A 576,716-nucleotide genomic window follows, 5' to 3' on the forward strand; every position below is an offset into this window, starting at 1 on the left:
ATCTCCCAGAGTTACATCTGTATTTCGTGGATCTCTTTGCTAGCCTTATTTCTGTGGAATCTGAGAACAGATATTTCGGATCCCTTTGAAGACTATAGGACCAAAGGAAATATCCTCCGATAATAAAGAGAAAGAAGCTTTCTGAGAAACTTCTTTGTGTTCTGTGAAATCATCTCACAGAGTTACAGCTTTCCCCTCAAGAAGCCTTTCGCTAAGACAGTTCTTGTGGAATTGGCAAAGTGATATTTGGAAGCCCATAGAAGGCTATGGTGAAAAAGGAAATATCCTCCGATGAAATCTGGAAAGAAGCTTTCTGAGAAACTGCTTAGTGTTCTGTTAATTCATCTCACAGAGTTATATCTGTATTTCGTGGATCTCCTTGATAGCCTTATTTCTCTGGAATCTGACAACAGATATTTAGGATCCCTTTGAAGACTATAGGGCCAAAGGAAATATCCTCCGATAACAAAGAGAAAGAAGCTTTCTGAGAAACTTCTTTGTGTTCTGTGAAATGATCTCACAGAGTTACAGCTTTCCCCTCAAGAAGTCTTTCGATAAGACAGTTCTTGTGGAATTGGCAAAGTGATATTTGGAAGCCCCTAGAGGGCTATGATGAAAAAGGAAATATCCTCCGATGAAATCTGGAAAGAACATTTCTGAGAAACTGCTTAGTGTTCTGTTAATTCATCTCACAGAGTTACATCTGTATTTCGTGGATCTCTTTGCTAGCCTTACTTCTGTGGAATCTGAGAACAGATATTTCGGATCCCTTTGAAGACTATACGGCCAAAGGAAATATCCTCCAATAACAAAGAGAAAGAAGCTTTCTGAGAAACTTCTTTGTGTTCTGAGAAATCATCTCACAGAGTTAAAGCTTTCTCCTCAAGAAGCCTTTCGCTAAGACAGTTCTTGTGGAATTGGCAAAGTGATATTGGGAAGCCCATAGAGGGCTATGGTGAAAAAGGAAATATCCTTCGATGAAATCTGGAAAGAAGATTTCTGAGAAACTGCTTAGTGTTCTGTTAATTCATCTCCCAGTGTTACATCTGTATTTCGTGGATCTCCTTGATAGCCTTATTTCTCTGGAAGCTTTCTGAGAAACTTCTTTGTGTTCTGGGAAATCATCTCACAGAGTTACAGCTTTCCACTCAATAAGACTTTCGCTAACACAGTTCTTGTGGAATTGGCAAAGTGATATTTGGAAGCCCATAGAGGGCTATGGTAAAAAAGGAAATATCCTCCGATGAAATCTGGAAGGAAACTTTCTAAGAAACTGCTTAGTGTTCTGTTAATTCATCTCCTAAAGTTACATCTGTATTTCGTGGATCTCTTTGCTAGCGTTATTTCTGTGGAATCTGATTACAGATATTTCGGATCCCTTTGAAGACTATAGGGACAAAGGAAATATCCTCCGATAACAAAGAGAAAGAAGCTTTCTGAGAAACTTCTTTGTGTTCTGTGAAATCATCTCACAGACTTACAGCTTTCCACTCAAGAAGCCTTTCGCTAAGACATTTCTTGTGGAATTGGCAAAGTGATATTTGGAAGCCCATGGAGGGCTACTGTGAAAAAGGAAATATCCTCCGATGTAATCTGGCAAGAAGCTTTGTGAGAGACTGCTTAATGTTCTCTTAATTCATCTCACAGAGTTACATCTGTATTTCGTGGATCTCTTTGCTAGCCTTTTTTCTGTGGAATCTGAGAACAGATATTTCCTTTCCCTTTGAAGACTATACAGCCAAAGGAAATATCCTCCCATAAGAAAGAGAAAGAAGCTTTCTGAGAAATTTCTTTGTGTTCTGTCAAATCAGCTCACAGAGTTACAGCTACCCCCTCAGGAAGCCTTTCGCTAAGACAGTTTTTGTGGAATTGGCAAAGTGATATTTGGAAGCCCATAGAGGGCTATGGTGAAAAAGGAAATATCCTCCGATGAAATCTGGAGAGAAACTTTCTGAAAAACTGCTTAGTGTTCTGTTAATTCATCTCACAGATTTACATCTGTATTTCGTGGGTCTCTTTGCTACCCTTATTTCTGTGGAATCTGACAACAGATATTTCCTTTCCCTTTGAAGACTATAGGGCAAAAGGAAATATCCTCCGATAACAAAGAGAAAGAAGCTTTCTGAGAAACTTCTTTTTGTTCTGTGAAATCATCTCACAGAGTTACAGCTTTCCCCTCAAGAAGCCTTTCGCTAAGACAGTTCTTGTGGAATTGGCAAAGTGATATTTGGAAACCCATAGAGGGGTATGGTGAAAAAGGAAATATCCTCCGATGAAATCTGGAAAGAAGCTTTCTGAGAAACTGCTTAGTGTTGTGTTATTTCATCTCCCGGAGATACATCTGTATTTCGTGGATCTCTTTGCTAGCCTTATTTCTGTGGAATCTGAGAACAGATATTTCGGATCCCTTTGAAGAGTATAGGGCCAAAGGAAATATCCTCCGATAACAAAGAGAAAGAAGCTTTCTGAGAAATTTCTTTGTGTTCTGTCAAATCAGCTCACAGAGTTACAGCTACCCCCTCAAGAAGCCTTTCGCTAAGACAGTTTTTGTGGAATTGGCAAATTGATATTTGGAAGCCCGTAGAGGGCTATGGTGAAAAAGAAAATATCCTCCGATGAAATCTGGAGAGAAACTTTCTGAAAAACTGCTTAGTGTTCTGTTAATTCATCTCACATATTTACATCTGTATTTCGTGGGTCTCTTTGCTACCCTTATTTCTGTGGAATCTGACAACAGATATTTCCTTTCCCTTTGAAGACTATAGGGCCAAAGGAAATATCCTCCGATAACAAGGAGAAGGAAGCTTTCTGAGAAACTTCTTTGTGTTCTCTGAAATCATCTCACAGAGTTACAGCTTTCCCCTCAAGAAGCCTTTCGCTAAGACAGTTCTTGTCGAATTGCAAAGTGATATTATGAAGCCCATAGAGGGCTATGGTGAAAAAGGAAATATCCTCCGATGAAATATGGAAAGAAGATTTCTGAGAAACTGCTTAGTGTTCTGTTAATTCATCTCACAGAGTTACATCTGTGTTTCATGGATATCTTTGCTAGCCTTATTTCTGTGGAATCTGAGAACAGATATTTCCGTTCCCTTTGAACATTATAGGGCCAAAGTAAATATCCTCTGATAACAAAGAGAAAGAAGCTTTCTGAGAAACTTCTTTGTGTTCTGTGAAATCATCTCACAGAGTTACAGCTTTCCCCTCAAGAAGCCTTCGGCTAAGACCGTTCTTGTGGAATTGGCAAAGTGACATTTGGCAGCCCATAGAGGGCTATGGTGAAAAAGGAAATATCCTCCGATGAAATCTGGAAGGAAGGTTTTTGAAAAACTGCTTAGTGTTCTGTTAATTCATCTCCCAGAGTTACATCTGTATTTCGTGGATCTCTTTGCTAGCGTTATTTCTGTGGAATCTGAGAACAGATATTTCGGATCCCTTTGAAGACTATAGCGCCAAAGGAAATATCCTCCGATAACAAAGAGAAAGAAGCTTTCTGAGAAACTTCTTTGTGTTCTATGAAATCATCTCACAGAGTTACAGATTTAAACTCCAGAAGCCTTTTGCTAAGACAGTTCTTTTGGCATTGGCAAAGTGATATTTGGAAGCCCATAGGGGGCTATGGTGAAAAAGGAAATATCCTCCGATCAAATATGGAAAGATGCTTACTGAGAAACTGCTTAGTGTTCTGTTAATTCATCTCACAGAGTTACATCTGTATTTCGTGGATCTCTTTGCTAGTCTTATTTCTGTGGAATCTGATAACAGATATTTCGGATCCTTTTGAAGACTATAGGGCGAAAGGAAATATCCTCCGATAACAAAGAGAAAGAAGCTTTCTGAGAAACTTCTTTGTGTTCTCTGAAATCATCTCACAGAGTTACAGCTTTCCCCTCAAGAAGCCTTTCGCTAAGACAGTTCTTGTGGAATTGGCAAAGGGATATTTGGAAGCCCATAGAGGGCTATGGTGTAAAAAGGAAATATCCTCCGATGAAATCTGGAAAGAAGCTTTCTGAAAAACTGCTTGGTGTTCTGTGAATTCATCTAACAGAGTTACATCTGTATTTCGTGGATCTCTTTGCTAGTTTTATTTCTGTGGATACTGAGAACAGATATTTCGGATACCTTTGAAGACTATAGGGCCAAAGGAAATATCCTCCGATAAGAAAGAGAAAGAAGCTTCCTGAGAAACTTTTTTGTGTTCTGTGAAATCATCTCACAGAGTTTCAGCTTTCCCCTGAAGAAGCCTTTCGCTAAGACAGTTCTTGAGGAATTGGCAAAGTGATATTTGGAAGCCCATAGAGGTCTATGATGAAAAAGGAAATATCCTCCGATGAAATCTGGAAAGAAGCTTTCTGAGAAACTTCTTTGTGTTCTGTGAAATCATCTCACAGAGTTACAGCTTTCCCCTCAAGAAGCCTTTCGCTAAGACAGTTCTTGTGGAATTGGCAAAGTGATATTTGGAAGCCCATAGAGGGCTACGGTGAAAACGGAAATATCCTCCGATGAAATCTGGAAAGAAGTTTTCTGAGAAACTGCTTAGTGTTCTGTTAATTCATCTCACAGAGTTACATCTGTATTTCGTGGATCTCATTGCTAGCCTTATTTCTGTGGAATCTGACAACGGATATTTCCTTTCCCTTTGAAGACTATAGGGCCAAAGGAAATATCCTCCGATAACAAAGAGAAAGAAGCTTTCTGAAAAACTTCTTTGTGTTCTCTGAAATCATCTCACAGAGTTACAGCTTTCCCCTGAAGAAGCCTTTCGCTAAGACAGTTCTTGTGGAATTGGCAAAGTGATATTTGGAAGCCCATGGAGGGCTATGGTGAAAAGGAAATATCCTCCGATGAAATCTGGAAAGAAGCTTTCTGAGAAACTGCTTAGTGTTCTGTTAATTCATCTCACAGAGTTACATCTGTATTTCGTGGATCTCTTTGCTAGCCTAATTTCTGTGCAATCTGAGAACACATATTTCCTTTCCCTTTGAAGACTATAGGGCCAAAGGAAATATTCTCCTATAAAAAAGAGAAAGAAGCTTTCTGAAAACCTTCTTTGTGTTCTGTGAAATCATCTCACAGAGTTACAACTTTCCTCTCAAGAAGCCTTTCGCTAAGACAGTTCTTGTGGAATTGGCAAAGTGATATTTGGAAGCCCATAGAGGGCTATGGTGAAAAAGGAAATATCCTCCGATGAAATCTGGAAAGAAGCTTTATGAGAAACTGCTTAGTTTTCTGTTAATTCATCTCACAGAGTTACATCTGTATTTCGTGGATCTCTTTGCGAGCCTTATTTCTGTGGAATCTGAGAACAGATATTTCGATTCCCTTTGAAGACTATAGGGCCAAAGGAAATATCCTCTGATAACAAAGAGAAAGAAGCTTTCTGAAAAACTTCTTTGTGTTCTGTGAAATCATCTCACAGAGTTACAGCTTTCCCCTCAAGAAGCCTTTCGCTAAGACAGTTCTTGTGGAATTGGCAAAGTGATATTTGGAAGCTCATAGAGGGCTATGGAGAAAAAGGAAATATCCTCCGATGAAATCTGGAAAGAAGCTTTCTGAGAAACTGCTTAGTGTTCTGTTAATTCATCTCACAGATTTACATCTGTATTTCGTGGGTCTCTTTGCTACCCTTATTTCCGTGGAATCTGACAACAGATATTTCCTTTCCCTTTGAAGACTATAGGGCCAAAGGAAGTATCCTCCGATAACAAAGAGAAAGAAGGTTTCTGAGAAACTTCTTTGTGTTCTGTTGAATCATCTCACAGAGTTACAGCTTTCCCCTCAAGAAGCCTTTCGCTAAGACAGTTCTTGTCGAATTGCAAAGTGATATTTGGAAGCCCATAGAGGGCTAAGGTGAAAAAGGAAATATCCTCCGATGAAATCTGGAAAGAAGCTTTCTGAGAAACTGCTTAGTGTTCTGTTAATTCATCTCACAGATTTACATCCGTATTTCGTGGATCTCTTTGCTAGCCTTATTTCTGTGGAATCTGAGAACAGACATTTCCTTTCCCTTTGGAGACTATAGGGCCAAAGGAAATATCCTCAGATAACAAAGAGAAAGAAGCTTTCTGAGAAACTTCTTTGTGTTCTGTGAAATCATCTCACAGAGTTACAGCTTTCCCCTCAAGAAGCCTTTCGCTAAGACAGTTCTTGTGGAATTGGCAAAGTGATATTTGGAAGTCCTTAGAGGGCTATGGAGAAAAAGGAAATATCCTCCGATGACATCTGGAAAGAAGTTTTGTGAGAAACTGCTAAGTGTTCTGTTAATTCATCTCACAGAGTTACATCTGTATTTCGTGGATCTCTTTGCTAGCCTTATTTCTGTGGAATCTGAGAACAGATATTTCCGTTCCCTTTGAAGATTATAGGGCCAAAGTAAATATCCTCTGATAACAAAGAGAAAGAAGCTTTCTGAGAAACTTCTTTGTGTTCTGTGAAATCATCTCACAGAGTTACAACTTTCCTCTCAAGAAGCCTTTCGCTAAGACCGTTCTTGTGGAATTGGCAAAGTGATATTTGGAAGCCCATAGAGGGCTATGGTGAAAAAGGAAATATCCACCGATGAAATCTGGAAAGAAGCTTTCTGAGAAACTGCTTAGTGTTCTGTTAATTCATCTCACCGAGTTACACCTGTATTTCGTGGATCTCTTTGCTAGCCTTATTTATGTGGAATCTGAGATCAGATATTTCGGATCCCTTTGAAGACTATAGGGCCAAAGGAAATATCCTCCGATAACAAAGAAAAAGAAGCTTTCTGAGAATCTTCTTTGTGTTCTGTGAAATCGTCTCACAGAGTTAAAGCTTTCCCCTCAAGAAGCCTTTCGCTAAGACAGTTCTTGTGGATTGGCAAAGTGATAATTGGAAGCCCATAGTGGGCTATGGTGAAAACGGAAATATCGTCCGATGAAATCTGGAAAGAAGCTTTCTGAGAAACTGCTTAGTGTTCTGTTAATTCATCTCACAGAGTTACATCTGCATTTCGTGGATCTCTTTGCTAGGCTTATTTCTGTGGAATCTGAGAACAGATATTTCGGATCCCTTTGAAGACTATAGGGCCAAAGGAAATATCCTCCGATTAGAAAGAGAAAGAAGGTTTCTGAGAAACTTCTTTGTGTTCTGTGAAATTATCTCACAGAGTTACAGCTTTCCCCTCCAGAAGCCTTTCACTAAGACAGTTCTTGTGGAATTGGCAAAGTGATATTTGGAAGCCCATAGAGGGCTATGGTGAAAAAGCAAATATCCTCCGATGAAATCTGGAAAGAAGCTTTCTGAGAAACTGCTCAGTGTTCTGTTAATTCATCTCACAGAGTTACATCTGTATTTCGTGGATCTCTTTGCTACCCTATTTTCAGTGGAATCTGAGAATAGATATTTCCTTTCCTTTTGAAGACTATTCGGCCAAAGGAAATATCCTCGATAAGAAAGAGAAAGAAGCTTTTTGAGAAACTTCTTTGTGTTGTGTGAAATCATCTCACAGAGTTACAGCTTTCCCCTCAAGAAGCCTTTCGCTAAGACAGTTCTTGTGGAATTGGCAAAGTGATATTTGGAAGCCCATAGAGGGCTATGGTGAAGGAGGAAATATCCTCCGATGAAATCTGGAAAGAAGCTTTCTGAGAAACTGCTTAATGTTCTGTTAATTCATCTCACAGAGTTACATCTGCATTTCGTGGATCTCATTGTTAGCCTGATTTCTGTGGAATCTCACAAGAGATATTTCAGATCCCTTTGAAGACTATAGGGCCAAAGGTAATATCCTCAGATAACAAAGAGAAAGAAGCTTTCTGAGAAACTTCTTTGTGTTCTGTGAAATCATCTCACAGAGTTACAGCTTTCCCCTCAAGAAGCCTTTCGCTAAGACAGTTCTTGTGGAATTGGCAAAGTGATATTTGGAAGCCCATAGAGGGCTATGGTGAAAGAGGAAATATCCTCCGATGAAATCTGGAAAGAAGCTTTCTGAGAAACTGCTTAGTGTTTGTTAATTCATCACACATAATTACATCTGTATTTCGTGGGTCTCTTTGCTAGCGTTATTTCTGTGGAATCTAAAAACAGATATTTCCTTTCCCTTTGAAGATTATAGGGCCAAAGGAAATATCCTCCGAAAACAAAGAGAAAGAAGCTTTCTGAGAAACTTCTTTGTGTTCTGTGAAATCATCTCACAGAGTTACAGCTTTTCCCTCAACAAGCCTTTCGCTAAGACAGTTCTTGTGGAATTGGCAAAGTGATATTTGGAAGCCCATAGAGGGCTACGGTGAAAAAGGAAATGTCCTCCGATGAAATCTGGAAAGAAGCTTTCTGAGAAACTGCTTAGTGTTCTGTTAATTCATCTCACAGAGTTACATCTGTATTTCGTGGATCTCTTTGCTAGCCTTACTTCTGTGGAATCTGAGAACAGATATTTCGGATCCCTTTGAAGACTATAGGGCCAAAGGAAATATCCTCCAATAACAAAGAGAAAGAAGCTTTCTGAGAAACTTCTTTGTGTTCTGAGAAATCATCTCACAGAGTTAAAGCTTTCCCCTCAAGAAGCCTTTCGCTAAGACAGTTCTTGTGGAATTGGCAAAGTGATATTGGGAAGCCCATAGAGGGCTATGGTGAAAAAGGAAATATCCTTCGATGAAATCTGGAAAGAAGATTTCTGAGAAACTGCTTAGTGTTCTGTTAATTCATCTCACAGAGTTACATCTGTATTTCGTGGATCTCTTTGCTAGCCTTACTTCTGTGGAATCTGAGAACAGATATTTCGGATCCCTTTGAAGACTATAGGGCCAAAGGAAATATCCTCCGATAAAAAAGAGAAAGAAGCTTTCTGAGAAACTTCTTTGTGTTCTGTGAAATCTTCTCACAGAGTTACAGCTTTCCAATCAAGAAGCCTTTCGCTAAGACAGTTCATGTGGAATTGGCAATGTGATATTTGGAAGCCCATAGAGGGCTATGGAGAAAAAGGAAATATCCTCAGATGAAATCTGGAAAGAAGCTTTTTGAGAAACTGCATAGTGTTCTGTTAATTCATCTCCCAGAGTTACATCTGTATTTCGTGGATCTCTTTGCTAGCCTTATTTCTGTGGAATCTGAGAGCAGATATTTCGGATCCTTTTGAAGACTATAGGGCCAAAGGAAATATCCTCCGATAACAAAGAGAAAGAAGCTTTCTGAGAAACTTCTTTGTGTTCTGTGAAATCATCTCCCAGAGTTACAGCTTTCCCCTCAAGAAGCCTTTCGCTAAGACAGTTCTTGTCGAATTGGCAAGTGATATTTGGAAGTCCATAGAGGGCTATGGTGAAAGAGGAAACATCCTCCGATGAAATCTGGAAAGAAGCTTTCTGAGAAACTGCTTAGTCTTTTGTTAATTAATCTCACACAATTACATCTGTATTTCGTGGGTCTCTTTGCTAGCGTTATTTCTGTGTAATCTAACAACAGATATTTCCTTTCCCTTTGAAGATTATAGGGCCAAAGGAAATATCCTCCGAAAACAAAGAGAAAGAAGTTTTCCGAGAAACTTCTTTGTGTTCTGTTTAATTATCTCACAGAGTTACAGCTTTCCCCTCAAGAAGCCTTTCGCTAAGACAGTTCTTGTGGAATTGGCAAAGTGATATTTGTAAGCCCATAGAGGGCTATGGTGAAAAAGGAAATATCCTCCGATGAAATCTGGAAAGAAGCTTTCTGAGAAACTGCTTAGTGTTCTGTTAATTCATCTCACATAGTTACATCTGTATTTCGTGGATCTCTTTGCTAGCCTTATTTCTGTGGAATCTGAGATCAGATATTTTGGATCACTTTGAAGTCTATAGGGCCAAAAGGAAATATCCTCCGATAACAAAGGGAAAGAAGCTTTCTGAGAAACTTCTTTGTGTTCTGTGAAATCATCTCACAGAGTTACAGCTTTCTCGTCAAGAAGCCTTTCGCTAAGACAGTTCTTGTGGAATTGGCAAAGTGATATTTGGAAACCCATAGAGGGCTATGGAGAAAAAGGAAATATCCTCCGATGAAATGTTGAAAGAAGCTTTCTGAGAAACTGCTTAGTGTTCTGTTAATTCATCTCACAGAGTTACATCTGTATTTCGTGGATCTCTTTGCTAGCCTTATTTCTCTGGAATCTGAGAACCGATATTTCGGATCCCTTTGAAGACTATAGGGTCAAAGGAAATATCCTCCGATAACAAAGACAAAGAAGCTTTCTGAGTAACTTCTTTGTGTTCTGTGAAATCATCTCACAGAGTTACAGCTTTCCCCTCAAGAAGTCTTTCGCTAAGACAGTTCTTGTGGAATTGCCAAAGTGATATTTGGAAGCCCATAGAGGACTATGTTGAAAAAGGAAATATCCTTCGATGATATCTGGAAAGAAGCTTTCTGAAAAACTGCTTAGTTTTCTGTTAATTCATCTCACAGAGTTACATCTGTATTTCGTGGATCCCTTTGCCAGCCTTATTTCTGTGGAATCTGAGAACAGATATTTCCTTTCCTTTAAAGACTATAGGGCCAAAGGAATTATCCTCCGATAAGAAAGAGAAAGAGGCTTTCTGAGAAACTTCTTTGTGTTCTGTGAAATCATCGCACAGAGTTACAGCTTTCCCCTCAAGAAGCTTTCCGCTATGACAGTTCCTGTGGAATTGGCAAAGTGATATTTGGAAGCCCACGAAGGGCTATGGTGAAAAAGGAAATATCCTCCGATGAAATCTGGAAAGAACCTTTCTGAAAAAGTGCTTAGTGTTCTGTTAATTCATCTCCCAGAGTTACATCTGTATTTCGTGGATCTCTTTTCTAGCCTTATATGTGTGGAATCTGAGAACAGATATTTCGGATCCCTTTGAAGACTATAGGGCCAAAGGAAATATCCTCCGATAACAAACAGAAAGAAGCTTTCTGAGAAACTGCTTAGTGTTCTGTTAATTCATCTCACACAGTTACATCTGCATTTCGTGGATCTCTTTGTTAGCCCAATTTCTGTGGAATCTCACAACAGATATTTCGGATCCCTTTGAAGACTATAGGGCCAAAGGAAATATCCTCCGATAACAAACAGAAAGAAGCTTTCTGAGAAACTGCTTAGTGTTCTGTTAATTCATCTCACACAGTTACATCTGCATTTCGTGGATCTCTTTGTTAGCCCAATTTCTGTGGAATCTCACAACAGATATTTCGGAGCCCTTTGAAGACTATAGGGCCAAAGGAAATATCCTCCGATAACAAAGAGAAAGAAGCTTTCTGAGAAACTTCTTTTTGTTCTGTGAGATCATCTCACAGAGTTACAATTTTCCACTCAAGTACCCGTTCGCTAAGAGAGTTCTTGTGGAGTGGGCAAAGTGATATTTGGAAGCCCATAGATGGCTATGGTGAAAAAGGAAATATCCTAGGATGAAATCTGGAAAGAAGCTTTCTGAGAAACTGCTTAATGTTGTGTTAATTCATCTCACAGAGTTACATCTGCATTTCGTGGATCTCTTTCCTAGCCTTACTCCTGTGGAATCTGAGAACAGATATTTCGGATCCCTTTGAAGACTATAGGGCCAAAGGAAATATCCTCCGATAAGAAAGAGAAAGAAGCTTTCTGAGAAACTTCTTTGTGTTCTGTGAAATCATCTCACAGATTTACAACTTTCTCCTCAAGAAGCTTTTCGCTAAGACCGTTCTTGTGGAATTGGCAAAGTGATATTTGGAAGCCCATAGAGGGCTATGGTGAAAAAGGAAATATCCTCCGATGAAATCTGGAAAGAAGCTTTCTGAGAAACTGCTTAGTGTTCTGTTAATTCATCTCCCAGAGTTACATCTGTATTTCGTGGATCTCTTTGCCAGCCTTATTTCTGTGGAATCTGAGAACAGATATTTCCTTTCCCTTTGAAGACTATAGGGCCAATGGAAATATCTTTCGATAAGAAAGAGAAAGAGGCTTTCTGAGAAACTTTTTTGTGTTCTGTGAAATCATCTCACAGAGTTACAGCTTTCCCCTGAAAAAGCCTTTCGCTAAGACAGTTCTTGTGCAATTGGAAAAGTGATATTTGGAAGCCCCTAGAGGGCTATGGTGAAAAAGGAAATATCCTCCGATGAAATCTGGAAAGCAGCTTTCTGAGAAACTGCTTAGGGTTCTGTTAATTCATCTCACAGAGTTACATCCTTATTTCGTGGATCTCTTTGCTAGCCTTATTTCTGTGGAAACTTAGAATAGATATTTCGGATCCCTTTGAAGACTATAGGGTCAAAGGAAATATCCTCCGATAACAAAGAGAAAGAAGCTTTCTGAGAAACTTCTTCGTGTTCTGTGAAATCATCTCACAGAGTTACAGCTTTCCCCTCAAGAAGCCTTTCGCTAAGACAGTTCTTGTGGAATTGGCAAAGTGATATTTGGAAGCCCATAGAGGGCTATGTTGCAAAAGGAAATATCCTCCGATGAAATCTGGAAAGAAGCTTTCTGAGAAACTGCTTAGTGTTCTGTTAATTCATCTCACAGGGTTACATCTGTATTTCGTGGATCACTTTGCTAGGCTATTTCTGTGGAATCTAAGAACAGATATTTCGGATCCCTTTGAAGACTATAGGGCCAAAGGAAATATCCTCCGATAACAAAGACAAAGAAGCTTTCTGAGAAACTTCTTTGTGTACCGTGAAATCATCTCACAGAGTTACAGCTTTCCCCTCAAGAAGCCTTTCGCTAAGACAGTTCTTGTGGAATTGGCAAAGTGATATTTGGAAGCCCATAGAGGGCTATGGTGAAAAAGGAAATATCCTCCGATGAAATCTGGAAAGAAGCTTTCTGAGAAACTGCTTAATGTTGTGTTAATTCATCTCACAGAGTTACATCTGCATTTCGTGGATCTCTTTGTTAGCCTAATTTCTGTGGAATCTCACAACAGATATTTCGGATCCCTTTGAAGAATATAGGGCCAAAGGAAATATCCTCCGATAACAAAGAGAAAGAAGCTTTCTGAGAAACTTCTTTTTGTTCTTTGACATCATTTCACAGAGTTACAGCTTTCCACTCAGGTACCCGTTCGCTAAGACAGTTCATGTGGAATGGGCTAAGTGATATTTGGAAGCCCATAGAGGGCTATTTTGAAAAAGGAAATATCCTAAGATGAAATCTGGAAAGAAGCTTTCTGAGAAACTGCTTAATGTTGTGTTAATTCATCTCAAAGAGTTACATCTGCATTTCGTGGATCTCTTTGCTAGCCTTATTTCTATGGAATCTGACAACAGATATTTCCGATCCCTTTGAAGAGTATAGGGCCAAAGGAAATATCCTCCGATAACAAAGAGAAAGAAGCTTTCTGAGAAACTTCTTTGTGTTCTGTGAAATCATTAGACAGAGCTACAGATTTCCCCTCAAGGAGCCTTTTGCTAAGACAGTTCTTGTGGAATTAGCAAAGTGATATTCGGGAGCCCATAGTGGGCTATGGAGAAAAAGGAAATATCCTCCGATGAAATCTGGAAAGAAGCTTTCTGGGAAACTGCTTAGTGTTCTGTTAATTCATCTCACAGTGTTACATCTGTATTTCGTGGATCTCGTTGCTAGCCTTATTTCTGTGGAATCTGAGAAGAGATATTTCGGATCCCTTTGAAGACTATATTGCCAAAGGAAATATCCTCTGATAACTAACAGAAAGAAGCTTTCTGAGAAACTTCTTTGTGTTCTGTGAAATCATCTCACAGAGTTACAGCTTTCCCCTCAAGAAGCCTTTCGCTAAGACAGTTCTTGTGGAATTGGCAAAGTGATAAATGGAAGCCCATAGAGGGCTATGTTGAGAGAGGAAATATCCTCCGATGAAATATGGAAAGAAGCTTTCTGAGAAACTGCTTAGTGTTCTGTTAATTCATCTCACGGAGTTATATCTGTATTTCGTGGATCTCTTTGCTAGCCTTATTGCTGTGGAATGAGAACAGATATTTCGGATCCCTTTGAAGACTATAGGGCCAAAGGAAATATCCTCCGATAACAAAGAGAAAGAAGCTTTCTAGGAAACTACTTTGTGTTCTGTGAAATCATCTCACAGAGTTACAGCTTTCCCCTCAAGAAGCCTTTCGCTAAACAGTTCTTGTGGAATTGGCAAAGTGATATTTGGAAGCCCATAGAGGGCTATGGTGAAAAAGGAAATATCCTCTGATGAAATCTGGAAAGAAGCTTTCTGAGAAACTACTTAGTGTTCTGTTAATTCATCTCACAGAGTTACATCTGTATTTCGTGGATATCTTTCCTAGCCTTATTTCTGTGGAATCTGGGAACAGATATTGCGGATCCCTTTGAAGACTATAGTTCAAAAGGAAATATCTTCCGATAACAAAGAGAAAGAAGCTTTCTGAGAAACTTCTTTGTATTCTGTGAAATCATCTCACAGAGTTACAGCTTTCCCCTCCAGAAGCCTTTCGCTAAGACAGTTATTGTGGAATTGGCAAAGTGTTATTTGTAAGCCCATAGAGGACTATGAGGTAAAAGTAAATATCCTCCGATGAAATCTGGAAAGAAGCTTTCAGAGAAACTGCTTAGTGTTCTGTTAATTTATCTCACAGAGTTACATCTGTATTTCGTGGATCTCTTTGCTAGCCTTATTTCTGTGGAATCTGAGAACAGATATTTCCTTTCCCTCTGAAGACTATAAGGCCAAAGGAACTATCCTCCGATAACAAAGAGAAAGAAGCTTTCTGAGAAACTGCTTTGTGTTCTGTTAAATCACCTCACAGAGTTACAGCTGTATTTCGTGGATCTCTTTGCTAGCCTTATTTCTGTGGAATCTGAGAACAGATATTTCGGATCAATTTGAAGACTATAGGGGCAAAGGAAATATCCTCCGATAACAAAGAGAAAGAAGCTTTCGGAGAAATTTCTTTGGGTTCTGTGAAATCATCTCACTGAGTTACAGGTGTCCCCTCAAGAAGCCTTTCGCTAAGACAGTTCTTGTGGCATTGGCAAAGTGATATTTGGAAGCCCATAGTGGGCTATGGTGAAAAAGGAAATATCCTCCGATGAAATGTGGAAAGAAGCTTTTTGAGAAACTGCTTAGTGTTGTGTTAATTCATCTCACAGAGTTACATCTGTATTTCGTGGATCTCTTTGCTAGCCTGTTTTCTGTGGAATCTGAGAACAGATATTTCCTTTCCCTTTGAAGACTATACGGCCAAAGGAAATATCCTCCGATAACAAAGAGAAAGAAGCTTTCTGAGAAACTTCTTTGTGTTCTGTGAAATTATCTCACAGAGTTACAGCTTTCCCCTCAAGAAGCCTTTCGCTAAGACAGTTCTTGTGGAATTTGCAAAGTGATATTTGGAAGCCCATAGAGGGCTATGGTGAAAAAGGAAATATCCTCCGAAGAAATCTGGAAAGGAGCTTTCTGAGAAACTGCTTAGTCTGCTGTTAATTCATCTCACAGAGTTACATCTATATTTCGTCGTTCTCTTTCCTAGCCTTATTTCTGTGGAATCTGAGAAAAGATATTTCCTTTCCCTTTGAAGACTATTGGGCCAAAGGAAATATCCTCCGATAACAAAGAGAAAGAAGCTTTCTGAGAAACTTCTTAGTGTTCTGTGAAATCATCCAACAGAGTTACAGCTTTCCCTTCAAGAAGCCTTTCGCTAAGACAGTTCTTGTGGAATTGGCAAAGTGATATTTGGAAGACCTTAGAGGGCTATGGTGAAAAAGAAAGTATCCTCCAATGAAATCTGGAAAGAAGCTTTCTGAGAAACTGCTTAGTGTTCTGTTAATTCATCTGCAGAGTTACCTCTGTATTTCGTGGATCTCTTTGCTAGCCTTATTTCTGTGGAATCAGAGAACAGATATTTCGGATCCCTTTGGAGACTATAGGGCCAAAGGAAATATCCTCCGATAACAGAGAGAAAGAAGCTTTCTGAGAAACTTCTTTGTGTTCTGTAAAATCATCTCACAGAGTTACAGCTTTCCCCTTAAGAAGCCTTTCGCTAAGACAGTTCTTGTGGAATTGGCAAAGTGATATTTGGAAGCCCATAGAGGGCTATGGTGAAAAAGGAAATATCCTCCGATGAAATCTGGAAAGAAGCTTTCTGAGAAACTGCTTAGCGTTCTGTTAATTCATCTCATAGCGTTACAGCTTTCCCCTCAAGAAGCCTTTCGCTAAGACAGTTCTTGGGGAATTGGCAAAGTGATATTTGGAAGCCCATAGAGGGCTATGGTGAAAAAGGAACTGTCCTCCGATGAAATCTGGAAAGAAGCTTTCTGAGAAACTGCTTAGTGTTCTGTTAATTCACCTCACTGAGTTACATCTGTATTTCGTGGATCTCTTTGCTAGCCTTATTTTTGTGGAATCTGAGAACAAATATTTTCTTTGCCTTTGAAGACTATAGGGTGAAAGGAAATATCCTCCGATAAGAAAGAGAAAGAAGCTTTCTGAGAAACTTCTTTGTGTTCTGTGAAATCATCTCACAGAGTTACAGCTTTCCCCCCAAAAAGCCTTTCGCTAAGACAGTTCTTGTGGAATAGGCAAAGTGATATTTGGAAGCCCATAAATGGCTATGGTGAAAAAGGAAATATCCTCTGATGAAATCTGGAAAGAAGCTTTCTGAGAAACTGCTTAGTGTTCTGTTAATTCATCTCCCAGAGTTACATCTGCATTTCGTGGATCTCTTTGCTAGCCTTATTTCTGTGGAATCTGACAACAGATATTTCGGATCCCTTTGAAGACTATAGGGCCTAAGGAAATATCCTCCGATAACAAAGAGAAAGAAGCTTTCTGAGAAACTTCTTTGTGTACTGTGAAATCATCTCACAGAGTTACAGCTTTCCCCTCAAGAAGCTAAGACAGTTCTTGTGGAATTGGCAAAGTGATATTTGGAAGCCCATAGAGGGCTATGGTGAAAAAGGAAATATACTCCGAAGAAATCTGGAAAGAAGCTTTCTGAGAAACTGCTTAGTGTTCTGTTAATTCATCTCACAGAGTTACATCTGAATTTCGTGGATCTCTTTGCTAGCCTTATTTCTGTGGAATCTGACAACAGATATTTCGGATCCCTTTGAAGACAATAGGGCCAAAGGAAATATCCTCCGATAACAAAGAGAAAGAAGCTTTCTGAGAAACTTCTTTGTGTTCTGTGAAATCATCTCACAGAGTTACAGCTTTCCCCTCAAGAAGCCTTTCGCTAAGACAGTTCTTGTGGAATTGGCAAAGTGATATTTGGAACCCCTTAGACGGCTATGGTGAAAAAGGAAATATCCTCCAATAAAATCTGGAAAGAAGCTTTCTGAGAAACTGCTTAGTGTTCTGTTAATTCATCTCCGAGTGTTACCTCTGTATTTAGTGGATATCTTTGCTAGCCTTATTTCTGTGGAATCTGAGAACAGATATTTCGGATCAATTTGGAGACAGTAGGGCCAAAGGAAATATCCTCCGGTAACAAAGACAAAGAAGCTTTCTGAGAAACTTCTTTGTGTTCTGTGAAATCATCTCCCAGAGTTACAGCTTTCCCCTTAAGAAGCCTTTCGCTAAGACAGTTCTTGGGGAATTGGCAAAGTGATATATGGAAGCCCATAGAGGGCTGAGGAGAAAAAGGAAATATCCACCGATGAAATCTGGAAAGAAGCTTTCTGAGAAACTGCTTAGTGTTCTGTTAATTCATCTCACAGACTTACATCTGTATTTCGTGGATCTCCTTGCTAGCCTTATTTCTGTGGAATCTGAGAACAGATATTTCGGATCCCTTTGAAGACTATAGGGCCAAAGGAAATATCCTCCGATAACAAAGAGAAAGAAACTTTCTGAGAAACTTCTTGGTGTTCTGAGAAATCATCTCACAGCGTTACAGCTGTCCCCTCAATAAGCCTTTCGCTAAGACAGTTCTTGTGGAATGGGCAAAGTGATATTTGGAAGCCCAGAGAGGGCTATGGTGAAAAAGAAATATCCTCCGATGAAATCTGGAAAGAAGCTTCCTGATAAACTGCTTAGTGTTCTGTTAATTGATCTCACAAGAGTTACATCTGTCTTTCGTGGATGTCTTTGCTAGCCTTATTTCTGTGGAATCTGAGAACAGATATTTCGTATCCCTTTGAAGACTATAGGGCCAAAGTAAATATCCTCCGATAACAAAGAGAAAGAAGCTTTCTGAGAAACTGCTTTGTGATCTGTGAAATCATCTCAAAGAGTTACAGTTGTCCCGTCAAGAAGCCTTTCGCTAAGACAGTTCTTGTGGAATTGGCATAGTGATATTTGGAAGCCCATAGAGGGCTATGCTGAAAAAGGAAATATCCTCCGATGAAATCTGGAAGGAAGCTTTCTGAGAAACTGCTTAGTGTTCTGTTAATTCATTTCACAGACTTACATCTGTATTTCGTGGATCTCTTTGCTAGCCTTATTTTTGTGGAATCTGAGAACAGATATTTCCTTTCCCTTTGAAGACTATAGGGCCAAAGGAAATATCCTCCGATAACAAAGAGAAAGAAGCTTTCTGAGAAACTGCTTTGTGTTCTGTTAATTCATCTCACAGAGTTACATCTGTATTTCGTGGATCTCTTTGCTAGTCTTATTTCTTTGGAATTTGAGAACAGATATTTCGGATCCTTTTGAAGACTATAGGGCCAAAGGAAATATCCTCCGATAACAAAGAGAAAGAAGCTTTCTGAGAAACTTCTTTGTAACCTGTGAAATCATCTCAGAGAGTTACAGCTTTCCCCTCAAGAAGCCTTTCGCTACGACAGTTCTTGTGGAATTTGCAAAGTGATATTTGGAAGCCCATAGAGGGCTATGGTGAAAAAGGAAATATCCTCCAATGAAATCTGGAAAGAAGCTTTCTGAGAAACTGCTTAGTGTTCTGTTAATTCATCTCACAGAGTTACATCTGTATTTGGTGGATCTCTTTGATAGCCTTATTTCTGTGGAATCTGAGAACAGATATTTCCTTTCCCTCTGAAGACTATAGGGCCAAAGGAAATATCCTCTGATAACAAAGAGAAAGAAGCTTTCTGAGAAACTGCTTTGTGTTCTGTTAAATCACCTCACAGAGTTACAGCTGTATTTCGTGGATCTCTTTGCTAGCCTTATTTCTGTGGAATCTGAGAACAGATATTTCGGATATATTTGAAGGTTATAGGGCCAAAGGAAATATCCTCCGATAACAAAGAGAAAGAAGCTTTCTGAGAAACTTCTTTGTGATCTGTGAAATCATCTCACAGAGTTAAAGCTGTCCCGTCAAGAAGCCTTTCGGTAAGACAGTTCGTGTGGAATTCGCAAAGTGATATTTGGAAGCCCATAGAGGGCTATGCTGAAAAAGGAAATATCCTCCGATGAAATCTGGAAAGAAGCTTTCTGAGAAACTGCTTAGTGTTCTGTGAATTCATCTCACAGAGTTACATCTGTATTTCGTAGATCTTTTGCTAGCCTTATTTCTTTGGAATCTGACAACAGATATTTCGGATCCCTTTGAAGACAATAGGGCCAAAGGAAATATCCTCTGATAACAAAGAGAAAGAAGCTTTCTGAGAAACTTCTTGGTGTTCTGTGAAATCATCTCACAGAGTTACAGCTTTCCCCTCCAGAAGCCTTTCGCTAAGACAGTTCCTGTGGAATTGGCAAACTGATATTTTGAAGCCCATAGAGGGCTATGGTGAAAAAGGAAATATCCTCCGATGAAATCTGGAAAGAAGCTTTCTGAGAAACTGCTTAGTGTTCTGTTAATTCATCTCACAGTGTTACATCTGTATTTCGTTGATCTCTTTGCTAGCCTTATTTCTGTGGAATCTGAGAACAGATATTTCCTTTCCCTCTGAAGACTATAGGGCCAAAGGAACTATGCTCCGATAACAAAGAGAAAGAAGCTTTCTGAGAAACTGCTTTGTGTTCTGTGAAATCATCTCATAGAGTTACAGCTGTCCCCTCAAGAAGGCTTTCGCTAAGACAGTTCTTGTGGAATTGGCAAAGTGATATTTGGAAGCCCATAGAGGGATATGGTGAAAAAGGAAATATCCTCCGATGAAATCTGGAAAGAAGCTTTCTGAGAAACTGCTTAGTGTTCTATTAATTCATCTCGCAGACTTACATCTGTATTTCGTGGATCTCTTTGCTAGCCTCATTTCTGTGGAATCTGAGAACAGATATTTCGGATCCCTTTGAAGACTATAGGGCCAAAGGAAATATCCTCCGATAACAAAGAGAAAGAAGCTTTCTGAGAAACTCCTTTGTGTTCTGTGAAATCACCTCACAGAGCTACAGCTTTCACCTCAAGAAGCCTTTCGCTAAGACAGTTCTTGTGGAATTGGCCAAGTGATATTTGGAAGCCCATAGAAGGCTATGGTGAAAAAGGAAATATCCTCCGATGAAATCTGGAAAGACTTTCTGAGAAACGGCTTAGTGTTCTGTTAATTCATCTCACAGAGTTACATCTGTATTTCGTGGATCTCTTTGCTAGCCTTATTTCTGTGGAATCTGGGAACAGATATTTCGGATCCCTTTGAAGACAATAGGTCCAAATTAAATATCCTCCGATAAGAAAGAGAAAGAAGATTTCTGAGAATCTTCTTAGTGTTCTGTGAAATCATCTCACAGAGTTACAGCTTTCCCCTCAAGAAGCCTTTCGCTAAGACAGTTCTTCTGGAATTGGCAAAGTGATATTTGGAAGCCCATAGAGGGCTATGCTGAAAAAGGAAATATCCTCCGATGAAATCTGGAAAGAAGCTTTCTGAGAAACTGCTTAGTGTTCTGTTAATTCATCTCACAGAGTTACATCTGTATTTCGTGGATCTCTTTGCTATCCTTACTTTTGTGGAATCTGAGAACAGATATTTCCTTTCCCTTTGAAGACTATAGGGCCAAAGAAAATATCCTCCGATAAAAAATAGAAAGAAGCTTTCTGAGAAACTTCTTTGTGTTCTGTGAAATCACCTCACAAAGTTCCAGCTTTCTCCTCAAGAAGCCTTTCGGTAAGACAGTGCTTCTGGAATTGGCAAAGTGATATTTGGAAGCCCATAGAGTGGTATGGTGAAAAAGGAAATATCCTCCGATGAAATCTGGAAAGAAGCTTTCTGAGAAACTGCTTAGTGTTCTGTTAATTCATCTCACAGAGTTACATCTGTATTTCGTAGATCTCTTTGCTAGCATTATTTCTTTGGAATCTGACAACAGATATTTCGGATCCCTTTGAAGACAATAGGTACCAAAGGAAATATCTTCCGATAACAAAGAGAAAGAAGCTTTCTGAGCAACTTCTTTGTGTTCTGTGAAATCATCTCACAGAGTTACAGCTTTCCCCTCAAGAAGCCTTTCGTTACGACAGTTCTCGTGGAATTGGCAAAGTGATATATGGAAGCCCATAGAGGGCTACGGTGAAAAAGGAAATATCCTCCGATGAAATCTGGAAAGAAGCTTTCTGAGAAACTGCTTAGTGTTCTGTTAATTCCTCTCCCAGAGTTACATCTGTATTTCGTGGATCTCTTTGCTAGCTTTATTTCTGTGGAATCTGAGAACAGATACTTCATATCCCTTTGAAGACTACAGGGCCAAAGGAAACATCCTCCGATAACAAAGAGAAAGAAGCTTTCTGAGAAACTTCTTGGTGTTCTGTGAAATCATCTCACAGAGTTACAGCTTTCCCCTCAAGAAGCCTTTCGCTACGACAGTTCTTGTGAAATTCGCAAAGTGATATTTGGAAGCCCATAAAGGGCTATGGTGAAAAAGGAAATATCCTCCGATGAAATCTGGAAAGAAGTTTTCTGAGAAACTGCTTATTGTTCTGTTAATTCATCTCACAGAGTTACATCTGTTTTTCGTGGATCTCTTTGCTAGCCTTATTTCTGTGGAATCTGAGAACAGATATTTCCTTCCCCTTTGAAGACTATAGGGCCAAAGGAAGTATCCTCCGATAAAAAAGAGTAAGAAGATTTCTGAGAAACTTCTTTGTGTTCTGTGAAACCATCTCACAGAGTTACAGCTTTCTCCCAAAGAAGCCTTTCACTAAGACAGTTCTTGAGGAATTGGCAAAGTGACATTTCGAAGCCCATAGAGGGCTATGGTGAAAAAGGAAATATCCTCCGATGAAATCTGGAAAGAAGCTTTCTGAGAAACTGCTTAGTGTTCTTTTAATTCATCTCACAGAGTTACATCTGTATTTCTTAGATCGTTTTGCTAGCGTTATTTCTTTGGAATCTGAGAACAGATATTTCGGATCTCTTTGAAGACAATAGGGCGAAAGGAAATAACCTCCAATAACAAAGAGAAAGAAGCTTTCTGAGAAACTTCTTTGTGTTCTGTGAAATCATCTCACAGATTTACAGCTTTCCCCTCAAGAAGCCTTTCGCTAAGACAGTTCTTGTGGAATTGGCAAAGTGATATTTGGAAGCCCATAGAGGGCTATGGTGAAAAAGGAAATATCCTCCGATGAAATCTGGAAAGGAGCTTTCTGAGAAACTGCTTAGTGTTCTGTTAATTCATCTCACAGAGTTACATCTGTATTTCGTGGATCTCCTTGCTAGCCTTATTTCTGTGGAATCTGAGAACAGATATTTCGGATCCCTTTGAAGACTATAGGGCCAAAGGAAATATCCTCCGATAACAAAGAGAAAGAAACTTTCTGAGAAACTTCTTGGTGTTCTGAGAAATCATCTCACAGCGTTACAGCTGTCCCCTCAATAAGCCTTTCGCTAAGACAGTTCTTGTGGAATGGGCAAAGTGATATTTGGAAGCCCAGAGAGGGCTATGGTGAAAAAGAAATATCCTCCGATGAAATCTGGAAAGAAGCTTCCTGATAAACTGCTTAGTGTTCTGTTAATTGATCTCACAAGAGTTACATCTGTCTTTCGTGGATGTCTTTGCTAGCCTTATTTCTGTGGAATCTGAGAACAGATATTTCGTATCCCTTTGAAGACTATAGGGCCAAAGTAAATATCCTCCGATAACAAAGAGAAAGAAGCTTTCTGAGAAACTGCTTTGTGATCTGTGAAATCATCTCAAAGAGTTACAGTTGTCCCGTCAAGAAGCCTTTCGCTAAGACAGTTCTTGTGGAATTGGCATAGTGATATTTGGAAGCCCATAGAGGGCTATGCTGAAAAAGGAAATATCCTCCGATGAAATCTGGAAGGAAGCTTTCTGAGAAACTGCTTAGTGTTCTGTTAATTCATTTCACAGACTTACATCTGTATTTCGTGGATCTCTTTGCTAGCCTTATTTTTGTGGAATCTGAGAACAGATATTTCCTTTCCCTTTGAAGACTATAGGGCCAAAGGAAATATCCTCCGATAAAAAAGAGAAAGAAGCTTTCTGAGAAACTGCTTTGTGTTCTGTTAATTCATCTCACAGAGTTACATCTGTATTTCGTGGATCTCTTTGCTAGCCTTATTTCTGTGGAATTTGAGAACAGATATTTCGGATCCTTTTGAAGACTATAGGGCCAAAGGAAATATCCTCCGATAACAAAGAGAAAGAAGCTTTCTGAGAAACTTCTTTGTAACCTGTGAAATCATCTCAGAGAGTTACAGCTTTCCCCTCAAGAAGCCTTTCGCTACGACAGTTCTTGTGGAATTTGCAAAGTGATATTTGGAAGCCCCTAGAGGGCTATGGTGAAAAAGGAAATATCCTCCAATGAAATCTGGAAAGAAGCTTTCTGAGAAAATGCTTAGTGTTCTGTTAATTCATCTCACAGAGTTACATCTGTATTTGGTGGATCTCTTTGATAGCCTTATTTCTGTGGAATCTGAGAACAGATATTTCCTTTCCCTCTGAAGACTATAGGGCCAAAGGAAATATCCTCTGATAACAAAGAGAAAGAAGCTTTCTGAGAAACTGCTTTGTGTTCTGTTAAATCACCTCACAGAGTTACAGCTGTATTTCGTGGATCTCTTTGCTAGCCTTATTTCTGTGGAATCTGAGAACAGATATTTCGGATCAATTTGAAGGCTATAGGGCCAAAGGAAATATCCTCCGATAACAAAGAGAAAGAAGCTTTCTGAGAAACTTCTTTGTGATCTGTGAAATCATCTCACAGAGTTACAGCTGTCCCGTCAAGAAGCCTTTCGGTAAGACAGTTCGTGTGGAATTCGCAAAGTGATATTTGGAAGCCCATAGAGGGCTATGCTGAAAAAGGAAATATCCTCCGATGAAATCTGGAAAGAAGCTTTCTGAGAAACTGCTTAGTGTTCTGTGAATTCATCTCACAGAGTTACATCTGTATTTCGTAGATCTTTTGCTAGCCTTATTTCTTTGGAATCTGACAACAGATATTTCGGATCCCTTTGAAGACAATAGGGCCAAAGGAAATATCCTCTGATAACAAAGAGAAAGAAGCTTTCTGAGAAACTTCTTGGTGTTCTGTGAAATCATCTCACAGAGTTACAGCTTTCCCCTCCAGAAGCCTTTCGCTAAGACAGTTCCTGTGGAATTGGCAAACTGATATTTTGAAGCCCATAGAGGGCTATGGTGAAAAAGGAAATATCCTCCGATGAAATCTGGAAAGAAGCTTTCTGAGAAACTGCTTAGTGTTCTGTTAATTCATCTCACAGTATTACATCTGTATTTCGTTGATCTCTTTGCTAGCCTTATTTCTGTGGAATCTGAGTACAGATATTTCCTTTCCCTCTGAAGACTATAGGGCCAAAGGAACTATGCTCCGATAACAAAGAGAAAGAAGCTTTCTGAGAAACTGCTTTGTGTTCTGTGAAATCATCTCATAGAGTTACAGCTGTCCCCTCAAGAAGGCTTTCGCTAAGACAGTTCTTGTGGAATTGGCAAAGTGATATTTGGAAGCCCATAGAGGGATATGGTGAAAAAGGAAATATCCTCCGATGAAATCTGGAAAGAAGCTTTCTGAGAAACTGCTTAGTGTTCTATTAATTCATCTCGCAGACTTACATCTGTATTTCGTGGATCTCTTTGCTAGCCTCATTTCTGTGGAATCTGAGAACAGATATTTCGGATCCCTTTGAAGACTATAGGGCCAAAGGAAATATCCTCCGATAACAAAGAGAAAGAAGCTTTCTGAGAAACTCCTTTGTGTTCTGTGAAATCACCTCACAGAGCTACAGCTTTCACCTCAAGAAGCCTTTCGCTAAGACAGTTCTTGTGGAATTGGCCAAGTGATATTTGGAAGCCCATAGAAGGCTATGGTGAAAAAGGAAATATCCTCCGATGAAATCTGGAAGGACTTTCTGAGAAACGGCTTAGTATTCTGTTAATTCATCTCACAGAGTTACATCTGTATTTCGTGGATCTCTTTGCTAGCCTTATTTCTGTGGAATCTGGGAACAGATATTTCGGATCCCTTTGAAGACAATAGGTCCAAATTAAATATCCTCCGATAAGAAAGAGAAAGAAGATTTCTGAGAATCTTCTTAGTGTTCTGTGAAATCATCTCACAGAGTTACAGCTTTCCCCTCAAGAAGCCTTTCGCTAAGACAGTTCTTCTGGAATTGGCAAAGTGATATTTGGAAGCCCATAGAGGGCTATGCTGAAAAAGGAAATATCCTCCGATGAAATCTGGAAAGAAGCTTTCTGAGAAACTGCTTAGTGTTCTGTTAATTCATCTCACAGAGTTACATCTGTATTTCGTGGATCTCTTTGCTATCCTTACTTTTGTGGAATCTGAGAACAGATATTTCCTTTCCCTTTGAAGACTATAGGGCCAAAGAAAATATCCTCCGATAAAAAATAGAAAGAAGCTTTCTGAGAAACTTCTTTGTGTTCTGTGAAATCACCTCACAAAGTTCCAGCTTTCTCCTCAAGAAGCCTTTCGGTAAGACAGTGCTTCTGGAATTGGCAAAGTGATATTTGGAAGCCCATAGAGTGGTATGGTGAAAAAGGAAATATCCTCCGATGAAATCTGGAAAGAAGCTTTCTGAGAAACTGCTTAGTGTTCTGTTAATTCATCTCACAGAGTTACATCTGTATTTCGTAGATCTCTTTGCTAGCATTATTTCTTTGGAATCTGACAACAGATATTTCGGATCCCTTTGAAGACAATAGGTACCAAAGGAAATATCTTCCGATAACAAAGAGAAAGAAGCTTTCTGAGCAACTTCTTTGTGTTCTGTGAAATCATCTCACAGAGTTACAGCTTTCCCCTCAAGAAGCCTTTCGTTACGACAGTTCTCGTGGAATTGGCAAAGTGATATATGGAAGCCCATAGAGGGCTACGGTGAAAAAGGAAATATCCTCCGATGAAATCTGGAAAGAAGCTTTCTGAGAAACTGCTTAGTGTTCTGTTAATTCCTCTCCCAGAGTTACATCTGTATTTCCTGGATCTCTTTGCTAGCCTTATTTCTGTGGAATCTGAGAACAGATACTTCATATCCCTTTGAAGACTATAGGGCCAAAGGAAACATCCTCCGATAACAAAGAGAAAGAAGCTTTCTGAGAAACTTCTTGGTGTTCTGTGAAATCATCTCACAGAGTTACAGCTTTCCCCTCAAGAAGCCTTTCGCTACGACAGTTCTTGTGAAATTCGCAAAGTGATATTTGGAAGCCCATAAAGGGCTATGGTGAAAAAGGAAATATCCTCCGATGAAATCTGGAAAGAAGTTTTCTGAGAAACTGCTTATTGTTCTGTTAATTCATCTCACAGAGTTACATCTGTTTTTCGTGGATCTCTTTGCTAGCCTTATTTCTGTGGAATCTGAGAACAGATATTTCCTTCCCCTTTGAAGACTATAGGGCCAAAGGAAGTATCCTCCGATAAAAAAGAGTAAGAAGATTTCTGAGAAACTTCTTTGTGTTCTGTGAAACCATCTCACAGAGTTACAGCTTGCCCCACAAGAATCGTTTCACTAAGACAGTTCTTCTGGAATTGGCAAAGTGACATTTCGAAGCCCATAGAGGGCTATGGTGAAAAAGGAAATATCCTCCGATGAAATCTGGAAAGAAGCTTTCTGAGAAACTGCTTAGTGTTCTTTTAATTCATCTCACAGAGTTACATCTGTATTTCTTAGATCGTTTTGCTAGCGTTATTTCTTTGGAATCTGACAACAGATATTTCGGATCTCTTTGAAGACAATACGGCCAAAGGAAATATCTTCCAATAACAAAGAGAAAGAAGATTTCTGAGAAACTTCTTTGTGTTCTGTGAAATCGTCTCACAGATTTACAGCTTTCCACACCAGAAGCCTTTCGCTAAGACAGTTCTTGTGGAATTGGCAAAGTGATATTTGGAAGCCCTTAGAGGGCTATGGTGAAAAAGGAAATATCCTCCGATGAAATCTGGAAAGAAGCTTTCTGAGAAACTGCTCAGTGTTCTGTTAATTCATCTCACAGAGTTACATATGTATTTCGTGGATCTCTTTGCTAGCCTTATTTCTGTGGAATCTGACAACAGATATTTCGGATCCCTTTGAAGACTATAGGGCCAAAGGAAATATCCTCCGATAACAAAGAGAAAGACGCTTTCTGAGAAACTTGTTTGTGTTCTGTGAAATCATCTCACAGTTACAGCTTTCCCCTCAAGAAGCCTTTCGCTAAGACACTTCTTGTGGAATTGGCAAGTGATATTTGAAAGCCCATAGAGGGCTAAGGTGAAAAAGGAAATATCCTCCGATGATATCTGGAAGGAAGCTTTCTGAGAAACTGCTTAGTGTTCTTTTAATTCATCTTCCAGTGTTACATCTGTATTTCGTTGATCTCTTTGCTAGCCTTATTTCTGTGGAATCTGAGTACAGATATTTCGGATCCCTTTGAACGCTATTGGGCCAAAGGAAATATCCTCCGATAAGAAAGAGAAAGCAGCTTTCTGAGAAACTTCTTTGTGTTCTGTGAAACCATCTCACAGAGTTACAGCTTGCCCCACAAGAATCCTTTCACTAAGACAGTTCTGCTGGAATTGGCAAAGTGACATTTCGAAGCCCATAGAGGGCTATGGTGAAAAAGGAAATATCCTCTGATGAAATCTGGAAAGAAGCTTTCTGAGAAACTGCTTAGTGTTCTGTTAATTCATCTGCCAGAGTTACATCTGTATTTCGTGGATCTCTTTGCTAGCCTTATTTCTGTGGAATCTGACAACAGATATTTCGGATCCCTTTGAAGACTATAGGGCCAAAGGAAATATCCTCCGATAACAAAGAGAAAGAAGCTTTCTGAGAAACTGCTTTGTGTTCTGTGAAATCACCTCAGAGAGTTACAGCTTTCCCCTCAAGAAGCCATTCGCTAAGACACTTCTTGTGGAATTGGCAAAGTGATATTTGGAAGCCCATAGAGGGCTATGGTGAAAAAGGAAATATCCTCCGATGAAATCTGGAAAGAAGATTTCTGAGAAACTCCTTAGAGTTCTGTTAATTCATCTCCCAGAGTTACATCTGTATTTCGTGGATCTCTTTGCTAGCCTTATTTTTGTGGAATCTGAGAACAGATATTTCCTTTCCCTTTGAAGACTATAGGGCCAAAGGAAATATCCTCTGATAAAAAAGAGAAAGAAGCTTTCTGAGAAACTTCTTTGTGTTCTGTGAAATCACCTCAGAGAGTTACAGCTTTCCCCTCAAGAAGCCTTTCGGTAAGACAGTTCTTGTGGAATTGTCAAAGTGATATTTGGAAGCCCATAGAGGGCTATGCTGAAAAAGGAAATATCTTCCGATAAAATCTGGAAAGAAGCTTTCTGAGAAACTGCTTAGTGTTCTGTGAATTCATCTCACAGAGTTACATCTGTATTTCGTAGATCTCTTTGCTAGCCTTATTTCTTTGGAATCTGAAAACAGATATTTCGGATCCCTTTGAAGACAATAGGGCCAAAGGAAATATCCTCCGATAACAAAGTGAAAGAAGCTTTCTGAGAAACTTCTTGGTGTTCTGTGAAATCATCTCACAGAGTTACAGCTTTCCCCTCCAGAAGCCTTTCGCTAAGACAGTTCTTGTGGAATTGGCAAAGTGATATTTTGTAGCCCATAGAGGGCTATGGTGAAAAAGGAAATATCCTCCGATGAAATCTGGAAAGAAGCTTTCTGAGAAACTGCATAGTGTTCTGTTAATTCATCTCACAGTGTTACATCTGTATTTCGTGGATCTCTTTGCTAGCCTTATTTCTGTGGAATCTGAGAAAAGATATTTCCTTTCCCTTTGAAGACTATTGGGCCAAAGGAAATATCCTCCGATAACAAAGAGAAAGAAGCTTTCTGAGAAACTTCTTAGTGTTCTGTGAAATCATCCAACAGAGTTACAGCTTTCCCTTCAAGAAGCCTTTCGCTAAGACAGTTCTTGTGGAATTGGCAAAGTGATATTTGGAAGACCTTAGAGGGCTATGGTGAAAAAGAAAGTATCCTCCAATGAAATCTGGAAAGAAGCTTTCTGAGAAACTGCTTAGTGTTCTGTTAATTCATCTGCAGAGTTACCTCTGTATTTCGTGGATCTCTTTGCTAGCCTTATTTCTGTGGAATCAGAGAACAGATATTTCGGATCCCTTTGGAGACTATAGGGCCAAAGGAAATATCCTCCGATAACAGAGAGAAAGAAGCTTTCTGAGAAACTTCTTTGTGTTCTGTAAAATCATCTCACAGAGTTACAGCTTTCCCCTTAAGAAGCCTTTCGCTAAGACAGTTCTTGTGGAATTGGCAAAGTGATATTTGGAAGCCCATAGAGGGCTATGGTGAAAAAGGAAATATCCTCCGATGAAATCTGGAAAGAAGCTTTCTGAGAAACTGCTTAGCGTTCTGTTAATTCATCTCATAGCGTTACAGCTTTCCCCTCAAGAAGCCTTTCGCTAAGACAGTTCTTGGGGAATTGGCAAAGTGATATTTGGAAGCCCATAGAGGGCTATGGTGAAAAAGGAACTGTCCTCCGATGAAATCTGGAAAGAAGCTTTCTGAGAAACTGCTTAGTGTTCTGTTAATTCACCTCACTGAGTTACATCTGTATTTCGTGGATCTCTTTGCTAGCCTTATTTTTGTGGAATCTGAGAACAAATATTTTCTTTGCCTTTGAAGACTATAGGGTGAAAGGAAATATCCTCCGATAAGAAAGAGAAAGAAGCTTTCTGAGAAACTTCTTTGTGTTCTGTGAAATCATCTCACAGAGTTACAGCTTTCCCCCCAAAAAGCCTTTCGCTAAGACAGTTCTTGTGGAATAGGCAAAGTGATATTTGGAAGCCCATAAATGGCTATGGTGAAAAAGGAAATATCCTCTGATGAAATCTGGAAAGAAGCTTTCTGAGAAACTGCTTAGTGTTCTGTTAATTCATCTCCCAGAGTTACATCTGCATTTCGTGGATCTCTTTGCTAGCCTTATTTCTGTGGAATCTGACAACAGATATTTCGGATCCCTTTGAAGACTATAGGGCCTAAGGAAATATCCTCCGATAACAAAGAGAAAGAAGCTTTCTGAGAAACTTCTTTGTGTACTGTGAAATCATCTCACAGAGTTACAGCTTTCCCCTCAAGAAGCTAAGACAGTTCTTGTGGAATTGGCAAAGTGATATTTGGAAGCCCATAGAGGGCTATGGTGAAAAAGGAAATATACTCCGAAGAAATCTGGAAAGAAGCTTTCTGAGAAACTGCTTAGTGTTCTGTTAATTCATCTCACAGAGTTACATCTGAATTTCGTGGATCTCTTTGCTAGCCTTATTTCTGTGGAATCTGACAACAGATATTTCGGATCCCTTTGAAGACAATAGGGCCAAAGGAAATATCCTCCGATAACAAAGAGAAAGAAGCTTTCTGAGAAACTTCTTTGTGTTCTGTGAAATCATCTCACAGAGTTACAGCTTTCCCCTCAAGAAGCCTTTCGCTAAGACAGTTCTTGTGGAATTGGCAAAGTGATATTTGGAACCCCTTAGACGGCTATGGTGAAAAAGGAAATATCCTCCAATAAAATCTGGAAAGAAGCTTTCTGAGAAACTGCTTAGTGTTCTGTTAATTCATCTCCGAGTGTTACCTCTGTATTTAGTGGATATCTTTGCTAGCCTTATTTCTGTGGAATCTGAGAACAGATATTTCGGATCAATTTGGAGACAGTAGGGCCAAAGGAAATATCCTCCGGTAACAAAGACAAAGAAGCTTTCTGAGAAACTTCTTTGTGTTCTGTGAAATCATCTCCCAGAGTTACAGCTTTCCCCTTAAGAAGCCTTTCGCTAAGACAGTTCTTGGGGAATTGGCAAAGTGATATATGGAAGCCCATAGAGGGCTGAGGAGAAAAAGGAAATATCCACCGATGAAATCTGGAAAGAAGCTTTCTGAGAAACTGCTTAGTGTTCTGTTAATTCATCTCACAGACTTACATCTGTATTTCGTGGATCTCCTTGCTAGCCTTATTTCTGTGGAATCTGAGAACAGATATTTCGGATCCCTTTGAAGACTATAGGGCCAAAGGAAATATCCTCCGATAACAAAGAGAAAGAAACTTTCTGAGAAACTTCTTGGTGTTCTGAGAAATCATCTCACAGCGTTACAGCTGTCCCCTCAATAAGCCTTTCGCTAAGACAGTTCTTGTGGAATGGGCAAAGTGATATTTGGAAGCCCAGAGAGGGCTATGGTGAAAAAGAAATATCCTCCGATGAAATCTGGAAAGAAGCTTCCTGATAAACTGCTTAGTGTTCTGTTAATTGATCTCACAAGAGTTACATCTGTCTTTCGTGGATGTCTTTGCTAGCCTTATTTCTGTGGAATCTGAGAACAGATATTTCGTATCCCTTTGAAGACTATAGGGCCAAAGTAAATATCCTCCGATAACAAAGAGAAAGAAGCTTTCTGAGAAACTGCTTTGTGATCTGTGAAATCATCTCAAAGAGTTACAGTTGTCCCGTCAAGAAGCCTTTCGCTAAGACAGTTCTTGTGGAATTGGCATAGTGATATTTGGAAGCCCATAGAGGGCTATGCTGAAAAAGGAAATATCCTCCGATGAAATCTGGAAGGAAGCTTTCTGAGAAACTGCTTAGTGTTCTGTTAATTCATTTCACAGACTTACATCTGTATTTCGTGGATCTCTTTGCTAGCCTTATTTTTGTGGAATCTGAGAACAGATATTTCCTTTCCCTTTGAAGACTATAGGGCCAAAGGAAATATCCTCCGATAACAAAGAGAAAGAAGCTTTCTGAGAAACTGCTTTGTGTTCTGTTAATTCATCTCACAGAGTTACATCTGTATTTCGTGGATCTCTTTGCTAGTCTTATTTCTTTGGAATTTGAGAACAGATATTTCGGATCCTTTTGAAGACTATAGGGCCAAAGGAAATATCCTCCGATAACAAAGAGAAAGAAGCTTTCTGAGAAACTTCTTTGTAACCTGTGAAATCATCTCAGAGAGTTACAGCTTTCCCCTCAAGAAGCCTTTCGCTACGACAGTTCTTGTGGAATTTGCAAAGTGATATTTGGAAGCCCATAGAGGGCTATGGTGAAAAAGGAAATATCCTCCAATGAAATCTGGAAAGAAGCTTTCTGAGAAACTGCTTAGTGTTCTGTTAATTCATCTCACAGAGTTACATCTGTATTTGGTGGATCTCTTTGATAGCCTTATTTCTGTGGAATCTGAGAACAGATATTTCCTTTCCCTCTGAAGACTATAGGGCCAAAGGAAATATCCTCTGATAACAAAGAGAAAGAAGCTTTCTGAGAAACTGCTTTGTGTTCTGTTAAATCACCTCACAGAGTTACAGCTGTATTTCGTGGATCTCTTTGCTAGCCTTATTTCTGTGGAATCTGAGAACAGATATTTCGGATATATTTGAAGGTTATAGGGCCAAAGGAAATATCCTCCGATAACAAAGAGAAAGAAGCTTTCTGAGAAACTTCTTTGTGATCTGTGAAATCATCTCACAGAGTTAAAGCTGTCCCGTCAAGAAGCCTTTCGGTAAGACAGTTCGTGTGGAATTCGCAAAGTGATATTTGGAAGCCCATAGAGGGCTATGCTGAAAAAGGAAATATCCTCCGATGAAATCTGGAAAGAAGCTTTCTGAGAAACTGCTTAGTGTTCTGTGAATTCATCTCACAGAGTTACATCTGTATTTCGTAGATCTTTTGCTAGCCTTATTTCTTTGGAATCTGACAACAGATATTTCGGATCCCTTTGAAGACAATAGGGCCAAAGGAAATATCCTCTGATAACAAAGAGAAAGAAGCTTTCTGAGAAACTTCTTGGTGTTCTGTGAAATCATCTCACAGAGTTACAGCTTTACCCTCCAGAAGCCTTTCGCTAAGACAGTTCCTGTGGAATTGGCAAACTGATATTTTGAAGCCCATAGAGGGCTATGGTGAAAAAGGAAATATCCTCCGATGAAATCTGGAAAGAAGCTTTCTGAGAAACTGCTTAGTGTTCTGTTAATTCATCTCACAGTGTTACATCTGTATTTCGTTGATCTCTTTGCTAGCCTTATTTCTGTGGAATCTGAGAACAGATATTTCCTTTCCCTCTGAAGACTATAGGGCCAAAGGAACTATGCTCCGATAACAAAGAGAAAGAAGCTTTCTGAGAAACTGCTTTGTGTTCTGTGAAATCATCTCATAGAGTTACAGCTGTCCCCTCAAGAAGGCTTTCGCTAAGACAGTTCTTGTGGAATTGGCAAAGTGATATTTGGAAGCCCATAGAGGGATATGGTGAAAAAGGAAATATCCTCCGATGAAATCTGGAAAGAAGCTTTCTGAGAAACTGCTTAGTGTTCTATTAATTCATCTCGCAGACTTACATCTGTATTTCGTGGATCTCTTTGCTAGCCTCATTTCTGTGGAATCTGAGAACAGATATTTCGGATCCCTTTGAAGACTATAGGGCCAAAGGAAATATCCTCCGATAACAAAGAGAAAGAAGATTCTGAGAAACTCCTTTGTGTTCTGTGAAATCACCTCACAGAGCTACAGCTTTCACCTCAAGAAGCCTTTCGCTAAGACAGTTCTTGTGGAATTGGCCAAGTGATATTTGGAAGCCCATAGAAGGCTATGGTGAAAAAGGAAATATCCTCCGATGAAATCTGGAAAGACTTTCTGAGAAACGGCTTAGTGTTCTGTTAATTCATCTCACAGAGTTACATCTGTATTTCGTGGATCTCTTTGCTAGCCTTATTTCTGTGGAATCTGGGAACAGATATTTCGGATCCCTTTGAAGACAATAGGTCCAAATTAAATATCCTCCGATAAGAAAGAGAAAGAAGATTTCTGAGAATCTTCTTAGTGTTCTGTGAAATCATCTCACAGAGTTACAGCTTTCCCCTCAAGAAGCCTTTCGCTAAGACAGTTCTTCTGGAATTGGCAAAGTGATATTTGGAAGCCCATAGAGGGCTATGCTGAAAAAGGAAATATCCTCCGATGAAATCTGGAAAGAAGCTTTCTGAGAAACTGCTTAGTGTTCTGTTAATTCATCTCACAGAGTTACATCTGTATTTCGTGGATCTCTTTGCTATCCTTACTTTTGTGGAATCTGAGAACAGATATTTCCTTTCCCTTTGAAGACTATAGGGCCAAAGAAAATATCCTCCGATAAAAAATAGAAAGAAGCTTTCTGAGAAACTTCTTTGTGTTCTGTGAAATCACCTCACAAAGTTCCAGCTTTCTCCTCAAGAAGCCTTTCGGTAAGACAGTGCTTCTGGAATTGGCAAAGTGATATTTGGAAGCCCATAGAGTGGTATGGTGAAAAAGGAAATATCCTCCGATGAAATCTGGAAAGAAGCTTTCTGAGAAACTGCTTAGTGTTCTGTTAATTCATCTCACAGAGTTACATCTGTATTTCGTAGATCTCTTTGCTAGCATTATTTCTTTGGAATCTGACAACAGATATTTCGGATCCCTTTGAAGACAATAGGTACCAAAGGAAATATCTTCCGATAACAAAGAGAAAGAAGCTTTCTGAGCAACTTCTTTGTGTTCTGTGAAATCATCTCACAGAGTTACAGCTTTCCCCTCAAGAAGCCTTTCGTTACGACAGTTCTCGTGGAATTGGCAAAGTGATATATGGAAGCCCATAGAGGGCTACGGTGAAAAAGGAAATATCCTCCGATGAAATCTGGAAAGAAGCTTTCTGAGAAACTGCTTAGTGTTCTGTTAATTCCTCTCCCAGAGTTACATCTGTATTTCGTGGATCTCTTTGCTAGCTTTATTTCTGTGGAATCTGAGAACAGATACTTCATATCCCTTTGAAGACTACAGGGCCAAAGGAAACATCCTCCGATAACAAAGAGAAAGAAGCTTTCTGAGAAACTTCTTGGTGTTCTGTGAAATCATCTCACAGAGTTACAGCTTTCCCCTCAAGAAGCCTTTCGCTACGACAGTTCTTGTGAAATTCGCAAAGTGATATTTGGAAGCCCATAAAGGGCTATGGTGAAAAAGGAAATATCCTCCGATGAAATCTGGAAAGAAGTTTTCTGAGAAACTGCTTATTGTTCTGTTAATTCATCTCACAGAGTTACATCTGTTTTTCGTGGATCTCTTTGCTAGCCTTATTTCTGTGGAATCTGAGAACAGATATTTCCTTCCCCTTTGAAGACTATAGGGCCAAAGGAAGTATCCTCCGATAAAAAAGAGTAAGAAGATTTCTGAGAAACTTCTTTGTGTTCTGTGAAACCATCTCACAGAGTTACAGCTTTCTCCCAAAGAAGCCTTTCACTAAGACAGTTCTTGAGGAATTGGCAAAGTGACATTTCGAAGCCCATAGAGGGCTATGGTGAAAAAGGAAATATCCTCCGATGAAATCTGGAAAGAAGCTTTCTGAGAAACTGCTTAGTGTTCTTTTAATTCATCTCACAGAGTTACATCTGTATTTCTTAGATCGTTTTGCTAGCGTTATTTCTTTGGAATCTGAGAACAGATATTTCGGATCTCTTTGAAGACAATAGGGCGAAAGGAAATAACCTCCAATAACAAAGAGAAAGAAGCTTTCTGAGAAACTTCTTTGTGTTCTGTGAAATCATCTCACAGATTTACAGCTTTCCCCTCAAGAAGCCTTTCGCTAAGACAGTTCTTGTGGAATTGGCAAAGTGATATTTGGAAGCCCATAGAGGGCTATGGTGAAAAAGGAAATATCCTCCGATGAAATCTGGAAAGGAGCTTTCTGAGAAACTGCTTAGTGTTCTGTTAATTCATCTCACAGAGTTACATCTGTATTTCGTGGATCTCCTTGCTAGCCTTATTTCTGTGGAATCTGAGAACAGATATTTCGGATCCCTTTGAAGACTATAGGGCCAAAGGAAATATCCTCCGATAACAAAGAGAAAGAAACTTTCTGAGAAACTTCTTGGTGTTCTGAGAAATCATCTCACAGCGTTACAGCTGTCCCCTCAATAAGCCTTTCGCTAAGACAGTTCTTGTGGAATGGGCAAAGTGATATTTGGAAGCCCAGAGAGGGCTATGGTGAAAAAGAAATATCCTCCGATGAAATCTGGAAAGAAGCTTCCTGATAAACTGCTTAGTGTTCTGTTAATTGATCTCACAAGAGTTACATCTGTCTTTCGTGGATGTCTTTGCTAGCCTTATTTCTGTGGAATCTGAGAACAGATATTTCGTATCCCTTTGAAGACTATAGGGCCAAAGTAAATATCCTCCGATAACAAAGAGAAAGAAGCTTTCTGAGAAACTGCTTTGTGATCTGTGAAATCATCTCAAAGAGTTACAGTTGTCCCGTCAAGAAGCCTTTCGCTAAGACAGTTCTTGTGGAATTGGCATAGTGATATTTGGAAGCCCATAGAGGGCTATGCTGAAAAAGGAAATATCCTCCGATGAAATCTGGAAGGAAGCTTTCTGAGAAACTGCTTAGTGTTCTGTTAATTCATTTCACAGACTTACATCTGTATTTCGTGGATCTCTTTGCTAGCCTTATTTTTGTGGAATCTGAGAACAGATATTTCCTTTCCCTTTGAAGACTATAGGGCCAAAGGAAATATCCTCCGATAAAAAAGAGAAAGAAGCTTTCTGAGAAACTGCTTTGTGTTCTGTTAATTCATCTCACAGAGTTACATCTGTATTTCGTGGATCTCTTTGCTAGCCTTATTTCTGTGGAATTTGAGAACAGATATTTCGGATCCTTTTGAAGACTATAGGGCCAAAGGAAATATCCTCCGATAACAAAGAGAAAGAAGCTTTCTGAGAAACTTCTTTGTAACCTGTGAAATCATCTCAGAGAGTTACAGCTTTCCCCTCAAGAAGCCTTTCGCTACGACAGTTCTTGTGGAATTTGCAAAGTGATATTTGGAAGCCCCTAGAGGGCTATGGTGAAAAAGGAAATATCCTCCAATGAAATCTGGAAAGAAGCTTTCTGAGAAAATGCTTAGTGTTCTGTTAATTCATCTCACAGAGTTACATCTGTATTTGGTGGATCTCTTTGATAGCCTTATTTCTGTGGAATCTGAGAACAGATATTTCCTTTCCCTCTGAAGACTATAGGGCCAAAGGAAATATCCTCTGATCACAAAGAGAAAGAAGCTTTCTGAGAAACTGCTTTGTGTTCTGTTAAATCACCTCACAGAGTTACAGCTGTATTTCGTGGATCTCTTTGCTAGCCTTATTTCTGTGGAATCTGAGAACAGATATTTCGGATCAATTTGAAGGCTATAGGGCCAAAGGAAATATCCTCCGATAACAAAGAGAAAGAAGCTTTCTGAGAAACTTCTTTGTGATCTGTGAAATCATCTCACAGAGTTACAGCTGTCCCGTCAAGAAGCCTTTCGGTAAGACAGTTCGTGTGGAATTCGCAAAGTGATATTTGGAAGCCCATAGAGGGCTATGCTGAAAAAGGAAATATCCTCCGATGAAATCTGGAAAGAAGCTTTCTGAGAAACTGCTTAGTGTTCTGTGAATTCATCTCACAGAGTTACATCTGTATTTCGTAGATCTTTTGCTAGCCTTATTTCTTTGGAATCTGACAACAGATATTTCGGATCCCTTTGAAGACAATAGGGCCAAAGGAAATATCCTCTGATAACAAAGAGAAAGAAGCTTTCTGAGAAACTTCTTGGTGTTCTGTGAAATCATCTCACAGAGTTACAGCTTTCCCCTCCAGAAGCCTTTCGCTAAGACAGTTCCTGTGGAATTGGCAAACTGATATTTTGAAGCCCATAGAGGGCTATGGTGAAAAAGGAAATATCCTCCGATGAAATCTGGAAAGAAGCTTTCTGAGAAACTGCTTAGTGTTCTGTTAATTCATCTCACAGTATTACATCTGTATTTCGTTGATCTCTTTGCTAGCCTTATTTCTGTGGAATCTGAGTACAGATATTTCCTTTCCCTCTGAAGACTATAGGGCCAAAGGAACTATGCTCCGATAACAAAGAGAAAGAAGCTTTCTGAGAAACTGCTTTGTGTTCTGTGAAATCATCTCATAGAGTTACAGCTGTCCCCTCAAGAAGGCTTTCGCTAAGACAGTTCTTGTGGAATTGGCAAAGTGATATTTGGAAGCCCATAGAGGGATATGGTGAAAAAGGAAATATCCTCCGATGAAATCTGGAAAGAAGCTTTCTGAGAAACTGCTTAGTGTTCTATTAATTCATCTCGCAGACTTACATCTGTATTTCGTGGATCTCTTTGCTAGCCTCATTTCTGTGGAATCTGAGAACAGATATTTCGGATCCCTTTGAAGACTATAGGGCCAAAGGAAATATCCTCCGATAACAAAGAGAAAGAAGCTTTCTGAGAAACTCCTTTGTGTTCTGTGAAATCACCTCACAGAGCTACAGCTTTCACCTCAAGAAGCCTTTCGCTAAGACAGTTCTTGTGGAATTGGCCAAGTGATATTTGGAAGCCCATAGAAGGCTATGGTGAAAAAGGAAATATCCTCCGATGAAATCTGGAAGGACTTTCTGAGAAACGGCTTAGTATTCTGTTAATTCATCTCACAGAGTTACATCTGTATTTCGTGGATCTCTTTGCTAGCCTTATTTCTGTGGAATCTGGGAACAGATATTTCGGATCCCTTTGAAGACAATAGGTCCAAATTAAATATCCTCCGATAAGAAAGAGAAAGAAGATTTCTGAGAATCTTCTTAGTGTTCTGTGAAATCATCTCACAGAGTTACAGCTTTCCCCTCAAGAAGCCTTTCGCTAAGACAGTTCTTCTGGAATTGGCAAAGTGATATTTGGAAGCCCATAGAGGGCTATGCTGAAAAAGGAAATATCCTCCGATGAAATCTGGAAAGAAGCTTTCTGAGAAACTGCTTAGTGTTCTGTTAATTCATCTCACAGAGTTACATCTGTATTTCGTGGATCTCTTTGCTATCCTTACTTTTGTGGAATCTGAGAACAGATATTTCCTTTCCCTTTGAAGACTATAGGGCCAAAGAAAATATCCTCCGATAAAAAATAGAAAGAAGCTTTCTGAGAAACTTCTTTGTGTTCTGTGAAATCACCTCACAAAGTTCCAGCTTTCTCCTCAAGAAGCCTTTCGGTAAGACAGTGCTTCTGGAATTGGCAAAGTGATATTTGGAAGCCCATAGAGTGGTATGGTGAAAAAGGAAATATCCTCCGATGAAATCTGGAAAGAAGCTTTCTGAGAAACTGCTTAGTGTTCTGTTAATTCATCTCACAGAGTTACATCTGTATTTCGTAGATCTCTTTGCTAGCATTATTTCTTTGGAATCTGACAACAGATATTTCGGATCCCTTTGAAGACAATAGGTACCAAAGGAAATATCTTCCGATAACAAAGAGAAAGAAGCTTTCTGAGCAACTTCTTTGTGTTCTGTGAAATCATCTCACAGAGTTACAGCTTTCCCCTCAAGAAGCCTTTCGTTACGACAGTTCTCGTGGAATTGGCAAAGTGATATATGGAAGCCCATAGAGGGCTACGGTGAAAAAGGAAATATCCTCCGATGAAATCTGGAAAGAAGCTTTCTGACAAACTGCTTAGTGTTCTGTTAATTCCTCTCCCAGAGTTACATCTGTATTTCCTGGATCTCTTTGCTAGCCTTATTTCTGTGGAATCTGAGAACAGATACTTCATATCCCTTTGAAGACTATAGGGCCAAAGGAAACATCCTCCGATAACAAAGAGAAAGAAGCTTTCTGAGAAACTTCTTGGTGTTCTGTGAAATCATCTCACAGAGTTACAGCTTTCCCCTCAAGAAGCCTTTCGCTACGACAGTTCTTGTGAAATTCGCAAAGTGATATTTGGAAGCCCATAAAGGGCTATGGTGAAAAAGGAAATATCCTCCGATGAAATCTGGAAAGAAGTTTTCTGAGAAACTGCTTATTGTTCTGTTAATTCATCTCACAGAGTTACATCTGTTTTTCGTGGATCTCTTTGCTAGCCTTATTTCTGTGGAATCTGAGAACAGATATTTCCTTCCCCTTTGAAGACTATAGGGCCAAAGGAAGTATCCTCCGATAAAAAAGAGTAAGAAGATTTCTGAGAAACTTCTTTGTGTTCTGTGAAACCATCTCACAGAGTTACAGCTTGCCCCACAAGAATCGTTTCACTAAGACAGTTCTTCTGGAATTGGCAAAGTGACATTTCGAAGCCCATAGAGGGCTATGGTGAAAAAGGAAATATCCTCCGATGAAATCTGGAAAGAAGCTTTCTGAGAAACTGCTTAGTGTTCTTTTAATTCATCTCACAGAGTTACATCTGTATTTCTTAGATCGTTTTGCTAGCGTTATTTCTTTGGAATCTGACAACAGATATTTCGGATCTCTTTGAAGACAATACGGCCAAAGGAAATATCTTCCAATAACAAAGAGAAAGAAGATTTCTGAGAAACTTCTTTGTGTTCTGTGAAATCGTCTCACAGATTTACAGCTTTCCACACCAGAAGCCTTTCGCTAAGACAGTTCTTGTGGAATTGGCAAAGTGATATTTGGAAGCCCTTAGAGGGCTATGGTGAAAAAGGAAATATCCTCCGATGAAATCTGGAAAGAAGCTTTCTGAGAAACTGCTCAGTGTTCTGTTAATTCATCTCACAGAGTTACATATGTATTTCGTGGATCTCTTTGCTAGCCTTATTTCTGTGGAATCTGACAACAGATATTTCGGATCCCTTTGAAGACTATAGGGCCAAAGGAAATATCCTCCGATAACAAAGAGAAAGACGCTTTCTGAGAAACTTGTTTGTGTTCTGTGAAATCATCTCACAGTTACAGCTTTCCCCTCAAGAAGCCTTTCGCTAAGACACTTCTTGTGGAATTGGCAAGTGATATTTGAAAGCCCATAGAGGGCTAAGGTGAAAAAGGAAATATCCTCCGATGATATCTGGAAGGAAGCTTTCTGAGAAACTGCTTAGTGTTCTTTTAATTCATCTTCCAGTGTTACATCTGTATTTCGTTGATCTCTTTGCTAGCCTTATTTCTGTGGAATCTGAGTACAGATATTTCGGATCCCTTTGAACGCTATTGGGCCAAAGGAAATATCCTCCGATAAGAAAGAGAAAGCAGCTTTCTGAGAAACTTCTTTGTGTTCTGTGAAACCATCTCACAGAGTTACAGCTTGCCCCACAAGAATCCTTTCACTAAGACAGTTCTGCTGGAATTGGCAAAGTGACATTTCGAAGCCCATAGAGGGCTATGGTGAAAAAGGAAATATCCTCTGATGAAATCTGGAAAGAAGCTTTCTGAGAAACTGCTTAGTGTTCTGTTAATTCATCTGCCAGAGTTACATCTGTATTTCGTGGATCTCTTTGCTAGCCTTATTTCTGTGGAATCTGACAACAGATATTTCGGATCCCTTTGAAGACTATAGCGCCAAAGGAAATATCCTCCGATAACAAAGAGAAAGAAGCTTTCTGAGAAACTGCTTTGTGTTCTGTGAAATCACCTCAGAGAGTTACAGCTTTCCCCTCAAGAAGCCATTCGCTAAGACACTTCTTGTGGAATTGGCAAAGTGATATTTGGAAGCCCATAGAGGGCTATGGTGAAAAAGGAAATATCCTCCGATGAAATCTGGAAAGAAGATTTCTGAGAAACTCCTTAGAGTTCTGTTAATTCATCTCCCAGAGTTACATCTGTATTTCGTGGATCTCTTTGCTAGCCTTATTTTTGTGGAATCTGAGAACAGATATTTCCTTTCCCTTTGAAGACTATAGGGCCAAAGGAAATATCCTCTGATAAAAAAGAGAAAGAAGCTTTCTGAGAAACTTCTTTGTGTTCTGTGAAATCACCTCAGAGAGTTACAGCTTTCCCCTCAAGAAGCCTTTCGGTAAGACAGTTCTTGTGGAATTGTCAAAGTGATATTTGGAAGCCCATAGAGGGCTATGCTGAAAAAGGAAATATCTTCCGATAAAATCTGGAAAGAAGCTTTCTGAGAAACTGCTTAGTGTTCTGTGAATTCATCTCACAGAGTTACATCTGTATTTCGTAGATCTCTTTGCTAGCCTTATTTCTTTGGAATCTGAAAACAGATATTTCGGATCCCTTTGAAGACAATAGGGCCAAAGGAAATATCCTCCGATAACAAAGTGAAAGAAGCTTTCTGAGAAACTTCTTGGTGTTCTGTGAAATCATCTCACAGAGTTACAGCTTTCCCCTCCAGAAGCCTTTCGCTAAGACAGTTCTTGTGGAATTGGCAAAGTGATATTTTGTAGCCCATAGAGGGCTATGGTGAAAAAGGAAATATCCTCCGATGAAATCTGGAAAGAAGCTTTCTGAGAAACTGCATAGTGTTCTGTTAATTCATCTCACAGTGTTACATCTGTATTTCGTGGATCTCTTTGCTAGCCTTATTTCTGTGGAATCTGAGAACAGATATTTCCTTTCCCTCTGAAGACTATAGGGCAAAAGGAACTATCCTCCGATAACAAAGAGAAAGAAGCTTTCTGAGAAACTGCTTTGTGTTCTGTGAAATCATCTCACAGAGTTACAGCTGTCCCCTCAAGAATCCTTTCGCTAAGACAGTTCTTGTGGAATTGGAAAAGTGATATTTGGAAGCCCATAGAGGGATATGGTGAAAAAGGAAATATCCTCCGATGAAATCTGGAAAGAAGCTTTCTGAGAAACTGCTTAGTGTTCTGTTAATTCATCTGCCAGAGTTACATCTGTATTTCGTGGATCTCTTTGCTAGCCTTATTTCTGTGGAATCTGACAACAGATATTTCGGATCCCTTTGAAGACTATAGCGCCAAAGGAAATATCCTCCGATAACAAAGAGAAAGAAGCTTTCTGAGAAACTTCTTTGTGTTCTGTGAAATCATTTCACAGAGGTACAACTTTCCCCTCAAGAAGCCTTTCACTAAGACAGTTCTTGTAGAATTGGCAAAGTGATATTTGGAAGCCCATAGAGGGCTATGATGAAAACGGAAATATCCTCCGAAGAAATCTGGAAAGAAGCTTTCTGAGAAAGTGCTTAGTGTTCTGTTAATTCATCTCACAGAGTTACATCTGTATTTCGTGGATCTCTTTGCTAGCCTTATTTCTGTGGAATCTGAGAACAGATATTTCCTTTCCCTGTGAAGACTATAGGGCCAAAGGAAATATCCTCCGATAAAAAATAGAAAGAAGCTTTCTGAGAAACTTCTTTGTGTACTGTGAAATCACCTCACAAAGTTACAGCTTTCTCCTCAAGAAGCCTTTCGGTAAGACAGTTCTTGTGGAATTGGCAAAGTGATATTTGGAAGCCCATAGAGTGGTATGGTGAAAAAGGAAATATCCTCCGATGAAATCTGGAAAGAAGCTTTCTGAGAAACTGCTTAGTGTTCTGTTAATTCATCTCACAGATTTACATCTGTATTTCGTAGATCTCCTTGGTAGCATTATTTCTTTGGAATCTGACAACAGATATTTCGGATCCCTTTGAAGACAATAGGGCCAAAGGAAATATCTTCCGATAACAAAGAGAAAGAAGCTTTCTGAGAAACTTCTTTGTGTTCTGTGAAATCATCTCACAGAGTTACAGCTTTCCCCTCAAGGAGCCTTTCGCTATGACAGTTCTCGTGGAATTGGCAACGTGATATATGGAAGCCCATAGAGGGCTATGGTGAAAAAGGAAATATCCTCCGATGAAATCTGGAAAGAAGCTTTCTGAGAAACTCCTTAGTGTTCTGTTAAGTCATCTCCCAGAGTTACATCTGTATTTCGTGGATCTCTTTGCTAGACTTATTTCTGTGGAATCTGAGAACAGATATTTCATATCCCTTTGAAGACTACAGGGCCAAAGGAAATATCCTCCGATAACAAAGAGAAAGAAGCTTTCTGAGAAACTGCTTTGTGTTCTGTGAAATCACCTCACAGAGTTACAGCTTTCCCCTCAAGAAGCCATTCACTAAGACACTTCTTGTGGAATTGGCAAAGTGATATTTGGAAGCCCATAGAGGGCTATGCTGAAAAAGGAAATATCCTCCGATGAAATCTGGAAAGAAGCTTTCTGAGAAACTGCTTAGTGTTCTGTGAATTCATCTCACAGAGTTACATCTGTATTTCGTAGATCTCTTTGCTAGCCTTATTTCTTTGGAATTTGACAACAGATATTTCGGATCCCTTTGAAGACAATAGGGCCAAAGGAAATATCGTCCGATAACAAAGTGAAAGAAGCTTTCTGAGAAACTTCTTGGTGTTCTGTGAAATCATCTCACAGAGTTACAGCTTTCCCCTCAAGAAGCCTTTCGCTACGACAGTTCTTGTGAAATTGGCAAAGTGATATTTGGAAGCCCATAAAGGGCTATGGTGAAAAAGGAAATATCCTCCGATGAAATCTGGAAAGAAGCTTTCTGAGAAACTGCTTATTGTTCTGTTAATTCATCTCACAGAGTTACATCTGTTTTTCGTGGATCTCTTTGCTAGCCTTATTTCTGTGGAATCTGAGAACAGATATTTCCTTTCCCTTTGAAGGTTATAGGGCCAAAGGAAGTATCCTCCGATAAAAAAGAGTAAGAAGCTTTCTGAGAAACTACTTTTTGTTCTGTGAAATCACCTCACAGAGTTACAGCTTTCTACTCAAGAAGCCTTTCGGTAAGACAGTTCTTGTGGAATTGGCAAAGTGATATTTGGAAGCCCATAGAGGGCTATGGTGAAAAAGGAAATATCCTCCGATGAATTCTGGAAAGAAGCTTTCTGAGAAACTGCTTAGTGTTCTGTTAATTCATCTCACAGAGTTACATCTGTATTTCGTAGATCCCTTTGCTAGCCTTATTTCTTTGAAATCTGACAACAGATATTTCGGATCTCTTTGAAGACAATAGGGCCAAAGGAAATATCCTCCAATAACAAAGAGAAAGAAGCTTTCTGAGAAACTTCTTTGTGTTCTGTGAAATCATCTCACAGATTTACAGCTTTCCCCTCCAGAAGCCTTTCGCTAAGACAGTTCTTGTGGAATTGGCAAAGTGATATTTTGAAGCCCATAGAGGGCTATGGTGAAAAAGGAAATATCCTCCGATGAAATCTGGAAAGAAGCTTTCTGAGAAACTGCTCAGTGTTCTGTTAATTCATCTCACAGAGTTACTTCTGTATTTCGTGGATCTCTTTGCTAGCCTTATTTCTGTGGAATCTGAGAACAGATATTTCGGATCCCTTTGAAGACTATAGGGTCAAAGGAAATATCCTCCGATAACAAAGAGAAAGATGCTTTCTGAGAAACTTCTTTGTGTTCTGTGAAATCATCTCACAGTTACAGCTTTCCCCTCAAGAAGCCTTTCGCTAAGACACTTCGTGTGGAATTGGCAAGTGATATTTGAAAGCCCATAGAGGGCTAAGGTGAAAAAGGAAATATCCTCCGATGATATCTGGAAGGAAGCTTTCTGAGAAACTGCTTAGTGTTCTTTTAATTCATCTTCCAGAGTTACATCTGTATTTCGTTGATCTCTTTGCTAGCCTTATTTCTGTGGAATCTGAGTACAGATATTTCGGATCCCTTTGAACGCTATTGGGCCAAAGGAAATATCCTCCGATAAGAAAGAGAAAGCAGCTTTCTGAGAAACTTCTTTGTGTTCTGTGAAACCATCTCACAGAGTTACAGCTTGCCCCACAAGAATCCTTTCACTAAGACAGTTCTTCTGGAATTGGCAAAGTGACATTTGGAAGCCCATAGAGGGCTATGGTGAAAAAGGAAATATCCTCCGATGAAATCTGGAAAGAAGCTTTCTGAGAAACTGCTTAGTGTTCTGTTAATTCATCTGCCAGAGTTACATCTGTATTTCGTGGATCTCTTTGCTAGCCTTATTTCTGTGGAATCTGACAACAGATATTTCGGATCCCTTTGAAGACTATAGCGCCAAAGGAAATATCCTCCGATAACAACGAGAAAGAAGCTTTCTGAGAAACTTCTTTGTGTTCTGTGAAATCATCTCACAGAGTTACAGCTTTCCCCTCAAGAAGCCTTTCACTAAGACAGTTCTTGTAGAATTGGCAAAGTGATATTTGGAAGCCCATAGAGGGCTATGATGAAAAAGGAAATATCCTCCGATGAAATCTGGAAAGAAGCTTTCTGAGAAACTGCTTAGTGTTCTGTTAATTCATCTCACAGAGTTACATCTGTATTTCGTGGATCTCTTTGCTAGCCTTATTTCTGTGGAATCTGACAACAGATATTTCGGATCCCTTTGAAGACAATAGGGTCAAAGGAAATATCTTCCGATAACAAAGAGAAAGAAGCTTTCTGAGAAACTTCTTTGTGTTCTGTGAAATCATCTCACAGAGTTACAGCTTTCCCCTCAAGAAGCCTTTCGCTACGACAGTTCTCGTGGAATTGGCAAAGTGATATATGGAAGCCCATAGAGGGCTATGGTGAAAAAGGAAATATCCTCCGATGAAATCTGGAAAGAAGCTTTCTGAGAAACTCCTTAGTGTTCTGTTAAGTCATCTCCCAGAGTTACATCTGTATTTCGTGGATCTCTTTGCTAGACTTATTTCTGTGGAATCTGAGAACAGATATTTCATATCCCTTTGAAGACTACAGGGCCAAAGGAAATATCCTCCGATAACAAAGAGAAAGAAGCTTTCTGAGAAACTTCTTTGTGTTCTGTGAAATCACCTCAGAGAGTTACAGCTTTCCCCTCAAGAAGCCTTTCGGTAAGACAGTTCGTGTGGAATTGGCAAAGTGATATTTGGAAGCCCATAGAGGGCTGTGCTGAAAAAGGAAATATCCTCCGATGAAATCTGGAAAGAAGCTTTCTGAGAAACTGCTTAGTGTTCTGTGATTCATCTCACAGATTTACATCTGTATTTCGTAGATCTTTTGCTAGCCTTATTTCTTTGGAATCTGACAACAGATATTTCGGATCCCTTTGAAGACAATAGGGCCAAAGGAAATATTCTCCGATAACAAAGAGAAAGAAGCTTTCTGAGAAACTTCTTGGTGTTCTGTGAAATCATCTCACAGAGTTACAGCTTTCCCCTCAAGAAGCCTTTCCTTAAGACAGTTCTTGTGGAATTGGCAAAGTGATATTTTGAAGCCCATAGAGGGCTATGGTGAAAAAGGAAATATCCTACGATGAAATCTGGAAAGAAGCTTTCTGAGAAACTGCTTAGTGTTCTGTTAATTCATCTCACTGTGTTACATCTGTATTTCGTTGATCTGTTTGCTAGCCTTATTTCTGAGGAATCTGAGAACAGATATTTCCTTTCCCTCTGAAGACTATAGGGCCAAAGGAACTATCCTGCGATAACAAAGAGAAAGAAGCTTTCTGAGAAACTGCTTTGTGTTCTGTGAAATCACCTCACAGAGCTACAGCTTTCACCTCAAGAAGCCTTTCGCTAAGACAGTTCTTGTGGAATTGGCCAAGTGATATTTGGAAGCCCATAGAGTGCTATGGTGAAAAAGGAAATATCCTCCGATGAAATTTGGAAAGACTTTCTGAGAAACGGCTTAGTGTTCTGTTAATTCATCTCACAGAGTTACATCTGTATTTCGTGGATCTCTTTGCTAGCCTTATTTCTGTGGAATCTGGGAACAGATATTTCGGATCCCTTTGAAGACTATAGGTCCAAATTAAATATCCTCCGATAAGAAAGAGAAAGAAGCTTTCTGAGAATCTTCTTTGTGTTCTGTGAAATCATCTCACAGAGTTACAGCTTTCCCCTCAAGAAGACTTTCGCTACGACAGTTCTCGTGGAATTGGCAAAGTGATATATGGAAGCACATAGAGGGCTATGGTGAAAAAGGAAATATCCTCCGATGAAATCTGGAAAGAAGCTTTCTGAGAAACTGCTTAGTGTTCTGTTAATTCATCTCCCAGAGTTACATCTGTATTTCGTGGATCTCCTTGCTAGCCTTATTTCTGTGGAGTCTGAGAACAGATATTTCATATCCCTTTGAAGACTACAGGGCCAAAGGAAATATCCTCCGATAACAAAGAGAAGGAAGCTTTCTGAGAAACTTCTTTGTGTTCTGTGAAATCATCTCACAGAGTTTCAGCATTCCCCTCAAGAAGCCTTTCGCTAAGACAGTTCTTGTGGAATTTACAAAGTGATATTTGGAAGCCCATAGAGGGCTATGGTGAAAAAGGAAAAATCCTCCGATGAAATCTGGAAAGAAGCTTTCTGATAAACTGCTTAGAGTTCTGTTAATTCATCTCACAGAGTTACATCTGTATTTCGTGGATCTCTTTGCTAGCCTTATTTCTGTGGAATCTCACAACAGATATTTCGGATCCCTTTGAAGACTATAGGGCCAAAGGAAATATCTTCCGATAACAAAGAGAGAGAAGCTTTCTGAGAAACTTCTTTATGTTCTGTGAAATCATCTCAAAGAGTTACAGCTTTCCCCTCAAGAAGCCTTTCGCTACGACAGTTCTCGTGGAATTGGCAAAGTGATATATGGAAGCCCATAGAGGGCTATGGTGAAAAAGGAAATATCCTCCGATGAAATCTGGAAAGAAGCTTTCTGAGAAACTGCTTAGTGTTCTGTTAATTCATCTCACAGAGTTACATCTGTATTTCGTGGATCTGTTTGCTAGCCTTATTTCTGTGGAATATGAGAACAGATATTTCCTTTCCCTCTAAAGACTATAGGGCCAAAGGAACTATCCTCCGATAACAAAGAGAAAGAACCTTTCAGAGAAACTGCTTTGTGTTCTGTGAAATCATCTCACAGAGTTACAGCTGTCCCCTCAAGAAGCCTTTCGCTAAGACAGTTCTTGTGGAATTGGCAAGTGATATTTGGAAGCCCATAGAGGGCTATGGTGAAAAAGGAAATACCTCCGATGAAATCTGGAAGGAAGCTTTCTGAGAAATGGCTTAGTGTTCTGTTAATTCATCTCACAGAGTTACATCTGTATTTCGTGGATCTCTTTGCTAGCCTTATTTCTGTGGAATCTGAGAACAGATATTTTGGATCCCTTTGAAGACTATAGGGCCAAAGGAAATATCCTCCGAAAACAAGGAGAAAGAAGCTTTCTGAGAAACTGCTTTGTGTTCTGTGAAATCACCTCGCAGAGTTATTGCTTTCACCTCAAGAAGCCTTTCGCTAAGACAGTTCTTGTGGAATTGGCAAAGTGATATTTGGAAGCCCTTAGAGGGCTATGGTGAAAAAGGAAATATCCTCCGATGAAATCTGGAAAGAAGCTTTCTGAGAAACTACTTAGTGTTCTGTTAATTCATCTCCCAGAGTTACATCTGAATTTCTTGGATCTCTTTGCTAGCCTTATTTTTGTGGAATCTGAGAACAGATATTTCCTTTCCCTCTGAAGACTATAGGGCCAAAGGAACTATTCTCCGATAAGAAAGAGAAAGAAGCTTTCTGAGAAACTGCTTTGTGTTCTGTTAAATCACCTCACAGAGTTACAGCTTTCCCCTCAAGAATCCTTTCGCTAAGACAGTTCTTGTGGAATTGGCAAAGTGATATTTGGAAGCCAATAGAGGTCTATGGTGAAAAAGGAAATATCCTCCGATGAAATCTGGAAAGAAGCTTTCTGAGAAACTGCTTAGTGTTCTGTTAATTCATCTCACAGAGTTACATCTGTATTTCGTGGATCTCTTTGCTAGCCTTATTTCTGTGGAATCTGAGAACAGATATTTCGTATCCCTTTGAAGACTATAGGGCTAAAGGAAATATCCTCCGATAACAAAGAGAAAGAAGCTTTCTGAGAAACTTCTTTGTGTTCTGTGAAATCATCTAACAGAGTTTCAGCATTCACCTCAAGAAGCCTTTCGCTCAGACAGTTCGTGTGGAATTTGCAAAGTGATATTTGGAAGCCCATAGAGGGCTATGGTGAAAAAGGAAAAATCCTCCGATGAAATCTGGAAAGAAGCTTTCTGAGAAACAGCTTAGTGTTCTGTTAATTCATCTCTCAGAGTTACATCTGTATTTCGTGGATCTCTTTGCTAGCCTTATTTCTGTGGAATCTGACAACAGATATTTCGGATCGCTTTGATGACTACAGGGCCAAAGGAAATATCCTCCGAAAACAAAGAGAAAGAAGCTTTCAGAGAAATTTCTTTGTGTTCTGTGAAATCGTCTCACAGAGTTTCAGCTTTCCACTCAAGAAGCCATTCGCTAAGACAGTTCTTGTGGAATTGGCAAAGTGATATTTGGAAGCCCATAGAGGGCTATGGTGAAAAAGGAAATATCCTCCGATGAAATCTGGAAACAAGCTTTCTGAGAAACTGCTTAGTGTTCTGCTAATTCATCTCACAGAGTTACATCTGTATTTGGTGGATATCTTTGATAGCCTTATTTCTGTGGAATCTGAGAACAGATATTTCCTTTCCCTCTGAAGACTATAGGGCCAAAGGAACTATCCTCGGATAACAAAGAGAAAGAAGCTTTCTGAGAAACTGCTTTGTGTTCTGTGAAATCATCTCACAGAGTTACAGCTTTCCCCTCAAGAAGCCTTTCGCTAAGACAGTTCTTGTGGAATAGGCAAAGTGATATTTGGAAGTCCATAGAGGGCTATGGTGAAAAAGGAAATATCCTCAGATGAAATCTGGAAAGAAGATTTCTGAGAAACTGCTCAGTGTTCTGTTAATTCATCTCCTAGATTTACATCTGTATTTCGTAGATTTCTTTGCTAGCCTTATTTCTGTGGAATCTGACAGCAGATATTTCGGATCCCTTTGAAGACAATAGGGCCAAAGGAAATATCCTCCGATAGCAAAGAAAATAAGCTTTCTGAGTAACTTCTTTGTGTTCTGTGAAATCATCTCACAGAGTTACAGCTTTCCTCTCCAGAAGTCTTTCGCTAAGGCAGTTCTTGTGGGATTGGCAAAGTGATATTTGGAAGCCCATAGAGGACTATGAGGAAAAAGGAAATATCCTCCGATGAAATCTGGAAAGAAGGTTTCTGAGAAACTGCTTATTGTTCTGTTCATTCATCTCACAGAGTTACTTCTGTATTTCGTGGATCTCTTTGCTAGCCTTATTTCTGTGGAATCTGAGAAGAGATATTTCGGATCCTTTTGAAGACTACTGGGCCAAAGGAAATATCCTCCGATAACAAAGAGAAAGAAGCTTTCTGAGAAACTTCTTTGTGTTCTGTGAAATCATCTCACAGAGTTACAGCTTTCCCCTCAAGAAGCCTTTCGCTACGACAGTTCTCGTGGAATTGGCAAAGTGATATTTGGAAGGCCATGGAGGGCTTTGGTGCAAAAGGAAATATCCTCCGATGAAATCTGGAAAGAAGCTTTCTGAGAAACTACTTAGTGTTCTGTTAATTCATCTCCCAGAGTTACATCTGTATTTCGTGGATCTCTTTGCTAGCCTTATTTTTGTGGAATCTGAGAACAGATATTTCCTTTCCCTATGAAGACTATTGGGCCATAGGAAATATCCTCCGATAAAAAAGAAAGAAGCTTTCTGAGAAACTTCTTTGTGTTCTGTGAAATCACCTCACAGAGTTACAGCTTTCCCCTCAAGAAGCCTTTCACTAAGACAGTTCTTGTGGAATTCTTAAAGTGATATTTGGAAGCCCATACAGGGCTATGCTGAAAAAGGAAATATCCTCCGATGAAATCTGGAAAGAAGCTTTCTGAGAACCTGCTTAGTGTTCTGTTAATTCATCTCACAGTGTTACATTTGTATTTCGTAGATCTCTTTGCTAGCCTTATTTCTTTGGAATCTGACAACAGATATTTCGCATCCCTCTGAAGACAAAAGGGACAAAGGAAATATCCTCCGATAACAAAGAGAAAGAAGCTTTCTGAGAAACTTCTTTGTGTTCTGTGAAATCATCTCACAGAGTTACAGCTTTCCCCTCAGGAAGCCTTTGGCTACCACAGTTCTTGTGAAATTGGGAAAGTGATATTTGGAGCCCATAGAGGGCTATGGTGAAAAAGGAAATATCCTCCGATGAAATCTGGAAAGAAGCTTTCTGAGAAACTGCTTAGTGTTCTGTTAATTCATCTCACAGAGTTACATCTGTATTGGTGTATCTCTTTGATAGCCTTATTTCTGTGGAATCTGAGAACAGATATTTCCTTTCCCTCTGAAGACTATAGGGCCAAAGGAAGTATCCTCCGATAACAAAGAGAAAGAAGCTTTCTGAGAAACTGCTGTGTGTTCTCTTAAATCACATCACAGAGTTACAGCATTCCCCTAAAGAAGCCTTTCGTTAAGACAGTTCTTGTGGAATTGGCAAAGTGATATTTGGAAGCCCATAGAGGGCTATGGTGAAAAAGGAAATATCCTCCGATGAAATCTGGAAAGAAGCTTTCTGAGAAACTGCTAAGTGTTCTGTTAATTCATCTCACAGAGTTACATCTGTATTTCGTGGATCTCTTTGCTAGCCTTATTTCTGTGGAATCTGAGAACAGATATTTCGTATCTCTTTGAAGTCTATAGGGCCAAAGGAACTATCCCCCGTTAACAAAGAGAAAGAAGCTTTCTGAGAAACTGCTTTCTGTTCTGTTAAATCACCTCACAGAGTTACAGCTTTCCCCTAAAGAAGCCTTTCGCTAAGACAGTTCTTGTGGAATTGGCAAAGTGATATTTGGAAGCCCATAGAGGGCTATGGTGAAAAAGGAAATATCCTCAGATGAAATCTGGAAAGAAGCTTTCTGAGAAACTGCTTAGTGTTCTGTTAATTCATCTCACAGAGTTACATCTGTATTTCGTGGATCTCTTTGCTAGCCTTATTTCTGTGTAATCTGAGAACAGATATTTCGTATCCCTTTGAAGACTATAGGGCCAAAGGAAATATCCTCCGATAACAAAGAGGAAGAAGCTTTCTGTGAAACTTCTTTGTGTTCTGTGAAATCATCTCACAGAGTTACAGCTGTCCCTTCAAGAAGCCTTTCGCTAAGACAGTTCTTGTGGAATTGGCAAAGTGATATTTGGAAGCCCATAGAGGGCTATGGTGAAAAAGGAAATATCCTCCGATGAAATCTGGAAAGAAGCTTTCTGAGAAACTGCTTAGTGTTCTGTTAATTCATCTAACAGAGTTCCATCTGTATTTCGTGGATCTCTTTGCTATCCTTATTTCTTTGGAATCTGACAACAGATATTTCGGATCCCTTTGAAGACTATAGGGGCAAAGGAACTATCCTCCGATAACGAAGAGAAAGAAGCTTTCTGAGAAACTTCTTTGTGTTCTGTGAAATCCTCTCAAAGAGTTACAGCTTTCCCCTCAAGAAGCCTTTCGCTACGACAGTTCTTGTGAAATTGACAAAGTGATATTTGGAAGCCCATAGAGGGCTATGGTGAAAAAGGAAATATACTCCGATGAAATCTGGAAAGAAGCTTTCTGAGAAACTGCTTAGTGTTCTGTTAATTCATCTCACAGAGTTACATCTGTATTTGGTGGATCTCTTTGATAGCCTTATTTCTGTGGAATCTGAGAACAGATATTTCCTTTCCCTCTGAAAAGTATAGGGCCAAAGGAACTATCCTTCGAAAACAAAGAGAAAGAAGCTTTCTGAGAAACTGCTTTCTGTTCTGTTATATCACCTCACAGAGTTACAGCTTTCCTCTCAAGAAGCCTTTCGCTAAGACAGTTCTTGTGGAATTGGCAAAGTGATATTTGGAAGTCAATAGAGGGCTATGTTGAAAAAGGAAATATCCTCAGATGAAATCTGGAAAGAAGCTTTCTGAGAAACTGCTCAGTGTTCTGTTAATTCATCTCCCAGAGTAACATCTGTATTTCGTGGATCTCTTTGCTAGCCTTATTTCTGTGGAATCTGAGAACAGATATTTCCTTTCCCTCTGAAGACTATAGGGATAAAGGAAATATCCTCCAATAACAAAGAGAAAGAAGCTTTCTGAGAAACTTCTTTGTGTTCTGTGAAATCATCTAACAGAGTTTCAGCATTCCCCTCAAGAAGCCTTTCGCTAAGACAGTTCTTGTGGAATTTGCAAAGTGATATTTGGAAGCCCATAGAGAGCTATGGTGAAAAAGGAAAAATCCTCCGATGAAATCTGGAAAGAAGCTTTCTGAGAAACAGCTTAGTGTTCTGTTAATTCATCTCTCAGAGTTACATCTGTATTTCCTGGATCTCTTTGCTAGCCTTATTTATGTGGAATCTGACAACAGATATTTCGGATCGCTTTGATGACTACAGGGCCAAAGGAAATATCCTCCGAAAACAAAGAGAAAGAAGCTTTCAGAGAAATTTCTTTGTGTTCTGTGAAATCGTCTCACAGAGTTTCAGCTTTCCACTCAAGAAGCCTTTCGCTAAGACAGTTCTTGTGGAATAGGCAAAGTGATATTTGGAAGTCCATAGAGGGCTATGGTGAAAAAGGAAATATCCTCAGATGAAATCTGGAAAGAAGGTTTCTGAGAAACTGCTTATTGTTCTGTTAATTCATCTCACAGAGTTACATCTGTATTTCGTGGATCTCTTTGCTAGCCTTATTTCTGTGGAATCTGAGAACAGATATTTCGGATCCCTTTGAAGACTTTAGGGCCAAAGGAAATATCCTCCGATAACAAAGAGAAAGAAGCTTTCTGAGAAACTTCTTTGTGTTTTGTGAAATCATCTCACACAGTTACAGCTTTCCCCTCAAGAAGCCTTTCACTACGACAGTTCTCGTGGAATTGGCAAAGTGATATTTGGAAGGCCATAGAGGGCTATGGTGCAAAAGGAAATATCCTCCGATGAAATATGGAAAGAAGCTTTCTGAGAAACTGCTGAGTGTTCTGTTAATTCATCTCACAGAGTTACATCTGCATTTCGTGGATCTCTTTGCTAGCCTTATTTCTGTGGAATCTGAGAACAGGTATTTCGGATCCCTTTGAAGACTATAGGGCCAAAGGAAATATCCTCCGATAACAAAGAGAAAGAAGCATTCTGAGAAACTTCTTTGTGTTCTGTGAAATCATCTCACAGCGTTACAGCTTTCCGCTCCGGAAGCCTTTCGCTAAGACAGTTCTTGTGGAATTGGCAAAGTGATATTTGGAAGCCCATAGAGGGCTATGGAGAAAAAGGAAATAACCTCCGATGAAATCTGGAAAGAAGCTTTCTGATAAACTACTTAGTGTTCTGTTAATTCATCTCACAGAGTTACATCTGTTATCGTGGATCTCTTTGCTAGTCTTATTTCTGTGGAATCTGAGGACAGATATTTCTTTCCCTTTGAAGACTATATGGCCAAAGGAAACATCCTCCGATAACAAAGAGAAAGAAGCTTTCTGAGAAACTTCTTTGTGTTCTGTGAAATCATCTCACAGAGTTGCAGCTTTCCCCTCAAGAAGCCTTTCGCTAAGACAGTTCTTGTGGAATTGGCAAAGTGATATTTGGAAGCCAATAGAGGGCTACGGAGAAAAAGGAAATATCCTCCGATGAAATCTGGAAAGAAGCTTTCTGAAAAACTGCTTAGTGTTCTGTTAATTCATCTCACAGAGTTACATCTGTATTTCGTGGATCACCTTGCTAGCCTTATTTCTGTGGAATCTGAGAACTGATATTTCGGATCCCTTTGAAGACTATAGGGCCAAAGGAAATATCCTCCGATAACAAAGAGAAAGAAGCTTTCTGAGAAACTGCTTTGTGTTCTGTGAAATCATCTCACAGCGTTACAGCTTTCCCCTCAAGAAGCCTTTCGCTAAGACAGTTCTTGTGGAATTGGCAAAGTGATATTTGGAAGCCCATAGAGGGCTATGATGAAAAAGGAAATATCCTCCTATGAAATATGGAAGGAAGCTTTCTGAGAAACTGTTTAGTGTTCTGTCAATTCATCTAACAGAGTTACATCTGTATTTGGTGGATCTCTTTGCTAGCCTTATTTCTCTGGAATCTGACAACAGATATTTCGGATCCCTTTGAAGACTATAGGAACAAAGGAAATATCCTCCGATAACAAAGAGAAAGAAGCTTTCTGAGAACCTTCTTTGTGTTCTGTGAAATCATCTCACAGAGTTAAAGCTTTCCCCTCAAGAAGACTTTCGCTAAGACAGTTTTTTTGGAATTTGCAAAGTGATATTTGGAAGCCCATTCAGGGCTACGGTGAAAAAGGAAATATCCTCCAATGAAAACTGGAAAGAAGCTTTCTGAGAAACTGCTTAGTGTTCTGTTAATTCATCTCCCAGAGTTACATCTGTATTTCGTGGATCTCTTTGCTAGCCTTATTTCCGTGGAATCTGACAACAGATATTTCGGATCCCTTTGATGACTATAGGGCCAAAGGAAATATCCTCCGATAACAAAGAGAAAGAAGCTTTCTGAGAAACTTCTTTGTGTTCTGTGAAATCATCTCACAGAGTTACAGCTTTCCCCTCAAGAAGCCTTTCGCTAAGACAGTTCTTGTGGAATTGGCAAAGTGATATATGGAAGCCCTTAGAGGGCTATGCTGAAAAAGGAAATATCCTCCGATGAAATCTGGAAAGAAGCTTTCTGAGAAACTGCTTAGTGTTCTGTTAATTCATCTCACAGTGTTACATCTGTATTTCGTGGATCTCTTTCCTAGCCTTATTTCTGTGGAATCTGAGAACACATATTTCCTTTCCCTTTGAAGACTATAGGGCCAAAGGAAATATCCTCCGATAGCAAAGAGAAAGAAGCTTTCTGAGAAACTTCTTTGTGTTCTGTGAAATCATCTCACAGAGTTAAAGCTTTCCCCTCAAGAAGCTTTTCGCTAAGACAGTTCTTGTGGAATTGGAAAAAGTGATATTTGGAAGCCCATAGAGGGCTATGGGGAAAAAGGAAATATCCTCTGATGAAATCTGGAGAGAAGCTTTCTGAGAAAATGCTTAATGTTCTGTTAATTCATCGCCCAGAGTTACATCTGTATTTCGTGGATCTCTTTGCTAGCCTTATTTCTGTGTAATCTGACAGCAGATTTTTCTGATACCTTTGAAGACTATGGGGCCAAAGGAAATATCCTCCGATAACAAAGAGAAAGAAGCTTTTTGAGAAACTTCTTTGTGTTCTGTGAAATCATCTCACAGAGTTACAGCTTTCCCCTCAAGAAGCCTTTCGCTAAGACAGTTCTTGTGGAATTGGCAAAGTGATATTTGGAAGCCGATACAGGGCTAAGGTGAAAAAGGAAATATCCTCCGATGAAATCTGGAAAGAACCTTTCTGAGAGACTGCTTAGTGTTCTGTTAATTCATCTCACAGTGTTACATCTGTATTTCATGGATCTCTTTGCTAGCCTTATTTCTGTGGAATCTGACAACAGATATTTCGGATCCCTTTGAAGACTATAGAGCCAAAGGAAATATCCTCCGATAAGAAAGAGAAAGAAGCTTTCTGAGAAACTTCTGTTTGTTCTGTGAAATCACCTCACACAGTTACAGCTTTCCCCTCAAGGAGCCTTTCGCAAAGACAGTTCTCGTGGAATTGTCAAAGTGATATTTGGAGCCCATAGAGGGCTATGGAGAAAAAGGAAATATCCTCCGATGAAATCTGGAAAGAAACTTTCTGAGAAACTGCTTAGTGTTCTGTTAATTCACCTCACAGAGTTACATCTGTATTTCGTGGATCTCTTTGCTAGCCTTATTTCTGCGGAATCTGAGAACAGATATTTCGGATCCCTTTGAAGACTATAGGGCCAAAGGAAATATCCTCCGATAACAAAGAGAAAGAAGCTTTCTGAGAAACTTCTTTGTGTTCTGTGAAATCATCTCACACAGTTACAGCTTTCCCCTCAAGAAGCCTTTCGCTAAGACAGTTCTTGTGGAATTGGCAAAGTGATATTTGGAAGCCCATAGAGGGCTATGGTGAAAAAGGAAATATCCTCTGATGAAATCTGGAAAGAAGATTTCTGAGAAGCTGCTTAGTGTTCTGTTAATTCATCTCACAGAGTTACATCTGTATTTCGTGGATGTCTTTGCTAGCCTTATTTCTGTGGAATCTGACAACAGATATTTCAGATCCCTTTGAAGACTATAGGGCCAAAGGAATTATCCTCCGATAAAAAAGAGAAAGAAGCTTTCTGAGAAACTTCTCTGTGTTCTATGAAATCATCTCACAGAATTAAAGCTTTCCCCTCAAGAAGCCTTTCGCTAAGACAGTTCTTCTGGAATTGGCAAAGTGATATTTGGAAGCCCATAGAAGGCTACGGTGAAAAAGGAAATATCCTCCGATGAAATCTGGAAAGAAGCTTTCTGAGAAACAGCTTAGTGTTCTGTTAATTCATCTCCCAGAGTTACATCTGTATTTCTTTAATCTCTTTGCTAGCCTTATTTCTGTGGAATCTGACAACAGATATTTCGGATCCCTTTGAAGACTATAAGGCCAAAGAAAATATCCTCCGATAACAAAGAGAAAGAAGTTTTCTAGAAACTTCTCTGTGTTCTGTGAAATCATCTCACAGAGTTACAGCTTTCCCCTCAAGAAGCTTTTCGCTTAGACAGTTCTTGTGGAATTGGCACAGTGATATTTAGAAGCCCATAGAGGTCTATGGTGAAAAAGGAAATATCCTTCGATGAAATCTGGAAAGACTTTCTGAGAAACTGCTTAGTGTTCTGTTAATTCATCTCACAGAGTTACATCTGTATTTCGTTGATCTCTTTGCTAGCCTTATTTCTGTGGAATCTGAGTACAGATATTTCGGATCCCTTTGAAGACTATAGGGCCAAAGGAAATATCCTCCGATAACAAAGAGAAAGAAGCTTTCTGAGAAACTTCTTTGTGTTCTGTGAAATCATCTCACAGAGTTACAGCTTTCCCCTCAAGAAGCCTTTCGCTCAGACAGTTCTTGTGGAATTGTCAAAGTGATATTTGGAAGCCCTTAGAGGGCTACGGTGAAAAAGGAAATATCCTCCGATGAAATCTGGAAAGAAGCTTTCTGAGAAACTGCTTAGTGTTCTGTTAATTCATCTCACAGAGTTACATCTGTGTTTCGTGGATCTCCTTGCTAGCCTTATTTCTGTGGAATCTGAGAACAGATATTTCGGATCCCTTTGAAGACTATAGGGCCAAAGGAAATATCCTCCGATAACAAAGAGAAAGAAGCTTTCTGAGAAACTGCTTTGTGTTCTGTGAAATCATCTCACAGCGTTACAGCTTTCCCCTCAAGAAGCCTTTCGCTAAGACAGTTCTTGTGGAATTGGCAAAGTGATATTTGGAAGCCCATAGAGGGCTATGGTGAAAAAGGAAATATTCTCCGATGAAATCTGGAAAGAAGCTTTCTGAGAAACTGCTTAGTGTTCTGTTAATTCATCTCACAGAGTTACATCTGTATTTCGTGGATCTCTTTGCTATCCTTATTTCTTTGGAATCTGACAACAGATATTTCGGATCCCTTTGAAGACAATAGGGGCAAAGGAACTATCCTCCGATAACAAAGAGAAAGAAGCTTTCTGAGAAACTTCTTTGTGTTCTGTGAAATCCTCTCACAGAGTTACAGCTTTCCCCTCAAGAAGCCTTTCGCTACGACAGTTCTTGTGAAATTGACAAAGTGATATTTGGAAGCCCATAGAGGGCTATGGTGAAAAAGGAAATATCCTCCGATGAAATCTGGAAAGAAGCTTTCTGAGAAACTGCTTAGTGTTCTGTTAATTCACCTCACAGAATTACATCTGTATTTGGTGGATCTCTTTGATAGCCTTATTTCTGTGGAATCTGAGAACAGATATTTCCTTTCCCTCTGAAGACTATAGGGCCAAAGGAACTATCCTCCGATAACAAAGAGAAAGAAGCTTTCTGAGAAACTTCTTTCTGTTCTGTTAAATCACCTCACTGAGTTACAGCTTTCCCCTCAAGAAGCCTTTCGCTAAGACAGTTCTTGTGGAATTGGCAAAGTGATTTTTGGAAGCCCGTAGAGGGCTATGGTGAAAAAGGAAATATCCTCAGATGAAATCTGGAAAGAAGCTTTCTGAGAAACTGCTTAGTGTTCTTTTAATTCATCTCACAGAGTTACATCTGTATTTCGTGGATCGCTTTGCTAGACTTATTTCTGTGGAATCTGAGAACAGATATTTCGGATCCCTTTGAAGACTATAGGGCCAAAGGAAATAGCCTCCGAAAACAAAGAGAAAGAAGCTTTCTGAGAAACTTCTTTGTGTTCTGTGAAATCATCTCACAGAGTTACAGCTTTCCCCTCAAGAAGCCTTTCGCTAAGACAGTTCTTGTGGAATTGGCAAAGTGATATTTGGAAGTCAATAGAGGGCTATGTTGAAAAAGGAAATATCCTCAGATGAAATCTGGAAAGAAGCTTTCTGAGAAACTGCTTAGTGTTCTGTTAATTCATGGCCCAGGGTTACATCTGTATTTCGTGGATCTCTTTGCTAGCCTTATTTCTGTGGAATCTGAGAACAGATATTTCCTTTCCCTCTGTAGACTATAGGGCCAAAGGAACTATCCTCCGATAACGAAGAGAAAGAAGTTTTCTGAGAAACTTCTTTGTGTTCTGTGAAATCATCTCACAGAGTTATAGCTTTTCCCTCAAGAAGCCTTTCGCCAAGACAGTTCTTGTGGAATTGGCAAAGTGATATTTGGAAGCCCATAGAGGGCTATGGTGAAAAAGGAAATATCCTCCGATGAAATCTGGAAAGAAGCTTTCTGAGAAAGTGCTTAGTGTTCTGTTAATTCATCTAACAGAGTTACATCTGTATTTCGTGGATCTCTTTGCTATCCTTATTTCTTTGGAATCTGACAACAGATATTTCGGATCCCTTTGAAGACAATAGGGGCAATGGAACTATACTCCGATAACAAAGAGAAAGAAGCTTTCTGAGAAACTTCTTTGTGTTCTGTGAAATCCTCTCACAGAGTTACAGCTTTCCCCTCAAGAAGCCTTTCGCTACGACAGTTCTTGTGAAATTGACAAAGTGATATTTGGAACCCCTAGAGGGCTATGGTGAAAAAGGAAATATCCTCCGATGAAATCTGGAAAGAAGCTTTCTGAGAAACTGTTTAGTGTTCTGTTAATTCATCTCACAGAGTTACATCTGTATTTGGTGGATCTCTTTGATAGCCTTATTTCTGTGGAATCTGAGAACAGATATTTCCTTTTCCACTGAAGACTATAGGGCCAAAGGAACTATCCTCCGATAACAAAGAGAAAGAAGCTTTCTGAGAAACTGCTTTCTGTTCTGTTAAATCACCTCACAGAGTTACAGCTTTCCCCTCAAGAAGTCTTTCGCTAAGACAGTTCTTGTGGAATTGGCAAAGTGATATTTGGAAGCCCATAGAGGGCTATGGTGAAAAAGGAAATATCCTCAGATGAAATCTGGAAAGAAGCTTTCTGAGAAACTGCTTAGTGTTCTGTTAATTCATCTCACAGAGTTACATCTGTATTTCGTGGATCTCTTTGCTAGCCTTATTTCTGTGGAATCTGACAACAGATATTTCGGATCCCTTTGAAGACTATAGGGCCAAAGGAAATATCTTCCGATAACAAAGAGGAAGAAGCTTTCTGAGAAACTTCTTTGTGTTCTGTGAAATCATCTCACAGAGTTACAGCTTTCCTCTCAAGAAGCCTTTTGCTAAGACAGTTCTTGTGGAATTGGCAAAGTGATGTTTGGAAGTCCATAGAGGGCTATGGTGAAAAAGGAAATATCCTCAGATGAAATCTGGAAAGAAGCTTTCTGAGAAACTGCTCACTGTTCTGTTAATTAATCTCACAGAGTTACATCTTTATTTCGTAGATCTCTTTGCTAGCCTTATTACTGTTGAATCTAACAGCAGATATTTCGGATCCCTTTGAAGACAATAGGGCCAAAGGAAATATCCTCCGATAACAAAGAGAAAGAAGCTTTCTGAGTAACTTCTTTGTGTTCTGTGAAATCATCTCACAGAGTTACAGCTTTTCCCTCAAGATGCCTTTCGCTAAGACAGTTCTTGTGGAATTGGCAAAGTGATATTTGGAAGCCCATAGAGGGCTATGGTGAAAAAGGAAATATCCTCCGATGAAATCTGGAAAGAAGCTTTCTGAGAAACGGCTTACTGTTCTTTTAATTCATCTCACAGAGTTACATCTGTATTTCGTGGATCTCTTTGCTAGCCTTATTTCTGTGTAATCTGAGAACAGATATTTCCTTTCCCTCTGAAGACTATAGGGCCAAAGGAACTATCCTCCAATAACAAAGAGAAAGAAGCTTTCTGAGAAACTTCTTTGTGTTCTGTGAAATCATCTCATAGTGTTACAGCTTTCCACTCAAGAAGCCTTTCGCTAAGACAGTTCTTGTGGAATTGGCAAAGTGATATTGGAAGCCCATAGAGGGCTATTGTGAAAAAGGAAATATCCTCCGATGAAAACTGGAAAGAAGCTTTCTGAGAAACTGCTTAGTGTTCTGTTAATTCATGTCACAGAGTTACATCTGTATTTCGTGGATCTCTTTGCTAGGCCTACTTTTGTGGAATCTGAGAACAGATATTTCCTTTCCCTTTGAAGACTATAGGGCCAAAGAAAATATCCTCCGATAAAAAATAGAAAGAAGCTTTCTGAGAAACTTCTTTGTGTTCTGTGAAATCATCTCACAAAGTTACAGCTTTCTCCTCAAGAAGCCTTTCGGTAAGACAGTTCTTTTGGAATTGGCAAAGTGATATTTGGAAGCCCATAGAGGGCTATGGTGAAAAAGGAAATATCCTCCGATGAAATCTGGAAAGAAGCTTTTTGAGAAACTGCTTAGTGTTCTGTAAATTCATCTCACAAAGTTACATCTGTATTTCGTAGATCTCTTTGCTAGCATTATTTCTTTGGTATCTGACAACAGATATTTCGGATCAATTTGAAGACAATAGGGCCAAAGGAAATATCTTCCGATAACAAAGAGAAAGAAGCTTTCTGAGAAACTTCTTTGTGTTCTGTGAAATCATCTCACAGAGTTACAGCTTTCCCCTCAAGAAGACTTTCGCTACGACAGTTCTCGTGGAATTGGCAAAGTGATATATGGAACCCCATAGAGGGCTATGGTGAAAAAGGAAATATCCTCCGATGAAATCTGGAAAGAAGCTTTCTGAGAAACTGCTTAGTGTTCTGTTAATTCATCTCACTGAGTTACATCTGTATTTCGTGGATCTCTTTGCTAGCCTTATTTCTGTGGAATATGAGAACAGATATTTCCTTTCCCTCTAAAGACTATAGGGCCAAAGGAACTATCCTCCGATATCAAAGAGAAAGAAGCTTTCTGAGAAACTGCTTTGTGTTCTGTGAAATCATCTCACAGTGTTGCAGCTTTCCCCTCAAGAAGCCTTTCGCTAAGACAGTTCTTGTGGAATTGGCAAAGTGATATTTGGAAGCCAATAGAGGGCTACGGAGAAAAAGGAAATATCCTCCGATGAAATCTGGAAAGAAGCTTTCTGAGAAACTGCTTAGTGTTGTGTTAATTCATCTCCCAGAATTACTTCTGTATTTCGTGGATCTCTTTGCTAGCCTTATTTCTGTGGAATCTGAGAACAGATATTTCGGATCCCTTTGAAGACTATAGGGCCAAAGGAAATATCCTCCGATAACAAAGAGAAAGAAGCTTTCTGAGAAACTTCTTAGTGTTCTGTGAAATCATCTCACAAAGTTACAGCATTCCCCTCAAGAAGCCTTTCGCTAAGACAGTTCTTGTGCAATTGGCAAAGTGATATTTGGAAGCCCATAGTGGGCTACGATGAAAAAGGAAATATCCTCCGATGAAATCTGGAAAGAAGCTTTCTGAGAAACTGCTTAGTGTTCTGTTAATTCATCTCACAGAGTTACATCTGTATTTCGTTGATCTCTTTGCTAGCCTTATTTCTGTGGAATCTGAGAACAAATATTTCGGATCCCCTTGAAGACTATAGGGCCAAAGGAAATATCTTCCGATAACAAAGAGAAAGAAGCTTTCTGAGAAACTCCTTTGTGTTCTGTGAAATCATATCACAGAGTTACACTTTCCCCTCAAGAAGCCTTTAGCTAAGACAGTTCTTGTGGAATTGGCAAAGTGATATTTGGAAGCCCATAGAGGGCTACGGTGAAAAAGGAAATATCCTCCGATGAAATCTGGAAAGAAGCTTTCTGAGAAACTGCTTAGGGTTCTGTTAATTCATCTCACACAGTTACATCTGTATTTCGTTGATCTCTTTGCTAGCCTTATTTCTGTGGAATCTGAGAACAGATATTTCGGATCCCCTTGAAGACTATAGGGCCAAAGGAAATATCTTCCGATAACAAAGAGAAAGAAGCTTTTTGAGAAACTTCTTTGTGTTCTGTGAAATCATATCACAGAGTTACACTTTCCCCTCAAGAAGCCTTTAGCTAAGACAGTTCTTGTGGAATTGGCAAAGTGATATTTGGAAGCCCATAGAGGGCTACGGTGAAAAAGGAAATATCCTCCGAAGAAATCTGGAAAGAAGCTTTCTGAGAAACTGCTTAGTGTTCTGTTAATTCATCTCACAGAGTTACATCTGTATTTCGTGGATCTCCTTGCTAGCCTTATTTCTGTGGAATCTGAGAACAGATATTTCGGATCCCTTTGAAGACTATAGGGCCAAAGGAAATATCCTCCGATAACAAAGAGAAAGAAGCTTTCTGAGAAACTGCTTTCTATTCTGTGAAATCATCTCACAGAGTTACAGCTTTCCCCTCAAGAAGCCTTTCGCTAAGACAGTTCTTGTGGAATTGGCAAAGTGATATTTGGAAGCCGATACAGGGCTATGGTGAAAAAGGAAATATCCTCCGATGAAATCTGGAAAGAAGCTTTCTGAGAGACTGCTTAGTGTTCTGTTAATTCATCACACAGTGTTACATCTGTATTTCATGGATCTCTTTGCTAGCCTTATTTCTGTGGAATCCGACAACAGATATTTCGGATCCCTTTGAAGACTATAGGGCCACAGGAAATATCCTCCGATAACAAAGAGAAAGAAGCTTTCTGAGAAACTTCTATGTGTTCTGTGAAATCAACTCACACAGTTACAGCTTTCCCCTCAAGAAGCCTTTCGCTAAGACAGTTCTTGTGGAATTGGCAAAGTGATATTTGGAAGCCCATAGAGGGCTATGGTGAAAAAGGAAATATCCCCCGATGAAATCTGAAAAGAAGATTTCTGAGAAGCTGCTTAGTGTTCTGTTAATTCATCTCACAGAGTTACATCTGTATTTCGTGGATTTCTTTGCTAGCCTTATTTCTGTGGAATCTGACAACAGATATTTCAGATCCCTTTGAAGACTATAGGGCCAAAAGAATTATCCTCCGATAAAAAAGAGAAAGAAGCTTTCTGAGAAACTTCTTTGTGTTCTATGAAATCATCTCACAGAATTAAAGCTTTCCCCTCAAGAAGCCTTTCGCTAAGACAGTTCTTGTGGAATTGGCAAAGTGATATTTGGAAGCCCATAGAAGGCTACGGTGAAAAAGGAAATATCCTCCGATGAAATCTGGAAAGAAGCTTTCTGAGAAACAGCTTAGTGTTCTGTTAATTCATCTCCCAGAGTTACATCTGTATTTCGTGGATCTCTTTGCTAGCCTTATTTCTGTGGAATCTGACAACAGATATTTCGGATCCCTTTGAAGAATATAAGGCCAAAGAAAATATCCTCCGATAACAAAGAGAAAGAAGTTTTCTGAGAAACTTCTCTGTGTTCTGTGAAATCATATCACAGAGTTACTCTTTCCCCTCAAGAAGCCTTTCGCTAAGAGAGCCTCGTGGAATTGGCAAAGTGATATTTGGAAGCCCATAGAGGGCTATGTTGAAAAAGGAAATATCCTCCGATGAAATCTGGAAAGAGGCTTTCTGAGAAACTGCTTAGTGTTCTGTTAATTCACCTCACCCAGTTACATCTGTATTTCGTGGATCTCTTTGCTAGCCTTATTTCTGTGGAATCTGAGAACAGGTATTTCGGATCCCTTTGAAGGATATAGGGCCAAAGGAAATATCCTCCGATAACAAAGAGAAAGAAGCTTTCTGAGAAACTTCTTTGTGTTCTGTGAAATCATCTCACAGAGTTACAGCTTTCCCCTCAAGAAGCCTTTCGCTAAGACAGTTCTTGTGGAATTGGCAAAGTGATATTTGGAAGCCCTTAGAGGGCTGTGATGAAAAAGGAAATATCCTCCGATGAAATCTGGAAAGAAGTTTTCTGAGAAACTGCTTAGTGTTCTGTTAATTCATCTCCCAGAGTTACATCTGTATTTCGTGGATCTCTTTGCTAGACTTATTTCTGTGGAATCTGAGAACAGATATTTCCTTTCCCTTTGAAGACTAAAGGGCCAAAGGAAATATCCTCCGATAACAAAGAGAAAGAAGCTTTCTGAGAAACTTCTTTGTGTTCTGTGAAATCATCTCACACAGTTACAGCTTTCCCCTCAAGGAGCCTTTCGCCAAGACAGTTCTCGTGGAATTGGTAAAGTGATATTTGGAGCCCATAGAGGGCTATGGAGAAAAAGGAAATATCCTCCGATGAAATCTGGAAAGAAACTTTCTGAGAAACTGCTTAGTGTTCTGTTAATTCACCTCACATAGTTACATCTGTATTTCGTGGATCTCTTTGCTAGCCTTATTTCTGTGGAATCTGAGAACAGATATTTCGGATCCCCTTGAAGACTATAGGGTCAAAGGAAATATCCTCCGATAACAAAGAGAAGGAAGCTTTCTGAGAAACTTCTTTGTGTTCTGTGAAATCATCTCACAGAGTTAGAGCTTTCTCCTCAAGAAGCCTTTCGCTAAGACAGTTCTTGTGGAATTGTCAAAGTGATATTTGGAAGCCCTTGGAGGGCTACGGTGAAAAAGGAAATATCCTCCGAAGAAATCTGGAAAGAAGCTTTCTGAGAAACGGCTTAGTGTTCTGTTAATTCATCTCCCAGAGTTGCATCTGTATTTCGTGGATCTCTTTTCTAGCCTTATTTCTGTGGAATCTGAGAACAGATATTTCCTTTCCCTTTGAAGACTAAAGAGCCAAAGGAAATATCCTCCGATAACAAAGAGAAAGAAGCTTTCTGAGAAACTTCTTTGTGTTCTGTGAAATCATCTCACAGAGTTACAGCTTTCCCCTCAAGAAGCCTTTCCCTAAGACAGTTCTTGTGGAATTGGCAAAGTGATATTTGGAAGCCCATAGAGGGCTATGGTGAAAAAGAAATATCCTCCGATGAAATCTGGAAAGACTTTCTGAGAAACTGCTTAGTGATCTGTTAATTCATCTCACAGAGTTACATCTGTATTTCGTGGATCTCTTTGCTAGCCTTATTTCTGTGGAATCTGACAACAGATATTTTGGATCCCTTTGAAGACTATATGGCCAAATGAAATATCCTCTGATAACAAAGAGAAAGAAGCTTTCTGAGAAACTTCTTTGTTTTCTGTGTAATCATCTCACAGAGTTACAGCTTTCCCATCAAGAAGCCTTTTGCTAAGACAGTTCTTGTGGAATTGGCAAAGTGATATTTGGAAGCCCATAGAGCGCAATGGTGAAAAAGGAAATATCCTCCGATGAAATCTGGAAAGAAGCTTTCTGAGAAGCTGCTTAGTGTTCTGTTAATTCATCTCACAGAGTTACATCTGTATTTCGTGGATTTCTTTGCTAGCCTTATTTCTGTGGAATCTGACAACAGATATTTCAAATCCCTTTGAAGACTATAGGGCCAAAGGAATTATCCTCCGATAAAAAAGAGAAAGAAGCTTTCTGAGAAACTTCTTTGTGTTCTGTGAAATCATCTAACAGAATTAAAGCTTTCCCGTCAAGAAGCCTTTCGCTACGACAGTTCTTGTGGAATTGGCAAAGTGATATTTGGAAGCCCATAGAGGGCTATGGTGAAAAAGAAAATATCCTCCGATGAAATCTGGAAAGAAGCTTTCTGAGAAACAGCTTAGTGTTCTGTTAATTCATCTCCCAGAGTTATATCTGTATTTCGTGGATCTCTTTGCTAGCCTTATTTCTCTGGAATCAGACAACAGATATTTCGGATCCCTTTGAAGACTATAGGGCCAAAGGAAACATCCTCGGATAACAAACTAAGAAGCTTTCTGAGAAACTACTTTGTGTTCTGTGAAATCATCTCACAGAGTTACAGCTTTCCCCTCAATAGGCCTTCCGCTGAGACAGTTCTTGTGGAATTGGCAAAGTGATATTGGGAAGCCCATAGAGGGCTACGGTGAAAAAGGAAATATCCTCCAAAGAAGTCTGTAAAGAAGCTTTCTGAGAAACTGCTTAGTGATCTGTTAATTCATCTCACACAGTAACATCTGTATTTCGTGGATCTCATTGCTAGCCGTATTTCTGTGGAATCTGACAACAGATATTTCGGATCCCTTTGAAGACTATAGGGCCAAAGGAAATATCCTCCGATAACAAAGAGAAAGAAGCTTTCTAGGAAACTTCTTTATGTTCTGTGAAATCATCTCACAGAGTTACAGGTTTCCCCTCAAGAAGCCTTTCGCTAAGACAGTTCTTGTGGAATTGGCAAAGTGATATTTGGAAGCCCATAGAGGGCTATGGTGAAAAAGAAATATCCTCCGATGAAATCTGGAAAGACTTTCTGAGAAACTGCTTAGTGTTCTGTTAATTCACCTCACAGAGTTACATCTGTATTTCGTGGATCTCTTTGCTAGCATTATTTCTGCGGAATCTGAGAACAGATATTTCGGATCCCTTTGAAGACTATAGGGCCAAAGGAAATATCCTCCGATAACAAAGAGAAAGAAGCTTTCTGAGAAACTTCTTTGTGTTCTGTGAAATCAACTCACACAGTTACAGCTTTCCCCTCAAGAAGCCTTTCGCTAAGACAGTTCTTGTGGAATTGGCAAAGTGATATTTGGAAGCCCATAGAGGGCTATGGTGAAAATGGAAATATCCTCCGATGAAATCTGGAAAGAAGATTTCTGAGAAGCTGCTTAGTGTTCTGTTAATTCATCTCACAGAGTTACATCTGTATTTCGTGGATTTCTTTGCTAGCTTTATTTCTGTGGAATCTGACAACAGATATTTCAGATCCCTTTGAAGACTATAGGGCCAAAAGAATTATCCTCCGATAAAAAAGAGAAAGAAGCTTTCTGAGAAACTTCTTGGTGTTCTATGAAATCATCTCACAGAATTAAAGCTTTCCCCTCAAGAAGCCTTTCGCTAAGACAGTTCTTGTGGAATTGGCAAAGTGATATTTGGAAGCCCATAGAAGGCTACGGTGAAAAAGAAAATATCCTCCGATGAAATCTGGAAAGAAGCTTTCTGAGAAACAGCTTAGTGTTCTGTTAATTCATCTCCCAGAGTTACATCTGTATTTCGCGGATCTCTTTGCTAGCCTTATTTCTGTGGAATCTGACACAGATATTTCGGATCCCTTTGAAGAATATAAGGCCAAAGAAAATATCCTCCGATAACAAAGAGAAAGAAGTTTTCTGAGAAACTTCTCTGTGTTCTGTGAAATCATATCACAGAGTTACTCTTTCCCCTCAAGAAGCCTTTCGCTAAGAGAGCCTCGTGGAATTGGTAAAGTGATATTTGGAAGCCCATAGAGGGCTATGTTGAAAAAGGAAATATCCTCCGATGAAATCTGGAAAGAGGCTTTCTGAGAAACTGCTTAGTGTTCTGTTAATTCACCTCACCCAGTTACATCTGTATTTCGTGGATCTCTTTGCTAGCCTTATTTCTGTGGAATCTGAGAACAGATATTTCGGATCCCTTTGAAGGATATAGGGCCAAAGGAAATATCCTCCGATAAGAAAGAGAAAGAAGCTTTCTGAGAAACTTCTTTGTGTTCTGTGAAATCATCTCACAGAGTTACAGCTTTCCCCTCAAGAAGCCTTTCGCTAAGACAGTTCTTGTGGAATTGGCAAAGTGATATTTGGAAGCCCTTAGAGGGCTATGATGAAAAAGGAAATATCCTCCGATGAAATCTGGAAGGAAGTTTTCTGAGAAACTGCTTAGTGTTCTGTTAATTCATCTCCCAGAGTTACATCTGTATTTCGTGGATCTCTTTGCTAGACTTATTTCTGTGGAATCTGAGAACAGATATTTCCTTTCCCTTTGAAGACTAAAGGGCCAAAGGAAATATCCTCCGATAACAAAGAGAAAGAAGCTTTCTGAGAAACTTCTTTGTGTTCTGTGAAATCATCTCACACAGTTACAGCTTTCCCCTCAAGGAGCCTTTCGCCAAGACAGTTCTCGTGGAATTGGTAAAGTGATATTTGGAGCCCATAGAGGGCTATGGAGAAAAAGGAAATATCCTCCGATGAAATCTGGAAAGAAACTTTCTGAGAAACTGCTTAGTGTTCTGTTAATTCACCTCACATAGTTACATCTGTATTTCGTGGATCTCTTTGCTAGCCTTATTTCTGTGGAATCTGAGAACAGATATTTCGGATGCCCTTGAAGACTATAGGGTCAAAGGAAATATCCTCCGATAACAAAGAGAAAGAAGCTTTCTGAGATACTTCTTTGTGTTCTGTGAAATCATCTGACAGAGTTAGAGCTTTCTCCTCAAGAAGCCTTTCGCTAAGACAGTTCTTGTGGAATTGTCAAAGTGATATTTGGAAGCCCTTGGAGGGCTACGGTGAAAAAGGAAATATCCTCCGAAGAAATCTGGAAAGAAGCTTTCTGAGAAACTGCTTAATGCTCTGTTAATTCATCTCCCAGAGTTACATCTGTATTTCGTGGATCTCTTTTCTAGCCTTATTTCTGTGGAATCTGAGAACAGATATTTCCTTTCCCTTTGAAGACTAAAGAGCCAAAGGAAATATCCTCCGATAACAAAGAGAAAGAAGCTTTCTGAGAAACTTCTTTGTGTTCTGTGAAATCATCTCACAGAGTTACAGCTTTCCCCTCAAGAAGCCTTTCGCTAAGACAGTTCTTGTGGAATTGGCAAAGTCATATTTGGAAGCCCATAGAGGGCTATGGTGAAAAAGGAAATATCCTCCGATGAAATCTGGAAAGAAGCTTTCTGAGAAACAGCTTAGTGTTCTGTTAATTCATCTCCCAGAGTTATATCTGTATTTCGTGGATCTCTTTGCTAGCCTTATTTCTCTGGAATCAGACAACAGATATTTCGGATCCCTTTGAAGACTATAGGGCCAAAGGAAACATCCTCGGATAACAAACTAAGAAGCTTTCTGAGAAACTACTTTGTGTTCTGTGAAATCATCTCACAGAGTTACAGCTTTCCCCTCAATAGGCCTTCCGCTGAGACAGTTCTTGTGGAATTGGCAAAGTGATATTGGGAAGCCCATAGAGGGCTACGGTGAAAAAGGAAATATCCTCCAAAGAAGTCTGTAAAGAAGCTTTCTGAGAAACTGCTTAGTGATCTGTTAATTCATCTCACACAGTAACATCTGTATTTCGTGGATCTCATTGCTAGCCGTATTTCTGTGGAATCTGACAACAGATATTTCGGATCCCTTTGAAGACTATAGGGCCAAAGGAAATATCCTCCGATAACAAAGAGAAAGAAGCTTTCTAGGAAACTTCTTTATGTTCTGTGAAATCATCTCACAGAGTTACAGGTTTCCCCTCAAGAAGCCTTTCGCTAAGACAGTTCTTGTGGAATTGGCAAAGTGATATTTGGAAGCCCATAGAGGGCTATGGTGAAAAAGAAATATCCTCCGATGAAATCTGGAAAGACTTTCTGAGAAACTGCTTAGTGTTCTGTTAATTCACCTCACAGAGTTACATCTGTATTTCGTGGATCTCTTTGCTAGCATTATTTCTGCGGAATCTGAGAACAGATATTTCGGATCCCTTTGAAGACTATAGGGCCAAAGGAAATATCCTCCGATAACAAAGAGAAAGAAGCTTTCTGAGAAACTTCTTTGTGTTCTGTGAAATCAACTCACACAGTTACAGCTTTCCCCTCAAGAAGCCTTTCGCTAAGACAGTTCTTGTGGAATTGGCAAAGTGATATTTGGAAGCCCATAGAGGGCTATGGTGAAAATGGAAATATCCTCCGATGAAATCTGGAAAGAAGATTTCTGAGAAGCTGCTTAGTGTTCTGTTAATTCATCTCACAGAGTTACATCTGTATTTCGTGGATTTCTTTGCTAGCTTTATTTCTGTGGAATCTGACAACAGATATTTCAGATCCCTTTGAAGACTATAGGGCCAAAAGAATTATCCTCCGATAAAAAAGAGAAAGAAGCTTTCTGAGAAACTTCTTGGTGTTCTATGAAATCATCTCACAGAATTAAAGCTTTCCCCTCAAGAAGCCTTTCGCTAAGACAGTTCTTGTGGAATTGGCAAAGTGATATTTGGAAGCCCATAGAAGGCTACGGTGAAAAAGAAAATATCCTCCGATGAAATCTGGAAAGAAGCTTTCTGAGAAACAGCTTAGTGTTCTGTTAATTCATCTCCCAGAGTTACATCTGTATTTCGCGGATCTCTTTGCTAGCCTTATTTCTGTGGAATCTGACACAGATATTTCGGATCCCTTTGAAGAATATAAGGCCAAAGAAAATATCCTCCGATAACAAAGAGAAAGAAGTTTTCTGAGAAACTTCTCTGTGTTCTGTGAAATCATATCACAGAGTTACTCTTTCCCCTCAAGAAGCCTTTCGCTAAGAGAGCCTCGTGGAATTGGTAAAGTGATATTTGGAAGCCCATAGAGGGCTATGTTGAAAAAGGAAATATCCTCCGATGAAATCTGGAAAGAGGCTTTCTGAGAAACTGCTTAGTGTTCTGTTAATTCACCTCACCCAGTTACATCTGTATTTCGTGGATCTCTTTGCTAGCCTTATTTCTGTGGAATCTGAGAACAGATATTTCGGATCCCTTTGAAGGATATAGGGCCAAAGGAAATATCCTCCGATAAGAAAGAGAAAGAAGCTTTCTGAGAAACTTCTTTGTGTTCTGTGAAATCATCTCACAGAGTTACAGCTTTCCCCTCAAGAAGCCTTTCGCTAAGACAGTTCTTGTGGAATTGGCAAAGTGATATTTGGAAGCCCTTAGAGGGCTATGATGAAAAAGGAAATATCCTCCGATGAAATCTGGAAGGAAGTTTTCTGAGAAACTGCTTAGTGTTCTGTTAATTCATCTCCCAGAGTTACATCTGTATTTCGTGGATCTCTTTGCTAGACTTATTTCTGTGGAATCTGAGAACAGATATTTCCTTTCCCTTTGAAGACTAAAGGGCCAAAGGAAATATCCTCCGATAACAAAGAGAAAGAAGCTTTCTGAGAAACTTCTTTGTGTTCTGTGAAATCATCTCACACAGTTACAGCTTTCCCCTCAAGGAGCCTTTCGCCAAGACAGTTCTCGTGGAATTGGTAAAGTTATATTTGGAGCCCATAGAGGGCTATGGAGAAAAAGGAAATATCCTCCGATGAAATCTGGAAAGAAACTTTCTGAGAAACTGCTTAGTGTTCTGTTAATTCACCTCACATAGTTACATCTGTATTTCGTGGATCTCTTTGCTAGCCTTATTTCTGTGGAATCTGAGAACAGATATTTCGGATGCCCTTGAAGACTATAGGGTCAAAGGAAATATCCTCCGATAACAAAGAGAAAGAAGCTTTCTGAGATACTTCTTTGTGTTCTGTGAAATCATCTGACAGAGTTAGAGCTTTCTCCTCAAGAAGCCTTTCGCTAAGACAGTTCTTGTGGAATTGTCAAAGTGATATTTGGAAGCCCTTGGAGGGCTACGGTGAAAAAGGAAATATCCTCCGAAGAAATCTGGAAAGAAGCTTTCTGAGAAACTGCTTAATGTTCTGTTAATTCATCTCCCAGAGTTACATCTGTATTTCGTGGATCTCTTTTCTAGCCTTATTTCTGTGGAATCTGAGAACAGATATTTCCTTTCCCTTTGAAGACTAAAGAGCCAAAGGAAATATCCTCCGATAACAAAGAGAAAGAAGCTTTCTGAGAAACTTCTTTGTGTTCTGTGAAATCATCTCACAGAGTTACAGCTTTCCCCTCAAGAAGCCTTTCGCTAAGACAGTTCTTGTGGAATTGGCAAAGTCATATTTGGAAGCCCATAGAGGGCTATGGTGAAAAAGGAAATATCCTCCGATGAAATCTGGAAAGAAGCTTACTGAGAAACTGCTTAGTGTTTTGTTAATTCATCTCCCAGAGTTTCATCTGTATTTCGTGGATCTCTTTGCTAGCATTATTTCTGTGGAATCTGAGAACAAATATTTCGGATCCGTTTGAAGGCTATAGGTCCAAAGGAAATATCCTCTGATAACAAAGAGAAAGAAGCTTTCTGAGAAACTTCTTTGTGTTCTGTGAAATCATCTCACAGAGTTACAGCTTTCCCATCAAGAAGCCTTTCGCTAAGACAGTTCTTGTGGAATTGGCAAAGTGATATTTGGAAGCCCTTAGAGGGCTATGGTGAAAAAGGAAATATCCTCCGATGAAATCTGGAAAGAAACTTACTGAGAAACTGCTTAGTGTTCTGTTAATTCATATCCCAGAGTTTCATCTGTATTTCGTTGATCTCTTTGCTAGCCTTATTTCTGTGGAATCTGAGAACAGATATTTCGGGTCCCTTTGAAGACTATAGGGCCATGGGAAATATCCTCCGATAACAAAGAGAAAGAAGCTTTCTGAGAAACTTCTTTGTGTTCTGTGAAATCATCTCACACAGTTACAGCTTTCCCCTCAAGAAGCCTTTCGCTAAGACAGTTCTTGTGGAATTGGCAAAGTGATATTTGGAAGCCCATAGAGGGCTATGGTGAAAAAGAAATATCCTCCGATGAAATCTGGAAAGACTTTCTGAGAAACTGCTTAGTGATCTGTTAATTCATCTCACAGAGTTACATCTGTATTTCGTGGATCTCTTTGCTAGCCTTATTTCTGTGGAATCTGACAACAGATATTTCGGATCCCTTTGAAGACTATATGGCCAAATGAAATATCCTCTGATAACAAAGAGAAAGAAGCTTTCTGAGAAACTTCTTTGTGTTCTGTGAAATCATCTCACAGAGTTACAGCATTCCCATCAAGAAGCCTTTTGCTAAGACAGTTCTTGTGGAATTGGCAAAGTGATATTTGGAAGCCCATAGAGCGCAATGGTGAAAAAGGAAATATCCTCCGATGAAATCTGGAAAGAAGCTTTCTGAGAAGCTGCTTAGTGTTCTGTTAATTCATCTCACAGAGTTACATCTGTATTTCGTGGATTTCTTTGCTAGCCTTATTTCTGTGGAATCTGACAACAGATATTTCAAATCCCTTTGAAGACTATAGGGCCAAAGGAATTATCCTCCGATAAAAAAGAGAAAGAAGCTTTCTGAGAAACTTCTTTGTGTTCTGTGAAATCATCTAACAGAATGAAAGCTTTCCCGTCAAGAAGCCTTTCGCAAAGACAGTTCTTGTGGAATTGGCAAAGTGATATTTGGAAGCCCATAGAGGGCTATGGTGAAAAAGAAAATATCCTCCGATGAAATCTGGAAAGAAGCTTTCTGAGAAACAGCTTAGTGTTCTGTTAATTCATCTCCCAGAGTTATATCTGTAATTCGTGGATCTCTTTGCTAGCCTTATTTCTCTGGAATCAGACAACAGATATTTCGGATCCCTTTGAAGACTATAGGGCCAAAGGAAACATCCTCGGATAACAAACTAAGAAGCTTTCTGAGAAACTACTTTGTGTTCTGTGAAATCATCTCACAGAGTTACAGCTTTCCCCTCAATAGGCCTTCCGCTAAGACAGTTATTGTGGAATTGGCAAAGTGATATTGGGAAGCCCATAGAGGGCTACGGTGAAAAAGGAAATATCCTCCAAAGAAGTCTGTAAAGAAGCTTTCTGAGAAACTGCTTAGTGATCTGTTAATTCATCTCACACAGTAACATCTGTATTTCGTGGATCTCATTGCTAGCCGTATTTCTGTGGAATCTGACAACAGATATTTCGGATCCCTTTGAAGACTATAGGGCCAAAGGAAATATCCCCCGATAACAAAGAGAAAGAAGCTTTCTAGGAAACTTCTTTATGTTCTGTGAAATCATCTCACAGAGTTACAGCTTTCCCCTCAAGAAGCCTTTCGCTAAGACAGTTCTTGTGGAATTGGCAAAGTGATATTTGGAAGCCCATAGAGGGCTACGGTGAAAAAGAAATATCCTCCGATGAAATCTGGAAAGACTTTCTGAGAAACTGCTTAGTGTTCTCTTAATTTATCTCACAGAGTTACATCTGTATTTCGTTGATCTCTTTGCTAGCCTTATTTCCGTGGAATCTGAGAACAGATATTTCTAATCCCTTTGAAGACTATAGGGCCAAAGGAAATGTCCTCCGATAACAAAGAGAAAGAAGCTTTCTGAGAAACTTCTTTGTGTTCTGTGAAATCATCTCACAGAGTTACAGCTTTCCCATCAAGAAGCCTTTCGCTAAGACATTTCTTGTGGATTTGGCAAAGTGATATTTGGAAGCCCATAGAGCGCAATGGTGAAAAAGGAAATATCCTCCGATGAAATCTGGAAAAAAGCTTTCTGAGAAACTGCTTAGTGTTCTGTTAATTCACCTCACAGAGTTACATCTGTATTTCGTGGATCTCTTTGCTAGCCTTATTTCTGTGTAATCTTAGAACAGATATTTCGGATCCCTTTGAAGACTATAGGGCCAAAGTAAACATCCTCCGATAACAAAGAGAAAGAAGCTTACTGAGAAACTTCTTTGTGTTCTGTGAAATCATCTCACACAGTTACAGCTTTGCCCTCAAGGAGCCTTTCGCTAAGACAGTTCTTGTGGAATTGGCAAAGTGATATTTGGAGCCCATAGAGGGCTATGGAGAAAAAGGAAATATCCTCTGATGAAATCTGGAAAGAAGCTTTCTGAGAAGCTGCTTAGTGTTCTGTTAATTCATCTCACAGAGTTACATCTGTATTTCGTGGATTTCTTTGCTAGCCTTATTTCTGTGAAATCTGACAACAGATATTTCAAATCCCTTTGAAGACTATAGGGCCAAAGGAATTATCCTCCGATAAAAAAGAGAAAGAAGCTTTCTGAGAAACTTCTTTGTGTTCTATGAAATCATCTAACAGAGTTAAAGCTTTCCCGTCAAGAAGCCTTTCGCTAAGACAGTTCTTGTGGAATTGGCAAAGTGATATTTGGAAGCCCATAGAGGGCTATGGTGAAAAAGAAAATATCCTCCGATGAAATGTGGAAAGAAGCTTTCTGAGAAACAGCTTAGTGTTCTGTTAATTCATCTCCCAGAGTTACATCTGTATTTCGTGGATCTCTTTGCTAGCCTTATTTCTCTGGGATCTGACAACAGATATTTCGGATCCCTTTGAAGACTATAGGGCCAAAGGAAACTTCCTCGGATAAAAAACTAAGAAGCTTTCTGAGAAACTACTTTGTGTTCTGTGAAATCATCTCACAGAGTTACAGCTTTAACCTCAAGAAGCCTTTCGCTAAGACAGTTCTTGTGGAATTGGCAAAGTGATATTTGGAAGCCCATAGAGGGCTATGGTGAAAAGGAAATATCCTCCAATGAAATCTGGAAAGAAGCTTTCTGAGAAACTTCTTAGTGATCTGTTAATTCATCTCACAGAGTTACATCTGTATTTCGTGGATCTCTTTGCTAGCCGTATTTCTGTAGAATATGAGAACAGATATTTCGGATCCCTTTGAAGACTATAGGGCCAAAGGAAATATCCTCCGATAACAAAGAGAAAGAAGCTTTCTGAGAAACTTCTTTGTGTTCTGTGAAATCATCTCACAGAGTTACAGCTTTCCCCTCAAGAAGCTTTTCGCTTACACAGTTCTTGTGGAATTGGCACAGTGATATTTAGAAGCCCATAGAGGTCTATGGTGAAAAAGGAAATATCCTTCGATGAAATCTGGAAAGACTTTCTGAGAAACTGCTTAGTGTTCTGTTAATTCATCTCACAGAGTTATATCTGTATTTCGTTGATCTCTTTGCTAGCCTTATTTCTGTGGAATCTGAGTACAGATATTTCGGATCCCTTTGAAGAATATAGGGCCAAAGGAAATATCCTCCGATAACAAAGAGAAAGAAGCTTTCTGAGAAACTTCTTTGTGTTCTGTGAAATCATCTCACAGAGTTACAGCTTTACCCTCAAGAAGCCTTTCGCTAAGACAGTTCTTGTGGAATTGTCAAAGTGATATTTGGAAGCCCTTAGAGGGCTACGTTGAAAAAGGAAATATCCTCCGATGAAATCTGGAAAGAAGCTTTCTGAGAAACTGCTTAGTGTTCTGTTAATTCATCTCCCAGAGTTACATCTGTATTTCGTGGATCTCTTTGCTAGGCCTACTTTTGTGGAATCTGAGAACAGATATTTCCTTTCCCTTTGAAGACTATAGGGCAAAAGAAAATATCCTCCGATAAGAAAGAGAAAGAAGCTTTCTGAGAAACTTCTTTGTGTTCTGTGAAATCATCTCACAAAGTTACAGCTTTCTCCTCAAGAAGCCTTTCGGTAAGACAGTTCTTTTGGAATTGGCAAAGTGATATTTGGAAGCCCATAGAGGGCTATGGTGAAAAAGGAAATATCCTCCGATGAAATCTGGAAAGAAGTTTCTGAGAAACTGCTTAGTGTTCTGTAAATTCATCTCACAGAGTTACATCTGTATTTCGTAGATCTCTTTGCTAGCATTATTTCTTTGGTATCTGACAACAGATATTTCGGATCCCTTTGAAGACAATAGGGCCAAAGGAAATATCTTCCGATAACAAAGAGAAAGAAGCTTTCTGAGAAACTTCTTTGTGTTCTGTGAAATCATCTCACAGAGTTACAGCTTTCCCAGTAAGAAGACTTTCGCTACGACAGTTCTCGTGGAATTGGCAAAGTGATATATGGAAGCCCATAGAGGGCTATGGTGAAAAAGGAAATATCCTCCGATGAAATCTGGAAAGAAGCTTTCTGAGAAACTGCTTAGTGTTCTGTTAATTCATCTCACAGAGTTACATCTGTATTTCGTGGATCTCTTTGCTAGCCTTACTTCTGTGGAATATGAGAAGAGATATTTCCTTTCCCTCTAAAGACTATAGGGCCAAAGGAACTATCCTCCGATAACAAAGAGAAAGAAGCTTTCTGATAAACTTCTTTTTGTTCTGTGAAATCATCTCACAGCGTTAGAGCTTTCCGCTCAAGAAGCCTTTCGTTAAGACAGTTCTTGTGGAATTGGCAAAGTGATATTTGGAAGCCCATAGAGGGCTATGGTGAAAAAGGAAATATCCTCCGATGAATTCTGGAAAGAAGCTTTCTGAGAAACTTCTTTGTGTTCTGTGAAATCATCTCACAGAGTTACAGCTTTCCCATCAAGAAGCCTTTCGCTAAGACAGTTCTTGTGGAATTGTCAAAGTGATATTTGGAAGCCCATAGAGGGCTATGGTGAAAAAGGAAATATCCTCCGATGAAATCTGGAAACAAGCTTTCTGAGAATCTGCTTAGTGTTCTGTTAATTCATCTCACAGAGTTACATCTCTATTTCGTGGATTTGTTTGCTAGCCTTATTTCTGTGGAATCTGAGAACAGATATTTCGGATCCCTTTGAAGACTATAGGGAAAAAGGAAATATCCTCCGATAACAAAGAGAAAGAAGCTTTCTGAGAATGGTCTTTGTGTTGTGTGAAATCATCTCATAGAGTTACAGCTTTCCCCTCAAGAAGCCTTTCGTTAAGACAGTTCTTGTGGAATTGGCAAAATGATATTTGGAAGCCCATAGAGGGCTATGGTGAAAAAGGAAATATCCTCCGATGAAATCTGGAAAGAAGCTTTCTGAGAAACTGCTTAGTGTTCTGTTAATTCATCTCACTGAGTTACATCTGTATTTCGTGAATCTCTTTGCTAGTCTTATTTCTGTGGAATCTGAGAACAGATATTTCGGATCCCTCTGAAGACTATAGCGCCAAAGGAAATATCCTCCGATAACAAAGAGAAAGAAGCTTTCTGAGAAACTTCTTTTTGTTCCGTGAAATGATTTCACAGAGTTACAGCTTTCCCTTCAAGAAGCCTTTCGCTAAGACAGTACTTGTGGAATTGGCAAAGTGAAACTTGGAAGTCCATAGCGGGCTATGGTGAAAAAGGAAATATCCTCCGATGAAAGATGGAAAAAAGTTTTCTGATAAACTGCCTAGTGTTCTGTTAATTCACCTCACAGATTTACATCTGTATTTCGTGGATCTCTTTGCTACCCTTATATCTGTGGAATCTGAGAACAGATATTTCAGATCCCTTTGAAGACAATAAGGCCAAAGGAAATATCCTAAGATAACAAAGAGAAAGAAGCTTTCTGAGAAACTTCTTTGTGTTCTGTGAAATCATCTCACAGAGTTACAGCTTTACCCTCAAGAAGCCTTTCGCTAAGACAGTTCTTGTGGAATTGGCAAAATGATATTTGGAAGCCCATTGTGGGCTCTGGTGAAAAAGGAAATATCCTCCGCTGAAATCTGGAAAGAAGCTTTCTGAGAAACTGCTTAGTTTTCCGTAAATTCATCTCACAGAGTTACATCTGTCTTTCGTGGATCTCTTTCCTAGCCTAATTTCTGTGCAATCTGAGAACAGATATTTCGGATCCCTTTGAAGACTATAGGGCCAAAGGAAATATCCTCCGATAACAAAGAGAAAGGAGCTTTCCGAGAAACTTCTTTCTGTTCTGTGAAATCATCTCACAGAGTTACAGCTTTCCCCTCAAGAAGCCTTTCGCTTACACAGTTCTTGTGGAATTGGCAAAGTGATATTTGGAAGCCCATAGAGGGCTATGGTGAAAAAGGAAATATCCTCCGATGAAATCTGGAAAGAATCTTTCTGAGAAACTGCTTAGTGTTCTGTTAATTCACCTCTCAGAGTAACATCTGTATTTCGTGGATCTCTTTGCCAGCCTTATTTCTGTGGAATTAGAGAACAGATATTTCGGATCCCTTTGAAGACTATAGGGCCAAAGGAAATATCCTCCGATAACAAAGAGAAAGAAGCTTTCTGAGAAACTGCTTAGTGTTCTGTTAATTCATCTCCCAGAGTTACATCTGTATTTCGTGGATCTCTTTACTAGCCTTTTTTCTGTGGAATCTGAGAACAGATAATTCGGATCCCTTGAAGACTAGAGGGCCAAAGGAAATATCCTCCGATAACAAAGAGAAAGAAGCTTTCTGAGAAACTTCTTTGTGTTCTGTGAAATCATCTCACAGAGTTACAGCTTTCCCCTCAAGAAGCCTTTCGCTAAGACAGTTCATGTGAAATTGGCAAAGTGATATTTTGAAGCCCTTAGAGGGCTATGGTGAAAAAGGAAATATCCTCCGATGAAATCTGGAAAGAAGCTTTCTGAGAAACTGCTTAGTGTTCTGTTAATTCATCTCACAGAGTTACATCTGTATTTCGTGGATCTCTTTGTAAGCCTTATTATTGCGGAATCTGAGAACAGATATTTTGGATCCCTTTGAAGACTATAGGGCCAAAGGAAATATCCTCCGATAACAAAGAGAAAGAAGCATTCTGAGAAACTTCTGTGAATTCTGTGAAATCATCTCTCAGAGTTACAGCTTTCCCCTGAAGAAGACTTTCGCTAAGACAGTTCTTGTGGAATTGGCAAAGTGATATTTGGAAGCCCATGGAGGGCTATGGAAAAAAAGGAAATATCCTCCGATGCAATCTGGAAACAAGTTTTCTGAGAAACTGCTTAGTGTTCTGTTAATTCATCTCACAGAGTTACATCTGTATTTCGTGGATCTCTTTGCTAGCCTTATTTCTGTGGAATCTGAGAACAGATATTTCGGATCCCTTTGGAGACTATAGGGCCAAATGAAATATCCTCCGATAACAAAGAGATAGAAGCTTTCTGGGAAACTTCTTCGTGTTCTGTGAAATCATCTCACAGAGTTACAGCTTTCCCCTCAAGAAGCCTTTCGCTAAGACAGTTCTTGTGGAATTGGAAAAGTGATATTTGGAAGACCATAGAGGGCTATGGTGAAAAAGGAAATATCCTCCAATGAAATCTGGAAAGAAGCTTTCTGATAAACTGCTTAGTGTTCTGTTAAGTCATCGCCCACAGTTACATCTGCATTTCGTGGATCTCTTTGCTAGCCTTATTTCTCTGGAATCTGACAACAGATATTTCGGATCCCGTTGGAGATTATAGGGCCAAAGGAAATATCCTCGGATAACAAAGAAAAAGAAGCTTTCTGAGAACCTTCTTTGTGTCTTGTGAAATCATCTCACAGAGTTACAGCTTTCCCCTCAAGAAGCCTTTCGCTAAGACAGTTCTTGTGGAATTCGCAAAGTGATATTTGGAAGCCCATAGAGGGCTGTTGTGAAAAAGGAAATATCCTCTGATGAAATCTGGAAAGAAGCTTTCTGAGAAACTGCTTGGTGTTCTGTTAATTCATCTCAGAGAGTTACTTCTGTGTTTCGTGGATCTCTTTGTTAGCCTTATTTCTGTGGAATCTGACATCAAATATTTCGGATCCCTTTGAAGACTATAGGGCCAAAGGAAATCTCCTCCGATAACAAAGAGAAAGAAGCTTTCTGAGAAACTTCTTTTTCTTCTGTGAAATCATCTCACAGAGTTACAGCTTTCCCCTCAAGAAGCCTTTCCTAAGACAGTTCTTCTGGAAATGGCAAAGAGATATTTGGAAACCCATAGAGGGCTATGGTGAAAAAGGAAATATCCTCCCATGAAATCTGGAAAGAAGCTTTCTGAGAAACTGCTTAGTGTTCTGTTAATTCATCTCACAGAGTTACATCTGAATTTCGTGGATCTCTTTGCTAGCCTTATTTCTGTGGAATCTGAGAACACATATTTCCTTTCCTTTTGAAGACTATAGGGCCAAAGGAAATATCCTGCGATAACAAAGAGAAAGAAGCTTTCTGAGAAACTTCTTTGTGTTCTGTGAAATCATCTCACAGAGTAAAAGCTTTCCCCTCAAGAAGCCTTTCGCTAAGACAGTTCTTGTGGAAATGGCAAAGTGATATTTGGAAGCCCATAGAGGGCTATGGTGAAAAAGGAAATATCCTCCTAAGAAATCTGGAAAGAAGCTTTCTGAGAAACTGCTTAGTGTTCTGTGAATTCATCTCCCAGAGTTACATCTGTATTTCGTGGATCTCTTTGCTAGCCTTATTTCTGTGCAATCTGACATCAGATATTTCGGATCCCTTTGAAGACGATAGGGCCAAGGAAATATCCTCCGATAACAAAGAGAAAGAAGCTTTCTGAGAAACTGCTTAGTGTTCTGTTAATTCATCTCCAAGAGTTACATCTGTATTTCGTGGATTTCTTTGCTAGCCTTATTTCTGTGGAATCTGAGAACAGATATTTCGGATCCCTTTGAAGACTATAGGGACAAAGGAAATATCCTCCGATAACAAAGAGAAAGAGGCATTCTGAGAAACTTCTTTGTGTTCTGTGACATCATCTCACAGAGTTACAGCTTTCCCCTCAAGAAGCCTTTCGCTAAGACAGTTCTTGTGGAATTGGCAAAGTGATATTTGGAAGCCCATAGAGGGCTATGGTGAAAAAGGAAATATCCTCTGATGAAATCTGGAAAGAAGCTTTCTGAGAAACTGCTTAGTGTCCTGTTAATTCATCTCACAGAGTTACATCTGTATTTCGTGGATCTCTTTGCTAGCCTTATTTCTGTGGAATCTGAGAACAGATATTTCGGATCCCTTTGAAGACTATAGGGCCAAAGGAAATATCCTTCGAAAACAAAGAGAAAGAAGCTTTCTGAGAAACTTCTTTTTGTTCTGTGAAATCATCTCACAGAGTTACAGCTTTCCCCTCAATAAGCCTTCCGCTAAGACAGTTCTTGTGGAATTGGCAAAGTGATATTTGGAAGCCCATAGAGGGCTATTTTTGAAAAGGAAATATCCTCCAATGAAATCTGGAAAGAAGCTTTCTGAGAAACTGCTTAGTGATCTGTTAATTCATCTCACAGAGTTACATCTGTATTTCGTGGATCTCTTTGCTAGCCGTATTTCTGTAGAATATGAGAACAGATATTTCGGAACCCTTTGAAGACTTTAGGGCCAAAGGAAATATCCTGCGATAACAAAGAGAAAGAAGCTTTCTGAGAAACTTCTTTGTGTTCTGTGAAATCATCTCACAGAGTTACAGCTTTATCATCAAGAAGGCTTTCGCTAAGACAGTTCTTGTAGAATTGGCAAAGTGATATTTGGAAGCCCATGGAGGGCTATGGTGAAAAAGGAAATATCCTCCGATGAAATCTGGAAAGAAGCTTTCTGAGAAGCTGCTTAGTGTTCTGTTAATTCATCTCACCGAGTTACATCTGCATTTCGTGGATTTCTTTGCTAGCCTTATTTCTGTGAAATCTGACAACAGATATTTCGGATCCCTTTGAAGAGTATAGGGCCAAAGGAAACATCCTCAGATAAAAAACTAAGAAGCTTTCTGAGAAACTACTTTGTGTTCTGTGAAATCATCTCACAGAGTTACAGCTTTAACCACAAGATGCCTTTCGCTAAGACAGTTCTTGTGGAATCGGCCAAGTGATATATGGAAGCCCATAGAGGGCTATGGTGAAAAAGGAAATATCCTCCGATGAAATCTGGAAACAAGCTTTCTGAGAAACTGCTTAGTGTTCTGTTAATTCATCTCACAGAGTTACATCTGTATTTCGTGGATCTCTTTCCTAGCCTTATTTCTGTGGAATCTGAGAACAGATATCTCGGATCTCTTTGAAGACTATTGGGCCAAAGGAAACATCCTCGGATAACAAAGAGAAAGAAGCTTACTGAGAAACTTCTTTGTGTTCTGTGAAATCATCTCACAGAGTTACAGCTTTCCCCTCAAGAAGCCTTTCGCTAAGACACTTCTTGTGGAATTCGCAAAGTGATATTTGGAAGCCCATAGAGGGCTATGGTGAAAAAGGAAATATCTTCCGATGACATCTGGAAAGAAGCTTTCTGAGAAACTGCTTCGTGTTCTGTTAATTCACCTCACAGAGTTACATCTGTATTTCGTGGATCTCTTTGCTAGCCTTATTTCTGTGGAATCTGAGAACAGATATTTCGGATCCCTTTGAAGACTCTAGGGCCAAAGGAAACATCCTCGGATAACAAAGAGTAAGAAGCTTACTGAGAAACTTCTTTGTGTTCTGTGAAATCATCTCACAGATTTACAGCTTTACCCTCGAGAAGCCTTTCGCTAAGACAGTTGTTGTGGAATTGGCAAAGTGATATTTGGAAGCCCATAGAGGGCTATGGTGAAAAAGGAAATATCCTCCGATGAAATCTGGAAAGAAGCTTTCTGAGAAACTGCTTAGTGTTCTGTTAATTCATCTCACAGAGTTACATCTGCATTTCGTGGATCTCTTTGCTAGCCTTATTTCTGTGGAATCTGACAACAGATATTTCGGATCCCTTTGAAGAATATAGGGCCAAAGGAAATATCCTCCGATAACAAAGAGAAAGAAGCTTTCTGAGAAACTTCTTTGTGTTCTGTGAAATCATCTCACAGAGTTACAGCTTTCCCCTCAAGAAGCCTTTCGCTAAGACAGTTCTTGTGGAATTGGCAAAGTGATATTTGTAAGCCCATAGAGGGCTACGGTGAAAAAGGAAATATCCTCCGATGAAATCTGGAAAGAAGCTTTCTGAGAAGCTTCTTAGTGTTCTGTTAATTCATCTCACAGAGTTACATCTGTATTTCGTGGATCTCTTTGCTACCCTTATTTCTGTGGAATATGACAACAGATATTTCGGATCCCTTTGAAGGCTATAGGGCCAAAGGAAATATCCTCCGATAACAAAGAGAAAGAAGCTTTCTGAGAAACTTCTTTGTGTTCTGAGAAATCATCTCACACAGTTCCAGCTTTCCCCTCAAGGATCCTTTCGCTAAGACAGTTCTTGTGGAATTGGCAAAGAGATATTTGGAGCCCATAGAGGGCTATGGAGAAAAAGGAAATATCCTCCCATGAAATCTGGAAAGAAACTGCCTGAGAAACTGCTTAGTGTTCTCTTAATTCGTCTCACAGGGTTACATCTGTATTTCGTGGATCTCTTTGCTAGCCTTATTTCTGTGGATTCTGAGAACAGATATTTCGGATCCCTTTGAAGCCTATAGGGCCAAAGGAAATATCCTCCGATAACAAAGAGAAAGAAGCTTTCTGAGAAACTTCTTTCTGTTCTGTGAAATAATCTCAAAGAGTTACAGCTTTCACCTCAAGAAGCCTTTCGCTAAGACAGTTCTTGTGGAATTGGAAAAGTGATATTCAGAAGCCCATAGAGGGCTACGGTGAAAAAGGTAATATCCTCCGATGAAATCTGGAAAGAAGCTTCCTGAGAAACTGTTTAGTGTTCTGTTAATTCGTCTCACAGTGTTACATGTTTATTTCGTGGATCTCTTTGCTAGCCTTATTTCTGTGGAATCTGACAAAAGATATTTTGGATCCCTTTGAAGACTATAGGGCCAAAGGAAATATCCTCCGATAACAAAGAGAAAGAAGCTTTCTGAGAAACTTCTTTGTGTTCTCGGAAATCATCTCACAGAGTTACAGCTTTCCGCTCAAGAAGCCTTCCGCTAAGATAGCACTTGTGGAATTGGCAAAGTGATATTTGGAAGCCCATAGAGCGCAATGGTGAAAAAGGAATTATCCTCCGATGAAATCTGGAAAGAAGCTTTCTGAGAAACTGCTTAGTGTTCTGTTAATTCATGTCACAGAGTTACATCTGTATTTCGTGGATCTCTTTGCTAGCCTTATTTCTGTGGAATCTGACAACAGATATTTCGCATCCCTTTGAAGACTATAGGGCCAAAGTAAACATCCTCCGATAACAAAGAGAAAGAAGCTTTCTGAGAAACTTCTTTGTGATCTGTGAAATCATCTCACAGAGTTAAAGCTTTCCCCTCAAGAAGCCTTTCGCTAAGACAGTTCTTGTGGAATTGGCAAAGTGATATTTGGAAGCCCATGGGCGGCTATGGTGAAAAAGGAAATATCCTCCGATGAAATCTGGAGAGAAGCTTTCTGAGAAGCTGCTTAGTGTTCTGTTAATTCATCTCACAGAGTTACATCTGTATTTCATGGATTTCTTTGCTAGCCTTATTTCTGTGAAATCTGACAACAGATATTTCAAATCCCTTTGAAGACTATAGGGCCAAAGGAATTATCCTCCGATAAAAAAGAGAAAGAAGCTTTCTGAGAAACTTCTTTGTGTTCTGTGAAATCATCTAACAGAATTAAAGCTTTCCCGTCAAGAAGCCTTTCGCTAAGACAGTTCTTGTGGAATTGGCAAAGTGATATTTGGAAGCCCTTAGAAGGCTATGGTGAAAAAGAAAATATCCTCCGATGAAATCTGGAAAGAAGCTTTCTGAGAAACAGCTTAGTGTTCTGTTAATTCATCTCCCAGAGTTACATCTGTATTTCGTGGATCTCTTTGCTACCCTTATTTCTCTGGAATCTGACAACAGATATTTCGGATCCCTTTGAAGACTCTAGGGCCAAAGGAAACATCCTCGGATAACAAACTAAGAAGCTTTCTGAGAAACTACTTTGTGTTCTATGAAATCATCTCACAGAGTTACAGCTTTAACCTCAAGAAGCCTTTCGCTAAGACAGTTCTTGTGGAATCGGCCAAGTGATATTTGGAAGCCCATCAAGGGCTATGGTGAAAAAGGAAATATCCTCCTATGAAATCTGGAAACAAGCTTTCTAAGAAACTGCTTAGTGTTCTGTTAATTCATCTCACAGAGTTACATCTGTATTTCGTGGATCTCTTTCCTAGCCTTATTTCTGTGGAATCTGAGAACAGATATTTCCGTTCCCTTTGAAGACTATAGGGCCAAAGGAGACATCCTCCGATAACAAAGAGAAAGAAGCTTACTGAGAAACTTCTTTGTGTTCTGTGAAATCATCTCACAGAGTTACAGCTTTCCCCTCAAGAAGCCTTTCGCTAAGACACTTCTTGTGGAATTCGCAAAGTGATATTTGGAAGCCCATAGAGGGCTATGGTGAAAAAGGAAATATCTTCCGATGACATCTGGAAAGAAGCTTTCTGAGAAACTGCTTCGTGTTCTGTTAATTCACCTCACAGAGTTACATCTGTATTTCGTGGATCTCTTTGCTAGCCTTATTTCTGTGGAATCTGAGAACAGATATTTCGGATCCCTTTGAAGACTCTAGGGCCAAAGGAAACATCCTCGGATAACAAAGAGTAAGAAGCTTACTGAGAAACTTCTTTGTGTTCTGTGAAATCATCTCACAGATTTACAGCTTTACCCTCGAGAAGCCTTTCGCTAAGACAGTTGTTGTGGAATTGGCAAAGTGATATTTGGAAGCCCATAGAGGGCTATGGTGAAAAAGGAAATATCCTCCGATGAAATCTGGAAAGAAGCTTTCTGAGAAACTGCTTAGTGTTCTGTTAATTCATCTCACAGAGTTACATCTGCATTTCGTGGATCTCTTTGCTAGCCTTATTTCTGTGGAATCTGACAACAGATATTTCGGATCCCTTTGAAGAATATAGGGCCAAAGGAAATATCCTCCGATAACAAAGAGAAAGAAGCTTTCTGAGAAACTTCTTTGTGTTCTGTGAAATCATCTCACAGAGTTACAGCTTTCCCCTCAAGAAGCCTTTCGCTAAGACAGTTCTTGTGGAATTGGCAAAGTGATATTTGTAAGCCCATAGAGGGCTACGGTGAAAAAGGAAATATCCTCCGATGAAATCTGGAAAGAAGCTTTCTGAGAAACTTCTTTGTGTTCTGTGAAATCATCTCACAGAGTTACAGCTTTCCCCTCAAGAAGCCTTTCGCTAAGACAGTTCTTGTGGAATTGGCACAGTGATATTTGGAAGCCCATAGAGGTCTATGGTGAAAAAGGAAATATCCTTCGATGAAGTCTGGAAAGACTTTCTGAGAAACCGCTTAGTGTTCTGTTAACTCACCTCACCGAGTTACATCTGTATTTCGTGGATCTCTTTGCTAGCCTTATTTCTGTGGAATCTTAGAACAGATATTTCGGATCCCTTTGAAGACTATAGGGCCAAAGTAAACATCCTCCGATAACAAAGATAAAGAAGCTTACTGAGAAACTTCTTTGTGTTCTGTGAAATCATCTCACACAGTTACAGCTTTGCCCTCAAGGAGCCTTTCGCTAAGACAGTTCTTGTGGAATTGGCAAAGTGATATTTGGAGCCCATAGAGGACTACGGAGAAAAAGGAAATATCCTCCGATGAAATCTGGAAAGAAGCTTTCTGAGAAACTGCTTAGTGTTCTGTTAATTCACCTCACAGAGTTACATCTGTATTTCGTGGATCTCTTTGCTAGCCTTATTTCTGTGGAATCTGAGAACAGATATTTCGGATCCCTTTGAAGACTATAGGGCCAAAGGAAATATCCTCCGATAACAAAGAGAAAGAAGCTTTCAGAGAAACTTCTTTGTGTTCTGTGAAATCATCTCACAGAGTTACAGCTTTCCCCTCAAGAAGCCTTTCGCTAAGACAGTTCTTGTGGAATTGGCAAAGTGATATTTGGCAGCCCATAGAGGGCTATGGTGAAAAAGGAAATATCCTCCGATGAAATCTGGAAAGAAGCTTTCTGAGAAACTGCTTAGTGATCTGTAAATTCATCTCTCAGAGTTACATCTGTATTTCGTGGATCTCTTTGCTAGCCGTATTTCTGTGGAATCTGAGAACAGATATTTCGGATCCATTTGAAGACTATAGGGCCAAAGGAAATATCCTCCGATAACAAAAAGAAAGAAGCTTTCTGAGAAACTTCTTTGTGTTCTGTGAAATCATCTCACAGAGTTAAAGCTTTCCCCTCAAGAAGCCTTTCGCTAAGACAGTTCTTGTGGAAATGGCAAAGTGATATTTGGAAGCCCATGGAGGGCTATGGTGAAAAAGGAAATATCCTCCGATGAAATCTGGAAAGAAGCTTTCTGAGAAGCTGCTTAGTGTTCTGTTAATTCTTCTCACCGAGTTACATCTGCATTTCGTGGATTTCTTTGCTAGCCTTATTTCTGTGAAATCTGACAACAGATATTTCGGATCCCTTTGAAGAGTATAGGGCCAAAGGAAACATCCTCGGATAAAAAACTAAGAAGCTTTCTGAGAAACTACTTTGTGTTCTGTGAAATCATCTCACAGAGTTACAGCTTTAACCACAAGATGCCTTTCGCTAAGACAGTTCTTGTGGAATCGGCCAAGTGATATATGGAAGCCCATAGAGGGCTATGGTGAAAAAGGAAATATCCTCCGATGAAATCTGGAAACAAGCTTTCTGAGAAACTGCTTAGTGTTCTGTTAATTCATCTCACAGAGTTACATCTGTATTTCGTGGATCTCTTTGCTAGCCTTATTTCTGTGGAATCTGAGAACAGATATCTCGGATCTCTTTGAAGTCTATTGGGCCAAAGGAAACATCCTCGGATAACAAAGAGAAAGAAGCTTACTGAGAAACTTCTTTGTGTTCTGTGAAATCATCTCACAGAGTTACAGCTTTCCCCTCAAGAAGCCTTTCGCTAAGACAGTTCTTGTGGAATTCGCAAAGTGATATTTGGAAGCCCATAGAGGGCTATGGTGAAAAAGGAAATATCTTCCGATGACATCTGGAAAGAAGCTTTCTGAGAAACTGCTTCGTGTTCTGTTAATTCACCTCACAGAGTTACATCTGTATTTCGTGGATCTCTTTGCTAGCCTTATTTCTGTGGAATCTGAGAACAGATATTTCGGATCCCTTTGAAGACTCTAGGGCCAAAGGAAACATCCTCGGATAACAAAGAGTAAGAAGCTTACTGAGAAACTTCTTTGTGTTCTGTGAAATCATCTCACAGATTTACAGCTTTACCCTCGAGAAGCCTTTCGCTAAGACAGTTGTTGTGGAATTGGCAAAGTGATATTTGGAAGCCCATAGAGGGCTATGGTGAAAAAGGAAATATCCTCCGATGAAATCTGGAAAGAAGCTTTCTGAGAAACTGCTTAGTGTTCTGTTAATTCATCTCACAGAGTTACATCTGCATTTCGTGGATCTCTTTGCTAGCCTTATTTCTGTGGAATCTGACAACAGATATTTCGGATCCCTTTGAAGAATATAGGGCCAAAGGAAATATCCTCCGATAACAAAGAGAAAGAAGCTTTCTGAGAAACTTCTTTGTGTTCTGTGAAATCATCTCACAGAGTTACAGCTTTCCCCTCAAGAAGCCTTTCGCTAAGACAGTTCTTGTGGAATTGGCAAAGTGATATTTGTAAGCCCATAGAGGGCTACGGTGAAAAAGGAAATATCCTCCGATGAAATCTGGAAAGAAGCTTTCTGAGAAACTTCTTTGTGTTCTGTGAAATCATCTCACAGAGTTACAGCTTTCCCCTCAAGAAGCCTTTCGCTAAGACAGTTCTTGTGGAATTGGCACAGTGATATTTGGAAGCCCATAGAGGTCTATGGTGAAAAAGGAAATATCCTTCGATGAAGTCTGGAAAGACTTTCTGAGAAACCGCTTAGTGTTCTGTTAACTCACCTCACCGAGTTACATCTGTATTTCGTGGATCTCTTTGCTAGCCTTATTTCTGTGGAATCTTAGAACAGATATTTCGGATCCCTTTGAAGACTATAGGGCCAAAGTAAACATCCTCCGATAACAAAGAGAAAGAAGCTTACTGAGAAACTTCTTTGTGTTCTGTGAAATCATCTCACACAGTTACAGCTTTGCCCTCAAGGAGCCTTTCGCTAAGACAGTTCTTGTGGAATTGGCAAAGTGATATTTGGAGCCCATAGAGGACTACGGAGAAAAAGGAAATATCCTCCGATGAAATCTGGAAAGAAGCTTTCTGAGAAACTGCTTAGTGTTCTGTTAATTCACCTCACAGAGTTACATCTGTATTTCGTGGATCTCTTTGCTAGCCTTATTTCTGTGGAATCTGAGAACAGATATTTCGGATCCCTTTGAAGACTATAGGGCCAAAGGAAATATCCTCCGATAACAAAGAGAAAGAAGCTTTCAGAGAAACTTCTTTGTGTTCTGTGATATCTTCTCACAGAGTTACAGCTTTCCCCTCAAGAAGCCTTTCGCTAAGACAGTTCTTGTGGAATTGGCAAAGTGATATTTGGCAGCCCATAGAGGGCTATGGTGAAAAAGGAAATATCCTCCGATGAAATCTGGAAAGAAGCTTTCTGAGAAACTGCTTAGTGATCTGTAAATTCATCTCTCAGAGTTACATCTGTATTTCGTGGATCTCTTTGCTAGCCGTATTTCTGTGGAATCTGAGAACAGATATTTCGGATCCATTTGAAGACTATAGGGCCAAAGGAAATATCCTCCGATAACAAAAAGAAAGAAGCTTTCTGAGAAACTTCTTTGTGTTCTGTGAAATCATCTCACAGAGTTAAAGCTTTCCCCTCAAGAAGCCTTTCGCTAAGACAGTTCTTGTGGAAATGGCAAAGTGATATTTGGAAGCCCATGGAGGGCTATGGTGAAAAAGGAAATATCCTCCGATGAAATCTGGAAAGAAGCTTTCTGAGAAGCTGCTTAGTGTTCTGTTAATTCATCTCACCGAGTTACATCTGCATTTCGTGGATTTCTTTGCTAGCCTTATTTCTGTGAAATCTGACAACAGATATTTCGGATCCCTTTGAAGAGTATAGGGCCAAAGGAAACATCCTCGGATAAAAAACTAAGAAGCTTTCTGAGAAACTACTTTGTGTTCTGTGAAATCATCTCACAGAGTTACAGCTTTAACCACAAGATGCCTTTCGCTAAGACAGTTCTTGTGGAATCGGCCAAGTGATATATGGAAGCCCATAGAGGGCTATGGTGAAAAAGGAAATATCCTCCGATGAAATCTGGAAACAAGCTTTCTGAGAAACTGCTTAGTGTTCTGTTAATTCATCTCACAGAGTTACATCTGTATTTCGTGGATCTCTTTGCTAGCCTTATTTCTGTGGAATCTGAGAACAGATATCTCGGATCTCTTTGAAGTCTATTGGGCCAAAGGAAACATCCTCGGATAACAAAGAGAAAGAAGCTTACTGAGAAACTTCTTTGTGTTCTGTGAAATCATCTCACAGAGTTACAGCTTTCCCCTCAAGAAGCCTTTCGCTAAGACAGTTCTTGTGGAATTCGCAAAGTGATATTTGGAAGCCCATAGAGGGCTATGGTGAAAAAGGAAATATCTTCCGATGACATCTGGAAAGAAGCTTTCTGAGAAACTGCTTCGTGTTCTGTTAATTCACCTCACAGAGTTACATCTGTATTTCGTGGATCTCTTTGCTAGCCTTATTTCTGTGGAATCTGAGAACAGATATTTCGGATCCCTTTGAAGACTCTAGGGCCAAAGGAAACATCCTCGGATAACAAAGAGTAAGAAGCTTACTGAGAAACTTCTTTGTGTTCTGTGAAATCATCTCACAGATTTACAGCTTTACCCTCGAGAAGCCTTTCGCTAAGACAGTTGTTGTGGAATTGGCAAAGTGATATTTGGAAGCCCATAGAGGGCTATGGTGAAAAAGGAAATATCCTCCGATGAAATCTGGAAAGAAGCTTTCTGAGAAACTGCTTAGTGTTCTGTTAATTCATCTCACAGAGTTACATCTGCATTTCGTGGATCTCTTTGCTAGCCTTATTTCTGTGGAATCTGACAACAGATATTTCGGATCCCTTTGAAGAATATAGGGCCAAAGGAAATATCCTCCGATAACAAAGAGAAAGAAGCTTTCTGAGAAACTTCTTTGTGTTCTGTGAAATCATCTCACAGAGTTACAGCTTTCCCCTCAAGAAGCCTTTCGCTAAGACAGTTCTTGTGGAATTGGCAAAGTGATATTTGTAAGCCCATAGAGGGCTACGGTGAAAAAGGAAATATCCTCCGATGAAATCTGGAAAGAAGCTTTCTGAGAAGCTTCTTAGTGTTCTGTTAATTCATCTCACAGAGTTACATCTGTATTTCGTGGATCTCTTTGCTACCCTTATTTCTGTGGAATATGACAACAGATATTTCGGATCCCTTTGAAGGCTATAGGGCCAAAGGAAATATCCTCCGATAACAAAGAGAAAGAAGCTTTCTGAGAAACTTCTTTGTGTTCTGAGAAATCATCTCACACAGTTCCAGCTTTCCCCTCAAGGATCCTTTCGCTAAGACAGTTCTTGTGGAATTGGCAAAGAGATATTTGGAGCCCATAGAGGGCTATGGAGAAAAAGGAAATATCCTCCCATGAAATCTGGAAAGAAACTGCCTGAGAAACTGCTTAGTGTTCTCTTAATTCGTCTCACAGGGTTACATCTGTATTTCGTGGATCTCTTTGCTAGCCTTATTTCTGTGGATTCTGAGAACAGATATTTCGGATCCCTTTGAAGCCTATAGGGCCAAAGGAAATATCCTCCGATAACAAAGAGAAAGAAGCTTTCTGAGAAACTTCTTTCTGTTCTGTGAAATAATCTCAAAGAGTTACAGCTTTCACCTCAAGAAGCCTTTCGCTAAGACAGTTCTTGTGGAATTGGAAAAGTGATATTCGGAAGCCCATAGAGGGCTACGGTGAAAAAGGTAATATCCTCCGATGAAATCTGGAAAGAAGCTTCCTGAGAAACTGTTTAGTGTTCTGTTAATTCGTCTCACAGTGTTACATGTTTATTTCGTGGATCTCTTTGCTAGCCTTATTTCTGTGGAATCTGACAAAAGATATTTTGGATCCCTTTGAAGACTATAGGGCCAAAGGAAATATCCTCCGATAACAAAGAGAAAGAAGCTTTCTGAGAAACTTCTTTGTGTTCTCGGAAATCATCTCACAGAGTTACAGCTTTCCGCTCAAGAAGCCTTCCGCTAAGATAGCACTTGTGGAATTGGCAAAGTGATATTTGGAAGCCCATAGAGCGCAATGGTGAAAAAGGAATTATCCTCCGATGAAATCTGGAAAGAAGCTTTCTGAGAAACTGCTTAGTGTTCTGTTAATTCATGTCACAGAGTTACATCTGTATTTCGTGGATCTCTTTGCTAGCCTTATTTCTGTGGAATCTGACAACAGATATTTCGCATCCCTTTGAAGACTATAGGGCCAAAGTAAACATCCTCCGATAACAAAGAGAAAGAAGCTTTCTGAGAAACTTCTTTGTGATCTGTGAAATCATCTCACAGAGTTAAAGCTTTCCCCTCAAGAAGCCTTTCGCTAAGACAGTTCTTGTGGAATTGGCAAAGTGATATTTGGAAGCCCATGGGCGGCTATGGTGAAAAAGGAAATATCCTCCGATGAAATCTGGAGAGAAGCTTTCTGAGAAGCTGCTTAGTGTTCTGTTAATTCATCTCACAGAGTTACATCTGTATTTCATGGATTTCTTTGCTAGCCTTATTTCTGTGAAATCTGACAACAGATATTTCAAATCCCTTTGAAGACTATAGGGCCAAAGGAATTATCCTCCGATAAAAAAGAGAAAGAAGCTTTCTGAGAAACTTCTTTGTGTTCTGTGAAATCATCTAACAGAATTAAAGCTTTCCCGTCAAGAAGCCTTTCGCTAAGACAGTTCTTGTGGAATTGGCAAAGTGATATTTGGAAGCCCATAGAAGGCTATGGTGAAAAAGAAAATATCCTCCGATGAAATCTGGAAAGAAGCTTTCTGAGAAACAGCTTAGTGTTCTGTTAATTCATCTCCCAGAGTTACATCTGTATTTCGTGGATCTCTTTGCTACCCTTATTTCTCTGGAATCTGACAACAGATATTTCGGATCCCTTTGAAGACTCTAGGGCCAAAGGAAACATCCTCGGATAACAAACTAAGAAGCTTTCTGAGAAACTACTTTGTGTTCTGTGAAATCATCTCACAGAGTTACAGCTTTAACCTCAAGAAGCCTTTCGCTAAGACAGTTCTTGTGGAATCGGCCAAGTGATATTTGGAAGCCCATCAAGGGCTATGGTGAAAAAGGAAATATCCTCCTATGAAATCTGGAAACAAGCTTTCTAAGAAACTGCTTAGTGTTCTGTTAATTCATCTCACAGAGTTACATCTGTATTTCGTGGATCTCTTTCCTAGCCTTATTTCTGTGGAATCTGAGAACAGATATTTCCGTTCCCTTTGAAGACTATAGGGCCAAAGGAGACATCCTCCGATAACAAAGAGAAAGAAGCTTACTGAGAAACTTCTTTGTGTTCTGTGAAATCATCTCACAGAGATTCAGCTTTCCCGTCAAGAAGCCTTGGCTAAGACAGTTCTTGTGGAATTGACAAAGTGATATTTGAAAGCCCTTAGAGGGCTACGGTGAAAAAGGAAATATCCTCCGATGAAATCTGGAAAGAAGTTTTCTGTGAAACTGCTTAGTGTTCTGTAAATTCATCTCACAGAGTTACATCTGCATTTCGTGGATCGTTTTGCTAGCCTTATTTCTGTGGAATCTGACAACAGATATTTCGGATCCCTTTTAAGACAATAGGGCCAAAGGAAATATCCTCCGATAACAAAGAGAAAGAAGCTTTCTGAGAAACTTCTTTGTGTTCTTTGATATCATCTCACAGAGTTACAGCTTTCCCCTCAAGAAGCCTTTCGCTAAGACGGTTCTTGTCTAATTGGCAAAGTGATATTTGGAAGCCCATAGAGGGCTATGGTGAAAAACGAAATATTCTCCGATGAAATCTGGAAAGAAGCTTTCTGAGAAACTGCTTAGTGTTCTGTTAATTCATCTCCCAGAGTTACATCTGTATTTCGTGGATCTCTTTGCTAGCCTTATTTCTGTGGAATCTGACAACAGATATTTCGGATCCCTTTGAAAACTATGGGTCCAAAGGAAATATCCTCCGATAACAAAGAGAAAGAAGCTTTCTGAGAAACTTCTTTGTGTTCTGCGAAATCATCTCACAGAGTTACAGCTTTCCCCTCATGAAGCCTTTCGCTAAGACAGTTCTTGTGGAATTGGCAAAGTGATATTTGGAAGCCGATACAGGGCTATGGAGAAAAAGGAAATATCCTCCGATGAAATCTGGAAAAAAGCTTTCTAAGAAACTGCTTAGTGTTCTGTTAATTCATCTCACAGTGTTACATCTGTATTTCATGGATCTCTTTGCTAGCCTTATTTCTGTGGAATCTGACAACAGATATTTCGGATCCCTTTGAATACTATAGGGCCACAGGAAATATCCTCCGATAAGAAAGAGAAAGAAGCTTTCTGAGAAACTTCTTTGTGTTCTGTGAAATCATCTCACAGAATTAAAGCTTTCCCCTCAATAAGCCTTTCGCTAAGACAGTTCTTGTGGAATTGGCAAAGTGATATTTGGAAGCCCATGGGCGGCTATGGAGAAAAAGGAAATATGCTCCGATGAAATCTGGAAAGAAGCTTTCTGAGAAGCTGCTTAGTGTTCTGTTAATTCATCTCACAGAGTTACATCTGTATTTCATGGATTTCTTTGCTAGCCTTATTTCTGTGAAATCTGACAACAGATATTTCAAATCCCTTTGAAGACTATAGGGCCAAAGGAATTATCCTCCGATAAAAAAGAGAAAGAAGCTTTCTGAGAAACTTCTTTGTGTCCTGTGAAATCATCTAACAGAATTAAAGCTTTCCCGTCAAGAAGCCTTTCGCTAAGACAGTTCTTGTGGAATTGGCAAAGTGATATTTGGAAGCCCATAGAGGGCTATGGTGAAAAAGAAAATATCCTCCGATGAAATCTGGAAAGAAGCTTTCTGAGAAACAGCTTAGTGTTCTGTTAATTCATCTCCCAGAGTTACATCTGTATTTCGTGGATCTCTTTGCTAGCCATATTTCTCTGGAATCTGACAACAGATATTTCGGATCCCTTTGAAGACTCTAGGGCCAAAGGAAACATCCTCGGATAACAAACTAAGAAGCTTTCTGAGAAACTACTTTGTGTTCTGTGAAATCATCTCACAGAGTTACAGCTTTAACCTCAAGAAGCCTTTCGCTAAGACAGTTCTTGTGGAATCGGCCCAGTGATATTTGGAAGCCCATCGAGGGCTATGGTGAAAAAGGAAATATCCTCCGATGAAATCTGGAAACAAGCTTTCTAAGAAACTGCTTAGTGTTCTGTTAATTCATCTCACAGAGTTACATCTGTATTTCGTGGATCTCTTTGCTAGGCTTATTTCTGTGGAATCTGAGAACAGATATTTCCGTTCCCTTTGAAGACTATAGGGCCAAAGGAAACATCCTCCGATAACAAAGAGAAAGAAGCTTACTGAGAAACTTCTTTGTGTTCTGTGAAATCATCTCACAGAGATTCAGCTTTCCCGTCAAGAAGCCTTCGCTAAGACAGTTCTTGTGGAATTCACAAAGTGATATTTGAAAGCCCTTAGAGGGCTACGGTGAAAAAGGAAATATCCTCCGATGAAATCTGGAAAGAAGCTTTCTGTGAAACTGCTTAGTGTTCTGTAAATTCATCTCACAGAGTTACATCTGCATTTCGTGGATCGTTTTGCTAGCCTTATTTCTGTGGAATCTGACAACAGATATTTCGGATCCCTTTGAAGACTATGGGTCCAAAGGAAATATCCTCCGATAACAAAGAGAAAGAAGCTTTCTGAGAAACTTCTTTGTGTTCTGCGAAATCATCTCACAGAGTTACAGCTTTCCCCTCATGAAGCCTTTCGCTAAGACAGTTCTTGTGGAATTGGCAAAGTGATATTTGGAAGCCGATACAGGGCTATGGTGAAAAAGGAAATATCCTCCGATGAAATCTGGAAAAAAGCTTTCTAAGAAACTGCTTAGTGTTCTGTTAATTCATCTCACAGTGTTACATCTGTATTTCATGGATCTCTTTGCTAGCCTTATTTCTGTGGAATCTGACAACAGATATTTCGGATCCCTTTGAAGACTATAGGGCCACAGGAAATATCCTCCGATAACAAAGAGAAAGAAGCTTTCTGAGAAACTTCTTTGTGTTCTGTGAAATCATCTCACAGAATTAAAGCTTTCCCCTCAATAAGCCTTTCGCTAAGACAGTTCTTGTGGAATTGGCAAAGTGATATTTTGAAGCCCATGGAGGGCTATGGTGAAAAAGGAAATATCCTCCGATGAAATCTGGAAAGAAGCTTTCTGAGAAACTGCTTAATGTTCTGTTAATTCATCTCCCAGAGTTACATCGGTATTTCGTGGATCTCTTTGCTAGCCTTATTTCTTTGTAATCTGACAACAGATATTTCGGATCCCTTTGAAGACTATAAGGCCAAAGGAAATATCCTCCGATAACAAAGAGAAAGAAGCTTTCTGAAAAACTTCTTTGTGTTCTGTGAAATCATCTCACAGAGTTACAGCTTTCCCCTCAAGAAGCCTTTCGCTAAGACACTTCTTGTGGAATTCGCAAAGTGATATTTGGAAGCCCATAGAGGGCTATGGTGAAAAAGGAAATATCTTCCGATGAAATCTGGAAAGAAGCTTTCTGAGAAACTGCTTAGTGTTCTGTTAATTCACCTCACAGAGTTACATCTGTATTTCGTGGATCTCTTTGCTAGCCTTATTTCTGTGGAATCTGAGAACAGATATTACGGATCCCTTTGAAGACTCTAGGGCCAAAGGAAACATCCTCGGATAACAAAGAGAAAGAAGCTTACTGAGAAACTTCTTTGTGTTCTGTGAAATCATCTCACAGAGTTACAGCTTTACCCTCGAGAAGCCTTTCGCTAAGACAGTTCTTGTGGAATTGGCGAAGTGATATTTGAAGCCCATAGAGGGCTATGGTGAAAAAGGAAATATCCTCCGATGAAATCTGGAAAGAAGCTTTCTGAGAAACTGCTTAGTGTTCTGTTAATTCATCTCACAGAGTTACATCTGTATTTCGTGGATCTCTTTGCTAGCCTTATTTCTGTGGAATCTGACAACAGATATTTCGGATCCCTTTGAAGGCTATAGGGCCAAAGGAAATATCCTCCGATAACAATGAGAAAGAAGCTTTCTGAGAAACTTCTTTGTGTTCTTTGATATCATCTCACAGAGTTACAGCTTTCCCCTCAATAAGCCTTTCGCTAAGACAGTTCTTGTGGAATTGGCAAAGTGATATTTGGAAGCCCATGGGCGGCTATGGTGAAAAAGGAAATATGCTCCGATGAAATCTGGAAAGAAGCTTTCTGAGAAGCTGCTTAGTGTTCTGTTAATTCATCTCACAGAGTTACATCTGTATTTCATGGATTTCTTTGCTAGCCTTATTTCTGTGAAATCTGACAACAGATATTTCAAATCCCTTTGAAGACTATAGGGCCAAAGGAATTATCCTCCGATAAAAAAGAGAAAGAAGCTTTCTGAGAAACTTCTTTGTGTTCTGTGAAATCATCTAACAGAATTAAAGCTTTCCCGTCAAGAAGCCTTTCGCTAAGAGAGTTCTTGTGGAATTGGCAAAGTGATATTTGGAAGCCCATAGAGGGCTATGGTGAAAAAGAAAATATCCTCCGATGAAATCTGGAAAGAAGCTTTCTGAGAAACAGCTTAGTGTTCTGTTAATTCATCTCCCAGAGTTACATCTGTATTTCGTGGATCTCTTTGCTAGCCTTATTTCTCTGGAATCTGACAACAGATATTTCGGATCCCTTTGAAGACTCTAGGGCCAAAGGAAACATCCTCGGATAACAAACTAAGAAGCTTTCTGAGAAACTACTTTGTGTTCTGTGAAATCATCTCACAGAGTTACAGCTTTAACCTCAAGAAGCCTTTCGCTAAGACAGTTCTTGTGGAATCGGCCCAGTGATATTTGGAAGCCCATCGAGGGCTATGGTGAAAAAGGAAATATCCTCCGATGAAATCTGGAAACAAGCTTTCTAAGAAACTGCTTAGTGTTCTGTTAATTCATCTCACAGAGTTACATCTGTATTTCGTGGATCTCTTTGCTAGCCTTATTTCTGTGGAATCTGAGAACAGATATTTCCGTTCCCTTTGAAGACTATAGGGCCAAAGGAAACATCCTCCGATAACAAAGAGAAAGAAGCTTACTGAGAAACTTCTTTGTGTTCTGTGAAATCATCTCACAGAGATTCAGCTTTCCCGTCAAGAAGCCTTCGCTAAGACAGTTCTTGTGGAATTCACAAAGTGATATTTGAAAGCCCTTAGAGGGCTACGGTGAAAAAGGAAATATCCTCCGATGAAATCTGGAAAGAAGCTTTCTGTGAAACTGCTTAGTGTTCTGTAAATTCATCTCACAGAGTTACATCTGCATTTCGTGGATCGTTTTGCTAGCCTTATTTCTGTGGAATCTGACAACAGATATTTCGGATCCCTTTGAAGACTATGGGTCCAAAGGAAATATCCTCCGATAACAAAGAGAAAGAAGCTTTCTGAGAAACTTCTTTGTGTTCTGCAAAATCATCTCACAGAGTTACAGCTTTCCCCTCATGAAGCCTTTCGCTAAGACAGTTCTTGTGTAATTGGCAAAGTGATATTTGGAAGCCGATACAGGGCTATGGTGAAAAAGGAAATATCCTCCGATGAAATCTGGAAAAAAGCTTTCTAAGAAACTGCTTAGTGTTCTGTTAATTCATCTCACAGTGTTACATCTGTATTTCATGGATCTCTTTGCTAGCCTTATTTCTGTGGAATCTGACAACAGATATTTCGGATCCCTTTGAAGACTATAGGGCCACAGGAAATATCCTCCGATAACAAAGAGAAAGAAGCTTTCTGAGAAACTTCTTTGTGTTCTGTGAAATCATCTCACAGAATTAAAGCTTTCCCCTCAATAAGCCTTTCGCTAAGACAGTTCTTGTGGAATTGGCAAAGTGATATTTTGAAGCCCATGGAGGGCTATGGTGAAAAAGGAAATATCCTCCGATGAAATCTGGAAAGAAGCTTTCTGAGAAACTGCTTAATGTTCTGTTAATTCATCTCCCAGAGTTACATCGGTATTTCGTGGATCTCTTTGCTAGCCTTATTTCTTTGTAATCTGACAACAGATATTTCGGATCCCTTTGAAGACTATAAGGCCAAAGGAAATATCCTCCGATAACAAAGAGAAAGAAGCTTTCTGAAAAACTTCTTTGTGTTCTGTGAAATCATCTCACAGAGTTACAGCTTTCCCCTCAAGAAGCCTTTCGCTAAGACACTTCTTGTGGAATTCGTAAAGTGATATTTGGAAGCCCATAGAGGGCTATGGTGAAAAAGGAAATATCTTCCGATGAAATCTGGAGAGAAGCTTTCTGAGAAACTGCTTAGTGTTCTGTTAATTCACCTCACAGAGTTACATCTGTATTTCGTGGATCTCTTTGCTAGCCTTATTTCTGTGGAATCTGAGAACAGATATTTCGGATCCCTTTGAAGACTCTAGGGCCAAAGGAAACATCCTCGGATAACAAAGAGAAAGAAGCTTACTGAGAAACTTCTTTGTGTTCTGTGAAATCATCTCACAGAGTTACAGCTTTGCCCTCGAGAAGCCTTTCGCTAAGACAGTTCTTGTGGAATTGGCAAAGTGATATTTGAATCCCATAGAGGGCTATGGTGAAAAAGGAAATATCCTCCGATGAAATCTGGAAAGAAACTTTCTGAGAAACTGCTTAGTGTTCTGTTAATTCATCTCACAGAGTTTCATCTGTATTTCGTGGATCTCTTTGCTAGCCTTATTTCTGTGGAATCTGACAACAGATATTTCGGATCCCTTTGAAGGCTATAGGGCCAAAGGAAATATCCTCCGTTAACAAAGAGAAAGAAGCTTTCTGAGAAGCTTCTTTGTGTTCTGTGAAATCATCTCACAGAGTTACAGCTTTCCCCTCAAGAAGCCTTTCGCTAAGACAGTTCTTGTGGAATTGGCAAAGTGATATTTGGAAGCCCATAGAGGGCTACGGTGAAAAAGGAAATATCCTCCGATGAAATCTGGAAAGAAGGTTTCTGAGAAGCTGCTTAGTGTTCTGTTAATTCATCTCACAGAGTTACATCTGTATTTCGTGGATCTCTTTGCTAGCCTTATTTCTGTGGAATCTGACAACAGATATTTCGGATCCCTTTGAAGGCTATAGGGCCAAGGAAATATCCTCCGATAACAAAGAGAAAGAAGCTTTCTGAGAAACTTCTTTGTGTTCTGTGAAATCATCTCACACAGTTACAGCTTTCCCCTCAAGGATCCTTTCGCTAAGACAGTTCTTGTGGAATTGGCAAAGAGATATTTGGAGCCCATAGAGGGCTATGGAGAAAAAGGAAATATCCTCCCATGAAATCTGGAAAGAAACTGCCTGAGAAACTGCTTAGTGTTCTCTTAATTCATCTCACACAGTTACATCTGTATTTCGTGGATCTCTATGCTAGCCTTATTTCTGTGGATTCTGAGAACAGATACTTCGGATCCCTTTGAAGACTATAGGGCCAAAGGAAATATCCTCCGATAACAAAGAGAAAGAAGCTTTCTGTGAAACTTCTTTCTGTTCTGTGAAATAATCTCAAAGAGTTACAGCTTTCACCTCAAGAAGCCTTTCGCTAAGACAGTTCTTGTGGAATTGGCAAAGTGATATTCGGAAGCCCATAGAGGGCTATGGTGAAAAAGGAAATATCCTCAGATGAAATCTGGAAAGAAGCTTCCTGAGAAACTGTTTAGTGTTCTGTTAATTCATCTCACAGTGTTACATGTTTATTTCGTGGATCTCTTTGCTAGCCTAATTTCTGTGGAATCTGACAAAAGATATTTTGGATCCCTTTGAAGACTATAGGGCCAAAGGAAATATCCTCCGATAACAAAGAGAAAGAAGCTTTCTGAGAAACTTCTTTGTGTTCTGGGAAATCATCTCACAGAGTTACAGCTTTCCTCTCAAGAAGCCTTTCGCTAAGATAGCACTTGTGGAATTGGCAAAGTGATATTTGGAAGCCCTTAGAGCGCAATGGTGAAAAAGGAAATATCCTCCGATGAAATCTGGAAAGAAGCTTTCTGGGAAACTGCTTAGTGTTCTGTTAACTCATCTCAAAGAGTTACATCTGTATTTCGTGGATCTCTTTGCTAGCCTTATTTCTGTGGAATCTGAGAACAGATATCTCGGATCTCTTTGAAGACTATTGGGCCAAAGGAATCATCCTCGGATAAGAAAGAGAAAGACGCTTACTGAGAAACTTCTTTGTGTTCTGTGAAATCATCTCACAGAGTTACAGCTTTCCCCTCAAGAAGCCTTTCGCTAAGACAGTTCTTGTGGATTTCGCAAAGTGATATTTGGAAGCCCATAGAGGGCTATGGTGAAAAAGGAAATATCTTCCGATGAAATCTGGAAAGAAGCTTTCTGAGAAACTGCTAAGTGTTCTGTTAATTCACCTCACAGAGTTACATCTGTATTTCGTGGATCTCTTTGCTAGCCTTATTTCTGTGGAATCTGAGAACAGATATTTCGGATCCCTTTGAAGACTCTAGGGCCAAAGGAAACATCCTCGGATAAGAAAGAGAAAGAAGCTTACTGAGAAACTTCTTTGTGTTCTGTGAAATCATCTCACAGAGTTACAGCTTTGCCCTCGAGAAGCCTTTCGCTAAGACAGTTCTTGTGGAATTGGCAAAGTGATATTTGAAGCCCATAGAGGGCTATGGTAAAAAAGGAAATATCCTCCGATGAAATCTGGAAAGAAGCTTTCTGAGAAACTGCTTAGTGTTCTGTTAATTCATCTCACAGAGTTACATCTGTATTTCGTGGATCTCTTTGCTAGCCTTATTTCTGTGGAATCTGACAACAGATATTTAGGATCCCTTTGAAGGCTATAGGGCCAAAGGAAATATCCTTCGATAACAAAGAGAAAGAAGCTTTCTGAGAAACTGCTTTGTGTTCTGTGAAATCATCTCACAGAGTTACAGCTTTCCCCTCAAGAAGCCTTTCGCTAAGACAGTTCTTGTGGAATTGGCAAAGTGATATTTGGAAGCCCATAGAGGGCTACGGTGAAAAAGGAAATATCCTCCGATGAAATCTGGAAAGAAGGTTTCTGAGAAGCTGCTTAGTGTTCTGTTAATTCATCTCACAGAGTTACATCTGTATTTCGTAGATCTCTTTGCTAGCCTTTTTTCTGTGGAATCTAACAACAGATATTTCGGATCCCTTTGAAGGCTATAGGGCCAAAGGAAATATCCTCCGATAACAAAGAGAAAGAAGCTTTCTGAGAAACTTCTTTGTGTTCTGTGAAATCATCTCACACAGTTACAGCATTCCCCTCAAGGATCCTTTCGCTAAGACAGTTCTTGTGGAATTGGCAAAGAGATATTTGGAGCCCATAGAGGGCTATGGAGAAAAAGGAAATATCCTCCCATGAAATCTGGAAAGAAACTGCCTGAGAAACTGCTTAGTGTTCTCTTAATTCATCTCACACTGTTACATCTGTATTTCGTGGATCTCTTTGCTAGCCTTATTTCTGTGGATTCTGAGAACAGATACTTCGGATCCCTTTGAAGACTACAGGGCCAAAGGAAATATCCTCCGATAACAAAGAGAAAGAAGCTTTCTGTGAAACTTCTTTCTATTCTGTGAAATAATCTCAAAGAGTTACAGCTTTCGCCTCAAGAAGCCTTTCGCTAAGACAGTTCTTGTGGAATTGGCAAAGTGATATTCGGAAGCCCATAGAGGGCTATGGTGAAAAAGGTAATATCCTCCGATGAAATCTGGAAAGAAGCTTCCTGAGAAACTGTTTAGTGTTCTGTTAATTCATCTCACAGTGTTACATGTTTATTTCGTGGATCTCTTTGCTAGCCTAATTTCTGTGGAATCTGACAAAAGATATTTTGGATCCCTTTGAAGACTATAGGGCCAAAGGAAATATCCTCCGATAACAAAGAGAAAGAAGCTTTCTGAGAAACTTCTTTGTGTTCTGGGAAATCATCTCACAGAGTTACAGCTTTCCTCTCAAGAAGCCTTTCGCTAAGATAGCACTTGTGGAATTGGCAAAGTGATATTTGGAAGCCCATAGAGCGCAATGGTGAAGAAGGAAATATCCTCCGATGAAATCTGGAAAGAAGCATTCCGAGAAACTGCTTAGTGTTCTGTTAATTCATCTCACAGAGTTACATCTGTATTTCGTGGATCTCTTTGCTAGCCTTATTTCTGTGGAATCTGACATCAGATATTTCGGATCCCTTTGTAGACTATAGGGCCAAAGTAAACATCCTCCGATAACAAAGAGAAAGAAGCTTACTGAGAAACTTGTTTGTGTTCTGTGAAATCATCTCACACAGTTACAGCTTTGCCCTCAAGGAGCCTTTCGCTAAGACAGTTCTTGTGGAATTGGCAAAGTGATATTTGGAGCCCATAGAGGGCTATGGAGAGAAAGGAAATATCCTCCGATGAAATCTGGAAAGAAGCTTTCTGAGAAACTGCTTAGTGTTCTGTTAATTCATCTCACAGAGTTACATCTGTATTTCGTGGATCTCTTTGCTAGCCGTATTTCTGTGGAATCTGAGAACAGATATTTCGGATCCATTTGAAGACTATAGGGTCAAAAGAAATATCCTCCGATAACAAAGAGAAAGAAGCTTTCTGAGAAACTTCTTTGTGTTCTGTGAAATCGTCTCACAGAGTTAAACCTTTCCCGTCAAAAAGCCTTTCGCTAAGACAGTTCTTGTGGAATTGGTAAAGTGATATTTGGAAGCCCATAGAGGGGTATGGTGAAAAAGGTAATATCCTCCGATGAAATCTGGAAAGACTTTCTGAGAAACTGCTTAGTGTTCTGTTAATTCATCTCACAGAGTAACATCTGTATTTCGTTGATCTCTTTGGTAGCCTTATTTCTGTGGAATCTGAGAACAGATATTTCGGATCCCTTTGAAGACTATCGGGCAAAAGGAAACATCCTCGGATAACAAACTAAGAAGCTTTCTGAGAAACTACTTTGTGTTCTGTGAAATCATCTCACAGAGTTACAGCTTTAACCTCAAAAAGCCTTTCGCTAAGACAGTTCTTGTGGAATCGGCCAAGTGATATTCGGAAGCCCAGAGGGGGCTATGCTGAAAAAGGAAATATCCTCCGATGAAATCTGGAAACAAGCTTTCTGAGAAACTGCTTAGTGTTCTGTTAATTCATCTCACAGAGTAACATCTGTATTTCGTGGATCTCTTTGCTAGCCTTATTTCTGTGGAATCTGAGAACAGGTATTTCCTTTCCCTTTGAAGACTACAGGACCAAAGGCAACATCCTCCCATAACAAAGAGAAAGAAGCTTTCTCAGAAACTTCTTTGTATTCTGTGAAATCATCTCACAGAGATACATCTTTCCCGTCAAGAAGCCTTCGCTAAGACAGTTCTTGTGGAATTGGCAAAGTGATATTTGGAAGCCCTTAGAGGGCTATGGTGAAAAAGGAAAAATCCTCCGATGAAATCTGGAAAGAAGCTTTCTGAGAAACTGCTTAGTGTTCTGTTAATTCATCTCTCAGAGTTACATCTGTATTTCGTGGATCTCTTTGCTAGCCTTATTTCTGTGGAATATCAGAACAGATATTTGGATCCCATTGAAGACTCTAGGGCCAAAGGAAATATCCTCCGATAACAAAGAGAAAGAAGCTTTCTGAGAAACTTCTTTGTGTTCTGTGAAATCATCTCACAGAGTTACAGCTTTCCCCTCAAGAATCCGTTCGGTAAGACAATTCTTGTGGAATTGGCAAAGTGATATTTGGAAGCCCGTAGAGGGCTATGGTGAAAAAGTAAATATCCTCCGATGAAATCTGGAAAGAAGCTTTCTGAGAAACTGCTTAGTATTCCATTAATTCATCTCACAGAGTTACATCTCTATTTCGTGGATCTCTTTGCTAGCCTTATTTCTGTGGAATCTGAGAACAGATATTTCGGATCCCTTTGAACACTATAGGGCCAAAGGAAATATCCTCCCATAACAAAGAGAAAGAAGCTTTCTGAGAAACTTCTTTGTGTTCTGTCAAATCATCTCACAGAGTTACAGCTTGCCCAACAAGAAGCCTTTCACTAAGACAGTTCTTCTCGAATTGGCAAAGTGACATTTCAAAGCCCATAGAGGTCTATGGTGAAAAACAAATATCCGCGGATGAAATCTGGAAAGAAGCTTTCTGTGATACTGCTTAGTGTTCTGTTAATTCATCTCTGGAGTTACATCTGTATTTCGTGGATCTCTTTGCTAGCATTATTTCTGTGGAATCTGACAACAGATATTTCCTTTCCCTTTGAAGAATATTGTTTCAAAGGAAATATCCTCCGATAACAAAGAGAAAGAAGGTGTCTGAGAAACTTCTTTGTGTTCCGTGAAATCATCTCACAGAGTTACAGCTTTCCCCTCAAGAAGCCTTTCGCTAAGACAGTTCTTGTGGAATGGGCAAAGTGATATTTGGAAGCCCATAGAGGGCTATGGTGAAAAAGGAAATATCCTCCGATGAAATCTGGAAAGAAGCTTTCTGAGAAACTGCTTAGTGTTCGGTTAATTCATCTGCCAGAGTTACATCTGTATTTCGTGGATATCTTTGCTAGCCTTTTTTCTGTGGAATCTGAGAACAGATATTTCGGAACCCATTGAAGACTATAGCGGCAAAGGAAATATCCTCCGATAACAAAAAGAAAGAAGCTTTCTGAGAAACTTCTTTGTGTTCTGTGAAATCATCTCACAGAGTTACAGCTTTCCCCTCAAGAAGCCTTTCACTAAGACAGTTCTTGGGGTATTGGCAAAGTGATATTTGGAAGCCCATAGAGGGCTATGGTTAAAAAGGAAATATCCTCCGATGAAATCTGGAAAGAAGCTTTTTGAGAAACTACTCAGTGTTCTGTTAATTCATCTCTGGAGTTACATCTGTATTTGGTGGATCTCTTTGCTACCCTTATTTCTGTGGAATCTGAGAACAGATATTTCCTTTCCCTTTGAAGACTATAGGGCCAAAGGAAATATCCTCGGATAACAAAGAGAAAGAAACTTTCTGAGAAACTTCTTTGTGTTCTGCGCAATCATGTCACAGAGTTACAGCTTTTCCCTCAAGAAGCCTTTCGCTAAGACAGTTCTTGTGGAATTGGCAAAGTGATATTTGGAAGCCCATAGAGGGCTAAGGTGAAAAAGGAAATATCCTCCGATGAAATCTGGAAAGAAGCTTTCTGAGAAACTGCTTAGTGTTCTGTTAACTCATCTCCCAGAGTTACATCTGCATTTCGTGGATCTCTTTGCTAGCGTTTTTTCTGTGGAATCTGACAACAGATATTTCGGATCCCTTTGAAGACTATAGGGCCAAAGGAAATATCCTCCGATAACAAAGAGAAAGAAGCTTTCTGAGAAACATCTTAGTGTTCTGTGAAATCATCACACAGAGATACAGCTTTCCCCTCAAGAAGCCTTTCGCTAAGACAGTTCTTGTGGAATTGGCAAAGTGATATTTGGAAGCCCATAGTGGGCTACGGTGAAAAAGGAAATATCCTCCGATGAAATCTGGAAAGAAGCTTTCTGAGAAACAGTTTAGTGTTCTCTTAATTCATCTCCCAGAGTTACATCTGTATTTCGTGGATCTCTTTGCTAGCCTTATTTCTGTGGAATCTGAGAACAGATATTTCGGATCCCTTTGAACGCTATAGGGCCAAAGGAAATATCCTCCGATAACAAAGAGAAAGAAGCTTTCTGAGAAACTTCTTTGTGTTCTGTGAAATTATCTCACAGAGTTACAGCTTTCCCCTCAAGAAGCCTTTCGCTAAGATAGTTGTTGGGGAATTGGCAAAGTGACATTTGGAAGCCCATAGAGGGCTATGGTGAAAAAGGAAATATCCTCGGATGAAATCTGGAAAGAAGCTTTTTGAGAAACTGCTTAGTGTTCTGTTAATTCACCTCACAGGGTTACATCTGTATTTCGTGGATGTCTTTGCTAGCCTTATTTCTGTGAAATCTGAGAACAGATATTTCGGACCCTTTGCAAGACTATAATGCCAAAGGAAATATCCTCCGATAACAAAGAGAAAGAAGCTTTCTGAGAAACTTCTTTGTGTTCTGTGCAATCATCTCACAGAGTTACAGCTTTCCCCTCAAGAAGACTTTCGCTAAGACAGTTCTTGTGGAATAGGCAAAGTGATATTTGGAAGCCCATAGACGGCTACGGTGAAAAAGGAAACATTCTCCGATGAAATCTGCAAAGAAGCTTTCTGAGAAACTGCTTAGTGTTCTGTTAATTCATCTCACAGAGATACATCTGTATTTCGTGGATCTCTTTGCCAGCCTTATTTCTGTGGAATCTGAGAACTGATATTTCCTTTCCCTTTGAAGATTATAGGGCCAAAGTAAATATCCTCCGATAACAAAGAGAAAGAAGCTTTCTGAGAAACTTCTTTGTGTTCTGTGAAATCATCTCACAGAGTTCCAGCTTTCCCCTCAAGAAGCTTTTCTCTAAGACAGTTCTTGTGGAATTGGCAAAGTGATATTTGGAAGCCCATAGAGGGCTATGGTTAAAAAGGAAATATCCTCCGATGAAATCTGGAAAGCAGCTTTCTGAGAAACTGCTTAGTGTTCTGTTAATTCATCTCACAGAGTTACATCTGTATTTCGTGGATCTCTTTGCTAGCCTTATTTCTGTGGAATCTCTGAACAGATATTTCCGATCCCTTTGAAGACTATAGGGCCAAAGGAAATATCCTCCGATAACAAAGAGAAAGAAGCTTTCTGAGAAACTTCTTTGTGTTCTGTGAAATCTTCTCACAGAGTTACAGCTTTATCATCAAGAAGCCTTTCGATAAGACAGTTCTTGTGGAATTGGCAAAGTGATATTTGGAAGTCCATAGAGGGCTATGGTGAAAAAGGAAATATCCTCCGATGAAATGTGGAAAGAAGCTTTCTGAGAAACTGCTTAGTGTTCTGTTAATTCATCTCACAGAGTTACATCTGTATTTCGTGGATCTCTTTGCTAGCCTTATTTCTGTGGAATCTGACAAAAGATATTTCGGATCCCTTTGAAGACTATAGGCCCAAAGGAAATATCCTCCGATATCAAAGAGAAAGAAGCTTTCTGAGAAACTTCATTGTGTTCTGTGAAATCTTCTCACAGAGTTACAGCTTTCTCCTCAAGAAGCCTTTTGCTAAGACAGTTCTTGTGGAATTGGCAAAGTGATATTTGGAAGCCCATAGAGGGCTATGGTGAAAATGGAAATATCCTCCGATGAAATCTGGAAAGAAGCTTTCTGAGAAACTGCTTAGTGTTCTGTTAATTCATCTCACAGTGTTACATCTGTATTTCGTGGATCTCTTTGCTAGCCTTATTTCTGTGCAATCTGAGAACAGATATTTCGGATCCCATTGAACGCTATAGGGCCAAAGGAAATATCCTCCGATAAGAAAGATGAAGAAGCTTTCTGAGCAACTTCTTTGTGTTCTGTGAAATCATCTCACAGAGTTACAGCTTTCCCCTCAAGAAGCCTTTCGCTAAGACAGTTCTTGTGGAATTGGCAATGTGACATTTGGAAGCCCATAGAGGACTATGGTGAAAAAGGAAATATCTTCCGATTAAATCTGGAAAGAAGATTTCTGAGAAAAAGCTTAGTGTTCTGTTAATTCACCTCACAGAGTTACATCTGTATTTCGTGGATCTCTTTGCTAGCCTTATTTCTGTGGAATCTGAGAACAGATATTTCACACCCTTTGAAGACTATAGGGCGAAAGGAAATATCCTACGATATCAAAGAGAAAGAAGGTTTCTGAGAAACTGCTTTGTGTTCTGTGAAATCATCTCACAGAGTTACAACTTTCCTCTCAAGAAGCCTTTCGCTAAGGCAGTTCTTGTGGAATTGCCAAAGTGATTCTTGGAAGCCCATAGAGGGCTATGGTGAAAAAGGAAATATCCTCCAATGAAATCTGGAAAGAAGCTTTCTGAGAAACTGCTTAGTGTTCTGTTAATTATTCTATGGAGTTACATCTGGGTTTGGTGGATCTCTTTGCTTCCCTTTTTTCTGTGGAATCTGAGAACAGATATTTCCTTTTCCTTTGAAGACTATAGGGCCAAAGGAAATATCCTCCGATAAAAAAGAGAAAGAAGCTTTCTGAGTAACTTCTTTGTGTTCTGTGAAATCATCTCATAGAGTTACAGCTTTCCCCTCAAGAAGCCTTTCGCTAAGAGAGTTCTTGTGAAATTGGCAAAGTGACTTTTGGAAGCCCATAGAGGGCTATGGTAAAAAAGGAAATATCCTCCGATGAAATCTGGAAAGAAGCTTTCTGAGAAACTGCTTAGTGTTCTGTTAATTCATCTCACAGAGTTACATCTGTATTTCGTGGATCTCTTTGCTAGCCTTATTTCTGTGGAATCTGACAGCAGATATTTCCTTTCACTTTGAAGACTATCGGGCCAAAGAAATTATCCTCCGATACAAAGAGAAAGAAGCTTTCTGAGAAACTTCTTTGTGTTCTGTGAAATCATCTCACAGAGTTACAGCTTTCCCCTCAAGAAGACTTTCGCTCTTACAGTTCTTGTGGAATTGGCAAAGTGATATTTGGAAACCCATAGAGGGCTATGGTGAAAAAGGAAATATCCTCCGAAGAAATATGGAAAGAAGCTTTCTGAGAAACTGCTTAGTGTTCTGTTAATTCATCTCACAGAGTTACATCTGTATTTCGTGGATCACTTTGCTAGCCTTATTTCTGTGGAATCTGACAACAGATATTTCCTTTCCCTTTGAAGACTATTGGGCCTTAGGAAATATCCTCCGAAAACAAAGAGAAAGAAGCTTTCTGAGAAACTTCTTTGTGTTCTGTGAAATCATCTCACAGAGTTACAGCTTTCCCTTCAAGAAGCCTTTCGCTAAGACAGTTCTTGTGGAATTGGCAAAGTGATATTTGGAAGCCCATAGAGGGCTATGGTGAAAAAGGAAATTACCTCCGATGAAATCTGGAAAGAAGCTTTCTGAGAAACTGCTTAGTGTTCTGTTAATTCATCTCACAGAGTTACATCTGTATTTCGTGGGTCTCTTTGCTACCCTTATTTCTGTGGAATCTGACAACAGATATTTCGGATCCCTTTGAAGGCTATAGGACCAAAGGGAATATCCTCCGATAAAAAAGAGAAAGAAGCTTTCTGAGAAACTTCTTTGTGTTCTGTGAAATCATCTCACAGAATTAAAGCTTTCCCGTCAAGAAGGCTTTCGCTAAGAGAGTTCTTGTGGAATTGGCAAAGTGATATTTGGAAGCCCATAGAGGGCTATGGTGAAAAAGAAAATATCCTCCGATGAAATCTGGAAAGAAGCTTTCTGAGAAACCGCTTAGTGTTCTGTTAATTCACCTCCCAGAGTTACATCTGTATTTCGTGGATCTCTTTGCTAGCCTTATTTCTCTGGAATCTGACAACAGATATTTCGGATCCCTTTGAAGACTATAGGGCCAAAAGAAATATCCTAAGATAAAAAAGAAAAAGAAGCTTTCTGAGAAACTTCTTTGTGTTCTGTGAAATCATCTCACAGAGTTACAGCTTTCCCCTCAAGAAGACTTTCGCTAAGACAGTCTCGTAGAATTGGCAAAGTGATATTTGGAAGCCCATAGAGGGCTATGGTGAAAAAGGAAATATCCTCCGATGAAATCTGGAAAGAAGCTGTCTGAGAAACTGCTTAGTGTTCTGTTAGTTCATCTCCCAGACTTACATCTGTATTTCGTGGATCTCTTTGCTAGCCTTATTTCTGTGGAATCTGAGAAGAGATATTTCCTTTCCCTTTGAAGACTATAGGGCCAAAGTAAACATCCTCCGATAACAAAGAGAAAGAAGCTTTCTGAGAAACTTCTTTGTGTTCTGTGAAATCATCTCACACAGTTACAGCTTTCCCCTCAAGGATCCTTTCGCTAAGACAGTTCTTGTGGAATTGGCAAAGAGATATTTGGAGCCCATAGAGGGCTATGGAGAAAAAGGAAATATCCTCCCATGAAATCTGGAAAGAAACTGCCTGAGAAACTGCTTAGTGTTCTCTTAATTCATCTCACAGAGTTACATCTGTATTTCGTGGATCTCTTTGCTAGCCTTATTTCTGTGGATTCTGAGAACAGATATTTTGGATCCCTTTGAAGACTATAGGGCCAAAGGAAATAACCTCCGATAACAATGAGAAAGAAGCTTTCTGTGAAACTTCTTTCTGTTCTGTGAAATAATCTCAAAGAGTTACAGCTTTCTCCTCAAGAAGCCTTTCACTAAGACAGTTCTTGTGGAATTGGCAAAGTGATATTTGGAAGCCCATAGACGGCTATGGTGAAAAAGGTAATATCCTCTGATGAATATGGAAAGAAGCTTCCTGAGAAACTGTTTAGTGTTCTGTTAATTCATCTCACAGAGTTACATGTTTATTTCGTGGATCTCTTTGCTAGCCTTATTTCTGTGGAATCTGAAAAAAGATATTTGGATCCCTTTGGAGACTATAGGGCCAAAGGAAATATCCTCCGATAACAAAGAGAAAGAAGCTTTCTGAGAAACTTCTTTGTGTTCTGTGAAATCATCTCACAGAATTAAAGCTTTCCCCTCAAGAAGCCTTTCGCTAAGACAGTTCTTGTGGAATTGGCAAAATGATATTTGGAAGCCCATAGAGGGCTATGGTGAAAAAGGAAATATCCTCCGATGAAATCTGGAAAGAAGCTTTCTGAGAAACTGCTTAGTGTTCTGTTAATTCATCTCCCAGAGTTACATCGGTATTTCGTGGATTTCTTTGCTAGCCTTATTTCTGTGTAATCTGACAACAGATATTACGGATCCCTTTGAACACTATAGGGCCAAAGGAAATATCCTCCGATATCAAAGAGAAAGAAGCTTTCTGAAAAACTTCTTTGTGTTCTGTGAAATCATCTCACAGAGTTAAAGCTTTCCCCTCAAGAAGCCTTTCGCTAAGACAGTTCTTGTGGAATTGGCAAAGTGATATTTGGAAGCCCTTAGAGGGCTATGGTGAAAAAGGAAATATCCTCCGATGAATTCTGGAAAGAAGCTTTCTGAGAAACTGCTTAGTGTTCTGTTAATTCATCTCACAGAGTTTCATCTGTATTTCGTGGATCTCTTTGCTAGCCTTATTTCTGTGGAATCTGAGAACAGATATCTCGGATCTCTTTGAAGACTATTGGGCCAAAGGAAACATCCTCGGATAACAAAGAGAAAGAAGCTTACTGAGAAACTTCTTTGTGTTCAGTGAAATCATCTCACAGAGTTACAGCTTTCCCCTCAAGAAGCCTTTCGCTAAGACATTTCTTGTGGAATTCGCAAAGTGATATTTGGAAGCCCGTAGAGGGATATGGTGAAAAAGGAAATATCTTCCGGTGAAATCTGGAAAGAAGCTTTCTGAGAAACTGCTTAGTGTTCTGTTAATTCATCTCCCAGAGTTACATCGGTATTTCGTGGATCTCTTTGCTAGCCTTATTTCTGTGTAATCTGACAACAGATATTTCGGATCCCTTTGAAGACTATAGGGCCAAAGGAAATATCCTCCGATAACAAAGAGAAAGAAGCTTTCTGAAAAACTTCCTTGTGTTCTGTGAAATCATCTCACAGAGTTACAGCTTTCCCCTCAAGAAGCCTTTCGCTAAGACAGTTCTTGTGGAATTGGCAAAGTGATATTTGGAAGCCCTTAGAGGGCTATGGTGAAAAAGGAAATAACCTCCGATGAATTCTGGAAAGAAGCTTTCTGAGAAACTGCTTAGTGTTCTGTTAATTCATCTCACAGAGTTTCATCTGTATTTCGTGGATCTCTTTGCTAGCCTTATTTCTGTGGAATCTGAGAACAGATATCTCGGATCTCATTGAAGACTATTGGGCCAAAGGAAACATCCTCGGATAACAAAGAGAAAGAAGCTTACTGAGAAACTTCTTTGTGTTCTGTGAAATCATCTCTCAGAGTTACAGCTTTACCCTCGAGAAGCCTTTCGCTAAGACAGTTGTTGTGGAATTCGCAAAGTGATATTTGGAAGCCCATAGAGGGCTATGGTGAAAAAGGAAATATCCTCCGATGAAATCTGGAAAGAAGCTTTCTGAGAAACTGCTTAGTGTTCTTTTAATTCATCTCAGAGAGTTAATCCGTATTTGGTGGATCTCTTTGCTAGCCTTATTTCTGTGGAATCTGAGAACAGATATTTCGGATCCCTTTGAAGACTATAAGGCCAAAGTGAACATCCTCCGATAACAAAGAGAAAGAAGCTTACTGAGAAACTTCTTTGTGTTCTGTGAAATCATCTCACAGAGTTACAGCTTTCCCCTCAAGAAGCCTTTCGCTAAGACAGTTCTTGTGGAATTCGCAAAGTGATATTTGGAAGCCCTTAGAGGGCTAAGGTGAAAAAGGAAATATCCTCCGATGAAATCTGGAAAGAAGCTTTCTGAGAAACTGCTTAGTGTTCTGTTAATTCACCTCACAGGGTTACATCTGTATTTCGTGGATCTCTTTGCTAGCCTTATTTCTGTGGAATCTGAGAACAGATATTTCGGATCCCTTTGAAGACTATAGGGTCAAAGGAAATATCCTCCGATAACAAAGAGAAAGAAGCTTTCTGAGAAACTTCTTTGTGTTCTGTGAAATCATCTCACAGAGTTACAGCTTTCCCCTCAAGAAGCCTTTCGCTAAGACAGTTCTTGTGGAATTGGCAAAGTGACATTTGGAAGCCCATAGAGGGCTATGGTGTAAAAGGAAATATCCTTGGATGATATCTGGAAAGAAGCTTTCTGAGAAACTGCTTAGTGTTCTGTTAATTCACCTCACAGGGTTACATCTCTATTTCGTGGATCTCTTTGCTAGCCTTATTTCTGTGGAATCTGAGAACAGATATTTCACACCCTTTGAAGACTATAGGGCGAAAGGAAATATCCTACGATATCAAAGAGAAAGAAGGTTTCTGAGAAACTGCTTTGTGTTCTGTGAAATCATCTCACAGAGTTACAACTTTCCTCTCAAGAAGCCTTTCGCTAAGGCAGTTCTTGTGGAATTGCCAAAGTGATTCTTGGAAGCCCATAGAGGGCTATGGTGAAAAAGGAAATATCCTCCAATGAAATCTGGAAAGAAGCTTTCTGAGAAACTGCTTAGTGTTCTGTTAATTATTCTATGGAGTTACATCTGGGTTTGGTGGATCTCTTTGCTTCCCTTTTTTCTGTGGAATCTGAGAACAGATATTTCCTTTCCCTTTGAAGACTATAGGGCCAAAGGAAATATCCTCCGATAAAAAAGAGAAAGAAGCTTTCTGAGTAACTTCTTTGTGTTCTGTGAAATCATCTCATAGAGTTACAGCTTTCCCCTCAAGAAGCCTTTCGCTAAGAGAGTTCTTGTTAAATTGGCAAGGTGACTTTTGGAAGCCCATAGAGGGCTATGGTAAAAAAGGAAATATCCTCCGATGAAATCTGGAAAGAAGCTTTCTGAGAAACTGCTTAGTGTTCTGTTAATTCGTCTCACAGAGTTACATCTGTATTTCGTGGATCTCTTTGCTAGCCTTATTTCTGTGGAATCTGACAGCAGATATTTCCTTTCACTTTGAAGACTATTGGGCCAAAGAAATTATCCTCCGATACAAAGAGAAAGAAGCTTTCTGAGAAACTTCTTTGTGTTCTGTGAAATCATCTCACAGAGTTACAGCTTTCCCCTCAAGAAGACTTTCGCTCTTACAGTTCTTGTGGAATTGGCAAAGTGATATTTGGAAACCCATAGAGGGCTATGGTGAAAAAGGAAATATCCTCCGAAGAAATATGGAAAGAAGCTTTCTGAGAAACTGCTTAGTGTTCTGTTAATTCATCTCACAGAGTTACATCTGTATTTCGTGGATCACTTTGCTAGCCTTATTTCTGTGGAATCTGACAACAGATATTTCCTTTCCCTTTGAAGACTATTGGGCCTTAGGAAATATCCTCCGAAAACAAAGAGAAAGAAGCTTTCTGAGAAACTTCTTTGTGTTCTGTGAAATCATCTCACAGAGTTACAGCTTTCCCCTCAAGAAGCCTTTCGCTAAGACAGTTCTTGTGGAATTGGCAAAGTGATATTTGGAAGCCCATAGAGGGCTATGGTGAAAAAGGAAATTACCTCCGATGAAATCTGGAAAGAAGCTTTCTGAGAAACTGCTTAGTGTTCTGTTAATTCATCTCACAGAGTTACATCTGTATTTCGTGGGTCTCTTTGCTACCCTTATTTCTGTGGAATCTGACAACAGATATTTCGGATCCCTTTGAAGGCTATAGGACCAAAGGGAATATCCTCCGATAAAAAAGAGAAAGAAGCTTTCTGAGAAACTTCTTTGTGTTCTGTGAAATCATCTCACAGAATTAAAGCTTTCCCGTCAAGAAGGCTTTCGCTAAGAGAGTTCTTGTGGAATTGGCAAAGTGATATTTGGAAGCCCATAGAGGGCTATGGTGAAAAAGAAAATATCCTCCGATGAAATCTGGAAAGAAGCTTTCTGAGAAACCGCTTAGTGTTCTGTTAATTCACCTCCCAGAGTTACATCTGTATTTCGTGGATCTCTTTGCTAGCCTTATTTCTCTGGAATCTGACAACAGATATTTCGGATCCCTTTGAAGACTATAGGGCCAAAAGAAATATCCTAAGATAAAAAAGAAAAAGAAGCTTTCTGAGAAACTTCTTTGTGTTCTGTGAAATCATCTCACAGAGTTACAGCTTTCCCCTCAAGAAGACTTTCGCTAAGACAGTCTCGTAGAATTGGCAAAGTGATATTTGGAAGCCCTTAGAGGGCTATGGTGAAAAAGGAAATATCCTCCGATGAAATCTGGAAAGAAGCTGTCTGAGAAACTGCTTAGTGTTCTGTTAGTTCATCTCCCAGACTTACATCTGTATTTCGTGGATCTCTTTGCTAGCCTTATTTCTGTGGAATCTGAGAAGAGATATTTCCTTTCCCTTTGAAGACTATAGGGCCAAAGTAAACATCCTCCGATAACAAAGAGAAAGAAGCTTTCTGAGAAACTTCTTTGTGTTCTGTGAAATCATCTCACACAGTTACAGCTTTCCCCTCAAGGATCCTTTCGCTAAGACAGTTCTTGTGGAATTGGCAAAGAGATATTTGGAGCCCATAGAGGGCTATGGAGAAAAAGGAAATATCCTCCCATGAAATCTGGAAAGAAACTGCCTGAGAAACTGCTTAGTGTTCTCTTAATTCATCTCACAGAGTTACATCTGTATTTCGTGGATCTCTTTGCTAGCCTTATTTCTGTGGATTCTGAGAACAGATATTTCGGATCCCTTTGAAGACTATAGGGCCAAAGGAAATAACCTCCGATAACAATGAGAAAGAAGCTTTCTGTGAAACTTCTTTCTGTTCTGTGAAATAATCTCAAAGAGTTACAGCTTTCTCCTCAAGAAGCCTTTCACTAAGACAGTTCTTGTGGAATTGGCAAAGTGATATTTGGAAGCCCATAGACGGCTATGGTGAAAAAGGTAATATCCTCTGATGAAATATGGAAAGAAGCTTCCTGAGAAACTGTTTAGTGTTCTGTTAATTCATCTCACAGAGTTACATGTTTATTTCGTGGATCTCTTTGCTAGCCTTATTTCTGTGGAATCTGAAAAAAGATATTTGGATCCCTTTGGAGACTATAGGGCCAAAGGAAATATCCTCCGATAACAAAGAGAAAGAAGCTTTCTGAGAAACTTCTTTGTGTTCTGTGAAATCATCTCACAGAATTAAAGCTTTCCCCTCAAGAAGCCTTTCGCTAAGACAGTTCTTGTGGAATTGGCAAAATGATATTTGGAAGCCCATAGAGGGCTATGGTGAAAAAGGAAATATCCTCCGATGAAATCTGGAAAGAAGCTTTCTGAGAAACTGCTTAGTGTTCTGTTAATTCATCTCCCAGAGTTACATCGGTATTTCGTGGATTTCTTTGCTAGCCTTATTTCTGTGTAATCTGACAACAGATATTTCGGATCCCTTTGAACACTATAGGGCCAAAGGAAATATCCTCCGATATCAAAGAGAAAGAAGCTTTCTGAAAAACTTCTTTGTGTTCTGTGAAATCATCTCACAGAGTTAAAGCTTTCCCCTCAAGAAGCCTTTCTCTAAGACAGTTCTTGTGGAATTGGCAAAGTGATATTTGGAAGCCCTTAGAGGGCTATGGTGAAAAAGGAAATATCCTCCGATGAATTCTGGAAAGAAGCTTTCTGAGAAACTGCTTAGTGTTCTGTTAATTCATCTCACAGAGTTTCATCTGTATTTCGTGGATCTCTTTGCTAGCCTTATTTCTGTGGAATCTGAGAACAGATATCTCGGATCTCTTTGAAGACTATTGGGCCAAAGGAAACATCCTCGGATAACAAAGAGAAAGAAGCTTACTGAGAAACTTCTTTGTGTTCTGTGAAATCATCTCACAGAGTTACAGCTTTCCCCTCAAGAAGCCTTTCGCTAAGACATTTCTTGTGGAATTCGCAAAGTGATATTTGGAAGCCCGTAGAGGGCTATGGTGAAAAAGGAAATATCTTCCGGTGAAATCTGGAAAGAAGCTTTCTGAGAAACTGCTTAGTGTTCTGTTAATTCATCTCCCAGAGTTACATCGGTATTTCGTGGATCTCTTTGCTAGCCTTATTTCTGTGTAATCTGACAACAGATATTTCGGATCCCTTTGAAGACTATAGGGCCAAAGGAAATATCCTCCGATAACAAAGAGAAAGAAGCTTTCTGAAAAACTTCCTTGTGTTCTGTGAAATCATCTCACAGAGTTACAGCTTTCCCCTCAAGAAGCCTTTCGCTAAGACAGTTCTTCTGGAATTGGCAAAGTGATATTTGGAAGCCCTTAGAGGGCTATGGTGAAAAAGGAAATAACCTCCGATGAATTCTGGAAAGAAGCTTTCTGAGAAACTGCTTAGTGTTCTGTTAATTCATCTCACAGAGTTTCATCTGTATTTCGTGGATCTTTTTGCTAGCCTTATTTCTGTGGAATCTGAGAACAGATATCTCGGATCTCATTGAAGACTATTGGGCCAAAGGAAACATCCTCGGATAACAAAGAGAAAGAAGCTTACTGAGAAACTTCTTTGTGTTCTGTGAAATCATCTCTCAGAGTTACAGCTTTACCCTCGAGAAGCCTTTCGCTAAGACAGTTGTTGTGGAATTCGCAAAGTGATATTTGGAAGCCCATAGAGGGCTATGGTGAAAAAGGAAATATCCTCCGATGAAATCTGGAAAGAAGCTTTCTGAGAAACTGCTTAGTGTTCTTTTAATTCATCTCAGAGAGTTAATCCGTATTTGGTGGATCTCTTTGCTAGCCTTATTTCTGTGGAATCTGAGAACAGATATTTCGGATCCCTTTGAAGTCTATAAGGCCAAAGTGAACATCCTCCGATAACAAAGAGAAAGAAGCTTACTGAGAAACTTCTTTGTGTTCTGTGAAATCATCTCACAGAGTTACAGCTTTCCCCTCAAGAAGCCTTTCGCTAAGACAGTTCTTGTGGAATTCGCAAAGTGATATTTGGAAGCCCTTAGAGGGCTAAGGTGAAAAAGGAAATATCCTCCGATGAAATCTGGAAAGAAGCTTTCTGAGAAACTGCTTAGTGTTCTGTTAATTCACCTCACAGGGTTACATCTGTATTTCGTGGATCTCTTTGCTAGCCTTATTTCTGTGGAATCTGAGAACAGATATTTCGGATCCCTTTGAAGACTATAGGGTCAAAGGAAATATCCTCCGATAACAAAGAGAAAGAAGCTTTCTGAGAAACTTCTTTGTGTTCTGTGAAATCATCTCACAGAGTTACAGCTTTCCCCTCAAGAAGCCTTTCGCTAAGACAGTTCTTGTGGAATTGGCAAAGTGACATTTGGAAGCCCATAGAGGGCTATGGTGTAAAAGGAAATATCCTTGGATGATATCTGGAAAGAAGCTTTCTGAGAAACTGCTTAGTGTTCTGTTAATTCACCTCACAGGGTTACATCTGTATTTCGTGGATCTCTTTGCTAGCCTTATTTCTGTGGAATCTGAGAACAGATATTTCGGACCCTTTGCAAGACTATAGGGCCAAAGGAAATATCCTCCGATAACAAAGAGAAAGAAGCTTTCTGAGAAACTTCTTTGTGTTCTGTGAAATCATCTCACAGAGTTACAGCTTTCCCCTCAAGAAGACTTTCGCTAAGACAGTTCTTGTGGAATTGGCAAAGTGATATTTGGAAGCCCATAGAGGGCTATGGTGAAAAAGGAAATATCCTCCGATGAAATCTGGAAAGAAGCTTTTTGAGAAACTGCTTAGTGTTCTGTTAATTCATCTCCCAGACTTACACTGTATTTCGTAGATCTCTTTGCAAGCCTTACTTTTGTGGAATCTGAGAACGGATGTTTCGGATCCCTCTGAAGACTATAGGGCCAAAGGAAATATCCTCCGATAACAAAGAGAAAGAAGCTTTCTGAGAAACTTCTTTGGGTTCTGTGAAATCATCTCACAGAGTTACAGCTTTCCCCTCAAGAAGCCTTTCGCTAAGACACTTCTTGTGGAATTGTCAAAGTGATATTTGGAAGCCCATAGAGGGCTACGGTGAAAAAGGAAATATCCTCCGATGAAATCTGGAAAGAAGCTTTCTGAGAAACTGCTTAGTGTTCTGTTAATTCATCTGCCAGAGTTACATCTGTACTTCGTGCATCTCTTTGCTAGCCTTATTTCTGTGGAATCTGAGAACAGATATTTCGGATCCCTTCGAAGACTATAGGGCCAAAGGAAATATCCTCCGATAACAAAGAGATGGAAACTTTCTGAGAAATTTCTTTGTGTTCCGTGAAATCATCTCACAGAGTTACAGCTTTCCCCTCAAGAAGCCTTTCGCTAAGACAGTTCTTGTGGAGTTGGAAAAGTTATATTTGCAACCCCATAGAGGGCTATGGTGAAAAAGGAAATATCCTCCGATTAAATCTGGAAGGAAGCTTTCTGAGAAACTGCTTAGTGTTCTGTAAATTCATCTCACAGAGTTACATCTGTATTTCATGGATCTCTTGGCTAGCCTTATTTCTGCGGAATCTGACAACAGATATTTCCTTTCCCTTTGAAGACTATAGGGCCAAAGGAAATATCCTCCGATAACAAAGAGAAAGAAGCTTTCTGAGTAACTTTTTTGTGTTCTGTGAAATCATCTCACAGAGTTACAGCTTTCCCCTCAAGAAGCCTTTCGCTAAGACAGTTCTTGTGGAATTGGCAAAGTGACTTTTGGAAGCCCATAGAGGGCTATGGTAAAAAAGGAAATATCCTCCGATGAAATCTGGAAAGAAGCTTTCTGAGAAACTGCTTAGTGTTCTGTTAATTCATCTCACAGAGTTACATCTGTATTTCGTGGATCTCTTTGCTAGCCTTATTTCTGTGGAATCTGACAACAGATATTTCCTTTCCCTTTGAAGACTATTGGGCCAAAGAAAATATCCTCCGATACAAAGAGAAAGAAGCTTTCTGAGAAACTTCTTTGTGTTCTGTGAAATCATCTCAAAGAGTTACAGCTTTCCCCTCAAGAAGACTTTCGCTCTTACAGTTCTTGTGGAATTGGCAAAGTGATATTTGGAAACCCTTAGAGGGCTATGGTGAAAAAGGAAATATCCTCCGAAGAAATATGGAAAGAAGCTTTCTGAGAAACTGCTTAGTGTTCTGTTAATTCATCTCACAGAGTTACATCTGTATTTCGTGGATTTCTTTGCTATTCTTATTTCTGTGGAATCTGACAACAGATAATTCCTTTCCCTTTGAAGACTATTGGGCCATAGGAAATATCCTCCGATAACAAAGAGAAAGAAGCTTTCTGAGAAACTTCTTTGTGTTCTGTGAAATCATCTCACAGAGTTACAGCTTTCCCCTCAAGAAGCCTTTCACAAAGACAGTTCTTGTGGAATTGGCAAAATGATATTTGGAAGCCCATAGAGGGCTAAGGTGAAAAAGGAAATATCCTCCGATGAAATCTGGAAAGAAGCTTTCTGAGAAACTGCTTAGTGTTCTGTTAATTCACCTCACAGGGTTACATCTGTATTTCGTGGATCTCTTTTCTAGCCTTATTTCTGTGGAATCTGAGAACAGATATTTCGGATCCCTTTGAAGACTATAGGGTCAAAGGAAATATCCTCCGATAACAAAGAGAAAGAAGCTTTCTGAGAAACTTCTTTGTGTTCTGTGAAATCATCTCACAGAGTTACAGCTTTCCCCTCAAGAAGCCTTTCGCTAAGACAGTTCTTGTGGAATTGGCAAAGTGACATTTGGAAGCCCTTAGAGGGCTATGGTGAAAAAGGAAATATCCTCCGATGAAATCTGGAAAGAAGATTTCTGAGAAACTGCTTAGTGTTCTGTTAATTCATCTCACAGACTTACATCTGTATTTCGTGGATCTCCTTGCTAGCCTTATTTCTGTGGAATCTGAGAACAGATATTTCGGATCCCTTTGAAGACTATAGGGCCAAAGGAAATAGCCTCCGATAACAAAGAGAAAGAAGCTCTCTGAGAAACTTCTTTGTGTTCTGTGAAATCATCTCACAGAGTTACAGCTTTTCCCTCAAGAAGCCTTTCGCTAAGACAGTTCTTGTGGAATTGGAAAAGTGATATTTGGAAGCCCATAGAGGGCTATGGAGAAAAGGAAATATCCTCCGATGAAATCTGGAAAGAAGATTTCAGAAAAGCTGCTTAGTGTTCTGTTAATTCATCTGCCAGAGTTACATCTTTATTTCGTGGATCTCTTTGATAGCCTTATTTCTGTGGAATCTGAGAACAGATATTTCGGATCCCTTTGAAGACTACTGGGCCAAAGGAAATATCCTCCGATAACAAAGAGAAAGAAGCTTTCTGAGAAACTTCTTTGTGTTCTGTGAAATCATCTCACAGAGTTACAGCTTTCCCCTCAAGAAGCCTTTCCCTAAGACAGTTCTTGTGGAATTGGCAAAGTGATATTTGCAAGCCCATAGAGGGCTATGGTGAAAAAGGAAATATCCTCCGATGAAATCTGGAAAGAAGCTTTCTGAGAAACTGCTTAGTGTTCTGTTAATTCATCTGCCAGAGTTACATCTGTATTTCGTGGATCTCTTTGCTAGCCTTATTTCTGTGGAATCTGAGAACAGATATTTCCTTTGCCTTTGAAGACTAGAGGGCCAAAGGAAATATCCTCCGTTAACAAAGAGAAAGAAGCTTTCTGAGAAACTTCTTGGTGTTCTATGAAATCATCCCACAGGGTTACAGCTTTCCCCTCAAGAAGCCTTTCGGTAAGACAGTTCTTGTGGAATTGGCAAAGTGATATTTGGAAGCCCCTAGAGGGCTATGGTGAAAAAGGAAATATCCTCCGGTGAAATCTGAAAAGAAGCTTTCTGAGACACTGCTTAGTGTTCTGTTAATTCATCTCCCAGATTTACATCTGTATTTCATGAATCTCTTTGCTAGCCTTATTTCTGTGGAATCTGAGAACAGATATTTCGGATCCCTTTGAAGACTATAGAGCCAAAGGAAATATCCTCCGATAAGAAAGAGAAAGAAGCTTTCTGAGAAACTTCTTTGTGTTCTGTGAAATCATCTCACAGATTTACAGCTTTCCAATCAAATACCCTTTCGCTAAGACAGTTCTTGTGGATGGAAAAGTGATATTTGGAAGCCTACAGAGGGCTATGCTGAAAGAAGAAATATCCTCCGATGAAATCTGGAAAGAAGCTTTCGAAGAAACTGTTTAGTGTTCTGTTAATTCATCTCACAGAGTTTCATCTGTGTTTCGTGGATCTCTTAGCTAGCCTTATTTCTGTGGAATCTGAGAACAGATATTTCGGATCCCTTTGAAGACTATAGGGCCAAAGGAAATATCCTCGGAAAAGAAAGAGAAAGAAGATTTCTGAGAATCTTTTTTGTGTTCTATGAAATCATCTCAGAGAGTTACAGCTTTCCCCTCAAGAAGCCTTTCGCTAAGACAGTTCTTGTGGAATTGGCAAAGTGATATTTGGAAGCCCTTAGAGGGCTATGGTGAAAAAGGAAATATCCTCTGATGAAAACTGGAAAGAAGCTTTCTGAGAAACTGCTTAGTGTTCTGATAATTCATCTCCCAGAGTTACATCTGTATTTGGTGTATCTCTTTGCTAGCCTTACTTCTGTGGAATCTGAGAACAGATATTTTGGATCACTTTGAAGACTATAGGGCCAAAGGAAATATCCACCGATAACAAAGAGAAAGAAGCTTTCTGAGAATCTTCTTTGTGTTCTCTGAAGTCATGTCACAGAACTACAGCTTTCCCCTCAAGAAGCCTTCCCTAAGACAGTTCTTGTGGAATTGGCAAAGTGATATTTGGAAGCCCATAGAGGGCTACGGTGAAAAAGGAAATATCCTCCGATGAAATCTGGAAAGAAACTTTCTGAGAAACTGCTTAGTGTTCTGTTAATTCATCTCACAGAGTTACATCCGTATTTCGTGGACCTCTTTGCTAGCCTTATTTCTGTGGAATCTGAGAACAGATATTTCCTTTCCCTTTGAAGACTATGGATGGCGTCAAAGAAAATATCCTCCGATAACAAAGAGAAAGAAGCTTTCTGAGAAACTTCTTTGTGTTCTGTGAAATCATCTCACAGAGTTACAGCTTTTCCCTCAAGAAGCCTTTCGCTAAGACAGTTCTTGTGGAATTGGCAAAGTGATATTTGGAAGCCCCTAGAGGGCTATGGTTAAAAAGGAAATATCCTCGGATGAAATCTGGAAACAAGCTTTCTGAGAAACTGCTTAGTGTTCCGCTAATTCATCTCCCAGAGTTACATCTGTATTTCATGGATCTCTTTGGTAGCCTTATTACTGTGGAATCTGAGAACAGATATTTCAGATCCCTTTGAAGACTATAGGGCCAAAGGATATATCCTCCAATAACAAAGAGAAAGAAGCTTTCTGAGAAACTTCTTTGTGTTCTGTGAAATCATCTCACAGAGTTACAGCTTTCCCCTCAAGAAGCCTTTCGCTAAGACAGTTCTTGTGGAATTGGCAAAGTGATATTTGGAAGCCCATAGAGGGCTTGATGAAAAAGGAAATATCCTCCGATGAAATCTGGAAAGAAGCTTTATGAGAAACTGCTTAGTATTCTGTTAATTATTCTCTGGAGTTACATCTGTGTTTGGTGGATCTCTTTGCTACCCTTTTTTCTGTGGAATCTGAGAACAGATATTTCCTTTCCCTTTGAAGACTATAGGGCCAAAGGAAATATCCTCCGATAACAAAGAGAAAGAAGCTTTCTGAGAAACTTCTTTGTGTTCTGTGAAATCATCTCACAGAGTTACAGCTTTCCCCTCAAGAAGGCTTTCGCTAAGACAGTTCTTGTGGAATTGGCAAAGTGAGATTTGGAAGCCCATAGAGGGCTACGGTGAAAAAGGAAATATCCTCCGATGAAATCTGGAAAGAAGCTTTCTGAGAAACAGTTTAGTGTTCTGTTAATTCATCTCACAGAGTTTCATCTGTATTTCGTGGATCTCTTTGCTAGCCTTATTTCTGTGGAATCTGAGAACAGATATTTCGGATCCGTTTGAAGACTATAGGGCCAAAGGAAATATCCTACGATTTCAAAGAGAAAGAAGCTTTCTGAGAAACTTCTATGTTTTCTGTGAAATCATCTCACAGAGTTACAGCTTTCCCCTCAAGAAGCCTTTGGCTAAGACAGTTCTTGTGGAATTGGCAAAGTGATATTTGGAAGCCCATAGAGGGCTTGATGAAAAAGAAATATCCTCCGATGAAATCTGGAAAGAAGCATTCTGAGAAACTGCTTCGTGTTCTGTTAATTCATCTCCCAGAGTTACATCTGTATTTCGTGGATCTCTTTGCTAGCCTTATTTCTTTGGAATCTGAGAACAGATATTTCGGATCCCTTTGAAGACTATAGAGCCAAAGGAAATATCCTCCGATAACAAAGAGAAAGAAGCTTTCTGAGAAACTTCTTTGTGTTCTGTGAAATCATCTCACAGAGTTACAGCTTTCCCCTCAAGAAGCCTTTTGCTAAGACAGTTCTTGTGGAATTGGGAAAGTGATATTTGGAAGCCCATAGAGGGCTATGGTGAAAAAGGAAATATCCTCCGATGAAATCTGGAAAGAAGCTTTTTGAGAAACTGCTTAGTGTTCTGTTAATTCATCTCCCAGAGTTACACTGTATTTCGTAGATCTCTTTGCTAGCCTTACTTCTGTGGAATCTGAGAACGGATGTTTCGGATCCCTCTGAAGACTATAGGGCCAAAGGAAATATCCTCCGATAACAAAGAGAAAGAAGCTTTCTGAGAAACTTCTTTGGGTTCTGTGAAATCCTCTCACAGAGTTACAGCTTTCCCCTCAAGAAGCCTTTCGCTAAGACACTTCTTGTGGAATTGTCAAAGTGATATTTGGAAGCCCATAGAGGGCTATGGTGAAAAAGGAATTATCCTCGGATGAAATCTGGAAAGAAGCTTTCTGAGAAACTGCTTAGTGTTCTGTTAATTCATCTGCCAGAGTTATATCTGTACTTCGTGGATCTCTTTGCTAGCCTTATTTCTGTGGAATCTGAGACAGATATTTCGGATCCCTTCGAAGACTATAGGGCCAAAGGAAATATCCTCCGATAAGAAAGAGATGGAAGCTTTCTGAGAAACTTCTTTGTGTTCCGTGAAATCATCTCAGAGAGTTACAGCTTTCCCCTCAAGAAGCCTTTCGCTAAGATAGTTCTTGTGGAATTGGCAAAGTGATATTTGGTAGCCCATAGAGGGCTATGGTGAAAAAGGAAATATCCTCCGATGAAATCTGGAAAGAAGCTTTCTGAGAAACTGCTTAGTGTTCTCTTAATTCATCTCCCAGAGTTACATCTGTGTTTCGTGGATCTCTTTGCTAGCCTTATTTCTGTGGAATCTCAGAACAGATATTTCCTTTCCCTTGGAAGACAATAGGGCCAAAGGAAATATCCTCTGATAACAAAGAGGAAGAAGCTTTCTGAGAAACTTCTTTGTGTTCTGTGAAATCATCTCACAGAGTTACAGCTTTCCCCTCAAGAAGCCTTTCTCTAAGACAGTTCTTGTGGAATTGGCAAAGTGACATTTGGAAGCCCATAGAGGGCTTGATGAAAAAGGAAATATCCTCGGATGAAATCTGGAAAGAAGCTTTCTGAGAAACTGCTTAGTGTTCTGTTAATTCATCTCCCAGAGTTACATCTGTATTTCGTGGATCTCTTTGCTAGCCTTATTTCTTTGCAATCTGAGAACAGATATTTCGGATCCCTTTGAAGACTATAGAGCCAAAGGAAATATCCTCCGATAACAAAGAGAAAGAAGCTTTCTGAGAAACTTCTTTGTGTTCTGTGAAATCATCTCACAGAGTTACAGTATTCCCCTCAAGAAGCCTTTCGCTAAGACAGTTCTTGTGGAATTGGCAAAGTGATATTTGTAAGCCCATAGAAGGCTATGGAGAAATAGGAAATATCCTCCGATGAAATCTGGAAAGAAGCTTTCTGAGAAACTGCTTAATGTTCTTTTAGTTCATCTGCCAGAGTTACATCTGTATTTCGTGGATCTCTTTGCTAGCCTTATTTCTGTGGATTCTGAGAACAGATATTTCGGATCCCTTTGAAGACTATAGGGCCAAAGGAAATATCCTCCGATAACAAAGAGAAAGAAGCTTTCTGAGAAACTTCTTTGTGTTCTGTGAAATCATCTCACAGAGTTACAGTTTTCCCCTCAAGAAGCCTTTCGCTAAGACCGTTCTTGTGGAATTTGCAAAGTGATATTTGAAAGCCCGTAGAGGGCTACGGTGAAAGAGGAAATATCCTCTGATGAAATCGGGAAAGAAGCTTTCTGAGAAACTACTTAGTGTTCTGTTAATTCATCTCACAGAGTTACATCTGTATTTCGTGGATCTCTTTGCTAGCCTTATTTCTGTGGAATCTGAGAACAGATATTTCGGATCCCTTTGAAGACTATAGGGCCAAAGGAAATATCCTCCGATAACAAAGAGAAAGAAGCTTTCTGAGAAACTTCTTTGTGTTCTGTGAAATCATCTCACAGAGTTACAGCTTTCCCCTCAATAAGCCTTACGCTAAGACAGTTCTTGCGGAATTTTCAAAGTGATATTTGGAAACCCATAGAGGGCAATGGTGAAAAAGGAAATATCCTCCGAGGAAATCTGGAAAGAAGCTTTCTGAGAAACTGCTTATTGTTCTGTTAATTCATCTAACAGAGTTACATCTGTATTTCGTGGATCTCCTTGACAGCCTTATTTCTCTGGAATCTGAGAACAGATATTTCGGATCCCTTTGAAGACTATAGGGCCAAAGGAAATATCCTCCCATAACAAAGAGAAAGAAGCTTTCTGAGAAACTTCTTTGTCTTCTGTGAAATCATCTCACCGAGTTACAGCTTTCCCCTCAAGAAGCCTTTCGCTAAGAGAGTTCTTGTGGAATTGGCAAAGTGATATTTGGAAGCCCATAGAAGGCTATAATGAAAAAGGAAATATCCTTCAATGAAATCTGGAAAGAAGTTTTCTGAGAAACCGCTTAGTGTTCTGTTAATTCATCTCACAGAGTTACATCTGTATTTCGTGGATCTCTTTGCTAGCCTTATTTCTGTGGAATCTGAGAACAGATATTTCGGATCCCTTTGAAGACTATAGGGCCAGAGGAAATATCCTCTGAAAACAAAGAGAAAGAAGCTTTCTGAGAAACTTCTTTGTGTTCTGTGAAATCATCTCACAGAGTTACAGCTTTCCCCTCAAGAAGCCTTTCTCTAGGACAGTTCTTGTGTAATTGGCAAAGTGATATTTGGAAGCCCCAAAAGGGCTATGGTGAAAAAGGAAATATCCTCCGATGAAATCTGGAAAGCAGCTTTCTGAGAAACTGCTTAGTGTTCTGTTAATTCATCTCACAGAGTTACATCTGTATTTCGTGGATCTCTTTGCTAGCCTTACTTCTGTGGAATCTGAGAACAGATATTTCGGATCCCTTTGAAGACTATAGGGCCAAAGGAAATAGCCTCCGATAAGAAAGAGAAAGAAGCTTTCAGAGAAACTTTTTTGTGTTCTGTGAAATCATCTCACAGAGTTACAGCTTTCCCCTCAAGAAGCCTTTCGCTAAGACAGTTCTTGTGGAATTGGCCAAGTGATATTTGGACGCCCATAGAGGGCTATGGTAAAAAAGGAAATATCCTCCGATGAAATCTGGAAAGAAGCTTTCTGAGAAACTGCTTAGTGTTCTGTTAATTCATCTGCCAGAGTTACATCTGTATTTCGTGGATCTCTTTGATAGCCTTATTTCTGTGGAATCTGACAACAGATATTTCGGATCCCTTTGAAGACTATAGGGCCAAAGGAAATATCCTCCGATAACAAAGAGAAAGAAGCTTTCTGAGAAACTTCTTTGTGTTCTGTGAAATCATCTCACAGAGTTACAGCTTTCCCTTCAAGAAGCCTATCGCTAAGACAGTTCTTGTGGAATTGGCAAAGTGACATTTGGAAGCCCATAGAGGGCTATGGTGAAAAAGGAAATATCCTCCGATGAAATCTGGAAAGAAGCTTTCTGAGAAACTGCTTAGTGTTCTGTTAATGCATCTCCCAGAGTTACATCTGTATGTCGTGGATCTCTTTGCTAGCCTTATTTCTGTTTAATCGGAGAACAGATATTTCGGATCCCTTTGAAGACTATGGGGCCAAAGGAAATATCCTCCGATAGCAAAGAGAAAGAAGCTTTCTGAGAAACTTCTTTGTGTTCTGTGAAATCATCTCACACAGTTACAGCTTTCCCCTCAAGAAGCCTTTCGCTAAGACAGTTCTTGTGGAATTGGCAAAGTGACATTTTGAAGCCCATAGAGGGCTATGGTGAAAAAGGAAATATCCTACGATGAAATCTGGAAAGAAGCTTTCTGAGAAACTGCTTAATGTTCTTTTAGTGCATCTCCCAGAGTTACATCTGTATTTCGTGGATCTCTTTGCTAGCCTTATTTCTGTGGAATCTCAGAACAGATATTTCGGATCCCTTTGAGGACTATAGGGCCAAAGGAAATATCCTCCGATAACAAAGAGAAAGAAGCTTTCTGAGAAACTTCTTTGTGTTCTGCGAAATCACCTCACAGAGTTACAGCTTTACCCTCAAGAAGCCTTTCGCTAAGACAGTTCTTGTGGAATTGGCAAAGTGATATTTGGAAGCCCATAGAGGGCTATGGTGAAAAAGGAAATATCCTCAGATGAAATCTGGAAAGAAGCTTTCTGAGAAACTGCTTAGTGATCTGTTAATTCATCTAACAGAGTTACATCTGTATTTCGTGGATCTCCTTGATAGCCTTATTTCTGTGGAATCTGAGAACAGATATTTCGGATCCCTTTGAAGACTATAGGGCCATAGGAAATATCCTCCGATAACAAAGAGGATGAAGCTTTCTGAGAAACGTCTTTGTGTTCTGTGAAATCATCTCACAAGTCTACAGCTTTCCCCTCAAGAAGCCTTTCGCTAAGACAGTTCTTGTGGAATTGGCAAAGTGACATTTGGAAGCCCTTAGAGGGCAATGGTGAAAAAGGAAATATCCTCCGATGAAATCTGGAAAGAAGCTTTCTGAGAAACTGCATAGTGTTCTGTTAATTCATCTCACAGTGTTACATGTGAATGTCGTGGATCTCTTTAATAGCCTTATTTCTGTGGAATCTGAGAACAGATATTTCGGATCCCTTGAAGACTATAGGGCCAAAGGAAATATCCTCCGATAACAAAGAGAAAGAAGCTTTCTGAGAAACTTCTTTGTGTTCTGTGAAATCATATCACAGAGTTACAGCTTTCCCCTCAAGAAGCCTTTCGCTAAGACAGTTCTTGTGGAATTGGCAAAGTGATATTTGGAAGCCCTTAGAGGGCTATGGTGAAAAAGGAAATATCCTCCGATGAAATCTGGAAAGAAGCTTTCTGAGAAACTGCTTAGTGTTCTGTTAATTCACCTCACAGAGTTATATCTGTATTTCGTGGATCTCTTTGCTTGCCTTATTTCTGTGGAATCTGAGAACTGATATTTCGGATCCCATTGAAGACTATAGTGTGAAAGGAAATATCCTCCGATAAGAAAGAGAAAGAAGCTTTCTGAGAAACTTCTTTGTGTTCTGTGAAATCATCTCACAGAGTTACAGCTTTCCCTTGAAGAAGCCTTTCGCTAAGACAGTTCTTGTGGAATTGGCAAAGTGATATTTGGAAGCCCATAGAGGGCTTGATGAAAAAGGAAATATCCTCGGATGAAATCTGGAAAGAAGCTTTCTGAGAAACTGCTTAGTGTTCTGTTAATTCATCTCCCAGAGTTACATCTGTATTTCGTGGATCTCTTTGCTAGCCTTATTTCTGTGGAATCTGAGAACAGATATTTCAGATCCCTTTGAAGACTATAGGGCCAAAGGATATATCCTCCGATAACAAAGAGAAAGAAGCTTTCTGAGAAACTTCTTTGTGTTCTGTGAAATCATCTCACAGAGTTACAGCTTTCCCCTCAAGAAGCCTTTCGCTAAGACAGTTCTTGTGGAATTGGCAAAGTGATATTTGGAAGCCCATAGAGGGCTTGATGAAAAAGGAAATATCCTCCGATGAAATCTGGAAAGAAGCTTTATGAGAAACTGCTTAGTGTTCTGTTAATTATTCTCTGGAGTTACATCTGTGTTTGGTGGATCTCTTTGCTACCCTTTTTTCTGTGGAATCTGAGAACAGATATTTCCTTTCCCTTTGAAGACTATAGGGCCAAAGGAAATATCCTCCGATAACAAAGAGAAAGAAGCTTTCTGAGAAACTTCTTTGTGTTCTGTGAAATCATCTCACAGAGTTACAGCTTTCCCCTCAAGAAGGCTTTCGCTAAGACAGTTCTTGTGGAATTGGCAAAGTGAGATTTGGAAGCCCATAGAGGGCTACGGTGAAAAAGGAAATATCCTGCGATGAAATCTGGAAAGAAGCTTTCTGAGAAACAGTTTAGTGTTCTGTTAATTCATCTCACATAGTTTCATCTGTATTTCGTGGATCTCTTTGCTAGCCTTATTTCTGTGGAATCTGAGAACAGATATTTCGGATCCGTTTGAAGACTATAGGGCCAAAGGAAATATCCTACGATTTCAAAGAGAAAGAAGCTTTCTGAGAAACTTCTATGTTTTCTGTGAAATCATCTCACAGAGTTACAGCTCTCCCCTCAAGAAGCCTTTGGCTAAGACAGTTCTTGTGGAATTGGCAAAGTGATATTTGGAAGCCCATAGAGGGCTTGATGAAAAAGAAATATCCTCCGATGAAATCTGGAAAGAAGCATTCTGAGAAACTGCTTCGTGTTCTGTTAATTCATCTCCCAGAGTTACATCTGTATTTCGTGGATCTCTTTGCTAGCCTTATTTCTTTGGAATCTGAGAACAGATATTTCGGATCCCTTTGAAGACTATAGAGCCAAAGGAAATATCCTCCGATAACAAAGAGAAAGAAGCTTTCTGAGAAACTTCTTTGTGTTCTGTGAAATCATCTCACAGAGTTACAGCTTTCCCCTGAAGAAGCCTTTTGCTAAGACAGTTCTTGTGGAATTGGCCAAGTGATATTTGGACGCCCATAGAGGGCTATGGAGAAAAAGGAAATATCCTCCGGTGAAATCTGGAAAGAAGCTTTCTGAGAAACTGCTTAGTGTTCTGTTAATTCATCTGCCAGAGTTACATCTGTATTTCGTGGATCTCTTTGATAGCCTTATTTCTGTGGAATCTGACAACAGATATTTCGGATCCCTTTGAAGACTATAGGGCCAAAGGAAATATCCTCCGATAACAAAGAGAAAGAAGCTTTCTGAGAAACTTCTTTGTGTTCTGTGAAATCATCTCACAGAGTTACAGCTTTCCCATCAAGAAGCCTATCGCTAAGACAGTTCTTGTGGAATTGGCAAAGTGACATTTGGAAGCCCATAGAGGGCTATGGTGAAAAAGGAAATATCCTCCGATGAAATCTGGAAAGAAGCTTTCTGAGAAACTGCTTAGTGTTCTGTTAATGCATCTCCCAGAGTTACATCTGTATGTCGTGGATCTCTTTGCTAGCCTTATTTCTGTTTAATCGGAGAACAGATATTTCAGATCCCTTTGAAGACTATGGGGCCAAAGGAAATATCCTCCGATAGCAAAGAGAAAGGAGCTTTCTGAGAAACTTCTTTGTGTTCTGTGAAATCATCTCACAGAGTTACAGCTTTCCCCTCAAGAAGCCTTTCGCTAAGACAGTTCTTGTGGAATTGGCAAAGTGACATTTTGAAGCCCATAGAGGGCTATGGTGAAAAAGGAAATATCCTACGATGAAATCTGGAAAGAAGCTTTCTGAGAAACTGCTTAATGTTCTTTTAGTTCATCTCCCAGAGTTACATCTGTATTTCGTGGATCTCTTTGCTAGCCTTATTTCTGTGGAATCTGAGAACAGATATTTCGGATTCCTTTGAAGACTATAGGGCCAAAGGAAATATCCTCCGATGACAAAGAGAAAGAAGCTTTCTGAGAAACTTCTTTGTGTTCTGTGAAATCATCTCACAGAGTTACAGTTTTCCCCTCAAGAAGCCTTTCGCTAAGACCGTTCTTGTGGAATTGGCAAGGTGATATTTGAAAGCCCGTAGAGGCTACGGTGAAAGAGGAAATATCCTCCGATAACAAAGAGAAAGAAGCTTTCTGAGAAACTTCTTTGTGTTCTGTGAAATCATTTCACAGAGTTACAGTTTTCCCCTCAATAGGCCTTTCGCTAAGACAGTTCTTGTGGAAGTGACAAAGTGATATATGAAAGCCCATAGAGGGCTATGGAGAAAGAAGAAATATCCTCCGATGAAATCTGGAAAGAAGCTTTCCGAGAAACTCCTTAGTGTTCTGTTAATTCATCTCACAGAGTTACATCTGCATTTCGTGGATCTCTTTGTTAGCCTAATTTCTGTGGAATCCGAGAACAGATATTTCGGATCCCTTTGAAGACTGTAGGGCCAAAGGAAATATCCTCCTATAACAAAGAGAAAGAAGCTTTCTGAGAAACTTCTTTGTGTTCTGTGAAATCATCTCACACAGTTACAGCTTTCCCCTCAAGAAGCCTTTCGCTAAGACAGTTCTTGTCGAATTGGCAAAATGATATTTGGAAGCCCATAGAGGGCTATGGTGAAAATGGAAATATCCTCCGATGAAATCTGGAAAGAAGCTTTCTGAGAATCTGCTTAGTGTTCTGTTAATTCATCTAACAGAGTTACATCTGTATTTCGTGGATCTCCTTGATAGCCTTATTTCTGTGGTATCTGAGAACAGATATTTCGGATCCCTTTGAGGACTATAGGGCCAAAGGAAATATCCTCCGATACAAAGAGAAAGAAGCGTTCTGAGAAACTTCTTTGTGTTCTGCGAAATCACCTCACAGAGTTACAGCTTTACCCTCAAGAAGCCTTTCGCTAAGACAGTTCTTGTGGAATTGGCAAAGTGATATTTGGAAGCCCATAGAGGGCTATGGTGAAAAAGGAAATATCCTCAGATGAAATCTGGAAAGAAGCTTTCTGAGAAACTGCTTAGTGATCTGTTAATTCATCTAACAGAGTTACATCTGTATTTCGTGGATCTCCTTGATAGCCTTATTTCTGTGGAATCTGAGAACAGATATTTCGGATCCCTTTGAAGACTATAGGGCCATAGGAAATTTCCTCCGATAACAAAGAGGAAGAAGCTTTCTGAGAAACGTCTTTGTGTTCTGTGAAATCATCTCACAAGTCTACAGCTTTCCCCTCAAGAAGCCTTTCGCTAAGACAGTTCTTGTGGAATTGGCAAAGTGACATTTGGAAGCCCTTAGAGGGCAATGGTGAAAAAGGAAATATCCTCCGATGAAATCTGGAAAGAAGCTTTCTGAGAAACTGCATAGTGTTCTGTTAATTCATCTCACAGTGTTACATGTGAATGTCGTGGATCTCTTTAATAGCCTTATTTCTGTGGAATCTGAGAACAGATATTTCGGATCCCTTGAAGACTATAGGGCCAAAGGAAATATCCTCCGATAACAAAGAGAAAGAAGCTTTCTGAGAAACTTCTTTGTGTTCTGTGAAATCATCTCACAAGTCTACAGCTTTCCCCTCAAGAAGCCTTTCGCTAAGACAGTTCTTGTGGAATTGGCAAAGTGACATTTTGAAGCCCGTAGAGGGCTATGGTGAAAAAGGAAATATCCTCCGATGAAATCTGGAAAGAAGCTTTCTGAGAAACTGCTTAGTGTTCTGTTAATTCACCTCACAGAGTTATATCTGTATTTCGTGGATCTCTTTGCTTGCCTTATTTCTGTGGAATCTGAGAACAGATATTTCGGATCCCATTGAAGACTATAGTGCGAAAGGAAATATCCTCCGATAAGAAAGAGAAAGAAGCTTTCTGAGAAACTTCTTTGTGTTCTGTGAAATCATCTCACAGAGTTACAGCTTTCCCTTCAAGAAGCCTTTCGCTAAGACAGTTCTTGTGGAATTGGCAAAGTGATATTTGGAAGCCCATAGAGGGCTTGATGAAAAAGGAAATATCCTCGGATGAAATCTGGAAAGAAGCTTTCTGAGAAACTGCTTAGTGTTCTGTTAATTCATCTCCCAGAGTTACATCTGTATTTCGTGGATCTCTTTGCTAGCCTTATTTCTGTGGAATCTGAGAACAGATATTTCGGATCCCTTTGAAGAATATAGGGCCAAAGGAAATATCCTCCGATAACAAAGAGAAAGAAGCTTTCTGAGAAACTTCTTTGTGTTTTGTGAAATCATCTCACAGAGTTACAGTTTTCCCCTCAAGAAGCCTTTCGCTAAGACCGTTCTTGTGGAATTGGCAAAATGATATTTGAAAGCCCGCAGAGGGCTACGGTGAAAGAGGAAATATCCTCCGATGAAATCTGGAAAGAAGCTTTCTGAGAATCTGCTTAGTGTTTTGTTAATTCATCTCACAGAGTTATATTTGTATTTCGTGGATCTCTTTGCTAGCCTTATTTCTGTGGAATCTGAGAACAGATATTTCGGATCCCTTTGAAGACTATAGGGCCAAAGGAAATATCCTCCGATAAGAAAGAGAAAGAAGCTTTCTGAGAAACTTCTTTGTGTTCTGTGAAATCATCTCACAGAGTTACAGCTTTCCCCTCAAGAAGCCTTACGCTAAGACAGTTCTTGTGGAATTTTCAAAGTGATATTTGGAAGCCCATAGAGGGCAATGGTGAAAAAGGAAATATCCTCCGATGAAATCTGGAAAGAAGCTTTCTGAGAAACTGCTTATTGTTCTGTTAATTCATCTAACAGAGTTACATCTGTATTTCGTGGATCTCCTTGATAGCCTTATTTCTCTGGAATCTGAGAACAGATAATTCCCATCCCTTTGAAGACTACAGGGCCAAAGGAAATATCCTCCGATAACAAAGAGAAAGAAGCTTTCTGAGAAACTTCTTTGTGTTCTGTGAAATCATCTCACCGAGTTACAGCTTTCCCCTCAAGAAGCCTTTCGCTAAGAGAGTTCTTGTGGAATTGGCAAAGTGATATTTGGAAGCCCATAGAGGGCTATGATGAAAAAGGAAATATCCTTCGATGAAATCTGGAAAGAAGCTTTCTGAGAAACTGCTTAGTGTTCTGTTAATTCATCTCACAGAGTTACATCTGTATTTCGTGGATCTCTTTCCTAGCCTTATTTCTGTGGAATCTGAGAACAGATATTTCGAATCCCTTTGAAGACTATAGGGCCAAAGGAAATATCCTCTGAAAACAAAGAGAAAGAAGCTTTCTGAGAAACTTCTTTGTGTTCTGTGAAATCATCTCACAGAGTTACAGCTTTCCCCTCAAAAAGCCTTTCTCTAGGACAGTTCTTGTGTAATTAGCAAGGTGATATTTGGAAGCCCTTAGAGGGCTATAGAGAAAAAGGAAATATCCTCCGATGAAATCTGGAAAGAAGCTTTCTGAGAAACTGCTAAGTGTTCTGTTAATTCATCTCACAGAGTTATATCTGTATTTCGTGGATCCCTTTGCTAGCCTTATTTCTGTGGAATCTGAGAACAGATATTTCGGTCCCTTTGAAGACTATAGCTCCAAAGGAAATATCCTCCGATAACAAAGAGAAAGAGGGTTTCTGAGAAACTTCTTTGTGTTCTGTGAAATCATCTCACAGAGTTACAGCTTTCCCCTCAAGAAGCCTTTCTCTAAGACAGTTGTTGTGGAATTGGCAAAGTGATATTTGGAAGCCCTTAGAGGACTATGGGGAAAAAGGAAATATCCTCCCATGAAATCTGGAAAGAAGCTTTCTGAGAAACTGCTTAGTGTTCGGTTAATTCATCTAACAGAGGTTCATCTGTGTTTCGTGGATCTCTTTGCTAGCCTTATTTCTGTGGAATCTGAGAACAGATATTTCGGATCCCTCTGAAGACTATAGGGCCAAAGGAAATATCCTCCGATAACAAAGAGAAAGAAGCTTTCTGAGAAACTTCTTTGTGTTCTGTGAAATCATCTCACAGAGTTACAGTTTTCCCTTCAAGAAGCCTTTCGCTAAGACCGTTCTTGTGGAATTGGCAAAGTGATATTTGAAAGCCCGTAGAGGGCTACGGTGAAAGAGGAAATATCCTCCGATGAAATCTGGAAAGAAGCTTTCTGAGAAACTGCTTAGTGTTCTGTTAATTCATCTCACAGAGTTACATTTGTATTTCGTGGATCTCTTTGCTAGCCTTATTTCTGTGGAATCTGAGAACAGATATTTCGGATCCCTTTGAAGACTATAGAGCCAAAGGAAATATCCTCCGATAAGAAAGAGAAAGAAGCTTTCTGAGAAACTTCTCTGTGTTCTGTGAAATCATCTCACAGATTTACAGCTTTTCAATCAAGTACCCTTTCGCTAAGACAGTTCTTGTGGAATTGGAAAAGTGATATTTGGAAGCCTACAGAGGGCTATGGTGAAAGAGGAAATATCCTCCGATGAAATCTGGAAAGAAGCTTTCGGAGAAACTGTTTAGTGTTCTGTTAATTCATCTCACAGAGTTTCATCTGTGTTTCGTGGATCTCTTTGCTAGCCTTATTTCTGTGGAATATGAGAACAGATATTTCGGATCCCTTTGAAGACTATAGGGCCAAAGGAAATATCCTCGGAAAACAAAGAGAAAGAACATTTCTGAGAATCTTCTTTGTGTTCTATGAAATCATCTCAGAGAGTTACAGCTTTCCCCTCAAGAAGCCTTTCGCTAAGACAGTTCTTGTGGAATTGGCAAAGTGATATTTGGAAGCCCCTAGAGGGCTATGGTGAAAAAGGAAATATCCTCCGATGAAATCTGGAAACAAGCTTTCTGAGAAACTGCTTAGTGTTCTGTTAATTCATCTCCCGGAGTTACATGTGTATTTCATGGATCTCTTTGGTAGCCTTATTACTGTGGAATCTGAGAACAGATATTTCAGATCCCTTTGAAGACTATAGGGCCACAGGATATATCCTCCGATAACAAAGAGAAAGAAGCTTTCTGAGAAACTTCTTTGTGTTCTGTGAAATCATCTCACAGAGTTACAGCTTTCCCCTCAAGAAGCCTTTCGCTAAGACAGTTCTTGTGGAATTGACAAAGTTATATTTGGAAGCCAATAGAGGGCTTGATGAAAAAGGAAATATCCTCCGATGAAATCTGGAAAGAAGCTTTCTGAGAAACTGCTTAGGATTCTGTTAATTCATCTCCGAGAGTTACATCTGTATTTCGTGGATCTCTTTGCTAGCCTTATTTTTTTGGAATCTGAGAACAGATATTTCGGATCCCTTTGAAGTCTATAGAGCCAAAGGAAATATCCTCCGATAACAAAGGGAAAGAAGCTTTCTGAGAAACTTCTTTGTGTTCTGTGAAATCATCTCAGAGAGTTACAGCTTTCCCCTCAAGAAGCCTTTCGCTAAGACAGTTCTTGTGGAATTGGCAAAGTGATATTTGGAAGCCCATAGTAGGCTACGGTGAAAAAGGAAATATCCTCCGATGAAATCTGGAAAAAAGCTTTCTGAGAAACTGCTTAGTGTTCTGTTAATTCATCTCACAGAGTTACATCTGTATTTCGTGGATCTCTTTGCTAGCCTTATTTCTGTGGAATCTGACAACAGATATTTCCTTTCTCTTTGAAGACTATAGGGTCAAAGGAAATATCCTCCAATAACAAAGAGAAAGAAGCTTTCTGAGAAACTTCTTTGTGTTCTGTGAAATCATCTCACAGAGTTACAGCTTTCCCCTCAAGAAGCCTTTCGCTAAGACAGTTCTTGTGGAATTGGCAAAGTGACATTTGGTAGCCCATAGAGGGCAATGGTGAAAAAGGAAATATCCTCCGATGAAATCTGGAAAGAAGCTATCTGAGAAACTGCCTAGTGTTCTGTTAATTCATCTCCCAGAGTTACATCTGTATTTCGTGGATCTCTTTGCTAGCCTTATTTCTCTGGAATCTCAGAAAAGATATTTCGGATCCCTTTGAAGATTATAGGCACAAAGGAAACATCCTCCGATAACAAAGAGAAAGAAGCTTTCTGAGAAACTTCTTTGTGTTCTGTGAAATCATCTCACAGAGTTACAGCTTTCCCCTCAAGAAGCCTTTCGCTAAGACAGTTCTTGTGGAATTGGCAAAGTGATATTTGGAAGCCCCTAAAGGGCTATGGTGAAAAAGGAAATATCCTCCGATGAAATCTGGAAAGCAGCTTTCTGAGAAACTGCGTAGTGTTCTGTTAATTGATCTCACAGAGTTACATCTGTATTTCGTGGATCTCTTTGCTAGCCTTACTTCTGTGGAATCTGAGAACAGATATTTCGGATCCCTTTGAAGACTATAGGGCCAAAGGAAATAGACTCCGATAAGAAAGAGAAAGAAGCTTTCTGAGAAACTTTTTTGTGTTCTGTGAAATCATCTCACAGAGTTACAGCTTTCCCCTCAAGAAGCCTTTCGCTAAGACAGTTCTTGTGGAATTGGCAAAGTGATATTTGGACGCCCATAGAGGGCTATGGAGAAAAAGGAAATATCCTCCGATGAAATCTGGAAAGAAGCTTTCTGAGAAACTGCTTAGTGTTCTGTTAATTCATCTGCCAGAGTTACATCTGTATTTTGTGGATCTCTTTGATAGCCTTATTTCTGTGGAATCTGACAACAGATATTACGGATCCCTTTGAAGACTATTGGGCCAAAGGAAATATCCTCCGATAACAAAGAGAAAGAAGCTTTCTGAGAAACGTCTTTGTGTTCTGTGAAATCATCTCACAGAGTTACAGCTTTCCCTTCAAGAAGCCTATCGCTAAGACAGTTCTTGTGGAATTGGCAAAGTGACATTTGGAAGCCCATAGAGGGCTATGGTGAAAAAGGAAATATCCTCCGATGAAATCTGGAAAGAAGCTTTCTGAGAAACTGCTTCGTGTTCTGTTAATGCATCTCCCAGAGTTACATCTGTATTTCGTGGATCTCTTTGCTAGCCTTATTTCTCTGGAATCTGAGAACAGATATTTCGGATCCCTTTGAAGACAATAGGGCCAAAGGAAATATCCTCCGATAACAAAGAGAAAGAAGCTTTCTGAGAAACTTCTTTGTGTTCTGTGAAATCATCTCACAGAGTTACAGCTTTCCCCTCAAGAAGCCTTTCGCTAAGACAGTTCTTGTGGAATTGGCAAAGTGACATTTGGAAGCCCATAGAGGGCAATGGTGAAAAAGGAAATATCCTCCGATGAAATCTGGAAAGAAGCTTTCTGAGAAACTGCTTAGTGTCCTGTTAATTCATCTCACAGAGTTACATCTGAATGTCGTGGTTCTCTTTGCTAGACTTATTTCTGTGGAATCAGAGAACAGATATTTCGGATCCCTTTGAAGACTATGGGGCCAAAGGAAATATCCTCCGATAGCAAAGAGAAAGAAGCTTTCTGAGAAACTTCTTTGTGTTCTGTGAAATCATCTCACAGAGTTACAGCTTTCCCCTCAAGAAGCCTTTCGCTAAGACAGTTCTTGTGGAATTGGCAAAGTGACATTTTGAAGCCCATAGAGGGCTATGGTGAAAAAGGAAATATCCTCCGATGAAATCTGGAAAGAAGCTTTCTGAGAAACTGCTTAGTGTTCTGTTAATTCACCTCACAGAGTTACATCTCTATTTCGTGGATCTCTTTGCTAGCCTTATTTCTGTGGAATCTGAGAACAGATATTTCGGATCCCATTGAAGACTATAGGGCGAAAGGAAATATCCTCCGATAAGAAAGAGAAAGAAGCTTTCTGAGAAACTTCTTTGTGTTCTGTGTAATCATCTCACAGAGTTACTGCTTTCCCTTCAAGAATCCTTTCGCTAAGACAGTTCTTGTGGAATTGGCAAAGTGATATTTGGAAGCCCATAGAGGGCTTGATGAAAAAGGAAATATCCTCGGATGAAATCTGGAAAGAAGCTTTCTGAGAAACTGCTTAGTGTTCTGTTAATTCATCTCCCAGAGTTACATCTGTATTTCGTGGATCTCTTTGCTAGCCTTATTTCTTTGGAATCTGAGAACAGATATTTCGGATCCGTTTGAAGACTATAGAGCCAAAGGAAATATCCTCCGATAACAAAGAGAAAGAAGCTTTCTGAGAAACTTCTTTGTGTTCTGTGAAATCATCTCACAGAGTTACAGCTTTCCCCTCAAGAAGGCTTTCGCTAAGACAGTTCTTGTGGAACTGGCAAAGTGACATTTTGAAGCCCATAAAGGGCTATGGTGAAAAAGGAAATATCCTCCGATGAAATCTGGAAAGAAGCTTTCTCAGAAACTGCTTAGTGTTCGGTTAATTCACCTCACAGAGTTACATCTGTATTTCGTGGATCTCTTTGCTAGCCTTATTTCTGTGGAATCTGAAACAGATATTTAGGAACCCATTGAAGACTATAGGGCGAAAGGAAACATCCTCCGAGAAGAAAGAGAAAGAAGCTTTCTGAGAAACTTCTTTGTGTTCTGTGAAATCATCTCACAGAGTTACAGCTTTCCCTTCAAGAAGCCTTTCGCTAAGACAGTTCTTGTGGAATTGGCAAAGTGACATTTGGTAGCCCATAGAGGGCAATGGTGAAAACAGAAATATCCTCCGATGAAATCTGGAAAGAAGCTATCTGAGAAACTGCCTAGTGTTCTGTTAATTGATCTCCCAGAGTTACATCTGTATTTCGTGGATCTCTTTGCTAGCCTTATTTCTCTGGAATCTCAGAAAAGATATTTTGGATCCCTTTGAAGATTATAGGCACAAAGGAAACATCCTCCGATAACAAAGAGAAAGAAGCTTTCTGAGAAACTTCTTTGTGTTCTGTGAAATCATCTCACAGAGTTACAACTTTCCCCTCAAGAAGCCTTTCGCTAAGACAGTTCTTGTGGATTTCGCAAAGTGATATTTGGAAGCCCCTAAAGGGCTACGGTGAAAAAGGAAATATCCTCTGATGAAATCTGGAAATCAGCTTTCTGAGAAACTGCTTAGTGTTCTGTTAATTGATCTCACAGAGTTACATCTGTATTTCGTGGATCTCTTTGCTAGCCTTACTTCTGTGGAATCTGAGAACAGATATTTCGGATCCCTTTGAAGACTATAGGGCCAAAGGAAATAGCCTCCGATAAGAAAGAGAAGAAGCCTTCTGAGAAACTTTTTTGTGTTCTGTGAAATCATCTCACAGAGTTACAGCTTTCCCCTCAAGAAGCCTTTCTCTAAGACAGTTGTTGTGGAATTGGCAAAGTGATATTTGGAAGCCCTTAGAGGACTATGGGGAAAAAGGAAATATCCTCCCATGAAATCTGGAAAGAAGCTTTCAGAGAAACTGCTTAGTGTTCGGTTAATTCATCTAACAGAGGTTCATTTGTGTTTCGTGGATCTCTTTGCTAGCCTTATTTCTGTGGAATCTGAGAACAGATATTTCGGATCCCTTTGAAGGCTATAGGGCCAAAGGAAATATCCTCCGATAACAAAGAGAAAGAAGCTTTCTGAGAAACTTCTTTGTGTTCTGTGAAATCATCTCACAGAGTTACAGTTTTCCCTTCAAGAAGCCTTTCGCTAAGACCGTTCTTGTGGAATTGGCAAAGTGATATTTGAAAGCCCGTAGAGGGCTACGGTGAAAGAGGAAATATCCTCCGATGAAATCTGGAAAGAAGCTTTCTGAGAAACTGCTTAGTGTTCTGTTAATTCATCTCACAGAGTTACATTTGTATTTCGTGGATCTCTTTGCTAGCCTTATTTCTGTGGAATCTGAGAACAGATATTTCGGATCCCTTTGAAGACTATAGAGCCAAAGGAAATATCCTCCGATAAGAAAGAGAAAGAAGCTTTCTGAGAAACTTCTCTGTGTTCTGTGAAATCATCTCACAGATTTACAGCTTTTCAATCAAGTACCCTTTCGCTAAGACAGTTCTTGTGGAATTGGAAAAGTGATATTTGGAAGCCTACAGAGGGCTATGGTGAAAGAGGAAATATCCTCCGATGAAATCTGGAAAGAAGCTTTCGGAGAAACTGTTTAATGTTCTGTTAATTCATCTCACAGAGTTTCATCTGTGTTTCGTGGATCTCTTTGCTAGCCTTATTTCTGTGGAATATGAGAACAGATATTTCGGATCCCTTTGAAGACTATAGGGCCAAAGGAAATATCCTCGGAAAACAAAGAGAAAGAACATTTCTGAGAATCTTCTTTGTGTTCTATGAAATCATCTCAGAGAGTTACAGCCTTCCCCTCGAGAAGCCTTTCGCTAAGACAGTTCTTGTGGAATTGGCAAAGTGATATTTGGAAGCCCCTAGAGGGCTATGGTGAAAAAGGAAATATCCTCCGATGAAATCTGGAAACAAGCTTTCTGAGAAACTGCTTAGTGTTCTGTTAATTCATCTCCCGGAGTTACATGTGTATTTCATGGATCTCTTTGGTAGCCTTATTACTGTGGAATCTGAGAACAGATATTTCAGATCCCTTTGAAGACTATAGGGCCACAGGATATATCCTCCGATAACAAAGAGAAAGAAGCTTTCTGAGAAACTTCTTTGTGTTCTGTGAAATCATCTCACAGAGTTACAGCTTTCCCCTCAAGAAGCCTTTCGCTAAGACAGTTCTTGTGGAATTGGCAAAGTTATATTTGGAAGCCCATAGAGGGCTTGATGAAAAAGGAAATATCCTCCGATGAAATCTGGAAAGAAGCTTTCTGAGAAACTGCTTAGTATTCTGTTAATTCATCTCACAGAGTTACATCTGTATTTCGTGGATCTCTTTGCTAGCCTTATTTCTGTGGAATCTGACAACAGATATTTCCTTTCTCTTTGAAGACTATAGGGCCAAAGGAAATATCCTCCAATAACAAAGAGAAAGAAGCTTTCTGAGAAACTTCTTTGTGTTCTGTGAAATCATCTCACAGAGTTACAGCTTTCCCCTCAAGAAGCCTTTCGCTAAGACAGTTCTTGTGGAATTGGCAAAGTGACATTTGGTAGCCCATAGAGGGCAATGGTGAAAAAGGAAATATCCTCCGATGAAATCTGGAAAGAAGCTATCTGAGAAACTGCCTAGTGTTCTGTTAATTCATCTCCCAGAGTTACATCTGTATTTCGTGGATCTCTTTGCTAGCCTTATTTCTCTGGAATCTCAGAAAAGATATTTCGGATCCCTTTGAAGATTATAGGCACAAAGGAAACATCCTCCGATAACAAAGAGAAAGAAGCTTTCTGAGAAACTTCTTTGAGTTCTGTGAAATCATCTCACAGAGTTACAGCTTTCCCCTCAAGAAGCCTTTCGCTAAGACAGTTCTTGTGGAATTGGCAAAGTGATATTTGGAAGCCCCTAAAGGGCTATGGTGAAAAAGGAAATATCCTCCGATGAAATCTGGAAAGCAGCTTTCTGAGAAACTGCGTAGTGTTCTGTTAATTGATCTCACAGAGTTACATCTGTATTTCGTGGATCTCTTTGCTAGCCTTACTTCTGTGGAATCTGAGAACAGATATTTCGGATCCCTTTGAAGACTATAGGGCCAAAGGAAATAGCCTCCGATAAGAAAGAGAAAGAAGCTTTCTGAGAAACTTTTTTGTGTTCTGTGAAATCATCTCACAGAGTTACAGCTTTCCCCTCAAGAAGCCTTTCGCTAAGACAGTTCTTGTGGAATTGGCAAAGTGATATTTGGACGCCCATAGAGGGCTAAGGAGAAAAAGGAAATATCCTCCGATGAAATCTGGAAAGAAGCTTTCTGAGAAACTGCTTAGTGATCTGTTAATTCATCTGCCAGAGTTACATCTGTATTTTGTGGATCTCTTTGATAGCCTTATTTCTGTGGAATCTGACAACAGATATTACGGATCCCTTTGAAGACTATTGGGCCAAAGGAAATATCCTCCGATAACAAAGAGAAAGAAGCTTTCTGAGAAACGTCTTTGTGTTCTGTGAAATCATCTCACAGAGTTACAGCTTTCCCTTCAAGAAGCCTATCGCTAAGACAGTTCTTGTGGAATTGGCAAAGTGACATTTGGAAGCCCATAGAGGGCTATGGTGAAAAAGGAAATATCCTCCGATGAAATCTGGAAAGAAGCTTTCTGAGAAACTGCTTCGTGTTCTGTTAATGCATCTCCCAGAGTTACATCTGTATTTCGTGGATCTCTTTGCTAGCCTTATTTCTCTGGAATCTGAGAACAGATATTTCGGATCCCTTTGAAGACAATAGGGCCAAAGGAAATATCCTCCGATAACAAAGAGAAAGAAGCTTTCTGAGAAACTTCTTTGTGTTCTGTGAAATCATCTCACAGAGTTACAGCTTTCCCCTCAAGAAGCCTTTCGCTAAGACAGTTCTTGTGGAATTGGCAAAGTGACATTTGGAAGCCCATAGAGGGCAATGGTGAAAAAGGAAATATCCTCCGATGAAATCTGGAAAGAAGCTTTCTGAGAAACTGCTTAGTGTCCTGTTAATTCATCTCACAGAGTTACATCTGAATGTCGTAGATCTCTTTGCTAGACTTATTTCTGTGGAATCAGAGAACAGATATTTCGGATCCCTTTGAAGACTATGGGGCCAAAGGAAATATCCTCCGATAGCAAAGAGAAAGAAGCTTTCTGAGAAACTTCTTTGTGTTCTGTGAAATCATCTCACAGAGTTGCAGCTTTCCCCTCAAGAAGCCTTTCGCTAAGACAGTTCTTGTGGAATTGGCAAAGTGACATTTTGAAGCCCATAGAGGGCTATGGTGAAAAAGGAAATATCCTCCGATGAAATCTGGAACGACTTTCTGAGAAACTGCTTAGTGTTCTGTTAATTCATCTCACAGAGTTACATCTCTATTTCGTGGATCTCTTTGCTAGCCTTATTTCTGTGGAATCTGAGAACAGATATTTCGGATCCCATTGAAGACTATAGGGCGAAAGGAAATATCCTCCGATAAGAAAGAGAAAGAAGCTTTCTGAGAAACTTCTTTGTGTTCTGTGTAATCATCTCACAGAGTTACAGCTTTCCCTTCAAGAATCCTTTCGCTAAGACAGTTCTTGTGGAATTGGCAAAGTGATATTTGGAAGCCCATAGAGGGCTTGAGGAAAAAGGAAATATCCTCGGATGAAATCTGGAAAGAAGCTTTCTGAGAAACTGCTTAGTGTTCTGTTAATTCATCTCCCAGAGTTACATCTGTATTTCGTGGATCTCTTTGCTAGCCTTATTTCTTTGGAATCTGAGAACAGATATTTCGGATCCCTTTGAAGACTATAGAGCCAAAGGAAATATCCTCCGATAACAAAGAGAAAGAAGCTTTCTGAGAAACTTCTTTGTGTTCTGTGAAATCATCTCACAGAGTTACAGCTTTCCCCTCAAGAAGGCTTTCGCTAAGACAGTTCTTGTGGAACTGGCAAAGTGACATTTTGAAGCCCATAAAGGGCTATGGTGAAAAAGGAAATATCCTCCGATGAAATCTGGAAAGAAGTTTTCTCAGAAACTGCTTAGTGTTCGGTTAATTCACCTCACAGAGTTACATCTGTATTTCGTGGATCTCTTTGCTAGCCTTATTTCTGTGGAATCTGAAACAGATATTTAGGATCCCATTGAAGACTATAGGGCGAAAGGAAACATCCTCCGAGAAGAAAGAGAAAGAAGCTTTCTGAGAAACTTCTTTGTGTTCTGTGAAATCATCTCACAGAGTTACAGCTTTCCCTTCAAGAAGCCTTTCGCTAAGACAGTTCTTGTGGAATTGGCAAAGTGACATTTGGTAGCCCATAGAGGGCAATGGTGAAAACAGAAATATCCTCCGATGAAATCTGGAAAGAAGCTATCTGAGAAACTGCCTAGTGTTCTGTTAATTCATCTCCCAGAGTTACATCTGTATTTCGTGGATCTCTTTGCTAGCCTTATTTCTCTGGAATCTCAGAAAAGATATTTTGGATCCCTTTGAAGATTATAGGCACAAAGGAAACATCCTCCGATAACAAAGAGAAAGAAGCTTACTGAGAAACTTCTTTGTGTTCTGTGAAATCATCTCACAGAGTTACAGCTTTCCCCTCAAGAAGCCTTTCGCTAAGACAGTTCTTGTGGAATTCGCAAAGTGATATTTGGAAGCCCCTAAAGGGCTACGGTGAAAAAGGAAATATCCTCTGATGAAATCTGGAAAGAAGCTTTCTGATAAACTGCTTAGTGTTCTGTTAATTGATCTCACAGAGTTACATCTGTATTTCGTGGATCTCTTTGCTAGCCTTACTTCTGTGGAAACTGAGAACAGATATTTCGGATCCCTTTGAAGACTATAGGGCCAAAGGAAATAGCCTCCGATAAGAAAGAGAAGAAGCTTTCTGAGAAACTTTTTTGTGTTCTGTGAAATCATCTCACAGAGTTACAGCTTTCCCCTCAAGAAGCCTTTCGCTAAGACAGTTCTTGTGGAATTGGCAAAGTGATACTTGGACGCCCATAGAGGGCTATGGAGAAAAAGGAAATATCCTCCGATGAAATCTGGAAAGAAGCTTTCTGAGAAACTGCTTAGTGTTCTGTTAATGCATCTCCCAGAGTTACATCTGTATTTCGTGGATCTCTTTGCTAGCCTTATTTCTCTGGAATCTGAGAACAGATATTTCGGATCCCTTTGAAGACAATAGGGCCAAAGGAAATATCCTCCGATAACAAAGAGAAAGAAGCTTCCTGAGAAACTTCTTTGTGTTCTGCGAAATCATCTCACAGAGTTACAGCTTTCCCTTCAAGAAGCCTTTCGCTAAGACAGTTCTTGTGAAATTGGCAAAGTGATATTTGGAAGCCCATAGAGGGCTTGATGAAAAAGGAAATATCCTCGGATGAAATCTGGAAAGAAGCTTTCTGAGAAACTGCTTAGTGTTCTGTTAATTCATCTCCCAGAGTTACATCTGTATTTCGTGGATCTCTTTGCTAGCCTTATTTCTTTGGAATCTGAGAACAGATATTTCGGATCCCTTTGAAGACTATAGAACCAAAGGAAATATCCTCTGATAACAAAGAGAAAGAAGCTTTCTGAGAAACTTCTTTGTGTTCTGGAAATCATCTCACAGAGTTACAGCTTTCCCTTCAAGAAGCCTTTCGCTAAGAGAGTTCTTGTGGAATTGGCAAAGTGATATTTGGAAGCCCATAGAAGGCTATGGAGAAATAGGAAATATCCTCCGATGAAATCTGGAAAGAAGCTTTCTGAGAAACTGCTTAATGTTCTTTTAGTTCATCTCCCAGAGTTACATCTGTATTTCGTGGATCTCTTTGCTAGCCTTATTTCTGTGGAATCTGAGAACAGATATTTCGGATCCCTTTGAAGACTATAGGGCCAAAGGAAATATCCTCCGATAACAAAGAGAAAGAAGCTTTCTGAGAAACTTCTTTGTGTTCTGTGAAATCATCTCACAGAGTTACAGTTTTCCCTTCAAGAAGCCTTACGCTAAGACCGTTCTTGTGGAATTGGCAAAGTGATATTTGGAAGCCCCTAGAGGGCTATGGTGAAAAAGGAAATATCCTCCGATGAAATCTGGAAACAAGCTTTCTGAGAAACTGCTTAGTGTTCTATTAATTCATCTCCTGGAGTTACATCTGTATTTCATGGATCTCTTTGGTAGCCTTATTACTGTGGAATCTGAGAACAGATATTTCAGATCCCTTTGAAGACTATAGGGCCACAGGATATATCCTCCGATAACAAAGAGAAAGAAGTTTCTGAGAAACTTCTTTGTGTTCTGTGAAATCGTCTCACAGAGTTACAGCTTTCCCCTCAAGAAGCCTTTCGCTAAGACAGTTCTTGTGGAATTGGCAAAGTTATATTTGGAATCCCGTAGAGGGCTTGATGAAAAAGGAAATATCCTCCGATGAAATCTGGAAAGAAACTTTCTGAGAAACTGCTTAGTGTTCTGTTAATTCATCTCCGAGAGTTACATCTGTATTTCGTGGATCTCTTTGCTAGCCTTATTTCTGTGGAATCTGAGCACAGACATTTCGGATCCCTTTGAAGACTATAGGGCCATAGGAAATATCCTCCGATAACAAAGAGAAGGAAGCTTTCTGAGAAACTTCTTTGTGTTCTGTGAAATCATCTCACAGAGTTACAGTTTTCCCTTCAAGAAGCCTTTCGCTAAGACCGTTCTTGTGGAATTGGCAAAGTGATATTTGAAAGCCCGTAGAGGGCTACGGTGAAAGAGGAAATATCCTCCGATGAAATCTGGAAAGAAGCTTTCTGAGAAACTGCTTAGTGTTCTGTTAATTCATCTCACAGAGTTACATTTGTATTTCGTGGATCTCTTTGCTAGCCTTATTTCTGTGGAATCTGAGAACAGATATTTCGGATCCCTTTGAAGACTATAGAGCCAAAGGAAATATCCTCCGATAAGAAAGAGAAAGAAGCTTTCTGAGAAACTTCTTTGTGTTCTGTGAAATCATCTCACAGATTTACAGCTTTCCAATCAAGTACCCTTTCGCTAAGACTGTTCTTGTGGATTTGGAAAAGTGATATTTGGAAGCCTGCAGAGGGCTATGGTGAAAGTGGAAATATCCTCCGATGAAATCTGGAAAGAAGCTTTCGGAGAAACTGTTTAGTGTTCTGTTAATTCATCTCACAGAGTTTCATCTGTGTTTCGTGGATCTCTTTGCTAGCCTTATTTCTGTGGAATCTGAGAACAGATATTTCGGATCCCTTTGAAGACTATAGGGCCAAAGGAAATATCCTCGGAAAAGAAAGAGAAAGAACATTTCTGAGAATCTTCTTTGTGTTCTATGAAATCATCTCAGTGAGTTACAGCTTTCCCCTCAAGAAGCCTTTCGCTAAGACAGTTCTTGTGGAATTGGCAAAGTGATATTTGGAAGCCCCTAGAGGGCTATGGTGAAAAAGGAAATATCCTCCGATGAAATCTGGAAACAAGCTTTCTGAGAAACTGCTTAGTGTTCTGTTAATTCATCTCCCGGAGTTACATCTGTATTTCATGGATCTCTTTGGTAGCCTTATTACTGTGGAATCTGAGAACAGATATTTCAGATCCCTTTGAAGACTATAGGGCCACAAGATATATCCTCCGAAAACAAAGAGAAAGAAGCTTTCTGAGAAACTTCTTTGTGTTCTGTAAAATCATCTCACAGAGTTACAGCTTTCCCCTCAAGAAGCCTTTCACTAAGACAGTTCTTGTGGAATTGGCAAAGTTATATTTGGAAGCCCATAGAGGGCTTGATGAAAAAGGAAATATCCTCCGATGAAATCTGGAAAGAAGCTTTCTGAGAAACTGCTTAGTGTTCTGTTAATTCATCTCACAGAGTTACATCACTATTTCGTGGATCTCTTTGCTAGCCTTATTTCTGTGGAATCTGACAACAGATATTTCCTTTCCCTTTGTAGACTATAGGGCCAAAGGAAATATCCTCCGATAACAAAGAGAAAGAAGCTTTCTGAGAAACTTCGTTGTCTTCTGTGAAATCATCTCACAGAATTACAGCTTTCCCCTCAAGAAGCCTTTCGCTAAGACAGTTCTTGTGGAATTGGCAAAGTGATATTTGGAAGCCCCTAGAGCGCAATGGTGAAAAAGGAAATATCCTCCGATGAAATCTGGAAAGAAGCTTTCTGAGAAACTGCTTAGTGTTCTGTTAATTCTTCTCACAGAGTTACATCTGTATTTCGTGGATCTCTTTGCTAGCTGAATTTCTGTGGAATCTGAGAACAGATATTTCGGATCCATTTGAAGACTATAGGGCCAAAGGAAATATCCTCCAATAACAAAAAGAAAGAAGCTTTCTGAGAAACTTCTTTGTGTTCTGTGAAATCATCTCACAGAGTTAAAGCTTTCCCCTCAAGAAGCCTTTCGCTAAGACACTTCTTGTGGAATTGGCAAAGTGATATTTGGAAGCCCATGGAGGGCTATGGTGAAAAAGGAAATATCCTCCGATGAAATCTGGAAAGAAGCTTTCTGAGAAGCTGCTTAGTGTTCTGTTAATTCATCTCACAGAGTTACATCTGTATTTCGTGGATTTCTTTGCTAGCCTTATTTCTGTGGAATCTGACAACAGATATTTCCTTTCCCTTTGTAGACTATAGGGCCAAAGGAAATATCCTCCGATAACAAAGAGAAAGAAGCTTTCTGAGAAACTTCGTTGTCTTCTGTGAAATCATCTCACAGAGTTACAGCTTTCCCCTCAAGAAGCCTTTCGCTAAGACAGTTCTGTGGAATTGGCAAAGTGATATTTGGAAGCCCATAGAGGGCTACGGTGAAAAAGGAAATATCCTCCAATGAAATCTGGAAAGAAGCTTTCTGAGAAACTGTTTAGTGATCTGTAAATTCATCTCCCAGAGTTTCATCTGTATTTCCTGGATCTCTTTGCTAGCCTTATTTCTGTGGAATCTGAGAACAGATATTTCGGATCCCTTTGAAGACTAGAGGGCCAAAGGAAATATCCTCCGATAACAAAGAGAGAGAACCTTTCTGAGAAACTTCTTTGTGTTCTGTGCAATCATCTCACAGAGTTACAGCTTTCCCCTCAAGAAGCCTTTCGCTAAGACAGTTCTTGTGGAATTGGCAAAGTGATATTTGGAAGCCCATAGAGGGCTATGGTAAAAAAGGAAATATCCTCCCATGAAATCTGTAAAGACTTTCTGAGAAACTTCTTAGTGTTCTGTTAATTCATCTCCCAGAGTTACATCTGTATTTCGTTCATCTCTTTGCTAGCCTTATTTCTTTGGAATCTGATAACAGATATTTCGGATCCCTTTGAAGACTATAGGGCCAAAGGAAATATTCTCTGATAACAAAAAGAAAGAAGCTTTCTGAGAAACTTCTTTGTGTTCTGTGAAATCATCTCACAGAGTTACAGCTTTCCCCTCAAGAAGCCTTTCGGTAAGACAGTTCTTGTGGAATTGGCAAAGTGATATTTGGAAGCCCTTAGAGGGCGATGGTGAAAAAGGAAATATCCTCCGATGAAATCTGGAAAGAAGCTTTCTGAGAAAATGCTTAGTGTTCTGTTAATTCATCTCACATAGTTATATCTGTATTTCGTGGATCTCTTTGCTAGCCTTATTTCTGTGGAATCTGACAACAGATATTTCGGATCCCTTTGAAGACTATTGGGCCAAAGGAAATATCCTCTGATAACAAAGAGAAAGAAGCTTTCTGAGAAACTTCTTTGTGTTCTGTGAAATCATCTCACAGAGTTACAGCTTTCCCCTCAAGAAGCCTTTCGCTAAGACAGTCTCGTGGAATTGGCAAAGTGATATTTGGAAGCCCATAGAGGGCTATGGTGAAAAAGGAAATATCCTCCGATGAAATCTGGAAAGAAGCTTTCTGAGAAACTGCTTAGTGTTCTGTTAATTCACCTCACCGTGTTACATCTGTATATCGTGGATCTCTTTGCTAGCCTTATTTCTGTGGAATCTGAGAACAGATATTTCGGATCCGTTTGAAGGTATAGGGCCAAAGGAAATATCCTCTGATAACAAAGAGAAAGAAGCTTTCTGAGAAACTACTTTGTGTTCTGTGAAATCATCTCACACAGTTACAGCTTTCCCCTCAAGAAGCCTTTCGCTAAGACAGTTCTTGTGGAATTGGCAAAGTGATATTTGGAAGCCCATAGAGGGCTATGGTGAAAAAGGAAATATCCTCCGATGAAATCTGGAAAGACTTTCTGAGAAACTGCTTAGTGTTCTGTTAATTCATCTCCCACAGTTACATCTGTATTTCTTTCATTTCTTTGCTAGCCTTATTTCTGTGGAATCTGAGAACAGATATTTCGGATCCCTTGAAGACTATAGGGCCAAAGGAAATATCCTCCGATAACAAAGAGAAAGAAGCATTCTGAGAAATTTCTTTTTGTTCTGTGAAATAATCTCACAGAGTTACAGCTTTCCCCTCAGGAAGCCTTTCGCTAAGACAGTTCTTGTGGAATTGGCCAAGTGATATTTGGAAGCCCATAGAGGGCTGTGGTGAAAAGGGAAATATCCTCCGATGAAATCTGGAAAGAAGCTTTCTGAGAAACTGCTTAGTGTTCTGTTAATTCATCTCACAGAGTTACATCTGTATTTCGTGGATCTCTTTGCTAGCCTTATTTCTGTGGAATCTGAGAACAGATATTTCCTTTCCCTTTGAAGACTATAGGGCCAAAGGAAACATCCTCGGATAACAAAGAGAAAGAAGCTTACTGAGAACTTCTTTGTGTTCTGTGAAATCATCTCACAGAGATACAGCTTTCCCGTCAAGAAGCCTTTCGCTAAGACAGTTCTTGTGGAATTGGCAAAGTGATATTTGGAAGCCCTTAGAGGGCTATGGTGAAAAAGGAAATATCCTCCGATGAAATCTGGAAAGAAGCTTTCTGAGAAAATACTTAGTGTTCTGTTAATTCATCTCAAAGAGTTACATCTGTATTTCGTGGATCTCTTTGATAGCCTTATTTCTGTGGAATCTGAAAACAGATATTTCAGATCCCTTTGAAGTCTATTGGGCCAAAGGAAACATCGTCGGATAAAAAAGAGAAAGAAGCTTTCTGAGAAACTTCTTTGTGTTCTGTGAAATCATCTCACAGAGTTACTGCTTTCCCCTCAAGAAGCCTTTTGCTAAGACAGTTCTTGTGGATTTCGCAAAGTGATATTTGGAAGCCCATAGAGGGCTATGGTGAAAAAGGAAATATCCTCCGATGAAATCTGGAAAGAAGCTTTCTGAGAACCTGCTTAGTGTTCTGTTAATTCTTCTCACAGAGTTACATCTGTATTTCGTGGATCTCTTTGCTAGCCGAATTTCTGTGGAATCTGAGAACAGATATTTCGGATCCATTTGATGACTATAGGGCCAAAGGAAATATCCTCCGATAACAAACAGAAAGAAGCTTTCTGAGAAACTTCTTTGTGTTCTGTTAAATCATCTCACAGAGTTAAAGCTTTCCCCTCAAGAAGCCTTTCGCTAAGACAGTTCTTGTGGAATTGGCAAAGTGATATTTGGAAGCCCATGGAGGGCTATGGTGAAAAAGGAAATATCCTCCGATGAAATCTGGAAAGAAGCTTTCTGAGAAGCTGCTTAGTGTTCTGTTAATTCATCTCACAGAGTTACATCTGTATTTCGTGGATCTCTTTGCTAGCCTTATTTCTGTGGAATCTGACAACTGATATTTCAAATCCCTTTGAAGACTATAGGGCCAAAGGAATTATCCTCCGATAAAAAAGAGAAAGAAGCTTTCTGAGAAACTTCTTTGTGTTCTGTGAAATCATCTAACAGAATTAAAGCTTTCCCGTCAAGAAGCCTTTCGCTAAGACAGTTCTTGTGGAATTGGCAAAGTGATATTTGGAAGCCCATAGAGGGCTATGGTGAAAAAGAAAATATCCTCCGATGAAATCTGGAAAGAAGCTTTCTGAGAAACAGCTTAGTGTTCTGTTAATTCATCTCCCAGAGTTACATCTGTATTTCGTGGATCTCTTTGCTAGCCTTAATTCTCTGGAATCAGACAACAGATATTTCGGATCCCTTTGAAGACTATAGGGCCAAAGGAAACATCCTCGGATAACAAACTAAGAAGCTTTCTGAGAAACTACTTTGTGTTCTGTGAAATCATCTCAGAGTTACAGCTTTCCCCTCAATAGGCCTTCCGCTAACACAGTTCTTGTGGAATTGGCAAAGTGATATTGGGAAGTCCATAGAGGGCTACGGTGAAAAAGGAAATATCCTCCGATGAAATCTGGAAAGAAGCTTTCTGAGAAACTGCTTAGTGATCTGTTAATTCATCTCACAGAGTTACATCTGTATTTCGTGGATCTCTTTGCTAGCCGTATTTCTGTGGAATCTGACAACAGATATTTCGGATCCCTTTGAAGACTATAGGGCCAAAGGAAATATCCTCTGATAACAAAGAGGAAGAAGCTTTCTGAGAAACTTCTTTATGTTCTGTGACATCATCTCACAGAGTTACAGCTTTCCCGTCAAGAAGCCTTTCGCTAAGACAGTTCTTGTGGAATTGGCAAAGTGATATTTCGACCCCATTGAGGGCTATGGTGAAAAAGGAAATATCCTCCGATGAAATCTGGAAAGAAGCTTTCTGAGAAACTGCTTAGTGTTCTGTTAATTCATCTCACAGAGTTACATCTGTATTTCGTGGATCTCTTTGTTAGCCTTATTTCTGTGGAATCTGACAACAGATATTTCCTTTCTCTTTGTAGACTATAGGGCCAAAGGAAATATCCTCCGATAACAAAGAGAAAGAAGCTTTCTGAGAAACTTCGTTGTCTTCTGTGAAATCATCTCACAGAATTACAGCTTTCCCCTCAAGAAGCCTTTCGCTAAGACAGTTCTGTGGAATTGGCAAAGTGATATTTGGAAGCCCATAGAGGGCTACGGTGAAAAAGGAAATATCCTCCAATGAAATCTGGAATGAAGCTTTCTGAGAAACTGTTTAGTGATCTGTAAATTCATCTCCCAGAGTTTCATCTGTATTTCCTGGATCTCTTTCCTAGCCTTATTTCTGTGGAATCTGAGAACAGATATTTCGGATTCCTTTGAAGACTACAGGGCCAAAGGAAATATCCTCCGATAACAAAGAGAAAGAAGCTTTCTGAGAAACTTCTTTGTGTTCTGTGAAATCATCTCACAGAGTTACAGCTTTCCCCTCAAGAAGCCTTTCGCTAAGACAGTTCTTGTGGAATTGGCAAAGTGATATTTGGAAGGCCATAGAGGGCTATGGTAAAAAAGGAAATATACTCCGATGAAATCTGGAAAGACTTTCTGAGAAACTTCTTAGTGTTCTGTTAATTCATCTCCCAGAGTTACATCTGTATTTCGTTCATCTCTTTGCTAGCCTTATTTCTGTGGAATCTGATAACAGATATTTCGGATCCCTTTGAAGACTATAGGGCCAAAGGAAATATTCTCTGATAACAAAAAGAAAGAAGGTTTCTGAGAAACTTCTTTGTGTTCTGTGAAATCATCTCACAGAGTTACAGGTTTCCCCTCAAGAAGCCTTTTGGTAAGACAGTTCTTGTGGAATTGGCAAAGTGATATTTGGAAGCCCTTAGAGGGCTATGGTGAAAAAGGAAATATCCTCCGATGAAATCTGGAAAGAAGATTTCTGAGAAAATGCTTAGTGTTCTGTGAATTCATCTCACATAGTTACATCTGTATTTCGTGGATCTCTTTGCTAGCCTTATTTCTTTGGAATCTGAGAACAGATATTTCGGATCCCTTTGAAGAGTATTGGGCCAAAGGAAACATCTTCGGATAACAAAGAGAAAGAACCTTACTGAGAAACTTCTTTGTGTTCTGTGAAATCAACTCACAGAGTTACAGCTTTCCCCTCAAGAAGCCTTTCGCTAAGAGAGTTCTTGTGGAATTGGCAAAGTGATATTTGGAAGCCCATAGAGGGCTATGGTGAAAAAGGAAATATCCTCTGATGAAATCTCTAAAGAGGCTTTCTGAGAAGCTGCTTAGTGTTTTGTTAATTCATCTCACAGAGTTACATCTGTATTTCGTGGATTTCTTTGCTAGCCTTATTTCTGTGGAATCTGACAACAGATATTTCAGATCCCTTTGAAGACTATAGGGCCAAAGGAATTATCCTCCGATAAAAAAGTGAAAGAAGCTTTCTGAGAAACTTCTTTGTGTTCTGTGAAATCATCTCACAGAATTAAAGCTTTCCCCGCAAGAAGCCTTTCGCTAAGACAGTTCTTGTGGAATTCGCAAAGTGATATTTGGAAGCCCATAGAGTGCTATGGTGAAAAAGGAAATATCCTCCGATGAAATCTGGAAAGAAGCTTTCTGAGAAAGAGCTTAGTGTTCTGTTAATTCATCTCCCAGAGTTACATCTGTATTTCGTGGATCTCTTTGCTAGCCTTATTTCTGTGGAATCTGACAACAGATATTTCGGATCCCTTTGAAGACTATTGGACCAAAGGAAATATCCTCTGATAACAAAGAGAAAGAAGCTTTCTGAGAAACTTCTTTGTGTTCTGTGAAATCATCTCACAGAGTTACAGCTTTCCCCTCAAGAAGCCTTTCGCTAAGACAGTCTCGTGGAATTGGCAAAGTGATATTTGGAAGCCCAAAGAGGGCTATGGTGAAAAAGGAAATATCCTCCGATGAAATCTGGAAAGAAGCTTTCTGAGAAACTGCTTAGTGTTCTGTTAATTCACCTCACCGAGTTACATCTGTATTTCGTGGATCTCTTTGCTAGCCTTATTTCTGTGGAATCTGAGAACAGATATTTCGGATCCGTTTGAAGGCTATAGGGCCAAAGGAAATATCCTCCGATAACAAAGAGAAAGAAGCTTTCTGAGAACCTTCGTTGTGTTCTGTGAAATCATCTCACAGAGTTACAGCTTTCCCCTCAAGAAGCCTTTCGCTAAGACAGTTCTTGTGGAATTGGCAAAGAGATATTTGGAAGCCCATAGAGGGCTATGGTGAAAAAGGAAGTATCCTCCGATGAAATCTGGAAAGACTTTCTGAGAAACTGCTTAGTGTTCTGTTAATTCATCTCCCACAGTTACATCTGTATTTCTTTCATTTCTTTGCTAGCCTTATTTCTGTGGAATCTGAGAACAGATATTTCGGATCCCTTGAAGACTATAGGGCCAAAGGAAATATCCTCCGATAACAAAGAGAAAGAAGCTTTCTGAGAAATTTCTTTGTGTTCTGTGAAATCATCTCACAGAGTTTCAGCTTTCCCCTCAAGAAGCCTTTCGCTAAGAGTGTTCTTGTGGAATTGGCAAAGTGATATTTGGAAGCCCATAGAGGGCTATGGTGAAAAAGGAAATATCCTCCGATGAAATCTGGAAAGAAGCTTTCTGAGAAACAGCTTTTGTTCTGTTAATTCATCTCCCAGAGTTACATCTGTATTTCGTGGATCTCTTTGCTACCCTTATTTCTGTGGCATCTGAAAACAGATATTTCGGATCCCTTTGAAGACTATATGGCCAAAGCAAACATCCTCGGATAGCAAAGAGAAAGAAGCTTACTGAGAAACTTCTTTGTGTTCTGTGAAATCATCTCACAGAGTTACAGCTTTACCCTCGAGCAGCCTTTCGCTAAGAAAATTCTTGTGGAATTGGCAAAATGATATTTGCAAGCCCATAGAGGGCTATGGTGAAAAAGCAAATATCCTCCGATGAAATCTGGAGAGAAGCTTTCTGAGAAGCTGCTTAGTGTTCTGTTAATTCATCTCACAGAGTTACATCTGTATTTCGTGGATTTCTTTGCTAGCCTTATTTCTGTGGAATCTGACAACAGATATTTCAAATCCCTTTGAAGACTATAGGGCCAAAGGAATTATCCTCCGATAAAAAAGAGAAAGAAGCTTTCTGAGAATCTTCTTTGTGTTCTGTGAAATCATCTAACAGAATTAAAGCTTTCCCGTCAAGAAGCCTTTCGCTAAGACAGTTCTTGTGGAAATGGCAAAGTGATATTTGGAAGCCCATAGAGGGCTATGGTGAAAAAGAAAATATCCTCCGATGAAATCTGGAAAGAAGCTTTCTGAGAAACTGCTTAGTAATCTGTTAATTCATCTCACAGAGTTACATCTGTATTTCGTGGATCTCATTGCTAGCCGTATTTCTGTGGAATCTGACAACAGATATTTCGGATCCCTTTGAAGACTATAAGGCCAAAGGAAATATCCTCCCATAACAAAGAGAAAGAAGCTTTCTGAGAAACTTCTTTGTGTTCTGTGAAATCATCTAACAGAGTTACAGCTTTCCCCTCAAGAAGCCTTTCGCTAAGACAGTTCTTGTGGAATTGGCAAAGTGATATTTGGAAGCCCATAGAGGGCTATGGTGAAAAAGAAATATCCTCCGATGAAATCTGGAAAGACTTTCTGAGAAACTGCTTAGTGATCTGTTAATTCATCTCACAGAGTTACATCTGTATTTCGTGGATCTCTTTTCTAGCCTTATTTCTGTGGAATCTGAGAACAGATATTTCTGATCCTTTTGAAGACTATAGGGACAAAGGAAATATCCTCAGATAACAAAGAGAAAGAAGCTTTCTGAGAAACTTCTTTGTGTTCTGTGAAATCATCTCACAGAGTTACAGCTTTCTCATCAAGAAGCCTTTCACTAAGACAGTTCTTGTGGAATTGGCAAAGTGATATTTGGAAGCCCATAGAGCGCAATGGTGAAAAAGGAAATATCCTCCGATGAAATCTGCAAAGAAGCTTTCTGAGAAACTCCTTAGTGTTCTCTTAATTCTTCTCACAGAGTTACATCTGTATTTCGTGGATCTCTTTGCTAGCCGAATTTCTGTGGAATCTGAGAACAGATATTTCGGATCCACTTGAAGACTATAGGGCCAAAGGAAACATCCTCCGAAAACAAAAATAAAGAAGCTTTCTGAGAAACTTCTTTGTGTTCTGTGAAATCATCTCACAGAGTTACAGCTTTCCCCTCAATAGGCCTTCCGCTAAGACAGCTCTTGTGGAATTGGCAAAGTGATATTGGGAAGCCCATAGTGGGCTACGGTGAAAATGGAAATATCCTCCAAAGAAATCTGGAAAGAAGCTTTCTGAGAAACTGCTTAGTAATCTGTTAATTCATCTCACAGAGTTACATCTGTATTTCGTGGATCTCATTGCTAGCCGTATTTCTGTGGAATCTGACAACAGATATTTCGGATCCCTTTGAAGACTACAGGGCAAAAGGAAATATCCTCCGATAACAAAGAGAAAGAAGCTTTCTGAGAAACTTCTTTGTGTTCTGTGAAATCATCTCACAGAGTTACAGCTTTCCCCTCAAGAAGCCTTTCGCTAAGACAGTTCTTGTTGAATTGGCAAAGTGATATTTGGAAGCCCATAGAGGGCTATGCTGAAAAAGGAAATATCCTCCGATGAAATCTGGAAAGACTTTCTGAGAAACTGCTTAGTGATCTGTTAATTCATCTCACAGAGTTACATCTGTATTTCGTGGATCTCTTTTCTAGCCTTATTTCTGTGGATTCTGAGAACAGATATTTCTGATCCCTTTGAAGACTATAGGGACAAAGGAAATATCCTCTGATAACATAGAGAAAGAAGCTTTCTGAGAAACTTCTTTGTGTTCTGTGAAATCATCTCACAGAGTTACAGCTTTCTCATCGAGAAGCCTTTCGCTAAGACAGTTCTTTTGGAATTGGCAAAGTGATATTTGGAAGCCCATAGAGCGCAATGGTGAAAAAGGAAATATCCTCCGATGAAATCTGGAAAGAAGCTTTCTGAGAAACTGCTTAGTGTTCTGTTAATTCTTCTCACAGAGTTACATCTGTATTTCTTGGATCTCTTTGCAAGCCGAATTTCTGTGGAATCTGAGAACAGATATTTCGGATCCATTTGAAGACTATAGGGCCAAAGGATATATCCTCCGATAACAAAAAGAAAGAAGCTTTCTGAGAAACTTCTTTGTGTTCTGTGAAATCATCTCACAGAGTTAAAGCTTTCCCCTCAAGAAGCCTTTCGCTAAGACAGTTTTTGTGGAATTGGCAAAGTGATATTTGGAAGCCCATGGAGGGCTACGGTGAAAAAGGAAATATCCTCCGATGAAATCTGGAAAGAAGCTTTCTGAGAAGCTGCTTAGTGTTCTGTTAATTCATCTCACAGAGTTACATCTGTATTTGGTGGATTTCTTTGCTAGCCTTATTTCTGTGGAATCTGACAACAGATATTTCAAATCCCTTTGAAGACTATAGGGCCAAAGGAATTATCATCCGATAAAAAAGAGAAAGAAGCTTTCTGAGAAACTTCTTTGTGTTCTGTGAAATCATCTAACAGAATTAAAGCTTTCCCGTCAAGAAGCCTTTCGCTAAGACAGTTCTTGTGGAATTGGCAAAGTGATATTTGGAAGCCCATAGAGGGCTATGGTGAAAAAATAATATCCTCCGATGAAATCTGGAAAGAAGCTTTCTGAGAAACAGCTTAGTGTTCTGTTAATTCATCTCCCAGAGTTACATCTGTATTTCGTGGATCTCTTTGCTAGCCTTATTTCTCTGGAAACAGACAACAGATATTTCGGATCCCTTTGAAGACTATAGGGCCAAAGGAAACATCCTCGGATAACAAACTAAGAAGCTTTCTGAGAAACTACTTTGTGTTCTGTGAAATCATCTCACAGAGTTACAGCTTTCCCCTCAATAGGCCTTCCGCTAAGACAGTTCTTGTGGAATTGGCAAAGTGATATTGGGAAGTCCATATAGGGCTACGGTGAAAAAGGAAATATCCTCCAAAGAAATCTGTAAAGAGGCTTTCTGAGAAACTGCTTAGTGTTCTGTTAATTCATCTCACAGAGTTACATCTGTATTTCGTTGATCTCTTTGCTAGCCTTATTTCTGTGGAATCTGAGAACAGATATTTCTGATCCCTTTGAAGACTATAGGTCCAAAGGAAATATCCTCCGATAACAAAGAGAAAGAAGCTTTCTGAGAAACTTCTTTGTGTTCTGTGAAGTCATCTCACAGAGTTACAGCTTTCCCATCAAGAAGCCTTTCGCTAAGACAGTTCTTGTGGAATTGGCAAAGTGATATTTGGAAGCCCATAGAGCGCAAGGTGAAAAAGGAAATATCCTCCAATGAAATCTGGAAAGAAGCTTTCTGAGAAACTGCTTAGTGTTCTGTTAATTCACCTCACAGAGGTACATCTGTATTTCGTGGATCTCTTTGCTGGCCTTATTTCTGTGGAATCTGAGAACAGATATTTCGGATCCCTTTGAAGACTCTAGGGCCAAAGTAAACATCCTCCGATAACAAAGAGAAAGAAGCTTACTGAGAAACTTCTTTGTGTTCTGTGAAATCATCTCACACAGTTACAGCTTTACCCTCAAGGAGCCTTTCTCTAAGACAGTTCTTGTGGAATTGGCAAAGTGATATTTGGAGCCCATAGAGGGATATGGAGAAAAAGGAAATATCCTCCGATGAAATCTGGAAAGAAGCTTTCTGAGAAACTGCTTGGTGTTCTGATAATTCACCTCACAGAGATACATCTGTATTTCATGGATCTCTTTGCTAGCCTTATTTCTGTGGAATCTGAGAACAGATATTTCGGATCCCTTTGAAGACTATAGGGCCAAAGGAAATATCCTCCGATAACAAAGAGAAAGAAGCTTTCTGAGAAACTTCTTTGTGTTCTGTGAAATCATCTCACACAGTTACAGCTTTCCCATCAAGAAGCCTTTCGCTAAGACAGTTCTTGTGGAATTGGCAAAGTGATATTTGGAAGCCCATAGAGGGCTATGGTGAAAAAGGAAATATCCTCCACTGAAATCTGGAAAGAAGCTTTCTGAGAAACTGCTTAGTGATATGTAAATTCATCTCTCAGAGTTACATCTGTATTTCGTGGATCTCTTTGCTAGCCGTATTTCTGTGGAATCTGAGAACAGATATTTCGGATCCTTTTGAAGACTATAGGGCCAAAGGAAATATCCTCCGATAACAAAAAGAAAGAAGCTTTCTGAGAAACTTCTTTGTGTTCTGTGAAATCATCTCACAGAGTTACAGTTTTCCCTTCAAGAAGCCTTTCGCTAAGACCGTTCTTGTGGAATTGGCAAAGTGATATTTGAAAGCCCGTAGAGGGCTACGGTGAAAGAGGAAATATCCTCCGATGAAATCTGGAAAGAAGCTTTCTGAGAAACTGCTTAGTGTTCTGTTAATTCATCTCACAGAGTTACATTTGTATTTCGTGGATCTCTTTGCTAGCCTTATTTCTGTGGAATCTGAGAACAGATATTTCGGATCCCTTTGAAGACTATAGGGCCAAAGGAAACATCCTCGGATAACAAACTAAGAAGCTTTCTGAGAAACTACTTTGTGTTCTGTGAAATCATCTCACAGAGTTACAGCTTTCCCCTCAATAGGCCTTCCGCTAAGACAGTTCTTGTGGAATTGGCAAAGTGATATTGGGAAGTCCATATAGGGCTACGGTGAAAAAGGAAATATCCTCCAAAGAAATCTGTAAAGAAGCTTTCTGAGAAACTGCTTAGTGTTCTGTTAATTCATCTCACAGAGTTACATCTGTATTTCGTTGATCTCTTTGCTAGCCTTATTTCTGTGGAATCTGAGAACAGATATTTCTGATCCCTTTGAAGACTATAGGTCCAAAGGAAATATCCTCCGATAACAAAGAGAAAGAAGCTTTCTGAGAAACTTCTTTGTGTTCTGTGAAGTCATCTCACAGAGTTACAGCTTTCCCATCAAGAAGCCTTTCGCTAAGACAGTTCTTGTGGAATTGGCAAAGTGATATTTGGAAGCCCATAGAGCGCAATGGTGAAAAAGGAAATATCCTCCGATGAAATCTGGAAAGAAGCTTTCTGAGAAACTGCTTAGTGTTCTGTTAATTCACCTCACAGAGGTACATCTGTATTTCGTGGATCTCTTTGCTGGCCTTATTTCTGTGGAATCTGAGAAGAGATATTTCGGATCCCTTTGAAGACTCTAGGGCCAAAGTAAACATCCTCCGATAACAAAGAGAAAGAAGCTTACTGAGAAACTTCTTTGTGTTCTGTGAAATCATCTCACACAGTTACAGCTTTACCCTCAAGGAGCCTTTCTCTAAGACAGTTCTTGTGGAATTGGCAAAGTGATATTTGGAGCCCATAGAGGGATATGGAGAAAAAGGAAATATCCTCCGATGAAATCTGGAAAGAAGCTTTCTGAGAAACTGCTTGGTGTTCTGATAATTCACCTCACAGAGTTACATCTGTATTTCATGGATCTCTTTGCTAGCCTTATTTCTGTGGAATCTGAGAACAGATATTTCGGATCCCTTTGAAGACTATAGGGCCAAAGGAAATATCCTCCGATAACAAAGAGAAAGAAGCTTTCTGAGAAACTTCTTTGTGTTCCGTGAAATCATCTCACACAGTTACAGCTTTCCCATCAAGAAGCCTTTCGCTAAGACAGTTCTCGTGGAATTGGCAAAGTGATATTTGGAAGCCCATAGAGGGCTATGGTGAAAAAGGAAATATCCTCCACTGAAATCTGGAAAGAAGCTTTCTGAGAAACTGCTTAGTGATATGTAAATTCATCTCTCAGAGTTACATCTGTATTTCGTGGATCTCTTTGCTAGCCGTATTTCTGTGGAATCTGAGAACAGATATTTCGGATCCTTTTGAAGACTATAGGGCCAAAGGAAATATCCTCCGATAACAAAAAGAAAGAAGCTTTCTGAGAAACTTCTTTGTGTTCTGTGAAATCATCTCACAGAGTTACAGTTTTCCCTTCAAGAAGCCTTTCGCTAAGACCGTTCTTGTGGAATTGGCAAAGTGATATTTGAAAGCCCGTAGAGGGCTACGGTGAAAGAGGAAATATCCTCCGATGAAATCTGGAAAGAAGCTTTCTGAGAAACTGCTTAGTGTTCTGTTAATTCATCTCACAGAGTTACATTTGCATTTCGTGGATCTCTTTGCTAGCCTTATTTCTGTGGAATCTGAGAACAGATATTTCGGATCCCTTTGAAGACTATAGAGCCAAAGGAAATATCCTCCGATAAGAAAGAGAAAGAAGCTTTCTGAGAAACTTCTCTGTGTTCTGTGAAATCATCTCACAGATTTACAGCTTTCCAATCAAGTACCCTTTCGCTAAGACAGTTCTTGTGGAATTGGAAAAGTGATATTTGGAAGCCTACAGAGGGCTATGGTGAAAGAGGAAATATCCTCCGATGAAATCTGGAAAGAAGCTTTCGGAGAAACTGTTTAGTGTTCTGTTAATTCATCTCACAGAGTTTCATCTGTGTTTCGTGGATCTCTTTGCTAGCCTTATTTCTGTGGAATATGAGAACAGATATTTCGGATCCCTTTGAAGACTATAGGGCCAAAGGAAATATCCTAGGAAAACAAAGAGAAAGAACATTTCTGAGAATCTTCTTTGTGTTCTATGAAATCATCTCAGAGAGTTACAGCTTTCCCCTCAAGAAGCCTTTCGCTAAGACAGTTCTTGTGGAATTGGCAAAGTGATATTTGGAAGCCCCTAGAGGGCTATGGTGAAAAAGGAAATATCCTCCGATGAAATCTGGAAACAAGCTTTCTGAGAAACTGCTTAGTGTTCTGTTAATTCATCTCCCGGAGTTACATCTGTATTTCATGGATCTCTTTGGTAGCCTTATTACTGTGGAATCTGAGAACAGATATTTCAGATCCCTTTGAAGACTATAGGGCCACAGGATATATCCTCCGATAACAAAGAGAAAGAAGCTTTCTGAGAAACTTCTTTGTATTCTGTGAAATCATCTCACAGAGTTACAGCTTTCCCCTCAAGAAGCCTTTCGCTAAGACAGTTCTTGTGGAATTGGCAAAGTTATATTTGGAAGCCCATAGAGGGCTTGATGAAAAAGGAAATATCCTCCGATGAAATCTGGAAAGAAGCTTTCTGAGAAACTGCTTAGTATTCTGTTAATTCATCTCCGAGAGTTACATCTGTATTTCGTGGATCTCTTTGCTAGCCTTATTTTTTTGGAATCTGAGAACAGATATTTCGGATCCCTTTGAAGTCTATAGAGCCAAAGGAAATATCCTCCGATAACAAAGGGAAAGAAGCTTTCTGAGAAACTTCTTTGTGTTCTGTGAAATCATCTCAGAGAGTTACAGCTTTCCCCTCAAGAAGCCTTTCGCTAAGACAGTTCTTGTGGAATTGGCAAAGTGATATTTGGAAGCCCATAGTAGGCTACGGTGAAAAAGGAAATATCCTCCGATGAAATCTGGAAAAAAGCTTTCTGAGAAACTGCTTAGTGTTCTGTTAATTCATCTCACAGAGTTATATCTGTATTTCGTGGATCTCTTTGCTAGCCTTATTTCTGTGGAATCTGACAACAGATATTTCCTTTCTCTTTGAAGACTATAGGGCCAAAGGAAATATCCTCCGATAACAAAGAGAAAGAAGCTTTCTGAGAAACTTCTTTGTGTTCTGTGAAATCATCTCACAGAGTTACAGCTTTCCCCTCAAGAAGCCTTTCGCTAAGACAGTTCTTGTGGAATTGGCAAAGTGACATTTGGTAGCCCATAGAGGGCTATGGTGAAAAAGGAAATATCCTCCGATGAAATCTGGAAAGAAGCTATCTGAGAAACTGCCTAGTGTTCTGTTAATTCATCTCCCAGAGTTACATCTGTATTTCGTGGATCTCTTTGCTAGCCTTATTTCTCTGGAATCTGAGAACAGATATTTCGGATCCCTTTGAAGACAATAGGGCCAAAGGAAATATCCTCCGATAACAAAGAGAAAGAAGCTTTCTGAGAAACTTCTTTGTGTTCTGTGAAATCATCTCACAGAGTTACAGCTTTCCCCTCAAGAAGCCTTTCGCTAAGACAGTTCTTGTGGAATTGGCAAAGTGACATTAGGAAGCCCATAGAGGGCAATGGTGAAAAAGGAAATATCCTCCGATGAAATCTGGAAAGAAGCTTTCTGAGAAACTGCTTAGTGTCCTGTTAATTCATCTCACAGAGTTACATCTGAATGTCGTGGATCTCTTTGCTAGACTTATTTCTGTGGAATCAGAGAACAGATATTTCGGATCCCTTTGAAGACTATGGGGCCAAAGGAAATATCCTCCGATAGCAAAGAGAAAGAAGCTTTCTGAGAAACTTCTTTGTGTTCTGTGAAATCATCTCACAGAGTTACAGCTTTCCCCTCAAGAAGCCTTTCGCTAAGACAGTTCTTGTGGAATTGGCAAAGTGACATTTTGAAGCCCATAGAGGGCTATGGTGAAAAAGGAAATATCCTCCGATGAAATCTGGAAAGAAGCTTTCTGAGAAACTGCTTAGTGTTCTGTTAATTCACCTCACAGAGTTACATCTCTATTTCTTGGATCACTTTGCTAGCCTTATTTCTGTGGAATCTGAGAACAGATATTTCGGATCCCATTGAAGACTATAGGGCGAAAGGAAATATCCTCCGATAAGAAAGAGAAAGAAGCTTTCTGGGAAACTTCTTTGTGTTCTGTGTAATCACCTCACAGAGTTACAGCTTTCCCTTCAAGAATCCTTTCGCTAAGACAGTTCTTGTGGAATTGGCAAAGTGATATTTGGAAGCCCATAGAGGGCTTGATGAAAAAGGAAATATCCTCGGACGAAATCTGGAAAGAAGCTTTCTGAGAAACTGCTTAGTGTTCTGTTAATTCATCTCCCAGAGTTACATCTGTATTTCGTGCATCTCTTTGCTAGCCTTATTTCTTTGGAATCTGAGAACAGATATTTCGGATCCCTTTGAAGACTATAGAGCCAAAGGAAATATCCTCCGATAACAAAGAGAAAGAAGCTTTCTGAGAAACTTCTTTGTGTTCTGTGAAATCATCTCACAGAGTTACAGCTTTCCCCTCAAGAAGGCTTTCGCTAAGACAGTTCTTGTGGAACTGGCAAAGTGACATTTTGAAGCCCATAAAGGGCTATGGTGAAAAAGGAAATATCCTCCGATGAAATCTGGAAAGAAGCTTTCTCAGAAACTGCTTAGTGTTCGGTTAATTCACCTCACAGAGTTACATCTGTATTTCGTGGATCTCTTTGCTAGCCTTATTTCTGTGGAATCTGAAACAGATATTTAGGATCCCATTGAAGACTATAGGGCGAAAGGAAACATCCTCCGAGAAGAAAGAGAAAGAAGCTTTCTGAGAAACTTCTTTGTGTTCTGTGAAATCATCTCACAGAGTTACAGCTTTTCCTTCAAGAAGCCTTTCGCTAAGACAGTTCTTGTGGAATTGGCAAAGTGACATTTGGTAGCCCATAGAGGGCAATGGTGAAAACAGAAATATCCTCCGATGAAATCTGGAAAGAAGCTATCTGAGAAACTGCCTAGTGTTCTGTTAATTCATCTCCCAGAGTTACATCTGTATTTCGTGGATCTCTTTGCTAGCCTTATTTCTCTGGAATCTCAGAAAAGATATTTCGGATCCCTTTGAAGATTATAGGCACAAAGGAAACATCCTCCGATAACAAAGAGAAAGAAGCTTTCTGAGAAACTTCTTTGTGTTCTGTGAAATCATCTCACAGAGTTACAGCTTTCCCCTCAAGAAGCCTTTCGCTAAGACAGTTCTTGTTGAATTTGCAAAGTGATATTTGGAAGCCCCTAAAGGGCTACGGTGAAAAAGGAAATATCCTCTGATGAAATCTGGAAATCAGCTTTCTGAGAAACTGCTTAGTGTTCTGTTAATTGATCTCACAGAGTTACATCTGTATGTCGTGGATCTCTTTGCTAGCCTTACTTCTGTGGAATCTGAGAACAGATATTTCGGATCCCTTTGAAGACTATAGGGCCAAAGGAAATAGCCTCCGATAAGAAAGAGAAGAAGCTTTCTGAGAAACTTTTTTGTGTTCTGTGAAATCATCTCACAGAGTTACAGCTTTCCCCTCAAGAAGCCTTTCGCTAAGACAGTTCTTGTGGAATTGGCAAAGTGATACTTGGACGCCCATAGAGGGCTATGGAGAAAAAGGAAATATCCTCCGATGAAATCTGGAAAGAAGCTTTCTGAGAAACTGCTTAGTGTTCTGTTAATGCATCTCCCAGAGTTACATCTGTATTTCGTGGATCTCTTTGCTAGCCTTATTTCTCTGGAATCTGAGAACAGATATTTCGGATCCCTTTGAAGACAATAGGGCCAAAGGAAATATCCTCCGATAACAAAGAGAAAGAAGCTTCCTGAGAAACTTCTTTGTGTTCTGCGAAATCATCTCACAGAGTTACAGCTTTCCCTTCAAGAAGCCTTTCGCTAAGACAGTTCTTGTGGAATTGGCAAAGTGATATTTGGAAACCCATAGAGGGCTTGATGAAAAAGGAAATATCCTCGGATGAAATCTGGAAAGAAGCTTTCTGAGAAACTGCTTAGTGTTCTGTTAATTCATCTCCCAGAGTTACATCTGTATTTCGTGGATCTCTTTGCTAGCCTTATTTCTTTGGAATCTGAGAACAGATATTTCGGATCCCTTTGAAGACTATAGAACCAAAGGAAATATCCTCTGATAACAAAGAGAAAGAAGCTTTCTGAGAAACTTCTTTGTGTTCTGGAAATCATCTCACAGAGTTACAGCTTTCCCTTCAAGAAGCCTTTCGCTAAGAGAGTTCTTGTGGAATTGGCAAAGTGATATTTGGAAGCCCATAGAAGGCTATGGAGAAATAGGAAATATCCTCCGATGAAATCTGGAAAGAAGCTTTCTGAGAAACTGCTTAATGTTCTTTTAGTTCATCTCCCAGAGTTACATCTGTATTTCGTGGATCTCTTTGCTAGCCTTATTTCTGTGGAATCTGAGAACAGATATTTCGGATCCCTTTGAAGACTATAGGGCCAAAGGAAATATCCTCCGATAACAAAGAGAAAGAAGCTTTCTGAGAAACTTCTTTGTGTTCTGTGAAATCATCTCACAGAGTTACAGTTTTCCCTTCAAGAAGCCTTTCGCTAAGACCGTTCTTGTGGAATTGGCAAAGTGATATTTGGAAGCCCCAAGAGGGCTATGGTGAAAAAGGAAATATCCTCCGATGAAATCTGGAAACAAGCTTTCTGAGAAACTGCTTAGTGTTCTATTAATTCATCTCCCGGAGTTACATCTGTATTTCATGGATCTCTTTGGTAGCCTTATTACTGTGGAATCTGAGAACAGATATTTCGGATCCCTTTGAAGACTATAGGGCCAAAGGAAATATCCTCCGATAACAAAGAGAAAGAAGCTTTCTGAGAAACTTCTTTGTGTTCTGTGAAATCATCTCACACAGTTACAGCTTTCCCATCAAGAAGCCTTTCGCTAAGACAGTTCTCGTGGAATTGGCAAAGTGATATTTGGAAGCCCATAGAGGGCTATGGTGAAAAAGGAAATATCCTCCACTGAAATCTGGAAAGAAGCTTTCTGAGAAACTGCTTAGTGATATGTAAATTCATCTCTCAGAGTTACATCTGTATTTCGTGGATCTCTTTGCTAGCCGTATTTCTGTGGAATCTGAGAACAGATATTTCGGATCCTTTTGAAGACTATAGGGCCAAAGGAAATATCCTCCGATAACAAAAAGAAAGAAGCTTTCTGAGAAACTTCTTTGTGTTCTGTGAAATCATCTCACAGAGTTACAGTTTTCCCTTCAAGAAGCCTTTCGCTAAGACCGTTCTTGTGGAATTGGCAAAGTGATATTTGAAAGCCCGTAGAGGGCTACGGTGAAAGAGGAAATATCCTCCGATGAAATCTGGAAAGAAGCTTTCTGAGAAACTGCTTAATGTTCTTTTAGTTCATCTCCCAGAGTTACATCTGTATTTCGTGGATCTCTTTGCTAGCCTTATTTCTGTGGAATCTGAGAACAGATATTTCGGATCCCTTTGAAGACTATAGGGCCAAAGGAAATATCCTCCGATAACAAAGAGAAAGAAGCTTTCTGAAAAACTTCTTTGTGTTCTGTGAAATCATCTCACAGAGTTACAGTTTTCCCTTCAAGAAGCCTTTCGCTAAGACCGTTCTTGTGGAATTGGCAAAGTGATATTTGGAAGCCCCAAGAGGGCTATGGTGAAAAAGGAAATATCCTCCGATGAAATCTGGAAACAAGCTTTCTGAGAAACTGCTTAGTGTTCTATTAATTCATCTCCCGGAGTTACATCTGTATTTCATGGATCTCTTTGGTAGCCTTATTACTGTGGAATCTGAGAACAGATATTTCGGATCCCTTTGAAGACTATAGGGCCAAAGGAAATATCCTCCGATAACAAAGAGAAAGAAGCTTTCTGAGAAACTTCTTTGTGTTCTGTGAAATCATCTCACACAGTTACAGCTTTCCCATCAAGAAGCCTTTCGCTAAGACAGTTCTCGTGGAATTGGCAAAGTGATATTTGGAAGCCCATAGAGGGCTATGGTGAAAAAGGAAATATCCTCCACTGAAATCTGGAAAGAAGCTTTCTGAGAAACTGCTTAGTGATATGTAAATTCATCTCTCAGAGTTACATCTGTATTTCGTGGATCTCTTTGCTAGCCGTATTTCTGTGGAATCTGAGAACAGATATTTCGGATCCTTTTGAAGACTATAGGGCCAAAGGAAATATCCTCCGATAACAAAAAGAAAGAAGCTTTCTGAGAAACTTCTTTGTGTTCTGTGAAATCATCTCACAGAGTTACAGTTTTCCCTTCAAGAAGCCTTTCGCTAAGACCGTTCTTGTGGAATTGGCAAAGTGATATTTGAAAGCCCGTAGAGGGCTACGGTGAAAGAGGAAATATCCTCCGATGAAACCTGGAAAGAAGCTTTCTGAGAAACTGCTTAGTGTTCTGTTAATTCATCTCACAGAGTTACATTTGTATTTCGTGGATCTCTTTGCTAGCCTTATTTCTGTGGAATCTGAGAACAGATATTTCGGATCCCTTTGAAGACTATAGAGCCAAAGGAAATATCCTCCGATAAGAAAGAGAAAGAAGCTTTCTGAGAAACTTCTCTGTGTTCTGTGAAATCATCTCACAGATTTACAGCTTTCCAATCAAGTACCCTTTCGCTAAGACAGTTCTTGTGGAATTGGAAAAGTGATATTTGGAAGCCTACAGAGGGCTATGGTGAAAGAGGAAATATCCTCCGATGAAATCTGGAAAGAAGCTTTCGGAGAAACTGTTTAGTGTTCTGTTAATTCATCTCACAGAGTTTCATCTGTGTTTCGTGGATCTCTTTGCTAGCCTTATTTCTGTGGAATATGAGAACAGATATTTCGGATCCCTTTGAAGACTATAGGGCCAAAGGAAATATCCTCGGAAAACAAAGAGAAAGAACATTTCTGAGAATCTTCTTTGTGTTCTATGAAATCATCTCAGAGAGTTACAGCTTTCCCCTCAAGAAGCCTTTCGCTAAGACAGTTCTTGTGGAATTGGCAAAGTGATATTTGGAAGCCCCTAGAGGGCTATGGTGAAAAAGGAAATATCCTCCGATGAAATCTGGAAACAAGCTTTCTGAGAAACTGCTTAGTGTTCTGTTAATTCATCTCCCGGAGTTACATCTGTATTTCATGGATCTCTTTGGTAGCCTTATTACTGTGGAATCTGAGAACAGATATTTCAGATCCCTTTGAAGACTATAGGGCCACAGGATATATCCTCCGATAACAAAGAGAAAGAAGCTTTCTGAGAAACTTCTTTGTGTTCTGTGAAATCATCTCACAGAGTTACAGCTTTCCCCTCAAGAAGCCTTTCGCTAAGACAGTTCTTGTGGAATTGGCAAAGTTATATTTGGAAGCCCATAGAGGGCTTGATGAAAAAGGAAATATCCTCCGATGAAATCTGGAAAGAAGCTTTCTGAGAAACTGCTTAGTATTCTGTTAATTCATCTCCGAGAGTTACATCTGTATTTCGTGGATCTCTTTGCTAGCCTTATTTTTTTGGAATCTGAGAACAGATATTTCGGATCCCTTTGAAGTCTATAGAGCCAAAGGAAATATCCTCCGATAACAAAGGGAAAGAAGCTTTCTGAGAAACTTCTTTGTGTTCTGTGAAATCATCTCAGAGAGTTACAGCTTTCCCCTCAAGAAGCCTTTCGCTAAGACAGTTCTTGTGGAATTGGCAAAGTGATATTTGGAAGCCCATAGTAGGCTACGGTGAAAAAGGAAATATCCTCCGATGAAATCTGGAAAAAAGCTTTCTGAGAAACTGCTTAATGTTCTGTTAATTCATCTCACAGAGTTATATCTGTATTTCGTGGATCTCTTTGCTAGCCTTATTTCTGTGGAATCTGACAACAGATATTTCCTTTCTCTTTGAAGACTACAGGGCCAAAGGAAATATCCTCCGATAACAAAGAGAAAGAAGCTTTCTGAGAAACTTCTTTGTGTTCTGTGAAATCATCTCACAGAGTTACAGCTTTCCCCTCAAGAAGCCTTTCGCTAAGACAGTTCTTGTGGAATTGGCAAAGTGACATTTGGTAGCCCATAGAGGGCTATGGTGAAAAAGGAAATATCCTCCGATGAAATCTGGAAAGAAGCTATCTGAGAAACTGCCTAGTGTTCTGTTAATTCATCTCCCAGAGTTACATCTGTATTTCGTGGATCTCTTTGCTAGCCTTATTTCTCTGGAATCTCAGAAAAGATATTTCGGATCCCTTTGAAGATTATAGGCACAAAGGAAACATCCTCCGATAACAAAGAGAAAGAAGCTTTCTGAGAAACTTCTTTGTGTTCTGTGAAATCATCTCACAGAGTTACAGCTTTCCCCTCAAGAAGCCTTTCGCTAAGACAGTTCTTGTGGAATTGGCAAAGTGATATTTGGAAGCCCCTAAAGGGCTATGGTGAAAAAGGAAATATCCTCCGATGAAATCTGGAAAGCAGCTTTCTGAGAAACTGCGTAGTGTTCTGTTAATTGATCTCACAGAGTTACATCTGTATTTCGTGGATCTCTTTGCTAGCCTTACTTCTGTGGAATCTGAGAACAGATATTTCGGATCCCTTTGAAGACTATAGGGCCAAAGGAAATAGCCTCCGATAAGAAAGAGAAAGAAGCTTTCTGAGAAACTTTTTTGTGTTCTGTGAAATCATCTCACAGAGTTACAGCTTTCCCCTCAAGAAGCCTTTCGCTAAGACAGTTCTTGTGGAATTGGCAAAGTGATATTTGGACGCCCATAGAGGGCTATGGAGAAAAAGGAAATATCCTCCGATGAAATCTGGAAAGAAGCTTTCTGAGAAACTGCTTAGTGTTCTGTTAATTCATCTGCCAGAGTTACATCTGTATTTTGTGGATCTCTTTGATAGCCTTATTTCTGTGGAATCTGACAACAGATATTACGGATCCCTTTGAAGACTATTGGGCCAAAGGAAATATCCTCCGATAAAAAAGAGAAAGAAGCTTTCTGAGAAACGTCTTTGTGTTCTGTGAAATCATCTCACAGAGTTACAGCTTTCCCTTCAAGGAGCCTATCGCTAAGACAGTTCTTGTGGAATTGGCAAAGTGACATTTGGAAGCCCATAGAGGGCTATGGTGAAAAAGGAAATATCCTCCGATGAAATCTGGAAAGAAGCTTTCTGAGAAACTGCTTCGTGTTCTGTTAATGCATCTCCCAGAGTTACATCTGTATTTCGTGGATCTCTTTGCTAGCCTTATTTCTCTGGAATCTGAGAACAGATATTTCGGATCCCTTTGAAGACAATAGGGCCAAAGGAAATATCCTCCGATAACAAAGAGAAAGAAGCTTTCTGAGAAACTTCTTTGTGTTCTGTGAAATCATCTCACAGAGTTACAGCTTTCCCCTCAAGAAGCCTTTCGCTAAGACAGTTCTTGTGGAATTGGCAAAGTGACATTAGGAAGCCCATAGAGGGCAATGGTGAAAAAGGAAATATCCTCCGATGAAATCTGGAAAGAAGCTTTCTGAGAAACTGCTTAGTGTCCTGTTAATTCATCTCACAGAGTTACATCTGAATGTCGTGGATCTCTTTGCTAGTCTTATTTCTGTGGAATCAGAGAACAGATATTTCGGATCCCTTTGAAGACTATGGGGCCAAAGGAAATATCCTCCGATAGCAAAGAGAAAGAAGCTTTCTGAGAAACTTCCTTGTGTTCTGTGAAATCATCTCACAGAGTTACAGCTTTCCCCTCAAGAAGCCTTTCGCTAAGACAGTTCTTGTGGAATTGGCAAAGTGACATTTTGAAGCCCATAGAGGGCTATGGTGAAAAAGGAAATATCCTCCGATGAAATCTGGAAAGAAGCTTTCTGAGAAACTGCTTAGTGTTCTGTTAATTCACCTCACAGAGTTACATCTCTATTTCTTGGATCTCTTTGCTAGCCTTATTTCTGTGGAATCTGAGAACAGATATTTCGGATCCCATTGAAGACTATAGGGCGAAAGGAAATATCCTCCGATAAGAAAGAGAAAGAAGCTTTCTGGGAAACTTCTTTGTGTTCTGTGTAATCATCTCACAGAGTTACAGCTTTCCCTTCAAGAATCCTTTCGCTAAGACAGTTCTTGTGGAATTGGCAAAGTGATATTTGGAAGCCCATAGAGGGCTTGATGAAAAAGGAAATATCCTCGGACGAAATCTGGAAAGAAGCTTTCTGAGAAACTGCTTAGTGTTCTGATAATTCATCTCCCAGAGTTACATCTGTATTTCGTGGATCTCTTTGCTAGCCTTATTTCTTTGGAATCTGAGAACAGATATTTCGGATCCCTTTGAAGACTATAGAGCCAAAGGAAATATCCTCCGATAACAAAGAGAAAGAAGCTTTCTGAGAAACTTCTTTGTGTTCTGTGAAATCATCTCACAGAGTTACAGCTTTCCCCTCAAGAAGGCTTTCGCTAAGACAGTTCTTGTGGAACTGGCAAAGTGACATTTTGAAGCCCATAAAGGGCTATGGTGAAAAAGGAAATATCCTCCGATGAAATCTGGAAAGAAGCTTTCTCAGAAACTGCTTAGTGTTCGGTTAATTCACCTCACAGAGTTACATCTGTATTTCGTGGATCTCTTTGCTAGCCTTATTTCTGTGGAATCTGAAACAGATATTTAGGATCCCATTGAAGACTATAGGGCGAAAGGAAACATCCTCCGAGAAGAAAGAGAAAGAAGCTTTCTGAGAAACTTCTTTGTGTTCTGTGAAATCATCTCACAGAGTTACAGCTTTTCCTTCAAGAAGCCTTTCGCTAAGACAGTTTTTGAGGAATTGGCAAAGTGACATTTGGTAGCCCATAGAGGGCAATGGTGAAAACAGAAATATCCTCCGATGAAATCTGGAAAGAAGCTATCTGAGAAACTGCCTAGTGTTCTGTTAATTCATCTCCCAGAGTTACATCTGTATTTCGTGGATCTCTTTGCTAGCCTTATTTCTCTGGAATCTCAGAAAAGATATTTCGGATCCCTTTGAAGATTATAGGCACAAAGGAAACATCCTCCGATAACAAAGAGAAAGAAGCTTTCTGAGAAACTTCTTTGTGTTCTGTGAAATCATCTCACAGAGTTACAGCTTTCCCCTCAAGAAGCCTTTCGCTAAGACAGTTCTTGTGGAATTTGCAAAGTGATATTTGGAAGCCCCTAAAGGGCTACGGTGAAAAAGGAAATATCCTCTGATGAAATCTGGAAATCAGCTTTCTAAGAAACTGCTTAGTGTTCTGTTAATTGATCTCACAGAGTTACATCTGTATTTCGTGGATCTCTTTGCTAGCCTTACTTCTGTGGAATCTGAGAACAGATATTTCGGATCCCTTTGAAGACTATAGGGCCAAAGGAAATAGCCTCCGATAAGAAAGAGAAGAAGCTTTCTGAGAAACTTTTTTGTGTTCTGTGAAATCATCTCACAGAGTTACAGCTTTCCCCTCAAGAAGCCTTTCGCTAAGACAGTTCTTGTGGAATTGCCAAAGTGATACTTGGGCGCCCATAGAGGGCTATGGAGAAAAAGGAAATATCCTCCGATGAAATCTGGAAAGAAGCTTTCTGAGAAACTGCTTAGTGTTCTGTTAATGCATCTCCCAGAGTTACATCTGTATTTCGTGGATCTCTTTGCTAGCCTTATTTCTCTGGAATCTGAGAACAGATATTTCGGATCCCTTTGAAGACAATAGGGCCAAAGGAAATATCCTCCGATAACAAAGAGAAAGAAGCTTCCTGAGAAACTTCTTTGTGTTCTGCGAAATCATCTCACAGAGTTACAGCTTTCCCTTCAAGAAGCCTTTCGCTAAGACAGTTCTTGTGGAATTGGCAAAGTGATATTTGGAAACCCATAGAGGGCTTGATGAAAAAGGAAATATCCTCGGATGAAATCTGGAAAGAAGCTTTCTGAGAAACTGCTTAGTGTTCTGTTAATTCATCTCCCAGAGTTACATCTGTATTTCGTGGATCTCTTTGCTAGCCTTATTTCTGTGGAATCTGAGAACAGATATTTCGGATCCCTTTGAAGACTATAGAACCAAAGGAAATATCCTCTGATAACAAAGAGAAAGAAGCTTTCTGAGAAACTTCTTTGTGTTCTGGAAATCATCTCACAGAGTTACAGCTTTCCCTTCAAGAAGCCTTTCGCTAAGAGAGTTCTTGTGGAATTGGCAAAGTGATATTTGGAAGCCCATAGAAGGCTATGGAGAAATAGGAAATATCCTCCGATGAAATCTGGAAAGAAGCTTTCTGAGAAACTGCTTAATGTTCTTTTAGTTCATCTCCCAGAGTTACATCTGTATTTCGTGGATCTCTTTGCTAGCCTTATTTCTGTGGAATCTGAGAACAGATATTTCGGATCCCTTTGAAGACTATAGGGCCAAAGGAAATATCCTCCGATAACAAAGAGAAAGAAGCTTTCTGAGAAACTTCTTTGTGTTCTGTGAAATCATCTCACAGAGTTACAGTTTTCCCTTCAAGAAGCCTTTCGCTAAGACCGTTCTTGTGGAATTGGCAAAGTGATATTTGGAAGCCCCTAGAGGGCTATGGTGAAAAAGGAAATATCCTCCGATGAAATCTGGAAACAAGCTTTCTGAGAAACTGCTTAGTGTTCTATTAATTCATCTCCCGGAGTTACATCTGTATTTCATGGATCTCTTTGGTAGCCTTATTACTGTGGAATCTGAGAACAGATATTTCAGATCCCTTTGAAGACTATAGGGCCACAGGATATATCCTCCGATAACAAAGAGAAAGAAGTTTCTGAGAAACTTCTTTGTGTTCTGTGAAATCATCTCACAGAGTTACAGCTTTCCCCTCAAGAAGCCTTTCGCTAAGACAGTTCTTGTGGAATTGGCAAAGTTATATTTGGAATCCCATAGAGGGCTTGATGAAAAAGGAAATATCCTCCGATGAAATCTGGAAAGAAACTTTCTGAGAAACTGCTTAGTGTTCTGTTAATTCATCTCCGAGAGTTACATCTGTATTTCGTGGATCTCTTTGCTAGCCTTATTTCTGTGGAATCTGAGAACAGACATTTCGGATCCCTTTGAAGACTATAGGGCCATAGGAAATATCCTCCGATAACAAAGAGAAAGAAGCTTTCTGAGAAACTTCTTTGTGTTCTGTGAAATCATCTCACAGAGTTACAGTTTTCCCTTCAAGAAGCCTTTCGCTAAGACCGTTCTTGTGGAATTGGCAAAGTGATATTTGAAAGCCCGTAGAGGGCTACGGTGAAAGAGGAAATATCCTCCGATGAAATCTGGAAAGAAGCTTTCTGAGAAACTGCTTAGTGTTCTGTTAATTCATCTCACAGAGTTACATTTGTATTTCGTGGATCTCTTTGCTAGCCTTATTTCTGTGGAATCTGAGAACAGATATTTCGGATCCCTTTGAAGACTATAGAGCCAAAGGAAATATCCTCCGATAAGAAAGAGAAAGAAGCTTTCTGAGAAACTTCTTTGTGTTCTGTGAAATCATCTCACAGATTTACAGCTTTCCAATCAAGTACCCTTTCGCTAAGACAGTTCTTGTGGATTTGGAAAAGTGATATTTGGAAGCCTACAGAGGGCTATGGTGAAAGAGGAAATATCCTCTGATGAAATCTGGAAAGAAGCTTTCGGAGAAACTGTTTAGTGTTCTGTTAATTCATCTCACAGAGTTTCATCTGTGTTTCGTGGATCTCTTTGCTAGCCTTATTTCTGTGGAATCTGAGAACAGATATTTCGGATCCCTTTGAAGACTATAGGGCCAAAGGAAATATCCTCGGAAAAGAAAGAGAAAGAACATTTCTGAGAATCTTCTTTGTGTTCTATGAAATCATCTCAGTGAGTTACAGCTTTCCCCTCAAGAAGCCTTTCGCTAAGACAGTTCTTGTGGAATTGGCAAAGTGATATTTGGAAGCCCCTAGAGGGCTATGGTGAAAAAGGAAATATCCTCCGATGAAATCTGGAAACAAGCTTTCTGAAAAACTGCTTAGTGTTCTGTTAATTCATCTCCCGGAGTTACATCTGTATTTCATGGATCTCTTTGGTAGCCTTATTACTGTGGAATCTGAGAACAGATATTTCAGATCCCTTTGAAGACTATAGGGCCACAGGATATATCCTCCGATAACAAAGAGAAAGAAGCTTTCTGAGAAACTTCTTTGTGTTCTGTGAAATCATCTCACAGAGTTACAGCTTTCCCCTCAAGAAGCCTTTCGCTAAGACAGTTCTTGTGGAATTGGCAAAGTTATATTTGGAAGCCCATAGAAGGCTTGATGAAAAAGGAAATATCCTCCGATGAAATCTGGAAGGAAGCTTTCTGAGAAACTGCTTAGTGTTCTGTTAATTCATCTCACAGAGTTACATCACTATTTCGTGGATCTCTTTGCTAGCCTTATTTCTGTGGAATCTGACAACAGATATTTCCTTTCCCTTTGTAGACTATAGGGCCAAAGGAAATATCCTCCGATAACAAAGAGAAAGAAGCTTTCTGAGAAACTTCGTTGTCTTCTGTGAAATCATCTCACAGAGTTACAGCTTTCCCCTCAAGAAGCCTTTCGCTAAGACAGTTCTGTGGAATTGGCAAAGTGATATTTGGAAGCCCATAGAGGGCTACGGTGAAAAAGGAAATATCCTCCAATGAAATCTGGAAAGAAGCTTTCTGAGAAACTGTTTAGTGATCTGTAAATTCATCTCCCAGAGTTTCATCTGTATTTCCTGGACCTCTTTGCTAGCCTTATTTCTGTGGAATCTGAGAACAGATATTTCGGATCCCTTTGAAGACTACAGGGCCAAAGGAAATATCCTCAGATAACAAAGAGAAAGAAGCTTTCTGAGAAACTTCTTTGTGTTCTGTGAAATCATCTCACAGAGTTACAGCTTTCCCCTCAAGAAGCCTTTCGCTAAGACAGTTCTTGTGGAATTGGCAAAGTGATATTTGGAAGCCCATAGAGGGCTATGGTAAAAAAGGAAATATCCTCCAATGAAATCTGGAAAGACTTTCTGAGAAACTTCTTAGTGTTCTGTTAATTCATCTCCCAGAGTTACATCTGTATTTCGTTCATCTCTTTGCTAGCCTTATTTCTGTGGAATCTGACAACAGATATTTCGGATCCCTTTGAAGACTATAGGGACAAAGGAAATATCCTCTGATAACAAAAAGAAAGAAGCTTTCTGAGAAACTTCTTTGTGTTCTGTGAAATCATCTCACAGAGTTACAGGTTTCCCCTCAAGAAGCCTTTCGGTAAGACAGTTCTTGTGGAATTGGCAAAGTGATATTTGGAAGCCCTTAGAGGGCTATGGTGAAAAAGGAAATATCCTCCGATGAAATCTGGAAAGAAGCTTTCTGAGAAAATGCTTAGTGTTCTGTTAATTCATCTCACATAGTTACATCTGTATTTCGTGGATCTCTTTGCAAGCCTTATTTCTTTGGAATCTGAGAACAGATATTTCGGATCCCTTTGAAGAGTATTGGGCCAAAGGAAACATCCTCGGATAACAAAGAGAAAGAACCTTACTGAGAAACGTCTTTGTGTTCTGTGAAATCATCTCACAGAATTAAAGCTTTCCCCTGAAGAAGCCTTTCTCTAAGAGTGTTCTTGTGGAATTGGCAAAGTAATATTTGGAAGCCCATAGAGGGCTATGGAGAAAAAGGAAATATCCTCCGATGAAATCTGGAAAGAAGCTTTCTGAGAAACTGCTTAGTGTTCTGTTAATTCATCTCCCAGAGTTACATCTGTATTTCGTGGATCTCTTTGCTACCCTTATTTCTGTGGAATCTGAAAACTGATATTTCGGATCCCTTTGAAGACTATAGGGCCAAAGCAAACATCCTCGGATAGCAAAGAGAAAGAAGCTTACTGAGAAACTTCTTTGTGTTCTGTGAAATCATCTCACAGAGTTACAGCTTTACCCTCAAGAAGCCTTTCGCTAAGACAGTTCTTGTGGAATTGGCAAAGTGATATTTGCAAGCCCAAAGAGGGCTATGGTGAAAAAGCAAATATCCTCCAATAAAATCTGGAGAGAAGCTTTCTGAGAAGCTGCTTAGTGTTCTGTTAATTCATCTCACAGAGTTACATCTGTATTTCGTGGATTTCTTTGCTAGCCTTATTTCTGTGGAATCTGACAACTGATATTTCAAATCCCTTTGAAGACTATAGGGCCAAAGGAATTATCCTCCGATAAAAAAGAGAAAGAAGCTTTCTGAGAAACTTCTTTGTGTTCTGTAAAATCATCTAACAGAATTAAAGCTTTCCGGTTAAGAAGCCTTTCGCTAAGACAGTTCTTGTGGAATTGGCAAAGTGATATTTGGAGGCCCATAGAGGGCTATGATGAAAAAGAAAATATCCTCCGATGAAATCTGGAAAGAAGCTTTCTGAGAAACAGCTTAGTGTTCTGTTAATTCATCTCCCAGAGTTACATCTGTATTTCGTGGATCTCATTGCTAGCCTTATTTCTCTGGAATCTGACAACAGATATTTCGGATCCCTTTGAAGACTATAGGGCCAATGGAAATATCCTCCGATAACAAAGAGAAAGAAGCTTTCTGAGAAACTTCTTTGTGTTCTGTGAAATCATCTCACAGAGTTACAGCTTTCCCCTCAATAGGCCTTCCGCTAAGACAGTTCTTGTGGAATTGGCAAAGTGATATTGGGAAGCCCATAGTGGGCTACGGTGAAAAAGGAATTATCCTCCAAAGAAATCTGGAAAGAAGCTTTTGAGAAACTGCTTAGTAATCTGTTAATTCATCTCACAGAGTTACATCTGTATTTCGTGGATCTCATTGCTAGCCGTATTTCTGTGGAATCTGACAGCAGATATTTCGGATCCCTTTGAAGACTATAGGGCCAAAGGAAATATCCTGCGATAACAAAGAGAAAGAAGCTTTCTGAGAAACTTCTTTGAGTTCTGTGAAATCATCTCACAGAGTTACAGCTTGGCCTCAAGAAGCCTTTCGCTAAGACAGTTCTTGTGGAATTGGCAAAGTGATATTTGGAAGCCCATAGAGGGCTATGGTGAAAAAGAAATATCCTCCGATGAAATCTGGAAAGACTTTCTGAGAAACTGCTTAGTGATCTGTTAATTCATCTCACAGAGTTACATCTGTATTTCGTGGATCTCTTTGCTAGCCTTATTTCTGTGGAATCTGAGAACAAATATTTCTGATCCCTTTGAAGACAATAGGGACAAAGGAAATATCCTCTGATAACAAAGAGAAAGAAGCTTTCTGAGAAACTTCTTTGTGTTCTGTGAAATCATCTCACAGAGTTACAACTTTCCCATCAAGAAGCCTTTCGCTAAGACAGTTCTTGTGGAATTGGCAAAGTGATATTTGGAAGCCCCTAGATCGCAATGGTGAAAAAGGAAATATCCTCCGATGAAATCTGGAAAGAAGCTTTCTGAGAAACTGCTTAGTGTTCTGTTAATTCTTCTCACAGAGTTACATCTGTATTTCGTGGATCTCTTTGCTAGCTGAATTTCTGTGGAATCTGAGAACAGATATTTCGGATCCATTTGAAGACTATAGGGCCAAAGGAAATATCCTCCAATAACAAAAAGAAAGAAGCTTTCTGAGAAACTTCTTTGTGTTCTGTGAAATCATCTCACAGAGTTAAAGCTTTCCCCTCAAGAAGCCTTTCGCTAAGACACTTCTTGTGGAATTGGCAAAGTGATATTTGGAAGCCCATGGAGGGCTATGGTGAAAAAGGAAATATCCTCCGATGAAATCTGGAAAGAAGCTTTCTGAGAAGCTGCTTAGTGTTCTGTTAATTCATCTCACAGAGTTACATCTGTATTTCGTGGATTTCTTTGCTAGCCTTATTTCTGTGGAATCTGACAACAGATATTTCCTTTCCCTTTGTAGACTATAGGGCCAAAGGAAATATCCTCCGATAACAAAGAGAAAGAAGCTTTCTGAGAAACTTCGTTGTCTTCTGTGAAATCATCTCACAGAGTTACAGCTTTCCCCTCAAGAAGCCTTTCGCTAAGACAGTTCTGTGGAATTGGCAAAGTGATATTTGGAAGCCCATAGAGGGCTACGGTGAAAAAGGAAATATCCTCCAGTGAAATCTGGAAAGAAGCTTTCTGAGAAACTGTTTAGTGTTCTGTTAATTCACCTCACAGAGGTACATCTGTATTTCGTGGATCTCTTTGCTAGCCTTATTTCTGTGGAATCTGAGAACAGATATTTCGGATCCCTTTGAAGACTCTAGGGCCAAAGTAACCATCCTCCGATAACAAAGAGAAAGAAGCTTACTGAGAAACTTCTTTGTGTTCTGTGAAATCATCTCACACAGTTACAGCTTTACCCTCAAGGAGCCTTTCTCTAAGACAGTTCTTGTGGAATTGGCAAAGTGATATTTGGAGCCCATAGAGGGATATGGAGAAAAAGGAAATATCCTCCGAGGAAATCTGGAAAGAATTTTTCTGAGAAACTGCTTGGTGTTCTGATAATTCACCTCACAGAGTTACATCTGTATTTCGTGGATCTCTTTGCTAGCCTTATTTCTGTGGAATCTGAGAACAGATATTTCGGATCCCTTTGAAGACTATAGGGCCAAAGGAAATATCCTCCGATAACAAAGAGAAAGAAGCTTTCTGAGAAACTTCTTTGTGTTCTGTGAAATCATCTCACACAGTTACAGCTTTCCCCTCAAGAAGCCTTTCGGTAAGACAGTTCTTGTGGAATTGGCAAAGTGATATTTGGAAGCCCATAGAGGGCTATGGTGAAAAAGGAAATATCCTCCACTGAAATCTGGAAAGAAGCTTTCTGAGAAACTGCTTAGTGATATGTAAATTCATCTCTCAGAGTTACATCTGTATTTCGTGGATCTCTTTGCTAGCCTTATTTCTGTGGAATCTGAGAACAGATATTTCGGATCCTTTTGAAGACTATAGGGCCAAAGGAAATATCCTCCGATAACAAAAAGAAAGAAGCTTTCTGAGAAACTTCTTTGTGTTCTGTGAAATCATCTCACAGAGTTAAAGCTTTCCCCTCAGGAAGCCTTTCGCTAAGACAGTTCTTGTGGAATTGGCAAAGTGATATTTGCAAGCCCATGGAGGGCTATGGTGAAAAAGGAAATATCCTCCGATGAAATCTGGAAAGAAGCTTTCTGAGAAGTTGCTTAGTGTTCTGTTAATTCATCTCACAGAGTTACATCTGTATTTCCTGGATTTCTTTGCTAGCCTTATTTCTGTGAAATCTGACAACAGATATTTCAAATCCCTTTGAAGACTATAGTGCCAAAGGAATTATCCTCCGATAAAAAAGAGAAAGGAGCTTTCTGAGAAACTTCTTTGTGTTCTGTGAAATCATCTAACAGAACTAAAGCTTTCCCGTCAAGAAGCCTTTCGCTAAGACAGTTCTTGTGGAATCGGCCAAGTGATATTTGGAAGCCCATAGAGGGCTATGGTGAAAAAGGAAATATCCTCCGATGAAATCTGGAAAGAAGCTTTCTGAGAAACTGCTTATTGTTCTGTTAATTCATCTCACAGAGTTACATCTGTATTTCGTGGATCTCTTTGCTAGCCTTATTTCTGTGGAATCTGAGAACAGATATTGCCGTTCCCTTTGAAGACTATAGGGCCAAAGGAAACATCCTCCGATAACAAAGAGAAAGAAGCTTACTGAGAAACTTCTTTGTGTTCTGTGAAATCATCTCACAGAGATACAGCTTTCCCGTCAGGAAGCCTTCGCTAAGACAGTTCTTGCGCAATTGACAAAGAGATATTTGGAAGCCATTAGAGGGCTACGGTGAAAAAGGAAATATCCTCCGATGAAATCTGGAAAGAAGCTTTCTGTGAATCTGCTTAGTGTATTGTAAATTCAACTCACAGAGTTACATCTGCATTTCGTGGATCGTTTTGCTAGCGTTATTTCTGTGGAATATGACAACAGATATTTCGGATCCCTTTGAAGACTATAGGGCCAAAGGAAATATCCTCCGATAACAAAGAGAAAGAAGCTTTCTGAGAAACTTCTTTGTGTTCGGTGAAATCATCTCACAGAGTTACAGGTTTCCCCTGAAGAAGCCTTTCGCTAAGACGGTTCTTGTATAATTGGCAAAGTGATATTTGGAAGCCCATAGAGGGCTATGGTGAAAAACGAAATATTCTCCGATGAAATCTTGAAAGAAGCTTTCTGAGAAACTGCTTAGTGTTCTGTTAATTCATCTCACAGAGTTACATCTATATTTCGTGGATCTCTTTGCTAGCTTTATTTCTGTGGAATCTGACAACAGATATTTCGGATCCATTTGAAGAATATGGGTCCAAAGGAAATATCCTCCGATAACAAAGAGAAAGAAGCTTTCTGAGAAACTTCTTTGTGTTCTGCGAAATCATCTCACAGAGTTACAGCTTTCCCCTCATGAAGCCTTTCGCTAAGACTGTTCTTGTGGAATTGGCAAAGTGATATTTGGAAGCCGATACAGGGCTATGGTGAAAAAGGAAATATCCTCCGGTGAAATCTGGAAAAAAGCTTTCTGAGAAACTGCTTAGAGTTCTGTTAATTCATCTCACAGTGTTACATCTGTATTTCATGGATCTCTTTGCTAGCCTTATTTCTGTGGAATCTGACAACAGATATTTCGGATCCCTTTGAAGACTATAGGGCCACAGGAAATATCCTCCGATAACAAAGAGAAAGAAGCTTTCTGAGAAACTTCTTTGTGTTCTGTTGAATCATCTCACAGAATTAAAGCTTTCCCCTCAATAAGCCTTTCGCTAAGACAGTTCTTGTGGAATTGGCAAAGTGATATTTGGAAGCCCATAGAGGGCTATGGTGAAAAAGAAAATATCCTCCAATGAAATCTGGAAAGAAGCTTTCTGAGAAACAGCTTAGTGTTCTGTTAATTCATCTCCCAGAGTTACATCTGTATTTCGTGGATCTCTTTGCTAGCCTTATTTCTCTGGAATCTGACAACAGATATTTCGGATCCCTTTGAAGACTATAGGGCCAAAGGAAATATCCTCCGATAACAAAGAGAAAGAAGCTTTCTGAGAAACTTCTTTGTGTTCTGTGAAATCATCTCACAGAGTTACAGCTTTCCACTCAATAGGCCTTCCGCTAAGGCAGTTCTTGTGGAATTGGCAAAGTGATATTGGGAAGCCCATAGTGGGCTACGGTGAAAAAGGAAATATCCTCCAAAGAAATCTGGAAAGAAGCTTTCTGAGAAACTGCTTAGTAATCTGTTAATTCATCTCACAGAGTTACATCTGTATTTCGTGGATCTCTTTGCTAGGCTTATTTCTGTGGAATCTGACAACAGGTATTTCCGATCCCTTTGAAGACTACAGGGCCAAAGGAAATATCCTCCGATAACAAAGAGAAAGAAGCTTTCTGAGAAACTTCTTTGTGTTCTGTGAAATCATCTCACAGAGTTACAGCTTTCCCCTCAAGAAGCCTTTCGCTAAGACAGTTCTTGTGGAATTGGCAAAGTGATATTTGGAAGCCCATAGAGGGCTATGGTGAAAAAGAAATATCCTCCGATGCAATCTGGAAAGACTTTCTGAGAAACTGCTTAGTGATCTGTTAATTCATCTCACAGAGTTACATCTGTATTTCGTGGATCTCTTTGCTAGCCTTATTTCTGTGGAATGTGAGAACAGATATTTCTGATCCCTTTGAAGACTATAGGGACAAAGGAAATATCCTCTGATAACAAAGAGAAAGAAGCTTTCTGAGAAACTTCTTTGTGTTCTGTGAAATCATCTCACAGAGTTACAGCTTTCTCATCGAGAAGCCTTTCGCTAAGACAGTTCTTGTGGAATTGGCAAAGTGATATTTGGAAGCCCATAGAGCGCAATGGTGAAAAAGGAAATATCCTCCGATGAAATCTGGAAAGAAGCTTTCTGAGAAACTGCTAAGTGTTCTGTTAATTCTTCTCACAGAGTTACATCGGTATTTCGTGGATCTCTTTGCTAGCCGAATTTCTGTGGAATCTGAGAACAGATATTTCGGATCCATTTGAAGACTATAGGGCCAAAGGATATATCCTCCGATAACAAAAAGAAAGAAGCTTTCTGAGAAACTTCTTTGTGTTCTGTGAAATCATCTCACAGAGTTAAAGCTTTCCCCTCAAGAAGCCTTTCGCTAAGACAGTTCTTGTGGAATTGGCAAAGTGATATTTGGAAGCCCAAGGAGGGCTATGGTGAAAAAGGAAATATCCTCCACTGAAATCTGGAAAGAAGCTTTCTGAGAAACTGCTAAGTGATATGTAAATTCATCTCTCAGAGTTACATCTGTATTTCGTGGATCTCTTTGCTAGCCGTATTTCTGTGGAATCTGAGAACAGATATTTCGGATCCTTTTGAAGACTATAGGGCCAAAGGAAATATCCTCCGATAAAAAAAAGAAAGAAGCTTTCGGAGTAACTTCTTTGTGTTCTGTGAAATCATCTCACAGAGTTAAAGCATTCCCCTCAAGAAGCCTTTCGCTAAGACAGTTCTTGTGGAATTGGCAAAGTGATATTTGGAAGCCCATGGAGGGCTATGGTGAAAAAGGAAATATCCTCCGATGAAATCTGGAAAGAAGCTTTCTGAGAAGTTACTTAGTGTTCTGTTAATTCATCTCACAGAGTTACATCTGTTTTTCCTGGATTTCTTTGCTAGCCTTATTTCTATGAAATCTGACAACAGATATTTCAAATCCCTTTGAAGACTATAGGGCCAAAGGAATAATCCTCCGATAAAAAAGAGAAAGAAGCTTTCTGAGAAACTTCTTTGTGTTCTGTGAAATCATCTAACAGAATTAAAGCTTTCCCGTCAAGAAGCCTTTCGCTAAGACAGTTCTTGTGGAATTGGCAAAGTGATATTTGGAAGCCCATAGAGGGCTATGGTGAAAAAGAAAATATCCTCCGATGAAATCTGGAAAGAAGCTTTCTGAGAAACAGCTTAGTGTTCTGTTAATTCATCTCCCAGAGTTACATCTGTATTTCGTGGATCTCTTTGCTAGCCTTATTTCTCTGGAATCTGACAACAGATATTTCGGATCCCTCTGAAGACTATAGGGCCAAAGGAAACATCCTCGGATAAAAAACTAAGAAGCTTTCTGAGAAACTACTTTGTATTCTGTGAAATCATCTCACAGAGTTACAGCTTTAACCTCAAGAAGCCTTTCGCTAAGACAGTTCTTGTGGAATCGGCCAAGTGATATTTGGAAGCCCATAGAGGGCTATGGTGAAAAAGGAAATATCCTCCGATAAAATCTGGAAACAAGCTTTCTGAGAAACTGCTTAGTGTTCTGTTAATTCATCTCACAGAGCTACATCTGTATTTCGTGGATCTCTTTGCTAGCCTTATTTCTGTGGAATCTGAGAACAGATATTGCCGTTCCCTTTGAAGACTATAGGGCCAAAGGAAACATCCTCCGATAACAAAGAGAAAGAAGCTTACTGAGAAACTTCTTTGTGTTCTGTGAAATCATCTCACAGAGATACAGCTTTCCCGTCAGGAAGACTTCGCTAAGACAGTTCTTGTGGAATTGACAAAGTAATATTTGGAAGCCCTTAGAGGGCTACGGTGAAAAAGGAAATATCCTCCGATGAAATCTGGAAAGAAGCTTTCTGTGAAACTGCTTAGTGTATTGTAAATTCATCTCACAGAGATACATCTGCATTTCGTGGATCGTTTTGCTAGCCTTATTTCTGTGGAATATGACAACAGATATTTCGGATCCCTTTGAAGACTATAGGGCCAAAGGAAATATCCTCCGATAACAAAGAGAAAGAATCTTTCTGAGAAACTTCTTTGTGTTCTGTGAAATCATCTCACAGAGTTACAGCTTTCCCCTCAAGAAGCCTTTCGCTAAGACGGTTCTTGTCTAATTGGCAAAGTGATATTTGGAAGCCCATAGAGGGCTATGGTGAAAAACGAAATATTCTCCGATGAAATCTGGAAAGAAGCTTTCTGAGAAACTGCTTAGTGTTCTGTTAATTCATCTCACAGAGTTACATCTATATTTCGTGGATCTCTTTCCTAGCCTTATTTCTGTGGAATCTGACAACAGATATTTCGGATCCATTTGAAGATTATGGGTACAAAGGAAATATCCTCCGATAACAAAGAGAAAGAAGCTTTCTGAGAAACTTCTTTGTGTTCTGCGAAATCATCTCACAGAGTTACAGCTTTCCCCTCATGAAGCCTTTCGCTAAGACAGTTCTTGTGGAATTGGCAAAGTGATATTTGGAAGCCGATACAGGGCTATGGTGAAAAAGGAAATATCCTCCGATGAAATCTGGAAAAAAGCTTTCTGAGAAACTGCTTAGTGTTCTGTTAATTCATCTCACAGTGTTACATCTGTATTTCATGGATCTCTTTGCTAGCCTTATTTCTGTGGAATCTGACAACAGATATTTCGGATCCCTTTGAAGACTATAGGGCCACAGGAAATAACCTTCGATAACAAAGAGAAAGAAGCTTTCTGAGAAACTTCTTTGTGTTCTGTGAAATCATCTCACAGAATTAAAGCTTTCCCCTCAAAAAGTCTTTCGCTAAGACAGTTCTTGTGGAATTGGCAAAGTGATATTTGGAAGCCCTTAGATGGCTATGGTGAAAAAGGAAATATCCTCCGATGAAATCTGGAAAGAAGCTTTCAGAGAAACTGCTTAGTGTTCTGTTAATTCATCTCACAGAGTTTCATCTGTATTTCATGGATCTCTTTGCTAGCCTTATTTCTGTGGAATCTGAGAACAGATATCTCGGATCTCTTTGAAGACTCTTGGGCCAAAGGAAACATCCTCGGATAACAAAGAGAAAGAAGCTTACTGAGAAACTTCTTTGTGTTCTGTGAAATCATCTCACAGAGTTACAGCTTTCCCCTCAAGAAGCCTTTCGCTAAGACAGTTCTTGTGTAATTCGCAAAGTGATATTTGGAAGCCCATAGAAGGCTAAGGTGAAAAAGGAAATATCTTCCGATGAAATCTGGAAAGAAGTTTTCTGAGAAACTGCTTAGTGTTCTGTTAATTCACCTCACAGAGGTACATCTGTATTTCGTGGATCTCTTTGCTACCCTTATTTCTGTGGAATCTGAGAAGAGATATTTCGGATCCCTTTGAAGACTCTAGGGCCAAAGGAAACATCCTCGGATAACAAAGAGAAAGAAGCTTACTGAGAAACTTCTTTGTGTTCTGTGAAATCATCTCACAGAGTTACAGCTTTACCCTCGAGAAGCCTTTCGCTAAGACAGTTGTTGTGGAATTGGCCAAGTGATATTTGGAAGCCCATAGAGGGCTATGGTGATAAAGGAAATATCCTCCGATGAAATCTGGAAAGAAGCTTTCTGAGAAACTGCTTAGTGTTCTGTTAATTCATCTCACAGAGTTACATCTGTATTTCGTGGATCTCTTTGCTAGCTTTATTTCTGTGGAATCTGACAACAGATATTTCGGATCCCTTTGAAGACTATAGGGCCAAAGTAAACATCCTCCGATAACAAAGAGAAAGAAGCTAACTGAGAAACTTCTTTGTGTTCTGTGAAATCATCTCACACAGTTACAGCTTTGCCCTCAAGGAGCCTTTCGCTAAGACAGTTCTTGTGGAATTGGCAAAGTGATATTTGGAGCCCATAGAGGGCTATGGAGAAAAAGGAAATATCCTCCGATGAAATCTGGAAAGAAGCTTTCTGAGAAACTGCTTAGTGTTCTGTTAATTCACCTCAGAGAGTTACATCTGTATTTCGTGGATCTCTTTGGTTGCCGTATTTCTGTGGAATCTGAGAAGAGATATTTCGGATCCATTTGAAGACTATAGGGCCAAAGGAAATATCCTCCGATAACAAAAAGAAAGAAGCTTATTGAGAAACTTCTTTGTGTTCTGTGAAATCATCTCACAGATTTAAAGCTTTCCCCTCAAGAAGCCTTTCGCTAAGACAGTTCTTGTGGAATTGGCAAAGTGATATTTGGAAGCCCATGGAGGGCTATGGTGAAAAAGGAAATATCCTCCGATGAAATCTGGAAAGAAGCTTTCTGAGAAGCTGCTTAGTGTTCTGTTAATTCATCTCACAGATTTACATCTGTATTTCGTGGTTTTCTTTGCTAGCCTTATTTCTGTGGAATCTGACAACAGATATTTCAAATCCCTTTGAAGACTATAGGGTCAAAGGAATTATCCTCCGATAAAAAAGAGAAAGAAGCTTTCTGAGAAACTTCTTTGTGTTCTGTGAAATCATCTAACAGAATTAAAGCTTTCCCGTCAAGAAGCCTTTCGCTAAGACAGTTCTTGTGGAATTGGCAAAGTGATATTTGGAAGCCCATAGACTGCTATGGTGAAAAAGAAAATATCCTCCGAAGAAATCTGGAAAGAAGCTTTCTGAGAAACAGCTTAGTGTTCTGTTAATTCATCTCCCAGAGTTACATCTGTATTTCGTGGATCTCTTTGCTAGCCTTATTTCTATGGAATCTGACACCAGATATTTCGGATCCCTTTGAAGACTATAGGGCCAAAGGAAACATCCTCGGATAACAAACTCAGAAGCTTTCTGAGAAACTACTTTGTGTTCTGTGAAATCATCTCACAGAGTTACAGCTTTCCCCTCAATAGGCCTTCCGCTAAGACAGTTCTTGTGGAATTGGCAAAGTGATATTGGGAAGCCCATAGAGGGCTACGATGAAAAAGGAAATATCCTCCAAAGAAATCTCTAAAGAAGCTTTCTGAGAAACTGCTTAGTGATCTGTTAATTCATCTCACAGAGTTACATCTGTATTTCGTGGATCTCATTGCTAGCCGTATTTCTGTGGAATCTGACAACAGATATTTCGGATCCCTTTGAAGACTATAGGGCCAAAGGAAATATCCTCCGATAACAAAGAGAAAGAAGCTTTCTGAGAAACTTCTTTGTGTTCTGTGAAATCATCTCACAGAGTTACAGCTTTCCCCTCAAGAAGCCTTTCGCTAAGACAGTTCTTGTGGAATTGGCAAAGTGATATTTGGAAGCCCATAGAGGGCTACGGTGAAAAAGAAATATCCACCGATGAAATCTGGAAAGACTTTCTGAGAAACTGCTTAGTGTTCTGTTAATTCATCTCACAGAGTTTCATCTGTATTTCGTGGATCTCTTTGCTAGCCTTATTTCTGTGGAATCTGAGAACAGATATCTCGGATCTCTTTGAAGAATATTGGGCCAAAGGAAACATCCTCGGAAAACAAAGAGAAAGAAGCTTACTGAGAAACTTCTTTGTGTTCTGTGAAATCATCTCACACAGTTACAGCTTTGCCCTCAAGGAGCCTTTCGCTAAGACAGTTCTTGTGGAATTGGCAAAGTGATATTTGGAGCCCATAGAGGGCTATGGAGAAAAAGGAAATATCCTCCGATGAAATCTGGAAAGAAGCTTTCTGAGAAACTGCTTAGTGTTCTGTTAATTCACCTCACAGAGTTACATCTGTATTTCGTGGATCTCTTTGCTAGCCTTATTTCTGTGGTATCTGAGAACAGATATTTCGAATCCCTTTGAAGGCTATAGGGCCAAAGGAAATATCCTCCGATAAAAAAGAGAAAGAAGCTTTCGGAGAAACTTCTTTGTGTTCTGTGAAATCATCTCACAGAGTTACAGCTTTCCCCTCAAGAAGCCTTTCGCTAAGACAGTTCTTGTGGAATTGGCAAAGTGATATTTGGAAGCCCATAGAGGGCTATTGTGAAAAAGGAAATATCCTCCAATGAAATCTGGAAAGAAGCTTTCTGAGAAACTGCTTAGTGATCTGTAAATTCATCTCTCAGAGTTACATCTGTATTTCGTGGATCTCTTTGCTAGCCGTATTTCTGTGGAATCTGAGAACAGATATCTCAGATCTCTTTGAAGACTATTGAGCCAAAGGAAACATCCTCGGATAACAAAGAGAAAGAAGCTTACTGAGAAACTTCTTTGTGTTCTGTGAAATCATCTCACAGAGTTACAGCTTTCCCCTCAAGAAGCCTTTCGCTAAGACAGTTCTTGTGGAATTCGCAAAGTGATATTTGGAAGCCCATAGAAGGCTATGGTGAAAAAGGAAATATCTTCCGATGAAATCTGGAAAGAAGCTTTCTGAGAAACTGCTTAGTGTTCTGTTAATTCACCTCACAGAGTTACATCTGTATTTCGTGGATCTCTTTGCTACCCTTATTTCTGTGGAATCTGAGAAGAGATATGTCGGATCCCTTTGAAGACTCTAGGGCCAAAGGAAACATCCTCGGATAACAAAGAGAAAGAAGCTTACTGAGAAACTTCTTTGTGTTCTGTGAAATCATCTCACAGAGTTACAGCTTTACCCTCGAGAAGCCTTTCGCTAAGACAGTTGTTGTGGAATTGGCCAAGTGATATTTGGAAGCCCATAGAGGGCTATGGTGAAAAAGGAAATATCCTCCGATGAAATCTGGAAAGAAGCTTTCTGAGAAACTGCTTAGTGTTCTGTTAATTCATCTCACAGAGTTACATCTGTATTTCGTGGATCTCTTTGCTAGCTTTATTTCTGTGGAATCTGACAACAGATATTTCGGATCCCTTTGAAGACTATAGTGCCAAAGTAAACATCCTCCGATAACAAAGAGAAAGAAGCTTACTGAGAAACTTCTTTGTGTTCTGTGAAATCATCTCACACAGTTACAGTTTTGCCCTCAAGGAGCCTTTCGCTAAGACAGTTCTTGTGGAATTGGCAAAGTGATATTTGGAGCCCATAGAGAGCTATGGAGAAAAAGGAAATATCCTCCGATGAAATCTGGAAAGAAGCTTTCTGAGAAACTGCTTAGTGATCTGTAAATTCATCTCTCAGAGTTACATCTGTATTTCGTGGATCTCTTTGCTAGCCGTATTTCTGTGGAATCTGAGAACAGATATTTCGGATCCATTTGAAGACTATAGGGCCAAAGGAAATATCCTCCGATAACAAAAAGAAAGAAGCTTTCTGAGAAACTTCTTTGTGTTCTGTGAAATCATCTCAGAGAGTTAAAGCTTTCCCCTCAAGAAGCCTTTCACTAAGACAGTTCTTGTGGAATTGGCCAAGTGATATTTGGATGCCCATGGAGGGCTATGGTGAAAAAGGAAATATCCTCCGATGAAATCTGGAAAGAAGCTTTCTGAGAAGCTGCTTAGTGTTCTGTTAATTCATCTCACATAGTTACATCTGTATTTCGTGGATTTCTTTGCTAGCCTTATTTCTGTGAAATCTGACAACAGATATTTCAAATCCCTTTGAAGACTATAGGGCCAAAGGAATCATCCTCCGACAAAAAAGAGAAAGAAGCTTTCTGAGAAACTTCTTTGTGTTCTGTGAAATCATCTAACAGAATTAAAGCTTTCCCGTCAAGAAGCCTATCGCTAAGACAGTTCTTGTGGAATTGGCAAAGTGATATTTGGAAGCCCATAGAGGGCTATGTGTGAAAAAGAAAATATCCTCCGATGAAATCTGGAAAGAAGCTTTCTGAGAAACAGCTTAGTGTTCTGTTAATTCATCTCCCAGAGTTACATCTGTATTTCGTGGATCTCTTTGCTAGCCTTATTTCTCTGGAATCTGACAACAGATATTTCGGATCCCTTTAAAGACTCTAGGGCCAAAGGAAAAATCCTCGGATAACAAACTAAGAAGCTTTCTGAGAAACTACTTTGTGTTCTGTGAAATCATATCACAGAGTTACAGCTTTAACCTCAAGAAGCCTTTCGCTAAGACAGTTCTTGTGGAATCGGCCAAGTGATATTTGGAAGCCCATAGAGGGCTATGGTGAAAAAGGAAATATCCTCCAATGAAATCTGGAAACAAGCTTTCTCAGAAACTGCTTAGTGTTCTGTTAATTCAACTCATAGAGTTACATCTGTATTTCGTGGATCTCTTTGCTAGCCTTATTTCTGTGGAATCTGAGAACAGATATTTCCGTTCCCTTTGAAGACTATAGGGCCAAAGGAAACATCCTCGGATAACAAAGAGTAAGAAGCTTACTGAGAAACTTCTTTTTGTTCTCTGAAATCATCTCACAGAGATACAGGTTTCCCGACAAGAAGCCTTCGCTAAGACAGTTCTTGTGGAATTGACAAAGTGATATTTGGAAGCCCTTTGAGGGCTACGGTGAAAAAGGAATTATCCTCCGATGAAATCTGGAAAGAAGCTTTCCGTGAAACTGCTTAGTGTTCTGTAAATTCATCTCACAGAGTTACATCTGCATTTCGTGGATCGTTTTGCTAGCCTTATTTCTGTGGAATCTGACAACAGATATTTCGGATCCCATTGAAGACAATAGGGCCAAAGGAAATATCCTCCGATAACAAAGAGAAAGAAGCTTTCTGAGAAACTTCTTTGTGTTCTGTGAAATCATCTCACAGAGTTACAGCTTTCCCCTCAAGAAGCCTTTCGCTAAGACGGTTCTTGTCTAATTGGCAAAGTGATATTTGGAGGCCCATAGAGGGCTATGGTGAAAAACGAAATATTCTCCGATGAAATCTGGAAAGAAGCTTTCTGAGAAACTGCTTAGTGTTCTGGTAATTCATCTCACAGAGTTACATCTGTATTTCGTGGATCCCTTTGCTAGCCTTATTTCTGTGGAATCTGAGAACAGATATCTCGGATCTCTTTGAAGACTATTGGGCCAAAGGAAACATCCTCGGATAACAAAGAGAAAGAAGCTTACTGAGAAACTTCTTTGTGTTCTGTGAAATCATCTCACAGAGTTACAGCTTTCCCCTCGAGAAGCCTTTCGCTAAGACAGTTGTTGTGGAATTGGCAAGGTGATATTTGGAAGCCCATAGAGGGCTATGGTGAAAAGGAAATATCCTCCGATGAAATCTGGAAAGAAGCTTTCTGAGAAACTGCTTAGTGTTCTGTTAATTCATCTCACAGAGTTACATCTGTATTTCGTGGATCTCTTTGCTAGCCTTATTTCTGTGGAATCTGACAACAGATATTTCGGATCCCTTTGAAGACTATAGGGCCAAAGGAAATATCCTCCGATAACAAAGAGAAAGAAGCTTTCTGAGAAACTTCTTTGTGTTCTGTGAAATCATCTCACAGAGTTACAGCTTTCCCATCAAGAAGCCTTTCGCTAAGAGAGTTCTTGTGGAATTGGCAAAGTGATATTTGGAAGCCCATAGAGCGCAATGGTGAAAAAGGAAATATCCTCTGATGAAATCTGGAAAGAAGCTTTCTGAGAAACTGCTTAGTGTTCTGTTAATTCTTCTCACAGAGTTACATCTGTATTTCGTGAATCTCTTTGCTAGCCTTATTTCTGTGGAATCTGAGAACAGATATTTCGGATCCCTTTGAAGACTATAGGGCCAAAGTAAACATCCTCCGATAACAAAGAGAAAGAAGCTTACTGAGAAACTTCTTTGTGTTCTGTGAAATCATCTCACACAGTTACAGCTTTGCCCTCAAGGAGCCTTTCGCTAAGACAGTTCTTGTGGAATTCGCAAAGAGATATTTGGAGCCCATAGAGGGCTATGGAGAAAAAGGAAATATCCTCCAATGAAATATGGAAAGAAGCTTTCTGAGAAACTGCTTAGTGTTCTGTTAATTCACCTCACAGAGTTACATCTGTATTTCGTGGATCTCTTTGCTAGCCTTATTTCTGTGGAATCTGAGAACAGATATTTCGGATCCCTTTGAAGACTATAGGGCCAAAGGAAATATCCTCCGATAACAAAGAGAAAGAAGCTTTCTGAGAAACTTCTTTGTGTTCTGTGAAATCATCTCACAGAGTTACAGCTTTCCCCTCAAGAAGCCTTTCGCTAAGACAGTTCTTGTGGAATTGGCAAAGTGATATTTGGAAGCCCATAGAGGGCTATGGTGAAAAAGGAAATATCCTCCAATGAAATCTGGAAAGAAGCTTTCTGAGAAACTGCTTAGTGATCTGTAAATTCATCTCTCAGAGTTACATCTGTATTTCGTGGATCTCTTTGCTAGCCTTATTTCTCTGGAATCTGACAACAGATATTTCGGATCCCTTTGAAGACTTTAGGGCCAAAGGAAACATCCTCGGATAACAAACTAAGAAGCTTTCTGAGAAACTACTTTGTGTTCTGTGAAATCATCTCACAGAGTTACAGCTTTCCCCTCAATAGGCCTTCCGCTAAGACAGTTCTTGTGGAATGGGCAAAGTGATATTGGAAAGCCCATAGAGGGCTACGGTGAAAAAGGAAATATCCTCCAAAGAAATCTGTAAAGAAGCTTTCTGAGAAACTGCTTAGTGATCTGTTAATTCATCTCACAGGGTTACATCTGTATTTCGTGGATCTCATTGCTAGCCGTATTTCTGTGGAATCTGACAACAGATATTTCGGATCCCTTTGAAGACTATAGGGCCAAAGGAAATATCCTCCGATAACAAAGAGAAAGAAGCTTTCTGAGAAACTTCTTTGTGTTCTGTGAAATCATCTCACATAGTTACAGCTTTCCCATCAAGAAGCCTTTCGCTAAGAGAGTTCTTGTGGAATTGGCAAAGTGATATTTGGAAGCCCATAGAGGGCTATGGTGAAAAAGAAATATCCTCCGATGAAATCTGGAAAGACTTTCTGAGAAACTGCTTAGTGTTCTGTTAATTCATCTCACAGAGTTACATCTGTATTTCGTTGATCTCTTTGCTAGCCTTATTTCTGTGGAATCTGAGAAGAGATATTTCTGATCCCTTTGAAGACTATAGGGCCAAAGGAAATATCCTCCGATAAGAAAGAGAAAGAAGCTTTCTGAGAAACTTCTTTGTGTTCTGTGAAATCATCTCACACAGTTACAGCTTTCCCATCAAGAAGCCTTTCGCTAAGACAGTTCTTGTGGAATTGGCAAAGTGATATTTGGAAGCCCATAGAGCGCAATGGTGAAAAAGGAAATATCCTCCGATGAAATCTGGAATGAAGCTTTCTGAGAAACTGCTTAGTGTTCTGTTAATTCTTCGCACAGAGTTACATCTGTATTTCGTGGATCTCTTTGCTAGCCTTATTTCTGTGGAATCTTTGAACAGATATTTCGGATCCCTTTGAAGACTATAGGGCCAAAGTAAACATCCTCCGATAACAAAGAGAAAGAAGCTTACTGAGAAACTTCTTTGTGTTCCGTGAAATCATCTCACACAGTTACAGCTTTGCCCTCAAGGAGCCTTTCGCTAAGACAGTTATTGTGGAATTGGCAAAGTGATATTTGGAGCCCATAGAGGGCTATGGAGAAAAAGGAAATATCCTCCGATGAAATCTGGAAAGAAGCTTTCTGAGAAACTGCTTAGTGTTCTGTTAATTCATCTCACAGAGTTACATATGTATTTCGTGGATTTCTTTGCTAGCCTTATTTCTGTGAAATCTGACAACAGATATTTCAAATCCCTTTGAAGACTATAGGGCCAAAGGAATCATCCTCCGACAAAAAAGAGAAAGAAGCTTTCTGAGAAACTTCTTTGTGTTCTGTGAAATCATCTAACAGAATTAAAGCTTTCCCGTCAAGAAGCCTATCGCTAAGACAGTTCTTGTGGAATTGGCAAAGTGATATTTGGAAGCCCATAGAGGGCTATGGTGAAAAAGAAAATATCCTCCGATGAAATCTGGAAAGAAGCTTTCTGAGAAACAGCTTAGTGTTCTGTTAATTCATCTCCCAGTGTTACATCTGTATTTCGTGGATCTCTTTGCTAGCCTTATTTCTCTGTAATCTGACAACAGATATTTCGGATCCCTTTAAAGACTCTAGGGCCAAAGGAAACATCCTCGGATAACAAACTAAGAAGCTTTCTGAGAAACTACTTTGTGTTCTGTGAAATCATCTCACAGAGTTACAGCTTTAACCTCAAGAAGCCTTTCGCTAAGACAGTTCTTGTGGAATCGGCCAAGTGATATTTGGAAGCCCATAGAGGGCTATGGTGAAAAAGGAAATATCCTCCGATGAAATCTGGAAACTAGCTTTCTCAGAAACTGCTTAGTGTTCTGTTAATTCAACTCACAGAGTTACATCTGTATTTCGTGGATCTCTTTGCTAGCCTTATTTCTGTGGAATCTGAGAACAGATATTTCCGTTCCCTTTGAAGACTATAGGGCCAAAGGAAACATCCTCCGATAACAAAGAGTAAGAAGCTTACTGAGAAACTTCTTTGTGATCTCTGAAATCATCTCACAGTGATACAGGTTTCCCGACAAGAAGCCTTCGCTAAGACAGTTCTTGTGGAATTGACAAAGTGATATTTGGAAGCCCTTTGAGGGCTACGGTGAAAAAGGAAATATCCTCCGATGAAATCTGGAAAGAAGCTTTCCGTGAAACTGCTTAGTGTTCTGTAAATTCATCTCACAGAGTTACATCTGCATTTCGTGGATCGTTTTGCTAGCCTTATTTCTATGGAATCTGACAACAGATATTTCGGATCCCTTTGAAGACAATAGGGCCAAAGGAAATATCCTCCGATAACAAAGAGAAAGAAGCTTTCTGAGAAACTTCATTGTGTTCTGTGAAATCATCTCACAGAGTTACAGCTTTCCCCTCAAGAAGCCTTTCGCTAAGACAGTTCTTGTGGAATTCGCAAAGTGATATTTGGAAGCCCTTAGAGGGCTATGGTGAAAAAGGAAATATCTTCCTATGAAATCTGGAAAGAAGCTTTCTGAGAAACTGCTTAGTGTTCTGTTAATTCACCTCACAGAGTTACATCTGTATTTCGTGGATCTCTTTGCTAGCCTTATTTCTGTGGAATCTGAGAACAGATATTTCGGATCCCTTTGAAGACTCTAGGTCCAAAGGAAACATCCTCGGATAACAAAGAGAAAGAAGCTTACTGAGAAACTTCTTTGTGTTCTGTGAAATCATCTCACAGAGTTACAGCTTTCCCTTCGAGAAGCCTTTCGCTAAGACAGTTCTTGTGGAATTGGCAAAGTGATATTTGGAAGCCCATAGAGGGCTATGGTGAAAAAGGAAATATCCTCCGATGAAATCTGGAAAGAAGCTTTCTGAGAAACTGCTTAGTGTTCTGTTAATTCATCTCACAGAGTTACATCTGTATTTCGTGGATCTCTTTGCTAGCCTTATTTCTGTGGAATCTGACAACAGATATTTCGGATCCCTTTGAAGACTATAGGGCCAAAGGAAATATCCTCCGATAACAAAGAGAAAGAAGCTTTCTGAGAAACTTCTTTGTGTTCTGTGAAATCATCTCACAGAGTTACAGCTTTCCCATCAAGAAGCCTTTCGCTAAGAGAGTTCTTGTGGAATTGGCAAAGTGTTATTTGGAAGCCCATAGAGCGCAATGGTGAAAAAGGAAATATCCTCCGATGAAATCTGGAAAGAAGCTTTCTGAGAAACTGCTTAGTGTTCTGTTAATTCTTCTCACAGAGTTACATCTGTATTTCGTGAATATCTTTGCTAGCCTTATTTCTGTGGAATCTGAGAACAGATATTTCGGATCCCTTTGAAGACTATAGGGCCAAAGGAAACATCCTCGGATAACAAACTAAGAAGCTTTCTGAGAAACTACTTTGTGTTCTGTGAAATCAACTCACAGAGTTACAGCTTTCCCCTGAATAGGCCTTCCGCTAAGACAGTTCTTGTGGAATTGGCAAAGTGATATTGGGAAGCCCATAGAGGGCTACGGTGAAAAAGGAAATATCCTCCAAAGAAATCCGTAAAGAAGCTTTCTGAGAAACAGCTTAGTGATCTGTTAATTCATCTCACAGAGTTACATCTGTATTTCGTGGATCTCATTGCTAGCCGTATTTCTGTGGAATCTGACAACAGATATTTCGGATCCCTTTGAAGACTATAGGGCCAAAGGAAATATCCTCCGATAACAAAGAGAAAGAAGCTTTCTGAGAAACTTCTTTGTGTTCTGTGAAATCATCTCACAGAGTTACAGCTTTCCCATCAAGAAGCCTTTCGCTAAGACAGTTCTTGTGGAATTGGCAAAGTGATATTTGGAAGCCCATAGAGGGCTACGGTGAAAAAGAAATATCCTCCGATGAAATCTGGAAAGACTTTCTGAGAAACTGCTTAGTGTTCTGTTAATTCATCTCACAGAGTTACATCTGTATTTCGTTGATCTCTTTGCTAGCCTTATTTCTGTGGAATCTGAGAACAGATATTTCTGATCCCTTTGAAGACTATAGGGCCAAAGGAAATATCCTCCGATAACAAAGAGAAAGAAGCTTTCTGAGAAACTTCTTTGTGTTCTGTGAAATCATCTCACACAGTTACAGCTTTCCCATCAAGAAGCCTTTCGCTAAGACAGTTCTTGTGGAATTGGCAAAGTGATATTTGGAAGCCCATAGAGCGCAATGGTGAAAAAGGAAATATCCTCCGATGAAATCTGGAAAGAAGCTTTCTGAGAAACTGCTTAGTGTTCTGTTAATTCTTCTCACAGAGTTACATCTGTATTTCGTGGATCTCTTTGCTTGCCTTATTTCTGTGGAATCTTTGAACAGATATTTCGGATCCCTTTGAAGACTATAGGGCCAAAGTAAACATCCTCCGATAACAAAGAGAAAGAAGCTTACTGAGAAACTTCTTTGTGTTCTGTGAAATCCTCTCACACAGTTACAGCTTTGCCCTCAAGGAGCCTTTCGCTAAGACAGTTCTTGTGGAATTGGCAAAGTGATATTTGGAGCCCATAGAGGGCTATGGAGAAAAAGGAAATATCCTCCGATGAAATCTGGAAAGAAGCTTTCTGAGAAACTGCTTAGTGTTCTGTTAATTCACCTCACAGAGTTACATCTGTATTTCGTGGATCTCTTTGCTAGCCTTATTTCTCTGGAATCTGAGAACAGATATTTCGGATCCCTTTGAAGACTATAGGGCCAAAGGAAATATCCTCCGATAACAAAGAGAAAGAAGCTTTCTGAGAAACTTCTTTGTGTTCTGTGAAATCATCACACAGAATTACAGCTTTCCCCTCAAGAAGCCTTTCGCTCAGACAGTTCTTGTGGAATTGGCAAAGTGATATTTGGAAGCCCATAGAGGGCTATGGTGAAAAAGGAAATATCCTCCAATGAAATCTGGAAAGAAGCTTTCTGAGAAACTGCTTAGTGATCTGTAAATTCATCTCTCAGAGTTACATCTGTATTTCGTGGATCTCTTTGCTAGCCTTATTTCTCTGGAATCTGACAACAGATATTTCGGATCCCTTTGAAGACTATAGGGACAAAGGAAACATCCTCGGATAACAAACTAAGAAGCTTTCTGAGAAACTACTTTGTGTTCTGTGAAATCATCTCACAGAGTTACAGCTTTCCCCTCAATAGGCCTTCCGCTAAGACAGTTCTTGTGGAATCGGCAAAGTGATATTGGGAAGCCCATAGAGGGCTACGGTGAAAAAGGAAATATCCTCCAAAGAAATCTGTAAAGAAGCTTTCTGAGAAACTGCTTAGTGATCTGTTAATTCATCTCACAGAGTTACATCTGTATTTCGTGGATCTCATTGCTAGCCGTATTTCTGTGGAATCTGACAACAGATATTTCGGATCTCTTTGAAGACTATAGGGCCAAAGGAAATATCCTCCGATAACAAAGAGAAAGAAGCTTTCTGAGAAACTTCTTTGTGTTCTGTGAAATCATCTCACAGAGTTACAGCTTTCCCATCAAGAAGGCTTTCGCTAAGACAGTTCTTGTGGAATTGGCAAAGTGATATTTGGAAGCCCATAGAGGGCTATGGTGAAAAAGAAATATCCTCCGATGAAATCTGGAACGACTTTCTGAGAAACTGCTTAGTGTTCTGTTAATTCATCTCACAGAGTTACATCTGTATTTCGTTGATCTCTTTGCTAGCCTTATTTCTGTGGAATCTGAGAACAGATATTTCTGATCCCTTTGAAGACTATAGGGCCATAGGAAATATCCTCCGATAACAAAGAGAAAGAAGCTTTCTGAGAAACTTCTTTGTGTTCTGTGAAATCATCTCACACAGTTACAGCTTTCCCATCAAGAAGCCTTTCGCTAAGACAGTTCTTGTGGAATTGGCAAAGTGATATTTGGAAGCCCATAGAGCGCAATGGTGAAAAAGGAAATATCCTCCGATGAAATCTGGAAAGAAGCTTTCTGAGAAACTGCTTAGTGTTCTGTTAATTCTTCTCACAGAATTACATCTGTATTTCGTGGATCTCTTTGCTAGCCTTATTTCTGTGGAATCTGAGAACAGATATTTCGGATCCCTTTGAAGACTATAGGGCCAAAGTAAACATCCTACGATAACAAAGAGAAAGAAGCTTACTGAGAAACTTCTTTGTGTTCTGTGAAATCATCTCACACAGTTACAGCTTTGCCCTCAAGGAGCCTTTCGCTAAGACAGTTCTTGTGGAATTGGCAAAGTGATATTTGGAAGCCGATACAGGGCTATGGTGAAAAAGGAAATATCCTCCGATGAAATCTGGAAAAAAGCTTTCTGAGAAACTGCTTAGTGTTCTGTTAATTCATCTCACAGTGTTACATCTGTATTTCATGGATCTCTTTGCTAGCCTTATTTCTGTGGAATCTGAGAACAGATATTTCGGATCCCTTTGAAGGCTATAGGGCCACAGGAAATATCCTCCGATAACAAAGAGAAAGAAGCTTTCTGAGAAACTTCTTTGTGTTCTGTGAAATCATCTCACAGAATTAAAGCTTTCCCCTCAACAAGCCTTTCGCTAAGACAGTTCTTGTGCAATTGGCAAAGTGATATTTGGAAGCCCATAGAAGGCTATGGAGAAAAAGGAAATATCCTCCAATGAAATCTGGAAAGAAGCTTTCTGAGAAACAGCTTAGTGTTCTGTTAATTCATCTCCCAGAGTTACATCTGTATTTCGTGGATCTGTTTAGTAGCCTTATTTCTCTGGAATCTGACAACAGATATTTCCGTTCCCTTTGAAGACTATAGGGCCAAAGAAAACATCCTCGGATAACAAACTAAGAAGCTTTCTGAGAAACTACTTTGTGTTCTGTGAAATCATCTCACAGAGTTACAGCTTTAACCTCAAGAAGCCTTTCGCTAAGACAGTTCTTGTGGAATCGGCCAAGTGATATTTGGAAGCCCATAGAGGGCTATGGTGAAAAAGGAAATATCCTCCGATGAAATCTGGAAACAAGCTTTCTGAGAAACTGCTTAATGTTCTGTTAATTCATCTCACAGAGTTACATCTGTATTTCGTGGATATCTTTGCTAGCCTTATTTCTGTGGAATCTGAGAACAGATATTTCCATTCCCTTTGAAGACTATAGGGCCAAAGGAAACATCCTCCGATAACGAAGAGAAAGAAGCTTACTAAGAAACTTCTTTGTGTTCTGTGAAATCATCTCACAGAGATACAGCTTTCCCGTCAAGAAACCTTCGCTAAGACAGTTCTTGTGGAATTGACAAAGTGATATTTGGAAGCCCTTAGAGGGCTACGGTGAAAAAGGAAATATCCTCCAATGAAATCTGGAAAGAAGCTTTCTGTGAAACTGCTTAGTGTTCTGTAAATTCATCTCACAGAGTTACATCTGCATTTCGTGGATCGTTTTGCTAGCCTTATTTCTGTGGAATCTGACAACAGATATTTCGGATCCCTTTGAAGACTATAGGGCCAAAGGAAATATCCTCTGATAACAAAGAGAAAGAAGCTTTCTGAGAAACTTCTTTGTGTTCTGTGAAATCATCTCACAGAGTTACAGCTTTCCCCTCAAGAAGCCTTTCGCTAAGACGTTCTTGTCTAATTGGCAAAGTGATATTTGGAAGCCCATAGAGGGCTATGGTGAAAAACGAAATATTCTCCGATGAAATCTAGAAAGAAGTTTCTGAGAATCTGCTTAGTGTTCTGTTAATTCATCTCACAGAGTTACATCTGTAGTTCGTGGATCTCTTTGCTAGCCTTATTTCTGTGGAATCTGACAACAGATATTTCGGATCCATTTGAGGACTATGGGTCCAAAGGAAATATCCTCCGATAACAAAGAGAAAGAAGCTTTCTGAGAAACTTCTTTGTGTTCTGCGAAATCATCTCACAGAGTTACAGCTTTCCCCTCATGAAGCCTTTCGCTAAGACAGGTCTTGTGGAATTGGCAAAGAGATATTTGGAGCCCATAGAGGGCTATGGAGAAAAAGGAAATATCCTCCCATGAAATCTGGAAAGAAACTGCCTGAGAAACTGCTTAGTGTTCTCTTAATTCATCACACACAGTTACATCTGTATTTCGTGGATCTCTTTGCTAGCCTTATTTCTGTGGAATCTGACACCAGATATTTCGGATCCCTTTGAAGACTATAGGGCCAAAGGAAATATCCTCTGATAACAAAGAGAAAGAAGCTTTCTGAGGAACTACTTTGTGTTCTGTGAAATCATCTCACAGAGTTACAGCTTTCCCCTCAAGAAGCCTTTCGCTACGATAGCACTTGTGGAATTGGCAAAGTGATATTTGGAAGCCCTTAGAGGGCTATGGTGAAAAAGGAAATATCCTCCGATGAAATCTGGAAACAAGCTTTCTGAGAAACTGCTTAGTGTTCTGTTAATTCGTCTCACAGAGTTACATCTGTATTTCGTGGATCTCTTTGCTGGCCTTATTTCTGTGGAATCTGAGAGCAGATATTTCCGTTCCCTTTGAAGACTACAGGGCCAAAGTAAACATCCTCCGATAACAAAGAGAAAGAAGCTTACTGAGAAACATCTTTGTGTTCTGTGAAATCATCTCACAGAGATACAGCTTTCCCGTCAAGAAGCCTTCGCTAAGACAGTTCTTGTGGAATTGGCAAAGTGATATTAGGAGCCCATAGAGGGCTATGGAGAAAAAGGAAATATCCTCCGATGAAATCTGGAAAGAAGCTTTCTGAGAAACTGCTTAGTGTTCTGTTAATTCATCTCACAGAGTTACATCTGTATTTCGTCGATCTCTTTGCTAGCCTTATTTCTGAGGAATCTGAGAACAGATATTTCGGATCCCTTTGAAGACTATAAGGCCAAAGGAAATATCCTCCGATAACAAAGAGAAAGAAGCTTTCTGAGAAACCACTTTGTGTTCTGTGAAATCATCTCACAGAGTTACAGCTTTCCCCTCAAGAAGCCTTTCGCTAAGACAGTTCTTGTGGAATTGGCAAAGTGATATTTGGAGCCCATAGAGGGCTATGGAGAAAAAGGAAATATCTTTCGATGAAATCTGGAAAGAAGCTTTCTGAGAAACTGCTTAGTGTTCTCTTAATTCATCTCACAGAGTTACATCTGTATTTCGTGGATCTCTTTGCTAGCCTTATTTCTGTGGAATCTGAGAACAGATATTTCCGTTCCCTTTGAAGACTATAGGGCCAAAGGAAACATCCTCCGATAACAAAGAGAAAGAAGCTTACTGAGAAACTTCTTTGTGTTCTGTGAAATCATCTCACAGAGATACAGCTTTCCCCTCAATAAGCCTTTCGCTAAGACAGTTCTTGTGGAATTGGCAAAGTGATATTTGGAAGCCCTAGAGGGCTATGGTGAAAAAGGAAATATCCTCCGATGAAATCTGGAAAGAAGCTTTCTGAGAAACTGCTTAGTGTTCTGTTAATTCATCTCCCAGAGTTACATCGGTATTTCGTGGATCTCTTTGCTAGCTTATTTCTGTGTAATCTGACAACAGATATTTCGGATCCCTTTGAAGACTATAAGGCCAAAGGAAATATCCTCCGATAACAAAGAGAAAGAAGCTTTCTGAAAAACTTCTTTGTGTTCTGTGAAATCATCTCACAAAGTTACAGCTTTCCCCTCAAGAAGCCTTTCGCTAAGACGGTTCTTGTGGAATTGGCAAAGTGATATTTGGAAGCCCATAGAGGGCTACGGTTAAAAAGGAAATATCCTCCGATGAAATCTGGAAAGAAGCTTTCTTAGAAGCTGCTTAGTGTTCTGTTAATTCATCTCACAGAGTTACATCTGTATCTCGTTTATCTCTTTGCTACCCTTATTTCTGTGGAATCTGACAACAGATATTTCGGATCCCTTTGAAGGCTATAGGGCCAAGGAAATATCCTCCGATAACAAAGAGAAAGAAGCTTTCTGAGAAACTTCTTTGTGTTCTGTGAAATCATCTCACACAGTTACAGCTTTCCCCTCAAGGATCCTTTCGCTAACACAGTTCTTGTGGAATTGGCAAAGAGATATTTGGAGCCCATAGAGGGCTATGGAGAAAAAGGAAATATCCTCCTATGAAATCTGGAAAGAAGCTTTCTGAGAAGCTGCTTAGTGTTCTGTTAATTCATCTCACAGAGTTACCTCTGTTTTTCGTGGATCTCTTTGCTAGCCTTATTTCTGTGGAATCTGAGAAGAGATATTTCGGATCCCTTTGAAGACTATAGGGCCAAAGGAAATATCCTCCGATAACAAAGAGAAAGAAGCTTTCTGAGAAACTTCTTTGTGTTCTGTGAAATCATCTCACAGATTTACAGCTTTCCCCTCAAGAAGCCTTTCGGTAAGACAGTTCTTGTGGAATTGGCAAAGTGATATTTGGAAGCCCATAGAGGGCTATGGTGAAAAAGGAAATATCCTCCGATGAAATCTGGAAAGACTTTCTGAGAAACTGCTTAGTGTTCTGTTAATTCGTCTCACAGAGTTACATCTGTATTTCGTTGATCTCTTTGCTAGCCTTATTTCTGTGGAATCTGAGAACAGATATTTCTGATCCCTTTGAAGACTATAGGGCCAAAGGAAATATCCTCCGATAACAAAGAGAAAGAAGCTTTCTGAGAAACTTCTTTGTGTTCTGTGAAATCATCTCACAGAGTTACAGCTTTCCCATCAAGAAGCCTTTCGCTAAGACAGTTCTTGTGGAATTGGCAAAGTGATATTTGGAAGCCCACAGAGCGCAATGGTGAAAAAGGAAATATCCTCCGATGAAATCTGGAAAGAAGCTTTCTGAGAAATTGCTTAGTGTTCTGTTAATTCATCTCACAGAGTTACATCTGTATTTCGTGGATCTCTTTGCTAGCCTTATTTCTGTGGAATCTCAGAACAGATATTTCGGATCCCTTTGAAGACTATAGGGCCAAAGTAAACACCCTCCGATAACAAAGAGAAAGAAGCTTACTGAGAAACTTCTTTGTGTTCTGTGAAATCACCACACAGAGTTACAGCTTTGCCCTCAAGGAGCCTTTCGCTAAGACAGTTCTTGTGGAATTGGCAAAGTGATATTTGGAAGCCCATAGAGGGCTATGGAGAAAAAGGAAATAACCTCTGATGAAATCTGGAAAGAAGCTTTCTGAGAAACTGCTTAGTGTTCTGTTAATTCACCTCACAGAGTTACATCTGTATTTCGTGGATCTCATTGCTAGCCTTATTTCTGTGGAATCTGAGAACAGATATTTCGGATCCCTTTGAAGACTATAGGGCCAAAGGAAATATCCTCCGATAACAAAGAGAAAGAAGCTTTCTGAGAAACTTCTTTGTGTTCTGTGAAATCATCTCACAAAGTTACAGCTTTCCTCTCAAGAAGCCTTTCGCTAAGACATTTCTTGTGGAATTGGCAAAGTGATATTTGGAAGCCCATAGAGGGCTATGGTGAGAAAGGAAATATCCTCCAATGAAATCTGGAAAGAAGCTTTCTGAGAAACTGCTTAGTGATCTGTAAATTCATCTCTCAGAGTTACATCTGTATTTCGTGGATCTCTTTGCTAGCCGTATTTCTGTGGAATCTGAGAACACATATTTCGGATCCATTTGAAGACTCTAGGGCCAAAGGAAATATCCTCCGATAACAAAAAGAAAGAAGCTTTCTGAGAAACTTCTTTGTGTTCTGTGAAATCATCTCACAGAGTTAAAGCTTTCCCCTCAAGAAGCCTTTCGCTAAGACACTTCTTGTGGAATTGGCAAAGTGATATTTGGAAGCCCATGGAGGGCTATGGTGAAAAAGGAAATATCCTCCGATGAAATCTGGAAAGACTTTCTGAGAAACTGCTTAGTGTTCTGTTAATTCATCTCACAGAGTTACATCTGTATTTCGTGGATCTCTTTGCTAGCCTTATTTCTGTGGAATCTGAGAACAGATATTTCCGTTCCCTTTGAAGACTATAGGGCCAAAGGAAACATCCTCCGATAACAAAGAGAAAGAAGTTTACTGAGAAACTTCTTCGTGTTCTGTGAAATCATCTCACAGAGCTACATCTTTCCCGTCAAGAAGCCTTCGCTAAGACAGTTCTTGTGGAATTGGCAAAGTGATACTTGGAAGCCCTTAGAGGGCTACGGTGAAAAAGGAAATATCCTCCGATGAAATCTGGAAAGAAGCTTTCTGTGAAACTGCTTAGTGTTCTGTAAATTCATCTCACCGAGTTACATCTGCATTTCGTGGATCGTTTTGCTAGCCTTATTTCTGTGGAATCTGACAACAGATATTTCGGATCCCTTTGAAGACAATAGGGCCAAAGGAAATATCCTCCGATAACAAAGAGAAAGAAGCTTTCTGAGAAACTTCTTTGTGTTCTGTGAAATCATCTCACCGTGTTACAGCTTTCCCCTCAAGAAGCCTTTCGCTAAGACGGTTCTTGTCTAATTGGCAAAGTGATATTTGGAAGCCCATAGAGGGCTATGGTGAAAAACGAAATATTCTCCGATGAAATCTGGAAAGAAGCTTTCTGAGAAACTGCTTAGTGTTCTGTTAATTCATCTCACAGTGTTACATCTGTATTTCATGGATCTCTTTGCTAGCCTTATTTCTGTGGAATCTGACAACAGATATTTCGGATCCCTTTGAAGACTATAGGGCCACAGGAAATATCCTCCGATAACAAAGAGAAAGAAGCTTTCTGAGAAACTTCCTTGTGTTCTGTGAAATCATCTCACAGAGTTACAGCTTTCCCCTCAAGAAGCCTTTCGTTAAGACTGTTCTTGTGGAATTGGCAAAGTGATATTTGGAAGCCCATAGAGGGCTATGGTGAAAAAGGAAATATCTTCCGATGAAATCTGGAAAGAAGCTTTCTGAGAAACTGCTTAGTGTTCTGTTAATTCACCTCACAGGGTTACATCTGTATTTTGTGGATCTCTTTGCTAGCCTTATTTCTGTGGAATCTGAGAACAGATATTTCGGATCCCTTTGAGGACTATAGGGCCAAAGGAAACAATCTCGGATAACAAAGAGAAAGAAGCTTACTGAGAAACTTCTTTGTGTTCTGTGAAATCATCTCACAGAATTAAAGCTTTCCCGTCAAGAAGCCTTTCGCTAAGACAGTTCTTGTGGAATTGGCAAAGTGATATTTGGAAGCCCTAGAGGGCTATGGTGAAAAAGGAAATATCCTCCGATGAAATCTGGAAACAAGCTTTCTGAGAAACTGCTTAGTGTTCTGTTAATTCACCTCACAGAGTTACATCTGTATTTCGTGGATCTCATTGCTAGCCTTATTTCTGTGGAATCTGAGAACAGATATTTCGGATCCCTTTGAAGACTATAGGGCCAAAGGAAATATCCTCCGATAACAAAGAGAAAGAAGCTTTCTGAGAAACTTCTTTGTGTTCTGTGAAATCATCTCACAAAGTTACAGCTTTCCTCTCAAGAAGCCTTTCGCTAAGACATTTCTTGTGGAATTGGCAAAGTGATATTTGGAAGCCCCTAGAGGGCTATGGTGAGAAAGGAAATATCCTCCAATGAAATCTGGAAAGAAGCTTTCTGAGAAACTGCTTAGTGATCTGTAAATTCATCTCTCAGAGTTACATCTGTATTTCGTGGATCTCTTTGCTAGCCGTATTTCTGTGGAATCTGAGAACACATATTTCGGATCCATTTGAAGACTCTAGGGCCAAAGGAAATATCCTCCGATAACAAAAAGAAAGAAGCTTTCTGAGAAACTTCTTTGTGTTCTGTGAAATCAAATCACAGAGTTAAAGCTTTCCCCTCAAGAAGCCTTTCGCTAAGACACTTCTTGTGGAATTGGCAAAGTGATATTTGGAAGCCCATGGAGGGCTATGGTGAAAAAGGAAATATCCTCCGATGAAATCTGGAAAGACTTTCTGAGAAACTGCTTAGTGTTCTGTTAATTCATCTCACAGAGTTACATCTGTATTTCGTGGATCTCTTTGCTAGCCTTATTTCTGTGGAATCTGAGAACAGATATTTCCGTTCCCTTTGAAGACTATAGGGCCAAAGGAAACATCCTCCGATAACAAAGAGAAAGAAGTTTACTGAGAAACTTCTTCGTGTTCTGTGAAATCATCTCACAGAGCTACATCTTTCCCGTCAAGAAGCCTTCGCTAAGACAGTTCTTGTGGAATTGGCAAAGTGATACTTGGAAGCCCTTAGAGGGCTACGGTGAAAAAGGAAATATCCTCCGATGAAATCTGGAAAGAAGCTTTCTGTGAAACTGCTTAGTGTTCTGTAAATTCATCTCACCGAGTTACATCTGCATTTCGTGGATCGTTTTGCTAGCCTTATTTCTGTGGAATCTGACAACAGATATTTCGGATCCCTTTGAAGACAATAGGGCCAAAGGAAATATCCTCCGATAACAAAGAGAAAGAAGCTTTCTGAGAAACTTCTTTGTGTTCTGTGAAATCATCTCACAGAGTTACAGCTTTCCCCTCAAGAAGCCTTTCGCTAAGACGGTTCTTGTCTAATTGGCAAAGTGATATTTGGAAGCCCATAGAGGGCTATGGTGAAAAACGAAATATTCTCCGATGAAATCTGGAAAGAAGCTTTCTGAGAAACTGCTTAGTGTTCTGTTAATTCATCTCACAGTGTTACATCTGTATTTCATGGATCTCTTTGCTAGCCTTATTTCTGTGGAATCTGACAACAGATATTTCGGATCCCTTTGAAGACTATAGGGCCACAGGAAATATCCTCCGATAACAAAGAGAAAGAAGCTTTCTGAGAAACTTCCTTGTGTTCTGTGAAATCATCTCACAGAGTTACAGCTTTCCCCTCAAGAAGCCTTTCGTTAAGACTGTTCTTGTGGAATTGGCAAAGTGATATTTGGAAGCCCATAGAGGGCTATGGTGAAAAAGGAAATATCTTCCGATGAAATCTGGAAAGAAGCTTTCTGAGAAACTGCTTAGTGTTCTGTTAATTCACCTCACAGGGTTACATCTGTATTTTGTGGATCTCTTTGCTAGCCTTATTTCTGTGGAATCTGAGAACAGATATTTCGGATCCCTTTGTGGACTATAGGGCCAAAGGAAACAATCTCGGATAACAAAGAGAAAGAAGCTTACTGAGAAACTTCTTTGTGTTCTGTGAAATCATCTCACAGAATTAAAGCTTTCCCGTCAAGAAGCCTTTCGCTAAGACAGTTCTTGTGGAATTCGCAAAGTGATATTTGGAAGCCCTTAGAGGGTTACGGTGAAAAAGGAAATATCCTCCGATGAAATCTGGAAAGAAGCTTTCTGTGAAACTGCTTAGTGTTCTGTAAATTCATCTCACAGAGTTACATCTGCATTTCGTGGATCGTTTTGCTAGCCTTATTTCTGTGGAATCTGACAACAGATATTTCCGATCCCTTTGAAGACAATAGGGCCAAAGGAAATATCCTACGATAACAAAAAGAAAGAAGCTTTCTGAGAAACTTCTTTGTGTTCCGTGAAATCATCTCACAGAGTTACAGCTTTCCCCTCAAGAAGCCTTTCGCTAAGACGGTTCTTGTCTAATTGGCAAAGTGATATTTGGAAGCCCATAGAGGGCTATGTTGAAAAACGAAATATTCTCCGAGGAAATCCGGAAAGAAGCTTTCAGAGAAACTGCTTAGTGTTCTGTTAATTCATCTCACAGAGTTACATCTGTATTTCGTGGATCTCTTTGCTAGCCTTATATCTGTGGAATATGACAACAGATATTTAGGATCCCTTTGAAGACTATGAGTCCAAAGGAAATATCCTCCGATAAAAAAGAGAAAGAAGCCTTCTGAGAAACTTCTTTGGGTTCTGCGAAATCATCTCACAGAGTTACAGCTTTCCCCTCATGAAGCCTTTCGCTAAGACAGTTCTGTGGAATTGGCAAAGTGATATTTGGAAGCCGATACAGGGCTATGGTGAAAAAGGAAATATCCTCCGATGAAATCTGGAGAAAAGCTTTCTGAGAAACTGCTTAGTGTTCTGTTAATTCATCTCACCGTGTTACATCTGTATTTCATGGATCTCTTTGCTAGCCTGATTTCTGTGGAATCTGACACCAGATATTTCGGATCCCTTTGAAGACTATAGGGCCACAGGAAATATCCTCCGATAACAAAGAGAAAGAAGCTTTCTGAGAAACTTCTTTGTGTTCTGTGAAATCATCTCACAGAATTAAAGCTTTCCCCTCAAGAAGCCTTTCGCTAAGACAGTTCTTGTGGAATTGGCAAAGTGATATTTGGAAGCCCATAGAGGGCTTTGGTGAAAAAGGAAACATCCTCCGATGAAATCTGGAAAGAAGCTTTCTGAGAAACTGCTTAGTGTTCTGTTAATTCATCTCACAGAGTTACATCTGTATTTCGTGGATCTCTTTGCTAGCCTTATTTCTGTGGAATATGAGAACAGATATTTCCTTTCCCTTTGAAGACTATAGGGCCAAATTAAATATCCTCCGATAACAAAGAGAAAGAAGCTTTCTGAGAAACTTCTTTGTGTTCTGTGAAATCATCTCACAGAGTTACAGCTTTCCCCTCAAGAAGCCTTTCGCTAAGACAGTTCTTGTGGAATTGGCAAAGTGATATGTGGAAGCCCAAAGAGGGCTATGGTGAAAAAGGATATATCCTCCGATGAAATCTGGAAAGAAGCTTTCTGAGAAACTGCTTAGTGTTCTGGTAATTCATCTCACAGAGTTACATCCGTATTTCGTGTATCTCTTTGCTAGCCTTATTTCTGTTGAATCTGAGAACAGATATTTCGGATCCCTTTGAAGACTATAGGGCCAAAGGTAATATCCTCCGATAACAAAGAGAAAGAAGCTTTCTGAGAAACTTCTTTGTGTTCTGTGAAATCATCTCACAGATTTACAGCTTTCCCCTCAAGAAGCCTTTCGCTAAGACAGTTCTTTTGGAATTGGCAAAATGATATTTGGAAGCCCATAGAGGGCTAAGGTGAAAAAGGAAATATCCTTTGATGAAATCTGGAAAGACTTTCTGAGAAACTGCTTAGTGTTCTGTTAGTTCATCTCTCAGAGTTACATCTGTATTTCGTGGATCTCTTTGCTAGACTTATTTCTGTGGAATCTGAGACCAGATATTTCGGATCCCTTTGAAGACTCTAGGGCCAAATTAAATATCCTCCGATAACAAAGAGAAAGAAGCTTTCTGAGAAACTTCTTTGTGTTCTGTGAAATCATCTCACAGAGTTACAGCTTTCCCCTCAAGAAGCCTTTCGCTAAGACAGTTCTTGTGGAATTGGCAAAGTGATATTTAGACGCCCATAGAGGGCTATGGTGAAAAAGGAAATATCCTGTGATGAAATCTGGAAAGACTTTCTGAGAAACTGCTTAGTGTTCTGTTAATTCATCTCACAGAGTTACATCTCTATTTCGTAGATCTCTTTGCTAGCCTTATTTCTGTGGAATCTGAGAACAGATAATTCGAATCCCTTTGAAGACTATAGGGCCAAATTAAATATCCTCCGATTACAAAGGGAAAGAAGCTTTCTGAGAAACTTCTTTGTGTTCTGTGAAATCATCTCACAGAGTTACAGCTTTCCCCTCAAGAAGCCATTCGCTAAGACAGTTCTTGTGGAATTGGCAAAGTGATATTTGGAAGCCCATAGAGGGCTATGGTGAAAAAGGATATATCCTCCGATGAAATCTGGAAAGAAGCTTTCTGAGAAACTGCTTAGTGTTCTTTTAATTCATCTCACAGTGTTACATCTGTATTTCGTGGATCTCTTTGCTAGCCTTATTTCTATGGAATCTGAGAACAGATATTTCGGATCCCTTTGAACACTATAGGGCCAAAGGAAATATCCTCTGATAACAAAGAGAAAGAAGCTTTCTGAGAAACTTCTTTATGTTCTGTGAAATCATCTCACAGAGTTACAGCATTCCCCTCAAGAAGCCTTTCGCTAAGACAGTTCTTGTGGAATTGGCAAAGTGATATTTGGAAGCCCATAGAAGTCTATGGTGAAAAAGGAAATATCCTCCGGTGAAATCTGGAAAGAAGCTTTCTGAGAAACTGCTTAGTGTTCTGTTAATTCATCTCACAGAGTTACATCTGTATTTCGTTTATCTCTTTGCTAGCCTTATATCTGTGGAATCTGACAACAGATATTTCGGATCCCTTTGAAGACTATAGGGCCAAAGGAAATATCCTCCGATAACAAAGAGAAAGAAGCTTTCTGAGAAACTTCTTTGTGTTCTGTGAAATCATCTCACAGAGTTACAGCTTTCCCCTCAAGAAGCCTTTCGCTAAGACAGTTCTTTTGGAATTGGAAAGTGATATTTGGAAGCCCATAGAGGGCTATGGTGAAAAAGGAAATATCCTCCGATGAAATCTGGAAAGAAGCTTTGGGAGAAACTGCTTAGTGTTCTGTTAATTCATCTCACAGAGTTACATCTGTATTTCGGGGATGTCTTTGCTAGCCTTATTTCTGTGGAATCTGAGAACAGATATTTCCTTTCCCTTTGAAGACTACAGGGCCAAAGGCAACATCCTCCGATAGCAAAGAGAAAGAAGCTTACTGAGAAACTTCTTTGTGTTCTGTGAAATCATCTCACAGAGTTACTGCTTTCCCGTCAAGAAGCCTTCGCTAAGACAGTTCTTGTGGAATTGGCAAAGTGATATTTGGAAGCCCTTAGAGGGCTATGGTGAAAAAGGAAATATCCTCCGATGAAATCTGGAAAGAACCTTTCTGAGAAACAGCTTAGTGTTCTGTTAATTCATCTCACAGAGTTACATCTGTATTTCGTGGATCTCTTTGCTAGCCTTATTTCTGTGGATAATGAGAACAGATATTTGGATCCCTTTGAAGACTCTAGGGACAAAGGAAACATCCTCCAATAACAAAGAGAAAGAAGCTTCCTGGAAACTTCTTTGTGTTCTGTGAAATCATCTCACAGAGTTACAGCTTTCCCCTAAAGGGGACTTTCGCTAAGACAGTTCTTGTGGAATTGGCAAAGTGATATTTGGAAGCCCATGGAGGGCTATGGTGAAAAAGGAAATATCCTCCGATGAAATCTGGAAAGAAGCTTTCTGAGAAACTGCATAGTGTTCTGTTAATTCATCTCACAGTGTTACATCTGTATTTCGTGGATCTCTTTGCTAGCCTTATTTCTGTGGAAACTGAGAACAGATATTTCGGATCCCTTTGAAGACTATAGGGCCAAAGTCAACATCCTCCGATAACAAAGAGAAAGAAGCTTTCTGAGAAACTTCTTTGTGTTCTGTGAAATCATCTCACACAGTTACAGCTTTCCCCTCAAGGATCCTTTCGCTAAGACAGTTCTTGTGGAATTGGTAAAGAGATATTTGGAGCCCATAGAGGGCAATGGAGAAAAAGGAAATATCCTCCCATGAAATCTGGAAAGAAGCTGTCTGAGAAACTGCTTAGTGTTCTCTTAATTCATCTCACAGAGTTACATCTGTATTTCGTGGATCTCTTTGCTAGCCTTATTACTGTGGAAACTGAGAACAGATATTTCAGATCCCTTTGAAGACTATAGGGCCAAAGGAAATATCCTCCGATAAGAAAGAGAAAGAAGCTTTCTGAGAAACTTCTTTGTGTTCTGTGAAATCATCTCACACAGTTACAGCTTTCCCCTCAAGAAGCCTTTCGCTAAGACAGTTCTTGTGGAATTGGCAACGTGATATTTGGAAGCCCATAGAGGGCTATGGTGAAAAAGAAAATATCCTCCGATGAAATCTGGAAAGAAGCTTTCTGAGAAACAGCTTAGTGTTCTGTTAATTCATCTCCCAGAGTTACATCTGTATTTCGTGGATCTCTTTGCTAGCCTTATTTCTCTGGAATCTGACAACAGATATTTCGGATCCCTTTGAAGACTCTAGGGCCAAAGGAAACATCCTCGGATAACAAACTAAGAAGCTTTCTGAGAAACTACTTTGTGTTCTGTGAAATCATCTCACAGAGTTACAGCTTTAAACTCAAGAAGCCTTTCGCTAAGACAGTTCTTGTGGAATCGGCCAAGTGATATTTGGAAGCCCATAGAGGGCTATGGTGAAAAAGGAAATATCCTCCGATGAAATCTGGAAACAAGCTTTCAGAGAAACTGCTTAGTGTTATGTTAATTCATCTCACAGAGTTACATCTGTATTTCGTGGATCTCTTTGCTAGCCTTATTTCTGTGGAATCTGAGAACAGATATTTCCGTTCCCTTTGAAGACTATAGGGCCAAAGGAAACATCCTCCGATAACAAAGAGAAAGAAGCTTACTGAGAAACTTCTTTGTGTTCTGTGAAATCATCTCACAGAGATACAGCTTTCCCCTCAATAACCCTTTCGCTAAGACAGTTCTTGTGGAATTGGCAAAGTGATATTTGGAAGCCCTAGAGGGCTATGGTGAAAAAGGAAATATCCTCCGATGAAATCTGGAAAGAAGCTTTCTGAGAAACTGCTTAGTGTTCTGTTAATTCATCTCCCAGTGTTACATCGGTATTTCGTGGATCTCTTTGCTAGCCTTATTTCTGTGTAATCTGACAACAGATATTTCGGATCCCTTTGAAGACTATAAGGCCAAAGGAAATATCCTCCGATAACAAAGAGAAAGAAGCTTTCTGAAAAACTTCTTTGTGTTCTGTGAAATCATCTCACAGAGTTACAGCTTTCCCCTCAAGAAGCCTTTCGCTAAGACGGTTCTTGTGGAATTGGCAAAGTGATATTTGGAAGCCCATAGAGGGCTACGGTTAAAAAGGAAATATCCTCCGATGAAATCTGGAAAGAAGCTTTCTTAGAAGCTGCTTAGTGTTCTGTTAATTCATGTCACAGAGTTACATCAGTATCTCGTTTATCTCTTTGCTACCCTTATTTCTGTGGAATCTGACAACAGATATTTCGGATCCCTTTGAAGGCTATAGGGCCAAAGGAAATATCCTCCGATAACAAAGAGAAAGAAGCTTTCTGAGAAACTTCTTTGTGTTCTGTGAAATCATCTCACACAGTTACAGCTTTCCCCTCAAGGATCCTTTCGCTAAGACAGTTCTTGTGGAATTGGCAAAGAGATATTTGGAGCCCATAGAGGGCTATGTTGAAAAAGGAAATATCCTGCCATGAAATCTGGAAAGAAACTGCCTGAGAAACTGCTTAGTGTTCTCTTAATTCATCTCACAGAGTTACATCTGTATTTCGTGGATCTCTTTGCTAGCCTTATTTCTGTGGAATCTGAGAACAGATATTTCGGATCCCTTTGAAGACTATAGGGCCAAAGGAAATATCCTCCGATAACAAAGAGAAAGAAGCTTTCTGAGAAACCACTTTGTGTTCTGTGAAATCATCTCACAGAGTTACAGCTTTCCCCTCAAGAAGCCTTTCGCTAAGACAGTTCTTGTGGAATTGGCAAAGTGATATTTGGAAGCCCATAGACGGCTATGGTGAAAAAGGAAATATCCTCCAATGAAATCTGGAAAGAAGCTGTCTGAGAAACTGCTTAGTGATCTGTAAATTCATCTCACAGAGTTACATCTGTATTTCGTGGATCTCTTTGCTAGCCGTATTTCTGTGGAATCTGAGAACAGATATTTTGGATCCCTTTGAAGACTATAGGGCCAAAGGAAATATCCTCCGATAACAAAGAGAAAGAAGCTTTCTGAGAAACTTCTTTGTGTTCTGTGAAATCATCTCACAGAGTTACAGCTTTCCCCTCAAGAAGACTTTCGCTAAGACAGTTCTTGTGGAATTGGCAAAGTGATATTTGGAAGCCCATAGAAGGCTATGGTGAAAAAGGAAATATCCTCCTATGAAATCTGGAAAGAAGCTTTTTGAGAAGCTGCTTAGTGTTCTGTTAATTCATCTCCCAGAGTTACCTCTGTTTTTCGTGGATCTCTTTGCTAGCCTTATTTCTGTGGAATCTGAGAAGAGATATTTCGGATCCCTTTGAAGACTATAGGGCCAAAGGAAATATCCTCCGATAACAAAGAGAAAGAAGCTTTCTGAGAAACTTCTTTGTGTTCTGTGAAATCATCTAACAGATTTACAGCTTTCCCCTCAAGAAGCCTTTCGCTAAGACAGTTCTTGTGGAATTGGCAAAGTGATATTTGGAAGCCCATAGAGGGCTATGGTGAAAAAGGAAATATCCTCCGATGAAATCTGGAAAGACTTTCTCAGAAACTGCTTAGTGTTCTGTTAATTCGTCTCACAGAGTTACATCTGTATTTCGTTGATCTCTTTGCTAGCCTTATTTCTGTGGAATCTGAGAACAGATATTTCTGATCCCTTTGAAGACTATAGGGCCATAGGAAATATCCTCCGATAACAAAGAGAAAGAAGCTTTCTGAGAAACTTCTTTGTGTTCTGTGAAATCATCTCACAGAGTTACAGCTTTCCCATCAAGAAGCCTTTCGCTAAGACAGTTCTTGTGGAATTGGCAAAGTGATATTTGGAAGCCCACAGAGCGCAATGGTGAAAAAGGAAATATCCTCCGATGAAATCTGGAAAGAAGCTTTCTGAGAAATTGCTTAGTGTTCTGTTAATTCATCTCACAGAGTTACATCTGTATTTCGTGGATCTCTTTGCTAGCCTTATTTCTGTGGAATCTGAGAACAGATATTTCGGATCCCTTTGAAGACTATAGGGCCAAAGTAAACACCCTCCGATAACAAAGAGAAAGAAGCTTACTGAGAAACTTCTTTGTGTTCTGTGAAATCATCACACAGAGTTACAGCTTTGCCCTCAAGGAGCCTTTCGCTAAGACAGTTCTTGTGGAATTGGCAAAGTGATATTTGGAAGCCCATAGAGGGCTATGGAGAAAAAGGAAATAACCTCCAATGAAATCTGGAAAGAAGCTTTCTGAGAAACTGCTTAGTGTTCTGTTAATTCACCTCACAGAGTTACATCTGTATTTCGTGGATCTCATTGCTAGCCTTATTTCTGTGGAATCTGAGAACAGATATTTCGGATCCCTTTGAAGACTATAGGGCCAAAGGAAATATCCTCCGATAACAAAGAGAAAGAAGCTTTCTGAGAAACTTCTTTGTGTTCTGTGAAATCATCTCACAGAGTTACAGCTTTCCTCTCAAGAAGCCTTTCGCTAAGACATTTCTTGTGGAATTGGCAAAGTGATATTTGGAAGCCCATAGAGGGCTATGGTGAGAAAGGAAATATCCTCCAATGAAATCTGGAAAGAAGCTTTCTGAGAAACTGCTTAGTGATCTGTAAATTCATCTCTCAGAGTTACATCTGTATTTCGTGGATCTCTTTGCTAGCCGTATTTCTGTGGAATCTGAGAACACATATTTCGGATCCATTTGAAGACTCTAGGGCCAAAGGAAATATCCTCCGATAACAAAAAGAAAGAAGCTTTCTGAGAAACTTCTTTGTGTTCTGTGAAATCATCTCACAGAGTTAAAGCTTTCCCCTCAAGAAGCCTTTCGCTAAGACAGTTCTTGTGGAATTGGCAAAGTGATATTTGGAAGCCCATGGAGGGCTATGGTGAAAAAGGAAATATCCTCCGATGAAATCTGGAAAGACTTTCTGAGAAACTGCTTAGTGTTTTGTTAATTCATCTCACAGAGTTACATCTGTATTTCGTGGATCTCATTGCTAGCCTTATTTCTGTGGAATCTGAGAACAGATATTTCGGATCCCTTTGAAGACTATAGGGTCAAAGGAAACATCCTCGGATAACAAACTAAGAAGCTTTCTGAGAAGATACTTTGTGTTCTGTGAAATCATCTCACAGAGTTACAGCTTTAACCTCAAGAAGCCTTTCGCTAAGACAGTTCTTGTGGAATCGGCGAAGTGATATTTGGAAGCCCATAGAGGGCTATGGTGAAAAAGGAAATATCCTCCGATGAAATCTGGAAACAAGCTTTCTGAGAAACTGCTTAGTGTTCTGTTAATTCATCTCACAGAGTTACATCTGTATTTCGTGGATCTCTTTGCTAGCCTTATTTCTGTGGAATCTGAGAACAGATATTTCCGTTCCCTTTGAAGACTATAGGGCCAAAGGAAACATCCTCCGATAACAAAGAGAAAGAAGTTTACTGAGAAACTTCTTCGTGTTCTGTGAAATCATCTCACAGAGATACAGCTTTCCCGTCAAGAAGCCTTCGCTAAGACAGTTCTTGTGGAATTGGCAAAGTGATATTTGGAAGCCCTTAGAGGGCTACGGTGAAAAAGGAAATATCCTCCGATGAAATCTGGAAAGAAGCTTTCTGTGAAATTGCTTAGTGTTCAGTAAATTCATCTCACCGAGTTACATCTGCATTTCGTGGATCGTTTTGCTAGCCTTATTTCTGTGGAATCTGACAACAGATATTTCGGATCCCTTTGAAGACAATAGGGCCAAAGGAAATATCCTCCGATAACAAAGAGAAAGAAGCTTTCTGAGAAACTTCTTTGTGTTCTGTGAAATCATCTTACAGAGTTACAGCTTTCCCCTCAAGAAGCCTTTCGCTAAGACGGTTCTTGTCTAATTGGCAAAGTGATATTTGGAAGCCCATAGAGGGCTATGGTGAAAAACGAAATATTCTCCGATGAAATCTGGAAAGAAGCTTTCTGAGAAACTGCTTAGTGTTCTGTTAATTCATCTCACAGTGTTACATCTGTATTTCATGGATCTCTTTGCTAGCCTTATTTCTGTGGAATCTGACAACAGATATTTCGGATCCCTTTGAAGGCTATAGGGCCACAGGAAATATCCTCCGATAACAAAGAGAAAGAAGCTTTCTGAGAAACTTCTTTGTGTTCTGTGAAATCATCTCACAGAGTTACAGCTTTTCCCTCAAGAAGCCTTTCGCTAAGACTGTTCTTGCGGAATTGGCAAAGTGATATTTGGAAGCCCATAGAGGGCTATGGTGAAAAAGGAAATATCTTCCGATGAAATCTGGAAAGAAGCTTTCTGAGAAACTGCTTAGTGTTCTGTTAATTCACCTCACAGGGTTACATCTGTATTTTGTGGATCTCTTTGCTAGCCTTATTTCTGTGGAATCTGAGAACAGATATTTCGGATCCCTTTGAGGACTATAGGGCCAAAGGAAACAATCTCGGATAACAAAGAGAAAGAAGCTTACTGAGAAACTTCTTTGTGTTCTGTGAAATCATCTCACAGAATTAAAGCTTTCCCGTCAAGAAGCCTTTCGCTAAGACAGTTCTTGTGGAATTGGCAAAGTGATATTTGGAAGCCCTAGAGGGCTATGGTGAAAAAGGAAATATCCTCCGATGAAATCTGGAAACAAGCTTTCTGAGAAACTGCTTAGTGTTCTGTTAATTCATCTCCCAGAGTGACATCGGTATTTCGTGGATCTCTTTGCTACCCTTATTTCTGTGGAATCTGACAACAGATATTTCGGATCCCTTTGAAGGCTATAGGGGCAAAGGAAATATCCTCCGATAACAAAGAGAAAGAATCTTTCTGAGAAACTTCTTTGTGTTCTGTGAAATCATCTCACACAGTTACAGCTTTCCCCTCAAGGATCCTTTCGCTAAGACAGTTCTTGTGGAATTGGCAAAGAGATATTTGGAGCCCATAGAGGGCTATGGTGAAAAAGGAAATATCCTCCGATGAAATCTGGAAAGACTTTCTGAGAAACTGCTTAGTGTTCTGTTAATTCATCTCACAGAGTTACATCTATATTTCGTTGATCTCTTTGCTAGCCTTATTTCTGTGGAATCTGAGAACAGATATTTCTGATCCCTTTGAAGACTATAGGGCCAAAGGAAATATCCTCCGATAATAAAGAGAAAGAAGCTTTCTGAGAAACTTCTTTGTGTTCTGTGAAATCATCTCACAGAGTTACAGCTTTCCCATCAAGAAGCCTTTCGCTAAGACAGTTCTTGTGCAATTGGCAAAGTGATATTTGGAAGCCCTCAGAGCGCAATGGTGAAAAAGGAAATATCTTCCGATGAAATCTGGAAAGAAGCTTTCTGAGAAACAGCTTAGTGTTCTGTTAATTCATCTCACAGAGTTACATCTGTATTTCGTGGATCTCTTTGCTAGCCTTATTTCTATGGAATCTGAGAACAGATACTTCGGATCCCTTTGAAGACTCTAGGGCCAAAGGAAACATCCTCCAATAACAAAGAGAAAGAAGCTTCCTGGAAACTTCTTTGTGTTCTGTGAAATCACCTAACAGAGTTACAGCTTTCCCCTCAAGAGGACTTTCGCTAAGACAGTTCTTGTGGAATTGGCAAAGTGATATTTGGAAGCCCATAGAGGGCTATGGTGAAAAAGGATATATCCTCAGATGAAATCTGGAAAGAAGCTTTCTGAGAAAATGCTTAGTGTTCTCTTAATTCATCTCACAGAGTTACATCTATATTTCGTGGATCTCTTTGCTAGCCTTATTTCTGTGGAATCTGAGAACAGATATTTCGGATCCCTTTGAAGACTATAGGGCCAATGTAAACATCCTCCGATAACAAAGAGAAAGAAGCGTTCTGAGAAACTTCTTTGTGTTCTGTGAAATCATCTCACACAGTTACAGCTTTCCCCTCAAGGATCGTTTCGCTAAGACAGTTCTTGTGGAATTGGCAAAGAGATATTTGGAGCCCATAAAGGGCAATGGAGAAAAAGGAAATATCCTCCCATGAAATCTGGAAAGAAGCTGTCTGAGAAAATCCTTAGTGTTCTCTTAATTCATCTCACAGAGTTACATCTGTATTTCGTGGATCTCTTTGCTAGCCTTATTTCTGTGGAATCTGAGAACAGATATTTCGGATCCCTTTGAAGACTATAGGGCCAAAGGAAATATCCTCCGATAACAAAGAGAAAGAAGCTTTCTGAGAAACTTCTTTGTGTTCAGTGAAATCATCTCACAGAGTTACAGCTTTCCCATCAAGAAGCCTTTCGCTAAGACAGTTCTTGTGGAATTGGCAAAGTGATATTTGGAAGTCCACAGAGCGCAATGGTGAAAAAGGAAATATCCTCCGATGAAATCTGGAAAGAAGCTTTCTGAGAAACTGCTTAGTGTTCTGTTAATTCATCTCACAGAGTTACATCTGTATTTCGTGGATCTCTTTGCTATCCTTATTTCTGTGGAATCTGAGAACAGATATTTCGGATGCCTTTGAAGACTATAGGGCCAAAGTAAAAATCCTCCGATAACAAACAGAAAGAAGCTTTCTGAGAAACTTCTTTGTGTGCTGTGAAATCATCTCACAGAGTTACAGCTTTCCCCTCAAGAAGCCTTTCGCTAAGACAGTTCTTGTGGAATTGGCAAAGTGATATTTGGAAGCCCATAGAGGGCTATGGTGAAAAAGGAAATATCCTCCAATGAAATCTGGAAAGAAGCTTTCTGAGAAACTGCTTAGTGATCTGTAAATTCATCTCTCAGAGTGACATCTGTATTTCGTGGATCTCTTTGCTAGCCGTATTTCTGTGGAATCTGAGAACAGATATTTCGGATCCATTTGAAGACTATAGGGCCAAAGGAAATATCCTCCGATAACAAAAAGAAAGAAGCTTTCTGAGAAACTTCTTTGTGTTCTGTGAAAATATCTCACAGAGTTAAAGCTTTCCCCTCAAGAAGCCTTTCGCTAAGACAGTTCTTGTGGAATTGGCAAAGTGATATTTGGAAGCCCATGGAGGGCTATGGTGAAAAAGGAAATATCCTCCGATGAAATCTGGAAAGACTTTCTGAGAAACTGCTTAGTGTTTTGTTAATTCATCTCACAGAGTTACATCTGTATTTCGTTGATCTCTTTGCTAGCCTTATTGCTGTGGAATCTGAGAACAGATATTTCGTATCCCTTTGAAGACTATAGGGCCAAAGGAAACATCCTCCGATAACAAAGAGAAAGAAGCTTACTGGGAAACTTCTTTGTGTTCTGTGACATCATCTTACAGAGATACAGCTTTCCCGTCAAGAAGCCTTCGCTAAGACAGTTCTTGTGAAATTGGCAAAGTGATATTTGGAAGCCCTTAGAGGGCTACGGTGAAAAAGGAAATATCCTCCGATGAAATCTGGAAAGTAGCTTTCTGTGAAACTGCTTAGTGTTCTGTAAATTCATCTCACAGAGTTACATCTGCATGTCGTGGATCGTTTTGCTAGCCTTATTTCTGTGGAATCTGACAACAGATATTTCGGATCCCTTTGAAGACAATAGGGCCAAAGGAAATATCCTCCGATAACAAAGAGAAGGAAGCTTTCTGAGAAACTTCTTTGTGTTCTGTGAAATAATCTCACAGAGTTACAGCTTTCCCCTCAAGAAGCCTTTCGCTAAGACGGTTCTTGTCTAATTGGCAAAGTGATATTTGGAAGCCCATAGAGGGCTATGGTGAAAAACGAAATATTCTCCGATGAAATCTGGAAAGAAGCTTTCTGAGAAACTGCTTAGTGTTCTATTAATTCATCTCACAGAGTTACATCTGTATTTCGTAGATCTCTTTCCTAGCCTTACTTCTGTGGAATCTGAGAACAGATATTTCTGATCCCTTTGAAGACTATGGGTCCAAAGGAAATATCCTCCGATAACAAAGAGAAAGAAGCTTTCTGAGAAACTTCTTTGTGTTCTGCGAAATCATCTCACAGAGTTACAGCTATCCCCTCAATAAGCCTTTCGCTAAGACAGTTCTTGTGGAATTGGCAAAGTGATATTTGGAACCCATAGAGGGCTATGGTGAAAAAGGAAATATCCTCCGATGAAATCTGGAAAGAAGCTTTCTGAGAAACTGCTTAGTGTTCTGTTAATTCATCTCCCAGAGTTACATCGGTATTTCGTGGATCTCTTTGCTAGCCTTATTTTTGTGTAATCTGACAACAGATATTTCGGATCCCTTTGAAGACTATAGGGCCAAAGGAAATATCCTCCGATAACAAAGAGAAAGAAGCTTTCTGAAAAACTTCTTTGTGTTCTGTGAAATCATCTCACAGAGTTACAGCTTTCCCCTCAAGAAGCCTTTCGCTAAGACAGTTCTTGTGGAATTGGCCAAGTGATATTTGGAGCCCTTAGAGGGCTATGGTGAAAAAGGAAATATCCTCCAATGAAATCTGGAAAGAAGCTTTCTGAGAAACTTCTTAGTGTTCTGTTAATTCATCTCACAGAGTTTCATCTGTATTTCGTGGATCTCTTTGCTAGCCTTATTTCTGTGGAATCTGAGAACAGATATCTCGGATCTCTTTGAAGACTATTGGGCCAAAGGAAACATCCTCAGATAACAAAGAGAAAGAAGCTTACTGAGAAACTTCTTTGTGTTCTGTGAAATCATCTCACAGAGTTACAGCTTTCCCCTCAAGAAGCCTTTCGCTAAGACAGTTCTTGTGGAATTCGCAAAGTGATATTTGGAAGCCCATAGAGGGCTATGGTGAAAAAGGAAATATCTTCCGATGAAATCTGGAAAGAAGCTTTCTGAGAAACTGCTTAGTGTTCTGTTAATTCACCTCACAGAGTTACATCTGTATTTCGTGGATCTCTTTGCTAGCCTTATTTCTGTGGAATCTGAGAACAGATATTTCCGTTCCCTTTGAAGACTATAGGGCCAAAGGAAACATCCTCGGATAACCAAGAGAAAGAAGCTTACTAAGAAACTTCTTTGTGGTCTGTGAAATCATCTCACAGAGATACAGCTTTCCCGTCAAGAAACCTTCGCTAAGACAGTTCTTGTCTAATTGGCAAAGTGATATTTGGAAGCCCTTAGAGGGTTACGGTGAAAAAGGAAATATCCTCCGATGAAATCTGGAAAGAAGCTTTCTGTGAAACTGCTTAGTGTTCTGTAAATTCATCACACAGAGTTACATCTGCATTTCGTGGATCGTTTTGCTAGCCTTATTTCTGTGGAATCTGACAACAGATATTTCCGATCCCTTTGAAGACAATAGGGCCAAAGGAAATATCCTCCGATAACAAAAAGAAAGAAGCTTTCTGAGAAACTTCTTTGTGTTCTGTGAAATCATCTCACAGAGTTACAGCTTTCCCCTCAAGAAGCCTTTCGCTAAGACGGTTCTTGTCTAATTGGCAAAGTGATATTTGGAAGCCCGTAGAGGGCTATGTTGAAAAACGAAATATTCTCCGAGGAAATCCGGAAAGAAGCTTTCAGAGAAACTGCTTAGTGTTCTGTTAATTCATCTCACAGAGTTACATCTGTATTTCGTGGATCTCTTTGCTAGCCTTATATCTGTGGAATATGACAACAGATATTTCGGATCCCTTTGAAGACTATGAGTCCAAAGGAAATATCCTCCGATAAAAAAGAGAAAGAAGCTTTCTGAGAAACTTCCTTGGGTTCTGCGAAATCATCTCACAGAGTTACAGCTTTCCCCTCATGAAGCCTTTCACTAAGACAGTTCTTGTGGAATTGGCAAAGTGATATTTGGAAGCCGATACAGGGCTATGGTGAAAAAGGAAATATCCTCCGATGAAATCTGGAAAAAAGCTTTCTGAGAAACTGCTTAGTGTTCTGTTAATTCATCTCACAGTGTTACATCTGTATTTCATGGATCTCTTTGCTAGCCTGATTTCTGTGGAATCTGACAACAGATATTTCGGATCCCTTTGAAGACTATAGAGCCACAGGAAATATCCTCCGATAACAAAGAGAAAGAAGCTTTCTGAGAAACTTCTTTGTGTTCTTTGAAATCATCTCACAGAATTAAAGCTTTCCCCTCAAGAAGCCTTTCGCTAAGACAGTTCTTGTGGAATTGGCAAAGTGATATTTGGAAGCCCATAGAGGGCTTTGGTGAAAAAGGAAACATCCTCCGATGAAATCTGGAAAGAAGCTTTCTGAGAAACTGCTTAGTGTTCTGTTAATTCATCTCACAGAGTTACATCTGTATTTCGTGGATCTCTTTGCTAGCCTTATTTCTGTGGAATATGAGAACAGATATTTCCTTTCCCTTTGAAGACTATAGGGCCAAATTAAATATCCTCCGATAACAAACAGAAAGAAGCTTTCTGAGAAACTTCTTTGTGTTCTGTGAAATCATCTCACAGAGTTACAGCTTTCCCCTCAAGAAGCCTTTCGCTAAGACAGTTCTTGTGGAATTGGCAAAGTGATATGTGGAAGCCCAAAGAGGGCTATGGTGAAAAAGGATATATCCTCCGATGAAATCTGGAAAGAAGCTTTCTGAGAAACTGCTTAGTGTTCTGGTAATTCATCTCACAGAGTTACATCTGTATTTCATGTATCTCTTTGCTAGCCTTATTTCTGTTGAATCTGAGAACAGATATTTCGGATCCCTTTGAAGACTATAGGGCCAAAGGAAATATCATCCGATAACAAAGAGAAAGAAGCTTTCTGAGAAACTTCTTTGTGTTCTGTGAAATCATCTCACAGATTTACAGCTTTCCCCTCAAGAAGCCTTTCGCTAAGACAGTTCTTTTGGAATTGGCAAAATGATATTTGGAAGCCCATAGAGGGCTAAGGTGAAAAAGGAAATATCCTTTGATGAAATCTGGAAAGACTTTCTGAGAAACTGCTTAGTGTTCTGTTAGTTCATCTCACAGAGTTACATCTGTATTTCGTGGATCTCTTTGCTAGCCTTATTTCTGTGGAATCTGAGACCAGATATTTCGGATCCCTTTGAAGACTCTAGGGCCAAATTAAATATCCTCCGATAACAAAGAGAAAGAAGCTTTCTGAGAAACTTCTTTGTGTTCTGTGAAATCATCTCACAGAGTTACAGCTTTCCCCTCAAGAAGCCTTTCGCTAAGACAGTTCTTGTGGAATTGGCAAAGTGATATTTAGAAGCCCATAGAGGGCTATGGTGAAAAAGGAAATATCCTCTGATGAAATCTGGAAAGACTTTCTGAGAAACTGCTTAGTGTTCTGTTAATTCATCTCACAGAGTTACATCTGTATTTCGTAGATCTCTTTGCTAGCCTTATTTCTGTGGAATCTGAGTACAGATAATTCGAATCCCTTTGAAGACTATAGGGCCAAATTAAATATCCTCCGATTACAAAGGGAAAGAAGCTTTCTGAGAAACTTCTTTGTGTTCTGTGAAATCATCTCACAGAGTTACAGCTTTCCCCTCAAGAAGCCTTTCGCTAAGACAGTTCTTGTGGAATTGGCAAAGTGATATTTGGAAGCCCATAGAGGGCTATGGTGAAAAAGGATATATCCTCCGATGAAATCTGGAAAGAAGCTTTCTGAGAAACTGCTTAGTGTTCTTTTAATTCATCTCACAGTGTCACATCTGTATTTCGTGGATCTCTTTGCTAGCCTTATTTCTATGGAATCTGAGAACAGATATTTCGGATCCCTTTGAACACTATAGGGCCAAAGGAAATATCCTCCGATAACAAAGAGAAAGAAGCTTTCTGAGAAACTTCTTTATGTTCTGTGAAATCATCTCACAGAGTTACAGCATTCCCCTCAAGAAGCCTTTCGCTAAGACAGTTCTTGTGGAATTGGCAAAGTGATATTTCGAAGCCCATAGAAGTCTATGGTGAAAAAGGAAATATCCTCCGGTGAAATCTGGAAAGAAGCTTTCTGAGAAACTGCTTAGTGTTCTGTTAATTCATCTCACAGAGTTACATCTGTATTTCGTTTATCTCTTTGCTAGCCTTATATCTGTGGAATCTGACAACAGATATTTCGGATCCCTTTGAAGACTATAGGGCCAAAGGAAATATCCTCCGATAACAAAGAGAAAGAAGCTTTCTGAGAAACTTCTTTGTGTTCTGTGAAATCATCTCACAGAGTTACAGCTTTCCCCTCAAGAAGCCTTTCGCTAAGACAGTTCTTTTGGAATTGTAAAGTGATATTTGGAAGCCCATAGAGGGCTATGGTGAAAAAGGAAATATCCTCCGATGAAATCTGGAAAGAAGCTTTGGGAGAAACTGCTTAGTGTTCTGTTAATTCATCTCACAGAGTTACATCTGTATTTCGTTTATCTCTTTGCTAGCCTTATATCTGTGGAATCTGAGAACAGATATTTCGAATCCCTTTGAAGACGATAGGGACAAAGGAAATATCCTCCGACAGCAACGAGAAAGAAGCTTTCAGAGAAACTTCTTTGTGTTCTGTGAAATCATCTCATAGAGTTACAGCTTTCCCCTCAAGAAGCCTTTCACTTAGATAGTTCTTGTGGAATTGGCAAAGTGATATTTGGAAGCCCATAGAGGGCTATGGTGAAAAAGGAAATATCCTCCGATGAAATGTGGAAAGAAGCTTTCTGAGAAACTGCTTAGTGTTCTGTTACTTCACCTCACAGAGTTTCATCTGTATTTCGTGGATCTCTTTGCTAGCCTTATTTCTGTGGTATCTGAGAACAGATATTTCGGATCCCTTTGAAGACTATAGGTCCAAATTAAATATCCTCCGATAACAAAGAGAAAGAAGCTTTCTGAGAAACTTCTCTGTGTTCTGTGAAATCATCGCACAGAGTTACAGCTTTCCCCTCAAGAAGCCTTTCGCTAAGACAGTTCTTGTGGAATTGGCAAAGTGATATTTGGAAGCCCATAGAAGGCTATGGTGAAAAAGGAAATATCCTCCGATGAAATCTGGAAAGAAGCTTTCTGAGAAACTGCTTAGTGTTCTGTTAATTCATCTCACAGAGTTACATCTGTATTTCGTGGATCTCAATGCTAGCCTTATTTCTGTGGAATCTGAGAACAGATATTTCGGATCCCTTTGAAGACCAAAGGGCCAAAGGAAACATCCTCGGATAACAAAGAGAAAGAATTTTTCTGAGAAACTTCTTTGTGTTCTGTGAAATCATCTCACAGAGTTACAGCTTTCCCCTCAAGAAGCCTTTCACTTAGATAGTTCTTGTGGAATTGGCAAAGTGATATTTGGAAGCCCATAGAGGGCTATGGTGAAAAAGGAAATATCCTCCGATGAAATCTGGAAAGAAGCTTTCTGAGAAACTGCTTAGTGTTCTGTTACTTCACCTCACAGAGTTTCATCTGTATTTCGTGGATCTCTTTGCTAGCCTTATTTCTGTGGAATCTGAAAACAGATATTTCGGATCCCTTTGAAGACTATAGGGCCAAAGGAAATATCCTCCGATAAGAAAGAGAAAGAAGCTTTCAGAGAAACTTCTTTGTGTTCTGTGAAATCATCTCACAAAGTTACAGATTTCCCCTCAAGAAGCCTTTCGCTAAGACAGTTCTTGTGGAATTGGCAAAGTGATATTTGGAAGCCCATAGAGGGCTACGGTGAAAAAGGAAATATCCTCCGATGAAATCTGGAAAGAAGCTTTCTGAGAAACTGCTTAGTGTTCTGTTAATTCATCTCCCAGAGTTACATCTGTATTTCGCGCATCTCTTTGCTAGCCTTATTTCTGTGGAATCTGAGAACAGATATTTCGGATCCCTTTGAAGACTACAGGGCCAAAGGAAATATCCTCCGATAACAAAGAGGAAGAAGCTTTCTGAGAAACTTCTTTGTGTTCTGAGAAATCATCTCACAGAGTTACAGCTTTCCCCTCAAGAAGCCTTTCGCTAAGACAGTTCTTGTGGAATTGGCAAAGTTACATTTTGAAGCCCATAGAGGGCAATTGTGAAAAAGGAAATATCATCCGATGAAATCTGGAAAGAAGCTTTCTGAGAAACTGCTTAATGTTCTGTTAATTCATCTCACAGAGTTACATCTGTATTTCGTGGATCTCTTTGCTAGCCTTATTTCTGTGGAATCTGAGAACAGATATTTCGGATCCCTTTGAAGACTATTAGGCCAAAGGAAATATACTCCGATAACAAAGAGGAAGAAGCTTTCTGAGAAACTTCTTTGTGTTCTGTGAAATCATCTCACAGAGTTACAGCTTTCCCCTGAAGAAGCCTTTCGCAAAGACAGTTCTTGTGTAATTGGCAAAGTGATATTTGGAAGCCCATAGAGGGCTATGGAGAAAAAGGAAATATCCTCCGATGAAATCTGGAAAGAAGCTTTCTGAGAAACTGGTTAGTGTTCTGTTAATTCATCTCACAGAGTTACATCTGTATTTCGTGGATCCCTTTGCTAGCCTTATTTCTGTGGAATCTGAGAACAGATATTTCGGATCCCTTTGAAGACTATAGCGCCAAAGGAAATATCCTCCGATAACAAAGAGAAAGAAGCTTTCTGAGAAACTTCTTTGTGTTCTGTGAAATCATCTCACAGAGTTACAGCTTTCCCATCAAGAAGCCTTTCGCTAAGAAAGTTCTTGTGGAATTGGCAAAGTGATATTTGGAAGCGCATAGAGGGCTATGGTGAAAAAGGAAATATCCTCCGATGAAATCTGGAAAGAAGCTTTCTGAGAAACTGCTTAGTGTTCTCTTAATTCACCTCCCAGAGTTACATCTGTATTTCGTGGATCTCTTTGCTAGCCTCATTTCTGTGGAATCTGCGAACAGATATTTCGGATCCCTTTGAAGACTATAGGGCCAAAGGAAATATCCTCCGATAACAAAGAGGAAGAAGCTTTCTGAGAAACTTCTTTGTGTTCTGTGAAATCATCTCAGAGAGTTTCAGCTTTCCCCTCAAGAAGCCTTTCGCTATGACAGTTCTTGTGGAATTGGCAAAGTGATATTTGGAAGCCCATAGAGGGCTATGGTAAAAAGGAATTATTCTCTGATGAAATCTGGAAAGAAGGTTTCTGAGAAACTGCTTAGTGTTCTGTCAATTCATCTCACAGAGTTACATCTGTATTTCGTGGGACTCCTTGCTAGCCTTATTTCTGTGGAATCTGATAACAGATATTTCGGATCCCTTTGAAGACTATAGGGCCAAAGGAAATATCCTCCGATAACAAAGAGAAAGAAGCTTTTTGAGAAACTTCTTTGTGTTCTGTGAAATCATCTCACAGAGTTACAGCTTTCCCCTCAAGAAGCCTTTCGCTAAGACAGTTTTTGTGGAATTGGCAAAGTGATATTTGGAAGCCCATAGAGGGCTGTGGTGAAAAAGGAAATATCCTCCGATGAAATCTGGAAAGAAGCTTTCTGAGAAACTGCTTAGTGTTCTGTTAATTCATCTCACAGAGTTACATCTGTATTTCGTGGATCTCTTTGCTAGCCTTATTTCTGTGGAATCTGAGAACAGATATTTCGGATCCCTTTGAAGACTATAGGGCCAAAGGAAATATCCTCCGATAACAAAGAGAAAGAAGCTTTCTGAGAAACTTCTTTGTGTTCTGTGAAATCATCTCACAGAGTTACAGCTCTCCCCTCAAGAAGCCTTTCGTTAAGACAGTACTTGTGGAATTGGCAAAGTGATATTTGGAAGCCCTTAGAGGGCTATGATGAAAAAGGAAATATCCTTCGATGAAATCTGGAAAGAAGCTTTCTGAGAAACTGCTTAGTGTTGTGTTAATTCATCTCACAGAGTTACATCTGTATTTCGTGGATCTCTTTGCTAGCCTTATTTCTGAGGAATCTGAGAACAGATATTTCGGATCCCTTTGAAGACTATAGGGCCAAAGGAAATATCCTCCCATAACAAAGAGAAAGAAGCTTTCTGAGAAACTTCTTTGTGTTCTGTGAAATCATCTCACGGAGTTACAGCTTTCCCCATAAGAAGCCTTTCGCTAACACAGTTCTTGTGGAATTGGCAAAGTGATATTTGGAATCTCATAGAGGGCTACGGTGAAAAAGGAAATATCCTCCGATGAAATCTGGAAAGACGCTTTCTGAGAATCTGCTTAGTGTTCTGTTACTTCACCTCACAGAGTTTCATCTGTATTTCGTGGATCTGTTTGCTAGCGTTATTTCTGTGGAATCTGAGAACAGATATTTCGGATCCGTTGAAGACTATAGGGCCAAAGGAAATATCCTCCAATAACAAAGAGAAAGAAGCTTTCAGAGAAACTTCTTTGTGTTCTGTGAAATCATCTCCCAGAGTTACAGCTTTTACCTCAAGAAGCCTTTCGCTAAGACAGTTCTTGTGGAAATGGCAAAGTGATATTTGGAACCCCATAGAGGGCTATGGTGAAAAAGGAAATATCCTCCGATGAAATCTGGAAAGAAGCTTTCTGAGAAACTGCTTAGTGTTCTGTTAATTCATCTCCCAGAGTTACATCTGTATTTCGTGGATATCCTTGATAGTCTTATTTCTCTGGAAGCTTTCTGAGAAACTTCTTTGTGTTCTGGGAAATCATCTCACAGAGTTACAGCTTTCCCCTCAAAAAGCCTTTCGCTTAGACAGTACTTGTGGAATTTTCAAAGTGATATTTGGAAGCCCATAGAGGGCTATGAAGAAAAAGGAAATATCCTTCGATGAAATATGGAAAGAAGCTTTCTGAGAAACTGCTTAGTGTTCTGTTAATTCATCTCACAGAGTTACATCTGTATTTCGTGGATCTCTTTGCTAGGCTTATTTCTGTGGAATCTGAGAACAGATATTTCGGATCCCTTTGAAGACTATAGGGCCAAAGGAAATATCCTCCGATAACAAAGAGAAAGAAGCTTTCTGAGAAACTTCTTTGTGTTCTGTGAAATCATCTCACAGAGTTACAGCTTTCCCCTCAAGAAGCCTTTCGCTAACACAGTTCTTGTGGAATTGGTAAAGTGATATTTGGAATCTCATATAGGGCTACGGTGAAAAAGGAAATATCCTCGGATGAAATCTGGAAAGAAGCTTTCTGAGAAACTGCCTAGTGTTCTGTTACTTCACCTCACAGAGTTTCATCTGTATTTTGTGGATCTCTTTGCTAGCCTTATTTCTGTGGAATCTGAGAACAGATATTTCGGATCCACTTGAAGACTATAGGGCCAAAGGAAATATCCTCCGCTAAGAAAGAGAAAGAAGCTTTCAGAGAAACTTCTTTGTGTTCTGTTAAATCATCTCACAGAGTTACAGCTTTCCCCTCAACAAGCCTTTCGCTAAGACAGTTCTTGTGGAATTGGCAAAGTGATATTTGGAAGCCCATAGAGGGCTATGGTGAAAAAGGAAATATCCTCTGATGAAATCTGGATAGAAGCTTTCTGAGAAACTGCTTAGTGTTCTGTTAATTCATCTCCCAGAGTTACATCTGTATTTCCTGCATCTCTTTGCTAGCCTTATTTCTGTGGAATCTGAGAACAGATATTTCGGATCCCTTTGAAGGCTACAGGGCCAAAGTAAATATCCTCCGATAACAAAGAGGAAGAAGCTTTCTGAGAAACTTCTTTGTGTTCTGTGAAATCATCTCACAGAGTTACAGCTTTCCCCTCAAGAAGCCTTTCGCTAAGACAGTTCTTGCGGACTTTTCAAAGTGATATTTGGAAGCCCTTAGAGGGCTATGGTGAGAAAGGAAATATCCTCCGATGAAATCTGGAAAGAAGATTTCCGAGAAACTGCTTAGTGTTCTGTTAATTCATCTCCCAGTGTTACATCTGTATTTCCTGGATCTCTCTGCTAGCCTTATTTCTGTGGAATCTGAGAACAGATATTTCGGATCCCTTTGAAGACTATAGGGCCAAAGGAAATATCCTCCGATCACAAAGAGAAAGAAGCTTTCTGAGAAACTTCTTTGTGTTCTGTGAAATCATCTCACAGAGTTACAGCTTTCCTCTCAAGAAGCCTTTCGCTAAGACAGTTCTTGTCGAATTGCAAAGTGATACTTGAAAGCCCATAGAGGGCTATGGTGAAAAAGGAAATATCCTCCGATGAAATCTGGAAGGAAGCTTTCTCAGAAACTGCTTAGTGTTCTGTTAATTCATCTCACAGATTTACATCCGTATTTCGTGGATCTCTTTGCTAGCCTTATTTCTGTGCAATCTGAGAACAGACATTTCCTTTCCCTTTGGAGACTATAGGGCCAAAGGAAATATCCTCCGATAACAAAGAGAAAGAAGCTTTCTGAGAAACTTCTTTGTGTTCTATGAAATCATCTCACAGAGTTACAGATTTAAACTCCAGAAGCCTTTCGCTAAGACAGTTCTTTTGGAATTGGCAAAGTGATATTTGGAAGCCCATAGGGGGCTATGGTGAAAAAGGAAATATCCTCCGATCAAATCTGGAAAGATGCTTAGTGAGAAACTGCTTAGTGTTCTGTTAATTCATCTCACAGAGTTACATCTGTATTTCGTGGATCTCTTTGCTAGTCTTATTTCTGTGGAATCTGAGAACAGATATTTCGGATCCTTTTGAAGACTATAGGGCGAAAGGAAATATCCTCCGATAACAAAGAGAAAGAAGCTTTCTGAGAAACTTCTTTGTGTTCTGTGAAATCATCTAACAGAGTTACAGCTTTCCCCTCAAGAAGCCTTTCGCTAAGACAGTTCTTGTGGAATTGGCAAAGTGATATTTAGAAGCCCATAGTGGGCTATGGTGAAAAAGGAAATATCCTCTGATGAAATCTGGAAAGACTTTCGGAGAAACTGCTTAGTGTTCTGTTAATTCATCTCACAGAGTTACATCTGTATTTCGTAGATCTCTTTGCTAGCCTTATTTCTGTGGAATCTGAGAACAGATAATTCGAATCCCTTTGAAGACTATAGGGCCAAATTAAATATCCTCCGATTACAAAGGGAAAGAAGCTTTCTGAGAAACTTCTTTGTGTTCTGTTAAATCATCTCACAGAGTTACAGCTTTCCCCTCAAGAAGCCTTGCGCTAAGACAGTTCTTGTGGAATTGGCAAAGTGATATTTGGAAGCCCATAGAGGGCTATGGTGAAAAAGGATATATCCTCCGATGAAATCTGGAAAGAAGCTTTCTGAGAAACTGCTTAGTGTTCTTTTAATTCATCTCACAGTGTTACATCTGTATTTCGTGGATCTCTTTGCTAGCCTTATTTGTATGGAATCTGAGAACAGATATTTCGGATCCCTTTGAACACTATAGGGCCAAAGGAAATATCCTCCGATAACAAAGAGAAAGAAGCTTTATGAGACACTTCTTTATGTTCTGTGAAATCATCTCACAGAGTTACAGCTTTCCCCTCAAGAAGCCTTTCGCTAAGACAGTTCTTGTGGAATTGGCAAAGTGATATTTGGAAGCCCATAGAAGTCTATGGTGAAAAAGGAAATATCCTCCGGTGAAATCTGGAAAGAAGCTTTCTGAGAAACTGCTTAGTGTTCTGTTAATTCATCTCACAGAGTTACATCAGTATTTCGTTTATCTCTTTGCTAGCCTTATATCTGTGGAATCTGACAACAGATATTTCGGATCCCTTTGAAGACTATAGGGCCAAAGGAAATATCCTCCGATAACAAAGAGTAAGAAGCTTTCTGAGAAACTTCTTTGTGTTCTGTGAAATCATCTCACAGAGTTACAGCTTTCCCCTCAAGAAGCCTTTCGCAAAGACAGTTCTTGTGGAATTGGCAATGTGATATTTGGAAGCCCATAGAGGACTATGGTGAAAAACGAAATATCCTCCGATGAAATCTGGAAAGAAGCTTTGGGAGAAACTCCTTAGTGTTCTGTTAATTCATCTCCCAGAGTTACATCTGTATTTCGTGGATCTCTTTGCTAGCCTTATTTCTGTTGAATCTGAGAACAGATATTTCGGATCCCTTTGAAGACTATAGGGCCAAAGGAAATATCATCCGATATTAAAGAGAAAGAAGCTTTCTGAGAAACTTCTTTGTGTTCTGTGAAATCATCTCACAGATTTACAGCTTTCCCCTCAAGAAGCCTTTCGCTAAGACAGTTCTTGTGGAATTGGCAAAATGATATTTGGAAGCCCATAGAGGGCTAAGGTGAAAAAGGAAATATCCTCAGATGAAATCTGGAAAGACTTTCTGAGAAACTGCATAGTGTTCTGTTAATTCATCTCACAGCGTTACATCTGTATTTCGTGGATCTCTTTGCTAGCCTTATTTCTGTGGAATCTGAGAACAGATATTTCGGATCCCTTTGAAGACTATAGGTCCAAATTAAATATCCTCCGATAACAAAGAGAAAGAAGCTTTCTGAGAAACCTCTCTGTGTTCTGTGAAATCATCGCACAGAGTTACAGCTTTCCCCTCAAGAAGCCTTTCGCTAAGACAGTTCTTGTGGAATTGGCAAAGTGATATTTGGAAGCCCATAGAAGGTTATGGTGAAAAAGGAAATATCCTCCGATGAAATCTGGAAAGAAGCTTTCTGAGAAACTGCTTAGTGTTCTGATAATTCATCTCACAGAGTTACATCTGTATTTCGTGGATCTCAATGCTAGCCTTATTTCTGTGGAATCTGAGAACAGATATTTCGGATCCCTTTGAAGACCAAAGGGCCAAAGGAAACATCCTCGGATAACAAAGAGAAAGAAGCTTTCTGAGAAACTTCTTTGTGTTCTGTGAAATCATCTCACAGAGTTACAGCTTTCCCCTCAAGAAGCCTTTCACTTAGATAGTTCTTGTGGAATTGGCAAAGTGATATTTGCAAGCCCATAGAGGGCTATGGTGAAAAAGGAAATATCCTCCGATGAAATCTGGAAAGAAGCTTTCTGAGAAACTGCTTAGTGTTCTGTTACTTCACCTCACAGAGTTTCATCTGTATTTCGTGGATCTCTTTGCTAGCCTTATTTCTGTGGAATCTGAAAACAGATATTTCGGATCCCTTTGAAGACTATAGGGCCAAAGGAAATATCCTCCGATAAGAAAGAGAAAGAAGCTTTCAGAGAAACTTCTTTGTGTTCTGTGAAATCATCTCACAGAGTTACAGATTTCCCCTCAAGAAGCCTTTCGCTAAGACAGTTCTTGTGGAATTGGCAAAGTGATATTTGGAAGCCCATAGAGGGCTACGGTGAAAAAGGAAATATCCTCCGATGAAATGTGGAAAGAAGCTTTCTGAGAAACTGCTTAGTGTTCTGTTAATTCATCTCCCAGAGTTACATCTATATTTCCTGCATCTCTTTGCTAGCCTTATTTCTGTGGAATCTGAGAACAGATATTTCGGATCCCTTTGAAGGCTACAGGGCCAAAGTAAATATCCTCCGATAACAAAGAGGAAGAAGCTTTCTGAGAAACTTCTTTGTGTTCTGTGAAATCATCTCACAGAGTTACAGCTTTCCCCTCAAGAAGCCTTTCGCTAAGACAGTTCTTGCGGACTTTTCAAAGTGATATTTGGAAGCCCTTAGAGGGCTATGGTGAGAAAGGAAATATCCTCCGATGAAATCTGGAAAGAAGATTTCTGAGAAACTGCTTAGTGTTCTGTTAATTCATCTCCCAGTGTTACATCTGTATTTCCTGGATCTCTCTGCTAGCCTTATTTCTGTGGAATCTGAGAACAGATATTTCGGATCCCTTTGAAGACTATAGGGCCAAAGGAAATATCCTCCGATCACAAAGAGAAAGAAGCTTTCTGAGAAACTTCTTTGTGTTCTGTGAAATCATCTCACAGAGTTACAGCTTTCCTCTCAAGAAGCCTTTCGCTAAGACAGTTCTTGTCGAATTGCAAAGTGATACTTGAAAGCCCATAGAGGGCTATGGTGAAAAAGGAAATATCCTCCGATGAAATCTGGAAGGAAGCTTTCTCAGAAACTGCTTAGTGTTCTGTTAATTCATCTCACAGATTTACATCCGTATTTCGTGGATCTCTTTGCTAGCCTTATTTCTGTGCAATCTGAGAACAGACATTTCCTTTCCCTTTGGAGACTATAGGGCCAAAGGAAATATCCTCCGATAACAAAGAGAAAGAAGCTTTCTGAGAAACTTCTTTGTGTTCTATGAAATCATCTCACAGAGTTACAGATTTAAACTCCAGAAGCCTTTCGCTAAGACAGTTCTTTTGGAATTGGCAAAGTGATATTTGGAAGCCCATAGGGGGCTATGGTGAAAAAGGAAATATCCTCCGATCAAATCTGGAAAGATGCTTAGTGAGAAACTGCTTAGTGTTCTGTTAATTCATCTCACAGAGTTACATCTGTATTTCGTGGATCTCTTTGCTAGTCTTATTTCTGTGGAATCTGAGAACAGATATTTCGGATCCTTTTGAAGACTATAGGGCGAAAGGAAATATCCTCCGATAACAAAGAGAAAGAAGCTTTCTGAGAAACTTCTTTGTGTTCTGTGAAATCATCTAACAGAGTTACAGCTTTCCCCTCAAGAAGCCTTTCGCTAAGACAGTTCTTGTGGAATTGGCAAAGTGATATTTAGAAGCCCATAGAGGGCTATGGTGAAAAAGGAAATATCCTCTGATGAAATCTGGAAAGACTTTCGGAGAAACTGCTTAGTGTTCTGTTAATTCATCTCACAGAGTTACATCTGTATTTCGTAGATCTCTTTGCTAGCCTTATTTCTGTGGAATCTGAGAACAGATAATTCGAATCCCTTTGAAGACTATACGGCCAAATTAAATATCCTCCGATTACAAAGGGAAAGAAGCTTTCTGAGAAACTTCTTTGTGTTCTGTGAAATCATCTCACAGAGTTACAGCTTTCCCCTCAAGAAGCCTTGCGCTAAGACAGTTCTTGTGGAATTGGCAACGTGATATTTGGAAGCCCATAGAGGGCTATGGTGAAAAAGGATATATCCTCCGATGAAATCTGGAAAGAAGCTTTCTGAGAAACTGCTTAGTGTTCTTTTAATTCATCTCACAGTGTTACATCTGTATTTCGTGGATCTCTTTGCTAGCCTTATTTGTATGGAATCTGAGAACAGATATTTCGGATCCCTTTGAACACTATAGGGCCAAAGGAAATATCCTCCGATAACAAAGAGAAAGAAGCTTTATGAGACACTTCTTTATGTTCTGTGAAATCATCTCACAGAGTTACAGCTTTCCCCTCAAGAAGCCTTTCGCTAAGACAGTTCTTGTGGAATTGGCAAAGTGATATTTGGAAGCCCATAGAAGTCTATGGTGAAAAAGGAAATATCCTCCGGTGAAATCTGGAAAGAAGCTTTCTGAGAAACTGCTTAGTGTTCTGTTAATTCATCTCACAGAGTTACATCAGTATTTCGTTTATCTCTTTGCTAGCCTTATATCTGTGGAATCTGACAACAGATATTTCGGATCCCTTTGAAGACTATAGGGCCAAAGGAAATATCCTCCGATAACAAAGAGTAAGAAGCTTTCTGAGAAACTTCTTTGTGTTCTGTGAAATCATCTCACAGAGTTACAGCTTTCCCCTCAAGAAGCCTTTCGCAAAGACAGTTCTTGTGGAATTGGCAATGTGATATTTGGAAGCCCATAGAGGACTATGGTGAAAAACGAAATATCCTCCGATGAAATCTGGAAAGAAGCTTTGGGAGAAACTCCTTAGTGTTCTGTTAATTCATCTCCCAGAGTTACATCTGTATTTCGTGGATCTCTTTGCTAGCCTTATTTCTGTTGAATCTGAGAACAGATATTTCGGATCCCTTTGAAGACTATAGGGCCAAAGGAAATATCATCCGATATTAAAGAGAAAGAAGCTTTCTGAGAAACTTCTTTGTGTTCTGTGAAATCATCTCACAGATTTACAGCTTTCCCCTCAAGAAGCCTTTCGCTAAGACAGTTCTTGTGGAATTGGCAAAATGATATTTGGAAGCCCATAGAGGGCTAAGGTGAAAAAGGAAATATCCTCAGATGAAATCTGGAAAGACTTTCTGAGAAACTGCATAGTGTTCTGTTAATTCATCTCACAGCGTTACATCTGTATTTCGTGGATCTCTTTGCTAGCCTTATTTCTGTGGAATCTGAGAACAGATATTTCGGATCCCTTTGAAGACTATAGGTCCAAATTAAATATCCTCCGATAACAAAGAGAAAGAAGCTTTCTGAGAAACCTCTCTGTGTTCTGTGAAATCATCGCACAGAGTTACAGCTTTCCCCTCAAGAAGCCTTTCGCTAAGACAGTTCTTGTGGAATTGGCAAAGTGATATTTGGAAGCCCATAGAAGGCTATGGTGAAAAAGGAAATATCCTCCGATGAAATCTGGAAAGAAGCTTTCTGAGAAACTGCTTAGTGTTCTGATAATTCATCTCACAGAGTTACATCTGTATTTCGTGGATCTCAATGCTAGCCTTATTTCTGTGGAATCTGAGAACAGATATTTCGGATCCCTTTGAAGACCAAAGGGCCAAAGGAAACATCCTCGGATAACAAAGAGAAAGAAGCTTTCTGAGAAACTTCTTTGTGTTCTGTGAAATCATCTCACAGAGTTACAGCTTTCCCCTCAAGAAGCCTTTCACTTAGATAGTTCTTGTGGAATTGGCAAAGTGATATTTGGAAGCCCATAGAGGGCTATGGTGAAAAAGGAAATATCCTCCGATGAAATCTGGAAAGAAGCTTTCTGAGAAACTGCTTAGTGTTCTGTTACTTCACCTCACAGAGTTTCATCTGTATTTCGTGGATCTCTTTGCTAGCCTTATTTCTGTGGAATCTGAAAACAGATATTTCGGATCCCTTTGAAGACTATAGGGCCAAAGGAAATATCCTCCGATAAGAAAGAGAAAGAAGCTTTCAGAGAAACTTCTTTGTGTTCTGTGAAATCATCTCACAGAGTTACAGATTTCCCCTCAAGAAGCCTTTCGCTAAGACAGTTCTTGTGGAATTGGCAAAGTGATATTTGGAAGCCCATAGAGGGCTACGGTGAAAAAGGAAATATCCTCCGATGAAATGTGGAAAGAAGCTTTCTGAGAAACTGCTTAGTGTTCTGTTAATTCATCTCCCAGAGTTACATCTGTATTTCCTGCATCTCTTTGCTAGCCTTATTTCTGTGGAATCTGAGAACAGATATTTCGGATCCCTTTGAAGGCTACAGGGCCAAAGTAAATATCCTCCGATAACAAAGAGGAAGAAGCTTTCTGAGAAACTTCTTTGTGTTCTGTGAAATCATCTCACAGAGTTACAGCTTTCCCCTCAAGAAGCCTTTCGCTAAGACAGTTCTTGCGGACTTTTCAAAGTGATATTTGGAAGCCCTTAGAGGGCTATGGTGAGAAAGGAAATATCCTCCGATGAAATCTGGAAAGAAGATTTCTGAGAAACTGCTTAGTGTTCTGTTAATTCATCTCCCAGTGTTACATCTGTATTTCCTGGATCTCTCTGCTAGCCTTATTTCTGTGGAATCTGAGAACAGATATTTCGGATCCCTTTGAAGACTATAGGGCCAAAGGAAATATCCTCCGATCACAAAGAGAAAGAAGCTTTCTGAGAAACTTCTTTGTGTTCTGTGAAATCATCTCACAGAGTTACAGCTTTCCTCTCAAGAAGCCTTTCGCTAAGACAGTTCTTGTCGAATTGCAAAGTGATACTTGAAAGCCCATAGAGGGCTATGGTGAAAAAGGAAATATCCTCCGATGAAATCTGGAAGGAAGCTTTCTCAGAAACTGCTTAGTGTTCTGTTAATTCATCTCACAGATTTACATCCGTATTTCGTGGATCTCTTTGCTAGCCTTATTTCTGTGCAATCTGAGAACAGACATTTCCTTTCCCTTTGGAGACTATAGGGCCAAAGGAAATATCCTCCGATAACAAAGAGAAAGAAGCTTTCTGAGAAACTTCTTTGTGTTCTATGAAATCATCTCACAGAGTTACAGATTTAAACTCCAGAATCCTTTCGCTAAGACAGTTCTTTTGGAATTGGCAAAGTGATATTTGGAAGCCCATAGGGGGCTATGGTGAAAAAGGAAATATCCTCCGATCAAATCTGGAAAGATGCTTAGTGAGAAACTGCTTAGTGTTCTGTTAATTCATCTCACAGAGTTACATCTGTATTTCGTGGATCTCTTTGCTAGTCTTATTTCTGTGGAATCTGAGAACAGATATTTCGGATCCTTTTGAAGACTATAGGGCGAAAGGAAATATCCTCCGATAACAAAGAGAAAGAAGCTTTCTGAGAAACTTCTTTGTGTTCTGTGAAATCATCTAACAGAGTTACAGCTTTCCCCTCCAGAAGCCTTTCGCTAAGACAGTTCTTGTGGAATTGGCAAAGTGATATTTAGAAGCCCATAGAGGGCTATGGTGAAAAAGGAAATATCCTCTGATGAAATCTGGAAAGACTTTCGGAGAAACTGCTTAGTGTTCTGTTAATTCATCTCACAGAGTTACATCTGTATTTCGTAGATCTCTTTGCTAGCCTTATTTCTGTGGAATCTGAGAACAGATAATTCGAATCCCTTTGAAGACTATAGGGCCAAATTAAATATCCTCCGATTACAAAGGGAAAGAAGCTTTCTGAGAAACTTCTTTGTGTTCTGTTAAATCATCTCACAGAGTTACAGCTTTCCCCTCAAGAAGCCTTGCGCTAAGACAGTTCTTGTGGAATTGGCAACGTGATATTTGGAAGCCCATAGAGGGCTATGGTGAAAAAGGATATATCCTCCGATGAAATCTGGAAAGAAGCTTTCTGAGAAACTGCTTAGTGTTCTTTTAATTCATCTCACAGTGTTACATCTGTATTTCGTGGATCTCTTTGCTAGCCTTATTTGTATGGAATCTGAGAACAGATATTTCGGATCCCTTTGAACACTATAGGGCCAAAGGAAATATCCTCCGATAACAAAGAGAAAGAAGCTTTATGAGACACTTCTTTATGTTCTGTGAAATCATCTCACAGAGTTACAGCTTTCCCCTCAAGAAGCCTTTCGCTAAGACAGTTCTTGTGGAATTGGCAAAGTGATATTTGGAAGCCCATAGAAGTCTATGGTGAAAAAGGAAATATCCTCCGGTGAAATCTGGAAAGAAGCTTTCTGAGAAACTGCTTAGTGTTCTGTTAATTCATCTCACAGAGTTACATCAGTATTTCGTTTATCTCTTTGCTAGCCTTATATCTGTGGAATCTGACAACAGATATTTCGGATCCCTTTGAAGACTATAGGGCCAAAGGAAATATACTCCGATAACAAAGAGTAAGAAGCTTTCTGAGAAACTTCTTTGTGTTCTGTGAAATCATCTCACAGAGTTACAGCTTTCCCCTCAAGAAGCCTTTCGCAAAGACAGTTCTTGTGGAATTGGCAATGTGATATTTGGAAGCCCATAGAGGACTATGGTGAAAAACGAAATATCCTCCGATGAAATCTGGAAAGAAGCTTTGGGAGAAACTCCTTAGTGTTCTGTTAATTCATCTCCCAGAGTTACATCTGTATTTCGTGGATCTCTTTGCTAGCCTTATTTCTGTTGAATCTGAGAACAGATATTTCGGATCCCTTTGAAGACTATAGGGCCAAAGGAAATATCATCCGATATTAAAGAGAAAGAAGCTTTCTGAGAAACTTCTTTGTGTTCTGTGAAATCATCTCACAGATTTACAGCTTTCCCCTCAAGAAGCCTTTCGCTAAGACAGTTCTTGTGGAATTGGCAAAATGATATTTGGAAGCCCATAGAGGGCTAAGGTGAAAAAGGAAATATCCTCAGATGAAATCTGGAAAGACTTTCTGAGAAACTGCATAGTGTTCTGTTAATTCATCTCACAGCGTTACATCTGTATTTCGTGGATCTCTTTGCTAGCCTTATTTCTGTGGAATCTGAGAACAGATATTTCGGATCCCTTTGAAGACTATAGGTCCAAATTAAATATCCTCCGATAACAAAGAGAAAGAAGCTTTCTGAGAAACCTCTCTGTGTTCTGTGAAATCATCGCACAGAGTTACAGCTTTCCCCTCAAGAAGCCTTTCGCTAAGACAGTTCTTGTGGAATTCGCAAAGTGATATTTGGAAGCCCATAGAAGGCTATGGTGAAAAAGGAAATATCCTCCGATGAAATCTGGAAAGAAGCTTTCTGAGAAACTGCTTAGTGTTCTGATAATTCATCTCACAGAGTTACATCTGTATTTCGTGGATCTCAATGCTAGCCTTATTTCTGTGGAATCTGAGAACAGATATTTCGGATCCCTTTGAAGACCAAAGGGCCAAAGGAAACATCCTCGGATAACAAAGAGAAAGAAGCTTTCTGAGAAACTTCTTTGTGTTCTGTGAAATCATCTCACAGACTTACAGCTTTCCCCTCAAGAAGCCTTTCACTTAGATAGTTCTTGTGGAATTGGCAAAGTGATATTTGGAAGCCCATAGAGGGCTATGGTGAAAAAGGAAATATCCTCCGATGAAATCTGGAAAGAAGCTTTCTGAGAAACTGCTTAGTGTTCTGTTACTTCACCTCACAGAGTTTCATCTGTATTTCGTGGATCTCTTTGCTAGCCTTATTTCTGTGGAATCTGAAAACAGATATTTCGGATCCCTTTGAAGACTATAGGGCCAAAGGAAATATCCTCCGATAAGAAAGAGAAAGAAGCTTTCAGAGAAACTTCTTTGTGTTCTGTGAAATCATCTCACAGAGTTACAGATTTCCCCTCAAGAAGCCTTTCGCTAAGACAGTTCTTGTGGAATTCGCAAAGTGATATTTGGAAGCCCATAGAGGGCTACGGTGAAAAAGGAAATATCCTCCGATGAAATCTGGAAAGAAGCTTTCTGAGAAACTGCTTAGTGTTCTGTTAATTCATCTCCCAGAGTTACATCTGTATTTCGCGCATCTCTTTGCTAGCCTTATTTCTGTGGAATCTGAGAACAGATATTTCGGATCCCTTTGAAGACTACAGGGCCAAAGGAAATATCCTCCGATAACAAAAAGGAAGAAGCTTTCTGAGAAACTTCTTTGTGTTCTGTGAAATCATCTCACAGAGTTACAGCTTTCCTCTCAAGAAGCCTTTCGCTAAGACAGTTCTTGTCGAATTGCAAAGTGATACTTGAAAGCCCATAGAGGGCTATGGTGAAAAAGGAAATATCCTCCGATGAAATCTGGAAGGAAGCTTTCTCAGAAACTGCTTAGTGTTCTGTTAATTCATCTCACAGATTTACATCCGTATTTCGTGGATCTCTTTGCTAGCCTTATTTCTGTGCAATCTGAGAACAGACATTTCCTTTCCCTTTGGAGACTATAGGGCCAAAGGAAATATCCTCCGATAACAAAGAGAAAGAAGCTTTCTGAGAAACTTCTTTGTGTTCTATGAAATCATCTCACAGAGTTACAGATTTAAACTCCAGAAGCCTTTCGCTAAGACAGTTCTTGTGGAATTGGCAAAGTGATATTTGGAAGCCCATAGGGGGCTATGGTGAAAAAGGAAATATCCTCCGATCAAATCTGGAAAGATGCTTAGTGAGAAACTGCTTAGTGTTCTGTTAATTCATCTCACAGAGTTACATCTGTATTTCGTGGATCTCTTTGCTAGTCTTATTTCTGTGGAATCTGAGAACAGATATTTCGGATCATTTTGAAGACTATAGGGCGAAAGGAAATATCCTCCGATAACAAAGAGAAAGAAGCTTTCTGAGAAACTTCTTTGTGTTCTGTGAAATCATCTCACAGAGTTACAGCTTTCCCCTCAAGAAGCCTTTCGCTAAGACAGTTCTTGTGGAATTGGCAAAGTGATACTTAGAAGCCCATAGAGGGCTATGGTGAAAAAGGAAATATCCTCTGATGAAATCTGGAAAGACTTTCGGAGAAACTGCTTAGTGTTCTGTTAATTCATCTCACAGAGTTACATCTGTATTTCGTAGATCTCTTTGCTAGCCTTATTTCTGTGGAATCTGAGAACAGATAATTCGAATCCCTTTGAAGACTATAGGGCCAAATTAAATATCCTCCGATTACAAAGGGAAAGAAGCTTTCTGAGAAACTTCTTTGTGTTCTGTGAAATCATCTCACAGAGTTACAGCTTTCCCCTCAAGAAGCCTTTCGCTAAGACAGTTCTTGTGGAATTGGCAAAGTGATATTTGGAAGCCCATAGAGGGCTATGGTGAAAAAGGATATATCCTCCGATGAAATCTGGAAAGAAGCTTTCTGAGAAACTACTTAGTGTTCTTTTAATTCATCTCACAGTGTTACATCTGTATTTCGTGGATCTCTTTGCTAGCCTTATTTCTATGGAATCTGAGAACAGTTATTTCGGATCCCTTTGAACACTGTAGGGCCAAAGGAAATATCCTCCGATAACAAAGAGAAAGAAGCTTTCTGAGAAACTTCTTTGTGTTCTGTGAAATCATCTCACAGAGTTACAGCTTTCCCCTCAAGAAGCCTTTCGCTAAGACAGTTCTTGTGGAATTGGCAAAGTGATATTTGGAAGCCCATAGAGGGCTATGTTGAAAAAGGAAATATCCTCCGATGAAACCTGGAAAGAAGCTTTCTGAGAAACTGCTTAGTGTTCTGTTAATTCATCTCCCAGAGTTACATCTGTATTTCGTGGATCTCTTTGCTAGGCTTATTTCTGTGGAATCTGAGAACAGATATTTCGGATTCCTTTGAAGACTATAGGGCCAAAGGAAATATCCTCCGATAACAAAGAGAAAGAAGCTTTCTGAGAAACTTCTTTGTGTTCTGTGAAATCATCTCACAGAGTTACAGCTTTCCCCTCAAAAAGCCTTTCGCTTAGACAGTACTTGTGGAATTTTCAAAGTGATATTTGGAAGCCCATAGAGGGCTATGAAGAAAAAGGAAATATCCTTCGATGAAATCTGGAAAGAAGCTTTCTGAGAAACTGCTTAGTGTTCTGTTAATTCATCTCACAGAGTTACATCTGTATTTCGTGGATCTCTTTGCTAGGCTTATTTCTGTGGAATCTGAGAACAGATATTTCGGATCCCTTTGAAGACTATAGGGCCAAAGGAAATATCCTCCGATAACAAAGAGAAAGAAGCTTTCTGAGAATCTTCTTTGTATTCTGTGAAATCATCTCACAGAGTTACAGCTTTACCCTCAAAAAGCCTTTCGCTAAGACAGTACTTGTGGAATTTTCAAAGTGATATTTGGAAGCCCATAGAGGGCTATGATGAAAAAGGAAATATCCTTCGATGAAATCTGGAAGGAAGCTTTCTGAGAAACTGCTTAGTGTTCTGTTAATTCATCTCACAGAGTTACATCTGTATTTCGTGGATCTCTTTGCTAGCCTTATTTCTGTGGAATCTGAGAACAGATATTTCTGATCCCTTTGAAGACTATAGGGCCAAAGGAAATATCCTCCGATAACAAAGAGAAAGAAGCTTTCTGAGAAACTTCTTTGTGTTCTGTGAAATCATCTCACAGAGTTACAGCTTTCCCCTTAAGAAGGCTTTCGCTAACACAGTTCTTGTGGAATTGGTAAAGTGATATTTGGAATCTCATATAGGGCTACGGTGAAAAAGGAAATATCCTCCGATGAAATCTGGAAAGAAGCTTTCTGAGAAACTGCCTAGTGTTCTGTTACTTCACCTCACAGAGTTTCATCTGTATTTTGTGGATCTCTTTTCTAGCCTTATTTCTGTGGAATCTGAGAACAGATATTTCGGATCCATTTGAAGACTATATGGCCAAAGGAAATATCCTCCGCTAAGAAAGAGAAAGAAGCTTTCAGAGAAACTTCTTTGTGTTCTGTTAAATCATCTCACAGAGTTACAGCTTTCCCCTCAACAAGCCTTTCGCTAAGACAGTTCTTGTTGAATTGGCAAAGTGATATTTGGAAGCCCATAGAGGGCTATGGTGAAAAAGGAAATATCCTCTGATGAAATCTGGATAGAAGCTTTCTGAGAAACTGCTTAGTGTTCTGTTAATTCATCTCCCAGAGTTACATCTGTATTTCCTGCATCTCTTTGCTAGCCTTTTTTCTGTGGAATCTGAGAACAGATATTTCGGATCCCTTTGAAGGCTACAGGGCCAAAGTAAATATCCTCCGATAACAAAGAGGAAGAAGCTTTCTGAGAAACTTCTTTGTGTTCTGTGAAATCATCTCACAGAGTTACAGCTTTCCCCTCAAGAAGCCTTTCGCTAAGACAGTTCTTGTGGACTTTTCAAAGTGATATTTGGAAGCCCTTAGAGGGCTATGGTGAGAAAGGAAATATCCTCCGATGAAATCTGGAAAAAAGATTTCTGAGAAACTGCTTAGTGTTCTGTTAATTCATCTCCCAGTGTTACATCTGTATTTCCTGGATCTCTCTGCTAGCCTTATTTCTGTGGAATCTGAGAACAGATATTTCGGATCCCTTTGAAGACTATAGGGCCAAAGGAAATATCCTCCGATCACAAAGAGAAAGAAGCTTTCTGAGAAACTTCTTTGTGTTCTGTGAAATCATCTCACAGAGTTACAGCTTTCCTCTCAAGAAGCCTTTCGCTAAGACAGTTCTTGTCGAATTGCAAAGTGATACTTGAAAGCCCATAGATGTCTATGGTTAAAAAGGAAATATCCTCCGATGAAATCTGGAAGGAAGCTTTCTCAGAAACTGCTTAGTGTTCTGTTAATTCATCTCACAGATTTACATCCGTATTTCGTGGATCTCTTTGCTAGCCTTATTTCTGTGCAATCTGAGAACAGACATTTCCTTTCCCTTTGGAGACTATAGGGCCAAAGGAAATATCCTCCGATAACAAAGAGAAAGAAGCTTTCTGAGAAACTTCTTTGTGTTCTATGAAATCATCTCACAGAGTTACAGATTTAAACTCCAGAAGCCTTTCGCTAAGACAGTTCTTGTGGAATTGGCAAAGTGATATTTGGAAGCCCATAGGGGGCTATGGTGAAAAAGGAAATATCCTCCGATCAAATCTGGAAAGATGCTTAGTGAGAAACTGCTTAGTGTTCTGTTAATTCATCTCACAGAGTTACATCTGTATTTCGTGGATCTCTTTGCTAGTCTTATTTCTGTGGAATCTGAGAACAGATATTTCGGATCATTTTGAAGACTATAGGGCGAAAGGAAATATCCTCCGATAACAAAGAGAAAGAAGCTTTCTGAGAAACTTCTTTGTGTTCTGTGAAATCATCTCACAGAGTTACAGCTTTCCCCTCAAGAAGCCTTTCGCTAAGAGAGTTCTTGTGGAATTGGCAAAGTGATATTTGGAAGCCCATAGAAGTCTATGGTGAAAAAGGAAATATCCTCCGGTGAAATCTGGAAAGAAGCTTTCTGAGAAACTGCTTAGTGTTCTGTTAATTCATCTCACAGAGTTACATCTGTATTTCGTTTATCTCTTTGCTAGCCTTATATCTGTGGAATCTGACAACAGATATTTCGGATCCCTTTGAAGACTATAGGGCCAAAGGAAATGTCCTCCGATAACAAAGAGAAAGAAGCTTTCTGAGAAACTTCTTTGTGTTCTGTGAAATCATCTCACAGAGTTACAGCTTTCCCCTCAAGAAGCCTTTCGCTAAGACAGTTCTTTTGGAATTCGAAAGTGATATTTGGAAGCCCATAGAGGGCTATGGTGAAAAAGGAAATATCCTCCGATGAAATCTGGAAAGAAGCTTTGGGAGAAACTGCTTAGTGTTCTGTTAATTCATCTCCCAGAGTTACATCTGTATTTCGTGGATCTCAATGCTAGCCTTATTTCTGTGGAATCTGAGAACAGATATTTCGGATCCCTTTGAAGACCAAAGGGCCAAAGGAAACATCCTAGGATAACAAAGAGAAAGAAGCTTTCTGAGAAACTTCTTTGAGTTCTGTGAAATCATCTCACAGAGTTACAGCTTTCCCCTCAAGAAGCCTTTCACTTAGATAGTTCTTGTGGAATTGGCAAAGTGATATTTGGAAGCCCATAGAGGGCTATGGTGAAAAAGGAAATATCCTCCGATGAAATCTGGAAAGAAGCTTTCTGAGAAACTGCTTAGTGTTCTGTTACTTCACCTCACAGAGTTTCATCTGTATTTCGTGGAACTCTTTGCTAGCCTTATTTCTGTGGAATCTGAAAACAGATATTTCGGATCCCTTTGAAGACTATAGGGCCAAAAAAAATATCCTCCGATAACAAAGAGAAAGAAGCTTTCAGAGAAACTTCTTTGTGTTCTGTGAAATCATCTCACAGAGTTACAGATTTCCCCTCAAGAAGCCTTTCGCTAAGACAGTTCTTGTGGAATTGGCAAAGTGATATTTGGAAGCCCATAGAGGGCTACGGTGAAAAAGGAAATATCCTCCGATGAAATCTGGAAAGAAGCTTTCTGAGAAACTGCTTAGTGTTCTGTTAATTCATCTCCCAGAGTTACATCTGTATTTCGCGCATCTCTTTGCTAGCCTTATTTCTGTGGAATCTGAGAACAGATATTTCGGATCCCTTTGAAGACTACAGGGCCAAAGGAAATATCCTCCGATAACAAAGAGGAAGAAGCTTTCTGAGAAACTTCTTTGTGTTCTGTGAAATCATCTCACAGAGTTACAGCTTTCCCCTCAAGACGCCTTTCGCTAAGACAGTTCTTGTGGAATTTTCAAAGTGATATTTGGAAGCCCTTAGAGGGCTATGGTGAGAAAGGAAATATCCTCCGATGAAATCTGGAAAGAAGATTTCTGAGAAACTGCTTAGTGTTCTGTTAGTTCATCTCCCAGTGTTACATCTGTATTTCGTGGATCTCTTTGCTAGCCTTATTTCTGTGGAATCTGAGAACAGATATTTCGGATCCCTTTGAAGACTCTAGGGCCAAAGGAAATATCCTCCTATAACAAAGAGAAAGAAGCTTTCTGAGAAACTTCTTTGTGTTCTGTGAAATCATCTTACAGAGTTACAGCTGTCCCCTCAAGAAGCCTTTCGCTAAGACAGTTCTTGTGGAATTGGCAAAGTGATATTTGGAAGCCCATAGAGGGCTATGGTGAAAAAGGAAATATCCTCCGATGAAATCTGGAAAGAAGCTTTCTGAGACACTGCTTAGTGTTCTGTTAATTCATCTCCCAGAGTTACATCTGTATTTCGTGGATGTCTTTGCTAGCCTTATTTCTGTGGAATCTGAGAACAGATATTTCGGATCCCTTTGAAGACTATAGAGCCAAAGGAAATATCCTCCGATAACAAAGAGAAAGAAGCTTACTGAGAAACTTCTTTGTGTTCTGTGAAATCATCTCACAGAGTTACAGCTTTCCCCTCAAGAAGCCTTTCGCTAAGACAGTTCTCGTGGAATTGGCAAAGTGATATTTGGAATCCCATAGAGGGCTATGGTGAAAAAGTAAATATCCTCCGATGAAATGTGGAAAGAAGCTTTCTGAGAAACTGCTTAGTGTTCTGTTAATTCATCTCACAGAGTTACATCTGTATTTCGTGGATCTCTTTGCTGGACTTATTTCTGTGGAATCTGAGATCAGATATTTCGGATCCCTTTGAAGACTATAGGGCCAAAGGAAATATCCTCCGATAAGAAAGAGAAAGAAGCTTTCAGAGAAACTTCTTTGTGTTCTGTGAAATCATCTCACAGAGTTACAGCTTTACCCTCAAGAAGCCTTTCGCTAAGACATTTTTTGTGGAATTGGCAAAGTGATATTTGGAAGCCCATAGAGGGCTATGGTGAAAAAGGAAATATCCTCCGATGAAATCTGGAAAGAAGCTTTCTAAGAAACTGCTTAGTGTTCTGTTAATTCATCTCCTAGAGGTACATCTGTATTTCGTGGATCTCTTTGCTAGTCTTATTTCTGTGGAATCTGAGAACAGATATTTCGGATCCCTTTGAAGTCTATAGGGCCAAAGGAAATACCCTCCGATAACAAAGAGAAAGAAGCTTTCTGAGAAACTTCTTTGTGTTCTGAGAAATCATCTCACAGAGTTACAGCTTTTCCCTCAAGAAGCCTTTCGCTAAGACAGTTCTTGTGGAATTGGCAAAGTTACATTTTGAAGCCCATAGAGGGCAATTGTGAAAAAGGAAATATCATCCGATGAAATCTGGAAAGAAGCTTTCTGAGAAACTGCTTAATGTTCTGTTAATTCATCTCACAGAGTTACATCTGTATTTCGTGGATCTCTTTGCTAGCCTTATTTCTGTGGAATCTGAGAAAAGATATTTCGGATCCCTTTGAAGACTATTAGGCCAAAGGAAATATACTCCGATAACAAAGAGGAAGAAGCTTTCTGAGAAACTTCTTTGTGTTCCGTGAAATCATCTCACAGAGTTACAGCTTTCCCCTGAAGAAGCCTTTCGCAAAGACAGTTCTTGTGGAATTGGCAAAGTGATATTTGGAAGCCCATAGAGGGCTATGGAGAAAAAGGAAATATCCTCCGATGAAATCTGGAAAGAAGCTTTCTGAGAAACTGGTTAGTGTTCTGTTAATTCATCTCACAGAGTTACATCTGTATTTCGTGGATCCCTTTGCTAGCCTTATTTCTGTGGAATCTGAGAACAGATATTTCGGATCCCTTTGAAGACTATAGCGCCAAAGGAAATATCCTCCGATAACAAAGAGAAAGAAGCTTTCTGAGAAACTTCTTTGTGTTCTGTGAAATCATCTCACAGAGTTACAGCTTTCCCATCAAGAAGCCTTTCGCTAAGAAAGTTCTTGTGGAATTGGCAAAGTGATATTTGGAAGCGCATAGAGGGCTATGGTGAAAAAGGAAATATCCTCCGATGAAATCTGAAAGAAGCTTTCTGAGAAACTGCTTAGTGTTCTCTTAATTCACTTCCCAGAGTTACATCTGTATTTCGTGGATCTCTTTGCTAGCCTCATTTCTGCGGAATCTGCGAACAGATATTTCGGATTCCTTTGAAGACTATAGGGCCAAAGGAAATATCCTCCGATAACAAAGAGGAAGAAGCTTTCTGAGAAACTTCTTTGTGTTCTGTGAAATCATCTCAGAGAGTTTCAGCTTTCCCCTCAAGAAGCCTTTCGCTATGACAGTTCTTGTGGAATTGGCAAAGTGATATTTGGAAGGCCATAGAGGGCTACGGTAAAAAGGAAATATTCTCCGATGAAATCTGGAAAGAAGCTTTCTGAGAAACTGCTTAATGTTCTCTTAATTCATCTCACAGAGTTACATCTGTATTTCGTGGGACTCCTTGCTAGCCTTATTTCTGTGGAATCTGATAACAGATATTTCAGATCCCTTTGAAGACTATAGGGCCAAAGGAAATATCCTCCGATAACAAAGAGAAAGAAGCTTTCTGAGAAACTTCTTTGTGTTCTGTGAAATCATCTCACGGAGTTACAGCTTTCCCCTCAAGAAGCCTTTCGCTAACACAGTTCTTGTGGAATTGGCAAAGTGATATTTGGAATCTCATAGAGGGCTATGGTGAAAAAGGAAATATCCTCCGATGAAATCTGGAAAGACGCTTTCTGAGAATCTGCTTAGTGTTCTGTTACTTCACCTCACAGAGTTTCATCTGTATTTCGTGGATCTCTTTGCTAGCCTTATTTCTTTGGAATCTGAGAACAGATATTTCGGATCCCTTTGAAGACTATAGGGCCAAAGGAAATATCCTCCGGTAACAAAGAGAAAGAAGCTTTCAGAGAAACTTCTTTGTGTTCTGTAAAATCATCTCACAGAGTTACAGCTTTACCCTCAAGAAGCCTTTCGCTAAGACAGTTCTCGTAGAATTGGCAAAGTGATATTTGGAAGCCAATAGAGGGCTATGGTGAAAAAGGAAATATCCTCCGATGAAATCTGGAAAGAAGCTTTCTGAGAAACTGCTTAGTGTTCTGTTAATTCATTTCCCAAAGTTACATCTGTATTTCGTGAATCTCTTTGCTAGCCTTATTCCTGTGGAATCTGAGAACAGATATTTCGGATCCCTATGAAGACTATAGGGCCAAAGGAAATATCCTCCGATAACAAAGAGATAGAAGCTTTCTGAGAAACTTCCTTGTGTTCTGTGAAATTATCTCACAGAGTTAAAGCTTTCCCCTCAAGAAGTCTTTCGCTAAGACAGTTCTTGTGGAATTGGCAAAGTGATATTTGGAAGCCCATAGAGGGCTACGGTGAAAAAGGAAATATTCTCTGATGAAATCTGGAAAGAAGGTTTCTGAGAAACTGCTTAGTGTTCTGTCAATTCATCTCACAGAGTTACATCTGTATTTCGTGGGACTCCTTGCTAGCCTTATTTCTGTGGAATCTGATAACAGATATTTCGGATCCCTTTGAAGACTATAGGGCCAAAGGAAATATCCTCCGATAACAAAGAGAAAGAAGCTTTCTGAGAAACTTCTCTGTGTTCTGTGAAATCATCGCACAGAGTTACAGCTTTCCCCTCAAGAAGCCTTTCGCTAATACAGTTCTTGTGGAATTGGCAAAGTGATATTTGGAAGCCCATAGAAGGCTATGGTGAAAAAGGAAATATCCTCCGATGAAATCTGGAAAGAAGCTTTCTGAGAAACTGCTTAGTGTTCTGTTAATTCATCTCACAGAGTTACATCTGTATTTCGTGGATCTCAATGCTAGCCTTATTTCTGTGGAATCTGAGAACAGATATTTCGGATCCCTTTGAAGACCAAAGGGCCAAAGGAAACATCCTCGGATAACAAAGAGAAAGAAGCTTTCTGAGAAACTTCTTTGTGTTCTGTGAAATCATCTCACAGAGTTACAGCTTTCCCCTCAAGAAGCCTTTCACTTAGATAGTTCTTGTGGAATTGGCAAAGTGATATTTGGAAGCCCATAGAGGGCTATGATGAAAAAGGAAATATCCTCCGATGAAATCTGGAAAGAAGCTTTCTGAGAAACTGCTTAGTGTTCTGTTACTTCACCTCACAGAGTTTCATCTGTATTTCGTGGATCTCTTTGCTAGCCTTATTTCTGTGGAATCTGAAAACAGATATTTCGGATCCCTTTGAAGACTATAGGGCCAAAGGAAATATCCTCCGATAAGAAAGAGAAAGAAGCTTTCAGAGAAACTTCTTTGTGTTCTGTGAAATCATCTCACAGAGTTACAGATTTCCCCTCAAGAAGCCTTTCGCTAAGACAGTTCTTGTGGAATTGGCAAAGTGATATTTGGAAGCCCATTGAGGGCTACGGTGAAAAAGGAAATATCCTCCGATGAAATCTGGAAAGAAGATTTCTGAGAAACTGCTTAGTGTTCTGTTAATTCATCTCCCAGAGTTACATCTGTATTTCGCGCATCTCTTTGCTAGCCTTATTTCTGTGGAATCTGAGAACAGATATTTCGGATCCCTTTGAAGACTACAGGGCCAAAGGAAATATCCTCCGATAACAAAAGGAAGAAGCTTTCTGAGAAACTTCTTTGTGTTCTGTGAAATCATTTCACAGAGTTACAGCTTTCCCCTCAAGACGCCTTTCGCAAAGACAGTTCTTGTGGAATTTTCAAAGTGATATTTGGAAGCCCTTAGAGGGCTATGGTGAGAAAGGAAATATCCTCCGATGAAATCTGGAAAGAAGATTTCTGAGAAACTGCTTAGTGTTCTGTTAATTCATCTCCCAGTGTTACATCTGTATTTCGTGGATCTCTTTGCTAGCCTTATTTCTGTGGAATCTGAGAACGGATATTTCGGATCCCTTTGAAGACTATAGGGCCAAAGTTAATATCCTCCAATAACAAAGAGAAAGAAGCTTTCTGAGAAACTTCTTTGTGTTCTGTGAAATCATCTTACAGAGTTACAGCTGTCCCCTCAAGAAGCCTTTCGCTAAGACAGTTCTTGTGGAATTGGCAAAGTGATATTTGGAAGCCCATAGAGGGCTATGGTGAAAAAGGAAATATCCTCCGATGAAATCTGGAAAGAAGCTTTCTGAGACACTGCTTAGTGTTCTGTTAATTCATCTCCCAGAGTTACATCTGTATTTCGTGGATGTCTTTGCTAGCCTTATTTCTGTGGAATCTGAGAACAGATATTTCGGATCCGTTGAAGACTATAGGGCCAAAGGAAATATCCTCCGATAACAAAGAGAAAGAAGCTTTCAGAGAAACTTCTTTGTGTTCTGTGAAATCATCTCCCAGAGTTACAGCTTTCCCCTCAAGAAGCCTTTCGCTAAGACAGTTCTTGTGGAAATGGCAAAGTGATATTTGGAACCCCATAGAGGGCTATGGTGAAAAAGGAAATATCCTCCGATGAAATCTGGAAAGAAGCTTTCTGAGAAACTGCTTAGTGTTCTGTTAATTCATCTCCCAGAGTTACATCTGTATTTCGTGGATATCCTTGATAGTCTTATTTCTCTGGAAGCTTTCTGAGAAACTTCTTTGTGTTCTGGGAAATCATCTCACAGAGTTACAGCTTTCCACTCAAGAAGCCTTTCGCTAACACAGTTCTTGTGGAATTGGCAAAGTGATATTTGGAAGCCCATAGAGGGCTATGGTGAAAAAGGAAATATCCTCCGATGAAATCTGGAAAGAAGCTTTCTGAGAAACTGCTTAGTGTTCTGTTAATTCATCTCCCAGAGTTACATCTGTATTTCGTGGATCTCTTTGCTAGGCTTATTTCTGTGGAATCTGAGAACAGATATTTCGGATCCCTTTGAAGACTATAGGGCCAAAGGAAATATCCTCCGATAACAAAGAGAAAGAAGCTTTCTGAGAAACTTCTTTGTGTTCTGTGAAATCATCTCACAGAGTTACAGCTTTCCCCTCAAAAAGCCTTTCGCTTAGACAGTACCTGTGGAATTTTCAAAGTGATATTTGGAAGCCCATAGAGGGCTATGAAGAAAAAGGAAATATCCTTCGATGAAATCTGGAAAGAAGCTTTCTGAGAAACTGCTTAGTGTTCTGTTAATTCATCTCACAGAGTTAGATCTGTATTTCGTGGATCTCTTTGCTAGGCTTATTTCTGTGGAATCTGAGAACAGATATTTCGGATCCCTTTGAAGACTATAGGGCCAAAGGAAATATCCTCCGATAACAAAGAGAAAGAAGCTTTCTGAGAAACTTCTTTGTGTTCTGTGAAATCATCTCACAGAGTTACAGCTTTCCCCTCAAAAAGCCTTTCGCTAAGACAGTACTTGTGGAATTTTCAAAGTGATATTTGGAAGACCATAGAGGGCTATGATGAAAAAGGAAATATCCTTCGATGAAATCTGGAAGGAAGCTTTCTGAGAAACTGCTTAGTGTTCTGTTAATTCATCTCACAGAGTTACATCTGTATTTTGTGGATCTCTTTGCTAGCCTTATTTCTGTGGAATCTGAGAACAGATATTTCTGATCCCTTTGAAGACTATAGGGCCAAAGGAAATATCCTCCGATAACAAAGAGAAAGAAGCTTTCTGAGAAACTTCTTTGTGTTCTGTGAAATCATCTCACAGAGTTACAGCTTTCCCCTCAAGAAGCCTTTCGCTAACACAGTTCTTGTGGAATTGGTAAAGTGATATTTGGAATCTCATATAGGGCTACGGTGAAAAAGGAAATATCCTCCGATGAAATCTGGAAAGAAGCTTTCTGAGAAACTGCCTAGTGTTCTGTTACTTCACCTCACAGAGTTTCATCTGTATTTTGTGGATCTCTTTGCTAGCCTTATTTCTGTGGAATCTGAGAACAGATATTTCGGATCCGTTTGAAGACTATAGGGCCAAAGGAAATATCCTCCGATAAGAAAGAGAAAGAAGCTTTCAGAGAAACTTCTTTGTGTTCTGTTAAATCATCTCACAGAGTTACAGCTTTCCACTCAACAAGCCTTTCGCTAAGACAGTTCTTGTGGAATTGGCAAAGTGATATTTGGAAGCCCATAGAGGGCTATGGTGAAAAAGGAAATATCCTCTGATGAAATCTGGATAGAAGCTTTCTGAGAAACTGCTTAGTGTTCTGTTAATTCATCTCCCAGAGTTACATCTGTATTTCCTGCATCTCTTTGCTAGCCTTATTTCTGTGGAATCTGAGAACAGATATTTCGGATCCCTTTGAAGACTACAGGGCCAAAGTAAATATCCTCCGATAACAAAGAGGAAGAAGCTTTCTGAGAAACTTCTTTGTGTTCTGTGAAATCATCTCACAGAGTTACAGCTTTCCCCTCAAGAAGCCTTTCGCTAAGACAGTTCTTGTGGACTTTTCAAAGTGATATTTGGAAGCCCTTAGAGGGCTATGGTGAGAAAGGAAATATCCTCCGATGAAATCTGGAAAGAAGATTTCTGAGAAACTGCTTAGTGTTCTGTTAATTCATCTCCCAGTGTTACATCTGTATTTCCTGGATCTCTCTGCTAGCCTTATTTCTGTGGAATCTGAGAACAGATATTTCGGATCCCTTTGAAGACTATAGGACCAAAGGAAATATCCTCCGATAACAAAGAGAAAGAAGCTTTCTGAGAAACTTCTTTGTGTTCTGTGAAATCATCTCACAGAGTTACAGCTTTCCTCTCAAGAAGCCTTTCGCTAAGACAGTTCTTGTCGAATTGCAAAGTGATACTTGAAAGCCCATAGAGGGCTATGGTGAAAAAGGAAATATCCTCCGATGAAATCTGGAAGGAAGCTTTCTGAGAAACTTCTTTGTGTTCTGTGAAATATTCTCACAGAATTACAGCTTTCCCCTCAAGAAGCCTTTCGCTAAGACAGTTCTTGTGGAATTGGCAAAGTGATATTTGGAAGCCCATAGAGGGCTACGGTGAAAACGGAAATATCCTCCGATGAAATCTGGAAACAATCTTTCTGAGAAACTGCTTAGTGTTCTGTAAATTCATCTCACAGAGTTACATCTGTATTTCGTGGATCTCTTTGCTAGCTTTATTTCTGTGGAATCTGAGAACAGATATTTCGGATCCCTTTGAAGACTATAGGGCCAAAGGAAATATCCTCCGATAACAAAGAGAAAGAAGCTTTCTGAGAAACTTCTTTGTGTTCTGTGAAATCATCTCACAGAGTTACAGCTTTCCCCTCAAGAAGCCTTTCGCTAAGACAGTTCTTGTGGAATTGGCAAAGTGATATTTGGAATCTCATAGAGGGCTACGGTGAAAAAGGAGATATCCTCCGATGAAATCTGGAAAGAAGCTTTCTGAGAAACTGCTTGGTGTTCTGTTACTTCACCTCACAGAGTTTCATCTGTATTTCGTGGATCTCTTTGCTAGCCTTATTTCTGTGGAATCTGAGAACAGATATTTCGTATCCCTTTGAAGACTATAGGGCCAAAGGAAATATCCTCCAATAAGAAAGAGAAAGAAGCTTTCAGAGAAACTTCTTTGTGTTCTGTGAAATCATCTCACAGAGTTGCAGCTTTCCCCTCAAGAAGCCTTTCGCTAAGACAGTTCTTGTGGAATTGGCAAAGTGATATTCGGAAGCCCATAGAGGGCTGTGGTGAAAAAGGAAATATCCTCCGATGAAATCTGGAAAGAAGCTTTCTGAGAGACTGCTTAGTGTTCTTTTAGTTCATCTCCCAGAGTTACATCTGTATTTCGTGGATCTCTTTGCTAGCCTTATTTCTGTGGAATCTGAGAACAGATATTTCCGATCCCTTTGAAGACTATAGGGCCAAAGGAAATATCCTCCGATAAGAAAGAGAAAGAAGCTTTCTGAGAATCTTCTTTGTGTTCTGTGAAATCATCTCAGAGAGTTACAGCTTTCCCCTCAAGAAGCCTTTCGCTAAGACAGTTCTTGTGGAATTGGCAAGGTGATATTTGGAAGCCCATAGAGGGCTATGGAGAAAAAGGAAATATCCTCAGATGAAATCTGGAAAGAAGCGTTGTGAGAAAGTGCTTAGTGTTCTGTTAATTCTTCTCACAGAGTTACATCTGTATTTCGTGGATCTCTTTGCTAGCCTTATTTCTGTGGAATCTGAGAACAGATATTTCGGATCCCTTTGAAGACTATAGGGCCAAAGGAAATATCCTCCAATAAAAAAGAGAAAGAAGCTTTCTGAGAAACTTCTTTGTGTTCTGTGAAATCATATCACAGAGTTACAGCTTTCCCCTCAAGAAGCCTTTCGCTAAGACAGTTCTTGTGGAATTGGCAAAGTGATATTTGGAAGCCCATAGAAGGCTATGGTGAAAAAGGAAATATCCTCCGATGAAATCTGGAAAGAAGCTTTCTGAGAAACTGCTTAGTGTTCTGTTAATTCATCTCCCAGAGTTACATCTGTATTTCGTGGATCTCTTTGCTAGCCTTATTTCTGTGGAATCTGAGAACAGATATTTCGGATCCCTTTGAAGACTATAGGGCCAAAGGCAATATCCTCCGATAACAAAGAGAAAGAAGCTTTCTGAGAAACTTCTTTGTGTTCTGGGAAATCATCTCACAGAGTTACGGATTTCCCCTCAAGAAGCCTTTCGCTAACACAGTTCTTGTGGAATTGGCAAAGTGATATTTGGAAGCCCATAGAGGGCTATGGTGAAAAAGGAAATATCCTCCGATGAAATCTGGAAAGAAGCTTTCTGAGAAACTGCTTAGTGTTCTGTTAATTCATCTGCCAGAGTTACATCTGTATTTCGTGGATCTCTTTGCTAGCCTTATTTCTGTGGAATCTGAGAACAGATATTTCGGATCCCTTTGAAGACTATTGGGCCAAAGGAAATATCCTCCGATAACAAAGAGAAAGAAGCTTTCTGAAAAACTTCTTTGTGTTCTGTGAAATCATCTCACAGAGTTACAGCTTTCCCCTCAAGAAGCCTTTGGTAAGGCAGTTCTTGTGGAATTGGCAAAGTGATATTTGGAACCCCATAGAGGGCTATGGTGAAAAAGGAAATATCCTCCGATGAAATCTGGAAAGAAGCTTTCTGAGAAACTGCTTAGTGTTCTGTTAATTCATTTCCCAGTGTTACATCTGTATTTCGTGGATCTCCTTGATAGCCTTATTTCTCTGGAAGCTTTCTGAGAAACTTCTTTGTGTTCTGGGAAAGCATCTCAGAGAGTTACAGCTTTCCACTCAAGAAGACTTTCGCTAACACAGTTCTTGTGGAATTGGCAAAGTGATATTTGGAAGCCCATAGAGGGCTATGGTAAAAAAGGAAATATCCTCCGATGAAATCTGGAAAGAAACTTTCTAAGAAACTGCTTAGTGTTCTGTCAATTCATCTCCTAAAGTTACATCTGTATTTCGTGGATCTCTTTGCTATCCTTATTTCTGTGGAATCTGAGAACAGATATTTCGGATCCCTTTGAAGACTATAGGGCCAAAGGAAAGATCCTCCGATAACAAAGAGAAAGAAGCTTTCTGAGAAACTTCTTTGTGTTCTGTGAAATCATCTCACAGAGTTACAGCTTTCCCCTCAAGAACCCTTTCGCTAAGACAGTTCTTGGGGATTGGCAAAGTGATATTTGGAAGCCCATAGAGGGCTATGGTGAGAAAGGAAATATCCTCCGATGAAATCAGGAAAGAAGCTTTCTGAGAAACTGCTTAGTGTTCTGTTAATTCATCTCACAGAGTTACATCTGTATTTCTTGGATCTCTTTGCTAGCCTTACTTCTGTGGAATCTGAGAACAGATATTTCTTATCCCTTTGAAGACTATAGGGCCAAAGGAAATATCCTCCGATAACAAAGAGAAAGAAGCTTTCTTAGAAACTTCTTTGTGTTCTGTGAAATCATGTCACAGAGTTACAGCTTTCCCCGCAAGAAGCCTTTTGCTAAGACAGTTCTTGTGGAATTGGCAAAGTGATATTTGGAAGACGTAGAGGGCTATGGAGAAAAAGGAAATATCCTCCGATGAAATCTGGAAAGAAGCTTTCTGAGAAACTGCTTAGTGTTCTTTTAGTTCATCTCCCAGAGTTACATCTGTATTTCGTGGATCTCTTTGCTAGCTTTATTTCTGTGGAATCTGAGAACAGATATTTCGGATCCCTTTGAAGAGTATAGGGCCAAAGGAAATATCCTCCGATAACAAAGAGAAAGAAGCTTTCAGAGAAACTTCTTTGGGTTCTGTGAAATCATCTCACAGAGTTACAGCTTTCCCCTGAAGAAGCCTTTCGCTAAGACAGTTCTTGTGGAATTGGCAAGGTGATATTTGGAAGCCCATAGAGGGCTATGGAGAAAAAGGAAATATCCTCCGATGAAATCTGGAAAGAAGCTTTCTGAGAAACTGCTTAGTGTTCTGTTAATTCATCTGCCAGAGTTACATCTGTATTTCGTGGATCTCTTTGCTAGCCTTATTTCTGTGGAATCCGAGAACAGATATTTCGGATCCCTTTGAAGACTATAGGGCCAAAGGAGATATCCTCCGATAACAAAGAGAAAGAAGCTTTCTGAAAAACTTCTTTGTGTTCTGTGAAATCATCTCACAGAATTACAGCTTTCCCCTCAAGAAGCCTTTCGTAAGACAGTTCTTGTGGAATTGGCAAAGTGATATTTGGAACCCCATAGAGGGCTATGGTGAAAAAGGAAATATCCTCCGATGAAATCTGGAAAGAAGCTTTCTGAGAAACTGCTTAGTGTTCTGTTAATTCATCTCACAGAGTTACATCTGTATTTCGTGGATCTCTTTGCTAGCCTTACTTCTGTGGAATCTGAGAACAGATATTTCGGATCCCTTTGAAGACTATAGGACCAAAGGAAATATCCTCCGATAACAAAGAGAAAGAAGCTTTCTGAGAATCTTCTTTGTGTTCTGTGAAATCATCTCACAGAGTTACAGCTTTCCACTCAAGAAGTCTTTCGCTAAGATAGTTCTTGTGGAATTGGCAAAGTGATATTTGGAAGCCCATAGAGGGCTATGGAGAAAAAGGAAATATCCTCCCATGAAATCTGGAAAGAAGCTTTCTGTGAAACTGCTTAGTGTTCTGTTAATTCATCTCACAGAGTTACATCTGTATTTCGTGGATCTCTTTGCTAGCCTTATTTCTGTGGAATCTGAGAACAGATATTTCGGATCCCTTTGAAGACTGTAGGGCCAAAGGTAATATCCTCCGATAACAAAGAGAAAGAAGCTTTATGAGACACTTCTTTGTGTTCTGTGAAATCATCTCACAGAGTTACAGCTTTCCCCTCAAGAAGCCTTTCGCTAAGACTGTTCTTGTGGAATTGGCAAAGTGATATTTGGAAACCCATAGAGGGCTATGGTGAAAAAGGAAATATCCTCAGATGTAATCTGGAAAGAAGCTTTCTGAGAAACTGCTTAGTGTTCTGTTAATTCATCTCCCAGAGTTATATCTGTATTTCGTGGATCTCTTTTTTAGCCTTATTTCTGTGGAAACTGAGAACAGATATTTCGGATCCCTTTGAAGACTATAGGGCCGAAGGAAATATCCTCCGATAACAAGGGGAAAGCTTTCTGAGAAATTCTTTGTGTTCTGTGAAATCATCTCACAGAGTTTCAGCTTTAAAATCAAGAAGCCTTTCGCTAAGAGAGTTCTAGTGGAATTGGCAAAGTGATATTTGAAAGCCCATAGAGGGCTATGGTGAAAAATGAAATATCCTCCGATGAAATCTGGAAAGAAGCTTTCTGAGAAACTGCTTAGTGTTCTTTTAGTTCAACTCCCAGAGTTACATCTGTATTTCCTGGATCTCTTTGCTAGCCTTATTTCTGTGGAATCTGAGAACAGATATTTCGGATCCCTTTGAAGACTATAGGGCCAAAGGAAATATCCTCCGATAAAAAAGAGAAAGAAGCTTTCTGAGAAACTTCTTTGTGTTCTGTGAAATCATCTCACAGAGTTACAGCTTTCCCCTCAAGAAGCCTTTCGCTAAGACAGTTCTTGTGGAATTGGCAAAGTGATATTTGGAAGCCCATAGAGGGCTATGGTGAAAAAGGAAATATCCTTCGATGAAATCTGGAAAGAAGCTTTCTGAGAAACTGCTTAGTGTTCTGTTAATTCATCTCACAGAGTTACATCTGTATTTCGTGGTTCTCTTTGCTAACCTTACTTCTGTGGAATCTGAGAACAGATATTTCAGATCCCTTTGAAGACTAGAGGCCAAAGGAAATATCCTCCAATAACAAAGAGAAAGAAGCTTTCTGAGAATCTTCTTTGTGTTCTGTGAAATGATCTCACACAGTTACAGCTTTCCCCTCAAGAAGCCTTTCGCTAAGACAGTTCTTGTGGAATTGGCAAAGTGATATTTGGAAGCCCATAGAGGGCTATGATGAAAAAGGAAATATCCTCCGATGAATTCTGGAAAGAAGCTTTCTGAGAAACTGCTTGGTGTTCTGTTAATTCATCTCACAGAGTTATCTGTATGTCGCGGATCTCTTTTCTAGCCTTATTTCTGTGGAATCTGAGAGCATATATTTGGGATCCCTCTGAAGACTATAGGGCCAAAGGAAATATCCTCCGATAAAAAAGAGAAAGAAGTTTCTGAGAAACTTCTTTGTGTTCTGTGAAATCATCTCACAGAGTTACAGCTTTCCCCTCAAGAAGCCTTTCGTAAGACAGTTGTTGTGGAATTGGCAAAGTGATATTGAGAAGCCCATAGAGGGCTATGGTGAAAAAGGAAATATCCGTCGATGAAATCTGGAAAGAAGGTTTGTGAGAAACTGCTTAGTGTTCTGTTAATTCATCTCACAGAGTTACATCTGTATTTCGTGGATCTCTTTGCTAGCCTTACTTCTGTGGAATCTGAGAACAGATATTTCGGATCCCTTTGAAGACTATAGGGCCAAAGGAAATTTCCTCCGATAACAAAGAGAAAGAAGCTTTCTCATAAACTTCTTTGTGTTCTGTGAAATCATCTCACAGAGTTTCAGCTTTCCCCTCCAGAAGCCTTTCGCTAAGACAGTTCTTGTGGAATTGGCAAAGTGATATTTGGAAGCCCATTGAGGGCTATGGTGAAAAAGGAAATATCCTCAGATGTAATCTGAAAAGAAGCTTTCTGAGAAACTGCTTAGTGTTGTGTTAATTCATCTCCCAGAGTTACATCTGTATTTCGTGGATCTCCTTGCTAGCGTTATTTCTGTGGAATCTGATTACAGATATTTCGGATCCCTTTGAAGAGTATAGGGACAAAGGAAATATCCTCCGATAACAAAGAGAAAGAAGCTTTCTGAGAAACTTCTTTGTGTTCTGTGAAATCATCTCACAGAGTTACAGCTTTCCCCTCAAGAAGCCTTTCACTAAGACAGTTCTTGTGGAATTGGCAAAGTGATATTTGGAAGCCCATGGAGGGCTACTGTGAAAAAGGAAATATCCTCCGATGTAATCTGGAAAGAAGCTATGTGAGAGACTGCTTAATGTTCTCTTAATTCATCTCACAGAGTTACATCTGTATTTAGTGGATCTCTTTGCTAGCCTTTTTTCTGTGGAATCTGAGAACAGATATTTCCTTTCCCTTTGAAGACTATACAGCCAAAGGAAATATCCTCCGATAAGAAAGAGAAAGAAGCTTTCTGAGAAATTTCCTTGTGTTCTGTCAAATCAGCTCACAGAGTTACAGCTACGCCCTCAGGAAGCCTTTCGCTAAGACAGTTTTTGTGGAATTGGCAAAGTGATATTTGGAAGCCCATAGAGGGCTATGGTGAAAAAGTAAATATACTCCGATGAAATCTGGAGAGAAACTTTCTGAAAAACTGCTTAGTGTTCTGTTAATTCATCTCACAGATTTACATCTGTATTTCGTGGGTCTCTTTGCTACCCTTATTTCTGTGGAATCTGACAACAGATATTTCCTTTCCCTTTGAAGACTATAGGGCCAAAGGAAATATCCTCCGATAACAAAGAGAAAGAAGCTTTCTGAGAAACTTCTTTGTGTTCTGTGAAATCATCTCACAGAGTTACAGCTTTCCCCTCAAGAAGCCTTTCGCTAAGACAGTTCTTGTGGAATTGGCAAAGTGATATTTGGAATCTCATAGAGGGCTACGGTGAAAAAGGAAATATCCTCCGATGAAATCTGGAAAGAAGCTTTCTGAGAAACTGCTTGGTGTTCTGTTACTTCACCTCACAGAGTTTCATCTGTATTTCGTGGATCTCTTTGCTAGCCTTATTTCTGTGGAATCTGAGAACAGATATTTCGTATCCCTTTGAAGACTATAGGGCCAAAGGAAATATCCTCCAATAAGAAAGAGAAAGAAGCTTTCAGAGAAACTTCTTTGTGTTCTGTGAAATCATCTCACAGAGTTACAGCTTTCCCCTCAAGAAGCCTTTCGCTAAGACAGTTCTTGTGGAATTGGCAAAGTGATATTCGGAAGCCCATAGAGGGCTGTGGTGAAAAAGGAAATATCCTCCGATGAAATCTGGAAAGAAGCTTTCTGAGAGACTGCTTAGTGTTCTTTTAGTTCATCTCCCAGAGTTACATCTGTATTTCGTGGATCTCTTTGCTAGCCTTATTTCTGTGGAATCTGAGAACAGATATTTCCGATCCCTTTGAAGACTATAGGGCCAAAGGAAATATCCTCCGATAAGAAAGAGAAAGAAGCTTTCTGAGAATCTTCTTTGTGTTCTGTGAAATCATCTCAGAGAGTTACAGCTTTCCCCTCAAGAAGCCTTTCGCTAAGATAGTTCTTGTGGAATTGGCAAAGTGATATTTGGAAGCCCATAGAGGGCTATGGAGAAAAAGGAAATATCCTCAGATGAAATCTGGAAAGAAGCGTTGTGAGAAAGTGCTTAGTGTTCTGTTAATTCTTCTCACAGAGTTACATCTGTATTTCGTGGATCTCTTTGCTAGCCTTATTTCTGTGGAATCTGAGAACAGATATTTCGGATCCCTTTGAAGACTATAGGGCCAAAGGAAATATCCTCCAATAAAAAAGAGAAAGAAGCTTTCTGAGAAACTTCTTTGTGTTCTGTGAAATCATATCACAGAGTTACAGCTTTCCCCTCAAGAAGCCTTTCGCTAAGACAGTTCTTGTGGAATTGGCAAAGAGATATTTGGAAGCCCATAGAAGGCTATGGTGAAAAAGGAAATATCCTCCGATGAAATCTGGAAAGAAGCTTTCTGAGAAACTGCTTAGTGTTCTGTTAATTCATCTCCCAGAGTTACATCTGTATTTCGTGGATCTCTTTGCTAGCCTTATTTCTGTGGAATCTGAGAACAGATATTTCGGATCCCTTTGAAGACTATAGGGCCAAAGACAATATCCTCCGATAACAAAGAGAAAGAAGCTTTCTGAGAAACTTCTTTGTGTTCTGGGAAATCATCTCACAGAGTTACGGATTTCCCCTCAAGAAGCCTTTCGCTAACACAGTTCTTGTGGAATTGGCAAAGTGATATTTGGAAGCCCATAGAGGGCTATGGTGAAAAAGGAAATATCCTCCGATGAAATCTGGAAAGAAGCTTTCTGAGAAACTGCTTAGTGTTCTGTTAATTCATCTCACAGAGTTACATCTGTATTTCGTGGATCTCTTTGCTAGCCTTATTTCTGTGGAATCTGAGAACAGATATTTCGGATCCCTTTGAAGACTATTGGGCCAAAGGAAATATCCTCCGATAACAAAGAGAAAGAAGCTTTCTGAAAAACTTCTTTGTGTTCTGTGAAATCATCTCACAGAGTTACAGCTTTCCCCTCAAGAAGCCTTTGGCAAGGCAGTTCTTGTGGAATTGGCAAAGTGATATTTGGAACCCCATAGAGGGCTATGGTGAAAAAGGAAATATCCTCCGATGAAATCTGGAAAGAAGCTTTCTGAGAAACTGCTTAGTGTTCTGTTAATTCATTTCCCAGTGTTACATCTGTATTTCGTGGATCTCCTTGATAGCCTTATTTCTCTGGAAGCTTTCTGAGAAACTTCTTTGTGTTCTGGGAAAGCATCTCAGAGAGTTACAGCTTTCCACTCAAGAAGACTTTCGCTAACACAGTTCTTGTGGAATTGGCAAAGTGATATTTGGAAGCCCATAGAGGGCTATGGTAAAAAAGGAAATATCCTCCGATGAAATCTGGAAAGAAACTTTCTAAGAAACTGCTTAGTGTTCTGTTAATTCATCTCCTAAAGTTACATCTGTATTTCGTGGATCTCTTTGCTATCCTTATTTCTGTGGAATCTGAGAACAGATATTTCGGATCCCTTTGAAGACTATAGGGCCAAAGGAAAGATCCTCCGATAACAAAGAGAAAGAAGCTTTCTGAGAAACTTCTTTGTGTTCTGTGAAATCATCTCACAGAGTTACAGCTTTCCCCTCAAGAACCCTTTCGCTAAGACAGTTCTTGGGGATTGGCAAAGTGATATTTGGAAGACGTAGAGGGCTATGGAGAAAAAGGAAATATCCTCCGATGAAATCTGGAAAGAAGCTTTCTGAGAAACTGCTTAGTGTTCTTTTAGTTCATCTCCCAGAGTTACATCTGTATTTCGTGGATCTCTTTGCTAGCTTTATTTGTGTGGAATCTGAGAACAGATATTTCGGATCCCTTTGAAGAGTATAGGGCCAAAGGAAATATCCTCCGATAACAAAGAGAAAGAAGCTTTCAGAGAAACTTCTTTGTGTTCTGTGAAATCATCTCACAGAGTTACAGCTTTCCCCTGAAGAAGCCTTTCGCTAAGACAGTTCTTGTGGAATTGGCAAGGTGATATTTGGAAGCCCATAGAGGGCTATGGAGAAAAAGGAAATATCCTCCGATGAAATCTGGAAAGAAGCTTTCTGAGAAACTGCTTAGTGTTCTGTTAATTCATCTCACAGAGTTACATCTGTATTTCGTGGATCTCTTTGCTAGCCTTATTTCTGTGGAATCTGAGAACAGATATTTCGGATCCCTTTGAAGACTATAGGGCCAAAGGAGATATCCTCCGATAACAAAGAGAAAGAAGCTTTCTGAAAAACTTCTTTGTGTTCTGTGAAATCATCTCACAGAATTACAGCTTTCCCCTCAAGAAGCCTTTCGTAAGACAGTTCTTGTGGAATTGGCAAAGTGATATTTGGAACCCCATAGAGGGCTATGGTGAAAAAGGAAATATCCTCCGATGAAATCTGGAAAGAAGCTTTCTGAGAAACTGCTTAGTGTTCTGTTAATTCATCTCACAGAGTTACATCTGTATTTCGTGGATCTCTTTGCTAGCCTTACTTCTGTGGAATCTGAGAACAGATATTTCGGATCCCTTTGAAGACTATAGGACCAAAGGAAATATCCTCCGATAACAAAGAGAAAGAAGCTTTCTGAGAATCTTCTTTGTGTTCTGTGAAATCATCTCACAGAGTTACAGCTTTCCACTCAAGAAGTCTTTCGCTTAGATAGTTCTTGTGGAGTTGGCAAAGTGATATTTGGAAGCCCATAGAGGGCTATGGAGAAAAAGGAAATATCCTCCCATGAAATCTGGAAAGAAGCTTTCTGAGAAACTGCTTAGTGTTCTGTTAATTCATCTCACAGAGTTACATCTGTATTTCGTAGATCTCTTTGCTAGCCTTATTTCTGTGGAATCTGAGAACAGATATTTCGGATCCCTTTGAAGACTGTAGGGCCAAAGGTAATATCCTCCGATAACAAAGAGAAAGAAGCTTTATGAGACACTTCTTTGTGTTCTGTGAAATCATCTCACGGAGTTACAGCTTTCCCCTCAAGAAGCCTTTCGCTAAGACAGTTCTTGTGGAATTGGCAAAGTGATATTTGGAAACCCATAGAGGGCTATGGTGAAAAAGGAAATATCCTCAGATGTAATCTGGAAAGAAGCTTTCTGAGAAACTGCTTAGTGTTCTGTTAATTCATCTCCCAGAGTTATATCTGTATTTCGTGGATCTCTTTTTTAGCCTTATTTCTGTGGAAACTGAGAACAGATATTTCGGATCCCTTTGAAGACTGTAGGGCCGAAGGAAATATCCTCCGATAACAAGGGGAAAGCTTTCTGAGAAATTCTCTGTGTTCTGTGAAATCATCTCACAGAGTTTCAGCTTTAAAATCAAGAAGCCTTTCGCTAAGACAGTTCTAGTGGAATTGGCAAAGTGATATTTGAAAGCCCATAGAGGGCTATGGTGAAAAATGAAATATCCTCCGATGAAATCTGGAAAGAAGCTTTCTGAGAAACTGCTTAGTGTTCTTTTAGTTCATCTCCCAGAGTTACATCTGTATTTCCTGGATCTCTTTGCTAGCCTTATTTCTGTGGAATCTGAGAACAGATATTTCGGATCCCTTTGAAGACTATAGGGCCAAAGGAAATATCCTCCGATAAAAAAGAGAAAGAAGCTTTCTGAGAAACTTCTTTGTGTTCTGTGAAATCATCTCACAGAGTTACAGCTTTCCCCTCAAGAAGCCTTTCGCTAAGACAGTTCTTGTGGAATTGGCAAAGTGATATTTGGAAGCCCATAGAGGGCTATGGTGAAAAAGGAAATATCCTTCGATGAAATCTGGAAAGAAGCTTTCTGAGAAACTGCTTAGTGTTCTGTTAATTCATCTCACAGAGTTACATCTCTATTTCGTGGTTCTCTTTGCTAGCCTTACTTCTGTGGAATCTGAGAACAGATATTTCGGATCCCTTTGAAGACTAGAGGCCAAAGGAAATATCCTCCAATAACAAAGAGAAAGAAGCTTTCTGAGAAACTTCTTTGTGTTCTGTGAAATGATCTCACAGAGTTACAGCTTTCCCCTCAAGAAGCCTTTCGATAAGACAGTTCTTGTGGAATTGGCAAAGTGATATTTGGAAGCCCATAGAGGGCTATGATGAAAAAGGAAATATCCTCCGATGAAATCTGGAAAGAAGCTTTCTGAGAAACTGCTTGGTGTTCTGTTAATTCATCTCACAGAGTTATCTGTATGTCGCGGATCTCTTTTCTAGCCTTATTTCTGTGGAATCTGAGAGCATATATTTGGGATCCCTCTGAGGACTATAGGGCCAAAGGAAATATCCTCCGATAACAAAGAGAAAGAAGCTTTCTGAGAAACTTCTTTGTGTTCTGTGAAATCTTGTCACAGAGTTACAGCTTTCCAATCAAGAAGCCTTAAGCTAAGTCAGTTCATGTGGAATTGGCAAAGTGATATTTGGAAGCCCATAGAGGGCTATGGAGAAAAAGGAAATATCCTCAGATGAAATCTGGAAAGAAGCTTTCTGAGAAACTGCATAGTGTTCTGTTAATTCATCTCACAGAGTTACATCTGTATTTCGTGGATCTCTTTGCTAGCCTTATTTCTGTGGAATCTGAGAGCAGATATTTCAGATCCTTTTGAAGACTATAGGGCCAAAGGAAATATCCTCCGATAACAAAGAGAAAGAAGCTTTCTGAGAAACTTCTTTGTGTTCTGTGAAATCATCTCACAGAGTTTCAGCTTTCCCCTCCAGAAGCCTTTCGCTAAGACAGTTCTTGTGGAATTGGCAAAGTGATATTTGGAAGCCCATTGAGGGCTATGGTGAAAAAGGAAATATCCTCAGATGTAATCTGAAAGGAAGCTTTCTGAGAAACTGCTTAGTGTTGTGTTAATTCATCTCCCAGAGTTACATCTGTATTTCGTGGATCTCCTTGCTAGCGTTATTTCTGTGGAATCTGATTACAGATATTTCGGATCCCTTTGAAGACTATAGGGACAAAGGAAATATCCTCCGATAACAAAGAGAAAGAAGCTTTCTGAGAAACTTCTTTGTGTTCTGTGAAATCATCTCACAGAGTTACAGCTTTCCCCTCAAGAAGCCTTTCACTAAGACAGTTCTTGTGGAATTGGCAAAGTGATATTTGGAAGCCCATGGAGGGCTACTGTGAAAAAGGAAATATCCTCCGATGTAATCTGGAAAGAAGCTATGTGAGAGACTGCTTAATGTTCTCTTAATTCATCTCACAGAGTTACATCTGTATTTCGTGGATCTCTTTGCTAGCCTTTTTTCTGTGGAATCTGAGAACAGATATTTCCTTTCCCTTTGAAGACTATACAGCCAAAGGAAATATCCTCCGATAAGAAAGAGAAAGAAGCTTTCTGAGAAATTTCTTTGTGTTCTGTCAAATCAGCTCACAGAGTTACAGCTACGCCCTCAGGAAGCCTTTCGCTAAGACAGTTTTTGTGGAATTGGCAAAGTGATATTTGGAAGCCCATAGAGGGCTATGGTGAAAAAGTAAATATACTCCGATGAAATCTGGAGAGAAACTTTCTGAAAAACTGCTTAGTGTTCTGTTAATTCATCTCACAGATTTACATCTGTATTTCGTGGGTCTCTTTGCTACCCTTATTTCTGTGGAATCTGACAACAGATATTTCCTTACCCTTTGAAGACTATAGGGCCAAAGGAAATATCCTCCGATAACAAAGAGAAAGAAGCTTTCTGAGAAACTTCTTTGTGTTCTGTGAAATCATCTCACAGAGTTACAGCTTTCCCCTCAAGAAGCCTTTCCCTAAGACAGTTCTTGTGGAATTAGCAAAGTGATATTTGGAAACCCATAGAGGGGTATGGTGAAAAAGGAAATATCCTCCGATGAAATCTGGAAAGAAGCTTTCTGAGAAACTGCTTAGTGTTGTGTTAATTCATCTCACAGAGTTACATCTGTATTTCGTGGATCTCTTTGCTAGCCTTACTTCTGTGGAATCTGAGAACAGATATTTCGGATCCCTTTGAAGACTATAGGGCCAAAGGAAATATGCTCTGATAACAAAGAGAAAGAAGCTTTCTGAGAAACTTCTTTGTGTTCTGTGATATCTTCTCACAGAGTTACAGCTTTACAATCAAGAAGCCTTTCACTAAGACAGTTCATGTGGATTTGGCAAAGTGATATTTGGAAGCCCATAGAGGGCTATGGAGAAAAAGGAAATATCCTCAGATGAAATCTGGAAAGAAGCTTTCTGAGAAACTGCTTAGTGTTCTGTTAATTCATCTCACAGAGTTACATCTGTATTTCGTGGATCTCTTTTCTAGCCTTATTTCTGTGGAATCTGAGAGCATATATTTGGGATCCCTCTGAAGACTATAGGGCCAAAGGAAATATCCTCCGATAACAAAGAGAAAGAAGCTTTCTGAGAAACTTCTTTGTGTTCTGTGAAATCATCTCACAGAGTTACAGCTTTCCCCTCAAGAAGCCTTTCGATAAGACAGTTCTTGTGGAATTGGCAAAGTGATATTTGGAAACCCATAGAGGGCTATGGTGAAAAAGGAAATATCCTCCGATGAAATCTGAAAAGAAGCTTTCTGAGAAAATGCTTAGTGTTGTGTTATTTCATCTCCCAGAGATACATCTGTATTTCGTGGATCTCTTTGCTAGCCTTATTTCTGTGGAATCTGAGAACAGATATGTCGGATCCCTTTGAAGACTATAGGGCCAAAGGAAATATCCTACGATAACAAAGAGAAAGAAGCTTTCTGAGAAACTTCTTTGTGTTCTGTGAAATGATCTCACAGAGTTATAGCTTTCCCCTCAAGAAGCCTTTCGATAAGACAGTTCTTGTGGAATTGGCAAAGTGATATTTGGAAACCCATAGAGGGCTATGATGAAAATGGAAATATCCTCCGATGAAATCTGGAAAGAAGCTTTCTGAGAAACTGCTTAGTGTTCTGTTAATTCATCTCACAGAGTTATCTGTATGTCGCGGATCTCTTTTCTAGCCTTATTTCTGTGGAATCTGAGAGCATATATTTGGGATCCCTCTGAAGACTATAGGGCCAAAGGAAATATCCTCCGATAAAAAAGAGAAAGAAGCTTTCTGAGAAACTTCTTTGTGTTCTGTGAAATCATCTCACAGAGTTACAGCTTTCCCCGCAAGAAGCCTTTCGCTAAGACAGTTCTTGGGGAATTGGCAAAGAGATTTTTGGAAACCCATAGAGGGCTATGGTGAAAAAGGAAATATCCTCCGATGAAATCTGGAAAGAAGCTTTCTGAGAAACTGCTTAGTGTTGTGTTATTTCATCTCCCAGAGATACATCAGTATTTCGTGGATCTCTTTGCAAGCCTTATTTCTGTGGAATCTGAGAACAGATATTTCGGATCTCTTTGAAGACTATAGGGCCAAAGGAAATATCCTACGATAACAAAGAGAAAGAAGCTTTCTGAGAAACTTCTTTGTTTTCTGTGAAATCATCTCACAGAGTTACAGCTTTCCCCTCAAGAAGCCTTTCGCTAAGACAGTTCTTGTGGAATTGGCAAAGTGATATTTGGAAGCCCATAGAGGGCTACGGTGAAAAAGGAAATATCCTTCGATGAAATCTGGAAAGAAGCTTTCTGAGAAACTGCTTAGTGTTCTGTTAATTCATCTCACAGAGTTACATCTGTATTTCGTGGTTCTCTTTGCTAGCCTTACTTCTGTGGAATCTGAGAACAGATATTTCGGATCCCTTTGAAGACTATAGGGCCAAAGGAAATATCCTCCAATAACAAAGAGAAAGAAGCTTTCTGAGAAACTTCTTTGTGTTCTGAGAAATCATCTCACAGAGTTACAGCTTTCCCCTCAAGAAGCCTTTCGCTAAGACAGTTCTTGTGGAATAGGCAAAGTGATATTGGGAAGCCCATAGAGGGCTATGGTGAAAAAGGAAATATCCTTCGATGAAATCTGGAAAGAAGCTTTCTGAGAAACTGCTTAGTGTTCTGTTAATTCATCTCACAGAGTTACATCTGCATTTCGTGGATCTCTTTGCTAGCCTTACTTCTGTCGAATCTGAGAACAGATATTTCGGATCCCTTTGAAGACTATAGGGCCAAAGGAAATATCCTCCGATAACAAAGAGAAAGAAGCTTTCTGAGAAACTTCTTTGTGTTCTGTGAAATCTTCTCACAGAGTTACAGCTTACCAATCAAGAAGCCTTTCGCTAAGACAGTTCATGTGGAATTGGCAAAGTGATATTTGGAAGCCCATAGAGGTCTATGGAGAAAAAGGAAATATCCTCAGATGAAATCTGGAAAGAAGCTTTCTAAGAAACTGCATAGTGTTCTGTTAATTCATCTCACAGAGTTACATCTGTATTTCGTGGATCTCTTTGCTAGCCTTATTTCTGTGGAATCTGAGAGCAGATATTTCGGATCCTTTTGAAGACTATAGGGCCAAAGGAAATATCCTCCGATAACAAAGAGAAAGAAGCTTTCTGAGAAACTTCTTTGTGTTCTGTGATATCATCTCACAGATTTACAGCTTTCCCCTCAAGAAGCCTTTCGCTAAGACAGTTCTTGTGGAATTGGCAAAGTGATATTTGGAAGCCCATTGAGGGCTATGGTGAAAAAGGAAATATCCTCAGATGTAATCTGAAAAGAAGCTTTCTGAGACACTGCTTAGTGTTGTGTTAATTCATCTCCCAGAGTTACATCTGTATTTCGTGGATCTCTTTGCTAGCGTTATTTCTGTGGAATCTGATTACAGATATTTCGGATCCCTTTGAAGACTATAGGGACAAAGGAAATATCCTCCGATAACAAAGAGAAAGAAGCTTTCTGAGAAACTTCTTTGTGTTCTGTGAAATCATCTCACAGAGTTACAGCATTCCCCTCAAGAAGCCTTTCGCTAAGACAGTTCTTGTGGAATTGGCAAAGTGATATTTGGAAGCCCATGGAGGGCTACTGTGAAAAAGGAAATATCCTCCGATGTAATCTGGAAAGAAGCTTTGTGAGAGACTGCTTAATGTTCTCTTAATTCATCTCACAGAGTTACATCTGTATTTCGTGGATCTCTTTGCTAGCCTTTTTTCTGTGGAATCTGAGAACAGATATTTCCTTTCCCTTTGAAGACTATACAGCCAAAGGAAATATCCTCCGATAAGAAAGAGAAAGAAGTTTTCTGAGAAATTTCTTTGTGTTCTGTCAAATCAGCTCACAGAGTTACAGCTACCCCCTCAAGAAGCCTTTCGCTAAGACAGTTTTTGTGAAATTGGCAAAGTGATATTTGGAAGCCCATAGAGGGCTATGGTGAAAAAGGAAATATCCTCCGATGAAATCTGGAGAGAAACTTTCTGAAAAACTGCTTAGTGTTCTGTTAATTCATCTCACAGATTTACATCTGTATTTCGTGGGTCTCTTTGCTACCCTTATTTCTGTGGAATCTGACAACAGATATTTCCTTTCCCTTTGAAGACTATAGGGCCAAAGGAAATATCCTCCGATAACAAAGAGAAAGAAGATTTCTGAGAAACTTCTTTGTGTTCTGTGAAATCATCTCACAGAGTTACAGCTTTCCCCTCAAGAAGCCTTTCGCTAAGACAGTTCTTGTGGAATTGGCAAAGTGATATTTTGAAGCCCTTAGAGGGCTATGGTGAAAAAGGAAATATCCTCCGATGAAATCTGGAAAGAAGCTTTCTCAGAAACTGCTTAGTGTTCTGTTAATTCATCTCACAGATTTACATCCGTATTTCGTGGATCTCTTTGCTAGCCTTATTTCTGTGGAATCTGAGAACAGACATTTCCATTCCCTTTGGAGACTATAGGGCCAAAGGAAATATCCTCTGATAACAAAGAGAAAGAAGCTTTCTGAGAAACTTCTTTGTGTTCTATGAAATCATCTCACAGAGTTACAGACTTAAACTCCAGAAGTCTTTCGCTAAGACAGTTCTTTTGGAATTGGCAAAGTGATATTTGGAAGCCCATAGGGGGCTATGGTGAAAAAGGAAATATCCTCCGATCAAATCTGGAAAGATGCTTACTGAGAAACTGCTTAGTGTTCTGTTAATTCATCTCACAGAGTTACATCTGTATTTCGTGGATCTCTTTGCTAGCCTTATTTCTGTGGAATCTGAGAACACATATTTCCTTTCCCTTTGAAGACTATAGGGCCAAAGGAAATATTCTCCTATAAAAAAGAGAAAGAAGCTTTCTGAAAAACTTCTTTGTGTTCTGTGAAATCATCTCACAGAGTTACAACTTTCCTCTCAAGGAGCCTTTCGCTAAGACAGTTCTTGTGGAATTGGCAAAGTGATATTTGGAAGCCCATAGAGGGCTACGGTGAAAAAGGAAATATCCACCGATGAAATCTGGAAAGAAGCTTTCTGAGAAACTGCTTAGTTTTCTGTTAATTCATCTCACAGAGTTACATCTGTATTTCATGGATCTCTTTGCGAGCCTTATTTCTGTGGAATCTGAGAACAGATATTTCGATTCCCTTTGAAGACTATAGGGCCAAAGGCAATATCCTCCGATAACAAAGAAAAAGAATCTTTGTGAAAAACTTCTTTGTGTTCTGTGAAATCATCTCACAGAGTTACAGCTTTCCCCTCAAGAAGCCTTTCGCTAAGACAGTTCTTGTGGAATTGGCAAAGTGATATTTGGAGGTTCATACAGGGCTATGGAGAAAAAGGAAATATCCTCCGATGAAATCTCGAAAGAAGCTTTCTGAGAAACTGCTTAGTGTTCTGTTAATTCATCTCACAGAGTTACATCTGTATTTCGTGGATCTCTTTCCTAGCCTTTTTTCTGTGGAATCTGAGAACACATATTTCCTTTCCCTTTGAAGACTATATGGCCAAAGGAAATATTCTCTGATAAAAAAGAGAAAGAAGCTTTCTGAGAAACTTCTTTGTGTTCTGTGAAATCATCTCACAGAATTACAACTTTCCTCTCAAGAAGCCTTTCGCTAAGACCGTTCTTGTGGAATTGGCAAAGTGATATTTGGAAGACCATAGAGGGCTATGGTGAAAAAGGAAATATCCACCGATGAAATCTGGAAAGAAGCTTTCTGAGAAACTGCTTAGTGTTCTGATAATTCATCTCACAGAGTTACACCTGTATTTCGTGGATCTCTTTGCTAGCCTTATTTCTGTGGAATCTGAGAACAGATATTTTGATTCCCTTTGAAGACTATAGGGCCAAAGGAAATATCCTCCGATAACAAAGAGAAAGAAGCTTTCTGAGAATCTTCTTTGTGTTCTATGAAATCGTCTCACAGAGTTACAGATATCCATTCCAGAAGCCTCTCGCTAAGACAGTTCTTGTGGAATTGGCAAAGTGATATTTGGAAGCCCATAGAGGGCTATGGTGAAAAAGGAAATATCCTCCGATCAAATCTGGAAAGATGCTTACTGAGAAACTGCTTAGTGTTCTGTTAATTCATCTCACAGAGTTTCATCTGTATTTCGTGGATCTCTTTGCTAGCCTTATTTCTGTGGAATCTGAGAACAGATATTTCGGATCCCTTTGAAGACTATAGGGCCAATGGAAATATACTCCGATAAAAAAGAGAAAGAAGTTTTCTGAGAAACTTCTTTGTGTTCTGTGAAATCATCTCACAGAGTTACAGCTTTCCCCTCAAGAAGCCTTTCGCTAAGACAGTTCTTGTGGATTGACAAAGTGATATTTGGAAGCCCATAGAGGGCTATGGTGAAAAAGGAAATATCGTCCGATGAAATCTGGAAAGAAGCTTTCTGAGAAACAGCTTAGTGTTCTGTTAATTCATCTCACAGAGTTACATCTGCATTTCGTGGATCTCTTTGCTAGCCTTATTTCTGTGGAATCTGAGAACAGATATTTCGGATCCCTTTGAAGACTATAGGGCCAATGGAAATATCCTCCGATAAAAAAGAGAAAGAAGTTTTCTGAGAAACTTCTTTGTGTTCTGTGAAATCATCTCACAGAGTTAAAGCTTTCCCCTCAAGAAGCCTTTCGCTAAGACAGTTCTTGTGGATTGGCAAAGTGATATTTGGAAGCCCATAGAGGGCTATGCTGAAAACGGAAATATCGTCCGATGAAATCTGGAAAGAAGCTTTCTGAGAAACTGCTTAGTGTTCTGTTAATTCATCTCACAGAGTTACATCTGTATTTCGTGGATCTCTTTGCTACCCTATTTTCAGTGGAATCTGAGAATAGATATTTCCTTTCCTTTTGAAGACTATTCGGCCAAAGGAAATATCATCGATAAGAAAGAGAATGAAGCTTTCTGAGAAACTTCTTTGTGTTCTGTGAAATCATCTCACAGAGTTACAGCTTTCCCCTCAAGAAGCCTTTCGCTAAGACAGTTCTTGTGGAATTGGTAAAGTGATATTTGGAAGCCCATAGAGGGCTATGGTGAAAGAGGAAATATCCTCCGATGAAATCTGGAAAGAAGCTTTCTGAGAAACTGCTTAATGTTCTGTTAATTCATCTCACAGAGTTACATCTGCATTTCGTGGATCTCATTGTTAGCCTGATTTCTGTGGAATCTCACAAGAGATATTTCAGATCCCTTTGAAGACTATAGGGCCAAAGGAAATATCCTCCGATAACAAAGAGAAAGAAGCTTTCTGAGAAACTTCTTTGTGTTCTGTGAAATCATCTCACAGAGTTACAGCTTTCCCCTCAAGAAGCCTTTCGCTAAGACAATTCTTGTGGAATTGGCAAAGTGATATTTGGAAGCCTATAGAGGGCTATGGTGAAAGAGGAAATATCCTCCGATGAAATCTGGAAAGAAACTTTCTGAGAAACTGCTTAGTGTTTTGTTAATTCATCTCACATAATTACATCTGTATTTCGTGGGTCTCTTTGCTAGCGTTATTTCTGTGGAATCTAAAAACAGATATTTCCTTTCCCTTTGAAGATTATAGGGCCAAAGGAAATATCCTCCGAAAACAAAGAGAAAGAAGCTTTCTGAGAAAATTCTTTGTGTTCTGTGAAATCATCTCACAGAGTTACAGCTTTCCCCTCAAGAAGCCTTCGCTAAGACAGTTCTTGTGGAATTGGCAAAGGGATATTTGGAAGCCCATAGAGGGCTACGGTGAAAAAGGAACTATCCTCCGATGAAATCTGGAAAGAAGCTTTCTGAGAAACTGCTTTGTGTTCTGTTAATTCATCTCACAGAGTTACATCTGTATTTCGTGGATCTCTTTGCTAGCCTTATTTCTGTGGAATCTGAGAACAGATATTTTGGATCCCTTTGAAGACTATAGGGCCAAAAGGAAATATCCTCCGATAACAAAGGGAAAGAAGCTTTCTGAGAAACTTCTTTGTGTTCTTTGAAATCATCTCACAGAGTTACAGCTTTCCCCTCAAGAAGCCTTTAGCTAAGACAGTTCTTGTGGAATTGGCAAAGTGATATTTGGAAACCCATAGCGGGCTATGGAGAAAAAGGAAATATCCTCCGATGAAATCTGGAAAGAAGCTTTCTGAGAAACTCCTTAGTGTTCTGTTAATTCATCTCACAGAGTTACATCTGTATTTCGTGGATCTCTTAGCTAGCCTTATTTCTGTGGAATCTGAGAACAGATATTTCGGATCCCTTTGAAGACTATAGGGCCAAAGGAAATATCCTCCAATAACAAAGAAAAAGAAGCTTTCTGAGTAACTTCTTTGTGTTCTGTGAAATCATCTCACAGAGTTACAGCTTTCCCCTCAAGAAGCCTTTCGCTAAGACAGTTCTTGTGGAATTGGCAAAGTGATATTCGGAAGCCCATAGAGGACTATGGTGAAAAAGGAAATATCCTCCGATTAAATCTGGAAAGAAGCTTTCTGAAAAACTGCTTAGTGTTCTGTTAATTCATCTCCCAGAGTTACATCTGTATTTCGTGGATCTCTTTCTAGCCTTATTTCTGTGGAATCTGAGAACAGATATTTCGGATCACTTTGAAAACTATAGGGCCAAAGGAAATATCCTCCGATAACAAAGAGAAAGAAGCTTTCTGAGAAACTTCTTTTTTGTTCTGTGAAATCATCTCAAAGACTTACAGTTTTTCACTCAAGTACCCTTTCGCTAAGACAGTTCTTGTGGAATGGCCAAAGTGATATTTCGAAGGCCTTAGAGGGCTGTGGTGAAAAAGGAAATATCCTAAGATGAAATCTGGAAAGAAGCTTTCTGAGAAACTGCTTAATGTTGTGTTAATTCATTTCAAAGAGTTACATCTGCATTTCGTGGATCTCTTTGCTACCCTTATTTCTGTGGAATCTGAGAACACATATTTCGGATCCCTTTGAAGACTATAGGGTCAAAGGAAATATCCACCGATAACAAAGAGAAAGAAGCTTTCTGAGAAACTTCTTTGTGTTCTGTGAAACCAACTCACAGAGTTACAGCTTTCCCCTCAAGAAGCCTTTCGCTAAGACAGTTCTTGTGCAATTGGCAAAGTGATATTTGGAACCCCTAGAGGGCTATGGTGAAAAAGGAAATATCCTCCGATGAAATCTGGAAAGAAGCTTTCTGAGAAACTGCTTAGTGTTCTGTTAATTCATCTCACAGAGTTACATCTGTATTTCGTGGATCTCTTTGCTAGCCTTATTTCTGTGGAATCTGAGAACAGAAATTTCGGATCCCTTTGAAGACTACTGGGCCAAAGGAAATATCCTCCGATAACAAAGAGAAAGAAGCTTTCTGAGAAACTTCCTTGTGTTCTGTGAAATCATCTCACAGAGTTACAGCTTTCCACTCAAGTACCCGTTGGCTAAGACAGTTCTTCTGGAATGGGCAAAGTGATATTTGGAAGCCCATAGAGGGCTATGGTGAAAAAGGCAATATCCTAAGATGAAATCTGGAAAGAAGCATTCTGAGAAACTGATTAATGTTGTGTTAATTCATCTCACTGAGTTACATCTGTATTTAGTGGATCTCTTTGCCAGCCTTATTTCTGTGGAATCTGAGAACAGATATTTCCTTTCCCTTTAAAGACTATACGGCCAAAGGAAATATCTTCCGATAAGAAAGAGAAAGAAGCTTTCTGAGAAACTTCTTTGTGTTCTGTGAAATCATCTCACAGAGTTACAGCTTTCCCCTCAAGAAGCCTTTCGCTAAGACAGTTCTTGTGCAATTGGCAAAGTGATATTTGGAGGCCCCTAGAGGGCTATGGTGAAAAAGGAAATATCCTCCGATGAAATCTGGATGGAAGCTTTCTGAGAAACTGCTTAGTGTTCTGTTAATTCATCTCACAGAGTTACATCTGAATTTAGTGGATCTCTTTGCTCGCCTTATTTCTGTGGAATCTGAGAACAGATATTTCGGATCCCTTTGAAGACTATAGGGCCAAAGGAAATATCCGTCGACAACAAAGACAAAGAAGCTTTCTGAGAAACTGCTTAGTGTTCTGTTAATTCATCTCCCAGCGTTACATCTGCATTTCATGAATCTCTTTGCTCTCCTTATTTCTGTGGAATCTGAGAACAGATATTTCGGATCCCTTTGAAGACTATAAGGCCAAAGGAAATATCCTCCGATAACAAAGAGAAAGAAGCTTTCTGAGAAACTACTTTGTGTTCTGTGAAATCATCTCACAGAGTTACAGCTTTCCCCTCAAGAAGCCTTTCGCTAAGACAGTTCTTCTGGAATTGGCAGAGTGATATTTGGAAGCACATAGAGGATATGGTGAAAAAGGAAATATCCTACGATGAAATCTGGAAAGAAGCTTTCTGAGAAACTGCTTAGTGTTCTGTTAATTCATCCCACAGGGTTACATCTGTATTTCGTGGATCACTTTGCTAGGCTATTTCTGTGGAATCTGAGAAGAGATATTTCGGATCCCTTTGAAGACTATGGGGCCAAAGGAAATATACTCCGATAACAAAGACAAAGAAGCTTTCTGAGAAACTTCTTTGTGTTCTGTGAAATCATCTCACAGAGTTACAGCTCTTTCCCTCAAGAAAACTTTCGCTAAGACAGTTCTTGTGGAATTGGCAAAGTGATATTTGGAAGCCCATAGAGGGCTATGGTGAGAGAGGAAATATCCTCCGATGAAATCTGGAAAGAAGGTTTCTGAGAAACTGCTTAGTGTTCTGTTAATTCATCTCACAGTGTTACATCGGAATTTCGTGGATCTCTTTGCTAGCCTTATTTCTTTGGAATCTGAGAACAGATATTTCGGATAACTTAGAAGACTATATGGCCAAAGGAAATATCCTCCGATAACAAAGAAAAAGAAGCTTTCTGAGAAACTTCTATGCGTTCTGTGAAATCATCTCACTGAGTTACAGCTTTCCGCTCAAGAAGCCTTTCGCTAAGACAGTTCTTGCGGAATTGGCAAAGTGATATTTGGAAGCCCATAGAGGGCTATGGTGAAAAAGGAAATATCCTCCGATGAAATCTGGAAAGAAGCTTTCTGAGAAACTGCTTAGTGTTCTGTTAATTCATCTCACAGAGTTACATCTGTATTTCGTGGATCTCTTTGCAAGCTTTATTTCTGTGGAATCTGAGAACAGATATTTCCTTTCCCTTTGAAGAGTATAGGGCCAAAGGAAATATCCTCCAATAAGAAAGAAAAAGAAGCTTTCTGAGAAACTGCTTAGTGTTCTGTTAATTCATCTCCCAGAGTTACATCTGTATTTCGTGGATCTCTTTGCTAGCCTTATTTCTGTGGAATGAGAACAGATATTTCGGATCCCTTTGAAGACTATAGGGCCAAAGGAAATATCCTCTGATAAGAAAGAGAAAGAAGCTTTCTAAGAAACTACTTTGTGTTCTGTGAAATCATCTCACAGAGTTACAGCTTTCCCCTCAAGAAGCCTTTCGCTAAACAGTTCTTGTGGAATTGGCAAAGTGATATTTGGAAGCCCATAGAGGGCTATGGTGAAAAAGGAAATATCCTCCGATGAAATCTGGAAAGAAGCTTTCTGAGAAACTGCTTAGTGTTCTGTTAATTCATCTCACAGAGTTACATCTGTATTTCGTGGATCCCTTTGCTAGCCTTATTTCTGTGGAATCTGAGAACAGATATTTCGGATCCCTTTGAAAACTACTGGGCCAAAGGAAATATCCTCCGATAACAAAGACAAAGAAGCTTTCTGAGAAACTGCTTAGTGTTCTGTTAATTCATCTCCCAGCGTTACATCTGTATGTCGTGGATCACTTTGCTATGCTATTTGTGTGGAATCTGAGAACAGATATTTCGGATCCCTTTGAAGACTATAGGGCCAAAGGAAATATCCTCCGATAACAAAGACAAAGAAGTTTTCTGAGAAACTTCTTTGTGTTCTGTGAAATCATCTCACAGAGTTACAGCTTTCCCCTCAAGAAGCCTTTCGCTAAGACAGTTCTTGTGGAATTGGCAAAGTGATATTTGGAAGCCCAAAGAGGGCTATGGTGAAAAAGGAAATATCCTCCGATGAAATCTGGAAAGAAGCTTTCTGAGATACTGCTTAGTGTTCTGTTAATTCATCTCACAGAGTTACATCTGTATTTCGTGGATCTCTTTGCTAGCCTTATTTCTGTGGAATCTGAGAACAGATATTTCGGATCCCTTTGAAGACTATAGGGCCAAAGGAAATATCCTCCGATAACAAACAGAAAGAAGCTTTCTGAGAAACGTCTTTGTGTTCTGTGAAATCATCTCACAGAGTTACAGCTTTCCCCTCAAGAAGCCTTTCGCTAAGACAGTTCTTGTGGAATTGGCAAAATGATATTTGGCAGCCAATAGTGGGCTATGGTGAAAAAGGAAATATCCTCTGATGAAATCTGGAAAGAAGCTTTCTGAGAAACTGCTTAGTGTTCTGTTAATTCATCTCACAGAGTTACATCTGCATTTCGTGGATCTCTTTGTTAGCCTAATTTCTGTGGAATCTCACAACAGATATTTCAGATCCCTTTGAAGACTATAGGGCCAAAGGAAATATCCTCCAATAACAAAGAGAAAGAAGCTTTCTGAGAAACTTCTTTTTGTTCTGTGAGATCATCTCACAGAGTTACAGCTTTCCACTCAAGTACCCGTTCGCTAAGAGAGTTCTTGTGGAAATGCAAAGTGATATTTGGAAGCCCATAGAGGGCTATGGTGAAAGAGGAAATATCCTCCGATGAAATCTGGAAAGAAGCTTTCTGAGAAACTGCTTAGTGTTCTGTTAATTCATCTCACAGAGTTACATCTGCATTTCGTGGATCTCTTTGTTAGCCTAATTTCTGTGGAATCTCAAACACATATTTCGGATCCCTTTGAAGACTATAGGGCCAAAGGAAATATCCTCCGATAACAAAGAGAAAGAAGCTTTCTGAGAAACTTCTTTGTGTTCTGTGAAATCATCTCACAGAGTTACAGCTTTCCCCTCAAGAAGCCTTCGCTAAGACAGTTCTTATGGAATTGGCAAAGTGATATTTGGAAGCCCATAGAGGGCTATGGTGAAAGAGGAAATATCCTCCGATGAAATCTGGAAAGAAGCTTTCTGAGAAACTGCTTAGTGTTTTGTTAATTCATCTCACATAATTACATCTGTATTTCGTGGGTCTCTTTGCTAGCGTTATTTCTGTGGAATCTAAAAACAGATATTTCCTTTCCCTTTGAAGATTATAGGGCCAAAGGAAATATCCTCCGAAAACAAAGAGAAAGAAGCTTCCTGAGAAACTTCTTTGTGTTCTGTGAAATCATCTCACAGAGTTACAGCTTTCCCCTCAAGAAGCCTTTCGCTAAGACAGTTCTTGTGGAATTGGCAAAGTGATATTTGGAAGCCCATAGAGGGCTATGGAGAAAGAGGAAATATCCTCCGATGAAATCTTGAAAGAAGCTTTCTGAGAAACTGATTAGTGTTCTGTTAATTCATCTCACAGGGTTACATCTGTATTTCGTGGATCTCTTTGCTAGCCTTATTTCTGTGGAATCTGAGAACAGATATTTCGGATCCCTTTGAAGACTATAGGGCCAAAGGAAATATCCTCCGATAACAAAGAGAAAGAAGCTTTCTGAGAAACTTCTTTGTGTTCTGTGAAATCATCTCACAGAGTTACAGCTTTCCCCTCAAGAAGCCTTTCACTAAGACAGTTCTTGTGGAATTGGCAAAGTGATATTTGGAAGCCCATAGAGGGCTAGGGTGAAAAAGGAAATATCCTCCGATGAAATCTGGAAACAAGCTTTCTGAGAAACTGCTTAGTGTTATGTTAATTCATCTCACAGAGTTACATCTGCATTTCGTGGATCGTTTTGCTAGCCTTATTTCTGTGGAATCTGACAACAGATATTTCCGATCCCTTTGAAGACAATAGGGCCAAAGGAAATATCCTCCGATAACAAAAAGAAAGAAGCTTTCTGAGAAACTTCTTTGTGATCTGTGAAATCATCTCACAGAGTTACAGCTTTCCCCTCAAGAAGCCTTTCGCTAAGACGGTTCTTGTCTAATTGGCAAAGTGATATTTGGAAGCCCATAGAGGGCTTTGTTGAAAAACGAAATATTCTCCGAGGAAATCCGGAAAGAAGCTTTCAGAGAAACTGCTTAGTGTTCTGTTAATTCATCTCACAGAGTTACATCTGTATTTCGTGGATCTCTTTGCTAGCCTTATATCTGTGGAATATGACAACAGATATTTCGGATCCCTTTGAAGACTATGAGTCCAAAGGAAATATCCTCCGATAAAAAAGAGAAAGAAGCTTTCTGAGAAACTTCTTTGGGTTCTGCGAAATCATCTCACAGAGTTACAGCTCTCCCCTCATGAAGCCTTTCGCTAAGACAGTTCTTGTGGAATTGGCAAAGTGATATTTGGAAGCCCATAGAGGGCTATGGTGAAAAAGAAAATATCCTCCGATGAAATCTGGAAAGAAGCTTTCTGAGAAACAGCTTAGTGTTCTGTTAATTCATCTCCCAGAGTTACATCTGTATTTCGTGGATCTCTTTGCTAGCCTTATTTCTCTGGAATCTGACAACAGATATTTCGGATCCCTTTGAAGACTCTAGGGCCAAAGGAAACATCCTCGGATAACAAACTAAGAAGCTTTCTGAGAAACTACTTTGTGTTCTGTGAAATCATCTCACAGAGTTACAGCTTTAAACTCAAGAAGCCTTTCGCTAAGACAGTTCTTGTGGAATCGGCCAAGTGATATTTGGAAGCCCATAGAGGGCTAGGGTGAAAAAGGAAATATCCTCCGATGAAATCTGGAAACAAGCTTTCTGAGAAACTGCTTAGTGTTATGTTAATTCATCTCACAGAGTTACATCTGTATTTCGTGGATCTCTTTGCTAGCCTTATTTCTGTGGAATCTGAGAACAGATATTTCCGTTCCCTTTGAAGACTATAGGGCCAAAGGAAACATCCTCCGATAACAAAGAGAAAGAAGCTTACTGAGAAACTTCTTTGTGTTCTGTGAAATCATCTCACAGAGATACAGCTTTCCCCTCAATAAGCCTTTCGCTAAGACAGTTCTTGTGGAATTGGCAAAGTGATATTTGGAAGCCCTAGAGGGCTATGGTGAAAAAGGAAATATCCTCCGATGAAATCTGGAAAGAAGCTTTCTGAGAAACTGCTTAGTGTTCTGTTAATTCATCTCCCAGAGTTACATCTGTATTTCGTGGATCTCTTTGCTAGCCTTATTTCTGTGTAATCTGAGAACAGATATTTCGGATCCCTTTGAAGACTATAGGGCCAAAGGAAATATCCTCCGATAACAAACAGAAAGAAGCTTTCTGAGAAACGTCTTTGTGTTCTGTGAAATCATCTCACAGAGTTACAGCTTTCCCCTCAAGAAGCCTTTCGCTAAGACAGTTCTTGTGGAATTGGCAAAATGATATTTGGCAGCCAATAGTGGGCTATGGTGAAAAAGGAAATATCCTCTGATGAAATCTGGAAAGAAGCTTTCTGAGAAACTGCTTAGTGTTCTGTTAATTCATCTCACAGAGTTACATCTGCATTTCGTGGATCTCTTTGTTAGCCTAATTTCTGTGGAATCTCACAACAGATATTTCAGATCCCTTTGAAGACTATAGGGCCAAAGGAAATATCCTCCAATAACAAAGAGAAAGAAGCTTTCTGAGAAACTTCTTTTTGTTCTGTGAGATCATCTCACAGAGTTACAGCTTTCCACTCAAGTACCCGTTCGCTAAGAGAGTTCTTGTGGAAATGCAAAGTGATATTTGGAAGCCCATAGAGGGCTATGGTGAAAGAGGAAATATCCTCCGATGAAATCTGGAAAGAAGCTTTCTGAGAAACTGCTTAGTGTTCTGTTAATTCATCTCACAGAGTTACATCTGCATTTCGTGGATCTCTTTGTTAGCCTAATTTCTGTGGAATCTCAAACACATATTTCGGATCCCTTTGAAGACTATAGGGCCAAAGGAAATATCCTCCGATAACAAAGAGAAAGAAGCTTTCTGAGAAACTTCTTTGTGTTCTGTGAAATCATCTCACAGAGTTACAGCTTTCCCCTCAAGAAGCCTTCGCTAAGACAGTTCTTATGGAATTGGCAAAGTGATATTTGGAAGCCCATAGAGGGCTATGGTGAAAGAGGAAATATCCTCCGATGAAATCTGGAAAGAAGCTTTCTGAGAAACTGCTTAGTGTTTTGTTAATTCATCTCACATAATTACATCTGTATTTCGTGGGTCTCTTTGCTAGCGTTATTTCTGTGGAATCTAAAAACAGATATTTCCTTTCCCTTTGAAGATTATAGGGCCAAAGGAAATATCCTCCGAAAACAAAGAGAAAGAAGCTTCCTGAGAAACTTCTTTGTGTTCTGTGAAATCATCTCACAGAGTTACAGCTTTCCCCTCAAGAAGCCTTTCGCTAAGACAGTTCTTGTGGAATTGGCAAAGTGATATTTGGAAGCCCATAGAGGGCTATGGAGAAAGAGGAAATATCCTCCGATGAAATCTTGAAAGAAGCTTTCTGAGAAACTGATTAGTGTTCTGTTAATTCATCTCACAGGGTTACATCTGTATTTCGTGGATCTCTTTGCTAGCCTTATTTCTGTGGAATCTGAGAACAGATATTTCGGATCCCTTTGAAGACTATAGGGCCAAAGGAAATATCCTCCGATAACAAAGAGAAAGAAGCTTTCTGAGAAACTTCTTTGTGTTCTGTGAAATCATCTCACAGAGTTACAGCTTTCCCCTCAAGAAGCCTTTCACTAAGACAGTTCTTGTGGAATTGGCAAAGTGATATTTGGAAGCCCATAGAGGGCTAGGGTGAAAAAGGAAATATCCTCCGATGAAATCTGGAAACAAGCTTTCTGAGAAACTGCTTAGTGTTATGTTAATTCATCTCACAGAGTTACATCTGCATTTCGTGGATCGTTTTGCTAGCCTTATTTCTGTGGAATCTGACAACAGATATTTCCGATCCCTTTGAAGACAATAGGGCCAAAGGAAATATCCTCCGATAACAAAAAGAAAGAAGCTTTCTGAGAAACTTCTTTGTGATCTGTGAAATCATCTCACAGAGTTACAGCTTTCCCCTCAAGAAGCCTTTCGCTAAGACGGTTCTTGTCTAATTGGCAAAGTGATATTTGGAAGCCCATAGAGGGCTTTGTTGAAAAACGAAATATTCTCCGAGGAAATCCGGAAAGAAGCTTTCAGAGAAACTGCTTAGTGTTCTGTTAATTCATCTCACAGAGTTACATCTGTATTTCGTGGATCTCTTTGCTAGCCTTATATCTGTGGAATATGACAACAGATATTTCGGATCCCTTTGAAGACTATGAGTCCAAAGGAAATATCCTCCGATAAAAAAGAGAAAGAAGCTTTCTGAGAAACTTCTTTGGGTTCTGCGAAATCATCTCACAGAGTTACAGCTCTCCCCTCATGAAGCCTTTCGCTAAGACAGTTCTTGTGGAATTGGCAAAGTGATATTTGGAAGCCCATAGAGGGCTATGGTGAAAAAGAAAATATCCTCCGATGAAATCTGGAAAGAAGCTTTCTGAGAAACAGCTTAGTGTTCTGTTAATTCATCTCCCAGAGTTACATCTGTATTTCGTGGATCTCTTTGCTAGCCTTATTTCTCTGGAATCTGACAACAGATATTTCGGATCCCTTTGAAGACTCTAGGGCCAAAGGAAACATCCTCGGATAACAAACTAAGAAGCTTTCTGAGAAACTACTTTGTGTTCTGTGAAATCATCTCACAGAGTTACAGCTTTAAACTCAAGAAGCCTTTCGCTAAGACAGTTCTTGTGGAATCGGCCAAGTGATATTTGGAAGCCCATAGAGGGCTAGGGTGAAAAAGGAAATATCCTCCGATGAAATCTGGAAACAAGCTTTCTGAGAAACTGCTTAGTGTTATGTTAATTCATCTCACAGAGTTACATCTGTATTTCGTGGATCTCTTTGCTAGCCTTATTTCTGTGGAATCTGAGAACAGATATTTCCGTTCCCTTTGAAGACTATAGGGCCAAAGGAAACATCCTCCGATAACAAAGAGAAAGAAGCTTACTGAGAAACTTCTTTGTGTTCTGTGAAATCATCTCACAGAGATACAGCTTTCCCCTCAATAAGCCTTTCGCTAAGACAGTTCTTGTGAAATTGGCAAAGTGATATTTGGAAGCCCTAGAGGGCTATGGTGAAAAAGGAAATATCCTCCGATGAAATCTGGAAAGAAGCTTTCTGAGAAACTGCTTAGTGTTCTGTTAATTCATCTCCCAGAGTTACATCTGTATTTCGTGGATCTCTTTGCTAGCCTTATTTCTGTGTAATCTGACAACAGATATTTCGGATCCCTTTGAAGACTATAAGGCCAAAGGAAATATCCTCCGATAACAAAGAGAAAGAAGCTTTCTGAAAAACTTCTTTGTGTTCTGTGAAATCATCTCACAGAGTTACAGCTTTCCCCTCAAGAAGCCTTTCGCTAAGACGGTTCTTGTGGAATTGGCAAAGTGATATTTGGAAGCCCATAGAGGGCTACGGTTAAAAAGGAAATATCCTCCGATGAAATCTGGAAAGAAGCTTTCTTAGAAGCTGCTTAGTGTTCTGTTAATTCATCTCACAGAGTTACATCTGTATCTCGTTTATCTCTTTGCTACCCTTATTTCTGTGGAATCTGACAACAGATATTTCGGATCCCATTGAAGGCTATAGGGCCAAAGGAAATATCCTCCGATAACAAAGAGAAAGAAGCTTTCTGAGAAACTTCTTTGTGTTCTGTGAAATCATCTCACACAGTTACAGCTTTCCCCTCAAGGATCCTTTCGCTAACACAGTTCTTGTGGAATTGGCAAAGAGATATTTGGAGCCCATAGAGGGCTATGGAGAAAAAGGAAATATCCTCCCATGAAATCTGGAAAGAAACTGCCTGAGAAACTGCTTAGTGTTCTCTTAATTCATCTCACAGAGTTACATCTGTATTTCGTGGATCTCTTTGCTAGCCTTATTTCTGTGGAATCTGAGAACAGATATTTCGGATCCCTTTGAAGACTATAGGGCCAAAGGAAATATCCTCCGATAACAAAGAGAAAGAAGCTTTCTGAGAAAACACTTTGTGTTCTGTGAAATCATCTCACAGAGTTACAGCTTTCCCCTCAAGAAGCCTTTCGCTAAGACAGTTCTTGTGGAATTGGCAAAGTCATATTTGGAAGCCCGTAGACGGCTATGGTGAAAAAGGAAATATCCTCCAATGAAATCTGGAAAGAAGCTTTCTGAGAAACTGCTTAGTGATCTGTAAATTCATCTCTCAGAGTTACATCTGTATTTCGTTGATCTCTTTGCTAGACTTATTTCTGTGGAATCTGAGAACAGATATTTCGGATCCATTTGAAGACTATAGGGCCAAAGGAAATATCCTCCGATAACAAAGAGAAAGAAGCTTTCTGAGAAACTTCTTTGTGTTCTGTGAAATCGTCTCACAGAGTTAAACCTTTCCCCTCAAGAACCCTTTCGCTAAGACAGTTCCTGTGGAATTGGCAAAGTGATATTTGGAAGCCCATAGAGGGCTATGGTGAAAAAGGAAATATCCTCCGATGAAATCTGGAAAGACTTTCTGAGAAACTGCTTAGTGTTTTGTTAATTCATCTCACAGAGTTACATCTGTATTTCGTTGATCTCTTTGGTAGCCTTATTTCTGTGGAATCTGAGAACAGATATTTCGGATCCCTTTGAAGACTATAGGGCCAAAGGAAACATCCTCGGATAACAAACTAAGAAGCTTTCTGAGAAACTACTTTGTGTTCTGTGAAATCATCTCACAGAGTTACAGCTTTAACCTCAAGAAGCCTTTCGCTAAGACAGTTCTTGTGGAATTGGCAAAGTGATATTTGGAAGCCCATAGAAGGCTATGGTGAAAAAGGAAATATCCTCCGATGAAATCTGGAAAGAAGCTTTCTGAGAAGCTGCTTAGTGTTCTGTTAATTCTTCTCACAGAGTTACCTCTGTATTTCGTGGATCTCTTTGCTAGCCTTATTTCTGTGGAATCTGAGAAGAGATATTTCAGATCCCTTTGAAGACTTTAGGGCCAAAGGAAATATCCTCCGATAACAAAGAGAAAGAAGCTTTCTGAGAAACTTCTTTGTGTTCCGTGAAATCATCTCACAGATTTACAGCTTTCCCCTCAAGAAGCCTTTCGCTAAGACAGTTCTTGTGGAATTGGCAAAGTGATATTTGGAAGCCCATAGAGGGCTACGGTGAAAAAGGAAATATCCTCTGATGAAATCTGGAAAGACTTTCTGAGAAAATGCTTAGTGTTCTGTTAATTCTTTTCACAGAGTTACATCTGTATTTCATGGATGTCTTTGCTAGCCTTATTTTTGTGGAATCTGAGAACAGATATTTCGGATCCCTTTGAAGACTATAGGGCCAAAGTAAACATCCTCCGATAACAAAGAGAAAGAAGCTTTCTGAGAAACCTCTTTGTGTTCTGTGAAATTATCTCACACAGTTACAGCTTTCCCCTCGAGGATCCTTTCGCTAAGACAGTTCTTGTGGAATTGGCAAAGAGATATTTGGAACCCATAGAGGGCAAAGGAGAAAAAGGAAATATCCTCCCATGAAATCTGGAAAGAAGCTGTCTGAGAAACTGCTTAGTGTTCTCTTAATTCATCTCACAGAGTTACATCTGTATTTCGTGGATCTCTTTGCTAGCCTTATTTCTGTGGAATCTGAGAACAGATATTTTGGATCCCTTGGAAGTCTATAGGACCAAAGGAAATATCCTCTGATAACAAAGAGAAAGAAGCTTTCTGAGAAACTTCTTTGTGTTCTGTGAAATCATCTCACAGAGTTACAGCTTTCCCCTCAAGAAGCCTTTCGCTAAGACAGTTCTTGTGGAATTGGCAAAGTGATATTTGGAAGCCCATAGAAGGCTATGGTGAAAAAGGAAATATCCTCCTATGAAATCTGGAAAGAAGCTTTCTGAGAAGCTGCTTAGTGTTCTGTTAATTCATCTCCCAGAGTTACCTCTGTTTTTCGTGGATCTCTTTGCTAGCTTTATTTCTGTGGAATCTGAGAAGAGATATTTCGGATCCCTTTGAAGACTATAGGGCCAAAGGAAATATCCTCCGATAACAAAGAGAAAGAAGCTTTCTGAGAAACTTCTTTGTGTTCTGTGAAATCATCTCACAGATTTACAGCTTTCCCCTCAAGAAGCCTTTCGCTAAGACAGTTCTTGTGGAATTGGCAAAGTGATATTTGGAAGCCCATAGAGGGCTATGGTGAAAAAGGAAATATCCTCCGATGAAATCTGGAAAGACTTTCTGAGAAACTGCTTAGTGTTCTGTTAATTCGTCTCACAGAGTTACATCTGTATTTCGTTGATCTCTTTGCTAACCTTATTTCTGTGGAATCTGAGAACAGATATTTCTGATCCCTTTGAAGACTATAGGGCCAAAGGAAATATCCTCCGATAACAAAGAGAAAGAAGCTTTCTGAGAAACTTCTTTGTGTTCTGTGAAATCATCTCACAGAGTTACAGCTTTCCCATCAAGAAGCCTTTCGCTAAGACAGTTCTTGTGGAATTGGCAAAGTGATATTTGGAAGCCCACAGAGCGCAATGGTGAAAAAGGAAATATCCTCCAATGAAATCTGGAAAGAAGCTTTCTGAGAAACTGCTTAGTGATCTGTAAATTCATCTCTCAGAGTTACATCTGTATTTCGTGGATCTCTTTGCTAGCCGTATTTCTGTGGAATCTGAGAACAGATATTTCGGATCCATTTGAAGACTATAGGGCCAAAGGAAATATCCTCCGATAACAAAGAGAAAGAAGCTTTCTGAGAAACTTCTTTGTGTTCTGTGAAATCGTCTCACAGAGTTAAACCTTTCCCCTCAAGAAGCCTTTCGCTAAGACAGTTCCTGTGGAATTGGCAAAGTGATATTTGGAAGCCCATAGAGGGCTATGGTGAAAAAGGAAATATCCTCCGATGAAATCTGGAAAGACTTTCTGAGAAACTGCTTAGTGTTTTGTTAATTCATCTCACAGAGTTACATCTGTATTTCGTTGATCTCTTTGGTAGCCTTATTTCTGTGGAATCTGAGAACAGATATTTCGGATCCCTTTGAAGACTATAGGGCCAAAGGAAACATCCTCGGATAACAAACTAAGAAGCTTTCTGAGAAACTACTTTGTGTTCTGTGAAATCATCTCACAGAGTTACAGCTTTAACCTCAAGAAGCCTTTCGCTAAGACAGTTCTTGTGGAATTGGCAAAGTGATATTTGGAAGCCCATAGAAGGCTATGGTGAAAAAGGAAATATCCTCCGATGAAATCTGGAAAGAAGCTTTCTGAGAAGCTGCTTAGTGTTCTGTTAATTCTTCTCACAGAGTTACCTCTGTATTTCGTGGATCTCTTTGCTAGCCTTATTTCTGTGGAATCTGAGAAGAGATATTTCAGATCCCTTTGAAGACTTTAGGGCCAAAGGAAATATCCTCCGATAACAAAGAGAAAGAAGCTTTCTGAGAAACTTCTTTGTGTTCCGTGAAATCATCTCACAGATTTACAGCTTTCCCCTCAAGAAGCCTTTCGCTAAGACAGTTCTTGTGGAATTGGCAAAGTGATATTTGGAAGCCCATAGAGGGCTACGGTGAAAAAGGAAATATCCTCTGATGAAATCTGGAAAGACTTTCTGAGAAAATGCTTAGTGTTCTGTTAATTCTTTTCACAGAGTTACATCTGTATTTCATGGATGTCTTTGCTAGCCTTATTTTTGTGGAATCTGAGAACAGATATTTCGGATCCCTTTGAAGACTATAGGGCCAAAGTAAACATCCTCCGATAACAAAGAGAAAGAAGCTTTCTGAGAAACCTCTTTGTGTTCTGTGAAATTATCTCACACAGTTACAGCTTTCCCCTCGAGGATCCTTTCGCTAAGACAGTTCTTGTGGAATTGGCAAAGAGATATTTGGAACCCATAGAGGGCAAAGGAGAAAAAGGAAATATCCTCCCATGAAATCTGGAAAGAAGCTGTCTGAGAAACTGCTTAGTGTTCTCTTAATTCATCTCACAGAGTTACATCTGTATTTCGTGGATCTCTTTGCTAGCCTTATTTCTGTGGAATCTGAGAACAGATATTTTGGATCCCTTGGAAGACTATAGGACCAAAGGAAATATCCTCTGATAACAAAGAGAAAGAAGCTTTCTGAGAAACTTCTTTGTGTTCTGTGAAATCATCTCACAGAGTTACAGCTTTCCCCTCAAGAAGCCTTTCGCTAAGACAGTTCTTGTGGAATTGGCAAAGTGATATTTGGAAGCCCATAGAAGGCTATGGTGAAAAAGGAAATATCCTCCTATGAAATCTGGAAAGAAGCTTTCTGAGAAGCTGCTTAGTGTTCTGTTAATTCATCTCCCAGAGTTACCTCTGTTTTTCGTGGATCTCTTTGCTAGCTTTATTTCTGTGGAATCTGAGAAGAGATATTTCGGATCCCTTTGAAGACTATAGGGCCAAAGGAAATATCCTCCGATAACAAAGAGAAAGAAGCTTTCTGAGAAACTTCTTTGTGTTCTGTGAAATCATCTCACAGATTTACAGCTTTCCCCTCAAGAAGCCTTTCGCTAAGACAGTTCTTGTGGAATTGGCAAAGTGATATTTGGAAGCCCATAGAGGGCTATGGTGAAAAAGGAAATATCCTCCGATGAAATCTGGAAAGACTTTCTGAGAAACTGCTTAGTGTTCTGTTAATTCGTCTCACAGAGTTACATCTGTATTTCGTTGATCTCTTTGCTAACCTTATTTCTGTGGAATCTGAGAACAGATATTTCTGATCCCTTTGAAGACTATAGGGCCAAAGGAAATATCCTCCGATAACAAAGAGAAAGAAGCTTTCTGAGAAACTTCTTTGTGTTCTGTGAAATCATCTCACAGAGTTACAGCTTTCCCATCAAGAAGCCTTTCGCTAAGACAGTTCTTGTGGAATTGGCAAAGTGATATTTGGAAGCCCACAGAGCGCAATGGTGAAAAAGGAAATATCCTCCGATGAAATCTGGAAAGAAGCTTTCTGAGAAACTCCTTAGTGTTCTGTTAATTCATCTCACAGAGTTACATCTGTATTTCGTGGATCTCTTAGCTAGCCTTATTTCTGTGGAATCTGAGAACAGATATTTCGGATCCCTTTGAAGACTATAGGGCCAAAGGAAATATCCTCCAATAACAAAGAAAAAGAAGCTTTCTGAGTAACTTCTTTGTGTTCTGTGAAATCATCTCACAGAGTTACAGCTTTCCCCTCAAGAAGCCTTTCGCTAAGACAGTTCTTGTGGAATTGGCAAAGTGATATTCGGAAGCCCATAGAGGACTATGGTGAAAAAGGAAATATCCTCCGATTAAATCTGGAAAGAAGCTTTCTGAAAAACTGCTTAGTGTTCTGTTAATTCATCTCCCAGAGTTACATCTGTATTTCGTGGATCTCTTTCTAGCCTTATTTCTGTGGAATCTGAGAACAGATATTTCGGATCACTTTGAAAACTATAGGGCCAAAGGAAATATCCTCCGATAACAAAGAGAAAGAAGCTTTCTGAGAAACTTCTTTTTTGTTCTGTGAAATCATCTCAAAGACTTACAGTTTTTCACTCAAGTACCCTTTCGCTAAGACAGTTCTTGTGGAATGGCCAAAGTGATATTTCGAAGGCCTTAGAGGGCTGTGGTGAAAAAGGAAATATCCTAAGATGAAATCTGGAAAGAAGCTTTCTGAGAAACTGCTTAATGTTGTGTTAATTCATTTCAAAGAGTTACATCTGCATTTCGTGGATCTCTTTGCTACCCTTATTTCTGTGGAATCTGAGAACACATATTTCGGATCCCTTTGAAGACTATAGGGTCAAAGGAAATATCCACCGATAACAAAGAGAAAGAAGCTTTCTGAGAAACTTCTTTGTGTTCTGTGAAACCAACTCACAGAGTTACAGCTTTCCCCTCAAGAAGCCTTTCGCTAAGACAGTTCTTGTGCAATTGGCAAAGTGATATTTGGAACCCCTAGAGGGCTATGGTGAAAAAGGAAATATCCTCCGATGAAATCTGGAAAGAAGCTTTCTGAGAAACTGCTTAGTGTTCTGTTAATTCATCTCACAGAGTTACATCTGTATTTCGTGGATCTCTTTGCTAGCCTTATTTCTGTGGAATCTGAGAACAGAAATTTCGGATCCCTTTGAAGACTACTGGGCCAAAGGAAATATCCTCCGATAACAAAGAGAAAGAAGCTTTCTGAGAAACTTCCTTGTGTTCTGTGAAATCATCTCACAGAGTTACAGCTTTCCACTCAAGTACCCGTTGGCTAAGACAGTTCTTCTGGAATGGGCAAAGTGATATTTGGAAGCCCATAGAGGGCTATGGTGAAAAAGGCAATATCCTAAGATGAAATCTGGAAAGAAGCATTCTGAGAAACTGATTAATGTTGTGTTAATTCATCTCACTGAGTTACATCTGTATTTAGTGGATCTCTTTGCCAGCCTTATTTCTGTGGAATCTGAGAACAGATATTTCCTTTCCCTTTAAAGACTATACGGCCAAAGGAAATATCTTCCGATAAGAAAGAGAAAGAAGCTTTCTGAGAAACTTCTTTGTGTTCTGTGAAATCATCTCACAGAGTTACAGCTTTCCCCTCAAGAAGCCTTTCGCTAAGACAGTTCTTGTGCAATTGGCAAAGTGATATTTGGAGGCCCCTAGAGGGCTATGGTGAAAAAGGAAATATCCTCCGATGAAATCTGGATGGAAGCTTTCTGAGAAACTGCTTAGTGTTCTGTTAATTCATCTCACAGAGTTACATCTGAATTTAGTGGATCTCTTTGCTCGCCTTATTTCTGTGGAATCTGAGAACAGATATTTCGGATCCCTTTGAAGACTATAGGGCCAAAGGAAATATCCGTCGACAACAAAGACAAAGAAGCTTTCTGAGAAACTGCTTAGTGTTCTGTTAATTCATCTCCCAGCGTTACATCTGCATTTCATGAATCTCTTTGCTCTCCTTATTTCTGTGGAATCTGAGAACAGATATTTCGGATCCCTTTGAAGACTATAAGGCCAAAGGAAATATCCTCCGATAACAAAGAGAAAGAAGCTTTCTGAGAAACTACTTTGTGTTCTGTGAAATCATCTCACAGAGTTACAGCTTTCCCCTCAAGAAGCCTTTCGCTAAGACAGTTCTTCTGGAATTGGCAGAGTGATATTTGGAAGCACATAGAGGATATGGTGAAAAAGGAAATATCCTACGATGAAATCTGGAAAGAAGCTTTCTGAGAAACTGCTTAGTGTTCTGTTAATTCATCCCACAGGGTTACATCTGTATTTCGTGGATCACTTTGCTAGGCTATTTCTGTGGAATCTGAGAAGAGATATTTCGGATCCCTTTGAAGACTATGGGGCCAAAGGAAATATACTCCGATAACAAAGACAAAGAAGCTTTCTGAGAAACTTCTTTGTGTTCTGTGAAATCATCTCACAGAGTTACAGCTCTTTCCCTCAAGAAAACTTTCGCTAAGACAGTTCTTGTGGAATTGGCAAAGTGATATTTGGAAGCCCATAGAGGGCTATGGTGAGAGAGGAAATATCCTCCGATGAAATCTGGAAAGAAGGTTTCTGAGAAACTGCTTAGTGTTCTGTTAATTCATCTCACAGTGTTACATCGGAATTTCGTGGATCTCTTTGCTAGCCTTATTTCTTTGGAATCTGAGAACAGATATTTCGGATAACTTAGAAGACTATATGGCCAAAGGAAATATCCTCCGATAACAAAGAAAAAGAAGCTTTCTGAGAAACTTCTATGCGTTCTGTGAAATCATCTCACTGAGTTACAGCTTTCCGCTCAAGAAGCCTTTCGCTAAGACAGTTCTTGCGGAATTGGCAAAGTGATATTTGGAAGCCCATAGAGGGCTATGGTGAAAAAGGAAATATCCTCCGATGAAATCTGGAAAGAAGCTTTCTGAGAAACTGCTTAGTGTTCTGTTAATTCATCTCACAGAGTTACATCTGTATTTCGTGGATCTCTTTGCAAGCTTTATTTCTGTGGAATCTGAGAACAGATATTTCCTTTCCCTTTGAAGAGTATAGGGCCAAAGGAAATATCCTCCAATAAGAAAGAAAAAGAAGCTTTCTGAGAAACTGCTTAGTGTTCTGTTAATTCATCTCCCAGAGTTACATCTGTATTTCGTGGATCTCTTTGCTAGCCTTATTTCTGTGGAATGAGAACAGATATTTCGGATCCCTTTGAAGACTATAGGGCCAAAGGAAATATCCTCTGATAAGAAAGAGAAAGAAGCTTTCTAAGAAACTACTTTGTGTTCTGTGAAATCATCTCACAGAGTTACAGCTTTCCCCTCAAGAAGCCTTTCGCTAAACAGTTCTTGTGGAATTGGCAAAGTGATATTTGGAAGCCCATAGAGGGCTATGGTGAAAAAGGAAATATCCTCCGATGAAATCTGGAAAGAAGCTTTCTGAGAAACTGCTTAGTGTTCTGTTAATTCATCTCACAGAGTTACATCTGTATTTCGTGGATCCCTTTGCTAGCCTTATTTCTGTGGAATCTGAGAACAGATATTTCGGATCCCTTTGAAAACTACTGGGCCAAAGGAAATATCCTCCGATAACAAAGACAAAGAAGCTTTCTGAGAAACTGCTTAGTGTTCTGTTAATTCATCTCCCAGCGTTACATCTGTATGTCGTGGATCACTTTGCTATGCTATTTGTGTGGAATCTGAGAACAGATATTTCGGATCCCTTTGAAGACTATAGGGCCAAAGGAAATATCCTCCGATAACAAAGACAAAGAAGTTTTCTGAGAAACTTCTTTGTGTTCTGTGAAATCATCTCACAGAGTTACAGCTTTCCCCTCAAGAAGCCTTTCGCTAAGACAGTTCTTGTGGAATTGGCAAAGTGATATTTGGAAGCCCAAAGAGGGCTATGGTGAAAAAGGAAATATCCTCCGATGAAATCTGGAAAGAAGCTTTCTGAGATACTGCTTAGTGTTCTGTTAATTCATCTCACAGAGTTACATCTGTATTTCGTGGATCTCTTTGCTAGCCTTATTTCTGTGGAATCTGAGAACAGATATTTCGGATCCCTTTGAAGACTATAGGGCCAAAGGAAATATCCTCCGATAACAAACAGAAAGAAGCTTTCTGAGAAACGTCTTTGTGTTCTGTGAAATCATCTCACAGAGTTACAGCTTTCCCCTCAAGAAGCCTTTCGCTAAGACAGTTCTTGTGGAATTGGCAAAATGATATTTGGCAGCCAATAGTGGGCTATGGTGAAAAAGGAAATATCCTCTGATGAAATCTGGAAAGAAGCTTTCTGAGAAACTGCTTAGTGTTCTGTTAATTCATCTCACAGAGTTACATCTGCATTTCGTGGTTCTCTTTGTTAGCCTAATTTCTGTGGAATCTCACAACAGATATTTCAGATCCCTTTGAAGACTATAGGGCCAAAGGAAATATCCTCCAATAACAAAGAGAAAGAAGCTTTCTGAGAAACTTCTTTTTGTTCTGTGAGATCATCTCACAGAGTTACAGCTTTCCACTCAAGTACCCGTTCGCTAAGAGAGTTCTTGTGGAAATGCAAAGTGATATTTGGAAGCCCATAGAGGGCTATGGTGAAAGAGGAAATATCCTCCGATGAAATCTGGAAAGAAGCTTTCTGAGAAACTGCTTAGTGTTCTGTTAATTCATCTCACAGAGTTACATCTGCATTTCGTGGATCTCTTTGTTAGCCTAATTTCTGTGGAATCTCAAACACATATTTCGGATCCCTTTGAAGACTATAGGGCCAAAGGAAATATCCTCCGATAACAAAGAGAAAGAAGCTTTCTGAGAAACTTCTTTGTGTTCTGTGAAATCATCTCACAGAGTTACAGCTTTCCCCTCAAGAAGCCTTCGCTAAGACAGTTCTTATGGAATTGGCAAAGTGATATTTGGAAGCCCATAGAGGGCTATGGTGAAAGAGGAAATATCCTCCGATGAAATCTGGAAAGAAGCTTTCTGAGAAACTGCTTAGTGTTTTGTTAATTCATCTCACATAATTACATCTGTATTTCGTGGGTCTCTTTGCTAGCGTTATTTCTGTGGAATCTAAAAACAGATATTTCCTTTCCCTTTGAAGATTATAGGGCCAAAGGAAATATCCTCCGAAAACAAAGAGAAAGAAGCTTCCTGAGAAACTTCTTTGTGTTCTGTGAAATCATCTCACAGAGTTACAGCTTTCCCCTCAAGAAGCCTTTCGCTAAGACAGTTCTTGTGGAATTGGCAAAGTGATATTTGGAAGCCCATAGAGGGCTATGGAGAAAGAGGAAATATCCTCCGATGAAATCTTGAAAGAAGCTTTCTGAGAAACTGATTAGTGTTCTGTTAATTCATCTCACAGGGTTACATCTGTATTTCGTGGATCTCTTTGCTAGCCTTATTTCTGTGGAATCTGAGAACAGATATTTCGGATCCCTTTGAAGACTATAGGGCCAAAGGAAATATCCTCCGATAACAAAGAGAAAGAAGCTTTCTGAGAAACTTCTTTGTGTTCTGTGAAATCATCTCACAGAGTTACAGCTTTCCCCTCAAGAAGCCTTTCACTAAGACAGTTCTTGTGGAATTGGCAAAGTGATATTTGGAAGCCCATAGAGGGCTAGGGTGAAAAAGGAAATATCCTCCGATGAAATCTGGAAACAAGCTTTCTGAGAAACTGCTTAGTGTTATGTTAATTCATCTCACAGAGTTACATCTGCATTTCGTGGATCGTTTTGCTAGCCTTATTTCTGTGGAATCTGACAACAGATATTTCCGATCCCTTTGAAGACAATAGGGCCAAAGGAAATATCCTCCGATAACAAAAAGAAAGAAGCTTTCTGAGAAACTTCTTTGTGATCTGTGAAATCATCTCACAGAGTTACAGCTTTCCCCTCAAGAAGCCTTTCGCTAAGACGGTTCTTGTCTAATTGGCAAAGTGATATTTGGAAGCCCATAGAGGGCTTTGTTGAAAAACGAAATATTCTCCGAGGAAATCCGGAAAGAAGCTTTCAGAGAAACTGCTTAGTGTTCTGTTAATTCATCTCACAGAGTTACATCTGTATTTCGTGGATCTCTTTGCTAGCCTTATATCTGTGGAATATGACAACAGATATTTCGGATCCCTTTGAAGACTATGAGTCCAAAGGAAATATCCTCCGATAAAAAAGAGAAAGAAGCTTTCTGAGAAACTTCTTTGGGTTCTGCGAAATCATCTCACAGAGTTACAGCTCTCCCCTCATGAAGCCTTTCGCTAAGACAGTTCTTGTGGAATTGGCAAAGTGATATTTGGAAGCCCATAGAGGGCTATGGTGAAAAAGAAAATATCCTCCGATGAAATCTGGAAAGAAGCTTTCTGAGAAACAGCTTAGTGTTCTGTTAATTCATCTCCCAGAGTTACATCTGTATTTCGTGGATCTCTTTGCTAGCCTTATTTCTCTGGAATCTGACAACAGATATTTCGGATCCCTTTGAAGACTCTAGGGCCAAAGGAAACATCCTCGGATAACAAACTAAGAAGCTTTCTGAGAAACTACTTTGTGTTCTGTGAAATCATCTCACAGAGTTACAGCTTTAAACTCAAGAAGCCTTTCGCTAAGACAGTTCTTGTGGAATCGGCCAAGTGATATTTGGAAGCCCATAGAGGGCTAGGGTGAAAAAGGAAATATCCTCCGATGAAATCTGGAAACAAGCTTTCTGAGAAACTGCTTAGTGTTATGTTAATTCATCTCACAGAGTTACATCTGTATTTCGTGGATCTCTTTGCTAGCCTTATTTCTGTGGAATCTGAGAACAGATATTTCCGTTCCCTTTGAAGACTATAGGGCCAAAGGAAACATCCTCCGATAACAAAGAGAAAGAAGCTTACTGAGAAACTTCTTTGTGTTCTGTGAAATCATCTCACAGAGATACAGCTTTCCCCTCAATAAGCCTTTCGCTAAGACAGTTCTTGTGGAATTGGCAAAGTGATATTTGGAAGCCCTAGAGGGCTATGGTGAAAAAGGAAATATCCTCCGATGAAATCTGGAAAGAAGCTTTCTGAGAAACTGCTTAGTGTTCTGTTAATTCATCTCCCAGAGTTACATCTGTATTTCGTGGATCTCTTTGCTAGCCTTATTTCTGTGTAATCTGACAACAGATATTTCGGATCCCTTTGAAGACTATAAGGCCAAAGGAAATATCCTCCGATAACAAAGAGAAAGAAGCTTTCTGAAAAACTTCTTTGTGTTCTGTGAAATCATCTCACAGAGTTACAGCTTTCCCCTCAAGAAGCCTTTCGCTAAGACGGTTCTTGTGGAATTGGCAAAGTGATATTTGGAAGCCCATAGAGGGCTACGGTTAAAAAGGAAATATCCTCCGATGAAATCTGGAAAGAAGCTTTCTTAGAAGCTGCTTAGTGTTCTGTTAATTCATCTCACAGAGTTACATCTGTATCTCGTTTATCTCTTTGCTACCCTTATTTCTGTGGAATCTGACAACAGATATTTCGGATCCCATTGAAGGCTATAGGGCCAAAGGAAATATCCTCCGATAACAAAGAGAAAGAAGCTTTCTGAGAAACTTCTTTGTGTTCTGTGAAATCATCTCACACAGTTACAGCTTTCCCCTCAAGGATCCTTTCGCTAACACAGTTCTTGTGGAATTGGCAAAGAGATATTTGGAGCCCATAGAGGGCTATGGAGAAAAAGGAAATATCCTCCCATGAAATCTGGAAAGAAACTGCCTGAGAAACTGCTTAGTGTTCTCTTAATTCATCTCACAGAGTTACATCTGTATTTCGTGGATCTCTTTGCTAGCCTTATTTCTGTGGAATCTGAGAACAGATATTTCGGATCCCTTTGAAGACTATAGGGCCAAAGGAAATATCCTCCGATAACAAAGAGAAAGAAGCTTTCTGAGAAAACACTTTGTGTTCTGTGAAATCATCTCACAGAGTTACAGCTTTCCCCTCAAGAAGCCTTTCGCTAAGACAGTTCTTGTGGAATTGGCAAAGTCATATTTGGAAGCCCGTAGACGGCTATGGTGAAAAAGGAAATATCCTCCAATGAAATCTGGAAAGAAGCTTTCTGAGAAACTGCTTAGTGATCTGTAAATTCATCTCTCAGAGTTACATCTGTATTTCGTTGATCTCTTTGCTAGACTTATTTCTGTGGAATCTGAGAACAGATATTTCGGATCCATTTGAAGACTATAGGGCCAAAGGAAATATCCTCCGATAACAAAGAGAAAGAAGCTTTCTGAGAAACTTCTTTGTGTTCTGTGAAATCGTCTCACAGAGTTAAACCTTTCCCCTCAAGAACCCTTTCGCTAAGACAGTTCCTGTGGAATTGGCAAAGTGATATTTGGAAGCCCATAGAGGGCTATGGTGAAAAAGGAAATATCCTCCGATGAAATCTGGAAAGACTTTCTGAGAAACTGCTTAGTGTTTTGTTAATTCATCTCACAGAGTTACATCTGTATTTCGTTGATCTCTTTGGTAGCCTTATTTCTGTGGAATCTGAGAACAGATATTTCGGATCCCTTTGAAGACTATAGGGCCAAAGGAAACATCCTCGGATAACAAACTAAGAAGCTTTCTGAGAAACTACTTTGTGTTCTGTGAAATCATCTCACAGAGTTACAGCTTTAACCTCAAGAAGCCTTTCGCTAAGACAGTTCTTGTGGAATTGGCAAAGTGATATTTGGAAGCCCATAGAAGGCTATGGTGAAAAAGGAAATATCCTCCGATGAAATCTGGAAAGAAGCTTTCTGAGAAGCTGCTTAGTGTTCTGTTAATTCTTCTCACAGAGTTACCTCTGTATTTCGTGGATCTCTTTGCTAGCCTTATTTCTGTGGAATCTGAGAAGAGATATTTCAGATCCCTTTGAAGACTTTAGGGCCAAAGGAAATATCCTCCGATAACAAAGAGAAAGAAGCTTTCTGAGAAACTTCTTTGTGTTCCGTGAAATCATCTCACAGATTTACAGCTTTCCCCTCAAGAAGCCTTTCGCTAAGACAGTTCTTGTGGAATTGGCAAAGTGATATTTGGAAGCCCATAGAGGGCTACGGTGAAAAAGGAAATATCCTCTGATGAAATCTGGAAAGACTTTCTGAGAAAATGCTTAGTGTTCTGTTAATTCTTTTCACAGAGTTACATCTGTATTTCATGGATGTCTTTGCTAGCCTTATTTTTGTGGAATCTGAGAACAGATATTTCGGATCCCTTTGAAGACTATAGGGCCAAAGTAAACATCCTCCGATAACAAAGAGAAAGAAGCTTTCTGAGAAACCTCTTTGTGTTCTGTGAAATTATCTCACACAGTTACAGCTTTCCCCTCGAGGATCCTTTCGCTAAGACAGTTCTTGTGGAATTGGCAAAGAGATATTTGGAACCCATAGAGGGCAAAGGAGAAAAAGGAAATATCCTCCCATGAAATCTGGAAAGAAGCTGTCTGAGAAACTGCTTAGTGTTCTCTTAATTCATCTCACAGAGTTACATCTGTATTTCGTGGATCTCTTTGCTAGCCTTATTTCTGTGGAATCTGAGAACAGATATTTTGGATCCCTTGGAAGACTATAGGACCAAAGGAAATATCCTCTGATAACAAAGAGAAAGAAGCTTTCTGAGAAACTTCTTTGTGTTCTGTGAAATCATCTCACAGAGTTACAGCTTTCCCCTCAAGAAGCCTTTCGCTAAGACAGTTCTTGTGGAATTGGCAAAGTGATATTTGGAAGCCCATAGAAGGCTATGGTGAAAAAGGAAATATCCTCCTATGAAATCTGGAAAGAAGCTTTCTGAGAAGCTGCTTAGTGTTCTGTTAATTCATCTCCCAGAGTTACCTCTGTTTTTCGTGGATCTCTTTGCTAGCTTTATTTCTGTGGAATCTGAGAAGAGATATTTCGGATCCCTTTGAAGACTATAGGGCCAAAGGAAATATCCTCCGATAACAAAGAGAAAGAAGCTTTCTGAGAAACTTCTTTGTGTTCTGTGAAATCATCTCACAGATTTACAGCTTTCCCCTCAAGAAGCCTTTCGCTAAGACAGTTCTTGTGGAATTGGCAAAGTGATATTTGGAAGCCCATAGAGGGCTATGGTGAAAAAGGAAATATCCTCCGATGAAATCTGGAAAGACTTTCTGAGAAACTGCTTAGTGTTCTGTTAATTCGTCTCACAGAGTTACATCTGTATTTCGTTGATCTCTTTGCTAACCTTATTTCTGTGGAATCAGAACAGATATTTCTGATCCCTTTGAAGACTATAGGGCCAAAGGAAATATCCTCCGATAACAAAGAGAAAGAAGCTTTCTGAGAAACTTCTTTGTGTTCTGTGAAATCATCTCACAGAGTTACAGCTTTCCCATCAAGAAGCCTTTCGCTAAGACAGTTCTTGTGGAATTGGCAAAGTGATATTTGGAAGCCCACAGAGCGCAATGGTGAAAAAGGAAATATCCTCCAATGAAATCTGGAAAGAAGCTTTCTGAGAAACTGCTTAGTGATCTGTAAATTCATCTCTCAGAGTTACATCTGTATTTCGTGGATCTCTTTGCTAGCCGTATTTCTGTGGAATCTGAGAACAGATATTTCGGATCCATTTGAAGACTATAGGGCCAAAGGAAATATCCTCCGATAACAAAGAGAAAGAAGCTTTCTGAGAAACTTCTTTGTGTTCTGTGAAATCGTCTCACAGAGTTAAACCTTTCCCCTCAAGAAGCCTTTCGCTAAGACAGTTCCTGTGGAATTGGCAAAGTGATATTTGGAAGCCCATAGAGGGCTATGGTGAAAAAGGAAATATCCTCCGATGAAATCTGGAAAGACTTTCTGAGAAACTGCTTAGTGTTTTGTTAATTCATCTCACAGAGTTACATCTGTATTTCGTTGATCTCTTTGGTAGCCTTATTTCTGTGGAATCTGAGAACAGATATTTCGGATCCCTTTGAAGACTATAGGGCCAAAGGAAACATCCTCGGATAACAAACTAAGAAGCTTTCTGAGAAACTACTTTGTGTTCTGTGAAATCATCTCACAGAGTTACAGCTTTAACCTCAAGAAGCCTTTCGCTAAGACAGTTCTTGTGGAATTGGCAAAGTGATATTTGGAAGCCCATAGAAGGCTATGGTGAAAAAGGAAATATCCTCCGATGAAATCTGGAAAGAAGCTTTCTGAGAAGCTGCTTAGTGTTCTGTTAATTCTTCTCACAGAGTTACCTCTGTATTTCGTGGATCTCTTTGCTAGCCTTATTTCTGTGGAATCTGAGAAGAGATATTTCAGATCCCTTTGAAGACTTTAGGGCCAAAGGAAATATCCTCCGATAACAAAGAGAAAGAAGCTTTCTGAGAAACTTCTTTGTGTTCCGTGAAATCATCTCACAGATTTACAGCTTTCCCCTCAAGAAGCCTTTCGCTAAGACAGTTCTTGTGGAATTGGCAAAGTGATATTTGGAAGCCCATAGAGGGCTACGGTGAAAAAGGAAATATCCTCTGATGAAATCTGGAAAGACTTTCTGAGAAAATGCTTAGTGTTCTGTTAATTCTTTTCACAGAGTTACATCTGTATTTCATGGATGTCTTTGCTAGCCTTATTTTTGTGGAATCTGAGAACAGATATTTCGGATCCCTTTGAAGACTATAGGGCCAAAGTAAACATCCTCCGATAACAAAGAGAAAGAAGCTTTCTGAGAAACCTCTTTGTGTTCTGTGAAATTATCTCACACAGTTACAGCTTTCCCCTCGAGGATCCTTTCGCTAAGACAGTTCTTGTGGAATTGGCAAAGAGATATTTGGAACCCATAGAGGGCAAAGGAGAAAAAGGAAATATCCTCCCATGAAATCTGGAAAGAAGCTGTCTGAGAAACTGCTTAGTGTTCTCTTAATTCATCTCACAGAGTTACATCTGTATTTCGTGGATCTCTTTGCTAGCCTTATTTCTGTGGAATCTGAGAACAGATATTTTGGATCCCTTGGAAGACTATAGGACCAAAGGAAATATCCTCTGATAACAAAGAGAAAGAAGCTTTCTGAGAAACTTCTTTGTGTTCTGTGAAATCATCTCACAGAGTTACAGCTTTCCCCTCAAGAAGCCTTTCGCTAAGACAGTTCTTGTGGAATTGGCAAAGTGATATTTGGAAGCCCATAGAAGGCTATGGTGAAAAAGGAAATATCCTCCTATGAAATCTGGAAAGAAGCTTTCTGAGAAGCTGCTTAGTGTTCTGTTAATTCATCTCCCAGAGTTACCTCTGTTTTTCGTGGATCTCTTTGCTAGCTTTATTTCTGTGGAATCTGAGAAGAGATATTTCGGATCCCTTTGAAGACTATAGGGCCAAAGGAAATATCCTCCGATAACAAAGAGAAAGAAGCTTTCTGAGAAACTTCTTTGTGTTCTGTGAAATCATCTCACAGATTTACAGCTTTCCCCTCAAGAAGCCTTTCGCTAAGACAGTTCTTGTGGAATTGGCAAAGTGATATTTGGAAGCCCATAGAGGGCTATGGTGAAAAAGGAAATATCCTCCGATGAAATCTGGAAAGACTTTCTGAGAAACTGCTTAGTGTTCTGTTAATTCGTCTCACAGAGTTACATCTGTATTTCGTTGATCTCTTTGCTAACCTTATTTCTGTGGAATCTGAGAACAGATATTTCTGATCCCTTTGAAGACTATAGGGCCAAAGGAAATATCCTCCGATAACAAAGAGAAAGAAGCTTTCTGAGAAACTTCTTTGTGTTCTGTGAAATCATCTCACAGAGTTACAGCTTTCCCATCAAGAAGCCTTTCGCTAAGACAGTTCTTGTGGAATTGGCAAAGTGATATTTGGAAGCCCACAGAGCGCAATGGTGAAAAAGGAAATATCCTCCGATGAAATCTGGAAAGAAGCTTTCTGAGAAATTGCTTAGTGTTCTGTTAATTCATCTCACAGAGTTACATCTGTATTTCGTGGATCTCTTTGCTAGCCTTATTTCTGTTCAATCTGAGAACAGATATTTCGGATCCCTTTGAAGACTATAGGGCCAAAGTAAACACCCTCCGATAACAAAGAGAAAGAAGCTTACTGAGAAACTTCTTTGTGTTCTGTGAAATCATCACACAGAGTTACAGCTTTGCCCTCAAGGAGCCTTTCGCTAAGACAGTTCTTGTGGAATTGGCAAAGTGATATTTGGAAGCCCATAGAGGGCTATGGAGAAAAAGGAAATAACCTCCGATGAAATCTGGAAAGAAGCTTTCTGAGAAACTGCTTAGTGTTCTGTTAATTCACCTCACAGAGTTACATCTGTATTTCGTGGATCTCATTGCTAGCCTTATTTCTGTGGAATCTGAGAACAGATATTTCGGATCCCTTTGAAGACTATAGGACCAAAGGAAATATCCTCCGATAACAAAGAGAAAGAAGCTTTCTGAGAAACTTCTTTGTGTTCTGTGAAATCATCTCACAGAGTTACAGCTTTCCTCTCAAGAAGCCTTTCGCTAAGACATTTCTTGTGGAATTGGCAAAGTGATATTTGGAAGCCCATAGAGGGCTATGGTGAGAAAGGAAATATCCTCCAATGAAATCTGGAAAGAAGCTTTCTGAGAAACTGCTTAGTGATCTGTAAATTCATCTCTCAGAGTTACATCTGTATTTCGTGGATCTCTTTGCTAGCCGTATTTCTGTGGAATCTGAGAACACATATTTCGGATCCATTTGAAGACTCTAGGGCCAAAGGAAATATCCTCCGATAACAAAAAGAAACAAGCTTTCTGAGAAGCTTCTTTGTGTTCTGTGAAATCATCTCACAGAGTTAAGCTTTCCCCTCAAGAAGCCTTTCGCTAAGACAGTTCTTGTGGAATTGGCAAAGTGATATTTGGAAGCCCATGGAGGGCTATGGTGAAAAAGGAAATATCCTCCGATGAAATCTGGAAAGACTTTCTGAGAAACTGCTTAGTGTTTTGTTAATTCATCTCACAGAGTTACATCTGTATTTCGTGGATCTCATTGCTAGCCTTATTTCTGTGGAATCTGAGAACAGATATTTCGGATCCCTTTGAAGACTATAGGGTCAAAGGAAACATCCTCGGATAACAAACTAAGAAGCTTTCTGAGAAAATACTTTGTGTTCTGTGAAATCATCTCACAGAGTTACAGCTTTAACCTCAAGAAGCCTTTCGCTAAGACAGTTCTTGTGGAATCGGCGAAGTGATATTTGGAAGCCCATAGAGGGCTATGTTGAAAAACGAAATATTCTCCGAGGAAATCCGGAAAGAAGCTTTCAGAGAAACTGCTTAGTGTTCTGTTAATTCATCTCACAGAGTTACATCTGTATTTCGTGGATCTCTTTGCTAGCCTTATTTCTGTGGAATCTGAGAACAGATATTTCCGTTCCCTTTCAAGACTATAGGGCCAAAGGAAACATCCTCCGATAACAAAGAGAAAGAAGTTTACTGAGAAACTTCTTCGTGTTCTGTGAAATCATCTCACAGAGATACAGCTTTCCCGTCAAGAAGCCTTCGCTAAGACAGTTCTTGTGGAATTGGCAAAGTGATATTTGGAAGCCCTTAGAGGGCTACGGTGAAAAAGGAAATATCCTCCGATGAAATCTGGAAAGAAGCTTTCTGTGAAACTGCTTAGTGTTCAGTAAATTCATCTCACCGAGTTACATCTGCATTTCGTGGATCGTTTTGCTAGCCTTATTTCTGTGGAATCTGACAACAGATATTTCGGATCCCTTTGAAGACAATAGGGCCAAAGGAAATATCCTCCGATAACAAAGAGAAAGAAGCTTTCTGAGAAACTTCTTTGTGTTCTGTGAAATCATCTCATAGAGTTACAGCTTTCCCCTCAAGAAGCCTTTCGCTAAGACGGTTCTTGTCTAATTGGCAAAGTGATATTTGGAAGCCCATAGAGGGCTATGGTGAAAAACGAAATATTCTCCGATGAAATCTGGAAAGAAGCTTTCTGAGAAACTGCTTAGTGTTCTGTTAATTCATCTAACAGTGTTACATCTGTATTTCATGGATCTCTTTGCTAGCCTTATTTCTGTGGAATCTGACAACAGATATTTCGGATCCCTTTGAAGGCTATAGGGCCACAGGAAATATCCTCCGATAAGAAAGAGAAAGAAGCTTTCTGAGAAACTTCTTTGTGTTCTGTGAAATCATCTCACAGAGTTACAGCTTTCCCCTCAAGAAGCCTTTCGCTAAGACTGTTCTTGTGGAATTGGCAAAGTGATATTTGGAAGCCCATAGAGGGCTATGGTGAAAAAGGAAATATCTTCCGATGAAATCTGGAAAGAAGCTTTCTGAGAAACTGCTTAGTGTTCTGTTAATTCACCTCACAGGGTTACATCTGTATTTTGTGGATCTCTTTGCTAGCCTTATTTCTGTGGAATCTGAGATCAGATATTTCGGATCCCTTTGAGGACTATAGGGCCAAAGGAAACAATCTCGGATAACAAAGAGAAAGAAGCTTACTGAGAAACTTCTTTGTGTTCTGTGAAATCATCTCACAGAATTAAAGCTTTCCCGTCAAGAAGCCTTTCGCTAAGACAGTTCCTGTGGAATTGGCAAAGTGATATTTGGAAGCCCTAGAGGGCTATGGTGAAAAAGGAAATATCCTCCGATGAAATCTGGAAACAAGCTTTCTGAGAAACTGCTTAGTGTTCTGTTAATTCATCTCCCAGAGTTACATCGGTATTTCGTGGATCTCTTTGCTACCCTTATTTCTGTGCAATCTGACAACAGATATTTCGGATCCCTTTGAAGGCTATAGGGGCAAAGGAAATATCCTCCGATAACAAAGAGAAAGAAGCTTTCTGAGAAACTTCTTTGTGTTCTGTGAAATCATCTCACACAGTTACAGCTTTCCCCTCAAGGATCCTTTCGCTAAGACAGTTCTTGTGGAATTGGCAAAGTGGTAGTTGGAAGCCCTTAGAGGGCTATGGTGAAAAAGGAAATATCCTCCGATGAAATCTTGAAAGACTTACTGAGAAACTTCTCAGTGTTCTGTTGATTCATCTCAACGAGTTACATCTGTATTTGGTGTATCTCTTTGCTAGCCTTACTTCTGTGGAATCTGAGAACAGATATTTCGGATCCCTTTGAAGACTCTAGGGCCAAAGGAAATATCCTCCGATAACAAAGAGAAAGAAGCTTTCTGAGAAACTTCTTTGTGTTCTGTGAAACCATCTCACAGAGTTACAGCTTTCCCCTCAAGAAGCCTTTCGCTAAGAAAGTTCTTGCGGAATTCGCAAAGTGATTTTTGTTAGCCCATAGAGGGCTACGGTGAAAAAGGAAATATCTTCCGATGAAATCTGGAAAGAAGCTTTCTGAGAAACAGCTTAGTGTTCTGTTAATTCATCTCTCAGAGTTACATCTGTATTTCGTGGATCTCTTTGCTAGCCTTATTTCTATGGAATCTGAGAACAGATATTTCGGATCCCTTTGAAGACTCTAGGGCCAAAGGAAACATCCTCCAATAACAAAGAGAAAGAAGCTTCCTGGAAACTTCTTTGTGTTCTGTGAAATCACCTAACAGAGTTACAGCTTTCCCCTCAAGAGGACTTTCGCTAAGACAGTTCTTGTGGAATTGGCAAAGTGATATTTGGAAGCCCATAGAGGGCTATGGTGAAAAAGGATATATCCTCAGATGAAATCTGGAAAGAAGCTTTCTGAGAAACTGCTTAGTGTTCTCTTAATTCATCTCACAGAGTTACATCTGTATTTCGTGGATCTCTTTGCTAGCCTTATTTCTGTGGAATCTGAGAACAGATATTTCGGATCCCTTTGAAGACTATAGGGCCAAAGGAAATATCCTCCGATAACAAAGAGAAAGAAGCTTTCTGAGAAACTTCTTTGTGTTCAGTGAAATCATCTCACAGAGTTACAGCTTTCCCATCAAGAAGCCTTTCGCTAAGACAGTTCTTGTGGAATTGGCAAAGTGATATTTGGAAGTCCACAGAGCGCAATGGTGAAAAAGGAAATATCCTCCGATGAAATCTGGAAAGAAGCTTTCTGAGAAACTTCTTAGTGTTCTGTTAATTCATCTCACAGAGTTACATCTGTATTTCGTGGATCTCTTTGCTATCCTTATTTCTGTGGAATCTGAGAACAGATATTTCGGATCCCTTTGAAGACTATAAGGCCAAAGTAAAAATCCTCCGATAACAAAGAGAAAGAAGCTTTCTGAGAAACTTCTTTGTGTGCTGTGAAATCATCTCACAGAGTTACAGCTTTCCCCTCAAGAAGCCTTTCGCTAAGACAGTTCTTGTGGAATTGGCAAAGTGATATTTGGAAGCCCATAGAGGGCTATGGTGAAAAAGGAAATATCCTCCAATGAAATCTGGAAAGAAGCTTTCTGAGAAACTGCTTAGTGATCTGTTAATTCATCTCTCAGAGTTACATCTGTATTTCGTGGATCTCTTTGCTAGCCGTATTTCTGTGGAATCTGAGAACAGATATTTCGGATCCATTTGAAGACTATAGGGCCAAAGGAAATATCCTCCGATAACAAAAAGAAAGAAGCTTTCTGAGAAACTTCTTTGTGTTCTGTGAAAATATCTCACAGAGTTAAAGCTTTCCCCTCAAGAAGCCTTTCGCTAAGACAGTTCTTGTGGAATTGGCAAAGTGATATTTGGAAGCCCATGGAGGGCTATGGTGAAAAAGGAAATATCCTCCGATGAAATCTGGAAAGACTTTCTGAGAAACTGCTTAGTGTTTTGTTAATTCATCTCACAGAGTTACATCTGTATTTCGTTGATCTCTTTGCTAGCCTTATTGCTGTGGAATCTGAGAACAGATATTTCGGATCCCTTTGAAGACTATAGGGCCAAAGGAAACATCCTCCGATAACAAAGAGAAAGAAGCTTACTGGGAAACTTCTTTGTGTTCTGTGACATCATCTCACAGAGATACAGCTTTCCCGTCAAGAAGCCTTCGCTAAGACAGTTCTTGTGAAATTGGCAAAGTGATATTTGGAAGCCCTTAGAGGGCTACGGTGAAAAAGGAAATATCCTCCGATGAAATCTGGAAAGTAGCTTTCTGTGAAACTGCTTAGTGTTCTGTAAATTCATCTCACAGAGTTACATCTGCATATCGTGGATCGTTTTGCTAGCCTTATTTCTGTGGAATCTGACAACAGATATTTCGGATCCCTTTGAAGACAATAGGGCCAAAGGAAATATCCTCCGATAACAAAGAGAAAGAAGCTTTCTGAGAAACTTCGTTGTCTTCTGTGAAATAATCTCACAGAGTTACAGCTTTCCCCTCAAGAAGCCTTTCGCTAAGACGGTTCTTGTCTAATTGGCAAAGTGATATTTGGAAGCCCATAGAGGGCTATGGTGAAAAACGAAATATTCTCCGATGAAATCTGGAAAGAAGCTTTCTGAGAAACTGCTTAGTGTTCTATTAATTCATCTCACAGAGTTACATCTGTATTTCGTGGATCTCTTTGCTAGCCTTACTTCTGTGGAATCTGAGAACAGATATTTCTGATCCCTTTGAAGACTATGGGTCCAAAGGAAATATCCTCCGATAACAAAGAGAAAGAAGCTTTGAGAAACTTCTTTGTGTTCTGCGAAATCATCTCACAGAGTTACAGCTATCCCCTCAATAAGCCTTTCGCTAAGACAGTTCTTGTGGAATTGGCAAAGTGATATTTGGAACCCATAGAGGGCTATGGTGAAAAAGGAAATATCCTCCGATGAAATCTGGAAAGAAGCTTTCTGAGAAACTGCTTAGTGTTCTGTTAATTCATCTCCCAGAGTTACATCGGTATTTCGTGGATCTCTTTGCTAGCCTTATTTCTGTGTAATCTGACAACAGATATTTCGGAACCCTTTGAAGACTATAGGGCCAAAGGAAATATCCTCCGATAACAAAGAGAAAGAAGCTTTCTGAAAAACTTCTTTGTGTTCTGTGAAATCATCTCACAGAGTTACAGCTTTCCCCTCAAGAAGCCTTTCGCTAAGACAGTTCTTGTGGAATTGGCCAAGTGATATTTGGAGCCCTTAGAGGGCTATGGTGAAAAAGGAAATATCCTCCAATGAAATCTGGAAAGAAGCTTTCTGAGAAACTTCTTAGTGTTCTGTTAATTCATCTCACAGAGTTTCATCTGTATTTCTTGGATCTCTTTGCTAGCCTTATTTCTGTGGAATCTGAGAACAGATATCTCGGATCTCTTTGAAGACTATTGGGCCAAAGGAAACATCCTCAGATAACAAAGAGAAAGAAGCTTACTGAGAAACTTCTTTGTGTTCTGTGAAATCATCTCACAGAGTTACAGCTTTCCCCTCAAGAAGCCTTTCGCTAAGACAGTTCTTGTGGAATTCGCAAAGTGATATTTGGAAGCCCATAGAGGGCTATGGTGAAAAAGGAAATATCTTCCGATGAAATCTGGAAAGAAGCTTTCTGAGAAACTGCTTAGTGTTCTGTTAATTCACCTCACAGAGTTACATCTGTATTTCGTGGATCTCTTTGCTAGCCTTATTTCTGTGGAATCTGAGAACAGATATTTCCGTTCCCTTTGAAGACTATAGGGCCAAAGGAAACATCCTCGGATAACAAAGAGAAAGAAGCTTACTAAGAAACTTCTTTGTGTTCTGTGAAATCATCTCACAGAGATACAGCTTTCCCGTCAAGAAACCTTCGCTAAGACAGTTCTTGTCTAATTGGCAAAGTGATATTTGGAAGCCCTTAGAGGGTTACGGTGAAAAAGGAAATATCCTCCGATGAAATCTGGAAAGAAGCTTTCTGTGAAACTGCTTAGTGTTCTGTAAATTCATCTCACAGAGTTACATCTGCATTTCGTGGATCGTTTTGCTAGCCTTATTTCTGTGGAATCTGACAACAGATATTTCCGATCCCTTTGAAGACAATAGGGCCAAAGGAAATATCCTCCGATAACAAAAAGAAAGAAGCTTTCTGAGAAACTTCTTTGTGATCTGTGAAATCATCTCACAGAATTACAGCTTTCCCCTCAAGAAGCCTTTCGCTAAGACGGTTCTTGTCTAATTGGCAAAGTGATATTTGGAAGCCCATAGAGGGCTATGTTGAAAAACGAAATATTCTCCGAGGAAATCCGGAAAGAAGCTTTCAGAGAAACTGCTTAGTGTTCTGTTAATTCATCTCACAGAGTTACATCTGTATTTCGTGGATCTCTTTGCTAGCCTTATAACTGTGGAATATGACAACAGATATTTCGGATCCCTTTGAAGACTATGAGTCCAAAGGAAATATCCTCCGATAAAAAAGAGAAAGAAGCTTTCTGAGAAACTTCTTTGGGTTCTGCAAAATCATCTCACAGAGTTACAGCTTTCCCCTCATGAAGCCTTTCGCTAAGACAGTTCTTGTGGAATTGGCAAAGTGATATTTGGAAGCCGATACAGGGCTATGGTGAAAAAGGAAATATCCTCCGATGAAATCTGGAAAAAAGCTTTCTGAGAAACTGCTTAGTGTTCTGTTAATTCATCTCACAGTGTTACATCTGTATTTCATGGATCTCTTTGCTAGCCTGATTTCTGTGGAATCTGACAACAGATATTTCGGATCCCTTTGAAGACTATAGGGCCACAGGAAATATCCTCCGATAACAAAGAGAAAGAAGCTTTCTGAGAAACTTCTTTGTGTTCTGTGAAATCATCTCACAGATTTACAGCTCTCCCCTCAAGAAGCCTTTCGCTAAGACAGTTCTTGTGGAATTGGCAAAGTGATATTTGGAAGCCCATAGAGGGCTATGGTGAAAAAGGAAATATCCTCCGATGAAATCTGGAAAGAATTTCTGAGAAACTGCTTAGTGTTCTGTTAATTCGTCTCACAGAGTTACATCTGTATTTCGTTGATCTCTTTGCTAGCCTTATTTCTGTGGAATCTGAGAACAGATATTTCTGATCCCTTTGAAGACTATAGGGCCAAAGGAAATATCCTCCGATAACAAAGAGAAAGAAGCTTTCTGAGAAACTTCTTTGTGTTCTGTGAAATCATCTCACAGAGTTACAGCATTCCCATCAAGAAGCCTTTCGCTAAGACAGTTCTTGTGGAATTGGCAAAGTGATATTTGGAAGCCCACAGAGCGCAATGGTGAAAAAGGAAATATCCTCCGATGAAATCTGGAAAGAAGCTTTCTGAGAAATTGCTTAGTGTTCTTTTAATTCATCTCACAGAGTTACATCTGTATTTCGTGGATCTCTTTGCTAGCCTTATTTCTGTGGAATCTGAGAACAGATATTTCGGATCCCTTTGAAGACTATAGGGCCAAAGTAAACACCCTCCGATAACAAAGAGAAAGAAGCTTACTGAGAAACTTCTTTGTGTTCTGTGAAATCATCACACAGAGTTACAGCTTTGCCCTCAAGGAGCCTTTCGCTAAGACAGTTCTTGTGGAATTGGCAAAGTGATATTTGGAAGCCCATAGAGGGCTATGGAGAAAAAGGAAATAACCTCCGATGAAATCTGGAAAGAAGCTTTCTGAGAAACTGCTTAGTGTTCTGTTAATTCACCTCACAGAGTTACATCTGTATTTCGTGGATCTCATTGCTAGCCTTATTTCTGTGGAATCTGAGAACAGATATTTCGGATCCCTTTGAAGACTATAGGGCCAAAGGAAATATCCTCCGATAACAAAGAGAAAGAAGCTTTCTGAGAAACTTCTTTGTGTTCTGTGAAATCATCTCACAGAGTTACAGCTTTCCTCTCAAGAAGCCTTTCGCTAAGACATTTCTTGTGGAATTGGCAAAGTGATATTTGGAAGCCCATAGAGGGCTATGGTGAGAAAGGAAATATCCTCCAATGAAATCTGGAAAGAAGCTTTCTGAGAAACTGCTTAGTGATATGTAAATTTATCTCTCAGAGTTACATCTGTATTTCGTGGATCTCTTTGCTAGCCGTATTTCTGTGGAATCTGAGAACACATATTTCGGATCCATTTGAAGACTCTAGGGCCAAAGGAAATATCCTCCGATAACAAAAAGAAAGAAGCTTTCTGAGAAACTTCTTTGTGTTCTGTGAAATCATCTCACAGAGTTAAAGCCTTCCCCTCAAGAAGCCTTTCGCTAAGACAGTTCTTGTGGAATTGGCAAAGTGATATTTGGAAGCCCATGGAGGGCTATGGTGAAAAAGGAAATATCCTCCGATGAAATCTGGAAAGACTTTCTGAGAAACTGCTTAGTGTTTTGTTAATTCATCTCACAGAGTTACATCTGTATTTCGTGGATCTCATTGCTAGCCTTATTTCTGTGGAATCTGAGAACAGATATTTCGGATCCCTTTGAAGACTATAGGGCCAAAGGAAATATCCTCCGATAACAAAGAGAAAGAAGCTTTCTGAGAAACTTCTTTGTGTTCTGTAAAATCATCTCACAGAGTTACAGCTTTCCCATCAAGAAGCCTTTCGCTAAGACAGTTCTTGTGGAATTGGCAAAGTGATATTTGGAAGCCCTCAGAGCGCAATGGTGAAAAAGGAAATATCCTCCGATGAAATCTGGAAAGAAGCTTTCTGAGAAATTGCTTAGGGTTCTGTTAATTCATCTCACAGAGTTAAATCTGTATTTCGTGGATCTCTTTGCTAGCCTTATTTCTGTGGAATCTGAGAACAGATATTTCGGATCCCTTTGAAGACTATAGGGTCAAAGTAAACAACCTCCGATAACAAAGAGAAAGAAGCTTACTGAGAAACTTCTTTGTGTTCTGTGAAATCATCTCACAGAGTTACAGCTTTCCCCTCAAGAAGCCTTTCGCTAAGACAGTTCTTGTGGAATTGGCAAAGTGATAGTTGGAAGCCCTTAGAGGGCTATGGTGAAAAAGGAAATATACTCCGATGAAATCTTGAAAGACTTACTGAGAAACTGCTCAGTGTTCTGTTGATTCATCTCAACGAGTTACATCTGTATTTGGTGTATCTCTTTGCTAGCCTTACTTCTGTGGAATCTGAGAACAGATATTTCGGATCCCTTTGAAGACTCTAGGGCCAAAGGAAATATCCTCCGATAACAAAGAGAAAGAAGCTTTCTGAGAAACTTCTTTGTGTTCTGTGAAACCATCTCAGAGAGTTACAGCTTTCCCCTCAAGAAGCCTTTCGCTAAGACAGTTCTTGCGGAATTCGCAAAGTGATATTTGGTAGCCCATAGAGGGCTGCGGTGAAAAAGGAAATATCTTCCGATGAAATCTGGAAAGAAGCTTTCTGAGAAACAGCTTAGTGTTCTGTTAATTCATCTCACAGAGTTACATGTGTATTTCGTGGATCTCTTTGCTAGCCTTATTTCTATGGAATCTGAGAACAGATATTTCGGATCCCTTTGAAGACTCTAGGGCCAAAGGAAACATCCTCCAATAACAAAGAGAAAGAACCTTCCTGGAAACTTCTTTGTGTTCTGTGAAATCATCTAACAGAGTTACAGCTTTCCCCTCAAGAGGACTTTCGCTAAGACAGTTCTTGTGGAATTGGCAAAGTGATATTTGGAAGCCCATAGAGGGCTATGGTGAAAAAGGATATATCCTCAGATGAAATCTGGAAAGAAGCTTTCTGAGAAACTGCTTAGTGTTCTCTTAATTCATCTCACAGAGTTACATCTGTATTTCGTGGATCTCTTTGCTAGCCTTATTTCTGTGGAATCTGAGAACAGATATTTCGGATCCCTTTGAAGACTATAGGGCCAATGTAAACATCCTCCGATAACAAAGAGAAAGAAGCGTTCTGAGAAACTTCTTTGTGTTCTGTGAAATCATCTCACACAGTTACAGCTTTCCCCTCAAGGATCGTTTCGCTAAGACAGTTCTTGTGGAATTGGCAAAGAGATATTTGGAGCCCATAGAGGGCAATGGAGAAAAAGGAAATATCCTCCCATGAAATCTGGAAAGAAGCTGTCTGAGAAACTCCTTAGTGTTCTCTTAATTCATCTCACAGAGTTACATCTGTATTTCGTGGATCTCTTTGCTAGCCTTATTTCTGTGGAATCTGAGAACAGATATTTCGGATCCCTTTGAAGACTATAGGGCCAAAGGAAATATCCTCCGATAACAAAGAGAAAGAAGCTTTCTGAGAAACTTCTTTGTGTTCAGTGAAATCATCTCACAGAGTTACAGCTTTCCCATCAAGAAGCCTTTCGCTAAGACAGTTCTTGTGGAATTGGCAAAGTGATATTTGGAAGTCCACAGAGCGCAATGGTGAAAAAGGAAATATCCTCCGATGAAATTTGGAAAGAAGCTTTCTGAGAAACTGCTTAGTGTTCTGTTAATTCATCTCACAGAGTTACATCTGTATTTCGTGGATCTCTTTGCTATCCTTATTTCTGTGGAATCTGAGAACAGATATTTCGGATCCCTTTGAAGACTATAGGGCCAAAGTAAAAATCCTCCGATAACAAAGAGAAAGAAGCTTTCTGAGAAACTTCTTTGTGTGCTGTGAAATCATCTCACAGAGTTACAGCTTTCCCCTCAAGAAGCCTTTCGCTAAGACAGTTCTTGTGGAATTGGCAAAGTGATATTTGGAAGCCCATAGAGGGCTATGGTGAAAAAGGAAATATCCTCCAATGAAATCTGGAAAGAAGCTTTCTGAGAAACTGCTTAGTGATCTGTAAATTCATCTCTCAGAGTGACATCTGTATTTCGTGGATCTCTTTGCTAGCCGTATTTCTGTGGAATCTGAGAACAGATATTTCGGATCCATTTGAAGACTATAGGGCCAAAGGAAATATCCTCCGATAACAAAAAGAAAGAAGCTTTCTGAGAAACTTCTTTGTGTTCTGTGAAAATATCTCACAGAGTTAAAGCTTTCCCCTCAAGAAGCCTTTCGCTAAGACAGTTCTTGTGGAATTGGCAAAGTGATATTTGGAAGCCCATGGAGGGCTATGGTGAAAAAGGAAATATCCTCCGATGAAATCTGGAAAGACTTTCTGAGAAACTGCTTAGTGTTTTGTTAATTCATCTCACAGAGTTACATCTGTATTTCGTTGATCTCTTTGCTAGCCTTATTGCTGTGGAATCTGAGAACAGATATTTCGGATCCCTTTGAAGACTATAGGGCCAAAGGAAACATCCTCCGATAACAAAGAGAAAGAAGCTTACTGGGAAACTTCTTTGTGTTCTGTGACATCATCTTACAGAGATACAGCTTTCCCGTCAAGAAGCCTTTGCTAAGACAGTTCTTGTGAAATTGGCAAAGTGATATTTGGAAGCCCTTAGAGGGCTACGGTGAAAAAGGAAATATCCTCCGATGAAATCTGGAAAGTAGCTTTCTGTGAAACTGCTTAGTGTTCTGTAAATTCATCTCACAGAGTTACATCTGCATATCGTGGATCGTTTTGCTAGCCTTATTTCTGTGGAATCTGACAACAGATATTTCGGATCCCTTTGAAGACAATAGGGCCAAAGGAAATATCCTCCGATAACAAAGAGAAAGAAGCTTTCTGAGAAACTTCTTTGTGTTCTGTGAAATAATCTCACAGAGTTACAGCTTTCCCCTCAAGAAGCCTTTCGCTAAGACGGTTCTTGTCTAATTGGCAAAGTGATATTTGGAAGCCCATAGAGGGCTATGGTGAAAAACGAAATATTCTCCGATGAAATCTGGAAAGAAGCTTTCTGAGAAACTGCTTAGTGGTCTGTTAATTCATCTCACAGAGTTACATCTGTATTTCGTGGATCTCTTTCCTAGCCTTTTTTCTGTGGAATCTGAGATCACATATTTCCTTTCCCTTTGAAGACTATATGGCCAAAGGAAATATTCTCCGATAAAAAAGAGAAAGAAGCTTTCTGAGAAACTTCTTTGTGTTCTGTGAAATCATCTCACAGAATTACAACTTTCCTCTCAAGAAGCCTTTCGCTAAGACCGTTCTTGTGGAATTGGCAAAGTGATATTTGGAAGCCCATAGAGGGCTATGGTGAAAAAGGAAATATCCACCGATGAAATCTGGAAAGAAGCTTTCTGAGAAACTGCTTAGTGTTCTGATAATTCATCTCACAGAGTTACACCTGTATTTCGTGGATCTCTTTGCTAGCCTTATTTCTGTGGAATCTGAAAACAGATATTTTGATTCCCTTTGAAGACTATAGGGCCAAAGGAAATATCCTCCGATAACAAAGAGAAAGAAGCTTTCTGAGAATCTTCTTTGTGTTCTATGAAATCGTCTCACAGAGTTACAGATATCCATTCCAGAAGCCTCTCGCTAAGACAGTTCTTGTGGAATTGGCAAAGTGATATTTGGAAGCCCATAGAGGGCTATGGTGAAAAAGGAAATATCCTCCGATCAAATCTGGAAAGATGCTTACTGAGAAACTGCTTAGTGTTCTGTTAATTCATCTCACAGAGTTTCATCTGTATTTCGTGGATCTCTTTGCTAGCCTTATTTCTGTGGAATCTGAGAACAGATATTTCGGATCCCTTTGAAGACTATAGGGCCAATGGAAATATCCTCCGATAAAAAAGAGAAAGAAGTTTTCTGAGAAACTTCTTTGTGTTCTGTGAAATCATCTCACAGAGTTAAAGCTTTCCCCTCAAGAAGCCTTTCGCTAAGACAGTTCTTGTGGATTGACAAAGTGATATTTGGAAGCCCATAGAGGGCTATGGTGAAAAAGGAAATATCGTCCGATGAAATCTGGAAAGAAGCTTTCTGAGAAACTGCTTAGTGTTCTGTTAATTCATCTCACAGAGTTACATCTGCATTTCGTGGATCTCTTTGCTAGCCTTATTTCTGTGGAATCTGAGAACAGATATTTCGGATCCCTTTGAAGACTATAGGGCCAATGGAAATATCCTCCGATAAAAAAGAGAAAGAAGTTTTCTGAGAAACTTCTTTGTGTTCTGTGAAATCATCTCACAGAGTTAAAGCTTTCCCCTCAAGAAGCCTTTCGCTAAGACAGTTCTTGTGGATTGGCAAAGTGATATTTGGAAGCCCATAGAGGGCTATGGTGAAAACGGAAATATCGTCCGATGAAATCTGGAAAGAAGCTTTCTGAGAAACTGCTTAGTGTTCTGTTAATTCATCTCACAGAGTTACATCTGTATTTCGTGGATCTCTTTGCTACCCTATTTTCAGTGGAATCTGAGAATAGATATTTCCTTTCCTTTTGAAGACTATTCGGCCAAAGGAAATATCATCGATAAGAAAGAGAATGAAGCTTTCTGAGAAACTTCTTTGTGTTCTGTGAAATCATCTCACAGAGTTACAGCTTTCCCCTCAAGAAGCCTTTCGCTAAGACAGTTCTTGTGGAATTGGTAAAGTGATATTTGGAAGCCCATAGAGGGCTATGGTGAAAGAGGAAATATCCTCCGATGAAATCTGGAAAGAAGCTTTCTGAGAAACTGCTTAATGTTCTGTTAATTCATCTCACAGAGTTACATCTGCATTTCGTGGATCTCATTGTTAGCCTGATTTCTGTGGAATCTCACAAGAGATATTTCAGATCCCTTTGAAGACTATAGGGCCAAAGGAAATATCCTCCGATAACAAAGAGAAGGAAGCTTTCTGAGAAACTTCTTTGTGTTCTGTGAAATCATCTCACAGAGTTACAGCTTTCCCCTCAAGAAGCCTTTCGCTAAGACAATTCTTGTGGAATTGGCAAAGTGATATTTGGAAGCCCATAGAGGGCTATGGTGAAAGAGGAAATATCCTCCGATGAAATCTGGAAAGAAACTTTCTGAGAAACTGCTTAGTGTTTTGTTAATTCATCTCACATAATTACATCTGTATTTCGTGGGTCTCTTTGCTAGCGTTATTTCTGTGGAATCTAAAAACAGATATTTCCTTTCCCTTTGAAGATTATAGGGCCAAAGGAAATATCCTCCGAAAACAAAGAGAAAGAAGCTTTCTGAGAAAATTCTTTGTGTTCTGTGAAATCATCTCACAGAGTTACAGCTTTCCCCTCAAGAAGCCTTTCGCTAAGACAGTTCTTGTGGAATTGGCAAAGGGATATTTGGAAGCCCATAGAGGGCTACGGTGAAAAAGGAACTATCCTCCGATGAAATCTGGAAAGAAGCTTTCTGAGAAACTGCTTTGTGTTCTGTTAATTCATCTCACAGAGTTACATCTGTATTTCGTGGATCTCTTTGCTAGCCTTATTTCTGTGGAATCTGAGAACAGATATTTTGGATCCCTTTGAAGACTATAGGGCCAAAAGGAAATATCCTCCGATAACAAAGGGAAAGAAGCTTTCTGAGAAACTTCTTTGTGTTCTTTGAAATCATCTCACAGAGTTACAGCTTTCCCCTCAAGAAGCCTTTCGCTAAGACAGTTCTTGTGGAATTGGCAAAGTGATATTTGGAAACCCATAGCGGGCTATGGAGAAAAAGGAAATATCCTCCGATGAAATCTGGAAAGAAGCTTTCTGAGAAACTGCTTAGTGTTCTGTTAATTCATCTCACAGAGTTACATCTGTATTTCGTGGATCTCTTAGCTAGCCTTATTTCTGTGGAATCTGAGAACAGATATTTCGGATCCCTTTGAAGACTATAGGGCCAAAGGAAATATCCTCCAATAACAAAGAAAAAGAAGCTTTCTGAGTAACTTCTTTGTGTTCTGTGAAATCATCTCACAGAGTTACAGCTTTCCCCTCAAGAAGCCTTTCGCTAAGACAGTTCTTGTGGAATTGGCAAAGTGATATTCGGAAGCCCATAGAGGACTATGGTGAAAAAGGAAATATCCTCCGATTAAATCTGGAAAGAAGCTTTCTGAAAAACTGCTTAGTGTTCTGTTAATTCATCTCCCAGAGTTACATCTGTATTTCGTGGATCTCTTTCTAGCCTTATTTCTGTGGAATCTGAGAACAGATATTTCGGATCACTTTGAAAACTATAGGGCCAAAGGAAATATCCTCCGATAACAAAGAGAAAGAAGCTTTCTGAGAAACTTCTTTTTTGTTCTGTGAAATCATCTCAAAGACTTACAGTTTTTCACTCAAGTACCCTTTCGCTAAGACAGTTCTTGTGGAATGGCCAAAGTGATATTTCGAAGGCCTTAGAGGGCTGTGGTGAAAAAGGAAATATCCTAAGATGAAATCTGGAAAGAAGCTTTCTGAGAAACTGCTTAATGTTGTGTTAATTCATTTCAAAGAGTTACGTCTGCATTTCGTGGATCTCTTTGCTACCCTTATTTCTGTGGAATCTGAGAACACATATTTCGGATCCCTTTGAAGACTATAGGGTCAAAGGAAATATCCACCGATAACAAAGAGAAAGAAGCTTTCTGAGAAACTTCTTTGTGTTCTGTGAAACCAACTCACAGAGTTACAGCTTTCCCCTCAAGAAGCCTTTCGCTAAGACAGTTCTTGTGCAATTGGCAAAGTGATATTTGGAACCCCTAGAGGGCTATGGTGAAAAAGGAAATATCCTCCGATGAAATCTGGAAAGAAGCTTTCTGAGAAACTGCTTAGTGTTCTGTTAATTCATCTCACAGAGTTACATCTGTATTTCGTGGATCTCTTTGCTAGCCTTATTTCTGTGGAATCTGAGAACAGATATTTCGGATCCCTTTGAAGACTACTGGGCCAAAGGAAATATCCTCCGATAACAAAGAGAAAGAAGCTTTCTGAGAAACTTCCTTGTGTTCTGTGAAATCATCTCACAGAGTTACAGCTTTCCACTCAAGTACCCGTTGGCTAAGACAGTTCTTCTGGAATGGGCAAAGTGATATTTGGAAGCCCATAGAGGGCTATGGTGAAAAAGGCAATATCCTAAGATGAAATCTGGAAAGAAGCATTCTGAGAAACTGATTAATGTTGTGTTAATTCATCTCACTGAGTTACAACTGTATTTAGTGGATCTCTTTGCCAGCCTTATTTCTGTGGAATCTGAGAACAGATATTTCCTTTCCCTTTAAAGACTATACGGCCAAAGGAAATATCTTCCGATAAGAAAGAGAAAGAAGCTTTCTGAGAAACTTCTTTGTGTTCTGTGAAATCATCATACAGAGTTACAGCTTTGCCCTCAAGGAGCCTTTCGCTAAGACAGTTCTTGTGCAATTGGCAAAGTGATATTTGGAAGCCCATAGAGGGCTATGGAGAAAAAGGAAATAACCTCCGATGAAATCTGGAAAGAAGCTTTCTGAGAAACTGCTTAGTGTTCTGTTAATTCACCTCACAGAGTTACATCTGTATTTCGTGGATCTCATTGCTAGCCTTATTTCTGTGGAATCTGAGAACAGATATTTCGGATCCCTTTGAAGACTATAGGGCCAAAGGAAATATCCTCCGATAACAAAGAGAAAGAAGCTTTCTGAGAAACTTCTTTGTGTTCTGTGAAATCATCTCACAGAGTTACAGCTTTCCTCTCAAGAAGCCTTTCGCTAAGACATTTCTTGTGGAATTGGCAAAGTGATATTTGGAAGCCCATAGAGGGCTATGGTGAGAAAGGAAATATCCTCCAATGAAATCTGGAAAGAAGCTTTCTGAGAAACTGCTTAGTGATCTGTAAATTCATCTCTCAGAGTTACATCTGTATTTCGTGGATCTCTTTGCTAGCCGTATTTCTGTGGAATCTGAGAACACATATTTCGGATCCATTTGAAGACTCTAGGGCCAAAGGAAATATCCTCCGATAACAAAAAGAAAGAAGCTTTCTGAGAAACTTCTTTGTGTTCTGTGAAATCATCTCACAGAGTTAAAGCTTTCCCCTCAAGAAGCCTTTCGCTAAGACAGTTCTTGTGGAATTGGCAAAGTGATATTTGGAAGCCCATGGAGGGCTATGGTGAAAAAGGAAATATCCTCCGATGAAATCTGGAAAGACTTTCTGAGAAACTGCTTAGTGTTTTGTTAATTCATCTCACAGAGTTACATCTGTATTTCGTGGATCTCATTGCTAGCCTTATTTCTGTGGAATCTGAGAACAGATATTTCGGATCCCTTTGAAGACTATAGGGTCAAAGGAAACATCCTCGGATAACAAACTAAGAAGCTTTCTGAGAAAATACTTTGTGTTCTGTGAAATCATCTCACAGAGTTACAGCTTTAACCTCAAGAAGCCTTTCGCTAAGACAGTTCTTGTGGAATCGGCGAAGTGATATTTGGAAGCCCATAGAGGGCTATGGTGAAAAAGGAAATATCCTCCGATGAAATCTGGTAACAAGCTTTCTGAGAAACTGCTTAGTGTTCTGTTAATTCATCTCACAGAGTTACATCTGTATTTCGTGGATCTCTTTGCTAGCCTTATTTCTGTGGAATCTGAGAACAGATATTTCCGTTCCCTTTGAAGACTATAGGGCCAAAGGAAACATCCTCCGATAACAAAGAGAAAGAAGTTTACTGAGAAACTTCTTCGTGTTCTGTGAAATCATCTCACAGAGATACAGCTTTCCCGTCAAGAAGCCTTCGCTAAGACAGTTCTTGTGGAATTGGCAAAGTGATATTTGGAAGCCCTTAGAGGGCTACGGTGAAAAAGGAAATATCCTCCGATGAAATCTGGAAAGAAGCTTTCTGTGAAACTGCTTAGTGTTCAGTAAATTCATCTCACCGAGTTACATCTGCATTTCGTGGATCGTTTTGCTAGCCTTATTTCTGTGGAATCTGACAACAGATATTTCGGATCCCTTTGAAGACAATAGGGCCAAAGGAAATATCCTCCGATAACAAAGAGAAAGAAGCTTTCTGAGAAACTTCTTTGTGTTCTGTGAAATCATCTCACAGAGTTACAGCTTTCCCCTCAAGAAGCCTTTCGCTAAGACATTTCTTGTGGAATTGGCAAAGTGATATTTGGAAGCCCATAGAGGGCTATGGTGAGAAAGGAAATATCCTCCAATGAAATCTGGAAAGAAGCTTTCTGAGAAACTGCTTAGTGATCTGTAAATTCATCTCTCAGAGTTACATCTGTATTTCGTGGATCTCTTTGCTAGCCGTATTTCTGTGGAATCTGAGAACACATATTTTGGATCCATTTGAAGACTCTAGGGCCAAAGGAAATATCCTCCGATAACAAAAAGAAAGAAGCTTTCTGAGAAACTTCTTTGTGTTCTGTGAAATCATCTCACAGAGTTAAAGCTTTCCCCTCAAGAAGCCTTTCGCTAAGACAGTTCTTGTGGAATTGGCAAAGTGATATTTGGAAGCCCATGGAGGGCTATGGTGAAAAAGGAAATATCCTCCGATGAAATCTGGAAAGACTTTCTGAGAAACTGCTTAGTGTTTTGTTAATTCATCTCACAGAGTTACATCTGTATTTCGTGGATCTCATTGCTAGCCTTATTTCTGTGGAATCTGAGAACAGATATTTCGGATCCCTTTGAAGACTATAGGGTCAAAGGAAACATCCTCGGATAACAAACTAAGAAGCTTTCTGAGAAAATACTTTGTGTTCTGTGAAATCATCTCACAGAGTTACAGCTTTAACCTCAAGAAGCCTTTCGCTAAGACAGTTCTTGTGGAATCGGCGAAGTGATATTTGGAAGCCCATAGAGGGCTATGGTGAAAAAGGAAATATCCTCCGATGAAATCTGGTAACAAGCTTTCTGAGAAACTGCTTAGTGTTCTGTTAATTCATCTCACAGAGTTACATCTGTATTTCGTGGATCTCTTTGCTAGCCTTATTTCTGTGGAATCTGAGAACAGATATTTCCGTTCCCTTTGAAGACTATAGGGCCAAAGGAAACATCCTCCGATAACAAAGAGAAAGAAGTTTACTGAGAAACTTCTTCGTGTTCTGTGAAATCATCTCACAGAGATACAGCTTTCCCGTCAAGAAGCCTTCGCTAAGACAGTTCTTGTGGAATTGGCAAAGTGATATTTGGAAGCCCTTAGAGGGCTACGGTGAAAAAGGAAATATCCTCCGATGAAATCTGGAAAGAAGCTTTCTGTGAAACTGCTTAGTGTTCAGTAAATTCATCTCACCGAGTTACATCTGCATTTCGTGGATCGTTTTGCTAGCCTTATTTCTGTGGAATCTGACAACAGATATTTCGGATCCCTTTGAAGACAATAGGGCCAAAGGAAATATCCTCCGATAACAAAGAGAAAGAAGCTTTCTGAGAAACTTCTTTGTGTTCTGTGAAATCATCTCACAGAGTTACAGCTTTCCCCTCAAGAAGCCTTTCGCTAAGACGGTTCTTGTCTAATTGGCAAAGTGATATTTGGAAGCCCATAGAGGGCTATGGTGAAAAACGAAATATTCTCCGATGAAATCTGGAAAGAAGCTTTCTGAGAAACTGCTTAGTGTTCTGTTAATTCATCTCACAGTGTTACATCTGTATTTCATGGATCTCTTTGCTAGCCTTATTTCTGTGGAATCTGACAACAGATATTTCGGATCCCTTTGAAGGCTATAGGGCCACAGGAAATATCCTCCGATAACAAAGAGAAAGAAGCTTTCTGAGAAACTTCTTTGTGTTCTGTGAAATCATCTCACAGAGTTACAGCTTTCCCCTCAAGAAGCCTTTCGCTAAGACTGTTCTTGTGGAATTGGCAAAGTGATATTTGGAAGCCCATAGAGGGCTATGGTGAAAAAGGAAATATCTTCCGATGAAATCTGGAAAGAAGCTTTCTGAGAAACTGCTTAGTGTTCTGTTAATTCACCTCACAGGGTTACATCTGTATTTTGTGGATCTCTTTGCTAGCCTTATTTCTGTGGAATCTGAGAACAGATATTTCGGATCCCTTTGAGGACTATAGGGCCAAAGGAAACAATCTCGGATAACAAAGAGAAAGAAGCTTACTGAGAAACTTCTTTGTGTTCTGTGAAATCATCTCACAGAGTTACAGCTTTCCCCTCAAGAAGCCTTTCGCTAAGACAGTTCTTGTGGAATTGGCAAAGTGGTAGTTGGAAGCCCTTAGAGGGCTATGGTGAAAAAGGAAATATCCTCCGATGAAATCTTGAAAGACTTACTGAGAAACTGCTCAGTGTTCTGTTGATTCATCTCAACGAGTTACATCTGTATTTGGTGTATCTCTTTGCTAGCCTTACTTCTGTGGAATCTGAGAACAGATATTTCGGATCCCTTTGAAGACTCTAGGGCCAAAGGAAATATCCTCCGATAACAAAGAGAAAGAAGCTTTCTGAGAAACTTCTTTGTGTTCTGTGAAACCATCTCACAGAGTTACAGCTTTCCCCTCAAGAAGCCTTTCGCTAAGACAGTTCTTGCGGAATTCGCAAAGTGATATTATGTAGCCCATAGAGGGCTACGGTGAAAAAGGAAATATCTTCCGATGAAATCTGGAAAGAAGCTTTCTGAGAAACAGCTTAGTGTTCTGTTAATTCATCTCACAGAGTTACATCTGTATTTCGTGGATCTCTTTGCTAGCCTTATTTCTATGGAATCTGAGAACAGATATTTCGGATCCCTTTGAAGACTCTAGGGCCAAAGGAAACATCCTCCAATAACAAAGAGAAAGAAGCTTCCTGGAAACTTCTTTGTGTTCTGTGAAATCACCTAACAGAGTTACAGCTTTCCCCTCAAGAGGACTTTCGCTAAGACAGTTCTTGTGGAATTGGCAAAGTGATATTTGGAAGCCCATAGAGGGCTATGGTGAAAAAGGATATATCCTCAGATGAAATCTGGAAAGAAGCTTTCTGAGAAACTGCTTAGTGTTCTCTTAATTCATCTCACAGAGTTACATCTGTATTTCGTGGATCTCTTTGCTAGCCTTATTTCTGTGGAATCTGAGAACAGATATTTCGGATCCCTTTGAAGACTATAGGGCCAATGTAAACATCCTCCGATAACAAAGAGAAAGAAGCGTTCTGAGAAACTTCTTTGTGTTCTGTGAAATCATCTCACACAGTTACAGATTTCCCCTCAAGGATCGTTTCGCTAAGACAGTTCTTGTGGAATTGGCAAAGAGATATTTGGAGCCCATAGAGGGCAATGGAGAAAAAGGAAATATCCTCCCATGAAATCTGGAAAGAAGCTGTCTGAGAAACTCCTTAGTGTTCTCTTAATTCATCTCACAGAGTTACATCTGTATTTCGTGGATCTCTTTGCTAGCCTTATTTCTGTGGAATCTGAGAACAGATATTTCGGATCCCTTTGAAGACTATAGGGCCAAAGGAAATATCCTCCGATAACAAAGAGAAAGAAGCTTTCTGAGAAACTTCTCTGTGTTCAGTGAAATCATCTCACAGAGTTACAGCTTTCCCATCAAGAAGCCTTTCGCTAAGACAGTTCCTGTGGAATTGGCAAAGTGATATTTGGAAGTCCACAGAGCGCAATGGTGAAAAAGGAAATATCCTCCGATGAAATCTGGAAAGAAGCTTTCTGAGAAACTTCTTAGTGTTCTGTTAATTCATCTCTCAGAGTTACATCTGTATTTCGTGGATCTCTTTGCTATCCTTATTTCTGTGGAATCTGAGAACAGATATTTCGGATCCCTTTGAAGACTATAGGGCCAAAGTAAAAATCCTCCGATAACAAAGAGAAAGAAGCTTTCTGAGAAACTTCTTTGTGTGCTGTGAAATCATCTCACAGAGTTACAGCTTTCCCCTCAAGAAGCCTTTCGCTAAGACAGTTCTTGTGGAATTGGCAAAGTGATATTTGGAAGCCCATAGAGGGCTATGGTTAAAAAAGGAAATATCCTCCAATGAAATCTGGAAAGAAGCTTTCTGAGAAACTGCTTAGTGATCTGTTAATTCATCTCTCAGAGTTACATCTGTATTTCGTGGATCTCTTTGCTAGCCGTATTTCAGTGGAATCTGAGAACAGATATTTCGGATCCATTTGAAGACTATAGGGCCAAAGGAAATATCCTCCGATAACAAAAAGAAAGAAGCTTTCTGAGAAACTTCTTTGTGTTCTGTGAAAATATCTCACAGAGTTAAAGCTTTCCCCTCAAGAAGCCTTTCACTAAGACAGTTCTTGTGGAATTGGCAAAGTGATATTTGGAAGCCCATGGAGGGCTATGGTGAAAAAGGAAATATCCTAAGATGAAATCTGGAAAGACTTTCTGAGAAACAGCTTAGTGTTTTGTTAATTCATCTCACAGAGTTACATCTGTATTTCGTTGATCTCTTTGCTAGCCTTATTGCTGTGGAATCTGAGAACAGATATTTCGGATCCCTTTGAAGACTATAGGGCCAAAGGAAACATCCTCCGATAACAAAGAGAAAGAAGCTTACTGGGAAACTTCTTTGTGTTCTGTGACATCATCTCACAGAGATACAGCTTTCCCGTCAAGAAGCCTTCGCTAAGACAGTTCTTGTGAAATTGGCAAAGTGATATTTGGAAGCCCTTAGAGGGCTACGGTGAAAAAGGAAATATCCTCCGATGAAATCTGGAAAGTAGCTTTCTGTGAAACTGCTTAGTGTTCTGTAAATTCATCTCACAGAGTTACATCTGCATATCGTGGATCGTTTTGCTAGCCTTATTTCTGTGGAATCTGACAACAGATATTTCGGATCCCTTTGAAGACAATAGGGACAAAGGAAATATCCTCCGATCACAAAGAGAAAGAAGCTTTCTGAGAAACTTCTTTGTGTTCTGTGAAATAATCTCACAGAGTTACAGCTTTCCCCTCAAGAAGCCTTTCGCTAAGACGGTTCTTGTCTAATTGGCAAAGTGATATTTGGAAGCCCATAGAGGGCTATGGTGAAAAACGAAATATTCTCCGATGAAATCTGGAAAGAAGCTTTCTGAGAAACTGCTTAGTGTTCTATTAATTCATCTCACAGAGTTACATCTGTATTTCGTGGATCTCTTTGCTAGCCTTACTTCTGTGGAATCTGAAAACAGATATTTCTGATCCCTTTGAAGACTATGGGTCCAAAGGAAATATCCTCCGATAACAAAGAGAAAGAAGCTTTGAGAAACTTCTTTGTGTTCTGCGAAATCATCTCACAGAGTTGCAGCTATCCCCTCAATAAGCCTTTCGCTAAGACAGTTCTTGTGGAATTGGCAAAGTGATATTTGGAACCCATAGAGGGCTATGGTGAAAAAGGAAATATCCTCCGATGAAATCTGGAAAGAAGCTTTCTGAGAAACTGCTTAGTGTTCTGTTAATTCATCTCCCAGAGTTACATCGGTATTTCGTGGATCTCTTTGCTAGCCTTATTTCTGTGTAATCTGACAACAGATATTTCGGAACCCTTTGAAGACTATAGGGCCAAAGGAAATATCCTCCGATAACAAAGAGAAAGAAGCTTTCTGAGAAACTTCTTTGTGATCTGTGAAATCATCTCACAGAATTACAGCTTTCCCCTCAAGAAGCCTTTCGCTAAGACGGTTCTTGTCTAATTGGCAAAGTGATATTTGGAAGCCCATAGAGGGCTATGTTGAAAAACGAAATATTCTCCGAGGAAATCCGGAAAGAAGCTTTCAGAGAAACTGCTTAGTGTTCTGTTAATTCATCTCACAGAGTTACATCTGTATTTCGTGGATCTCTTTGCTAGCCTTATAACTGTGGAATATGACAACAGATATTTCGGATCCCTTTGAAGACTATGAGTCCAAAGGAAATATCCTCCGATAAAAAAGAGAAAGAAGCTTTCTGAGAAACTTCTTTGGGTTCTGCAAAATCATATCACAGAGTTACAGCTTTCCCCTCAAGAAGCCTTTCGCTAAGACAGTTCTTGTGGAATTGGCAAAGTGATATTTGGAAGCCGATACAGGGCTATGGTGAAAAAGGAAATATCCTCCGATGAAATCTGGAAAAAAGCTTTCTGAGAAACTGCTTAGTGTTCTGTTAATTCATCTCACAGTGTTACATCTGTATTTCATGGATCTCTTTGCTAGCCTGATTTCTGTGGAATCTGACAACAGATATTTCGGATCCCTTTGAAGACTATAGGGCCACAGGAAATATCCTCCGATAACAAAGAGAAAGAAGCTTTCTGAGAAACTTCTTTGTGTTCTGTGAAATCATCTCACAGATTTACAGCTTTCCCCTCAAGAAGCCTTTCGCTAAGACAGTTCTTGTGGAATTGGCAAAGTGATATTTGGAAGCCCATAGAGGGCTATGGTGAAAAAGGAAATATCCTCCGATGAAATCTGGAAAGAATTTCTGAGAAACTGCTTAGTGTTCTGTTAATTCGTCTCACAGAGTTACATCTGTATTTCGTTGATCTCTTTGCTAGCCTTATTTCTGTGGAATCTGAGAACAGATATTTCTGATCCCTTTGAAGACTATAGGGCCAAAGGAAATATCCTCCGATAACAAAGAGAAAGAAGCTTTCTGAGAAACTTCTTTGTGTTCTGTGAAATCATCTCACAGAGTTACAGCATTCCCATCAAGAAGCCTTTCGCTAAGACAGTTCTTGTGGAATTGGCAAAGTGATATTTGGAAGCCCACAGAGCGCAATGGTGAAAAAGGAAATATCCTCCGATGAAATCTGGAAAGAAGCTTTCTGAGAAATTGCTTAGTGTTCTTTTAATTCATCTCACAGAGTTACATCTGTATTTCGTGGATCTCTTTGCTAGCCTTATTTCTGTGGAATCTGAGAACAGATATTTCGGATCCCTTTGAAGACTATAGGGCCAAAGTAAACACCCTCCGATAACAAAGAGAAAGAAGCTTACTGAGAAACTTCTTTGTGTTCTGTGAAATCATCACACAGAGTTACAGGTTTGCCCTCAAGGAGCCTTTCGCTAAGACAGTTCTTGTGGAATTGGCAAAGTGATATTTGGAAGCCCATAGAGGGCTATGGAGAAAAAGGAAATAACCTCCGATGAAATCTGGAAAGAAGCTTTCTGAGAAACTGCTTAGTGTTCTGTTAATTCACCTCACAGAGTTACATCTGTATTTCGTGGATCTCATTGCTAGCCTTATTTCTGTGGAATCTGAGAACAGATATTTCGGATCCCTTTGAAGACTATAGGGCCAAAGGAAATATCCTCCGATAACAAAGAGAAAGAAGCTTTCTGAGAAACTTCTTTGTGTTCTGTGAAATCATCTCACAGAGTTACAGCTTTCCTCTCAAGAAGCCTTTCGCTAACACATTTCTTGTGGAATTGGCAAAGTGATATTTGGAAGCCCATAGAGGGCTATGGTGAGAAAGGAAATATCCTCCAATGAAATCTGGAAAGAAGCTTTCTGAGAAACTGCTTAGTGATCTGTAAATTCATCTCTCAGAGTTACATCTGTATTTCGTGGATCTCTTTGCTAGCCGTATTTCTGTGGAATCTGAGAACACATATTTCGGATCCATTTGAAGACTCTAGGGCCAAAGGAAATATCCTCCGATAACAAAAAGAAAGAAGCTTTCTGAGAAACTTCTTTGTGTTCTGTGAAATCATCTCACAGAGTTAAAGCCTTCCCCTCAAGAAGCCTTTCGCTAAGACAGTTCTTGTGGAATTGGCAAAGTGATATTTGGAAGCCCATGGAGGGCTATGGTGAAAAAGGAAATATCCTCCGATGAAATCTGGAAAGACTTTCTGAGAAACTGCTTAGTGTTTTGTTAATTCATCTCACAGAGTTACATCTGTATTTCGTGGATCTCATTGCTAGCCTTATTTCTGTGGAATCTGAGAACAGATATTTCGGATCCCTTTGAAGACTATAGGGCCAAAGGAAATATCCTCCGATAACAAAGAGAAAGAAGCTTTCTGAGAAACTTCTTTGTGTTCTGTAAAATCATCTCACAGAGTTACAGCTTTCCCATCAAGAAGCCTTTCGCTAAGACAGTTCTTGTGGAATTGGCAAAGTGATATTTGGAAGCCCTCAGAGCGCAATGGTGAAAAAGGAAATATCCTCCGATGAAATCTGGAAAGAAGCTTTCTGAGAAATTGCTTAGTGTTCTGTTAATTCATCTCACAGAGTTAAATCTGTATTTCGTGGATCTCTTTGCTAGCCTTATTTCTGTGGAATCTGAGAACAGATATTTCGGATCCCTTTGAAGACTATAGGGCCAAAGTAAACAACCTCCGATAACAAAGAGAAAGAAGCTTACTGAGAAACTTCTTTGTGTTCTGTGAAATCATCTCACAGAGTTACAGCTTTCCCCTCAAGAAGCCTTTCGCTAAGACAGTTCTTGTGGAATTGGCAAAGTGATAGTTGGAAGCCCTTAGAGGGCTATGGTGAAAAAGGAAATATCCTCCGATGAAATCTTGAAAGACTTACGGAGAAACTGCTCAGTGTTCTGTTGATTCATCTCAACGAGTTACATCTGTATTTGGTGTATCTCTTTGCTAGCCTTACTTCTGTGGAATCTGAGAACAGATATTTCGGATCCCTTTGAAGACTCTAGGGCCAAAGGAAATATCCTCCGATAACAAAGAGAAAGAAGCTTTCTGAGAAACTTCTTTGTGTTCTGTGAAACCATCTCACAGAGTTACAGCTTTCCCCTCAAGAAACCTTTCGCTAAGACAGTTCTTGCGGAATTCGCAAAGTGATATTTGGTAGCCCATAGAGGGCTACGGTGAAAAAGGAAATATCTTCCGATGAAATCTGGAAAGAAGCTTTCTGAGAAACAGCTTAGTGTTCTGTTAATTCATCTCACAGAGTTACATCTGTATTTCGTGGATCTCTTTGCTAGCCTTATTTCTATGGAATCTGAGAACAGATATTTCGGATCCCTTTGAAGACTCTAGGGCCAAAGGAAACATCCTCCAATAACAAAGAGAAAGAAGCTTCCTGGAAACTTCTTTGTGTTCTGTGAAATCATCTAACAGAGTTACAGCTTTCCCCTCAAGAGGACTTTCGCTAAGACAGTTCTTGTGGAATTGGCAAAGAGATATTTGGAGCCCATAGAGGGCAATGGAGAAAAAGGAAATATCCTCCCATGAAATCTGGAAAGAAGCTGTCTGAGAAACTCCTTAGTGTTCTCTTAATTCATCTCACAGAGTTACATCTGTATTTCGTGGATCTCTTTGCTAGCCTTATTTCTGTGGAATCTGAGAACAGATATTTCGGATCCCTTTGAAGACTATAGGGCCAAAGTAAACACCCTCCGATAACAAAGAGAAAGAAGCTTACTGAGAAACTTCTTTGTGTTCTGTGAAATCATCACACAGAGTTACAGGTTTGCCCTCAAGGAGCCTTTCGCTAAGACAGTTCTTGTGGAATTGGCAAAGTGATATTTGGAAGCCCATAGAGGGCTATGGAGAAAAAGGAAATAACCTCCGATGAAATCTGGAAAGAAGCTTTCTGAGAAACTGCTTAGTGTTCTGTTAATTCACCTCACAGAGTTACATCTGTATTTCGTGGATCTCATTGCTAGCCTTATTTCTGTGGAATCTGAGAACAGATATTTCGGATCCCTTTGAAGACTATAGGGCCAAAGGAAATATCCTCCGATAACAAAGAGAAAGAAGCTTTCTGAGAAACTTCTTTGTGTTCTGTGAAATCATCTCACAGAGTTACAGCTTTCCTCTCAAGAAGCCTTTCGCTAACACATTTCTTGTGGAATTGGCAAAGTGATATTTGGAAGCCCATAGAGGGCTATGGTGAGAAAGGAAATATCCTCCAATGAAATCTGGAAAGAAGCTTTCTGAGAAACTGCTTAGTGATCTGTAAATTCATCTCTCAGAGTTACATCTGTATTTCGTGGATCTCTTTGCTAGCCGTATTTCTGTGGAATCTGAGAACACATATTTCGGATCCATTTGAAGACTCTAGGGCCAAAGGAAATATCCTCCGATAACAAAAAGAAAGAAGCTTTCTGAGAAACTTCTTTGTGTTCTGTGAAATCATCTCACAGAGTTAAAGCCTTCCCCTCAAGAAGCCTTTCGCTAAGACAGTTCTTGTGGAATTGGCAAAGTGATATTTGGAAGCCCATGGAGGGCTATGGTGAAAAAGGAAATATCCTCCGATGAAATCTGGAAAGACTTTCTGAGAAACTGCTTAGTGTTTTGTTAATTCATCTCACAGAGTTACATCTGTATTTCGTGGATCTCATTGCTAGCCTTATTTCTGTGGAATCTGAGAACAGATATTTCGGATCCCTTTGAAGACTATAGGGCCAAAGGAAATATCCTCCGATAACAAAGAGAAAGAAGCTTTCTGAGAAACTTCTTTGTGTTCTGTAAAATCATCTCACAGAGTTACAGCTTTCCCATCAAGAAGCCTTTCGCTAAGACAGTTCTTGTGGAATTGGCAAAGTGATATTTGGAAGCCCTCAGAGCGCAATGGTGAAAAAGGAAATATCCTCCGATGAAATCTGGAAAGAAGCTTTCTGAGAAATTGCTTAGTGTTCTGTTAATTCATCTCACAGAGTTAAATCTGTATTTCGTGGATCTCTTTGCTAGCCTTATTTCTGTGGAATCTGAGAACAGATATTTCGGATCCCTTTGAAGACTATAGGGCCAAAGTAAACAACCTCCGATAACAAAGAGAAAGAAGCTTACTGAGAAACTTCTTTGTGTTCTGTGAAATCATCTCACAGAGTTACAGCTTTCCCCTCAAGAAGCCTTTCGCTAAGACAGTTCTTGTGGAATTGGCAAAGTGATAGTTGGAAGCCCTTAGAGGGCTCTGGTGAAAAAGGAAATATCCTCCGATGAAATCTTGAAAGACTTACGGAGAAACTGCTCAGTGTTCTGTTGATTCATCTCAACGAGTTACATCTGTATTTGGTGTATCTCTTTGCTAGCCTTACTTCTGTGGAATCTGAGAACAGATATTTCGGATCCCTTTGAAGACTCTAGGGCCAAAGGAAATATCCTCCGATAACAAAGAGAAAGAAGCTTTCTGAGAAACTTCTTTGTGTTCTGTGAAACCATCTCACAGAGTTACAGCTTTCCCCTCAAGAAACCTTTCGCTAAGACAGTTCTTGCGGAATTCGCAAAGTGATATTTGGTAGCCCATAGAGGGCTACGGTGAAAAAGGAAATATCTTCCGATGAAATCTGGAAAGAAGCTTTCTGAGAAACAGCTTAGTGTTCTGTTAATTCATCTCACAGAGTTACATCTGTATTTCGTGGATCTCTTTGCTAGCCTTATTTCTATGGAATCTGAGAACAGATATTTCGGATCCCTTTGAAGACTCTAGGGCCAAAGGAAACATCCTCCAATAACAAAGAGAAAGAAGCTTCCTGGAAACTTCTTTGTGTTCTGTGAAATCATCTAACAGAGTTACAGCTTTCCCCTCAAGAGGACTTTCGCTAAGACAGTTCTTGTGGAATTGGCAAAGAGATATTTGGAGCCCATAGAGGGCAATGGAGAAAAAGGAAATATCCTCCCATGAAATCTGGAAAGAAGCTGTCTGAGAAACTCCTTAGTGTTCTCTTAATTCATCTCACAGAGTTACATCTGTATTTCGTGGATCTCTTTGCTAGCCTTATTTCTGTGGAATCTGAGAACAGATATTTCGGATCCCTTTGAAGACTATAGGGCCAAAGGAAATATCCTCCGATAACAAAGAGAAAGAAGCTTTCTGAGAAACTTCTTTGTGTTCAGTGAAATCATCTCACAGAGTTACAGCTTTCCCATCAAGAAGCCTTTCACTAAGACAGTTCTTGTGGAATTGGCAAAGTGATATTTGGAAGTCCACAGAGCGCAATGGTGAAAAAGGAAATATCCTCCGATGAAATTTGGAAAGAAGCTTTCTGAGAAACTGCTTAGTGTTCTGTTAATTCATCTCACAGAGTTACATCTGTATTTCGTGGATCTCTTTGCTATCCTTATTTCTGTGGAATCTGAGAACAGATATTTCGGATCCCTTTGAAGACTATAGGGCCAAAGTAAAAATCCTCCGATAACAAAGAGAAAGAAGCTTTCTGAGAAACTTCTTTGTGTGCTGTGAAATCATCTCACAGAGTTACAGCTTTCCCCTCAAGAAGCCTTTCGCTAAGACAGTTCTTGTGGAATTGGCAAAGTGATATTTGGAAGCCCATAGAGGGCTATGGTGAAAAAGGAAATATCCTCCAATGAAATCTGGAAAGAAGCTTTCTGAGAAACTGCTTAGTGATCTGTAAATTCATCTCTAAGAGTGACATCTGTATTTCGTGGATCTCTTTGCTAGCCATATTTCTGTGGAATCTGAGAACAGATATTTCGGATCCATTTGAAGACTATAGGGCCAAAGGAAATATCCTCTGATAACAAAAAGAAAGAAGCTTTCTGAGAAACTTCTTTGTGTTCTGTGAAAATATCTCACAGAGTTAAAGCTTTCCCCTCAAGAAGCCTTTCGCTAAGACAGTTCTTGTGGAATTGGCAAAGTGATATTTGGAAGCCCATGGAGGGCTATGGTGAAAAAGGAAATATCCTCCGATGAAATCTGGAAAGACTTTCTGAGAAACTGCTTAGTGTTTTGTTAATTCATCTCACAGAGTTACATCTGTATTTCGTTGATCTCTTTGCTAGCCTTATTGCTGTGGAATCTGAGAACAGATATTTCGGATCCCTTTGAAGACTATAGGGCCAAAGGAAACATCCTCCGATAACAAAGAGAAAGAAGCTTACTGGGAAACTTCTTTGTGTTCTGTGACATCATCTTACAGAGATACAGCTTTCCCGTCAACAAGCCTTCGCTAAGACAGTTCTTGTGAAATTGGCAAAGTGATATTTGGAAGCCCTTAGAGGGCTACGGTGAAAAAGGAAATATCCTCCGATGAAATCTGGAAAGTAGCTTTCTGTGAAACTGCTTAGTGTTCTGTAAATTCATCTCACAGAGTTACATCTGCATGTCGTGGATCGTTTTGCTAGCCTTATTTCTGTGGAATCTGACAACAGATATTTCGGATCCCTTTGAAGACAATAGGGCCAAAGGAAATATCCTCCGATAACAAAGAGAAAGAAGCTTTCTGAGAAACTTCTTTGTGTTCTGTGAAATAATCTCACAGAGTTACAGCTTTCCCCTCAAGAAGCCTTTCGCTAAGACGGTTCTTGTCTAATTGGCAAAGTGATATTTGGAAGCCCATAGAGGGCTATGGTGAAAAACGAAATATTCTCCGATGAAATCTGGAAAGAAGCTTTCTGAGAAACTGCTTAGTGTTCTATTAATTCATCTCACAGAGTTACATCTGTATTTCGTGGATCTCTTTGCTAGCCTTACTTCTGTGGAATCTGAGAACAGATATTTCTGATCCCTTTGAAGACTATGGGTCCAAAGGAAATATCCTCCGATAACAAAGAGAAAGAAGCTTTCTGAGAAACTTCTTTGTGTTCTGCGAAATCATCTCACAGAGTTACAGCTATCCCCTCAATAAGCCTTTCGCTAAGACAGTTCTTGTGGAATTGGCAAAGTGATATTTGGAACCCATAGAGGGCTATGGTGAAAAAGGAAATATCCTCCGATGAAATCTGGAAAGAAGCTTTCTGAGAAACTGCTTAGTGTTCTGTTAATTCATCTCCCAGAGTTACATCGGTATTTCGTGGATCTCTTTGCTAGCCTTATTTCTGTGGAATCTGACAACAGATATTTCGGATCCCTTTGAAGACTATAGGGCCAAAGGAAATATCATCCGATAACAAAGAGAAAGAAGCTTTCTGAGAAACTTCTTTGTGTTCTGTGAAATCATCTCACAGATTTACAGCTTTCCCCTCAAGAAGCCTTTCGCTAAGACAGTTCTTTTGGAATTGGCAAAATGATATTTGGAAGCCCATAGAGGGCTAAGGTGAAAAAGGAAATATCCTTTGATGAAATCTGGAAAGACTTTCTGAGAAACTGCTTAGTGTTCTGTTAGTTCATCTCACAGAGTTACATCTGTATTTCGTGGATCTCTTTGCTAGCCTTATTTCTGTGGAATCTGAGACCAGATATTTCGGATCCCTTTGAAGACTCTAGGGCCAAATTAAATATCCTCCGATAACAAAGAGAAAGAAGCTTTCTGATAAACTTCTTTGTGTTCTGTGAAATCATCTCACAGAGTTACAGCTTTCCCCTCAAGAAGCCTTTCGCTAAGACAGTCCTTGTGGAATTGGCAAAGTGATATTTAGAAGCCCATAGAAGGCTATGGTGAAAAAGGAAATATCCTCTGATGAAATCTGGAAAGACTTTCTGAGAAACTGCTTAGTGTTCTGTTAATTCATCTCACAGAGTTACATCTGTATTTCGTAGATCTCTTTGCTAGCCTTATTCCTGTGGAATCTGAGTACAGATAATTCGAATCCCTTTGAAGACTATAGGGCCAAATTAAATATCCTCCGATTACAAAGGGAAAGAAGCTTTCTGAGAAACTTCTTTGTGTTCTGTGAAATCATCTCACAGAGTTACAGCTTTCCCCTCAAGAAGCCTTTCGCTAAGACAGTTCTTGTGGAATTGGCAAAGTGATATTTGGAAGCCCATAGAGGGCTATGGTGAAAAAGGATATATCCTCCGATGAAATCTGGAAAGAAGCTTTCTGAGAAACTGCTTAGTGTTCTTTTAATTCATCTCACAGTGTTACATCTGTATTTCGTGGATCTCTTTGCTAGCCTTATTTCTATGGAATCTGAGAACAGATATTTCGGATCCCTTTGAACACTATAGGGCCAAAGGAAATATCCTCCGATAACAAAGAGAAAGAAGCTTTCTGAGAAACTTCTTTATGTTCTGTGAAATCATCTCACAGAGTTACAGCATTCCCCTCAAGAAGCCTTTCGCTAAGACAGTTCTTGTGGAATTGGCAAAGTGATATTTCGAAGCCCATAGAAGTCTATGGTGAAAAAGGAAATATCCTCCGGTGAAATCTGGAAAGAAGCTTTCTGAGAAACTGCTTAGTGTTCTGTTAATTCATCTCACAGAGTTACATCTGTATTTCGTTTATCTCTTTGCTAGCCTTATATCTGTGGAATCTGACAACAGATATTTCGGATCCCTTTGAAGACTATAGGGCCAAAGGAAATATCCTCCGATAACAAAGAGAAAGAAGCTTTCTGAGAAACTTCTTTGTGTTCTGTGAAATCATCTCACAGAGTTACAGCTTTCCCCTCAAGAAGCCTTTCGCTAAGACAGTTCTTTTGGAATTGTAAAGTGATATTTGGAAGCCCATAGAGGGCTATGGTGAAAAAGGAAATATCCTCCGATGAAATCTGGAAAGAAGCTTTGGGAGAAACTGCTTAGTGTTCTGTTAATTCATCTCACAGAGTTACATCTGTATTTCGTTTATCTCTTTGCTAGCCTTATATCTGTGGAATCTGAGAACAGATATTTCGAATCCCTTTGAAGACGATAGGGACAAAGGAAATATCCTCCGACAGCAACGAGAAAGAAGCTTTCAGAGAAACTTCTTTGTGTTCTGTGAAATCATCTCACAGAGTTACAGCTTTCCCCTCAAGAAGCCTTTCACTTAGATAGTTCTTGTGGAATTTGCAAAGTGATATTTGGAAGCCCATAGAGGGCTATGGTGAAAAAGGAAATATCCTCCGATGAAATCTGGAAAGAAGCTTTCTGAGAAACTGCTTAGTGTTCTGTTACTTCACCTCACAGAGTTTCATCTGTATTTCGTGGATCTCTTTGCTAGCCTTATTTCTGTGGAATCTGAGAACAGATATTTCGGATCCCTTTGAAGACTATAGGTCCAAATTAAATATCCTCCGATAACAAAGAGAAAGAAGCTTTCTGAGAAACTTCTCTGTGTTCTGTGAAATCATCGCACAGAGTTACAGCTTTCCCCTCAAGAAGCCTTTCGCTAAGACAGTTCTTGTGGAATTGGCAAAGTGATATTTGGAAGCCCATAGAAGGCTATGGTGAAAAAGGAAATATCCTCCGATGAAATCTGGAAAGAAGCTTTCTGAGAAACTGCTTAGTGTTCTGTTAATTCATCTCACAGAGTTACATCTGTATTTCGTGGATCTCAATGCTAGCCTTATTTCTGTGGAATCTGAGAACAGATATTTCGGATCCCTTTGAAGACCAAAGGGCCAAAGGAAACATCCTCGGATAACAAAGAGAAAGAAGCTTTCTGAGAAACTTCTTTGTGTTCTGTGAAATCATCTCACAGAGTTACAGCTTTCCCCTCAAGAAGCCTTTCACTTAGATAGTTCTTGTGGAATTGGCAAAGTGATATTTGGAAGCCCATAGAGGGCTATGGTGAAAAAGGAAATATCCTCCGATGAAATCTGGAAAGAAGCTTTCTGAGACACTGCTTAGTGTTCTGTTAATTCATCTCCCAGAGTTACATCTGTATTTCGTGGATGTCTTTGCTAGCCTTATTTCTGTGGAATCTGAGAACAGATATTTCGGATCCGTTGAAGACTACAGGGCCAAAGGAAATATCCTCCGATAACAAAGAGAAAGAAGCTTTCAGAGAAACTTCTTTGTGTTCTGTGAAATCATCTCCCAGAGTTACAGCTTTTACCTCAAGAAGCCTTTCGCTAAGACAGTTCTTGTGGAAAAGGCAAAGTGATATTTGGAACCCCATAGAGGGCTATGGTGAAAAAGGAATTATCCTCCGATTAAATCTGGAAAGAAGCTTTCTGAGAAACTGCTTAGTGTTCTGTTAATTCATCTCCCAGAGTTACATCTGTATTTCGTGGATATCCTTGATAGTCTTATTTCTCTGGAAGCTTTCTGAGAAACTTTTTTGTGTTCTGTGAAATCATCTCACAGAGTTACAGCTTTCCCCTGAAGAAGCCTTTCGCAAAGACAGTTCTTGTGGAATTGGCAAAGTGATATTTGGAAGCCCATAGAGGGCTATGGAGAAAAAGGAAATATCCTCCGATGAAATCTGGAAAGAAGCTTTCTGAGAAACTGGTTAGTGTTCTGTTAATTCATCTCACAGAGTTACATCTGTATTTCGTGGATCCCTTTGCTAGCCTTATTTCTGTGGAATCTGAGAACAGATATTTCGGATCCCTTTGAAGACTATAGCGCCAAAGGAAATATCCTCCGATAACAAAGAGAAAGAAGCTTTCTGAGAAACTTCTTTGTGTTCTGTGAAATCATCTCACAGAGTTACAGCTTTCCCATCAAGAAGCCTTTCGCTAAGAAAGTTCTTGTGGAATTGGCAAAGTGATATTTGGAAGCGCATAGAGGGCTATGGTGAAAAAGGAAATATCCTCCGATGAAATCTGGAAAGAAGCTTTCTGAGAAACTGCTTAGTGTTCTCTTAATTCACCTCCCAGAGTTACATCTGTATTTCGTGGATCTCTTTGCTAGCCTCATTTCTGTGGAATCTGCGAACAGATATTTCGGATCCCTTTGAAGACTATAGGGCCAAAGGAAATATCCTCCGATAACAAAGAGGAAGAAGCTTTCTGAGAAACTTCTTTGTGTTCTGTGAAATCATCTCAGAGAGTTTCAGCTTTCCCCTCAAGAAGCCTTTCGCTATGACAGTTCTTGTGGAATTGGCAAAGTGATATTTGGAAGCCCGTAGAGGGCTATGGTAAAAAGGAAATATTCTCCGATGAAATCTGGAAAGAAGCTTTCTGAGAAACTGCTTAATGTTCTCTTAATTCATCTCACAGAGTTACATCTGTATTTCGTGGGACTCCTTGCTAGCCTTATTTCTGTGGAATCTGATAACAGATATTTCAGATCCCTTTGAAGACTATAGGGCCAAAGGAAATATCCTCCGATAACAAAGAGAAAGAAGCTTTCTGAGAAACTTCTTTGTGTTCTGTGAAATCATCTCACGGAGTTACAGCTTTCCCCTCAAGAAGCCTTTCGCTAACACAGTTCTTGTGGAATTGGCAAAGTGATATTTGGAATCTCATAGAGGGCTATGGTGAAAAAGGAAATATCCTCCGATGAAATCTGGAAAGACGCTTTCTGAGAATCTGCTTAGTGTTCTGTTACTTCACCTCACAGAGTTTCATCTGTATTTTTTTTATCTCTTTGCTGGCCTTATTTCTTTGGAATCTGAGAACAGATATTTCGGATCCCATTGAAGACTATAGGGCCAAAGGAAATATCCTCCGATAACAAAGAGAAAGAAGCTTTCAGAGAAACTTCTTTGTGTTCTGTAAAATGATCTCACAGAGTTACAGCTTTACCCTCAAGAAGCCTTTCGCTAAGACAGTTCTCGTAGAATTGGCAAAGTGATATTTGGAAGCCAATATAGGGCTACGGTGAAAAAGGAAATATCCTCCGATGAAATCTGGAAAGAAGCTTTCTGAGAAACTGCTTAGTGTTCTGTCAATTCATCTCCCAGAGTTACATCTGTATTTCGTGAATCTCTTTGCTAGCCTTATTTCTGTGGAATCTGATAACAGATATTTCGGATCCCTTTGAAGACTATAGGGCCAAAGGAAATATCCTCCGATAACAAAGAGAAAGAAGCTTTTTGAGAAACTTCTTTGTGTTCTGTGAAATCATCTCACAGAGTTACAGCTTTCCCCTCAAGAAGCCTTTCGCTAAGACAGTTTTTGTGGAATTGGCAAAGTGATATTTGGAAGCCCATAGAGGGCTGTGGTGAAAAAGGAAATATCCTCCGATGAAATCTGGAAAGAAGCTTTCTGAGAAACTGCTTAGTGTTCTGTTAATTCATCTCACAGAGTTACATCTGTATTTCGTGGATCTCTTTGCTAGCCTTATTTCTGTGGAATCTGAGAACAGATATTTCGGATCCCTTTGAAGACTATAGGGCCAAAGGAAATATCCTCCGATAACAAAGAGAAAGAAGCTTTCTGAGAAACTTCTTTGTGTTCTGTGAAATCATCTCACAGAGTTACAGCTCTCCCCTCAAGAAGCCTTTCGTTACGACAGTACTTGTGGAATTGGCAAAGTGATATTTGGAAGCCCTTAGAGGGCTATGATGAAAAAGGAAATATCCTTCGATGAAATCTGGAAAGAAGCTTTCTGAGAAACTGCTTAGTGTTGTGTTAATTCATCTCACAGAGTTACATCTGTATTTCGTGGATCTCTTTGCTAGCCTTATTTCTGTGGAATCTGAGAACAGATATTTCGGATCCCTTTGAAGACTATAGGGCCAAAGGAAATATCCTCCCATAACAAAGAGAAAGAAGCTTTCTGAGAAACTTCTTTGTGTTCTGTGAAATCATCTCACGGAGTTACAGCTTTCCCCATAAGAAGCCTTTCGCTAACACAGTTCTTGTGGAATTGGCAAAGTGATATTTGGAATCTCATAGAGGGCTACGGTGAAAAAGGAAATATCCTCCGATGAAATCTGGAAAGACGCTTTCTGAGAATCTGCTTAGTGTTCTGTTACTTCACCTCACAGATTTTCATCTGTATTTCGTGGATCTCTTTGCTAGCGTTATTTCTGTGGAATCTGAGAACAGATATTTCGGATCCGTTGAAGACGATAGGGCCAAAGGAAATATCCTCCAATAACAAAGAGAAAGAAGCTTTCAGAGAAACTTCTTTGTGTTCTGTGAAATCATCTCCCAGAGTTACAGCTTTTACCTCAAGAAGCCTTTCGCTAAGACAGTTCTTGTGGAAATGGCAAAGTGATATTTGGAACCCCATAGAGGGCTATGGTGAAAAAGGAAATATCCTCCGATGAAATCTGGAAAGAAGCTTCCTGAGAAACTGCTTAGTGTTCTGTTAATTCATCTCCCAGAGTTACATCTGTATTTCGTGGATATCCTTGATAGTCTTATTTCTCTGGAAGCTTTCTGAGAAACTTCTTTGTGTTCTGGGAAATCATCTCACAGAGTTACAGCTTTCCCCTCAAAAAGCCTTTCGCTTAGACAGTACTTGTGGAATTTTCAAAGTGATATTTGGAAGCCCATAGAGGGCTATGAAGAAAAAGGAAATATCCTTCGATGAAATATGGAAAGAAGCTTTCTGAGAAACTGCTTAGTGTTCTGTTAATTCATCTCACAGAGTTACATCTGTATTTCGTGGATCTCTTTGCTAGGCTTATTTCTGTGGAATCTGAGAACAGATATTTCGGATCCCTTTGAAGACTATAGGGCCAAAGGAAATATCCTCCGATAACAAAGAGAAAGAAGCTTTCTGAGAAACTTCTTTGTGTTCTGTGAAATCATCTCACAGAGTTACAGCTTTCCCCTCAAAAAGCCTTTCGCTAAGACAGTACTTGTGGAATTTTCAAAGTGATATTTGGAAGCCCGTAGAGGGCTATGATGAAAAAGGAAATATCCTTCGATGAAATCTGGAAGGAAGCTTTCTGAGAAACTGCTTAGTGTTCTGTTAATTCATCTCACAGAGTTACATCTGTATTTCGTGGATCTCTTTGCTAGCCTTATTTCTGTGGAATCTGAGAACAGATATTTCTGATCCCTTTGAAGACTATAGGGCCAAAGGAAATATCCTCCGATAACAAAGAGAAAGAAGCTTTCTGAGAAACTTCTTTGTGTTCTGTGAAATCATCTCACAGAGTTACAGCTTTCCCCTCAAGAAGCCTTTCGCTAACACAGTTCTTGTGGAATTGGTAAAGTGATATTTGGAATCTCATATAGGGCTACGGTGAAAAAGGAAATATCCTCCGATGAAATCTGGAAAGAAGCTTTCTGAGAAACTGCCTAGTGTTCTGTTACTTCACCTCACAGAGTTTCATCTGTATTTTGTGGATCTCTTTGCTAGCCTTATTTCTGTGGAATCTGAGAACAGATATTTCGGATCCACTTGAAGACTATAGGGCCAAAGGAAATATCCTCCGCTAAGAAAGAGAAAGAAGCTTTCAGAGAAACTTCTTTGTGTTCCGTTAAATCATCTCACAGAGTTACTGCTTTCCCCTCAACAAGCCTTTCGCTAAGACAGTTCTTGTGGAATTGGCAAAGTGATATTTGGAAGCCCATAGAGGGCTATGGTGAAAAAGGAAATATCCTCTGATGAAATCTGGATAGAAGCTTTCTGAGAAACTGCTTAGTGTTCTGTTAATTCATCTCCCAGAGTTACATCTGTATTTCCTGCATCTCTTTGCTAGCCTTATTTCTGTGGAATCTGAGAACAGATATTTCGGATCCCTTTGAAGGCTACAGGGCCAAAGTAAATATCCTCCGATAACAAAGAGGAAGAAGCTTTCTGAGAAACTTCTTTGTGTTCTGTGAAATCATCTCACAGAGTTACAGCTTTCCCCTCAAGAAGCCTTTCGCTAAGACAGTTCTTGTGGACTTTTCAAAGTGATATTTGGAAGCCCTTAGAGGGCTATGGTGAGAAAGGAAATATCCTCCGATGAAATCTGGAAAGAAGATTTCTGAGAAACTGCTTAGTGTTCTGTTAATTCATCTCCCAGTGTTACATCTGTATTTCCTGGATGTCTCTGCTAGCCTTATTTCTGTGGAATCTGAGAACAGATATTTCGGATCCCTTTGAAGACTATAGGGCCAAAGGAAATATCCTCCGATAACAAAGAGAAAGAAGCTTTCTGAGAAACTTCTTTGTGTTCTGTGAAATCATCTCACAGAGTTACAGCTTTCCTCTCAAGAAGCCTTTCGCTAAGACAGTTCTTGTCGAATTGCAAAGTGATACTTGAAAGCCCATAGAGGGCTATGGTGAAAAAGCAAATATCCTCCGATGAAATCTGGAAGGAAGCTTTCTCAGAAACTGCTTAGTGTTCTGTTAATTCATCTCACAGATTTACATCCGTATTTCGTGGATCTCTTTGCTAGCCTTATTTCTGTGCAATCTGAGAACAGACATTTCCTTTCCCTTTGGAGACTATAGGGCCAAAGGAAATATCCTCCGATAACAAAGAGAAAGAAGCTTTCTGAGAAACTTCTTTGTGTTCTATGAAATCATCTCACAGAGTTACAGATTTAAACTCCAGAAGCCTTTCGCTAAGACAGTTCTTTTGGAATTGGCAAAGTGATATTTGGAAGCCCATAGGGTGCTATGGTGAAAAAGGAAATATCCTCCGATCAAATCTGGAAAGATGCTTAGTGAGAAACTGCTTAGTGTTCTGTTAATTCATCTCACAGAGTTACATCTGTATTTCGTGGATCTCTTTGCTAGTCTTATTTCTGTGGAATCTGAGAACAGATATTTCGGATCCTTTTGAAGACTATAGGGCGAAAGGAAATATCCTCCGATAACAAAGAGAAAGAAGCTTTCTGAGAAACTTCTTTGTGTTCTGTGAAATCATCTAACAGAGTTACAGCTTTCCCCTCAAGAAGCCTTTCGCTAAGACAGTTCTTGTGGAATTGGCCAAGTTATATTTAGAAGCCCATAGAGGGCTATGGTGAAAAAGGAAATATCCTCTGATGAAATCTGGAAAGACTTTCGGAGAAACTGCTTAGTGTTCTGTTAATTCATCTCACAGAGTTACATCTGTATTTCGTAGATCTCTTTGCTAGCCTTATTTCTGTGGAATCTGAGAACAGATAATTCGAATCCCTTTGAAGACTATAGGGCCAAATTAAATATCCTCCGATTACAAAGGGAAAGAAGCTTTCTGAGAAACTTCTTTGTGTTCTGTTAAATCATCTCACAGAGTTACAGCTTTCCCCTCAAGAAGCCTTGCGCTAAGACAGTTCTTGTGGAATTGGCAAAGTGATATTTGGAAGCCCATAGAGGGCTATGGTGAAAAAGGATATATCCTCCGATGAAATCTGGAAAGAAGCTTTCTGAGAAACTGCTTAGTGTTCTTTTAATTCATCTCACAGTGTTACATCTGTATTTCGTGGATCTCTTTGCTAGCCTTTTTTCTATGGAATCTGAGAACAGATATTTCGGATCCCTTTGAACACTATAGGGCCAAAGGAAATATCCTCAGATAACAAAGAGAAAGAAGCTTTATGAGACACTTCTTTATGTTCTGTGAAATCACCTCACAGAGTTACAGCTTTCCCCTCAAGAAGCCTTTCGCTAAGACAGTTCTTGTGGAATTGGCAAAGTGATATTTGGAAGCCCATAGAAGTCTATGGTGAAAAAGGAAATATCCTCCGGTGAAATCTGGAAAGAAGCTTTCTGAGAAACTGCTTAGTGTTCTGTTAATTCATCTCACAGAGTTACATCAGTATTTCGTTTATCTCTTTGCTAGCCTTATATCTGTGGAATCTGACAACAGATATTTCGGATCCCTTTGAAGACTATAGGGCCAAAGGAAATATCCTCCGATAACAAAGAGTAAGAAGCTTTCTGAGAAACTTCTTTGTGTTCTGTGAAATCATCTCACAGAGTTACAGCTTTCCCCTCAAGAAGCCTTTCGCAAAGACAGTTCTTGTGGAATTGGCAATGTGATATTTGGAAGCCCATAGAGAACTATGGTGAAAAACGAAATATCCTCCGATGAAATCTGGAAAGAAGCTTTGGGAGAAACTCCTTAGTGTTCTGTTAATTCATCTCCCAGAGTTACATCTGTATTTCGTGGATCTCTTTGCTAGCCTTATTTCTGTTGAATCTGAGAACAGATATTTCGGATCCCTTTGAAGACTATAGGGCCAAAGGAATTATCATCCGATATTAAAGAGAAAGAAGCTTTCTGAGAAACTTCTTTGTGTTCTGTGAAATCATCTCACAGATTTACAGCTTTCCCCTCAAGAAGCCTTTCGCTAAGACAGTTCTTGTGGAATTGGCAAAATGATATTTGGAAGCCCATAGAGGGCTAAGGTGAAAAAGGAAATATCCTCAGATGAAATCTGGAAAGACTTTCTGAGAAACTGCTTAGTGTTCTGTTAATTCATCTCACAGCGTTACATCTGTATTTCGTGGATCTCTTTGCTAGCCTTATTTCTGTGGAATCTGAGAACAGATATTTCGGATCTCTTTGAAGACTATAGGTCCAAATTAAATATCCTCCGATAACAAAGAGAAAGAAGCTTTCTGAGAAACTTCTCTGTGTTCTGTGAAATCATCGCACAGAGTTACAGCTTTCCCCTCAAGAAGCCTTTCGCTAAGACAGTTCTTGTGGAATTGGCAAAGTGATATTTGGAAGCCCATAGAAGGCTATGGTGAAAAAGGAAATATCCTCCGATGAAATCTGGAAAGAAGCTTTCTGAGAAACTGCTTAGTGTTCTGTTAATTCATCTCACAGAGTTACATCTGTATTTCGTGGATCTCAATGCTAGCCTTATTTCTGTGGAATCTGAGAACAGATATTTCGGATCCCTTTGAAGACCAAAGGGCCAAAGGAAACATCCTCGGATAACAAAGAGAAAGAAGCTTTCTGAGATACTTCTTTGTGTTCTGTGAAATCATCTCACAGAGTTACAGCTTTCCCCTCAAGAAGCCTTTCACTTAGATAGTTCTTGTGGAATTGGCAAAGTGATATTTGGAAGCCCATAGAGGGCTATGGTGAAAAAGGAAATATCCTCCGATGAAATCTGGAAAGAAGCTTTCTGAGAAACTGCTTAGTGTTCTGTTACTTCACCTCACAGAGTTTCATCTGTATTTCGTGGATCTCTTTGCTAGCCTTATTTCTGTGGAATCTGAAAACAGATATTTCGGATCCCTTTGAAGACTATAGGGCCAAAGGAAATATCCTCCGATAAGAAAAAGAAAGAAGCTTTCAGAGAAACTTCTTTGTGTTCTGTGAAATCATCTCACAGAGTTACAGATTTCCCCTCAAGAAGCCTTTCGCTAAGACAGTTCTTGTGGAATTGGCAAAGTGATATTTGGAAGCCCATAGAGGGCTACGGTGAAAAAGGAAATATCCTCCGATGAAATCTGGAAAGAAGCTTTCTGAGAAACTGCTTAGTGTTCTGTTAATTCATCTCCCAGAGTTACATCTGTATTTCGCGCATCTCTTTGCTAGCCTTATTTCTGTGGAATCTGAGAACAGATATTTCGGATCCCTTTGAAGACTACAGGGCCAAAGGAAATATCCTCCGATAACAAAGAGGAAGAAGCTTTCTGAGAAACTTCTTTCTGTTCTGTGAAATCATCTCACAGAGTTACAGCTTTCCCCTCAAGACGCCTTTCGCTAAGACAGTTCTTGTGGAATTTTCAAAGTGATATTTGGAAGCCCTTAGAGGGCTATGGTGAGAAAGGAAATATCCTCCGATGAAATCTGGAAAGAAGATTTCTGAGAAACTGCTTAGTGTTCTGTTAATTCATCTCCCAGTGTTACATCTGTATTTCGTGGATCTCTTTGCTAGCCTTATTTCTGTGGAATCTGAGAACAGATATTTCGGATCCCTTTGAAGACTATAGGGCCAAAGGAAATATCCTCCAATAACAAAGAGAAAGAAGCTTTCTGAGAAACTTCTTTGTGTTCTATGAAATCATCTTACAGAGTTACAGCTGTCCCCTCAAGAAGCCTTTCGCTAAGACAGTTCTTGTGGAATTGGCAAAGTGATATTTGGAAGCCCATAGAGGGCTATGGTGAAAAAGGAAATATCCTCCGATGAAATCTGGAAAGAAGCTTTCTGAGACACTGCTTAGTGTTCTGTTAATTCATCTCCCAGAGTTACATCTGTATTTCGTGGATGTCTTTGCTAGCCTTATTTCTGTGGAATCTGAGAATAGATATTTCGGATCCGTTGAAGACTATAGGGCCAAAGGAAATATCCTCCGATAACAAAGAGAAAGAAGCTTTCAGAGAAACTTCTTTGTGTTCTGTGAAATCATCTCCCAGAGTTACAGCTTTTACCTCAAGAAGCCTTTCGCTAAGACAGTTCTTGTGGAAATGGCAAAGTGATATTTGGAACCCCATAGAGGGCTATGGTGAAAAAGGAAATATACTCCGATTAAATCTGGAAAGAAGCTTTCTGAGAAACTGCTTAGTGTTCTGTTAATTCATCTCCCAGAGTTACATCTGTATTTCGTGGATATCCTTGATAGTCTTATTTCTCTGGAAGCTTTCTGAGAAACTTTTTTGTGTTCTGGGAAATCATCTCACAGAGTTACAGCTTTCCACTCAAGAAACCTTTCGCTAACACAGTTCTTGTGGAATTGGCAAAGTGATATTTGGAAGCCAATAGAGGGCTATGGTGAAAAAGGAAATATCCTCCGATGAAACCTGGAAAGAAGCTTTCTGAGAAACTGCTTAGTGTTCTGTTAATTCATCTCCCAGAGTTACATCTGTATTTCGTGGATCTCTTTGCTAGGCTTATTTCTGTGGAATCTGAGAACAGATATTTCGGATTCCTTTGAAGACTATAGGGCCAAAGGAAATATCCTCCGATAACAAAGAGAAAGAAGCTTTCTGAGAAACTTCTTTGTGTTCTGTGAAATCATCTCACAGAGTTACAGCTTTCCCCTCAAAAAGCCTTTCGCTAAGACAGTACTTGTGGAATTTTCTAAGTGATATTTGGAAGCCAATAGAGGGCTATGAAGAAAAAGGAAATATCCTTCGATGAAATATGGAAAGAAGCTTTCTGAGAAACTGCTTAGTGTTCTGTTAATTCATCTCACAGAGTTACATCTGTATTTCGTGGATCTCTTTGCTAGGCTTATTTCTGTGGAATCTGAGAACAGATATTTCGGATCCCTTTGAAGACTATAGGGCCAAAGGAAATATCCTCCGATAACAAAGAGAAAGAAGCTTTCTGAGAAACTTCTTTGTGTTCTGTGAAATCATCTCACAGAGTTACAGCTTTCCCCTCAAAAAGCCTTTCGCTAAGACAGTACTTGTGGAATTTTCAAAGTGATATTTGGAAGCCCATAGAGGGCTATGATGAAAAAGGAAATATCCTTCGATGAAATCTGGAAGGAAGCTTTCTGAGAAACTGCTTAGTGTTCTGTTAATTCATCTCACAGAGTTACATCTGTATTTCGTGGATCTCTTTGCTAGCCTTATTTCTGTTGAATCTGAGAACAGATATTTCTGATCCCTTTGAAGACTATAGGGCCAAAGGAAATATCCTCCGATAACAAAGAGAAAGAAGCTTTCTGAGAAACTTCTTTGTGTTCTGTGAAATCATCTCACAGAGTTACAGCTTTCCCCTCAAGAAGCCTTTCGCTAACACAGTTCTTGTGGAATTGGTAAAGTGATATTTGGAATCTCATATAGGGCTACGGTGAAAAAGGAAATATCCTCCGATGAAATCTGGAAAGAAGCTTTCTGAGAAACTGCCTAGTGTTCTGTTACTTCACCTCACAGAGTTTCATCTGTATTTTGTGGATCTCTTTGCTAGCCTTATTTCTGTGGAATCTGAGAACAGATATTTCGGATCCACTTGAAGACTATAGGTCCAAAGGAAATATCCTCCGCTAAGAAAGAGAAAGAAGCTTTCAGAGAAACTTCTTTGTGTTCTGTTAAATCATCTCACAGAGTTACAGCTTTCCCCTCAACAAGCCTTTCGCTAAGACAGTTCTTGTGGAATTGGCAAAGTGATATTTGGAAGCCCATAGAGGGCTATGGTGAAAAAGGAAATATCCTCTGATGAAATCTGGATAGAAGCTTTCTGAGAAACTGCTTAGTGTTCTGTTAATTCATCTCACAGAGTTACATCTGTATTTCCTGCATCTCTTTGCTAGCCTTATTTCTGTGGAATCTGAGAACAGATATTTCGGATCCCTTTGAAGGCTACAGGGCCAAAGGAAATATCCTCCGATAACAAAGAGGAAGAAGCTTTCTGAGAAACTTCTTTGTGTTCTGTGAAATCATCTCACAGAGTTACAGCTTTCCCCTCAAGAAGCCTTTCGCTAAGACAGTTCTTGTGGACTTTTCAAAGTGATATTTGGAAGCCCTTAGAGGGCTATGGTGAGAAAGGAAATATCCTCCGATGAAATCTGGAAAGAAGATTTCTGAGAAACTGCTTAGTGTTCTGTTAATTCATCTCCCAGTGTTACATCTGTATTTCCTGGATCTCTCTGCTAGCCTTATTTCTGTGGAATCTGAGAACAGATATTTCGGATCCCTTTGAAGACTATAGGGCCAAAGGAAATATCCTCCGATAACAAAGAGAAAGAAGCTTTCTGAGAAACTTCTTTGTGTTCTGTGAAATCATCTCACAGAGTTACAGCTTTCCTCTCAAGAAGCCTTTCGCTAAGACAGTTCTTGTCGAATTGCAAAGTGATACTTGAAAGCCCATAGAGGGCTATGGTGAAAAAGGAAATATCCTCCGATGAAATCTGGAAGGAAGCTTTCTCAGAAACTGCTTAGTGTTCTGTTAATCATCTCACAGATTTACATCCGTATTTCGTGGATCTCTTTGCTAGCCTTATTTCTGTGCAATCTGAGAACAGACATTTCCTTTCCCTTTGGAGACTATAGGGCCAAAGGAAATATCCTCCGATAACAAAGAGAAAGAAGCTTTCTGAGAAACTTCTTTGTGTTCTATGAAATCATCTCACAGAGTTACAGATTTAAACTCCAGAAGCCTTTCGCTAAGACAGTTCTTGTGGAATTGGCAAAGTGATATTTGGAAGCCCATAGGGGGCTATGGTGAAAAAGGAAATATCCTCCGATCAAATCTGGAAAGATGCTTAGTGAGAAACTGCTTAGTGTTCTGTTAATTCATCTCACAGAGTTACATCTGTATTTCGTGGATCTCTTTGCTAGTCTTATTTCTGTGGAATCTGAGAACAGATATTTCGGATCCCTTTGAAGACTACAGGGCCAAAGGAAATATCCTCCGATAACAAAGAGGAAGAAGCCTTCTGAGAAACTTCTTTGTGTTCTGTGAAATCATCTCACAGAGTTACAGCTTTCCCCTCAAGACGCCTTTCGCTAAGACAGTTCTTGTGGAATTTTCAAAGTGATATTTGGAAGCCCTTAGAGGGCTATGGTGAGAAAGGAAATATCCTCCGATGAAATCTGGAAAGAAGATTTCTGAGAAACTGCTTAGTGTTCTGTTAATTCATCTCCCAGTGTTACATCTGTATTTCGTGGATCTCTTTGCTAGCCTTATTTCTGTGGAATCTGAGAACAGATATTTCGGATCCCTTTGAAGACTATAGGGCCAAAGGAAATATCCTCCAATAACAAAGAGAAAGAAGCTTTCTGAGAAACTTCTTTGTGTTCTGTGAAATCATCTTACAGAGTTACAGCTGTCCCCTCAAGAAGCCTTTCGCTAAGACAGTTCTTGTGGAATTGGCAAAGTGATATTTGGAAGCCCATAGAGGGCTATGGTGAAAAAGGAAATATCCTCCGATGAAATCTGGAAAGAAGCTTTCTGAGACACTGCTTAGTGTTCTGTTAATTCATCTCCCAGAGTTACATCTGTATTTCGTGGATGTCTTTGCTAGCCTTATTTCTGTGGAATCTGAGAACAGATATTTCGGATCCCTTTGAAGACTATAGAGCCAAAGGAAATATCCTCCGATAACAAAGAGAAAGAAGCTTACTGAGAAACTTCTTTGTGTTCTGTGAAATCATCTCACAGAGTTACAGCTTTCCCCTCAAGAAGCCTTTCGCTAAGACAGTTCTCGTGGAATTGGCAAAGTGATATTTGGAATCCCATAGAGGGCTCTGGTGAAAAAGGAAATATCCTCCGATGAAATGTGGAAAGAAGCTTTCTGAGAAACTGCTTAGTGTTCTGTTAATTCATCTCACAGAGTTACATCTGTATTTCGTTGATCTCTTTGCTGGACTTATTTCTGTGGAATCTGAGATCAGATATTTCGGATCCCTTTGAAGACTATAGGGCCAAAGGAAATATCCTCCGATAACAAAGAGAAAGAAGCTTTCTGAGAAACTTCTTTGTGTTCTGTGAAATCATCTCACAGAGTTACAGCTTTACAATCAAGAAGCCTTTCGCAAAGACAGTTCTTGTTGAATTGGCAAAGTGATATTTGGAAGCCCATAGAGGGCTATGGAGAAAAAGGAAATATCCTCCGATGAAATCTGGAAAGAAGCTTTCTGAGAAACTGGTTAGTGTTCTGTTAATTCATCTCACAGAGTTACATCTGTATTTCGTGGGACTCCTTGCTAGCCTTATTTCTGTGGAATCTGATAACAGATATTTCGGATCCCTTTGAAGACTATAGGGCCAAAGGAAATATCCTCCGATAACAAAGAGAAAGAAGCTTTCTGAGAAACTTCTTTGTGTTCTGTGAAATCATCTCACGGAGTTACAGCTTTCCCCTCAAGAAGCCTTTCGCTAACACAGTTCTTGTGGAATTGGCAAAGTGATATTTGGAATCTCATAGAGGGCTATGGTGAAAAAGGAAATATCCTCCGATGAAATCTGGAAAGACGCTTTCTGAGAATCTGCTTAGTGTTCTGTTACTTCACCTCACAGAGTTTCATCTGTATTTCGTTAATCATTTTGCTAGCCTTATTTCTTTGGAATCTGAGAACAGATATTTCGGATCCCTTTGAAGACTATAGGGCCAAAGGAAATATCCTCCGATAACAAAGAGAAAGAAGCTTTCAGAGAAACTTCTTTGTGTTCTGTAAAATGATCTCACAGAGTTACAGATTTAAACTCCAGAAGCCTTTCGCTAAGACAGTTCTTGTGGAATTGGCAAAGTGATATTTGGAAGCCCATAGAGGCTATGGTGAAAAAGGAAATATCCTCCGATGAAATCTGGAAAGAAGCTTTCTGAAAAACTGCTTAGTGTTCTGTGAATTCAGCTCACAGAGGTACATCTGTATTTCGTGGATCTCTTTGCTAGCTTTATTTCTATGGATACTGAGTACAGATATTTCGGATCCCTTTGAAGACTATAGGGCCAAAGGAAATATCCCCCGATAAGAAAGAGAAAGAAGCTTCCTGGGAAACTTTTTTGTGTTCTGTGAAATCATCTCACAGAGTTTCAGCTTTCCCCTCAAGAAGCCTTTCGCTAAGACAGTTCTTGAGGAATTGGCAAAGTGATATTTGGAAGCCCATAGAGGTCTATGATGAAAAAGGAAATATCCTCCGATGAAATCTGGAAAGAAGCTTTCTGAGAAACTTCTTTGTGTTCTGTGAAATCATCTCACAGAGTTACAGCTTTCCCCTCAAAAAGCCTTTCGCTAAGACAGTACTTGTGGAATTTTCAAAGTGATATTTGGAAGCCCATAGAGGGCTATGGAGAAAAAGGAAATATCCTCAGATGAAATCTGGAAAGAAGCGTTGTGAGAAAGTGCTTAGTGTTCTGTTAATTCTTCTCACAGAGTTACATCTGTATTTCGTGGATCTCTTTGCTAGCCTTATTTCTGTGGAATCTGAGAACAGATATTTCGGATCCCTTTGAAGACTATAGGGCCAAAGGAAATATCCTCCAATAAAAAAGAGAAAGAAGCTTTCTGAGAAACTTCTTTGTGTTCTGTGAAATCATATCACAGAGTTACAGCTTTCCCCTCAAGAAGCCTTTCGCTAAGACAGTTCTTGTGGAATTGGCAAAGTGATATTTGGAAGCCCATAGAAGGCTATGGTGAAAAAGGAGATATCCTCCGATGAAATCTGGAAAGAAGCTTTCTGAGAAACTGCTTAGTGTTCTGTTAATTCATCTCCCAGAGTTACATCTGTATTTCGTGGATCTCTTTGCTAGCCTTATTTCTGTGGAATCTGAGAACAGATATTTCGGATCCCTTTGAAGACTATAGGGCCAAAGGCAATATCCTCCGATAACAAAGAGAAAGAAGCTTTCTGAGAAACTTCTTTGTGTTCTGGGAAATCATCTCACAGAGTTACGGATTTCCCCTCAAGAAGCCTTTCGCTAACACAGTTCTTGTGGAATTGGCAAAGTGATATTTGGAAGCCCATAGAGGGCTATTGTGAAAAAGGAAATATCCTCCGATGAAATCTGGAAAGAAGCTTTCTGAGAAACTGCTTAGTGATCTTTTAATTCATCTGCCAGAGTTACATCTGTATTTCGTGGATCTCTTTGCTAGCCTTATTTCTGTGGAATCTGAGAACAGATATTTCGGATCCCTTTGAAGACTATTGGGCCAAAGGAAATATCCTCCGATAACAAAGAGAAAGAAGCTTTCTGAAAAACTTCTTTGTGTTCTGTGAAATCATCTCACAGAGTTACAGCTTTCCCCTCAAGAAGCCTTTGGTAAGGCAGTTCTTGTGGAATTGGCAAAGTGATATTTGGAACCCCATAGAGGGCTATGGTGAAAAAGGAAATATCCTCCGATGAAATCTGGAAAGAAGCTTTCTGAGAAACTGCTTAGTGTTCTGTTAATTCATTTCCCAGTGTTACATCTGTATTTCGTGGATCTCCTTGATAGCCTTATTTCTCTGGAAGCTTTCTGAGAAACTTCTTTGTGTTCTGGGAAAGCATCTCAGAGAGTTACAGCTTTCCACTCAAGAAGACTTTCGCTAACACAGTTCTTGTGGAATTGGCAAAGTGATATTTGGAAGCCATTAGAGGGCTATGGTAAAAAAGGAAATATCCTCCGATGAACTCTGGAAAGAAACTTTCTAAGAAACTGCTTAGTGTTCTGTTAATTTATCTCCTAAAGTTACATCTGTATTTCGTGGATCTCTTTGCTATCCTTATTTCTGTGGAATCTGAGAACAGATATTTCGGATCCCTTTGAAGACTATAGGGCCAAAGGAAAGATCCTCCGATAACAAAGAGAAAGAAGCTTTCTGAGAAACTTCTTTGTGTTCTGTGAAATCATCTCACAGAGTTACAGCTTTCCCCTCAAGAACCCTTTCGCTAAGACAGTTCTTGGGGATTGGCAAAGTGATATTTGGAAGCCCATAGAGGGCTATGGTGAGAAAGGAAATATCCTCCGATGAAATCAGGAAAGAAGCTTTCTGAGAAACTGCTTAGTGTTCTGTTAATTCATCTCACAGAGTTACATCTGTATTTCGTGGATCTCTTTGCTAGCCTTACTTCTGTGGAATCTGAGAACAGATATTTCTTATCCCTTTGAAGACTATAGGGCCAAAGGAAATATCCTCCGATAACAAAGAGAAAGAAGCTTTCTTAGAAACTTCTTTGTGTTCTGTGAAATCATGTCACAGAGTTACAGCTTTCCCCTCAAGAAGCCTTTTGCTAAGACAGTTCTTGTGGAATTGGCAAAGTGATATTTGGAAGACGTAGAGGGCTATGGAGAAAAAGGAAATATCCTCTGATGAAATCTGGAAAGAAGCTTTCTGAGAAACTGCTTAGTGTTCTTTTAGTTCATCTCCCAGAGTTACATCTGTATTTCGTGGATCTCTTTGCTAGCTTTATTTCTGTGGAATCTGAGAACAGATATTTCGGATCCCTTTGAAGAGTATAGGGCCAAAGGAAATATCCTCCGATAACAAAGAGAAAGAAGCTTTCAGAGAAACTTCTTTGTGTTCTGTGAAATCATCTCACAGAGTTACAGCTTTCCCCTCAAGAAGCCTTTCGCTAAGACAGTTCTTGTGGAATTGGCAAAGTGATATTTGGAAACCCATAGAGGGCTATGGTGAAAAAGGAAATATCCTCAGATGTAATCTGGAAAGAAGCTTTCTGAGAAACTGCTTAGTGTTCTGTTAATTCATCTCCCAGAGTTATATGTGTATTTCGTGGATCTCTTTTTTAGCCTTATTTCTGTGGAAACTGAGAACAGATATTTCGGATCCCTTTGAAGACTATAGGGCCGAAGGAAATATCCTCCGATAACAAGGGGAAAGCTTTCTGAGAAATTCTTTGTGTTCTGTGAAATCATCTCACAGAGTTTCAGCTTTAAAATCAAGAAGCCTTTCGCTAAGACAGTTCTAGTGGAATTGGCAAAGTGATATTTGAAAGCCCATAGAGGGCTATGGTGAAAAATGAAATATCCTCCGATGAAATCTGGAAAGAAGCTTTCTGAGAAACTGCTTAGTGTTCTTTTAGTTCATCTCCCAGAGTTACATCTGTATTTCGTGGATCTCTTTGCTATCCTTATTTCTGTGGAATCTGAGAACAGATATTTCGGATCCCTTTGAAGACTATAGGGCCAAAGGAAATATCCTCCGATAAAAAAGAGAAAGAAGCTTTCTGAGAAACTTCTTTGTGTTCTGTGAAATCATCTCACAGAGTTACAGCTTTCCCCTCAAGAAGCCTTTCGCTAAGACAGTTCTTGTGGAATTGGCAAAGTGATATTTGGAAGCCCATAGAGGGCTATGGTGAAAAAGGAAATATCCTTCGATGAAATCTGGAAAGAAGCTTTCTGAGAAACTGCTTAGTGTTCTGTTAATTCATCTCACAGAGTTACATCTGTATTTCGTGGTTCTCTTTGCTAACCTTACTTCTGTGGAATCTGAGAACAGATATTTCGGATCCCTTTGAAGACTAGAGGCCAAAGGAAATATCCTCCAATAACAAAGAGAAAGAAGCTTTCTGAGAAACTTCTTTGTGTTCTGTGAAATGATCTCACAGAGTTACAGCTTTCCCCTCAAGAAGCCTTTCGCTAAGACAGTTCTTGTGGAATTGGCAAAGTGATATTTGGAAGCCCATAGAGGGCTATGATGAAAAAGGAAATATCCTCCGATGAAATCTGGAAAGAAGCTTTCTGAGAAACTGCTTTTTGTTCTGTTAATTCATCTCAAAGAGTTATCTGTATGTCGCGGATCTCTTTTCTAGCCTTATTTCTGTGGAATCTGAGAGCATATATTTGGGATCCCTCTGATGACTATAGGGCCAAAGGAAATATCCTCCGATAAAAAAGAGAAAGAAGTTTCTGAGAAACTTCTTTGTGTTCTGTGAAATCATCTCACAGAGTTTCAGCTTTCCCCTCCAGAAGCCTTTCGCTAAGACAGTTCTTGTGGAATTGGCAAAGTGATATTTGGAAGCCCATTGAGGGCTATGGTGAAAAAGGAAATATCCTCAGATGTAATCTGAAAAGAAGCTTTCTGAGAAACTGCTTAGTGTTGTGTTAATTCATCTCCCAGAGTTACATCTGTATTTCGTGGATCTCCTTGCTAGCGTTATTTCTGTGGAATCTGATTACAGATATTTCGGATCCCTTTGAAGAGTATAGGGACAAAGGAAATATCCTCCGATAACAAAGAGAAAGAAGCTTTCTGAGAAACTTCTTTGTGTTCTGTGAAATCTTCTCACAGAGTTACAGCTTTCCAATCAAGAAGCCTTTCGGTAAGTCAGTTCATGTGGAATTGGCAAAGTGATATTTGGAAGCCCATAGAGGGCTATGGAGAAAAAGGAAATATCCTCAGATGAAATCTGGAAAGAAGCTTTCTGAGAAACTGCATAGTGTTCTGTTAATTCATCTCACAGAGTTACATCTGTATTTCGTGGATCTCTTTGCTAGCCTTATTTCTGTGGAATCTGAGAGCAGATATTTCAGATCCTTTTGAAGACTATAGGGCCAAAGGAAATTTCCTCCGATAACAAAGAGAAAGAAGCTTTCTGAGAAACTTCTTTGTGTTCTGTGAAATCATCTCACAGAGTTTCAGCTTTCCCCTCCAGAAGCCTTTCGCTAAGACAGTTCTTGTGGAATTGGCAAAGTGATATTTGGAAGCCCATTGAGGGCTATGGAGAAAAAGGAAATATCCTCAGATGTAATCTGAAAAGAAGCTTTCTGAGAAACTGCTTAGTGTTGTGTTAATTCATCTCCCAGAGTTACATCTGTATTTCGTGGATCTCCTTGCTAGCGTTATTTCTGTGGAATCTGATTACAGATATTTCGGATCCCTTTGAAGAGTATAGGGACAAAGGAAATATCCTTCGATAACAAAGAGAAAGAAGCTTTCTGAGAAACTTCTTTGTGTTCTGTGAAATCATCTCACAGAGTTACAGCTTTCCCCTAAAGAAGCCTTTCACTAAGACAGTTCTTGTGGAATTGGCAAAGTGATATTTGGAAGCCCATGGAGGGCTACTGTGAAAAAGGAAATATCCTCCGATGTAATCTGGAAAGAAGCTATGTGAGAGACTGCTTAATGTTCTCTTAATTCATCTCACAGAGTTACATCTGTATTTAGTGGATCTCTTTGCTAGCCTTTTTTCTGTGGAATCTGAGAACAGATATTTCCTTTCCCTTTGAAGACTATACAGCCAAAGGAAATATCCTCCGATAAGAAAGAGAAAGAAGCTTTCTGAGAAATTTCTTTGTGTTCTGTCAAATCAGCTCACAGAGTTACAGCTACGCCCTCAGGAAGCCTTTCGCTAAGACAGTTTTTGTGGAATTGGCAAAGTGATATTTGGAAGCCCATAGAGGGCTATGGTGAAAAAGTAAATATACTCCGATGAAATCTGGAGAGAAACTTTCTGAAAAACTGCTTAGTGTTCTGTTAATTCATCTCACAGATTTACATCTGTATTTCGTGGGTCTCTTTGCTACCCTTATTTCTGTGGAATCTGACAACAGATATTTCCTTTCCCTTTGAAGACTATAGGGCCAAAGGAAATATCCTCCGATAACAAAGAGAAAGAAGCTTTCTGAGAAACTTCTTTGTGTTCTGTGAAATCATCTCACAGAGTTACAGCTTTCCCCTCAAGAAGCCTTTCGCTAAGACAGTTCTTGTGGAATTGGCAAAGTGATATTTGGAATCTCATAGAGGGCTACGGTGAAAAAGGAAATATCCTCCGATGAAATCTGGAAAGAAGCTTTGTGAGAAACTGCTTGGTGTTCTGTTACTTCACCTCACAGAGTTTCATCTGTATTTTGTGGATCTCTTTGCTAGCCTTATTTCTGTGGAATCTGAGAACAGATATTTCGGATCCCTTTGAAGACTATAGGGCCAAAGGAAATATCCTCCAATAAGAAAGAGAAAGAAGCTTTCAGAGAAACTTTTTTGTGTTCTGTGAAATCATCTCACAGAGTTACAGCTTTCCCCTCAAGAAGCCTTTCGCTAAGACAGTTCTTGTGGAATTGGCAAAGTGATTTTCGGAAGCCCATAGAGGGCTGTGGTGAAAAAGGAAATATCCTCCGATGAAATCTGGAAAGAAGCTTTCTGAGAGACTGCTTAGTGTTCTTTTAGTTCATCTCCCAGAGTTACATCTGTATTTCGTGGATCTCTTTGCTAGCCTTATTTCTGTGGAATCTGAGAACAGATATTTCCGATCCCTTTGAAGACTATAGGGCCAAAGGAAATATCCTCCGATAAGAAAGAGAAAGAAGCTTTCTGAGAATCTTCTTTGTGTTCTGTGAAATCATCTCAGAGAGTTACAGCTTTCCCCTCAAGAAGCCTTTCGCTAAGATAGTTCTTGTGGAATTGGCAAAGTGATATTTGGAAGCCCATAGAGGGCTACGGAGAAAAAGGAAATATCCTCAGATGAAATCTGGAAAGAAGCGTTGTGAGAAAGTGCTTAGTGTTCTGTTAATTCTTCTCACAGAGTTACATCTGTATTTCGTGGATCTCTTTGCTAGCCTTATTTCTGTGGAATCTGAGAACAGATATTTCGGATCCCTTTGAAGACTATAGGGCCAAAGGAAATATCCTCCAATAAAAAAGAGAAAGAAGCTTTCTGAGAAACTTCTATGTGTTCTGTGAAATCATATCACAGAGTTACAGCTTTCCCCTCAAGAAGCCTTTCGCTAAGACAGTTCTTGTGGAATTGGCAAAGTGATATTTGGAAGCCCATAGAAGGCTATGGTGAAAAAGGAAATATCCTCCGATGAAATCTGGAAAGAAGCTTTCTGAGAAACTGCTTAGTGTTCTGTTAATTCATCTCCCAGAGTTACATCTGTATTTCGTGGATCTCTTTGCTAGCCTTATTTCTGTGGAATCTGAGAACAGATATTTCGGATCCCTTTGAAGACTATAGGGCCAAAGGCAATATCCTCCGATAACAAAGAGAAAGAAGCTTTCTGAGAAACTTCTTTGTGTTCTGGGAAATCATCTCACAGAGTTACGGATTTCCCCTCAAGAAGCCTTTCGCTAACACAGTTCTTGTGGAATTGGCAAAGTGATATTTGGAAGCCCATAGAGGGCTATGGTGAAAAAGGAAATATCCTCCGATGAAATCTGGAAAGAAGCTTTCTGAGAAACTGCTTAGTGTTCTGTTAATTCATCTGCCAGAGTTACATCTGTATTTCGTGGATCTCTTTGCTAGCCTTATTTCTGTGGAATCTGAGAACAGATATTTCGGATCCCTTTGAAGACTATTGGGCCAAAGGAAATATCCTCCGATAACAAAGAGAAAGAAGCTTTCTGAAAAACTTCTTTGTGTTCTGTGAAATCATCTCACAGAGTTACAGCTTTCCCCTCAAGAAGCCTTTGGTAAGGCAGTTCTTGTGGAATTGGCAAAGTGATATTTGGAACCCCATAGAGGGCTATGGTGAAAAAGGAAATATCCTCCGATGAAATCTGGAAAGAAGCTTTCTGAGAAACTGCTTAGTGTTCTGTTAATTCATTTCCCAGTGTTACATCTGTATTTCGTGTATCTCCTTGATAGCCTTATTTCTCTGGAAGCTTTCTGAGAAACTTCTTTGTGTTCTGGGAAAGCATCTCAGAGAGTTACAGCTTTCCACTAAAGAAGACTTTCGCTAACACAGTTCTTGTGGAATTGGCAAAGTGATATTTGGAAGCCCATAGAGGGCTATGGTAAAAAAGGAAATATCCTCCGATGAAATCTGGAAAGAAACTTTCTAAGAAACTGCTTAGTGTTCTGTTAATTCATCTCCTAAAGTTACATCTGTATTTCGTGGATCTCTTTGCTATCCTTATTTCTGTGGAATCTGAGAACAGATATTTCGGATCCCTTTGAAGACTATAGGGCCAAAGGAAAGATCCTCCGATAACAAAGAGAAAGAAGCTTTCTGAGAAACTTCTTTGTGTTCTGTGAAATCATCTCACAGAGTTACAGCTTTCCCCTCAAGAACCCTTTCGCTAAGACAGTTCTTGGGGATTGGCAAAGTGATATTTGGAAGCCCATAGAGGGCTATGGTGAGAAAGGAAATATCCTCCGATGAAATCAGGAAAGAAGCTTTCTGAGAAACTGCTTAGTGTTCTGTTAATTCATCTCACAGAGTTACATCTGTATTTCGTGGATCTCTTTGCTAGCCTTACTTCTGTGGAATCTGAGAACAGATATTTCTTATCCCTTTGAAGACTATAGGGCCAAAGGAAATATCCTCCGATAACAAAGAGAAAGAAGCTTTCTTAGAAACTTCTTTGTGTTCTGTGAAATCATGTCACAGAGTTACAGCTTTCCCCTCAAGAAGCCTTTTGCTAAGACAGTTCTTGTGGAATTGGCAAAGTGATATTTGGAAGACGTAGAGGGCTATGGAGAAAAAGGAAATATCCTCCGATGAAATCTGGAAAGAAGCTTTCTGAGAAACTGCTTAGTGTTCTTTTAGTTCATCTCCCAGAGTTACATCTGTATTTCGTGGATCTCTTTGCTAGCTTTATTTCTGTGGAATCTGAGAACAGATATTTCGGATCCCTTTGAAGAGTATAGGGCCAAAGGAAATATCCTCCGATAACAAAGAGAAAGAAGCTTTCAGAGAAACTTCTTTGTGTTCTGTGAAATCATCTCACAGAGTTACAGCTTTCCCCTGAAGAAGCCTTTCGCTAAGACAGTTCTTGTGGAATTGGCAAGGTGATATTTGGAAGCCCATAGAGGGCTATGGAGAAAAAGGAAATATCCTCCGATGAAATCTGGAAAGAAGCTTTCTGAGAAACTGCTTAGTGTTCTGTTAATTCATCTCACAGAGTTACATCTGTATTTCGTGGATCTCTTTGCTAGCCTTATTTCTGTGGAATCTGAGAACAGATATTTCGGATCCCTTTGAAGACTATAGGGCCAAAGGAGATATCCTCCGATAACAAAGAGAAAGAAGCTTTCTGAAAAACTTCTTTGTGTTCTGTGAAATCATCTCACAGAATTACAGCTTTCCCCTCAAGAAGCCTTTCGTAAGACAGTTCTTGTGGAATTGGCAAAGTGATATTTGGAACCCCATAGAGGGCTATGGTGAAAAAGGAAATATCCTCCGATGAAATCTGGAAAGAAGCTTTCTGAGAAACTGCTTAGTGTTCTGTTAATTCATCTCACAGAGTTACATCTGTATTTCGTGGATCTCTTTGCTAGCCTTACTTCTGTGGAATCTGTGAACAGATATTTCGGATCCCTTTGAAGACTATAGGACCAAAGGAAATATCCTCCGATAACAAAGAGAAAGAAGCTTTCTGAGAATCTTCTTTGTGTTCTGTGAAATCATCTCACAGAGTTACAGCTTTCCACTCAAGAAGTCTTTCGCTAAGATAGTTCTTGTGGAATTGGCAAAGTGATATTTGGAAGCCCATAGAGGGCTATGGAGAAAAAGGAAATATCCTCCCATGAAATCTGGAAAGAAGCTTTCTGAGAAACTGCTTAGTGTTCTGTTAATTCATCTCACAGAGTTACATCTGTATTTCGTGGATCTCTTTGCTAGCCTTATTTCTGTGGAATCTGAGAACAGATATTTCGGATCCCTTTGAAGACTGTAGGGCCAAAGGTAATATCCTCCGATAACAAAGAGAAAGAAGCTTTATGAGACACTTCTTTGTGTTCTGTGAAATCATCTCACAGAGTTACAGCTTTCCCCTCAAGAAGCCTTTCGCTAAGACAGTTCTTGTGGAATTGGCAAAGTGATATTTGGAAACACATAGAGGGCTATGGTGAAAAAGGAAATATCCTCAGATGTAATCTGGAAAGAAGCTTTCTGAGAAACTGCTTAGTGTTCTGTTAATTCATCTCCCAGAGTTATATCTGTATTTCGTGGATCTCTTTTTTAGCCTTATTTCTGTGGAAACTGAGAACAGATATTTCGGATCCCTTTGAAGACTGTAGGGCCGAAGGAAATATCCTCCGATAACAAGGGGAAAGCTTTCTGAGAAATTCTCTGTGTTCTGTGAAATCATCTCACAGAGTTTCAGCTTTAAAATCAAGAAGCCTTTCGCTAAGACAGTTCTAGTGGAATTGGCAAAGTGATATTTGAAAGCCCATACAGGGCTATGGTGAAAAATGAAATATCCTCCGATGAAATCTGGAAAGAAGCTTTCTGAGAAACTGCTTAGTGTTCTTTTAGTTCATCTCCCAGAGTTACATCTGTATTTCCTGGATCTCTTTGCTAGCCTTATTTCTGTGGAATCTGAGAACAGATATTTCGGATCCCTTTGAAGACTATAGGGCCAAAGGAAATATCCTCCGATAAAAAAGAGAAAGAAGCTTTCTGAGAAACTTCTTTGTGTTCTGTGAAATCATCTCACAGAGTTACAGCTTTCCCCTCAAGAAGCCTTTCGCTAAGACAGTTCTTGTGGAATTGGCAAAGTGATATTTGGAAGCCCATAGAGGGCTATGGTGAAAAAGGAAATATCCTTCGATGAAATCTGGAAAGCAGCTTTCTGAGAAACTGCTTAGTGTTCTGTTAATTCATCTCACAGAGTTACATCTGTATTTCGTGGTTCTCTTTGCTAGCCTTACTTCTGTGGAATCTGAGAACAGATATTTCGGATCCCTTTGAAGACTAGAGGCCAAAGGAAATATCCTCCAATAACAAAGAGAAAGAAGCTTTCTGAGAAACTTCTTTGTGTTCTGTGAAATGATCTCACAGAGTTACAGCTTTCCCCTCAAGAAGCCTTTCGATAAGACAGTTCTTGTGGAATTGGCAAAGTGATATTTGGAAGCCCATAGAGGGCTATGATGAAAAAGGAAATATCCTCCGATGAAATCTGGAAAGAAGCTTTCTGAGAAACTGCTTGGTGTTCTGTTAATTCATCTCACAGAGTTATCTGTATGTCGCGGATCTCTTTTCTAGCCTTATTTCTGTGGAATCTGAGAGCATATATTGGGATCCCTCTGAAGACTATAGGGCCAAAGGAAATATCATCCGATAACAAAGAGAAAGAAGCTTTCTGAGAAACTTCTTTGTGTTCTGTGAAATCATCTCACAGAGTTACAGCTTTCCCCTCAAGAAGCCTTTCGCTAAGACAGTTCTTGTGGAATTGGCAAAGTGATATTGAGAAGCCCATAGAGGGCTATGGTGAAAAAGGAAATATCCGTCGATGAAATCTGGAAAGAAGCTTTCTGAGAAACTGCTTAGTGTTCTGTTAATTCATCTCACAGAGTTACATCTGTATTTCGTGGATCTCTTTGCTAGCCTTACTTCTGTGGAATCTGAGAACAGATATTTCGGATCCCTTTGAAGACTATAGGGCCAAAGGAAATATCCTCCGATAACAAAGAGAAAGAAGCTTTCTGAGAAACTTCTTTGTGTTCTGTGAAATCTTGTTACAGAGTTACAGCTTTCCAATCAAGAAGCCTTTCGCTAAGTCAGTTCATGTGGAATTGGCAAAGTGATATTTGGAAGCCCCTAGAGGGCTATGGAGAAAAAGGAAATATCCTCAGATGAAATCTGGAAAGAAGCTTTCTGAGAAACTGCATAGTGTTCTGTTAATTCATCTCACAGAGTTACATCTGTATTTCGTGGATCTCTTTGCTAGCCTTATTTCTGTGGAATCTGAGAGCAGATATTTCGGATCCTTTTGAAGACTATAGGGCCAAAGGAAATATCCTCCGATAACAAAGAGAAAGAAGCTTTCTGAGAAACTTCTTTGTGTTCTGTGAAATCATCTCACAGAGTTTCAGCTTTCCCCTCCAGAAGCCTTTCGCTAAGACAGTTCTTGTGGAATTGGCAAAGTGATATTTGGAAGCCCATTGAGGGCTATGGTGAAAAAGGAAATATCCTCAGATGTAATCTGAAAAGAAGCTTTCTGAGAAACTGCTTAGTGTTGTGTTAATTCATCTCCCAGAGTTACATCTGTATTTCGTGGATCTCCTTGCTAGCGTTATTTCTGTGGAATCTGATTACAGATATTTCGGATCCCTTTGAAGACTATAGGGACAAAGGAAATATCCTCCGATAACAAAGAGAAAGAAGCTTTCTGAGAAACTTCTTTGTGTTCTGTGAAATCATCTCACAGAGTTACAGCTTTCCCCTCAAGAAGCCTTTCACTAAGACAGTTCTTGTGGAATTGGCAAAGTGATATTTGGAAGCCCATGGAGGGCTACTGTGAAAAAGGAAATATCGTCCGATGTAATCTGGAAAGAAGCTATGTGAGAGACTGCTTAATGTTCTCTTAATTCATCTCACAGAGTTACATCTGTATTTCGTGGATCTCTTTGCTAGCCTTTTTTCTGTGGAATCTGAGAACAGATATTTCCTTTCCCTTTGAAGACTATACAGCCAAAGGAAATATCCTCCGATAAGAAAGAGAAAGAAGCTTTCTGAGAAATTTCTTTGTGTTCTGTCAAATCAGCTCACAGAGTTACAGCTACGCCCTCAGGAAGCCTTTCGCTAAGACAGTTTTTGTGGAATTGGCAAAGTGATATTTGGAAGCCCATAGAGGGCTATGGTGAAAAAGTAAATATACTCCGATGAAATCTGGAGAGAAACTTTCTGAAAAACTGCTTAGTGTTCTGTTAATTCATCTCACAGATTTACATCTGTATTTCGTGGGTCTCTTTGCTACCCTTATTTCTGTGGAATCTGACAACAGATATTTCCTTACCCTTTGAAGACTATAGGGCCAAAGGAAATATCCTCCGATAACAAAGAGAAAGAAGCTTTCTGAGAAACTTCTTTGTGTTCTGTGAAATCATCTCACAGAGTTACAGCTTTCCCCTCAAGAAGCCTTTCCCTAAGACAGTTCTTGTGGAATTAGCAAAGTGATATTTGGAAACCCATAGAGGGGTATGGTGAAAAAGGAAATATCCTCCGATGAAATCTGGAAAGAAGCTTTCTGAGAAACTGCTTAGTGTTGTGTTAATTCATCTCACAGAGTTACATCTGTATTTCGTGGATCTCTTTGCTAGCCTTACTTCTGTGGAATCTGAGAACAGATATTTCGGATCCCTTTGAAGACTATAGGGCCAAAGGAAATATGCTCTGATAACAAAGAGAAAGAAGCTTTCTGAGAAACTTCTTTGTGTTCTGTGATATCTTCTCACAGAGTTACAGCTTTACAATCAAGAAGCCTTTCACTAAGACAGTTCATGTGGATTTGGCAAAGTGATATTTGGAAGCCCATAGAGGGCTATGGAGAAAAAGGAAATATCCTCAGATGAAATCTGGAAAGAAGCTTTCTGAGAAACTGCTTAGTGTTCTGTTAATTCATCTCACAGAGTTACATCTGTATTTCGTGGATCTCTTTTCTAGCCTTATTTCTGTGGAATCTGAGAGCATATATTTGGGATCCCTCTGAAGACTATAGGGCCAAAGGAAATATCCTCCGATAACAAAGAGAAAGAAGCTTTCTGAGAAACTTCTTTGTGTTCTGTGAAATCATCTCACAGAGTTACAGCTTTCCCCTCAAGAAGCCTTTCGATAAGACAGTTCTTGTGGAATTGGCAAAGTGATATTTGGAAACCCATAGAGGGCTATGGTGAAAAAGGAAATATCCTCCGATGAAATCTGGAAAGAAGCTTTCTGAGAAAATGCTTAGTGTTGTGTTATTTCATCTCCCAGAGATACATCTGTATTTCGTGGATCTCTTTGCTAGCCTTATTTCTGTGGAATCTGAGAACAGATATGTCGGATCCCTTTGAAGACTATAGGGCCAAAGGAAATATCCTACGATAACAAAGAGAAAGAAGCTTTCTGAGAAACTTCTTTGTGTTCTGTGAAATGATCTCACAGAGTTATAGCTTTCCCCTCAAGAAGCCTTTCGATAAAACAGTTCTTGTGGAATTGGCAAAGTGATATTTGGAAGCCCATAGAGGGCTATGATGAAAATGGAAATATCCTCCGATGAAATCTGGAAAGAAGCTTTCTGAGAAACTGCTTAGTGTTCTGTTAATTCATCTCACAGAGTTATCTGTATGTCGCGGATCTCTTTTCTAGCCTTATTTCTGTGGAATCTGAGAGCATATATTTGGGATCCCTCTGAAGACTATAGGGCCAAAGGAAATATCCTCCGATAAAAAAGAGAAAGAAGCTTTCTGAGAAACTTCTTTGTGTTCTGTGAAATCATCTCACAGAGTTACAGCTTTCCCCGCAAGAAGCCTTTCGCTAAGACAGTTCTTGTGGAATTGGCAAAGAGATTTTTGGAAACCCATAGAGGGCTATGGTGAAAAAGGAAATATCCTCCGATGAAATCTGGAAAGAAGCTTTCTGAGAAACTGCTTAGTGTTGTGTTATTTCATCTCCCAGAGATACATCAGTATTTCGTGGATCTCTTTGCAAGCCTTATTTCTGTGGAATCTGAGAACAGATATTTCGGATCTCTTTGAAGACTATAGGGCCAAAGGAAATATCCTACGATAACAAAGAGAAAGAAGCTTTCTGAGAAACTTCTTTGTTTTCTGTGAAATCATCTCACAGAGTTACAGCTTTCCCCTCAAGAAGCCTTTCGCTAAGACAGTTCTTGTGGAATTGGCAAAGTGATATTTGGAAGCCCATAGAGGGCTACGGTGAAAAAGGAAATATCCTTCGATGAAATCTGGAAAGAAGCTTTCTGAGAAACTGCTTAGTGTTCTGTTAATTCATCTCACAGAGTTACATCTGTATTTCGTGGTTCTCTTTGCTAGCCTTACTTCTGTGGAATCTGAGAACAGATATTTCGGATCCCTTTGAAGACTATAGGGCCAAAGGAAATATCCTCCAATAAAAAAGAGAAAGAAGCTTTCTGAGAAACTTCTTTGTGTTCTGAGAAATCATCTCACAGAGTTACAGCTTTCCCCTCAAGAAGCCTTTCGCTAAGACAGTTCTTGTGGAATAGGCAAAGTGATATTGGGAAGCCCATAGAGGGCTATGGTGAAAAAGGAAATATCCTTCGATGAAATCTGGAAAGAAGCTTTCTGAGAAACTGCTTAGTGTTCTGTTAATTCATCTCACAGAGTTACATCTGCATTTCGTGGATCTCTTTGCTAGCCTTACTTCTGTCTAATCTGAGAACAGATATTTCGGATCCCTTTGAAGACTATAGGGCCAAAGGAAATATCCTCCGATAACAAAGAGAAAGAAGCTTTCTGAGAAACTTCTTTGTGTTCTGTGAAATCTTCTCACAGAGTTACAGCTTACCAATCAAGAAGCCTTTCGCTAACACAGTTCTTGTGGAATTGGCAAAGTGATATTTGGAAGCCCATAGAGGGCTATGGAGAAAAAGGAAATATCCTCAGATGAAATCTGGAAAGAAGCTTTCTAAGAAACTGCATAGTGTTCTGTTAATTCATCTCACAGAGTTACATCTGTATTTCGTGGATCTCTTTGCTAGCCTTATTTCTGTGGAATCTGAGAGCAGATATTTCGGATCCTTTTGAAGACTATAGGGCCAAAGGAAATATCCTCCGATAACAAAGAGAAAGAAGCTTTCTGAGAAACTTCTTTGTGTTCTGTGAAATCATCTCACAGAGTTACAGCTTTCCCCTCCAGAAGCCTTTCGCTAAGACAGTTCTTGTGGAATTGGCAAAGTGATATTTGGAAGCCCATTGAGGGCTATGGTGAAAAAGGAAATATCCTCAGATGTAATCTGAAAAGAAGCTTTCTGAGACACTGCTTAGTGTTGTTTTAATTCATCTCCCAGAGTTACATCTGTATTTCGTGGATCTCTTTGCTAGCGTTATTTCTGTGGAATCTGATTACAGATATTTCGGATCCCTTTGAAGACTATAGGGACAAAGGAAATATCCTCCGATAACAAAGAGAAAGAAGCTTTCTGAGAAACTTCTTTGTGTTCTGTGAAATCATCTCACAGAGTTACAGCATTCCCCTCAAGAAGCCTTTCGCTAAGACAGTTCTTGTGGAATTGGCAAAGTGATATTTGGAAGCCCATGGAGGGCTACTGTGAAAAAGGAAATATCCTCCGATGTAATCTGGAAAGAAGCTTTGTGAGAGACTGCTTAATGTTCTCTTAATTCATCTCACAGAGTTACATCTGTATTTCGTGGATCTCTTTGCTAGCCTTTTTTCTGTGGAATCTGAGAACAGATATTTCCTTTCCCTTTGAAGACTATACAGCCAAAGGAAATATCCTCTGATAAGAAAGAGAAAGAAGTTTTCTGAGAAATTTCTTTGTGTTCTGTCAAATCAGCTCACAGAGTTACAGCTACCCCCACAAGAAGCCTTTCGCTAAGACAGTTTTTGTGAAATTGGCAAAGTGATATTTGGAAGCCCATAGAGGGCTATGGTGAAAAAGGAAATATCCTCCGATGAAATCTGGAGAGAAACTTTCTGAAAAACTGCTTAGTGTTCTGTTAATTCATCTCACAGATTTACATCTGTATTTCGTGGGTCTCTTTGCTACCCTTATTTCTGTGGAATCTGACAACAGATATTTCCTTTCCCTTTGAAGACTATAGGGCCAAAGGAAATATCCTCCGATAACAAAGAGAAAGAAGATTTCTGAGAAACTTCTTTGTGTTCTGTGAAATCATCTCACAGAGTTACAGCTTTCCCCTCAAGAAGCCTTTCGCTAAGACAGTTCTTGTGGAATTGGCAAAGTGATATTTTGAAGCCCTTAGAGGGCTATGGTGAAAAAGGAAATATCCTCCGATGAAATCTGGAAAGAAGCTTTCTCAGAAACTGCTTAGTGTTCTGTTAATTCATCTCACAGATTTACATCCGTATTTCGTGGATCTCTTTGCTAGCCTTATTTCTGTGGAATCTGAGAACAGACATTTCCATTCCCTTTGGAGACTATAGGGCCAAAGGAAATATCCTCTGATAACAAAGAGAAAGAAGCTTTCTGAGAAACTTCTTTGTGTTCTATGAAATCATCTCACAGAGTTACAGACTTAAACTCCAGAAGTCTTTCGCTAAGACAGTTCTTTTGGAATTGGCAAAGTGATATTTGGAAGCCCATAGGGGGCTATGGTGAAAAAGGAAATATCCTCCGATCAAATCTGGAAAGATGCTTACTGAGAAACTGCTTAGTGTTCTGTTAATTCATCTCACAGAGTTACATCTGTATTTCGTGGATCTCTTTGCTAGCCTTATTTCTGTGGAATCTGAGAACACATATTTCCTTTCCCTTTGAAGACTATAGGGCCAAAGGAAATATTCTCCTATAAAAAAGAGAAAGAAGCTTTCTGAAAAACTTCTTTGTGTTCTGTGAAATCATCTCACAGAGTTACAACTTTCCTCTCAAGGAGCCTTTCGCTAAGACAGTTCTTGTGGAATTGGCAAAGTGATATTTGGAAGCCCATAGAGGGCTATGGTGAAAAAGGAAATATCCACCGATGAAATCTGGAAAGAAGCTTTCTGAGAAACTGCTTAGTTTTCTGTTAATTCATCTCACAGAGTTACATCTGTATTTCATGGATCTCTTTGCGAGCCTTATTTCTGTGGAATCTGAGAACAGATATTTCGATTCCCTTTGAAGACTATATGACCAAAGGCAATATCCTCCGATAACAAAGAAAAAGAATCTTTGTGAAAAACTTCTTTGTGTTCTGTGAAATCATCTCACAGAGTTACAGCTTTCCCCTCAAGAAGCCTTTCGCTAAGACAGTTCTTGTGGAATTGGCAAAGTGATATTTGGAGGTTCATACAGGGCTATGGAGAAAAAGGAAATATCCTCCGATGAAATCTGGAAAGAAGCTTTCTGAGAAACTGCTTAGTGTTCTGTTAATTCATCTCACAGAGTTACATCTGTATTTCGTGGATCTCTTTCCTAGCCTTTTTTCTGTGGAATCTGAGAACACATATTTCCTTTCCCTTTGAAGACTATATGGCCAAAGGAAATATTCTCCGATAAAAAAGAGAAAGAAGCTTTCTGAGAAACTTCTTTGTGTTCTGTGAAATCATCTCACAGAATTACTACTTTCCTCTCAAGAAGCCTTTCGCTAAGACCGTTCTTGTGGAATTGGCAAAGTGATATTTGGAAGCCCATAGAGGGCTATGGTGAAAAAGGAAATATCCACCGATGAAATCTGGAAAGAAGCTTTCTGAGAAACTGCTTAGTGTTCTGATAATTCATCTCACAGAGTTACACCGGTATTTCGTGGATCTCTTTGCTAGCCTTATTTCTGTGGAATCTGAGAACAGATATTTTGATTCCCTTTGAAGACTATAGGGCCAAAGGAAATATCCTCCGATAACAAAGAGAAAGAAGCTTTCTGAGAATCTTCTTTGTGTTCTATGAAATCGTCTCACAGAGTTACAGATATCCATTCCAGAAGCCTCTCGCTAAGACAGTTCTTGTGGAATTGGCAAAGTGATATTTGGAAGCCCATAGAGGGCTATGGTGAAAAAGGAAATATCCTCCGATCAAATCTGGAAAGATGCTTACTGAGAAACTGCTTAGTGTTCTGTTAATTCATCTCACAGAGTTTCATCTGTATTTCGTGGATCTCTTTGCTAGCCTTATTTCTGTGGAATCTGAGAACAGATATTTCGGATCCCTTTGAAGACTATAGGGCCAATGGAAATATCCTCCGATAAAAAAGAGAAAGAAGTTTTCTGAGAAACTTCTTTGTGTTCTGTGAAATCATCTCACAGAGTTAAAGCTTTCCCCTCAAGAAGCCTTTCGCTAAGACAGTTCTTGTGGATTGACAAAGTGATATTTGGAAGCCCATAGAGGGCTATGGTGAAAAAGGAAATATCGTCCGATGAAATCTGGAAAGAAGCTTTCTGAGAAACTGCTTAGTGTTCTTTTAATTCATCTCACACAGTTACATCTGCATTTCGTGGATCTCTTTGCTAGCCTTATTTCTGTGGAATCTGAGAACAGATATTTCGGATCCCTTTGAAGACTATAGGGCCAATGGAAATATCCTCCGATAAAAAAGAGAAAGAAGTTTTCTGAGAAACTTCTTTGTGTTCTGTGAAATCATCTCACAGAGTTAAAGCTTTCCCCTCAAGAAGCCTTTCGCTAAGACAGTTCTTGTGGATTGGCAAAGTGATATTTGGAAGCCCATAGAGGGCTATGGTGAAAACGGAAATATCGTCCGATGAAATCTGGAAAGAAGCTTTCTGAGAAACTGCTTAGTGTTCTGTTAATTCATCTCACAGAGTTACATCTCTATTTCGTGGATCTCTTTGCTACCCTATTTTCAGTGGAATCTGAGAATAGATATTTCCTTTCCTTTTGAAGACTATTCGGCCAAAGGAAATATCATCGATAAGAAAGAGAATGTAGCTTTCTGAGAAACTTCTTTGTGTTCTGTGAAATCATCTCACAGAGTTACAGCTTTCCCCTCAAGAAGCCTTTCGCTAAGACAGTTCTTGTGGAATTGGTAAAGTGATATTTGGAAGCCCATAGAGGGCTATGGTGAAAGAGGAAATATCCTCCGATGAAATCTGGAAAGAAGCTTTCTGAGAAACTGCTTAATGTTCTGTTAATTCATCTCCCAGAGTTACATCTGCATTTCGTGGATCTCATTGTTAGCCTGATTTCTGTGGAATCTCACAAGAGATATTTCAGATCCCTTTGAAGACTATAGGGCCAAAGGAAATATCCTCCGATAACAAAGAGAAAGAAGCTTTCTGAGAAACTTCTTTGTGTTCTGTGAAATCATCTCACAGAGTTACAGCTTTCCCCTCAAGAAGCCTTTCGCTAAGACAATTCTTGTGGAATTGGCAAAGTGATATTTGGAAGCCCATAGAGGGCTATGGTGAAAGAGGAAATATCCTCCGATGAAATCTGGAAAGAAACTTTCTGAGAAACTGCTTAGTGTTTTGTTAATTCATCTCACATAATTACATCTGTATTTCGTGGGTCTCTTTGCTAGCGTTATTTCTGTGGAATCTGAGAACAGATATTTCGGATCTCTTTGAAGACTATAGGGCCAAAGGAAATATCCTACGATAACAAAGAGAAAGAAGCTTTCTGAGAAACTTCTTTGTTTTCTGTGAAATCATCTCACAGAGTTACAGCTTTCCCCTCAAGAAGCCTTTCGCTAAGACAGTTCTTGTGGAATTGGCAAAGTGATATTTGGAAGCCCATAGAGGGCTACGGTGAAAAAGGAAATATCCTTCGATGAAATCTGGAAAGAAGCTTTCTGAGAAACTGCTTAGTGTTCTGTTAATTCATCTCACAGAGTTACATCTGTATTTCGTGGTTCTCTTTGCTAGCCTTACTTCTGTGGAATCTGAGAACAGATATTTCGGATCCCTTTGAAGACTATAGGGCCAAAGGAAATATCCTCCAATAAAAAAGAGAAAGAAGCTTTCTGAGAAACTTCTTTGTGTTCTGAGAAATCATCTCACAGAGTTACAGCTTTCCCCTCAAGAAGCCTTTCGCTAAGACAGTTCTTGTGGAATAGGCAAAGTGATATTGGGAAGCCCATAGAGGGCTATGGTGAAAAAGGAAATATCCTTCGATGAAATCTGGAAAGAAGCTTTCTGAGAAACTGCTTAGTGTTCTGTTAATTCATCTCACAGAGTTACATCTGCATTTCGTGGATCTCTTTGCTAGCCTTACTTCTGTCTAATCTGAGAACAGATATTTCGGATCCCTTTGAAGACTATAGGGCCAAAGGAAATATCCTCCGATAACAAAGAGAAAGAAGCTTTCTGAGAAACTTCTTTGTGTTCTGTGAAATCTTCTCACAGAGTTACAGCTTACCAATCAAGAAGCCTTTCGCTAACACAGTTCTTGTGGAATTGGCAAAGTGATATTTGGAAGCCCATAGAGGGCTATGGAGAAAAAGGAAATATCCTCAGATGAAATCTGGAAAGAAGCTTTCTAAGAAACTGCATAGTGTTCTGTTAATTCATCTCACAGAGTTACATCTGTATTTCGTGGATCTCTTTGCTAGCCTTATTTCTGTGGAATCTGAGAGCAGATATTTCGGATCCTTTTGAAGACTATAGGGCCAAAGGAAATATCCTCCGATAACAAAGAGAAAGAAGCTTTCTGAGAAACTTCTTTGTGTTCTGTGAAATCATCTCACAGAGTTACAGCTTTCCCCTCCAGAAGCCTTTCGCTAAGACAGTTCTTGTGGAATTGGCAAAGTGATATTTGGAAGCCCATTGAGGGCTATGGTGAAAAAGGAAATATCCTCAGATGTAATCTGAAAAGAAGCTTTCTGAGACACTGCTTAGTGTTGTTTTAATTCATCTCCCAGAGTTACATCTGTATTTCGTGGATCTCTTTGCTAGCGTTATTTCTGTGGAATCTGATTACAGATATTTCGGATCCCTTTGAAGACTATAGGGACAAAGGAAATATCCTCCGATAACAAAGAGAAAGAAGCTTTCTGAGAAACTTCTTTGTGTTCTGTGAAATCATCTCACAGAGTTACAGCATTCCCCTCAAGAAGCCTTTCGCTAAGACAGTTCTTGTGGAATTGGCAAAGTGATATTTGGAAGCCCATGGAGGGCTACTGTGAAAAAGGAAATATCCTCCGATGTAATCTGGAAAGAAGCTTTGTGAGAGACTGCTTAATGTTCTCTTAATTCATCTCACAGAGTTACATCTGTATTTCGTGGATCTCTTTGCTAGCCTTTTTTCTGTGGAATCTGAGAACAGATATTTCCTTTCCCTTTGAAGACTATACAGCCAAAGGAAATATCCTCTGATAAGAAAGAGAAAGAAGTTTTCTGAGAAATTTCTTTGTGTTCTGTCAAATCAGCTCACAGAGTTACAGCTACCCCCACAAGAAGCCTTTCGCTAAGACAGTTTTTGTGAAATTGGCAAAGTGATATTTGGAAGCCCATAGAGGGCTATGGTGAAAAAGGAAATATCCTCCGATGAAATCTGGAGAGAAACTTTCTGAAAAACTGCTTAGTGTTCTGTTAATTCATCTCACAGATTTACATCTGTATTTCGTGGGTCTCTTTGCTACCCTTATTTCTGTGGAATCTGACAACAGATATTTCCTTTCCCTTTGAAGACTATAGGGCCAAAGGAAATATCCTCCGATAACAAAGAGAAAGAAGATTTCTGAGAAACTTCTTTGTGTTCTGTGAAATCATCTCACAGAGTTACAGCTTTCCCCTCAAGAAGCCTTTCGCTAAGACAGTTCTTGTGGAATTGGCAAAGTGATATTTTGAAGCCCTTAGAGGGCTATGGTGAAAAAGGAAATATCCTCCGATGAAATCTGGAAAGAAGCTTTCTCAGAAACTGCTTAGTGTTCTGTTAATTCATCTCACAGATTTACATCCGTATTTCGTGGATCTCTTTGCTAGCCTTATTTCTGTGGAATCTGAGAACAGACATTTCCATTCCCTTTGGAGACTATAGGGCCAAAGGAAATATCCTCTGATAACAAAGAGAAAGAAGCTTTCTGAGAAACTTCTTTGTGTTCTATGAAATCATCTCACAGAGTTACAGACTTAAACTCCAGAAGTCTTTCGCTAAGACAGTTCTTTTGGAATTGGCAAAGTGATATTTGGAAGCCCATAGGGGGCTATGGTGAAAAAGGAAATATCCTCCGATCAAATCTGGAAAGATGCTTACTGAGAAACTGCTTAGTGTTCTGTTAATTCATCTCACAGAGTTACATCTGTATTTCGTGGATCTCTTTGCTAGCCTTATTTCTGTGGAATCTGAGAACACATATTTCCTTTCCCTTTGAAGACTATAGGGCCAAAGGAAATATTCTCCTATAAAAAAGAGAAAGAAGCTTTCTGAAAAACTTCTTTGTGTTCTGTGAAATCATCTCACAGAGTTACAACTTTCCTCTCAAGGAGCCTTTCGCTAAGACAGTTCTTGTGGAATTGGCAAAGTGATATTTGGAAGCCCATAGAGGGCTATGGTGAAAAAGGAAATATCCACCGATGAAATCTGGAAAGAAGCTTTCTGAGAAACTGCTTAGTTTTCTGTTAATTCATCTCACAGAGTTACATCTGTATTTCATGGATCTCTTTGCGAGCCTTATTTCTGTGGAATCTGAGAACAGATATTTCGATTCCCTTTGAAGACTATATGACCAAAGGCAATATCCTCCGATAACAAAGAAAAAGAATCTTTGTGAAAAACTTCTTTGTGTTCTGTGAAATCATCTCACAGAGTTACAGCTTTCCCCTCAAGAAGCCTTTCGCTAAGACAGTTCTTGTGGAATTGGCAAAGTGATATTTGGAGGTTCATACAGGGCTATGGAGAAAAAGGAAATATCCTCCGATGAAATCTGGAAAGAAGCTTTCTGAGAAACTGCTTAGTGTTCTGTTAATTCATCTCACAGAGTTACATCTGTATTTCGTGGATCTCTTTCCTAGCCTTTTTTCTGTGGAATCTGAGAACACATATTTCCTTTCCCTTTGAAGACTATATGGCCAAAGGAAATATTCTCCGATAAAAAAGAGAAAGAAGCTTTCTGAGAAACTTCTTTGTGTTCTGTGAAATCATCTCACAGAATTACTACTTTCCTCTCAAGAAGCCTTTCGCTAAGACCGTTCTTGTGGAATTGGCAAAGTGATATTTGGAAGCCCATAGAGGGCTATGGTGAAAAAGGAAATATCCACCGATGAAATCTGGAAAGAAGCTTTCTGAGAAACTGCTTAGTGTTCTGATAATTCATCTCACAGAGTTACACCGGTATTTCGTGGATCTCTTTGCTAGCCTTATTTCTGTGGAATCTGAGAACAGATATTTTGATTCCCTTTGAAGACTATAGGGCCAAAGGAAATATCCTCCGATAACAAAGAGAAAGAAGCTTTCTGAGAATCTTCTTTGTGTTCTATGAAATCGTCTCACAGAGTTACAGATATCCATTCCAGAAGCCTCTCGCTAAGACAGTTCTTGTGGAATTGGCAAAGTGATATTTGGAAGCCCATAGAGGGCTATGGTGAAAAAGGAAATATCCTCCGATCAAATCTGGAAAGATGCTTACTGAGAAACTGCTTAGTGTTCTGTTAATTCATCTCACAGAGTTTCATCTGTATTTCGTGGATCTCTTTGCTAGCCTTATTTCTGTGGAATCTGAGAACAGATATTTCGGATCCCTTTGAAGACTATAGGGCCAATGGAAATATCCTCCGATAAAAAAGAGAAAGAAGTTTTCTGAGAAACTTCTTTGTGTTCTGTGAAATCATCTCACAGAGTTAAAGCTTTCCCCTCAAGAAGCCTTTCGCTAAGACAGTTCTTGTGGATTGACAAAGTGATATTTGGAAGCCCATAGAGGGCTATGGTGAAAAAGGAAATATCGTCCGATGAAATCTGGAAAGAAGCTTTCTGAGAAACTGCTTAGTGTTCTTTTAATTCATCTCACACAGTTACATCTGCATTTCGTGGATCTCTTTGCTAGCCTTATTTCTGTGGAATCTGAGAACAGATATTTCGGATCCCTTTGAAGACTATAGGGCCAATGGAAATATCCTCCGATAAAAAAGAGAAAGAAGTTTTCTGAGAAACTTCTTTGTGTTCTGTGAAATCATCTCACAGAGTTAAAGCTTTCCCCTCAAGAAGCCTTTCGCTAAGACAGTTCTTGTGGATTGGCAAAGTGATATTTGGAAGCCCATAGAGGGCTATGGTGAAAACGGAAATATCGTCCGATGAAATCTGGAAAGAAGCTTTCTGAGAAACTGCTTAGTGTTCTGTTAATTCATCTCACAGAGTTACATCTCTATTTCGTGGATCTCTTTGCTACCCTATTTTCAGTGGAATCTGAGAATAGATATTTCCTTTCCTTTTGAAGACTATTCGGCCAAAGGAAATATCATCGATAAGAAAGAGAATGTAGCTTTCTGAGAAACTTCTTTGTGTTCTGTGAAATCATCTCACAGAGTTACAGCTTTCCCCTCAAGAAGCCTTTCGCTAAGACAGTTCTTGTGGAATTGGTAAAGTGATATTTGGAAGCCCATAGAGGGCTATGGTGAAAGAGGAAATATCCTCCGATGAAATCTGGAAAGAAGCTTTCTGAGAAACTGCTTAATGTTCTGTTAATTCATCTCCCAGAGTTACATCTGCATTTCGTGGATCTCATTGTTAGCCTGATTTCTGTGGAATCTCACAAGAGATATTTCAGATCCCTTTGAAGACTATAGGGCCAAAGGAAATATCCTCCGATAACAAAGAGAAAGAAGCTTTCTGAGAAACTTCTTTGTGTTCTGTGAAATCATCTCACAGAGTTACAGCTTTCCCCTCAAGAAGCCTTTCGCTAAGACAATTCTTGTGGAATTGGCAAAGTGATATTTGGAAGCCCATAGAGGGCTATGGTGAAAGAGGAAATATCCTCCGATGAAATCTGGAAAGAAACTTTCTGAGAAACTGCTTAGTGTTTTGTTAATTCATCTCACATAATTACATCTGTATTTCGTGGGTCTCTTTGCTAGCGTTATTTCTGTGGAATCTAAAAACAGATATTTCCTTTCCCTTTGAAGATTATAGGGCCAAAGGAAATATCCTCCGAAAACAAAGAGAAAGAAGCTTTCTGAGAAAATTCTTTGTGTTCTGTGAAATCATCTCACAGAGTTACAGCTTTCCCCTCAAGAAGCCTTTCGCTAAGACAGTTCTTGTGGAATTGGCAAAGGGATATTTGGAAGCCCATAGAAGGCTACGGTGAAAAAGGAACTATCCTCCGATGAAATCTGGACAGAAGCTTTCTGAGAAACTGCTTTGTGTTCTGTTAATTCATCTCACAGAGTTACATCTGTATTTCGTGGATCTCTTTGCTAGCCTTATTTCTGTGGAATCTGAGAACAGATATTTTGGATCCCTTTGAAGACTATAGGGCCAAAAGGAAATATCCTCCGATAACAAAGGGAAAGAAGCTTTCTGAGAAACTTCTTTGTGTTCTTTGAAATCATCTCACAGAGTTACAGCTTTCCCCTCAAGAAGCCTTTCGCTAAGACAGTTCTTGTGGAATTGGCAAAGTGATATTTGGAAACCCATAGCGGGCTATGGAGAAAAAGGAAATATCCTCCGATGAAATCTGGAAAGAAGCTTTCTGAGAAACTGCTTAGTGTTCTGTTAATTCATCTCACAGAGTTACATCTGTATTTCGTGGATCTCTTAGCTAGCCTTATTTCTGTGGAATCTGAGAACAGATATTTCGGATCCCTTTGAAGACTATAGGGCCAAAGGAAATATCCTCCAATAACAAAGAAAAAGAAGCTTTCTGAGTAACTTCTTTGTGTTCTGTGAAATCATCTCACAGAGTTACAGCTTTCCCCTCAAGAAGCCTTTCGCTAAGACAGTTCTTGTGGAATTGGCAAAGTGATATTCGGAAGCCCATAGAGGACTATGGTGAAAAAGGAAATATCCTCCGATTAAATCTGGAAAGAAGCTTTCTGAAAAACTGCTTAGTGTTCTGTTAATTCATCTCCCAGAGTTACATCTGTTTTTCGTGGATCTCTTTCTAGCCTTATTTCTGTGGAATCTGAGAACAGATATTTCGGATCACTTTGAAAACTATAGGGCCAAAGGAAATATCCTCCGATAACAAAGAGAAAGAAGCTTTCTGAGAAACTTCTTTTTTGTTCTGTGAAATCATCTCAAAGACTTACAGTTTTTCACTCAAGTACCCTTTCGCTAAGACAGTTCTTGTGGAATGGCCAAAGTGATATTTCGAAGGCCTTAGAGGGCTGTGGTGAAAAAGGAAATATCCTAAGATGAAATCTGGAAAGAAGCTTTCTGAGAAACTGCTTAATGTTGTGTTAATTCATTTCAAAGAGTTACATCTGCATTTCTTGGATCTCTTTGCTACCCTTATTTTTGTGGAATCTGAGAACAGATATTTCGGATCCCTTTGAAGACTATAGGGCCAAAGGAAATATCCGTCGACAACAAAGACAAAGAAGCTTTCTGAGAAACTGCTTAGTGTTCTGTTAATTCACCTCCCAGCGTTACATCTGCATTTCATGAATCTCTTTGCTCTCCTTATTTCTGTGGAATCTGAGAACAGATATTTCGGATCCCTTTGAAGACTATAGGGCCAAAGGAAATATCCTCCGATAACAAAGAGAAAGAAGCTTTCTGAGAAACTACTTTGTGTTCTGTGAAATCATCTCACAGAGTTACAGCTTTCCCCTCAAGAAGCCTTTCGCTAAGACAGTTCTTCTGGAATTGGCAGAGTGATATTTGGAAGCACATAGAGGATATGGTGAAAAAGGAAATATCCTCCGATGAAATCTGGAAAGAAGCTTTCTGAGAAACTGCTTAGTGTTCTGTTAATTCATCCCACAGGGTTACATCTGTATTTCGTGGATCACTTTGCTAGGCTATTTCTGTGGAATCTGAGAAGAGATATTTCGGATCCCTTTGAAGACTATAGGGCCAAAGGAAATATACTCCGATAACAAAGACAAAGAAGCTTTCTGAGAAACTTCTTTTTGTTCTGTGAAATCATCTCACAGAGTTACAGCTCTTTCCCTCAAGAAAACTTTCGCTAAGACAGTTCTTGTGGAATTGGCAAAGTGATATTTGGAAGCCCATAGAGGGCTATGGTGAGAGAGGAAATATCCTCCGATGAAATCTGGAAAGAAGGTTTCTGAGAAACTGCTTAGTGTTCTGTTAATTCATCTCACAGTGTTACATCGGAATTTCGTGGATCTCTTTGCTAGCCTTATTTCTTTGGAATCTGAGAACAGATATTTCGGATACCTTAGAAGACTATATGGCCAAAGGAAATATCCTCCGATAACAAAGAAAAAGAAGCTTTCTGAGAAACTTCTATGCGTTCTGTGAAATCATCTCACTGAGTTTCAGCTTTCCGCTCAAGAAGCCTTTCGCTAAGACAGTTCTTGCGGAATTGGCAAAGTGATATTTGGAAGCCCATAGAGGGCTATGGTGAAAAAGGAAATATCCTCCGATGAAATCTGGAAAGAAGCTTTCTGAGAAACTGCTTAGTGTTCTGTTAATTCATCTCACAGAGTTACATCTGTATTTCGTGGATCTCTTTGCAAGCCTTATTTCTGTGGAATCTGAGAACAGATATTTCCTTTCCCTTTGAAGACTATAGGGCCAAAGGAAATATCCTCCAATAAGAAAGAAAAAGAAGCTTTCTGAGAAACTGCTTAGTGTTCTGTTAATTCATCTCCCAGAGTTACATCTGTATTTCGTGGATCTCTTTGCTAGCCTTATTTCTGTGGAATGAGAACAGATATTTCGGATCCCTTTGAAGACTATAGGGCCAAAGGAAATATCCTCCGATAAGAAAGAGAAAGAAGCTTTCTAAGAAACTACTTTGTGTTCTGTGAAATCATCTCACAGAGTTACAGCTTTCCCCTCAAGAAGCCTTTCGCTAAACAGTTCTTGTGGAATTGGCAAAGTGATATTTGGAAGCCCATAGAGGGCTATGGTGAAAAAGGAAATATCCTCCGATGAAATCTGTAAAGAAGCTTTCTGAGAAACTGCTTAGTGTTCTGTTAATTCATCTCACAGAGTTACATCTGTATTTCGTGGATCCCTTTGCTAGCCTTATTTCTGTGGAATCTGAGAACAGATATTTCGGATCCCTTTGAAAACTACTGGGCCAAAGGAAATATCCTCCGATAACAAAGACAAAGAAGCTTTCTGAGAAACTGCTTAGTGTTCTGTTAATTCATCTCCCAGCGTTACATCTGTATGTCGTGGATCACTTTGCTATGCTATTTGTGTGGAATCTGAGAACAGATATTTCGGATCCCTTTGAAGACTATAGGGCCAAAGGAAATATCCTCCGATAACAAAGACAAAGAAGCTTTCTGAGAAACTTCTTTGTGTTCTGTGAAATCATCTCACAGAGTTACAGCATTCCCCTCAAGAAGCCTTTCGCTAAGACAGTTCTTGTGGAATTGGCAAAGTGATATTTGGAAGCCCATGGAGGGCTACTGTGAAAAAGGAAATATCCTCCGATGTAATCTGGAAAGAAGCTTTGTGAGAGACTGCTTAATGTTCTCTTAATTCATCTCACAGAGTTACATCTGTATTTCGTGGATCTTTTTGCTAGCCTTTTTTCTGTGGAATCTGAGAACAGATATTTCCTTTCCCTTTGAAGACTATACAGCCAAAGGAAATATCCTCTGATAAGAAAGAGAAAGAAGTTTTCTGAGAAATTTCTTTGTGTTCTGTCAAATCAGCTCACAGAGTTACAGCTACCCCCTCAAGAAGCCTTTCGCTAAGACAGTTTTTGTGAAATTGGCAAAGTGATATTTGGAAGCCCATAGAGGGCTATGGTGAAAAAGGAAATATCCTCCGATGAAATCTGGAGAGAAACTTTCTGAAAAACTGCTTAGTGTTCTGTTAATTCATCTCACAGATTTACATCTGTATTTCGTGGGTCTCTTTGCTACCCTTATTTCTGTGGAATCTGACAACAGATATTTCCTTTCCCTTTGAAGACTATAGGGCCAAAGGAAATATCCTCCGATAACAAAGAGAAAGAAGATTTCTGAGAAACTTCTTTGTGTTCTGTGAAATCATCTCACAGAGTTACAGCTTTCCCCTCAAGAAGCCTTTCGCTAAGACAGTTCTTGTGGAATTGGCAAAGTGATATTTTGAAGCCCTTAGAGGGCTATGGTGAAAAAGGAAATATCCTCCGATGAAATCTGGAAAGAATCTTTCTCAGAAACTGCTTAGTGTTCTGTTAATTCATCTCACAGATTTACATCCGTATTTCGTGGATCTCTTTGCTAGCCTTATTTCTGTGGAATCTGAGAACAGACATTTCCATTCCCTTTGGAGACTATAGGGCCAAAGGAAATATCCTCTGATAACAAAGAGAAAGAAGCTTTCTGAGAAACTTCTTTGTGTTCTATGAAATCATCTCACAGAGTTACAGACTTAAACTCCAGAAGTCTTTCGCTAAGACAGTTCTTTTGGAATTGGCAAAGTGATATTTGGAAGCCCATAGGGGGCTATGGTGAAAAAGGAAATATCCTCCGATCAAATCTGGAAAGATGCTTACTGAGAAACTGCTTAGTGTTCTGTTAATTCATCTCACAGAGTTACATCTGTATTTCGTGGATCTCTTTGCTAGCCTTATTTCTGTGGAATCTGAGAACACATATTTCCTTTCCCTTTGAAGACTATAGGGCCAAAGGAAATATTCTCCTATAAAAAAGAGAAAGAAGCTTTCTGAAAAACTTCTTTGTGTTCTGTGAAATCATCTCACAGAGTTACAACTTTCCTCTCAAGGAGCCTTTCGCTAAGACAGTTCTTGTGGAATTGGCAAAGTGATATTTGGAAGCCCATAGAGGGCTATGGTGAAAAAGGAAATATCCACCGATGAAATCTGGAAAGAAGCTTTCTGAGAAACTGCTTAGTTTTCTGTTAATTCATCTCACAGAGTTACATCTGTATTTCATGGATCTCTTTGCGAGCCTTATTTCTGTGGAATCTGAGAACAGATATTTCGATTCCCTTTGAAGACTATATGACCAAAGGCAATATCCTCCGATAACAAAGAAAAAGAATCTTTGTGAAAAACTTCTTTGTGTTCTGTGAAATCATCTCACAGAGTTACAGCTTTCCCCTCAAGAAGCCTTTCGCTAAGACAGTTCTTGTGGAATTGGCAAAGTGATATTTGGAGGTTCATACAGGGCTATGGAGAAAAAGGAAATATCCTCCGATGAAATCTGGAAAGAAGCTTTCTGAGAAACTGCTTAGTGTTCTGTTAATTCATCTCACAGAGTTACATCTGTATTTCGTGGATCTCTTTCCTAGCCTTTTTTCTGTGGAATCTGAGAACACATATTTCCTTTCCCTTTGAAGACTATATGGCCAAAGGAAATATTCTCCGATAAAAAAGAGAAAGAAGCTTTCTGAGAAACTTCTTTGTGTTCTGTGAAATCATCTCACAGAATTACTACTTTCCTCTCAAGAAGCCTTTCGCTAAGACCGTTCTTGTGGAATTGGCAAAGTGATATTTGGAAGCCCATAGAGGGCTATGGTGAAAAAGGAAATATCCACCGATGAAATCTGGAAAGAAGCTTTCTGAGAAACTGCTTAGTGTTCTGATAATTCATCTCACAGAGTTACACCTGTATTTCGTGGATCTCTTTGCTAGCCTTATTTCTGTGGAATCTGAGAACAGATATTTTGATTCCCTTTGAAGACTATAGGGCCAAAGGAAATATCCTCCGATAACAAAGAGAAAGAAGCTTTCTGAGAATCTTCTTTGTGTTCTATGAAATCGTCTCACAGAGTTACAGATATCCATTCCAGAAGCCTCTCGCTAAGACAGTTCTTGTGGAATTGGCAAAGTGATATTTGGAAGCCCATAGAGGGCTATGGTGAAAAAGGAAATATCCTCCGATCAAATCTGGAAAGATGCTTACTGAGAAACTGCTTAGTGTTCTGTTAATTCATCTCACAGAGTTTCATCTGTATTTCGTGGATCTCTTTGCTAGCCTTATTTCTGTGGAATCTGAGAACAGATATTTCGGATCCCTTTGAAGACTATAGGGCCAATGGAAATATCCTCCGATAAAAAAGAGAAAGAAGTTTTCTGAGAAACTTCTTTGTGTTCTGTGAAATCATCTCACAGAGTTAAAGCTTTCCCCTCAAGAAGCCTTTCGCTAAGACAGTTCTTGTGGATTGACAAAGTGATATTTGGAAGCCCATAGAGGGCTATGGTGAAAAAGGAAATATCGTCCGATGAAATCTGGAAAGAAGCTTTCTGAGAAACTGCTTAGTGTTCTGTTAATTCATCTCACACAGTTACATCTGCATTTCGTGGATCTCTTTGCTAGCCTTATTTCTGTGGAATCTGAGAACAGATATTTCGGATCCCTTTGAAGACTATAGGGCCAATGGAAATATCCTCCGATAAAAAAGAGAAAGAAGTTTTCTGAGAAACTTCTTTGTGTTCTGTGAAATCATCTCACAGAGTTAAAGCTTTCCCCTCAAGAAGCCTTTCGCTAAGACAGTTCTTGTGGATTGGCAAAGTGATATTTGGAAGCCCATAGAGGGCTATGGTGAAAACGGAAATATCGTCCGATGAAATCTGGAAAGAAGCTTTCTGAGAAACTGCTTAGTGTTCTGTTAATTCATCTCACAGAGTTACATCTCTATTTCGTGGATCTCTTTGCTACCCTATTTTCAGTGGAATCTGAGAATAGATATTTCCTTTCCTTTTGAAGACTATTCGGCCAAAGGAAATATCATCGATAAGAAAGAGAATGAAGCTTTCTGAGAAACTTCTTTGTGTTCTGTGAAATCATCTCACAGAGTTACAGCTTTCCCCTCAAGAAGCCTTTCGCTAAGACAGTTCTTGTGGAATTGGTAAAGTGATATTTGGAAGCCCATAGAGGGCTATGGTGAAAGAGGAAATATCCTCCGATGAAATCTGGAAAGAAGCTTTCTGAGAAACTGCTTAATGTTCTGTTAATTCATCTCCCAGAGTTACATCTGCATTTCGTGGATCTCATTGTTAGCCTGATTTCTGTGGAATCTCACAAGAGATATTTCAGATCCCTTTGAAGACTATAGGGCCAAAGGAAATATCCTCCGATAACAAAGAGAAAGAAGCTTTCTGAGAAACTTCTTTGTGTTCTGTGAAATCATCTCACAGAGTTACAGCTTTCCCCTCAAGAAGCCTTTCGCTAAGACAATTCTTGTGGAATTGGCAAAGTGATATTTGGAAGCCCATAGAGGGCTATGGTGAAAGAGGAAATATCCTCCGATGAAATCTGGAAAGAAACTTTCTGAGAAACTGCTTAGTGTTTTGTTAATTCATCTCACATAATTACATCTGTATTTCGTGGGTCTCTTTGCTAGCGTTATTTCTGTGGAATCTAAAAACAGATATTTCCTTTCCCTTTGAAGATTATAGGGCCAAAGGAAATATCCTCCGAAAACAAAGAGAAAGAAGCTTTCTGAGAAAATTCTTTGTGTTCTGTGAAATCATCTCACAGAGTTACAGCTTTCCCCTCAAGAAGCCTTTCGCTAAGACAGTTCTTGTGGAATTGGCAAAGGGATATTTGGAAGCCCATAGAGGGCTACGGTGAAAAAGGAACTATCCTCCGATGAAATCTGGACAGAAGCTTTCTGAGAAACTGCTTTGTGTTCTGTTAATTCATCTCACAGAGTTACATCTGTATTTCGTGGATCTCTTTGCTAGCCTTATTTCTGTGGAATCTGAGAACAGATATTTTGGATCCCTTTGAAGACTATAGGGCCAAAAGGAAATATCCTCCGATAACAAAGGGAAAGAAGCTTTCTGAGAAACTTCTTTGTGTTCTTTGAAATCATCTCACAGAGTTACAGCTTTCCCCTCAAGAAGCCTTTCGCTAAGACAGTTCTTGTGGAATTGGCAAAGTGATATTTGGAAACCCATAGCGGGCTATGGAGAAAAAGGAAATATCCTCCGATGAAATCTGGAAAGAAGCTTTCTGAGAAACTGCTTAGTGTTCTGTTAATTCATCTCACAGAGTTACATCTGTATTTCGTGGATCTCTTAGCTAGCCTTATTTCTGTGGAATCTGAGAACAGATATTTCGGATCCCTTTGAAGACTATAGGGCCAAAGGAAATATCCTCCAATAACAAAGAAAAAGAAGCTTTCTGAGTAACTTCTTTGTGTTCTGTGAAATCATCTCACAGAGTTACAGCTTTCCCCTCAAGAAGCCTTTCGCTAAGACAGTTCTTGTGGAATTGGCAAAGTGATATTCGGAAGCCCATAGAGGACTATGGTGAAAAAGGAAATATCCTCCGATTAAATCTGGAAAGAAGCTTTCTGAAAAACTGCTTAGTGTTCTGTTAATTCATCTCCCAGAGTTACATCTGTTTTTCGTGGATCTCTTTCTAGCCTTATTTCTGTGGAATCTGAGAACAGATATTTCGGATCACTTTGAAAACTATAGGGCCAAAGGAAATATCCTCCGATAACAAAGAGAAAGAAGCTTTCTGAGAAACTTCTTTTTTGTTCTGTGAAATCATCTCAAAGACTTACAGTTTTTCACTCAAGTACCCTTTCGCTAAGACAGTTCTTGTGGAATGGCCAAAGTGATATTTCGAAGGCCTTAGAGGGCTGTGGTGAAAAAGGAAATATCCTAAGATGAAATCTGGAAAGAAGCTTTCTGAGAAACTGCTTAATGTTGTGTTAATTCATTTCAAAGAGTTACATCTGCATTTCTTGGATCTCTTTGCTACCCTTATTTTTGTGGAATCTGAGAACACATATTTCGGATCCCTTTGAAGACTATAGGGTCAAAGGAAATATCCACCGATAACAAAGAGAAAGAAGCTTTCTGAGAAACTTCTTTGTGTTCTGTGAAACCAACTCACAGAGTTACAGCTTTCCCCTCAAGAAGCCTTTCGCTAAGACAGTTCTTGTGCAATTGGCAAAGTGATAGTTGGAACCCCTAGAGGGCTATGGTGAAAAAGGAAATATCCTCCGATGAAATCTGGAAAGAAGCTGTCTGAGAAACTGCTTAGTGTTCTGTTAATTCATCTCACAGAGTTACATCTGTATTTCGTGGATCTCTTTGCTAGCCTTATTTCTGTGGAATCTGAGAACAGAAATTTCGGATCCCTTTGAAGACTACTGGGCCAAAGGAAATATCCTCCGATAACAAAGAGAAAGAAGCTTTCTGAGAAACTTCCTTGTGTTCTGTGAAATCATCTCACAGAGTTACAGCTTTCCACTCAAGTACCCGTTGGCTAAGACAGTTCTTCTGGAATGGGCAAAGTGATATTTGGAAGCCCATAGAGGGCTATGGTGAAAAAGGCAATATCCTAAGATGAAATCTGGAAAGAAGCATTCTGAGAAACTGATTAATGTTGTGTTAATTCATCTCACTGAGTTACATCTGTATTTAGTGGATCTCTTTGCCAGCCTTATTTCTGTGGAATCTGAGAACAGATATTTCCTTTCCCTTTAAAGACTATACGGCCAAAGGAAATATCTTCCGATAAGAAAGAGAAAGAAGCTTTCTGAGAAACTTCTTTGTGTTCTGTGAAATCATCTCACAGAGTTACAGCTTTCCCCTCAAGAAGCCTTTCGCTAAGACAGTTCTTGTGCAATTGGCAAAGTGATATTTGGAGGCCCCTAGAGGGCTATGGTGAAAAAGGAAATATCCTCCGATGAAATCTGGATGGAAGCTTTCTGAGAAACTGCTTAGTGTTCTGTTAATTCATCTCACAGAGTTACATCTGAATTTAGTGGATCTCTTTGCTCGCCTTATTTCTGTGGAATCTGAGAACAGATATTTCGGATCCCTTTGAAGACTATAGGGCCAAAGGAAATATCCGTCGACAACAAAGACAAAGAAGCTTTCTGAGAAACTGCTTAGTGTTCTGTTAATTCATCTCCCAGCGTTACATCTGCATTTCATGAATATCTTTGCTCTCCTTATTTCTGTGGAATCTGAGAACAGATATTTCGGATCCCTTTGAAGACTATAGGGCCAAAGGAAATATCCTCCGATAACAAAGAGAAAGAAGCTTTCTGAGAAACTACTTTGTGTTCTGTGAAATCATCTCACAGAGTTACAGCTTTCCCCTCAAGAAGCCTTTCGCTAAGACAGTTCTTGTGGATTGGCAAAGTGATATTTGGAAGCCCATAGAGGGCTATGGTGAAAACGGAAATATCGTCCGAGGAAATCTGGAAAGAAGCTTTCTGAGAAACTGCTTAGTGTTCTGTTAATTCATCTCACAGAGTTACATCTCTATTTCGTGGATCTCTTTGCTACCCTATTTTCAGTGGAATCTGAGAATAGATATTTCCTTTCCTTTTGAAGACTATTCGGCCAAAGGAAATATCATCGATAAGAAAGAGAATGAAGCTTTCTGAGAAACTTCTTTGTGTTCTGTGAAATCATCTCACAGAGTTACAGCTTTCCCCTCAAGAAGCCTTTCGCTAAGACAGTTCTTGTGGAATTGGTAAAGTGATATTTGGAAGCCCATAGAGGGCTATGGTGAAAGAGGAAATATCCTCCGATGAAATCTGGAAAGAAGCTTTCTGAGAAACTGCTTAATGTTCTGTTAATTCATCTCCCAGAGTTACATCTGCATTTCGTGGATCTCATTGTTAGCCTGATTTCTGTGGAATCTCACAAGAGATATTTCAGATCCCTTTGAAGACTATAGGGCCAAAGGAAATATCCTCCGATAACAAAGAGAAAGAAGCTTTCTGAGAAACTTCTTTGTGTTCTGTGAAATCATCTCACAGAGTTACAGCTTTCCCCTCAAGAAGCCTTTCGCTAAGACAATTCTTGTGGAATTGGCAAAGTGATATTTGGAAGCCCATAGAGGGCTATGGTGAAAGAGGAAATATCCTCCGATGAAATCTGGAAAGAAACTTTCTGAGAAACTGCTTAGTGTTTTGTTAATTCATCTCACATAATTACATCTGTATTTCGTGGGTCTCTTTGCTAGCGTTATTTCTGTGGAATCTAAAAACAGATATTTCCTTTCCCTTTGAAGATTATAGGGCCAAAGGAAATATCCTCCGAAAACAAAGAGAAAGAAGCTTTCTGAGAAAATTCTTTGTGTTCTGTGAAATCATCTCACAGAGTTACAGCTTTCCCCTCAAGAAGCCTTTCGCTAAGACAGTTCTTGTGGAATTGGCAAAGGGATATTTGGAAGCCCATAGAGGGCTACGGTGAAAAAGGAACTATCCTCCGATGAAATCTGGACAGAAGCTTTCTGAGAAACTGCTTTGTGTTCTGTTAATTCATCTCACAGAGTTACATCTGTATTTCGTGGATCTCTTTGCTAGCCTTATTTCTGTGGAATCTGAGAACAGATATTTTGGATCCCTTTGAAGACTATAGGGCCAAAAGGAAATATCCTCCGATAACAAAGGGAAAGAAGCTTTCTGAGAAACTTCTTTGTGTTCTTTGAAATCATCTCACAGAGTTACAGCTTTCCCCTCAAGAAGCCTTTCGCTAAGACAGTTCTTGTGGAATTGGCAAAGTGATATTTGGAAACCCATAGCGGGCTATGGAGAAAAAGGAAATATCCTCCGATGAAATCTGGAAAGAAGCTTTCTGAGAAACTGCTTAGTGTTCTGTTAATTCATCTCACAGAGTTACATCTGTATTTCGTGGATCTCTTAGCTAGCCTTATTTCTGTGGAATCTGAGAACAGATATTTCGGATCCCTTTGAAGACTATAGGGCCAAAGGAAATATCCTCCAATAACAAAGAAAAAGAAGCTTTCTGAGTAACTTCTTTGTGTTCTGTGAAATCATCTCACAGAGTTACAGCTTTCCCCTCAAGAAGCCTTTCGCTAAGACAGTTCTTGTGGAATTGGCAAAGTGATATTCGGAAGCCCATAGAGGACTATGGTGAAAAAGGAAATATCCTCCGATTAAATCTGGAAAGAAGCTTTCTGAAAAACTGCTTAGTGTTCTGTTAATTCATCTCCCAGAGTTACATCTGTTTTTCGTGGATCTCTTTCTAGCCTTATTTCTGTGGAATCTGAGAACAGATATTTCGGATCACTTTGAAAACTATAGGGCCAAAGGAAATATCCTCCGATAACAAAGGGAAAGAAGCTTTCTGAGAAACTTCTTTGTGTTCTTTGAAATCATCTCACAGAGTTACAGCTTTCCCCTCAAGAAGCCTTTCGCTAAGACAGTTCTTGTGGAATTGGCAAAGTGATATTTGGAAACCCATAGCGGGCTATGGAGAAAAAGGAAATATCCTCCGATGAAATCTGGAAAGAAGCTTTCTGAGAAACTGCTTAGTGTTCTGTTAATTCATCTCACAGAGTTACATCTGTATTTCGTGGATCTCTTAGCTAGCCTTATTTCTGTGGAATCTGAGAACAGATATTTCGGATCCCTTTGAAGACTATAGGGCCAAAGGAAATATCCTCCAATAACAAAGAAAAAGAAGCTTTCTGAGTAACTTCTTTGTGTTCTGTGAAATCATCTCACAGAGTTACAGCTTTCCCCTCAAGAAGCCTTTCGCTAAGACAGTTCTTGTGGAATTGGCAAAGTGATATTCGGAAGCCCATAGAGGACTATGGTGAAAAAGGAAATATCCTCCGATTAAATCTGGAAAGAAGCTTTCTGAAAAACTGCTTAGTGTTCTGTTAATTCATCTCCCAGAGTTACATCTGTTTTTCGTGGATCTCTTTCTAGCCTTATTTCTGTGGAATCTGAGAACAGATATTTCGGATCACTTTGAAAACTATAGGGCCAAAGGAAATATCCTCCGATAACAAAGAGAAAGAAGCTTTCTGAGAAACTTCTTTTTTGTTCTGTGAAATCATCTCAAAGACTTACAGTTTTTCACTCAAGTACCCTTTCGCTAAGACAGTTCTTGTGGAATGGCCAAAGTGATATTTCGAAGGCCTTAGAGGGCTGTGGTGAAAAAGGAAATATCCTAAGATGAAATCTGGAAAGAAGCTTTCTGAGAAACTGCTTAATGTTGTGTTAATTCATTTCAAAGAGTTACATCTGCATTTCTTGGATCTCTTTGCTACCCTTATTTTTGTGGAATCTGAGAACACATATTTCGGATCCCTTTGAAGACTATAGGGTCAAAGGAAATATCCACCGATAACAAAGAGAAAGAAGCTTTCTGAGAAACTTCTTTGTGTTCTGTGAAACCAACTCACAGAGTTACAGCTTTCCCCTCAAGAAGCCTTTCGCTAAGACAGTTCTTGTGCAATTGGCAAAGTGATAGTTGGAACCCCTAGAGGGCTATGGTGAAAAAGGAAATATCCTCCGATGAAATCTGGAAAGAAGCTGTCTGAGAAACTGCTTAGTGTTCTGTTAATTCATCTCACAGAGTTACATCTGTATTTCGTGGATCTCTTTGCTAGCCTTATTTCTGTGGAATCTGAGAACAGAAATTTCGGATCCCTTTGAAGACTACTGGGCCAAAGGAAATATCCTCCGATAACAAAGAGAAAGAAGCTTTCTGAGAAACTTCCTTGTGTTCTGTGAAATCATCTCACAGAGTTACAGCTTTCCACTCAAGTACCCGTTGGCTAAGACAGTTCTTCTGGAATGGGCAAAGTGATATTTGGAAGCCCATAGAGGGCTATGGTGAAAAAGGCAATATCCTAAGATGAAATCTGGAAAGAAGCATTCTGAGAAACTGATTAATGTTGTGTTAATTCATCTCACTGAGTTACATCTGTATTTAGTGGATCTCTTTGCCAGCCTTATTTCTGTGGAATCTGAGAACAGATATTTCCTTTCCCTTTAAAGACTATACGGCCAAAGGAAATATCTTCCGATAAGAAAGAGAAAGAAGCTTTCTGAGAAACTTCTTTGTGTTCTGTGAAATCATCTCACAGAGTTACAGCTTTCCCCTCAAGAAGCCTTTCGCTAAGACAGTTCTTGTGCAATTGGCAAAGTGATATTTGGAGGCCCCTAGAGGGCTATGGTGAAAAAGGAAATATCCTCCGATGAAATCTGGATGGAAACTTTCTGAGAAACTGCTTAGTGTTCTGTTAATTCATCTCACAGAGTTACATCTGAATTTAGTGGATCTCTTTGCTCGCCTTATTTCTGTGGAATCTGAGAACAGATATTTCGGATCCCTTTGAAGACTATAGGGCCAAAGGAAATATCCGTCGACAACAAAGACAAAGAAGCTTTCTGAGAAACTGCTTAGTGTTCTGTTAATTCATCTCCCAGCGTTACATCTGCATTTCATGAATATCTTTGCTCTCCTTATTTCTGTGGAATCTGAGAACAGATATTTCGGATCCCTTTGAAGACTATAGGGCCAAAGGAAATATCCTCCGATAACAAAGAGAAAGAAGCTTTCTGAGAAACTACTTTGTGTTCTGTGAAATCATCTCACAGAGTTACAGCTTTCCCCTCAAGAAGCCTTTCGCTAAGACAGTTCTTCTGGAATTGGCAGAGTGATATTTGGAAGCACATAGAGGATATGGTGAAAAAGGAAATATCCTCCGATGAAATCTGGAAAGAAGCTTTCTGAGAAACTGCTTAGTGTTCTGTTAATTCATCCCACAGGGTTACATCTGTATTTCGTGGATCACTTTGCTAGGCTATTTCTGTGGAATCTGAGAAGAGATATTTCGGATCCCTTTGAAGACTATAGGGCCAAAGGAAATATACTCCGATAACAAAGACAAAGAAGCTTTCTGAGAAACTTCTTTGTGTTCTGTGAAATCATCTCACAGAGTTACAGCTCTTTCCCTCAAGAAAACTTTCGCTAAGACAGTTCTTGTGGAATTGGCAAAGTGATATTTGGAAGCCCATAGAGGGCTATGGTGAGAGAGGAAATATCCTCCGATGAAATCTGGAAAGAAGGTTTCTGAGAAACTGCTTAGTGTTCTGTTAATTCATCTCACAGTGTTACATCGGAATTTCGTGGATCTCTTTGCTAGCCTTATTTCTTTGGAATCTGAGAACAGATATTTCGGATACCTTAGAAGACTATATGGCCAAAGGAAATATCCTCCGATAACAAAGAAAAAGAAGCTTTCTGAGAAACTTCTATGCGTTCTGTGAAATCATCTCACTGAGTTACAGCTTTCCGCTCAAGAAGCCTTTCGCTAAGACAGTTCTTGCGGAATTGGCAAAGTGATATTTGGAAGCCCATAGAGGGCTATGGTGAAAAAGGAAATATCCTCCGATGAAATCTGGAAAGAAGCTTTCTGAGAAACTGCTTAGTGTTCTGTTAATTCATCTCACAGAGTTACATCTGTATTTCGTGGATCTCTTTGCAAGCCTTATTTCTGTGGAATCTGAGAACAGATATTTCCTTTCCCTTTGAAGACTATAGGGCCAAAGGAAATATCCTCCAATAAGAAAGAAAAAGAAGCTTTCTGAGAAACTGCTTAGTGTTCTGTTAATTCATCTCCCAGAGTTACATCTGTATTTCGTGGATCTCTTTGCTAGCCTTATTTCTGTGGAATGAGAACAGATATTTCGGATCCCTTTGAAGACTATAGGGCCAAAGGAAATATCCTCCGATAACAAAGAGAAAGAAGCTTTCTAAGAAACTACTTTGTGTTCTGTGAAATCATCTCACAGAGTTACAGCTTTCCCCTCAAGAAGCCTTTCGCTAAACAGTTCTTGTGGAATTGGCAAAGTGATATTTGGAAGCCCATAGAGGGCTATGGTGAAAAAGGAAATATCCTCCGATGAAATCTGTAAAGAAGCTTTCTGAGAAACTGCTTAGTATTCTGTTAATTCATCTCACAGAGTTACATCTGTATTTCGTGGATCCCTTTGCTAGCCTTATTTCTGTGGAATCTGAGAACAGATATTTCGGATCCCTTTGAAAACTACTGGGCCAAAGGAAATATCCTCCGATAACAAAGACAAAGAAGCTTTCTGAGAAACTGCTTAGTGTTCTGTTAATTCATCTCCCAGCGTTACATCTGTATGTCGTGGATCACTTTGCTATGCTATTTGTGTGGAATCTGAGAACAGATATTTCGGATCCCTTTGAAGACTATAGGGCCAAAGGAAATATCCTCCGATAACAAAGACAAAGAAGTTTTCTGAGAAACTTCTTTGTGTTCTGTGAAATCATCTCACAGAGTTACAGCTTTCCTCTCAAGAAGCCTTTCGCTAAGACAGTTCTTGTGGAATTGGCAAAGTGATATTTGGAAGCCCAAAGAGGGCTATGGTGAAAAAGGAAATATCCTCCGATGAAATCTGGAAAGAAGCTTTCTGAGAAACTGCTTAGTGTTCTGTTAATTCATCTCACAGAGTTACATCTGTATTTCGTGGATCTCTTTGCTAGCCTTATTTCTGTGGAATCTGAGAACAGATATTTCGGATCCCTTTGAAGACTATAGGGCCAAAGGAAATATCCTCCGATAACAAACAGAAAGAAGCTTTCTGAGAAACGTCTTTGTGTTCTGTGAAATCATCTCACAGAGTTACAGCTTTCCCCTCAAGAAGCCTTTCGCTAAGACAGTTCTTGTGGAATTGGCAAAATGATATTTGGCAGCCAATAGTGGGCTATGGTGAAAAAGGAAATATCCTCTGATGAAATCTGGAAAGAAGCTTTCTGAGAAACTGCATAGTGTTCTGTTAATTCATCTCACAGAGTTACATCTGCATTTCGTGGATCTCTTTGTTAGCCTAATTTCTGTGGAATCTCACAACAGATATTTCAGATCCCTTTGAAGACTATAGGGCCAAAGGAAATATCCTCCAATAACAAAGAGAAGGAAGCTTTCTGAGAAACTTCTTTTTGTTCTGTGAGATCATCTCACAGAGTTACAGCTTTCCACTCAAGTACCCGTTCGCTAAGAGAGTTCTTGTGGAATGGGCAAAGTGATATTTGGAAGCCCATAGAGGGCTATGGTGAAAAAGGAAATATCCTAAGATGAAATCTGGAAAGAAGCTTTCTGAGAAACTGCTTAATGTTGTGTTAATTCATTTCACAGAGTTACATCTGTATTTCGTGGATCTCTTTGCTAGCCTTATTTCTGTGGAATCTGAGAACAGATATTTCGGATCCCTTTGAAGACTATAGGGCCAAAGGAAATATCCTCCGATAACAAAGAGAAAGAAGCTTTCTGAGAAACTTCTTTGTGTTCTGTGAAATCATCTCACAGATTTACAACTTTCTCCTCAAGAAGCTTTTCGCTAAGACAGTTCTTGTGGAATTGGCAAAGTGATATTTGGAAGCCCATAGAGGGCTATGGTGAAAATGGAAATATCCTCCGATGATATCTGGAAAGAAGGTTTCTGAGAAACTGCTTAGTGTTCTGTTAATTCATCTCACAGAGTTACATCTGTATTTCGTGGATCTCTTTGCCAGCCTTATTTCTGTGGAATCTGAGAACAGATATTTCCTTTCCCTTTGAAGACTATAGGGCCAAAGGAAATGCCTTCCGATAAGAAAGAGAAAGAAGCTTTCTGAGAAACTTCTTTGTGTTCTGTGTAATCATCTCACGGAGTTACAGCTTTCCCCTGAAGAAGCCTTTCGCTAAGACAGTTCTTGTGCAATTGGCAAGGTGATATTTGGAAGCCCCTAGAGGGCTATGGTGAAAAAGGAAGTATCCTCCGATGAAATCTGGGAAGCAGCTTTCTGAGAAACTGCTTAGGGTTCTGTTAATTCATCTCACAGAGTTACATCCTTACTGCGTGGATCTCTTTGCTAGCCTTATTTCTGTGGAATCTTAGAATAGATATTTCGGATCCCTTTGAAGACTATAGGGCCAAAGGAAATATCTCCGATAACAAAGAGAAAGAAGCTTTCTGAGAAACTTCTTTGTGTTCTGTGAAATCATCTCACAGAGTTCCAGCTTTCCCCTCAAGAAGCCTTTCGCTAAGACAGTTCTTGTGGAATTGGCAAAGTGATATTTGGAAGCCCATAGAGGGCTATGTTGAAAAAGGAAATATCCTCCGATGAAATCTGGAAAGAAGCTTTCTGAGAAACTGCTTAGTGTTCAGTTAATTCATCTCACAGGGTTACATCTGTATTTCGTGGATCACTTTGCTAGGCTATTTCTGTGGAATCTAAGAACAGATATTTCGGATCCCTTTGAAGACTATAGGGCCAAAGGAAATATCCTCCTATAACAAAGACAAAGAAGCTTTCTGAGAAACTTCTTTGTGTACCGTGAAATCATCTCACAGAGTTACAGCTTTCCCCTCAAGAAGCCTTTCGCTAAGACAGTTCTTGTGTAAATGCAAAGTGATATTTTGATGCCCATAGAGGGCTATGGTGAAAGAGGAAATATCCTCCGATGAAATCTGGAAAGAAGCTTTCTGAGAAACTGCTTAGTGTTCTGTTAATTCATCTCACAGAGTTACATCTGCATTTCGTGGATCTCTTTGTTAGCCTAATTTCTGTGGAATCTCAAACACATATTTCGGATCCCTTTGAAGACTATAGGGCCAAAGGAAATATCCTCCGATAACAAAGAGAAAGAAGCTTTCTGAGAAACTTCTTTGTGTTCTGTGAAATCATCTCACAGAGTTACAGCTTTCCCCTCAAGAAGCCTTCGCTAAGACAGTTCTTATGGAATTGGCAAAGTGATATTTGGAAGCCCATAGAGGGCTATGGTGAAAGAGGAAATATCCTCCGATGAAATCTGGAAAGAAGCTTTCTGAGAAACTGCTTAGTGTTTTGTTAATTCATCTCACATAATTACATCTGTATTTCGTGGGTCTCTTTGCTAGCGTTATTTCTGTGGAATCTAAAAACAGATATTTCCTTTCCCTTTGAAGATTATAGTGCCAAAGGAAATATCCTCCGAAAACAAAGAGAAAGAAGCTTTCTGAGAAACTTCTTTGTGTTCTGTGAAATCATCTCGCAGAGTTACAGCTTTCCCCTCAAGAAGCCTTTCGCTAAGACAGTTCTTGTGGAATTGGCAAAGTGATATTTGGAAGCCCATAGAGGGCTATGGAGAAAGAGGAAATATCCTCCGATGAAATCTTGAAAGAAGCTTTCTGAGAAACTGATTAGTGTTCTGTTAATTCATCTCACAGGGTTACATCTGTATTTCGTGGATCTCTTTGCTAGCCTTATTTCTGTGGAATCTGAGAACAGATATTTCGGATCCCTTTGAAGACTATAGGGCCAAAGGAAATATCCTCCGATAACAAAGAGAAAGAAGCTTTCTGAGAAACTTCTTTGTGTTCTGTGAAATCATCTCACAGAGTTACAGCTTTCCCCTCAAGAAGCCTTTCACTAAGACAGTTCTTGTGGAATTGGCAAAGTGATATTTGGAAGCCCATAGAGGACTATGGTGAAAAAGGAAATATCCTCCGATGAAATCTGGAAAGAAGCTTTCTGAGAAACTGCTTAGTGTTCTGTTAATTCATCTCTCAGGGTTACATCTGTATTTCGTGGATCTCTTTGCTAGGCTATTTCTGTGGAATCTGAGAACAGATATTTCGGATCCCTTTGAAGACTATAGGGCCAAAGGAAATATCCTCCGATGACAAAGACAAAGAAGCTTTCTGAGAAACTTCTTTGCGTTCCGTGAAATCATCTCACAGAGTTACAGCTTTCCCCTCAAGAAGCCTTTCGCTAAGACAGTTCTTGTGCAATTGGCAAAGTGATATTTGGAAGCCCAAAGAGGGCTATGGTGAAAATGGAAATATCCTCCGATGAAATCTGTAAAGAAGCTTTCTGAGAAACTGCTTAGTGTTCTGTTAATTCATCTCACAGAGTTACATCTGTATTTCGTGGATCTCTTTGCTGGCCTTATTTCTGTGGAATCTGAGAACAGATATTTCGGATCCCTTTGAAGACTATAGGGCCAAAGGAAATATCCTCCGATAACAAACAGAAAAAAGCTTTCTGAGAAACTTCTTTGTGTTCTGTGAAATCATCTCACAGAGTTACAGCTTTCCCCTCAAGAAGTCTTTCGCTAAGACAGTTCTTGTGGAATTGGCAAAATGATATTTGGCAGCCCATAGGGGGCTATGGTGAAAAAGGAAATATCCTCCGATGAAATCTGGAAAGAAGCTTTCTGAGAAACTGCTTAGTGTTCTGTTAATTCATCTCACGGAGTTACATCTGCATTTCGTGGATCTCTTTTTTAGCCTAATTTCTGTGGAATCTCACAACAGATATTTCGGATCCCTTTGAAGACTATAGGGCCAAAGGAAATATCCTCCGATAACAAAGACAAAGAAGCTTTCTGAGAAACTGCTTAGTGTTCTGTTAATTCATCTCCCAACGATACCTCTGCATTTCGTGAATCTCTTTGTTATCCTTATTTCTGTGGAATCTGAGAATAGATATTTCGGATCCCTTTGAAGACTATAGGGCCAAAGGAAATATCCTCCGATAACAAAGAGAAAGAAGCTTTCTGAGAAACTACTTTATGTTCTGTGAAATCATCTCACAGAGTTACAGCTTTCCCCTCAAGTAGCCTTTCGCTAAGACAGTTCTTGTGGAATTGGCAAAGTGATATTTGGAAGCCCATAGAGGGCTATGGTGAAAAAGGAAATATCCTCCGATGAAATCTGGAAAGAAGCTTTCTGAGAAACTGCTTAGTGTTCTGTTAATTCATCTCACAGACTTACATCTGTATTTCGTGGATCTCTTTGCCAGCCTTATTTCGGTGGAATCTGAGAACAGATATTTCCTTTCCCTTTAAAGACTATAGGGCCAAAGGAAATATCTTCCGATAAGAAAGAGAAAGAAGCTTTCTGAGAAACTTCTTTGTGTTCTGTGAAATCATCTCACAGAGTTACAGCTTTCCCCTCAAGAAGCCTTTCGCTAAGACAGTTCTTGTGCAATTGGCAAAGTGATATTTGGAGGCCCCTAGAGGGCTATGGTGAAAAAGGAAATATCCTCCGATGAAATCTTAATGGAAGCTTTCTGAGAAACTGCTTAGTGTTCTGTTAATTCATCTCACAGAGTGACATCTGTATTTCGTGGATCTCTTTGCTCGCCTTATTTCTGTGGAATCTGAGAACAGATATTTCGGATCCCTTTGAAGTCTATTGGGCCAAAGGAAATATCCTCCAATAACAAAGACAAAGAAGCTTTCTGAGAAACTGCTTAGTGTTCTGTTAATTCATCTCCCAGCGTTACATCTGTATTTCGTGAATCTCTTTGTTATCCTTATTTCTGTTCAATCTGAGAACAGGTAGTTCAGTTCCTTTTGAAGTTTATAGGGCCAAAGGAAATATCCTCCGATAACAAAGAGAAAGAAGCTTTCTGAGAAACTACTTTGTGGTCTGTGAAATCATCACCCAGAGTTATAGCTTTTCCCTCAAGAAGCATTTCGCCAAGACAGTTCTTGTGGAATTAGCAAAGTGATATTTGGGAGCCCATAGTGGGCTATGGAGAAAAAGGAAATATCCTCCCATGCAATCAGGAAAGAAGCTTTCTGAGAAACTGCTTAGTGTTCTGTTAATTCATCTCACAGTGTTACATGTGTATTTAGTGGATCTCTTTGCTAGAATTATTTCTGTGGAAACTGAGAACAGATATTTCGGATCCCTTTGAAGTCTATTGGGCCAAAGGAAATATCCGCCGATAACAAAGACAAAGAAGCTTTCTGAGAAACTGCTTAGTGTTCTGTTAATTCATCTCCCAGCGTTACATCTGCATTTCGTGAATCTCTTTGCTCTCCTTATTTCTGTGGAATCTGAGAACAGATATTTCGGATCCCTTTGAAGACTATAGGGCCAAAGGAAATATCCTCCGATAACAAAGAGAAAGAAGCTTTCTGAGAAACTACTTTGTGTTCTGTGAAATCATCTCACAGAGTTACAGCTTTCCCCTCAAGAAGCCTTTCGCTAAGACAGTTCTTCTGGAATTGGCAGAGAGATATTTGGAAGCACATAGAGGATATGGTGAAAAAGGAAATATCCTCCGATGAAATCTGGAAAGAAGCTTTCTGAGAAACTGCTTAGTGTTCTGTTAATTCATCCCACAGGGTTACATCTGTATTTCGTGGATCATTTTGCTAGGCTATTTCTGTGGAATCTGAGAATAGATATTTCGGATCCCTTTGAAGACTATAGGGCCAAAGGAAATATCCTCCGATAACAAAGACAAAGAAGCTTTCTGAGAAACTTCTTTGTGTTCTGTGAAATCATCTCACAGAGTTACAGCTCTTTCCCTCAAGAAGCCTTTCGCTAAGACAGTTCTTGTGGAATTGGCAAAGTGATATTTGGAAGCCCATAGAGGGCTATGGTGAAAAAGGAAATATCCTCCGATGATATCTGGAAAGAAGCTTTCTGAGAAACTGCTTAGTGTTCTGTTAATTCATCTCACAGAGTTACATCTGCATTTCGTGGATCTCTTTGCCAGCCTTATTTCTGTGGAATCTGAGAGCAGATAGTTCGGATCCCTTTGAAGACTATAGGGCCAAAGGAAATATCCTCCAACAAACAGAAAGAAGCTTTCTGAGAAACTTCTTTGTGCTCTCTGAAATCATCTCACAGAGTTACAACTTTCCCCTCAACAAGCCTTTCGCTAAGACAGTTCTTGTGGAATTGGCAAAGTGATATTTGGCAGCCCATATAGGGCTATGGTGAAAAAGGAAATATCCTCCGATGAAATCTGGAAACAAGCTTTCTCAGAAACTGCTTAGTGTTCTGTTAATTCATCTCACAGAGTTACATCTGCATTTCGTGGATCTCTTTGTTAGCCTAATTTCTGTGGAATCTCACAACAGATATTTCGGATCCCTTTGAAGACTATAGGGCCAAAGGAAATATCCTCCGATAACAAAGAGAAAGAAGCTTTCTGCGAAACTTCTTTTTCTTCTGTGAAATCATCTCACAGAGTTACAGCTTTCCACTCAAGTATCCGTTCGCTAAGACAGTTCTTGTGGAATGGGCAAAGTGATATTTGGAAGCCCATAGAGGGATATGGTGAAAAAGGAAATATCGTAAGATGAAATCTGGAAAGAAGCTTTCTGAGAAACTGCTTAATGTTGTGTTAATTCACCTCACAGAGTTACATCTGCGTTTCGTGGATCTCTTTGCTAGCCTTATTTCTGTGGAATCTGAGAACAGATATTTCGGATCCCTTTGAAGTCTATTGGGCCAAAGGAAATATCCTCCAATAACAAAGACAAAGAAACTTTCTGAGAAAATGCTTAGTGTTCTGTTAATTCATCTCCCAGCGTTACATCTGTATTTCGTGAATCTCTTTGTTATCCTTATTTCTGTTCAATCTGAGAACAGGTATTTCAGTTCCTTTTGAAGTTTATAGGGCCAAAGGAAATATCCTCCGATAACAAAGAGAAAGAAGCTTTCTGAGAAACTACTTTGTGGTCTGTGAAATCATCACCCAGAGTTATAGCTTTTCCCTCAAGAAGCATTTCGCCAAGACAGTTCTTGTGGAATTAGCAAAGTGATATTTTGGAGCCCATAGTGGGCTATGGAGAAAAAGGAAATATCCTCCCATGCAATCTGGAAAGAAGCTTTCTGAGAAACTGCTTAGTGTTCTGTTAATTCATCTCACAGTGTTACATGTGTATTTAGTGGATCTCTTTGCTAGAATTATTTCTGTGGAAACTGAGAACAGATATTTCGGATCCCTTTGAAGACTATATTGCCAAAGGAAATATCCTCCGATAACTAAGAGAAAGAAGCTTTCTGAGAAACTTCTTTGTGTTCTGTGAAATCACCTCACAGAGTTACAGCTTTCCCCACAAGAAGCCTTTCGCTAAGACAGTTCTTGTGGAATTGGAAAAGTGATATTTGGAAGCCCATAGAAGGCTATGGTGAGAGAGGAAATATCCTCCGATGAAATCTGGAAAGAAGCTTTCAGAGAAACTGCTTAGTGTTCTGTTAATTCATCTCACAGTGTTACATCGGAATTTCGTGGATCTCTTTGCTAGCCCTATTTCTTTGGAATCTGAGAACAGATATTTCGGATACCTTAGAAGACTATATGGCAAAGGAAATATCCTCCGATAACAAAGAAAAAGAAGCTTTCTGAGAAACTTCTATGCGTTCTGTGAAATCATCTCACTGAGGTACAGCTTTCCGGTCAAGAAGCCTTTCGCTAAGACAGTTCTTGTGGAATTGGCAAAGTGATACTTGGAAGCCCTTAGAGGGCTATGGTGAAAAAGGAAATATCCTCAGATGAAATCTGGAAAGAAGCTTTCTGAGAAACTGCTTAGTGTTCTGTTAATTCATCTCACAGAGTTACATCTGTATTTCGTGGATCTCTTTGCTAGCCTTATTTCTGTGGAATCTGAGAACAGATATTTCCTTTCCCATTGAAGACTATAGGGCCAAAGGAAATATGCTCCAATAACAAAGAGAGAGAAGCTTTCTGAGAAACTTCTTTGTGTTCCGTGAAATCATCTCACAGAGTTACAGCTTTCCACTCAAGAAGCCTTTTGCTAAGACAGTTCTTGTTGAATGGTCAAAGTGATATTTGGAAGCCCATAGAGGGCTATGGTGAAAAAGGAAATATCCCAAGATGAAATCTGGAAAGAAGCTTTCTGAGAAACTGCTTAATGTTGTGTTAATTCACCTCACAGAGTTACATCTGCATTTCGTGGATCTCTTTGCTAGTCTTATTTCTGTGGAATCTGAGAACAGATATTTCGGATCCCTTTGAAGACTATAGGGCCAAAGGAAATATCCTCCAACAAACAGAAAGAAGCTTTCTGAGAAACTTCTTTGTGTTCTCTGAAATCATCTCACAGAGTTACAACTTTCCCCTCAACAAGCCTTTCGCTAAGACAGTTCTTGTGGAATTGGCAAAGTGATATTTGGCAGCCCATAGAGGGCTATGGTGAAAGAGGAAATATCCTCCGATGAAATCTGGAAACAAACTTTCTCAGAAACTGCTTAGTGTCTGTTAATTCATCTCACAGAGTTACATCTGCATTTCGTGGATCTCTTTGTTAGCCTAATTTCTGTGGAATCTCACAACAGATATTTCGGATCCCTTTGAAGACTATAGGGCCAAAGGAAATATCCTCCGATAACAAAGAGAAAGAAGCTTTCTGAGAAACTTCTTTTTCTTCTGTGAAATCATCTCACAGAGTTACTACTTTCCACTCAAGTACCCGTTCGCTAAGACAGTTCTTGTGGAATGGGCAAAGTGATATTTGGAAGCCCATAGAGGGCTATGGTGAACAAGGAAATATCCTAAGATGAAATCTGGAAAGAAGCTTTCTGAGAAACTGCTTAATGTTGTGTTAATTCATCTCACAGAGTTACATCTGCGTTTCGTGGATCTCTTTGCTAGCCTTATTTCTGTGGAATCTGAGAACAGATATTTCGGATCCCTTTGAAGACTATTGGGCCAAAGGAAATATCCTCCAATAACAAAGACAAAGAAGCTTTCTGAGAAACTGGTTAGTGTTCTGTTAATTCATCTCCCAGCGTTACATCTGTATTTCGTGAATCTCTTTGCTATCCTTATTTCTGTGGAATCTGAGAACAGATATTTCAGTTCCTTTTGAAGTCTATAGGGCCAAAGGAAATATCCTCCGATAACAAAGAGAAAGAAGCTTTCTGAGAAACTTCTTTGTGTTCTGTGAAATCATCTCACAGAGTTACAGCTTTCCCCTCAAGAAGCCTTTCGCTAAGACAGTTCTTGTGGAATTGGCAAAGTGATATTTGGAAGCCCATAGAGGGCTATGGTGAGAGAGGAAATATCCTCCGATGAAATCTGGAAAGAAGCTTTCTGAGAAACTGCTTAGTGTTCTGTTAATTCATCTCACAGTGTTACATCGGAATTTCGTGGATCTTTTTACTAGCCTTATTCCTTTGGAATCTGAGAACAGATATTTCGGATACCTTAGAAGACTATATGGCCAAAGGAAATATCCTCCGATAACAAAGAAAAAGAATCTTTCTGAGAAACTTCTATGCGTTCTGTGAAATCATCTCACTGAGGTACAGCTTTCCGGTCAAGAAGCCTTTCGCTAAGACAGTTCTTGTGGAATTGGCAAAGTGATACTTGGAAGCCCATAGAGGGCTATGGTGAAAAAGGAAATATCCTCCGATGAAATCTGGAAAGAAGCTTTCTGAGAAACTGCTTAGTGTTCTGTTAATTCATCTCACAGAGTTACATCTGTATTTCGTGGATCTCTTTGCTAGCCTTATTTCTGTGGAATCTGAGAACAGATATTTCCTTTCCCATTGAAGACTATAAGGCCAAAGGAAATATGCTCCGATAACAAAGAGAGCGAAGCTTTCTGAGAAACTTCTTTGTGTTCGGTGAAATCATCTCACAGAGTTACAGCTTTCCACTCAAGAAGCCTTTTGCTAAGACAGTTCTTGTGGAATTGGCGAAGTGATATTTGGGGGCCCATAGAGGGCTATGGAGGAAAAGGAAATATCCTCCGATGAAATCTGGAAAGAAGCTTTCTGAGAAACTGTTTAGTGTTCTGTTAATTCATCTCACAGTGTTACATCTGTATTTCGTGGATCTCTTTGCTAGCCTTATTTCTGTGGAATCTGTGAACAGATATTTCGGATCCCTTTGAAGACCATAGGGCCAAAGGAAATATCCTCCGATAACAAAGAGAAAGAAGCTTTCTGAGAAACTTCTTTGTGTTCTGTGAAATCATCTCACAGAGTTATAGCTTTTCCCTCAAGAAGCCTTTCGCCAAGACAGTTCTTCTGGAATTGAAAAGTGATATTTGGAAGCCCACAGAGGGCTATGGTGAAAGAGGAAATATACTCCGATGAAATCGGGAAAGAAGCTTTCTGAGAAACTGCTTAGTGTTCTGTTAATTCATCTCACAGAGTTACATCTGTATTTCGTGGATCTCTTTGCTAGCCTTATTACTGTGGAATCTGAGAACAGATATTTCGGATCCCTTTGAAGACTACTGGGCCAAAGGCAATATCCTCCGATAACAAAGACAAAGAAGCTTTCTGAGAAACTGCTTAGTGTTCTGTTAATTCATCTCCCAGCGTTACATCTGTATGTCGTGGATCACTTTGCTATGCTATTTCTGTGGAATCTGAGAACAGATATTTCGGATCCCTTTGAAGACTATAGGGCCAAAGGAAATATCCTCCGATAACAAACAGAAAGAAGCTTTCTGAGAAACTTCTTTGTGTTCTGTGAAATCATCTCACAGAGTTACAGCTTTCCCCTCAAGAAGCCTTTCGCTAAGACAGTTCTTGTGGAATTGGCAAAATGATATTTGGCAGCCCATAGAGGGGTATGGTGAAAAAGGAAATATCCTCCGATGAAATCTGGAAAGAAGCTTTCTGAGAAACTGCTTAGTGTTCTGTTAATTCATCTCACACAGTTACATCTGCATTTCGTGGATCTCTTTGTTAGCCTAATTTCTGTGGAATCTCACAACACATATTTCGGATCCCTTTGAAGACTATAGGGCCAAAGGAAATATCCTCCGATAACAAAGAGAAAGAAGCTTTCTGAGAAACTACTTTTTGTTCTGTGAGATCATCTCACAGAGTTACAACTTTCCACTCAAGTACCCGTTCGCTAAGAGAGTTCTTGTGGAATGGTCAAAGTGATATTTGGAAGCCCATAGAGGGCTATGGTGAAAAAGGAAATATCCCAAGATGAAATCTGGAAAGAAGCTTTCTGAGAAACTGCTTAATGTTGTGTTAATTCATCTCACAGAGTTACATCTGCATTTCGTGGATCTCTTTGCTAGCCTTATTGCTGTGGAATCTGAGAACAGATATTTCGGATCCCTTTGAAGACTATAGGGCCGAAGGAAATATCCTCCAACAAACAGAAAGAAGCTTTCTGAGAAACTTCTTTGTGTTCTCTGAAATCATCTCACAGAGTTACAACTTTCCCCTCAACAAGCCTTTCACTAAGACAGTTCATGTGAATTGGCAAAGTGATATTTGGCAGCCCATAGAGGGCTATGGTGAAAAAGGAAATATCCTCCGATGAAATCTGGAAACAAACTTTCTCAGAAACTGCTTAGTGTCTGTTAATTCATCTCACAGAGTTACATCTGCATTTCGTGGATCTCTTTGTGAACCTAATTTCTGTGGAATCTCACAACAGATATTTCGGATCCCTTTGAAGACTATAGGGCCAAAGGAAATATCCTCCGATAACAAAGACAAAGAAGCTTTCTGAGTAACTTCTTTGTGTTCTGTGAAATCATCTCACAGAGTTACAGGTTTCCCCTCAAGAAGTCTTTCGCTAAGACAGTTCTTGTGGAATTAGCAAAGTGATATTTGGAAGCCCATAGAGGACTATGTTGAAAAAGGGAATATCCTCCGATGAAATCTGGAAAGAAGCTTTCTGAAAAACTGCTTAGTTTTCTGTTAATTCATCTCACAGAGTTACATCTGTATTTCGTGGATCTCTTTGCCAGCCTTATTTCTGTGGAATCTGAGAACAGATATTTCCTTTCCTTTGAAGACTATAGGGCCAAAGGAAATATCCTACGATAAGAAAGAGAAAGAAGCTTTCTGAGAGACGTCTTTGTGTTCTGTGAAATCATCTCACAGAGTTACAGCTTCCCCTCAAGAAGCCTTTCGCGAAGACAGTTCTTGTGGAATTGGCAAAGTGATATTTGGAAGCCCAAAGCAGGCTATGGTTAAAAAGGAAATATCCTCCGATGAAATCTGGAAAGAAGCTTTCTGAAAAAGTGCTTAGTGTTCTGTTAATTCATCTCCCAGAGTTACATCTGTATTTCGTGGATCTCTTTTCTAGCCTTTTATGTGTGGAATCTGAGAACAGATATTTCGGATCCCTTTGAAGACTATAGGGCCAAAGGAAATATCCTCCAATAACAAACAGAAAGAAGCTTTCTGAGAAACTTCTTTGTGTTCTGTGAAATCATCTCACAGAGTTACAGCTTTCCCCTCAAGAAGCCTTTCGCTAAGACAGTTCTTGTGGAATTGGCAAAATGATATTTGGCAGCCCATAGAGGGCTATGGTGAAAAAGGAAATATCCTCCGATGAAATCTGGAAAGAAGCTTTCTGAGAAACTGCTTAGTGTTCTGTTAATTCATCTCACACAGTTACATCTGCATTTCGTGGATCTCTTTGTTAGCCTAATTTCTGTGGAATCTCACAACAGATATTTCGGATCCCTTTGAAGACTATAGGGCCAAAGGAAATATCCTCCGATAACAGAGACAAAGAAGCTTTCTGAGAAACTTCTTTGTGTACCGTGAAATCATCTCACAGAGTTACAGCTTTCCCCTCAAGAAGCCTTTCGCTAAGACAGTTCTTTTGTAATTGGCAAAGTGATATTTGGAAGCCCCTAGAGGACTATGGTGAAAAAGGAAATATCCTCCGATGAAATATGGAAAGAAGCTTTCTGAGAAACTGCTTAGTGTTCTGTTAATTCATCTCACAGAGTTACATCTGCATTTCGTGGATCTCTTTGTTAGCCTAATTTCTGTGGAATCTCACAACAGATATTTCGGCTCCCTTTGAAGAATATAGGGCCAAAGTAAATATCCTCCGATAACAAAGAGAAAGAAGCTTTCTGAGAAACTTCTTTTTGTTCTGTGAAATCATTTCACAGAGTTACAGCTTTCCACTCAAGTACCCGTTCGCTAAGACAGTTCTTGTGGAATGGGCAAAGTGATATTTGGAAGCCCATAGAGGGCTATTTTGAAAAAGGAAATATCCTAAGATGAAATCTGGAAAGAAGCTTTCTGAGAAACTGCTTAATGTTGTGTTAATTCATCTCACAGAATTACATCTGCATTTCGTGGATCTCTTTGCTAGCCTTATTTCTGTGGAATCTGACAACAGATATTTACGATCCCGTTGAAGACTATAGGGCCAAAGGAAATATCCTCCGATAACAAAGAGAAAGAAGGTTTCTGAGAAACTTCTTTGTGTTCTGTGAAATCATTAGACAGAGCTACAGATTTCCCCTCAAGGAGCCTTTTGCTAAGACAGTTCTTGTGGAATTAGCAAAGTGATATTTGGGAGCCCATAATGGGCTATGGAGAAAAAGGAAATATCCTCCGATGAAATCTGGAAAGAAGCTTTCTGAGAAACTGCTTAGTGTTCTGTTAATTCATCTCACAGTGTTACATCTGTATTTCGTGGATCTCTTTGCTAGCCTTATTTCTGTGGAATCTGAGAAGAGATATTTCGGATCCCTTTGAAGACTATATTTCCAAAGGAAATATCCTCCGATAACTAACAGAAAGAAGCTTTCTGAGAAACTTCTTTGTGTTCTGTGATATCATCTCACAGAGTTACAGCTTTCCCCTCAAGAAGCCTTTCGCTAAGACAGTTCTTGTGGAATTGGCAAAGTGATATTTGGAAGCCCATAGAGGGCTTTTGTGAAAAAGGAAATATCCTCCGATGAAATCTGGAAAGAAGCTTTTTGAGAAACTGCTTAGTGTTCTGTTAATTCATCTCACAGAGTTACATCTGTATTTCGTGGATCTCTTTGCTAGCCTTATTTCTGTGGAATCTGAGAACAGATATTTTGGATCCCTTTGAAGACTATAGGGCCAAAGGAAATATCCTCTGATAAGAAAGAGAAAGAAGCTTTCTGAGAAACTTCTTTGTGTTCTGTGAAATCATCTCACAGAGTTACAGCTTTCCCCTCAAGAAGCCTTTCGCTTAGACAGTTCTTGTAGAATTGGCAAAGTGATATTTGGAAGCCCATAGAGGGCAATGTTGAAAAAGGGTATATACTCCGATGAAATCTGGAAAGAGACTTTCTGAGAAACTACTTAGTGTTCTGTTACTTCATCTCACAGAGTTACATCTGTATTTCGTGGATCTCTTTGCTAGCCTTATTTCTGTGGAATCTGAGAACAGATATTTCATTTCCCATTGAAGACTATAGGGCCAAAGGAAATATGCTCCGATAGCATAGAGAAAGAAGGTTTCTGAGAAACTTCCTTGTGTTCTGTGAAATCCTCTCACAGAGTTACAGCTTTCTCCTCAAGAAGCCTTTTGCTAAGACAGTTCTTGTGAAATTGGCAAAGTGATATTTGGAGCCCAGAGAGGGCTAAGGAGAAAAAGGAATTATCCTCCGATGAAATCTGGAAAGAAGCTTTCTGAGAAACTGCTTGGTGTTCTGTTAATTCATCTCACAGTGTTACATCTGTACTTCGTGGATCTCTTTGCTAGACTTATTTCTGTGGAATCTGAGAACAGATATTTCGGATCTCTTTGAAGACTATAGGGCCAAAGGAAATATCCTCCGATAACAAAGAGAAAGAAGCTTTCTGAGAAACTTCTATGTGTTCTGTGAAATCATCTCACAGAGTTACAGCTTTCCCCTCAAGAAGCCTTTCGCTAAGACAGTTCTTGCGGAATTGGCAAAGTGATATTTGGAAGCCCACAGAGGGCTATGGTGAAAGAGGAAATATCCTCCGATGAAATCTGGAAAGAAGCTTTCTGAGAAACTGCTTAGTGTTCTGTTAATTCATCTCACAGAGTTACATCTGTATTTCGTGGATCTCTTTGCTAGCCTTATTTCTGTGGAATCTGAGAACAGATATTTTGGATCCCTTTGAAGTCTATAGGGCTAAAAGGAAATATCCTCTGATAACAAAGGGAAAGAAGCTTTCTGAGAAACTTCTTTGTGTTCTGTGAAATCATCTCACAGAGTTACAGCTTTCCCCTGAAGAAGCCTTTCGCTAAGACAGTTCTTGTGGAATTGGCAACGTGACATTTGGAAGCCCATAGAGGGCTATGGTGAAAAAGGAAATATCCTCGAATGAAATCTGGATAGAAGCTTTCTGAGAAACTGCTTAGTGTTCTGTTAATTCATCTCACAGAGTTACATCTGTATTTCGTGGATCTCTTTGCTAGCCTTATTTCTGTGGAATCTGAGAACAGATATTTCGGATCCCTTAGAAGACTATAGGGCCAAAGGAAATATCCTCCGATAACAAAGACAAAGAAGCTTTCTGAGAAACTGCTTAGTGTTCTGTGAAATCATCTCCCAGCGTTACATCTGTATTTCGTGAATCTCTTTGCTATCCTTATTTCTGTGGAATCTGAGAACAGATATTTCGGATCCCTTTGAAGAATATAGTACCAAAGGAAATATCCTCCGATAACAAAGAGAAAGAAGCTTTCCGAGAAACTACTTTGTGTTCCGTGAAATCATCTCACAGAGTTACAGCTTTCCCCTCAAGAAGCCTTTCGCTAAGACAGTTCTTGTGGAATTGGCAAAGTGATAATTGGTAGCCCGTAGAGGGCTATGGTGAAAAAGGAAATATCCTCCGATGAAATCTGGAAAGAAGCTTTCTGAGAAACTGCTTTGTGTTCTGTTAATTCATCTCACAGAGTTACATCTGTATTTCGTTGATCTCTTTGCTAGCCTTATTTCTGTGGAATCTGACAACAGATATTTCCGATCCCTTTGAAGACTATAGGGCCAAAGGAAATATCCTCCGATAACAAAGAGAAAGAAGCTTTCTGAGAAACTTGTTTGTGTTCTGTGAAATCATCTCACAGAGCTACAGATTTCCCCTCAAGAAGCCTTTTGCTAAGACAGTTCTTGTGGAATTAGCAAAGTGATATTTGGGAGCCCTTAGAGGGCTATGGAGAAAAAGGAAATATCCTCCGATGAAATCTGGAAAGAAGCTTTCTGAGAGACTGCTTAGTGTTCTGTTAATTCATCTCATAGTGTTACATCTGTATTTCGTCGATCTCTTTGCTAGCCTTATTTCTGTGGAATCTGAGAACAGATATTTCGGATCCCTTTGAAGACTATATTGCCAAAGGAAATATCCTCCGATAACTAAGAGAAAGAAGCTTTCTGGGAAACTTATTTGTGTTCTGTGTAATAATCTCACAGAGTTACAGCTTTCCCCTCAAGAAGCCTTTCGCTAAGACAGTTCTTGTGGAATTGGCAAAGTGATATTTAGAAGCCCATAGAGGGCTATGGTGAGAGAGGAAATATCCTCCGATGAAATCTGGAAAGAAGCTTTCTGAGAAACTGCTTAGTGTTCTGTTAATTCATCTCACAGAGTTACATCTGTATTTCGTGGATCTCTTTGCTAGCCTTATTTCTTTGGAATCTGAGAACAGATATTTCCGATAACTTAGAAGACTATAGGGCCAAAGGAAATATCCTCCGATAACAAAGAAAAAGAAGCTTTCTGAGAAACTTCTTTGTGTTCTGTGAAGTCTTCTCACTGAGTTACAGCTTTCCCTTAAAGAAGCCTTTCGCTAAGACAGTTCTTGTGGAATTGGCAAAGTGATATTGGGAAGCCCATAGAGGGCTATGGTGAAAAAGGAAATATCCTCCGATGAAATCTGGAAAGAAGCTTTTTGAGAAACTGCTTAGTGTTCTGTTAATTCATCTCACAGAATTACATCTATATTTCATGGATCTCTTTGCTAGACTTATTTCTGTGGAATCTGAGAACAGATATTTCCGATCCCTTTGAAGACTATAGGGCCAAAGGAAATATCCTCCGATAACAAAGAGAAAGAAGCTTTCTGAAAAACTTCTTTGTGTTCTGTTTAATTATCTCACAGAGTTACAGCTTTCCCCTCAAGAAGCCTTTCGCTTAGACAGTTCTTGCGGAATTGGCAAAGTGATATTTCGAAGCCCATAGAGGGCTATGGTGAAAAAGGAAATATCCTCCGATGAAATCTGGAAAGAAGCTTTCTGAGAAACTGCTTAGTGTTCTGTTAATTCATCTCACGGAGTTACATCTGTATTTCGTGGATCTCTTTGCTAGCTTTATTTCTGTGGAATCTGAGAACAGATATTTCCTTTCCCATTGAAGACTATAGGGCCAAAGGAAATATGCTCTGATAAGAAAGAGAAAGAAGCGGTATGGCTTCTTTCTCTTTCTTATCGGAGCATATTTCCTTTGGCCCTATAGTCTTCAATGGGAAAGGAAATAAAGAACAAAGCTGGAGGCATCACACTACCTGACTTCAAACTATACTACAAGGCTACAGTAACCAAAACAGCATGGTACTGGTACCAAAACAGAGATATAGACCAATGGAACAGAACAGAGTCCTCAGAAATAATACCACACATCTACAGCCATTTGATCTTTGACAAACCTGAGAGAAACAAGAAATGGGGAAAGGATTCCCTATTTAATAAATGGTGCTGGGAAAATTGGCTAGCCATAAGTAGAAAGCTGAAACTGGATCCTTTCCTTACTCCTTATACAAAAATTAATTCAAGATGGATTAGAGACTTAAATGTTAGACCTAATACCATAAAAATCCTAGAGGAAAACCTAGGTAGTACCATTCAGGACATAGGCATGGGCAAAGATTTCATGTCTAAAACACCAAAAGCAACAGCAGCAAAAGCCAAAATTGACAAATGGGATCTCATTAAACTAAAGAGCTTCTGCACAGCAAAAGACACTACCATCAGAGTGAACAGGCAACCTACAGAATGGGAGAAAATTTTTGCAATCTACTCATCTGACAAAGGGCTAATATCCAGAACCTACAAAGAACTCAAACAAATTTACAAGAAAAAAACAAACAACCCCATCAAAAAGTGGGCAAAGGACATGAACAGACATTTCTCAAAAGAAGACATTCATACAGCCAACAGACACATGAAAAAATGCTCATCATCACTGGCCATCAGAGAAATGCAAATCAAAACCACCATGAGATACCATCTCACACCAGTTAGAATGGCAATCATTAAAAAGTCAGGAAACAACAGGTGCTGGAGAGGATGTGGAGAAATACGAACACTTTTACACTGTTGGTGGGATTGTAAACTAGTTCAACCATTATGGAAAACAGTATGGCGATTCCTCAAGGATCTAGAACTAGATGTACCATATGACCCAGCCATCCCATTACTGGGTATATACCCAAAGGATTACAAATTATGCTGCTATAAAGACACATGCACACGTATGTTTATTGCAGCACTATTCACAATAGCAAAGACTTGGAATCAACCCAAATGTCCATCAGTGACAGATTGGATTAAGAAAATGTGGCACATATACACCATGGAATACTATGCAGCCATAAAAAAGGATGAGTTTGAGTCCTTTGTAGGGACTTGGATGCAGCTGGAATCCATCATTCTTAGCAAACTATCACAAGAACAGAAAACCAAACACCGCATGTTCTCGCTCATAGGTGGGAACTGAACAATGAGATCACTCGGACTCAGGAAGGGGAACATCACACACCGGGGCCTATCATGGGGAGGGGGGAGGGGGGAGGGATTGCATTGGGAGTTATACCTGATGTAAATGACAAGTTGATGGGTGCAGCACAGCAACATGGCACAAGTATACATATGTAACAAACCTGCACGTTATGCACATGTACCCTACAACTTAAAGTATAATAATAATAAATAAATTAAAAAAAAAAAAAAAAAAAAAAAAAAAAGAAAGAGAAAGAAGCTTTCTGAGAAACATCTTTGGGTTCTGTGAAATCATCACACAGAGTTACAGCTCTCCCCTCAAGAATCCTTTGCTAAGACAGTTCTTGTGGAATTGGCAAAGTGATATTTGGGAGCCCATAGAGGTCTTTGGAGAAAAAGGAAATATCCTCCGATGAAATCTGGAAAGAAGCTTTCTGAGAAACTGCTTAGTGTTCTGTTAATTCATCTCACAGTGTTACATCTGTATTTCGTGGATCTCTTTGCTAGCCTTTTTCTGTGGAATCTGAGAACAGATATTTCCTTTTCCTTGGAAGACTATAGGGCCAAAGGAAATATCCTCCGATAACAAAGAGAAAGAAGCTTTCTGAGAAAATTCTTTGTGTTCTGTGAAATCATCTCACAGAGTTACAGCTTTCCCCTCAAGAAGCCTTTCGCTAAGACAGTTTTTTTGGAATTGGCAAAGTGATATTTGGAAGCCCTTAGAGGGCTATGGTGAAAAAGGAAATATCCTCCGATGAAATCTGGACAAAAGCTTTCTGAGAAACTGCTTAGTGTTCTGTTAATTCATCTCACAGAGTCACATCTGTATTTCGTGGATCTCTTTGCTATCCTTATTTCTGTGGAGTCTGAGAACAGATATTTCGGATCCCTTTGGAGACTATAGGGCCAAAGGAAATATCCTCCGATAACAAAGAGAAAGAAGCTTTCTGAGAAACTTCTTTGTGTTCTGTGAAATCATCTCACAGAGTTACAGCTTTCCCCTCAAGAAGACTTTCGCTAAGACAGTTCTTTTGCTATTGGCAAAGTGATATTTGGAAGCCCATAGAGGGCTATGGTAAAAAAGGAAATATCCTCCGATGAAATCTGGAAAGAAGATTTCTGAGAAACTGCTTAGTGTTCTGTTAATTCATCTCACAGAGTTACATCTGTATTTCGTGGATCTCTTTGCTAGCCTTATTTCTGTGGAATCTGAGAACAGATATTTCAAATCCCTTTGAAGACTACAGGGCCAAAGGAAATATCCTCCGATAACAAAGAGAAAGAAGCTTTCTGAGAAACTTCTTTGTGCTCTGTGAAATCATCTCACAGCGTTACAGCTTTCCCCTCAAGAAGCCTTTCGCTAAGACAGTTCTTGTGCATTTGGCAAAGTGATATTAGGAAGCCCTTACAGGGCTATGGCGAAAAAGAAAATATCCTCTGATGAAATCTGGAAAGAAGCTTTCTGAGAAACTGCTTCGTGTTCTGTTAATTCATCTCACAGAGTTACATCTGTATTTCGTGGATCTCTTTGCTAGCCTTATTTCTGTGGAAACTGAGAACAGATATTTCGGATCCCTTTGAAGACTATAGGGCCAAAGGAAATATCCTCCGATAACAAAGAGAAAGAAGCTTTCTGAGAAACTTCTTTGTGTTCTGTGAAATCATCTCACAGAGTTACAGCTTTCCCCTCAAGAAGCCTTTCGCTAAGACAGTTCTTGTGGAATTGGCAAAGTGATATTTGGAAGCCGATACAGGGCTACGGAGAAAAAGGAAATATCCTCCGATGAAATCTGGTAAGAAGCTTTCTGAGAAACTGCTTAGTGTTCTTTTGATTAATCTCACAGAGTTACATCCGTATTTGGGGGATCTCTTTGCTAGCCTATTTCTGTGGAATCTCAGAACAGATATTTCGGATCCCTTTGAAGACTATAGGACCAAAGTAAACATCCTCCGATAACAAAGAGAAAGAAGCTTACTGAGAAACTTCTTTGTGTTCTGTGAAATCATCTCACAGAGTTACAGCTTTCCCCTCAAGAAGCCTTTCGCTAAGACCGTTCTTGTGCAATTGGCAAAGTGATATTTGGAAGCCCTTAGAGGGCTATGGTGAAAAAGGAAATATCCTCCAATGAAATCTGGAAAGAAGCTTTCTGAGAAACTGCTTAGTGTTCTGTGAATTCATCTCACAGAGTTACATCTGTTTTTCGTGGATCTCTTTGCTATCCTTATTTCTGTGGAATCTGAGAACAGATATTTCCGTTCCCTTTGAAGACTATAGGGCCAAAGGAAATATCCTCCGATAAAAAAGAGAAAGAAGCTTTCTGAGAAACTTCTTTGTGTTCTGTGAAATCATCTCATAGAGTTACAGCTTTCCAATCAAGTACCCTTCCGCTAAGACAGTTCTTGTGGAATTGGCAAAGTGATATTTGGAAGCCCATAGAGGGCTATGGTGAAAAAGGAAATATCCTCCGATGAAATCTGGAAAGAAGCTTTCTGAGAAACTGCTTAGTGTTCTGTGGATTCATCTCACAGAGTTACATCTGTATTTCGTGGATCTCTTTGCTAGCCTTATTTCTGTGGAATCTGAGAAAAGATATTTCGGATCCCTTTGAAGACTATAGGGCCAAAGGAAATATCCTCCGATAACAAAGAGAAAGAAGCTTTCTGAGAAACTTCTTTGTGTTCTGTGAAATCATCTCACAGAGTAAAAGCTTTCCCCTCAAGAAGCCTTTCGCTAAGACAGTTCTTGTGGAATTGGCAAAGTGATATTTGGAAGCCCATGGAGGGCTATGGTGAAAAAGGAAATATCCTCCGATGAAATCTGGAAAGAAGCTTTCTGAGAAACTGCTTAGTGTTCTGTTAATTCATCTCACAGAGTTACATCTGTATTTCGTGGATCTCTTTGCTAGCCTTATTTCTGTGGAATCTGAGAACAGATATTTCGGATCCCTTTGAAGACTATAGGGCCAAAGGAAATATCCTCCGATAACAAAGAGAAAGAAGCTTTCTGAGAAACTTCTTTGTGTTCTGTGAAATCATCTCACAGAGTTACCGCTTTCCCCTTAAGAAGCCTTTCGCTAAGACAGTTTTTCTGGAATCGGCAAAGTGATAATTGCAAGCCCATAGAGGGCTATGGAGAAAATGGAAATATCCTCCGATGAAATCTGGAAAGAATCTTTCTGAGAAACTGCTTTGTGTTCTTTTAGTTCATCTCCCAGAGTTACATCTGTATTTCGTGGATCTCTTACCTACCCTTCTTTCTATGGAATCTGAGAGCAGATATTTCGGATCCCTCTGAAGACTGTAGGGCCAAAGGAGATATGCTCCGATAACAAAGAGAAAGAAGTTTTCTGAGAAACTTCTTTGTGTTCTGTGAAATCATCTCACACAGTTACAGCTTTCCCCTCAAGAACCCTTTCGCTTAGACAGTTCTTGTGGAATTGGAAAAGTGATATTCGGAAACACGTAGAGGGCTATGGTGAAAAAGGAAATATCCTCCGATGAAATCTGGAAAGAAGCTTTCTGAGAAACTGCTTAGTGTTCTGTAAATTCATCTCACAGATTTACATCTGTATTTCGTGGATCTCTTTGCTAGCCTTATTTCTGTGGAATCTGAGAACAGATATTTCGGATCACTTTGACGACGACAGGGCCAAAGGAAATATACTCCGATAACAAAGAAAAAGAAGCTTTCTGAGAAACTTCTTTGTGTTCTGTGAAATCATCTCACAGAGTTACAGCTTTCCCCTCAAGAAGCCTTTCGCTACGACAGTTCTTGTGGAATTTGCAAAGTGATATTTGGAAGCCCATAGAGGGCTATGGTGAAAAAGGAAATATCCTCCGATGAAATCTGGAAAGAAGCTTTCTGAGAAACTGCTTAGTGTTCTGTTAATTCATCTCACAGAGTTACATCTGTACTTCGTGGATCTCTTTGCTAGCCTTATTTCTGCGGAATCTGAGAACAGATATTTCGGATCCCTTTGAAGACTATAGGGCCAAAGGAAATATCCTGCCATAACAAGGAGAAAGAAGCTTTCTGAGAAACTTCTTTGTGTTCTGTGAAAACATCTCACAGAGTTACAGCTTTCCCTTCAAGAAGCCTTTCGCTAAGACAGTTCTTGTGGAATTGGCAAGTGATATTTGGAAGCCCGTAGAGGGCTATGGTGAAAAAGGAAATATCCTCCGATGAAATCCGGAAAGAAGCTTTCTGAGAAACTGCTTAGTGTTCTGTTAATACATCTCACAGAGTTTCATCTGTATTTCGTGGATCTCTTTGCTAGCCTTATTTCTGTGGAATCTGAAAACAGATATTTCCTTTCCCTTTGAAGACTATATTGCCAAAGGAAATATCCTCCGATAACAAAGAGAAAGAAGCTTTCTGAGAAACTTCTTTGTGTTCTGTGAAATCATCTCACAGAGTAAAAGCTTTCCCCTCAAGAAGCCTTTCGCTAAGACAGTTCTTGTGGAATTGGCAAAGTGATATTTGGAAGCCCATGGAGGGCTATGGTGAAAAAGGAAATATCCTCCGATGAAATCTGGAAAGAAGCTTTCTGAGAAACTGCTTAGTGTTCTATTAATTCATCTCACAGAGTTACATCTGTATTTCGTGGATCTCTTTACTAGCCTTATTTCTGTGGAATCTGAGAACAGATATTTCGGATCCCACTGAAGACTATAGGGCCAAAGGAAATATCCTCCGCTAACAAAGAGAAAGAAGCTTTCTGAGAAACTTCTTTGTGTTCTGTGAAATCATCTCACAGAGTTACAGCTTTCCCCTCAAGAAGCCTTTCGCTAAGATAGTTCTTGTGGAATTGGCGAAGTGATATTTGGAAGCCCATAGAGGGCTACGGTGAAAAAGGAAATATCCTCCGATGAAATCTGGAAAGAAGCTTTCTGAGAAACTGCTTAGTGTTCTGTTAATTCATCTCACAGAGTTACATCTGTATTTCGTGGATCTGTTTGCTAGCCTTATTTCTGTGGAATCTGAGAACAGATATTTCGGATCCCTTTGAAGACTCTAGGGCCAAAGGAAATATCCTCCGATAACAAAGAGAAAGAATCTTTCTGAGAAACTTCTTTGTGTTCTGTGAAATCATCTCACAGAGTTACAGCTTTCCCCTCAAGAAGCCTTTCGCTAAGACAGTTCTTGTGGAATTGGCAAAGTGATATTTGGAAGCCCTTAGAGGGCTATGGTGAAAAAGGAAATATCCTCCGATGAAATCTGGAAAGAAGCTTTCTGAGAAACTGCTTAGTGTTTGTTAATTCATCTCACAGAGTTACATCTGTATTTCGTGGATCTCTTTGCTAGCCTTTTTTCTGTGGAATCTGACAACAGATATTTCAGATCCCTTTGAAGACTATATGGCCAAAGGAAATATCCTCCGATAACAAAGAGAAAGAAGCTTTCTGAGAAACTTCTTTGTGTTCTGTGAAATCATCTCACAGAGTTACAGCTTTCCCCTCAAGAAGCCTTTCGCTAAGAGAGTTCTTGTGGAATTGGCAAAGTGATATTTGGAAGCCCTTAGAATGCTATGGAGAAAAAGCAAATATCCTCTGATGAAATCTGGAAAGAAGCTTTCTGAGAAACTGCTTAGTGTTCTGTTAATTTATCTCACAGAGTTACATCTGTATATCGTGGATCTCTTTGCTAGCCTTATTTCTGTGGAATCTGAGAACAGATATTTGGGATCCCTTTGAAGACTATAGGGCCAAAGGAAATATCCTCCGATAACAAAGAGAAAGAAGCTTTCTGAGAAACTTCTTTGTGTTCTATGAAATCATCTCACAGAGTTGCAGCTTTCCCCACAAGAAGACTTTCGCTAAGAGAGTTCTTGTGGAATTGGCAAAGTGATATTTGGAAGCCCTTAGAAGGCTATGCAGAAAAAGCAAATATCCTCCGATGAAATCTGGAAAGAAGCTTTCTGAGAAACTGCTTAGTGTTCTTTTAGTTCATCTCCAAGAGTTACATCTGTATTTCGTGGATCTCTTTGCTAGCCTTATTTCTGTGGAATCTGAGAGCAGATATTTCGGATCCCTCTGAAGTCTGTAGGGCCAAAGGAGATATCCTCCGATAACAAAGAGAAAGAAGCTTTCTGAGAAACTTCTTTGTGTTCTGTGAAATCATCTCACAGAGTTACAGCTTTCCAATCAAGTACCCTTTCGCTAAGACAGTTCTTGTGGAATTTTCAAAGTGATATTTGGAAGTCCATAGAGGGCTATGGTGAAAAAGGAAATATCCTCCGATGAAATCTGGAAAGAAGCTTTCTGAGAAACTGCTTAGTGTTCTGTTAATTCATCTCACAGAGTTACATCTGTATTTCGTGGATCTCTTTGCTAGCCTTATTTCTGTGGAATCTGAGAACAGATATTTCAGATCCCTTTGAAGACTATAGGGCCAAAGGAAATATCCTCCGATAACAAAGAGAAAGAAGCTTTCTGAGAAACTTCTTTGTGTTCTGAGAAATCATCTCACAGAGTTACAGCTTTCCCCTCAAGAAGCCTTTCGCTAAGATAGTTCTTGTGGAATTGGCAAAATGATATTTGGAAGCCCATAGAGGGCTACGGTGAAAAAGGAAATATCCACCGATGAAATCTGGAAAGAAGCTTTCTGAGAAACTGCTTAGTGTTCTGTTAATTCATCTCACACTGATACATCTGTATTTCGTGGATCTGTTTGCTAGCCTTATTTCTGTGGAATCTGACAACAGATATTTCAGATCCCTTTGAAGACTCTAGGGCCATAGGAAATATCCTCCGATAACAAAGAGAAAGAATCTTTCTGAGAAACTTCTTTGTGTTCTGTGAAATCATCTCACAGAGTTACAGCTTTCCCCTCAAGAAGCCTTTCGCTAAGACAGTTCTTGTGGAAATGCAAAGTGATATTTGGAAGCCCATAGAGGGCTATGGTGAAAAAGGAAATATCCTCCGATGAAATCTGGAAAGAAGCTTTCTGAGAAACTGCTTAGTGTTCTGTTAATTCATCTCACAGAGTTACATCTGTAATTCGTGGATCTCTTTGTTAGCCTTATTTCTGTGGAATCTGACAACAGATATTTCGGATCCCTTTGGAGACTATAGGGCCAAAGAAAATATCCTCCGATAACAAAGAGAAAGAATCTTTCTGAGAAACTTCTTTGTGTTCTGTGAAATCATCTCACAGAGTTACAGCTTTCTCCTCCAGAAGCCTTTCGCTCAGAGAGTTCTTGTGGAATTGGCAAAGTGATATTTGGAAGCCCATAGATGGCTATGAGAAAAAGGAAATATCCTCAGATGAAATCTGGAAAGAAGCATTCTGAGAAACTGCTTAGTGTTCTGTTAATTCATCTCACAGAGTTACATCTGTATTACGTGGATCTCTTTGCTAGCTTTGTTTCTGTGGAATCTGAGAACAGATATTTCGGATCCCTTTGGAGACTATAGGGCCAAAGGAAATATCCTCCGATAACAAAGAGAAAGAAGCTTTCTGAGAAACTTCTTTGTGTTCTGTGAAATAATCTCACAGAGTTACAGCTTTCCAATCAAGTACCCTTTCGCTATGACAGTTCTTGTGGAATTTTCAAAGTGATATTTGGAAGCCGATAGAGGGCTATGGTGAAAAAGGAAATATCCTCCGATGAAATCTGGAAATAAGTTTTCTGAGAAACTGCTTAGTGTTCTGTTAGTTCATCTCACAGAGTTACATCTGTATTTCGTGGATCTCCTTGATAGCCTTATTTTTCTGGAATCTGAGAACAGATATTTCGGATCCCTTTGAAGACTATAGGGTCAAAGGAATTATCCTCCGATAACAAAGAGAAAGAAGCTTTCTGAGAAACTTATTTTTCGTTCTGTGAAATCATCTCACAGAGTTACAGCTTTCCCCTCAAGAAGCCTTTCGCTAAGACAGTTCTTGTGGAATTGGCAAAGTGATATTTGGAAGCCCATAGAGGGCTATGGTGAAAAAGGAAATATCCTCCGATGAAATCTGGAAACAAGCTTTCTGAGAAACTGCTTAGTGTTCTGTTAATTCATCTCACAGAGTTACATCTGTATATCGTGGATCTCTTTGCTAGCCTTATTTCTGTGGAATCTGAGAACAGATATTTGGGATCCCTTTGAAGACGATAGGGCCAAAGGAAATATCCTCCGATAACAAAGTGAAAGAAGCTTTCTGAGAAACTTCTTTGTGTTCTGTGAAATCATCTCACAGAGTTACAGCTTTCCCCACAAGAAGCCTTTCGCTAAGAGAGTTCTTGTGGAATTGGCAAAGTGATATTTGGAAGCCCTTAGAAGGCTATGGAGAAAAAGCAAATATCCTCTGATGAAATCTGGAAAGAAGCTTTCTGAGAAACTGCTTAGTGTTCTGTTAATTTATCTCACAGATTACATCTGTATTTCGTGGATCTTCTTGCTAGCCTTATTTCTGTGGAATCTGAGAACAGATATTTCCGATCCCTTTGACGACTACAGGGTCAGGGGAAATATCCTCCGATAACAAAGAGAAAGAAGCTTTCTGAGAAACTTCTCTGTGTTCTGTGAAATCATCTCACAGAGTTACAGCTTTCCCCTCAAGAAGCCTTTCGCTAAGACAGTTCTTGTGGAATTGGCAAAGTAATATTTGGAAGCCCATAGAGGGCTACGGAGAAAATGGAAATATCCTCCGTTGAAATCTGGAAAGAAGCTTTCTGAGAAACTGCTTAGTGTTCTTTTAGTTCATCTCCCAGAGTTACAGCTGTATTTCGTGGATCTCTTTGCTAGCCTTATTTCTGTGGAATCTGACAACAGATATTTCGAATCCCTCTGAAGACTATAGGGCCAAAGGAAATATCTTCCGATAACAAAGAGAAAGAAGCTTACTGAGAAACTTCTTTGTGTTCTGTGAAATCATCTCACAGAGTTACAGCTTTCCCCTCAAGAAGCCTTTCGCTAAGACAGTTCTTGTGGAATTGGCAAAGTGATATTTGCAATCCCGTAGTGGGCTATGGTGAAAAAGGAAATATCCTCCGATGAAATCTGGAAAGAAGCTTTCTGAGAAACTGCTTAGTGTTCTGTTAATTCATCTCACAGAGTTACATCTGTATTTCGTGGATCTCCTTGATAGCCTTATTTCTCTAGAATCTGAGAACAGATATTTCGGATCCCTTTGACGAATACAGGGCAAAAGGAAATATCCTCCGATAACAAAGGGAAAGAAGTTTTCTGAGAAACTTCTTTGTGTTCTGTGAAATCCTCTCACAGAGTTACAGCATTCCCCTCAAGTTGCCTTTCGCTAAGACAGTTCTTGTGGAATTCGCAAAGTGATATTTGGAAGCCCATAGAGGGCTATGGTGAAAAAGGAAATATCCCCCGATGAAATCTGGAAAGAAGGTGTCTGAGAAACTGCTTAGTGTTCTGTTAATTCATCTCACAGAGTTACATCTGTATTTCGTGGATCTCTTTGCTAGCCTTATTTCTGTGGAATCTCACAACAGATATTTCGGATCCCTTTGAAGACTATAGGGCCAAAGGAACTATCATCCGATAACAAAGAGAAAGAATCTTTCTGAGAAACTTCTTTGTGTTCTGTGAAATCATCTCACAGAGTTACAGCTTTCCCCTCAAGAAGCCTTTCGCAAAGACAGTTCTTGTGGAATTGGCAAAGTGATATTTGGAAGCCCATAGAGGACTATGGTGAAAAACGAAATATCCTCCGATGAAATCTGGAAAGAAGCTTTCTGATAAACTGCTTAGTATTCTTTTAGTTCATCTCCCAGAGTTACATCTGTATTTCGTGGATCACTTTGCTAGCCTTATTTCTGTGGAATCTGAGAGCAGATATTTCGGATCCCTCTGAACTGTAGGGCCAAAGGAGATATCCTCCGATAACAAAGAGAAAGAAGCTTTCTGAGAAACTTCTTTGTGTTCTGTGAAATCATCTCACAGAGTTACAGCTTTCCCCTCAAGAAGCCTTTCGCTAAGACAGTTCTTGTGGAATTGGCAAAGTGATATTTGGAAGCCCATAGAGGGCTATGGTGAAAAAGGAAATATCTTATGATGAAATCTGAAAAGAAGCTTTCTGAGAAACTGCTTAGTGTTTTGTTAATTCATCTCACAGAGTTACATCTGTATTTCTTGGCTCTCTTTGCTAGTCTTATTTCTGTGGAATCTGAGAACAGATATTTCGGATCCCTTTGAAGACTATAGGGCCAAAGGAAATATTCTCCGATAACAAAGAGAAAGAATCATTCTGAGAAACTTCTTTGTGTTCTGTGAAATCATCTCACAGAGTTACAGCTTTCCCCTCAAGAAGCCTTTCGCTAAGAGAGTTCTTGTGGAATTGGCAAAGTGATATTTGGAAGCCCATAGAAGGCTATGGAGAAAAAGCAAATATCCTCCGATGAAATCTCGAAAGAAGCTTTCTGAGAAACTGCTTAGTGTTCTGTTAATTCATCTCACAGATTTACATCTGTATTTCGTGGATCTCCTTGATAGCCTTATTTCTCTAGAATCTGAGAACAGATATTTCGGATCCCTTTGACGACTGCAGGGCAAAAGGAAATATCCTCGGATAACAAAGAGAAAGAAGCTTTCTGAGAAACTTCTTTGTGTTCTGTGAAATCATCTCACAGAGTTACAGCTTTCCCCTCAAGATGCCTTTCGTTAAGACAGTTCTTGTGGAATTGGCAAAGTGATATTTGGAAGCCCTTAGAGGGCTAAGGTGAAAAATGAAATATCCTCCGATGAAATATGGAGAGAAGCTTTCTGAGAACCTGCTTACTGTTCTGTAAGTAGATCTCACAGAGTGACATCTGTATTTCGTGGATCTCTTTGCTAGCCTTACTTCTGTGGAATCTGAGAACAGATATTTCGGATCCCTTTGAAGACTATAGGGCCAAAGGAAATATCCTCCGATAACAAAGAGAAAGAGGCTTTCTGAGAAACTTCTTTGTGTTCTGTGAAATCATCTCACAGAGTGACAGCTTTCCCCTGAAGAACACTTTCGCTAAGACAGTTCATGTGGAATCGGCAAAGTAATATTTGGAAGCCCATAGAGGGATATGGAAAATTGGAAACATCCTCCGATGAAACCTGGAAAGAAGCTTTCTGAGAAACTGCTTAGTGTTCTTTTAGTTCATCTCCCAGAGTTACATCTGTATTTCGTGGATCTCTTTGCTAGCCTTATTTCTGTGGAATCTGACAACAGATATTTCGGATCCCTTTGAAGACTATAGGGCCAAAGGAAATATCCTCCGATAACAAAGCGAAAGAAGCTTTCTGAGAAACTTCTTTGTGTTCTGTGAAATCATCTCACAGAGCTACAGCTTTCCAATCAAGTACCCTTTCGCTAAGACAGTTTTTGTGGAATTTTCAAAGTGATATTTGGAAGCCCATAGAGGGCTATGGTGAAAAAGGAAATAACCTCCGAGGAAATCTGGAAAGAAGCTTTCTGAGAAACTGCTTAGTGTTCTGTTAATTCATCTCACAGAGTTACATCTGTATTTCGTGTATCTCCTTGATAGCCTTATTTCTCTAGAATCTGAGAACAGATATTTCAAATCCCGTTGAAGACTATAGGGCCAAAGGAAATATCCTCCGATAACAAAGAGAAAGAAGCTTTCTGAGAAACTTCTTTGTGTTCTGTGAAATCACCTCACAGAGTTACAGCTTTACCCTCAAGAAGCCTTTCGCTAAGACAGTTCTTGTGGAATTGGCAAAGTGATATTTGGAAGCCCATAGAGGGCTATGGTGAAAAAGGAAATATCCTCCGATGAAATCTGGAAAGAAGCTTTCTGAGAAACTGCTTAGTGTTCTGTTAATTGATCTCACAGAGTTACATCTGTATTTCGTGTATCTCCTTGCTAGCCTTACTTCTGTTGAATCTGAGAACAGATATTTCGGATCCCTTTGAAGACTATAGCGCCAAAGGAAATATCCTCCGATAACAAAGAGAAAGAAGCTTTTTGAGAAACTCCTTTGTGTTCTGTGAAATCATCTCACAGAGTTACAGCTTTCCCCTCAAGAAGCCTTTCGCTAAGACAGTTCTTGTGGAATTGGCAAAGTGATATTTGGAAGCCCATAGAGGACTATGGTGAAAAAGGAAATATCCTCTGATGAAATCTGGAAAGATGCGTTCTGAGAAACTGCTTAGTGTTCTGTTAATTGATCTCACAGAGTTACATCTGTATTTCGTGTATCTCCTTGCTAGCCTTACTTCTGTGGAATCTGAGAACAGATATTTCAGATCCCTTTGAAGACTATGGGGCCAAAGGAAATATCCTCCGATAACAAAGAGAAAGAAGCTTTCTGAGAAACTTCTTTGTGTTCTGTGAAATCATCTCACAGAGTTACAGCTTTCCCCTCAAGAAGCCTTTCACTAAGACAGTTCTTGTGGAATTGGCAAAGTGATATTTGGAAGCCCTTAGAGGGCTAAGGTGAAAAATGAAATATCCTCCGATGAAATATGGAGAGAAGCTTTCTGAGAAACTGCTTAGTGTTCTGTAAGTAGATCTCACAGAGTGACATCTCTATTTCGTGGATCTCTTTGCCAGCCTTACTTCGGTGGAATCTGAGAACAGATATTTCGGATCCCTTTGAAGACTATAGGGCCAAAGGAAAAATCCTCCGATAACAAAGAGAAAAAGGCTTTCTGAGAAACTTCTTTGTGTTCTGTGAAATCATCTCACAAAGTTACAGCTTTCCCCTCAAGAAGCCTTTCGCTAAGACAGTTCTTGTGGAATCGGCAAAGAAATATTTGGAAGCCCTTAGAGGGCTATGGAGAAAATGGAAATATCCTACGATGAAATCTGGAAAGAAGCTTTCTGAGAAACTGCTTAGTGTTCTTTTAGTTCATCTCCCAGACTTACATCTGTATTTCGTGGATCTCTTTGCTAGCCTTATTTCTGTGGAATCTAAGAACAGATATTTCGGATCCCATGGAAGACTGTAGGGCCAAAGGAAATATCCTCCGATAACAAAGAGAAAGAAGCTTTCTAAGAAACTTCTTTGTGTTCTGTGAACTCATCTCACAGAGTTACAGCTTTCCAATCAAGTACCCTTTCGCTAAGACAGTTCTTGTGGAATTTTCAAAGTGATATTTGGAAGCCCTTAGAGGGCTATGGTGAAAAAGGAAATATCCTCCGATGAAATCTGGAAAGAAGCTTTCTGAGAAACTGCTTAGTGTTCTGTTAATTCATCTCCCAGAGTTACATCTGTATTTCGTGTATCTCCTTGATAGCCTTATTTCTCTAGAATCTGAGAACAGATATTTCAAATCCCTTTGAAGACTATAGGGCCAAAGGAAATATCCTCCGATAACAAAGAGAAAGAAGCTTTCTGAGAAACTTCTTTGTGTTCTGTGAAATCATCTCACAGAGTTACAGCTTTCCCCTCAAGAAGCCTTTCGCTAAGACAGTTCTTGTGGAATTGGAAAAGTGATATTTGGAAGCCCATAGAAGGCTATGGTGAAAAAGGAAATATCCTCAGATGAAATCTGGAAAGAAGCATTCTGAGAAACTGCTTAGTGTTCTGTTAATTCATCTAACAGAGTTACATCTGTATTACGTGGATCTCTTTGCTAGCTTTGTTTCTGTGGAATCTGAGAACAGATATTTCGGATCCCTTTGGAGACTATAGGGCCAAAGGAAATATCCTCCGATAACAAAGAGAAAGAAGCTTTCTGAGAAACTTCTTTGTGTTCTGTGAAATAATCTCACAGAGTTACAGCTTTCCAATCAAGTACCCTTTCGCTAAGACAGTTCTTGTGGAATTTTCAAAGTGATATTTGGAAGCCGATAGAGGGCTATGGTGAAAAAGGAAATATCCTCCGATGAAATCTGGAAATAAGTTTTCTGAGAAACTGCTTAGTGTTCTGTTAGTTCATCTCACAGAGTTACATCTGTATTTCGTGGATCTCCTTGATAGCCTTATTTTTCTGGAATCTGAGAACAGATATTTCGGATCCCTTTGAAGACTATAGGGTCAAAGGAATTATCCTCCGATAACAAAGAGAAAGAAGCTTTCTGAGAAACTTATTTTTCGTTCTGTGAAATCATCTCACAGTGTTACAGCTTTCCCCTCAAGAAGCCTTTCGCTAAGACAGTTCTTGTGGAATTGGCAAAGTGATATTTGGAAGCCCATAGAGGGCTATGGTGAAAAAGGAAATATCCTCCGATGAAATCTGGAAACAAGCTTTCTGAGAAACTGCTTAGTGTTCTGTTAATTCATCTCACAGAGTTACATCTGTATATCGTGGATCTCTTTGCTAGCCTTATTTCTGTGGAATCTGAGAACAGATATTTGGGATCCCTTTGAAGACGATAGGGCCAAAGGAAATATCCTCCGATAACAAAGTGAAAGAAGCTTTCTGAGAAACTTCTTTGTGTTCTGTGAAATCATCTCACAGAGTTACAGCTTTCCCCACAAGAAGCCTTTCGCTAAGAGAGTTCTTGTGGAATTGGCAAAGTGATATTTGGAAGCCCTTAGAAGGCTATGGAGAAAAAGCAAATATCCTCTGATGAAATCTGGAAAGAAGCTTTCTGAGAAACTGCTTAGTGTTCTGTTAATTTATCTCACAGATTACATCTGTATTTCGTGGATCTTCTTGCTAGCCTTATTTCTGTGGAATCTGAGAACAGATATTTCCGATCCCTTTGACGACTACAGGGTCAGGGGAAATATCCTCCGATAACAAAGAGAAAGAAGCTTTCTGAGAAACTTCTCTGTGTTCTGTGAAATCATCTCACAGAGTTACAGCTTTCCCCTCAAGAAGCCTTTCGCTAAGACAGTTCTTGTGGAATTGGAAAAGTAATATTTGGAAGCCCATAGAGGGCTACGGAGAAAATGGAAATATCCTCCGTTGAAATCTGGAAAGAAGCTTTCTGAGAAACTGCTTAGTGTTCTTTTAGTTCATCTCCCAGAGTTACAGCTGTATTTCGTGGATCTCTTTGCTAGCCTTATTTCTGTGGAATCTGACAACAGATATTTCGAATCCCTCTGAAGACTATAGGGCCAAAGGAAATATCTTCCGATAACAAAGAGAAAGAAGCTTACTGAGAAACTTCTTTGTGTTCTGTGAAATCATCTCACAGAGTTACAGCTTTCCCCTCAAGAAGCCTTTCGCTAAGACAGTTCTTGTGGAATTGGCAAAGTGATATTTGCAATCCCGTAGAGGGCTATGGTGAAAAAGGAAATATCCTCCGATGAAATCTGGAAAGAAGCTTTCTGAGAAACTGCTTAGTGTTCTGTTAATTCATCTCACAGAGTTACATCTGTATTTCGTGGATCTCCTTGATAGCCTTATTTCTCTAGAATCTGAGAACAGATATTTCGGATCCCTTTGACGAATACAGGGCAAAAGGAAATATCCTCCGATAACAAAGGGAAAGAAGTTTTCTGAGAAACTTCTTTGTGTTCTGTGAAATCCTCTCACAGAGTTACAGCATTCCCCTCAAGTTGCCTTTCGCTAAGACAGTTCTTGTGGAATTCGCAAAGTGATATTTGGAAGCCCATAGAGGGCTATGGTGAAAAAGGAAATATCCCCCGATGAAATCTGGAAAGAAGGTGTCTGAGAAACTGCTTAGTGTTCTGTTAATTCATCTCACAGAGTTACATCTGTATTTCGTGGATCTCTTTGCTAGCCTTATTTCTGTGGAATCTCACAACAGATATTTCGGATCCCTTTGAAGACTATAGGGCCAAAGGAACTATCCTCCGATAACAAAGAGAAAGAATCTTTCTGAGAAACTTCTTTGTGTTCTGTGAAATCATCTCACAGAGTTACAGCTTTCCCCTCAAGAAGCCTTTTGCAAAGACAGTTCTTGTGGAATTGGCAAAGTGATATTTGGAAGCCCATAGAGGACTATGGTGAAAAACGAAATATCCTCCGATGAAATCTGGAAAGAAGCTTTCTGATAAACTGCTTAGTATTCTTTTAGTTCATCTCCCAGAGTTACATCTGTATTTCGTGGATCACTTTGCTAGCCTTATTTCTGTGGAATCTGAGAGCAGATATTTCGGATCCCTCTGAACTGTAGGGCCAAAGGAGATATCCTCCGATAACAAAGAGAAAGAAGCCTTCTGAGAAACTTCTTTGTGTTCTGTGAAATCATCTCACAGAGTTACAGCTTTCCCCTCAAGAAGCCTTTCGCTAAGACAGTTCTTGTGGAATTGGCAAAGTGATATTTGGAAGCCCATAGAGGGCTATGGTGAAAAAGGAAATATCTTATGATGAAATCTGAAAAGAAGCTTTCTGAGAAACTGCTTAGTGTTTTGTTAATTCATCTCACAGAGTTACATCTGTATTTCTTGGCTCTCTTTGCTAGTCTTATTTCTGTGGAATCTGAGAACAGATATTTCGGATCCCTTTGAAGACTATAGGGCCAAAGGAAATATTCTCCGATAACAAAGAGAAAGAATCATTCTGAGAAACTTCTTTGTGTTCTGTGAAATCATCTCACAGAGTTACAGCTTTCCCCTCAAGAAGCCTTTCGCTAAGAGAGTTCTTGTGGAATTGGCAAAGTGATATTTGGAAGCCCTTAGAGGGCTAAGGTGAAAAATGAAATATCCTCCGATGAAATATGGAGAGAAGCTTTCTGAGAAACTGCTTAGTGTTCTGTAAGTAGATCTCACAGAGTGACATCTGTATTTCGTGGATCTCTTTGCTAGCCTTACTTCTGTGGAATCTGAGAACAGATATTTCGGATCCCTTTGAAGACTATAGGGCCAAAGGAAATATCCTCCGATAACAAAGAGAAAGAGGCTTTCTGAGAAACTTCTTTGTGTTCTGTGAAATCATCTCACAGAGTGACAGCTTTCCCCTGAAGAACACTTTCGCTAAGACAGTTCATGTGGAATCGGCAAAGTAATATTTGGAAGCCCATAGAGGGATATGGAGAAATTGGAAACATCCTCCGATGAAACCTGGAAAGAAGCTTTCTGAGAAACTGCTTAGTGTTCTTTTAGTTCATCTCCCAGAGTTACATCTGTATTTCGTGGATCTCTTTGCTAGCCTTATTTCTGTGGAATCTGACAACAGATATTTCGGATCCCTTTGAAGACTATAGGGCCAAAGGAAATATCCTCCGATAACAAAGCGAAAGAAGCTTTCTGAGAAACTTCTTTGTGTTCTGTGAAATCATCTCACAGAGCTACAGCTTTCCAATCAAGTACCCTTTCGCTAAGACAGTTTTTGTGGAATTTTCAAAGTGATATTTGGAAGCCCATAGAGGGCTATGGTCAAAAAGGAAATAACCTCCGAGGAAATCTGGAAAGAAGCTTTCTGAGAAACTGCTTAGTGTTCTGTTAATTCATCTCACAGAGTTACATCTGTATTTCGTGTATCTCCTTGATAGCCTTATTTCTCTAGAATCTGAGAACAGATATTTCAAATCCCGTTGAAGACTATAGGGCCAAAGGAAATATCCTCCGATAACAAAGAGAAAGAAGCTTTCTGAGAAACTTCTTTGTGTTCTGTGAAATCACCTCACAGAGTTACAGCTTTACCCTCAAGAAGCCTTTCGCTAAGACAGTTCTTGTGGAATTGGCAAAGTGATATTTGGAAGCCCATAGAGGGCTATGGTGAAAAAGGAAATATCCTCCGATGAAATCTGGAAAGAAGCTTTCTGAGAAACTGCTTAGTGTTCTGTTAATTGATCTCACAGAGTTACATCTGTATTTCGTGTATCTCCTTGCTAGCCTTACTTCTGTTGAATCTGAGAACAGATATTTCGGATCCCTTTGAAGACTATTGGGCCAAAGGAAATATCCTCCGATAACAAAGAGAAAGAATCTTTCTGAGAAACTTCTTTGTGTTCTGTGAAATCATCTCACAGAGTTACAGCTTTCCCCTCAAGAAGCCTTTCGCTAAGAGAGTTCTTGTGGAATTGGCAAAGTGATATTTGGAAGCCCATAGAGGGCTATGGAGAAAAAGGAAATATCCTCGATGGAATCTGGAAAGAAGCTTTCTGATAAACTGATTAGTATTCTTTTAGTTCATCTCCCAGAGTTACATCTGTATTTCGTGGATCACTTTGCTAGCCTTATTTCTGTGGAATCTGAGAGCAGATATTTCGCATCCCTCTGAACTGTAGGGCCAAAGGAGATATCCTCCGATAACAAAGAGAAAGAAGCTTTCTGAGAAACTTCTTTGTGTTCTGTGAAATCATCTCACAGAGTTACAGCTTTCCCCTCAAGAAGCCTTTCGCTAAGACAGTTCTTGCGGAATTGGCAAAGTGATATTTGGAAGCCCATAGAGGGCTATGGTGAAAAAGGAAATATCCTCCGATGAAATCTGGAAAGAAGCTTTCTGAGAAACTGCTTAGTGTTCTGTTAATTCATCTCACAGAGTTACATCTGTATTTCGTGGATCTCTTTGCTAGCCTTATTTCTGTGGAATCTGAGAACAGATATTTCGGATCCCTTTGAAGACTATAGGGCCAAAGGAAATATCCTCCGATAACAAAGAGAAAGAATCTTTCTGAGAAACTTCTTTGTGTTCTGTGAAATCATCTCACAGAGTTACAGCTTTCCAATCAAGTACCGTTTCGCTAAGACAGTTTTTGTGGAATTTTCAAAGTGATACTTGGAAGCCCATAGAGGGCTATGGTGAAAAAGGAAATATCCTCCGATGAAATCTGGAAAGAAGCTTTCTGAGAAACTGCTTAGTGTTCTGTTAATTTATCTCACAGAGTTACATCTCTATTTCGTGGATCTCTTTGCTAGCCTTATTTCTGTGGAATCTGAGAACAGATATTTCGGATCCCTCTGAAGACTATAGGGCCAAAGGAAATATCCTCCGATAACAAAGAGAAAGAAGCTTTCTGAGAAACTTCTTTGTGTTGTGTGAAATCATCTCACAGAGTTACAGCTTTCCCCTCAAGAAGCCTTTCGCTAAGACAGTTCTTGTGGAATAGGCAAAGTGATATTTGGAAGCCCATAGAGGGCTATGGTGAAAAAGGAATTATCCTCCGATGAAATCTGGAAAGAAGCTTTCTGAGAAACTGCTTAGTGTTCGGTTAATTCATCTCACAGAGTTACATCTGTATTTCGTGGATCTCTTTGCTAGCCTTATTTCTGTGGAATCTGAGAACAGATATTTCGGATCCCTTTGAAGACTATAGGGCCAAAGGAAATATCCTCCGATAACAAAGAGAAAGAAGCTTTCTGAGAGACTTCTTTGTGTTCTGTGAAATCATCTCACAGAGTTACAGCTTACCCCTCAAGAAGCCTTTCGCTAAGAGAGATCTTGTGGAATTGGCAAAGTGATATTTGGAAGCCCTTAGAAGGCTATGGAGAAAAAGCAAATATCCTCCGATGAAATCTGGAAAGAAGCTTTCTGAGAAACTGCTTAGTGTTCTGTTAATTCATCTTACAGAGTTACATCTGTATTTCGTGGATCTCTTTGCTAGCCTTATTTCTGTGGAATCTGAGATCAGATATTTCGGATCCCTTTGAAGAGTATAGGGCCAAAGGAAATATCCTCCGATAACAAAGAGAAAGAATCTTTCTGAGAAACTTCTTTGTGTTGTGTGAAATCATCTCACAGAGTTACAGCTTTCCCCTCAAGAAGCCTTTCGCTAAGACAGTTCTTGTAGAATTGGCAAAGTGATATTTGGAAGCCCATAGACGGCTATGTTGAAAAAGGAAATATCCTCCGATGAAATCTGGAAAGAAGCTTTCTGAGAAACTGCTTAGTGTTCTGTTAATTCATCTCACAGAATTACATCTGTATTTCGTGGATCACTTTGATAGCCTTATTTCTGTGGAATCTGAGAACAGATATTTCGGATCCCTTTGAAGACTATAGGGCCAAAGGAAATATCCTCCGATAAAAAAGAGAAAGAAGCTTTCTGAGAAACTTCTTTTTGTTCTGTGAAATCATCGCACAGAGTTACAGGTTTCCCCTCAAGAAGCCTTTCGCTAAGATAGTTCTTGGGGAATTGGCAAAGTGATTATTGGAAGCCCATAGAGGGCTATGGTGAAAAAGGAAATATCCTCCGATGAAATCTGGAAAGAAGCTTTCTGAGAAACTGCTTAGTGTTTTTTAGTTCATCTCCCAGAGTTTCATCGGTATTTCGTGGATGTCTTTGCTAGCCTTATTTCTGTGGAATCTGAAAACAGATATTTCGGATCCCTTTGAAGACTATAGGGCCAAAGGAACTATCCTCTGATAACAACGAGAAAGAAGCTTTCAGAGAAACTTCTTTGTGTTCTGTGAAATCATCTCACAGAGTTACAGCTTTCCCCTCAAGAAGCCTTTCGCTAAGACAGTTCTTGTAGAATTGGCAAAGTGATATTTGGAAGCCCATAGAGGGCTATGGAGAAAAAGGAAATATCCTCCGATGAAATCTGGAAAGAAGCTTTCTGAGAAACTGCTTAGTGTTCTGTTAATTCATCTCCCAGGATTACATCTGTATTTCGTTGATCTCTTTGCTAGCCTTATTTCTGTGGAATCTGAGAACAGATATTTCGGATCCCTTTGAAGACTATAGGGCCAAAGGAAATATCCTCCGATAACAAAGAGAAAGAAGCTTTGTGAGAAACTTCTTTGTGTTCTGTGAAATCATCTCACAGAGTAAAAGCTTTCCCCTCAAGAAGCCTTTCGCTAAGAGAGTTCTTGTGGAATTGGCAAAGTGATATTTTGAAGCCCATAGAAGGCTAAGGAGAAAAAGCAAATATCCTCCGATGAAATCTGGAAAGAAGCTTTCTGAGAAACTGCTTAGTGTTCTGTTAATTGATCTCACAGAGTTACATCTGTATTTCGTGTATCTCCTTGGTAGCCTTACTTCTGTGGAATCTGAGAACAGATATTTCGGATCCCTTTGAAGACTATTGGGCCAAAGGAAATATCCTCCGATAACAAAGAGAAAGAATCTTTCTGAGAAACTTCTTTGTGTTCTGTGAAATCATCTCACAGAGTTACAGCTTTCCCCTCAAGAAGCCTTTCGCTAAGAGAGTTCTTGTGGAATTGGCAAAGTGATATTTGGAAGCCCATAGAGGGCTATGGAGAAAAAGGAAATATCCTCGATGGAATCTGGAAAGAAGCTTTCTGATAAACTGATTAGTATTCTTTTAGTTCATCTCCCAGAGTTACATCTGTATTTCGTGGATCACTTTGCTAGCCTTATTTCTGTGGAATCTGAGAGCAGATATTTCGCATCCCTCTGAACTGTAGGGCCAAAGGAGATATCCTCCGATAACAAAGAGAAAGAAGCTTTCTGAGAAACTTCTTTGTGTTCTGTGAAATCATCTCACAGAGTTACAGCTTTCCCCTCAAGAAGCCTTTCGCTAAGACAGTTCTTGTGGAATTGGCAAAGTGATATTTGGAAGCCCATAGAGGGCTATGGTGAAAAAGGAAATATCCTCCGATGAAATCTGGAAAGAAGCTTTCTGAGAAACTGCTTAGTGTTCTGTTAATTCATCTCACAGAGTTACATCTGTATTTCGTGGAACTCTTTGCTAGCCTTATTTCTGTGGAATCTGAGAACAGATATTTCGGATCCCTTTGAAGACTATAGGGCCAAAGGAAATATCCTCCGATAACAAAGAGAAAGAATCTTTCTGAGAAACTTCTTTGTGTTCTGTGAAATCATCTCACAGAGTTACAGCTTTCCAATCAAGTACCGTTTCGCTAAGACAGTTTTTGTGGAATTTTCAAAGTGATACTTGGAAGCCCATAGAGGGCTATGGTGAAAAAGGAAATATCCTCCGATGAAATCTGGAAAGAAGCTTTCTGAGAAACTGCTTAGTGTTCTGTTAATTTATCTCACAGAGTTACATCTCTATTTCGTGGATCTCTTTGCTAGCCTTATTTCTGTGGAATCTGAGAACAGATATTTCGGATCCCTCTGAAGACTATAGGGCCAAAGGAAATATCCTCCGATAACAAAGAGAAAGAAGCTTTCTGAGAAACTTCTTTGTGTTGTGTGAAATCATCTCACAGAGTTACAGCTTTCCCCTCAAGAAGCCTTTCGCTAAGACAGTTCTTGTGGAATAGGCAAAGTGATATTTGGAAGCCCATAGAGGGCTATGGTGAAAAAGGAATTATCCTCCGATGAAATCTGGAAAGAAGCTTTCTGAGAAACTGCTTAGTGTTCGGTTAATTCATCTCACAGAGTTACATCTGTATTTCGTGGATCTCTTTGCTAGCCTTATTTCTGTGGAATCTGAGAACAGATATTTCGGATCCCTCTGAAGACTATAGGGCCAAAGGAAATATCCTCCGATAACAAAGAGAAAGAAGCTTTCTGAGAAACTTCTTTGTGTTCTGTGAAATCATCTCACAGAGTTACAGCTTACCCCTCAAGAAGCCTTTCGCTAAGAGAGATCTTGTGGAATTGGCAAAGTGATATTTGGAAGCCCTTAGAAGGCTATGGAGAAAAAGCAAATATCCTCCGATGAAATCTGGAAAGAAGCTTTCTGAGAAACTGCTTAGTGTTCTGTTAATTCATCTTACAGAGTTACATCTGTATTTCGTGGATCTCTTTGCTAGCCTTATTTCTGTGGAATCTGAGATCAGATATTTCGGATCCCTTTGAAGAGTATAGGGCCAAAGGAAATATCCTCCGATAACAAAGAGAAAGAATCTTTCTGAGAAACTTCTTTGTGTTGTGTGAAATCATCTCACAGAGTTACAGCTTTCCCCTCAAGAAGCCTTTCGCTAAGACAGTTCTTGTAGAATTGGCAAAGTGATATTTGGAAGCCCATAGACGGCTATGTTGAAAAAGGAAATATCCTCCGATGAAATCTGGAAAGAAGCTTTCTGAGAAACTGCTTAGTGTTCTGTTAATTCATCTCACAGAATTACATCTGTATTTCGTGGATCACTTTGATAGCCTTATTTCTGTGGAATCTGAGAACAGATATTTCGGATCCCTTTGAAGACTATAGGGCCAAAGAAAATATCCTCCGATAAAAAAGAGAAAGAAGCTTTCTGAGAAACTTCTTTTTGTTCTGTGAAATCATCGCACAGAGTTACAGGTTTCCCCTCAAGAAGCCTTTCGCTAAGATAGTTCTTGGGGAATTGGCAAAGTGATTATTGGAAGCCCATAGAGGGCTATGGTGAAAAAGGAAATATCCTCCGATGAAATCTGGAAAGAAGCTTTCTGAGAAACTGCTTAGTGTTTTTTAGTTCATCTCCCAGAGTTTCATCGGTATTTCGTGGATGTCTTTGCTAGCCTTATTTCTGTGGAATCTGAAAACAGATATTTCGGATCCCTTTGAAGACTATAGGGCCAAAGGAACTATCCTCTGATAACAACGAGAAAGAAGCTTTCAGAGAAACTTCTTTGTGTTCTGTGAAATCATCTCACAGAGTTACAGCTTTCCCCTCAAGAAGCCTTTCGCTAAGACAGTTCTTGTAGAATTGGCAAAGTGATATTTGGAAGCCCATAGAGGGCTATGGAGAAAAAGGAAATATCCTCCGATGAAATCTGGAAAGAAGCTTTCTGAGAAACTGCTTAGTGTTCTGTTAATTCATCTCCCAGGATTACATCTGTATTTCGTTGATCTCTTTGCTAGCCTTATTTCTGTGGAATCTGAGAACAGATATTTCGGATTCCTTTGAAGACTATAGGGCCAAAGGAAATATCCTCCGATAACAAAGAGAAAGAAGCTTTCTGAGAAACTTCTTTGTGTTCTGTGAAATCATCTCACAGAGTAAAAGCTTTCCCCTCAAGAAGCCTTTCGCTAAGAGAGTTCTTGTGGAATTGGCAAAGTGATATTTTGAAGCCCATAGAAGGCTAAGGAGAAAAAGCAAATATCCTCCGATGAAATCTGGAAAGAAGCTTTCTGAGAAACTGCTTAGTGTCCTGTTAATTCATCTCAGAGAGTTACATCTGTATTCGTGGATCTCTTTGCTATCCTTACTTCTGTGGAATCTGAGAACAGTTATTTCGGATCCCTTTGACGACTACAGGGCCAAAGGAAATATCCTCCGATAACAAAGAGAAAGAAGCGTTCTGAGAAACTTCTTTGTGTTCTGTGAAATCATCTCACAGAGTTACAGCTTTCCCCTCAAGAAGCCTTTCGCTAAGACAGTTCTTGTGGAATTGGCAAAGTGATATTTGGAAGCCCATAGAGGGCTCTGGAGAAAAAGGAAATATCCTCCGATGAAATCTGGAAAGAAGCTGTCTGAGAAACTGCTTAGTGTTCTTTCAGTTCATCTCCCAGAGTTTCATCTGTATTTCGTGGATCTCTTTGCTAGCCTTATTTCTGTGGAATCTGACAACAGATATTTCGGATCCCTTTGAAGACTATAGGGCCAAAGGAAATATCCTCCGATAACAAAGAGAAAGAATCTTTCTGAGAAACTTCTTTGTGTTCTGTGAAATCATCTCACAGAGTTACAGCTTTCCCCTCAAGAAGCCTTTCGCTAAGAGAGTTCTTGTGGAATTGGCAAAGTGATATTTGGAAGCCCATAGAAGGCTATGGAGAAAAAGCAAATATCCTCCGATGAAATCTGGAAAGAAGCGTTCTGAGAAACTGCTTAGTGTTCTGTTAATTCATCTCACAGAGTTACATCTGTATTTCGTGGATCTCTTTGCTAGCCTTATTTCTGTGGAATCTGAGAACAGATATTTCAGATCCCTTTGACGACTACAGGGTCAAAGGAAATATCCTCCGATAATAAAGAGAAAGAAGCTTTCTGAGAAACTTCTTTGTGTTCTGTGAAATCATCTCACAGAGTTACAGCTTTCCCCTCAAGAAGCCTTTCGCAAAGACAGTTCTTGTGGAATCGGCAAAGTGATATTTGGAAGCCCATAGAGAGCTATGGTGAAAAAGGAAATATCCTCCGATGAAATCTGGAAAGAAGCTTTCTGAGAAACTGGTTAGTGTTCTGTTAATTCATCTTACAGAGTTACATCTGTATTTCGTGGATCTCTTTGCTAGCCTTATTTCTGTGGAATCTGAGATCAGATATTTCGGATCCCTTTGAAGACTATAGGGCCAAAGGAAATATCCTCCGATAACAAAGAGAAAGAATCTTTCTGAGAAACTTCCTTGTGTTCTGTGAAATCATCTCACAGAGTTACAGCTTTCCCCTCAAGAAGCCTTTGGCTAGGACAGTTCTTGTGGAATTGGCAAAGTGATATTTGGAAGCCCATGGAGGGCTATGGTGAAAAAGGAAATATCCTCCGATGAAATCTGGAAAGAAGCTTCCTGAGAAACTGCTTAGTGTTCTGTTAATTCATCTCACAGAGTTACATCTGTATTTCGTGGATCTCTTTGCTAGCCTTATTTCTGTGGAATCTGAGAACAGATATTTCGGATCCCTTTGAAGACTATAGGGCCAAAGGAAATATCCTCCGATAACAAAGAGAAAGAAGCTTTCTGAGAAACTTCTTTGTGTTGTGTGAAATCATCTCACTGAGTTACAGGTTTCCCCTCAAGAAGACTTTCGCTAAGATAGTTCTTGGGGAATTGGCAAAGTGATATTTGGAAGCCCATAGAGGGCTATGGTGAAAAAGGAAATATCCTCCGATGAAATCTGGAAAGAAGCTTTCTGAGAAACTGCTTAGTCTTCTTTTAGTTCATCTCCCAGAGTTTCATCGGTATTTCGTGGATGTCTTTGCTAGCCTTATTTCTGTGGAATCTGAAAACAGATATTTCGGATCCCTTTGAAGACTATAGGGCCAAAGGAACTATCCTCCGATAACAACGAGAAAGAAGCTTTCAGAGAAACTTCTTTGTGTTCTGTGAAATCATCTCACAGAGTTACAGCTTTCCCCTCAAGAAGCCTTTCGCTAAGACAGTTCTTGTGGAATTGGCAAAGTGATATTTGGAAGCCCATAGACGGCTATGGTGATAAAGGAAATATCCTCCGATGAAATCTGGAAAGAAGCTCTATGAGAATCTGCTTAGTGTTCTGTTAATTCATCTCACAGAGTTACATCTGTATTTCGTGGATCTCTTTGCTAGCCTTATTTCTGTGGATTCTGACAACAGATATTTCGGATCCCTTTGAAGACTATAGGGCCAAAGGAAATATCCTCCGATAACAAAGAGAAAGAAGCTTTCTGAGAAACTTCTTTGTGTTCTGTGAAATCATCTCACAGAGCTACAGCTTTCCAATCAAGTACCCTTTCGCTAAGACAGTTTTTATGGAATTTTCAAAGTGATATTTGGAAGCCCATAGAGGGCTACGGTGAAAAAGGAAATAACCTCCGATGAAATCTGGAAAGAAGCTTTCTGAGAAACTGCTTAGTGTTCTGTTAATTCATCTCACAGAGTTACATCTGTATTTCGTGTATCTCCTTGATAGCCTTATTTCTCTAGAATCTGAGAACAGATATTTCAAATCCCGTGGAAGACTATAGGGCCAAAGGAAATATCCTCCGATAACAAAGATAAAGAAGCTTTCTGAGAAACTTCTTTGTGTTCTGTGAAATCATCTCACAGAGTTACAGCTTTTCCCTCAAGAAGCCTTTCGCTAAGACAGTTCTTGTGGAATTGGCAAAGTGATATTTGGAAGCCCATAGATGGCTATGGTGAAAAAGGAAATATCCTCCGATGAAATCTGGAAAGAAGCTTTCTGAGAAACTGCTTTGTGTTCTGTTAATTGATCTCACAGAGTTACATCTGTATTTCGTGTATCTCCTTGGTAGCCTTACTTCTGTGGAATCTGAGAACAGATATTTCGGATCCCTTTGAAGACTATTGGGCCAAAGGAAATATCCTCCGATAACAAGGAGAAAGAATCTTTCTGAGAAACTTCTTTGTGTTCTGTGAAATCATCTCACAGAGTTACAGCTTTCCCCTCAAGAAGCCTTTCGCTAAGAGAGTTTTTGTGGAATTGGCAAAGTGATATTTGGAAGCCCATAGAGGGCTATGGAGAAAAAGGAAATATCCTCGATGGAATCTGGAAAGAAGCTTTCTGAGAAACTGCTTAGTGTTCTTTTAGTTCATCTCCCAGAGTTACATCTGTATTTCGTGGATCACTTTGCTAGCCTTATTTCTGTGGAATCTGAGAGCAGATATTTCGGATCCCTCTGAACTGTAGGGCCAAAGGAGATATCCTCCGATAACAAAGAGAAAGAAGCTTTCTGAGAAACTTCTTTGTGTTCTGTGAAATCATCTCACAGAGTTACAGCTTTCCCCTCAAGAAGCCTTTCACTAAGACAGTTCTTGTGGAATTGGCAAAGTGATATTTGGAAGCCCTTAGAGGGCTAAGGTGAAAAATGAAATATCCTCCGATGAAATATGGAGAGAAGCTTTCTGAGAAACTGCTTAGTGTTCTGTAAGTAGATCTCACAGAGTGACATCTGTATTTCGTGGATCTCTTTGCCAGCCTTACTTCTGTGGAATCTGAGAACAGATATTTCGGATCCCTTTGAAGACTATAGGGCCAAAGGAAAAATCCTCCGATAACAAAGAGAAAGAGGCTTTCTGAGAAACTTCTTTGTGTTTTGTGAAATCATCTCACAGAGTTACAGCTTTCCCCTCAAGAAGCCTTTCGCTAAGACAGTTCTTGTGGAATCGGCAAAGTAATATTTGGAAGCCCTTAGAGGGCTATGGAGAAAATGGAAATATCCTCCGATGAAATCTGGAAAGAAGCTTTCTGAGAAACTGCTTAGTGTTCTTTTAGTTCATCTCCCAGAGTTACATCTGTATTTCGTGGATCTCTTTGCTAGCCTTATTTCTGTGGAATCTAAGAACAGATATTACGGATCCCTTTGAAGACTATAGGGCAAAAGGAAATATCCTCCGATAACAAAGAGAAAGAAGCTTTCGGAGAAACTTCTTTGTGTTCTGTGAAATCACCTCACAGAGTTACAGCTCTCCAATCAAGTACCCTTTCGCTAAGACAGTTTTTGTGGAATTTTCAAAGTGATATTTGGAAGCCCATAGAGGCCTATGGTGAAAAAGGAAATATCCTCCAATGAAATCTGGAAAGAAGCTTTCTGAGAAACTGCTTAGCGTTCTGTTAATTCATCTCACAGAGTTACATCTGTATTTCGTGTATCTCCTTGATAGCCTTATTTCTCTAGAATCTGAGAACAGATATTTCAAATCCCTTTATAGACTATAGGGCCAAAGGAAATATCCTCCGATAAAAAAGAGAAAGAAGCTTTCTGAGAAACTTCTTTGTGTTCTGTGAAATCATCTCACAGAGTTACAGCTTTACCCTCAAGAAGCCTTTCGCTAAGACAGTTCTTGTGGAATTGGCAAAGTGATATTTGGAAGCCCATAGAGGGCTATGGTGAAAACGGAAATATCCTCCGATGAAATCTGGAAAGAAGCTTTCTGAGAAACTGCTTAGTGTTCTGTTAATTGATCTCACAGAGTTACATCTGTATTTCGTGTATCTCCTTGCTAGCCTTACTTCTGTGGAATCTGAGAACAGATATTTCGGATCCCTTTGAAGACTATAGCGCCAAAGGAAATATCCTCCGATAACAAAGAGAAAGAAGCTTTCTGAGAAACTTCTTTGTGTTCTGTGAAATCATCTCACAGAGTTACAGCTTTTCCCTCAAGAAGCCTTTCGCTAAGACAGTTCTTGTGGAATTGGCAAAGTGATATTTGGAAGCCCATAGATGGCTATGGTGAAAAAGGAAATATCCTCCGATGAAATCTGGAAAGAAGCTTTCTGAGAAACTGCTTTGTGTTCTGTTAATTGATCTCACAGAGTTACATCTGTATTTCGTGTATCTCCTTGGTAGCCTTACTTCTGTGGAATCTGAGAACAGATATTTCGGATCCCTTTGAAGACTATTGGGCCAAAGGAAATATCCTCCGATAACAAGGAGAAAGAATCTTTCTGAGAAACTTCTTTGTGTTCTGTGAAATCATCTCACAGAGTTACAGCTTTCCCCTCAAGAAGCCTTTCGCTAAGAGAGTTTTTGTGGAATTGGCAAAGTGATATTTGGAAGCCCATAGAGGGCTATGGAGAAAAAGGAAATATCCTCGATGGAATCTGGAAAGAAGCTTTCTGAGAAACTGCTTAGTGTTCTTTTAGTTCATCTCCCAGAGTTACATCTGTATTTCGTGGATCACTTTGCTAGCCTTATTTCTGTGGAATCTGAGAGCAGATATTTCGGATCCCTCTGAACTGTAGGGCCAAAGGAGATATCCTCCGATAACAAAGAGAAAGAAGCTTTCTGAGAAACTTCTTTGTGTTCTGTGAAATCATCTCACAGAGTTACAGCTTTCCCCTCAAGAAGCCTTTCACTAAGACAGTTCTTGTGGAATTGGCAAAGTGATATTTGGAAGCCCTTAGAGGGCTAAGGTGAAAAATGAAATATCCTCCGATGAAATATGGAGAGAAGCTTTCTGAGAAACTGCTTAGTGTTCTGTAAGTAGATCTCACAGAGTGACATCTGTATTTCGTGGATCTCTTTGCCAGCCTTACTTCTGTGGAATCTGAGAACAGATATTTCGGATCCCTTTGAAGACTATAGGGCCAAAGGAAAAATCCTCCGATAACAAAGAGAAAGAGGCTTTCTGAGAAACTTCTTTGTGTTCTGTGAAAACATCTCACAGAGTTACAGCTTTCCCCTCAAGAAGCCTTTCGCTAAGACAGTTCTTGTGGAATCGGCAAAGTAATATTTGGAAGCCCTTAGAGGGCTATGGAGAAAATGGAAATATCCTCCGATGAAATCTGGAAAGAAGCTTTCTGAGAAACTGCTTAGTGTTCTTTTAGTTCATCTCCCAGAGTTACATCTGTATTTCGTGGATCTCTTTGCTAGCCTTATTTCTGTGGAATCTAAGAACAGATATTTCGGATCCCTTTGAAGACTATAGGGCAAAAGGAAATATCCTCCGATAACAATGAGAAAGAAGCTTTCTGAGAAACTTCTTTGTGTTCTGTGAAATCACCTCACAGAGTTACAGCTCTCCAATCAAGTACCCTTTCGCTAAGACAGTTTTTGTGGAATTTTCAAAGTGATATTTGGAAGCCCATAGAGGCCTATGGTGAAAAAGGAAATATCCTCCAATGAAATCTGGAAAGAAGCTTTCTGAGAAACTGCTTAGCGTTCTGTTAATTCATCTCACAGAGTTACATCTGTATTTCGTGTATCTCCTTGATAGCCTTATTTCTCTAGAATCTGAGAACAGATATTTCAAATCCCTTTATAGAGTATAGGGCCAAAGGAAATATCCTCCGATAAAAAAGAGAAAGAAGCTTTCTGAGAAACTTCTTTGTGTTCTGTGAAATCATCTCACAGAGTTACAGCTTTACCCTCAAGAAGCCTTTCGCTAAGACAGTTCTTGTGGAATTGGCAAAGTGATATTTGGAAGCCCATAGAGGGCTATGGTGAAAACGGAAATATCCTCCGATGAAATCTGGAAAGAAGCTTTCTGAGAAACTGCTTAGTGTTCTGTTAATTGATCTCACAGAGTTACATCTGTATTTCGTGTATCTCCTTGCTAGCCTTACTTCTGTGGAATCTGAGAACAGATATTTCGGATCCCTTTGAAGACTATAGCGCCAAAGGAAATATCCTCCGATAACAAAGAGAAAGAAGCTTTCTGAGAAACTTCTTTGTGTTCTGTGAAATCATCTCACAGAGTTACAGCTTTCCCCTCAAGAAGCCTTTCGCTAAGACAGTTTTTGTGGAATTGGCAAAGTGATATTTGGAAGCCCATAGAGGACTATGGTGAAAAAGGAAATATCCTATGATGAAACCTGGAAAGAAGCTTTCTGAGAAACTGCTTAGTGTTCTGTTAATTGATCTCACAGAGTTACATCTGTATTTCGTGTATCTCCTTGCTAGCCTTACTTCTGTGGAATCTGAGAACAGATAATTCGGATCCCTTTGAAGACTATAGGGCCAAAGGAAATATCCTCCGATAACAAAGAGAAAGAAGCTTTCTGAGAAACTTCTTTGTGTTCTGTGAAATCATCTCACAGAGTTACAGCTTTCCCCTCAAGAAGCCTTTCGCTAAGACAGTTCTTGTGGAATTGGCAAAGTGATATTTGGAAGCCCATAGAGGGCTATGGTGAAAAAGGAAATATCCTCCGATGAAATCTGGAAAGAAGCTTTCTGAGAAACTGCTTAGTGTTCTGTTAATTCATCTCACAGAGTTACATCTGTATTTCGTGGATCTCTTTGCTAGCCTTATTTCTGTGGAATCTGAGAACAGATATTTCGGATCCCTTTGAAGACTATAGGGCCAAAGGAAATATCCTCCGATAACAAAGAGAAAGAATCTTTCTGAGAAACTTCTTTGTGTTCTGTGAAATCATCTCACAGAGTTACAGCTTTCCAATCAAGTACCGTTTCGCTAAGACAGTTTTTGTGGAATTTTCAAAGTGATACTTGGAAGCCCGTAGAGGGCTATGGTGAAAAAGGAAATATCCTCCGATGAAATCTGGAAAGAAGCTTTCTGAGAAACTGCTTAGTGTTCTGTTAATTTATCTCACAGAGTTACATCTCTATTTCGTGGATCTCTTTGCTAGCCTTATTTCTGTGGAATCTGAGAACAGATATTTCGGATCCCTCTGAAGACTATAGGGCCAAAGGAAATATCCTCCGATAACAAAGAGAAAGAAGCTTTCTGAGAAACTTCTTTGTGTTGTGTGAAATCATCTCACAGAGTTACAGCTTTCCCCTCAAGAAGCCTTTCGCTAAGACAGTTCTTGTGGAATAGGCAAAGTGATATTTGGAAGCCCATAGAGGGCTATGGTGAAAAAGGAATTATCCTCCGATGAAATCTGGAAAGAAGCTTTCTGAGAAACTGCTTAGTGTTCGGTTAATTCATCTCACAGAGTTTCATCTGTATTTCGTGGATCTCTTTGCTAGCCTTATTTCTGTGGAATCTGAGAACAGATATTTCGGATCCCTTTGGAGACTATAGGGCCAAAGGAAATATCCTCCGATAACAAAGAGAAAGAAGCTTTCTGAGAAACTTCTTTGTGTTCTGTGAAATCATCTCACAGAGTTACAGCTTACCCCTCAAGAAGCCTTTCGCTAAGAGAGATCTTGTGGAATTGGCAAAGTGATATTTGGAAGCCCTTAGAAGGCTATGGAGAAAAAGCAAATATCCTCCGATGAAATCTGGAAAGAAGCTTTCTGAGAAACTGCTTAGTGTTCTATTAATTCATCTTACAGAGTTACATCTGTATTTCGTGGATCTCTTTGCTAGCCTTATTTCTGTGGAATCTGAGATCAGATATTTCGGATCCCTTTGAAGAGTATAGGGCCAAAGGAAATATCCTCCCATAACAAAGAGAAATAATCTTTCTGAGAAACTTCTTTGTGTTCTGTGAAATCATCTCACAGAGTTACAGCTTTATCATCAAGAGGCCTTTCGCTAAGACAGTCCTTGTGGAATTGGCAAAGTGATATTTGGAAGCCCATAGAGGACTATGGAGAAAAAGGAAATATCCTCCGATGAAATCTGGAAAGAAGCTTTCTGAGAAACTGCTTAGTGTTCTTTGAGTTCATCTCCCAGAGTTTCCTCTGTATTTCGTGGATCTCTTTGCTAGCCTTATTTCTGTGAAATCTGAGAACAGATATTTCGGATCCCTCTGAACTGTAGGGCCAAAGGAGATATCCTCCGATAACAAAGAGAAAGAAGCTTTCTGAGAAACTTCTTTGTGTTCTGTGAAATCATCTCACAGAGTTACAGCTTTCCCCTCAAGAAGCCTTTCACTAAGACAGTTCTTGTGGAATTGGCAAAGTGATATTTGGAAGCCCTTAGAGGGCTAAGGTGAAAAATGAAATATCCTCCGATGAAATATGGAGAGAAGCTTTCTGAGAAACTGCTTAGTGTTCTGTAAGTAGATCTCACAGAGTGACATCTGTATTTCGTGGATCTCTTTGCCAGCCTTACTTCTGTGGAATCTGAAAACAGATATTTCGGATCCCTTTGAAGACTATAGGGCCAAAGGAAAAATCCTCCGATAACAAAGAGAAAGAGGCTTTCTGAGAAACTTCTTTGTGTTCTGTGAAATCATCTCACAGAGTTACAGCTTTCCCCTCAAGAAGCCTTTCGCTAAGACAGTTCTTGTGGAATCGGCAAAGTAATATTTGGAAGCCCTTAGAGGGCTATGGAGAAAATGGAAATATCCTCCGATGAAATCTGGAAAGAAGCTTTCTGAGAAACTGCTTAGTGTTCTTTTAGTTCATCTCCCAGAGTTACATCTGTATTTCGTGGATCTCTTTGCTAGCCTTATTTCTGTGGAATCTAAGAACAGATATTTCGGATCCCTTTGAAGACTATAGGGCAAAAGGAAATATCCTCCGATAACAAAGAGAAAGAAGCTTTCTGAGAAACTTCTTTGTGTTCTGTGAAATCACCTCACAGAGTTACAGCTCTCCAATCAAGTACCCTTTCGCTAAGACAGTATTTGTGGAATTTTCAAAGTGATATTTGGAAGCCCATAGAGGCCTATGGTGAAAAAGGAAATATCCTCCAATGAAATCTGGAAAGAAGCTTTCTGAGAAACTGCTTAGCGTTCTGTTAATTCATCTCACAGAGTTACATCTGTATTTCGTGTATCTCCTTGATAGCCTTATTTCTCTAGAATCTGAGAACAGATATTTCAAATCCCTTTATAGACTATAGGGCCAAAGGAAATATCCTCCGATAAAAAAGAGAAAGAAGCTTTCTTTTTTTTTTTTTTTTTTTTTTTTTTTTTTTTTTTGAGACGGAGTCTTGCTCTGTCACCCAGGCTGGAGTGCAGTGGCCGGATCTCAGCTCACTGCAAGCTCTGCCTCCCGGGTTTACGCCATTCTCCTGCCTCAGCCTCCTGAGTAGCTGGGACTACAGGCGCCCGCCACCTCACCCGGCTATTTTTTTGTATTTTTTAGTAGAGACGGGGTTTCACCGTGTTAGCCGGGTTCGTCTCTCGATCTCCTGACCTCGTGATTCGCCCGTCTCGGCCTCCCAAAGTGCTGGGATTACAGGCTTGAGCCACCGCGCCCGGCCGAAAGAAGCTTTCTGAGAAACTTCTTTGTGTTCTGTCAAATCATCTCACAGAGTTACAGCTTTACCCTCAAGAAGCCTTTCGCTAAGACAGTTCTTGTGGAATTGGCAAAGTGATATTTGGAAGCCCATAGAGGGCTATGGTGAAAAAGGAAATATCCTCCGATGAAATCTGGAAGGAAGCTTTCTGAGAAACTGCTTAGTGTTCTGTTAATTGATCTCACAGAGTTACATCTGTATTTCGTGTATCTCCTTGCTAGCCTTACTTCTGTGGTATCTGAGAACAGATATTTCGGATCCCTTTGAAGACTATAGCGCCAAAGGAAATATCCTCCGATAACAAAGAGAAAGAAGCTTTCTGAGAAACTTCTTTGTGTTCTGTGAAATCATCTCACAGAGTTACAGCTTTCCCCTCTAGAAGCCTTTCGCTAAGACAGTTTTTGTGGAATTGGCAAAGTGATATTTGGAAGCCCATAGAGGACTATGGTGAAAAAGGAAATATCCTCTGATGAAACCTGGAAAGAAGCTTTCTGAGAAACTGCTTAGTGTTCTGTTAATTGATCTCACAGAGTTACATCTGTATTTCGTGTATCTCCTTGCTAGCCTTACTTCTGTGGAATCTGAGAACAGATAATTCGGATCCCTTTGAAGACTATGGGGCCAAAGGAAATATCCTCCGATAACAAAGAGAAAGAAGCTTTCTGAGAAACTTCTTTGTGTTCTGTGAAATCATCTCACAGAGTTACAGCTTTCCCCTCAAGAAGCCTTTCGCTAAGACAGTTCTTGTGGAATTGGCAAAGTGATATTTGGAAGCCCATAGAGGGCTATGGTGAAAAAGGAAATATCCTCCGATGAAATCTGGAAAGAAGCTTTCTGAGAAACTGCTTAGTGTTCTGTTAATTCATCTCACAGAGTTACATCTGTATTTCGTGGATCTCTTTGCTAGCCTTATTTCTGTGGAATCTGAGAACAGATATTTCGGATCTCTTTGAAGACTATAGGGCCAAAGGAAATATCCTCCGATAACAAAGAGAAAGAATCTTTCTGAGAAACTTCTTTGTGTTCTGTGAAATCATCTCACAGAGTTACAGCTTTCCAATCAAGTACCGTTTCGCTAAGACAGTTTTTGTGGAATTTTCAAAGTGATACTTGGAAGCCCATAGAGGGCTATGGTGAAAAGGGAAATATCCTCCGATGAAATCTGGAAAGAAGCTTTCTGAGAAACTGCTTAGTGTTCTGTTAATTTATCTCACAGAGTTACATCTCTATTTCGTGGATCTCTTTGCTAGCCTTATTTCTGTGGAATCTGAGAACAGATATTTCGGATCCCTCTGAAGAATATAGGGCCAAAGGAAATATCCTCCGATAACAAAGAGAAAGAAGCTTTCTGAGAAACTTCTTTGTGTTGTGTGAAATCATCTCACAGAGTTACAGCTTTCCCCTCAAGAAGCCTTTCGCTAAGACAGTTCTTGTGGAATAGGCAAAGTGATATTTGGAAGCCCATAGAGGGCTATGGTGAAAAAGGAATTATCCTCCGATGAAATCTGGAAAGAAGCTTTCTGAGAAACTGCTTAGCGTTCTGTTAATTCATCTCACAGAGTTACATCTGTATTTCGTGGATCTCTTTCCTAGCCTTATTTCTGTGGAATCTGAGAACAGATATTTCAGATCCCTTTGACGACAACAGGGTCAAAGGAAATATCCTCCGATAACAAAGAGAAAGAAGCTTTCTGAGAAACTTCTTTGTGTTCTGTGAAATCATCTCACAGAGTTACAGCTTTCCCCTCAAGAAGCCTTTCGCAAAGACAGTTCTTGTGGAATTGGCAAAGTGATATTTGGAAGCCCATAGAGAGCTATGGTGAAAAAGGAAATATCCTCCGATGAAATCTGGAAAGAAGCTTTCTGAGAAACTGCTTAGTGTTCTGTTAATTCATCTTACAGAGTTACATCTGTATTTCGTGGATCTCTTTGCTAGCCTTATTTCTGTGGAATCTGAGATCAGATATTTCGGATCCCTTTGAAGACTATAGGGCCAAAGGAAATATCCTCCGATAACAAAGAGAAAGAATCTTTCTGAGAAACTTCTTTGTGTTCTGTGAAATCATCTCACAGAGTTACAGCTTTATCATCAAGAAGCCTTTCCCTAAGACAGTTCTTGTGGAATTGGCAAAGTGATATTTGGAAGCCCATAGAGGGCTACGGAGAAAAAGGAAATATACTCCGATGAAATCTGGAAAGAAGCTTTCTGAGAAACTGCGCAGTGTTCTTTTAGATCATCTCCCAAAGTTTCATCTGTATTTCGTGGATCTCTTTGCTAGCCTTATTTCTGTGGAATCTGAGAACAGATATTTCGGATCCCTTTGAAGACTATAGTGCCAAAGGAAATATCCTCCGATAACAACGAGAAAGAAGCTTTCAGAGAAACTTCTTTGTGTTCTGTGAAATCATCTCACAGAGTTACAGCTTTCCCCTCAAGAAGCCTTTCGCTAAGACAGTTCTTGTAGAATTGGCAAAGTGATATTTGGAAGCCCATAGACGGCTATGTTGAAAAAGGAAATATCCTCCGATGAAATCTGGAAAGAAGCTTTCTGAGAAACTGCTTAGTGTTCTGTTAATTCATCTCACAGAATTACATCTGTATTTCGTGGATCACTTTTATAGCCTTATTTCTGTGGAATCTGAGAAGAGATATTTCGGTTCCCTTTGAAGACTATAGGGCCAAAGGAAATATCCTCCGATAAAAAAGAGAAAGAAGCTTTCTGAGAAACTTCTTTTTGTTCTGTGAAATCATCGCACAGAGTTACAGGTTTCCCCTCAAGAAGCCTTTCGCTAAGATAGTTCTTGGGGAATTGGCAAAGTGATTATTGGAAACCCATAGAGGGCTATGGTGAAAAAGGAAATATCCTCCGATGAAATCTGGAAAGAAGCTTTCTGAGAAACTGCTTAGTGTTCTTTTAGTTCATCTCCCAGAGTTTCATCTGTATTTCGTGGATCTCTTTGCTAGCCTTATTTCTGTGGAATCTGAGAACAGATATTTCGGATCCCTTTGAAGACTATAGGGCCAAAGGAAATATCCTCCGATAACAACGAGAAAGAAGCTTTCAGAGAAACTTCTTTGTGTTCTGTGAAACCATCTCACAGAGTTACAGCTTTCCCCTCAAGAAGCCTTTCGCTAAGACAGTTCTTGTAGAATTGACAAAGTGATATGTGGAAGCCCATAGACGGCTATGGTGAAAAAGGAAATATCCTCCGATGAAATCTGGAAAGCAGCTTTCTGAGAAACTGCTTAGTGTTCTGTTAATTCATCTCCCAGAATTACATCTGTATTTCGTGGATCTCTTTGCTAGACTTATTTCTGTGGAATCTGAGAACAGATATTTCGGATCCCTCAGAAGACTATAGGGCCAAAGGAAATATCGTCCGATAACAAAGAGAAAGAAGCTTTCTTAGAAACTTCTTTGTGTTCTGTGAAATCATCTCACAGAGTTACAGCTTTCCCCTCAAGAAGCCTTTCGCTAAGACATTTTTTGTGGAATTGGCAAAGTGATATTTGGAAGCCCATAGAGGGCTATGGTAAAAAAGGAAATATCCTCCGATGAAATATGGAAAGAAGCTTTCTGAGAAACTGCTTAGTGTTCTTTTAGTTCATCTCCCAGACTTACATCTGTATTTCGTGGATCTCTTTGCTAGCCTTATTTCTGTGGAATCTGAGAACAGATATTTCGAATCCCTTTGAAGACGATAGGGACAAAGGAAATATCCTCCGATAGCAACGAGAAAGAAGCTTTCAGAGAAAGTTCTTTGTGTTCTGTGAAATCATCTCACAGAGTTACAGCTTTCCCCTCAAGAAGCCTTTCGCTAAGACAGTTCTTGTGGAATTGGCAAAGTGATATTTGGAAGCCCATAGAGGGCTATGGTGAAAAAGGAAATATCCTCCGATGAAATCTGGAAAGAAGCTTTCTGAGAAACTGCTTAGTGTTCTGTTAATTCATCTCACAGTTACATCTGTATTTCGTGGATCTCTTTGCTAGCCTTATTTCTGTGGAATCTGAGAACAGATATTTCGGATCCCTTTGAAGACTATAGGGCCAAAGGAAATATCCTCCGATAACAAAGAGAAAGAAGCTTTCTGAGAAACTTCTTTGTGTTCTGTGAAATCATCTCACAGAGTTACAGCTTACCCCTCAAGAAGCCTTTCGCTAAGAGAGATCTTGTGGAATTGGCAAAGTGATATTTGGAAGCCCTTAGAAGGCTATGGAGAAAAAGCAAATATCCTCCGATGAAATCTGGAAAGAAGCTTTCTGAGAAACTGCTTAGTGTTCTGTTAATTCATCTTACAGAGTTACATCTGTATTTCGTGGATCTCTTTGCTAGCCTTATTTCTGTGGAATCTGAGATCAGATATTTCGGATCCCTTTGAAGAGTATAGGGCCAAAGGAAATATCCTCCGATAACAAAGAGAAAGAGGCTTTCTGAGAAACTTCTTTGTGTTCTGTGAAATCATCTCACAGAGTTACAGCTGTCCCTTAGAAGCCTTTCGCTAAGACAGTTCTTGTGGAATCGGCAAAGTAATATTTGGAAGCCCATAGAGGGCTATGGAGAAAATGGAAATATCCTCCGATGAAATCTGGAAAGAAGCTTTCTGAGAAACTGCTTAGTGTCCTGTTAATTCATCTCAGAGAGTTACATCTGTATTCGTGGATATCTTTGCTATCCTTACTTCTGTGGAATCTGAGAACAGATATTTCGGATCCCTTTGACGACTACAGGGCCAAAGGAAATATCCTCCGATAACAAAGAGAAAGAAGCTTTCTGAGAAACTTCTTTGTGTTCTGTGAAATCATCTCACAGAGTTACAGCTTTCCCCTCAAGAAGCCTTTCGCTAAGAGAGTTCTTGTGGAATTGGCAAAGTGATATTTGGAAGCCCATAGAGGGCTATGGAGAAAAAGGAAATATCCTCCGATGAAATCTGGAAAGAAGCTTTCTGAGAAACTGCTTAGTGTTCTTTTAGTTCATCTCCCAGAGTTTCATCGGTATTTCGTGGATGTCTTTGCTAGCCTTATTTCTGTGGAATCTGAAAACAGATATTTCGGATCCCTTTGAAGACTATAGGGCCAAAGGAACTATCCTCCGATAACAACGAGAAAGAAGCTTTCAGAGAAACTTCTTTGTTTTCTGTGAAATCATCTCACAGAGTTACAGCTTTCCCCTCAAGAAGCCTTTCGCTAAGACAGTTCTTGTGGAATTGGCAAAGTGATATTTGGAAGCCCATAGACGGCTATGGTGAAAAAGGAAATATCCTCCGATGAAATCTTGAAAGAAGCTCTATGAGAATCTGCTTAGTGTTCTGTTAATTCATCTCACAGAGTTACATCTGTATTTCGTGGATCTCTTTGCTAGCCTTATTTCTGTGGATTCTGACAACAGATATTTCGGATCCCTTTGAAGACTATTGGGCCAAAGGAAATATTCTCCGATAACAAAGAGAAAGAATCTTTCTGAGAAACTTCTTTGTGTTCTGTGAAATCATCTCACAGAGTTACAGCTTTCCCCTCAAGAAGCCTTTCGCTAAGACAGTTCTTGTAGAATTGACAAAGTGATATGTGGAAGCCCATAGACGGCTATGGTGAAAAAGGAAATATCCTCCGATGAAATCTGGAAAGAAGCTTTCTGAGAAACTGCTTAGTGTTCTGTTAATTCATCTCCCAGAATTACATCTGTATTTCGTGGATCTCTTTGCTAGCCTTATTTCTGTGGAATCTGAGAACAGATATTTCGGATCCCTCAGAAGACTATAGGGCCAAAGGAAATATCGTCCGATAACAAAGAGAAAGAAGCTTTCTTAGAAACTTCTTTGTGTTCTGTGAAATCATCTCACAGAGTTACAGCTTTCCCCTCAAGAAGCCTTTCGCTAAGACATTTTTTGTGGAATTGGCAAAGTGATATTTGGAAGCCCATAGAGGGCTATGGTAAAAAAGGAAATATCCTCCGATGAAATCTGGAAAGAAGCTTTCTGAGAAACTGCTTAGTGTTCTGTTAATTCATCTCACAGTTACATCTGTATTTCGTGGATCTCTTTGCTAGCCTTATTTCTGTGGAATCTGAGAACAGATATTTCGGATCCCTTTGAAGACTATAGGGCCAAAGCAAATATCCTCCGATAACAAAGAGAAAGAAGCTTTCTGAGAAACTTCTTTGTGTTCTGTGAAATCATCTCACAGAGTTACAGCTTACCCCTCAAGAAGCCTTTCGCTACGAGAGATCTTGTGGAATTGGCAAAGTGATATTTGGAAGCCCTTAGAAGGCTATGGAGAAAAAGCAAATATCCTCCGATGAAATCTGGAAAGAAGCTTTCTGAGAAACTGCTTAGTGTTCTGTTAATTCATCTTACAGAGTTACATCTGTATTTCGTGGATCTCTTTGCTAGCCTTATTTCTGTGGAATCTGAGATCAGATATTTCGGATCCCTTTGAAGAGTATAGGGCCAAAGGAAATATCCTCCGATAACAAAGAGAAAGAGGCTTTCTGAGAAACTTCTTTGTGTTCTGTGAAATCATCTCACAGAGTTACAGCTGTCCCTTAGAAGCCTTTCGCTAAGACAGTTCTTGTGGAATCGGCAAAGTAATATTTGGAAGCCCATAGAGGGCTATGGAGAAAATGGAAATATCCTCCGATGAAATCTGGAAAGAAGCTTTCTGAGAAACTGCTTAGTGTTCTTTTAGTTCATCTCCCAGAGTTTCATCTGTATTTCGTGGATCTCTTTGCTAGCCTTATTTCTGTGTAATCTGAGATCAGATATTTCGGATCCCTTTGAAGACTATAGGGCCAAAGGAAATATCCTCCGATAACAAAGAGAAAGAATCTTTCTGAGAAACTTCTTTGTGTTCTGTGAAATCATCTCACAGAGTTACAGCTTTATCATCAAGAAGCCTTTCCCTAAGACAGTTCTTGTGGAATTGGCAAAGTGATATTTGGAAGCCCATAGAGGGCTACGGAGAAAAAGGAAATATACTCCGATGAAATCTGGAAAGAAGCTTTCTGAGAAACTGCGTAGTGTTCTTTTAGCTCATCTCCCACAGTTTCATCTGTATTTCGTGGATCTCTTTGCTAGCCTTATTTCTGTGGAATCTGAGAACAGATATTTCGGATCCCTTTGAAGACAATAGTGCCAAAGGAAATATCCTCCGATAACAACGAGAAAGAAGCTTTCAGAGAAACTTCTTTGTGTTCTGTGAAATCATCTCACAGAGTTACAGCTTTCCCCTCAAGAAGCCTTTCGCTAAGACAGTTCTTGTAGAATTGGCAAAGTGATATTTGGAAGCCCATAGACGGCTATGTTGAAAAAGGAAATATCCTCCGATGAAATCTGGAAAGAAGCTTTCTGAGAAACTGCTTAGTGTTCTGTTAATTCATCTCACAGAATTACATCTGTATTTCGTGGATCACTTTGATAGCCTTATTTCTGTGGAATCTGAGAACAGATATTTCGGATCCCTTTGAAGACTATAGGGCCAAAGGAAATATCCTCCGATAAAAAAGAGAAAGAAGCTTTCTGAGAAACTTCTTTTTGTTCTGTGAAATCATCGCACAGTGTTACAGGTTTCCCCTCAAGAAGCCTTTCGCTAAGATAGTTCTTGGGGAAATGGCAAAGTGATTATTGGAAGCCCATAGAGGGCTATGGTGAAAAAGGAAATATCCTCCGATGAAATCTGGAAAGAAGCTTTCTGAGAAACTGCTTAGTGTTCTTTTAGTTCATCTCCCAGAGTTTCATCGGTATTTCGTGGATGTCTTTGCTAGCCTTATTTCTGTGGAATCTGAAAACAGATATTTCGGATCCCTTTGAAGACTATAGGGCCAAAGGAACTATCCTCCGATAACAACGAGAAAGAAGCTTTCAGAGAAACTTCTTTGTGTTCTGTGAAATCATCTCACAGAGTTACAGCTTTCCCCTCAAGAAGCCTTTCGCTAAGACAGTTCTTGTAGAATTGGCAAAGTGATATTTGGAAGCCCATAGAGGGCTATGGAGAAAAAGGAAATATCCTCCGATGAAATCTGGAAAGAAGCTTTTTGAGAAACTGCTTAGTGTTCTGTTAATTCATCTCCCAGAATTACATCTGTATTTCGTTGATCTCTTTGCTAGCCTTATTTCTGTGGAATCTGAGAACAGATATTTCGGATCCCTTTGAAGACTATAGGGCCAAAGGAAATATCCTCCGATAACAAAGAGAAAGAAGCTTTGTGAGAAACTTCTTTGTGTTCTGTGAAATCATCTCACAGAGTAAAAGCTTTCCCCTCAAGAAGCCTTTCGCTAAGAGAGTTCTTGTGGAATTGGCAAAGTGATATTTTGAAGCCCATAGAAGGCTAAGGAGAAAAAGCAAATATCCTCCGATGAAATCTGGAAAGAAGCTTTCTGAGAAACTGCTTAGTGTCCTGTTAATTCATCTCAGAGAGTTACATCTGTATTCGTGGATATCTTTGCTATCCTTACTTCTGTGGAATCTGAGAACAGATATTTCGGATCCCTTTGACGACTACAGGGCCAAAGGAAATATCCTCCGATAACAAAGAGAAAGAATCTTTCTGAGAAACTTCTTTGTGTTCTGTGAAATCATCTCACAGAGTTACAGCTATCCCCTCAAGAAGCCTTTCGCTAAGAGAGTTCTTGTGGAATTGGCAAAGTGATATTTGGAAGCCCATAGAAGGCTATGGAGAAAAAGCAAATATCCTCCGATGAAATCTGGAAAGAAGCTTTCTGAGAAACTGCTTAGTGTTCTGTTAATTCATCCCACAGAGTTACATCTGTATTTCGCGGATCTCTTTGCTAGCCTTATTTCTGTGGAATCTGAGAACAGATATTTCAGATCCCTTTGACGACTACAGGGTCAAAGGAAATATCCTCCGATAACAAAGAGAAAGAAGCTTTCTGAGAAACTTCTTTGTGTTCTGTGAAATCACCTCACAGAGTTACAGCTTTCCCCTCAAGAAGCCTTTCGCAAAGACAGTTCTTGTGGAATTGGCAAAGTGATATTTGGAAGCCCATAGAGAGCTATGGTGAAAAAGGAAATATCCTCCAATGAAATCTGGAAAGAAGCTTTCTGAGAAACTGCTTAGTGTTCTGTTAATTCATCTTACAGAGTTACATCTGTATTTCGTGGATCTCTTTCCTAGCCTTATTTCTGTGGAATCTGAGATCAGATATTTCGGATCCCTTTGAAGACTATAGGGCCAAAGGAAATATCCTCCGATAACAAAGAGAAAGAATCTTTCTGAGAAACTTCTTTGTGTTCTGTGAAATCATCTCACAGAGTTACAGCTTTATCATCAAGAAGCTTTTCGCTAAGACCGTTCTTGTGGAATTGGCAAAGTGATATTTGGAAGCCAATAGAGGGCTATGGAGAAAAAGGAAATATACTCCGATGAAATCTGGAAAGAAGCTTTCTGAGAAACTGCTTAGTGTTCTTTTAGTTCATATCCCACAGTTTCATCTGTATTTCATGGATCTCTTTGCTAGCCTTATTTCTGTGGAATCTGAGAACAGATATTTCGGATCCCTTTGAAGACTATAGGGCCAAAGGAAATATCCTCCGATAACAACGAGAAAGAAGCTTTCAGAGAAACTTCTTTGTGTTCTGTGTAATCTTCTCACAGAGTTACAGCTTTCCCCTCAAGAAGCCTTTCGCTAAGACAGTTCTTGTAGAATTGGCAAAGTGATATTTGGAAGCCCATAGACGGCTATGGTGAAAAAGGAAATATCCTCCGATGAAATCTGGAAAGAAGCTTTCTGAGAAACTGCTTAGTGTTCTGTTAATTCATCTCACAGAATTACATCTGTATTTCGTGGATCTCTTTGCTAGCCTTATCTCTGTGGAATCTGAGAACAGATATTTCGGATCCCTTTGAAGACAATAGGGCCAAAGGAAATATCCTCCGATAAAAAAGAGAAAGAAGCTTTCTGAGAAACTTCTTTGTGTTCTGTGAAATCATCGCACAGAGTTACAGCTTTCCCCTCAAGAAGCCTTTGGCTAGGACAGTTCTTGTGGAATTGGCAAAGTGATATTTGGAAGCCCATGGAGTGCTATGGTGAAAAAGGAAATATCCTCCGATGAAATCTGGAAAGAAGCTTTCTGAGAAACTGCTTAGTGTCCTGTTAATTCATCTCAGAGAGTTACATCTGTATTCGTGGATCTCTTTGCTATCCTTACTTCTGTGGAATCTGAGAACAGTTATGTCGGATCCCTTTGACGACTACAGGGCCAAAGGAAATATCCTCCGATAACAAAGAGAAAGAAGCTTTCTGAGAAACTTCTTTGTGTTCTGTGAAATCATCTCGCAGAGTTACAGCTTTCCCCTCAAGAAGCCTTTCGCTAAGAGAGTTCTTGTGGAATTGGCAAAGTGATATTTGGAAGCCCATAGAGGGCTCTGGAGAAAAAGGAAATATCCTCCGATGAAATCTGGAAAGAAGCTGTCTGAGAAACTGCTTAGTGTTCTTTTAGTTCATCTCCCAGAGTTTCATCTGTATTTCGTGGATCTCTTTGCTAGCCTTATTTCTGTGGAATCTGACAACAGATATTTCGGATCCCTTTGAAGACTATAGGGCCAAAGGAAATATCCTCCGATAACAAAGAGAAAGAATCTTTCTGAGAAACTTCTTTGTGTTCTGTGAAATCATCTCACAGAGTTACAGCTTTCCCCTCAAGAAGCCTTTCGCTAAGAGAGTTCTTGTGGAATTGGCAAAGTCATATTTGGAAGCCCATAGAAGGCTATGGAGAAAAAGCAAATATCCTCCGATGAAATCTGGAAAGAAGCTTTCTGAGAAACTGCTTAGTGTTCTGTTAATTCATCTCACAGAGTTACATCTGTATTTCGTGGATCTCTTTGGTAGCCTTATTTCTGTGGAATCTGAGAACAGATATTTCGGATCCCTTTGAAGACTATAGGGCCAAAGGAAATATCCTCCGATAACAACGAGAAAGAAGCTTTCAGAGAAACTTCTTTGTGTTCTGTGAAATCATCTCACAGAGTTACAGCTTTATCATCAAGAAGCCCTTCGCTAAGACAGTTCTTGTGGAATTGGCAAAGTGATATTTTGAAGCCCATAGACGGCTATGGTGAAAAAGGAAATATCCACTGATGAAATCTGGAAAGAAGCTTTCTGAGAAACTGCTTAGTGTTCTCTTAATTCATCTCACAGAATTACATCTCTAATTCGTGGATCTCTTTGCTAGCCTTATTTCTGTGGAATCTGAGAACAGATATTTCGGATCCCTTTGAAGTCTATAGGGCCAAAGGAAATATCCTCCGATAACAAAGAGAAAGAATCTTTCTGAGAAACTTCTTTGTGTTCTGTGAAATCATCTCACATAGTTACAGCTTTAACATCAAGAAGCCTTTCGCTAAGACAGTTCTTGTGGGATTGGCAAAGTGATATTTGGAAGCCCATAGAGGACGATGGAGAAAAAGGAAATATCCTCCGATGAAATCTGGAAAGAAGCTTTCTGAGAAACTGCTTAGTGTTCTTTTAGTTCATCTCCCAGAGTTTCATCTGTATTTCGTGGATCTCTTTGCTAGCCTTATTTCTGTGGAATCTGAGAACAGATATTTCGGATCCCTTTGAAGACTATAGGGCCAAAGGAAATATCCTCCGATAACAACGAGAAAGAAGCTTTCAGAGAAACTTCTTTGTGTTCTGTGAAACCATCTCACAGAGTTACAGCTTTCCCCTCAAGAAGCCTTTCGCTAAGACAGTTCTTGTAGAATTGACAAAGTGATATGTGGAAGCCCATAGACGGCTATGGTGAAAAAGGAAATATCCTCCGATGAAATCTGGAAAGCAGCTTTCTGAGAAACTGCTTAGTGTTCTGTTAATTCATCTCCCAGAATTACATCTGTATTTCGTGGATCTCTTTGCTAGCCTTATTTCTGTGGAATCTGAGAACAGATATTTCGGATCCCTCAGAAGACTATAGGGCCAAAGGAAATATCGTCCGATAACAAAGAGAAAGAAGCTTTCTTAGAAACTTCTTTGTGTTCTGTGAAATCATCTCACAGAGTTACAGCTTTCCCCTCAAGAAGCCTTTCGCTAAGACATTTTTTGTGGAATTGGCAAAGTGATATTTGGAAGCCCATAGAGGGCTATGGTAAAAAAGGAAATATCCTCCGATGAAATATGGAAAGAAGCTTTCTGAGAAACTGCTTAGTGTTCTTTTAGTTCATCTCCCAGACTTACATCTGTATTTCGTGGATCTCTTTGCTAGCCTTATTTCTGTGGAATCTGAGAACAGATATTTCGAATCCCTTTGAAGACGATAGGGACAAAGGAAATATCCTCCGATAGCAACGAGAAAGAAGCTTTCAGAGAAAGTTCTTTGTGTTCTGTGAAATCATCTCACAGAGTTACAGCTTTATCATCAAGAAGCCTTTCGCTAGGACAGTTCTTGTGGGATTGGCAAAGTGATATTTGGAAGCCCATAGAGGACTATGGAGAAAAAGGAAATATCCTCCGATGAAATCTGGAAAGAAGCTTTCTGAGAAACTGCTTAGTGTTCTTTTAGTTCATCTCCCAGAGTTTCATCTGTATTTGGTGGATCTCTTTGCTAGCCTTATTTCTGTGGAATCTGAGAACAGATATTTCGGATCCCTTTGAAGACTATAGGGCCAAAGGAAATATCCTCCGATAACAACGAGAAAGAAGCTTTCAGAGAAACTTCTTTGTGTTCTGTGAAACCATCTCACAGAGTTACAGCTTTCCCCTCAAGAAGCCTTTCGCTAAGACAGTTCTTGTAGAATTGACAAAGTGATATGTGGAAGCCCATAGACGGCTATGGTGAAAAAGGAAATATCCTCCGATGAAATCTGGAAAGAAGCTTTCTGAGAAACTGCTTAGTGTTCTGTTAATTCATCTCCCAGAATTACATCTGTATTTCGTGGATCTCTTTGGTAGCCTTATTTCTGTGGAATCTGAGAACAGATATTTCGGATCCCTCAGAAGACTATAGGGCCAAAGGAAATATCGTCCGATAACAAAGAGAAAGAAGCTTTCTTAGAAACTTCTTTGTGTTCTGTGAAATCATCTCACAGAGTTACAGCTTTCCCCTCAAGAAGCCTTTCGCTAAGACATTTTTTGTGGAATTGGCAAAGTGATATTTGGAAGCCCATAGAGGGCTATGGTAAAAAAGGAAATATCCTCCGATGAAATATGGAAAGAAGCTTTCTGAGAAACTGCTTAGTGTTCTTTTAGTTCATCTCCCAGACTTACATCTGTATTTGGTGGATCTCTTTGCTAGCCTTATTTCTGTGGAATCTGAGAACAGATATTTCGAATCCCTTTGAAGACGATAGGGACAAAGGAAATATCCTCCGACAGCAACGAGAAAGAAGCTTTCAGAGAAACTTCTTCGTGTTCTGTGAAATCATCTCACAGAGTTACAGCTTTCCCCTCAAGAAGCCTTTCGCTAAGACAGTTCTTGTGGAATTGGCAAAGTGATATTTGGAAGCCCATAGAGGGCTATGGTGAAAAAGGAAATATCCTCCGATGAAATCTGGAAAGAAGCTTTCTGAGAAACTGCTTAGTGTTCTGTTAATTCATCTCACAGTTACATCTGTATTTCGTGGATCTCTTTGCTAGCGTTACTTCTGTGGAATCTGAGAACAGATATTTCGGATCCCTTTGAAGACTATAGGGCCAAAGGAAATATCCTCCGATAACAAAGAGAAAGAAGCTTTCTGAGAAACTTCTTTGTGTTCTGTGAAATCATCTCACAGAGTTACAGCTTACCCCTCAAGAAGCCTTTCGCTAAGAGAGATCTTGTGGAATTGGCAAAGTGATATTTGGAAGCCCTTAGAAGGCTATGGAGAAAAAGCAAATATCCTCCGATGAAATCTGGAAAGAAGCTTTCTGAGAAACTGCTTAGTGTTCTGTTAATTCATCTTACAGAGTTACATCTGTATTTCCTGAATCTCTTTGCTAGCCTTATTTCTGTGGAATCTGAGATCAGATATTTCGGATCCCTGTGAAGAGTATAGGGCCAAAGGAAATATCCTCCGATAACAAAGAGAAAGAGGCTCTGAGAAACTTCTTTGTGTTCTGTGAAATCATCTCACAGAGTTACAGCTGTCCCTTAGAAGCCTTTCGCTAAGACAGTTCTTGTGGAATCGGCAAAGTAATATTTGGAAGCCCATAGAGGGCTATGGAGAAAATGGAAATATCCTCCGATGAAATCTGGAAAGAAGCTTTCTGAGAAACTGCTTAGTGTTTTTTTAGTTCATCTCCCAGAGTTACATCTGTATTTCGTGGATCTCTTTGCTAGCCTTATTTCTGTGGAATCTGAGAACAGATATTTCGGATCCCTTTGAAGACTATAGGGCCAAAGGAAATATCCTCCGATAACAAAGAGAAAGAAGCTTTCTGAGAAACTTCTTTGAGTTTTGTGAAATCATCTCAGAGAGTTACAGCTTACCCCTCAAGAAGCCTTTCGCTAATAGAGATCTTGTGGAATTGGCAAAGTGATATTTGGAAGCCCTTAGAAGGCTATGGAGAAAAAGCAAATATCCTCCGATGAAATCTGGAAAGAAGCTTTCTGAGAAACTGCTTAGTGTTCTGTTAATTCATCTTACAGAGTTACATCTGTATTTTGTGGATCTCTTTGCTAGCCTTATTTCTGTGGAATCTGAGATCAGATATTTCGGATCCCTTTGAACAGTATAGGGCCAAAGGAAATATCCTCCGATAACAAAGAGAAACAATCTTTCTGACAAACTTCTTTGTGTTCTGTGAAATCATCTCACAGAGTTACAGCTTTATCATCAAGAAGCCTTTCGCTAAGACAGTTCTTGTGGGATTGGCAAAGTGATATTTGGAAGCCCATAGAGGACTATGGAGAAAAAGCAAATATCCTCCGATGAAATCTGGAAAGAAGCTTTCTGAGAAACTGCTTAGTGTTCTTTTAGTTCATCTCCCAGAGTTTCATCTGTATTTCGTGGATCTCTTTGCTAGCCTTATTTCTGTGGAATCTGAGAACAGATATTTCGGATCCCTTTGAAGACTATAGGGCCAAAGGAAATATCCTCCGATAACAACGAGAAAGAAGCTTTCAGAGAAACTTCTTTGTGTTCTGTGAAATCATCTCACAGAGTTACAGCTTTCCCCTCAAGAAGCCTTTCGCTAAGACGTTTTTTGTGGAATTGGCAAAGTGATATTTGGAAGCCCTTAGAGGGCTATGGAGAAAAAGGAAATATCCTCCGATGAAATATGGAAAGAAGCTTTCTGAGAAACTGCTTAGTGTTCTTTTAGTTCATCTCCCAGACTTACATCTGTATTTCGTGGATCTCTTTGCTAGCCTTATTTCTGTGGAATCTGAGAACAGATATTTCGAATCCCTTTGAAGACGATAGGGACAAATGAAATATCCTCCGATGGCAACGAGAAAGAAGCTTTCAGAGAAAGTTCTTTGTGTTCTGTGAAATCATCTCACAGAGTTACAGCTTCCCCTCAAGAAGCCTTTCGCTAAGACAGTTCTTGTGGAATTGGCAAAGTGATATTTGGAAGCCCATAGAGGGCTATGGTGAAAAAGGAAATATCCTCCGATGAAATCTGGAAAGAAGCTTTCTGAGAAACTGCTTAGTGTTCTGTTAATTCATCTCACAGTTACATCTGTATTTCGTGGATCTCTTTGCTAGCCTTATTTCTGTGGAATCTGAGAACAGATATTTCGGTTCCCTTTGAAGACTATAGGGCCAAAGGAAATATCCTCCGATAACAAAGAGGAAGAAGCTTTCTGAGAAACTTCTTTGTGTTCTGTGAAATCATCTAACAGAGTTACAGCTTACCCCTCAAGAAGCCTTTCGCTAAGAGAGATCTTGTGGAATTGGCAAAGTGATATTTGGAAGCCCTTAGAAGGCTATGGAGAAAAAGCAAATATCCTCCGATGAAATCTGGAAAGAAGCTTTCTGAGAAACTGCTTAGTGTTCTGTTAATTCATCTTACAGAGTTACATCTGTATTTCGTGGATCTCTTTGCTAGCCTTATTTCTGTGGAATCTGAGATCAGATATTTCGGATCCCTTTGAAGAGTATAGGGCCAAAGGAAATATCCTCCGATAACAAAGAGAAAGAGGCTTTCTGAGAAACTTCTTTGTCTTCTGTGAAATCATCTCACAGAGTTACAGCTTTCCCTTAGAAGCCTTTCGCTAAGACAGTTCTTGTGGAATCGGCAAAGTAATATTTGGAAGCCCATAGAGGGCTATGGAGAAAATGGAAATATCCTCCGATGAAATCTGGAAAGAAGCTTTCTGAGAAACTGCTTAGTGTTTTTTTAGTTCATATCCAAGAGTTACATCTGTATTTCGTGGATCTCTTTGCTAGCCTTATTTCTGTGGAATCTAAGAAGAGATATTTCGGATCCCTTTGAAGACTATAGGGCCAAAGGAAATATCCTCCGATAACAAAGAGAAAGAAGCTTTCTGAGAAACTTCTTTGTGTTCTGTGAAATCATCTCACAGAGTTACAGCTTTCCAATCAAGTACCCTTTCGCTAAGACAGTTTTTGTGGAATTTTAAAAGTGATATTTGGAAGCCCATAGAGGGCTATGGTGAAAAAGGAAATATCCTCAGATGAAATCTGGAAAGAAGCTTTCTGAGAAACTGCTTAGTGTTCTGTTAATTCATCTCACAGTGTTACATCTGTATTTCGTGTATCTCCTTGATAGCCTTATTTCTCTAGAATCTGAGAACAGATATTTCAAGTCCCTTTGAAGACTATAGGGCCAAAGGAAATATCCTCCGATAACAAAGAGAAAGAAGCTTTCTGAGAAACTTCTTTGTGTTCTGTGAAATCATCTCACAGAGTTACAGCTTTCCCCTCAAGAAGCCTTTCGCTAAGACAGTTCTTGTGGAATTGGCAAAGTGATATTTGGAAGGCCATAGAGGGCTATGGTGAAAAAGGAAATATCCTCCGATGAAATCTGGAAAGAAGCTTTCTGAGAAACTGCTTAGTGTTCTGTTAATTGATCTCACAGAGTTTCATCTGTATTTCGTGTATCTCCTTGCTAGCCTTACTTCTGTGGAATCTGAGAACAGATATTTCGGATCCCTTTGAAGACTATAGGGCCAAAGGAAATATCCTCCGATAACAAAGAGAAAGAAGCTTTCTGAGAAACTTCTTTGTGTTCTGTGAAATCATCTCACCGAGTTACAGCTTTCCCCTCAAGAAGCCTTTCGCTAAGACAGTTCTTATGGAATTGGCAAAGTGATATTTGGAATCCCATAGAGGGCTACGGTGGAAAAGGAAATATCCTCTGATGAAATCTGGAAAGAAGCTTTCTGAGAAACTGCTTAGTGTTCTGTTAATTCAACTCACAGAGTTACATCTGTATTTCGTGTATCTCCTTGCTAGCCTTACTTCTGTGGAATCTGAGAACAGATATTTCGGATCCCTTTGAACACTATAGGGCCAAAGGAAATATCCTCCGATAACAAAGAGAAAGAAGTTTTCTGAGAAACTTCTTTGTGTTCTGTGAAATCATCTCACAGAGTTACAGCTTTCCCCTCAAGAAGCCTTTCGCTAAGAGAGTTCTTGTTGAATTGGCAAAGTGATATTTGGAAGCCCATAGAAGGTTATGGAGAAAAAGCAAATATCCTCCGATGAAATCTGGAAAGAAGCTTTCTGAGAAACTGCTTAGTGTTCTGTTAATTCATCTCACAGAGTTACATCTGTGTTTCGTGGATCTCTTTGCTAGCCTTATTTCTGTGGAATCTGAAAACAGATATTTCAGATCCCTTTGACGACTACAGGGTCAAAGGAAATATCCTCCGATAACAAAGAGAAAGAATCTTTCTCAGAAACTTCTTTGTGTTCTGTGAAATCATCTCACAGAGTTACAGCTTTATCATCAAGAAGCCTTTCGCTAAGACAGTTCTTGTGGAATTGGCAAAGTGATATTTGGAAGCCCATAGAGGACTATGGAGAAAAAGGAAATATCCTCTGATGAAATCTGGAAAGAAGCTTTCAGAGAAACTGCTTAGTGTTCTTTGAGTTCATCTCCCAGAGTTTCATCTGTATTTCGTGGATCTCTTTGCTAGCCTTATTTCTGTGGAATCTGAGAACAGATATTTCGGATCCCTTTGAAGACTATAGGGCCAAAGGAAATATCCTCCGATAACAACGAGAAAGAAGCTTTCAGAGAAACTTCTTTGTGTTCTGCGAAATCATCTCACAGAGTTACAGCTTTCCCCTCAAGAAGCCTTTCGCTAAGACAGTTCTTGTAGAATTGACAAAGTGATATGTGGAAGCCCATAGACGGCTATGGTGAAAAAGGAAATATCCTCCGATGAAATCTGGAAAGAAGCTTTCTGAGAAACTGCTTAGTGTTCTGTTAATTCATCTCCCAGAATTACATCTGTATTTCGTGGATCACTTTGCTAGCCTTATTTCTGTGGAATCTGAGAACAGATATTTCGGATCCCTCAGAAGACTATAGGGCCAAAGGAAATATCGTCCGATAACAAAGAGAAAGAAGCTTTCTTAGAAACTTCTTTGTGTTCTGTGAAATCATCTCACAGAGTTACAGCTTTCCCCTCAAGAAGCCTTTCGCTAAGACATTTTTTATGGAATTGGCAAAGTGATATTTGGAAGCCCTTAGAGGGCTATGGAGAAAAAGGAAATATCCTCCGATGAAATACGGAAAGAAGCTTTCTGAGGAACTGCTTAGTGTTCTTTTAGTTCATCTCCCAGACTTACATCTGTATTTCGTGGATCTCTTTGCTAGCCTTATTTCTGTGGAATCTGAGAACAGATATTTCGAATCCCTTTGAAGACGATAGGGACAAAGGAAATATCCTCCGATAGCAACGAGAAAGAAGCTTTCAGAGAAAGTTCTTTGTGTTCTGTGAAATCATCTCACAGAGTTACAGCTTTCCCCTCAAGAAGCCTTTCGCTAAGACAGTTCTTGTGGAATTGGCAAAGTGATATTTGGAAGCCCATAGAGGGCTATGGTGAAAAAGGAAATATCCTCCGATGAAATCTGGAAAGAAGCTTTCTGAGAAACTGCTTAGTGTTCTGTTAATTCATCTCACAGTTACATCTGTATTTCGTGGATCTCTTTGCTAGCCTTATCTCTGTGGAATCTGAGAACAGATATTTCGGATCCCTTTGAAGACTATAGGGCCAAAGGAAATATCCTCCGATAACAAAGAGAATGAAGCTTTCTGAGAAACTTCTTTGTGTTCTGTGAAATCATCTCACAGAGTTACAGCTTACCCCTCAAGAAGCCTTTCGCTAAGAGAGATCTTGTGGAATTGGCAAAGTGATATTTGGAAGCCCTTAGAAGGCTATGGAGAAAAAGCAAATATCCTCCGATGAAATCTGGAAAGAAGCTTTCTGAGAAACTGCTTAGTGTTCTGTTAATTCATCTTACAGAGTTACATCTGTATTTCGTGGATCTCTTTGCTAGCCTTATTTCTGTGGAATATGAGAACAGATATTTCGGATCCCTTTGAAGACTATAGGGCCAAAGGAAATATCCTCCGATAACAAAGAGAAAGAGGCTTTCTGAGAAACTTCTTTGTGTTCTGTGAAATCATGTCACAGAGTTACAGCTTTCCCTTAGAAGCCTTTCGCTAAGACAGTTCTTGTGGAATCGGCAAAGTAATATTTGGAAGCCCATAGAGGGCTATGGAGAAAATGGAAATATCCTCCGATGAAATCTGGAAAGAAGCTTTCTGAGAAACTGCTTAGTGTTTTTTTAGTTCATCTCCCAGAGTTACATCTGTATTTCGTGGATCTCTTTGCTAGCCTTATTTCTGTGGAATCTAAGAAGAGATATTTCGGTTCCCTTTGAAGACTATAGGGCCAAAGGAAATATCCTCCGATAAAAAAGAGAAAGAAGCTTTCTGAGAAACTTCTTTGTGTTCTGTGAAATCATCTCACAGAGTAACAGCTTTCCAATCAAGTACCCGTTCGCTAAGACAGTTTTTGTGGAATTTTCAAAGTGATATTTGGAAGCCCATAGAGGGCTACGGTGAAAAAGGAAATATCCTCAGATGAAATCTGGAAAGAAGCTTTCTGAGAAACTGCTTAGTGTTCTGTTAATTCATCTCACAGTGTTACATCTGTATTTCGTGTATATCCTTGATAGCCTTATTTCTCTAGAATCTGAGAACAGATATTTCAAGTCCCTTTGAAGAGTATAGGGCCAAAGTAAATATCCTCCGATAACAAAGAGAAAGAATCTTTCTGAGAAACTTCTTTGTGTTCTGTGAAATCATCTCACAGAGTTACAGCTTTATCATCAAGAAGCCTTTCGCTAAGACAGTTCTTGTGGAATTGGCAAAGTGATATTTGGAAGCCCATAGAGGACTATGGAGAAAAAGGAAATATCCTCCGATGAAATCTGGAAAGAAGCTTTCTGAGAAACTGCTTAGTGTTCGTTTAGTTCATCTCCCAGAGTTTCATCTGTATTTCGTGGATCTCTTTGCTAGCCTTATTTCTGTGGAATCTGAGAACAGATATTTCGGATCCCTTATAAGACTATAGGGCCAAAGGAAATATCCTCCGATAACAAAGAGAAAGAAGCTTTCGGAGAAACTTCTTTGTGTTCTGTGAAATCATCTCACAGAGTTACAGCTTTCCCCTCAAGAAGCCTTTCGCTAAGACAGTTCTTGTGGAATTGGCAAAGTAATATTTGGAAGCCCATAGAGGGCTATGGTGAAAAAGGAAATATCCTACGATGAAATCTGAAAAGAAGCTTTCTGAGAAACTGCTTACTGTTCTGTTAATTCATCTCACAGAGTTACATCTGTATTTCGTGGATCTCTTTGCTAGCCTTATTTCTGTGGAATCTGAGAACAGATATTTCGGATCCCTTTGAAGACTATAGGGCCAAAGGAAATATCCTCCGATAACAAAGAGAAAGAGGCTTTCTGAGAAACTTCTTTGTGTTCTGTGAAATCATGTCACAGAGTTACAGCTTTCCCTTAGAAGCCTTTCGCTAAGACAGTTCTTGTGGAATCGGCAAAGTAATATTTGTAAGCCCATAGCGGGCTATGGAGAAAATGGAAATATCCTCCGATGAAATCTGGAAAGAAGCTTTCTGAGAAACTGCTTAGTGTTCTTTTAGTTCATCTCCCAGAGTTACATCTGTATTTCGTGGATCTCTTTGCTAGCCTTATTTCGGTGGAATCTAAGAACAGATATTTCGGATCCCTTTGAAGACTATAGGGCCAAAGGAAATATCCTCTGATAACAAAGAGAAAGAAGCTTTCTGAGAAACTTCTTTGTGTTCTGTGAAATCATCTCACAGAGTTACAGCTTTCCAATCAAGTACCCTTTCGCTAAGACAGTTTTTGTGGAATTTTCAAAGTGATATTTGGAAGCCCATAGAGGGCTATGGAGAAAAAGGAAATATCCTCCGATGAAATCTGGAAAGAAGCTTTCTGAGAAACTGCTTAGTGTTCTGTTAATTCATCTGCCAGAGTTACATCTGTATTTCGTGGATCTCTTTGCTAGCCTTATTTCTGTGGAATCTGAGAACAGATATTTCGGATCCCTTTGAAGACTATAGGGCCAAAGGAGATATCCTCCGATAACAAAGAGAAAGAAGCTTTCTGAAAAACTTCTTTGTGTTCTGTGAAATCATCTCACAGAATTACAGCTTTCCCCTCAAGAAGCCTTTCGTAAGACAGTTCTTGCGGAATTGGCAAAGTGATATTTGGAACCCCATAGAGGGCTATGGTGAAAAAGGAAATATCCTCCGATGAAATCTGGAAAGAAGCTTTCTGAGAAACTGCTTAGTGTTCTGTTAATTCATCTCCCAGAGTTATATCTGTATTTCGTGGATCTCTTTTTTAGCCTTATTTCTGTGGAAACTGAGAACAGATATTTCGGATCCCTTTGAAGACTATAGGGCCGAAGGAAATATCCTCCGATAACAAGGGTAAAGCTTTCTGAGAAATTCTTTGTGTTCTGTGAAATCATCTCACAGAGTTTCAGCTTTAAAATCAAGAAGCCTTTCGCTAAGACAGTTCTAGTGGAATTGGCAAAGTGATATTTGAAAGCCCATAGAGGGCTTTGGTGAAAAATGAAATATCCTCCGATGAAATCTGGAAAGAAGCTTTCTGAGAAACTGCTTAGTGTTCTTTTAGTTCATCTCCCAGAGTTACATCTGTATTTCCTGGATCTCTTTGCTAGCCTTATTTCTGTGGAATCTGAGAACAGATATTTCGGATCCCTTTGAAGACTAGAGGCCAAAGGAAATATCCTCCAATAACAAAGAGAAAGAAGCTTTCTGAGAAACTTCTTTGTGTTCTGTGAAATGATCTCACAGAGTTACAGCTTTCCCCTCAAGAAGCCTTTCGATAAGACAGTTCTTGTGGAATTGGCAAAGTGATATTTGGAAGCCCATAGAGGGCTATGATGAAAAAGGAAATATCCTCCGATGAAATCTGGAAAGAAGCTTTCTGAGAAACTGCTTGGTGTTCTGTTAATTCATCTCACAGAGTTATCTGTATGTCGCGGATCTCTTTTCTAGCCTTATTTCTGTGGAATCTGAGAGCATATATTTGGGATCCCTCTGAAGACTATAGGGCCAAAGGAAATATCCTCCGATAAAAAAGAGAAAGAAGCTTTCTGAGAAACTTCTTTGTGTTCTGTGAAATCATCTCACAGAGTTACAGCTTTCCCCTCAAGAAGCCTTTCGCTAAGACAGTTCTTGTGGAATTGGCAAAGTGATATTGAGAAGCCCATAGAGGGCTATGGTGAAAAAGGATATATCCGTCGATGAAATCTGGAAAGAAGCTTTCTGAGAAACTGCTTAGTGTTCTGTTAATTCATCTCACAGAGTTACATCTGTACTTCGTGGATCTCTTTGCTAGCCTTACTTCTGTGGAATCTGAGAACAGATATTTCGGATCCCTTTGAAGACTATAGGGCCAAAGGAAATATCCTCCGATAACAAAGAGAAAGAAGCTTTCTGAGAAACTTCTTTGTGTTCTGTGAAATCTTGTCACAGAGTTACAGCTTTCCAATCAAGAAGCCTTTCGCTAAGTCAGTTCATGTGGAATTGGCAAAGTGATATTTGGAAGCCCATAGAGGGCTATGGAGAAAAAGGAAATATCCTCAGATGAAATCTGGAAAGAAGCTTTCTGAGAAACTGCATAGTGTTCTGTTAATTCATCTCACAGAGTTACATCTGTATTTCGTGGATCTCTTTGCTAGCCTTATTTCTGTGGAATCTGAGAGCAGATATTTCGGATCCTTTTGAAGACTATAGGGCCAAAGGAAATATCCTCCGATAACAAAGAGAAAGAAGCTTTCTGAGAAACTTCTTTGTGTTCTGTGAAATCATCTCACAGAGTTTCAGCTTTCCCCTCCAGAAGCCTTTCGCTAAGACAGTTCTTGTGGAATTGGCAAAGTGATATTTGGAAGCCCATTGAGGGCTATGGTGAAAAAGGAAATATCCTCAGATGTAATCTGAAAAGAAGCTTTCTGAGAAACTGCTTAGTGTTGTGTTAATTCATCTCCCAGAGTTACATCTGTATTTCGTGTATCTCCTTGCTAGCGTTATTTCTGTGGAATCTGATTACAGATATTTCGGATCCCTTTGAAGACTATAGGGACAAAGGAAATATCCTCCGATAACAAAGAGAAAGAAGCTTTCTGAGAAACTTCTTTGTGTTCTGTGAAATCATCTCACAGAGTTACAGCTTTCCCCTCAAGAAGCCTTTCACTAAGACAGTTCTTGTGGAATTGGCAAAGTGATATTTGGAAGCCCATGGAGGGCTACTGTGAAAAAGGAAATATCCTCCGATGTAATCTGGAAAGAAGCTATGTGAGAGACTGCTTAATGTTCTCTTAATTCATCTCACAGAGTTACATCTGTATTTCGTGGATCTCTTTGCTAGCCTTTTTTCTGTGGAATCTGAGAACAGATATTTCCTTTCCCTTTGAAGACTATACAGCCAAAGGAAATATCCTCCGATAAGAAAGAGAAAGAAGCTTTCTGAGAAATTTCTTTGTGTTCTGTCAAATCAGCTCACAGAGTTACAGCTACGCCCTCAGGAAGCCTTTCGCTAAGACAGTTTTTGTGGAATTGGCAAAGTGATATTTGGAAGCCCATAGAGGGCTATGGTGAAAAAGTAAATATACTCCGATGAAATCTGGAGAGAAACTTTCTGAAAAACTGCTTAGTGTTCTGTTAATTCATCTCACAGATTTACATCTGTATTTCGTGGGTCTCTTTGCTACCCTTATTTCTGTGGAATCTGACAACAGATATTTCCTTTCCCTTTGAAGACTATAGGGCCAAAGGAAATATCCTCCGATAACAAAGAGAAAGAAGCTTTCTGAGAAACTTCTTTGTGTTCTGTGAAATCATCTCACAGAGTTACAGCTTTCCCCTCAAGAAGCCTTTCGCTAAGACAGTTCTTGTGGAATTGGCAAAGTGATATTTGGAATCTCATAGAGGGCTACGGTGAAAAAGGAAATATCCTCCGATGAAATCTGGAAAGAAGCTTTCTGAGAAACTGCTTGGTGTTCTGTTACTTCACCTCACAGAGTTTCATCTGTATTTCGTGGATCTCTTTGCTAGCCTTATTTCTGTGGAATCTGAGAACAGATATTTCGTATCCCTTTGAAGACTATAGGGCCAAAGGAAATATCCTCCAATAAGAAAGAGAAAGAAGCTTTCAGAGAAACTTCTTTGTGTTCTGTGAAATCATCTCACAGAGTTACAGCTTTCCCCTCAAGAAGCCTTTCACTAAGACAGTTCATGTGGATTTGGCAAAGTGATATTTGGAAGCCCATAGAGGGCTATGGAGAAAAAGGAAATATCCTCAGATGAAATCTGGAAAGAAGCTTTCTGAGAAACTGCTTAGTGTTCTGTTAATTCATCTCACAGAGTTACATCTGTATTTCGTGGATCTCTTTTCTAGCCTTATTTCTGTGGAATCTGAGAGCATATATTTGGGATCCCTCTGAAGACTATAGGGCCAAAGGAAATATCCTCCGATAAAAAAGAGAAAGAAGATTTCTGAGAAACTTCTTTGTGTTCTGTGAAATCATCTCACAGAGTTACAGCTTTCCCCTCAAGAAGCCTTTCGATAAGACAGTTCTTGTGGAATTGGCAAAGTGATATTTGGAAACCCATAGAGGGCTATGGTGAAAAAGGAAATATCCTCCGATGAAATCTGGAAAGAAGCTTTCTGAGAAAATGCTTAGTGTTGTGTTATTTCATCTCCCAGAGATACATCTGTATTTCGTGGATCTCTTTGCTAGCCTTATTTCTGTGGAATCTGAGAACAGATATGTCGGATCCCTTTGAAGACTATAGGGCCAAAGGAAATATCCTACGATAACAAAGAGAAAGAAGCTTTCTGAGAAACTTCTTTGTGTTCTGTGAAATGATCTCACAGAGTTATAGCTTTCCCCTCAAGAAGCCTTTCGATAAGACAGTTCTTGTGGAATTGGCAAAGTGATATTTGGAAGCCCATAGAGGGCTATGATGAAAATGGAAATATCCTCCGATGAAATCTGGAAAGAAGCTTTCTGAGAAACTGCTTAGTGTTCTGTTAATTCATCTCACAGAGTTATCTGTATGTCGCGGATCTCTTTTCTAGCCTTATTTCTGTGGAATCTGAGAGCATATATTTGGGATCCCTCTGAAGACTATAGGGCCAAAGGAAATATCCTCCGACAAAAAAGAGAAAGAAGCTTTCTGAGAAACTTCTTTGTGTTCTGTGAAATCATCTCACAGAGTTACAGCTTTCCCCGCAAGAAGCCTTTCGCTAAGACAGTTCTTGTGGAATTGGCAAAGAGATTTTTGGAAACCCATAGAGGGCTATGGTGAAAAAGGAAATATCCTCCGATGAAATCTGGAAAGAAACTTTCTGAGAAACTGCTTAGTGTTGTGTTATTTCATCTCCCAGAGATACATCAGTATTTCGTGGTTCTCTTTGCAAGCCTTATTTCTGTGGAATCTGAGAACAGATATTTCGGATCTCTTTGAAGACTATAGGGCCAAAGGAAATATCCTACGATAACAAAGAGAAAGAAGCTTTCTGAGAAACTTCTTTGTTTTCTGTGAAATCATCTCACAGAGTTACAGCTTTCCCCTCAAGAAGCCTTTCGCTAAGACAGTTCTTGTGGAATTGGCAAAGTGATATTTGGAAGCCCATAGAGGGCTACGGTGAAAAAGGAAATATCCTTCGATGAAATCTGGAAAGAAGCTTTCTGAGAAACTGCTTAGTGTTCTGTTAATTCATCTCACAGAGTTACATCTGTATTTCGTGGTTCTCTTTGCTAGCCTTACTTCTGTGGAATCTGAGAACAGATATTTCGGATCCCTTTGAAGACTATAGGGCCAAAGGAAATATCCTCCAATAACAAAGAGAAAGAAGCTTTCTGAGAAACTTCTTTGTGTTCTGAGAAATCATCTCACAGAGTTACAGCTTTCCCCTCAAGAAGCCTTTCGCTAAGACAGTTCTTGTGGAATAGGCAAAGTGATATTGGGAAGCCCTTAGAGGGCTATGGTGAAAAAGGAAATATCCTTCGATGAAATCTGGAAAGAAGCTTTCTGAGAAACTGCTTAGTGTTCTGTTAATTCATCTCACAGAGTTACATCTGCATTTCGTGGATCTCTTTGCTAGCCTTACTTCTGTGGAATCTGAGAACAGATATTTCGGATCCCTTTGAAGACTATAGGGCCAAAGGAAATATCCTCCGATAACAAAGAGAAAGAAGCTTTCTGAGAAACTTCTTTGTGTTCTGTGAAATCTTCTCACAGAGTTACAGCTTACCAATCAAGAAGCCTTTCGCTAAGACAGTTCATGTGGAATTGGCAAAGTGATATTTGGAAGCCCATAGAGGTCTATGGAGAAAAAGGAAATATCCTCAGATGAAATCTGGAAAGAAGCTTTCTAAGAAACTGCATAGTGTTCTGCTAATTCATCTCACAGAGTTACATCTGTATTTCGTGGATCTCTTTGCTAGCCTTATTTCTGTGGAATCTGAGAGCAGATATTTCGGATCCTTTTGAAGACTATAGGGCCAAAGGAAATATCCTCCGATAACAAAGAGAAAGAAGCTTTCTGAGAAACTTCTTTGTGTTCTGTGAAATCATCTCACAGAGTTACAGCTTTCCCCTCCAGAAGCCTTTCGCTAAGACAGTTCTTGTTGAATTGGCAAAGTGATATTTGGAAGCCCATTGAGGGCTATGGTGAAAAAGGAAATATCCTCAGATGTAATCTGAAAAGAAGCTTTCTGAGACACTGCTTAGTGTTGGGTTAATTCATCTCCCAGAGTTACATCTGTATTTCGTGGATCTCTTTGCTAGCGTTATTTCTGTGGAATCTGATTACAGATATTTCGGATCCCTTTGAAGACTATAGGGACAAAGGAAATATCCTCCGATAACAAAGAGAAAGAAGCTTTCTGAGAAACTTCTTTGTGTTCTGTGAAATCATCTCACAGAGTTACAGCATTCCCCTCAAGAAGCCTTTCGCTAAGACAGTTCTTGTGGAATTGGCAAAGTGATATTTGGAAGCCCATGGAGGGCTACTGTGAAAAAGGAAATATCCTCCGATGTAATCTGGAAAGAAGCTTTGTGAGAGACTGCTTAATGTTCTCTTAATTCATCTCACAGTGTTACATCTGTATTTCGTGGATCTCTTTGCTAGCCTTTTTTCTGTGGAATCTGAGAACAGATATTTCCTTTCCCTTTGAAGACTATACAGCCAAAGGATATATCCTCCGATAAGAAAGAGAAAGAAGTTTTCTGAGAAATTTCTTTGTGTTCTGTCAAATCAGCTCACAGAGTTACAGCTACCCCCTCAAGAAGCCTTTCGCTAAGACAGTTTTTGTGGAATTGGCAAAGTGATATTTGGAAGCCCATAGAGGGCTATGGTGAAAAACGAAATATCCTCCGATGAAATCTGGAGAGAAACTTTCTGAAAAACTGCTTAGTGTTCTGTTAATTCATCTCACAGATTTACATCTGTATTTCGTGGGTCTCTTTGCTACCCTTATTTCTGTGGAATCTGACAACAGATATTTCCTTTCCCTTTGAAGACTATAGGGCCAAAGGAAATATCCTCCGATAACAAAGAGAAAGAAGCTTTCTGAGAAACTTCTTTGTGTTCTGTGAAATCATCTCACAGAGTTACAGCTTTCCCCTCAAGAAGCCTTTCGCTAAGAGAGTTCTTGTGGAATTGGCAAAGTGATATTTGGAAGCCCATAGAGGGCTATGGTGAAAGAGGAAATATCCTCCGATGAAATCTGGAAAGAAACTTTCTGAGAAACTGCTAAGTGTTTTGTTAATTCATCTCACATAATTACATCTGTATTTCGTGGGTCTCTTTGCTAGCGTTATTTCTGTGGAATCTAAAAACAGATATTTCCTTTCCCTTTGAAGATTATAGGGCCAAAGGAAATATCCTCCGAAAACAAAGAGAAAGAAGCTTTCTGAGAAAATTCTTTGTGTTCTGTGAAATCATCTCACAGAGTTACAGCTTTCCCCTCAAGAAGCCTTTCGCTAAGACAGTTCTTGTGGAATTGGCAAAGGGATATTTGGAAGCCCATAGAGGGCTATGGTGAAAAAGGAACTATCCTCCGATGAAATCTGGAAAGAAGCTTTCTGAGAAACTGCTTTGTGTTCTGTTAATTCATCTCACAGAGTTACATCTGTATTTCGTGGATCTCTTTGCTAGCCTTATTTCTGTGGAATCTGAGAACAGATATTTTGGATCCCTTTGAAGACTATAGGGCCAAAAGGAAATATCCTCCGATAACAAAGGGAAAGAAGCTTTCTGAGAAACTTCTTTGTGTTCTTTGAAATCATCTCACAGAGTTACAGCTTTCCCCTCAAGAAGCCTTTCGCTAAGACAGTTCTTGTGGAATAGGCAAAGTGATATTGGGAAGCCCATAGAGGGCTATGGTGAAAAAGGAAATATCCTTCGATGAAATCTGGAAAGAAGCTTTCTGAGAAACTGCTTAGTGTTCTGTTAATTCATCTCACAGAGTTACATCTGCATTTCGTGGATCTCTTTGCTAGCCTTACTTCTGTGGAATCTGAGAACAGATATTTCGGATCCCTTTGAAGACTATAGGGCCAAAGGAAATATCCTCCGATAACAAAGAGAAAGAAGCTTTCTGAGAAACTTCTTTGTGTTCTGTGAAATCTTCTCACAGAGTTACAGCTTACCAATCAAGAAGCCTTTCGCTAAGACAGTTCATGTGGAATTGGCAAAGTGATATTTGGAAGCCCAAAGAGGTCTATGGAGAAAAAGGAAATATCCTCAGATGAAATCTGGAAAGAAGCTTTCTAAGAAACTGCATAGTGTTCTGTTAATTCATCTCACAGAGTTACATCTGTATTTCGTGGATCTCTTTGCTAGCCTTATTTCTGTGGAATGTGAGAGCAGATATTTCGGATCCTTTTGAAGACTATATGGCCAAAGGAAATATCCTCCGATAACAAAGAGAAAGAAGCTTTCTGAGAAACTTCTTTGTGTTCTGTGAAATCATCTCACAGAGTTACAGCTTTCCCCTCCAGAAGCCTTTCGCTAAGACAGTTCTTGTGGAATTGGCAAAGTGATATTTGGAAGCCCATTGAGGGCTATGGTGAAAAAGGAAATATCCTCAGATGTAATCTGAAAAGAAGCTTTCTGAGACACTGCTTAGTGTTGTGTTAATTCATCTCCCAGAGTTACATCTGTATTTCGTGGATCTCTTTGCTAGCGTTATTTCTGTGGAATCTGATTACAGATATTTCGGATCCCTTTGAAGACTATAGGGACAAAGGAAATATCCTCCGATAACAAAGAGAAAGAAGCTTTCTGAGAAACTTCTTTGTGTTCTGTGAAATCATCTCACAGAGTTACAGCATTCCCCTCAAGAAGCCTTTCGCTAAGACAGTTCTTGTGGAATTGGCAAAGTGATATTTGGAAGCCCATGGAGGGCTACTGTGAAAAAGGAAATATCCTCCGATGTAATCTGGAAAGAAGCTATGTGAGAGACTGCTTAATGTTCTCTTAATTCATCTCACAGAGTTACATCTGTATTTCGTGGATCTCTTTGCTAGCCTTTTTTCTGTGGAATCTGAGAACAGATATTTCCTTTCCCTTTGAAGACTATACAGCCAAAGGAAATATCCTCCGATAAGAAAGAGAAAGAAGCTTTCTGAGAAATTTCTTTGTGTTCTGTCAAATCAGCTCACAGAGTTACAGCTACGCCCTCAGGAAGCCTTTCGCTAAGACAGTTTTTGTGGAATTGGCAAAGTGATATTTGGAAGCCCATAGAGGGCTATGGTGAAAAAGTAAATATACTCCGATGAAATCTGGAGAGAAACTTTCTGAAAAACTGCTTAGTGTTCTGTTAATTCATCTCACAGATTTACATCTGTATTTCGTGGGTCTCTTTGCTACCCTTATTTCTGTGGAATCTGACAACAGATATTTCCTTACCCTTTGAAGACTATAGGGCCAAAGGAAATATCCTCCGATAACAAAGAGAAAGAAGCTTTCTGAGAAACTTCTTTGTGTTCTGTGAAATCATCTCACAGAGTAACAGCTTTCCCCTCAAGAAGCCTTTCCCTAAGACAGTTCTTGTGGAATTAGCAAAGTGATATTTGGAAACCCATAGAGGGGTATGGTGAAAAAGGAAATATCCTCCGATGAAATCTGGAAAGAAGCTTTCTGAGAAACTGCTTAGTGTTGTGTTAATTCATCTCACAGAGTTACATCTGTATTTCGTGGATCTCTTTGCTAGCCTTACTTCTGTGGAATCTGAGAACAGATATTTCGGATCCCTTTGAAGACTATAGGGCCAAAGGAAATATGCTCCGATAACAAAGAGAAAGAAGCTTTCTGAGAAACTTCTTTGTGTTCTGTGATATCTTCTCACAGAGTTACAGCTTTCCAATCAAGAAGCCTTTCACTAAGACAGTTCATGTGGATTTGGCAAAGTGATATTTGGAAGCCCATAGAGGGCTATGGAGAAAAAGGAAATATCCTCAGATGAAATCTGGAAAGAAGCTTTCTGAGAAACTGCTTAGTGTTCTGTTAATTCATCTCACAGAGTTACATCTGTATTTCGTGGATCTCTTTTCTAGCCTTATTTCTGTGGAATCTGAGAGCATATATTTGGGATCCCTCTGAAGACTATAGGGCCAAAGGAAATATCCTCCGATAAAAAAGAGAAAGAAGATTTCTGAGAAACTTCTTTGTGTTCTGTGAAATCATCTCACAGAGTTACAGCTTTCCCCTCAAGAAGCCTTTCGATAAGACAGTTCTTGTGGAATTGGCAAAGTGATATTTGGAAACCCATAGAGGGCTATGGTGAAAAAGGAAATATGCTCCGATGAAATCTGGAAAGAAGCTTTCTGAGAAAATGCTTAGTGTTGTGTTATTTCATCTCCCAGAGATACATCTGTATTTCGTGGATCTCTTTGCTAGCCTTATTTCTGTGGAATCTGAGAACAGATATGTCGGATCCCTTTGAAGACTATAGGGCCAAAGGAAATATCCTACGATAACAAAGAGAAAGAAGCTTTCTGAGAAACTTCTTTGTGTTCTGTGAAATGATCTCACAGAGTTATAGCTTTCCCCTCAAGAAGCCTTTCGATAAGACAGTTCTTGTGGAATTGGCAAAGTGATATTTGGAAGCCCATAGAGGGCTATGATGAAAATGGAAATATCCTCCGATGAAATCTGGAAAGAAGCTTTCTGAGAAACTGCTTAGTGTTCTGTTAATTCATCTCACAGAGTTATCTGTATGTCGCGGATCTCTTTTCTAGCCTTATTTCTGTGGAATCTGAGAGCATATATTTGGGATCCCTCTGAAGACTATAGGGCCAAAGGAAATATCCTCCGATAAAAAAGAGAAAGAAGCTTTCTGAGAAACTTCTTTGTGTTCTGTGAAATCATCTCACAGAGTTACAGCTTTCCCCGCAAGAAGCCTTTCGCTAAGACAGTTCTTGTGGAATTGGCAAAGAGATTTTTGGAAACCCATAGAGGGCTATGGTGAAAAAGGAAATATCCTCCGATGAAATCTGGAAAGAAGCTTTCTGAGAAACTGCTTAGTGTTGTGTTATTTCATCTCCCAGAGATACATCAGTATTTCGTGGTTCTCTTTGCAAGCCTTATTTCTGTGGAATCTGAGAACAGATATTTCGGATCTCTTTGAAGACTATAGGGCCAAAGGAAATATCCTACGATAACAAAGAGAAAGAAGCTTTCTGAGAAACTTCTTTGTTTTCTGTGAAATCATCTCACAGAGTTACAGCTTTCCCCTCAAGAAGCCTTTCGCTAAGACAGTTCTTGTGGAATTGGCAAAGTGATATTTGGAAGCCCATAGAGGGCTACGGTGAAAAAGGAAATATCCTTCGATGAAATCTGGAAAGAAGCTTTCTGAGAAACTGCTTAGTGTTCTGTTAATTCATCTCACAGAGTTACATCTGTATTTCGTGGTTCTCTTTGCTAGCCTTACTTCTGTGGAATCTGAGAACAGATATTTCGGATCCCTTTGAAGACTATAGGGCCAAAGGAAATATCCTCCAATAACAAAGAGAAAGAAGCTTTCTGAGAAACTTCTTTGTGTTCTGAGAAATCATCTCACAGAGTTACAGCTTTCCCCTCAAGAAGCCTTTCGCTAAGACAGTTCTTGTGGAATAGGCAAAGTGATATTGGGAAGCCCTTAGAGGGCTATGGTGAAAAAGGAAATATCCTTCGATGAAATCTGGAAAGAAGCTTTCTGAGAAACTGCTTAGTGTTCTGTTAATTCATCTCACAGAGTTACATCTGCATTTCCTGGATCTCTTTGCTAGCCTTACTTCTGTGGAATCTGAGAACAGATATTTCGGATCGCTTTGAAGACTATAGGGCCAAAGGAAATATCCTCCGATAACAAAAAGAAAGAAGCTTTCTGAGAAACTTCTTTGTGTTCTGTGAAATCTTCTCACAGAGTTACAGCTTACCAATCAAGAAGCCTTTCGCTAAGACAGTTCATGTGGAATTGGCAAAGTGATATTTGGAAGCCCATAGAGGTCTATGGAGAAAAAGGAAATATCCTCAGATGAAATCTGGAAAGAAGCTTTCTAAGAAACTGCATAGTGTTCTGTTAATTCATCTCAGAGACTTACATCTGTATTTCGTGGATCTCTTTGCTAGCCTTATTTCTGTGGAATCTGAGAGCAGATATTTCGGATCCTTTTGAAGACTATAGGGCCAAAGGAAATATCCTCCGATAACAAAGAGAAAGAAGCTTTCTGAGAAACTTCTTTGTGTTCTGTGAAATCATCTCACAGAGTTACAGCTTTCCCCTCCAGAAGCCTATCGCTAAGACAGTTCTTGTTGAATTGGCAAAGTGATATTTGGAAGCCCATTGAGGGCTATGGTGAAAAAGGAAATATCCTCAGATGTAATCTGAAAAGAAGCTTTCTGAGACACTGCTTAGTGTTGTGTTAATTCATCTCCCAGAGTTACATCTGTATTTCGTGGATCTCTTTGCTAGCGTTATTTCTGTGGAATCTGATTACAGATATTTCGGATCCCTTTGAAGACTATAGGGACAAAGGAAATATCCTCCGATAACAAAGAGAAAGAAGCTTTCTGAGAAACTTCTTTGTGTTCTGTGAAATCATCTCACAGAGTTACAGCATTCCCCTCAAGAAGCCTTTCGCTAAGACAGTTCTTGTGGAATTGGCAAAATGATATTCGGAAGCCCATGGAGGGCTACTGTGAAAAAGGAAATATCCTCCGATGTAATCTGGAAAGAAGCTTTGTGAGAGACTGCTTAATGTTCTCTTAATTCATCTCACAGTGTTACATCTGTATTTCGTGGATCTCTTTGCTAGACTTTTTTCTGTGGAATCTGAGAACAGATATTTCCTTTCCCTTTGAAGACTATACAGCCAAAGGAAATATCCTCCGATAAGAAAGAGAAAGAAGTTTTCTGAGAAATTTCTTTGTGTTCTGTCAAATCAGCTCACAGAGTTACAGCTACCCCCTCAAGAAGCCTTTCGCTAAGACAGTTTTTGTGGAATTGGCAAAGTGATATTTGGAAGCCCATAGAGGGCTATGGTGAAAAACGAAATATCCTCCGATGAAATCTGGAGAGAAACTTTCTGAAAAACTGCTTAGTGTTCTGTTAATTCATCTCACAGATTTACATCTGTATTTCGTGGGTCTCTTTGCTACCCTTATTTCTGTGGAATCTGACAACAGATATTTCCTTTCCCTTTGAAGACTATAGGGCCAAAGGAAATATCCTCCGATAACAAAGAGAAAGAAGCTTTCTGAGAAACTTCTTTGTGTTCTGTGAAATCATCTCACAGAGTTACAGCTTTCCCCTCAAGAAGCCTTTCGCTAAGAGAGTTCTTGTGGAATTGGCAAAGTGATATTTGGAAGCCCATAGAGGGCTATGGTGAAAGAGGAAATATCCTCCGATGAAATCTGGAAAGAAACTTTCTGAGAAACTGCTTAGTGTTTTGTTAATTCATCTCACATAATTACATCTGTATTTCGTGAGTCTCTTTGCTAGCGTTATTTCTGTGGAATCTAAAAACAGATATTTCCTTTCCCTTTGAAGATTATAGGGCCAAAGGAAATATCCTCCGAAAACAAAGAGAAAGAAGCTTTCTGAGAAAATTCTTTGTGTTCTGTGAAATCATCTCACAGAGTTACAGCTTTCCCCTCAAGAAGCCTTTCGCTAAGACAGTTCTTGTTGAATTGGCAAAGGGATATTTGGAAGCCCATAGAGGGCTACGGTGAAAAAGGAACTATCCTCCGATGAAATCTGGAAAGAAGCTTTCTGAGAAACTGCTTTGTGTTCTGTTAATTCATCTCACAGAATTACATCTGTATTTCGTGGATCTCTTTGCTAGCCTTATTTCTGTGGAATCTGAGAACAGATATTTTGGATCCCTTTGAAGACTATAGGGCCAAAAGGAAATATCCTCCGATAACAAAGGGAAAGAAGCTTTCTGAGAAACTTCTTTGTGTTCTTTGAAATCATCTCACAGAGTTACAGCTTTCCCCTCAAGAAGCCTTTCCCTAAGACAGTTCTTGTGGAATTAGCAAAGTGATATTTGGAAACCCATAGAGGGGTATGGTGAAAAAGGAAATATCCTCCGATGAAATCTGGAAAGAAGCTTTCTGAGAAACTGCTTAGTGTTGTGTTAATTCATCTCACAGAGTTACATCTGTATTTCGTGGATCTCTTTGCTAGCCTTACTTCTGTGGAATCTGAGAACAGATATTTCGGATCCCTTTGAAGACTATAGGGCCAAAGGAAATATGCTCCGATAACAAAGAGAAAGAAGCTTTCTGAGAAACTTCTTTGTGTTCTGTGATATCTTCTCACAGAGTTACAGCTTTCCAATCAAGAAGCCTTTCACTAAGACAGTTCATGTGGATTTGGCAAAGTGATATTTGGAAGCCCATAGAGGGCTATGGAGAAAAAGGAAATATCCTCAGATGAAATCTGGAAAGAAGCTTTCTGAGAAACTGCTTAGTGTTCTGTTAATTCATCTCACAGAGTTACATCTGTATTTCGTGGATCTCTTTTCTAGCCTTATTTCTGTGGAATCTGAGAGCATATATTTGGGATCCCTCTGAAGACTATAGGGCCAAAGGAAATATCCTCCGATAAAAAAGAGAAAGAAGATTTCTGAGAAACTTCTTTGTGTTCTGTGAAATCATCTCACAGAGTTACAGCTTTCCCCTCAAGAAGCCTTTCGATAAGACAGTTCTTGTGGAATTGGCAAAGTGATATTTGGAAACCCATAGAGGGCTATGGTGAAAAAGGAAATATCCTCCGATGAAATCTGGAAAGAAGCTTTCTGAGACACTGCTTAGTGTTGTGTTAATTCATCTCCCAGAGATACATCTGTATTTCGTGGATCTCTTTGCTAGCCTTATTACTGTGGAATCTGAGAACAGATATGTCGGATCCCTTTGAAGACTATAGGGCCAAAGGAAATATCCTACGATAACAAAGAGAAAGAAGCTTTCTGAGAAACTTCTTTGTGTTCTGTGAAATGATCTCACAGAGTTATAGCTTTCCCCTCAAGAAGCCTTTCGATAAGACAGTTCTTGTGGAATTGGCAAAGTGATATTTGGAAGCCCATAGAGGGCTATGATGAAAATGGAAATATCCTCCGATGAAATCTGGAAAGAAGCTTTCTGAGAAACTGCTTAGTGTTCTGTTAATTCATCTCACAGAGTTATCTGTATGTCACGGATCTCTTTTCTATCCTTATTTCTGTGGAATCTGAGAGCATATATTTGGGATCCCTCTGAAGACTATAGGGCCAAAGGAAATATCCTCCGATAAAAAAGAGAAAGAAGCTTTCTGAGAAACTTCTTTGTGTTCTGTGAAATCATCTCACAGAGTTACAGCTTTCCCCGCAAGAAGCCTTTCGCTAAGACAGTTCTTGTGGAATTGGCAAAGAGATTTTTGGAAACCCATAGAGGGCTATGGTGAAAAAGGAAATATCCTCCGATGAAATCTGGAAAGAAGCTTTCTGAGAAACTGCTTAGTGTTGTGTTAATTCATCTCACAGAGTTACATCTGTATTTCGTGGTTCTCTTTGCTAGCCTTACTTCTGTGGAATCTGAGAACAGATATTTCGGATCCCTTTGAAGACTATAGGGCCAAAGGAAATATCCTCCAATAACAAAGAGAAAGAAGCTTTCTGAGAAACTTCTTTGTGTTCTGAGAAATCATCTCACAGAGTTACAGCTTTCCCCTCAAGAAGCCTTTCGCTAAGACAGTTCTTGTGGAATAGGCAAAGTGATATTGGGAAGCCCTTAGAGGGCTATGGTGAAAAAGGAAATATCCTTCGATGAAATCTGGAAAGAAGCTTTCTGAGAAACTGCTTAGTGTTCTGTTAATTCATCTCACAGAGTTACATCTGCATTTCGTGGATCTCTTTGCTAGCCTTACTTCTGTGGAATCTGAGAACAGATATTTCGGATCCCTTTGAAGACTATAGGGCCAAAGGAAATATCCTCCGATAACAAAGAGAAAGAAGCTTTCTGAGAAACTTCTTTGTGTTCTGTGAAATCTTCTCACAGAGTTACAGCTTACCAATCAAGAAGCCTTTCGCTAAGACAGTTCATGTGGAATTGGCAAAGTGATATTTGGAAGCCCATAGAGGTCTATGGAGAAAAAGGAAATATCCTCAGATGAAATCTGGAAAGAAGCTTTCTGAGACACTGCTTAGTGTTGGGTTAATTCATCTCCCAGAGTTACATCTGTATTTCGTGGATCTCTTTGCTAGCGTTATTTCTGTGGAATCTGATTACAGATATTTCGGATCCCTTTGAAGACTATAGGGACAAAGGAAATATCCTCCGATAACAAAGAGAAAGAAGCTTTCTGAGAAACTTCTTTGTGTTCTGTGAAATCATCTCACAGAGTTACAGCTTTCCCCTCAAGAAGCCTTTCGCCAAGACAGTTCTTGTGGAATTGGCAAAGTGATATTTGGAAGCCCATGGAGGGCTACTGTGAAAAAGGAAATATCCTCCGATGTAATCTGGAAAGAAGCTTTGTGAGAGACTGCTTAATGTTCTCTTAATTCATCTCACAGTGTTACATCTGTATTTCGTGGATCTCTTTGCTAGCCTTTTTTCTGTGGAATCTGAGAACAGATATTTCCTTTCCCTTTGAAGACTATACAGCCAAAGGAAATATCCTCCGATAAGAAAGAGAAAGAAGTTTTCCGAGAAATTTCTTTGTGTTCTGTCAAATCAGCTCACAGAGTTACAGCTACCCCCTCAAGAAGCCTTTCGCTAAGACAGTTTTTGTGGAATTGGCAAAGTGATATTTGGAAGCCCATAGAGGGCTATGGTGAAAAACGAAATATCCTTCGATGAAATCTGGAGAGAAACTTTCTGAAAAACTGCTTAGTGTTCTGTTAATTCATCTCACAGATTTACATCTGTATTTCGTGGGTCTCTTTGCTACCCTTATTTCTGTGGAATCTGACAACAGATATTTCCTTTCCCTTTGAAGACTATAGGGCCAAAGGAAATATCCTCCGATAACAAAGAGAAAGAAGCTTTCTGAGAAACTTCTTTGTGTTCTGTGAAATCATCTCACAGAGTTACAGCTTTCCCCTCAAGAAGCCTTTCGCTAAGAGAGTTCTTGTGGAATTGGCAAAGTGATATTTGGAAGCCCATAGAGGGCTATGGTGAAAGAGGAAATATCCTCCGATGAAATCTGGAAAGAAACTTTCTGAGAAACTGCTTAGTGTTTTGTTAATTCATCTCACATAATTACATCTGTATTTCGTGGGTCTCTTTGCTAGCGTTATTTCTGTGGAATCTAAAAACAGATATTTCCTTTCCCTTTGAAGATTATAGGGCCAAAGGAAATATCCTCCGAAAACAAAGAGAAAGAGGCTTTCTGAGAAAATTCTTTGTGTTCTGTGAAATCATCTCACAGAGTTACAGCTTTCCCCTCAAGAAGCCTTTCGCTAAGACAGTTCTTGTGGAATTGGCAAAGGGATATTTGGAAGCCCATAGAGGGCTACGGTGAAAAAGGAACTATCCTCCGATGAAATCTGGAAAGAAGCTTTCTGAGAAACTGCTTTGTGTTCTGTTAATTCATCTCACAGAGTTACATCTGTATTTCGTGGATCTCTTTGCTAGCCTTATTTCTGTGGAATCTGAGAACAGATATTTTGGATCCCTTTGAAGACTATAGGGCCAAAAGGAAATATCCTCCGATAACAAAGGGAAAGAAGCTTTCTGAGAAACTTCTTTCTGTTCTTTGAAATCATCTCACAGAGTTACAGCTTTCCCCTCAAGAAGCCTTTCGCTAAGACAGTTCTTGTGGAATAGGCAAAGTGATATTGGGAAGCCCATAGAGGGCTATGGTGAAAAAGGAAATATCCTTCGATGAAATCTGGAAAGAAGCTTTCTGAGAAACTGCTTAGTGTTCTGTTAATTCATCTCACAGAGTTACATCTGCATTTCGTGGATCTCTTTGCTAGCCTTACTTCTGTGGAATCTGAGAACAGATATTTCGGATCCCTTTGAAGACTATAGGGCCAAAGGAAATATCCTCCGATAACAAAGAGAAAGAAGCTTTCTGAGAAACTTCTTTGTGTTCTGTGAAATCTTCTCACAGAGTTACAGCTTACCAATCAAGAAGCCTTTCGCTAAGACAGTTCATGTGGAATTGGCAAAGTGATATTTGGACGCCCATAGAGGTCTATGGAGAAAAAGGAAATATCCTCAGATGAAATCTGGAAAGAAGCTTTCTAAGAAACTGCATAGTGTTCTGTTAATTCATCTCACAGAGTTACATCTGTATTTCGTGGATCTCTTTGCTAGCCTTATTTCTGTGGAATCTGAGAGCAGATATTTCGGATCCTTTTGAAGACTATAGGGCCAAAGGAAATATCCTCCGATAACAAAGAGAAAGAAGCTTTCTGAGAAACTTCTTTGTGTTCTGTGAAATCATCTCACAGAGTTACAGCTTTCCCCTCCAGAAGCCTTTCGCTAAGACAGTTCTTGTGGAATTGGCAAAGTGATATTTGGAAGCCCATTGAGGGCTATGGTGAAAAAGGAAATATCCTCCGATGAAATCTGGAAAGAAGCTTTCTGAGACACTGCTTAGTGTTGTGTTAATTCATCTCCCAGAGATACATCTGTATTTCGTGGATCTCTTTGCTAGCCTTATTTCTGTGGAATCTGAGAACAGATATGTCGGATCCCTTTGAAGACTATAGGGCCAAAGGAAATATCCTCCGAAAACAAAGAGAAAGAAGCTTTCTGAGAAACTTCTTTGTGTTCTGTGAAATGATCTCACAGAGTTATAGCTTTCCCCTCAAGAAGCCTTTCGATAAGACAGTTCTTGTGGAATTGGCAAAGTGATATTTGGAAGCCCATAGAGGGCTATGATGAAAATGGAAATATCCTCCGATGAAATCTGGAAAGAAGCTTTCTGAGAAACTGCTTAGTGTTCTGTTAATTCATCTCACAGAGTTATCTGTATGTCGCGGATCTCTTTTCTAGCCTTATTTCTGTGGAATCTGAGAGCATATATTTGGGATCCCTCTGAAGACTATAGGGCCAAAGGAAATATCCTCCGATAAAAAAGAGAAAGAAGCTTTCTGAGAAACTTCTTTGTGTTCTGTGAAATCATCTCACAGAGTTACAGCTTTCCCCGCAAGAAGCCTTTCGCTAAGACAGTTCTTGTGGAATTGGCAAAGAGATTTTTGGAAACCCATAGAGGGCTATGGTGAAAAAGGAAATATCCTCCGATGAAATCTGGAAAGAAGCTTTCTGAGAAACTGCTGAGTGTTGTGTTATTTCATCTCCCAGAGATACATCAGTATTTCGTGGATCTCTTTGCAAGCCTTATTTCTGTGGAATCTGAGAACAGATATTTCGGATCTCTTTGAAGACTATAGGGCCAAAGGAAATATCCTACGATAACAAAGAGAAAGAAGCTTTCTGAGAAACTTCTTTGTTTTCTGTGAAATCATCTCACAGAGTTACAGCTTTCCCCTCAAGAAGCCTTTCGCTAAGACAGTTCTTGTGGAATTGGCAAAGTGATATTTGGAAGCCCATAGAGGGCTACGGTGAAAAAGGAAATATCCTTCGATGAAATCTGGAAAGAAGCTTTCTGAGAAACTGCTTAGTGTTCTGTTAATTCATCTCACAGAGTTACATCTGTATTTCGTGGTTCTCTTTGCTAGCCTTACTTCTGTGGAATCTGAGAACAGATATTTCGGATCCCTTTGAAGACTATAGGGCCAAAGGAAATATCCTCCAATAACAAAGAGAAAGAAGCTTTCTGAGAAACTTCTTTGTGTTCTGAGAAATCATCTCACAGAGTTACAGCTTTCCCCTCAAGAAGCCTTTCGCTAAGACAGTTCTTGTGGAATAGGCAAAGTGATATTGGGAAGCCCTTAGAGGGCTATGGTGAAAAAGGAAATATCCTTCGATGAAATCTGGAAAGAAGCTTTCTGAGAAACTGCTTAGTGTTCTGTTAATTCATCTCACAGAGTTACATCTGCATTTCGTGGATCTCTTTGCTAGCCTTACTTCTGTGGAATCTGAGAACAGATATTTCGGATCCCTTTGAAGACTATAGGGCCAAAGGAAATATCCTCCGATAACAAAGAGAAAGAAGCTTTCTGAGAAACTTCTTTGTGTTCTGTGAAATCTTCTCACAGAGTTACAGCTTACCAATCAAGAAGCCTTTCGCTAAGACAGTTTATGTGGAATTGGCAAAGTGATATTTGGAAGCCCATAGAGGTCTATGGAGAAAAAGGAAATATCCTCAGATGAAATCTGGAAAGAAGCTTTCTAAGAAACTGCATAGTGTTCTGTTAATTCATCTCACAGAGTTACATCTGTATTTCGTGGATCTCTTTGCTAGCCTTATTTCTGTGGAATCTGAGAGCAGATATTTCGGATCCTTTTGAAGACTATAGGGCCAAAGGAAATATCCTCCGATAACAAAGAGAAAGAAGCTTTCTGAGAAACTTCTTTGTGTTCTGTGAAATCATCTCACAGAGTTACAGCTTTCCCCTCCAGAAGCCTTTCGCTAAGACAGTTCTTGTTGAATTGGCAAAGCGATATTTGGAAGCCCATTGAGGGCTATGGTGAAAAAGGAAATATCCTCAGATGTAATCTGAAAAGAAGCTTTCTGAGACACTGCTTAGTGTTGGGTTAATTCATCTCCCAGAGTTACATCTGTATTTCGTGGATCTCTTTGCTAGCCTTATTTCTGTGGAATCTGACAACAGATATTTACGATCCCTTTGAAGACTATAGGGCCAAAGGAAATATCCTCCGATAACAAAGAGAAAGAAGGTTTCTGAAAAACTTCTTTGTGTTCTGTGAAATCATTAGACAGAGCTACAGATTTCCCCTCAAGGAGCCTTTTGCTAAGACAGTTCTTGTGGAATTAGCAAAGTGATATTTGGGAGCCCATAATGGGCTATGGAGAAAAAGGAAATATCCTCCGATGAAATCTGGAAAGAAGCTTTCTGAGAAACTGCTTAGTGTTCTGTTAATTCATCTCACAGTGTTACATCTGCATTTCGTGGATCTCTTTGCTAGCCTTATTTCTGTGGAATCTGAGAAGAGATATTTCGGATCCCTTTGAAGACTATATTTCCAAAGGAAATATCCTCCGATAACTAACAGAAAGAAGCTTTCAGAGAAACTTCTTTGTGTTCTGTGATATCATCTCACAGAGTTACAGCTTTCCCCTCAAGAAGCCTTTCGCTAAGACAGTTCTTGTGGAATTGGCAAAGTGATATTTGGAAGCCCATAGAGGGCTTTTGTGAAAAAGGAAATATCCTCCGATGAAATCTGGAAAGAAGCTTTTTGAGAAACTGCTTAGTGTTCTGTTAATTCATCTCACAGAGTTACATCTGTATTTCGTGGATCTCTTTGCTAGCCTTATTTCTGTGGAATCTGAGAACAGATATTTTGGATCCCTTTGAAGACTATAGGGCCAAAGGAAATATCCTCTGATACGAAAGAGAAAGAAGCTTTCTGAGAAACTTCTTTGTGTTCTGTGAAATCATCTCACAGAGTTACAGCTTTCCCCTCAAGAAGCCTTTCGCTTAGACAGTTCTTGTAGAATTGGCAAAGTGATATTTGGAAGCCCATAGAGGGCAATGTTGAAAAAGGGTATATACTCCGATGAAATCTGGAAAGAGACTTTCTGAGAAACTACTTAGTGTTCTGTTACTTCATCTCACAGAGTTACATCTGTATTTCGTGGATCTCTTTGCTAGCCTTATTTCTGTGGAATCTGAGAACAGATATTTCATTTCCCATTGAAGACTATAGGGCCAAAGGAAATATGCTCCGATAACAAAGAGAAAGAAGGTTTCTGAGAAACTTCCTTGTGTTCTGTGAAATCTTCTCACAGAGTTACAGCTTTCTCCTCAAGAAGCCTTTTGCTAAGACAGTTCTTGTGAAATTGGCAAAGTGATATTTGGGAGCCCAGAGAGGGCTAAGGAGAAAAAGGAATTATCCTCCGATGAAATCTGGAAAGAAGCTTTCTGAGAAACTGCTTGGTGTTCTGTTAATTCATCTCACAGTGTTACATCTGTATTTCGTGGATCTCTTTGCTAGACTTATTTCTGTGGAATCTGAAAACAGATATTTCGGATCTCTTTGAAGACTATAGGGCCAAAGGAAATATCCTCCGATAACAAAGAGAAAGAAGCTTTCTGAGAAACTTCTTTGTGTTCTGTGAAATCATCTCACAGAGTTACAGCTTTCCCCTCAAGAAGACTTTCGCTAAGACAGTTCTTGCGGAATTGGCAAAGTGATATTTGGAAGCCCACAGAGGGCTATGGAGAAGAGGAAATATCCTCCGATGAAATCTGGAAAGAAGCTTTCTGAGAAACTGCTTAGTGTTCTGTTAATTCATCTCACAGAGTTACATCTGTTTTTCGTGGATCTCTTTGCTAGCCTTATTTCTGTGGAATCTGAGAACAGATATTTTGGATCCCTTTGAAGTCTATAGGGCTAAAAGGAAATATCCTCTGATAACAAAGGGAAAGAAGCTTTCTGAGAAACTTCTTTGTGTTCTGTGAAATCATCTCACAGAGTTACAGCTTTCCCCTGAAGAAGCCTTTCGCTAAGACAGTTCTTGTGGAATTGGCAACGTGACATTTGGAAGCCCATAGAGGGCTATGGTGAAAAAGGAAATATCCTCGAATGAAATCTGGATAGAAGCTTTCTGAGAAACTGCTTAGTGTTCTGTTAATTCATCTCCCAGAGTTACCTCTGTATTTCGTGGATATCTTTGCTAGCCTTATTTCCGTGGAATCTGGGAATAGATATTTCGGATCCCTTTGGAGACTATAGGGCCAAAGGAAATATCCTCCGATAACAAAGAGAAAGAAGCTTTCTGAGAAACTTCTTTGTGTTCTGTGAAATCATCTCACAGAGTTACAGCTTTCCCCTCAAGAAGACTTTCGCTAAGACAGTTCTTTTGCTATTGGCAAAGTGATATTTGGAAGCCCATAGAGGGCTATGGTAAAAAAGGAAATATCCTCCGATGAAATCTGGAAAGAAGATTTCTGAGAAACTGCTTAGTGTTCTGTTAATTCATCTCACAGAGTTACATCTGTATTTCGTGCATCTCTTTGCTAGCCTTATTTCTGTGGAATCTGAGAACAGATATTTCAAATCCCTTTGAAGACTATAGGGCCAAAGGAAATATCCTCCGATAACAAAGAGAAAGAAGCTTTCTGAGAAACTTCTTTGTGCTCTGTGAAATCATCTCACAGCGTTACAGCTTTCCCCTCAAGAAGCCTTTCGCTAAGACAGTTCTTGTGCATTTGGCAAAGTGATATTAGGAAGCCCTTACAGGGCTATGGCGAAAAAGAAAATATCCTCTGATGAAATCTGGAAAGAAGCTTTCTGAGAAACTGCTTCGTGTTCTGTTAATTCATCTAACAGAGTTACATCTGTATTTCGTGGATCTCTTTGCTAGCCTTATTTCTGTGGAAACTGAGAACAGATATTTCGGATCCCTTTGAAGACTATAGGGCCAAAGGAAATATCCTCCGATAACAAAGAGAAAGAAGCTTTCTGAGAAACTTCTTTGTGTTCTGTGAAATCATCTCACAGAGTTACAGCTTTCCCCTCAAGAAGCCTTTCGCTAAGACAGTTCTTGTGGAATTGGCAAAGTGATATTTGGAAGCCGATACAGGGCTACGGAGAAAAAGGAAATATCCTCCGATGAAATCTGGAAAGAAGCTTTCTGAGAAACTGCTTCGTGTTCTTTTAATTAATCTCACAGAGTTACATCCGTATTTGGGGGATCTCTTTGCTAGCCTATTTCTGTGGAATCTCAGAACAGATATTTCGGATCCCTTTGAAGACTATAGGACCAAAGTAAACATCCTCCGATAACAAAGAGAAAGAAGCTTACTGAGAAACTTCTTTGTGTTCTGTGAAATCATCTCACAGAGTTACAGCTTTCCCCTCAAGAAGCCTTTCGCTAAGACCGTTCTTGTGCAATTGGCAAAGTGATATTTGGAAGCCCTTAGAGGGCTATGGTGAAAAAGGAAATATCCTCCAATGAAATCTGGAAAGAAGCTTTCTGAGAAACTGCTTAGTGTTCTGTGAATACATCTCACAGAGTTACATCTGTTTTTCGTGGATCTCTTTGCTATCCTTATTTCTGTGGAATCTGAGAACAGATATTTCCGTTCCCTTTGAAGACTATAGGGCCAAAGGAAATATCCTCCGATAAAAAAGAGAAAGAAGCTTTCTGAGAAACTTCTTTGTGTTCTGTGAAATCACCTCACAGAGTTACAGCTTTCCCCTCAAGAAGCCTTTCGGTAAGACAGTTCTTGTGGAATTGGCAAAGTGATATTTGGAAGCCCATAGAGGGCTATGCTGAAAAAGGAAATATCCTCCGATGAAATCTGGAAAGAAGCTTTCTGAGAAACTGCTTAGTGTTCTGTGGATTCATCTCACAGAGTTACATCTGTATTTCGTAGATCTCTTTGCTAGCCTTCTTTCTTTGGAATCTGACAACAGATATTTCCTTATCCTCTGAAGACTATAGGGCCAAAGGAACTATCCTCCGATAACAAAGCGAAAGAAGCTTTCTGAGAAACTGCTTTGTGTTCTGTTAAATCACCTCACAGAGTTAGAGCTGTATTTCGTGGATCTCTTTGCTAGCCTTATTTCTGTGGAATCTGAGAACAATTATTTCGGATCAATTTGAAGACTATAGGGCCAAGGGAAATATCCTCCGATAACAAAGAGAAAGAAGCTTTCTGAGAAACTTCTTTGTGTTCTGTGAAATCATCTCACACAGTTACAGCTGTCCAGTCAAGAAGCCTTTCGCTAAGACAGTTCTTTAGGAATTGGCAAAGTGATATTTGGAAGCCAAAGAGGGCTATGGTGAAAAAGGAAATATCCTCCGATGAAATCTGGAAAGAAGCTTTATGAGAAACTGCTTAGTGTTCTGTTAATTCATCTCACAGACTTACATCTGTATTTCGTGGATCTCTTTGCTAGCCTTATTTCTGTGGAATCTGAGAACAGATATTTCATATCCCTTTGAAAACTACAGGGCCAAAGGAAATATCCTCCGATAACAAAGAGAAAGAAGCTTTCTGAGAAACTGCTTTGTGTTCTGTTAATTCATCTCACAGAGTTACATCTGTATTTCGTTGATCTCTTTGCTAGCCTTATTTCTGTGGAATCTGACAACAGATATTTCCGATCCCTTTGAAGACTATAGGGCCAAAGGAAATATCCTCCGATAACAAAGAGAAAGAAGCTTTCTGAGAAACTTGTTTGTGTTCTGTGAAATCATCTCACAGAGCTACAGATTTCCCCTCAAGAAGCCTTTCCCTAAGACAGTTCTTGTGGAATTAGCAAAGTGATATTTGGGAGCCCTTAGAGGGCTATGGAGAAAAAGGAAATATCCTCCGATGAAATCTGGAAAGAAGCTTTCTGAGAAACTGCTTAGTGTTCTGTTAATTTATCTCATAGTGTTACATCTGTATTTCGTCGATCTCTTTGCTAGCCTTATTTCTGTGGAATCTGAGAACAGATATTTCGGATCCCTTTGAAGACTATATTGCCAAAAGAAATATCCTCCGATAACTAAGAGAAAGAAGCTTTCTGGGAAACTTATTTGTGTTCTGTGAAATAATCTAACAGAGTTACAGCTTTCCCCTCAAGAAGCCTTTCGCTAAGACAGTTCTTGTGGAATTGGCAAAGTGATATTTAGAAGCCCATAGAGGGCTATGGTGAGAGAGGAAATATCCTCCGATGAAATCTGGAAAGAAGCTTTCTGAGAAACTGCTTAGTGTTCTGTTAATTCATCTCACAGAGTTACATCTGTATTTCGTGGATCTCTTTGCTAGCCTTATTTCTTTGGGATCTGAGAACAGATATTTCCGATACCTTAGAAGACTATAGGCCCAAAGGAAATATCCTCCGATAACTAAGAAAAAGAAGCTTTCTGAGAAACTTCTTTGTGTTCTGTGAAGTCATCTCACTGAGTTACAGCTTTCCCGTCAAGAAGCCTTTCGCTAAGACAGTTCTTGTGGAATTGGCAAAGTGATATTGGGAAGCCCATAGAGGGCTATGGTGAAAAAGGAAATATCCTCCGATGAAATCTGGAAAGAAGCTTTTTGAGAAACTGCTTAGTGTTCTGTTAATTCATCTCCCAGAGTTACATCTGTATTTCGTGTATCTCTTTGCTAGCCTTATTTCTGTGGAATCTGAGAACAGATATTTCATATCCCTTTGAAGACTACAGGTTTCCCCTCAAGAAGCCATTCGCTAAGACACTTCTTGTGGAATTGGCAAAGTGATATTTGGAAGCCCATAGAGGGCTATGGTGAAAAAGGAAATATCCTCCGATGAAATCTGGAAAGAAGCTTTCTGAAAAACTCCTTAGAGTTCTGTTAATTCATCTCCCAGAGTTACATCTGTATTTCCTAGATCTCTTTGCTAGCCTTATTTTTGTTGGATCTGAGAACAGATATTTCCTTTCCCTTTGAAGACTATAGGGCCAAAGGAAATATCCTCCAATAAAAAAGAGAAAGAAGCTTTCTGAGAAACTTCTTTGTGTTCTGTGAAATCACCTCAGAGAGTTACAGCTTTCCCCTCAAGAAGCCTTTCGGTAAGACAGTTCTTGTGGAATTGGCAAAGTGATATTTGGAAGCCCATAGAGGGCTATGCTGAAAAAGGAAATATCTTCCGATGAAATCTGGAAAGAAGCTTTCTGAGAAACTGCTTAGTGTTCTGTGAATTCATCTCACAGAGTTACATCTGTATTTCGTAGATCTCTTTGCTAGCCTAATTTCTTTGGAATCTGACAACAGATATTTCGGATCCCTTTGAAGACTATAGGGTCAAAGGAAATATCCTCCGATAACAAAGTGAAAGAAGCTTTCTGAGAAACTTCTTGGTGTTCTGTGAAATCATCTCACAGAGTTACAGCTTTCCCCTCCAGAAGCCTTTCGCTAAGACAGTTCTTGTGGAATTGGCAAAGTGATATTTTGTAGCCCATAGAGGGCTATGGTGAAAAAGGAAATATCCTCCGATGAAATCTGGAAAGAAGCTTTCTGAGAAACTGCTTAGTGTTCTGTTAATTCATCTCCCAGAGTTACATATGTATTTCGTGGATCTCTTTGCTAGCCTTATTTCTGTGGAATCTGAGAACAGATATTTCGGATCACTTTGACGACTACAGGGCCAAAGGAAATATCCTGCGATAAGAAAGAGAAAGAAGCTTTCTGAGAAACTTCTTTGTGTTCTGTGAAATCATCTCACAGAGTTACAGCTTTCCCCTAAAGAAGCCTTTCGCTAAGACAGTTCTTGTGGAATTGGCAAAGTGATATTTGGAAGCCCATAGAGGGCTATGGTGAAAAAGGAAATATCCTCCGATGAAATCTGGAAAGAAGCTTTCTGAGAAACTGCTTAGTGTTCTGTTAATTCATCTCACAGAGTTACATCTGTATTTCGTGGATCTCTTTGCTAGCCTTATTTCTGTGGAATCTGAGAACAGATATTTCGGATCACTTTGAAGACTATAGGGCCAAAGGAAATATCCTCCCATAACAAAGAGAAAGAAGCTTTCTGAGAAACTTCTTTGTGTTCTGTGAAATCATCTCACAGAGTAAAAGCTTTCCCTTCAAGAAGCCTTTCGCTAAGACAGTTATTGTGGAATTGGCAAAGTGATATATGGAAGCCCATGGAGGGCTATGGTGAAAAAGGAAATATCCTCCGATGAAATATGGAAAGAAGCTTTCTGAGAAACTGCTTAGTGTTCTGTTAATTCATCTCACAGAGTTACATCTGTATTTCGTGGATCTCTTTGCTAGTCTTATTTCTGTGGAATCTGAGAATAGATATTTCGGATACATCTGAAGACTGTAGGGCCAAAGGAGATATGCTCCGATAACAAAGAGAAAGAAGCTTTCTGAGAAACTTCTTTGTGTTCTGTGAAATCATCTCACAGAGTTACAGCTTTCCCCTCAAGAACCCTTTCACTTAGACAGTTCTTGTGGAATTGGAAAAGTGATATTTGGAAACACATATAGGGCTATGGTGAAAAAGGAAATATCCTCCGATGAAATCTGGAAAAAGCTTTCTGAGAAACTGCTTAGTGTTCTGTTAATTCATCTCACGGAGTTACATATGTATTTCGTGGATCTCTTTGCTAGCCTTATTTCTGTGTAATCTGAGAACAGATATTTCCTTTCCCTTTGAAGACTATAGGGCGAAAGGAAATATCCTCCGATAACAAAGAGAAAGAAGCTTTCTGAGAAACTTCTTTGTGTTCTGTGAAATCATCTCACAGAGTTACAGCTTTCCCCTCAAGAAGCCTTTCGCTAAGAGAGTTCTTGTGGAATTGGCAAATGATATTTGGAGGCCCATAGAAGGCTATGGAGAAAAAGCAAATATCCTCCGATGAAATCTGGAAAGAAGCTTTCCGAGAAACTGGTTAGTGTTCTCTAAATTCATCTCACAGATTTACATCTGTATTTCGTGGATCTCTTTGCTAGCCTTATTTCTGTGGAATCTGAGAACAGATATTTCGGATCACTTTGACGACTACAGGGCCAAAGGAAATATCCTCCAATAACAAAGAGAAAGAAGCTTTCTGAGAAACTTCTTTGTGTTCTGTGAAATCATCTCACAGAGCTACAGCTTTCCCCTCAAGAAGCCTTTCGCTAAGACAGTTCTTGTGGAATTGGCAAAGTGATATTTGGAAGCCCATAGAGGGCTATGGAGAAAATGGAAATATCCTCCGTTGAAATATGGAAAGAAGCTTTCTGAGAAACTGCTTAGTGTTCTTTTAGTTCATCTCCCAGAGTTACATCTGTATTTCGTGGATCTCTTTGCTAGCCTTATTTCTGTGGAATCTGAGAACAGATATTTCGGATCCCTGTGAAGACTATAGGGCCAAAGGAAATATCCTCCGATAACAAAGAGAAAGAAGCTTTCTGAGATACTTCTTTGTGTTCTGTGAAATCATCTCACAGCGTTACCGCTTTCCCCTCAAGAAGCCTTTCGCTAAGACAGTTTTTGTGGAATCGGCAAAGTGATATTTGCAAGCCCATAGAGGGCTATGGAGAAAATGGAAATATCCTCCGATGAAATCTGGAAAGAAGCTTTCTGAGAAACTGCTTAGTGTTCTTTTAGTTCATCTCCCAGAGTTACATCTGTATTTCGTGGATCTCTTTCCTACCCTTCTTTCTGTGGAATCTGAGAGCAGATATTTCGGATCCCTCTGAAGACTGTAGGGCCAAAGGAGATATGCTCCGATAACAAAGAGAAAGAAGTTTTCTGAGAAACTTCTTTGTGTTCTGTGAAATCATCTCACACAGTTACAGCTTTCCCCTCAAGACCCCTTTCGCTTAGACAGTTCTTGTGGAATTGGAAAAGTGATATTTGGAAACACATAGAGGGCTATGGTGAAAAAGGAAATATCCTCCGATGAAATCTGGAAAGAAGCTTTCTGAGAAACTGCTTAGTGTTCTGTAAATTCATCTCACAGATTTACATCTGTATTTCGTGGATCTCTTTGCTAGCCTTATTTCTGTGGAATCTGAGAACAGATATTTCAGATCACTTTGACGACTACAGGGCCAAAGGAAATAACCTGCCATAACAAAGGAGAAAGAAGCTTTCTGAGAAACTTCTTTGTGTTCTGTGAAATCATCTCACAGAGTTACAGCTTTCCCTTCAAGAAGCCTTTCGCTAAGACAGTTCTTGTGGAATTGGCAAGTGATATTTGGAGGCCCGTAGAGGGCTATGGTGAAAAAGGAAATATCCTCCGATGAAATCCGGAAAGAAGCTTTCTGAGAAACTGCCTAGTGTTCTGTTAATTCACCTCACAGAGTTACATCTGTATTTCGTGGATCTCTTTGCTAGCCTTATTTCTGTTGAATCTGAGAAAAGATATTCAGGATCCCTTTGAAGAGTATAGGGCCAAACGAAATATCCTCTGATAACAAAGAGAAAGAAGCTTTCTGAGAAACTTCTTTGTGTTCTGTGAAATCATCTCATAGAGTTACAGCTTTCCAATCAAGTACCCTTCCGCTAAGACAGTTCTTGTGGAATTGGAAAGTGATATTTGGAAGCCCATAGAGGGTTATGGTGAAAAAGGAAATATCCTCCGATGTAATCTGGAAAGAAGCTTTCTGAGAAACTGCTTAGTGTTCTGTTAATACATCTCACAGAGTTTCATCTGTATTTCGTGGATCTCTTTGCTAGCCTTATTTCTGTGGAATCTGAGAACAGATAATTCCTTTCCCTTTGAAGACTACAGGGCCAAAGGAAATATCCTCCGATAACAAAGAGAAAGAAGCTTTCTGAGAAACTTCTTTGTGTTCTGTGAAATCATCTCACAGAGTAAAAGCTGTCCCCTCAAGAAGCCTTTCGCTAAGACAGTTCTTGTGGAATTGGAAAAGTGATATTTGGAAGCCCCTAGAGGGATATGGTGAAAAAGGAAATATCCTCCGAAGAAATCTGGAAAGAAGCTTTCTGAGAAACTGCTTAGTGTTCTGTTAATTCATCTCGCAGAGTTACATCTGTATTTCCTGGATCTCTTTGCTAGCCTCATTTCTGTGGAATCTGAGAACAGATATTTCGGATCCTATTGAAGACTATAGGGCCAAAGGAAATATCCTCCGATAACAAAGAGAAAGAAGCTTTCTGAGGAACTGCTTTGTGTTCTGTGAAATCATCTCACACAGTTACAGCTTTCACCTCAAGAAGCCTTTCGCTAAGACAGTTCTTGTGGAATTGGCCAAGTGATATTTGGAAGCCCATAGAGGGCTATGGTGAGAGAGGAAAAATCCTCCGATGAAATCTGGAAAGAAGCTTTCTGAGAAACTGCTTAGTGTTCTGTTAATTCATCTCACAGAGTTACATCTGTATTTCGTGGATCTCTTTGCTAGCCTTATTTCTTTGGAATCTGAGAACAGATATTTCCGATACCTTAGAAGACTATAGGGCCAAAGGAAATATCCTCCGATAACTAAGAAAAAGAAGCTTTCTGAGAAACTTCTTTGTGTTCTGTGAAGTCATCTCACTGAGTTACAGCTTTCCCGTCAAGAAGCCTTTCGCTAAGACAGTTCTTGTGGAATTGGCAAAGTGATATTGGGAAGCCCATAGAGGGCTATGGTGAAAAAGGAAATATCCTCCGATGAAATCTGGAAAGAAGCTTTTTGAGAAACTGCTTAGTGTTCTGTTAATTCATCTCCCAGAGTTACATCTGTATTTCGTGTATCTCTTTGCTAGCCTTATTTCTGTGGAATCTGAGAACAGATATTTCATATCCCTTTGAAGACTACAGGTTTCCCCTCAAGAAGCCATTCGCTAAGACACTTCTTGTGGAATTGGCAAAGTGATATTTGGAAGCCCATAGAGGGCTATGGTGAAAAAGGAAATATCCTCCGATGAAATCTGGAAAGAAGCTTTCTGAAAAACTCCTTAGAGTTCTGTTAATTCATCTCCCAGAGTTACATCTGTATTTCCTAGATCTCTTTGCTAGCCTTATTTTTGTTGGATCTGAGAACAGATATTTCCTTTCCCTTTGAAGACTATAGGGCCAAAGGAAATATCCTCCAATAAAAAAGAGAAAGAAGCTTTCTGAGAAACTTCTTTGTGTTCTGTGAAATCACCTCAGAGAGTTACAGCTTTCCCCTCAAGAAGCCTTTCGGTAAGACAGTTCTTGTGGAATTGGCAAAGTGATATTTGGAAGCCCATAGAGGGCTATGCTGAAAAAGGAAATATCTTCCGATGAAATCTGGAAAGAAGCTTTCTGAGAAACTGCTTAGTGTTCTGTGAATTCATCTCACAGAGTTACATCTGTATTTCGTAGATCTCTTTGCTAGCCTTATTTCTTTGGAATCTGACAACAGATATTTCGGATCCCTTTGAAGACTATAGGGTCAAAGGAAATATCCTCCGATAACAAAGTGAAAGAAGCTTTCTGAGAAACTTCTTGGTGTTCTGTGAAATCATCTCACAGAGTTACAGCTTTCCCCTCCAGAAGCCTTTCGCTAAGACAGTTCTTGTGGAATTGGCAAAGTGATATTTTGTAGCCCATAGAGGGCTATGGTGAAAAAGGAAATATCCTCCGATGAAATCTGGAAAGAAGCTTTCTGAGAAACTGCTTAGTGTTCTGTTAATTCATCTCCCAGAGTTACATATGTATTTCGTGGATCTCTTTGCTAGCCTTATTTCTGTGGAATCTGAGAACAGATATTTCGGATCACTTTGACGACTAGAGGGCCAAAGGAAATATCCTGCGATAAGAAAGAGAAAGAAGCTTTCTGAGAAACTTCTTTGTGTTCTGTGAAATCATCTCACAGAGTTACAGCTTTCCCCTAAAGAAGCCTTTCGCTAAGACAGTTCTTGTGGAATTGGCAAAGTGATATTTGGAAGCCCATAGAGGGCTATGGTGAAAAAGGAAATATCCTCCGATGAAATCTGGAAAGAAGCTTTCTGAGAAACTGCTTAGTGTTCTGTTAATTCATCTCACAGAGTTACATCTGTATTTCGTGGATCTCTTTGCTAGCCTTATTTCTGTGGAATCTGAGAACAGATATTTCGGATCACTTTGAAGACTATAGGGCCAAAGGAAATATCCTCCCATAACAAACAGAAAGAAGCTTTCTGAGAAACTTCTTTGTGTTCTGTGAAATCATCTCACAGAGTAAGAGCTTTCCCTTCAAGAAGCCTTTCGCTAAGACAGTTATTGTGGAATTGGCAAAGTGATATATGGAAGCCCATGGAGGGCTATGGTGAAAAAGGAAATATCCTCCGATGAAATATGGAAAGAAGCTTTCTGAGAAACTGCTTAGTGTTCTTTTAGTTCATCTCCAAGAGTTACATCTGTATTTCGTGGATCTCTTTGCTAGCCTTATTTCTGTGGAATATGAGAGCAGATATTTCGGATCCCTCTGAAGACTGTAGGGCCAAAGGAGATATCCTCCGATAACAAAGAGAAAGAAGCTTTCTGAGAAACTTCTTTGTGTTCTGTGAAATCATCTCACAGAGTTACAGCTTTCCAATCAAGTACCCTTTCGCTAAGACAGTTCTTGTGGAATTGGCAAAGTGATATTTGGAAGCCCATAGAGGGCTACGGTGAAAAAGGAAATATCCTCCGATGAAATCTGGAAAGAAGTTTTCTGAGAAACTGCTTAGTGTTCTGTTAATTCATCTCACAGTGTTACATCTGTATTTCGTGGATCTGTTTGCTAGCCTTATTTCTGTGGAATCTGAGAACAGATATTTCCTTTCCCTCTGAAGACTATAGGGCCAAAGGAACTATCCTCCGATAACAAAGAGAAAGAAGCTATCTGAGAAACTGCTTTGTGTTCTGTGAAATCATCTCATAGAGTTACAGCTGTCCCCTCAAGAAGCCTTTCGCTAAGACAGTTCTTGTGGAATTGGAAAAGTGATATTTGGAAGCCCCTAGAGGGATATGGTGAAAAAGGAATTATCCTCCGAAGAAATCTGGAAAGAAGCTTTCTGAGAAACTGCTTAGTGTTCTGTTAATTCATCTCGCAGAGTTACATCTGTATTTCGTGGATCTCTTTGCTAGCCTCATTTCTGTGGAATCTGAGAACAGATATTTCGGATCCTTTTGAAGACTATAGGGCCAAAGGAAATATCCTCCGATAACAAAGAGAAAGAAGCTTTCTGAGGAACTGCTTTGTGTTCTGTGAAATCATCTCACACAGTTACAGCTTTCACCTCAAGAAGCCTTTCGCTAAGACAGTTCTTGTGGAATTGGCAAAGTGATATTTGGAAGCCCATAGAGGGCTATGCTGAAAAAGGAAATATCCTCCGAAGAAATCTGGAAAGAAGCTTTCTGAGAAACTTCTTAGTGTTCTGTTAATTCATCTCACAGAGTTACATCTGTATTTCGTGGATCTCTTTGCTAGCCTTACTTTTGTGGAATCTGAGAACAGATATTTCCTTTCCCTTTGAAGACTATAGGGCCAAAGAAAATATCCTCCGATAAAAAATAGAAAGAAGCTTTCTGAGAAACTTCTTTGTGTTCTGTGAAATCATCTCACAGAGTTAAAGCTTTCACCTCAAGAAGCCTTTCGCTAAGGCAGTTCTTGTGGAATTCGCAAAGTGATATTTGGAAGCCCATAGAGGGCTATGGTGAAAAAGGAAATATCCTCCGATGAAATCTGGAAAGAAGCTTTCCGAGAAACTGCTTAGTGTTCTGTTAATTCATCTGACAGAGTTACATCTGTACTTGGTGGATCTCTTTGCTAGCCTTATTTCTGTGGAATCTGAGTGCAGATATTTCGAACACATCTGAAGACTGTAGGGCCAAAGGAGATATGCTCCGATAACAAAGAGAAAGAAGTTTTCTGAGAAACTTCTTTGTGTTCTGTGAAATCATCTCACAGAGTTACAGCTTTCCCCTCAAGAACCCTTTCACTTAGACAGTTCTTGTGGAATTGGAAAAGTGATATTTGGAAACACATAGAGGGCTATGGTGAAAAAGGAAATATCCTGCGATGAAATCTGGAAAAAGCTTTCTGAGAAACCGCTTAGTGTTCTGTTAATTCATCTCACGGAGTTACATCTGTATTTCGTGGATCTCTTTGCTAGCCTTATTTCTGTGTAATCTGAGAACAGATATTTCCTTTCCCTTTGAAGACTATAGGGCGAAAGGAAATATCCTCCGATAACAAAGAGAAAGAAGCTTTCTGAGAAACTTCTTTGTGTTCTGTGAAATCATCTCACAGAGTTACAGCTTTCCCCTCAAGAAGCCTTTCGCTAAGAGAGTTCTTGTGGAATTGGCAAAGTGATATTTGGAGGCCTATAGAAGGCTATGGAGAAAAAGCAAATATCCTCCGATGAAATCTGGATAGAAGCTTTCCGAGAAACTCGTTAGTGTTCTGTAAATTCATCTCACAGATTTACATCTGTATTTCGTGGATCTCTTTGCTAGCCTTATTTCTGTGGAATCTGAGAACAGATATTTCGGATCACTTTGACGACTACAGGGCCAAAGGAAATATCCTCCAATAACAAAGAGAAAGAAGCTTTCTGAGAAACTTCTTTGTGTTCTGTGAAATCATCTCACAGAGTTACAGCTTTCCCCTCAAGAAGCCTTTCGCTAAGACATTTCTTGTGGAAATGCAAAGTGATATTTGGACGCCCATAGAGGGCTATGGTGAAAAAGGAAATATCCTCCGATGAAATCTGGAAAGAAGCTTTCTGAGAAACTGCTTAGTGTTCTGTTAATTCATCTCACAGAGTTACATCTGTAATTCGTGGATCTCTTTGTTAGCCTTATTTCTGTGGAATCTGACAACAGATATTTCGGATCCCTTTGGAGACTATAGGGCCAAAGAAAATATCCTCCGATAACAAAGAGAAAGAATCTTTCTGAGAAACTTCTTTGTGTTGTGTGAAATCATCTCACAGAGTTACAGCTTTCCCCTCCAGAAGCCTTTCGCTCAGAGAGTTCTTGTGGAATTGGCAAAGTGATATTTGGAAGCCCATAGATGGCTATGAGAAAAAGGAAATATCCTCAGATGAAATCTGGAAAGAAGCATTCTGAGAAACTGCTTAGTGTTCTGTTAATTCATCTCACAGAGTTACATCTGTATTACGTGGATCTCTTTGCTAGCTTTGTTTCTGTGGAATCTGAGAACAGATATTTCGGATCCCTTTGGAGACTATAGGGCCAAAGGAAATATCCTCCGATAACAAAGAGAAAGAAGCTTTCTGAGAAACTTCTTTGTGTTCTGTGAAATAATCTCACAGAGTTACAGCTTTCCAATCAAGTACCCTTTCGCTAAGACAGTTCTTGTGGAATTTTCAAAGTGATATTTGGAAGCCGATAGAGGGCTATGGTGAAAAAGGAAATATCCTCCGATGAAATCTGGAAATAAGTTTTCTGAGAAACTGCTTAGTGTTCTGTTAGTTCATCTCACAGAGTTACATCTGTATTTCGTGGATCTCCTTGATAGCCTTATTTTTCTGGAATCTGAGAACAGATATTTCGGATCCCTTTGAAGACTATAGGGTCAAAGGAATTATCCTCCGATAACAAAGAGAAAGAAGCTTTCTGAGAAACTTATTTTTTGTTCTGTGAAATCATCTCACAGAGTTACAGCTTTCCCCTCAAGAAGCCTTTCGCTAAGACAGTTCTTGTGGAATTGGCAAAGTGATATTTGGAAGCCCATAGAGGGCTATGGTGAAAAAGGAAATATCCTCCGATGAAATCTGGAAACAAGCTTTCTGAGAAACTGCTTAGTGTTCTGTTAATTTATCTCACAGAGTTACATCTGTATATCGTGGATCTCTTTGCTAGCCTTATTTCTGTGGAATCTGAGAACAGATATTTGGGATCCCTTTGAAGACTATAGGGCCAAAGGAAATATCCTCCGATAACAAAGAGAAAGAAGCTTTCTGAGAAACTTCTTTGTGTTCTATGAAATCATCTCACAGAGTTGCAGCTTTCCCCACAAGAAGACTTTCGCTAAGAGAGTTCTTGTGGAATTGGCAAAGTGATATTTGGAAGCCCTTAGAAGGCTATGCAGAAAAAGCAAATATCCTCCGATGAAATCTGGAAAGAAGCTTTCTGAGAAACTGCTTAGTGTTCTTTTAGTTCATCTCCAAGAGTTACATCTGTATTTCGTGGATCTCTTTGCTAGCCTTATTTCTGTGGAATCTGAGAGCAGATATTTCGGATCCCTCTGAAGACTGTAGGGCCAAAGGAGATATCCTCCGATAACAAAGAGAAAGAAGCTTTCTGAGAAACTTCTTTGTGTTCTGTGAAATCATCTCACAGAGTTACAGCTTTCCAATCAAGTACCCTTTCGCTAAGACAGTTCTTGTGGAATTTTCAAAGTGATATTTGGAAGCCCATAGAGGGCTATGGTGAAAAAGGAAATATCCTCCGATGAAATCTGGAAAGAAGCTTTCTGAGAAACTGCTTAGTGTTCTGTTAATTCATCTCACAGAGTTACATCTGTATTTCGTGGATCTCTTTGCTAGCCTTATTTCTGTGGAATCTGAGAACAGATATTTCAGATCCCTTTGAAGACTATAGGGCCAAAGGAAATATCCTCCGATAACAAAGAGAAAGAAGCTTTCTGAGAAACTTCTTTGTGTTCTGAGAAATCATCTCACAGAGTTACAGCTTTCCCCTCAAGAAGCCTTTCGCTAAGATAGTTCTTGTGGAATTGGCAAAATGATATTTGGAAGCCCATAGAGGGCTACGGTGAAAAAGGAAATATCCACCGATGAAATCTGGAAAGAAGCTTTCTGAGAAACTGCTTAGTGTTCTGTTAATTCATCTCACAGTGTTACATCTGTATTTCGTGGATCTGTTTGCTAGCCTTATTTCTGTGGAATCTGACAACAGATATTTCAGATCCCTTTGAAGACTCTAGGGCCATAGGAAATATCCTCCGATAACAAAGAGAAAGAATCTTTCTGAGAAACTTCTTTGTGTTCTGTGAAATCATCTCACAGAGTTACAGCTTTCCCCTCAAGAAGCCTTTCGCTAAGACATTTCTTGTGGAAATGCAAAGTGATATTTGGACGCCCATAGAGGGCTATGGTGAAAAAGGAAATATCCTCCGATGAAATCTGGAAAGAAGCTTTCTGAGAAACTGCTTAGTGTTCTGTTAATTCATCTCACAGAGTTACATCTGTAATTCGTGGATCTCTTTGTTAGCCTTATTTCTGTGGAATCTGACAACAGATATTTCGGATCCCTTTGGAGACTATACGGCCAAAGAAAATATCCTCCGATAACAAAGAGAAAGAATCTTTCTGAGAAACTTCTTTGTGTTGTGTGAAATCATCTCACAGAGTTACAGCTTTCCCCTCCAGAAGCCTTTCGCTCAGAGAGTTCTTGTGGAATTGGCAAAGTGATATTTGGAAGCCCATAGATGGCTATGAGAAAAAGGAAATATCCTCAGATGAAATCTGGAAAGAAGCATTCTGAGAAACTGCTTAGTGTTCTGTTAATTCATCTCACAGAGTTACATCTGTATTACGTGGATCTCTTTGCTAGCTTTGTTTCTGTGGAATCTGAGAACAGATATTTCAAATCCCTTTGAAGACTATAGGGCCAAAGGAAATATCCTCCGATAACAAAGAGAAAGAAGCTTTCTGAGAAACTTCTTTGTGTTCTGTGAAATCATCTCACAGAGTTACAGCTTTCCCCTCAAGAAGCCTTTCGCTAAGACAGTTCTTGTGGAATTGGAAAAGTGATATTTGGAAGCCCATAGAGGGCTATGGTAAAAAAGGAAATATCCTCCGATGAAATCTGGAAAGAAGCTTTCTGAGACACTGCTTAGTGTTCTGTTAATTGATCTCACAGAATTACATCTGTATTTCGTGTATCTCCTTGCTAGCCTTACTTCTGTGGAATCTGAGAACAGATAATTCGGATCCCTTTGAAGACTATGGGGCCAAAGGAAATATCCTCCGATAACAAAGAGAAAGAAGCTTTCTGAGAAACTTCTTTGTGTTCTGTGAAATCATCTCACAGAGTTACAGCTTTCCCCTCAAGAAGCCTTTCGCTAAGAGAGTTCTTGTGGAATTGGCAAAGTGATATTGGAAGCCCATAGAAGGCTATGGAGAAAAAGCAAATATCCTCCGATGAAATCTGGAAAGAAGCTTTCTGAGAAACTGCTTAGTGTTCTGTTAATTCATCTCCCAGAGTTACATCTGTATTTCGTGGATCTCTTTGCTAGCCTTATTTCTGTGGAATCTGAGAACAGATATTTCAGATCCCTTTGACGACTACAGGGTCAAAGGAAGTATCCTCCGATAACAAAGAGAAAGAATCTTTCTGAGAAACTTCTTTGTGTTCTGTGAAATCATCTCACAGAGTTACAGCTTTCCCCTCAAGAAGCCTTTCGCAAAGACAGTTCTTGTGGAATTGGCAAAGTGATATTTGGAAGCCCATAGAGGACTATGGTGAAAAAGGAAATATCCTCCGATGAAATCTGGAAAGAAGCTTTCTGATAAACTGCTTAGTATTCTTTTAGTCCATCTCCCAGAGTTACATCTGTATTTCATGGATCACTTTGATAGCCTTATTTCTGTGGAATCTGAGAGTAGATATTTCGGATCCCTCTGAACTGTAGGGCCAAAGGAGATATCCTCCGATAACAAAGAGAAAGAAGCTTTCTGAGAAACTTCTTTGTGTTCTGTGAAATCATCTCACAGAGTTACAGCTTTCCCCTCAAGAAGCCTTTCGCTAAGACAGTTCTTGTGGAATTGGCAAAGTGATATTTGGAAGCCCATAGAGGGCTATGGTGAAAAAGGAAATATCTTACGATGAAATCTGAAAAGAAGCTTTCTGAGAAACTGCTTAGTGTTTTGTTAATTCATCTCACAGAGTTACATCTGTATTTCGTGGATCTCTTTGCTAGTCTTATTTCTGTGGAATCTGAGAACAGATATTTCGGATCCCTTTGAAGACTATAGGGCCAAAGGAAATATTCTCCGATAACAAAGAGAAAGAATCATTCTGAGAAACTTCTTTGTGTTCTGTGAAATCATCTCACAGAGTTACAGCTTTCCCCTCAAGAAGCCTTTCGCTAAGAGAGTTCTTGTGGAATTGGCAAAGTGATATTTGGAAGCCCATAGAAGGCTATGGAGAAAAAGCAAATATCCTCCGATGAAATCTCGAAAGAAGCTTTCTGAGAAACTGCTTAGTGTTCTGTTAATTCATCTCACAGATATTCATCTGTATTTCGTGGATCTCCTTGATAGCCTTATTTCTCTAGAATCTGAGAACAGATATTTCGGATCCCTTTGACGACTGCAGGGCAAAAGGAAATATCCTCGGATAACAAAGAGAAAGAAACTTTCTGAGAAACTTCTTTGTGTTCTGTGAAATCATCTCACAGAGTTACAGCTTTCCCCTCAAGATGCCTTTCGCTAAGACAGTTCTTGTGGAATTGGCAAAGTGATATTTGGAAGCCCTTAGAGGGCTAAGGTGAAAAATGAAATATCCTCCGATGAAATATGGAGAGAAGCTTTCTGAGAAACTGCTTAGTGTTCTGTAAGTAGATCTCACAGAGTGACATCTGTATTTCGTGGATCTCTTTGCTAGCCTTACTTCTGTGGAATCTGAGAACAGATATTTCGGATCCCTTTGAAGACTATAGGGCCAAAGGAAATATCCTCCGATAACAAAGAGAAAGAGGCTTTCTGAGAAACTTCTTTGTGTTCTGTGAAATCATCTCACAGAGTTACAGCTTTCCCCTGAAGAACACTTTCGCTAAGACAGTTCATGTGGAATCGGCAAAGTAATATTTGGAAGCCCATAGAGGGCTATGGAGAAATTGGAAACATCCTCCGATGAAATCTGGAAAGAAGCTTTCTGAGAAACTGCTTAATGTTCTTTTAGTTCATCTCCCAGAGTTACATCTGTATTTCGTGGATCTCTTTGCTAGCCTTATTTCTGTGGAATCTGACAACAGATATTTCGGATCCCTTTGAAGACTATAGGGCCAAAGGAAATATCCTCCGATAACAAAGAGAAAGAAGCTTTCTGAGAAACTTCTTTGTGTTCTGTGAAATCATCTCACAGAGCTACAGCTTTCCAATCAAGTACCCTTTCGCTAAGACAGTTTTTGTGGAATTTTCAAAGTGATATTTGGAAGCCCATAGAGGGCTATGGTGAAAAAGGAAATAACCTCCGATGAAATCTGGAAAGAAGCTTTCTGAGAAACTGCTTAGTGTTCTGTTAATTCATCTCACAGAGTTACATCTGTATTTCGTGTATCTCCTTGATAGCCTTATTTCTCTAGAATCTGAGAACAGATATTTCAAATCCCGTGGAAGACTATAGGGCCAAAGGAAATATCCTCCGATAACAAAGAGAAAGAAGCTTTCTGAGAAACTTCTTTGTGTTCTGTGAAATCATCTCACAGAGTTACAGCTTTACCCTCAAGAAGCCTTTCGCTAAGACAGTTCTTGTGGAATTGGCAAAGTGATATTTGGAAGCCCATAGAGGGCTATGGTGAAAAAGGAAATATCCTCCGATGAAATCTGGAAAGAAGCTTTCTCAGAAACTGCTTAGTGTTCTGTTAATTGATCTCACAGAGTTACATCTGTATTTCGTGTATCTCCTTGGTAGCCTTACTTCTGTGGAATCTGAGAACAGATATTTCGGATCCCTTTGAAGACTATTGGGCCAAAGGAAATATCCTCCGATAACAAAGAGAAAGAATCTTTCTGAGAAACTTCTTTGTGTTCTGTGAAATCATCTCACAGAGTTACAGCTTTCCCCTCAAGAAGCCTTTCGCTAAGAGAATTCTTGTGGAATTGGCAAAGTGATATTAGGAAGCCCATAGAGGGCTATGGAGAAAAAGGAAATATCCTCGATGGAATCTGGAAAGAAGCTTTCTGATAAACTGATTAGTATTCTTTTAGTTCATCTCCCAGAGTTACATCTGTATTTCGTGGATCACTTTGCTAGCCTTATTTCTGTGGAATCTCAGAGCAGATATTTCGGATCCCTCTGAACGGTAGGGCCAAAGGAGATATCCTCCGATAACAAAGAGAAAGAAGCTTTCTGAGAAACTTCTTTGTGTTCTGTGAAATCATCTCACAGAGTTACAGCTTTCCCCTCAAGAAGCCTTTCACTAAGACAGTTCTTGTGGAATTGGCAAAGTGATATTTGGAAGCCCTTAGAGGGCTAAGGTGAAAAATGAAATATCCTCCGATGAAATATGGAGAGAAGCTTTCTGAGAAACTGCTTAGTGTTCTGTTAGTAGATCTCACAGAGTGACATCTGTATTTCATGGATCTCTTTGCCAGCCTTACTTCTGTGGAATCTGAGAACAGATATTTCAAATCCCTTTATAGACTATAGGGCCAAAGGAAATATCCTCCGATAACAAAGAGAAAGAAGCTTTCTGAGAAACTTCTTTGTGTTCTGTGAAATCATCTCACAGAGTTACAGCTTTCCCCTCAAGAAGCCTTTCGCTAAGACACTTCTTGTGGAATTGGCAAAGTGATATTTGGAAGCCCTTAGAGGGCTATGGTGAAAAAGGAAATATCCTCCGATGAAATCTGGAAAGAAGCTTTCTGAGAAACTGCTTAGTGTTCTGTTAATTGATCTCACAGTGTTACATCTGTATTTCGTGTATCTCCTTGCTAGCCTTACTTCTGTGGAATCTGAGAACAGATATTTCGGATCCCTTTGAAGACTATAGCGCCAAAGGAAATATCCTCCTATAACAAAGAGAAAGAAGCTTTCTGAGAAACTTCTTTGTGTTCTCTGAAATCATCTCACAGAGTTACAGCTTTCCCCTCAAGAAGCCTTTCGCTAAGACAGTTCTTGTGGAATTGGCAAAGTGATATTTGGAAGCCCATAGAGGGCTATGGTGAAAAAGGAAATATCCTCCGATGAAATCTGGAAAGAAGCTTTCTGAGAAACTGCTTAGTGTTCTGTTAATTCATCTCACAGAGTTACATCTGTATTTCGTGTATCTCTTTGCTAGCCTTATTTCTGTGGAATCTGAGAACAGATATTTCGGATCCCTTTGAAGACGATAGGGCCAAAGAAAATATCCTCCGATAACAAAGAGAAAGAAGCTTTCTGAGAAACTTCTTTGTGTTGTGTGAAATCATCTCACAGAGTTACAGCTTTCCCCTCAAGAAGCCTTTCGCTAAGACAGTTCTTGTGGAATAGGCAAAGTGATATTTGGAAGCCCATAGAGGGCTATGGTGAAAAAGGAATTATCCTCCGATGAAATCTGGAAAGAAGCTTTCTGAGAAACTGCTTAGTGTTCGGTTAATTCATCTCACAGAGTTACATCTGTATTTCGTGGATCTCTTTGCTAGCCTTATTTCTGTGGAATCTGAGAACAGATATTTCGGATCCCTTTGAAGACTATAGGGCCAAAGGAAATATCCTCCGATAACAAAGAGAAAGAAGCTTTCTGAGAAACTTCTTTGTGTTCTGTGAAATCATCTCACAGAGTTACAGCTTTCCCCTCAAGATGCCTTTCGCTAAGACAGTTCTTGTGGAATTGGCAAAGTGATATTTCGAAGCCCTTAGAGGGCTAAGGTGAAAAATGAAATATCCTCCGATGAAATATGGAGAGAAGCTTTCTGAGAAACTGCTTAGTGTTCTGTAAGTAGAACTCACAGAGTGACATCTGTATTTCGTGGATCTCTTTGCTAGCCTTACTTCTGTGGAATCTGAGAACAGATATTTCGGATCCCTTTGAAGACTATAGGGCCAAAGGAAATATCCTCCGATAACAATGAGAAAGAGGCTTTCTGAGAAACTTCTTTGTGTTCTGTGAAATCATCTCACAGAGTTACAGCTTTCCCCTGAAGAACACTTTCGCTAAGACAGTTCATGTGGAATCGGCAAAGTAATATTTGGAAGCCCATAGAGGGCTATGGAGAAATTGGAAACATCCTCCGATGAAACCTGGAAAGAAGCTTTCTGAGAAACTGCTTAGTGTTCTTTTAGTTCATCTCCCAGAGTTACATCTGTATTTCGTGGATCTCTTTGCTAGCCTTATTTCTGTGGAATCTGACAACAGATATTTCGGATCCCTTTGAAGACTATAGGGCCAAAGGAAATATCCTCCGATAACAAAGAGAAAGAAGCTTTCTGAGAAACTTCTTTGTGTTCTGTGAAATCATCTCACAGAGCTACAGCTTTCCAATCAAGTACCCTTTCGCTAAGACAGTTTTTGTGGAATTTTCAAAGTGATATTTGGAAGCCCTTAGAGGGCTATGGTGAAAAAGGAAATAACCTCCGAGGAAATCTGGAAAGAAGCTTTCTGAGAAACTGCTTAGTGTTCTGTTAATTCATCTCACAGAGTTACATCTGTATTTCGTGTATCTCCTTGATAGCCTTATTTCTCTAGAATCTGAGAACAGATATTTCAAATCCCGTTGAAGACTACAGGGCCAAAGGAAATATCCTCCGATAACAAAGAGAAAGAAGCTTTCTGAGAAACTTCTTTGTGTTCTGTGAAATCATCTCACAGAGTTACAGCTTTACCCTCAAGAAGCCTTTCGCTAAGACAGTTCTTGTGGAATTGGCAAAGTGATATTTGGAAGCCCATAGAGGGCTATGGAGAAAAAGGAAATATCCTCCGATGAAATCTGGAAAGAAGCTTTCTGAGAAACTGCTTAGTGTTCCGTTAATTGATCTCACAGAGTTACATCTGTATTTCGTGTATCTCCTTGCTAGCCTTACTTCTGTGGAATCTGAGAACAGATATTTCGGATTCCTTTGAAGACTATGGGGCCAAAGGAAATATCCTCCGATAACAAAGAGAAAGAAGCTTTCTGAGAAACTTCTTTGTGTTCTGTGAAATCATCTCACAGAGTTACAGCTTTCCCCTCAAGAAGCCTTTCACTAAGACAGTTCTTTTGGAATTGGCAAAGTGATATTTGGAAGCCCTTAGAGGGCTAAGGTGAAAAATGAAATATCCTCCGATGAAATATGGAGAGAAGCTTTCTGAGAAACTGCTTAGTGTTCTGTAAGTATATCTCACAGAGTGACATCTCTATTTCGTGGATCTCTTTGCCAGCCTTACTTCTGTGGAATCTGAGAACAGATATTTCGGATCCCTTTGAAGACTATAGGGCCAAAGGAAAAATCCTCCGATAACAAAGAGAAAGAGGCTTTCTGAGAAACTTCTTTGTGTTCTGTGAAATCATCTCACAGAGTTACAGCTTTCCCCTCAAGAAGCCTTTCGCTAAGACAGTTCTTGTGGAATTGGCAAAGTAATATTTGGAAGCCCTTAGAGGGCTATGGAGAAAATGGAAATATCCTATGATGAAATCTGGAAAGAAGCTTTCTGAGAAACTGCTTAGTGTTCTTTTAGTTCATCTCCCAGACTTACATCTGTATTTCGTGGATCTCTTTGCTAGCCTTATTTCTGTGGAATCTAAGAACAGATATTTCGGATCCCATGGAAGACTATAGGGCCAAAGGAAATATCCTCCGATAACAAAGAGAAAGAAGCTTTCTAAAAAACTTCTTTGTGTTCTGTGAACTCATCTCACAGAGTTACAGCTTTCCAATCAAGTACCCTTTCGCTAAGACAGTTCTTGTGGAATTTTCAAAGTGATATTTGGAAGCCCTTAGAGGGCTATGGTGAACAAGGAAATATCCTCCGATGAAATCTGGAAAGAAGCTTTCTGAGAGACTGCTTAGTGTTCTGTTAATTCATCTCCCAGAGTTACAGCTGTATTTCTTGTATCTCCTTGATAGCCTTATTTCTCTAGAATCTGAGAACAGATATTTCAAATCCCTTTGAAGACTATAGGGCCAAAGGAAATATCCTCCGATAACAAAGAGAAAGAAGCTTTCTGAGAAACTTCTTTGTGTTCTGTGAAATCATCTCACAGAGTTACAGCTTTCCCCTCAAGAAGCCTTTCGCTAAGACAGTTCTTGTGGAATTGGAAAAGTGATATTTGGAAGCCCATAGAGGGCTATGGTAAAAAAGGAAATATCCTCCGATGAAATCTGGAAAGAAGCTTTCTGAGACACTGCTTAGTGTTCTGTTAATTGATCTCACAGAATTATATCTGTATTTCGTGTATCTCCTTGCTAGCCTTACTTCTGTGGAATCTGAGAACAGATAATTCGGATCCCTTTGAAGACTATGGGGCCAAAGGAAATATCCTCCGATAACAAAGAGAAAGAAGCTTTCTGAGAAACATCTTTGTGTTCTGTGAAATCATCTCACAGAGTTACAGCTTTCCCCTAAAGAAGCCTTTCGCTAAGAGAGTTCTTGTGGAATTGACAAAGTGATATTTGGAAGCCCATAGAAGGCTATGGTGAAAAAGGAAATATCCTCCGATGAAATCTGGAAAGAAGCTTTCTGAGAAACTGCTTAGTGTTCTGTTAATTCATCTCACAGAGTTACATCTGTATTTCCTGCATCTCTTTGCTAGCCTTATTTCTGTGGAATCTGAGAACAGATATTTCAGATCCCTTTGACGACTACAGGGTCAAAGGAAGTATCCTCCGATAACAAAGAGAAAGAATCTTTCTGAGAAACTTCTTTGTGTTCTGTGAAATCATCTCACAGAGTTACAGCTTTCCCCTCAAGAAGCCTTTCGCAAAGACAGTTCTTGTGGGATTGGCAAAGTTATATTTGGAAGCCCATAGAGGACTATGGTGAAAAAGGAAATATCCTCCCATGAAATCTGGAAAGAAGCTTTCTGATAAACTGCTTAGTATTCTTTTAGTCCATCTCCCAGAGTTACATCTGTATTTCATGGATCACTTTGATAGCCTTATTTCTGTGGAATCTGAGAGCAGATATTTCGGATCCCTCTGAACTGTAGGGCCAAAGGAGATATCCTCCGATAACAAAGAGAAAGAAGCTTTCTGAGAAACTTCTTTGTGTTCTGTGAAATCATCTCACAGAGTTACAGCTTTCCCCTCAAGAAGCCTTTCGCTAAGACAGTTCTTGTGGAATAGGCAAAGTGATATTTGGAAGCCCATAGAGGGCTATGGTGAAAAAGGAATTATCCTCCGATGAAATCTGGAAAGAAGCTTTCTGAGAAACTGCTTAGTGTTCGGTTAATTCATCTCACAGAGTTACATCTGTATTTCGTGGATCTCTTTGCTAGCCTTATTTCTGTGGAATCTGAGAACAGATATTTCGGATCCCTTTGAAGACTATAGGGCCAAAGGAAATATCCTCCGATAACAAAGAGAAAGAAGCTTTCTGAGAAACTTCTTTGTGTTCTGTGAAATCATCTCACAGAGTTACAGCTTACCCCTCAAGAAGCCTTTCGCTAATAGAGATCTTGTGGAATTGGCAAAGTGATATTTGGAAGCCCTTAGAAAGCTATGGAGAAAAAGCAAATATCCTCCGATGAAATCTGGAAAGAAGCTTTCTGAGAAACTGCTTAGTGTTCTGTTAATTCATCTTACAGAGTTACATCTGTACTTCGTGGATCTCTTTGCTAGCCTTATTTCTGTGGAATCTGAGATCAGATATTTCGGATCCCTTTGAAGAGTATAGGGCCAAAGGAAATATCCTCCGATAACAAAGAGAAAGAATCTTTCTGAGAAACTTCTTAGTGTTGTGTGAAATCATCTCACAGAGTTACAGCTTTCCCCTCAAGAAGCCTTTCGCTAAGACAGTTCTTGTGGAATTGGCAAAGTGATATTTGGAAGCCCATAGAGGGCTATGGTGAAAAAGGAAATATCCTCCGATGAAATCTGGAAAGAAGCTCTCTGAGAATCTGCTTAGTGTTCTGTTAATTGATCTCACAGAGTTACATCTGTATTTCGTGGATCTCTTTGCTAGCCTTATTTCTGTGGAATCTGACAACAGATATTTCGGATCCCTTTGAAGACTATTGGGCCAAAGGAAATATCCTCCGATAACAAAGAGAAAGAATCTTTCTGAGAAACTTCTTTGTGTTCTGTGAAATCATCTCACAGAGTTATAGCTTTCCCCTCAAGAAGCCTTTCGCTAAGAGAGTTCTTGTGGAATTGGCAAAGTGATATTTGGAAGCCCATAGAAGGCTATGGAGAAAAAGCAAATATCCTCCGATGAAATCTGGAAAGAAGCTTTCTGAGAAACTGCTTAGTGTTCTGTTAATTCATCTCACAGAGTTACATCTGTATTTCGTGGATCTCTTTGCTAGCCTTATTTCTGTGGAATCTTAGAACAGATATTTCAGATCCCTTTGACGACTACAGGGTCAAAGGAAATATCCTCCGATAACAAAGAGAAAGAAGCTTTCTCAGAAACTTCTTCGTGTTCTGTGAAATCATCTCACAGAGTTACAGCTTTATCATCAAGAAGCCTTTCCCTAAGACAGTTCTTGTGGAATTGGCAAAGTGATATTTGGAAGCCCATAGAGGGCTACGGAGAAAAAGGAAATATACTCCGATGAAATCTTGAAAGAAGCTTTCTGAGAAACTGCGTAGTGTTCTTTTAGCTCATCTCCCACAGTTTCATCTGTATTTCGTGGATCTCTTTGCTAGCCTTATTTCTGTGGGTCTGAGAACAGATATTTCGGATCCCTTTGAAGACTATAGGGCCAAAGGAAATATCCTCCGATAACAACGAGAAAGAAGCTTTCAGAGAAACTTCTTTGTGTTCTGTGAAATCATCTCACAGAGTTACAGCTTTCCCCTCAAGAAGCCTTTCGCTAAGACAGTTCTTGTAGAATTGGCAAAGTGATATTTGGAAGCCCATAGACGGCTATGTTGAAAAAGGAAATATCCTCCGATGAAATCTGGAAAGAAGCTTTCTGAGAAACTGCTTAGTGTTCTGTTAATTCATCTCACAGAATTACATCTGTATTTCGTGGATCACTTTGATAGCCTTATTTCTGTGGAATCTGAGAACAGATATTTCGGATCCCTTTGAAGACTATAGGGCCAAAGGAAATATCCTCCGATAAAAAAGAGAAAGAAGCTTTCTGAGAAACTTCTTTGTGTTCTGTGAAATCATCTCACAGAGTTACAGCTTTCCCCTCAAGAAGCCTTTCGCAAAGACAGTTCTTGTGGAATTGGCAAAGTGATATTTGGAAGCCCATAGAGAGCTATGGTGAAAAAGGAAATATCCTCCGATGAAATCTGGAAAGAAGCTTTCTGAGAAACTGCTTAGTGTTCTGTTAATTCATCTTAAAGAGTTACATCTGTATTTCGTGGATCTCTTTCCTAGCCTTATTTCTGTGGAATCTGAGATCAGATATTTCGGATCCCTTTGAAGACTATAGGGCCAAAGGAAATATCCTCCGATAACAAAGAGAAAGAATCTTTCTGAGAAACTTCTTTGTGTTCTGTGAAATCATCTCACAGAGTTACAGCTTTATCATCAAGAAGCCTTTCGCTAAGACCGTTCTTGTGGAATTGGCAAAGTGATATTTGGAAGCCCATAGAGGGCTATGGAGAAAAAGGAAATATACTCCGATGAAATCTGGAAAGAAGCTTTCTGAGAAACTGCTTAGTGTTCTTTTAGTTCATCTCCCACAGTTTCATCTGTATTTCATGGATCTCTTTGCTAGCCTTATTTCTGTGGAATCTGAGAACAGATATTTCGGATCCCTTTGAAGACTATAGGGCCAAAGAAAATATCCTCCGATAACAACGAGAAAGAAGCTTTCAGAGAAACTTCTTTGTGTTCTGTGAAATCATCTCACAGAGTTACAGCTTTCCCCTCAAGAAGCCTTTCGCTAAGACAGTTCTTGTAGAATTGGCAAAGTGATATTTGGAAGCCCATAGACGGCTATGGTGAAAAAGGAAATATCCTCCGATGAAATCTGGAAAGAAGCTTTCTGAGAAACTGCTTAGTGTTCTGTTAATTCATCTCACAGAATTACATCTGTATTTCGTGGATCTCTTTGCTAGCCTTATTTCTGTGGAATCTGAGAACAGATATTTCGGATCCCTTTGAAGACAATAGGGCCAAAGGAAATATCCTCCGATAAAAAAGAGAAAGAAGCTTTCTGAGAAACTTCTTTGTGTTCTGTGAAATCATCGCACCGAGTTACAGCTTTCCCCTCAAGAAGCCTTTGGCTAGGACAGTTCTTGTGGAATTGGCAAAGTGATATTTGGAAGCCCATGGAGGGCTATGGTGAAAAAGGAAATATCCTCCGATGAAATCTGGAAAGAAGCTTCCTGAGAAACTGCTTAGTGTACTGTTAATTCATCTCACAGAGTTACATCTGTATTTCGTGGATCTCTTTGCTAGCCTTATTTCTGTGGAATCTGAGAACAGATATTTCGGATCCCTTTGAAGACTATAGGGCCAAAGGAAATATCCTCCGATAACAAAGAGAAAGAAGCTTTCTGAGAAACTTCTTTGTGTTGTGTGAAATCATCTCACAGAGTTACAGGTTTCCCCTCAAGAAGACTTTCGCTAAGATAGTTCTTGGGGAATTAGCAAAGTGATATTTGGAAGCCCATAGAGGGCTATGGTGAAAAAGGAAATATCCTCCGATGAAATCTGGAAAGAAGCTTTCTGAGAAACTGCTTAGTCTTCTTTTAGTTCATCTCCCAGAGTTTCATCGGTATTTCGTGGATGTCTTTGCTAGCCTTATTTCTGTGGAATCTGAAAACAGATATTTCGGATCCCTTTGAAGACTATAGGGCCAAAGGAACTATCCTCCGATAACAACGAGAAAGAAGCTTTCAGAGAAACTTCTTTGTGTTCTGTGAAATCATCTCACAGAGTTACAGCTTTCCCCTCAAGAAGCCTTTCGCTAAGACAGTTCTTGTGGAATTGGCAAAGTGATATTTGGAAGCCCATAGACGGCTATGGTGAAAAAGGAAATAACCTCCGATGAAATCTGGAAAGAAGCTTTCTGAGAAACTGCTTAGTGTTCTGTTAATTCATCTCACGGAGTTACATCTGTATTTCGTGTATCTCCTTGATAGCCTTATTTCTCTGGAATCTGAGAACAGATATTTCAAATCCCGTGGAAGACTATAGGGCCAAAGGAAATATCCTCCGATAAGAAAGATAAAGAAGCTTTCTGAGAAACTTCTTTGTGTTCTGTGAAATCATCTCACAGAGTTACAGCTTTTCCCTCAAGAAGCCTTTCGCTAAGACAGTTCTTGTGGAATTGGCAAAGTGATATTTGGAAGCCCATAGAGGGCTATGGTGAAAAAGGAAATATCCTCCGATGAAATCTGGAAAGAAGCTTTCTGAGAAACTGCTTAGTGTTCTGTTAATTGATCTCACAGAGTTACATCTGTATTTCGTGTATCTCCTTGGTAGCCTTACTTCTGTGGAATCTGAGAACAGATATTTCGGATCCCTTTGAAGACTATTGGGCCAAAGGAAATATCCTCCGATAACAAGGAGAAAGAATCTTTCTGAGAAACTTCTTTGTGTTCTGTGAAATCATCTCACAGAGTTACAGCTTTCCCCTCAAGAAGCCTTTCGCTAAGAGAGTTTTTGTGGAATTGGCAAAGTGATATTTCGAAGCCCATAGAGGGCTATGGAGAAAAAGGAAATATCCTCGATGGAATCTGGAAAGAAGCTTTCTGATAAACTGATTAGTATTCTCTTAGTTCATCTCCCAGAGTTACATCTGTATTTCGTGGATCACTTTGCTAGCCTTATTTCTGTGGAATCTGAGAGCAGATATTTCGGATCCCTCTGAACTGTAGGGCCAAAGGAGATATCCTCCGATAACAAAGAGAAAGAAGCTTTCTGAGAAACTTCTTTGTGTTCTGTGAAATCATCTCACAGAGTTACAGCTTTCCCCTCAAGAAGCCTTTCACTAAGACAGTTCTTGTGGAATTGGCAAAGTGATATTTGGAAGCCCTTAGAGGGCTAAGGTGAAAAATGAAATATCCTCCGATGAAATATGGAGAGAAGCTTTCTGAGAAACTGCTTAGTGTTCTGTAAGTAGATCTCACAGAGTGACATCTGTATTTCGTGGATCTCTTTGCCAGCCTTACTTCTGTGGAATCTGAGAACAGATATTTCGGATCCCTTTGAAGACTATAGGGCCAAAGGAAAAATCCTCCGATAACAAAGAGAAAGAGGCTTTCTGAGAAACTTCTTTGTGTTCTGTGAAATCATCTCACAGAGTTACAGCTTTCCCCTCAAGAAGCCTTTCGCTAAGACAGTTCTTGTGGAATCGGCAAAGTAATATTTGGAAGCCCTTAGAGGGCTATGGAGAAAATGGAAATATCCTCCGATGAAATCTGGAAAGAAGCTTTCTGAGAAACTGCTTAGTGTTCTTTTAGTTCATCTCCCAGAGTTACATCTGTATTTCGTGGATCTCTTTGCTAGCCTTATTTCTGTGGAATCTAAGAACAGATATTTCGGATCCCTTTGAAGACTATAGGGCAAAAGGAAATATCCTCCGATAACAAAGAGAAAGAAGCTTTCTGAGAAACTTCTTTGTGTTCTGTGAAATCACCTCACAGAGTTACAGCTCTCCAATCAAGTACCCTTTCGCTAAGACAGTTTTTGTGGAATTTTCAAAGTGATATTTGGAAGCCCATAGAGGCCTATGGTGAAAAAGGAAATATCCTCCAATGAAATCTGGAAAGAAGCTTTCTGAGAAACTGCTTAGCGTTCTGTTAATTCATCTCCCAGAGTTACATCTGTATTTCGTGTATCTCCTTGATAGCCTTATTTCTCTAGAATCTGAGAACAGATATTTCAAATGCCTTTATAGACTATAGGGCCAAAGGAAATATCCTCCGATAAAAAAGAGAAAGAAGCTTTCTGAGAAACTTCTTTGTGTTCTGTGAAATCATCTCACAGAGTTACAGCTTTACCCTCAAGAAGCCTTTCGCTAAGACAGTTCTTGTGGAATTGGCAAAGTGATATTTGGAAGCCCTTAGAGGGCTATGGTGAAAAAGGAAATATCCTCCGATGAAATCTGGAAGGAAGCTTTCTGAGAAACTGCTTAGTGTTCTGTTAATTGATCTCACAGAGTTACATCTGTATTTCGTGTATCCTCTTGCTAGCCTTACTTCTGTGGAATCTGAGAACAGATATTTCGGATCCCTTTGAAGACTATAGCGCCAAAGGAAATATCCTCCGATAACAAAGAGAAAGAAGCTTTCTGAGAAACTTCTTTGTGTTCTGTGAAATCATCTCACAGAGTTACAGCTTTCCCCTCAAGAAGCCTTTCGCTAAGACAGTTTTTGTGGAATTGGCAAAGTGATATTTGGAAGCCCATAGAGGACTATGGTGAAAAAGGAAATATCCTCTGATGAAACCTGGAAAGAAGCTTTCTGAGAAACTGCTTAGTGTTCTGTTAATTGATCTCACAGAGTTACATCTGTATTTCGTGTATCTCCTTGCTAGCCTTACTTCTGTGGAATCTGAGAACAGATAATTCGGATCCCTTTGAAGACTATGGGGCCAAAGGAAATATCCTCCGATAACAAAGAGAAAGAAGCTTTCTGAGAAACTTCTTTGTGTTCTGTGAAATCATCTCACAGAGTTACAGCTTTCCCCTCAAGAAGCCTTTCGCTAAGACAGTTCTTGTGGAATTGGCAAAGTGATATTTGGAAGCCCATAGAGGGCTATGGTGAAAAAGGAAATATCCTCCGATGAAATCTGGAAAGAAGATTTCTGAGAAACTGCTTAGTGTTCTGTTAATTCATCTCACAGAGTTACATCTGTATTTCGTGGATCTCTTTGCTAGCCTTATTTCTGTGGAATCTGAGAACAGATATTTCGGATCCCTTTGAAGACTATAGGGCCAAAGGAAATATCCTCCGATAACAAAGAGAAAGAATCTTTCTGAGAAACTTCTTTGTGTTCTGTGAAATCATCTCACAGAGTTACAGCTTACCCCTCAAGAAGCCTTTCGCTAAGAGAGATCTTGTGGAATTGGCAAAGTGATATTTGGAAGCCCTTAGAAGGCTATGGAGAAAAAGCAAATATCCTCCGATGAAATCTGGAAAGAAGCTTTCTGAGAAACTGCTTAGTGTTCTGTTAATTCATCTTACAGAGTTACATCTGTATTTCGTGGATCTCTTTGCTAGCCTTATTTCTGTGGAATCTGAGATCAGATATTTCGGATCCCTTTGAAGAGTATCGGGCCAAAGGAAATATCCTCCGATAACAAAGAGAAAGAATCTTTCTGAGAAACTTCTTTGTGTTCTGTGAAATCATCTCACAGAGTTACAGCTTTATCATCAAGAAGCCTTTCGCTAAGACAGTCCTTGTGGAATTGGCAAAGTGATATTTGGAAGCCCATAGAGGACTATGGAGAAAAAGGAAATATCCTCCGATGAAAGCTGGAAAGAAGCTTTCTGAGAAACTGCTTAGTGTTCTTTGAGTTCATCTCCCAGAGTTTCATCTGTATTTCGTGGATCTCTTTGCTAGCCTTATTTCTGTGGAATCTGAGAACAGATATTTCGGATCCCTTTGAAGACTATAGGGCCAAAGGAAATATCCTCCGATAACAAAGAGAAAGAAGCTTTCTGAGAAACTTCTTTGTGTTCTGTGAAATCATCTCACAGAGTTACAGCTTTCCCCTCAAGAAGCCTTTCGCTAAGACAGTTCTTGTGGAATTGGCAAAGTGATATTTGGAAGCCCATAGAGGGCTATGGAGAAAAAGGAAACATCCTCGATGGAATCTGGAAAGAAGCTTTCTGATAAACTGCTTAGTATTCTTTTAGTTCATCTCCCAGAGTTACATCTGTATTTCGTGGATCACTTTGCTAGCCTTATTTCTGTGGAATCTGAGAGCAGATATTTCGGATCCCTCTGAAGACTGTAGGGCCAAAGGAGATATCCTCCGATAACAAAGAGAAAGAACCTTTCTGAGAAACTTCTTTGTGTTCTGTGAAATCATCTCACAGAGTTACAGCTTTCCCCTCAAGAAGCCTTTCGCTAAGACAGTTCTTGTGGAATTGGCAAAGTGATATTTGGAAGCCCATAGAGGGCTATGGTGAAAAAGGAAATATCCTACGATGAAATATGAAAAGAAGCTTTCTGAGAAACTGCTTAGTGTTCTCTTAATTCATCTCCCAGAGTTACATCTGTATTTCGTGGATCTCTTTGATAGCCTTATTTCTGTGGAATCTGACAACAGATATTTCGGATCCCTTTGAAGACTATAGGGCCAAAGGAAATATCCTCCGATAACAAAGAGAAAGAATCTTTCTGAGAAACTTCTTTGTGTTCTGTGAAATCATATCACAGAGTTACAGCTTTCCCCTCAAGAAGCCTTTCGCTAAGAGATTTCTTGTGGAATTGGCAAAGTGATATTTGGAAGCCCATAGAAGGCTATGGAGAAAAAGCAAATATCCTCCGATGAAATCTGGAAAGAAGCTTTCTGAGAAACTGCTTAGCGTTCTGTTAATTCATCTCACAGAGTTACATCTGTATTTCGTGGATCTCTTTGCTAGCCTTATTTCTGTGGAATCTGAGAACAGATATTTCAGATCCCTTTGACGACTACAGGGTCAAAGGAAATATCCTCCGATAACAAAGAGAAAGAAGCTTTCTGAGAAACTTCTTTGTGTTCTGTGAAATCATCTCACAGAGTTACAGCTTTCCCCTCAAGAAGCCTTTCGCAAAGACAGTTCTTGTGGAATTGGCAAAGTGATATTTGGAAGCCCATAGAGAGCTATGGTGAAAAAGGAAATATCCTCCGATGAAATCTGGAAAGAAGCTTTCTGAGAAACTGCTTAGTGTTCTGTTAATTCATCTTACAGAGTTACATCTGTATTTCGTGGATCTCTTTGCTAGCCTTATTTCTGTGGAATCTGAGATCAGATATTTCGGATCCCTTTGAAGACTATAGGGCCAAAGGAAATATCCTCCGATAACAAAGAGAAAGAATCTTTCTGAGAAACTTCTTTGTGTTCTGTGAAATCATCTCACAGAGTTACAGCTTTATCATCAAGAAGCCTTTCCCTAAGACAGTTCTTGTGGAATTGGCAAAGTGATATTTGGAAGCCCATAGAGGGCTACGGAGAAAAAGGAAATATACTCCGATGAAATCTGGAAAGAAGCTTTCTGAGAAACTGCGTAGTGTTCTTTTAGCTCATCTCCCACAGTTTCATCTGTATTTCGTGGATCTCTTTGCTAGCCTTATTTCTGTGGAATCTGAGAACAGATATTTCGGATCCCTTTGAAGACTATAGTGCCAAAGGAAATATCCTCCGATAACAACGAGAAAGAAGCTTTCAGAGAAACTTCTTTGTGTTCTGTGAAATCATCTCACAGAGTTACAGCTTTCCCCTCAAGAAGCCTTTCGCTAAGACAGTTCTTGTAGAATTGGCAAAGTGATATTTGGAAGCCAATAGACGGCTATGTTGAAAAAGGAAATATCCTCCGATGAAATCTGGAAAGAAGCTTTCTGAGAAACTGCTTAGTGTTCTGTTAATTCATCTCCCAGAATTACATCTGTATTTCGTTGATCTCTTTGCTAGCCTTATTTCTGTGGAATCTGAGAACAGATATTTCGGATCCCTTTGAAGACTATAGGGCCAAAGGAAATATCCTCCGATAACAAAGAGAAAGAAGCTTTGTGAGAAACTTCTTTGTGTTCTGTGAAATCATCTCACAGAGTAAAAGCTTTCCCCTCAAGAAGCCTTTCGCTAAGAGAGTTCTTGTGGAATTGGCAAAGTGATATTTTGAAGCCCATAGAAGGCTAAGGAGAAAAAGCAAATATCCTCCGATGAAATCTGGAAAGAAGCTTTCTGAGAAACTGCTTAGTGTCCTGTTAATTCATCTCAGAGAGTTACATCTGTATTCGTGGATATCTTTGCTATCCTTACTTCTGTGGAATCTGAGAACAGATATTTCGGATCCCTTTGACGACTACAGGGCCAAAGGAAATATCCTCCGATAACAAAGAGAAAGAAGCTTTCTGAGAAACTTCTTTGTGTTCTGTGAAATCATCTCACAGAGTTACAGCTTTCCCCTCAAGAAGCCTTTCGCTAAGAGAGTTCTTGTGGAATTGGCAAACTGATATTTGGAAGCCCATAGAGGGCTATGGAGAAAAAGGAAATATCCTCCGATGAAATCTGGAAAGAAGCTGTCTGAGAAACTGCTTAGTGTTCTTTTAGTTCATCTCCCAGAGTTTCATCTGTATTTCGTGGATCTCTTTGCTAGCCTTATTTCTGTGGAATCTGACAACAGATATTTCGGATCCCTTTGAAGACTATAGGGCCAAAGGAAATATCCTCCGATAACAAAGAGAAAGAATCTTTCTGAGAAACTTCTTTGTGTTCTGTGAAATCATCTCACAGAGTTACAGCTATCCCCTCAAGAAGCCTTTCGCTAAGAGAGTTCTTGTGGAATTGGCAAAGTGATATTTGGAAGCCCATAGAAGGCTATGGAGAAAAAGCAAATATCCTCCGATGAAATCTGGAAAGAAGCTTTCTGAGAAACTGCTTAGTGTTCTGTTAATTCATCTCACAGAGTTACATCTGTATTTCGTGGATCTCTTTGCTAGCCTTATTTCTGTGGAATCTGAGAACAGATATTTCAGATCCCTTTGACGACTACAGGGTCAAAGGAAATATCCTCCGATAACAAAGAGAAAGAAGCTTTCTGAGAAACTTCTTTGTGTTCTGTGAAATCACCTCACAGAGTTACAGCTTTCCCCTCAAGAAGCCTTTCGCAAAGACAGTTCTTGTGGAATTGGCAAAGTGATATTTGGAAGCCCATAGAGAGCTATGGTGAAAAAGGAAATATCCTCCGATGAAATCTGGAAAGAAGCTTTCTGAGAAACTGCTTAGTGTTCTGTTAATTCATCTTACAGAGTTACATCTGTATTTCGTGGATCTCTTTCCTAGCCTTATTTCTGTGGAATCTGAGATCAGATATTTCGGATCCCTTTGAAGACTATAGGGCCAAAGGAAATATCCTCCGATAACAAAGAGAAAGAATCTTTCTGAGAAACTTCTTTGTGTTCTGTGAAATCATCTCACAGAGTTACAGCTTTATCATCAAGAAGGCTTTCGCTAAGACAGTTCTTGTAGAATTGGCAAAGTGATATTTGGAAGCCCATAGACGGCTATGGTGAAAAAGGAAATATCCTCCGATGAAATCTGGAAAGAAGCTTTCTGAGAAACTGCTTAGTGTTCTGTTAATTCATCTCACAGAATTACATCTGTATTTCGTGGATCTCTTTGCTAGCCTTATTTCTGTGGAATCTGAGAACAGATATTTCGGATCCCTTTGAAGACAATAGGGCCAAAGGAAATATCCTCCGATAAAAAAGAGAAAGAAGCTTTCTGAGAAACTTCTTTGTGTTCTGTGAAATCATCGCACAGAGTTACAGCTTTCCCCTCAAGAAGCCTTTGGCTAGGACAGTTCTTGTGGAATTGGCAAAGTGATATTTGGAAGCCCATGGAGTGCTATGGTGAAAAAGGAAATATCCTCCGATGAAATCTGGAAAGAAGCTTTCTGAGAAACTGCTTAGTGTCCTGTTAATTCATCTCAGAGAGTTACATCTGTATTCGTGGATCTCTTTGCTATCCTTACTTCTGTGGAATCTGAGAACAGTTATTTCGGATCCCTTTGACGACTACAGGGCCAAAGGAAATATCCTCCGATAACAAAGAGAAAGAAGCTTTCTGAGAAACTTCTTTGTGTTCTGTGAAATCATCTCACAGAGTTACAGCTTTCCCCTCAAGAAGCCTTTCGCTAAGAGAGTTCTTGTGGAATTGGCAAAGTGATATTTGGAAGCCCATAGAGGGCTCTGGAGAAAAAGGAAATATCCTCCGATGAAATCTGGAAAGAAGCTGTCTGAGAAACTGCTTAGTGTTCTTTTAGTTCATCTCCCAGAGTTTCATCTGTATTTCGTGGATCTCTTTGCTAGCCTTATTTCTGTGGAATCTGACAACAGATATTTCGGATCCCTTTGAAGACTATAGGGCCAAAGGAAATATCCTCCGATAACAAAGAGAAAGAATCTTTCTGAGAAACTTCTTTGTGTTCTGTGAAATCATCTCACAGAGTTACAGCTTTCCCCTCAAGAAGCCTTTCGCTAAGAGAGTTCTTGTGGAATTGGCAAAGTGATATTTGGAAGCCCATAGAATGCTATGGAGAAAAAGCAAATATCCTCCGATGAAATCTGGAAAGAAGCTTTCTGAGAAACTGCTTAGTGTTCTGTTAATTCATCTCACAGAGTTACATCTGTATTTTGTGGATCTCTTTGCTAGCCTTATTTCTGTGGAATCTGAGAACAGATATTTCAGATCCCTTTTACGACTACAGGGTCAAAGGAAATATCCTCCGATAACAAAGAGAAAGAAGCTTTCTGAGAAACTTCTTTGTGTTCTGTGAAATCATCTCACAGAGTTACAGCTTTCCCCTCAAGAAGCCTTTCGCAAAGACAGTTCTTGTGGAATCGGCAAAGTGATATTTGGAAGCCCATAGAGGGCTATGGTGAAAAAGGAAATATCCTCCGATGAAATCTGGAAAGAAGCTTTCTGAGAAACTGCTTAGTCTTCTTTTAGTTCATCTCCCAGAGTTTCATCGGTATTTCGTGGATGTCTTTGCTAGCCTTATTTCTGTGGAATCTGAAAACAGATATTTCGGATCCCTTTGAAGACTATAGGGCCAAAGGAACTATCCTCCGATAACAACGAGAAAGAAGCTTTCAGAGAAACTTCTTTGTGTTCTGTGAAATCATCTCACAGAGTTACAGCTTTCCCCTCAAGAAGCCTTTCGCTAAGACAGTTCTTGTGGAATTGGCAAAGTGATATTTGGAAGCCCATAGACGGCTATGGTGAAAAAGGAAATATCCTCCGATGAAATCTGGAAAGAAGCTCTATGAGAATCTGCTTAGTGTTCTGTTAATTCATCTCACAGAGTTACATCTGTATTTCGTGGATCTCTTTGCTAGCCTTATCTGTGGATTCTGACAACAGATATTTCGGATCCCTTTGAAGACTATTGGGCCAAAGGAAATATTCTCCGATAACAAAGAGAAAGAATCTTTCTGAGAAACTTCTTTGTGTTCTGTGAAATCATCTCACAGAGTTACAGCTTTCCCCTAAAGAAGCCTTTCACTAAGAGAGTTCTTGTGGAATTGGCAAAGTGATATTTTGAAGCCCATAGACGGCTATGGTGAAAAAGGAAATATCCACTGATGAAATCTGGAAAGAAGCTTTCTGAGAAACTGCTTAGTGTTCTCTTAATTCATCTCACAGAATTACATCTGTATTTCGTGGATCTCTTTGCTAGCCTTATTTCTGTGGAATCTGAGAACAGATATTTCGGATCCCTTTGAAGTCTATAGGGCCAAAGGAAATATCCTCCGATAACAAAGAGAAAGAATCTTTCTGAGAAACTTCTTTGTGTTCTGTGAAATCATCTCACAGAGTTACAGCTTTAACATCAAGAAGCCTTTCGCTAAGACAGTTCTTGTGGGATTGGCAAAGTGATATTTGGAAGCCCATAGAGGACTACGGAGAAAAAGGAAATATCCTCCGATGAAATCTGGAAAGAAGCTTTCTGAGAAACTGCTTAGTGTTCTTTTAGTTCATCTCCCAGGGTTTCATCTGTATTTCGTGGATCTCTTTGCTAGCCTTATTTCTGTGGAATCTAAGAACAGATATTTCGGATCCCTTTGAAGACTATAGGGCCAAAGGAAATATCCTCCGATAACAACGAGAAAGAAGCTTTCAGAGAAACTTCTTTGTGTTCTGTGAAACCATCTCACAGAGTTACAGCTTTCCACTCAAGAAGCCTTTCACTAAGACAGTTCTTGTAGAATTGACAAAGTGATATGTGGAAGCCCATAGACGGCTATGTTGAAAAAGGAAATATCCTCCGATGAAATCTGGAAAGCAGCTTTCTGAGAAACTGCTTAGTGTTCTGTTAATTCATCTCCCAGAATTACATCTGTATTTCGTTGATCTCTTTGCTAGCCTTATTTCTGTGGAATCTGAGAACAGATATTTCGGATCCCTCAGCAGACTATAGGGCCAAAGGAAATATCGTCCGATAACAAAGAGAAAGAAGCTTTCTTAGAAACTTCTTTGTGTTCTGTGAAATCATCTCACAGAGTTACAGCTTTCCCCTCAAGAAGCCTTTCGCTAAGACATTTTTTGTGGAATTGGCAAAGTGATATTTGGAAGCCCATAGAGGGCTATGGTAAAAAAGGAAATATCCTCCGATGAAATATGGAAAGAAGCTTTCTGAGAAACTGCTTAGTGTTCTTTTAGTTCATCTCCCAGACTTACATCTGTATTTCGTGGATCTCTTTGCTAGCCTTATTTCTGTGGAATCTGAGAACAGATATTTCGAATCCCTTTGAAGACGATAGGGACAAAGGAAATATCCTCCGATAGCAACGAGAGAGAAGCTTTCAGAGAAAGTTCTTTGTGTTCTGTGAAATCATCTCACAGAGTTACAGCTTTATCATCAAGAAGCCTTTCGCTAAGACAGTTCTTGTGGGATTGGCAAAGTGATATTTGGAAGCCTATAGAGGACTATGGAGAAAAAGGAAATATCCTCCGATGAAATCTGGAAAGAAGCTTTCTGAGAAACTGCTTAGTGTTCTTTTAGTTCATCTCCCAGAGTTTCATCTGTATTTCGTGGATCTCTTTGCTAGCCTTATTTCTGTGGAATCTGAGAACAGATATTTCGGATCCCTTTGAAGACTATAGGGCCAAAGGAAATATCCTCCGATAACAACGAGAAAGAAGCTTTCAGAGAAACTTCTTTGTGTTCTGTGAAACCATCTCACAGAGTTACAGCTTTCCCCTCAAGAAGCCTTTCGCTAAGACAGTTCTTGTAGAATTGACAAAGTGATATGTGGAAGCCCATAGACGGCTATGGTGAAAAAGGAAATATCCTCCGATGAAATCTAGAAAGAAGCTTTCTGAGAAACTGCTTAGTGTTCTGTTAATTCATCTCCCAGAATTACATCTGTATTTCGTGGATCTCTTTGCTAGCCTTATTTCTGTGGAATCTGAGAACAGATATTTCGGATCCCTCAGAAGACTATAGGGCCAAAGGAAATATCGTCCGATAACAAAGAGAAAGAAGCTTTCTTAGAAACTTCTTTGTGTTCTGTGAAATCATCTCACAGAGTTACAGCTTTCCCCTCAAGAGGCCTTTCGCTAAGACATTTTTTGTGGAATTGGCAAAGTGATATTTGGAAGCCCATAGAGGGCTATGGTAAAAAAGGAAATATCCTCCGATGAAATATGGAAAGAAGCTTTCTGAGAAACTGCTTAGTGTTCTTTTAGTTCATCTCCCAGACTTACATCTGTATTTAGTGGATCTCTTTGCTAGCCTTATTTCTGTGGAATCTGAGAACAGATATTTCGAATCCCTTTGAAGACGATAGGGACAAAGGAAATATCCTCCGACAGCAACGAGAAAGAAGCTTTCAGAGAAAGTTCTTTGTGTTCTGTGAAATCATCTCACAGAGTTACAGCTTTCCCCTCAAGAAGCCTTTCGCTAAGACAGTTCTTGTGGAATTGGCAAAGTGATATTTGGAAGCCCATAGACGGCTATGGTGAAAAAGGAAATATCCTCCGATGAAATCTGGAAAGAAGCTTTCTGAGAAACTGCTTAGTGTTCTGTTAATTCATCTCACAGTTACATCTGTATTTCGTGGATCTCTTTGCTAGCCTTATTTCTGTGGAATCTGAGAACAGATATTTCGGATCCCTTTGAAGACTACAGGGCCAAAGGAAATATCCTCCGATAACAAAGAGAAAGAAGCTTTCTGAGAAACTTCTTTGTGTTCTGTGAAATCATCTCACAGAGTTACAGCTTACCCCTCAAGAAGTCTTTCGCTAAGAGAGATCTTGTGGAATTGGCAAAGTGATATTTGGAAGCCCTTAGAAGGCTATGGAGAAAAAGCAAATATCCTCCGATGAAATCTGGAAAGAAGCTTTCTGAGAAACTGCTTAGTGTTCTGTTAATTCATCTTACAGAGTTACATCTGTATTTCGTGGATCTCTTTGCTAGCCTTATTTCTGTGGAATCTGAGATCAGATATTTCGGATCCCTTTGAAGAGTATAGGGCCAAAGGAAATATCCTCCGATAACAAAGAGAAAGAGGCTTTCTGAGAAACTTCTTTGTGTTCTGTGAAATCATCTCACAGAGTTACAGCTGTCCCTTAGAAGCCTTTCGCTAAGACAGTTCTTGTGGAATCGGCAAAGTAATATTTGGAAGCCCATAGAGGGCTATGGAGAAAATGGAAATATCCTCCGATGAAATCTGGAAAGAAGCTTTCTGAGAAACTGCTTAGTGTTCTTTTAGTTCATCTCCCAGAGTTTCATCTGTATTTCGTGGATCTCTTTGCTAGCCTTATTTCTGTGGAATCTGAGATCAGATATTTCGGATACCTTTGAAGACTATAGGGCCAAAGGAAATATCCTCCGATAACAAAGAGAAAGAATCTTTCTGAGAAACTTCTTTGTGTTCTGTGAAATCATCTCACAGAGTTACAGCTTTATCATCAAGAAGCCTTTCCCTAAGACAGTTCTTGTGGAATTGGCAAAGTGATATTTGGAAGCCCATAGAGGGCTACGGAGAAAAAGGAAATATACTCCGATGAAATCTGGAAAGAAGCTTTCTGAGAAACTGCGTAGTGTTCTTTTAGCTCATCTCCCACAGTTTCATCTGTATTTCGTGGATCTCTTTGCTAGCTTTATTTCTGTGGAATCTGAGAACAGATATTTCAGATCCCTTTGAAGACTATAGTGCCAAAGGAAATATCCTCCGATAACAACGAGAAAGAAGCTTTCAGAGAAACTTCTTTGTGTTCTGTGAAATCATCTCACAGAGTTACAGCTTTCCCCTCAAGAAGCCTTTCGCTAAGACAGTTCTTGTAGAATTGGCAAAGTGATATTTGGAAGCCCATAGACGGCTATGTTGAAAAAGGAAATATCCTCCGATGAAATCTGGAAAGAAGCTTTCTGAGAAACTGCTTAGTGTTCTGTTAATTCATCTCACAGAATTACATCTGTATTTCGTGGATCACTTTGATAGCCTTATTTCTGTGGAATCTGAGAACAGATATTTCGGATCCCTTTGAAGACTATAGGGCCAAAGGAAATATCCTCCGATAAAAAAGAGAAAGAAGCTTTCTGAGAAACTTCTTTTTGTTCTGTGAAATCATCGCACAGAGTTACAGGTTTCCCCTCAAGAAGCCTTTCGCTAAGATAGTTCTTGGGGAATTGGCAAAGTGATTATTGGAAGCCCATAGAGGGCTATGGTGAAAAAGGAAATATCCTCCGATGAAATCTGGAAAGAAGCTTTCTGAGAAACTGCTTAGTGTTCTTTTAGTTCATCTCCCAGAGTTTCATCGGTATTTCGTGGATGTCTTTGCTAGCCTTATTACTGTGGAATCTGAAAACAGATATTTCGGATCCCTTTGAAGACTATAGGGCCAAAGGAACTATCCTCCGATAACAACGAGAAAGAAGCTTTCAGAGAAACTTCTTTGTGTTCTGTGAAATCATCTCACAGAGTTACAGCTTTCCCCTCAAGAAGCCTTTCGCTAAGACAGTTCTTGTAGAATTGGCAAAGTGATATTTGGAAGCCCATAGAGGGCTATGGAGAAAAAGGAAATATCCTCCGATGAAATCTGGAAAGAAGCTTTTTGAGAAACTGCTTAGTGTTCTGTTAATTCATCTCCCAGAATTACATCTGTATTTCGTTGATCTCTTTGCTAGCCTTATTTCTGTGGAATCTGAGAACAGATATTTCGGATCCCTTTGAAGACTATAGGGCCAAAGGAAATATCCTCCGATAACAAAGAGAAAGAAGCTTTGTGAGAAACTTCTTTGTGTTCTGTGAAATCATCTCACAGAGTAAAAGCTTTCCCCTCAAGAAGCCTTTCGCTAAGAGAGTTCTTGTGGAATTGGCAAAGTGATATTTTGAAGCCCATAGAAGGCTAAGGAGAAAAAGCAAATATCCTCCGATGAAATCTGGAAAGAAGCTTTCTGAGAAACTGCTTAGTGTCCTGTTAATTCATCTCAGAGAGTTACATCTGTATTCGTGGATATCTTTGCTATCCTTACTTCTGTGGAATCTGAGAACAGATATTTCGGATCCCTTTGACGACTACAGGGCCAAAGGAAATATCCTCCGATAACAAAGAGAAAGAAGCTTTCTGAGAAGCTTCTTTGTGTTCTGTGAAATCATCTCACAGAGTTACAGCTTTCCCCTCAAGAAGCCTTTCGCTAAGAGAGTTCTTGTGGAATTGGCAAGGTGATATTTGGAAGCCCTTAGAAGGCTATGGAGAAAAAGCAAATATCCTCCGATGAAATCTGGAAAGAAGCTTTCTGAGAAACTGCTTAGTGTTCTGTTAATTCATTTTACAGAGTTACATCTGTATTTCGTGGATCTCTTTGCTAGCCTTATTTCTGTGGAATCTGAGATCAGATATTTCGGATCCCTTTGAAGAGTATAGGGCCAAAGGAAATATCCTCCGATAACAAAGAGAAAGAGGCTTTCTGAGAAACTTCTTTGTGTTCTGTGAAATCATCTCACAGAGTTACAGCTGTCCCTTAGAAGCCTTTCGCTAAGACAGTTCTTGTGGAATCGGCAAAGTAATATTTGGAAGCCCATAGAGGTCTATGGAGAAAATGGAAATATCCTCCGATGAAATCTGGAAAGAAGCTTTCTGAGAAACTGCTTAGTGTTTTTTTAGTTCATCTCCCAGAGTTACATCTGTATTTCGTGGATCTCTTTGCTAGCCTTATTTCTGTGGAATCTGAGAACAGATATTTCGGATCCCTTTGAAGACTGTAGGGCCAAAGGAAATATCCTCCGATAACAAAGAGAAAGAAGGTTTCTGAGAAACTTCTTTGAGTTTTGTGAAATCATCTCTGAGAGTTACAGCTTACCCCTCAAGAAGCCTTTCGCTAATAGAGATCTTGTGGAATTGGCAAAGTGATATTTGGAAGCCCTTAGAAGGCTATGGAGAAAAAGCAAATATCCTCCGATGAAATCTGGAAAGAAGCTTTCTGAGAAACTGCTTAGTGTTCTGTTAATTCATCTTACAGAGTTACATCTGTAGTTTGTGGATCTCTTTGCTAGCCTTATTTCTGTGGAATCTGAGATCAGATATTTCGGATCCCTTTGAACAGTATAGGGCCAAAGGAAATATCCTCCGATAACAAAGAGAAACAATCTTTCTGAGAAACTTCTTTGTGTTCTGTGAAATCATCTCACAGAGTTACAGCTTTATCATCAAGAAGCCTTTCGCTAAGACAGTTCTTGTGGGATTGGCAAAGTGATATTTGGAAGCCCATAGAGGACTATGGAGAAAAAGGGAATATCCTCCGATGAAATCTGGAAAGAAGCTTTCTGAGAAACTGCTTAGTGTTCTTTTAGTTCATCTCCCAGAGTTTCATCTGTATTTCGTGGATCTCTTTGCTAGCCTTATTTCTGTGGAATCAGAGAACAGATATTTCGGATCCCTTTGAAGACTATAGGGCCAAAGGAAATATCCTCCGATAACAACGAGAAAGAAGCTTTCAGAGAAACTTCTTTGTGTTCTGTGAAATCATCTCACAGAGTTACAGCTTTCCCCTCAAGAAGCCTTTCGCTAAGACATTTTTTGTGGAATTGGCAAAGTGATATTTGGAAGCCCTTAGAGGGCTATGGAGAAAAAGGAAATATCCTCCGATGAAATATGGAAAGAAGCTTTCTGAGAAACTGCTTAGTGTTCTTTTAGTTCATCTCCCAGACTTACATCTGTATTTCGTGGATCTCTTTGCTAGCCTTATTTCTGTGGAATCTGAGAACAGATATTTCGAATCCCTTTGAAGACGATAGGGACAAATGAAATATCCTCCGATGGCAACGAGAAAGAAGCTTTCAGAGAAAGTTCTTTGTGTTCTGTGAAATCATTTCACAGAGTTACAGCTTCCCCTCAAGAAGCCTTTCGCTAAGACAGTTCTTGTGGAATTGGCAAAGTGATATTTGGAAGCCCATAGAGGGCTATGGTGAAAAAGGAAATATCCTCCGATGAAATCTGGAAAGAAGCTTCCTGAGAAACTGCTTAGTGTTCTGTTAATTCATCTCACAGTTACATCTGTATTTCGTGGATCTCTTTGCTAGCCTTATTTCTGTGGAATCTGAGAACAGATATTTCGGATCCCTTTGAAGACTATAGGGCCAAAGGAAATATCCTCCGATAACAAAGAGAAAGAAGCTTTCTGAGAAACTTCTTTGTGTTCTGTGAAATCATCTCACAGAGTTACAGCTTACCCCTCAAGAAGCCTTTCGCTAAGAGAGTTCTTGTGGAATTGGCAAAGTGATATTTGGAAGCCCTTAGAAGGCTATGGAGAAAAAGCAAATATCCTCCGATGAAATCTGGAAAGAAGCTTTCTGAGAAACTGCTTAGTGTTCTGTTAATTCATCTTACAGAGTTACATCTGTATTTCGTGGATCTCTTTGCTAGCCTTATTTCTGTGGAATCTGAGATCAGATATTTCGGATCCCTTTGAAGAGTATAGGGCCAAAGGAAATATCCTCCGATAACAAAGAGAAAGAGGCTTTCAGAGAAACTTCTTTGTCTTCTGTGAAATCATCTCACAGAGTTACAGCTTTCCCTTAGAAGCCTTTCGCTAAGACAGTTCTTGTGGAATCGGCAAAGTAATATTTGGAAGCCCATAGAGGGCTATGGAGAAAATGGAAATATCCTCCGATGAAATCTGGAAAGAAGCTTTCTGAGAAACTGCTTAGTGTTTTTTTAGTTCATCTCCAAGAGTTACATCTGTATTTCGTGGATCTCTTTGCTAGCCTTATTTCTGTGGAATCTAAGAAGAGATATTTCGGATCCCTTTGAAGACTATAGGGCCAAAGGAAATATCCTCCGATAACAAAGAGAAAGAAGCTTTCTGAGAAACTTCTTTGTGTTCTGTGAAATCATCTCACAGAGTTACAGCTTTCCAATCAAGTACCCTTTCGCTAAGACAGTTTTTGTGGAATTTTAAAAGTGATATTTGGAAGCCCATAGAGAGCTATGGTGAAAAAGCAAATATCCTCAGATGAAATCTGGAAAGAAGCTTTCTGAGAAACTGCTTAGTGTTCTGTTAATTCATCTCACAGTGTTACATCTGTATTTCGTGTATCTCCTTGATAGCCTTATTTCTCTAGAATCTGAGAACAGATATTTCAAGTCCCTTTGAAGACTATAGGGCCAAAGGAAATATCCTCCGATAACAAAGAGAAAGAAGCTTTCTGAGAAACTTCTTTGTGTTCTGTGAAATCATCTCACAGAGTTACAGCTTTCCCCTCAAGAAGCCTTTCGCTAAGACAGTTCTTGTGGAATTGGAAAAGTGATATTTGGAAGGCCATAGAGGGCTATGGTGAAAAAGGAAATATCCTCCGATGAAATCTGGAAAGAAGCTTTCTGAGAAACTGCTTAGTGTTCTGTTAATTGATCTCACAGAGTTACATCTGTATTTCGTGTATCTCCTTGCTAGCCTTACTTCTGTGGAATCTGAGAACAGATATTTCGGATCCCTTTGAAGACTATAGGGCCAAAGGAAATATCCTCCGATAACAAAGAGAAAGAAGCTTTCTGAGAAACTTCTTTGTGTTCTGTGAAATCATCTCACCGAGTTACAGCTTTCCCCTCAAGAAGCCTTTCGCTAAGACAGTTCTTATGGAATTGGCAAAGTGATATTTGGAATCCCATAGAGTGCTACGGTGGAAAAGGAAATATCCTCTGATGAAATCTGGAAAGAAGCTTTCTGAGAAACTGCTTAGTGTTCTGTTAATTCATCTCACAGAGTTACATCTGTATTTCGTGTATCTCCTTGCTAGCCTTACTTCTGTGGAATCTGAGAACAGATATTTCGGATCCCTTTGAACACTATAGGGCCAAAGGAAATATCCTCCGATAACAAAGAGAAAGAAGTTTTCTGAGAAACTTCTTTGTGTTGTGTGAAATCATCTCACAGAGTTACAGCTTTCCCCTCAAGAAGCCTTTCGCTAAGACAGTTCTTGTGGAATTGGCAAAGTGATATTTGGAATCCCATAGAGGGCTATGGGGAAAAGGAAATATCCTTCGATGAAATCTGGAAAGAAGCTCTATGAGAAACTGCTTAGTGTTCTGTTAATTCATCTTACAGAGTTACATCTGTATGTCGTGGATCTCTTTGCTAGCCTTATTTCTGTGGAATCTGATATCAGATATTTCGGATCCCTTTGAAGACTATAGGGCCAAAGGAAATATCCTCCGATAACAAAGAGAAAGAGGCTTTCTGAGAAACTTCTTTGTGTTCTGTGAAATCATCTCACAGAGTTACAGCTTTCCCTTAGAAGCCTTTCGCTAAGACAGTTCTTGTGGAATCGGCAAAGTAATATTTGGAAGCCCATAGAGGGCTATGGAGAAAATGGAAATATCCTCCGATGAAATCTGGAAAGAAGCTTTCTGAGAAACTGCTTAGTGTTTTTTTAGTTCATCTCCCAGAGTTACATCTGTATTTCGTGGATCTCTTTGCTAGCCTTATTTCTGTGGAATCTAAGAAGAGATATTTCGGTTCCCTTTGAAGACTATAGGGCCAAAGGAAATATCCTCCGATAACAAAGAGAAAGAAGCTTTATGAGAAACTTCTTTGTGTTCTGTGAAATCATCTCACAGAGCAACAGCTTTCCAATCAAGTACCCGTTCGCTAAGACAGTTTTTGTGGAATTTTCAAAGTGATATTTGGAAGCCCATAGAGGGCTATGGTGAAAAAGGAAATATCCTCAGATGAAATCTGGAAAGAAGCTTTCTGAGAAACTGCTTAGTGTTCTGTTAATTCATCTCACAGTGTTACATCTGTATTTCGTGTATCTCCTTGATAGCCTTATTTCTCTAGAATCTGAGAACAGATATTTCAAGTCCCTTTGAAGACTATAGGGCCAAAGGAAATATCCTCCGATAACAAAGAGAAAGAAGCTTTCTGAGAAACTTCTTTGTGTTCTGTGAAATCATCTCACAGAGTTACAGCTTTCCCCTCAAGAAGCCTTTCGCTAAGACAGTTCTTGTGGAATTGGCAAAGTGATATTTGGAAGCCCATAGAGGGCTATGGTGAAAAAGGAAATATCCTCCGATGAAATATGGAAAGAAGCTTTCTGAGAAACTGCTTAGTGTTCTCTTAATTGATCTCACAGAGTTACATCTGTATTTCGTGTATCTCCTTGCTAGCCTTACTTCTGTGGAATCTGAGAACAGATATTTCGGATCCCTTTGAAGACTATACGGCCAAAGGAAATATCCTCCTATAACAAAGAGAAAGAAGCTTTCTGAGAAACTTCTTTGTGTTCTGTGAAATCATCTCACAGAGTTACAGCTTTCCCCTCAAGAAACCTTTCGCTAAGACAGTTCTTGTGTCATTGGCAAAGTGATATTTGGAAGCCCGTAGAGGGCTATGGTGAAAAAGGAAATATCCTCCGATGAAATCTGGAAAGAAGCTTTCTGAGAAACTGCTTAGTGTTCTGTTAATTTATCTCACATAGTTACATCTGTATTTCCTGGATCTCTTTGCTAGCCTTATTTCTGTGGAATCTGAGAACAGATATTTCGGATCCCTCTGAAGAATATAGGGCCAAAGGAAATATCCTCCGATAACAAAGAGAAAGAAGTTTTCTGAGAAACTTCTTTGTGTTGTGTGAAATCATCTCACAGAGTTACAGCTTTCCCCTCAAGAAGCCTTTCGCTAAGACAGTTCTTGTGGAATTGGCAAAGTGATATTTGGAATCCCATAGAGGGCTATGGTGAAAAAGGAAATATCCTCCGATGAAATCTGGAAAGAAGCTCTATGAGAAACTGCTTAGTGTTCTGTTAATTCATCTCACAGAGTTACATCTGTATTTCGTGGATGTCTTTGCTAGCCTTATTTCTGTGGAATCTGAGAACAGATATTTCGGATACCTTTGAAGACTATAGGGCCAAAGGAATTATCCTCTGATAACAAAGAGAAAGAATCTTTCTGAGATACTTCTTTGTGTTCTGTGAAATCATCTCACAGAGTTGCAGCTTTCCCCTCAAGAAGCCTTTCGCTAAGACAGTTCTTGTGGAATTGGCAAAGTGATATTTGGAAGCCCATAGAAGGCTATGGAGAAAAAGCAAATATCCTCCGATGAAATCTGGAAAGAAGCTTTCTGAGAAACTGCTTAGTGTTCTTTTAATTCATCTCACAGAGTTACATCTGTATTTCGTGGATCTCTTTGCTAGCCTTATTTCTGTGGAATCTGACAACAGATATTTCAGATCCCTTTGACGACTACAGGGTCAAAGGAAATATCCTCCGATAACAAAGAGAAAGAATCTTTCTCAGAAACTTCTTTGTGTTCTGTGAAATCAACTCACAGAGTTACAGCTTTCCCCTCAAGAAGCCTTTCGCTAAGAGAGTTCTTGTGGAATTGGCAAAGTGATATTTGGAAGCCCATAGAAGGCTATGGAGAAAAAGCAAATATCCTCCGATGAAATCTGGAAAGAAGCTTTCTGAGAAACTGCTTAGTGTTCTGTTAATTCATCTCACAGAGTTACATCTATATTTCGTTGGTCTCTTTGCTAGCCTTATTTCTGTGGAATCTGAGAACAGATATTTCAGATCCCTTTGACGACTACAGGGCCAAAGGAAATATCCTCCGATAACAAAGAGAAAGAAGCTTTCTCAGAAACTTCTTTGTGTTCTGTGAAATCATCTCACAGAGTTACAGCTTTCCCCTCAAGAAGCCTTTCGCAAAGACAGTTCTTGTGGAATGGGCAAAGTGATATTTGGAAGCCCATAGAGGGCTATGGTGAAAAAGGAAATATCCTCCGATGAAATCTGGAAAGAAGCTTTCTGAGAAACTGCCTAGTCTTCTGTTAATTCATCTCACAGTTACATCTGTATTTCGTGGATCTCTTTGCTAGCCTTATTTCTGTGGAATCTGAGAACAGATATTTCGGATCCCTTTGAAGACTATAGGGCCAAAGGAAATATCCTCCGATAACAAAGAGAAAGAAGCTTTCTGAGAAACTTCTTTGTGTTCTGTGAAATCATCTCACAGAGTTACAGCTTACCCCTCAAGAAGCCTTTCGCTAAGAGAGTTCTTGTGGAATTGGCAAAGTGATATTTGGAAGCCCTTAGAAGGCTATGGAGAAAAAGCAAATATCCTCCGATGAAATCTGGAAAGAAGCTTTCTGAGAAACTGCTTAGTGTTCTGTTAATTCATCTTACAGAGTTACATCTGTATTTCGTGGATCTCTTTCCTAGCCTTATTTCTGTGGAATCTGAGATCAGATATTTCGGATCCCTTTGAAGAGTATAGGGCCAAAGTAAATATCCTCCGATAACAAAGAGAAAGAATCTTTCTGAGAAACGTCTTTGTGTTCTGTGAAATCATCTCACAGAGTTACAGCTTTATCATCAAGAAGCCTTTCGCTAAGACAGTTCTTGTGGAATTGGCAAAGTGATATTTGGAAGCCCATAGAGGACTATGGAGAAAAAGGAAATATCCTCCGATGAAATCTGGAAAGAAGCTTTCTGAGAAACTGCTTAGTGTTCTTTTAGTTCATCTCCCAGAGTTTCATCTGTATTTCGTGGATCTCTTTGCTAGCTTTATTTCTGTGGAATCTGAGAACAGATATGTCGGATCCCTTTGAAGAATGTAGGGCCAAAGGAAATATCCTCCGATAACAAATAGAAAGAAGCTTTCTGAGAAACTTCTTTGTGTTCTGTGAAATAATCTCACAGAGTTACAGCTTTCCAATCAACTACCCTTTCGCTAAGACAGTTCTTGTGGAATTTTCAAAGTGATATTTGGAAGCCCATAGAGGACAATGGTGAAAAAGTATATATCCTCCGATGAAATCTGGAAAGAAGCTTTCTGAGAAACTGCTTAGTGTTCTGTTAATTCATCTCACAGAGTTACATCTGTATTTCGAGGATCTCCTTGATAGCCTTATTTCTCTGGAATCTGAGAACAGATATTTCAGATCCCTTTGAAGACAATAGGGCCAAAGGAAATATCCTACGATAACAAAGAGAAAGAAGCTTTCTCAGAAACTTCTTTGTGTTCTGTGAAATCATCTCACAGAGTTACAGCTTTCCCCTCAAGAAGCCTTTCGCTAAGAGAGTTCTTGTGGAATTGGCAAAGTGATATTCGGAAGCCCATAGAAGGCTATGGAGAAAAAGCAAATATCCTCCGATGAAATCTGGAAAGAAGCTTTCTGAGAAACTGCTTAGTGTTCTGTTAATTCATCTCACAGAGTTACATCTGTATTTCGTGGATCTGTTTGCTAGGCTTATTTCTGTGGAATCTGAGAACAGATATTTCGGATCCCTCTGACTATAGGGCCAAAGGAAATATCCTACGATAACAAAGAGAAAGAAGCTTTGTCAGAATCTTCTTTGCGTTCTGTGAAATCATCTCACAGAGTTACAGCTTTCCCCTCAAAAGCCTTTCGCTAAGACAGTTCTTGTGGAATTGGCAAAGTGATATTTGGAATCCCATAGAGGGCTATGGTGAAAAAGGAAATATCCTCCGATGAAATGTGGAAAGAAGCTTTCTGAGAAACTGCTTAGTGTTCTGTTAATTCCTCTCACAGAGTTACATCTGTATTTGGTGGATCTCCTTGATAGCCTTACTTCTGTGGAATCTGAGAACAGATATTTCGGATCGCTTTGAAGACTATAGGGCCAAAGGAAATACCTTCCGATAACAAAGAGAAAGAAGCTTTCTGAGAAACTTCTTTGTGTTCTGTGAAATCATCTCACAGAGTTACAGCTTTCCCATCAAGAAGCCTTTCGCTAAGACAGTTCTTGTGGAATTGGCAAAGTGATATTTGGAAGCCCATAGAGGACTATGGAGAAAAAGGAAATATCCTCCGATGAAATCTGGAAAGAAGCTTTCTGAGAAACTGCTTAGTGTTCTTTTAGTTCATCTCCCAGAGGTTCATCTGTATTTCGTGGATCTCTTTGCTAGCCTTATTTCTGTGGAATCTGAGAACAGATATTTCGGATCCCTTTGAAGACTATAGGGCCAAAGGAAATATCCTCCGATAACAACGAGAAAGAAGCTTTCAGGTAAACTTCTTTGTGTTCTGTGAAATCATCTCACAGAGGTACAGCTTTCCCCTCAAGAAGCCTTTCGCTAAGATAGTTCTTGTGGAAATTGGCAAAGTGATATATGGAAGCCCTTAGAGGTCTATGGAGAAAAAGGAAATATCCTCAGATGAAATCTGGAAAGAAGCTTTCTGAGAAACTGCTTAGTGTTCTGTTAATTCATCTCACAGAGTTACATCTGTATTTCGTGGATCTCTTTGCTAGCTTTATTTCTGTGGAATCTGAGAACAGATATTTCGGATCCCTCTGAAGACTGTAGGGCCAAAGGAAATATCCTCCGATAACAAAGAAAAAGAAGCTTTCTGAGAAACTTCTTTGTGTTCTGTGAAATCATCTCACAGAGTTACAGCTTTCCCCTCAAGAAGCCTTTGGCTAAGACAGTTCTTCTGGATTTGGCAAAGTGATATTTGGAAGCCCATAGAGGTCTATGGAGAAAAAGGAAATATCCTCCGATGAAATCTGGAAAGAAGCTTTCTGTGAAACTGCTTAGTGTTCTGTTAATTCATCTCACAGAGTTACATCTGTATTTCGTGGATCTCTTTGCTAGCCTTATTTCTGTGGAATCTGAGAACAGATATGTCTGATCCCTTTGAAGACAATAGGGCCAAAGGAAATATCCTACGATAACAAAGAGAAAGAAGCCTTCTAAGAAACTTCTTTGTGTTCTGTGAAATCATCTCACAGAGTTACAGCTTTCCCCTCAAGAAGCCTTTTCCAAGAGAGTTCTTGTGGAATTGGCAAAGTGATATTTGGAAGCCCATAGAGGGCTATGGTGAAAAAGGAAATATGCTCCGATGAAATCTGGAAAGAAGCTTTCTGAGAAACTGCTTAGAGTTCTGTTAATTGATCTCACAGAGTTACATCTGTATCTCGTGGATCTCTTTGCTAGCCTTAATTCTGTGGAATCTGACAACAGATATTTCGGATCCCTTTGAAGACTATAGGGCCAAAGGAAATATCCTCCGATAACAAAGAGAAAGAAGCTTTGTGAGAAACGTCTTTGTGTTCTGTGAAGTCATCTCACAGAGTTACAGCTTTCCCCTCAAGAAGCCTTTCGCTAAGAGAGTTCTTGTGGAATTGGCAAAGTGATATTTGGAAGCCCTTAGAGGGCTATGGTGAAAAAGGAAATATCCTCCGATGAAATCTGGAAAGAAGCTTTCTGAGAAACTGCTTAGTGTTCTGTTTATTCATCTCACAGAGTTACATCTGTATTTCGTGGATCTCCTTTATAGCCTTATTTCTCTAGAATCTGAGAACAGATATTTCAGATCCCTTTGAAGACAATAGGGCCAAAGGAAATATCCTACGATAACAAAGAGAAAGAAGCTTTCTAAGAAACTTCTTTGTGTTCTGTGAAATCATCTCACAGAGTTACAGCTTTCCCCTCTAGAAGCCTTTTTTAAGAGAGTTCTTGGGGAATTGGCAAAGTGATACTTGGAAGCCCCTAGAGGGCTATGGTGAAAAAGGAAATATCCTCCGATGAAATCTGGAAAGAAGCTTTCTGAGAAACTGCTTAGAGTTCTGTTAATTGATCTCACAGAGTTACATCTGTATTTCGTGGATCTCCTTGCCAGCTTTATTTCTGTGGAATCTGAGAACAGATATTTCGGATCCCTCTGACTATAGGGCCAAAGGAAATATCCTACGATAACAAAGAGAAAGAAGCTTTCTAAGAAACTTCTTTGTGTTCTGTGAAATCATCTCACAGAGTTACAGCTTTCCCCTCTAGAAGCCTTTTTTAAGAGAGTTCTTTCGGAATTGGCAAAGTGATATTTGGAAGCCCATAGAGGGCTATGGTGAAAAAGGAAATATCCTCCGATGAAATCTGGAAAGAAGCTTTCTCAGAAACTGCTTAGAGTTCTGTTAATTGATCTCACAGAGTTACATCTGTATTTCGTGGATCTCTTTGCCAGCTTTATTTCTGTGGAATCTGAGAACAGATATTACGGATCCCTCTGACTATAGGGCCAAAGGAAATATCCTACGATAACAAAGAGAAAGAAGCTTTGTCAGAATCTTCTTTGCGTTCTGTGAAATCATCTCACAGAGTTACAGCTTTCCCCTCAAGAAGCCTTTCGCTAAGACAGTTCTTGTGGAATTGGCAAAGTGATATTTGGAATCCCATAGAGGGCTATGGTGAAAAAGGAAATATCCTCCGATGAAATGTGGAAAGAAGCTTTCTGAGAAACTGCTTAGTGTTCTGTTAATTCCTCTCACAGAGTTACATCTGTATTTCGTGGATCTCCTTGATAGCCTTACTTCTGTGGAATCTGAGAACAGATATTTCGGATCGCTTTGAAGACTATAGGGCCAAAGGAAATACCTTCCGATAACAAAGAGAAAGAAGCTTTCTGAGAAACTTCTTTGTGTTCTGTGAAATCATCTCACAGAGTTACAGCTTTCCCATCAAGAAGCCTTTCGCTAAGACAGTTCTTGTTTAATTGGCAAAGTGATATTTGGAAGCCCATAGAGGGCTATGGAGAAAAAGGAAATATCCTCCGATGAAATCTGGAAAGAAGCTTTCTGAGAAACTGCTTAGTGTTCTTTTAGTTCATCTCCCAGAGGTTCATCTGTATTTCGTGGATGTCTTTGCTAGCCTTATTTCTGTGGAATCTGAGAACAGATATTTCGGATCCCTTTGAAGACTATAGGGCCAAAGGAAATATCCTCCGATAACAACGAGAAAGAAGCTTTCAGGGAAACTTCTTTGTGTTCTGTGAAATCATCTCACAGAGTTACAGCTTTCCGCTCAAGAAGCCTTTCGCTAAGATAGTTCTTGTGGAAATTGGCAAAGTGATATATGGAAGCCCTTAGAGGTCTATGGAGAAAAAGGAAATATCCTCAGATGAAATCTGGAAAGAAGCTTTCTGAGAAACTGCTTAGTGTTCTGTTAATTCATCTCACAGAGTTACATCTGTATTTCGTGGATCTCTTTGCAAGCTTTATTTCTGTGGAATCTGAGAACAGATATTTCGGATCCCTCTGAAGACTGTAGGGCCAAAGGAAATATCCTCCGATAACAAAGAAAAAGAAGCTTTCTGAGAAACTTCTTTGTGTTCTGTGAAATCATCTCACAGAGTTACAGCTTTCCCCTCAAGAAGCCTTTGGCTAAGACAGTTCTTGTGGATTTGGCAAAGTGATATTTGGAAGCCCATAGAGGTCTATGGAGAAAAAGGAAATATCCTCCGATGAAATCTGGAAAGAAGCTTTCTGTGAAACTGCTTAGTGTTCTCTTAATTCATCTCACAGAGTTACATCTGTATTTCGTGGATCTCTTTGCTAGCCTTATTTCTGTGGAATCTGAGAACAGATATGTCTGATACCTTTGAAGACAATAGGGCCAAAGGAAATATCCTACGATAACAAAGAGAAAGAAGCCTTCTAAGAAACTTCTTTGTGTTCTGTGAAATCATCTCACAGAGTTACAGCTTTCCCCTCAAGAAGCCTTTTCCAAGAGAGTTCTTGTGGAATTGGCAAAGTGATATTTGGAAGCCCATAGAGGGCTATGGTGAAAAAGGAAATATGCTCCGATGAAATCTGGAAAGAAGCTTTCTGAGAAACTGCTTAGAGTTCTGTTAATTGATCTCACAGAGTTACATCTGTATCTCGTGGATCTCTTTGCTAGCCTTATTTCTGTGGAATCTGACAACAGATATTTCGGATCCCTTTGAAGACTATAGGGCCAAAGGAAATATCCTCCGATAACAAAGAGAAAGAAGCTTTGTGAGAAACGTCTTTGTGTTCTGTGAAGTCATCTCACAGAGTTACAGCTTTCCCCTCAAGAAGCCTTTCGCTAAGAGAGTTCTTGTGGAATTGGCAAAGTGATATTTGGAAGCCCTTAGAGGGCTATGGTGAAAAAGGAAATATCCTCAGATGAAATCTGGAAAGAAGCTTTCTGAGAAACTGCTTAGTGTTCTGTTTATTCATCTCACAGAGTTACATCTGTATTTCGTGGATCTCCTTTATAGCCTTTTTTCTCTGGAATCTGAGAACAGATATTTCAGATCCATTTGAAGACAATAGGGCCAAAGGAAATATCCTACGATAACAAAGACAAAGAAGCTTTCTAAGAAACTTCTTTGTGTTTTGTGAAATCATCTCACAGAGTTACAGCTTTCCCCTCTAGAAGCCTTTTTTAAGAGAGTTCTTGGGGAATTGACAAAGTGATATTTGGAAGCCCATAGAGGGCTATGGTGAAAAAGGAAATATCCTCCGATGAAATCTGGAAAGAAGCTTTCTGAGAAACTGCTTAGAGTTCTGTTAATTGATCTCACAGAGTTACATCTGTATCTCGTGGATCTCTTTGCTAGCCTTATTTCTGTGGAATCTGAGAACAGATATTTCGGATCCCTTTGAGGACTATAGGGCCAAAGGAAATATCCTCCGATAACAAAGAAAAAGAAGCATTCTGAGAAACTTCTTTGTGTTCTGTGAAATAATATCACAGAGTTACAGCTTTCCAATCAACTACCCTTTCGCTAAGACAGTTCTTGTGGAATTTTCAAAGTGATATTTGGAAGCCCATAGAGGGCTATGGTGAAAAAGGAAATATCCTCCGATGAAATCTGGAAAGAAGCTTTCTGAGAAACTGCTTAGTGTTCTGTTAATTCATCTCACAGAGTTACATCTGTATTTCGTGGATCTCTTTGCTAGCCTTATTTCTGTGGAATCTGACAACAGATATTTCGGATCCCTTTGAAGACTATAGGGCCAAAGGAAATATCCTCCGATAACAAAGGGAAAGAAGCTTTCTGAGAAACTTCTTTGTGTTCTGTGAAATCATCTCACACAGTAAAAGCTTTCCAATGAAGTACCCTTTCGCTAAGACCGTTCTTGTGGAATTTTCAAAGTGATATTTGGAAGCCCATAGAAGGCTATGGAGAAAAAGCAAATATCGTCCGATGAAATCTGGAAAGAAGCTTTCTGAGAAACTGCTTAGTGTTCCGTTAATTCATCTAGCAGAGTTACATCTGTATTTCGTGGATCTCTTTACTAGCCTTATTTCTGTGGAATCTGAGAACAGATATTTCAGATCCCTTTGACGACTACAGGGTCAAAGGAAATATCCGCCAATAACAAAGAGAAAGAAGCTTTCTGAGAAACTTCTTTGTGTTCTGTGAAATCATCTCACAGGGTTACAGCTTTCCTCTCAAGAAGCCTTTCGCTAAGAGAGTTCTTGTGGAATTGGCAAAGTGATATTTGGAAGCCCATAGAAGGCTATGGAGAAAAAGCAAATATCCTCCGAAGAAATCCGGAAAGAAGCTTTCTGAGAAACTGCTTAGTGTTCTGTTAATTCATCTCACAGAGTTGCATCTGTATTTCGTGGATCTCTTTGCTAGCCTTATTTCTGTGGAATCTGAGAACAGATATTTCAGATCCCTTTGAAGACTATAGGGCCAAAGGAAATATCCTCCGATATCAAAGGGAAAGAAGCTTTCTGAGAAACTTCTTTGTGTTTTGTGAAATCGTCTCACACAGTAAAACCTTTCCAATCAAGTACCCTTTCGCTAAGACCGTTATTGTGGAATTTTCAAAGTGATATTTGGAAGCCCATAGAAGGCTATGGAGAAAAAGCAAATATCGTCCGATGAAATCTGGAAAGAAGCTTTCTGAGAAACTGCTTAGTGTTCCGTTAATTCATCTCGCAGAGTTACATCTGTATTTCGTGGATCTCTTTACTAGCCTTATTTCTGTGGAATCTGAGAACAGATATTTCCGATCCCTTTGACGACTACAGGGTCAAAGGAAATATCCGCCAATAACAAAGAGAAAGAAGCTTTCTGAGAAACTTCTTTGTGTTCTGTGAAATCATCTCACACAGTTACAGCTTTCTCATCAAGAAGCCTTTCGCTAAGACAGTTCTTGTGGAATTTGCAAAGTAATATTTGGAAGCCCTTAGAGGGCTATGGAGAAAAAGGAAATATCCTCCGATGAAATCTGGAAAGAAGCTTTCTGAGAAACTGCTTAGTGTTCTTTTAGTTAATCTCCCACAGTTTCATCTGTATTTCGTGGATCTCTTTGCTAGCCTTATTTCTGTGGTATCTGAGAACAGATATTTCGGATCCCTTTGAAGACTATAGGGCCAAAGGAAATATCCTCCGATAACAACGAGAAAGAAGCTTTCAGAGAAACTTCTTTGTTTTCTGTGAAATCATCTGAAAGAGTTACAGCTTTCCCCTCAAGAAGCCTTTCGCTAAGACAGTTCTTGTGGAAATTGGCAAAGTGATATATGGAAGCCCATAGAGGTCTATGGAGAAAAAGGAAATATCCTCAAATGAAATCTGGAAAGAAGCTTTCTGAGAAACTGCTTAGTGTTCTGTTAATTCATCTCACAGTGTTACATCTGTATTTCGTGGATCTCTTTGCTAGCTTTATTTCTGTGGAATCTGAGAACAGATATTTCGGATCCCTCTGAAGACTATAGGGCCAAAGGAAATATCCTCCGATAACAAAGAAAAAGAAGCTTTCTGAGAAACTTCTTTGTGTTCTGTGAAATCATCTCACAGAGTTACAGCTTTCCCCTCAAGATGCCTTTCGCTAAGAGAGTTCTTGTGGAATTGGCAAAGTGATATTTGGAAGCCCATAGAAGGCTATGGAGAAAAAGCAAATATCCTCCGATGAAATCTGGAAAGAAGCTTTCTGAGAAACTGCTTAGTGTTCTGTTAATTCATCTCACAGAGTTACATCTGTATTTCGTGGATCTCTTTGCTAGCCTTATTTCTGTGGAATCTGAGAACAGATATTTCAGATACCTTTGACGACTACAGGGTCAAAGGAAATATCCTCCGATAACAAAGAGAAAGAAGCTTTCTGAGAAACTTCTTTGTGTTCTGTGAAATCATCTCACAGAGTTACAGCTTTATCATCAAGAAGCCTTTCGCTAAGACAGTTCTTCTGGAATTGGCAAAGTGATATTTGGAAGCCCATAGAGGGCTATGGAGAAAAAGGAAATATCCTCCGATGAAATCTGGAAAGAAGCTTTCTGAGAAACTGCTTAGTGTTCTGTTAATTCATCTCACAGAGTTACATCTGTATTACGTGGATCTCTTTGCTAGCTTTATTTCTGTGGAATCTGAGAACAGATATTTCGGATCCGTTTGAAGACTATAGGGCCAAAGGCAATATCCTCCGATAACAAAGAGAAAGAAGCTTTCTGAGAAACTTCTTTGTGTTCTGTGAAATCATCTCACAGAGTTACAGCTTTCCCCTCAAGAAGCCTTTCGCTAAGACAGTTCTTGTGGAATTGGCAAAGTGATATTTGGAAGCCCATAGAGGGCTATGGTGAAAAAGGAAATATCCTCCGATGAAATCTGGAAAGAAGATTTCTGAGAAGCTGATTAGCGTTCTGTTAATTCATCTCACAGAGTTACATCGGTATTTCGTGGATTTCTTTGCTAGCCTTATTTCTGTGGAATCTGACAACAGATATTTCAGATCCCTTTGAAGACTATAGGGCCAAAGGAATTATCCTCCGATAAAAAAGAGAAAGAAGCTTTCTGAGAAACTTCTTTGTGTTCCATGAAATCATCTCACAGAATTAAAGCTTTCCCCTCAAGAAGTCTTTCGCTAAGACAGTTCTTGTGGAATTGGCAAAGTGATATTTGGAAGCCCATAGAAGGCTATGGTGAAAAAGGAAATATCCTCCGATGAAATCTGGAAAGAAGCTTTCTGAGAAACAGCTTAGTGTTCTGTTAATTTATCTCCCAGAGTTACATCTGTATTTCGTGGATCTCTTTGGTAGCCTTACTTCTGTGGAATCTCACAACAGATATTTCGGATCCCTTTGAAGACTATAAGGCCAAAGAAAATATCCTCCGATAACAAAGAGAAAGAAGTTTTCTGAGATACTTCTCTGTGTTCTGTGAAATCATCTCACAGAGTTACAGCTTTCCCCTCAAGAAGCCTTTCGCTAAGAGAGCCTCGTGGAATTGGCAAAGTGATATTTGGAAGCCCATAGAGGACTATGTTGAAAAAGGAAATATCCTCCGATGAAATCTGGAAAGAAGCTTTCTGAGAAACTGCTTAGTGTTCTGTTAATTCACCTCACCCAGTTACATCTGTATTTCGTGGATCACTTTGCTAGCCTTATTTCTGTGGAATCTGAGAACAGATATTTCGGATCCCTTTGAAGGCTATAGGGCCAAAGGAAATATCCTCCGATAACAAAGAGAAAGAAGCTTTCTGAGAAACTTCTTTGTATTCTCTGAAATCATCTCACAGAGTTACAGCTTTCCCCTCAAGAAGACTGTCGCTAAGACAGTTCTTGTGGAATTGGCAAAGTGATATTTGGAAGCCCTTAGAGGGCTATGGTGAAAAAGGAAATATCCTCCGATGAAATCTGGAAGGAAGTTTTCTGAGAAACTGCTTATTGTTCTGTTAATTCATCTCACAGAGTTACATCTGTATTTCGTGGATCTCTTTGCTAGCCTTATTTCTGTGGAATCTGAGAACAGATATTTCCTTTCCCTTTGAAGACTAAAGGGCCAAAGGTAATATCCTCAGATAACAAAGAGAAAGAAGCTTTCTGAGAAACTTCTTTATGTTCTGTGACATCATCTCACAGAGTTACAGCTTTCCCCTCAAGAAGCGTTTCGCTAAGACAGTTCTTGTGGAATTGGAAAAGTGATATTTGGAAGCCCATAGAGGGCTATGGTGAAAAAGGAAATATCCTCCGATGAAATCTGGAAAGAAGCTTTCTGAAAAACTGCTTAGTGTTCTGTTAATTCATCTCACAGAGTTACATCTGTATTTCGTGGATCTCTTTGCTAGCCTTATTTCTGTGGAATCTGAGAACAGATATTTCGGATCCCTTGGAAGACTATAGGGCCAAAGGAAATATCCTCCGAAAACAAAGAGAAAGAAGCTTTCTGAGAAACTTCTTTTTTTTCTGTGAAATCATCTCACAGAGTTACAGCTTTCCCCTCAATAAGCCTTCCGCTAAGACAGTTCTTGTGGAATTGGCAAAGTGATATTTGGAAGCCCATAGAGGGCTATCGTGAAAAGGAAATATCCTCCAATGAAATCTGGAAAGAAGCTTTCTGAGAAACTGCTTAGTGATCTGTTAATTCATCTCACAGAGTTACATCTGTGTTTGTGGATCTCTTTGCTAGCCGTATTTCTATAGAATATGAGAACAGATATTTCGGATCCCTTTGAAGACTATAGGGCCAAAGGAAATATCCTCCGATAACAAAGAGAAAGAAGCTTTCGGAGAAACTTCTTTGTGTTCTGTGAAATCATCTCACAGAGTTACAGCTTTCCCCTCAAGAAGCCTTTCGCTAAGACAGTTCTTGTGGAATTGGCACAGTGATATTTGGAAGCCCATAGAGGTCTACGGTGAAAAAGGAAATATCCTTCGATGAAATCTGGAAAACGTTCTGAGAAACTGCTTAGTGTTCTGTTAATTCATCTCACAGAGTTACATCTGTATTTCGTTGATCTCTTTGCTAGCCTTATTTCTGTGGAATCTGAGAATAGATATTTCGGATCCCTTTGAAGACTATAGGGCCAAAGGAAATATCCTCCGATAACAAAGAGAAAGAAGCTTTCTGAGAAACTTCTTTGTGTTCTGTGAAATCATCTCACACAGTTACAGCTTTCCCCTCAAGGAGCCTTTTGCAAAGACAGTTCTCGTGGAATTGGCAAAGTGATATTTGGAAGCCCATAGAGGGCTATGGTGAAAAAGGAAATATAATCCGATGAAATCTGGAAAGAAGCTTTCTGAGAAACTGCTTAGTGTTCTGTCAATTCATCTCACAGAGTTACATCTGTATTTCGTGGATCTCTTTGCTAGCCTTATTTCTGTGGAATCTGACAACAGATATTTCGGATCCCTTTGAAGACTATAGGACCAAAAGAAATATCCTCCGATAACAAAGAGAAAGAAGCTTTCTGAGAACCTTCTTTGTGTTCTGTGAAATCATCTCACAGAGTTAAAGCTTTCCCCTCAACAAGACTTTCGTTAAGACAGTTTTTTTCAAATTGGCAAAGTGATATTTGGAAGCCCATAGAGGGCTATGGTGAAAAGGAAATATCCTCCAATGAAATCTGGGAAAAAGCTGTCTGAGAGACTGCTTAGTGTTCTGTTAATTCATATCCCAGAGTTACATCTGTATTTCGTGGATCTCTGCTTCCTTATTGCTCTGGTAACTGACAACAGATATTTCCTTTCCCTTTGAAGACTATAGGACCAATGGAAATATCCTCCGATAACAAAGAGAAAGAATCATTCTGAGAACCTTCTTTGTGTTCTGTGAAATCATCTCACAGAGTTACAGCTTTCCTCTCAAGAAGCCTTCCGCTAAGACAGTTCTTCTGGAATTGGCAAAGTGATATTTGGAAGCCCCTAGAGGGCTATGGTGAAAAAGGAAATATCCTCCGATGAAATCTGGAAAGAAGCTTTCTGAGAATCTGCTTAGTGTTCTGTTAATTCATCTCACAGAGTTACATCTGTATTTCGTGGATCTCTTTGCTAGCCATATTTCTGTGGAATCTGACAACAGATATTTCGGATCCCTTTGAAGACTACAGGGCCAAAGGAAATATCCTCTGATAACAAAAAGAAAGAAGCTTTTTGAGAAACTTCTTTGTGTTCTGTGAAATCATCTCACCGAGTTACAGGTTTCCCCTCAAGAAGCCTTTCGCTAAGACAGTTCTTCTGGAATTGGCAAAGTGATATTTGGAGGCCCCTAGAGGGCTATGGTGAAAAAGGAAATATCCTCCGATGAAATCTGGAAAGAAGCTTTCTGAGAATCTGCTTAGTGTTCTGTTAATTCATCTCACAGAGTTACATCTGTATTTCGTGGATCTCTTTGCTAGCCTTATTTCTGTGGAATCTGACAACAGATATTTCCTTTCCCTTTGTAGACTCTAGGGCCAAAGGAAATATCCTCCGATAACAAAGAGAAAGAAGCTTTCTGAGAAACTTCTTTGTCTTCTGTGAAATCATCTCACAGAGTTACAGCTTTCCCCTCAAGAAGTCTTTCGCTAAGACAGTTCTTGTGGAATTGGCAAAGTGATATTTGGAAGCCCTTAGAGGGCTACGGTGAAAAAGGAAATATCCTCCGATGAAATCTGGAAAGAAGCTTTCTGAGAAACTGCTTAGTGTTCTGTTAATTCATCTCATAGAGTTACATCTGTATTTCATGGATCTCTTTGCTAGCCTTATTTCTGTGGAATCTGACAACAGATATTTCGGATCCCTTTGAAGACTATAGGGCCAAAGGAAATATCCTCCGATAACAAAGAGAAAGAAGCTTTCTGAGAAACTTCTTTGTATTCTGTGAAATCATCTCACAGGGTTACAGCTTTCCCCTCAAGAAGCCTTTCGCTAAGACAGTTCTTGTGGAATTGGCAAAGTGATATTTGGAATCCCATAGAAGGGAATGGTAAAAAAGGAAATATCCTCCGATGAAATCTGGAAAGGCTTTCTGAGAAACTTCTTAGTGTTCTGTTAATTCATCTCCCAGAGTTACATCTGTACTTCGTTCATCTCTTTGCTAGCCTTATTTCTGTGGAATCTGACAACAGATATTTCCTTTCCCTTTGAAGCCTACAGGGCCAAAGGAACTATCGTCTGATAACAAAGAGAAAGAAGCTTTCTGAGAAACTTCTTTGTGTTCTGTGAAATCATCTCACAGAGTTACAGCTTTCCCCTCTAGAAGCCTTTCGCTAAGATAGTCTCGTGGAATTTGCAAAGTGATATTTCTCAGCCCATAGAGGGCTATGGTGAAAAAGGAAATATCCTCCGATGAAATCTGGAAAGAAGCTTTCTGAGAAACTGCTTAGTGTTCTGTTAATTCATCTCACAGAGTTACATCTGTATTTCGTGGATGTCTTTGCTAGCCTTATTTCTGTGGAATCTGAGAACAGATATTTCGGATCCCTTTGAAGACTATAGGGCTAAAGGAAATATCCTCCGATAACAAAGAGAGAGAAGCTTTCTGAGAAACTTCTTTGTGTTCTGTGAAATCATCTCACAGCGTTACAGCTTTCCGCTCCGGAAGCCTTTCGCTAAGACAGTTCTTGTGGAATTGGCAAAGTGATATTTGGAAGCCCATAGAGGGCTATGGTGAAAAAGGAAATATCCTCCGATGAAATCTGGAAAGTAGCTTTCTGATAAACTGCTTAGTGTTCTGTTAATTCATCTCACAGAGTTACATCTGTTATCGTGGATCTCTTTGCTAACCTTAATTCTGTGGAATCTGAGAACATATATTTCCTTTCCCTTTGAAGACTATATGGCCAAAGGAAACATCCTCCGATAACAAAGATAAAGAAGCTTTCTGAGAAACTTCTTTGTGTTCTGTGAAATCATCTCACAGAGTTGCAGCTTTCCCCTCAAGAAGCCTTTCGCTAAGACAGTTCTTCTGGAATTGGCAAAGTGATATTTGGAAGCCCATAGAGGGCTACGGAGAAAAAGGAAATATCCTCCGATGAAATCTGGAAAGAAGCTTTCTGAGAATCTGCTTAGTGTTCTGTTAATTCATCTCACAGAGTTACATCTGTATTTCGTGGATCTCTTTGCTAGCCTTGTTTCTGTGGAATCTGACAACAGATATTTCGGATCCCTTTGAAGACTACAGGGCCAAAGGAAATATCCTCTGATAACAAAAAGAAAGAAGCTTTCTGAGAAACTTCTTTGTGTTCTGTGAAATCATCTCACCGAGTTACAGGTTTCCCCTCAAGAAGCCTTTCGCTAAGACAGTTCTTCTGGAATTGGCAAAGTGATATTTGGAGGCCCCTAGAGGGCTATGGTGAAAAAGGAAATATCCTCCGATGAAATCTGGAAAGAAGCTTTCTGAGAATCTGCTTAGTGTTCTGTTAATTCATCTCACAGAGTTACATCTGTATTTCGTGGATCTCTTTGCTAGCCTTATTTCTGTGGAATCTGACAACAGATATTTCCTTTCCCTTTGTAGACTATAGGGCCAAAGGAAATATCCTCCGATAACAAAGAGAAAGAAGCTTTCTGAGAAACTTCTTTGTCTTCTGTGAAATCATCTCACAGAGTTACAGCTTTCCCCTCAAGAAGTCTTTCGCTAAGACAGTTCTTGTGGAATTGGCAAAGTAATATTTGGAAGCCCATAGAGGGCTATGGTGAAAAAGGAAATATCCTCCGATGAAATCTGGAAACAAACTTTCTGAGAAACTGCTTAGTGTTCTGTTAATTCATCTCACAGAGTTACATCTGTATTTCGTGGATCTCTTTGCTAGCCTTATTTCTGTGGAATCTGAGAACAGATATTTCCTTTCCCTTTGAAGACTATAAGGCCAAAGGAAACATCCTCGGATAACAAACAGAAAGAAGCTTACTGAGAAACTTCTTTGTGTTCTGTGAAATCATCTCACAGAGATACAGCTTTCCCGTCAAGAAGCCTTCGCTAAGACAGTTCTTGTGGAATTGGCAAAGTGATATTTGGAAGCCCTTAGAGGGCTACGGTGAAAAAGGAAATATCCTCCGATGAAATCTGGAAAGAAGCTTTCTGAGAAACTGCTTAGTGTTCTGTTAATTCATCTCATAGAGTTACATCTGTATTTCATGGATCTCTTTGCTAGCCTTATTTCTGTGGAATCTGACAACAGATATTTCGGATCCCTTTGAAGACTATAGGGCCAAAGGAAATATCCTCCGATAACAAAGAGAAAGAAGCTTTCTGAGAAACTTCTTTGTATTCTGTGAAATCATCTCACAGGGTTACAGCTTTCCCCTCAAGAAGCCTTTCGCTAAGACAGTTCTTGTGGAATTGGCAAAGTGATATTTGGAATCCCATAGAAGGCAATGGTAAAAAAGGAAATATCCTCCGATGAAATCTGGAAAGGCTTTCTGAGAAACTTCTTAGTGTTCTGTTAATTCATCTCCCAGAGTTACATCTGCACTTCGTTCATCTCTTTGCTAGCCTTATTTCTGTGGAATCTGACAACAGATATTTCCTTTCCCTTTGAAGCCTACAGGGCCAAAGGAACTATCGTCTGATAACAAAGAGAAAGAAGCTTTCTGAGAAACGTCTTTGTGTTCTGTGAAATCATCTCACAGAGTTACAGCTTTCCCCTCTAGAAGCCTTTCGCTAAGATAGTCTCGTGGAATTGGCAAAGTGATATTTCTCAGCCCATAGAGGGCTATGGTGAAAAAGGAAATATCCTCCGATGAAATCTGGAAAGAAGCTTTCTGAGAAACTGCTTAGTGTTCTGTTAATTCATCTCACAGAGTTACATCTGTATTTCGTGGATCTCTTTGCTAGCCTTATTTCTGTGGAATCTGAGAACAGATATTTCGGATCCCTTTGAAGACTATAGGGCTAAAGGAAATATCCTCCGATAACAAAGAGAGAGAAGCTTTCTGAGAAACTTCTTTGTGTTCTGTGAAATCATCTCACAGCGTTACAGCTTTCCGCTCCGGAAGCCTTTCGCTAAGACAGTTCTTGTGGAATTGGCAAAGTGATATTTGGAAGCCCATAGAGGGCTATGGTGAAAAAGGAAATATCCTCCGATGAAATCTGGAAAGTAGCTTTCTGATAAACTGCTTAGTGTTCTGTTAATTCATCTCACAGAGTTACATCTGTTATCGTGGATCTCTTTGCTAACCTTAATTCTGTGGAATCTGAGAACATATATTTCCTTTCCCTTTGAAGACTATATGGCCAAAGGAAACATCCTCCGATAACAAAGATAAAGAAGCTTTCTGAGAAACTTCTTTGTGTTCTGTGAAATCATCTCACAGAGTTGCAGCTTTCCCCTCAAGAAGCCTTTCGCTAAGACAGTTCTTGTGGAATTGGCAAAGTGATATTTGGAAGCCCATAGAGGGCTACGGAGAAAAAGGAAATATCCTCCGATGAAATCTGGAAAGAAGCTTTCTGAGAATCTGCTTAGTGTTCTGTTAATTCATCTCACAGAGTTACATCTGTATTTCGTGGATCTCTTTGCTAGCCTTGTTTCTGTGGAATCTGACAACAGATATTTCGGATCCCTTTGAAGACTACAGGGCCAAAGGAAATATCCTCTGATAACAAAAAGAAAGAAGCTTTCTGAGAAACTTCTTTGTGTTCTGTGAAATCATCTCACCGAGTTACAGGTTTCCCCTCAAGAAGCCTTTCGCTAAGACAGTTCTTCTGGAATTGGCAAAGTGATATTTGGAGGCCCCTAGAGGGCTATGGTGAAAAAGGAAATATCCTCCGATGAAATCTGGAAAGAAGCTTTCTGAGAATCTGCTTAGTGTTCTGTTAATTCATCTCACAGAGTTACATCTGTATTTCGTGGATCTCTTTGCTAGCCTTATTTCTGTGGAATCTGACAACAGATATTTCCTTTCCCTTTGTAGACTATAGGGCCAAAGGAAATATCCTCCGATAACAAAGAGAAAGAAGCTTTCTGAGAAACTTCTTTGTCTTCTGTGAAATCATCTCACAGAGTTACAGCTTTCCCCTCAAGAAGTCTTTCGCTAAGACAGTTCTTGTGGAATTGGCAAAGTAATATTTGGAAGCCCATAGAGGGCTATGGTGAAAAAGGAAATATCCTCCGATGAAATCTGGAAACAAACTTTCTGAGAAACTGCTTAGTGTTCTGTTAATTCATCTCACACAGTTACATCTGTATTTCGTGGATCTCTTTGCTAGCCTTATTTCTGTGGAATCTGAGAACAGATATTTCCTTTCCCTTTGAAGACTATAAGGCCAAAGGAAACATCCTCGGATAACAAACAGAAAGAAGCTTACTGAGAAACTTCTTTGTGTTCTGTGAAATCATCTCACAGAGATACAGCTTTCCCGTCAAGAAGCCTTCGCTAAGACAGTTCTTGTGGAATTGGCAAAGTGATATTTGGAAGCCCTTAGAGGGCTACGGTGAAAAAGGAAATATCCTCCGATGAAATCTGGAAAGAAGCTTTCTGAGAAACTGCTTAGTGTTCTGTTAATTCATCTCATAGAGTTACATCTGTATTTCATGGATCTCTTTGCTAGCCTTATTTCTGTGGAATCTGACAACAGATATTTCGGATCCCTTTGAAGACTATAGGGCCAAAGGAAATATCCTCCGATAACAAAGAGAAAGAAGCTTTCTGAGAAACTTCTTTGTATTCTGTGAAATCATCTCACAGGGTTACAGCTTTCCCCTCAAGAAGCCTTTCGCTAAGACAGTTCTTGTGGAATTGGCAAAGTGATATTTGGAATCCCATAGAAGGCAATGGTAAAAAAGGAAATATCCTCCGATGAAATCTGGAAAGGCTTTCTGAGAAACTTCTTAGTGTTCTGTTAATTCATCTCCCAGAGTTACATCTGTACTTCGTTCATCTCTTTGCTAGCCTTATTTCTGTGGAATCTGACAACAGATATTTCCTTTCCCTTTGAAGACTACAGGGCCAAAGGAAATATCGTCTGATAACAAAGAGAAAGAAGCTTTCTGAGAAACTTCTTTGTGTTCTGTGAAATCATCTCACAGAGTTACAGCTTTCCCCTCTAGAAGCCTTTCGCTAAGATAGTCTCGTGGAATTGGCAAAGTGATATTTCTCAGCCCATAGAGGGCTATGGTGAAAAAGGAAATATCCTCCGATGAAATCTGGAAAGAAGCTTTCTGAGAAACTGCTTAGTGTTCTGTTAATTCATCTCACAGAGTTACATCTGTATTTCGTGGATCTCTTTGCTAGCCTTATTTCTGTGGAATCTGAGAACAGATATTTCGGATCCCTTTGAAGACTGTAGGGCTAAAGGAAATATCCTCCGATAACAAAGAGAGAGAAGCTTTCTGAGAAACTTCTTTGTGTTCTGTGAAATCATCTCACAGCGTTCCAGCTTTCCGCTCCGGAAGCCTTTCGCTAAGACAGTTCTTGTGGAATTGGCAAAGTGATATTTGGAAGCCCATAGAGGGCTATGGTGAAAAAGGAAATATCCTCCGATGAAATCTGGAAAGTAGCTTTCTGATAAACTGCTTAGTGTTCTGTTAATTCATCTCACAGAGTTACATCTGTTATCGTGGATCTCTTTGCTAACCTTAATTCTGTGGAATCTGAGAACATATATTTCCTTTCCCTTTGAAGACTATATGGCCAAAGGAAACATCCTCCGATAACAAAGATAAAGAAGCTTTCTGAGAAACTTCTTTGTGTTCTGTGAAATCATCTCACAGAGTTGCAGCTTTCCCCTCAAGAAGCCTTTCGCTAAGACAGTTCTGGTGGAATTGGCAAAGTGATATTTGGAAGCCCATAGAGGGCTACGGAGAAAAAGGAAATATCCTCCGATGAAATCTGGAAAGAAGCTTTCTGAGAAACTGCTAAGTGTTCTGTTAATTCATCTCCCAGAATTACTTCTGTATTTCGTGGATCTCTTTGCTAGCCTTATTTCTGTGGAATCTGAGAACAGATATTTCGGATCCCTTTGAAGACTATAGGGCCAAAGGAAATATCCTCCGATAACAAAGAGAAAGAAGCTTTCTGAGAAACTTCTTAGTGTTTTGTGAAATCATCTCACAAAGTTACAGCATTCCCCTCAAGAAGCCTTTCGCTAAGACAGTTCTTGTGGAATTGGCATAGTGATATTAGGAAGCCGATACAGGGCTATGGTGAAAAAGGAAATATCCTCTGATGAAATCTGGAAAGAAGCTTTCTGAGAGACTGCTTAGTGTTATGTTAATTCATCTCACAGTGTTACATCTGTATTTCATGGATCTCTTTGCTAGCCTTATTTCTGTGGAATCTGACAAAAGATATTTCGGATCCCTTTGAAGACTATAGGGCCAAAGGAAATATCCTCCGATAAGAAAGAGAAAGAAGCTTTCTGAGAAACTTCTTTTTGTTCTGTGAAATAATCTCACACAGTTACAGCTTTCCCCTCAAGGAGCCTTTCGCAAAGACAGTTCTCGTGGAATTGTCAAAGTGATATTTGGAGCCCGTAGAGGGCTATGGAGAAAAAGGAAATATCCTCCGATGAAATCTGGAAAGAAACGTTCTGAGAAACTGCTTAGTGTTCTGTTAATTCACCTCACAGAGTTACATCTGTATTTCGTGAATCTCTTTGCTAGCCTTATTTCTGCGGAATCTGAGAACAGATATTTCGGATCCCTTTGAAGACTATAGGACCAAAGGAAATATCCTCCGATAACAAAGAGAAAGAAGCTTTCTGAGAAACTTCTTTGTGTTCTGTGAAATCATCTCACAGAGTTACAGCTTTCCCCTCAAGAAGCCTTTCGCTAAGACAGTTCTTGTGGAATTGGCAAAGTGATATTTGGAAGCCCATAGAGGGCTATGGTGAAAAAGGAAATATCCTCCGATGAAATCTGGAAAGAAGATTTCTGAGAAGCTGATTAGCTTTCTGTTAATTCATCTCACAGAGTTACATCTGTATTTCGTGGATTTCTTTGCTAGCCTTATTTCTGTGGAATCTGACAACAGATATTTCAGATCCCTTTGAAGACTATAGGGCCAAAGGAATTATCCTCCGATAAAAAAGAGAAAGAAGCTTTCTGAGAAACTTCTTTGTGTTCCATGAAATCATCTCACAGAATTAAAGATTTCCCCTCAAGAAGCCTTTCGCTAAGACAGTTCTTGTGGAATTGGCAAAGTGATATTTGGAAGCCCATAGAAGGCTATGGTGAAAAAGGAAATATCCTCCGATGAAATCTAGAAAGAAGCTTTCTGAGAAACAGCTTAGTGTTCTGTTAATTTTCTCCCAGAGTTACATCTGTATTTCGTGGATCTCTTTGCTAGCCTTATTTCTGTGGAATCTCACAACAGATATTTCGGATCCTTTGAAGACTATAAGGCCAAAGAAAATATCCTCCGATAACAAAGAGAAAGAAGTTTTCTGAGATACTTCTCTGTGTTCTGTGAAATCATCTCACAGAGTTACAGCTTTCCCCTCAAGAAGCCTTTCGCTAAGACAGTTCTTGTGGAATTGGCAAAGTGATATTTGGAAGCCCTTAGAGGGCTATGGTGAAAAAGGAAATATCCTCCGATGAAATCTGGAAAGAAGTTTTCTGAGAAACTGCTTATTGTTCTGTTAATTCATCTCACAGAGTTACATCTGTATTTCGTGGATCTCTTTGCTAGCCTTATTTCTGTGGAATCTGAGAACAGATATTTCCTTTCCCTTTGAAGACTAAAGGGCCAAAGGAAATATCCTCAGATAACAAAGAGAAAGAAGCTTTCTGAGAAACTTCTTTATGTTCTGTGACATCATCTCACAGAGTTACAGCTTTCCCCTCAAGAAGCCTTTCGCTAAGACAGTTCTTGTGGAATTGGCAAAGTGATATTTGGAAGCCCATAGAGGGCTATGGTGAAAAAGGAAATATCCTCCGATGAAATCTGGAAAGAAGCTTTCTGAAAAACTGCTTAGTGTTCTGTTAATTCATCTCACAGAGTTACATCTGTATTTCGTGGATCTCTTTGCTAGCCTTATTTCTGTGGAATCTGAGAACAGATATTTCGGATCCCTTGGAAGACTATAGGGCCAAAGGAAATATCCTCCGATAACAAAGAGAAAGAAGCTTTCTGAGAAACTTCTTTTTTTTCTGTGAAATCATCTCACAGAGTTACAGCTTTCCCCTCAATAAGCCTTCCGCTAAGACAGTTCTTGTGGAATTGGCAAAGTGACATTTGGAATCCCATAGAGGGCTATCGTGAAAAGGAAATATCCTCCAATGAAATCTGGAAAGAAGCTTTCTGAGAAACTGCTTAGTGATCTGTTAATTCATCTCACAGAGTTACATCTGTGTTTCGTGGATCTCTTTGCTAGCCGTATTTCTGTAGAATATGAGAACAGATATTTCGGATCCCTTTGAAGACTATAGGGCCAAAGGAAATATCCTCCGATAACAAAGAGAAAGAAGCTTTCGGAGAAACTTCTTTGTGTTCTGTGAAATCATCTCACAGAGTTACAACTTTCCCCTCAAGTAGCCTTTCGCTAAGACACTTCTTGTGGAATTGGCACAGTGATATTTGGAAGCCCATAGAGGTCTATGGTGAAAAAGGAAATATCCTTCGATGAAATCTGGAAAGACGTTCTGAGAAACTGCTTAGTGTTCTGTTAATTCATCTCACAGAGTTACATCTGTATTTCGTTGATCTCTTTGCTAGCCTTATTTCTGTGGAATCTGAGAACAGATATTTCGGATCCCTTTGAAGACTATAGGGCCAAAGGAAATATCCTCCGATAACAAAGAGAAAGAAGCTTTCTGAGAAACTTCTTTGTGTTCTGTGAAATCATCTCACACAGTTACAGCTTTCCCCTCAAGGAGCCTTTTGCAAAGACAGTTCTCGTGGAATTGGCAAAGTGATATTTGGAGCCCATAGAGGGCTATGGAGAAAAAGGAAATATCCTCCGATGAAATCTGGAAAGAAACTTTCTGAGAAACTGCTTAGTGTTCTGTTAATTCACCTCACAGAGTTACATCTGTATTTCCTGGATCTCTTTGCTAGCCTTATTTCTGTGGAATCTGAGAACAGATATTTCGGATCCCTTTGAAGACTATAGGGTCAAAGGAAATATCCTCCGATAACAAAGAGAAAGAAGCTTTCTGAGAAACTTCTTTGTGTTCTGTGAAATCATCTCACAGAGTTACAGCTTTCCCCTCAAGAAGCCTTTCGCTAAGACAGTTCTTGTGGAATTGGCAAAGTGATATTTGGAAGCCCTTAGAGGGCTATGGTGAAAAAGGAAATATCCTCCGATGAAATCTGGAAAGAAGTTTTCTGAGAAACTGCTTAGTGTTCTGTTAATTCATCTCACAGAGTTACATCTGTATTTCGTGGATCTCTTTGCTAGCCTTATTTCTGTGGAATCTGAGAACAGATATTTCCTTTCCCTTTGAAGACTAAAGGGCCAAAGGAAATATCCTCAGATAACAAAGAGAAAGAAGCTTTCTGAGAAACTTCTTTATGTTCTGTGACATCATCTCACAGAGTTACAGCTTTCCCCTCAAGAAGCCTTTCGCTAAGACAGTTCTTGTGGAATTGGCAAAGTGATATTTGGAAGCCCATAGAGGGCTATGGTGAAAAAGGAAATATCCTCCGATGAAATCTGGAAAGAAGCTTTCTGAGAAACTGCTTAGTGTTCTGTTAATTCATCTCAAAGAGTTACATCTGTATTTCGTGGATCTCTTTGCTAGCCTCATTTCTGTGGAATCTGAGAACAGATATTTCGGATCCCTTGGAAGACTATAGGGCCAAAGGAAATATCCTCCGAAAACAAAGAGAAAGAAGCTTTCTGAGAAACTTCTTTTTTTTCTGTGAAATCATCTCACAGAGTTACAGCTTTCCCCTCAATAAGCCTTCCGCTAAGACAGTTCTTCTGGAATTGGAAAAGTGATATTTGGAAGCCCATAGAGGGCTATCGTGAAAAGGAAATATCCTCCAATGAAATCTGGAAAGAAGCTTTCTGAGAAACTGCTTAGTGATCTGTTAATTCATCTCACAGAGTTACATCTGTGTTTCGTGGAAATCTTTCATAGCCTTATTTCTGTGGAATCTGAGAACAGATATTTCGGATCCCTTTGAAGACTATAGGGCCAAAGGAAATATCCTCCGATAACAAAGAGAAAGAAGCTTTCTGAGAAACTTCTTTGTGTTCTGTGAAATCATCTCACACAGTTACAGCTTTCCCCTCAAGGAGCCTTTCGCAAAGACAGTTCTCGTGGAATTGGCAAAGTGATATTTGGAGCCCATAGAGGGCTATGGAGAATAAGGAAATATCCTCCGATGAAATCTGGAAAGAAACTTTCTGAGAAACTGCTTAGTGTTCTGTTAATTCACCTCACAGAGTTACATCTGTATTTCGTGGATCTCTTTGCTAGCCTTATTTCTGTGGAATCTGAGAACAGATATTTCGGATCCCTTTGAAGACTATATTGTCAAAGGAAATATCCTCCGATAACAAAGAGAAAGAAGCTTTCTGAGAAACTTCTTTGTGTTCTGTGAAATCATCTCACAGAGTTACAGCTTTCCCCTCAAGAAGCCTTTCGCTAAGACAGTTCTTGTGGAATTGTCAAAGTGATATTTGGAAGCCCTTGGAGGGCTACGGTGAAAAAGGAAGTATCCTCCGATGAAATCTGGAAAGAAGCTTTCTGAGAAACTGCTTAGTGTTCTGTTAATTCATCTCCCAGAGTTACATCTGTATTTCGTGGATCTCTTTGCTAGCCTTATTTCTGTGGAATCTGAGAACAGATATTTCCTTTCCCTTTGAAGACTAAAGAGCCAAAGGAAATATCCTCCGATAACAAAGAGAAAGAAGCTTTCTGAGAAACTTCTTTCTGTTCTGTGAAATCATCTCACAGAGTTACAGCTTTCCCATCAAGAAGCCTTTCGCTAAGACAGTTGTTGTGGAATTGGCAAAGTGATATTTGGAAGCCCATAGAGGGCTATGGTGAAAAAGGAAATATCCTCCGATGAAAACTGGAAAGAAGCTGTCTGAGAATCTGCTTAGTGTTCTGTTAATTCATCTCACAGAGTTACATCTGTATTTCGTGGATCTCTTTGCTAGCCTTATTTCTGTGGAATCTGACAACAGATATTTCCTTTCCCTTTGTAGACTATAGGGCCAAAGGAAATATCCTCCGATAACAAAGAGAAAGAAGCTTTCTGAGAAACTTCTTTGTCTTCTGTGAAATCATCTCACAGAGTTACAGCTTTCCCCTCAAGAAGTCTTTCGCTAAGACAGTTCTTGTGGAATTGGCAAAGTAATATTTGGAAGCCCATAGAGGGCTATGGTGAAAAAGGAAATATCCTCCGATGAAATCTGGAAACAAACTTTCTGAGAAACTGCTTAGTGTTCTGTTAATTCATCTCACACAGTTACATCTGTATTTCGTGGATCTCTTTGCTAGCCTTATTTCTGTGGAATCTGACAACAGATATTTCGGATCCCTTTGAAGACTATAGGGCCACAGGAAATATCCTCAGATAACAAAGAGAAAGAAGCTTTCTGAGAAACTTCTTTGTGTTCTGTGAAATCATCTCACAGAGTTAAAGCTTTCCCCTCAATAAGCCTTTCGCTAAGACAGTTCTTGTGGAATTGGCAAAGTGATATTTGGAATCCCATAGAGGGCTATGGTGAAAAAGGAAATATCCTCCGATGAAATCTGGAAAGAAGCTTTCTGAGAAACTGCTTAGTGTTTTGTTAATTCATCTCCCAGAGTTACATCGGTATTTCGTGGATCTCTTTGCTAGCCTTATTTCTGTGTAATCTGACAACAGATATTTCGGATCCCTTTGAAGACTATAAGGCCAAAGGAAATATCCTCCGATAACAAAGAGAAAGAAGCTTTTTGAAAAACTTCTTTGTGTTCCGTGAAATCATCTCACAGAGTTACAGCTTTCCCCTCAAGAAGGCTTTCGCTAAGACAGTTCTTGTGGAATTGGCAAAGTGATATTTGGAAGCCCATAGAGGGCTATGGTGAAAAAGAAATATCCTCCGATGAAATCTGGAAAGACTTTCAGAGAAACTGCTTAGTGTTCTGTTAATTCATCTCACAGAGTTACATCTGTATTTCGTTGATCGCTTTGCTAGCCTTATTTCTGTGGAATCTGAGAACAGATATTTCTGATCCCTTTGAAGACTATAGGGCCAAAGGAAATATCCTCCGATAACAAAGAGAAAGAAGCTTTCTGAGAAACTTCTTTGTGTTCTGTGAAATCATCTCACAGAGTTACAGCTTTCCCATCAAGAAGCCTTTCGCTAAGACAGTTCTTGTGGAATTGGCAAAGTGATATTTGGAAGCTCATAGAGCGCAATGGTGAAAAAGGAAATATCCTCCGATGAAATCTGGAAAGAAGCTTTCTGAGAAACTGCTTAGTGTTCTGTTAATTCACCTCACAGAGTTACATCTGTATTTCGTGAATCTCTTTGCTAGCCTTATTTCTGTGGAATCTGAGAACAGATATTTCGGATCCCTTTGAAGACTATAGGGCCAAAGTAAACATCCTCCGATAACAAAGGGAAAGAAGCTTTCTGAGAAACTTCTTTGTGTTCTGTGAAATCATCTCACAGAGTTACAGCTTTCCCCTCAAGAAGCCTTTCGCTAAGACAGTTCTAGTGGAATTGGCAAAGTGATATTTGGAAGCCCATAGAGGGCTATGGTGAAAAAGTAAATATCCTCCAATGAAATCTGGAAAGAATCTTTCTGAGAAACTGCTTAGTGATATGTAAATTCATCTCTCAGAGTTACATCTGTATTTCGTGGATCTCTTTGCTAGCCGTATTTCTGTTTAATCTGAGAACAGATATTTCGGATCCATTTGAAGACTATAGGGCCAAAGGAAATATCCTCCGATAACAAAAAGAAAGAAGCTTTCTGAGAAACTTCTTTGTATTCTGTGAAATCATCTCACAGAGTTAAAGCTTTCCCCTCAAGAAGCCTTTCGCTAAGACAGTTCTTGTGGAATTGGCAAAGTGATATTTGGAAGCCCATGGAGGGCTATGGTGAAAAAGGAAATATCCTCCGATGAAATCTGGAAAGAAGCTTTCTGAGAAGCTGCTTAGTGTTCTGTTAATTCATCTCACAGAGTTACATCTGTATTTCGTGGATTTCTTTGCTAGCCTTATTTCTGTGAAATCTGACAACAGATATTTCAAATCCCTTTGAAGACTGTAGGGCCAAAGGAATTATCCTCCGATAAAAAAGAGAAAGAAGCTTTCTGAGAAACTTCTTTGTGTTCTGTGAAATCATCTAACAGAATTAAAGCTTTCCCGTCAAGAAGCCTTTCGCTAAGACAGTTCTTGTGGAATTGGCAAAGTGATATTTGGAAGCCCATAGAGGGCTATGGTGAAAAAGAAAATATCCTCCGATGAAATCTGGAAAGAAGCTTTCTGAGAAACAGCTTAGTGTTCTGTTAATTCATCTCCCAGAGTTACATCTGTATTTCGTGGATCTCTTTGCTAGCCTTATTTCTCTGGAATCTGACAAGAGATATTTCGGATCCCTTTGAAGACTATAGGGCCAAAGGAAACATCCTCGGAAAACAAACTAAGAAGCTTTCTGAGAAACTACTTTGTGTTCTGTGAAATCATCTCACAGAGTTACAGCTTTAACCTCAAGAAGCCTTTCGCTAAGACAGTTCTTGTGGAATCGGCCAAGTGATATTTGGAAGCCCATAGAGGGCTATGGTGAAAAAGGAAATATCCTCCTATGAAATCTGGAAACAAGCTTTCTGAGAAATTGTTTAGTGTTCTGTTAATTCATCTCACAGAGTTACATCTGTATTTCCTAGATCTCTTTGCTAGCCTTATTTCTGTGGAATCTGAGAACAGATATTTCCGTTCCCTTTGAAGACTATAGGGCCAAAGGAAACATCCTCGGATAACAAAGAGAAAGAAGCTTACTGAGAAACTTCTTTGTGTTCTGTGAAATCATCTCACAGAGATACAGCTTTCCCGTCAAGAAGCCTTCGCTAAGACAGTTCTTGTGGAATTGACAAAGTGATATTTGGAAGCCCTTGAGGGCTACGGTGAAAAAGGAAATATCCTCCGATGAAATCTGGAAAGAAGCTTTCTGAGAAACTGCTTAGTGTTCTGTTAATTCATCTCACAGAGTTACATCTGTATTTCGTGGATCTCTTTGCTAGCCTTATTTCTGTGGAATCTGAGAAAAGATATTTCGGATCCCTTTGAAGACTATAGGGCCAAAGGAAATATCCTTCGAAAACAAAGAGAAAGAAGCTTTCTGAGAAACTTCTTTTTGTTCTGTGAAATCATCTCACAGAGTTACAGCTTTCCCCTCAATAAGCCTTCCGCTAAGACAGTTCTTGTGGAATTGGCAAAGTGATATTTGGAAGCCCATAGAGGGCTATGGTGAAAAGGAAATATCCTCCTATGAAATCTGGAAAGAAGCTTTCTGAGAAACTGCTTAGTGATCTATTAATTCATCTCACAGAGTTACATCTGTATTTCGTGGATCACTTTGCTAGCCGTATTTCTGTAGAATCTGAGAACAGATATTTCGGATCCCTTTGAAGACTTTAGGGCCAAAGGAAATATCCTCCGATAACAAAGAGAAAGAAGCTTTCTGAGAAACTTCTTTGTGTTCTGTGAAATCATCTCACAGAGTTAAAGCTTTCCCCTCAAGAAGCCTTTCGCTAAGACAGTTCTTGTGGAATTGGCAAAGTGATATTTGGAAGCCCTTAGAGGGCTAGGGTGAAAAACGAAATATTCTCCGATGAAATCTGGAAAGAAGCTTTCTGAGAAACTGCTTAGTGTTCTGTTAATTCATCTCACAGAGTTACATCTGTATTTCATGGATCTCTTTGCTAGCCTTATTTCTGTGGAATCTGACAACAGATATTTCGGATCCATTTGAAGACTATGGGTCAAAAGGAAATATCCTCCGATAACAAAGAGAAAGAAGCTTTCTGAGAAACTTCCTTGTGTTCTGCGAAATCATCTCACAGAGTTACAGCTTTCCCCTCATGAAGCCTTTCGCTAAGACAGTTCTTTTGGAATTGGCAAAGTGATATTTGGAAGCCGATAGAGGGCTATGGTGAAAAAGGAAATATCCTCCGATGAAATCTGGAAAAAAGCTTTCTGAGAAACTGCTTAGTGTTCTGTTAATTCATCTCACAGTGTTACATCTGTATTTCATGGATCTCTTTAATAGCCTTATTTCTGTGGAATCTGACAACAGATATTTCGGATCCCTTTGAAGACTATAGGGCCACAGGAAATATCCTCAGATAACAAAGAGAAAGAAGCTTTCTGAGAAACTTCTTTGTGTTCTGTGAAATCACCTCACAGAACTAAAGCTTTCCCCTCAATAAGCCTTTCGCTAAGACAGTTCTTGTGGAATTGGCAAAGTGATATTTGGAATCCCATAGAGGGCTATGGTGAAAAAGGAAATATCCTCCGATGAAATCTGGAAAGAAGCTTTCTGAGAAACTGCTTAGTGTTTTGTTAATTCATCTCCCAGAGTTACATCGGTATTTCGTGGATCTCTTTGCTAGCCTTATTTCTGTGTAATCTGACAACAGATATTTCGGATCCCTTTGAAGACTATAAGGCCAAAGGAAATATCCTCCGATAACAAAGAGAAAGAAACTTTTTGAAAAACTTCTTTGTGTTCCGTGAAATCATCTCACAGAGTTACAGCTTTCCCCTCAAGAAGCCTTTCGCTAAGACAGTTCTTGTGGAATTGGCAAAGTGATATTTGGAAGCCCATAGAGGGCTATGGTGAAAAAGAAATATCCTCAGATAAAATCTGGAAAGACTTTCAGAGAAACTGCTTAGTGTTCTGTTAATTCATCTCACAGAGTTACATCTGTATTTCGTTGATCGCTTTGCTAGCCTTATTTCTGTGGAATCTGAGAACAGATATTTCTGATCCCTTTGAAGACTATAGGGCCAAAGGAAATATCCTCCGATAACAAAGAGAAAGAAGCTTTCTGAGAAACTTCTTTGTGTTCTGTGAAATCATCTCACAGAGTTACAGCTTTCCCATCAAGAAGCCTTTCGCTAAGACAGTTCTTGTGGAATTGGCAAAGTGATATTTGGAAGCTCATAGAGCGCAATGGTGAAAAAGGAAATATCCTCCGATGAAATCTGGAAAGAAGCTTTCTGAGAAACTGCTTAGTGTTCTGTTAATTCACCTCACAGAGTTACATCTGTATTTCGTGAATCTCTTTGCTAGCCTTATTTCTGTGGAATCTGAGAACAGATATTTCGGATCCCTTTGAAGACTATAGGGCCAAAGTAAACATCCTCCGATAACAAAGAGAAAGAAGCTTACTGAGAAACTTCTTTGTGTTCTGTGAAATCATCTCACAGAGTTACAGCTTTGCCCTCAATGAGCCTTTCGCTAAGACATTTCTTGTGGAATTGGCAAAGTGATATTTGGAGCCCATAGAGGGCTATGGAGAAAAAGGAAATATCCTCCGATGAAATCTGGAAAGAAGCTTTCTGAGAAACTGCTTAGTGTTCTGTTAAT

The sequence above is a fragment of the Macaca mulatta genome, chromosome 16, assembly GCF_049350105.2.
Source record: "Macaca mulatta isolate MMU2019108-1 chromosome 16, T2T-MMU8v2.0, whole genome shotgun sequence".
NCBI classification, from domain to species: Eukaryota; Metazoa; Chordata; class Mammalia; order Primates; family Cercopithecidae; genus Macaca; species Macaca mulatta.